General features: G+C 39.0%; 3 protein-coding genes and 1 long non-coding RNA gene across 16 annotated transcripts; 1 reads left to right on the forward strand and 3 right to left on the reverse strand.

The window, feature by feature from the left end:
* Positions 1-33,868: 33,868 nt before the first annotated feature.
* Positions 33,869-151,692, reverse strand: EPB41L5 (erythrocyte membrane protein band 4.1 like 5). 8 transcript variants are annotated; one of them, XM_023622747.2, is made up of 25 exons: positions 151,372-151,692; positions 144,752-144,939; positions 136,279-136,383; positions 124,288-124,330; positions 123,261-123,339; positions 121,800-121,844; positions 121,565-121,617; positions 118,641-118,761; positions 118,417-118,504; positions 117,550-117,638; positions 114,802-114,871; positions 109,808-109,977; positions 108,647-108,753; positions 107,333-107,360; positions 102,841-102,883; positions 102,328-102,443; positions 73,280-73,443; positions 70,043-70,140; positions 58,551-58,679; positions 55,096-55,160; positions 51,000-51,090; positions 49,172-49,246; positions 45,232-45,273; positions 44,742-44,872; positions 33,869-38,815 (listed from the first exon to the last, which is right to left on the reverse strand). In XM_023622747.2, exons 2-25 carry the CDS (start codon positions 144,929-144,931, stop codon positions 38,749-38,751), a joined length of 2,199 nt encoding a protein of 732 aa, XP_023478515.2. In that variant the 5' UTR covers positions 144,932-144,939; positions 151,372-151,692; the 3' UTR covers positions 33,869-38,748. The 8 variants fall into 8 exon arrangements, with proteins under 8 accessions (XP_023478515.2, XP_023478517.2, XP_023478516.2 ...); XM_023622749.2 differs by having other exon boundaries at positions 44,742-44,869; positions 151,372-151,589; XM_023622748.2 differs by lacking the exon at positions 151,372-151,692 and adding an exon at positions 150,903-151,134.
* Positions 151,693-170,331: 18,639 nt separating this feature from the next.
* On the reverse strand, positions 170,332-390,746 carry PTPN4 (protein tyrosine phosphatase non-receptor type 4). Of its 5 annotated transcripts, none has more exons than XM_001492520.7 (27): positions 390,011-390,746; positions 336,553-336,707; positions 299,786-299,893; positions 278,861-278,903; positions 278,684-278,762; positions 274,478-274,522; positions 274,157-274,209; positions 273,671-273,791; positions 270,770-270,857; positions 258,002-258,090; positions 238,982-239,045; positions 231,595-231,767; positions 224,232-224,300; positions 218,439-218,564; positions 216,254-216,412; positions 207,744-207,903; positions 203,598-203,681; positions 203,456-203,512; positions 198,252-198,408; positions 194,902-195,068; positions 194,002-194,092; positions 193,856-193,917; positions 189,923-190,069; positions 188,088-188,216; positions 185,004-185,152; positions 183,601-183,736; positions 170,332-178,184 (listed from the first exon to the last, which is right to left on the reverse strand). In XM_001492520.7, exons 2-27 carry the CDS (start codon positions 336,688-336,690, stop codon positions 178,098-178,100), a joined length of 2,781 nt encoding a protein of 926 aa, XP_001492570.1. In that variant the 5' UTR covers positions 336,691-336,707; positions 390,011-390,746; the 3' UTR covers positions 170,332-178,097. The 5 variants fall into 5 exon arrangements, with proteins under 5 accessions (XP_001492570.1, XP_014587902.1, XP_070097878.1 ...); XM_014732416.3 differs by having other exon boundaries at positions 278,684-278,783; positions 390,011-390,704; XM_070241777.1 differs by lacking the exon at positions 390,011-390,746 and adding an exon at positions 361,252-361,598.
* Positions 390,747-398,954: 8,208 nt separating this feature from the next.
* On the reverse strand, positions 398,955-415,202 carry LOC138918618 (uncharacterized). Of its 2 annotated transcripts, XM_070240683.1 has the most exons (9): positions 414,861-415,202; positions 410,697-410,811; positions 410,168-410,326; positions 409,486-409,553; positions 408,455-408,519; positions 404,048-404,124; positions 403,561-403,747; positions 402,190-402,321; positions 398,955-399,295 (listed from the first exon to the last, which is right to left on the reverse strand). In XM_070240683.1, exons 1-8 carry the CDS (start codon positions 414,881-414,883, stop codon positions 402,239-402,241), a joined length of 777 nt encoding a protein of 258 aa, XP_070096784.1. In that variant the 5' UTR covers positions 414,884-415,202; the 3' UTR covers positions 398,955-399,295; positions 402,190-402,238. The 2 variants fall into 2 exon arrangements, with proteins under 2 accessions (XP_070096784.1, XP_070096785.1); XM_070240684.1 differs by lacking the exons at positions 398,955-399,295; positions 402,190-402,321; positions 404,048-404,124; positions 408,455-408,519 and adding an exon at positions 402,585-402,833.
* Positions 415,203-416,211: 1,009 nt separating this feature from the next.
* Positions 416,212-421,272, forward strand: LOC111768876 (uncharacterized). Its single transcript, XR_011428463.1, has 3 exons — positions 416,212-417,306; positions 418,966-419,123; positions 421,088-421,272. It is a non-coding gene; the product is annotated as an uncharacterized lncRNA (long non-coding RNA).
* The last annotated feature ends 15,179 nt before the right edge of the window (positions 421,273-436,451 follow it).

The following is a 436,451-nucleotide window of genomic DNA, read 5'->3' on the forward strand; positions in this document are numbered from 1 at the left end:
ATGTCCTGGACCTCCCACCTCCCTGGACAGAGCAGCCTCTGCTGGAGGGACACGGACCCTTTCAGCCACAGGTAGCTGCAATTGGGGCGGAGGCCTGGGCTGGCCCTCTGACCGCTGACCGCTGAGCCGGGCCTGGAGTCTGGCAGCCCACTCCTCCGGACTGCCCTGTCCACCTGTTGGCCGTGGCTGAGACCTCTCGGCCGCTCCAGCTGCCCCCAGATGTGGGTCCTGGTTGCCCTCCACCCCAAGGGCCAGCACCCTGCCCTCCTTGTCTCTAGAGCAGACACAGGCAGTCACCCTGCAGGCCTGGTGCCTTCGCTTCTTAGCGGCCCTCTCATCCCAGTGGCGCCAAGAGGCCAGGGTTAGCAGAGTGCAGTGATGTGCCCAGGCAGTGCAGTGTGTGTGGGGACCTGGACCCACCCCAGCAGTCCTTCCTACCCCCCTGTCCCCAAGGGGACCCACAGCAGGACTGTCCTGCTTGTCGTGGTGTGCCAGTTGAGCTCATGTCAAAGGCCTAGGAAGAGTGTAGGAAAGTGGTGGCCGGGGACCTGGTGGGGAGGAGAGACTATGCCTGCCCAGACGAACAAGCCCAGGCAGGAAGTCCCTTGGGTCAGCCAGCTGGCTCCTGCTGCCCCCTGTGACTTGTAGGGGCTGGACTGACTTCCTGTCACTCTAGCAAGTTCACCGCCAGCCCTCCCCACTCCAGCCCGGGGTAGAAGCTGAACAGCACTTTCAAGGAAGCCTCCTACGGACTCGAGTGACAAGAGCCCTCCCGGAGCCTCTCAAGCCCCGTCCGTCCGCCCAGGTCCCTGTAATGGCCCGGGCATGAGCGGTGGGAAGGTGCATTAATCCCCATTTGATCCTTCAGTTCTGAGATTGAAGGCCTCTTTCCTCCCGGATCCCCAGGGGACAGCTCCCTTTCTGAAAAACCCACATTGACCAGAATCACTTGTGTGATTTCTGACTTCCCCCAAAGTCGCTCTGGGAGGACGGGCACCCCTGCTTTGGAGAGATTGGCTATTCGGTGAAAATCCACGTCTTTTTCTCCATGAGCTCAGGAAGGACGTGAAGTTTCTGCCTCCCCATTCTAAGTGACTTTTCTGACTGCAGTGTGGATTTCTCAGTTTGGAGATCTTTAATATGATCTTGGAGTGATCCATTATTTTATCTTTTTCAGTTAATTTAGTGTGCCTTTGGTTTCTTTTTTCTTTTTCCAACAGGTTTCAAATAAGTATTTAGCTCAGCCACGTAGACTCATTTCTTTAAACCTGCTCTTGGCTCGTCTTCTAGGAGGCCTCCACCGTAACATCCAGCCCCAGCTCCCCAGCTCCCCACTTTTCTTTCTGGGTCCTGAGTGTGCTCCTCACTCTTCCTTTCCATCCTGTGGCTCCTTCTGCTCCCTGAAGATGGGAATTGTCCTCCAAAGCATCTTCTAGTCTTGTCTACTGTTCTTTCTTTCTACCGATTTTGAAAGCTGTTTTGGTTACAGCTCCTTGAAATGGAATGCGTTTTCATCCATCTTCTCAATCTTTCTGGTAAGGCTAGCCATAAGCTCAATGAGTCTGAATACCTAGATTTTTCATCTTTCAGGTCTTTTCGAAAATTCTCTGTTCTAAACTCAACTAAAAGGTTGGAGTTTTTGAGCTCTTTATTTATTGTCTCCATTGTTTGTGTTTCCTTTAAAAAAACCAAGAAGTTTATTATCTTACGTGGCTATAAATCCCAAGAGAGGACTGACTTCATAGTCATAGTTCACTGATTCATTGTTGCTGCCTTTGTAGTGGCTTCACCCTCAGCCTGGTCACAAGACGGCCACAGCAGTTCCAGAGGCCAGGTCCAGAGACATTAGTTATGTTCACACTGTTGTGCAACCGTCAACACTATTTCCAAAACCCTGTCATCATCCCAAATAGAAACTCTGTAGCCATCAAGCAGTAACTCCACATTCCCTTCTCTCCCCAACTCCCTGGGAACCTTGATTCTACTTCCTGTCTCTATGAATTTGCCAATTCTAGATATTCCAGATAAGTGGGATCCGATAACATTTATCCCTTTGTGTCTAGCTTATTTCACTTAGCATGTTTTCAGGGTTCATGCATGTTGTAGCATATATCAGAATTTCACTCCTTTCTATGGCTAAATAATATTCCATTGTATGGTTACACCACATTTTGTTTATCCGTTCATCTGTTGATGGGCATTTGGGTTGGGTCCACCTTTTAGCTATTGTGAATACTACTGCAATGAACGCTGGCACACAAGTATCTCTTCAAGTGCCTGTTTACAATTCTTTTGAGTATATAGGTGGGAGAGGAAGTGCTGGATTACATGGTGATTCTATTTTTAGCTTTTTGAGAAATTGCCAAACTATTTTCCGCAGTGGCTGTACCATTTTACATTCCCACTAGCAATGTGTTAGGCTTCTAATGCTCCACATTCTTGTCAACACTTTATTTTTTTTATTATAGCCATCCTAGTAGATGGTATCGTATTGTGGTTTTGACTGCTTCCCTAATGATAAGGATATTGAATATCTTTTCATGTGCTTATTAGACATTTGTATATTTTCTTTGTAGAAATGTCTATTCAGGTCTTTTGCCCATTTTTAAATTAGGTTATCTTTTTATGGTTAAATTTTAGTTTTTCATGCATTCTGGATATTAATCCCTTATCAGCTATGTGATTTGTAAATATTTTCTCCCATTCTGTAGGGTATCTCTTCCTTCTGTTAATGTCCTTTGATGTACAAAAGTTTTTAAATTTGATGAAGTTCAATTTCTCTATTTTTCTTTATTTTTCTTTTTTTGTTGCTCATGCTTTTAGAGTCATATCTAAAACTCCATTGCCAAATCCAAGGTCATGAAGATACATACCTAAGTTTTCTTTTAGGAGTTTTATGGTTTAGTTCTTATATTTAGGTCATTGATCCACTTTGAGTTAATTTTTGTGTGTACTGTGAGGTAGAGATCCAACTTCATTCTTTTCCAGGTGGAAATGCACCTGTCCCAGCATCATTTATTTAAGACTGGCCCTTCCCCATTGAATGGTCTTGGCATCCTTGTCAAATATCAATTGGCCGTGATATATGGGTTGATTTCTAGACTCTCAGTTTTATTTGATTGATCTATATGTCTATCTTTATGCCAGCACCACACTGGTTTGATTACTGTAGCTTTGTCATAAGTTTTGAAATCAATGTGCAAATCCTACAACTTTGTCCTTCTTTTTCAAGACTTTTTTGGCTACACAAAGTCCCTTGTAATTTCTTGTGAATTTGAGGATCAGCTTTTCCATTTATGCAAAAAGAAGCTGTTGGAATTTTGTTGGAGATTGCATTGTAGGTCTCTTTGAGTAGTATTGACATTTTGACAATATTACGTCTCCCTGTCCCTGAACAGATCGTTCCACTTATTTAGGTCTTTTATATCTTGCAACAGTGTTTTTTAGTTTTCAGTGTAGAAATTTTTCATCTTCTTGCTTAACTTTATTCCTATGCTATTGTAAATGGAATTGTGTTGTTAATATCTTTTTTGGATTGCTTTTGCAAGTGTATAGAATCACAATGCATTTTTCTGTGTTGATCTTGTACCCTTCAATTTTGCTGAATTCATTTATTAGCTCTAGTAGCTTTCTTGTGAATACTGTGGGGTTTTCTATATGTTGTATTATGTCATCTGCAAATAGAGATGGTTTAACTTCTTCCAGTTTAATTTGGATACCTTCCACTTCTTTTTCTTCTCTAATTTCTCTGGCTAGAACTTCCAGTATATTACTGCATGGCAGTAGTGAAATGAGCATCCTTGTCTTGTTCTTGATCTTAGGAGGAAATCTTTAAGACTTTTACCATGGAGTATGATGTTAGCTGTGGTTATTTTCTATATGGCCTTTATCATGTTGAGGAAATTCCTTTGTAGTTTTCTGAGTGTTTTTTTAATCATGGAAGGGTGTTGGATTTTGTCAAATGCTTTTTATGTCAATTGAGATGATCATGTGTTTTTTTCTTTTATTCTATTAATGTGTTGAATTACACTGATTTTTTCGATATGGAACCATCCTTGCATTCCTGGGATAAAACCCACCTGCTCGTGGTGTATAATCCTTTTAATACGCTGTTGGATTCAGTTTGCTAGTACTTTGATATGATTTTTGCATCTATATTCATCAGGGATATTGGTTTGTAATTTTCTTTTCCTGTGATGTCTTTATCTAGTTTTGGTATCAGGGTAACATTGGCCTTGTAGAATAAGTTAGGAAGTGTCCCCTTGTCTTCTATATTTTGGAAGAGTTTGAGAAGGACTAGCATTAATTGTCCCTTAAATGTTTGATGGAATTCACCAGAGAAGCCATCTGGTCCTGGGCTTCTCTGTGTTGGGAGAGTTTTGGTTATTTATTCAATCTCCTTACTAGTTACAGATCTATTCAGATTTTCTATGATTTCTTCATGATTCAGTTTTGATAATTGTGTGTTTCTAGGAATTTGCCCATCTCATGTAGGTTATCCAGTTTGTTGGCACATAGTTGTTCATAGCATTCTCTTATAATCCTTTTGATTTCTGTTAGATCAACAGTAATATCCCCAGATTCATTTCTAATTTTAGTTATTTATATTGTCTCTCTTTTTTTCTTAGTCTAGCTCAAGTTTTATCAGTTATGTTGATCTTCCCAAGAACCAACTTTTAGTTTCATTGATTCTCTCTCTTGCTTTTCTGTTCCCAGTTTTATTTATATCTGTTCTACGCTTTATTATTTCCTCACTTCTGCCAGGTTTGGGTTTAGTTTTCCCTTCTTTTTCTAGTGTCTCAAGCTGTAAAGTTAGGTTATTGATTTGAGATCTTTCTTCTTTTTAAATGTAGGCGTTTACAGCTATAAATTTTCCTCTGAGCACTGTTTTTGCTGTATACAACATGTTTTAGTATGTTGTATTTTCCTTTTTATTCATCTCCATGTATTTTCTAATTTCACTTGTGATTTCTTTAAGCATTGGTTGTTTAAGAATGCATTTTAATTTCCACATATCTGTGAATTTTCCTATTTTTCTTCTGTTATTGATTTCTAGCTTCATTCCATTGTGATAAGAGAGAACACCTTGTATGCTTTCAGTCTTTTTAAATTTATTGAGAATTGTTTTGTAGCCTAATATACAGTATGCCCAGAAGAATATTCCACATGCTTTTTAGAAGAATGTTTATTCTGCTGCCCTTGGGCAGAGTGTTCTATAGATGTCTGTTAGGTCTAGTTGGTTTACAGTGTTGTTCAAGTTCTCTATCTCCGTACCGATCTCCTATCAAGATGTTCTATCAATTATTCACATTTTCAGTCATTATTTCGTCAAATATTCTTTCTGCCCCTTTCTCTCTATCTTCTTCTGGGACTTACACAGTGTATTGAAGTCTCCAACTATTATTGTAGAACCGTCTATTTCTCCCTTTAGTTCTTCATACATTTTGTTTCTTTTCTTTTGGCTTTGTTGCTGGGTGTGTGTATGTTTATAATTGTATTAGCTTCTTGATGCGTTGACCCATTGCTCAATATACAATGTCAATTTTTGTCACTTGTATCAGTTTTGGACTTAAAAAGTCTATTCTACCTGAAGCTAGGATAGCGACCATAGCTCTCTTCTGGTTACTATTTGCACGGAATATCTTTATTCATCAAGTGAATTTCAATCTATTTATGTCTTTGGACCTAAAGTGAATCCCTTGCAGACAGCATATGGTTGGATCATGCTTGAATTTTTTAATCCATTCTGCCAATATGCCTTTTGATTGGAAAATTTAATCCATTTACATATAAAGCAATTATTAATAAGGAAAGACTTCTGCCATTTTGCTACTTGTTTCCAGTCTATCTTATCCATTTTTTATCCTTCATCTCCTCCATTACCGCCTTCTATTGGTTCTTAGTTGGTTATTTGTAGTGAACCATTTTGATTCCTTTCTGATTTCCTTTTTTGCCTATTTTTAGATGTTTTCTTTGTGATTACAGTGAAGATTACATTTAATATCCCAAATTTATAACAATCTACTTTGAATTGATACCGACTTCACTAGCATACACAACCACTGCTCCTACATAGCTCTAGCCTACCCCCCCTTCGTGTTGTTATTGCCACAAACTACCTGTTTATACATTGGGTGCTAAATAACATTGATTTATAACTATTTTTTTCTGTGTTAGTTTTTTTCTATTTCTTTGATATACATGAAAACTTCAGTTCAAATGCTAATTTATTTTAATTTTTTTATTGAGGTAACATTGATTTATAATATTATATAAATTTCAAGTGTACGTCATTGTATTTCAATTTCTGTGAAGACCACATCATGTTCACCACCTGAAGTCTGCCATCCATCACTGCAAACATGTGCCCTTTTATCCCTTTCCCCCCACCCCCTTCCCCTCTGGTAACCTCCAACCTATTCTTTGTGTCTACGTGTTTGTTTGTAGTTGTTTTATCTTCCACATATGAGTAAAATGGTACAGTATTTGGGTTTCTCTGTCTGACTTATTTTGCTTAGCATAATGCCCTTAAGGTCCATCCACATTCTCAAAATGGTAAGAGTCATCCTTTTTGTTGCTGAGTAATATTCCTTTGTTTATATATATATCGTATCATCTTTATCCATTCATCCATTAATGGGCACTTAGGTTGTTTCCAAGTCTTGGCTATTGTGGATACTTCTTAATGCTACAGTGAACATAGGGGTGCAAATATCTTTTCAAATTGTTCTTTATGTGTTCTTTGGATAAATACCCAGAAGTGGTATAGCTGGATCATATAGTAGTTCTAGTCTTAATTTTTTGAGGAATCTCCATACTGTTCTCCATAGTGGCTGCACCAATTTACATTTCCACCAGCAATGTATGAGGGTTCCCTTTTCTCCACATCCTCTCCAATACTCATTTCTTGTCTTTTTAATATTAGACATTTTGACAGACGTAAGGTGATTTCTTGTAGTTTTGATTTGCATTTCCCTAATAATTAGTGATGTTGAACATCTTTTCACATGCCTGTGGGCATCTGTATACCTTCTTTGGAAAAATGTCTGTTCTGTTGCTCTGCCCGTTTTTAAATTGGGTTGTTTGTTTTTTGTTGTTGCGTTGTATGAAATCTTTATATATTTTGGATATTAACCCCTTATAGGCTGTATGATTTGCCAATATCTTCTCCCAACTGGTAGGTTGTCTTTTTGTTTTGTTGATGGTATCCTTTGCTGTGTGGAAGCTTTTTAGTTTGATGTAGTCCCATTTGTTTATTTTTTATTTTGTTTCCCTTGCCTGAGGAGATGTGATATTCAAAATGATACTGCTAAGGCCTATGTTGAAGAGAGTACTGCCTATGTTTTGTTCTAGGAATTTTATGGTTTCAGGTCATACTTTCAAGTCTTTAATCCATTTGGAGTGAATTTTTGTGTATGGTGTAAGATAATGGTCTACTTTCATTCTTTTGCATGTGGTTGTCCGGTTTTCCCAACACCATTTATTGAAGAGACTTTCCTTTCTCCATTACGTTCTTGGCTTCCTTTGTCAAAGGAACGGTCCAGAGATGTGTGGGTTTATTTCTGGGTTCTCGATTCTGTTCCATTGATCTGTGTGTCTGTTTTTGTGCCAGTACCATGCTGTCTTGGTTACTATAGCTTTGTAGTACATTTTGAAGTCAGGGAGTGTAATACTTCCAGCTTTGTTCTTTTTTCTCAGGATTGCTTGGACTATTTGGAGACTTTTGTTATTCCATATAAATTTTAGGGTTCTTTGTTCTATTTCCATTAAAAAATGTTGTTGGGACTTCCATAGGGATTGCATTGAATCTGTAGATTGCTTTAGGAAGTATAGACATTTTAACTATGTTAATTCTTCCAATCCATGCGCACGCAATATCTTTCCATTTCTTTGTGTCTTCCTCAAGTTCTTTCAATAATGTTTTATAGTTTTCAGTATACAGATCTTTCACTTCTTTAGTTAAATTTATTGCTAGATATTTTATTCTTTTAGTTTCAATTGTAAATGGGATTGTATTCTTGATTTCTCTTTCTGCTAGTTCATTGTTAGTGTATAGAACCACAACTGATTTTTGTATGTTGATTTTGTACCATGCCACTTTTCTGTATGTGTTTATTATTTCTAACAGTTTTTTTGGTGGATTCTTTAGGGTTTTCTATATATAAAACAATGTCATCTGTGTATAGTGACGCTTTTACTTCTTCCTTTCCAGTCTGGATAGCTTTTATTTCTTTTTCTTGCCTGATTGTTCTGGCTAGGACTTCTAATATTATGTTAAATAAAAGTGGCAAAAGTGGTCATCCTTGTCTGGTTCCTGTTCTTAGAGGGATAGCTTTCAGTTTTTTGCCATTGAGTATCATATTAGTTGTGGGTTTGTCATATATGGCCTTTGTTATGTTGAGGTACTTTCCTTCTATACCCATTTTATTCAGAATTTTTGTCATAAATGGATGCTGTATCTTGTCAAATGCTTTCTCTGCATCTATTGAGATGATCATGTGATTTTTATTCTTATCCTGTTAATGTGGTGTATCACGTTGGTTGATTTGCAGATGTTGTACCATCCTTGCATCCCTGGAATAAATCCCACTTTATCATAGTGGATGATCCTTTTAATGTATTGCTGTATTCAGTTCGCTAATATTTTGTTGTGGTTTTTGCATCTGTGTTCATCAGTGATATTGAGCTGTAGTTTTCTTTTTTTGTGTTGTCCTTGTCTGGTTTTGGTATCAGGGTGATGTTGGCCTCATAGAATGAGTTAGGAAGCGTCCCCTCCTCTTCAATTTTTTGGAAGAGTTTGAGAAGTGTGGGTATTAAACCTTCTTTGAATGTTTGGTAGAATTCACCAGGGAAGCTGTCTGGTCCCGGAACTTTGTTTTTTGGGAGATTTTTGATTACTGTTTTGATCTCCTTACTAGTGATTGGACTATTCAGATTCTCTACTTCTTCTTGATTCAGTTTTGGAAGGTTGTATGACTCTATGAATTTATCCATTTCTTCTAGATTATCCAATCTGTCTGTGTATAGCTTTTTGTAGTATTCTCTTATAATCATTTGTATTTCTATGGTGTCTGTTGTAATTTCTCCTCTTTCATTTCTGATTTTATTTATTTGAGTCATCTCTTTTTTTTCCTTGGTGATACTAGCTAAAGGTTTGTCAATTTTATTTACCTTTTCAAAGAGCCAGCTCTTAGTTTCATTGATCTTTTCTCTTGTCTTGTTAGTCTCTATTTCATTTATTTCTGCTCTGATTTTTATTATTTTCTTCCTTCTACTGATTTTGGGCTTCATTTGTTCTTTTTCTAGTTCCTTTAGGTGTCTTGTTACATTGTTTATTTGAGATTTTTCTTGTTTCTTCAGGTAGACTTGTATTGCTATAAATTGTCCTCTTAGTACCACTTTTGCCGTATCCCATACATTTTAGTATTTCATCTTTTCATTTTCATTTGTCTCCGGGTATTTTTTGCTTTCTCCTTTGATTTTTTCATTGACCCAATAGTTATTCAGTAACCTTTTGCTTAATCTCCACATATTTGTGACTTTTCTAGTTTTCTTCTTGTAGTTGATTTCCAGTTTTATACCATTGTGGTTAGAAAAGATACTTGGTATTATTTCAATCTTACGTTTATTGAGACTTGTTTTGTGAACTAATATGCAATTTATCCTGGAGAATGTTCCATGTGCATTCAAAACAAATGTGCATTCTGCAGCTTTTGGGTGGACTGTTCTGTATATATCTACTAAGTCCATCTGGTCTAATGTGTCATTTACAGCCAATGTTTCCTTATTGATCTCTGTCTGGATGATCTCTCGACTGATGTAAGTGGAGTATTAACGTCCTCTACTATTATTATGTTACTGTCAATGTCTCCTTTTTTTTCTTCTTCTCCCCAAAGACCCCCGTACCTAGTTGTATATTCTAGTTGTAGGTCCTTCTGGCACTGCTACATGAGATGCTGCCTCAGTATGGCTTGATGAGTGGTGCTAGGTCCATGCCCAGGATCTGAACCGGTGAAACCCTGGGCTGCCAAAGCAAAGTGTACAAACTTAACCATCCAGCCACAGGGCCAGTCCCTAAATTCTCCTTTTATATCTGTTAATATTTGCTTTATGTATTTAGGTGCTCCTATGCTGGGCACATAAATATTTTCAAGTGTTGTCTCCTCTTATTGGATCATTCCCTTTATCATTATGTAATGCCTTCTTTGTCTCTCGTTACCGTTTTTGTTTTAAAGTCTATTTTGTCTGCTATAAGTATTGCTACCCCAGCTTTCTTTTCATTTCCATTTGCGTGGAGTATCTTTTTCCATCCCTTCACTTCCAGTTTGTGAATGTCTTTAGGTCTGATGTGTGTCTCTTGTATGCAGCATATAAACGGCTTTTGTGCTTTTATCCATTCAGCCACTCTGTGTCTTTTGATTGGAGCATTTAGTTCATTTACACTTAAAGCAGCTACTGATAAATATATACTTATTGTCATTTTGTTACTTTTTTTCTGGATGTTTTTGTAGTTCTTCCCTGTTCCTTTATTCTTCTATTGTTCTCTTCTTTTGTGGTTTGATGGCTATCGTTAGTGTTATGTTCGGACTCCTTTTTCCTTTTTGTGTGTGTATTTTTTATAGGTTTTTGGTTTGTGGTTACCACAGGGTTCATATGTGATAACCTGCGTAAATAGCAACCTATATTAAATCGATAGTCTCTTAAGTTTGACCTCTTACTAAGAGCCCTACACTGTTACTCTCCCCCCACGTTTTATGTTTTTGGTATTGTATTTTACCTGTTTTATTTTTGTATATCTCTCCACCTCTCATCATAGATAAGATGAGTTTAGTACTTTTGTCTTTTGACCTTCATACTAGTTTTATAGGTTGTTGACCCACTACCTTACCTGTATATTTGCCTTTATCAGTGATATTTTTTCTTTGATTTTCTTATATCTATTTTTGGTCTTTTCTTTCCACTTAAATAAGTCCCTTCAACATTTCTTATAAGGCTGGTTTAGTGGTGATGAACTCCTTTAGTTTTTGCTTGTTTGAAAAGCTCTTTATCTCTCTTTCCATTCTGAATAATAACCTTGCTGGGAAGAATATTGTTAGTTGTAGGTTTTTTTCCCTTCAGCACTTTGAATTTATCATGCTACTCCCTTCTAGTCTGTAAGGTTTCTACTGAAAAGTCAGTTGATAGCATTACGGGGTTTCCTTTGTATGTAACCTGTTTTTCTCTTAAAGATTTTAGTATTCTCTCTTTATCTTGAATTCTTGATATTTTAATTATAACGTGTCTTGGTGTGGGCCTCTTTGGGTTCCTCTTTTTTGGTACTTTCTGTGCTTCCTGTGCCTAGATGTCTGTTTTCTTCCCCAGATTAGGGAAGTTTTCAGCTATTATTTCTTCAAATAAATTCTCTGCCCTTTGTCTCTCTCTTCACCTTCTGGGACATCTATAATGTGGATGTTAGTGCTCTTGATGTTGTCCTAGAGGTCCCTTAGACTGTCCTTATTCTTTTTAATTCTGTTTTCTTTTTTCTATTCAGCTTGGCTGATTTCCTCTACTCTTTCATCCAGCTCACTGATCCATTCTTCTCTGTCATCTACTCTGCTGTCAATTCCTTCTAGTGAATTTTCCATTTCCATTATTGTATTCTTCAGCTGTGATTGGTTCTTTTTATATTTTCTAATTCTTTGTCTAAGTTCTCACTGTGTTCATCTATTCTTCTCCCCAGATCAGTCAGCATCCTTATAACTATTAGTTTCTACTCTTTATCCAGTATATTGTTTATCTCTGTTTCATTTAGTTCTTTTTCTGAGAGTTTGTCCTGTTTCCTTATTTGGAACATATTCCTTTGTCTGCTCATTTTGTCTACTTCTATGCATTAGATAGATCAGCTATGTCTCCCAAACTTGGAAACACAACCTATGTAAGGGATGCATTATGGGGCCCAGCAGCTTGCTCCCTTCTCATCCCCTGTGCCAAATGTCCCAGGAGTGTCCTCTGTCTGGGCTGTGTGTGTCCTTCTGTTGGGTGGGGCTGCTGTTGCCGCAGGTACATGAGTAGGCTAGGCTGGCCCCCAGGCTGACTGATGGTGAGGCTTGGCCATGTGTGGTTGCTACGGGCATTTTATTGGATAGGGAAAGCCCCGGGCACAGCTTGCTGCAAGTTTGGTAGCGCACAACTACTGCAGTTTTGCTAGTAAGTGAGTCAGGCCCCCAGTGTGGCTGGTTACTAGGCCCTGAGGCACACAAGTGCTGCAGGCCCCCTGGCACAGATCCTTGTGGTACTTGATTGTCTCTATTTTGGTGGGTAGAGGGTGGGGCAGGCTTTCCCTGCCCTGTATGGCTGTTTGCGATGGCCAGCAGTACAAATCTGCCACAGGCCCACAAGGCCACCATAGGGCCACATGGCTGCTGCGGGGCCACACAGCCACCGTGGGCTTGCAGGTGAGCAGCGTTGGTCCCTGGGGCAGGCTGCCTGCTAGATGGCTGTGCTTGATCACCTCGGGTGCTCTGGCGGGCAAGATAGACCCCCACAATCAGTCTACAGGAAGGATTCCAGTAGTACTGCCAGCCTCCATGTCAGCACGACCAAACTGCATCACAATAGTGGCTGCCTCCAACGTCTCAGTCTCTAGGGGGTGGGCCCAGCTGCCGCCTGCCTTTCCAGGATGCATTCCAAGCCTAGTAAATGAGTCTCTTTTACCAATGGACTATGCACTTTTCTATCTGTTTTTGTGCTGGTTTCTGTGTTGAGTGAGTCTGTGTGTGGGCCCTTTAAGAGCGGGTTTTTCTTCCCTTAAAGTTTTATAGTTGGCCTGAGCATGTTCCCCACAGGTTGTCAAAGCCAGGACGGCCAAGCATTATGGGAGCTCATCTCTTGTGCTGGATCTAAGGGCTGGGGCACCCAGTGTGGAGCTCAAAATTCCTGCTCCTCCAGGAAAAGCTCATACCTTGGAGATTGCTCAGGCCATGAAATGCTGTGGCTAGTGTGTGGTTTTTTCCTTAGTGGGGTTGTTTCTGGCTTCTGCCACCCCTCTCTGTGTGGTCCCTTGCTGTGGAGGTTTTTTTCACCCCATTTCCAGATGCTCTCAGAGGAAATTGTTCCACAGGTAGTCGTGGTTTTGTTGTGTCCATGGGGGCAGGGGAGCTCAGGATCCTGCTATGCTGCCATCTTCCAAAATCCCATTCTGTTTTCTTGTTGGACCAAAATTTATGGGATGTGCCAAGATTCCAGGAACAGAAGAAGGTGTTGAGCGGCACCAGGAGATGGCATTAAATTTAGCCATAAATGTAAGGGCTCCAGGCCCTCAGCCCGTTAGTGGCCTGCTTCTCTGACTCTACCCTGCTTTTAATAACCCTAAAGCGGCCTCTAGGTGGTCAAGTGAAAGGAAGAGTTGCACATCTCTCACTTTAAATCAAAAGCTAGGAATAATTAATCTTAGTGAGGAAAGCATGTTGAAAGCCAAGATACACCAAAAGCTAGGCCTCTTGTGCCAAACAGTTAGCCAAGTTGTGAATGCAAAGGAAAAGTTCTTGAAGGAAATTAAACGAGCTACTTCCATGAACACACATATGATAAGAAAGTGAAACAGCCTTATTGCTGATATGGAGAAAGTTTTATTGGTCTGGATAGAAGGTCCGACCAGCCACAACATTCCCTTAAGCCAAAGCCTAATCCAGAGCAAGGCCCTGACTCTCTTCAATTCTATGGAGGCTGAGAGAGGGGAGGAAGCTGCAGAAGACAAGTTTGAAGCTGGCAGAGGTTGGTTCATGAGGTTTAAGGAAAGAAGCTGTCTCCATAACATGAAAGTGCAAGGGGAAGCAGCAAGTGCTGATGGAGAAGCTGCAGCAAGTTCTCCAGGAGATCTGGCACAGATAATTCATGAAGGTGGCGTCACTAAACAACAGATTTTCAATGTAGATGAAACAGCCCTATATTGGAAGAAGTTGCCATGTCGGACTGTCACCGCTAGAGAGGAGAAGTCAACACTTGGCTTCAAAGCTTCAAAGGACAGGCTCATTCTCTTGTTAGGGGCTAATGTGGCTGGTGACTTTAAGTTAATGCCAATGCTCATTTACCATTCTGAAAATCCGAGGGCCCTTAAGAATTATGCTAAATCTACTCTGCTCATGCTCTATAAGTGCAACAACATAGCCTGGATGACAGTACATCTGTTCATAACATGGTTCACTGAATATTTTAAGCCCAGAGTTGAGACCTACTGCTCAGAAGAAAAGATTTCTTTCAAAATATTACTGCTCGTTGAGAATTCACCTGTTCGCCGAAGAGCTCTGATGGAGATGTACAGTGAGATTAATGTTGTTTTCATGCCTGCTAACACAACATCCGTTCTGCAGCCCATGGATCAAGGCGTAATATCAATTGTCAAGTCTTATCTATTTAGGAAATATATTTCATAAGGCTAAAGCTGCCATAAATAATGATTCCTCTGATGAATCTGGGCAAAGTAAATTGAAAACCTTCTGGAAAGAATTCGCCATTCTAGATGCCATTCAGAACATTTCTGATTCATGGGAAGAGGTCAAAATATCAACATTAACAGGAGTTGGGAAGAAGTTGATTCCAACCCTCCTGGATGACTTTGAGGGGTTCAAGACTTTGGTGGAGAAAGTAACCGCAGATGTGGTGGAAATATAGCAAGAGCACTAGAATGAGAAGTGGAGGCTGAAGATGTGAGCGAATTGCTGCAATCTCATGAAAAAGCTTTAATGGAGGAGGAGTTGCTTCCAATGGATGAGCCAAGAGAGGGCTTCCCTGAGATGGAATCTACTCCTGGTGAAGAAGCTGTGAAGACTGTTGAAAGGACAACACAGATTTAGAATATGACATCAACTCAGTTGATAAAGCAGCAGCCGGGTTTGAGAGGGTTGACTCCAATTTTGAAAGCAGCTCTACGGTGGGTAAAATGCTATCGAACAGCATCACATGCCACAGAGAACTCATTCGTGAAAGGAAGAGTCAATCGATGTGACAAACTGCATTGCTGTCTTGTTTTAAGAAATTGCCACAGCCACCCCAGCCTTCAGCAACCACCGCCCTGACCAGTCAGCTGCCATCAACATTGAAGGAAGACCCTCCACCAGCAAAAAGATTACGACTCACTGAAGGTCAGAGGACGGCTAGCATTTTTTTAGCAATAAAGCATTTTCTAATTAAGGTATGTATATTCTTTTAGATGTAATGTTATTGCACACTTAATAGACTAGAGAATAATGTAAACATAACTTTTATATGCACCAGGAAACCAAAAAATTTGTGTGACTCACTTTATTGCAATATGCACTTTATTGCGGTGGTCTGGAACCAAACCACAATGTCTCCAAGGTATGCTTGTACTTTTATGTTATTGGGTGAAGTGTTTTATGAATGTCAAGTTGATTGATAGTGTTGTCCAAGTTGTCTATATCCTTAGAGATTTTCTGTATACTTGTTCTGTTCTCCGTATAATTGGTAATTATTGAGAGAGGGATTGTTTGTGTTGATCTCAGCCTATTGATAGTGATGCTTATCAGCTAGGAACACCTGGGGGCACTCACCTGGGCCCATACTCCTTGTGGTGAGCCCCCCCAGACATTCCCCACCACCGCCACCAGGGCCAGTGTTGTGTCTGGACCAGCCCTTGTGGTTCTCATTATGATTCTAAGACACGCTTCAGCAACAACCATCAGGGAACTTTGAAAAAACAAGGTTTATTACTCACAGGTCCTGCAGGGTACACAGCATGCCCAGAGCCACACAGCAATGCAGGTAAAGGGAGAGGGAGAGTGGGACCCAGGCTTCTGCCTTTATTGAGGTCAAGAGTGAGGTGCCTAGCGTTTCCTAAATTCACTCTTTATGGGTGAATTTAAATCATGAGAGTGGGAATTAAAGTGTGGGAAGCAAAAAGCAGGGTCACTCAAGCGGTCAGATCTAGGTTACTCAGGGGTCTCTAAAGGGGGAGCTTCGAGGCGGGGCAGTCTGGCTCTTTATCTAATCATTTAGCTGGCAATATGTTTATTCAAGATGGATGTCTTTGAAATGGATGCCACAACAATCAAAAGCTTATTGTCAGCCACTTACACCACAGGGGGATCGAAATCTCTGACTATAATTGAGGATTTGTAAATTTCTTTTTGCATTTCTATTAGTTTTTGCCTCGTGTATTCTGAAGCTCCGTTGTTTGGGGCATACCCACTCAACATTATTACATCTTGTTGGTGAATTCACTCTTTTATCATTACGTATTGTCTGTCTTTGTCCCCGTAATTTTTCTTGTCCTGATTTCAGTGTTTTTTGTTTTATTGAAGTAGAATTCACATAGTATAAAATAAACCATTTTAAAGTGTACGATTCATTGGTATTTAGTACATTCGCAAGGTTGTGCAACCATCACCTCTATCTAGTGCCAACAGTCTCATCGTCCCCAAAGGAGACCACATACCCATTAAGACATCAAGCACATTCCCCCACCCCCAGCTCCTGGTGACCACTGACCTGCTTTCTGTCTCTATGGATTTACCTGATCTGGATCTTTCATGTTAATAGAATCATACAACACATGACCTTTTGTGTCTGGTTTCTTTCAAGTAACATAGTGTTTTCAAGGTTTATCCATGTTGTAGCGTGTATCAGTACTTCATTTCTTCCCGTGAGTGAGAACTGTTGCATTGTACAGATATGCCGCATTTGGTTTATCCATTCATCCACTGACGGACATTGGGCTGTTTCCACCTTTTGGCTGTTGTGAATACTGCTACTGTGAAGCCAAGTTTGCCTTTGGTGCCTTGCGTCTCAGATTATTTTTATTTTCTGGGCCTTAGTATCCTCAGCTGCTTCGAGGTCCTCTGCCACCGTCATCATGTCTGCTCTCCTTTGACAAGGCCCCAGGCTTCCAAGCAGTCTGATCCCCTCCCAGCCTACCCACAGACACACGCAGGCCGGGGAGAGGTTTACTCCTCCAGAGGAGTGGGTCTTGTCTGTCACACTAAGCCTGTATCCCCCAGAAAACAACTGATGAAAGAGGAAGCTTGTTAAGCCAAGTAAATCTCTAACTCTTTTTTGCTTTTTAAGCAATATGACAAGAGAATGAAAATTACACACATTTCTGTAAGCAACTATTTTGACCCTTTAAACTCAAATTCCATAAACTCTGTTTCTCAGAGCTGTTTCCATTCATCCACTTCCAAATGCTCACTTTAGGCCCCCCTAAGTCCCCAGCAAGTGGCAGTGGAATCCTCATACAGTTTGGTGTCACTGACTTTGATTTGTCCTAAGGGGGCCAGTTTTACTCACCATTGTTTTTCTTCCATCAGTGCAAATGCCAGCAAAGTGAAGGGAGAATATATTTCAATATCACTATACAAATAGTTTTGACCTCCCGTATCCCCAGGTTTCCCTGAGCCAAACTTTGAAAACATCTAGATTGAAGCATCTCAAAGCCAGGGACTGAATTGAGATTCTCTCCATATCTTCTTAGCATGTTTCTTAAGCCCGTATGGGCTGGGGCCCCCAGCAAAAGTGCAATAAATAAATGCTGGCTCAAAGGTTGGCATCTCCATGATGCACGTTTTAGGGAACAGCATATGAATGAAGGCTCTGGAGTTTGGGGAGTTAATGGCAAGAGCTCAGAAGCCTGAAGCCAGACAAAAACATTACAAGAAAAGAAAACTATAGACAAATATCCCTTATGAATATTGATGCAAAAATTCTCAACAAAGTACAGAAAGCAAAATTCAGTAGCATATTAAAAGGATTATATACCACAATGCAGCAAAGGCAGTCCTAAGAGGGAAATTCATTGCAATACAGGCTCACCTCAATAAGCAAGAAAAATCTTACATAAACAACCTCAAATGACACCTAACGGAATTAGAAAAAGAAGAACAAACAAAGCCCAAAGTCAGGAGAAGGAGGGAAATAATAAAAATTAGAGCAGAAATAAATGATATTGAAACAAAAAAGACAGTAGAAAGGATCAATGAAACAAAGAGTTGGTTCTTCGAAAAAATTAACAAAATCGACAAATCCTTAGCCAGGCTCACTAAAAAAAGAGAGAGAAGTCTCAAATAAATAAAATTAGAAACGAGAGAGGAGAAATCACAACAGATACCGAAGAAATACAAAGGATCATAAGAGAATACTATGAAAAACTATATGCCAACAAATTGAACAACCTAGAAGAAATGAATAAATTCCTAGGCTCATACAACCTACCCAAACTGAATCAGGAAGAAATAGAGAATCTGAATAGACCAATCACAAGTAAATAAATAGAAACAGTAATCAAAAGCCTCCCCAAAAATAAGAGTCCAGGACCAGACGGCTTCTCTGGAGAATTCTACCAAACATTCAAAGAAGATTTAATACCTATCCTTCTCAAACTATTCCAGAAAAGAGGAAGATGGAGCACTCCCTAACACAGTCTACGAAGCCAACATCACCCTGATCCCCAAACCTGACAAGGACAACACAAAGAAGGAAAACTACAGGCCAATATCACTGATGAACATAGATGCAAAAATCCTCAACAAAATTTTCGCAAACCGAATACAGCAATACATCAAAAAGATTATACACCATGATCAAGAGGGATTTATCCCAGGTACACAGGGATGGTTCAACATCTGCAAGTCAATCAACGTGATTCACTACATTAACAAAATGAGAAACAAAAACCACATGATCATCTCAATAGATGCAGAGAAAGCATTCAACAAGATCCAACATCCATTTATGATAAAAACCCTCAATAAAATAGGTATAGAAGGAAAGTACCTCAACATAATAAAGGCCATATGTGACAAACCCACAGCCAACATCATACTCAACGGACAAAAACTGAAACCCATCCCTCTCAGAACAGGAACAAGACAAGGGTGCCCACTTTCACCACTCTTATTCAACATAGTACTGGAAATTTTGGCCAGAGCAATTCGGCAGGAAAAAGAAATAAAAGGAATCCAAATAGGCAATGAAGAAGTAAAACTCTCGCTGTTTGCAGATGACATGATCTTATATATAGAAAACCCCAAAGAATCCATAGGAAAACTATTAGAAACAGTCAACAGCTACAGCAAAGTTGCAGGGTATAAAAGCAACATACATAAATCAGTAGCATTTCTTTTTTTTTTTTTTATTTTTTCCTTTTTCTCCCCAAAGCCCCCCGGTACATAGTTGTGTATTCTTCATTGTGGGTTCTTTTATTTGTGGCATGTGGGACGCTGCCTCAGCGTGGTCTGATGAGCAGTGCCATGTCCGCGCCCAGGATTCGAACTAACGAAACACTGGGCCGCCTGCTGCAGAGTGCGCGAACTTAACCACTCGGCCACGGGGCCAGCCCCAATCAGTAGCATTTCTATATGCTAACAATGAACTAACAGAAAAAGATCTCAAGAACTCAATCCCACTCATGATCGCAATAAAAAGAATAAAATACCTTGGGATAAATTTAACCAAGAAAGTTAAAGATCTATACAACGAAAACTACAAGACCTTCTTGAAAGAAATCGACGACGACATAAATAGATAGAAAGACATTCCCTGCACATGGATTGGAAGAATAAACATAGTTAAAATGTCCATACTACCTAAAGCAATCTACAGATTCAATGCTATCCCAATCAGAATTCCAATGTCATGCTTTACAGAAATTGAACAAAGAATCCTAAAATTCATATGGGGCAAGAAAAGACCCCGAATTTCTAAAGCAATCCTGAGAAAAAAGAACAAAACGGGAGGCATCACAATCCCTGACTTCAAAACATACTACAAAGCTACAGTAATCAGAACAGCATGGTACTGGTACAAAAACAGGTGCATGGATCAATGGAACAGAATTGAAAGCCCAGAAATAAAACCACACATCTATGGACAGCTAATCTTCGACAAAGGAGCTGAGGGCCTACAATGGAGGAAAGAAAGTCTCTTCAACAAATGGTGCTGGGAAAACTGGACAGCCACATGTAAAAGAATGAAAATAAACCATTCTTTTTCACCATTCACTAAAATAAACTCAAAATGGATCAAAGACGTAAAGATTAGGCCTGAAACAATAAGCCTTCTAGAAGAGAATATCAGCAGTACACTCTTTGACATCAGCTTCAAAAGAATCTTTTCAGACACCATAACCCCTCACGTGAGGGAAACAATAGAAAGAATAAACAAATGGGACTTCATCAGACTAAAGAGCTTCTTCAAGGCAAGGGAAAACAGGATTGAAACAAAAAAATAGCCCACTAATTGGGAAAAAATATTCACAAGTTATTTATCCGACAAAGGGTTAATCTCCATAATATACAAAGAACTCACACAACTCAACAATAAAAATATCAAACAACCCAATTACAAAATGGGCAGGGGACATGAACAGACATTTCTCCAAAGAAGATATATAGATGGCCAATAGACACATGAAAAGATGCTCATCATCACTAATCATCAGGGAAATGCAAATCAAAACTACACAAAGATATCACCTTACACCTGTTAGAATGGCAAAAATATCCAAAACCAAGAGTGACAAATGTTGGAGAGGCTGTGGAGAAAAGGGAACCCTCATACACTGTTGGTGGGAATGCAAACTGGTGCAGCCACTATGGAAAATAGTATGGAGATTCCTCAAAAAGTTAAGAATAGAAACACCTTATGACCCAGCCATCCCACTACTGGGTATCTATCCTAAGAACCTGAAATCAGCAATTCCAAAAGTCCCATGCACCCCTATGTTCATCGCAGCATTATTCACAATAGCCAAGTCATGGAACCAACCTAAGTGTCCAGCAACAGATGATTGGATAAAGAAGATATGGTGTATATATATATATATATATATACAATGGAATACTACTCAGCCATAAAAAAGGACAAAGTCGTCCCATTCACAACAACATGGATAGACCTTGAGGGTATTATGTTGAGTGAAATAAGCCAGACGGAGAAAGACAAACTCTGTATGACTCCACTCATAGGTGGTAGTTAACATATGGACAAAGAGAACTGATCGGTGGTTGCCAGGGGGAAGGGGGGTGGGGGGAGGGTACTAGGGGTGAAGTGGTGTACCCACAACATGACTAATAATGATGTACAACTGTAATTTCACAAGGATGTTAACTTTCATAACCTTAATTTAAAAAAAAAGTAAAAGGATTATATGCCACGACCGAGTGGGATTTATTCCTGGGGAAAGGATGGTTCAACATACAAAAATCAGTTAATGTAATACACCACATCAACAAAATGAAAGAAAAAACACATGATCATCTCAATTGTTGCAGAAAAAGCATTTGACAAAACTCAATACCCTTTCGTGATAAAAACACTCAACAATGTAGGAATAGAAAGAAATTGCCTTAATATAATAAAGGCCATGTAAGTAAAACCCACAGCTAACATCACAGTCAGTGGTGAAAGACAGAAAGCTTTTCGTCTTGGTCAGTTCAGGCTGCTATAACAAATCATCATAGACTGGGTGCCTTAAAAAACAAACATTTATTCCTCACAGCTCTGAGCTTGGAGGTCCGAGATCAGGGTGCCCGCATGGTGGGCTCCTGGTGAGGGCCATCTTCCTGCTCGTGCGCTCACCCGGCCTTCCTTGGCGTGTGCAGCAGAGAGAGCTATCTGCGTCTCTTCTTCTTTTTATGAGGGCGCTAATCCCACCATGGGGGCTCCACTCCCATGATCTCATCTGGACCTAATCATCCCCTGAAGGCCCCAGCTCCTAACATCATGGCATTGGGAGTTAGGGCTTCAACATGTGAATCTGGGGGACACAGACACACAGGCCTCAGCACTTTTACTCTAAGACCAAGAAAAGACGAGGATGCCCAGTTTTGCCACTTCTATTCAATACTGGGAGTTCTAGCCAGAGAAGTTAAGCAAGAAAGAGAAATAAAAGGCATTAAATTGGAAGGGAAGAAGTAAAAGTGTCTCTGGATATCCACACGCGAAAGAATGAAGCTGGACCTCTACCTCACACCATATATAGAAATTAACTCCAAATGGATCAGAGACATAAATGTAAGAGCTAAAAGTGTAAAACTCTTCGGAGCAAACATAAGGCAAAATCTTCATGACATTGAATTTGACAATGATTTCTTGGTTATGACACCAAAAGCACAGGCAACACAAGAAAAAATAAATTGGACTTCATCAAAATTAAAAACTTTTGGGGTCCAGCCCCATGGCCTAGTGGTTAAGTTTGGCACACTCCACTTGGGCAGCCAGGGTTCAGTTCCTGGGCACAGACCTACACCACTCGTTGGTGGCCATGCTGTGGCAGCAACCCACAAACAAAATAGAGGAAGATTGGCAACAGATGTCAACTCAGGTCAAATCTTCCTCAGTAACAAAAAGAAAAATTAAAAACTTTGTACATCAAAGGACACTATCAACAGAGTGAAAAGGCATCCCATAGAATGAGAGAAAATATTTGTAAATCATATATCTGATAAGGGATTAAAATCCAGAATATATAAAGAATCCTAAAGTTCAACAACAAAAAAACAAACAATCCAATTTAAAAATGGACAAAGGATTCGAACAGACATTTCTCCAAAAAGCATAAAAATGCCCAATAAACACATGAAAAGATGCTCAACATCACTAATCAATAGAGAAGTGAAAATTAAAACCACTTTACACCCATTGGGGTGGCTATTATAAAAAATTAGACAAACAAAAACAGGAAACAGTAACTATCGGTGAGGATGTGGCGAAATTGGAACTCTCGTGCGTTGCCGGTGAGAATATAAAACGGTGCAGCTGCTGTGGAAAATAAAATGGCGGTTCCTCAGAAAGAATTACATGTGCTCCTGCGATCCCACTTCCAAGTGTAGACCCCAAAGATTTGATTGCAGGGACTTGAACAGATATCTGCACAGTGTTCATAGCAGCACCGTTCACAATAGCCAAAAGGTGGAAACAACCCAACTGTCCCTTGATAGGCGAACGGAAAAACAAAATGTGGTAAACACACACAATGGAATATCATTCAGTCTTAAAAAGGAAGGAAATGCTGTCACATGCTGCAAGGTGGGCGAGCCTGGAAGACATTGTGCTAAGTGAAATAAGCCCGTCGCAAAAGGACAAATACTGTATGATTCCATTTATGTGAGATACTTAGGGCGGGCAAATTCATAGACAGAAAGCACCCTGGCTGCGGCCAGGGGCTGGGTTGGGGGTGCGGGAATGGAGAGTTAGTGTTGACTGGGGATGGAGCAGGAAAATGAAAAAGTTCCGCAGCCGGACGGTGGTGATGGTTGCGCGACAATGTGAATGTGCTTCATGCCACTGAGCTGTACACTGAAAAATGTTTAAAATGGTAAATCTTACGTATACTTTATCCAGCTTTTTAAAATTCTAATTTAAATTTTTTAAACAGTCAAAATTTACATTACTTATGTTATTTATATTTTATATTTCTATTTTAAATTTATATTAGATTACATAAATTTACATTATTTATATTTTACTACATAAATTTTTTTTAAATAAAAAACTTAAAAAGAGCCCATTGGAGAGTCTTCTGGTTCTATGTGTTTTCACCACAGGTGTCTTTGCCGCAAGCAGTTACTGCCACAAAGATTTTCACCGCAAATACTTTCCCTCAAACAACTAATTGGCTGTAAAGGCAATTTTGCCATAAAAGATTTTTTTTTTTTAAAAAAAAGGTTGACAGTTTTGGTTTTATTTGGTTACAAACACGCATCCTAGTCTTTGTCCGAAGCTGACGCCTCTCAGTGTAGGGAGAGCATGCGTCACACTGAGCGAGAGACTGGAAGACGGAGTCCAGGTAACAGCCCACCAATTAACATCAGTCCTCGGGGCAGCACTGCCACGAAGCTACACGCTTTTAAATATGCAAATATCTGTATTCGAGCATGTTGTGTTTTCATCTCTCGCAGTCAAGTCTTCCGAATTTTGTCATGACGTTTCACGTTTCATCCTGTCTTTTTCCGTGTCCCTCCTTCGTTAGTCCCGCGCAGTCGCCCTCAGCCAGGGAGCAGAGCGCAGCCCGGCCGCGCGGGGGGACAGCGGGGGGCCGTGACGGCCGACGGCAGGGCAGCCGCGCCAGCCGGGCCCCGAGAAGCGCGCAGCGCGGGCCGGCCCTGCACGGGGCTCGACGGGCAGACCCCCGCCCCGCCCCGCCCCGCCCCCTCGGGGAGCGGCGGTGACTCGGCTGGGGCCCTCCAGGGAGCACGGCCGAGGGCCCGAGCGGGCGCCGACGGTTCCCGAAGCGGACCCAGAGAGGGCGCCCTCGGCCTCCGCGCCTCGCGGGGGCCGGGACTGGACCGAGCCGGGGCGCCGGCCCCGAGCGCCCGCCCTCCTCTGCCGCTGCGGTCCGGGGCCGCCCCCCACGCTCCAGGGCTCCGGGTTGTGGCGGCGACCAGCGGCGTGTGTCCCTCGAGCACCTCCCGCCGCTCAAGGCTGGGCCCTCGGGGGTCCGCCGCGCTGGTGCGCCCGGGGGTGTTCTCTGGGCCTCAAATGGGGCCCGCGGACCCGGGTGGGAGCGGGAGTCCTGGTTCTGGAAAGCTCGCTGCAGCCGTCACCTCGTGGCAAAAGCATGTCACGACCAGGCGGGCCTGGCTCCCGTCGGGTATAACGCGGGGATCGCTGAAATGGGCGGTGGGAGCGGGAGCGTCCTCGCAAGTCGCGAGGGCAAGGCCGCCAGTTTGCCTTTCGAAGCGGGGCCTGAGCCTGGTTCTCACGGACGATCAGATGCGAACCTGGAGCTCCCTTAGGCTGTGGTGAGCCCTCCTTAACGCTGCCACCCCTTCCTGCCCAGTGACTGCCGCGGTGGCCTTGCCCGTCGGGCTGTCGTGAAACTCTTTGCCGCGGGAACATCCGTGGGCGTGTCCCAGTCCGCACAGGAAGGTCCCAAAGCACACCGTGGGCATGTCCCTGGGGCGGGGCCCCGCTGTCCGCTCCTGGGGGCCGTGTCGACAGTGGGAGGTGGGGCGGGACGCGGCACTCCCGCAGCTTCTCTCCAAACCTAGTCCCGGCGGGCCTCGCAGGGCCTGTCTGTGGACATTCCTGACCCACAGCTTCCCTCGGACAGTGACAGCAGAACTGCTTCCTCTGCGTGGCTGCCAAACAGGCCACCTCCCTGCCCTGGCCCCAGAGTGGACGGCGGGGCCCCAGGACCCTCAGGGCGCCAAGCTCCCCCAGGCCTCGGTCTGTGCGCCCTGGAACGCAGAGCCCAGCCGGCCGGGGAAGGCGGCCTCCCAGCGACTTCCCCTTTGGCTTTGCGGCCAGACGATGGGAAAGGCGCTCCTTGTGTTTCGGAAAGCCTGCCAGAGTTCCCGCCCTCGGGGAGGGCAGCCAGAGGGGCAGCTCAGTGCCCCACTCCACACCCCTGGGTGTCCACACTAGAGAGAAACACAGCCTTCTGAGACCCACCTGCCCCTGTGACTCAGTGACAGAGAGGGACATGCCCACCAGATAACCTAGCAGCCACGGAAGGGAGGTACCTCCCTGCAGTTTCTGCATAGGGGTCATCAAACCCACTTTTGCATTCCAGGGAGTGACCCCGAGCTTCCCCCCCACCAAGTCACAGGGCGTCCCAGGCGTGGGGCTCAGGGTCTGACGCCTGGGGCCCTCAGTGTGCTTGTGCCTTCTGCTGTCGGGCATCCGCTCAGCACCATTCCTGGGTTTGAAAGGGCTCTGTTGTTGAAATTGTTTGCTTCCCTTGTGTCAGCGTGGGTGGCAAGGAGATTTGGGCCCTGGTGGAGACATGGGACGCCCTTGCACAGTATGACCTGGCACCTGGGTGTGTTCCCTCACTACCTGTTGAGTGCCCCACTCAGGAACCAACTGCCCCTTGGGATGGGAGAGGCAAAGTTCCACCGCCTGCCTTCCTGGCCAGACATAACGGCTCCGCTCCTGAGATTGTGGGAACCCAGGACCCAGCAAACAAACAGGTCTGTCTGACAGAGCAGACTGTCTCCGTCTTGGGGACTCATGAGCTTCTCTTGAGACCTGGCTTTGCCCCGAAGCCTGGACTCCTGGGGGCAGATGTGCCCTGCCTGGATGGAGAGGCCTGGAAGCCCAGGTTCTCGCTGCCGCCTCACTTCCCTCTGGGCTTTGGTGGTGGCGGAGGCTTCAGCTCCTGGCCACAGCTCAGGGTACACAGGGCAACGTCAGACGAGGCTTCCGGCTCTGCTCCAGGCACAAGTCCTGTTCTCAGTTCAAAGGTCTCCTCCCAGGGCCTGTGCTCCACAAGGCGGGGCGTCCCCAGGGCAGGAGAGGAGTGCAGGACATAAAGGGGAAAGTGGGAAAGTGACGGGGGTGGTGACCTCCAGGGATGGCCTCGCGCGTTCTTGGGGCGCAGGGCCCTCTCCGAGACCAGGTGAGAGCTCTGGGAGTCCCAGGCAGGGTCTGACTTCAGGTGCTCACGGTACTCCATGCGCCGAGCTGGGTGGTGCTCTGGGCATCCGAGGACGCTGAGGCCGCGCGGGCAGGCAGGGGCCCGAGGGCTGCACTGGCGGTCACAGACGAAATCTGAGAGCCCAGGCCACAGGCCGCCACAGGCTTGGGTGCGATGATGGGACCAAGGTAGGGAAGTGTCACCGCACCCTGGCCAGCCGGGAACGGCCCCACAGAGGCCCCTTGGCAGACTGTCTCTGCCCCGCCAGGGCACTGTGGGACCTGCTGTCACTGCTTGGAGGGCGTTCTTGGGACAGTCTCAGGTAGCAGCTCTCTGCCTTTGAGGGAGGATTTGATGTTCTGAAAGAACCAAAAATCATTTAGAGCCAAGTCCAGGGAGCAAAGCCTGGATCCAGCTGTGAAAAGCTGGAGTTGACAAAAATAGGGGTAGATGCCAGTTTTACTTGGGCCTGCGGAGAAGGGAGGAAGGTGCGATGGAGAAGGGAGCTCCAGAACTCTGAGCAGAAGCCAGAAGGAGGCAGGACTGTCAGCGTCGGGTCAGCACAGCCTCCGGGACCACAGAGGGCACCGTCGGCGTGGACTCTCCATGCTGGTGGAGGCTTGTGGGGTCTGCACACTGACTGGAGAGCCCGGCGCAGAGGGGATGTGCAGCAGTCATCGGCCGAAGTGACAAGACAGACCCGGAGAAGTTGGGAAGAACACATCGGTATGAGTCTCTTTATGAGAAGTTCCAAAGCAGGTGAAACCCAGCCCCGCAGTTGGGGAAGATTGACCGTGGGACGGGACCTGGGGTGTGATAACAGGAGCTTCGGCTTGATAGTAAGGTGTCACGCTGTGCTTGCATGCCTGTGCACTCCTTGGTATGTGTGATAGATTCCATAATAAAGAGTTTTTAAAGTCCTTTTCTGTTTAAAAAAATTTGGCCTGAGACTCACAAGTCACACTCATCACCTGCTGGAGAGAGTGTGGCAAGCGAGGACCTGGGGGACTGAGCTGTCTGCAGGCCTGGGCAGCTTTCCCCGAGGGAGGGGGCTTACTGGCTACCACCTGTGTAAACCCAAAGCCGGGGCAGCCGCTTGGGTCTTGGGGAAGAAAGCAGGAGAGTGGCAGCCTGGGGGGTGTGGGAGCGGGGCACAGGGCTGAGGACTGGGGCAGAGGAAGAGCCACAACGCCAGCTCCGGGTGGTAGAGAGAAGACTGGGAGGCTACAAAGATAGGGCCCCTAAGACTCGGCTGCAAAATAGGTGCGCAGTTCCTAGTCCTAACGACCCCTGCCCCGTGCCTGCAGAAAGGGCCAGGGAGGGCCTCCCGTGCCCAGGGACAGCCCTGTCTTGGGAGCTTCCCCTTCCTGGCAGGGAGCTATCTTCTCTCTCCTTAAAGGTGATTAAACTGCCAGGGCACGTCTGGCCAACACCCAATTCCATAATATTCTCTCTCACTTTCCAGCGTTTCCCACACCCTGCAGGGGCCGCTCTCCTGCAAACTGGAAGTGACCCTCGGAGGAGAGAACTTTCCTACTAGCTGGACCCGCCGGGTCTTCTCAGTGCTGCAGCGCCTCCCTGTGGTCACCAAGGACATCACGGCCTAGGAGGTTGCGGGGATTTCCCTGGTTGCTGCCAGCCGTAAGACCCCGCCCCCCAACAGGTGTAGACAGTCTCCGCGGAGCCCTGGAAGCATCTCTGGGCTTCTGCTCTGCTCCCACAACAGCGCTGCGGAGAGGGCTCCATGCAGGTCACTAGACTCACCCCGACTTCCAGGCTCTGCAGGCAGATTCAGAGGTTGGCGTGACACTGCTGAAAGGGTCTCCGTTGAAGATCTCACCAAGCCCTGTCCTCAGATACTTTTTAAGGTCTGGGGCCCAGCATCCAGCCTCAGGAGCAGGGTCGGGCTAGCGTGAAATGAGAGGTGCATAGGGTGCAAACTAGAAGGAGGCGCTTACCTGCCGGGTTGTGCAAGTGCAGGCTGGGCACTTGTATGACCCCAGGAGCAAGTGCCTCAATTTAGCACCCTCTGCACCTCACTCACCTCACCCTAAACCCAGCCTGGCTCAGAAGAAAAAGAATCCTGCAAAAGCGTGGGCCTTCGCTCTTACACTGAACTGCAAAGTAGGTCGGCTTTGAGGGGGTTCGCTGAGGCAGGGCTTTCCACCCCATCCCAGGAATGGAGCAGGGGAGAGGGCGGCTTAGACGGCAGGCAGCTGTGGGGTGATGGGAAGTGTCAAGGCAGAGGTGTAAGGGCTCAGGACAAGAGCTCTCAGGACCCTTCTTGAGAAGAGGTAGACAGAGAATTCTGAGGCTAGCCCAAATCAACCAGGACTTCCTAAGGAGCTGGGCCTGTGTTCTGGCGCTGCCTGAGACAGACCACAGCACATCCAGGTTCATACTTTGACTGTGACAAGTACTGTGTCCCCAGACACACTGCTTACTGCCTCCCATTGTCATTAATAGGCTCTTCACTGGTATCTGAGTGATAACAGCCCTCGTGCGGAGGCTGGGACCCCTGAAGGAGGCAACCTACACATTGCAGTGAGCGCTGACACCCCTGGGGCTGAGTCACAGGAGGCGGGCACAGTGCTTCCCTGGGAGGGCTCAGGGGCAGGAAGAGCAGACAGGGGTCTGGGCAAGTGCAGGGCTGGACAGGGTTTCCCAAAGCAGGGCAAGCTCACCCCGGGGCTGTGTGAGATGGCTTTATGTGATATACTGGCAGACCACTTTTCATTTTAATAATTGTGTTTATTTTACTACATATTAGCAAGACAATAACCAGCCCATCACAACTGTGATTTACATTTTAGGATGAAGCTATGTAAAAGCAAGTTGATGAAAAGATAATGTAAGGATAAATACTAAGTAGCTAACACACAGATGTGGCAAAATTGTGAAGGTGGTCTGTTAGTACACTGACAAGTTGTCCTGGTGTGCCCAGGACTTTCCTGGTTTTAGCATGGAAAGTCCCATGTCCCAGGACCCCTCTCAGTCCCAGGCAAATCAGGATGACTTGTGACCTGTGTGTGAAGGCCCAAAGTTTGGGACATGCTGAATTCAGGCGCTAGAGTCAAACAGACCTGGTTCAACTCCTGGTCCAACACCAGCTACAGCCAGACTTCCTGGCTCCCTTAAGAGCACAGAAGTTGTGGTACGGAGTAAATGGGGACCTCTAAACCAAGGCCTTACAGCCTCCATGGAACAGAGTGGGTGCTTAATCAGTTCAGCATTCCTTCACCTGCGTGCCAGGCAGCGTGCTGGGCGCCCTGAATGCAGCACAGGACAAGCTTATATTATCAGAGAAGACGGTTAACAAGTAATCACAAAAGGTGGTGACAGTGGGAATGGGCTGATATTGGAGTGCACAGGAGGACATCTGGAAGAAGTGACGTGCAACCTGAGCCCTAAACAAGGATCCTCAAGGCAAGGGGCCTGGGGCCACCAAGTTCCCACCAGAACAAGGGAAGGCCCCATCATGAGAGTGAGTGCAGGCTACCCAGTGGAGTGGGAGCAGCACAGCCACCGGCCATGCCATGGAAGCCACCAACGGAGTGTGGATTCTGTGTTGAGGGCACTGGGAAGCCATTAAAGCTTCAACGGAGAGGAGGAACGTGACCTCACTTCTGGCTACAGCTGGAAAACGGCTTCACCTAAGCGAATGCAGGAAACCACCAGGAAGGCAGCTGCAGGAGCGCAAGCCAGACCTGCCTTGGTCAAGGGGTTAGCTGCAGAAACGGAGGCATTTCAGAGATAGACGCCACGGGACGTGAGGGCTGATGGGACATGGGAGGGGAGCGAGAGGAATCAGGGGCAGGTAGATAGTTCGCTGAGATCAGGCCTTGAGAAGCAGCCATTTGGGCATGTGTGGGGTGGGGGGCTTTGTTAGCCACTTTAAGTTTGGCTTAAGATATGCCGAGTCTGAGATGCGTGTCCAGCATCCAAGTGGAGCTGGGAGGGGGTCCAGGAAGAGATCTGGGTCGGAACTAGGGCTTGGGGGGCATCAGCACACAGGCGGATTCTACTGTTAACTCATTTAACCTTCACACCATGAGGCAGGTACTAGTCTCACCCCATTTACAAGGACAAGGCAGAGGGGCTGATGGATGAGCTTCCATTAGGGCATATTTGTATATTATTGTAACTGAGTAAGAAAACATATAAAACAGTTGGCCTAGAGGATTGTGTTCTTTAATATTCTAAGCTGGGAACTCTGTGTGCCTTCAGGCCTTTAGTCAGCATGTGCTGGGCTTCTACCCTGGGCCAGTGCTGCAGACAGCTGGGAGGGGAGCCAGCAGTTGTCCAAGTAAAGCCGCCTCCCTCTCTCTGCCTTCTCCTCTCCCAGTACCTCCTCCAGCCTGACATTCCCAACATCAGTCTAGAGAAGAGGCTTCCAATCTGAGGCTTCCTGGGGGATCAATGAGCACGTGGAATTGTAGGCAAAACTGCCTGAGTGTCCATTTGCCAGAGAGTCCTTAGCCTGAAAGCAGACTAAGAGCCAGGGCATCATTCACAATAGCCAAGATGTGGAGACAACCTAAGTGTCCATCAACAGTGAATGGAGAAAGAAAACATGCTATATATACACAATGGAATATTATTCAGCCACAAAAAAGAAGGAAATCCTGCCATCTGTGACAACGTGGATGGAGTTTGAGGGCATTAGGCTCAGTGAAGTAAGTCAGAGAAAGACAAATGCTGCATGGTCTCACTCACATGTGGAGCCTAAAAAAGCCAAACTCACAGAACAAGACAATAGAATGGTGGTTGCCAGGGGGTGGGGGAAATGGAGAGAGGTTGGTAAAAGGATACAAAATTTCAACTATAAGATGCATAATGGCCAATAAACAAATGAAAAGCAATAGGATATATATAGGAGAGGAAGCCATTTGGTGTAAAACTAATTCAGCCTGACCTTGTTTTGCCAAAAGAGCCTCACATGGCCTGTCGAGCATGCATTGTACCTCTGCTTTAAACATTTACTATGTCCCAAAGACAAGAATGAGGCCCTTAAAGATAAGAATGTAGCTTTCTCCCATATCGGCATTTCTTTAAGGATAAGCATTCTCTTCCTGGAAACTAAGGATTAATTACCGACTTGGTATGCTCAGCTTGTGACCACTGGCCTGCTGACCACTGACCTGCTGTGCCAGCTCAGCATCTCATGACAGTAAAAGAGATACTCCTGTCAATGTGATGTATCCTCTTTGTTCCAAGATGGTATATAACCACTCCGTACCTCCCACTTCTTTGGTGCCCTTCCTTCCTTGGGGAAGGCAGGCCCCGGGCTAGGCCCTCCTCAGACCTGGCTCATAGTAAACTCACCCCAATCTTATCGATTGATTATGGATTATTTGCATCGACATTTCTGAGGATCAGATGTAAAACGTCATTCTTTTAAATGTTAATGATTTTTGTATAGGAAAAAAAAGAACCAGTGGCAAACTGTGTGCGAGCTCCCTGGGGACGAGTGGGACTCTCCCTGTCCTCTGTCTGCCTCTGTTTGCACCCGTCCTCTCGGTTTGCCAGCAAGATGATCCTCTGAGCTCCTGAAGGGATGGACAAGTGGGATTTGGGAGCACGTGGGCAACGTGGGGAGATCCTCCCGAGGCAGGGACTAGTGGCTGCAACCTGGGAAGAGGAGGGGGCTGTTCCAGGACCTCTGGGGCCCTGAAGGATGGTAGAGGTGTGCAGGTCCCTCCAGATCCGGGTTGGGGCCTTCTTTTTGAGAAGGCTTTTGCCTGGAGCCACAGAATCTTGAAACGGATAAGCTTCTCCCTGGGACATTCTGGAACCAGGGAGGAAGGGCCTCAAGGATACAGCAGAAAAAGCGAGACTACCCTTCGTGGCAACTCTGATGTCGAGAGCCAAGACAAGTAGTATGGACGGAAGACAACAAAGGAGAGCGGGGAGACAATGTCCTGGAAGCCAAGAACTGAATTCCTGGCCCTGGCCCTCCGACCTGGGGCAAGTTTCTTTTCCTCTCTGGACCTGTTTCCTGATCGAAGCATTGAGGAGCTGGGACTAGGTTATTTTGAAAATCTATTTCTGCCCCAACATCCTGATTTCCTAGCTTGAGAGCATGAGCTAGCCCTTATTTTTGCGTGGTGCACGTGATGTGTGAAGGGTGCACTACACAGGGCTGGGGAGCACCCCCAGTGCACGTGTGGGCCGGGCCACCCTGCTGTGGACAAAAGGGCTGCTCTGCACCCCTGTAGGTCTCTCCTCCAGGATGGAGGCCCAGAATCTAAGCACGGTGGGGTTGAATGTCTGCTGGGACAGATCACCCTAAGCCATCACACTGCCACCAAACCAACACTGACGTCTTCCCAATCTGAGCTCCGCAGCCACCCTCTTCACCCCTCCTGCCTTTTCTTGGTGCTGACCACAAAAGCCCTCTCTGGGTAGCATGCTGGGTTCTTTTTGTGGTGGTTTCGGCAGCCCAGTATCCATTCTCTTCCCTTTGGGAATCCATGGCCTTGTCAGGTGTCCTGCCCTCCGGGGCCAACATGTGGGCACACGACCCAAGGCGCCAGCCGGAGCTCCCTGCCTGGGGAGCAGCAGGCAGAGGCCAGGCTGTTCCTCCCCTTCACTTCTGCCCGCCTCCCGCCTTCCTGTGGGTTCAGAGGAGTCACCATCTCTCTCCAATGAATCGTTGCGCTTAAGCTAGAGTGACTTTGGGTGCTTACCGCCAAAAAATCTTTTAGGAGAGCTTCCAGCACAGGTGACCGAGCCCAGGTTCCTGCCGCTCCCTGCACATCTTCAAAGAGCCTAAGAAGCTTCTTGTTTTCCAAGGCCCATGGCTGCCTGTCTTGTAGGCAGAAGGGAGAGAAGGGGAGAGGGACAGACGAGACTTCTCAGAAGCCTGGCGGACTTCCGGTGGTGCCGGATGCCTCTGCCCAGCAGAAGTCCTGAAATCAATACGGGCATCACTGCTCTTTGCTGGGACCGCGGGCGGTGGACGCACACCTGGAGAAGGCTGGGGTGGATGGTGGAGGCACACCTGGAGAAGACTCGGGCGGCAGGCGCACACCTGGAGAAGACTGGGGCGGCGGGCGCACACCTGGAGAAGGCTGGGGCGGCGGGAGGCGAAGGAGAGGAGTGGGAGGACATCTCCCTGCCCTCTAGAGGACGCTATGTCGCACACAGAACGCATTATTTCAGAGGAAGGAACAGAGGCGCAGGTGTGTTATGTAGTTCACTCAAGGTCCCGCGGGTGTGAACCAGCAGAGCTGTGCTTCTGCTGTACATGCTGCTCCTGGAACGACCGCTGTGCCTTCCAGAACAGCTGGCCATGACCAATGAGGTCTTTAAACTTCGAAAACGCCTCTACTCTCAAATTTACACCATACCTACTAAAATGAACACTGAAAACCTTGGGGCTGCTTCTCCTCGGCCTCTCATTAACAACAGCTCCACCTAACAGCTACTCTGAAGTAACAATGCTGCTGAGGAGAGAAAAAGGCCAGCAAACAGGTATTACACTTCCAAGAAACTGAAACAGCTCACAAAACATAAATGTCTCACAAAAGCTTTATTTGTGGTCACATCTACAGTTCTCATCTCGGTATACAAACGACTCACAGTTCGGGGCAGTGCTTCTAATACAAGTCATAACACTGTGGGGCTCACTGAATGAGTAGTGCACTTGATATAAAAATAAATTACAATTTAAAAGCTACTGCAAAGCTTTACACATATAAAAAGTAAACACGAAATAGTTAGTGAGGTCCTCATGAAGATAAAAAGAGCAAGGGATCTGTGCTAAAACGCATCGCTGACGAAGAGAAATCCTGGGAAGTCACTGAGTTGTTGTCTCAAGCAATGCGATAAGGAGATTTACGGCTCCTGTCTCTTAGAACTGGAAATCATCACAGCTCTACCAACATGTTAACACAGCAGAGTGAGACTCAGGGCAAGTTTCTATAATCCAAACAAACCCTCACCCTGGGCGCTAATAGGTAGGAAAAGTTGCCAACTTTCCTCTGATCATTCAAGAACCAGAGTGTTTAAATTTTTGAGAGGGAAATAGGACAAATAATATAGAAATGTACGTTGTTCAGTCTGCATAAGATTCCATGTTTCTAAGCAACTAAAAGGCTGAGGGCAAAATTAATCAGAAACGGTGAGACCCACGACTGACCTTGTCCATGTGTGAATGAGGATCTAAAGATGTCAGGTGCCTCCAAGCAACGGGCAACGCTGCAGAACTCTGAACACCTGCCTGCCTCCCAGGGAGCCACTCTCCCCTACAGAGCTGGAGATCGGGACGCGCACCTGTTTCGTGAGGCTTTCTGGAACCCAGCCATGCCGGCTCACTGACTCTGGCCTATGCTGCTTCTGTGCTGCAAAGCAGAGGTGACAGTAAAGTGTTAACTCCCTCTGCTCTTTACAGAAAGTCTGCTGACCCTGCTCTAAAGGAGCAGACAGGAACTGTGCTTCTCAAGACCCTTACTTACAGAAAAATATCAAAGATTTTTCTCCATGTAAGTAACTCCCAAATAATTCAGCTCTAACAAGGTTTCTGACATGATACTGAGCTTTCATCTTGGGCTCATCTAGGAGAAGTCAGAGGCCCCAGTTTCAGCCAGAACCGAGAAGCGTAAGAGAACAAGCAGTCCAGACGCAAGGAACAACCGGGGCTTTCATCCTTAACTGTCCACAGAGCACCCGTGATTGTGCAGGAGCAGATAAAGGTAAAGACAAAACATTAGCAAACTATAAGAAATATTTTTTAAAAGAATTTTTTTGGGGGCCAGCCCCATGGCTGAGCGGTTAAGTTCGTGCGCTCTGCTGCGGCAGCCCAGGGTTTCGCCAGTTCAAATCCTGGGCACGGACATGACACTGCTTGTCAGGCCTTGTTGAGGTGGCGTCCCACATGCCACAACTAGAGGGACCTGCAACTAAGATATACAACTATGTATTGGGGGGGTTGGGGAGGTAAAGCAGAAAAAATTTTTTTTCTTAAAATAAACATTTTAGGAAAACTGCTAAGGGCATGTCTAAATTTACCAAGATCAAAGGAACCTAAGCATTCCTCTGTTCAGCAGTGTTTCCTGAAGGACAGGAATGAAAGAACAAGAAGTCCTTCCTGCGGATACAAAGGTGATACAACTGACAGTGAGAAATAGGATCTCACTGATTATGTTACAAGTTCTGAGGAACAGTATAGGGCAGAAAACTGAAACTGCCAATCTTATTTTAAACCAGCAGGCCGCCTCTCCCCTTCCTTCCAGACTGTACAAAGGACTGATCTGAAATTCATCTGCAGCTTGCCCAAGGCCGGCAGCAGACCGTCCACTGCTGAGCGCTGTGCTAAGTGTACTAGAGCTGTGCACACGGCAAACCATCCAAGAGCAGCAGCAGCAACACTGGAGCACAGGCGACAGACCAGTGAGGCGACGGGAGAGGACGGCAGAGGTGCCACCACTTTCAGCGCCCGCCTAACCCGGCTCACAGTCACAAGTTCTATTGTCCTTCTTCCTAACGAGTTCCCAGAGTAAAATCTGGTCCTGGAAATCTGGAAAGAGTAACCACAGGGCAGTTGAGCCTGTGGCTGAAGCAGCCTTCGTTTGTTTTTGCCGCTCTGGGTCTGTTATCTCAGCCGTAAAGCTGCCTCCAATGGAGGACGGCTAACCGCTCTCTAGCTGGAGCACTCAAATAAACCATTGTTCTTGCTTTCTTTTCAAACATGTTCTCATTACTCCTGACTTAATTGACTTGATTAAACGTTGCCAATATTTCTTTTTAGCTATATTGTACCATGGGAACCTCATCTGGATACAGAAAAACTTCCTGCCTAACTGGCTGTCCTTCTGAACAGACAGTAGGGCTATTTAACCTCATCTGAGGATCTGAGCTTTACTTAATTTATCAGATGATTCAGATGTGCAGGCAGATTCTAACCTCTTGTAATGGGGTCCTCTGCCCTGCAGGGCACCAGCCTATAGTGCCTCCACAGCTGTTCCTCCTTTCCCGCTCCTCCCACTTCAGTGAACCCAGTCTGCCCTCGTATCCAGTATCAGCTCCAATGACAGCATCCTTTACCAACTCACAGTGCTTCTCTCTCCTGCTCACAGAGACAGATTCCCCCCTTCCCCATCTGACACATTCTCAGTATCCTCAGCCCTGCCCCTCCCTCCCTCCCATTCTCAATGAGCAGAACAAGATGAGGTTTACATCAGCTCAGAGATGGCACCAGCAGCAGATATGACAGGAAAGTTACACCTAACAGGTCTCTAATCTGTCAGGGCCAAGTCCCTGTTAAAGTATTAATTTCCATGTTTACCACTTCATGTCAGAACATGAGACAAAATTTCCTTTTAGCTTGAGACTTAAGCGAATTTTAAGAAAGTCCCTAGCAATATTCTGAGTGGCAAGAACACAGGTACCTGAAGACACAAAGGTTATAGAATATTCTCAACAACTTAATTCCTAAATTCTAGGAAGTTTAAAAGGAGGATGGTGCTACCTCCTAAACTAGATGGGAAATTCAGGCTTTCCAAGCTAGTAATGCCCTCGCTGCTTTGTGCTTGGAAGCACAACCTAACCTTTCAGTGTATCTAGGGTTGTCAGGACACTGAAAACGTGATGTCCAGTCCAACATGTCCTGGGTCAAGCCCCTGGTTCGGGGTGTCCCGTACAGCTGCTGGAAAATTTGTTTTACAATTAAGAATTGGCAAGAGCTCCACCAGTGAAATCTACTAGCTTAGCACAATGGCTAAGGGGAAGCAGCCAGCAAGAAGTGCCAACTTTCTTTCCTTCAGCAAAATAGTTTTGTGCAAAAGTGGTTTCCAGTCTGCACAGCTCCCTGGGAAACAGCACAGGATTAAAATTCCTCAGCTTTCCAGTCAGACACTTGCGTGTGTTTGCCTGAGCACATGATTATGCTAAAGGGAGCCCAGGATAGTCCAAACCATGGAATTTTAAAGATCATAAAACTGGCTGTTCTTTTACGCTGAGCCGCATACATTAACACTCAATTATACACACATCACAGGGCAGAAAACTAAAAAGCAAATTCCACGAGGAATAGTATAACATCAGTCTTGAATAACAGGGATTAACAGTGGCTTTACCTACATGGTTTCCACGTCGTCCTCACTTCCAACAGCAACTGAGGTCTACCTTATGCATTCTAAAGTTTTAAAGCTAAAACAGTGTTTTTCTGGGTGTTGAGATCGTGAATGGTTATTTTTATACTTTTCTCTATTTTCTATAATGAGTATTTACTACTTTAATGTCCAGAATTTTTCTATACAGACCAAAAGTGATGAGGAAATTCTAGAGAACTTTAACACACAATTTCTAATGTAGTGTGAGATGTGAGCTCTTTCAGTGTGTTGTGTACAGTTTCGGACACAGTAGGTGTTCAAGAAACAAAATGCCCCCACCCCGACTCCCTATTTCTGTCCTGGCATTTTTGTTTTGTTTTCTTCATTTTACAAGCTCAAAATTTATACTAAAAGGAAACGGAGCCTATGTGCAAACAGGTACCGTGTGGAGCACTAAAGCCACAGACACTGTTGTGCTGCTCCGTCAGGGCCTGAGCCTAGAAAGGCCTGCGCCCCCGGCCTGCTCAGGAAGAAGTGTAGGCATCTGTGGGAAACGGCCCAGGGTCTCTCGAACCTACCCTGGCTCCTTCCAGGCTGAAAAGTCACAGAATATGTGTGTGGTGCAAGTCAGTGCTCCCTGTGGGAAGGAAAGGCTGAAAAAATACAATGCCCACTTGATTTCTCTGTAGTTCTTCTCAAGGTTTATCTTACCTTTATGTCAACTTGAAGTATTAAGATAGCCAGTCCAGTGAGAAGTCAAAAGAATGGGAGACATTTGAAAACCCTCTGTATTCTAAACTTCTCTTTAGTATTGTAATTATAAAAAAGTTAGCCCTTAATACCTACACATTGTCCTCATTAATTCCCTAAATTCTTTATTTCCAGGTAATGCATGAAAAATGCAGTTTCTCTAACAGGCCTTGAGAGGAAGGACACTCAACCTGATACTAGAGAGAGAGAACAAGGCTGTTGACACCAGAGACGGCCTAGCTACGAAGGCATCCTGAACAATTACAACCACTAGGTGGAGCCAAGGGTTTGAAGGAAACCACAAGGAAAGTAATTCCCTTGTTTCAGGAATTTACAACTTTAATAAAACTATAGAAAGCAAAAGACCAGATACCCTCATTTGGGCAAATATGTAGCATAATTAAACCCTTCCAGTTGGACGGAAAATGTAGCTGTTTTTTCATGGAGTTGAAGTCAAATGTAGGTGAACGTTTTTACCCACAAGTAACAGACAAGCTCCTGAATCCAACATATTCCAGTGGAACCTGATTCCAGGACGGACTGCTGGAGAGCGCTAGGCATTCCAGTTACAGGTGGCCAAGAGGCCATCCCTTAGAGCTCAGTCGTCAGTAAACACTTCTGCTTCAAGACGGCTTCTTCGGCCAAGGTTGGAGCAGGGCTGAAAGGAAGAAAGTATGAGAGTTATTCGATGAAACCATCTAGGGTGGGAGCAACATGCATTTCTCCGTAAGTGCCACATGAAACACACTGAGAGAAAATTACATACCTAAATGACTACTTTGTAACACCTAATTTAGCAATGAGGCAGTCCGCAGGAGGCAATTTTCTAGATAACTGATATTTATTTCATCTTGAAATGAGATCTAAAGATACTGATTTCCCCTACTTCCTTGAATAAAATATACCAAACAGTTGCTTAACCATATCTTAATGAGTTGGGATTATTATCAATATCAAGAACAGTACTTTGCTGAGCATGGCAGCAACCTGCTCAAGAAACACCATGGTAAGTAGGCTGCTCTGTGCTTTACAGCCCAGATGGCTGTGTCAGTTCCCACACCAGTAATCTGCTTTGTTAGAGCTGTGTGAAAAATCAAATATGGGCTTTGCATGAGGGCCCAAGAGTCTCTGCCACAGGTAACGAGCATGAACTTAGATGCAAGGATGTAATGACATCTATTTTGGTTTTATAAAAACTTAGTATCAAAATAGATCGTTCAGAGGACATAGACTAAGATGTCAAAAGTACTAACAAGTTTATAAATGAAACACAAGTCAGTTGCACTACTCCTCTCCATTTCTACCAGATAGACTCAAACACTTTCAACTGTCTTTTTCTGGTATTTTCCATGGCTTTTCTCTATCTCTGGTTCTCAAAGTGTGGTCCCGGGAATCTGTTATAAATGCAAATTCTTAGGTACCACCCAGACACACTGAATCAGACACCCTGCGGTTGGAGCCCAGTAATCTGTGTTTCAACAAGTTCTCCAGATGACTCTGATGCACAACTAGCAAAAGTCCTAACTGTTCTAAGTGATGCGTTTCTATAAGGATCTCCTCCTACAGACTGTGAAGGCTTAGCGTTCTCACACCCCACTCACCAGCTCCACAATCCTTCCATCCTATCTTTCAACAGTTACATCAACAATTTTGACCATATTCAGTCTTTGTTGTAATTATATAAACACTTTCGTGATATTTTTTTCTTGCACAATTTTTTTCTCCTGGACTGAAAAACTATCTCATTTTTTGTAGTGACTGCTTGCTCAGTTTCTATACTTATCTCTCATTTATCCCTAACCTTGCAGATAAAACCATGGATCTCTTCTCAGTACGTTCAGACATGTCAAGTAATTTTAAAATTTGGGGTGGGCGATGTGTTTGTATTTTTCTTGCCAATATCCTGCCCAGACTCTAAACCCTCTTCAGATCTGTACAGGGTCCTTTCTAGACCTACTGGGCAGCTGCCACCCTGGAACTTCCCTTCACCTTCCTCCTGGTAAGTTCCTGCACCTCTCTGTTTCCTGGGTCCCATATCATCATCTTTCTTGGATAATCACCTTGTTTTGATGGACCACACAGCTTTCTGAGGAAGACTGCATAGAAGTATATATTTTAGAGAAATTCTACGTCTATTTATTCTAATCTCACACTTCATTGATGGTTTGGAAATAAAACTCTAGGTGAAATATGATCTTCCTCCAGAATCCTGAAGGCATCGTTCCACTATCTTTAGTTTTCAGTAAAGTCTGCTGTCATTCTGATTACGGATCCTGTGTATGTACTCCCCCCTCCCCGAAGACTTACATCCTCTCTTAACTCTATGGTGTTCCTTGGTGCTGTCTACTTTCATTCTCTGTGATGCGTATTCAGAAGGCCCATTTAATCTAAAAAGCTCCAGTACTTCTGTTCTGGGAAATCTCAATTCCTTTCTTTGACAATCTTCTCACTCTTATTTACTCCGTTTTCCTTTCTGGATATCCGATGATTCATACATTACATTTCCAAGACCAATCCTCCAACTTTCCTTTCTCTTCCAGTTTTCATCTTTTTGTTCTACTTTTTGGGAGATTTCCCCAATCTTATCTTCCACACATTCTGTGGATTTTACTTTTAACGTGGTTAATAATTTCTAAGGTTGCTTTGTTTTCTGTTCCTTTTCTTTTCAATTTCCAGTTACTATTGCATGGATGCAGCATCTTCTCTCTCACAATGCTATCCTTTTGTGAAGCTTTTGATACTCACATTGCCTTTACTTCCTCCTTGTTTCTTTTTCCGTCTACCCATTTTGGTCTTAAACATCTGATAATCTCTGGCTCTCTTCACATTTAAGAGGGAAGCACCGGGATGCAGCTTGGAAAGATGTGCAAGATATGGGAAACAGAGGCAAAACTCATTAACTAATGGGCTTCCAGGTAGTTACTAGGCAGATTTCCCGGCATTTTCATCAGGGGATCCACAAACATTAGTTTCTGTGGGCCTTTTCTTTGTGGTTGGTCAGTTTCTCTAGAATGATCCTCTTAATTTCTCACCTGAGACATTATACATGGCTGACAGCATTCTGGAAGCTGAGAGAAGGCAGGCTGGGCATCTCACCCTTCAGCGTGTGGACTTTGAGCTAACCTCCCTGTCTTACTCTAGGCAGAAACTCCCAAATCCAGAGCCTCTGTGGCCCAGCTCCTCCCAAAGGAAGCCTCCAGAATCATGCCAGGATGGGTGGGGAGGTAAGTGTCCAAACGGGTATAAATACTTTCAACCAATCCTCACATTCTCAGCCCCACCTCATACTCCTATCTTCACAAGTATCTGGCACCTCCAATTCCTGAGCCTTTCCAGGGTTCTGCAGTGTGACTTGGCTTGCTTTTTATTTTCTCAGATTCCACTCCCTCCCCTTTTCAGGCTTAGATTTCAGTCTTCTCCTCTCTGCTACGTTGGCTACCACTTATCTGCTTCCAAAATTTGTTAAGTTCTCTCAATAGCTGTTGTCTCCTTTCCTGTACTTTGTCCTTATGGTTTTATGCCTTTAAAATAAAATTTTACAGAAAGAACACCCAAAATAAATTTGACTCTGTAGAGATGCAACCCAGTCATTTTTTAAAAAACATTTTATTGATTATAACATACATAATATTGAAGTGCACAAATCTGAGTTTATAGTTTGATGACTTTTTGCAAATTGAACACACCTTTGTAATCAGCACACAAATCAAGAGACAGAAAATTATTAGCACTCTTCCAGTCACTAACCACCTCAAAGGTAACCATTATTTTCATCTCTAAGAGTTGTGCTTCTTTTTCAACTTTACTTTGCTTACCATTATTATGGTGAGGAGACTCTACAATGATCCCCAATGAGCCCCACCTCCTGGTATTCATACTCTTATGCAATCTCTTCCGCTTATGCATGAGCAGGACCTATAATTTGCTTTAACCAATAGATTATAGCAAAAGGAACAGGGGGTCACGTCTGAGATTAGATTATACAAGATTGTGGCTCTGGCTTGCTAGCAGACTCTCTATTGCCTTCTTGGTTTGCTGGCTTTGATGAAATAAGCAATTATGGTGGAGAGGCCTACATGGCAAAGAGTGAAGGTAGCCTCTGGCCAAGAGCCAGCTAAAACCTGAGGCCCTCAGTCTGATAGCCCTTCAGGAACTTAATTCTGCCAACAACCACGACTGGAGATCCTTCTCCAGTTGAGCATTCAGACGAGGACCTAACCCTGGCCAACATCCTGATGACAGCCTTGTAAGACACTCTGAAGCAGAGGACCCAGCAAAGCTAGGTTGAGACTCCTGACCCACAGGAAATGAAATTATAAATGTGTATTGTTTTAAGCTGCTAAATTTGTGGAAATTTGTTACACAGTAACAGATAAATGATACAATTATGTTTATGCAATTCATCTGTATTGCTACACTGCAGTTGTAGTTCATTAATTTTCATTGCTCTAGTCTAGTACTTATCTAGTTGACTGCTAATAAGCTTTTGGAATGCTTCCAGCTTAGGCTATTATGAACACAGCTGCTATAAACATTCATCTACGTGTCTTTTGATGGACATATATTCGTATCTCTATTGGGTATGCACATAAGAATAAAATCACTGAGTCACTGTGTATGTTTAACTTTAGTAGATATTGCCAAACCTATTTCCAACAAGGTTATTCTAATTTACAGAGTTCCAGTTGCCCCGTATCTTCACCAACCCTTGGTACTCCATGTCTTTTACACTTTAGACATTCTGGTAGTGTGTAGTGGTATCACATGGTGGTTTAAATTGTAGTCCTCAATGACTAGTCAAGTTGCACACCGTCCCGTATGCTTACATGTCATCTGGATATTCTCTTGTGAACTGCCTATTTGAGTATTTTGTCAATTTTTCTATTTAGCTTTTTCTTACTGATTTACAAGAGCTCTTTTTATAATCTGGATGTGAATCCTTTGTCAGAGAGAAAGAGACAGAGGCAGAAACGCGGGGAGGGTGGTGCAAATGTTTTCTCCCACTTTGTGGCTTCCCTTTTTGGGTTCCTGAAATTATATCTCTTGATAAACAGAAGTTTTTGATATAATCCAAGTTATCAAGTTTTTCCTGTATGATTCAAGTTTTTTGTGACCTGTTGAAAAAATCTTTGCCTATTTCAAGGCCACAAGGATGTTCACTTATATTTTCTTCTATAAGCTTCATTATTTGATGCTTCATATTTAGAACTGCAATCCATCTAGAATGGATTTTTGTGTATGATATGAGGTTGGGTCAAGATTAATTTTTTCTCTCATGGATGTTCAACTTGTCCAGCTGATTTACTGGAAGACCTTCTCTCCCCCCAGCACTACTGCATCACTTTTTCATAAATTAGGTAACTGTATATGTGTGGGTTTGTTTCTGTACTCTATTCTGTTCCACTGATTTATTTACTGTTTCTTATTTTCTTTGAGGTATAAGCGACAGATGACATTAGTTTCAGGTATACTACTTGTCATTTTTGATCTGTAATTCCTTTATGACCACTTTGCTTTGGGAAGGAGTGGAGATGAGCTCTTCTTTCATGCGTAATTTTCATGTGGAAGTCCTTAAGAACTAACATTTTATGGTGTAAACTCAATTACAAAGCATTATCACCTGGGCCTCTGCACGTAACCTCTAGTTTCATAGTGGCAATTACTAGACATATAAGTGTTTAGAAAAATAACCTATTACATTTGTATTAACTGCTATTTGACAACTACATGTGAGCTCCCCAAGGAAGGTCCCACATCTGTATGTTCACTGCTATCTTCAGTGCCAGATACAATCAATGCGTGGTACATAACAGACATTCAGTAAGTGTTTGCTGAGGAATAATTTATTACTTCAAAGACTGTGGAGATAAGAGACAACAATTTTAAAGTGAAACTCTAAAATTTCTCTCAAGTTAATCATCTCTAGTAATTTTTTCTCCCTAATTAGGAATTTTTTTCTCTAATTAAGAAAGCATCTACTTCAACTGACCCACATTCTTAACACTAGGAGGATACGAGAAATAGAAGACATAATCAGGGAAAAGTCTGAGGTGAGAATGAAGGAATTATAAATCTTTTGCAAAACAGACACAGTTGTGGCCCTAACAATTAAAATCTGAAGAACTACATGCTGAACAAAAGCTCTTCTGAGGCCAGTTTCTGTCTGGCAAGCAGGACGCGGCAACGGCCGTGTATCAGGTTTCAGCAAAAGCGCCCCCCTGTGATGGCCCACCTCGCCCTGAGCGTGCCTCTCCACCTTACTGATGGACAACATGACAGTGAAGCAGGGAAGGAGAAGATGGAAATCAATTTAAAAGATAGACATTTTTAAAGATAAGCTGTTAACATTTTTAACAAATACTTCATAAAAAAACCATGATACAGTCTACTTCAAAATTTTGTAGAAAATTACAACTGACAAGAAAAAAAAAACTATTCTAAATAATAAACAGAAAAGATTTATCAAGTTTCAATTAAGTTGCATTAAAGAAGGACTGACATTATTGCTTTAAACATAATTAATTTTATTATTTTTTCCTCCTAACAGATGCCTAAGAACTACAACTGAGAAAGAATTTCCTCACCTGGTCACAGCGTCCACCAAGAACGGTGCCGGGGGAGAGACCAGCGAGACCACCTCTCTGTCACCACGTCCCTCCTTCCCTGCCAAGGACGGTCCCTTTCCCACAAGTCCATCAGGAAGGACTGTGCTCTGCTGAGGGAGACACACAGCATGTCTGAGCAGAGGTGACACCACCTACCCAAAGGTCAGTACTTTGGCTCCAAGTCATCTTCTCTAATGATTACAATAATAAGGAAGATGATTTTAATGATCATGGTTGGTTGGTTGTTTTTTACCATCCTTCGCCTTAGATTTTTATTTTTGTTTTTGTCAGCATCCTTAAGCATTTATAAACAGAAAAGTCATATCACCAATTTGAAGCCATTAAGTTCAGTTAAGAGAGCTTTGAGGATGACCCCACATTTCTAAGGAAAAACAAGAGCCTGGTAATCTTTTAAGGCCTCACTCTGAAAGGGTAACCAAAAGAAAAATTGCAAATATCATTAACTTACTGGCACAATCCACCGGGGTATGATCATGGAGGCTGAAGATACCTAAAATAAATTTTATATTGTATTTATTTTTAGAGAAGACTGACTTATTTTTTTACAATTATATTCATAATGCTTTCTTCTACTGTGAAACGCATGGGACGGAGGGAGCAGTTCTTAATGGTCCCCTTGAGCTGACATGGACTTCCAAATCCAAGATCCTTTTCCACAACACAGATGTCATATTTAACCACTTAAGAAACCGTCATAATTTTGAGACTCTCTTTAATCTAAAAATTTACTACTCCAAGAATGCTACTACTTTCAGTTCAGAATGTGACTTTCAGTTCATTAAAGAGGACTCTTCCCCACCCCGGGACCCAGTTTAGCATTTTATTTTCTGAAATTTCAGTTCATTACAAATAATAGCTTGCTTGGCAGCACGCTAAACAATGTATTGTGACTAATTCAAATGAATATCACAAAGGAAGTACACAAAAAAAATCTGTTTACATACAGGTGATTTGCTAATAATCATGCACGCATGTAGAAAACAATAACAAAAACACCCATATTGCTTCTGACTCATAGGGCCTTTGTTACATTCTTTTTAATGTTTAATTTTCTAGATCTTATTTCTATGTGTAGAACTCCCCCTATTTTAGACTTAGACTAGTCCTTGCACTGGTGGCCTTAGATTCTGATAAGAAAAAATTAATATTAGTCCAGGCCTTGACTTATATTAATATTTAATAATAATAATATTCTTCTGGACCACCAAAAGAATAAAAATGCAAACTATGACTTTCCCACCAATATTAAGAAAACACACTTTTACCATAGGAAACAAAACAGAGAAAGAAAGAGAAAAAAATATATATGGTAAAAGTAAACAAAAAAATGGTTTGGCAGGGGGCCAGCCTCGGTGCACAGTGGTTAAGTTCAGTGCACTCTGCTTCGTCAGCCTGGGTTCGTGGGTTCAGATCCTAGCACCAACCTACACCACTCGTCAGCCATACTGTGGCACCAACCCACACACAGAGTACAGGAGGACTGGCATGCATGTTAGTTGAGGGTGAATCTTCTTCAAGCAAAAAGAGGAAGAGTGGCAACAGATGTCAGCTCAGAGCAAATCTTCCTCAACAACAACAACAAAAAATGGTTTGGCAGAAATGAGTCCTATAATAACCATAATTACAGTAAATATGAATGGATTAAACTCAATCAGAGGATAGGGACTCTCAAATAAGATTTAAAAAACAAGATCCAACAAAATGTTGTTCACAAAAGGTCCATTTAAAACCAACAGATACAGAAGGCAATACAAATTTAAAAGAAAGCTAGGGTGTCAATTTTACATCAATCAAAGGGAAATTATGAGAGGAAAAAAGGCAAAGGAAGACACTTTAAAGTGCTAAAAGGAGCTCGAGAAAGTGTAATTACCATGAACATATACGCGTCTCACAGCAACATCATCAAAATACACAAAACAACAAATGACAAATCTAGCAATAGGTGAGAAATGGACTAATCAATAATTGTAGACAGATAGTAAACACACCCTAGAAACTGACAGAATATTTAAGAGAATCAGATTTTAATAAAAGAATTCAGCAAGTTTGCTAGACACAAAATCAAGTTATGAAATCAATAGCAAAAAATTAAATATCATTCACCAAATCAACAAAACTATGAAGTATTTAGGATTTAACCTAACAAAGAAAACAGAAGACTTATAGAGAACATTTAGACACTCAAAAAAAGATGAGAAAATAGAGATATATATCATGTTCATATTTACAAAAATGTCAGTTTGCTCCAAAATAATCTATAAAATTAATATAAACTCCATTAAAGTGCTGAATTTTTTCAGAAAACGAGAGACTTCTTAAAGCCAGTTTAAAATATAATAGGAAAAAAGATCTCATTAATAATAGCACAGAAAGCATAAAGGATCTAAAAATAATGAAAAAAGTATAGACATATTGGGGAGCTATAACTACACAACTTTGACAGGAGATATAGGAATGAGAAAAACACTGTATTCTTGGATAAGGAAACAAACTATCATAAACCTATCAATTGTTTCCTCGAATTTATGAATTTAAGTATTTACAAATAAAAATTCAAAGGATTTTGGAGGGGGTAGCACTTGAAAAAGGCATTCTAAAAGTCATCCACAAGCAAAAATAGCAAAATAGCTGCATCGTGACATGGGGCTGGACCTAGCACATATCAAAACCAATTAAAATGCTACAGTTATCAGAGGAGTGTTACAGTTCTAATAACTGACAAATCTCTAAGTTCAATAGAATAGAGAGCCCATAGGCAGAATCTAAAATGCATAATATTCTAAATTTTTATTTAAAGTAAAGCATTCCAGGGGGCTGGCCCAGTGGCTGAGCGATTGGATTCGAATGGTCCGCTTCAGCGACCCAGGGTTTCACTGGTTCTGATCCTGGGCGCGGACATGGCACTGCTCGTCAGGCCACGGTGAGGAAGCATCCCACATGCCACAACTAGAAGGACCCACAACTAAAATATACAACTATGTATGGGGGGCTTTGGGAGAAAAAGGAAAAATAAAATCTTTAAAAAAAATTAATAAATAAAGCATTCCAAATTTGTAGGGAAGGGAAAACACAGTGATATAAAAATTTTTTAAATCAATTTAATTTTCATCACTGTATCATCTACCCTCTTATGATACAGAATATACATGCAATAAGTGTTATGAATTGGGCCCCAGGGATTCCTTCTCCAGGCTTCAAACCATCTTGCATCAATCTTACAGAAGTTACCTCTTGTGTCTATACTAAGGATTATTACGGCTCCATATTGCCACTATCCCTTTTATTTTCTGCCTATTCACTTTCCCAGACTTGTCATTAATTCTTATCCTTTGGTAAAGTCTCTTTGTTTATTCATCTAAGCTGGTGGTTCCCAAAGGTGGTTCCCAGACCACATCTGCATCACCTGGACCATGTTAGAAATGCAACTTCTCAGGCCCCACCCCACACATACCAAACCAGAAACTCTGAGGGTAGAGCCTAGCAATCTGTGTGTGTGTTTTTGAGGAAGATTAGCCCTGAGCTAATTGCTGCCAATCCTCTTCTTTTTGCTGAGGAAGACTGGCCCTGAGCTAACATCTGTGCCCATCTTCCTCTACTCTTTATACATGGGATGTCTGCCACAGCATGGATTGACAAGTGGTGCCACGTCTGCACCCAGGATCCAAACCGGTGAACCCTGGGCCACCAAAGTGGAACGTGCGCACTTAACGGCTGCACCACCGGGCCAGCCCCGTAATCTGTGTTTTAATACACTGTCCAGGTGATTCTGATACACACCCAAATTTGAGAACTAATGACCTAAGCGAACATCCAGCACCACAGAAAGAACCACCTGTACTTCCAAGCCTTTGGAACGACATCTAATTCCTACAGCAATTCTTGTCACCTGACTCCTAACGCACTAAATGAGTTATTTGTATACCTTTCACCCCAACTAAAAGGAAGTCTCTGGATGAAAGGAGGTGTTTCTTATTTGTATTATGGTCATGTACTTTGCACAGTCTCTCCCATACTGCAATAACAATCAATATGTTCAATGCCAACCATTCTTATGCTCCCACCTTTCTGTAAATTCTTTCAAAAGATTAAGTATGTCCTTATTGTCTTAACTCTTTAGAAGCTGGTTTATCCCCATGTTTCTGCTCATGTTATTTAATATGGTGCTGAATTACAAATATATTAACATGTGGTTATTATACAGCAATACACAAATTCAAACTGGTGGAATTTTCGTGCAGAAAGGCAATGCTAAGGGGTTACTGAAATGTAAACTCTTATTAAATGAAAAGTTTTACTAATTTGTTAAAAAAGGCAAAAATTGGAATCTAGCAGGAACATTTTTCAGAACAGAAATTTCTTTCCATCTTGCTGTTTTAAAGCATATTTACCTGAGGTGTGACTGTGTGATCAATTAGATTCTCAGTTAGAGATAAAAGCAAGGCATCCAATTCATCTGTAGCATCCTACAGAAGACAAAGCATCTAAAGTTGTTAAAGGACTCATTAATCATCAGACTAAATTCTTTCCATATCCTCTCAATTTATAATTCTCACCCAGGCCTGGCTGGTGTTAACCTTTAAATGAACAGGGACATTCAGGAATCATGGTTATTAGTGATTCCACCTTGGCTTGGTGGAGAACCTAGACCACAATCAGAACTTGGAAGAGCTAAAGTGTTCTGTGAGTTTTCATATAGCTGTTCCTTTTGGTGAGACAAAACTTGACTAGGGTTAAGCCTGTCCTGGCTCTTGGACTAGAGGAGAGAGGTAAAAGGTTCGGCACAGGAGACAGTGAGTAAAGGAGAGGCCTCAAGTCCAAATGCTTCTTTATCCAGACACAAGAGTGCTTCACTGTTTGCAAAAGAGTACAATATGAATGAGGCCCCATAAACATTAATTAAGACTTTTTATTTAATTAGTATTTGAAGCACCTTATGGAAGATGCAGTTCTGCACTGGAAAGTGTGTGTTTGTGGGGGTAGCAAGAATTTAAAAAGTATAAAAGATAAAATTCCAAACTGGAAATAAGAGAATTAAGTATTTAGGGTGTAGCACATAAGGAAAAAGACCCTTCATTTATACAATTCTATCTATCTGCCTTCAGGCCATGGTAAATCTCCTATTCATGTTCCAACAATCAATTTAATTTTAATCACACACATGAAAAAATTGTTCTCTCTCTTCTCACACCTCCCTCCTTCTAATCCCACCCCCCCACCATGGCCTGGGTGAGTGCCCGCAAAACAGCTTGTGCATATCTCCACCACAACATACTAAAATTCTCTCTCCCAGTGGACTATAAGCAGTCTGAAAGAAGAGGCCATGTTTCATCCATTTTTGAATTTTCAAAGACTAGCATGCTGTCTGGTACATACTATTTATGCAATAAATCTTTGAACTGAATGTCGTTCTCTGTTGTAAAAACATCTCAGGTTCTACTTAACAATTTTCAATTATCAGTCAAAGATGCCAATATATCTTTTTATAATTTTAATTAGCAAAAAGGAAGCTATTGATGACAGGTATTTTAGGCTGTTTTTTTTTTAACCCTAAAGTCTGAAAAGTTATACACCTAAATATTAACTACATGTTGTCTTTAGGTAGTAGGAATACAAGTGATTTTTAATTTTTTCTTTTTACAAAATATTTAGTAAATTTCTACAATAGATGTGCTTACATAATAAAAGAGCAAACTTGTAAATGTTCATTTGCAAGGATAATTTTTCATTTAACTTGCAAATTAGAACATTCCCTGGGCAGTGACCTGAGTTTCTATGACTTCTAAACTGGTGAGGGTGTGGCAAGTGGACACAGGAAAGGCAAGGGCTGCAGTGAGCTGGTTATAGTGCAACACAATGATGGGTTGCTGCTATTTCAAAACATTTCATTTCAATCAATCAATCTTTATTTAGTGCCTACTACACACCGCGAACTGTTAGAGAGACTAGGGAAGCACAGCCAGCATCCAGAAAACAAAAATACAAAGACCCCTCCAAAACAAAAACACCAACAATAACACAAATAATGGAGAGGAAATTCTCAGAAACTCTTGTGAGAGATTTGACAACAGGGTTCTCCCTAGAGAACTGGGGCTCCCTGCTCTTCTCATAGCTGAAGTTCTGGCGTCAATCAGAAATCACCAGATGTCCGTGGTTACACTATAGGATTTAACTCAGTAAGGTCTTTAGAGGAAACTTAAAAAGTGAAAGCACAATTACCTTTAGAACAGAACCATTCTCTGCAGGTGTGGTATGCATCAGAGCAAGAGAATCTTCAAGGAGGGGCACATTACTCTCATTGAATACAGCACTGGGAAGAAAAAGATAAATTCACATCACAGAGGACCTTAAAACAGGCATAGGCAGCATTTTCAAAGAAAGGGCTTAGGAAAGAAGAATAAATTCACAAAGGGGAAGAAGAAATGACAATCTGTGAGGAGCATGACGGCAGCCAGCGCTCACTCATGTGCCTTTGCGAAGCCCTTCCCCATCTATCACATAAGTCTTCACATCCAAGTCAGCCTCACTCACAGGTGGATCAAAATGGTGGACAACTTCACCTTCCTCCTAAATCTCACTGAAAGGACAGAAAAGAAAGACAGAAACACACAAGAGACACATCACTAGACTGATTTTCAAAAGCTGTTATCAAATACACGAATGGGAAAGCTCAGTGGAACAGAAATTATACAGAATATGTGAGATACAGGAGACCGGTCGGGAAACCCAAAGGAGAGGCCGCCATTTAAGGACACAGGCTGGAGAGCTCTGCTGCAGACAGTGGAGGCAACATCTAGAGTACTCCATATGTTACAACAGGACTAGCCAGGAGAGAGGTGCCGAGACTCCGTTACCCATAGGCCTGGCAGTAATGACAGGGGCATCTAACCCCAGATAAGAATAACAAGAATAGGAGCAGTCTTACAGACGGCTTCAACACCAGGGAGGAAAGGGGAAAAACCTACAGCTGACTGTCATCCACCAAGATAACACATCCAGAAGGAAATCCCAGTCCTCTCCAACATCACTGAAAACGTACAAGCAACAGGAGCAGTTCCTGTCCAATCCTACAAGGAGACTAAGAAAAAAAATGAGAAAAATCCTAGATTGGAAAAGTCAGACATAATTAGTGAAGTGGAAGCGAGTACTGTTGCATCCACAACACTGAGGCAAACAGAGGCAAAGAGATGAAAAATAAGAAGAAACAGTTACTGGGCTGGCCCAGTGGCATGGTGGTGAAGTTCGCACGCTCCACTTTAGTGCCTAGGGTTCGTGGGTTTGGATCCCAGGTGCAGACCTCCACACCGCTTGTCAAGCCATGCTGAGTCAATCAATATAAGAAACAGTGAGCATTAAAAGGAGTGAAATGTGCTTTACAATGAATTCTCTCAACCTTTCAAGAAAAGATTAGTCCTGGGTAGTTTACACTGTGTAGAATATGCAAAGAAGCAGATGAAAAGCTTCTGCATCCATTCTGCTCAGCATGTGCCATGACCCAGCACAGCAATTCCAGTCCTAGGAATTCCACACCCTAAAAAAATCCTCACAACATATGTGTATAAGGAGGAACATACACAACATTAATTTGGAATAAATATTTGTCCATTAATAAAAGAACGAATAAATTGTGGCTGACTCATTAATGGCAGTTAAAAAAAAGGAACCAGAAGCCAGTTCTAAATGGTTTAGTGGTTAAAGTTCAGCGCTCTCACCCTTGGGTGGCCCGGGTTCGTTTCCCGGTCGCAGAACCACACCACTCGTCTGTCAGTTACCATGCTGTGGTGGCACCTCACACAGAAGAACTAGAAGGACTTACAACTAGGAGATACAACACACACTGGAGCTTCAGGGAGAAAAAAACATATCTTTCTTTAAAAAAACGAAAAAAAGGGGCTGGCCCCGTGGCCGAGTGGTTAAGTCCGCGCGCTCCGCTGCAGGCGGCCCAGTGTTTCGTTGGTTTGAATCCTGGGCGCGGACATGGCACTGCTCATCAAACCACGCTGAGGCAGCATCCCACATGCCACAACTAGAAGGACCCACAACGAAGAATGTACAACTATGTACTGGGGGCTTTGGGGAGAAAAAGGAAAAAAAATAAAATCTTAAAAAAAAAAAGAAAAGAAAAAAAAATGAAGGAACCATGGATAATTTTTTAAAATTCAGATATGTCAAAACAAAAACCACTGAATTGTACACTTTAAATGGGTAAATGGAATGGTATTTGAACTGTATGTCAATAAAGCTGTTACTACAAAAACAAATCTCTAAAGAAGAAAAATGTTCAACATCATTAGTCCTTAGGTAAATGAAAATCATAACCACAATGAGATACCACTTCATATTCACTAGGATGGGTATAATTTAAAAAATGGAGAATAATAAGCAGTGGCAAGGATATGGAGAAATTGGAACCCTCATACATTGCTGGTGGGAATGGAAAACACTGTGGCTGTTTTGGAAGACACTTTGGCAGTTCCTCAAAAAGTTAAAGATAGAGTTACCACATGACCCAGTAATACCCTTCTTGGGTATAGATTAAAGAGAAACGAAAGCATGTCTACAAAAATTCTTGTCTGTGAATGTTCATAGCAGCTTTATTCATAACAGCCAAAAAAGAGTAACAACACAAATGTCCATCAATTGACACAAGAATAAACAAAATGTGGTATTATCTATACAATGGACTATTATTCAGTCATAAAAAGGGGTGAAATGACAATACTTGCTACAATATAGATGAACCTTGAAAACATTATGTCAAATGAAAGAAAGCAGATACAAAAAGCCACATAGTGTATAAACCCATTTATATGAACTGTCCAGAGTAGGCAAATCCTATATAGACAGAAGGGAGAATAGTGCTTGCCAGTGCTAGGGAGAAAAGGAGGAAGGCAGAAAGAAGGCAAATAGATATGGTGCTTCTTTTAGGGGTGATGACAATATTATGGAATTAGATAGTGGTAATGGTAGCAAAACTTTGTCAATACACTAAAAAGCAAAGAATTGCATACTTTTAAAGGGTAAATTTTATGGTTTGGGAATTACAACTCAATAAAGAAAGAAAAAAGGTCTAAATCTACTACAGCAAAATGTGAAGATGTGGCAAAGCCTGATACTTGGAACACAGGTATGTATTATATAATTGCCATAGTTTTCTCTATGCCTTAAATATTTCATTTTTTAAAAGGGGATACAGTAATAATAATTTAAAAAGTGTAGAATGGCATGGGGAAAAAAGAGACTAACAGAAAAGGAAAAGGGCCAGAAACAGACCTAAGTTTACATAAGAACTTAGTATATTTTAAGGGATGCACTTCAAATCCTGGGGGTACAACAGATTATTCAAAATGTCAGCAGTCATTTAGAAAAATAAATCTGGAAGTAAGCTGGAGTATATTGTAGGCTCTTTCCAGTTTCAAGAGTTTAATGAAACTAGGCAGTCCCATCCCCACTATCTTCTCTTGACAAAAAAAATTGTGATGAGGTTATTCTAAAAGGCTCAAATAATAATAGAATCTAAAATGTTGTGGGCCAACTGATTTACTGGAATTAAATACAAGGTTAAGTTGTAATTCCAGTTTTACCCTGATCACCACTTAGTATGTTTGTTGAGCACTAACTGTAAAGTCCTATATACAAAGCGTGCTACAGGTTTAAGTACTATATTGATTATAGTATCTGGAACTGATATGAATAAGCAGAAAACTTTTCACCAAGTTTTGAATAATGAGAAAAGAAACAGCATTCACTGATTCAGTAACATTTAGCACCAACTAAGCACAGAACACTGAACACACAGTGATGAACAAAGCAAACTGGCACAGCGCAGGGAATAACAGTCTGGTAAGACAAATAAATGGCGTAATACTCACTAAAGAAAAGAGACGCAGAGGAAACTTGGAAAGAACAGCAAAGAAATTTGACTAATGTGAGAGCCCACAGTGAGAAAGTTTCTAAGAACAAGGCCACTGTGATGACAGGATGGCACTAAAGTTAACTGCCATACCTAAGAGAAGTAATATCCATTCCTCACCAGGTTTCTTATAAGATTAAAAATATCTTTAAAGGTTGTTTTTGCTCTGCAGTTTGAATCAGCTGAAGAATGAGAAGGTAGAGAGACTAATTAGGAGTATCTTCAAATAATCTAAAACTAGGGACTAAGCAGCTACGCAATGGACAGAAGTATGAGTTCAAGCTATCTTTCCAACAGACATCCTGAACCCATGTGGTGACAGACCGAGGAAGAGGACAAAAGACCCCAAAGAAGCTAAGAGGAAAAGAACATCAATTTAATTCAGTCTACCCAGAACGGTACCTGTTGGTGGCAGCATCCTGACCTTTGGCATTTTTATGACTTAATAAGCTACCTTCTCTTGTAACCTAAGAAAATGAAATCATAAAAAAACATTAAATCTTTGTTGAGAATACTAAAGTAACAAGAAATTAACAATTCTTTCCAGTAAGAATGGAAATACCAGTCTGCTTCAGTTCCAGAAAGAGGGAATCAAACCATACCTAGAAGTAGCAGTACTTTACCCAGTGCAATCCTATCCCATGCCCAGATAATACTCCAGGCCTTCACTCTGATATAGTAGTATACAAAGTCACAGGCTTGACCAGACAGCTCTCAATTACTTTAGACATCAAGTTGTGTTAGTCAACATAAATAGAATTCCAAAAGATTCAATGCCAGAATTTTTCAAATTTACATGATAAAAAGAAGAAAGAGGGGCTGGCCCAGGGGCTGAGTGGTTAAGTTCGTGTGCTCTGCTTTGGCAGCCCAGGGTTCACAGGTTCAGATCCCAGGCATGGACCTACACACTACTCATCAAGCCATACTGTGGTGGCGTCCCACACACAAAATAGAGGGAGACTGCCACAGATGTGAGCTCAGCGACAATCTTCCTCAAGCAAAAAGAGGAGGATTGGAAACAGATGTTAGCTCAGGGCCAATCATCTTCACCAAAAATAAAAAAGAAGAAAAAAAAGAAAGAGATGTTGTTTTTTTATTTGGCCTTTTATTTTTCCCTGAAACCAAGAAATATTTTAGGAGGTAATTCTAAAAAATTTTTCTCAAGAGGTTAGTTTTTTCCTCAACTTTACTGAGGTATCATTTACATACAGTAAAACACACACATTTTTAATGTACAGTTTGATGAACTTTGAAAACTACATACAGGTGCATAACCAACACAATAATCAACATATGTAACATCTCCACTACTCCCAGAATGTTCCCTCAAGGCTGCCAATGCAATCCTATCAAAAACCCTTAGACATGGCAGACAATGATCTGTACTTTTTCACAGTTTCATATAAATGGAATCATAATACCTATCTTTTGTGTCTACCTCTTTAGAGTAGCATGACGTTTCTGAGATTCACCCATGGCGTTGTATGTATCATTAATTCATTTCTTTTTATGTGCTGAGTAGCATTCCTGTGTATGAACATGCCACAATTTATCTGTTTACCTATTGATGGACATTTGGGTTGCTTCTCGTTTTTAGCTATTACAAATAAAGCTGCTGGGAACGTTCGTATACTAGTATCTGTGTGAACTTACATTTTCACTTCTTTTGGATAAATACCTAAGAGTAGAACTCCTGGGTTATATGGTATTTCTTTTAATACATTGCCAAACTCTTTCTTCCAGTGCGTATAAAATTTTATATTTTTGGGGACCAGCCCAGTGGCACAGTGGTTAAGTGTGCACGTTCGGCTTCAGTGGCCCGGGGTTCGCTGGTTCGGATCCCGGGTGCGGACACGGCACCGCTTGGCACGGCATGCTGTGGTGGGCATCCCACGTATAAAGTAGAGGAAGATGGGCATGACGTTAGCACAGGGCCAGTTTTCCTCAGCAAAAAAAAAAGAGGAGGATTGGTGGCAGTTAGCTCAGGGCTAATCTTCCTCAAAAAAAAAAAAAAAAAATTTTATATTTTTACCAGCAGTGTGCGTTGCAGGACTCTATCACTGCCAACATAGGGATGGTTAGTTTTTAATTTTAGCTATTTCAGTGAATGTGTCTTTTGCCATGAAGTATGATGGTACCTGTAGATTTTTTCGCAGATTTCCTTTATCAGGCTGAAGAAGTTCCATTCTATTCCTAGTTTGCTGTGAGCTTTTATCATGAATAGGCATTGAATTCTGTGAAATGCATTTTCCATATGAATTGAGACAATTTTATTTTTTAACATGGTGAACTATACTGGATTTTGAATGATAAACCAACTTTTTTCCTGAGATAAACCACCTGGTCATGACATACTATCCTTTTTATAAATTGTTGAGTATAATTTGCTTATATTTTGTTAAGGATTTTTGCGTCTCTATTCAAGAAGGGTATTAGTCTATAGTTTCTTTCCTTATAATATCTTTTTCTGGTTTTGGTATTGGGGTAATACTAATCTCATAAAATGAGTTGGGAAGTGCTGCCTCCTATTCTATTTTCTGAAAGAGTTTGTGTAGAATTGCTATGATTTCTTTCTTAAATGTTCAGTAGATTTCAACAATGAAGGCACTGGTCCTGGATTTTCCTTCATGGGACAGTTTTTAACTGTAAAATAAAATCTGTTTAATTTAGGGCTATTAAAGTCAAAAAAGATGCAAAAGTATAACTGAAATATAAGGTAATGACACCAACAATTACTACCACTGCTACGACAACTTGGAGCTTCACATCGGTGACCAACACTCACTAAATGCTCATTATGTGCCAGGTGCTACTCCAGGTCCTTTATATTTATTATTATTATTAATATTATTATTATTAGTAGTAGTAGTATTAATATTATTATTATTCCATCCTTGCAAGCTGCCTTCAGGTAGGTACTGCCATTATCCTTTCTTTAAACATAATTAAACTGAGGTTCAGAGAGATTAACTGACTTGCCAAGTCAAAAGGCTAGTAGGTGGTAGATAAGAAATGGGATTCAAACTCAAGCTGATTCCAGAATCTATATTGCCATATTTTATATTTATTTGTAAATGTAAATATTATGTTTTCTGTTTATATTGGGGTAAAAGGGTAGATAAAAAGCATAAATAACATTCCTCAAGTGCTCTCAGTCCTGTCACGGCTTGTGCCTGGGGACAGGGCGGTAAAATGCGTCTTCTCAACAGCAGGATACTTTGAAATCCTAGCTGACAACCTGACTTGGTGAGACAGGCTTCCGTCCTGGTTTTGGAGGACAAGTTTGAAAGTTAGGCAGAACCCAGGAGAAACTAGAGCATGGATGACATAAACTTCATAGAGGTTGGTCCCTACCCACCGCATCATTTACAATATCACAGCCAACTCTTTCCCCTTATAACAATCACTCCTGTTGCTAATAACATTCTAATTTTGCCAAGTTGGGGGTAGACGTGGGTGAAAAGTAGCAGACTGATAAAGAAAGACCTAAAATCACTGACTTAATATTGACAGGAACCTAAAAATCACTAGATTTTCTGACTATAATAGTGGCAAAGATTAGGGACTCACTTCTATAGGAATTTGACTTTTTTTTCCTTAAACTTCTTACACCGTGGAACGTCTTTACTTTCACTGTTTCATCCCAGGACTGACCCCTCTTAGTGTAGCTTCTATCTAGAGCTGAAGGCACGCTGCATGTTGAGCAGGCTTCTTGGTACTACTCCGTCTCTCCCATCACTAGCTAGGTCACGCTTGCTGAACAGTCACGTATTTTATTGGTACCTCAGGCTCTCTCTGACTCTAAGTCTCAGGCTCTCTTCACCTCACCAGGACCATCTGTATTAAAGGCAGCTTACCTTGTGCACTGCTTCTACTTGAGCCTTCAAAATGTTACTCTTCAAGTCAGGAGGAAGTCTCCTGACATTCAATCCTGGGCTCTCAATGGCATTATTAAGATATTTCTCAGTCAACTTCACCACTTCCTCCTAGATGTTAAAAATATACTGTAAGCAACTCTGACAGGCCATAGTTATATGGAAATAGAAAAGAGACTGACGACGGTTCATATTCAGACAACCAGGAAGTCATGTATCTTAAGCAGTCATATCCTATTCCAGGAATAGTCAGCTCCTCCATGTAGTCTCAAACTAAGGCTCAATAATCACATACGTGAAATACAAACTGCCAGGGACCTCTAGAAATCATCTAGCCCAGTGTCCTGTCTTTCACCAACTGAGTATCTGACTATATCATCCAGGACAAATGCTTGCATTAACCTCTCACGGAGAATGTGTGTCATTTGCTATAATTAATTTCAACTGAGGTTTAGGTTAGGCCCTAAACAAGCTAATCCCTGTAATTCTGGAGCTGTTACCAGATAGACGATTGTGTTTAGGGTTATGTTATACAGCCAAAAAACAGGTCACCCTCAGGTATAGACTAAGGAAAAGGATAAAATAAAGCACAAGTCCAGTCAATGAAGATCATAATTAAAACACCATAAATATTAAGAAAAGAAATAAAGGGGAGGAAGCAAATTAAGAAATGTTTAGGGGCCGGCTCCGTGGCCAAGTGGCTAAGTTCGCGCGCTCTGCTGCGGCGGCCCAGGGTTTGGATCCTGGGCGCGGACATGGCACCGCTCGTCAGGCCATGTTGAGGCGGCGTCCCACATCCCACAACTAGAAGGACGTGCAACTAAGATATACAACTGTGTACTGGGGGGTTTGGGGAGATAAAGCAGAAAAAAGAAAAAAGATTGGCAACAGTTGTTAGCCCAGGTGCCAATCTTTAAAAAAAATAAAAAATGTTTAAATTATCTGCACTACAACTGACATTTTACTTAATTTAAAATGTATGACAATCAATAATAACAACAACAACTATCATTATTACTACTATGGTTGCTATTTAACACTGGTCTAAATAACAAACTCACTCTAAATTTTTCTTAGTCTCAGAAACAGCTTTTGGTCTGTAAAACAGGCTAGCTGCCAAATATGGGATTACATATTACACAGCTCTTTCAGGTCTGAAAAGATTTAATTAATATGCTTATTCTTTTTTTTTTTAAAGATTTTATTTATTTATTTTTTTTTCCTTTTTCTCCCCAAAGCTCCCAATACATAGTTGTATATTCTTAGTTGTAGGTCCTTCTAGTTGTAGCATGTGGGACGCCGCCTCAGCATGGTTTGATGAGCAGTGCCATGTCCGCGCCCAGGATTCGAACCAACAAAACACTGGGCCGCCTGCCGCAGAGCACGCGAACTTAACCACTCGACCACGGGGCTGGCCCCTAACATGCTTATTCTAATTTGGTGTTTTTTAGTGTGGTCTCCACACTTCTGCCTCTGGGTGGGACCCCAAAATATGAATGTTTAACAAGCTTCCCCATGTGAATCTGATACATATAAAAGTCTGAAAATCACTACTTTGGAATAGACTCTATTTATGCTTGTGACCTCCTAGTCTTCAGAATGGTTCCTATTAACTGAAAGAAGTCTCTATGTCCTTTTTAAGTCATGGCTAGTTCATACCATATGATCCAGCAATCCTACTTCTGGGTATATATCCTAAGGAAACAAAATGACCATCTCAAACAGATATCTGCTCTCCCATGTTCATTGCAGCATATACACAGTAGCCAAGATATGGAAGCAACTTAAGTGTCCACTGACCAATGAATGAAGAAAATATGGTGTGTGTGTGTGTGTGTATATAATATTATTCATCCTTTAAAAAGAAGGAAACCCTGCCATTTGCAACAACATGGATGAAGCTGGAGGGCATTATGCTATAAGTGAAATAAGTGAGACAGAGAATGACAAATACTGCATGGTATTAGTTAACATGTGGAATCTAAAACAAGTCCAACTCATAGAAACAGAGAGTAGAATGATGGTTGCAAAAGCTGCGGGGGTGAGGAAATAGGGAGAGATCGGTAAAAAAGTACAAATTTTCAGTTATAAGATAAATAAGTTCTGAGGCTCTAATGTATAACAAGGTGACTAGAGTTAATTATACTGTCCTATATGCTTGTGATGAATAAATGAAAAACAGTAAGATATACTGGAGTACATGAGGAAGCCATTTGGTTTAAAACTAATTGGGCCTGACCTTGTTTTTCTAAAAAGGCCTGACATGACCTGTCGAGCATACACTGTACATCTGCTTTAAAAATTTACAATGTTCCAACGCTGAGAATGATGTCCTTAAAGACCAGGATGTTGCTTTCCCTCCATATCAGCATCTCTTCATATATAAGCATTTCTTCCCAGAAACTAAGGATTAATTACTGACCTACTAAGCTCATCTTGTGACCACTCATCTGCTGTGCCAGTAAAGCATCTCGTGACTGCAGTAAAAGGGATATTCCTGTCATATCTGATGTACATTCCTTGTTCCAAGATGGCATATACTCAGTCTGTACACCACACTTCTCTGGAGAGCTTCCTTCCTTGGTCAAAGTGTTATCCTGGGCTATAGTCCTTAAAACTGCCTCATATAATAACCAAAGCAAACAAAAAGGTAACGTGAGGTCATGGACGTGTTAATTAATTTGATTGTAGGAATCATTTCACAATGTATATGTCTATCAAATCATCATGTTGTACACTTTAAATATATTACAATATCTCAACAAGGCTGGAAAAAAATCATGGCTAGTTCAATTGCTTTGATATTTTCTTTTCAGAGCCAATTATACTGCACATTTGAGATTATTTATTAATCATTTATATTTGCACATTATAGGATTCTCAGAGCAACCTGCCTCTGATATAAGCAGATATTTCTTTTTCTGCCTACATTAAAAACAAAAACAAGAATTCAACAACCATATCACAGGTAAAAGTAGAAATTGTTACCATCTTTCTGGAAGGCCATTTTGCAAAAGTACCAAAGGCTTTAAAATTATGCCTGTACTTTGACCTCACAATTCCACTTCCCAGGAGAACAATCAAAGATGATCGCAGATATTTATTTATAAGACTGTTTGTCACAGCATTGATTATTACGGTGAAATTTAGCAACAATCTAAATGTCTAACAAGGAACTGGGTAAACACAATGACAACGCATGCAATCTAACTATTGTCTGTAATGTGTCATTGAAATAAAGAAAGATGTTTATAACTGAAGTTTTAAAAGCAGCGCCGGGGCTGGCCCCATGGCCAAATGGTTATGTTCGAGCACTCCACTGTGGCAGCCTAGGATTTTGCCAGTTCAGATCCTGGGTGCAGACCTAGCACTGCTCATCAAGCCATGCTGAGGAGGCGTCCCACATAGCACAGCCAGAAGGACCTACAACTAGAATATACAACTATGTGCTGGGGGGCTTTAGGGAGAAGAAGAACGAAGAAAAAGACGACTGGCAACAGATGTTAGCTCAGGTGCCAATCTTTAAAAAATAAATAAATAAAAGCAGCATCACTGCATTCTTACTTTAAAAATATATCACATTTAAATGTTTGTAAGTATATATCTCTATTTTCTTGATGTTTATTATTTTTTAATTGAGGTTTATAACATTACATAAATTTCAGGTGTACATCATTATATTTCCATTTCTGTGTAGATTACATCATGTTCACCAGCCAACGACTAATTATCATCCATCACTATGCAAGTATATATCTTTAAAATGTTAATTGTAGTTATCTCTTAGTAATGAGACAGTGGAAGATTCATAATTTCCTACTTTTTAAAGATCTGTATTTTCTATAATTATGATGTATGTGTACAACAGAAAACAATTAGTGTGATACAAGTTGAATGTAATAGCTTTAACACATTTTCACTTTATTTTATTATAGCACATAACTCCAGTGGCACCAAGTTACTATGCTGCTGGTATGTCTGCTTTGGATGGTCAAAATGTGGCAAACCGAAGACCAAAATAATTAAAAGGACACCCTGATTCCTGAACACCCCAAATTAGACGTGATCTGAAATGCCTGTCAATACACAAGCTCTACTATAGAGCCGTCTTCCACTGTGAGAGTCAGCTTAGTCAGGAGCTAAAGCTGATCCAAAGTCTACCTCAGTTCTCAACCAGAATGCCATTAGATCCAGACCTGAAACTGCTCTTGAACAGTCTTGGTGAGGAAACGTGAGTATATTTCACTGAGCGTTAATAGAGTCAAACAACCAAGGTAGAGAATTCGTGAAAACAGTAACTCCTCAACCCTCAAATGGTACTTTTCTACACAAAGAGGCCCTAATTCTGAGAGCTCCTTCTTTAAATGCCTCAGAAACCCTGAAACTGTTGAATTAAAAAAAAAATTATAGAAACCTCTTAAGCAAAGTGAAGTTCTCTTTAGTTTTAACCTTAAAGAGATGCAAGGAATTATTTTAAGGTTGCCTATGGTTCACTCTTTTATGAGTCATGGACCTTTTGGAGAGTTTAACAAAATTTGGATCCACTTTCCAGAAAAATGTATAAATGAATCAAAGACAAGAATATGTATTCAATTTCATAGGGTTTAAGGCCCTCCTGTGCATATTCATGGATAGATCCATGATCTACAACTTATGAATTCTGCTTTAGAAGATTAAACACAATTTACCCTTATATTTTTAGTAAACACACACAAAGGTTTTAACCACATTTTATAAACTGTTTCTTCCCCTTAAACTGTTTAATGTATCTAAATGAAGCCAGAAGAATGCCTGAGATCGTGACAAAAGGGATATGAACTTTTAGAGCTAGTCTACTATATAACTAAAAAATGCTAAGACACCAACAGCATAACAGCCTAATTTCCAGAAAGAGAGAATGACTTAAAAATTATTTTTTAAGAAACCTGCACTAGGGGCCGGGCCCATGGCCGAGTGGTTAAGTTCGTGCACTCCGCTTTGGGGGCCCAGGATTTTGCTGGTTCAGATGCTGGGCGTGGACATGGCACCGGTCATCAGGTCACGCTGAGGCGGCGTCCCACATGGCACAACTAGAAGGACCCACAACTGAAAAATATACAACTATGTACTGGGGGATTTGGGGAGGGGAAAACAAAAAGCAGAAAAAAAAGAAACCTGCACGAATGATATTAGTATAATATTAGTAACTATTCTTCAAGCTGAAAAAGTCAAGGCAATGAAGGGTAGTTGAATATGCCAAGCCAAAATATACCACTTTGGCATAAGGACTATTTTGAGCTGAAGGCAACGGAGAAGCAGCAGATGCAAGAAAAACTCTCTATCCTCCCCCTATTTGCCTAAAAGCAAGACATATATTAACAAAAGTGCCCCTCTTCCCCTCTCCCAAGAAGAACAAAGACTAATCCCTGGAGACAATTTCAGGTCCTTATCAATGAAAAGCAAAGACTTAAATCCACATAACAAAACTTACTCTTGTTTACCAGGCTTTCCCCTTGCAACCTTTCCATAGGTGGCCTCCCCTCCACCTCTCTTTCTTTTGACTTTAGCTGAAGATAACACCTAAACTGGAATTCTAAGCCACCACTGAGAGTTACTAGTTTTTCCCCGGGTGCCTCCCTGTATACATGGGGTATACATGCTAATAAATTTCTGTTTTTCTCTTGTTAATCTGCCTTTTGTTACAGGGGTCTCGGCCAAGAACTCAGAAGAGCAGAGGGAAAATTATTTTTCCTCCCTTACAGCAATTATTACCAAATAGGAAACATTTGCCTTTGCATTCATAAAAAGTATTTCTATTTACTAGTTACATGATATACAACAGTTCACTGATCCCTGGAGACGTGTGGCCTTTGCATAGCTATCTGAGTATTTTCTATTTCCCAAAGGGAATTTCGACCTATCATCACACCCTCTGTGTCCCAATTGGGGGTAGAAGGAAAGAAAGTAACTACTTGTAGAATCAAACTAAAATGGAGTCACTTATGTCAGGGACAAAATGGAAATGGTCAAGGCAGGTGCATAAACAAACTTAACCTAACCTTACAGGAATTTACAGCTCTTCTCAGAAATCAGCAGAAGACACCAGCCAATCCTCAAATGCCAACTCCATTCACGCCATCTTTGGACTTCCTTGTTGCCCTGACTCAGTAATCTTGATCCAAATAAGATAACTACCAGGTAACCAATCAGTTGGAAAAACCAAATAACTTTCATATTTATCCCACAAAAACCCCTTGATCTGTCAGCAACTCATTGCTCCCACAGCCTTAAGTTTCCCAGCTTGCAGGTTGAAACTCTTGCTACAAACTCATCTTTCTACTTTGTTTTATTCAGTATGCAGAGTTTGGTTTTTGACATTTTACTTTGTTACACTGTGGGGGACTGGAATTGGCCATCCCAAGACATGTCTCTTTGGCATGAGGATTATTTTGGGCTGGTTACTTTTAAAAATTGCAGACAGGAAAGAAACTCTGAAAAGCAGAATTTACTTACCCTTTATTACCATCTGTAAAGGTGTCTCCCTCTCTGTACCAGGAAGAAGGAGGGATGACCTTATCTCTAGAAACTCCCATCAAGGCAGAAGACAAGGACTTAAATCTGCATAACCTTACCCTTGTTTACTGTACTTTACTGGTGATCTCCCATAACTGACTCCCCCACCCTCAACATCCTCCTTTGTCTTTAGCTGAGGGTGGTATTTAAGATGAGAACTTTCACAATTTTGGCAAGTTGCTCAGTTTGCTTGAGCCTCTCCCATGTATCTATGTTATAAAGCTTTGTTTAATTTTCTCCTGTTATTCTGTCTCATGTGAATTTAATTAGTTTTCCAGCCAGAAGGACCCAGAGTGGGTAGAGGAAATGTCTTCCTCCCCTACAACACCCTTTTATGGTCTGTATAAAAGCAAATCAAAAGGGCAAAATGACAAAGATTACTACAAATCATATGCAGTGGCAACCTGCAGCTAAACTAAATTCCTAAAAATCAAGAGAAGGGGTCAGCAAAGCATAACCTGGAGGTCCATCTGGCCCACCACCTATTTTTGTAAATAAAGTTCAGTGGAACACAGCTCTGCTCATTCCTATATGGCTGCTTTTGTGCTATAATGCCAGAGTTGAGTAGTTTTGACTGAGATTGTATGGTTGGCAACACTAAAATATTTACTATCTGACACTTTACTGAAATAGTCCACCAACTCCTGGTCAAGATAACACAGTTATCATGCCCTACTTTTAATCCTTTACCCTAAAAAGACTAGTTGCTAAAGGCCACACATATCTTAATTGTGCCTCGTGTCCTCACTAACAAATGCATTTAGATTTTGTCACTTGAAGCATTTTTAAAATTTGATAGCTGATCAAAGAACAAGAAAAGAATTATTCCTGAAGTGAAATTTGAAGATAAAGAAAACCCTGGAATTGTCTCAGGTAATTAAGAAGAGGAAGGTAATTGAACAATCTATAGATCTTGACACAGAAGAAGCCCTAAAGAATTTTAAACACATAGGTCAAGCACAGAAACGGAGTAAGTTTCCAAAAGGAGGAGGCACCAAGAAAGAGGCAAGAATCCCAACAACAACACTTAGAATCATGGCATCTCGAGGTTGGAAGGAATGATCAGTTCATCTAAACACCAAAATATTCCAAAAGGTCATTAATTTAGTCTTAACCTGAAGAACTTCCCAGGGTGGAAAACTTGCTGCTTCCTTGGAGCATCCCATTCAATTTGCAGGTAATTGTTAGGAAATGCTTTCTCACACAGAGGTGAAATCTGCATACCTCTAACATACTCACGGACCTTACCTGTTCTCTGAGGCTATTAAAAAACAAATTACATTAACTCCTCTTCGATATAATAGCTCTTCAGATATCTAAAGTGCTCTCTCCTGAGATTACTGATCCTCAGAATAGTTTCAAGACCCTTCACCATATAGTTCCTTCTCTTCCTAAACTGCTTTAGTTTTCCTAAATCATTTTTAAAGAGTGGTCTCCAGAAATAAATATAATAATACTGTGTTTGGACCTCCCTTTTAAAATTCTTTCAGGTAACACAACAAAAAAGCTGTTTTAGCAGTCACGCTTCATATTGCATTTACATACTCTTAAAACAATTTTTACACATTTCTTTTACATTCTATCTCCCTATCCTAATCCTATATTTGTGTCAGACTTGTCACAACATATAATCTTAAATCATCATTCTAGCCTGTCAAAGTCTTCATGGATCCTGATTTTGCCTTTCAAGAACTGTACTTCCCAGATGTTGTCATCTAAAAATTCCATTAGCGTAGGAGATCTGCAATAGGAAGTGGTCACTGGAGAAAGCCATTTGCAGTACTGTGGGGCTTGGTGGGGCAGGTCTAAGTTTCTTGAGAGCCAAGACTTTGTCATTCTTCTGTGGATTCTACAAAATATTTATTGTTATATCTTACAAATAGCAAACAATAAACAGGTTTGTAGAACTGAATCAACAGTGTATCAGGATCTCAAGTGACTCTATCAATCCTGGCTAATGCACATGGTGGGGGTCAGAACCAGCCACCCCAAAATGTGTCTCTTTGGCATGAGGATTATTTTGGGCTGGTTACTTTTAAGAAACTGCAGACAGGGGAGAAGCTCTGAAAAGCAGAAGTTACCCTTTGTAAGAGACATTTACATTTGTAAGGGAACTCTCCACCTGTAAAGATATCTCCCTCCCTGTACCAGAAAGAGGGGGATGACCTTCTCTCTAGAAACTCCTATCAATGGGGAAGACAAGGACTCAAATCTGCATAATAACCTGACTCTTGTTTACTGTGCTTTTCTGGTAATCTCCCATAACGGACTCCTCCCACCCCCAACATCCTCCTTCGTCTTTAGCTGAAGATAGTATTTAAGGTAACAGCCTCTGCCATTTTGGCGAGTTGCTCAGTTTCCCTGGGTCTCTCCCATGTACACGTGTTATAAAGCTTTCTCTGATTTTCTCCTCTTATTCTATCTCACGTCAATTTAATCTGTAGCCCAGCAAGAAGGACCCGGAGGGTAGAGGATTTGTCTTCCTCCCCTACACAGGTCTCACAAGGCATGAGATTCCTCTAACCTGGGTTCTCAAGACATGAGTTTGAAGTCAACTCTGCTGTCAGAAGTGCTAGCTAGTCTGAGCCTAAGATTCTGTGGCTGGCTTAGAGCTTCTCAATCACACAACTCTTACGGCAAATCACTGAAAAACTGCTACTTTGCTTTAGAACAATGTATTTTACTTATAATAGGCTTTTCATCCTAAGATTAGTTAGTAAAGCTGATATTAAGATTAATCTGCAATAGTAGAGGTAGAGAAATCAGACTGTATTAAAAATGTGTCACATAACTAAAACATGCATCAACTTTTACACAACACTCTGCTTGAAAAGAGTTAAAGTAGGCAGTCAGAAGCCCTTTATCAGTGCAACACTGTATTTCCTTGTTATTCCTGCCTGGTATTCAGTACTAAGCCCTTACTAAATATTAGCTATTATTTTTTCTAGCTACATGAATATCAAAATGTTCCCTGAGGTCATCCTGTCCTTTACCTAACTCACTCTTTTACTCCCTTTCCTATCCTGAACCCACACTCCTCATTTTTTCAAGGCTTCAGGACTAACTTAACAGATTCTCTGCTGCAGATGCTCAGTTATATTATAGCAAGATAAGCAGGGAATTTTACAAAAGAAACAGGTAGCTGTTCCATGGATTTCCATGAACTCCCTTCCAGTATAACAGACAGTCACTCCTCTTCTCCTTGCCCCCTCCAAGATTCACCAGGCTTTATTACCCCTTTAGGTTCATTCCATTAAATTTTTGTCAAATTAACTGCTAACCATCTAAAGATTTCAACTACCCTTCTGTCTCTGACCCTGCCTTCCCCCACCTTACAGAGACAGTAAAAGAACTAACAATGTGAAATCAAACAGACCGATATATTTGAAAAATACTGAGGGCTCAAGAAAACGAAAGCCCTTCTGAAATTTAATTAGCTTCTAAAAGATATTTCTAAGAAAAAATATACTAGAAAAAAAGACTTTGGATTCAAAAGGACAGTTTTAACAATGATTATGCAAGAAAGAAGAAAATCACTCTCTACTCCAGACTGGTCTCTGAAGAAATTCCAGTTAGTTATCCAAGAATGAGAGAACACTGGACATCAGCTGTTCCCCTTTCTTCTTTAAAACCAAAATAAAATTCATTCAATAGATCCTTGTTATCGATTGTCTATATATAGGGAAAAAAGGGTGCCTCCAAATCATTACCTAAAATTCACTCTTCCATTTAGTGGGGACATTTGGTAGCTGATAGGATTAATTATTTTTATCTCATTTAAATTATTTTAGTTATCCCTGTAAGTTATTTAATGTAGAAATAAATTTTTTTTAAATTATAGTCAACTAACCGAAGTTTAATTGATTTAATTAGTATGCATCCCCAACCCCCATGCCTAAAGACCTCCAAGGGTACAGGTTGGTGAAAGCTGTGAAAGATAAAGCTGACGTTTCTGAGGTTCTGTTCTCTTCCTTGTTTACACTACAGAGCAGCTCTCTTTCAAACAAATCCTATAATTTCAGAAGGCTTTTGCCAAGTTCTTCAACTAAATCAAGTCCCACCGAACAGAATTAGAGAAAGGATGGGCTGATTCAAGATAAAAGATTTAACAGTCTTAACACTTTTGACTGTGTTTAAAAAAAAATTATGAGGGGCCAGCCCCGTGGCCAAGTCGTTAAGTTCGCATGCTCTACTGCAGTGGCCCAGGGTTTCACCGGTTCGGATCCTGGGCGCAGACATAGCACCGCTCGTCAGGCCACGTTGAGGTGGCGTCCCACATGCCACAACTAGAAGGACCTGCAACTAAGATATACAACTATGTGCCGGGGGGGATGTGGGGAGAGAAAGCAGAAAAAAAAAAAAAAAGAAAAAGATAAGCAACAGTTGTTAGCTCAGCTGCCAATCCTAAAAAAAAAAAAAAATTATGAGATTACTTTACAGTTCTTAATGTTGCTGCCCAAGTTTCCCTCTTCACTCCTAAACATCTACAATTTCACCTTTTTAAATGAGAAAACAGTTGTATGAGAGGTTGGCACAGACGGATTTCCCAGCAAAGAAAAGAGAAACTATTACCTTTGCAGGCTTTTTTTTTCTTCTTTTTCTTTTTTTGGTGAGGAAGATTGGCCCTGAGCTAACACCTGCTGCTAATCTTCCTCTTTTTTTTCTCCCAAAAGCCCAGTACATAGTTGTATATCCTAGTTGTAAGTCCTTCCAGCTCTTCTCTGTGGGATGCTGCCACAGCATGGCTTGATGAGCAGTGAGTAGGTCCGCATCCAGGATCTGAACTGGCAAACCCTGGGCTGCCAAAGCAGAGCACACAAACTTAACCACTATGCCACTGGACTGGCCCTTTAGCTTTGGAAAGAAAAGATTTCTGGGAGGTCTGGAGATGTAACAGGTACACAAAGGAGAAATCTGAATACCTGGTTGTTGATATTAACATCAATGTTGGGACAAGAGGACAGCAATGGACTGTTTTCCATCTCAAGGTGTTTGAGCTTCTCTGAGGCATCTTTTAATGCTGGAAAAAAATGGCAAAATAGCCTCTTAGTCTGCCAGGCTGACATAGCTGTGGACTTCAAATTTGCTTTTTCCAACACCAGTTACCATCAATTAAAGGTAATAATCCAGACAACCACAGAATAAATATATTTTCTTCCTAAAACCAGTTAACTCTCCACTAATCTGATTAAGAGTTAACCTAAACAGGAACACTGCCCTGTATCTGCACCACTCCTAAAAAGCCCATGGACATGGAATCTTAATAGCACGTGTGGTTAAGAAGGCTTACCAGCCAAGATTGGAAGAAAAGGCAGACAGCACCTGTGACATGATCCTTTCTCCCATAACCACAACCCAAACAGCTCCTGCTGAACCTCAGTACTGTGCTGTTTTCCTTCCTTGGCCCTGACTATACGTGGCCAAAAATGAAACTTAAATGGAGCAAACCAATGAAGGACATGTATTTATTCATTAATTGACTCAACAGATGACATATTGGTAACATCAGGTGTGATGCAGGAGAAGCATTTTGTTTTCATTATGTTCCACCTCGCTGCAAAACACATTACAAATGAAGTCCTTGAAGCACTGAAAACATAATACATTAAACACAATTCAACTTATGAACAATATTTACATTAACCACTCTGTAATAATCTTATTTTGCAGGGACTATTTTGGTACGAGTCTGAATTTTTACACTGTTTCTTGATTGTAAAAAGCTGTTGAATGCCTAAAATTTGTATATAATCAGGTAGGAGAAGGGAGGAAAAAACTATGAAGTCAATTCCTCCTGGTGAAAGGGATCTTCTACAAGTGTCCATCAATTAACTCAGTGGATCACTCCCTTGGCTGCACATTAGAATCGGACGTGGAACTTTTAAGAAATACTGATTTCCAGAGCTGACTCCACAACAGTAAAATCAGACTTTCTGGAGGTAGTTTTCTGGCACTGGTAGTTTTAAAAACTCTCCAGGTGATTTTAAACAACCCAAGCTGAGAATCACTAATTCAATACTTTTCAAAATCTTCCATACTCATTTATTCACTTAATTACCATCTCCTGGTTTTCTTATGCTTCAGATTACTTGGTACTAAATTTTAACATGACGATGCTGAGACCACAAATGCTTCAGCTTATGCTGATAAATTAATACTGCTGGGTTTGGGGTATTTTGGTTGAAATAAAGCCTCTTCTGCTACTTGTTTGGCCGAGGAACATCCTGAGACTGTAGGATAAGACGTTAAAAAAAGTTACTATTTATAACTATTACCTATGTGAATCAGGATTTTGACATTAAAACCGAAAGAAAATACAGAATAAACTGGATACCAAGATTATAAGACCTTAATTCTTACCATCAAAACACTAATTATTTTTATTGACTTTGAGCAAATATTATAAATCTGAACTGAACAAGTCTTACTAATGAAACCCTCACACTACGGCAGAATTTCTCCTGCCACAGCTTTGAACAGTATTTAAGCACTGTCTGAACGCCTTCTGTAACAAGGGGCTCACTCACCAGTAGGTATCTAGTTCTGATTTACCACAGAAACGTTAAAAACACTCTTTCTTATACTGATTCCAAATCTGCTTCTTCATACTTTCAAATTGCTGATCCAAGATTCACCAATAAAGTGAGATAAAATAAATTCTTTGATACGCCAGACTTTCAAACATTTGAAGAGATATTACGTCTCATTTGATCTTTTCTAGGCGTCCCTAGTTCACTCCACATGTTCTCCAAAACCAACACAGATCCCTGGGAAGTAGGCACTAAACCAACGTGGTTTGCTAATACAACACTACTGCAGCACTGAAAGGATTGTTTAAAAACTCTGAATTCAGACAACGGACATAAAATGGAATGTAAACAAAATCAATACTGCCATCTCTATAAAGGAGACTTTTTATTTTAGCCCTGGAAATACTCTCTTAAGTTAGTCTTGCGTCTAGCTGAATCTAAATCCTGATAGCCTTGGTTTGTTGTCTTTCTAGTGACAAAGAGCAACCATTTCTAACAAAAAGTAGAGTCCAGGGCAGGGCTGTGAAAACTGGAAACTAACCAAAAGAAATTATTGCAAAGAAAGTTCATGAGAAATGGTAATGGAAGGTATGAAAACAAGAAACAAACAAACAAAAACCCAATAACTAACTACTACCTTTAAAATAATCAAATTAGAACATTTTTCTGAAATTATTAACATAATAAATCAGTTAATTTTTGTTTCCCTGACCTCAGGTTTGTAAGCACAGTTTAAACATGGTAGATGTCAAACACAACCATGACATATCAGAACATTTGTTTAAGTGTGTATTTGAAAGGGTTACTGAGAGAACAAAAGGACAAATTTTTAACATCAATTACCAATAGTCCTTCAACATGTTCTATTAACCAGAAGCACTGCATAACTTTTCATTAATCCATTTGTAAATTATTAAATAGCACTGCTGTATTCTACGCTCTTCAGAGAGAACAGCGTACTCACTGGCAATTTCACATGAACTGTTAAAGATGACGTCTGATTTGAGCGACAGAAATCAGAATTGCCAAGAGTCACAGGAACATGAGCCACTGTTAAATGAACACACATTACACTGAGATCCAACAGGAAGCTCCTGCTTACAGTTTATGCTTTAATACCAAACTAAACTCACAAATATACAGAGATTTTCAATGGGCAATTTATTGTTTCCTTTTAGTATTTTAAAAAGTTAAGGAAAGCAGCATTCTTTCTGGATTATTCATTTTTGTGGATCTGGGCAACAAAAGTTCTCATCAATAACAAAATGCTTTCTAGGAGCTAATGGAATGTCCAAACATTTACTCAATCCTGTGCCTTAGAAAATCTTTAAGGAAAAATTTTTTCTCTCCATTTTCACTCAAGAAACAAAGTAAAAAGCAAGTCTGAAAATTCATAAATGTTTGATGACTTATGAATAATACAAATGTTTGATCGTCTCAGTTATGTGATCTTAACTATTTCAATGGACCCTTAAGCCACAAAGAGGCAAAAAGCATAACTATTCTACATTAAATTTTAAAATTCAACTACTGCATAAAATATTCTTGGAGCAACTGACGTAAATAGTTCATTTCAAAGGAAAGTAAAATAAAAACGTGTCGTCGACATTATAGAGAACATTTACTTACTCCCACATTCAACTTCGGGTTCCTCTAATCCAGTTTGCCCGGCGGCTATGTTAATATCATCTGGCGCTTGGGACGTCTCCATAGGGTCGGGTGCCCCAATTACATCATCAATGGTTGTTTCCAATAAGTCTGGACTATCTAGCAAATCAATATTCAGAGCCAAGCTATAAAGGCAACAGAAAACTTACTTAGACCAAGAAATTTATCATGAAAAGAACTTAAAATACTAACAAAAACTTGAGCTGAAAAAAAAATTCGTGTAAGTGTTCATAACCCAACTGGTTTATTTATCTGTCAAAACCCTTTGGGCAGATAACTTCTCTTCTAGCCAAGATGGAGTAAAAGGGACTGGATTTAGCTTTCCACCTGAAATAACCTAAGGGGAAAAAAAGAAACTATTTTCAAGACATTTAGACATCAGACAACAAAGAGCAGTGATTTTGAGATTCAGGAAACAAATGAAGTGAGCCCTATGATTGTCTTAAGACAACTTCCATGCCGTGGCACAGAGAGGGTGAAATGAGGCAGAGCACAGAGGGCTCCCTTAGTTGAGAAGATGGCACTGAGGGTCCAGGAAGAGCAAGGCAGTGAGAGTTCACAGGACAGAGTTTCAGCTAGGAGAGAGCAGCACTTCAAGGAGAGGATCCTGGAGGCCTGCAGAGGGTCCCCTCAAGTATTCAGCAGAGTAGTGATCAGAGAAAGTGTGAGGAAGCTCCCCGAGGCTGCAGAAAAAAATTATCCAAAAGGATTTCCTCCCCCTGTTTGGCTGGGGAAAGAACTAGTGGCACTGACACTGGGCCACAGCGTCTGTTTCCACAGACTGTAAAAACACGTAATTCACAGGGCATTGAATACTGAGGAAGGTCTTGCCTCAATAGTGGGGAATAATTAACCCAGGCTGAGCATGGCAATAGACTCACCTAGCTTATCATAAAAGTAAGACCTGAAAGGGTCAACTGTTTCCAAGTAACTGAACTGTGTTCCAAAACAAAGCTCAAGAAGATTTAGAGGAAAACAAAGTTATTTAGCACCCAGAAAAGTAAGTTTCACAACATCAACCATCCACTCAAAAGATTACCTACCAGGAATGCAAAGAGGCAGACAGATACATCCCATACGAAGGAGAATAATCAGTCAATAGAAATTGTTGTTATAATGAGCAGAGAAAGATATTAAAACCGTTATTTCAACTGTATTCTGTATGTTCACAAAGTTAAACAGAGAGGCCAGCCCGATGGCCAAGTGGTTAAGTTCGTGAACTCTGCTTTGGCAGCCTAGGGTTGCGCCAGTTCAGATCGTGGACACAACCTAGTGCTGCTCATCAGGCCATACTGAGGCAGTGTTCCACATAGCAGAGCCAGAAGGACCTACAACTAGAATACACAACTATGTAATGTAACTATGGAAGAAGAAGGAAAAAAAAAAAAAGGGAAGATTGGCAACAGATGTTAGCTAAGGTGCCAATCTTCAAAGAAAGGAAAGATTAAGAAAAAAGTTAAACAGAGACATGGAACATATAAAAAAGACCCAAATCAGGGCTCACCGGGGGGGTGTAGTGGTTAAGTTCAGGCACTCCACTTTGGCGGCCTGGGGTTTGTGCATTTGGATCCCGGGAGCAGACCTATGCACTGCTCATCAAGCCATGCTGTGGTGGTGTCCCACACACAAAATACAGAAAGATGGCACAGATGTTAGCTCAGGGACAATCTTCCTCAAAAACAAAAGACCCAAATCAAACTTCTAGAGATGAAAACGACGATATTTGAGATGGAAAATAGATCGGATGGGATGGATAGCATATTAGACCTTAAAAAAGATAACTTGAAGGCACAGCAACAGAAACTATCCAAAATAAAATACACAAAGAAAAAGAATCCTCAAAAATAAAATATCAGTTAGCTGTGGGACTTCAAGCAGCCTACTGTATGGATAATTAGAGTCCCAAAGTAAAAGTGGAAAAGAACATACATTTAAGAAAATAATGGCTGAAGTTTTTCCAAATTTGATGAAAAGTATAAATCCACAGATCCAAGAATTTCAATAAACACTCAACATGAAGAAGAAACACTAAATATAAACTACAAACAAGAAACATGAAGAAAACTACACCACAGCACACCATAATTAAACTGCTTAAAACCAATGATAAAAATAAAATCTTAAAAGCAGTCAGATATTATATGTTAAAAGGAATAACAATAAGAATGACAGATTTCTCATCAGAAACAATGCAAACTACAGGACAGTGGAGGAACATCTTAAAAGCACTAAAAGAAAAAATTATCAATCAAAATTTTATATCCAGTAAAAAAAGCTTTACAAAACAAAGGAAGACCTAGGTATATACTAAAGAAAACTGAAAACATCCACCCTCACAAAAATGTGTACACAAGTCTTCAGAGCAACAGTACTTATAAGAGCCAAAAAGTGGAAACCACCCAAATGCCCACCAACTGAGGAATGGATAAATAAAATGTGGTCTATTCACAGAGTGGATTCTAGCCAGCAATAAAAAGGAGTGAAGTACTAACACATGCTACAACATGGATGACCCTTGAAAACATAATGTTAAGGGGAAAAAGCCAGACACAAAATACCACATATTGTATGAGTCTATTTACACGAAATGTCCTTAATAGGAAAATTCATAAAGACAGAAAGTAGATTTGTGGTTGCCAGGCACTGAGGAGGAGTCAGGGAGGAATGAGGATTGACCACTGTGGTGTAGGGTCTGAAATTAAGATTCAATATTAGGTCCTGCCCTGACATCCCTGCATCTCACAGGGCCCCCAAGACCTAACTGCGAGTTCCGCTGCTCTCACCACATACACCCCTGATCCAGTGGAAAAGGTTCCCCATCCAGCTAGTTCTGCTATCAACTGTATCCCACCAGGTTCATTCTACCAGGTTCTTCACCTAACAAGTTTCACTTCGCTGCCAGCCTGTGAAATTCTTCAAACAAGCCAATCATACCCTCTGGAAGAAACCAGGAGTCACGTCACCCTTATGTAAAGCCCGCCTCCCACAACCATGTTTGCTCACTCTGCTCCCAAGTCAACACCTGTGTGGCCCTGTACGTTGTAGCTATGAGTATATGTGACTAATCAATTGCTATCGATCTCATCTGTCCAGTGTTGGGTGTTGTGTGTTCAGCCATCTTGCAGTATCTAGGGTGGGGAATTCCTCCCTCACCAAAAGGGTGCATAGGAGGTGATCAGAACCACTGCTAATGGGCATGGGATTTCTTTCGAGGGGGCAAAAATGTTCTAAAAGCAAATTCTGACAAAGGTTGCACAATCCTATGAATATACTAAAACAGTGAATTGTCCACTTTAAATGGGTGAATGGTACAGTATGTGAATTATATCTTAATGAGGAAATTTTTTTAAACACAAAAACGTTGTTACAAAAGAATTCATGACTAAAAGATTTGAACTAAAAAAATGTTAAAGGAAGAGCTATAAGCAAAAATAAAATGAACAATGAACAATATATGATGGGGTTTTTAACATTTATAAAGTTAAATGCCTGACAAATGAGATACTGCTATTCACTCACTACAATGGCTATAATCAAAAAGAGAGAAAATAACAAGTGTTGAAGGGGATGTGGAGACACTGGAATCCCCAGGCATTTCCACTCCAGAAAACAGTTTGCCAATTTCCTGAAAAGTTAAAATATAGATTTACCATACAACCCAGCAATTTTCCTCCTAGGAGTCTCTCCAAGAGAAACCGTACCTTATGCCCAGCCAAAGACATGTACAGGAATGTTCATTACACTACTCACAGCAGCCAGAACATGGAACCAACCAAATTTCCACCAACTATTGAATGGACAAACAAAATGTGGAATACCCATACAATGGACTATTTGACAATTATAAAAGGAACAAACTAGGATACATGGATGAACCTCAAAAACACGCTAGGTGAAAGAAGCCAGACATAAAGACCTGTATATTGTATGATGCCATTTATATGAAATGTCTAGCAAAGGCAAATTTATAGAGACCGAAAGCAGATCAGTGGTTGCCTGAAGGAGTGGAAGCTTAGGAACGTGACTTAAGTGTAAGCCAGCATGAAGGAACTTTTGGGGATGATGAAAATGTTCTAAAACTGGATTGTGGCAATGATTGTACAATTTCACACATTTCTGAACATCACAGAATTGTATATTTACAATAAGAGAATTTTATAATATGTAAAAATGTCTCAATAAACTTGTTCCAAAAACAAAACACCTTAGCCAAATTTAGAAAGTAGGAAGCACAGTTTGGAAAGTTGCAGGATACAAGACCAATATATAAAAATCAATTGTATATCTAGGCACTAGCAATGAACAACAGGAAACTGAAATGAAGAAAACAATTCCATTTAGAAACCCAATGCATTCCAAATTGTAAGTTTTTTAAAGAACAAGACTCTCAACCCAATTCATCTGCTGTAGGAAAGCTCAAAGGTCACAGATTTTTATTTTGTTGATCTAATACTGAGAGCAAAGGAAAGGAAGTGCCATTGTTTAAAAGGCTCCATGCTGTCCTAGAGGAATGAAGGCCATACTTCAATTACATACCTTGCGTCTAGGACTCAAGTAAGAAAAAATTCCTTTGAAAACTGTTAAAAGAGATAGTACGAACAAAGAATTTCTGTGCAAGTCAAGAGATCTGTGCCCCAGTCCTGTCTCTGCAACCACCTACACTTTACCTTGGTTTCCAAAAAGTGTTCTACAGAGCCCAGAGGAGTCCACAGATACATGCGAATGACTTATTTACAGGTATGGAAATGGTGACTTTCTTATGGGCATTTTTATTTGGGATTCCCAGGTGGATTTAATTTGAAGGGTTTCTTAGCTAAAATTCATTTGGGAACCACTGGAGTAAAGGCACTTCAGGCACTTTTCATCTTTAAGACTGTAACAATCTATTAATGTAAAATCATCTCATCAGCTCATTTTCAAGTCTTTTTTTTTTTTTTTTTACTGGTCCAATTGTTATCCTCCCTAAGCATAAATCAGTGTCTCTTGTAGGGCTCTCTCTTTTTTAATAAGGATAATAACATCAAAAGAAGAGCTGGTGATGGTGAGAAGAGATGAAACAAAAATGTTAGCCTGTCAGAATTTGTTGAAGTAGGTTGATGAGCATAATTCATATATTCTACTACATGCATTTTTGAAATTTTCATCATACATTTTTAAAAATATGGATACTAATATTTGTCGGCCAAAAAATGTGAGAACTGTTGGGAGTTCATCTCCTATGGTCCTAACATGGGCACATGGCAGAAAATATTTTTTCAACTACATACCACACGTCTTAGTCTGTACAGACTGGCTTTAACAGAAATACCACAGACTGGGTGGCTTATTAACAACAGACGCTTATTTCTCACAGTTCTAGATGCTGGGGAGTCCAAGATTGGGGACTAGCAGATTCAGTGTCTGGTGATGGCCCACTTTCTAGTTCAATGACCATCATCTTTCCACTGTGTCATCACATGGCTGAAGGAGTGAGGGATCTCCCTGGGGTCTCCGTTATAAGGGCATTAATCCCATTCATGAGGGCTTCTGCCTTCATGACTTAATCACATCCCAAAAGTGTCACCTTCAAACACCATCACATTGGGGATTATGTCTCAATATATAAATTTTAGGGGGACACAGTTGTATAGTCCATTGCATTAAAAAAAAAAAAAAAGATTGAGGGAAGATCCAAGATGGCGCCATGAGTAGTCCTCTTTGTCTCTCCCTCTTTGAGTCTACAATTATTTGGACACTCATTGCTTAACAAAGGATATCCAGATAGCATCTCAGGACGTCTGAGAGACCCATGCGACTATACATTGGAAGGCAGACGGACTTCCCTCTGGGAGGAGGTGGAGATAGGTGAAAACTCTCCGACCCCGACCGAACAGCCTAGTACCTGCAAGCGGCTTTCTTCCAACGGACACCCCCAGAAGAGCAACTCACACCTAGGGCAGGAGTGAGCACACACCAGAGGAGCGACAGTGGAAACAGGTGACCAGAACCCTACCTAAACCCCCCGCAATTACTCCTAAACGCAGAGGGAAACTCTAGAGTTACACACTTGAGCCCGCGGGGAGAGTCTCGCCCCACCATTGGCGGGGAGATCCCGCCTGGTGTCCACGGCGCCCAGAGGGTCCCAGAGAGAATAACAGAGGGCGTAGCAGCCCCCCGGCTGCCACTGCCTGCACGGCCAGGCAAGGGATTGCCGGAGATCTTGGAGAGGACTGGGGCTGGTGGAGCTCCAGAGGCCGGCTCCGCGGCCCGGGGGGGAAGCTCCAGAGTTCCGCCCGGGCAGCAGACAAAACTCTCTGTCTGCCATTAGTGGAGGGGCCACGCCCAGCATTCACAACACCGGGAGGGTCCCGGAGAGGAGAATATCAGGCAGGGCAGCAGCTGACCAGCTACCACTGAAATCAGGATCTCCGGCTATCCCCCAGTCAGGGCAAAGGGCTCCCCGAGTTCCTGGGGAACAGGACTAAGGCTGGGTGGAGTTCCAGCGTCCCGGCTCCGTAGCCTAGGGGGAAACCCTACAGGCTCACAGCAGCCTCAGCAAAAGCCTCTGCACAGCACTAGTAGAGAGCACCCATCCGGCAGCCACAAGGCTGGAAGACCCCGGGACAAAAGTAGCATAGCTAGGTGAGCTAACCGCAGACTGTAGAAGATGCCAATAGCTCTGCTGTGACCCCATAGTGGACAAGTGAGATTTTGTGGGTGCCGACAGTGATGGAGTGGCAAATATAAGTGATCCTACCCCTGGCCGCTGGAAAAGCCCACCACACCGTTGCATACCCCAAGGAGGGAGCACATCTAGGTGGGCTGCAACAGTAGGCACCAGCAGCCTGAAGCCCCGCCCCTGACGGTCCCCACGGCAGAAAAGGGAATCCAAAGGACCACTGTGACTACGAGGAGGGGCCCAGGCCCAGTTAGCAACTGCGGATAGGGTTCCTGGTTGGTGCAGTATAAACAGCTGCTCCCCCACCACACCAGCAGAAACAAGTGGAAGGAGCAACTAATCTCTATCTCTATGTGGAGGCACAAATCTACAACATCAAGCAATATGAAAAAATACATTAAATCTCCAGAACAGAAGGAAAACAACAAATACACAGACAACAATCCCAAAGAAAATGAAATATATAACCTAAATGACGATGACTTCAAAACAGCCATCATTAAAATACTCAATGAGTTAAGACAGAATTCAGATAGACAACTCAACGAGTTCAGGAGCTATGTCACAAAAGAGTTTGATACGATAAAGAAGAACCAAACAGAAATATTGGAAATGAAGAACACAATAGAGGAGATTAAGAAAAATCTAGATGCACTGAACACTAGGGCCGATAATATGGAGGAAAGAATTAGCAATTTGGAAGATGGGAATATAGAAATGCTGCAGGCAGAGGAGGAGAGAGAAGTAAGACTAAAAAGAAATGAAGAAACTCTCCGAGAAATATCAGACACAATTAGGAGATGCAACGTAAGGATTATAGGTATACCAGAGGGAGAAGAGAAGGAGAAAGGGGCAGAAAGCCTATTCAAAGAAATAATGGCTGAGAACTTCCCAAATCTGGTGAGAGAGATGGATCTTCAGGTGACAGAAGCCAATAGATCTCCAAACTTTATCAACGCAAGAAGACCAACCCCACGGCATATAGTAGTGAAGCTAGCAAAAGTCAACGACAAGGAGAAAATACTAAGGACAGCCAGGCAAAAGAAACTAACCTACAAAGGAACCCCATCAGGCTATCAGCAGATTTCTCAGCAGAAACTTTACAAGGCTAGAAGAGAGTGGAATGATATATTCAAAAATCTGAAGGACAAAAACCTACAGCCAAGAATTCTCTACCCGGCGAAAATATCCTTCAAATACGATGGAGAAATAAAAACTTTCCCAGATAAACAAAAATTAAGGGAGTTCATTGCCACAAAACCTCCTTTTCAGGAAATCCTCAGGAAAACCCTCATTCCTGAAAAATCAAAAAAAGGAAAGGGGCTACAAAACGAAGAGCAGAGGAGATAAGTAGAAGGACAAAAACAGAGAGTAGCAGCTCTTCATCAGAACAGATTAAACCATGGGACGAGAAACAAAGGAAATTGAAGAAAACCGGAAAACAAGACATAAAATGGTAGTGGTAGGCACCCACATCTCAATAATCACTCTAAATGTAAATGGATTGAACTCTCCAATCAAAAGACACAGAGTGGCAGGATGGATCAAAGAACAAGACCCAACAATATGCTGCCTCCAGGAAACACACCTCAGCCCCAAAGACAAACACAGACTCAGAGTGAAGGGATGGAGAACAATACTCCAAGCTAATAATGAACAAAAGAAAGCAGGTGTTGCTATACTAATATCAGACAAGGTAGACTTCAAAGCAAAACAGATAAAGAAAGACAAAGAGGGACAATACATAATGATAAAAGGGACTCTCCACCAAGAAGACATAACACTTATAAATATATACGCACCCAACACAGAAGCACCAAAATTTGTAAAGCAACTCTTAACAGAACTAAAAGAAGACATCAACAACAATACAATAATAGTAGGGGACCTCAACACCCCATTAACACCAATGGAAAGAACATCCAGACAGAAAATCAACAAGGAAATAACAGAATTAAATGACAAATTAGACCAGATGGACTTAATAGATACATATAGAACACTTCATCCAAAAACAGCAGGTTACACATTCTTCTCAAGTGCACAGGGAACATTCTCAAGGATTGACCATATTTTGGGAAACAAAGCAAACATCAATAAATACAAGAGAGTTGAGGGGCTGGCCCCGTGGCCGAGTGGTTGAGTTCACGTGCTCCGCTGCAGGCGACCCAATGTTTCGTTAGTTCGAATCCTGGGCACAGACATGGCACTGCTCATCAAACCACGCTGAGGCAGCGTCCCACATGCCACAACTAGAAGGACCCACAATGAAGAATATACAACTATGTACCGGGGGGCTTTGGGGAGAAAAAGGAAAAAACTAAAATCTTTAAAAAAAAAAAATACAAGAGAGTTGAAATAATATCAAGCATCTTTTCTGATCATAATGCTATGAAACTAGAAATCACCTACAAGAAAAAAGCAGAGAAAGGTGCAAAAATGTGGAGACTAAACAACACGCTTCTGAACAAACAATGGATTACTGAAGAAATTAAAGAAGATATCAAATATTCTCTGGAGACAAATGAAAATGAGAACACAACATACCAAATCGTTTGGGATGCAGCAAAAGCAGTCCTAAGAGGGAAATTCATCGCAATACAGGCTCACCTCACTAAACAAGAAAAAGCTCACATAAGCAACCTAAAACGACACCTAACAGAACTAGAAAAAGAAGAACAAACAAAGCCCAGAGTCAGTAGAAGGAGGGAAATAATAAAAATAAGAGCAGAAATAAACGATATTGAAACAAAAAAGAGAGTAGAAAGGATCAATGAAACAAAGAGTTGGTTCTTCAAAAAAATTAACAAAATCAACAAACCTTTAGCCAGACTCACCAAGAAAAGAAGAGAGAAATCTCAAATAAATAAAATTAGGAATGAGAGAGGAGAAATCACAACAGATACCAATGAAATACAAGGGATCATAAGAGAATACCATGAAAAACTCTACGCCAACAAATTGAACAACCTGGAAGAAATGGACAACTTCCTAGACTCCTACAACCTCCCCAAACTGAATCAGGAAGAAATGGAGAATCTGAATAGGCCAATCACAAGTAAGGAAATAGAAACTGTAATCAAAAACCTCCCCAAAAATAAGAGTCCAGGACCAGACGGCTTCTCTGGAGAATTCTACCAAACATTCAAAGAAGACTTAATACCTATCGTTCTCAAACTATTCCAGAAAATAGAGGAAGATGGAGTACTCCCTAACACATTCTATGAAGCCAACATCACTCTGATCCCCAAACCTGACAAGGACAACACAAAGAAAGAGAACTACAGGCCAATATCACTGATGAACATAGATGCAAAAATCCTCAACAAAATTCTGGCAAACCTAATACAGCAATACATCAAAAAGATTATACACCATGATCAAGTGGGATTTATACCAGGGACACAGGGATGGTTCAACATCCACAAGTCAATCAACGTGATACACTACATCAACAAAATGAAAAACAAAAACCACATGATCATCTCAATAGATGCAGAGAAAGCATTCGACAAGATCCAACACCCATTTATGATAAAAACCCTCAGTAAAATGGGTATAGAAGGAAAGTACCTCAACATAATAAAGGCCATATATGACAAACCCACAGCCAACATCATACTCAATGGACAAAAATTGAAAGCCATCCCTCTGAGGACAGGAACAAGACAAGGGTGCCCACTTTCACCACTCCTATTCAACATAGTACTGGAAATTTTGGCCAGAGCAATTCGGCAGGAAAAAGAAATAAAAGGAATCCAAATAGGTAATGAAGTAAAACTTTCACTGTTTGCAGACAACATGATCTTATATATAGATAACCCCAAAGAATCCATACAAAAACTATTAGAAATAATCAACAACTACAGCAAAGTAGCAGGGTATAAAATCAACATACATAAATCAGTAGCATTTCTATACACTAACAATGAACTAACAGAAAAAGAACTCAAGAACTCAATCCCATTCACAATCGCAATGAAAAGAATAAAATACCTTGGGATAAACTTAACCAAGGAAGTGAAGGATCTATACAATGAAAACTACAAGACTTTCTTGAAAGAAATTGACGACAACATAAAGAGATGGAAAGACATTCCATGCACATGGATTGGAAGAATAAACACAGTTAAAATGTCCATACTACCTAAAGCAATCTACAGATTCAATGCTATCCCAATCAGAATCCCAAGAACATTCTTCACAGAAATTGAACAAAGAATCCTAAAATTCATATGGGGCAACAAAAGACTGCGAATTGCTAAAGCAATCCTGAGCAAGAAAAACAAAGCTGGCGGAATCACAATCCCCGATTTCAAAACATACTACAAAGTTACAGTGATCAAAACAGCATGGTACTGGTACAAAAACAGGTCCACAGATCAATGGAACAGAATTGAAAGCCCAGAGATAAAACCACACATCTATGGACAGCTAATCTTCGACAAAGGAGCAGAGGGCCTACAATGGAAAAAAGAAAGTCTCTTCAACAAATGGTGCTGGGAAAACTGGACAGCCACATGCAAAAGATTGAAAATTGACCATTCTTTTTCACCACACACCAAAATAAACTCAAAATGGATCAAAGACCTAAAGATTAGGCCTGAAACAATAAGTCTTCTAGAAGAGAATATAGGCAGTACACTCTTTGGCATCAGTTTCAAAAGAATCTTTTCGGACACTATAACTCCTCAGTTGAGGGAAACAATAGAAAGAATAAACAAATGGGACTTCATCAGACTAAAGAGCTTCTTCAAGGGAAGGGAAAATAGGATTGAAACAAAAAAACAGCTCACTAATTGGGAAAAAAGATTTACAAGCCACTTATCCGACAAAGGGTTAATCTCCTTATGGAGATTAACATATACAAAGAACTCACACGGCTTAACAACAAAAAAAACAAATAACCCGATCAAAAAATGGGCAGAGAACATGAACAGACATTTCTCAAAAGAAGATATAAATATGGCCAATAGACACATGAAAAGATGTTCCTCATCGCTAATCATCAGGGAAATGCAAATTAAAATTACACAAAGATATCACCTTACACCCATTAGATTGGCAAAAACATCCAAAACCAAGAGCGACAAATGTTGGAGAGGTTGTGGAGAAAAAGGAACCCTCATACACTGTTGGTGGGAATGCAAACTGGTACAGCCACTATGGAAAACAGTATGGAGATTTCTCAAAAAGTTAAAAATAGAAATACCCTATGACCCAGCCATCCCATTACTGGGTATCTATCCTAAGAACCTGAAATCAGAAATCCCAAGAGTCCCTTGCACCCCTATGTTCATCGCAGCATTATTTACAATAGCCAAGACGTGGAACCAACCTACATGCCCAGAAATTGATGATTGGATAAAGAAGATATGGTATATATACACAATGGAATACTACTCAGGTATAAAAAAAGACAAAATTGGCCCATTCGCAGCAACATGGATGGACCTTGAGGGTATTATGTTAAGCGAAATAAGCCAGTCAGAGAAAGACGAACTCTATATGACTCCACTCACAGGTGGAAGTTAACATATTGACAAGATCTGATCGGTGGTTACCAGAGAAAAGGGGTGAGGGGGGGGAGGGCACAAAGGGGGAAGAGGTGTACCCACAACATGACTAACAATAATGTACAACTGAAATCTCACAAGGTTGTAATCTATCATAACATTAATTAAAAAAAAAAGATTGAAAACGTCATAAATCAGAAATGAAATAGAAGGCCATTATAAAAGAATCTTGAATTGTCTCAATTTTTGAAGAATAATGGTTAAAAGGTACCTGTGTTATGAGTTGAACTGTGTGTGCCCCCCGTCCCAATCTGACATGCTGAAGCCCTAACACCCAGTACTTCAGACTGTGATCTTATTTGGAAATAGGATATTTGCAGATGTAATTAGTTATGATGAGATCATACTGGAATAGTGTAGGCATTTATTTTATTTTACTTATTTATTTTTTTGAGGAAGATCAGCCCTGAGCTAACTACTGCCAGTCCTCCTCTTTTCGCTGAGAAAGCCTAGCCCTGAGCTAACATCCGTGCCCATCTTCCTCTACTTTATATGTGGGGTGCCTACCACAGCATGGCTTGCCAAGTGGTGCCATGTCTGCACCCGGGATTCGAACCAGCAAACCCCTGGCCACCGAGAAGTGGAACGTGCGAACTTAACAGCTGCACCACCGGGCTGGCCCTAAGGTAGGCATTTAAAATCCATTGTAACTGATGTCTTCATGAAAGGGGGGAATTTGGACAAAGACACACACAGAAGGAGAGCGCCCAGTGAAGATGAAGGCAGAGATGAGGTGATGCTTCTGCAATCCAAAGACTGTCAGCAAACTACCAGAAGCTAGACGAGATGCATGGAACAGATTCTTCCTCATAACCCTCAGAAGCAAGCAATCCTGCCTACACCTTAATCTCTCAGACTTCTAGCCTCTACAACTGTGAGACAAAATCTCTGTTGTCACTCAGTTGTAAAGGCAGTCCTAGCAAACTAACACGTCTCACGTTCTAAAGATCTGAGCAAGACTTACTAAAAGAGACCCTAAATAGCAACCACATTATTCAGGCCATAAAAGCAAAGACAAGGGGCCGGCCTGGTGGTGCAGCGGTTAAGTTCACACGTTCCGCTTCTCGGCGGCCCAGGGTTCGCCGGTTCGGATCCCAGGTGCGGACATGGCACCGCTTGGCCAAAGCCATGCTGTGGTAGGCGTCCCACGTATAAAGTAGAGGAAGATGGGCATGAATGTTAGCTCAGGGCCAGCCTTCCTCAGCAAAAAGAGGAGGATTGGCAGTAGTTAGCTCAGGGCTAATCTTCCTCAAAAAAATAAATAAATAAATAAATAAAAGAACAGCATCTATTGTAGAGAATATCAGCAGTTTTCTCCTACAACCACTTTCTGTTTAGAAACAAAGCCAAAACATAACAGGATTCATTCATTGCCTGTCTTCCATTACAACCATGGTTATAAAGCCTAAGAGTGAACGATCTTTCCTTGCTTGCTATCACACCCTTGCATTTTAGAACAGGCTGGGGTTATCTGAAGGTCACTTACGTCACATTCTGTGCCGCTGTTACTGGAATAGTTAACATCAGATAAAATACCTCTCCTGACTGAAGCTTGCCCGCAAAACCACGTCAGGATTTATCTCTGTTTTCTGATACTTTGCTACACAGTGACAGAAAACAAAACACAAATAAACCTGGCAGCAGTGCACAATAACCGCTTAAATAAACTTACTGCACCCCCTCATCTTCCCTAGGGAAATATGTAGGTCATTTAAGTGGAACATCTATTGCCCTTTCACCAGGAAAGATTTATTTAACTGCCCCATTGAAATTTGCAAACACATACGGTTTTACAATCTACAAATAAGCAACAGTCATGAGAGAATAAAAAAAGTAAAGTATAATTTCATAAAAGCAAGTAATTCATCCCTGAGCATTCCATCTTCTATACAAATAAATTACAAAATTTAAATACTGTGCACTTTATCTTTTTACTTTCTCTAAAACAGAAATACCTAATCATCCTGGTACAAGAGCTGTTACAAACTGAAGACTATATAACTGTCACTGTGCTTTGTTTTCAATGTGTACAATCTGCCTCACATAGGCAGAGACAAACATATACAATGTAACACAAAATTAAAGGTGGTTGTTTGAAAAGACTAAATAAACAGACACACTTCCAGGAAAAAAAAAAACAAAAAACCAAGAGACAGAATTTCAGATGCTACAGATAAAGAAGTAAGAGAATATACTATTATACTTAATTTTAAAAATGGGCAAAGGATGTGAACGGACATTTCTCCCAAGGCATGCAAATGGTCAATACACATATTAAAAAATACATCCAATTTTAGCCCCCTGAAAATGCAACTCAAAACCACAATAAGACACCACCCTCAAAACAACAAGGAAGAGAGGTTAACAAAATTCCTGGTGGAAACGTCAAACGGTGCAGCCACTTGGGAAAACAATCTGGCAGTTTCTCAAGATGTCAAACATAGTTATCATATGACCTAGCAATTCTACTCCTATGTATATACCCAAAAGAACTGAAAACATGTTAAAAAAAAAAAAACAAAACCCCGGGGCTGGCCCCGTGGCTGAGTGGTTAAGTTCATGCGCTCCGCTGCAGGCGGCCCAGTGTTTCGTTGGTTCGAATCCTGGGCGCGGACATGGCACTGCTCATCAAACCACGCTGAGGCAGCGTCCCACATACCACAACTAGAAGGACCTACAACGAAGAATATACAACTATGTACCGAGGGGCTTTGGGGAGAAAAAGGAAAAAAAATAAAATCTTTAAAAAAAAAAAACCAACCAAAAAACCTGTACATGAATGTTCATAGCAGCATTATTCACAATAGCCAAAAACTGGAAACCCAAAAGTCCATCAACTAACAAATAACAAATAAAATGTTGTGTATTATAGAAGGGAATATATTAAGCCATTAGAAGGAATCAAATACTGATACATGCTACAACATGGATGAACCCTGAAAATACTATGCAAGTGAAAGAAGACACAAAAGGTTACATGGTATGATTCTATTTATAGGAAATTTCCAGAATGAGCAAATCCACAGAGACCGAAAGCAGATTAGTGTTTGTCAGGGCCCAGGGCAGTGGGGGGGGGGGGGGGGGGGGTGAGAACAGGCAGCAACTGCTAATAGGTAAGGGGTTTCTGGTGGAAATGATGAAAATGTTCTGCAATTATAGTGGTGATGGTTGTACACTTTTGTGAACACACTAAAAACTAAGAAATTGTGCACCTAAGTTTTTAAAAAGGTAGTACATTACATTTTCAGTCTGTGGCTTTTGCCAATGTCCTGTACACATCCATTTCTCAAGAATGTACAAAGGAATATGTAAACCATTGTCTCTTCTATCCATCCCGTTCCTTTTCACGGATACTTACCTGTATAAATTGAAGCAGTTTGTCTTGTGGACAAACTGCAGCATTTTAATTTGTTTTCACTCATTTAAAGTAGTACATGCTAGCTAAGAAAAGCAATCAATGTCTTCCTTTATTCTCACTCTCTGAAAATTTAGTTAATCTATCCAGGTCCATTTTTTGTGTACTTACAAATACGTGTACTTACATGGTTTGATGGGTTTTACAAAAATGGAAACATACCTGAAACACTTCACTTGAGTTTGTAACTCCACAATGCATCACTGACATACTCCAGTAAGAGCACAGGTAGAATTTTCCTCATTCTTTAATAATTACATGGTATGAATGCAGCATATTTTAATTATCCAGTCTTCCATCAATTGACATTCATTCTTCACATTGCCTCTAGAGTTATCTTTCTAAAGTAGACCTGCTATCACACTCCCTTTTACTCTCCACATTCTAGGCCCCACCAAGCTTTACATTGTAGGAAGTCAGGACAGCAGGTAATGGTCTGGGCTCCAGGACCAAGCTGTCTGAGTTTGAAGTCCAGCCTCACCATGTACTAGCAATGCGATGTCAGACAAGTTACATACCCTTATTATGCCTTAATTTCTTCACTGGCCTAAACACCTTACAAACTCCTTTAGGGACTAAATGCTTTGCTGGAATAAATGTTTACTGATATACCTCCAGAACAATGCAGGCACAGTAGCACTCAAATTTCAGCCATCGCTATTAATATACCACCCCATGAATTCTGCACTCATTACTCAAACCCCATTCATCATTCCTCAACTATACCTTGCACTTTGCTACTTTAAAATTTTCTTTTGCCATCACTCTCTTATTTCATAATGAGTTATTCATCCAATGCTCCTGATTCTCTGTGTCCTTCAAAATCTGATGCAAATGTCAGGAAGCCTTCTTTGTTTCAACCTCTTCTACCTTTCTACAACCTTGCATACCTAATGACTTAGCGTTCGCACCAGTTATTTGTAAAAACAACTTGAGTGTAAATTTCTTGAAGCCAGGGACAGCATTTTGATTATTTCTGCATCAAGTGTGTCAAGATGTGCTTGGCATTCATGCAGTCAATCAATCAGCTAGTATTTATGGAGTGCCAAGCCAGGCACTGCTCTGGGTATAGAGGAGTAAACAAAATAAACACTCTCCCTTGACGAAGCTTAGGTTCTATTGAAGAATACAGAGATGACAAACAAGTTAACATAAGAGTCGTAAGGTGAAGTGAGGCGAGAAAAAATAAAGCAGCGTAAGAAGAGTAGGGATGCAGAGGAGGCTGGGGGCCTGTGATTACTCCACAGGGAGGTCAGGAAAGACTTCCCTGTTAAGAAACCTGGAGGCATCAGAAGGAACCATAAGAGATTCAAATGAGGGATATCTAGGCCAAAGTAAAAGTACAAAGATCCTAAGAGGGAACACACTTAGAACGTTAGAGCAAGTCTTTGGAAGCCAGTAAACAAGGTCAAGATTAGCAGAAGAAAAGGAGTCAGAAAAATCATGTTTTTGTCAACACGAGGATTTTGAATTTTAGTTTGTGTGAGATGAGGATCTCTGGAAGGTGTAAGAAGAAATGATGTGATCTGACTTATAATGACCATGGCTGCCAAGGAGATGAGGAGACAGTAGAGGATTGAGGGCATGGCTGGGAGACCAGGTAAAAGGAAAGAAACCATAGCAAATTGAAACACAGTGGGAGCAGGAGAGATAGTGGCGGATTCCAGATATATTTTGAAGAAAGAACTTAAGAATTTACTGACTAACGAGTAAAGACAAAGTGAGGTCAAGGTGATCATTAGGCGCTAAGCTCCAAGCCAGCGTTTCTCAAACCTTAGTGTGCGTCAGAGTCTCCAGGAGGGCACGTTAAACAGACTGTTGGGTCTCACCTCTGGAGTTTCTGACTCAGTAGGTCTGAAGTGGAGCCTGAGCCAAACTGCCTACAGACAGGAAAAACAGAACTGCCCATTACTGAGCTAGCAAAAACTGCAGAGAGAAGAAAAATCAGGAGCTCAATTTTAAACATATTAAAGATGGCCCAATATCACCTCTGTGGTATTTTCCTCCAAAATCCATGGCCTCAATCCAATCATAGGAAAACATCACATCCACCCAAATTGAGGGACATCCTACAAGGTATCTAACCAGTACTCTTCAAAAGGTTGCCAAAGAAATGGAATGCCTCAGTGTCACAGATGGAAGTGGACTAAAGTAAAATAGATCTTGGATCAGATTCTGGAACATTTGTGGAAAGACTGGGAAACCTGAATGAGGTCCACAGTCTAATTAGTGGTATTGTACCAATATTAATTTCTTGTTGTGATAATTATACCATGGTTATGTAGGATGTTAACAGTGGGGGAAGCTAAGGAGGGCGAGTGTGGGAACTCTGCACTGTCTTTGCAACTGTTCTGTAAGCCTAAAACTATTTCAAAATCAAAAGTTTTTAAAACTTCAGATGCCTGTATTAGATATCTAAGTAGAGATATTATATAGGCAGTTGGACATGTAAGTCTGGAAACAAAGAGGTCCAGGCTGATGATATATAAAGTGGGAATCTGCCAGTGTACGGATGGCATTTAAAACCGTAACACTAGATGAGATTACCAAGGAAATGAGTTGTTACAAAAAAGGTGCTAAGATAAAGTTTAGGGGGTTAGGGAGATAAGGAGAAACTGACAGGAAACTAAAAATGATGGCTAGTGAGGTTAGAAGACAACAAAAAAGAGTAGTGTCCCTAAGCTAAGTGAAGAAAGCATCTTTTCACTAAGAAGTGAGCAACTGTTTTGAATGCTAATAACTTGACTGCAGCATGACCGTGGGATTAGAAATGTGGAGGTCATTTATAAACCTACAAAAGCTATATTGGCAGAGCAGTAACATAATGCTAGTAGTTCATGCAGAGCTTTTGTATGGATTTAAGCAGTGCCCCTCCTGATGACACTTTACCTTCATCTCCTGCAAAACTGACATAATACACTGACTTTATTTAAACAAGAAATTTAATGCCATCTGCTGGAAAACCACTGTTATAAATATGTGATCACTGTCCTCCTGAAAGTGGCACTCCTGTGCAGTCACAACCCACACAATCATACATAATAGCTTAGACGGCAGAGACAATGTCTGATTAGAACGGGTTGAAGACAGAATGAGAAGAGAAAAAGAGGAGACAGAGAACATAGAAAATTCTTTCAGGGCAGGGAGTTTTGCTATCAGCGGAACAAAGAAATGGAGGAATAGCCAAAAGAGGAGGTGAGTTCAGGGAGGGTTTCTTTTTTTAATGATGTGAGATATCACAGGCTATTTCTGTGCTGACGAGAATACTCCAGTAGAGAGTGAAAACTGACACTACAGAACGAGAGGGGAGAGGGGCCGGCCCTGCAGCCGAATGGTTAAGTTTGTGCGCTCTGCTTCAGCGGCCTGGGGTTTTTGCCGGTTCAGATCCCAGGTGCAGACATGGCACTGCTCATTAGGCCGTGCTGAGGCGATGTCCCACATAGCACAGCCAGAGGCACTCACAACTAGAATATACAACTATGTACTGGGGGGCTTTGGGGAGAAGAAGAAGAAAATAGAAGATTGGCAACAGTTGCTAGCTCAGGCGCCAATCTTAAAAAAAACAAAAAAAAGAGAGAGAGGCTGGCCCGGTGGCGCACCAGTTAAGTTAGCACGTTCTGCTTCGGTGACCTGGGGTTCACTGGTTAGGATCCCAGGTGGGGACACGGCACCACTTGGCACGTCATGCTGTGGTAGGTGTCCCATATATAAAATAGAGGAAGATGGGCATGGATGTTGGCTCAGGGCCAGTCTCCCTCAGCAAAAAGAGGAGGATTGGCAGCAGTTAGCTCAGGGCTAATCTTCCTCAAAAAAAAAAAAATAGAGAAGGGAGCAACGCTTAAATCACGTTCTTGAGTAGCCGAGTCAAGATCTAGGAGACAACCAGAAGTGGGCCTTAAATAGGAGCATGGACAGTTCATTTACAACAAGAGCAGAGAAAGCAGAATATATAGGACTCAACAGAAATAAGTTAATTGATAAGATGGGGGGACTGTACAGAAGATCTCTTCTGGTTGTTTATTTTCTCAATAAAATAGGAAGCAAGGTCATTAGCGGACAATGTGGAGTGAAGAATGAGAAGATAGTGGTTTGAAAGAGGATAAATTACTGCCAGCACAGTGGGAAAATGAATAGATTAAGGAAACGTGATACGATTTCAGGCAGGATGGAAGGCCCACTTGCGCTCAGTGGCCACAATTTAAAGCGAGACCATTCAATAATGTTGCAATTCACATTTGCCATCTACATGCACAAGAGAGTTGGACGTAACCAGACGTGTACAACAGAGGAAGAGTCAAGAAATTTGAGGGTACACGCAAAGGAGTAACTATAAGTGATTGTGGCTGAGAAGTGAGGAACAAGCTGGTGGGTATTCAACAAATAACGAAGTGAATCAAAAAACAGGTATCAATATAAGACTCCCAAAACCTTTCACTGAAAAACTTGCAATGATTGTTCCAGGCCTCCTCACCAACTCCAAAGTACTCAGACTGACATTCAATGCCTTGCCAACCTACTCAAATACTTTTAACTGCTATTGCTCCATATCTGTGAAGTTCCCATCAAAGTGATAACCAGGACATTCTAAACCTTCCCAGATCTTTCTAAAGACTTCCAAAGGTTTTGCTTATGGTATCCCCAGAAAAATATGTAAGTTGTTAAACATAGGTCTTATCTCCAAACTCCCAGAGAATTTATAAATTAAGTACTCCCTAAAGCTAATGGCTCGGCTACAAAAAGTAGCTTTGTCACAAGAAATTCTTCTGTGTAATGGTATATATTCTAATGGTATTTTACATCCTGGGATATTTTCCATAATTTCCCTGGATACTCCTCTATCTAGTTCCACAAGACAAATTATGCCAGCAATCATCTTCCTATTATCATCTCATCTTTCATTCTTTCCTTTTACTCCACCTCTAATAAATTAAAATATTTTTCACTTAACAATCAGTCATTGGTCAGCAGACCAGACCTTTACTTAGGAATCTGCAACTTCTTACAAATCCTACCCATACACTCGTATGTCTCATTTCTTTTCTATTAAAATTAGTTTAGAACAAAACAAACAAGAATTCCTTCAACAAAATAAATAAGATCTGCAGCTGTGGAACCAGTTTTTAAGAGGAGGAGGTACAGACTGATTACAGCACTAAGGGAGTCTGCAGTCACACTCCTTGGAGAATGTTGTTCTCCGAGACAATCTCCCTTCTCCACGCCAGGAAAAACAAAACGTTGGGCAGGTCTCAGGAACAAAATGTAAAAAGTTCATTCAAGCACCATCACCTAGAATTAAGGCCACAGCTTGTTGTTAGGAACAAAAAGGCTCAGGTAATTATCTAATAATAAAAAATTTGGGAGAACAATCCCTTCAGGACAAACAAGAACACTTGTTCTTCTGCTTCAGTATAAAAATAAAAATATATCGTCAAGCCACAGAAAATTTTCTTCCCTTTCACTAATTTCTTTTGAAATTTTCTCTTCTCTTCACTAATTCTCGAAGAAGGTTAATATTACAATCCTCCCCACCAGCCCAAAAGAGATGAAAGCAACTGAAGTGTATCACACGTCAGCAATAGTCAAGAATTGAAGAAAGATATAAAGTTACGTAACACATTTTCCACTGAAAGTGAAGTACTTCTTGTCCTAATATCTAAACCACCAAGGTTAACATCAACTGAGCAAGAAAAAATTCTCACAACGATTTCATGTGACTAAAGTAAAAGTTAATTTATATAACAGAGGATGATAAATTTTTATGTTCTTCAAAAAAAGGGAGCTGAGGAAGAATACTGTACCTAAATTCACATGGTTCATAATATCTAGAAAGAATGTGACAAATCACATTTTACATATGAGACAGAAGTACAGAGAGAGAGACAGACATAAAGAGAAAGAGAGAAAGACAGAGGTTTCCCCACCACAGAGGTATCTTCAAATTCTATCCTTTACATAAAAGCATCCCACATGCAAGCATTCACAATTCTGGAAGGTATAACTGATGATGTGATATAATTTATATTAAAATATAGGAAGGAAGTATGTGGTAGTAAAAAGATTCAGTGGTTATTAGCACAAGATGATTTTATTTTTACAAATCCATATGACAAGCCCTATATACCAAGGGTACTGAAAGCCTAACATATACAAAATAAAAGCAACGAACTAAGAGTAGGCCCCAACCAAAACAGTTAAATTACCATGTACTCAAACGATTACCACTCCCACCAACAGGCATGCTGTACTAACATGGGACAGCCATCTCCCAACTTTTTCAGTTTACATCTGTGAATATATATGGAAGTAAAAAGGATCAAAGTTGAGGTCTAGTCTTCTCATGCCTGTGAAGCCAGTCATTTCCACAATACTCTTCTTCCTCCTGAAATCCCAAAACATGGTAGTCCTCCACTCCTTACCCTCTTCATCTATTTTCCAGTTTTGGCAAGATAGAAAAATGAAATGTGCGACATCAGGACACATAAATGTGATAAAGCAAGGTTATCAATCAAAACAATTATTAGCATATCAACCAAGAAAATATGCAAAAATCCAGAGAATAAGAGAAACTACCATAACTAAGGCTCAGCTAACTGTCTTACCCTATGAAACAAGCTGCCTCCCTTTTCTCCATTCAGCAGACACTTTGGTTCTATATCTTGACTTATTTATATGGCACCTTTTACATCCTGGGCAATTTTAACAATAAAGATTCACCCAAGTGTTAAAACTAACAACATTTTCTGGGTCAGCACTTTAAATAAATAAAAAAGTCCCCCACCCAAAAAGATTATTTGAATTATACTGATGATATTACAATACTAGAATGTTTGTATACTAGTTGCTTTTTAAAATATAGACAGTATATACACAGCAAGACAAATAAAGTTGTTCTTCTCTGTAAATTCATTTAAAAGTACATCTATGACTACCCTGTCAAACTCACAATTGTTACATTATACTCAGAAACAGGTAAACGCCTTTGAAGTGGTTTTCCTGTCAAGAGAAATAATGACCTTAAGAGCTCATTTGTTTTCATGTGCGAAAGTGTGAAGGTCACTAGCTTTGCTGTATTTCCGTAAATTTCTCTGTCTATAAAAATGCAGTTAAAACACAACCAACCTAACTCAAGATGCTAAAATTAATTATGCTAAATAAAATTAGCCAAAGCACTGACATTGAATCACATGACCCTGCAGTTCTGTGCAGATAAGTCCCTCTAATCAAAAGGAGAGTGACCAAGTAAGGTGCTTCTGGAGGATATGAGTTCCCTCATGTAGGATGTATGATCACTGATCCTTTAGGCATAATAAAGTGCAGAGTATAAAAAGGCTGGTGACTATTTGTTTAATTTAGGTTGAGCTATCTAAGTAAATTCTTCATAGCTCTGGAAACATATATATTCATCTTGAAAATAGCAGCAAGAATATTCACACTATTTGAGATGAGATCCTGAAGCATATAGCTACTTCTATAAAATAGACAAATTTGATTCCACTACCATCCAGTCTTAGCCCTTAGACTTCTCCATCCCCTTTTTGCCCCATCATCCCTCCAACCCAATTTCTATCATCAGTAATTTGAACTATTCTATAACAAGTATTATATAACACAAAACTATTATATAACAAATGAATTATTATATAACAAGATTTTCAAAGAAAGAAAAACCATGACGTGATTCTTCTTTCACTTAAATGTAACAGTATTGATTAACTCATTCTAAGTAAGGAAATTACCACTTTCAAGATAAAGTGAAGATCTTAGTCTTCAACTACAATCCTTCCATTTTTCCCAAAGTTAAGATTCTGCTAAGATACATACGAGGCATTTTATCAGCGGTCTCACCTTTGATTTCAAGATTAATTTTAAAGTGAGAGAAGTCAAACCTTGGGACTTTCTAAAAGACCAGAAAAGCTTTGTCATTATTATGCTTCTTTGGTTTCTACTATAAAAGAATAGGTTCTTAATCATATTCACTCTCATTTTCTTGAATGGCACAAACCAGGGCTTCTTTGCTTTCAAAATGTTATGACTCAAGTTCCTTTCTTTTAAGAAAGAAATCACCATCGACAATACTTGACAATTATAATCTGAGTTATGTAAAGTCTAAAACAACTATGAGGGACATATGTCAGTGGCCATTTTTAAGCATGCTAAATGATGACAGACTGATAGAGGTAGAGAGCTGGGCTATTTAAGACAGGGATCTGTTCATATTTGCAGGATGCACTAAAAAATACTTTGAGCATTCATCCTTCTATATACAATTGTAATAAACTCACAAATTGAAACCTGCCTATAGGTTTCAATCCCTAAATATTACTTAGTTCTGCTTACTTATGTCTTCTATCAACAAACTGTATTGTATTTGCAACCAACAGTCCAGTAACAAAGCCCTCGGAAACCTTTATCTTTGTCTAGCAGAGGAAGAAGACCAACTTCTGAGGTGAGCAGGACAGTAGATGGGTTAACCCGAGTATAATGAAGCTTCATTATCTTGAAGTATTATGAATTCTCAGACTATGAAATATCTTCAAATTACTATTACATGGTTTAAAGTTTAAAAACTGTTAGAATTTTAAAAAACTGTAAAAAGACAAAAGAAATGCTTTCCTTACATCAGTTCCCATTATATCAGAAATGTACTTTTTCCAGCTAATTTGCCCATATGAATTAAACCAAAGAGCTTAGATATTACATTCTGAAGTTCATAAAGGACCAAAACCAGAAATATATCCAATCCACTTAAAAGTGATATAGTTTTGGCTTCAAAATTTTATTTTGAAGGTTGTACAAGACCAGATTATGGGGCTATTGCAAATCTGGGAAATCTATCAGATGTAAGAGATGAAAGAAGAGAGAAAAGTGAAAAGACAAAACTAAATACATTTTCCGTTTTGTACAACCATTCAGCAGTAACGTAACCACTCAGTTAACCACTGGCTGACGAATCATGCAAAAGTAACCATTCAGATTTCTCTCTACATGAATCACATTATTAATGTGATTTCTAGATCTTTTGGTAAATTAAAATATATGTGTTTACTAAAGACTAAAAGTCTCTTTAATTAAAAATTACATTAATTAAAATGATAGTATCTTAGGCACTTAACTGAAATTAAGACATGGGTCACTCTAGAAGTATTAAAAATAGTGTGTAAGAGCTGTTTTATAAAAATATCACCAAGGCTGATACATGGAACCTGGACATGCTTCCGAGTGTGGTTTTAGTGTGTCTGATTCTTTTAACCTCAATCTATTGGGAGGGCATGGGGGTGGGTGATAATGGGGAGCTTGTTCACAAACACAAACCTTCTCCTGAGACATCTTCTGAGTGATGTGTTAACATGTTAAAAGTATGAAAAACCTTTCCAAAATTACAATGATATACATACCCTTTTCAACACAAAAACATTTATCATTATCATTGACGGCATACGGCTTCTTCAGATCCTTTTCCCTTTCAGAGAAGAATTTAATTACAAACGACACTACACAACTAGTAACTTAATATAAAATAACTTCTCCCAATTTCTCCTAATGTGATCAATCCTCTATAAACACTAGAAAACGTATACCATCAAGTTTTATACCATCAACTGTCATGACAAAGAGTCCCAATGCCTAAGAGGCTTAACACTCATATCTCAGTCATGGCTGCATGGCTGGGAAAATGAACATCATGATGGACTCCTGCATTCTTCACATTGTGTTCATGGACAAAGTCAGTGTAGTTTCTATATGCAGGCTGGGGTGGGGACAAGGCCCTTGTGTTCCACTGGTTTCCACCACGTTGACAGCAGTCACTGGCAGCAGAGAGCCTGGATGGTTGGGGAGTGGGAGGGGAGGACAGTTAGTCAATAGAAATAGGAGAAAACATATGTGTTTCAGAGGTAATAAAGGAAAAAGGCGATGAGACCAGCATGCACCACTGCTATGAGTAGTTATCAGCATCTACTCCATGCAATGACAACATTCAAGAATAACAAAGGAGAGGAATCCACAAAGCTACATGTAGTGGAAAACGACAATACGGAAATACATGTAAGTAATAAAGAGTCAGTTAAGCAAATTAAATCAAGTGCAAATTTCACAGAGAACAAGACCCTCTGTATCTGTTCCTGATGTTACTATCAAAATCAAAGGCTGAAACGTTTGAGGTTCTAATAAGAAGAAAAAAAATTTATAATCTATTTAATTTAAATATGTGAAAGGACAATTCTACATAAGGACAAAAGCACACAGAGAAAAGGGCAATTGTGAAAATTATTCCCCGAATTAAGTGATTACACAAAACTGAAATCCAGAAAACAAACCAGAAAGAGCAATAAAAAAAATCTACAGGAGGGCAGGCCAGTGGCATAGTGGTTAAGTTAGCATGCTCCACTTTCTCAGCCCAGGGTTCACCAGTTTGGATCCTGGGTGTGGACCTGCACACCACTCATCAAGCCATGCTGTGGTGGCATCCCACATACAAAATGAAGGAGGACTGGCACAGATGTTAGCTCAGTGACAATCTTCCTCAAGCAAAAAGAGGAGGACTGGCAACAGATGTTAGCTCAGGACCAATCTTCCTCACCAAAAGGAAAAGAAAACTACCTTCAGAGGCCATGTAATTTCACATCAATGTTCCATTAACAATTACAATGGAGATTAACAAATTAACAATGGAGAATCATTGTTCCTTCTATAACTGAAGTTCACAGAACCTCAGAATGAAATTCAACAGGTACAGATACTGAGATTGTAAGCCCTCTCCAAGAAACAGTTTAATAAGCATATCAGATATCTTTTATCACACAGCGGTATAGAATAGGCCTAGAGAACTATGAGTGTGAAACATGCATACAAGCAGCAGGGTTAGAAAAGATGAGAGTCCTCCAGTAGAAAGAAAACACTCGCCAAGGTTCACACACACCAAGGTTTTGTGACATGGCAAAAAGGGCAGCACGTATTTAGAACAGCTACAAAGAAAAAAACCATCCCAATTACAAAAGAGGTCTAAGGATGGATTTTTAAACATAGTATTTTTCTAACTCAACCAAAACATGAATCTTCCACCTTTTTTCCTTAGGGAAACTGAAAAGAAATTAGCTGGAAGGATTTTTCAGGACAAACCTGAAAGACGTTTTTTTTTTACAATAAAATCACCTTTTTTCCTTCAACTAAAATATAATTTGTTCATCAGATCTAACCCATAAAATTCATGGCCATCAACATAGGGTCTCTGAAAATTTAGGAAATTAAATTTGGTTTATGTTCTCCCCTATATAGGCAAAATTTTCCAAATATTATTCAGTTTTGTTTTTGTTGTTGTTTATAAACAGTTTATGGATTTAAAATACACAAATTGTTCCTCAAAAGGTGATATTTAAACATTGGATAATTCTAAGTTACCAATATACTAAATCATTCACTGAAATAATGGCATCATTTAGAAGATTCCAGCAAGGAAAAGCTAAAGAATTGAACAGGGTAGGTTTAGAGTAAACTGGTTAAAAGTTATCTGCCAGAAATAGAATACTCCATTATTCTGCCCAACTGTTCAAACCTAGGGAACATTTCTAAATTTTGTTACTTTATTACTGTCTAAGGGAGGACTGTTTTATATTCATTTAAAAGTATTAACAAGAATCAAAGCATGCAAAAACAAAGACTGAAATGCAGAACGCATTTTAAATCAAGGCTGGAGAATTCATTAGCTCCAAGACACATTAGTCCTGAATTCAGTTCCATGCCATGCTGACACACACTGAGGCCACTAGGTTTTAAGGATCACCACTTTACTCCATTTCAGCAAAGGAGGTCTCAGCACAACTATATAAAGGAAAGAGACACAGCTCCAAATTTTTCATTTTTCTTGAGATTCAGAACTCTCAGGTTCAATGTTCTCTCTTTCTAAAAGTTACAGCAAAGGAACTGAGTATTGCCTAATGAATCAAATTAAGCAGATTTAAATATGTACCCATTAAAATTGGAAATCTCAATAAAGATTTAGTATCATAACACACGATGCAAACAAACCAGACTCTCATTCCATATCACTATAAAAGGTAATATGTATGAAGGGATTCTTCAAGTTGAAGGCTCAGAACTATGTTTCCTTGCCAATAGGACTTGGTTGGTGGTAATATCAAGAAGATAAAACATAGCTGCTTCCTGGAGCTGTGTTTTCAGTAAGAAATCCAAGAAACTCTTTTTAATGGCTTAAAAACATGAAATGAAATTCGACATTGAGAAGTCTCACTGTTACACTTTAAGTGTGTGGCCACATGCACAAAGACACAAAGTACTCCCATCACACTTTCAAGTAGAAAGGGAAAAAAAAAGATAAAGGGAAAAACAAGAAAAAAAAATCTCCTCCATCTTAGAAACTAGTCAAGATATTTGGAACTGAAGTAGAAATATTCCCAACCATCAAGAGCAAAGCATCTTGCTGTTAGTTAAGCCAAAATGACAGAGAAAAACAATCACATAGCAAAGACTGAAAATAATCACCAACCACTGTTGACCCACCACCATCAAGGAAGAACCGGTTGCACAGAAAGCTGACCAAAACCTTGAGATCACCACAGAAACTCATTAGATTTCAGGTATTAAACAAACTAAGAGCAAGAGAAAAAGAGAAAACATCCTATGAATTATCAAAGTTCATTTCATAAATAAACACAAAACTTGAACAGATGATGCAACCAACATGACCATTCAATCAAATAATTAATTCCCATGGAGCCCCCCAAGCCACAACCATTTATTTGGGAAAGGAGGAACCCCACTGATTAACCCCAATAAGCCACAAAGTATTCATATTTGTGTACTTATTATTAATCTAAAAAAAGACCTTGGAAATCTAAACAAATGACAATCTTTCCTGTCGTCACATTATCTCTCCATCCCCAAAAATGGAGTATTTCATGCTTTGTTTTATCGGACTATAATCATGTTTCCCTTTTGGCTTTGTCTTCGGTCTTTAATGAAGAAAATACATCCAAAGCAGTAGCATCATGTTATGCGGAATAACATGTAACCAACATATCTTCCTTAGGGATCTGGGAAAAGGTTCAACTGACTGGCACTGAAGTCTTTTTCAACAGAGAACCACCTACCACTCCCAGATCACGCTAACCAAACTAAGGAGAGCTGTCTGATGTTCTGCATTTAAACAAATGCACTCCCTTCTTCATCTATATTCCTTATTTTCCCCATCCCAATATGACTGCTCAATAATATGCTTCTTTTCATCTAACAAATATGAATAATTTGCTTTCAATCATATTTAAAGTACTCTAAGATTATGGCTGGGAATTTGGAATACCATTAAGCAAGCAATATTTTATCTTAGTTTAAGGAGTTAACAAACCATTTCCTGTCACGCTGGTCTGTTCCAGGACTCCTGGGAAGATTCTCTACCTCCACCAGCACAGGACCAGAGGGAATGGAAGGGTTCACAGGCAGAGCAGATCTCACTCCCCAAGGCTTTGGAAACAAATTACAAAATCATGCATTTTGCTAAGATGATAGATCTCTTCACCAATAAATAGAAAATTAAAAAGGAGTACTATTTACATAGTGAATAAATATAATATAAACAAATGCTTGATCTTATATACTAAAGATAATCTAACTGAATATTAATATTTTATTCATTCTACAGGATTTATAGGGACAGAAAATGTTTTATAGAGCACTTCTTCTATTTACATCTCAGAGAATAAAATAACAGAGAGTTTCACGTCATTGACCACTTTACAGGTAAGAAAAAGAAAATGCAAAAAAGCTTTCCCAAGGTTACACCACTATGAAAAATTCAATACTACTGTTTGTCATTATTAACTACAGTGTTCTAGTGGTTAAAAACTTAATATTGTCTTACCTGTTGGGAGCCATTACTTTGAGTTGAAACACTATTATGGACACTGTAATGGGGGAAAAAAAATCTATTAAAAAGTCATATATGAAGCTCTACAGGTTCACATCATAAGACTATACATACACTAATGAAAGTAGTTTATTTTTGAAGACATTACTTGTTTTGTTTCAAATAAAGAAAAAATTACTGTTGGTACCTAAAACTAAGAACGTAAGATACCCAGAAAACATCTGCTTTTATAGGCAAACACTTGCTTTTCTACAGTATGCTCATTTGATATTTCCATATACCTATATTTTAATTATGCTTTAGACATGTACTTCACTACTAATCTCGTTTATTCACAGGACTGTATCTGTCAAAGATCGCAAAACAAAGATAGCAGCACAAATGATTCCTTACATTCAAGGCAGTCAGCACAAACACCCACATAAACTTACCTGTCACTTCTTTTGTACACTCCTACCCTCTCAAGATTTCCTAGTGGAAGCAACAGCTTAGTGTTTTTTAACTCAAAAGACCTTAGTATAAACTTAAAGTTAGAAACTTCTCTGTATACCTTTCCTTCCAAATGAATTTATAAATTTTTCTTTCTTTGGGTGAGGAAGATTAGCCCTGTGCTAACAGCTGTTGCCAATCTTCCTCTTTTTTTGCTTGAGGAAGATTGTTGCTGAGCTAACATCTGTGCCAATCTTCCTCTATTTTTCTTTTTTGAGGAAGATTAGCCCTGAGCTAACATCTGCCACCAATCTTCCTTTTTGCTGAGGAAGATTGGCCCTCAGCTAACATCTGTGCCCATCTTCCTCTACTTTATATGTGGGACACCTGCCACAGCATGGCTTGATAAGTGGTGTGTATGTCTGTGCCTGGGATCCGAACTGGTGAACCCTGGCCACCAAAGCACAGTGCATGAACCCAACCACTATGCCACCGGATCGGCTCCCTATAAATATGTTTTTAAAAATTTATTTTAGGCTGCACTCATCTCCCTTTATGCCCTCAAAAAAGCACTTAAAAAACTCAACCTTTAATACAACAAAATAAATAGAAACAAACCTCAAGGTGGGAGGGAGGAGGGCAAAGGGGGTGACTAGGCACATGTGTGTGGTGACAGATGGTAATCAGTCTTTGGGTGGTGAACATGATGTAATCCACACAGAAATCGAAATGTACTGACATACACTTCAAATTTATAAAATGTTATAAATCAATGTTACCGCAATAAAACATACATTAAAAAAAAAGAAAACAATTATTAAGAAAAACAACCCAAATACATTTTCTGTAGATTAAAAAAAATAAAAAGAAACAAACCTCAGAACAGCTAAAAAAAGAGAACAAATATTCAATGAAATAAGAACTCAAAGATGAGATATTACTACAACAAAATGAGGGGGAAAAGGGGAGTCAGGCGAGCAATGAAGTGGTTAAGTTCGCAGCCTCCGCTTCAGGGGCCTGGGGTTCATGGTTCAGATCCCAGGCACAGACCTACTCACCGCTCATCAAGCCACACTATGGTGGCATCGCACATACAAACTAGAGGAAGACTAGTATAGATGTTAGCTCAGGGCCAGTCATCCTCACCAAAATAAATAAATAAATAAAATAAAAATTAAAAAAATAAACGAAAGGAAAAAAAGTTTACTAACTTCAGACCTTCTAACATAAGCATAATTAGTACCCTGAGGTAAAGAATTCAATGAAAGTAACTGAAAATACGCTCAAAGTTATAAAAAAAATTCCTTGAAAGTGAGAAAATAATCTACAGATTTAATAAGAGCACTGTGTTCCAGGAAAATGAGAAACAGAATTAAATACATTCAATCTCTTATTGTTAAATTACTGATCTTCAAGGATAAAGAAAGAATACTTCAGGAACCCCAAGCAGATCTAAAAGCAAATCCCTGCCACTATCAGGTTGGCACAGACTTCTCCACAGCCACGGCCAAGATGTCATCCCAGTAAAAGGAAACGGGCAAAGCTTCTCACACACTCTGAAGACAACATCCATGAGCCTTCTTAGAAGAATTAAAGCAAAACAAAAACCCAGTGATGATGAAAGACAACTAATTAAGAAAGAACTCACGAATGAAGACGCCTTGCTAAAGACGGTGGGTGATTCTATCTGATTTTTTATTAACTACATAGCTATCACAAGCTGGGCCATCAGAACCTGCGCTACCGTCACCTGGGTTCAAATGTGCAGCACCACCAGCCCTGCTCTCTGAATCTCCGGTTCCTCTTCTCCACGATAACGTTAGGAAGATTAAAGGAATTAATACTAGCAAAGCACAAAGAAGAGTGATAAATAAAACTAACTGACAAAAAAAGTTACAAAAAATATTGCTTAGTGTAGATCTGCTGCCAAGGTAATTGTAAAGAATATATCTATGAGGCATGATTTCTTTCTACTAACCATTTTCCTCTTCCCAGAATACATTATGCTCGTTTAAGTAATCCATAATCCCAAATATTAATGAAATTTTATCCAACCTGCCTGGTATAGAAATTAGACTCACTACTCCATACGATCGCCTGGGTTACTCTCTGAAGCTTTTTCCTTTGACTGGAATAACTTCAACAGGTGATGAATAAAAGATGAATAACAATGTAAGAAAAAAAGTGCTTATAATAAGTGATGTTAATTGAATCATGGCTCTCTGTTTACAAATAATCTGAAATGCAGAAAGCACGATTTTCTCCTAACTACACACATTCTTTCACCTCCACTAATATGAAAGCAGGAACGAACATGTCTCAATACTGACCTAATCCAAGCTTCCCCTTTTAAAGGGCTCCCTGCAACAACTGACCCCTTTTGCTTTTAAACTCCCTCTATCCATCATGTCCTCCACCATTTCTTCTTTTCCTCTCGTGTCTAAGATTCTGTCCACTAAGCCTGCACAAAAAAATACGAATAACTGAAATGTGAACTATCCTTTAAAATGTCACCTCTTCTTAAAATACTTTATATTAGTCAACATTCACAAGGGAGTAGTCAGAGGAGAAGAAATTGTACAAGGAAAATTCCCGACATCAGCCAATTTAAAAACCTGTTATTCAAATAGGCACAGTATAAGGTCAAGAGGCTTTTTAGGTTAAATAGTTGTGCTTTTTCAAACAGTGCTGTTTCCCACGGTTCACTGGAGCAAAACTCTTCAGGCAAACAAACTACAACGGCAAGAATGAAAGGGCAGTCACGCAGTCCAAGCTCAGGTTCCCTCAGGCACTGTCAGCAGCAGTGCTGAATGACCTTCAGCAGAGCTGGGACTCCCTCTCGGAGTTCATTCCTAAAAGTTTATTCCAATAAAAAAATAATGAAGTATCATGACTTAAATATCCCATTTCTTCTGTGTTTTCAAGAGCCAAAAGCATTACTCAAGAAAAGACAACAAAATTTAGTTATTAAAGTTAAATTAATCTTAATTCTAAACATAAAGACTACACAGTCATACTCACTTTCTGGTCAGAAATGTATATTTCAAAAAATTTTTAAAGGAGGACAGACTCTTACAAACAAAGCCTTAATTTTTCAACCACCCGTCAGTACTTGAATACTTTTTCCACATTTCTGCTAACTGCACCAGGTTATCTTCTTGACTTTCAGCTGTAATATTGTCCCAGCCCCTTTCAGGAAAGCAAGACATGATCCATTAAATGAACAAAAAAACCAAATAAAATAATTTTAAAAATACAGAACACTGCTAACAGTTCTAACTTAGATAAAATGGACAAATTCTAGAAAGACACAAACTCCCAAACTGACTCAAGATGAAAAATGAAATCTGAATAGACCTATAACAAGAAATTGAATTAGGAATTTTAAAACTTCACACAAAAAGGAAGTCCGAGCAAGATGGCTTTAATGGTGAATTCTACCATACATATAAAGAATACAAATTGTTTACAGACACCTCCCGAACAAGAGGAAAGAAGGAAACATCTCCCAACTCATTCTGTCAAGCCAGTATTACCCAGACACCAAAACCAGAAGACGACAGTACGAGAAAACCACAGACCAAAACTTTTGATGAATAGACACACAAATCCACAACAAAACACCAGTGAACCAAATGCAGCAACATATAATATAGAGAAGGACATACACCATGACCAAGTGGGGTTTATCCCAGATATAAAATTAACTGCTTATCTGTAAATCTACCTTTGTTCTTTGAGCTCATTGTGCGCAAGGACCATAATTGATTCATCTTTATATCCTGAGTCACACGCCAATAACAAATGTTTGTCATTCTCATTATAAATAGCACATCCACCCCCACTCCACTCTTTATTTCTCCAAATTGCTTCATTTTTCTTTGTGTCAATTTTATCTGGCATTACATGTTTATTTGTTCTCTGCTATATCCCCAATGCTTAGGGACAACTTAACATTTTGGTAGGTCTTCAACAAATATCTGTTTAATTAATGACACCAAGTACATAAATTCTAAAATATTCTATATCAATTCCTAAGTTGCAGGACATTACTCACCTGAGTTCTTCAGGTTTTGCTGTACTTGCTGACAGAAGAAAAAAGAGAACATCTCATTAGTTTCCTCTTACATGGCAAACTGCTTCACCATTCATAAAAGCAAATCTGGACTAATTGTTTTGTAAGCCCTGTTTCCCAACTATAGATTTAAAAACCTTCCTTTCATAGTGTTCTAGGGTTCACATCATTAAAGTCAATAATGACAACTATTTCCATTTTTGAAATAATCAGTAAAATAAGCACGCATCTTTTCTTTTACAACAGATATCTGCCAGCTTCCTCGTGTGACCTGAGCAACAATGAAACGTGGGAAGTAAGGAGTGTTAGGATTTTAAACCACCACATATTGAAGTGGTTCATTATTTGATTCATAGCCATACTAAAAATTATGAATAAAAATCAGTTTTTTAAAAAACTGATACTGCCAAACATCAGGTCATGGCAGTTATTTCTGGACAACTGGTAATGACCCTGACACTACACAAATTTAAAATTCAATCTGTATTTTAATGCAAACTCAGATTCTAAACCAAACATAAGTTTTAGTTTATTTGTCAAAGTAAACTATGCTTTTTTTTTTTTTTTTTTTGCTTTTTCTCCCCAAATTCCCCCAGTACATAGTTGTATATTTTAGTTGCACGTTCTTCTAGTTGTGGCATGTAGGACGCCACCTCAGCATGGCGTGATGAGTGGTGTCATGTCCGTGCCCAGGATCTGAACCGGTGAAACCCTGGGCCACCGAAGCGGAGTGCACCAACTTAACCACTCAGCCCCAGGGCCAGCCCCTATGCTTTTAATTACATAATTAAAGTAACAAATTAGCAGGTAACATTTATGAACTTGGAAATGTCTATGAATGATGTACACTGAAAATTAAATTTAAAAACTGTATTTAACAGAATCCTTAATAATATTATAATATGAAATAAATTTTTACTTAAAATTTATTCAGCATATACCAACGTTGGTAAAAGTCCCAAGGGGATTTGAGAGATTACTATGAATGAGATCTAGAAGTCAAAAAGTGAAGGGAAAATGCTACTCTACAGAACTAAAACAGTTCACGTGAACAAAAACTGAACAACTCAGAATAGTGTCCGAATTGGGATTAACATGAAGTTTTACCCTCAGCAATAATAAAGGCAATTTTTTTCCCTTGTGTTTTATTAAATTGATTATGCCAGAACCAAATTCAATAATACTTTAGTTGACTGGCACAGACTCAAGATTCAGCCAACTTCCTCTCAAGTAAACAATACCAACACAGGAGGAACTGTCAAGGAAGAAAAGTCCTGTGAAAGGGTTGCATTTCACCTTTCATTTGTAGAGTTCGTCGAGAATATCGTTTGCTGGGTCTTCTTTCAAAGGATGTTGATCTTCTTGCTTTATTGGTTTTTGTGGTCTGATACTCAGTTTTCCCACTAAAATAAATGAGGCATATTAACAGGAATAAGAGAATTTGAGGCCTCCAGTAATCAGACATAAATGAGAGAAAGTCTACATTGAGGTTCTCCTTAAAAGAGCCATCCTAAAGAAACTACTAATGGAAATCTTGATGTCTCTCTTTACCATATCATTCTTTCACTCATTAGGCTTGTGTGAAATATGCAACACACAAATTATATTGCTTTTTCTTAAGCATGCACATCATCTAAAAATAACTTAAATAAGTTTGGAGTACCTGTGCTTTTATGGAACTTCCTTGCCCTCCCCATCCACACTTCTCAATCAAAGTGTGCAATTAACTCAAGATTCTCATTTACTTTTTCTAATTGTAATATACATTCAAAATCATTTTCCAGAAATATTTAAAACTACCTCACTCTCCTTAATTTCCATTTAAATTCTATGAAGAAAATACCTCTCCACTTTTAATATAAGTAGAAAGAAGCTCTCTTACATGAATCCCACACAATCGACTTGCCACATTATTGATATTATCCATTCCTTCTTTAAATCATACAGACTGATTCTCACCGTATGCTGAAAACTCACAATCAATCTACTCTCAGGTAAACCAAAATATTTGTAATTTATCACCAACAAACAAACAAAATCTATGAGAATAATGAAACCACATTTATAAAGGACCAGAAATGTTATCCAGATTAATTTCCCACTCAGTGCAGGATACCCTTCTACTATGTGGTAGACAGTTATTGGTTAGAGACTCCCTAAACATATAGATACAACTTTTGCTACATGGATTTAAATCAGGGGTTAATTAATACATAAAGTAAATGTCAAGAGGGATATAAAATTAATTACACCATTACAATATTTTCTTGTCTATTCAGGAAATTACAACCAATAACAACAGCACTTTTTCCTTTTATTCTGGCCAATGGAAAACACTGGCAAATCACTTTATTTCTCCATGCCTTAGTTTCCACACCTGTAAAATGAGAGGTTGGCCTAAATTTTTTGGCCTCTATAAATGAATTAAAGCTATAGCAAGCAGCTGTTAACATTAACCTATATCTAAATCGTGATCCTAGTCGAATAAATCCCGATCGATGGGAACCCTTCTGGACGGGGCCTCGGAGGCGGAAGAAGGCATGGTGCTCCACAGCACACTTCCATAAATGTTTGCACGCTTTGGGATGATCCAGTCTAAAGACAAATGTATGCTCCTGCTCTTTGCCCTGAAAAAGAAAAAAGGATGTAAAAATAGGTAATTATTAGATCAAACAGTCCCATCCCATTACTCAGGTACAAATAAAACCACAGCAATACCAAGAATCAAATAATAAAGCATCTGGCTTGCTCCCTGAAACCCAGACACTCTTTATAGCTACCTACATAAAAAGGCAGAGTTGAAGTCAAGCTGTCCATTTTCTTAGCCAATGTAAAAATATTCCTAAGAGGGTCCTCTCTATGTGTGATCTCGTTGCTCAGAGAAACATAAAATGGGCTTTATCTGCCATACTTTGGGATAAATGTACAATTATAATTTAAAAGTTCATATAAGATCTGGCAATATAGTTCAACAGACTTAAAAATGTCTACATTTTTGTCATAGCAACCATAACCACAGGAATCTACCAGTTAACATTCACAGGTACTTTTCTAAAGATTTCACAGGAGCTGCTTCAATGAGTAGATACTATCATTAGCCCCATTTCACAGATAAGGAAACTGAAGCTCAAGAAAATAAGCCCAAGGTCACAAAGCTAGTAAGAGAGGAAACCAGAATTTGAACTTAGTCATTTGGGCTCCAGAGCCTATGTTTGTAATAACTAAGGTACACTGTCTCTCTAAGGAAAAAGATTTTCTAAACACCAAAATTTACACCCAGAGACTTTCTTCACACTCTCATTTATAATATTAGAACTTGGCAAAAAACATTTAGTCCAAAACAAGAGAAATAATCAAGTAAATAATAGTATATTTAAAAACTATACAGAGATAAATGAACAAAAGATGAATGCACTATTGTTTTTTCATACTATAGAATACTATAGTGGGGCCAGCCCAGTGGCATAGCAGTTAAGCCCAACGCACTCCACTTTGGCAACGCAGGTTCAGATCCCAGGCACAGACCTACACACTCATCAAGCCATGCTGTGGCAGCGACCCACACGCAAAGTAGAGGAAGATTGGCACAGATGTTAGCTCAGGGCTAATTTTCCTCAAGCACAAAAAAAAAAAAAAAAGAGGAAGACTAGCAACAGATGCTAGCTCAGAGTTAATCTTCTTCACCAAAGAAAAAGAGAATTTTATATATAGGTTAAAAATCAATGAACTAGATCTACATGGCTATATCCGTTTGGGTAAAATAAGCAAGGGCTGCAAAAAATCCAAATATATATGATCTATGTAAATTTTTAAAACAATTCTACCATGTGTTATGATGTGTTTATATCTGGAAAAAGTTGGAAAGTGTGAGAATGATATCCTCCAAGAATGATGGCCAGTTATGGGGAAGAAAGGTATGAGCTGGGAGATCAGACCTTAGCTGTATCAAATTTATTTTTATTAATTTATCTATTTCTAAAAGATAATTCTGAAGCAACAATGCCAAAAATGTTAAATCTAGATGAGTAAAATGGATACCAGTTTTATAATTTTTTGTACTTTTCAGTATATGTTGAATATTTTCTCATTTAAACTACTCTGTCATGTAAAATGTTTTATAAACTCTATGTAGTTTCTCCATGACCTTGATATAAGCAAAAATTCTTAAATTTCAACACACAAAAAGTATTGATGACAAAGAAAAAAATTTATAAAGTGTATTACATTAAAATTGAAACCCTCTACTTATACAAAAGATACTACTAAGGGAGTCAAAAGGCAAGCCAAGGATCAGAAGATACTTGCAACACATATATCTGACAAAGAACTGATATCCAGAATATGTAAAGAACTTCTTCACTGAGAAAAGAAGCTCATTACCCAATAGAAAAGTGAACAAAAGACTTGAACAGGCACTTCATAAAAGAGAGTATCTTAATAGTCAACAAATATACAAATAAGTGCTAAACAGTCATCAGTGGAATGCAAATTAAAACCATAAAATGATTCTACTACCACAATGGATAAAATGAAAAAGAGAACACCAACATTAGCCAAGAAAAGAACAAACGGAACTCTCACACACTGCGGGTGGGAACGTAAACTTGTCTGACACTTTGGAAAACTGATGGTCCTCACAAAAGTCAAACACAGGCGTCTCCTAGTGCTCAGAGCAGCACTCTTCTTAATAGCCAAAAACTAAAAATAACTCAAATATCCGTCAGCAGGATGGATAAGTAAGCGTGGTCTAGTCATAAAATGGAATACTATCTATCAACAAGGACGAGCCCACTACAACCAGTCACCGCAACAGCTGCCGCTCACAACTACCACGCTGAAAGAAAGACGCAGACACCACGAGAACATTCAGTCAGGCTGCACTTACATAAAGTCCAAATACAAGCAAAGTCTAATCTTATTAACAGTGGTAACGTCAGGGGAGTGGTTGCCCTTGAGGACTGGACCTGGTGAGGGCACAGGGAGATCCTACAGCTCGGGTACTATTCCATTTCCTCATCGGGGTGCTGGTCATACAGGCGTAGGTGAAAATTCAACAAGCTGTACACTTATTTTCACACTTATCTGAATTTATGTTATACTTCAATAAAATTTACCAACAAAAACTGCACAAAAAACCATGGGAAAATGTATACCTCAAAGTAGGGAAAACCTTTCTATGACACAAAACCCACAAGCCATAAAAGACTGATAAATTCACCTATTTAAAGTGCATGGTAAAAACCATGATAAGCAATATTAAAAGACAACTGTAAGATAAAATATTTACAATTTCTATGACAAAGGTCAAAACCTGTAAGAAAAAAGGCCAACAACCTGAAAGAAAAATGGGCAAAGGATATGAATAGACAGTTTGGAGAAAAGGAAATTCAAATAACTCAAATGTATAAAAAGATGTTCCATATCACTCATAATAACAGAAATAAAAATTAACCTAAAATGAAATTCCATTATCACCTTTCAGATAAAAATGTGTTTACTCCCTCTGAGGAAACAGGTTTGTACACCAATAAATAGTGGAACTCAATAGGATCTCTCTATATCCAGGACAAATGCACATAACCATTTGAAACACCAAATCTACCTCCAGGAAATTATCCTATAGATACTTGCCAATCTACAAATTAATGTATTTACAGTGAATAAATGTCAATTAACTGAGAATTGATTAAATAAATTATGGTACATCCATACACTAGAATATTAAGTAGTTTTATTTTGTTTTCCTTAATAAGAATGAAGAAGTACTTTATGCACAGATATGGAAAAGATTCCAAGTTATAATGTAAAGTTAAAAAAAAGGTAAGTAGAGAATAGTATATAAGCATAATAACTTTTGTATAAAGAACTGATACATACATTTGCTTGTATATATGTATAAAACACCTTCAAAAATACATCCAAGAAGCTACTATTGTATTAGATCAAATCTAAAATGTCATTCGGGATGGCCCAGTGGTGTAATGGTCAACTTTGCACACTCCGCTTTAGCGGCCCAGGGTTTGCCGGTTCAGATCCTGGGTGCAGACCTATAAACCTCCCATCAAGCCATGCTGTGGGAGCATCCTACATAGAGGAACTAGAATGACCTACAACTACAATATACAACTATCTACTGGGACTCTGGGAGGGGAAAAAAACGGGGGTCGGGGGGGACTGGCAACAGATGTTAGTTCAGGGCCTATCTTCCTCACAAAAAGAAGAAGAAAAAAAGTCATTGTTAAGATGCACAATTATTTTATGGCCCAATAAGGACGAGTGTCACCAATTATGACCATGTTTTCTTATCACATAGAATTATAGTTTATTCTTCTTGAAGGATGATCTTTAGATTTAGATACAAGTATCATTTAATCACATATGTGCTCACATAAAAAGGAAAATATTTGTAAAATAAGTTATTTTTACATCTGAAATCTGCCTCTTCTGAATCATTTTCAACTCATTTGTTGATGATATAATGATCATCCCTTGTGCCATCAAAAGATTTCTTTTCAAAATGCTCTATTATTGTCTTGATTTTCTTCCAAAGTGTGTGATAAGGCAATCATTTGCATGTATATCAGCAGTAAAACTTAAAATTTATCACTGTTTCATCTAATTTTGAGAATCTTCTTTTTTCAGTTCTGCTTGGTCATTCTCACACTCCACTGTGCATACCACCAATCTTTGTAACATTCTGCCCAATTTGCTTTTACCTACATTGGTCTATAGTATGTACATGTTTTTTTCAAATTTATTTCCTTGTATGCAGTAAAATTATTTTTATTTTCTCATAATTCTGTGAGTTTTGACAAACGCATAGTCTAGCAACCACCACCAAAATCACGACACAGAATAGTTCTCACTCCCACAATTCCCTGTGCTGCTCCTTTTTAATCAAGCCTCCTCACCCCCCTAAGCTCAAACAATTGGTGATCTGTTTTCCACATCTACAGGTCTGCCTTTCCCAGACTGCCACAGAAATGCACTCAGACAGTCGTATCTTTTGAGTCCGACTTCTTTCACTTAGTGTACACATTTGAGATGCATCCACGTTGCTGTGTTTATCAATTAGGAACTAGATTTAACTGCAAAAAAACCGTAATCCTTATTTTAGTAGGCTTTATTAAAAAATATTACTAGGTCGATCTTTTTGATTAATCTTTTTGATCAGGTACTAAACAGATAAAGTTATTTAAACGTAACTTTTTATACACGAGATTTATTTATCAATGAAGAAACAAGAATAGTCTACATTATCTTTAATCTTAAGGGCAGAAAACTGTATTTTTAGGATGGTGTGACTTGAAGCAGGAAATTTTTTAATTAAATTATTAATTGTACTAAGTTCTATGGCTCTGTAAAACAACAAGGAACATTTCCTCTTTTAGAGACTTAAGTTATCACATAACATAGTCATTGTTAAATAAATAATGCAATACAATTCCTACCTGATCATCATCTTCTACAACCACCAGGGTTAATTTATTCTTCTTAAAATCCAATCTGGTTATCTTGGGCCTATAACAATATAAGAATAACAAATAAATGTCCTCTAAATTAAAAAAAAAAATTTTATTGTTACATTAAGCATATTAATCACCGAACTTCTGCATTGCAAATTGATTAAGAGGGTAAACATAAACTGCACTGCCCATCAAAAAAGCCTCCAATCTAAAAAATAGTTAAGATGACAGAAAAAAACATATTTCAAATGCAATACTTCTAGCAAAATTGATGCTGCAAATATATCAGGCATTAAAAATGTTAAGGAAAAAAGAAAATGAAGCAATTCGTATATATATTTCACAGGCCCCCAACTATGGTGTAAGAGATTCTCCAGGCCCAGCATTAAAGCAGCAGCACAGGAAGTGGATACAGGAAAGACTACCAAGCCTTCTAAAAGGCATAAAGACACACAAATGAGCGATCAGGGCCTTCAACTCTATTCTCTATAGCAATCTTGGTTTGAAGAAATACATCTTTAGCTAAAAAATTTTTTTCTTTAAAAATCTCACTTTATGGCCCATTTTCCAAGTCTATCTCCTACCTCTACTAAAATTCTAAACAATCTACACCACATTATAACTCTGTACTTCTATAAACTGTGAATGTCAAAACAATGCAACTCTCACTAATTTTTAAACATAATTGTAAAACATACCTTGTTTCCAAGAGCTGTACTAAACCAATAAGTAACTAAGTGTACTAGGTGGAGGAGGAGCAAAGATCTAGCACTTATTTAAGTGTAACAAATACTTACATAATGCGCACTAAGTGTCAGGTACTCTTCTAAATGTTTTACATGTATTAATTCAACTGAGTCTCACAACAATTGTATGAGGTGGTATACAAATGCTTTCTTTATCTCCCCGCCTCAGCATTCTCCGGCCATGAAGCCTGTTCCAACTGCCCACAGGGCAAGCTGGAACAGTCAGAGAATCAACACTCAAGGACTGGGTAAATAAACACTCCAGCTCCCTCACCCATCGAGGGAGAATTATAAAGGTGTTCCACTCAAGCCTCTCCAAGAGTCCCTAGCAGGGACACCTCAATGCAAAAATAAATCAAATAAAATCAACTTTTTGAGGAGAAATCATTTTCAACCTAAAATCCCATTCTCAGCCTAATTATCAAGAAAGCAAAGCAGAAGAATAAACTGTGTTAAGGCACCCAAGGATTCAAATAATTTACCTCTTACATCCTCTTCATAGGCAGTTACTTGAGGATATACATCAGTAAAAACAAAAGCAAAGAAAGAGGAAAATATAGGAAGACAACAAAGGATCTTAGCTGAGAAAACAGGAAAAGGAAGTCCCAAGACAAAAGCTGTAGAGCAGCCTGGAGAGCAAACAGTTCCAAGTGGAAAAGAAGAATCATTGAATGCAACCCCCAAGAATTCGAAAGAGCTTACGGAGAAGACAAAAGCAGGTAACTAAAAAGGGATGTAAAGGGATGTGTGGGGTGCATGAGACTGAGGGTGAGTAAAGAACTTGAGAAAAAACAAAAAGCTATACAGAGAGGAAATGCAAGCCTGTTTGTGAGTTCAAGGATTTCAGGGCTGATCAAGAGAAAGACAGGACCATGAGACAGCAGTATTGCACAATGAGCTTTATTCAGAGGTGTTTAGGCAGGGTTGCATGAGAGGGGAAGTCCTTCACAGGAGACCTTCCAGAGGTGGCAGCATAGGGCCACCACAAAGAAGAGGGCACAGGAACGCCCAGGAGAGAGGAGGCTTCTATGTCTGGTGGATGGCATTCAGCAGCAAGGGGGGAGTCTGGGTTAGAGAGCTCTGAAGGGCATTAGTGGTTTGGGGTCTTTTATTGCTACAGGACTTGCGTCATCTATGGCTAACAGACATGGGGTGCAATTTGTAGTGGGATATGCAAAACAGGCAGGCTCTAAATGGCTTAAAATATACTCACGGGCTATATTTAAAGTAAGTGGATGTGTAAGCATTTGAGTTTGGCACTGGCGGGCTTTGAGTTCAAAGTCCTAATGTGCTGTGAGGACGTAAACAACATAGGGGCCGAGACACAGCGGCCGTCTTCGGCTCACGTATATGACACCAGTACACTAAGTTCTGCGCCTGTTCCGACACAGACATCATACTGTAAACACTCTTTCCGGATTTTCAGATTTTAGAACCAACCAGATAAAACATGAAGAACTTAATTATAGTTATGAAGTCCAAGAAAAATCCATCCTTGATGTAAAAGTAAAATGCAAATTTAATTTAAAAGTATGGATGATAGAAGTTGAGACACAGAAAGAGAAGCACAGCTTTAAAAGGGGGGGGTTAAAACAGGGGGTAAAAGTGTTAATATCTTCCTCTTACACAATATAGAGTAGAGAGCAACTGAGATTGTGGAACAAGAAATACTAAAAATAGTGACACAACTACATGACAGGACAGAGTGCCCATGTGAACATTTAATAACTATAGAAATATTTCTATTAAGACCTATTCTGATATTCCTTGAGACTAACGGAAAATATGGATAGAAAAGTTTTGAAAAATTGTCTCTTGGTGGGGGGGACTAAAGATAGGAGTCTGAAAGGAAACAGTTGCTTTTCATTTACAAGCTTTTCAGAACTATTTGATTTCCAAACTCAATGTCACGTAATAACTTGATACAAATGTTTTTACTCATTAAAAAAACAAAACAACAAGTATCTTTGACATTAACTCTGCTTACCAAAAAAATAAGCCAATTTTGGTCTCTCCTTCAAAAACAAGGACTCCTGTTGGGGTTAGTCCCAAGCTATAGTCATTCCCATCTCTAGCCTAATTTAAAGGACAGCAAAATGTGTTAGCTTTATTTGCATAAAACAGGTTTCACATTTTCACACAACTGTTTAATTATATTTTCAGATTGAATGATATTAATTATATAGAGACTCATATGCAAGGTATTTTCAACAATTAGAGTACCCCAAAATAACATTCTCAGGAAGATTTACACATACATTTAGTTCAGTGCAACACTAGAGTCTGAAGATGTGTCTCCAGTGAAAATAGGTATGTACAGTTCCACTACAAAGAATGCTCTTTCCAGGCTCTTTCCATATTCTACTAACCACTTAAATCACAAATTCTGAAAAAGCCTGCCTTTCTGGGAAAACTTAGCTATTTAAACTAGAAATAACTTAAATCACTACACAAGCTATACTTACAGATTATCAAAGTCCTCTCGAGCTATAAGTTTTCAACTTAGTTTCCTAAATTATTTTTATTTTTACAGAGCCTACTCAGGTTAAGTGATATAAGATGATATAAACATGAAATGAAAGAACAAGTGGTTTGAAAAACAACAAAAAAGAGAAGAACAGCTTAAAAGAACAGACCTAGCTTTCTGGAGATTCTGATTGTTCCTCTTCTTTCTTATAATGAAACGATATGAGATTCTCATCATTCAGTACTTAATCTCAATGTCTATAACACATCCAAAATATCCCATGCTAAACTATGCAGACTCCATATCCTCCCTCAGACTGAAAGATTCCAGTCACCTTGAATCTTGAAGGAATAAATTTTTTAAAAAGCATCACAACACAGTGCTCACCTTGACCACATGCATATCAACCCCATACATTTCTAGCCATTTGGCTTTATTCAGATAATTGGTTTCAGCTTGTGCTGGTGTCTGACTTCTGAAATTTAAAAAACAGTAATTTTTAAAATAATAAATGTCAAATGAATTCTATACCAAGTATAGAAATAGAAAAAACCAAATATGAAGTCATTACTGTCATTATGTTAAAGGAAGTGTGATCAGATATCAAGTACCTGCATTCCTTCCATTTCTCAAACACAGCCAGCTCCATCTCTTCAGTCTGAACGGGCACGAACCTGAACTCAGACACAAGGTCAGGGCCGTGCTCAGCAAGATCACAGTCACCAAGCTCAGCTACAAACAGAAGTTCCACAACATTATATTTTGTTAATGAGCTTATTCCCTGCTGAATCTTTCTTCAAAACTCATTTTACTAATAAAAATTGCTAAGAAGATTACAAAAGATTCTTTTTTAAACTACCAGGAATTCAGAACACCCAGACCTTTCCCAAAAATAAATCTAGCTTAGTCTTATGACTCATTTGTTTGTACACAAATCACACATTTGTGATTAGTGGTGCGCTTTCAATTAAATGTCTTTCTCTTAATTTATTCATAGCTTATAATGCTTAGCTTCTGAAAACCTCTTTCCAGACTTCCACAGAGAAATATCTTTTGATCTTATAATGAAGAATTTATTTAGCAATCTTTAAAAAACAATTAGCTGGCAATTATCAAGAATCTAAAAATGCACAGAACATGACATCATATACCACTGTAAGATATCATCTCTGTCCCTCCTGGAATTTTAAATTATCAATCCTAAAAAGATAACTGAAAAAAAAATTAATAAAGAATACTTGAGGAAGGAAAGCAGGAGGAAAAGAACTGGACAATGCGCAAACACGTACTCATCTGTGGCTACCTCTGAACTGTGCGTTTAGGGAAGAAGAGAAAACAACAATTCTAATTTTCTATACTTAAGAAATTTTTCCTTTAAAAGAATATTTTACTAATAAAAAATTAAAATATTTCCATTTTGATTAAAAAAATCCAGCTGCACAGAGAAAAAGTACATGAGAACTATCTTGCGATAATAATAAAAATGGTAACAACATTATTTATTGAGCACCTACTCTACACAATGGACATATTACAGATATACTGTCATTTAACTTCACAACAAGCTTGGAAAATATTTATTATCATGCCCACTTTATTGTGAAGAAATTGCTCTCTTGTCTGAACCACAATATCTTGAAGAAGCACCACAGCAAATCTGCTATGTAACGTTGCTCAGGATATATACTAAAACAGTAAAGAAGGGGCTGGGCCAGCGGCATAGTGGTTAAGTCTGTGCACTCCGCTTCAGCAGCCCGGGGTTTGCAAGTTTGGATCCCAGTGCAGACCTACACATTGCTCATCAAGCCACACTGTGGTGGCATCTCACATACAAAATACAGGAAGACTGCCATAGATGTTAGCTCAGTGACAATCTTCCTCATCAACAACAACAAAAATAAGTAAAGAAAAATTGAACGAGAGTGTGAGAAAAAGGTAATAAAAATTATTCTGATAAAATATAAAATCATAAATGAGAAACAAGGAGCTCATTTTATAAAGATGACAGTAATACTTCAGCAACTTTATTCTTAAAGACCTTAAGAATTAGGAGGATCTGGTAAACTATTAGACATGGGACAAAGTGATTCATTAGATAAAACATGAAGTTTGGAGGAATCATAAAAATAATGGTGCCGTGGGTGAAAGAGAAAGTAGGGAAGAGCTTTTATTTAGGAAAATAATATGACATGTAAGGTTAAGAGATAACAGAAAAGAGCCACAAGCATGAATCAAACCAACAATTATTAAGTAAGCACTTCTTTGAATAGTGTTTTGTTATATACACAAAAATGCATAAAAATCATATTTCCAAGAAGCATATACTTTAGCTGTCATCAAACTAACAGAGAGACAGAATATATGAGGCAATAAATGGTGTAAGACAGATACTGAAAATGACAGCTTTTCAGTATATCTGAGTTTTAGAATTAACCACCTCATACAGGAATAAAATGTAAAAGTCTACTTTCAAGAAAATATGCATGCAATTATATACTTCTGATTATTACAACGCTAGAGGCACAACATTTCCAAGCTTGTATCTAGCTTGGAATACATATTTTCTGCACATGAGAAAACAAGTTTTAATTTGTAGACAGGCTAGAACAGTAGATGGAGGCAGGTAGATAATTTACACTAGTGGCAAATTTTTGGAGGACAGAAATTTCCTCCAATCACCAATCCCTCTATCAACAGGAAAGTATGCTTTCTTAAATAGCAGAAGCACAAAAGCAGCAAAAATATTAGGTTTACCATAAAATGTAAAAATTTAGTCTTATTAATATCTAGACAATGGCAAATACATACTACGGATCTTAGAGGAATTGGGGATAAATATGGAATCACCAGAAAAGGTATAAATTAATATCTTGATTAATCATTCAATATTTTTATTTTTATTCTAGTATATAGAGAAACTCCAAGAGAATCTTTCTTTCTATTTTGTGAAGAAGGAAAGAAATTATATTCTTACTAAAATGTCAATTTTTCAGAAGAAAATATCTGAGTTTAAGAGTATCTGATCAGTGTAACAAGGAGGTATAAAAGAATAAGTTTTTCATTAATCCTATTTATTGGAAAACACTCTTTTTATTCGTAACATAATCACCAGGAATTTTTAAAAACACTCTAAGTATTTCTCTCACGGATTCATTTATAAGACTACCACTAAAGAAAGCAAACCATGTGGCTATTACAACAATTTACTCATATATCACTGTGTTCTTTTTAAGAAAAAAAATTTGCTGAGGGCCCAAATATAACATTTATTATGAAGTAGACTGCAATTTTTGCTTGAAAATAAACAAAACTAGAAGTGGAAAGGGGGCAAATAAAGTGACAGGGAAGAAAAAGAAGGCAATGTTCTAAAACAAGTGAAAGTAAAAGTCAGAGTCAGATACTGATACAAATTTACACAAAAACAGTAGTGATTCTTTTCTTGTATATTACTTTGAATCTTTTTAAATTCTTTAACTAAAAGCACACAATAAAAAAGTACACTTTACTCTTGACAGTCAACATAAGAATTGCTTACCTTGCAGATTATAAGCTGCCAACTGAACTGCTGTATCAAAAGGACACTCTAATCTGAGAACAAAGCACAAATTTGTTAGACAAGTCAATTTCACAACCTTAATTTTAAGATAAATGGAAATAATACATATTTTATGTTGACCATTTCTTTTTCATAATTAACTATAAACTTATTTTTCAAAATCATTTTCAACTACTCAAGAAAACGTGGTTTACCTTAAATAACTAGTACTCACTTTCCACTGAGAATATCTTGCTTTAACTGAAGAACAAATAAATACCTAAGAAAAATAAAAGTCACAAATTTAATAGAATAAATTTACTATCAGAAATAATTCCTTCTGAATAAAGAAGAAACTTTTTTTCTTTTTTTTTAGTGAGAAAGATTGGCCCTGAGCTAACATCTGTGCCAATCTTTCTCCATTTTTTGTATGTGGGATGCTGCCACAGCATGGGTTGATGAGCAGTGTGTAGGTCCGTGCCCGAGATCTGCACCCACGAACCCCAGGCCACCAAAGCGGAGCACAAAAACTTAACAACTACTCCACCAGGCCAGCCCCAAAACATTCTTAATTACAGAATTTTACCCACAATAGTCTATAAAGAAGAAAAGAACATAAAGAGGCAATAAGCATCAGAAGGATGGTAGCATGTCCACAAGATAACAGCAGAACACAGAGTATAGTACGGGCACCAAAGGTTTAAAGCAAATCATGGAGAATGAGCTCTGTGATCTAACTTAATTTGACAACACAGCCACCTCATATGTGAAGGGACACAGGCACGTACATAACGATGGATAACAGCTATAATCTCATTGGCAGAGTGTTCAAGTCAAAACCCTTCTAAAGGGACTTAGCAACTCAATTTTTTACTTAATAAATAGTATGTGTGCAAGAGTCATGGATTTACAATATAGAGTCAATGAATAAATACCAAGGAGGCAGGACAAAATAAAAATAAGTGTGTATGATCTACTTAAAGTTTACCCAAAACTATTCAAACCAAATCAGGATCTAACATGTTTCATTAATCAATGGCACCCGAATAGGTAAAGAAAGTCAGGAGCCAACTTGAATAAATTCCCAGCAGCCAAAGATAGATCATTTTGAACATGAATAAACATAATATGGAAAAGTATTGAAACACTTCAGTTCTGTTTAATATCCATGAGTTGATAATGACACTTAAAAAAAAGAACTCACTAGTTACCTCTGGAGGATGCTAGGGAATCAACTCTTCATTTTGAAAACTGATAAAAGAAAAGAATCCTACACATAAAAAACAGTGCCCCCTGGGGCTGGCCCCGTGACCGAGTGGTTAACTTCATGTGCTCCGCTTCGGCGGGCCAGGGTTTCGCTGGTTAGGATCTTGGGCACGGACATGGCACCGCTCATCAAGCCATGCTGAGGCGGCGTCCCACATGCCACAACTAGAAGGACCAGCAACTAAAAATACATAACTATGTACCAGGGAGCTTAGGGGAGAAAAAGGAAAAATAAAATCTTAAAAAACAAAACAAAAAAAAAAAACACTGCCCCAAAACGAAATTATTGTCTAAGGTCTTGTTACCGGGGCAAGGAATCCATTTCACCAGCTGTCTATAAACTGGAAAGAACTAAAAAGACAATCTTCCAACATCCTAAGCTAGCCTGATCAAAACTTCACCCATGTACAACTCTAGGTGGTGGACTTACCGGGTTAGTTCTTCACGAAGATTATTTGGTTCTGAGGAATAAAATTTAACTCGAAGATGCAGACAATAGGGTGAGCCAACTGCCATTAAAAAAAACCAAACTTTAATTTTTTATGTAACTAAATAGTAAGGGATTTTCAGCCAGTAAATCTGTCAAAATCTACTGAAGTGGAGATAGAAAATAACAGGTTACTGTGGCAATATTTCAGGTTACCTCATAGGCTTAATTAAACCTAAGATGAAAAGATCAATCAGTGGACATTTTAAATGTCCCATCATATAGTACTATTGCAATCTTCTGTCCTCCCAAGAACAGACAGTGCTAGATTAATTCCAACAGTTCAGGGCCAAATGCACCACATAAAAGTCTCAACCATGCTATGTAACAACCCTAAAAACCCGCCCGGCTGTGTTTCTTGAAAGCATCAGGAATGCATATGACGTGGCAAACCCTCCCACATACTGTTCAATTCACTTCATCTACTTCACTAAACCCTATACTCTCAGTGGTCCCATTATTTTGTAAAGGCAAGAGCTGACGTACCCTGAAATCTCTGATTCTACAGATGACAGACTAGATTATGGATTGGACATGGGTATTTTCCCCTGACCACTGCCAGGAATAATACTGACATTTTATGTGAATTGCTTCATTTCATTACTCTTAATTTTAAACAGTTACAACCTTAAAGTCTCAAAATATTTTCTAAACTAGCAGATGCCTAATAGGAAGATTCTAATATAGGTAATTAATAAATAAAAGTTAAGCATCTCACAAGAACTCAATCTCACTCACAAGCTGCAAGGCTTTCTCCTGGAAACAAACTGCAAGGCATCTGAATCTAGATTTCCATTAATCCTACATAACTTAGGGGGTGGGTTTATATATCAGACTGAAATTATTTTCGTAAAGTAGAGATGCTAATAAATTCATCTGAAAAATGATTTATGTTTTTACTATTAAGAATCAGAGTTTCTAATATCTAATTACACATAATAATTTAATTTACATTTTTTTCACCACTTACTTTTTACTTGCTTTTTGATGCTTTTTGTACCATCCAACCAATGCTGAAAACAAAAAAATTCAGATGTTAAGCAGGTGATAGAACTTAACTTTTTTTTTTGGAGGAAGATTAGCCCTGAGCTAACATCCGCCGCCAATCCGCCTCTTTTTTATATGTGGGATGCCTGCCACAGCATGGCTTGATAAGCAGTGTGTAGGTTCTCACCCAGGATCTGAACCAGCAAACCCGAGGCTGCCAAAGTGGAATGAGTGAACTTAACCGCTGCACAACTGGGCCGGCCCCAGAACTTCACATTTTAATTACTAAAAGCTAATTCTCATCCTGCTTTTGTTGATAACCACAAAGAAATATTTCACAAGAGAAAAACAAAAGTGAGAGTGAAAACAAGAGGGGGGAGGTTACCTGCCCAATATCCACAGCAAGCTTATGACACTTTGCTTATGAGCAAAAAAGACCTAAAACCAGATACACGACTTTTTAAAACATTTCCTCTGTTCCCTCAGTAACAAAGATGATATTCTAGACTTTGCCCTTAGTTTTCCTCACTGTTCCCCATAAAATGACTCTTTCAAAACTGTTAAAATTAGAAGAAAAGTAACCTCATATTCCAGTGCCTGGTTTATTCTTGTAATAAAAACGTAAGATTTATTAACAGATCATAACCAAAATACAAGTGAAATAATGTCACTTAAATTTTACAAAATTGATACTACTCCGAAGTAGTACTCTTTGAAAGAGCCTGCACAATAACATTAGATCTCTCTCATAACCAAGGCCCTATCTATTACACGGAGCAGTCTTTGCTCCTTTGCTTTACAAACAAAAAATGTTAAAATTGTGACTAGCAGACTTCACGCTTCAAGAGTAAACAGGCTTTTCATTTCTGTAACCTCTCCAATCTGAAATGCCCATAACACAAACAGACCTAAGAAGCAATTCCAGAGCTTCCACTGATAAACAATTCCCAGCTCACTTCTCATTATTAATCCCCCTACAGGACCAAGTCCTAACAGTGACAGGATGCACTCACCCAGCTAAGATATACTGACTATGCTCTCTCCAGCATGCTTACAATTCCAAGCACCCTAACCGAAAGGAGTGCCCTCGTGCCAGTTAACAGAGCTAAGGAATCCAGTTTCAGAAATCCAGATAGGCAAAGAGTGGGTAAACAAGGCTGCATTGTTAACAGACTTGTAACTGTTTGCTTTTCTTGCCAATTATTTGCTGAGCCTCTTCTCTCCACTCTCTCCCAAGATCCAAAAGAGAAATTCACAGAACTAGCAGTGTGCCAGCATAGCACAATGTGCCAGCATAGTACTTGTGCTTGTTGAAATAGGATGCTCAGTAAACATTTCAAAAGGCAATTAAATACTATGCAGTATTTCTCTGGATTCCAAGTGTGTAGGCTACTTAGTCATCTCTCATCTTTCAATAAATTCAGTTGGACATCAACTTTTAAGCATATTTCAGTCTAGCAACTGTTCCATTTTACACATCCCTCCATTAAGAGAATGCTAGGCCAGCCAGTGAGCAGAACACAATTCAATCTATTAGCAGAGAAGATTTCAACGTGGACAGCAAAAAGTCCACTCATCAGGCCAAGCCCAGCAACCAAATATCCAAAAATCCCAAACTTAATTGTGCTAAATACCCACTCCAGCCTGATGCCAATCATATACTGGGTATAAGATAAAATCAGTTTTCACTCCCCACTGGGAGTTGTCCTATCTTCAGGTTTTATCTACTATACTCCAATAAATTAACAAATGTATGGCTGGTCCCCTGGATAGCCTCATGTAGCTAGGTTAAGGAAATTCTTGATACACCACAGTGAGTGCAAATGAGCACAACTCTTCCAGGAGGCAATCTGATCATGCCTTAAAAATAACTGTGTCTTTGACTCAGCAATTCCACAACTAGAAATCATTATGGATGTATGCAGATTTACTTACAAGGAGTTACATCAAAGAAAATTAAAACAATCTATGTATCTAACAATAGTGAACTGGGCAAAATACTTAATGTATTTAATTATTTATTAAATATTTTAAATAAATATTAATTAATTAAATATGATAGAACACCACAGCAACTTTAAAAAAAGGGTAGCAAATACTTAAGGATCTGGAAGAGTGTTTACAATATATTGTTAAATTTTAAAAGGCAGGTTACAAAATAGAATTGTTCTGTCCAAATGTAAAAATTTGAATATATAAACATGCATTATCTGAGCTAGCCCTGGTGCCCTAGTGGTTAAGTTCAGCACACTCTACTTCATGGCCCAGGTTCAGTTCCCAGGTGTGGACCTACACCACTCGTCTGTCAGTGGTCATGCTGTGGTGGTGACCCACACATAAAAAGAGGAAGATTGGCAGATGTTAGCTCAGGGCAAATCTTCCTCAGGAAAAACAAAATGCATTTTCTTTTGGACAGAGACAATCTATAACAAAACAGTAACAGAGATGTTATCTCTAGGTGGGTGAGATTATTGGCGATAATTTTTCTTCCTCGTGCTTTCCTATATTTTCAACTTGCTCCACAATGAGCACATATTACTTAAAACAATAATCATGGACCCCTTTATTTTAATATTTTATATTAGTAATATATTCACATGGTATAATTTTTTGGTAATATTAAAAGATTATGGTGAACAGTCCCTCCAAGCCCTGCAATAGGCCACCCCCATGTACCCAATTTCTATCACCACATGCAACCCCTAACCCCAAGATGCTACTGGTTTCTGATTCCTCCCAAAGTTTCTTCAAACAGAGAAGGAAAAAAAAATGTGTGTGTGTGTGTTGGTGAAGAGTAAAAGACATTAACAATGGACTGAAAATCAACAGGCTAAATATAAATTTTGATAGAATAAACTTTGAGGCATATAAAGAAGGAAACATTAATATAAGATAGACCACTTACTATTTCAAGAACCATCTACAGTCTTCCGTAGACAGTCATAACTTAAATTATTTCGTGTTTAAGAACATCTAGGGCTAGTCTCATACACATACTTTTAATCGCTAATTTGTACCCTACTATTCTAAGAAGCACATTGAACATAAAATCATCCCAGTGAGATAAAGGACCAGAGGTTTCTTCCAAGTAGGCTTTTTAGTCTCTTTTCTACCTGCATGTTAATAATAGCTACTAATATCTGCGCTCTCTTAAGACGACCCAAAACTCAAAGCATTGAGTATATTTTAAAATGAAATTTAGGAGCTGGGGGAGTTCTGGGTGACGTTCTTCTGGGGAAGAGTTCATGTTTGCATATTCTCAAGTCTGTTTTCTTTCATCTCCTCCACATTCCAAGCCCAGCGACTGGAAAATTCAGAGCTCAGAGACAGGCACTGATAGTATTTTCCTTGAATCAGGGTTTTTAGGAGCTGAGTTTAAATTACACTAGAAGATAAAGGTGAGAGAATGCAGATACAGATTCTTGGATGCTTAGCGTGAAACTAATATGGTTCTCTTTCCCCATTCGTACCTGAAGGAGGAAACAAACTCCCTTCTAATTTCCTACTTCTAAGTTTGGTTGATAAATTTAGAAACCAAAGGATGTGGAAAGCCACATTTCTTTCTATCTTATTGAGCTGGGCATGAAGGAACAATTAAGAACTCGTGTCGGGGCCAGCCCGGTGGCACAGCAGTTAAGTTCCCACATTTTGCTTCTCGGCGGCCCGGGGTTCGCCAGTTTGGATCCCAGGTGCGGACATGGCACCACTTGGCAATAAGCCATGCTGTGGTAGGTCCCCCACGTATAAAGTAGAGGAAGATGGGCATGGATGTTAGCTCAGGGCCAGTCTTCCTCAGCAAAAAGAGGAGGATGGGCAGTAGTTAGCTCAGGGCTAATCTTCCTAAAAAATAAAAAAAAGAAAAAAAAAAGAACTCATGTGTCTTAAAATATAAATAATATGTAATCACAAATACAACTGACATCACTAAACCAAGGAATTATCTAGGGAGTTGCCAAAACATTAACATATACACACCCTCATCCCCGGCCTTATAGCCAAATACTGTGTAAATAGCTCTTCAAATGAATGATTCCTGACTTCTAACCATCTACACGGCTCTACTACAGAAATGCACCACAACTTTTGCTCAAAGAGCAAAGAGCTTAAAGCAGAGAAATGTTAACCACCTCTCAAAACAACTGCCTCTGCAAAAAATAAGCATAGAGGCTTATGATCCAAAGTAAAGGATTGCTTTAAAGCAAATTTTAATATCTTAAACAATTGACAAATGTTAAAAAAAAATCTATGCTACGAAAATGAAGAATCAATACATTGCATTGCTATAATCTAACTGAAAACTCTTCAATTTAGTCTAAATTTCATTATAAACTCTTCCTGGGTGACTACTTTTTTGGTGTTAACAGTCTGTGTTATAAGACATTTCAAGTGAAGACTAAGACGAACCATTAAAATATATTTTCCACCATGCCTTTCTGTGTATTATTAGTATGCCCTCTTAGGATTCTTAAAAGTCAAACTCATAACGGAAACGTAGTTGAGTCAGGTGGGTTATACATTCAATCTCCAGAGACAGAGCAGATAATCTATTTTGGAAATACAGTTTTTTGCAGGTCCTCCTTGTTTAGCAAATATATGTTTGCATGTATATTAGAATATACATATCTATTTTACATAGACATTATTTATTTCCATATATTTTTCACTCCCCACTACTGTACTGAATCTTACTGTTTGTGTCAAGTTCTCAGTTGAATCCCAGAGCACAGTTCAATCATCTGCCAACAGTGTTAATTCTACCTCCTCCTTTCCAACCGTCATAACTTTAAAACTGCTTTTGCTGGTACATCTATTATGAAACTAAATAGCAGTGGTAATAATGGGCCTCTTTGTCACCTTCCTGTCTTTAGTAGGATCGCTTCTATTGTTTCTGTATTAATCTAGGGTTTGGGTTTTTTTTTTTTTTTCATAACGAAAAATCGGTATAGAAAGAGAGCAGAGCCACTGAGCAACCACCAAGTCTCTTCTTCATGGGTGCCACCTGTTGAGCCACCCATCTGCTCAGCACCCACCACCACCGCTGGAGATGGGCACACCTTCCAAAGCTTGGCTAGATCTACACAGAAAGAAGGTCAATTGTGTATAGGCCAGAGTCCATTAGGTTTATTCAAGGTGTCCTGGGGCTAGGAAGAAAGGGCTTAACAGGCCACCAAAAACCACACGATGAGAATTCTAAACTAGAGTATTCGCTGCACAATCTCAGATGAGTGAGGGTCAGCAAGCCAAACTGACACCTCACATTATGCCTACAGTAGCTGAATTGCTGAATTCTAAAAGTGGAACAAGAACTGCCTCTTCCCTTGGCTCAAGGATCTTAGATGCGCTATCCAGGGGATCCACTGCTGCAGCCTCCAGGTATGCATTTGTCAAACTTTTACCCAATGTTCCACTAGACAATGAAGTGTTTTCTAGCCCTCAGCTTTAGATCTAACATCCTTGTTTCCATTTCCACTGAATGCTGTCTTTAAACTAAAGGCGATAAACTTCAACTAATCAAGTTATTCATCTTATTTTCTTCTGTGGTAAAGATTTCAGTTTTGATCTTTTTTTGAAAGTAGTTTCACTTAAGTATGTGATAAAGCAGTAACAGCACAAATGGTTAGTTAACCTGTTCAGAATTGGCACACATCCCATCAACACACATTCCATTGCCAAAAGCAAGTCACATGGCCAAATATGGCGCCAAGAGAGCAAGAAAGTATAATCCTGTTACAGTGAAGGCAGGAAACAATCTCACGATATACCACATATGATGAATTATATCAACTGATATTGAATCATCCTTGCAGCTCTAAGAATAAACTCTACCTCACCATAATACATTATTTATACTTTTAATAGGCTGAATACAGTCTGTTGATATTATATTTAGGATTTTTACACAGAGAATAAGGGAAGTTTAAAATATATATAAAGAGAATATAAGCTATCAAATCAATTTAAGAAAAAAGCAAAAAAATAATTATCACTGACATGTTAAGAATTCTTTTTCTTGGGGCCGGCCCAGTGGCGCAGCGGTTAAGTTCGCACATTCCGCTTCTTGGCAGCCTGGGGTTCGCCAGTTAGGATCCCGGGTGCGGACATGGCACCGCTTGGCACGCCATGCTGTGGTAGGCGCCCCACGTATAAAGTAGAGGAAGATGGGCACAGATGTTAGCTCAGAGCCAGTCTTCCTCAGCAAAAAGAGGAGGATTGGGAGCAGTTAGCTCAGGGCCAATCTTCCTCAAAAAAAGAAAGAAAGAAAAAATTCTTTTTCTTTCTTTTCCAAATACTAGGAGAAATACTACCTACGTTTCTCTTTTCTGAAACAAGACATAAGTGTCTACAGTCTAGGTAACTCATTCTTTAAAAACTTGATTGGACCATTTAAAATTCTAAGCTCTAAATACAAAGTCTGAAAAACTTCACCAAGCAGAGATCAAACATATAGGTCAGAGGATTAAATCTTGGTCCTGAGACATATTTTGTTTGGCCCACACTATATTTTTCTTATTCTTTTAAAAAAATTTATTATTATGAAATATTCACAGGAAGTTGCAATGATAATAGGGAGAGGTCCGGTGTACCGTCCCCCACCTTCCCCCAATGCTTACATGTTACATAACTATAGCATAGTATTAAAATCAGGAAAGTGACAATGATACAATGTGTAAATGTAGTTCTATGCCATTTTATCACACATTTACATTCCTGTAACTAATGCCACAATCAAGATAAAAGAAATATTCCATTATCACAAAGAGTTCTACCATATTACTCCTTTACAGTCACACCCACACCCTATCTCCAATATCATTAAACCTCGGCAACCATAAATTTGATCTCTATCTCTAGAGTTTTGTCTTTTCAAGAATGTTATATGAATGGAATCATACAGTATGTGACCTTTTGAGACTGGCATTTTTCACTCAGCATAATGCCCTTGAAATCCATCCAAGTTGTGTGTATTGACAAATTTTTCTTTTTTGTAGAATGAATGTATGACAGTTTGTTTGATCATTAACTTACTGTAGGATATTCTGGATTTTTCAAGGTTTTTGCTATCACAAATAAAGTTGCTATCAACAATCACGCACAGGTTTTTCTGAGGAAAGAAGTCTTCATTTCTCTGGGATAAATGGCTATGCATACAATTGCTGAGTCACATGGTAAGTGTATGTTTAATTTTTTTAAGAAACTGCCAGATGGGGCCAGCCCAGTGGCGTAGTGGTTAAGTTTGCACACTCTGCTTTGGGGACCCAGGGTTCACAGCTTCAGATCCTGGGCACGGACCTAGCACCATTCATCAAGCCATGCTGTGACAGCATCCCACATAAAATAGACAAAGACTGGCACAGATGTTAGCTCAGCGACAATCTTCCTCAAGCAAAAAGAGGACGACTGGCCACATATGTTAGCTCAGGGCCAATCTTCCTCACCAAAAACAAAGAAACTGCCAGACTATTTTCTACTTATACACCATACCCCAATACATACCATACTACCATACACCAATGTATGAGAGATCCAGTTTCTCCACATCCTCACCAGCATTTGGAGTTGTCACTATTTTTCATTTTAGCTGTTTTTAATAGATGTCTAATAATGACATCTCATCAAGGTCTTAAATATCTCTTCATGTCTTTTATCCATTTTCTAACTGGACTGCTTGTTTCCTAACTGTTGAATTTAGGAATTCTTTACATAGGCCAGATATAAATTCCTTGTCAGATATGTGGTTTGCAAATATTTTCTCCCAGTCTGTAGCTTGGCTTTTTAACCTCTGAACAGGGTCTTTCTCAGAGTAAAAGGCTGTAATTTTGATAAGGTCCATTTTATCAATTTTCAAAAAATGGATGTTTTTGTTTTATTTTTGAGGAAGATTAGCCCTGAGCTAACTACTGCCAAGCCTCCTCTTTTTGCTGAGGACGACTGGCCCTGAGCTAACATCTGTGCCCATCTTCCTCTACTTTATACGTGGGATGCCTACCACAGCATGGCTTCCCAAGCGGTGCCATGTCCACATCCAGGATGCAAACCGGCGAACCCCGGGCACTTAACCACTGCACCACTGGGCCAGCCCAAAAAATGGATCATGTTTTTGGTGTCATGTCTAATAACTCTTCTCCAAGCCCTAGGTCACAAAGACTTTCCCCTGTGTATTTTTCCCTAAGTTTATAGTCTTACATTTTATGTTTATGTTCGTTATCTATTTTTGTACAAATACAAGGTTTAGGTCAAGGCTCACTGGTTTTACCTGATATCCAATTGCTCCAGCACCATTACTGAGACTACCCTTCTTCCACTGAATTACCCTGGCATCTCTGTCAAAAATCAGTTGGCCACACTTGTGTAGGGCTATTTCCAGGTTCCTATTTTGTTCCATTGATCTACATGTCTATTGCTCTGCCAATACCACCCAGTCTTGAGTACAGATTTATTTTATAACTCTTGAAGCTGGGTAAAGTGACTCCTCCCACTTTACTCCCCTATTTCAAAACTGTTTTTAGCTATTCTAGTTCCTTTGCCTTTCCATATAAATTTTAAAATAATCATGTCTATATTTACAAAAGATTTTGCTGGAATTCTGACACAAATTGCATGAAATCTGTATATTAGTTAGGGGAGAACTCATCTTTACTTTGTTGAGTCTTCTAATCCACGCACACAGTATGTCTCTCATTTAGCTCTTTTTTGATTTCATCAGCCACACTTTTTAAAAGAAATTTAAGCACGTTTTTTTAAAAAAATGGAATATTTAACCTAAAACTCTAGATTTCCAGCTTTTCTTTAAAGACCTGAAGATGAACCCAGCAATGTTATTCGGCAACAAATGGCTGGAGCTAGGTAGTTCTTGCTCTTCTCTCTCGTTTTTGGAGGGAAAATGATAGGCTCCCTAGTTCACCACCATTCCTCTACCAATCCTTTCTGATCTTCAACAGTCTGTCACATGTCAGCTATGATTTATCATCATGCTGTATTTCTCTATATCTATCTCTATCGAAAATGGGAAAAGAAAACATATCAAGCATACAGCATTTTCTACCCTGCCTCATCCCCTTTGGAATCTACAATTACAACAACATGGTAAATATGACAAAGAGATATGGAAATCACTGGGTTAACTTAGTTTAAATAGATGATCCTGGCCAAAAAATCCACTTGATCTATCAAGTTCACTACCTTCACCAATAAAGTGAACTATTTGTAAACTATCAATTTTGTTTCACTCTGGTGTTAAATCTGGCCACAAATAACTGAAAATCTTCTCTATGTTTACTGACATAATAAAATTGTTATGCAAATAAGTGAGTCAGCACTTTGAGGATATTTAAAGTGCTATCTAGAGTTCATTTTTAATAGCCTTCATTTACCAATTATTCTTCTTCCAGCTCAACTCATATAGAGTAAATTAGTGACAGCAAAAATAGAAACTAAGTACAAGTAAACCTATACAAATCTAACCTTAATGCCTAGATTTCTGGGCATTGGCAGGGATAAACTAGAACTAAAAAGAGTAGGGATTAAAAGTTCTAATGCTGGCTTTATCGAAAACTTATGACCAAAAGGAAGGCACTATGTGTATCAAATGATGGGGAAAAATATCACTATAGAATCTAGTAATTCAGAAATTGTTGATATTAGCAAAGAACAATTAATACAACTTAGCAATGGCTATATGTCTATTTCTTTCCACAAACTTTTTTTTTTTAGATTGGCCCTGAGCTAACATCCTCCCTTTTTTTTCGCCCCAAAGCCCCAGTACATAGCTGTATGTCCTACTTCTAAGTCCTTCTAGTTCTTCTACATAGCATGCTGTCACAGCAGAGCTTGATGAGTGGTGTGTAGGGGCACAACCAGGAACCGAACTGGTAAAACCCAGGTCGACGAAGCAGAGCACATGAACTTAACTACTAAGCCACTGGGCCAGTCTCCCACAATCTCTTAACTATCTTTTCTTCCTCTTTTTGCTTGAGGAAGATTGTCCCTGAGCTAACACCTGTGCCAATCCTCTTGTATTCTGTATGTGGGATGCCACCACAGCATATCTTGATGAATGGTATATAGATCCGTGCCTGGGATTTGAACCCATGAATCCCGGGCCACCGAAGGGAAGCATGTGAACTAAACCACTATGCCACGGGGCCAGCTGCTTAAATATCTTAAGAAACGGAAAGAAACTACCTGAAATTTAACATTGGTATACTTCTACCTCTTTCCCCTACAACTCCTCAAAAAACAGGAAGCTATGGATTATCTATCCCTAAAATCACTCTTCACTGATTGTAAGACTTTAACTCCATTATTCTAGAGATACAGTTGAATGATATTAAACTCAACAATCAACCAAGCCTTCATCAAATTAAGGAGCAGACCAGAATTGAATTCAATAAATGTTTTGTGTGTCTACTACATGCTGGGCAACAGAGCTAAGTAAGACTCATTCTCTGCTTTTAGTAGGTTTAATCTAATAGAAGAGAGATAATACTAAAAAGAAAAATTTAAAAAGACCTCCTATATAAACTCTACCCAGAGATCAGAACTCTGAAATCGTGGGAAACAGCTTGGGAAATTTTTTCAGGTATATGTATGCGCATATATCCAAATTTTTTAAAAACAGAAAAATTCAATTATACCATTTTGTAACTTTTCAGAGTTTACATCATTTCATGTCAACTAATATACTTAAAAAAAAAAACAGCATTTTTAATGAGGTACAGAGTATTCCATCAGAACACGTGCCAAATTTTACCTAACGAATATCCTGTTGCTGAATGCTCACACTTAAGTTTTTCTTAACTGGGGGGGTGGGGGATGGAAATCCAGGGGAAAGAGTTACAGCTAACATCATTAACAGTTGTAAATTCAACCAACATGCTCTATAAAGAATGCCAGCTAAGGTATTCATCTCCAAAAGATGTGGGTTTTTAAAGTATCTTATAGAGGTATTCCAGTTCACTAATTAATCACACCAAAACAAACAAACAAAGCCCCACTCTAAAATGAACCTGAGAATTCTTATTGTAGATATTGTTCCTACAGGTCTAGATACGCCCATTGTGTCTAAACACACACACACACACACTCCATCACAGACTTCCAGAAAACAGGGCTTCATGTCTTGATATCTTTAGCTCTGTCCCCTCCCTCTCCCTGCTACTGTGAATGTCCTATTCCAGGCCTTCATATGACTTTAATCCCCAAAGTGTTTGCAATGACTCTTTCCGACTTTCATCTCTGCCCACTCTAAATAATCCTACACATATTTCTATAAAAAACTTTCTGAAGCAAAATATAACCTCACTGCTTGAAAAATTCCTAATCCCAATTATTAGAGAATAAATATTGCCCATTTATTATTTAATACTTTCAGTATTCAGTTGAATGATATGGTCACTAATCCACCTTCCAATCTTATCTACTTTCTGTCAAATACCCTCCTGTCAAATCCTAGTGTAGTACTCAGTTCTTTGGAAAGCCTCCAACTTCCTACCCTATTACATATGCTGTTATCTCACTCCACATACACACATCACAGAACATCTCTTTATAGATACAGAATCCCAGACCTGGAAGGGATCTTACAGATATCCTAGTCCTCTCAGCCTTGATTTAAATCAGAAACTTCTATCACTTAACCAAGAGCCACAAAACTCCCAATCTAGCACTCTTTCCATTACAGAGTGGTTCTCAAACTCTAGTCTGCTGAACAACCAACCAAGTGGTTATTAAAAACACAGATTTCCAAGTCTCATCCGCAAAGTTCATGCTCTAGTAATATAGTTTAGGGCCAGAACTCACTTTTTTTTTTAACAAGCACTTCAGGTTATTCTGAAGTAAGGGGTCAAAGTTTCAGACCATAAGAAGAAAACTACAGGAAAAACAGACTGCAGTAAGAATATGTAGCCTTTAGCATATCATCTGAAATTTTCCATTTCTGCCCCCATATTGGAACCTCCAAAAAACAGCTACTCACTGCTACTTGTGCGGAATCCATAAATCTCAATCCAAAATAGTCACTTTCAATTAGGTCCAAGTGGTACATAATCTGATCAAACAGCTCTTGTCCTTTGGCTTTTTTCTGAAATAGTAAGAAAACATATTAATCAATAAGTGGCTCACAAGATCAACAAGCCTGAATTGAAGACGGTCTTAGTTATATAAGACCTCTTAAAAAAGCATTACTGGCAATACCCAAAGTATAACCATGTAGCAGGCAATAGGTAAGATATTACAGCTTCCCAATAAACCATTTAAGGCAAAAAGAGAATTTGTGATCTATACACGCTTTCCTGGAGAGTGTTACTTCCTATCAACCAACAAATACTACTTTGTACCTAATGCTCTGTGTAAGCAAAACTCTTATTTTGTCTTGTCAATTTTTAGAGTCCCTACTTTAAAGGAGCTTTATAATGTAATTGGAAAACGAAAACTTAAGTAAAAATCAAGTGGAATTAACTACACTTGTCAACAGATTTTAGACAAGAGATAGTCACAGAGATTAGAACCATCAGTGAAGACTTACAGAAAATCAGTTTTACGCCAGAAAAGAATGTAAGGTAGGAAATAGCAAAAACAAAAATGGCAGGTGGGAGGGAATATGAGACAATGAGAAAAAGCACTGTCATCAACGCAGAAGATACCAAACTGGACGGGGTAATAGCGAAGAAACTTTATGGAAAAAGCAGTTCTCAAAGTGTGGTCTCAGGACTCCTGAGGGCTCCCCATATCCTTCTAAAAACTCCACAAGGTCCTAGGATTCTCCTCACGTACCTCAACCAAAACAACACACTGCAACACAGTGAACGCAGAAGCAGGAAAGAGTTAGTTTTAAGTATGCTGTATTAAACCAGACATTAAAGAGGTTTACGAAAGTGCAGAAAACAATGCTACCATTCTCACTAAATTCTTTGTTGTTTAGTAAAATAGTTATTTTCCATAAAAATCTTGCTTATGTTAACACACAAGGGGTATATTATCACTGCTTTTAAATTAGCCAATAGATAAATATTTTTTAAATTTTTCAGTTTTAATTTCTAATATGGTAACTATCAAGAGATATAACCCACATAAGCAAAAGCACTGTTGGGATCTCCAATTTTTAACAATTTTCATATATACGCTATCCATGCCCCTCCTCCCTATATAATTTTAAACCATGATTTAGGGTACTTCTTGTAAAAAAAAAAAAAAAAAGTATATATACGTATATAGATTTTTTTCTTACTGAATCATCAGGTTCTGCCTTTTAACTGACAACTTGGTTTCAACTTGTCGTTTGCTTTTTCTGCGCTTCTTCTGACATCCTTTCTTTTTGATAAATAAAATTGTTATCCACATATCCCTTTATCAAGACAACAACTTTACCAGGCCCTCATGTCCCTGATCTCCCCTCCACCCAATCCTCATCACATTTTATGGATATACTTCCTGTATTTCTTTTCTTTGGTCATGCCTAATTCTTTTAAGACAATTTTTACTTTGGAATTTGATCATTCTTTACACGTCTCACATGTGTACATTACACATATCTAGTAGCTTCTGCTACATCTGTTTCTCCACTCATTTGAGTTCTTCCTCCAGAAATGTTCTCCATGTGAGACTTAGTATGCTAATCTTCAAAGGTCTTCTATGTCCAATAATTTTTTTTTGAAGAAGGAGAAGATTAGCCCTGAGCTAACTACTGCCAATCCTCCTCTTTTTGCTGAGGAAGACTGGCCCTGAGCTAACATCCATGCCCATCTTCCTCTACTTTATACGTGGGGCGCCTACCACAACATGGCTTTTGCCAAGCAGTGCCATGTCCACACCTGGGATCAGAACTGGCAAACCCTGGGCTGCCAAGAAGCAGAACATGCGAACTTAACCTCTGTGCCACCAGGATGGGCCCTCTGCAAGAATAGTCTAACCATGTTCTTATACTTGAATGACACTTGGTTGGATATCAACTTCAAGGTTCAAAGTTATTTCCTTTCAATACTTTCAATACTCAAAATATATTACTCTATCATCTTCTTGCAATCCATGCTGCTGTTGTAAAGTGTGATGGCACTTTTAATCTTGTAATTAATTTTAATCTTGGTAGAAGAGAAAAAAAAGAAGACTGGCAACAGATGTTAGCTCAGGTGCCAATCTAAAAAAAAAATTATACACAATTAGCTTGGACACAGTAAATATGAGTGCTATTCTTGCACTATAAACAAAATGCTAAAGAAATGAAGTTAAGTCTGCCTGAAAGTACTGAAGGCTTCAAAGGAATCTGCATTTGAAATTGGGCTTGGAAGAGTTAACAGAACTCTGCGACCCTAAGAAAAAAACACAATGAACAGTTATGAAATCTTGACAGGGTATGGTGGAGTTGAGGAAACAGACAAGAGACAGGGAGGAGGAAGAAGACAAAGTGGCAGAAGCTGCCAATGTGATTCTTCCTAAAACTGCAAAACAGACACCGCTCTGATCTTTAAAATCCTTTAATTATTCCTCTTCCTCTACAGACTAAAGTGCAAATTCTGGGGCATAAAATAGAGTCTTTCCAACATGTTCCTTGCTTACTATTACAACCTCATCTCCTGTCACTCCAGCATTTTTACCCCCTAATAAATTTCCCCAAAAAGTCATGCTTCTGAGCCTTAGCAAAATGCAGTTCTTTCTGCTTAGAATGTCCTTTGGGTCTCTAAAGGACTCTTGACTCTGGCTTCTCAAGAATCAAGACATCTGCATTACCTTCCAATATTCCTGACAGAATGAATCCTCCTTCCTCTCTGTACTACCTTATAATGTCAGTTAGGACAGAGTCTACGCGAAAGTATAGAGCTGTAAAATAGTCTACCACGTTTGGGCAATAAGAAGAAGGTCCAGTGTGGCCAGAGTACATGGAAAATGGATGTGAGATCCTTGATTCCAGGGGCACTGTCTTATTTACTTTTGTATACTCTTTCACTTTGCAGCTACTGAAAACGAACCAAGTGGAAAAGGAAACGTGAAAACAGATCTGTAGAGCTCTGGTTCACTAAACATTCCATTTTCAGCTGCATCTAGACCAGCACTTGCTACTTAAACTATTCTTTTCTTTCTTTCTAACAAATTATCCTATGTCACACCTCTTTCAGGCCCAGTTCTCACTTCACATTCTCTTTTCTGAAGACTAAGACCATCAATAGTATCTTTCCATCAGCATTCCATCTTTTTCAGAATAAGATAGCAGTCTTCCTAGAATGTTCCTCCTACCATCTCCACCTGTGTATATGAAACCAATTCCTAAGGAACATTCTTTCTATTCATTCAAACAAACTCAGATCTCCCTTATGCAGTCATTCTTTAGCTGCTATGTTATTTCCTTCCTGCCTTTTACTGCCAAATCTCATGGCAATCCCCCATTTTCCCTTCATGCACTTCCTCCAACAACTAAACAATATTTATTAAGCACCCACTGGGTATAAGGGACTATAAGAAGTCCATCCAATAAGTCTTTTAAACCCTCTAAAATCTGGCTTCCAAACACATCATCCCACTGAAGCTCTTTTCTCCACTTCATCTTTTACCCCTTTCTCCATAACAGCTAACCACCATCTCATGATCTTCCACACAATCTATATTACCCCCTCTACCACAGTTAAAACTATATTGTGCTCATTTCTAATCTTCACCGTATCCCTGTACTAAGCATTCATTCTGCTACAATCTCCCTGCCACTACTAGTCTGCAGTCCCATCATTTTGCACTTTCATTACTGTACACTCTCCAAGTTGCTTTTTATCCCTGACAATGAATCAAACATACCACCTTTACATTAAACCTCTATGTCATTTTTATCATATCTCTTGACCACTAAAAAAACCTTAAGTGGAATAAAACACAAATATACAAAAATTCATGCATTCTTTTTCTAAACAGCTTTGAGATATAATTTGCATACCATACCATTCACCTGTTAAAAGTGTACAATTGAAAAGTGTATGTTCTGACCGTCATATCCTCGGGTTCCACATCCACTGATTTAACTAACGACAGATGGAAAGGCCTACAATGATTGTGTCTGTACTGAACATGTACAGATCTTTTTTCGTCATTATTCTCAACAATACAGTATAACAACCATTTACATAGCATTTACATTGTATTAGGTAGTATAAGTAATCTAGAGATGATTTAAAGCACACAGGAGAATGTGTGTAGGTCACGTGCAAATACTACGCCATTTTATATAAGAGACTTGACCACCTGTGGATTTTGGTTCCTGGGGGAGGAGGGTCCTGGAACCAATCCCCCGCAGATACCAAGGGACAACTGTATTCACAGATACGTACAACCATCACAATTACTTTTAGAAGATCTTCATCGCCTCACAAAGAAACCTTGAATCCTTCAGCTATTGTGCCCAACCACCCTTCCCACTGTCCTCTCAGCCCCTATCCCTCTGCGCTAAGCAACCACTAATCTACTTTTTTTACCTATGGATTTCTCTATTCTGGACTTTCACATGAATGGGATCATATACTATGTGGTCTTGTGTGACTGGCTTCTTTCACCTACCATAATGCTTACAAAGTTCATCTATGTAGCATGTACCAGTACTTCGTTTCCTTTACGGCCAAATAATATTCAACTATATGGATATAACATTTTGTTTACCCATTCATCTGCTCACAGCCATCTGGGTTATTTCTCTCTTTTGACTATTAAGAATAATGCTATTATGAACATCTGTGTACAAGCTTTTGCATAAACCTCTCTTTCCAGTTCTCTTCGGTATATACCTAGAAGTGGAATTGCTGGGTCACAGGGTAACTATGTTTAACCACTCGAGGAACTGCCAGACTGTTTCCCAAAGCAGCTGCACCACTTTCCATTCCTGCTGAAAAAGGAACTGTAAGACTGTTCAGATTTCTCTACATCCTCACCAGCACTTAACATTGTCTCACATTTTTATTTTAGCCTTCCTAGTTGGTATGAAGTAGTATCTCACAGTGGTTGTGATTTGCATTTTTCTGAGAACTACTAACGTCAAGCATCTTTTCATGTGCTTATTGGTCATCTGTATATCTCATTTGGAGAAAAGTCTATTCAGATTCTTTGCCCATTTTTAAATTGGGTTGTCTTTTTATCATCGAGTTGTAAGAGTTCTTTATATATTCTAGACACAGGTGCTTATCAGATATAAAATTTGCAAATACTTTCTCCCATTCGGTGGGAGAGTCTTTCAACTTTCTTGATGGTGTCCTTTAGGTGCACAAGTTTTTAATTTTGATAAAGTCCAATTTATTTATTTTTTCTTTTGTTATTCATGTTTTTGGTGTCATATCTAAGAAACTGGTGCCAAATCCAAGGTCATGAAGATTTATCCTCTTATTTTCTTCTAAAAGTTTTACAGTTTTAGCTGTTACGTTTAGGTCTTTGATCCATTTTGAGTCAATTTTTGTATAAAGTGTGAGGTAAGGTTCCAACTTCATTCTTTTGCACGTGACTATCCTCCAGTTTTCCCAGGACCACCTGTTGAAAGGCTAATTTTTCCCCCACTGAATGGTTCTGGCACTCTTGTCAAAAATCAACTGACCACAGATGAGCGGGTTTATTTCTTAGTTCTCTATTCTGCTCCATTGATCTATGTGTCTGACCTTGTGCCAGGAGCACATCATTTTGATTACCATCGCTTTACAGTAAGGCTTAAAACTGGCAAGTGTGAGTCCTATTCCTTTGCTCTTTTTCAATGCTGTTTTGGCTACTGTAGGTCCCTTGCAATTCCATATAGATTTTAAAATCAGCTTGTCAATTTGTACAAATAAGTCAGCTGGTATTCTGGTGGGGATGACGTTCAATCTGTAGATCAGTTTGGAGTGTACTCTCATCTTAATATTAAATCTTTCAATTAGTGAACAAGGGATGTTTTCCCATTTATTTAAAGGTACAACTATACATGGTCTATAGAATTTAACTACATACATATCTATGGAACTTAAAATCCTCAGCATATTAGCAAAGTAGGTATATCAAAAATTACTATCAGTTAATCAAATATTTCCTACTAATTTAAAGGAAGATGCAGAGTTTTACAAGACAGGCTGTTTATTAAACAATGCTAAACTCAAAAATCAATCAAAGGAGTTACTGTGGCATTTCGAAAGAGAAAATTTAAAAATCAGATAGTTAGAAATTTCTCCCTGATGCCTTTATCACTCACTGAAAGGCATTCTCACTGTATTTAGTTCTTTAAAACAAAAAAAGAGGTAGAAAGTATTTAAATTCTGCCCCCAGTTCTGAGAGGAAAAGAGAGCAGAAGGAAGAAAATGACCATTACTACTTGGTATATATTAATTTGAAGTCTACAGATTTAAATTACTCTATTTAATCACAGATAATCCCTTACATATTGCCTGAGCAACCATCCTAGTTCCACGCGGGCTTACTATGATCACTAGTGACCCTAATCCTAATGGGAAATGAATTACATGCTTCATTCAATTCCAAAATCAATTCTAAACCTTCTTTCAGAATCATACTAGACTGGTTGAGACGTTAAATCAGAAAAAGAGAAAATCTTTTCTTTTTAGAAATTAACATTCCTCTGGTCTATTTTTTTTTCTTTAGTAAGGCAGGTTAGCTGGCAGACCAATGCCCATTTTTTATCCATGCAAGCATGAGGAATTAGTTTACTAACTCTAGAATTTCACCTGCAGAGCTGAAAAGGCAATTGTTCTATCTCTCCAAACAGTCAAATCTAAAACTCTTGGTTTCTTCACTGCAATTGTCTGCATGAGCGGTCAGGTAGCATTTCTGGCCTTGATCAAGTATCACATACACCCTTACTGAGCATACTAAGCATAGGAAACTATTTTATACCAGTCACTAGCCATTTGTTCCACTACTTTAAAACTTAGTGCTATTTCTCCTCCACACACACTGCCTCTTAAAAAAGCTCCTTTACAAACTCTACTTTCCTAGTATCCACCTCTCCATCAACAACCTTGAGATTTCATACTTTAAACATTAGGTAATAAGAAACTTCTTTCCGGTCTCTTACACAGCAATCTCAAGCTTTTCACTACATACCTAATGACATTTTAATGGAATAGTAGACAAAACTCTTAAGGTACTTATCAAATAAGTAATGAACATGAAAACTATCCTCACAAAGTATCACATATTAGAAAGTCTCACAAACCCTCAAGAAGCCCTTAACGGAAGAAAATTTAAATGCCTTAAAGTTTTCCAGAATCAAAAACCCTAAAAATGTCCAGTCTAATGTACAAAGATAATAAATACTCATAACGATGACTTCTGAACACTTGAAGAAATCCTGCATCTCTGATTAATTTTATCACATTCCATTATTTTAAAAATGTGTAAGGGATCTAGTACATTCTAAATTATTCAATTAATCAGAATATCCATTTAAACAAACTCTTCAATTCCTTAATCTCTCACTCTGAGTCTAAGGCCTTCCAGAGCCTAGCCAACCACGTATGATAGCAGCACTCAGGCTATCACCGCACACAAAGAGACCCTATTGCATTTTGGGTACGTGAACATGTGCTACAAAAAGTTTGTGAAGAGAGAAGACAGTGTGGAATATCCAGTGATGCTTACACCAAGTTGCACCTTTTACAGCTTAATTATGTAAATCTTTTAATGCAAAATGAAGACATACGAAAGAGACTTGGTCTCAGTAAATAGCTCAGAAAGAAACTCAATTCCCTCAAAACCATATAGTACCTCCTCCTCCCCTCAAAAAAGGGCTTGTAAGGAATAAGTCAACCTCTTTCAAATATGTTGGATTGTTTCACACTGCATTATGCCTAGGTATTTGTAACCACAAAAAAAAACTACCCAAAATTTGAAAAGAATTACAACAAACTGTCCTGAAATAAAGACTACAGTGTACAAAAAACCTCCCCTGCAAACTACTTTGGGAACAAAGAGATAGGCAGTCAGAGCTGAGAGGTATGAAGAAAGTCTTTTTTCTTACTTTGTTTCATTAAAATTTCTGCAAGTACACCAAACTGTTGAGGAAGTATTTGTTTTCAGAAAAGTGAGGAGTGTTTTGAAAATTAAGGAAAAGTACAGAGAACTAAAAGTCTTACAGTATACATATAAGTATCATTATTGGTCCCAAAGATTTTCCTTGTTTTAATAACTGCTCTACAAGGATTGTGAGAAATCCACTAAAGTACACTACGCACTGCCATCATAAAGAACATATATAAACACAGACACAAATGACTTGTGCCAATAACTGCCCTACCATTTAAATGTTTTAGGTAACTGCCACTAATCCCAGAGAAATACTACCATTCCAGGTACCTAAGGTTACCTGATGCACGTACCTGTCTGTTACGATGCCTGATCCATACTAACCCATATTACCTAATCCCCCAGTAAGTTATCATCAGAAGGCTCAAACGAAGAAAGTCATCTCATACAGAATTTCCAAAAGGTCAGCAAGACCTACATACCGGCAAGTCCACACTGACATCAGTCCCATCCAGGAGGGACACCCGACACGTGATGATGGACTTCGAATCTCCAGCTGCAGGAATGTGGGTGGCAGCTCGCTGAGCTTCTCGGAGTCGTTCCTTCTCAGCATGTTTACGCATTGACCGACGCCCAAGCGTTCTACGCAAGAAACTCAGCATTTTTGTCTCTATAAAACCAGACAGAAAAAGATATCAGAAGACTCTCCACAATCTGCAGTCAGACAAATGGTATTACTTAGAAAAGTCCTGTGGACATTAGCAGATACGCTATTAAAAAGGGCTCCTGGTCAAGTAAATTTGAAAAAACGTAATTAAAACTGGCTACTTTAATTCAAAATTTTTAAAGACTTTTACATAAAATAGAGCTATGAGGGGCTGGCCCCGTGGCTGAGTGGTTAAGTTCGCGCGCTCTGCTGCAGGCAGCCCAGTGTTTCGTTGGTTCGAATCCTGGGCGCGGACATGGCACTGCTCATCAAACCACGCTGAGGCAGCGTCCCACATGCCACAACTAAAAGGACGCACAACGAAGAATACACAACTATGTACTGGGGGGCTTTGGGGAGAAAAAGGAAAAAAATAAAATCTTTAAAAAAATAAAAATAAAAAAAATAGAGCTATGGCTTAGAGCATTTCTAAACTTACTGGACTATTTTAGAAGGAGATGGTCTGGGAGGACAGGGCAAAGATTTATGAAGTTCATCAGGTCTTTTGGGTCAAGGAATTCTATGTACAATAGCTGTATATCCCCACAAACATGAGGAGATGATGTCACTCACTAAGGTATCCTTTGACGATCATAACAATCCTAAGTAGTTCCATTTTTTTTTCTGAGCATTCATGATAAGAATACAAAAATAATCATTTATTTCAGCTACAATACAAATATAATTCAAATACTTTAAGTTTTTATCAGCTGATTCTACTATCACTTACATATTTTAAATTGCTACCCAATTCTTTATAAAAGTCAAATTACTTTAGTGCTATTTCTTTCCTTATCTCTATTAAGAACATAAAGGTTAATCAAAATAATTAGGGGCTGGCCCCATGGCCGAGTGGTTAAGTTCGTGCGCTCCACTTCGGCAGCCCAGGGTTTTGCCGGTTTGGATCTTGGGCGCGGACGTGGCACCACTCATTAGGTCATGTTGAGGCGGCGTCCCACATGCCACAACTAGAAGGACCCACAACTAAAATATACAACTATGTACTGGGGGACTTTTGGGAGAAAAAGGAAAAATAAAATCTTAAAAAAAAAATTAAAACAGGTATTAGGAATTTTTAAAATATAGCACACATAAAATGGAAACACCATAAGAACCACCTTGCTAACCTAACGTCACACAACTAAGAGAGTTTGAGAAAAAAAAGTACATACTATGTAAGTAAGCCAACAGATAAACAAAAAGACAATTATTAATTCCTGAGAAAACAAGAAGGTGTGCAGAAAAGAAAAAGTAATCACAGTATACTACACGACTCAGCTAATAGTTTAAATAGTCATAATACTATAAACACTAAATAGTGATCTCACCATAACTATAAAGTAACTACAATTGAGAGGAGGTGTATAGTAGAGGTAGGTGTGGACAGACAGCTAATTCCTCATCTTGCCTAGTGGGAATTCAGATAATTCCTAAACACATAATTCCTAAAACTAAAAATAAAAAAATAGCAATAAGAGAATGTTATTTAAAATGTGAAAGTGGCTGCCTTGAGGAGGGAGCAGAATTCAGGAGAGTGCTGTTTTTCAAAAGAAGCCTTCAGATTAGACAACTCTTTCAACTACAAACATTTATAAACTCGATAAAAATAAAAGCTAATTTTAAATACGATCACATCAAAAATAAGTGCCTATAAGTTGAAGATTATCATAAACACAAGTGTGAATATTATAAGTATGGACATTCCTACATAACTGGGTAAACTGGCAAAGCCATGATATTTGTCATTTGTACATTCATCTGTTCAAAATCCCAAGGAAATAACTAAAATTTTAGATAGCTTTCCAGTTTACAAAGCACTCATACATAACATCTGGGCCCAGTCTCTTTCTCTCCAGGTCTCTTTTCAGGCATTGCTCCCTTTGTACCTTGCTCTCCTGTCTCATCTCAGCTGCCCATGAAAAGTCATACTTGTTATCCCAGACTTGTAACGCCCTTATGTCAGAGAATCCATACTTATTCCTTTTAACTCAACTCCACCTATATCTGCCGAGAAACATTCTATGATACCCAAAGTTAGTCGCTCCTATCATCACACTTCCATTGAACCTTGAAAATATTTTACTGCTTCACTAATCAGACCTTAATTCTTCATGTACATGTCTGTATCCTTGGTTGTAAGCTCCTTGAGGACACAATTCCCACTTTGAATAGCTAGCTATCGAGCACATTTCATCATCAAGTACCATAAATGTTTAGTAAATAATTTTAACTTCTTAGAAAAACTCCCCAAAGCATTGTCTTATTTTGATGAGTAAACCATTTCAAACCATTGCCCAAGTCCATTATTTAATAAATAGTGAAGACAGGGGTTCAAATTCTGATTTTCCGACTCCAAATCTTGGTCTCTTTCTACATCATAGAACTATTCATGTAAAACTCACATTTTAGAGACAAGAAATAAATTATCAAAGATTACAGCTAAAAAGAAGCTGAGAGAAAATACAAACACAAAATGTACATGATGAATTTTTTTAAAACTTAATTCAACTTATTCAACAAACAAATTGCAAGGTGGGAAAAAGAGTTCAGAGGAAACTACAGATTAAAAGAGACAAAATACATATCACTCAATCACAATATGTGGACGTATTTTAGACTCTAACTCAAACTTTTGTTTTAAGTTGTCAGACGTTGTGGGAAGCTGGGTGAAAGGCATATGCTAACTCTGTACTAGTGCTGGAACGTCTACGTAAGTCTAAAGTTATTTCAAAATCAAAAAGTTTCAGAAGTCACACATTTGTTGGTATACATACAATAGATAAGAAGTCTTGTGTGACCAGCTGACGTTTTAAACTAGATGCATTTGTAAACATGATAAAAACAAAAGCTGAAATACCAAAATAAATACCAACATATTAAAAAATAATTCAGCAGCTATAAATTGAGGATTATACCCTCATTTCATAAGTATGCATACTCCTATGTAATTAAGTGAACTAGCAAAGCCATGATAATTGTCATCTGAACTTCCTAAGGACATAAATTATACATACACACATTTGACTGACTGGATCGTTAAAAGAGTCCTTCTCTCAGATACATCTTTTAAGATACATACTGAAATATTTATAGAAGAAATGATGTGATGACTAGTATTTGCATCAAAATAATACAAGGAAGGGAATTAAGTGGGGATAAAGGTGAAACTAACTGGCCAGAAAATTGGCCAGTAACTGAAGCTGCCTGATGGGTACACGGGGGTTCATTACACTCTCCTGATTACTTTTTCGTACATGCAATTTTTCCATATTGGGGGAAAAAAAGGCTTTTCAAGAGAAAAAAATGTTCAAAATGCACTACAACTTTGCAGTTCCTAGGAAGCAAATGAATTATAAAACAAGTTTTCTGACTTAGATTTATCCTACACCTTGAAAATAAAGACTCAGTATACAAGTAGAGTTAACCTCCTAAGGAACAACACAGCTTCTTTCACATTTAGAATTTTAAGAACTATGCATTTTGAACTATAAAACCCAGTGCCACAAATAACAAGTTCTTTTTACAAAAATATGAAAGCAATTTACATGAAAATAAATTTCAGATGGATTAAAGATTTTAAATGAAAGAAAATGAGAAAGTCTTAGAAGGAAACAATAGTATATTAAAGGGCTTTTAAAATTTGCAAAAAGAATTTTTTGAAGGATTAATATGCAGTTTAATAAAGAACTATCACAAATCATTAAGATAAACAACACAACAGAAAAAACTGGGCAAGATATGAAGAAAAAGTTCTAAAAAATAATACGTAATGAAAATACTCATTAAAAAGATGTTCAACCTCACCAGTAACCAAGGAAATCCAAATTAAAAAATAAGATATTGTCTGTCATTTAAAAGACTTAAGATAGCCAGTGTCGAAAAGCCATCGCCCTCATACAATGCCCTCCTTGAAAGAGGATTTGACCACACTATCAAAAATTTGCAGGGCCCCCAACCCCAGTGGCCGAGGGGTTAAGTTCCTGTGCCCTGCTTCAGTGGCCCAGGGTTTCACTGGTTCGGATCCTGGGCGTGGACATGGCAGCGCTCGTCAGGCCATGCTGAGGTGGCATCCCACATAGCACAACCAGAGGGACCTACAGTTAGAATATACAACTATGTACTGGGGGGCTTTGGAGAGAAGAAAAACAGAAAAAAACCATTTTAATGTGCATACCCTTTCACTCAGACTATTTCTGGTAGGTTATCCTAAAGAATTAGTCCCACAACTGCTCCAAGTTGTAAAAAACAAGGATTTTCAGGGCATAACTGACTTAAAAATTTAAATATATCCATCAACATGCAAGTAGTTAAGCAAATTTTGGTACATACAATGGCATACAACACAGCTATTTTTAAAATACAGTTGACAGACACTGACAAAATTTATAAGTGAAAAATGAAATCAGAGAAAAATGAATACAGTTTTATCCCAAACTGGGGTGGGATATATACGTACACATACTTATATTTTAGACACACACACACAAGGACTAGAAGGACATGAAGACTGTTACAGGAGGTTATCTCTGGAAAGGATCATGTCGAGGTACCTACATCTTCTATATAAGTACTTATGAACATGTCGTAAGAGTTTTTAAAAATTTATTGTTAAAAAAAGTTTTCCCATATTCACTCTTTTTCCACCTCTACCCCCAATGCCACTCTCCAGGCTGCAGCAGTGGGTTTTTAGCAATCACAAATCTGATCCCTGTTGAAAAATCTTTAACGGCCTTGCTCCCTGACCCAGCTCCTCCCACCCGCCTGACCCTTCCTGCAGACCTCTCCCAGCTGCTCACTCTGCTCTCCTACCCCTTCTGCTCAGCCCAAGAATCTTTTTCACTGCAGGCCTTCTTGTTTTTTTCTGCATTAGCTGACCATCCCTCTGGAATGCTCTTTTCCCACTTCACCTCTCCCCCACCCTCTCCCACTTCCTCAGAAAAGCATTCCCCCAGACTCCTGAATCCACATTAAGTGCTCCTTTTAGTACCTTAGCCTTTTCTTTATCACCCTTAAGGAAACTGTCATTAAATAGCCAATAGTTTGTTTATTTCTTTTTTGCTAGGTCCTTCCCCCACTAGGACTCAAGCCCTAGCACCTATTCTGACTTCTTCACGACTATGACCTAGCCAGCACAGCAATCTGCATATTAAGCGCTCAATGAAGAATTTACTTTGACACTAAAATGATACAGTGGAATTTTTGGATGGTTGGTTTATATGGGTTTTTTTTAAAAAACTGGTTTTTAATCTGTGACTTCTAATTTTTTGGCAATGAAATAACAAGAAGGGTTTCCCTTACAGCCATAAAAACATAAAGAGAAATAATCCGTTTACTACTCAAATTAACTGAAGTTTTTTCAATACATATCTAAAATTCAAAAGTTCGTCATGAAATCTATCTACTCTCACACAGAACCGGTGGCCGCAATCTTTGGTAAGCAATAGTTTTTTCATAAAGCAATATGCCAACCTACAATAAGTGCCATAAAGATATTAATATGTGTTATCCCAGTAATCCCGATACACAAAATGTAAGGGAATAACTCAAGAGAAATTACACACACCATTTTCTAATGAAGTTTATCCACAAAAAAAAGAAAACTCTCCTAACTAGTTTATCTGTACAAATAATCCACTATGTTAGCTAGGGTTCAGCAACGTGTTAGTTATGTTAGAAAGGCAGTTATGGGTTATTTTTTCCCGAATTCTTAAAAAAAATACTTTGGATATTAATTTAAGAAGCTGTCAAACGGTTTAAAAGACTTGGGTCTTCTTGCTCTTAAGTAAAATTCACAAGACTCAGTAACCATGAAGACAGTGGCAGGTACAATTAATGTTTACACGCGCAGGAACCCATCATTAACACGCCCCCTGCCTCCGCCCGCGGCGGGGAGGCCCCCGCAGACCCCGTCGCCGCGGGGCACACACCTGCCTCGCGCAATTTCCGAGTGGCTCAAGTTTTAGTCAAACGCAAACGAGCCCCAAAAGGACACTCGGGCTTTTGTTCCGAGGCCGTGACATGGGCTCGAGCGGCGTTCCCCCCTGGGCCCGCCCCGTCCACCTCGCCGGCTAACCCGCCCGGCCGGAGCGAAGGGCGACCCCGGGGGGCCGGCCCGGGCGGCGGGGGCGCAGGCACGCGGGAACCGGCTTCGCCCCTGGCGCCCGCTCCGGCCGCGCCGCCCGGTATCGCCCGAAACTCGGAGGCCCAGCCCATTGGCCGCCGCCGCCCCTCCCCTCGCGCGGGTTTAATGTTTTGCCGGCAGCCGGGACGCGGGGGGCGGCGGAGGGTCGGGGCGAGGCCGCCGCGGGAGGAGGGTCCCGGGGCCGCGAGGGCGGCGAGGCGCGGGGGGAGTCGGGGGCCGGCTGCGCGGCCGGAGCCGCCGGGCCCCGCGCTTACCTGGGCTGGGGGCGGCGGTGCGGCGACGAAGGGGGCGCGGGGCGCCGGCGACCCGACCGGAGACGGCCCGAGCGAGGCTGCGGGGTGCAGCTCCTCAGGAGACGCGGAGAAATGGCGGCCCGCGACGCGCCCACCTCACGTTAATCCCCCGGGGCCCCAGCCGCCCGCGGCCCGCCCCTAAAAGCCCCCTCTAAGCTCCGCCCTCGAGGGCGGGGCGCTCCGCTCTTAAATGGGCAACGACACCGCCCCGGAAATCGCCGGACTGGGCGAGACTTGGGTTAAACCGGCGATGCCCGGGGAGGCCGACCTGCAACCAGCACCTGCGGCCCGGAGTCGGCAGCGGATTTAAAGGGGTGCTGCCGAAACCCAGCTCTCGCTGCTGACCTCCGCCCTCGGACGGGGTGCGCGCCCGCAGGGGGCCCCAAAATTAGTCGTGTCACAAAGGCAGCTTAGCTCTGTGGGAGCCCAGCATCAGGTGCTGCTAGATTCATTCACCCATCCGTTCAAGAAACTAATTCATTCAGCAAAGATTTACTGCCCTGCTGTTCCAGGAACTTTCATTCTAGTGAGGAGGAAGGCGGTAACAAATGTGTGTTAAACAGAGATTGTATCGGGAAGAAAAATAAAGAAGGGAGCGGGAAACAGGAGATTTCTATTTAATACAATGTGGTCAGGGAGATCCTCTGTGACAAAGGGACATTTCATCCATTCTTTCTACAGATAATTTATGGAAGTGCCTACTATGGGCCAGGCTGTGTTTTAGACAGTGGAGATACAAAGGATAACCAAAACAAACAAAAATCCCTCCTGCAGCTTAAGTGCTAGCAGGAGAAACAGGAAATAAATGAGGTAAATTAGTAAAATTAAATAAATAAAAATAAATGCTATCTTTGTGCCATGAGTGGATGCCGACTCCTAGCGCCCCTGTGCACGGCAGAGTGGAACCGTGCCCGACTTGTCGCGCCATCCTCTCCCCTCCCTGCGCTCTATCAGACAGCGCTCTGCTGCTGTTCACAGGCTTGTCAAGGCCAGTTTTTCGGAAGTAGGTGGCCAGGTCCTTCTTCCTGGCCTGTCTGGTCTGGAAGCTCCGCTGAACCCTGTCCGCCATGGTGACCCTGCTGGTATTGGAAATACAGGTGGCCTAGCTTCAGCATCCCAGCAGCACGCAGCCGCCACAGTGTGACAACCGACAGACCTCAGACGGGGCGTGTGGCTCCCTGAGCGGAAAGGAGCCGGGCCTCGGCGGTGAGAGCGCCGAATCTCGACCACTAGACCCCGGGGCTGGCCAAATGCCATGGCAGGCATTGTTAAGTGATGAAGAGAAAAATAAACACAGGGAATAGAGAGAGGGAATGGGGGGCCGGTAATTTAGGTAGACTGGCTAGGTAAGGAGGAGGCGGGTCTCAATAAGAAGGTGGCCTTGTTGAGAGAAGACCCGAAGGAGGCGAAGGAGGCGAAGGAGGGCCCCGTGGAGGAGCGGCAGAGGGGCAGGCAAAGGCCCTGCGAGGTGCCCCCGGGCCTGCTCGGAGAGCCAGTGTGGCCGGAGGTGAGGGGGCTAAGGGGAGCGTCCTGGGGGGTCAGTCAGAGGGGAGACGCGCGTCAGGGGAGGGCCGCGGGCGGGCGCCCTGGTCACAACGCCCAGCGCTGCGCGGGGTCAGGGAGTGTCGGCGGAGGACCCTGCTGGCTGAAAGAAGAGGCAAACATCATCGCCCCTTTTGGAGATTTGGCACCGCCTGTTCCTCCACCAGCCCCAGACTTCATAGGGGGCGTGGCAGGGACAGCTGGACCCTGCTCCCCCGGCGTCGGCTGGGCAGCTCCCCCGGGGCGCGCGGCGTCCCAGCTGCGGCGGCCGAGCCAACAGCGAGCTCCGCGGGGCCGCGCTCCAGCCGGGCGGTCGGGCGGGCTCAGCCCTCGCCAAGAGGGAACACTGCAGCTCCAAAGCCTGGTAAGGGAAATGCCCAGAAGTCACAGTGTCGCTTCTGTTGCCAGTTACTGGTCCACGCAAGTCACAAGGCCAAACCAGTTTCAAGAGGGACGGGAACCAGATTCCACCTTTTTTTTTTTTCCTCCCTTAATAGTCTTAGAGAAATTTTCTTTCTCTACTTTTTAAGAATAGCCTATTGAAGTATGTCACGTATGATACAATTCGCCCATTTAAAGCGTACACTTCAATGACTTTTAGTACATTCACAAAGTTGTGCAACCATTACTACAGTCTGATGGTAGAACATTTTCATCGTCTCTCATGGGAGAGCAGCCTGGCATGGAGGGATGGGAGGAATTGTTGGGGGTCATCTTTGCATCCTTAACTCAATAAAAAAGCCGTGATGATGCTATGAGATGGAGGGAAGTGGAGGACACGTAGATGAAACAAGAAAGGGCCATGGGTTCAAGCTGGGTAAGAAGGTACATTAAACTATCTTGTCTGTTTTATGTATAGGATTAAGTTTTTTCCATAATAAAAAGCTTTTTAAAAAAATACTATCTGGGCCATATACACCTTGGAAAACTTTTGTGTCTCCCCAGGGGTCTGATTACCCCAGTTTGAAAACTGTACAGTCTTGTGTGCCATCCCCTTGGCCTCAGGGCTGTCTCCCTCCAAGTATTACCCAGGGTTTGCACCTTTGAAAGCTATAGTGTACGTTTTCTGTTTACTGACCAATAATGGAAGCATTTTCTGTCCATACTTATAAACCTACGTCACTGTCCTAAACTGTTGCATCCACCAGTGTGGAGAAAGCATACTCTTCTCCCCTTCTGTTCAGCTGTTTTCCTACCTCCTGTCAAGGGTGGGGTTGAGGGAGGCTGTGGATGAGGTGAGAGATACAGGTTGAGAAAGGTGATTACAGGCTGAAGGAAATATAAAGACGTAGGGGAGGAAGACGGGCACATAAGGACCTAAGTCACAGTAAGTTGTTTGTGCTCTAATCATGGAAAGATTATTCCTAATGACAATGAACACTTTCCGAAATCTTCTCTCCCGGGGATCAGGGCCCTCTGCAACATCCCTCTGTCGTGGTAAATCAGCCCACTAATCGGCTCCCCCCAGAGATGGAGAAGTCTCTCTCCTTGAACGCAGCCAAATTAAGTAAAAATGTATTTGGCTGCAAATAATAGAGAATATAATTAACTGTACTTAAATAAGGAGTTTATTTTTCTCACATAAATAATCTAGAGATAGGTGGCTGCCTAATGTGGGTTCAGCTCCTCAACAATACTGTAAGGATCCTAAATTCTTACTCTTTCTGTTCTGCCATCCTTAGCAGGTCGAGTCTCATTTTTATGCTTCTAGCCTACAGACCACAACAGGGCTGCAGCATCTCCAGCTGTCTTATCTGAATTTGAGAAATGAAAGGAAAGGGGGAAAAGACCTTCTCTTCTTGAAGCCTTGTCTTTTAATTCATGGAGGGAAGTCCTACCACCCCCGTCTCATTGGCTCGAACTAGATGACCTGCCCATACTTAGGCAAATTACTGACCCTAGGAAAGGGAATACTGTGATAGGTTTAGACCAATCATCATTCGCTCTCAGAGTCTGGGGGGGGATCTGCTCTCTCTGAGATCAAGGGTTCTCCACTAACTTCTTGAACTAATCCAATCTCTGGTAGCAGGAAAGAGGGGCTGTTGCTGGGAAGAATGACTGTGGGTCGGCTATACAGGGTGCCTACCACGATGACCCTCTTTTGGTGGAATAGTCCTGGCTCATGGAAAGATTTTCCTTTATTGAACTAACACCCTCACCCTAGACCTCCACTTCTATCCCAGGTCCTGGTTTGCTTCCTGGAGCCACACAGAAAGGGATAGATCCAGGTTTTGTGGGTTCTGAAAATCATACAATTTGTCGGGGGGGGGGGGGAGCTCTTTAGGTGAAATAACATATTTAAGGAATCAGAATTCGGTGCAGGTCGGGGGCCAGGCCGCCCTGTGGCCGAGTGGTTAAGTTCACGGCTCAGCTTCAGAGTCCAGGGTTTCCGTGTTCTAATCCTGGGTGCAGTACAGGGCACCGCTCGTAAGGCCACGCAGAGGTGGCGTCCCACATGCCACAAGTGGAAGGACCCACAACTGAAAATACACAACTATGTACCGGGGGGCTTTGGGGAGAAAAAGGAAAAACAAAACCTTTAAAAAAAAGAATTAGGTGCAGGTCTTGGAAGGGGCCCACACAAATAAGCAGCCCTAAAGCTTAAATCTGATTATCTTCATGGTAAATCCACTTCTGCCCCCAAGAAGAAATGTAATCCCTCTTTCACATCACAACCCTTCAAATAACTGAGGACATTTGTCCAAGTCTGCAAAATCTTCTCCTCTTGTTCTGATTGCCAAGCTCTTTGCTGTCTTGGTCAGCTTCTCGGAATTGGTCCACACTGGTGGGGCCATTCATGCCAAGGTATTCTGAGCAGAGTGGAGCAGAGTGTCAATGAGATTCAGTCCTCCTAGACACTGAAGGAGTCCTGCATTCCAGAAGCCTCCATCAAAAAGAAAATACCCTCAGGAGAGTGGGTATCATGAAGAATTTGTTTATCAGACACTGGATTGAAGAGAGCACTACCTATTCAAAAAGTGCACACAATAAAATGAATCAAAAAACAAAACCAGTCACCAGGAAACACCACTCAAAGAAAGATTTTTTTTTTTTGCTGAGGAAGATCCAAGCTAACATCTGTTGCCAATCTTCCTCTTTTTGCTTAAGGAAGATTGTTGCTGAGCTGACATCTGTGCCAATCTTCCTCTGTTTTGTATGTGGGTCACTGCCACAGCATGGTCACTGATGAGTGGTGTAGGTCCGTGCCTGGGAACTGAACCCAGGCCACTGAAGCGGAGTGCACCAAACTTAACCACTAGGCCATGGGGCCAGCCCCAGAGAGAGAATTTTATTAGCATATTACAAAGAGTCTAGGCTTTAGTTTAGAAGCTAAAAGATCTAAAACAACTTTAAATTCTGTCAAATGAGGATGAGACCACCTTTCTCACAGGGTAGTTATGAGCGTTACAGAAAAAAAGTGATCTGAAAATGTTTTCCAAAGTACACAACACTACATAGAAGGTAAGATAAATTTTACAAACCAAGGAACAAAAATACCTGGGTGCTGATAATAGAAGATGAGGGTCTCCTAAAATCGGGCCATGGCCTGGGCCTAATTTTGTACAATTTGGTAGTTCCTTTCACCCAGCTAAATCTTTCCTGCACCAGAATCTCATGTTTGAAAGTCCCGCCTTCCTCTCTTTGCAAGTATTCCTGGAAGGAGTAAGACTTTAAACAAATTCATGCCATATGGGCTAACTGAACAACACCTTAAAGGAACTGGGGGTCGCCGGGGTAGAGGTATGTAGAGAGGGGACGTGGAAGGGTGAATTGAAGACAAGTCACTTCTTTCTCCAAAGTACTCAGGCTTTCACTACTACTGGAGACTCAGGGCAAAAGCCTCAGCATTCATCTTCCGTGAATCCATATTTCATGCATCGCTTTGTTCAGAATTATCTGAAACAGAGCCCTACTGATCTGGTGGCCTATGTTCATTCTTTAAATTGATAGGAAGAAAACTTCAGAAAACCTTGGATGGGTCCAGGCAAGTTCATTACATTGGGTAATAGAGAGAAGGAAGTGAAAACATTTTGCAAATTAGGTTTGCCCAGTGTGAAACCACAATGAGACTCAGTAAAAGGGAAAGGAAGGAGCCGAGCCTCAGTGCTTCCAGAAGTTAATGTTCATGAGTCACCTGGAGATCTGTTAAAAGATTTAAATCTCGGGTGGGGCCCACAAGCTTGCAGTTTGTTCATACTGCTCATTAGTGGGCTACATTTTGAGTAAGGACATCTTTAGATGACCTGTGACTATTGCCTGACATCAGGGCCTGTGAAGGTATTAGGATACCATATAGTAGAAAGGTCAGTGGTGACTGCCCTGTCACTAACTCACTTGGACAAGGATTCATCTTTTCTGGCATCAGTTTTATCATCTGCAAAATGAGGTAATTAGAACACGCGATTCCTGAGATCTCTTCCAGATCTTAAAATCTGTGATTCTATACCTATTCCAGTATCTAAGAGGATTTCATTTAATTTTACGTAAATCAAATACACACAAAAAATCTGAGTTTAGATGTATTTTAAAGTTAGAGTTTTCTTAAAAATTAAACCCAAGAATATACAATGGAGAAAGGAAAGTCTCTTCAATAAGTGGTGTTGGGAAAACTGCACAGCCACATGCAAAAGAATGAAAGTAGACCATTATCTTACACCATACACAAAAATTAACTCAAAATGGATTAATGACTTGAATGTAAAACCTGAAACCATAAAACTCTTAAAAGAAGATATAGGTAGTACTCTTTGATATCAGTTTTAGTATCTTTTTGAATACCATGTCTACTCAGGCAAGGGAAACAAAAGAAAAAATAAATAAATGGGACTACATCAGATTAAAAAGCTTCTGCACAGCAAAGAAAACTATCAACAAAACGAAAAGATAATCCACCAACAGGGAGAAAATGTTTGCAAATCATACATCTGACAAAGGGTTAATTTCCAAAATATATGAAGAACTCATACAACTCAACAGTAAAAAAATGAACAACTCAATCAAAAAATGGGCAGAGGATATGAACAGACATTTTTCCAAAGAAGATATACAGATGGCCAACAGGCACATGAAAAGATGTTCAACATCACTAAGTATTAGGGAAATGTAAATCAAAACTACAATGAGATATCACCTCACACCATCAGAATGGCTATGATTAGCAAGACAAGAAATAACAAATGTTGGAGAGGGTGTGGAGAAAAGGGAGCCCTCACATACTGCTGGTGGGAATGCAAACTGATGCAGCCACTATGGAAAACAGTATGGAGATTTCTCAAAAAATTAAAAAATAGAATTACCATACAATCCAGCTATCCTACTACTGGATATTTATCCAAAGAACATGAAATCAACAATTCAGAGATTTATGCACCCCTATGTTCATTGCAGCATTGTTCACAATAGCCAAGACGTGGAAGAAACCCAAGTGCCCATCGACTGATGAATGGATCAAGAAGATGTGATGTATATATATACAACAGAATACTACTCAGCCATAAAAAAAGACAAAAGCATGCCATTTGCAACAACATGGACGGACCTTGAGGGTATTCTGCTAAGCAAAATAAATCAGAGAAAGACAAATACTGTATGATTTCACTCATATGTGGAAGATAAACACATAGATAAAGAGAACAGATTAGGGTTATCAGAGGAGACGGGATTGGAGTGGGGCGACAGGGATAAAGGGGCACATATGTATAGTGACAGACAAAAACTAGACTCTTGCTGGTGAACATAATGCTGTCTATACAGAAACTGAAATATAATAATGTAACCTGAAATTTACATAATGTTATAAGCCAATATGACCTCAATAAAAAAAATAAATTAAAAGAAAGAAATAAATAAACCAAACCTCATGTTTCCATTAGAGAATTTTATCATATTTTAAATGCCTATTTTCCAAAATGTGATTTAAAAATCTGAGGTCGGGGGCCAGCCCAGTGGTGTAGCAGTGAAGTTTGCACATTCTGCTTTGGCGGCCCGGGGTTCACCGGTTCGGATCCTGGGTGTAGACCTACACACCACTTGTCAAGCCACACTGCGGCGGCATCCCACATATAAAGTAGAGGAAGATGGGCACGGATGTTAGCTCAGGGCCAGTCTTCCTCAGCAAAAAGAGGAAGAGGATTGGTGGTGGATGTTAGCTCAGGGCTAATCTTCCTCAAAAAAAAAAAAAATCTGAGGTCAGGTTAAAGTAATGACAATGATTTTTCAAATAATTTCAAACACATAAACTGGTACCATTCCTTTTCTTGGGAAGGGGGAAATTTTCCCCTTCCCTTCTTGGTTCTTTTGGCTGATCAAATAATTAAAATGACATAAGACAGTTTAAAAGGGAAAAATCAAGTTTAATTAGGTACCCACAGGAAATCCACATTAATATAAGAGATTTCAAAGACAGTCAGGCAAAATGAGGTATATATGTCATTCTGGACTAAAAGAAATGGGGCAAGGGTCTGGGATTTCAAAGGGAAGGAAGGCAATTCATGGAAAGAATGAAAAGAGTAAGTGTTTGATAAGCAAATGTTTGCTGGGCCATCCAAGAATAATGGGACACAGAGAGGACTTAGATTAAATGGGCCTTGCTAGGTTCCTCCCTGTCTACCACACCTAGTTCATGTTAGACTATAGTCACCCATAGTGATGTCTCCTTTCTGGAACAGGACCTCTATCTAAATTCTTTTAAAGACTTTATTTTTTTCCTTTTTCTCCCCAAAGCCCCCAGGTACACAGTTGTATATTCTTCGTTGTGGGTCCCTCTAGTTGTGGCATGTGGGATGCTGCCTCAGCGTGGTTTGATGAGCAGTGCCATGTCTGCACCCAGGATTTGAACCAACGAAACACTGGGCTGCCTGCAGCGGAGTGCGCGAACTTAACTACTTGGCCACGGGGCCAGCCCCTATCTACATTCTTTTAGGCAGTTAAGGGGAAGGTCAAAGTTCTCCCTGAGTCTTTTTTTTTTCTTAAAAATAATCAGCCTAAAATAATCTTTATGCCAAAGACACATATTTTGGGGTACAAATTCTGCTCCCCTACACTTTAAAAATGACTTCTGTCAAAGAATTTTGAATTTGGTTGTAGAATCAGACAGACCTGCTCTAGTCTCTGCACCCCCATTTGATAGCTACCTAACTTCTGGAAGGAAACGTCAACTCTGAGTTTCAATTTTCTTATCTATAAAATGAGGCTATAGTTGTGAGGATCAAATGCCATGGTGGGAAATGTGCAGTTGAGGGACAGTATAACCTATTCTCAGTTCTGCTAACGCCTAAGAAAGCAGTGGGAGGCTGGTGAGAGATGAAGCTGGGTATTTAGGCAGGAACCACTTCACAGGTCTCTGGCTTTTCTCAGTGGTAGTAAATCTTGATCCTCTGAGGGTGGACGTGGTTCCTTGCAACAGCCAAAAGTCAATCAGAATACAATTGGGGGAATGTGTTGAAAAACAAGGCGTCTAAAAGTAAGGTAAGTGAAAATGGCAGAGTAAGAACCTCTAAAAATTCTCTCATCCAGAAAAGCAACAAAATACTCTAAAAATAGTCAGAATCAACTCTTTCTTCAGAACTCTGGATATTAGCCAAGGGCTTGCAACAATCCAGAGGGTGTTTATTCAAGAAAAATAGCTGACTTTTGGTAAGAGCAGTGAGTTTTGTGGCATTTTAACTTGTTCTATTCTCATCTCCTTCTTCTCAGTTCCACTGCAGCCTTAAAACTCAGCAACTAGCAGCCACTTGAAGGAGCAGAACAGTCAGAGCTCCTTCAAAACTCCATGCTTAGAGAATTGTTGCTATGTCACTTGTCTAGTGATTCACTGGAGGACCTCATTCACAAGGTGTTTTTATTTGACCTGACTCAGAGCTCACTCAGGGCAAACAGTTTTTTTTCCTGGAGGTGTTTGCTGAAAACAAACAGAGGCAATTGTTTAACATTATGGATGTCTTAGACAGGGGATAACAGTTGGAGTAAACAACAGGCCAATAAAAAAAAGCTGAAAATGAAAAGCTGGGAATGAGATATCTGTAGAGGTCTTTGAAAAACTCTGACATATTTCTGGAATCTAAAAGGCCTCTTGCATGCATGGGACTATGTGCATACCCAGTTCTAAGAACACGTTCAGGAAAGTTCTGAGAAGGCTCTCAACTCTGGCTAACCTTGAGACTCTATTCAATCAGGAAGTGAAGGCTAAGACAGAGTTGTAAACTGCCTGGCAGAGTGCTAAAGATGAGCCACAACACACACACACACAGCCCCTGCACAAAGATTGGAGACTTATTAGTTCCAGGCATTTGAGGAACTCTCCATCCAGTCATTAGGTGATCACTAAGCTAACTTGAACAAAGATGTCAGTAGCTATGTATGATTAAAAATATATATATAGACTTCACAGCACTAGTTCAGGAAAGTAATTAAACAAACAAACAACAACAACAATAAAAAACCCTGGAAAGACAGAGAATCTGATTTTCAGAGTTGTCAGATTATATCTTTTAAGATGTCCAATTTTCAAGAAAAAATGTGAGACAAGCAAAGAAACTATGGCCCTTACACAGGACAAAAAGCAGTCAATATGGCTGTCCCTGAGGAAATCCAGCCATTGGACTTACAAGGCAAAGATTTTAAATTAGCTATTTTTAAATATGTTCAAAGAATCAAAGGAAACCATACCTAAAAAAGGAAACTATTAGACTGATATCTCACCAAATAGAGAATATTAATAAATAAATAGAAATACAAAAAAGAAAGAAATAGTGATTCTAAATTTGAAAAGTACACTAACTGAAATGAGGAATTCACTGGAGTGATTTGAGTCGGCAGAAGAAAGAACCAGTGAACTTGAAGATAGGTCAATTGACATTATTCACTTTGAACAATAGAAAAGAAGAAGAATGAAGAACAATACACAGATTCTCAGAGACATGTAGGACACTGTTATGAGTTGAACTGTGTCCCACAAAAGATATATTGCACTTCTAAACCCCAGTATCTATACATGTGACCTTATTTGGAAATAAGGTCTCTGAATATGTAATCAAATTAAGATGAGGCCATTAGAGTAGGCCCTAATCCAATGAGACTAGCATCCTTATAAGAAAGAGAAATTTGGACAAAGAGACAGATGCCCACAGAAGAAAGACAATGTAGACACAAACAGGGAGAAGATGGCCATATGATGACAGAGGCAGAGATTAAATTGACGAACCCAGAAGTGAAGGAATGCCCAGGATTGCCATTGAACATCAGAATCTAAAATAGGTGAGGAAGTATTCCTGCCTAATATTGGATTTGTTTAGTACCAGTTAGGATTCCATTTTACATCCACTCTTGGCATTTTAAAGAAATCATCAAAAATTTATTAGGAGCCTACTATATGTCAGGCACTGTTTTAGGGCACTTGGGGATATAGCAACGAGCAACACAGCATCCCCACCCTTCTGGAGCTAACTTTATGGGGGGGAATTAGACCATAGGCAAAATAAATAAGTAAAATATATATGTCAGGTGCACAAGTGAAACAGGAGAAGAGTGCTGATGAAACAGATGAAGAGTGCTGGGGGGAGGTGGCTGGCAAATTTTTTTTTTAATTAATAGGCTTTTTTTTGAGCAGTTTGAACTTTACAGAAAATTTGAGGACAAAGTACAGACAGTTCCCATATAGCCCCTTACCTCTCCTCCCCGCCCCATACCCAGAGTTTCCCCTATTATTAACGTCTTGCATTAGTGCAGTACATTTGTTACAATTGATAAGCCAGTATTTGCACGTTATTATGAACTAAAGTCCGTAGTTTACTTTAGGGTTCACTCCACTTGTCATACGTTCTATGGGTTGACAATTGTATAGTAACATGCATCCACCATTACAACATCATACAAAATAGGTTCACTGTTCTAAACGTCCTATATAGCTCAACCTATTCATCCCTCACTCCTCCCAAAACATTGATTTTTTTTCTTTTGAGGAAGATTAGCCCTGAGCTAACATCTGCTGCCAATTCTCCTCTTTTTGCTGAGGAAGACTGGCCCTGAGCTAACATCCGTGCCCATCTTCCTCTACTTTATATGTGGGACGCCTACCACAGCATGGTGTGCCAAGCAGTGCCATGTCCACACCTGGCATCTGAACTAGCGAACCCGGGGCTGCCGAAGAGGACCGTGAGCACTTAGCCGCTGCACCACCAGGCCGGCCCCCCGCTGATGGTTTTTACTGTCTCTATAGTCGTGCTTTCTCCAGAATGTCTTACAGTTGGAATCATACCATACATAGCCTTTTCAGATTGTCTTCTCTTACTTAGCAATATGCATTTAAGTTTCTTCCATTGTCTTAGTCAGTTCAGGCTGTTGTAACAAAAATACCATAGTCTGGGTGGTTTAAACGACAAATATTTCTCACAATTCTGGAGGCTGGGAACTCTGAGATCAAAGCACCAGCAGATCTGGTGTCGGGTGAGAGCCTGCTTCCTAGGTCTAGCCAACTGCTTTCTGAGTCTATCCTCAAATGGCTGAGAGAGTGAGCTGGTCCCTTTTGCTTCTTGGAAGGATGCTAATCCCATCATGGGGGCTCCACCCACATGACCTCATCTAAACCTAATTGCCTCCAAAGGACCCACCTCCTAATACCATCTCCTTGGGGATAGGGTTTCAACACATGAATTTGGGGGACACATACATGCAATTGATAACATTCATGTCTTCTAAGTGGCTTGATAGCTCATTTCTTTTATTGCTGAATAATATTCGATTGCATGGATATACCACAGTTTATCCATTCACCTATTGAGGGACATCTTGGTTGCTTCCAAGTTTTGGCAATTATGAGTAAAGCTGCTAGAAACATTTGTGTACAGGTTTTTGTGTGGACATAAGTTTTCAGCTCATTAGGGTAAATATCAAGGATTGCAATATTGCTGGATTTTACAGTAAGAGTGTGTTTAATTTTGTACAAAAATGCCAAAATGTCTTTCAAAGTGGCTTCCCGTTTTGAATTTCTACCAGCAATGAGTGAGCGCTCCTGCTGCTCCACGTCCTCACCAGCATTTGCTGTCAGCTTTGGATTTTAGTCATTCTTAATAAGTGTATACGGGTATCTCATTGACTTAATTTGAAATTCCCTAGTGACATATTATGTGGAGCTTTTCATATGCTTACTTGCCATCTGTAGATATTCTTTGGATGTCTGTTCAGATATTTTGCCCATTTTTAATTTGGTTGTTTGTTTTCTCATTGTTGAGTTTTAAGAGTTCTTTGTATATTTTGAATACCACTTCTTTAACAAATATATGTTTTGCAAACATTTTCCCCCAGTCTGTGGCTTATCTTTGTGTTCTTTTAATGGTTCCCTTTGCAGAACAGAAGTGTTTAAAAAAAACTTTTTTTAATTTTAAGATTTTATTTTTCCTTTTTCTCCCCAAATCCCCCCAGTACATAGTTGTATATTTTTAGTTGTGGGTCTTTCGAGTTGTGGCATGTGGGACGCCACCTCAGTGTGGCCTGATGAGTGGTGCCATGTCCACACCCAGGATCCAAACCGGCAAAACCCTGGGCCACCGAAGTGGAGTGTGTGAACTTAACCACTCGGCCACAGGGCTGGCCCCAGAATAGAAGTTTTTAATTTTAATGAAGTTCAATTATAAATGTTTTTGCTTTCATGGATTGTGCTTTTGGTGTTGTATCTAAAAGGTCAATGCCAAACCCAAGGTCACCCAGATTTTCTTCTCTGTCATCTTCCGGGAGTTTGATAGTTTTGCATTTCATATTTAGGTCTATAATCACTTTTGTATTAATTTTTGTGAGAGGTGTGTTTTAATGGGTTTTATCAGCCTATTAAAACATTATTATTATAAACCTATTATATACATTATTATTCAGGTACAGTAAGACCAACAGATCAGAAGATGATTGCCATTTGAAAGACAGAGTTCCAAGAAACTTTATCAGAGTTAACTAGCCCAGACATGCTCTGTAGATTTTATGGCCCCTTCCAGCTGCTACAAGTTGATAACTTTGTTCTTTTGAGTTCTTTAGGAATGTGATGACCCCCGGGCAGAGAGTCTGTGTGACAACCATCATCAATGACAACTGAAAGATCAGGATATAGGGTGTTGCTTCAGTCTCTGATGGACATCCAGTGAAACAAAAGACCATCAGGAACTAAGACCAGATGCCTCCCCCACCCAGAGACCAGCCCCGTACATAACTGGCCTGTAGTCTTTGTTCTGTAAGTTGGTTTTTTCGGACATTAATCCACCATCTTCTCCCTTGCTAGCAAGTTATAATGAAAAACCCTTTGTCTCCCACCCCCTTGCCTGTTGACTATTGGCATGTCTTTCGGCGGGCAGACAAACCCCGTCTTGGGTGGTAACAGCTAACATCTGTGCCAATCTTCCTCTACTTCATATGTGGGTCGCTGCCACAGCATGGCCAATGAGTGGTCTAGGTCTGTGTCCCGGATCTGAACTCACAAACTGAGGCTTCCGAATTGGAGTGTGTGAACTTAACCACTAGGCCATGTGGCTAACCCCTAGATTCATCTTTGTTTTTTTTTTTGCATGTGGCTATCTAATTTTTCCAGCACCATTTGTTGAAAAGCTTATTATGTCTCCTTTGCTCCTTTGTCAGAGATCAGTTGACTCTGTGTGGATTTATTTCTGTGCTCTCCATGCTGTTCCATTGATCTGTTTGTCTATTCTTTCACCAATACCACACTGCCTTTATTCCTGTAAATTTATAGTAAGGCTTGAAGTTGGGCAGTGTTGGTCCTCAACTTTGTTCCTCTCCTTCAATATTGTGTTGGCTATTTTGTGTCTTTTGCCTTTCATAGAAACTTTAGAGTTAGTTTTCAATATCCATAAAATAACATGCTGAGATTTTATTTTGATTGCATTGAAACTTAGATCAAATTGGGAAGAACTGAAACCCTCACTATGCTGAATATTCCTATCCATGAACATGGAATGACTCTCCATTTATTTGGATCTTCTTTGACTTCTTTCATCAGTTTTGTAGCTGTCCTCATATAGATTTTTTAGATATCTTGTTAGATATATACCTAAGGCATTTTTGTGTGTATGTGTGCTTATATAAATGATATTATGTTTTTAATTTCAAAATTCAATTGTTCATTGCTGGCATGTAAGAAAGCAACTGACTTTTCTATACTAACCTTGTGTCCTATAAACTTGCTATGATTGCTTATTAATTCTAGGAGTTTTTTGGTTGACTCTTTGGAATTTTCTTTATAGACAATCATGTCATCTGTGGAGAAAGGCAGTTTTATTTCTTCCTTTCCAATCTGTATACCTTTTATTCCCTTTTCTTGTCTTATTACTTTAGCTACAACTTCCAATATGATGTTGCATATGAGGGGCAAGACGGGACATCCTTGCCTTCTTCATCTTAGCAGAAGAGCATCTAGTTTCTCACCATTATGATATTAGCTGTAGATATTTTGTGATTGTTCTTTATTAAATTGACAAAGTTCCCCTCTATTCCTAGTTTTCTGAGATTTTTTTTTTTTATCATGAATAGGTGTTAGATTTAGTTAAATGCTTTTTCTTAATCTACTGATCATATGATTTTTCTTTTCTTACTTGTTGATTTGAAAGACTCCATTAACGAATTTTTGAATGTTGAAACAGCCCTGTATACCTAGAATAAACCCCACCTGATCATGGTGTATAATTCTTTTTGTACAGTGTTTCACTCAATTGGCTAATAATTAGTTGAGGGGTTTTTTTGGTGAAGGAGATTGGCCCTGAGCTAACATCTGTTGCCAATCTTCCTCTTTTCACTTGAGGAAGATTGGCCCTGAGCTAACATCTGTGCTGATCTTTCCTCTATTCTGTATGTGGGTTGCTGCCACAGCATGGCTTGATGAGTGGTGGACGTCCATCCCTGGGATCTGAACCTGTGAACCTGGGCTGCCGAAGCAGAGCATGCCGAACTTAGCCACTATGCCACCCAGCCCTTTCATTTCTAATATTAGCATTTGTCTCGTCTCTCTTTTTTCCTAGTTAACCTGGCTAGAGGTTTATCAATTTGATTGATCTTTCAAACAACCAACTTTTGGTTTTGTGGATTTTCTCTATTGATTTCCTGTTTTCAATTTCATTGATTTCTGCTGTAAGTTTTATTATTTTTTTCCTCTTTTTTCTTTATTCTGGCTTTCAGCAATTTGATTATGAAATGCCTTAGTAGTGGTATGAGTGTGTGTGTTTATCCTCCTCACAGTTCACTGAGCATATACAATATGAGGGCTGATATTTTTCATCAAATTTGGAAAAATTTCTGCCAGTATACCTTAAAATATTTTTGTTCTTCTTCTTCCCCTTCTTTCTGGGAGCCCACTTATTCATATGTTAGATCCCTTGATATTATCCCATGAGTCACTAAGGATCTGTCCATTATTTTTCTTTTTTCTCTGTGCTTTATTTTTTATAGATTCTATTGCTGTTTTCAAGTTTACTGATCTTTTCTTCTGTAGTATTTAAACTGCTATTGGATCCATGTGAAATTTTATTTCATATATTGTATTTTTCTTGCGTAAAAGTTCCATTTTGTTCTTGTTTGTCTATTTGTTAGAGGGTAATTTATTATTTTTTTAAAGATTGGCACCTGAGCTAACATCTGTTGCCAATCTTTCTTTCTTCTTTTTCTTCTTCTCCCCAAAGTCCCCCAGTACAATAGTTGTATATTCTTGGTTGTAGGTCCCTCTGGTTGTGCTGTGGGATGCTGCCTCAGCATGGCCTGATAAGCAGTGCCGTGTCTGCACACAGGATCCAAATTGACGAAACCCTGGGCTGCTGAAGCAGAGTGTGCAAACCTAACCACTTGGCCATGGGGCCAGCCCCTAATTTATTATTTTTAATCATGGTAAAATATACATGACAGAAAATTTAGCATTTTAACCATTTTTAAGTGTACAATTTTGTGGCATTAAGTACATTCACAATGTTGTGTAACTTTCACACTATTTCCAGAACTTGTCATCACTCCAAACAGAAACTTTGTACCCGTTAAACAATAACTCATTTTCCCTTCTTCCCAGGCCCTGGCAACCTCTAATCTACTCTTACCACATATAAGAATTTGACTACTCCAGGTACCTCGTATAAGTGGAATCATGCAATATTTGCCCTGTTCTGTCTGGCTTATCTTACTTAAAATGCTTTCACCATTCCTTCATGCTGTAGCATGTATCAGAATTTCATTCCTTTTTAAGGCTGAATAATATTTCATTGGGGGTATATATTATATTTTGTTTAACCATTCATCTGTTGTTTTACAGTTAACGTGTTTCCACCTTTCGGCTATTGTGAATAATGCTGCTATGAACATTATTGTAAAGTATCTGTTTTAAGTTGTTTTCAGTCCATCTGAGTATACATCTAGCAGTGGAATTGCCAAGTCATATAGCAATTCTATGTTTAACTTTTTGAGGAACTGCAAGACTGTCTTTCACAGAGGCTACACTAATTTACATTCCCATCGGCAATGCATGAGGGTCGAAATTTTTCCAAATCCTCACTAATACCTCTTATTTTCTTTTTTTTTTTAAATTAAAGCCACCTGGATGTGTATGAAGTGGTATCTCATTGTGGTTTTGGTTGGCATTTCCCCAATGGCTAGTGATGTAAGCATCTTTTCATGTATTTATTGGCCATATGTATATTTTCTTTGGAGAAATGTCAATTTTTGTTCTTTGCCCATTTTTGAACTTTTAAAATTGCTTTTGTTTTAGTTCTAGGAGTTCTTGATATATTCTCTATACAAATCCATTATCAGATACATGACTTGCAAAATTTTCTTCCATTCTGTGGATTTTTTCACTCTTGCCAGTGTCTTTGGTGCACAAAAGTTTTTAATTTCAATGAAGTCCATTTTTTGTTGTTGTTGTTGGTCATGCTTTTGGCGTCATATCCAAGAAATCATTGCCAAATCTAATGTTATAAAGATTTTTCCCTAAATTTCCTTCCAAGAGTTTTATAGTTTTAGCTCTTTAGGTTTTTTTAATCCTTCTCAATTTTTGCCATTCTTTTGCCAATGGATGTCTAGTTTAACACTTTGTCAAAAAGACTGTTCTTTGCCCATTGAATGGTCCTGCCGCCCTTGTAGAAAATAATTTTGTGACCATATATGTGAGGACTTATTTCTGGGATCTCTATTCTATTCCCTTAGAGAACAAGAAATACAAGGGATCAATAAAGATATGAAAATCCACTTAACCTCCTTACAGAAGAAATGCATGCCAAATATTTCACTTATGGGATGAGCAAATAAAGGCTGATATCAGTTCTAATAAGAATGCAGGGAAAGACATTAAGTTTCTTATGCTTTGGTGGAAGCATAAACTGGTATAATCTCTGCAATTAGACAATATTTATTGAAATTTAAAAATGCAGGTGCCTTATGACCTACCAATCCTACTGCTGGAAATTTACCCCACACATATACTGGCAATGATTAATGAAAATATTTGCATGAGGATTTCATTTGAGTATTGCTTGTACAGTATAAACTGGAAACAAGCTAAGTGTGCATCAGGAAACTAAATTATGGATATCCATATGATGGAGTAGAAAGCTAAGTGATTAAAAAGAATGAAGTAGCCCTGAATATGCTGATATGGAAATATTTCCAAGATGACAGAGCAAGCTGCAGAATATATTGTACAATCCCTTTGACATTAACAAAATGTCTATGTACACAGAAATGCAAGCACACACATTTCCTCCTCCCAGATGAAAATACAAGAAATTTGACAGAGGTTGCTATTGGTTTGAGGGCATTATTCTTGGGGGTGGGGTATGGGGAAGGGGCTTTCAGAACTTCTCTTGGATCTTCCTTATACTGTGTGAATTTTTATTATCATGTCCATAAGAACAGAGTCATGGTATAATCAAAAATCTTTACTTTTGCCATCTTGCTTTGTTTATTTTTAGATATGAAATTACTTAAATATTAGTATTTTCTCTAAGAACTTATTTTCTTTCAGATGAAAAATGGCATTCCTAACTGCACTTGGGGAAGATACGAGACAAGCTGACTTCAGGCACAGAAAGAAAGGTCCTTTATTTTGCCTAACAAGGTCTTACATCAGGCATACCAGAACAGAGGGACTGGTGCTGGGGGAGGAGAGCAATCGAGCAGTGGCCACAGTGAAGGAGGAGCTTCTTAAGACACTCTTTAATGTTCTAAATCCCTTTTAGTTCCTTACTTACCTGCCCCGACAAATACAGCCACTATGTGAGCCAGTAATTCTAGAAATAAATTTTGCACTTAGAGTTCTCCCGGTCCCTTCTGATCACCCATTCATGAACATAATCATTGTTTGAAAAGCTCCCCCCAAAAAACACCCATCAAATGATCTTCAAAACTCCTGTATTTAAATTACTAAAGCACATCTTTATTTTGCAAGTGAACAATTAAGTCACAGCTAGAGTTTTTTCACGTTTGTACCTGAACAACCATTTCTCAATCAAAATGAAATGTGGCCAACATAGTATATGTAATAGCATTTCACATAACATAGGTCGCTCTTAGGACTAAAACAGTTTCAATGCAAACCAACATTTTTATCCTGTTTGCTGTTAGTATTCAAAGATTTTTTTACATGAATTGCAGGAATGCTAATGTTTCACTTAATCAAGACAAATACACAAGGCCTCTCAAGCACACAGCAAGCTGCACTGGCAAATGCATAGTGATGATTTCAAATTACCCAGTGTTGACCAAATTCAAGCTTACACATTTTAAATAAACCCTCAGCTTCTTTGCCTCTTAATTATGGGAACAAACCATATGGAAAGAGATATTTGTGTGAAATAGGGGAAAAAGTTCAAAAATTAAGGAGCTAATTCCATTTTGCTATTAGGTCAGTACAATCAAACGTGAAATGGCAGAAAACGTAAAATTCTATTTTAATTAGGAAATAAACTAGATTTTTAACTAAGTGACTTTTTGCCCTTCATATGTACACGTAGCACCTGTTACAAGAAAAAAAAAATCCCAAAGTAAAACACCCTCTACATAGAAATAATTATTTTTAAAACTACTACTTAAAAATATCACTGATGAGTGTATATAGTAAACTGTCCTGACGTTAAGCCTACACTGTAGAAAATAAAGACTAGCTTTTCTTATTTGAAAAGATGACAATACAGACTCTAACCGCAACATCCTGATGCTGCAGGAACACTGGGTGGGACAGTTCTCACTTTTTGAGCACATATATTCTATTGATAGAAAACAAAAACAGCTTAATGTAAACTGCTTTTAGTCTCTTAAATCCTGCCCCTTGACACGTATATAAAGTGTCAGGATCTTGCCCCCTTCAGCTTACTAGTAGTACAGTACTGACTTACGCCCCAGGTACAATTCAAAACTAAACAAACGAACTTCCAAGTATTCATATAATGGTACAAAATTGCAGAGCAGAAATGATCATCGTAAACCAAACTTGTTTGAGGGTAGCTGAGGGAACTGAGTCCAGCAAGACAGTCTGCCAGGTAGCCTTTATTGTACTAAATAAACTACAGAAAAGTGGCAAAGCTCAAGTCACACCAGCTACCTTTTAAATATCAAATGATCAAGAGATCATCGTAAAGCATTTAAACTTGGGTCCAATCCAATTAATTCTACATATTAATCCATTAAATTTTTTCCATATTTACAAAACTCGTAGATTTTACTTTTAAATGTATAAATTAAGTCAGTAGTAAGCATGAAATAAAGTGCTAGTATTTGAAATTCAAAAAATCAATGTCAGCACTGAAATTTGACCTACTCTACAGTATACAAGAAAAAAGGAATAATCTTATCAACTCACTGAAAGTTGGGAAAAGATAGGTGCCAGAGAATCCCACATTTGGGCTGAAATTTTCTTGCCCAGGAAGGCAAATAATTGGAGCACTACAATTCAGGAATAACAACTAGAAAATTTCTTTTAAAATAAAAGGTAAAATGGGCTCAACTGTGATTACAGTGGATTTGGGGAAACCACATATCACTCTCCATTTGGGTCTAAGATTGTAAGCAGGGCTGAGTTTCCTTGATGGCTTTGAGGTTATCACAAGTAATTATGTTAAATTTTGGAAACTCCCAGGGTTGACGGGGCCTGATACTAAGCTTATAACAATTGTTAACAAGAGTTAACGAAGGAAGGTATCACCTTCTAGTTGTTCAGAGTATTTACTTCACAAAGACTCTACTGTAAAGGGATACCAATGATTTTTTACAAGTTGGAGGGAAGGAAGCAGGGGTCAAAATAATGAAGGCCCCAATGAGTGAAGTTTAATGAGTGATAAATAATGAATACCACCTTTTCAAGAAACTGTTGAACAAATTAATCATGCCTAAAGATGTTGGTTTAAATGCAGGGTTTTCGGTTGTTTTTTTGTTCGGCTGCATTAATAAACCCTTAAGCATATAAGACACCAGTGCTACAAGTCAGAGTTGGGCTCAGCGGTCCTAGCTGTCCAAGATCTTGAGAATAAAAAGGCAAAACGATCTGTCAGGGGCCTCTGCACGTATTCACTGTGCTGAGTCTCAGGCACGGTTTTCTGGCTTCAGATAGCACTTTCACAATGATGTCCTCATTTGTAGCTTCCAGGGACAAAGCCTGAGAACTTTCCTCCATGATAAACACACACAGCAGAATGTTCACCCTCACATAAAAACACCCTTCCACACTCCAGAGAAGTCTAGAATTCAATTATTTTATACTTAAAAACAGTATGCACAAATTTTCTTGAAATTCTCTATTCTAGAGCTAAAACAAGGCAAAATGAAGAACAACGTACATTATATGTGAAATATGCTTCAATAACAATTGCTTGTTTATAAAGAAAATTACATTTTTCTTCTAAAATTGCATTATGTATAATGAAATACACTCTCCTTTCCTGCTTTTCAATCCCTCGCTGACTTTTTTTTAAAACAGAATATCGTCAGAACTAAATCATAATTCTAATAACATTTGAAAGATACATTCATTTTCTTTACAGCATGAAAGACATACAAATATCATCTTTTCCTTTTTAAACGAAGTAAAAGTTATGTTTCAATCTTTTGTCCATACAAAAATATTTTCTCTATCATTTACACAATAGATAGGAAAATTGTACAGTGTTTAACTAAAACATTTATGAGCATAACAAGGTTTTCAAACATTTCCATTCTTGTATTGGAAATTTTAAAAGGTTTCAAGAAGTAAAACATCTGACCTTTCTCCTAAAACTGTAGCCTTTAATTTGCAATATTGCTAATTATCTTTCACTGTGTAAATTAAAAAATTGGTTTACTTATTTATGCACTGAACTACATCTAGTCAATGTTGATAGATTGCATCCCAGTGGATACTACTTCTGGCTGCACATTTAGCTTGGATTACTAAAATAAAAATAACAACGACCATAAAACTTTAGAAATCAACAAACTGCAGCAGAAAAACATACAAATAAATAGCAGCAAATTTAGATATGGAAATAGAAATAACTATTTGGTGTCGACCTACGACAACTTCATCAAGATTATAAAAATAAAATGTCTAATTTCTGGCTGAAAGAGGGCTTGTCTGTCTTTGATAACGGTGAAAGGCCTACTGTAGTAATTGCTATGAAGAATGAAGTCTGCTCTAACAAAAACTGTGGTGATGATGGCTGCAGGCATTGTAAAGTATATTGAAGCAAAAAAAATACAACTTAGGGATTCATTTCATGGACTCTTTATAAAATTGCTGAAATTATCTATTAGTTGTTAGCCCTCAAAATTTTTATTACGTAAATTCCTTTGTATCTGTATAATTTTCTAAGAATTTTCTAAAACAGTTGTGTTGTGTGATCACAACTTGTGAACACACCAATAAATCTTTGCCAACAGATCAGTAATTCTGATATTTGATAAAATTAATCCAGTGGTTTTCAATAACATAGCTATCTTTCTGGCAGGAAACAAGACACACGAAAAATGGTTGCAGAAATTGTAGTTGGCTAGCTGAAGCACATGTGAGAAGTAAGCAATGTTGATATAAGGTAGTTACACTTTGTTGATGTAGCAGCTTTTACATAAAAGCAAGCTGTGGCATAATTTATCTTTGTCTTGTCAGAGTATCAACAGATGTTCATTCCAACAAATATTTACCATATGTATTTACTCTAATCGACTTAAATGCAAATTCACCTGAACTACAAAATTACTACAAAATAAAAGAAATGTAAACATATTCCACATTATTGTGGTATAAATAATTTTTATGAATTCAAAACTACTTTGGCAACCTTACCACCAGAATATTTTAAATATTCTAAACACAGATATTAAATAGAACATTGTTAAAAATTCTTGTTTCTTTCTCCCTTCCTGATAAGATTATAAAACAAGTAATGCTTTAATTCTATTAATGTTCACATTATAAACATAAATTATTTGATTTAAGTGGACATATATTCTAAATCTTAGTTCTATGTTTTAAGCGCTTTTAAAAATTAGTCTTCTAACTTGCATTTCAGAATGTTTCATACTGCATATACATCAGCCTAAATATCACAAAAGCTTATGTTCTATCAAGGAAGCAAGATTAGCAAACTGAGTTGGGTGCTAGTTAGGATCACTTTTTAAAGCCTACTTATTTTCTAAATTAAGTGACATCGTCTAAAGTCCTCATAGTTACTAAGTGAAAACACTGCCTGAGTATAATTCTTGAACCGAAATAGACTAAAGTTCACAAGAATGTATGATATTCACATATGTTGTCAAAAATAGGAGAAAGTGAGATTAGATAAAATCTTTCAGGTTCCTTTCAGCTCTCAAGTTATAGTACTTCTAGTGGAGACGGGAGACTTTTGCTCAAATATCTGATTAGACCTGATCAGCCCTGCCAACAAATTATAAACAACTCTGTAATTAATATAATCCTTTACCTCTGTTTGCGAGCATTTGCCTTTGTGAAACACACAAATATGTGAACACACAAAAGTATCTCTATGTTTATATATCAGTACTTGAAGCCTTCAAGCAACTGTCTTAAGGGCTTAACATACCTTTATACATTTGAAGTGTTTATATATAAGTTTTCTCTTTACTCTTAATCAAAATGACCAACTCCCCACCCCTCAACTTGTGTTAGCAGGCTATACAAAAGAAATTCTTTCTTAACGCTGTTCTGTCTCTATTTTAGACGGATGCACTGGTTTAACAAGTACTACCAATTCTGCTTGTGAATGTAAAGTCTATTCCAAAATATTCCACATTCTATGCACACAGTGCTGACGCAAATCAGGTGCTCAATAAAACATTTGAAATGAACATAGTAAAATCATCCTAAATCAGAGAGTTAAGATTTTCACAAACATTTCCTGGCACTGACAAAAGCCCCATGATTCACCAATATCTATTTCCACTTGTGAGAATAACAGAGAGCACTGATTTCTTGAGTGTGTGTGGGGAGCAGGGGTGCAGTTTGGTTGCAGGAGGGGGAGAGTAGTTTAGATACAAGAAATTTGGCATTTTAAACACACAATATTACACTGATATGAATGGAATCTAGAACTACTTGGCAAATGAAAGCTAGGATTATTTCTAGAGCCCTATTTAGACTGATAAACAGGTTAAAGAATTCTCAGGTGTAATGGATAAAGTCTTATCTGTGGTGTGTGTACAGGGAAGCATAATTAGCATACATTCTAATAAGTTGTGAAGGATAGTTTCTTTTAAATTTAAGATCCTAATAAATCTTTAGTGCCTTTATAAAAGGATCTTTTCTGTACATAAAAATACTGACAGAGGGTAGCTCCCAGATGAAAAATTCATATATGAGAAATTTAAACATAAGTCTAAACTTCTAATATATTATCATTTAAAGACAGGCATTAATGATTAAAAAAGGCAGCAGTGCTCATTGCCAACAAATTGTTAGAGTTGCTCTCAGAAGTGTAAACAAAGCCCTAAATTAAAGAACATGCCAACCATCACACTTCTCTGCTTCTATCTGTATGACTGTATCTTTTTAATCTATGGCTGTCATGTTCTGTCTATATAGTTAGAACAGGCAGATTTTTAAAATGCAGGTGAAACACAACTGCCGAAAGCAGTTATTAATCATGTAGACCCCCAACATGATTTACCTTTTCATGATGTCACACAGCAGCCTCAATTACATTTATCTGTTGGTAGAAAACGGAATGTTCAAATAAGACTACTTATTTACTATCTTATATTGTCTTGACTGTGAAACCCAGAAATAGATAAGAGAATCTCTTTGATATAATGGTTATGTTTACTTTTCTCTTTAAAAAAACCCAACACTATTTTAATGCAATAATTTATTTGGTATCTTGGTTATTAATGTTTAGGACTTAACTTCCTAAAACTTATGATTATGAATTTTGAATATTCAAAACAACATCATTTAGATTATACTCAAGATTTTAAAATGTACCTTTTTTTCTTCTCATACTAAACGGCATTTCAAAATATCTACCATTCAACTCTAAATTTTATCAAGACTATACAGAAATATTCAGAAACCACTAGTAAATGAATCTATTTTAGCCATAATCCATATAAAATAATTGTGTTATATAACACTTCAATAAGTGAGCAACTTTCCACTTATATTAAAACAGGGCAATTTTAAAGTTCTCTCTCTCTGTAGACTTAAAAATAAAACAACCTGAAGAGGAGAATGTACACACCCTTAAAGGGAGTCAGACCCTCCACCAGGCCAGACGGTCCAAACTCTCCACAGTAACATGCTGATAACTTCAAAAGCATCTATCAACTGGAGTAATTTAATTGTACACAAAAATGACAAGAAAACCCTCACTTCAGTTATTGAGGGATTACATTTAGAAATAAGTCAACAACGTTTCATTCCTCGTTTGAAGTATCCCAACCAATAGACCAGTGTGAACAAAGCTTGATATGAACTGAAATTAATGCTGAAGGGTAATCATTTAGTTAGCGATAGAAATAAATCACAATTAATTGCTCTAACTTTAGCTTAGAGTATCAATACATTTAACTTTAATGTGCATATTAGATGCCATTTCTAAAGTTAGGGATAAAATAAATATGAAGTTTGAAGAATAAAGCCTGTTTTGACTTGAGCTGCTAAACTGTAAGCCTTGTCCCTCAGGAAAGGAATGTGACTGTGAACAATTCCACAGCAGCAGAGCGCTCACTCGGTAGAAGACAAATTATCTTTGCTTCCTGTGGCAAAATACAGGAATGAAGAAATAGAATTTCCTTATCCTTCTTTGACTGCATAACTCTCAATACATGGAGCTATTTTTTAGAACGTGAACTGATTCAAAATGCTTAAAAATGTAAATGTACAATATACATACACACCTCCTAGTGGGGTCAAATGAGTGCCTTTTCATTAGACATACAAAGACGTCTCAAGGCACTTAAGGGGTTAAGACACAATGCATGCATTCCTTTACATCAAGTATGTGAAATCACATGATTTGGAATAAGCCAACGTTATGATAAATATAAGTTACATTATTAAATTCAAGAAAATTTGTAGATTCATATTTATACTTTCTGTAAGATGCTGGTAAATGGACAATGTGCAGCATTTCCTGGGAAAAGCAAATTCCACCTTTCTTCTTGCGAACAGCAGGCCTCTACAGGGGAGTGTAGGGAAAGACGTGCTGCATCCATAGGCAGTGTACTGGCTAAATATTGAGAATGATATTGCTAAAATTTTAAAAATAAAATCTGGTAATCAGTATAGTAAGTACATGAATCACTGGAAAACACCAGAGCTGACTCCTGATGTTGACTTCTTTTTGCTTTCAAGATACAGGTTTATCAATAGAGATGATAATTCTGAGCCTTGTCTGTGGCAATTCTCCCAGAAGCGGACTGCATGGCGCCACCACAGAATTGCATAAATTACCCTGAACACACTCAGTTAGTCACTATTTGTTCGGAGCAAAGCATGAAAGTCTTCACACACATCAATTACAGATTTTGAGAGAGGGACTTTTTTTAAACATAAAGTGCAACAGTGCTGAAGTTTTCAGTTTTTGTTAGTTCTTCATTGTTTTTGTTTAGATGCCATTTTCCTGCAAGCAGTATTATGGCACAGTGAATATAATGGAAAGCGGTTTTCCAACACGTATCCCAGACTTTTTGCTTTCTTATTTATTTGATGATGATGTTAAGGGTTTAACAAATCCTTCTTCATAAACTTTCAAAATAGCTTCACATACAAATCTGTATTGACTCTGAAAAATAAAATATAAAAAATAGAATTGATCACAAAAAGCAGAAAGCAAGAAAAATGACAAACATCTCTCTTGGCTTGCTTATAAAAAAATGAAAGTAAAACTGCACAGAGGTATCACTTCTCATCAACAGACTGGCAAAAAATAAAAAAGCCTGACAATATTCTGTTGGCAAAACTCAGTCATATATTGCTAACCAAGATGTAAAATACAACTCCTATGGATGGGAATTTGGCAGCATCTAACAAAATTACATCAATTTATCTACTGACCCAGCAATCCCACTTCTAGGAATGTATCCAAAAGATAAACTTTTAGGAAAAAAATTGAAAACATATCTTCATAAATGAGGCTATTCACTGCTGGATTATTTATAGTAACAAAAAAGTAGAAACAATCCAAATTGCCATCAGAAAGGGACTGAGTCATCCGTGGTACATCCTCACAGTGGAATAATATGTAGTGGTGGGGGGAGGGGGAGGGCGGGTGGAATAAAAGTCTATAGACTACTACAGAATGATGGCAGGATGTTTTGTCAAGTAAAAAGAGCAAGGTAGAGAAAAGTGCATACAACATATTATCTTTATAAAAGAAAGAGCGGGGAATACAAATATTTATGTATCTGCCTCAATGTACATGTTAAAAAAAAAAGGCCCAGCCCAGTGGCATAGCAGTGAAGTTCACAAATTCCACTTTGGTGGCCCGGGGTTCACCAGTCTGGATCCCGGGCATGGACCTACACACTGCTAGTCAAGCCATGCTGTGGCAGGCGTCCCACATATAAAGTAGAGGAAGATGGGCATAGATGTTAGCTCAGGTCTTCCTCAGCAAAAAGAGGAGGATTGGCGGTGGTAGATGTTAGCTCAGGGCTAATCTTCCTCAAAAAAAAAAAAAAAAAAAAAAAAGCAGCAAGGGAAGGAAAAATCATTAAAACTGGTTTCCTCTAAAGGGAAGAAGGGAATAGGGCGCATGAGACAGAGAGACTAGACTTGACTGAATATACTTCCTTCCTTTATATTTTACTTTGAAATCATATAAATATACCCCATAATTAGAACATTAATTTAAAAAATCTCTATAAATTAAAATGGAGAGTTGTTGTTTAATGGGTATAGAGTTTTAGTTTTGCAAGATGAAAACATTCTAGAGATTGTTTACACATCAGTGTGAATATAATATAAACACTGTTAAATTGTACACTTAAAAATGGTTAAGATGGTAAATTTTATGTTATGTACTTTACCACAATTAAAAATAAAAAATCCACTATGTGTGAATATAGATACAAAAACCTCAAGAAAATATTAGCAAATCAAATCGAGCAACATAAAAAAGAATCACACCATGTACAAGTAAGGTTCACCCCAGAAATGCAATGTTAGTTTAACATCCAAAATCAATTAGTGTAATACCATCATTAACAGAACAGAAGACGAAAACCACATGATCATCTCAATAGATACAGAAAAGGCATCTGACAAAAGGATACCTTTTCATGATGAAACACTCAACAAACTAAGTAACAGAGGAAACTTCCTCAATCTGATAAAGGGTATTTATAAAAAAACCCATGGGTAACATGACACTTAGTGGTGAAAAACTGACAGTTGTCCCACCAAGATCAGGAACAAGACAAGAAATGTCTGGTTTCACTACTTTATTTAACATTATACTGGAGGGTCTAGCCAGGACACTTGGGCAAGAAAAAGAGAAAAGCAGCAGATTATCTCTAATTGCAGATGACATGATTTTGGATACAAGCACACCTTGTTTGATTGTGCTTCACTTTACTGTGCTTTTCAGATCTGCATTTTTTACAAGACCCTCTACCAGCAAAAAGATTATAACTCACTGAAGGTTCACATGATGGTTAGCATTTTTTAGCAATAAAGTGTTTCTAAATTAAGGTATGTACATTGACTTTTAAACATAATGCTATCGCACACTTAACGGACTACAGTACAGCGTAAACATAACTTTTACATGCACTAGGAAACCAAAAAATTCGTGTGACTCGCTTTATTGCAGTGGTCTGGAACTGAACTCACAATATCTCCAACGTATGTCCGCATAGAGAATTCTAAGGAAGCCACTTTCATACACAAAAAACTACGAGTTAATAAATGATTTCAGTAAGGTTGCAGGATATATGATCAATATACAAAATCAACTTTATTTCTATACCCAAGCAATGAATAGTCTCAAAATGAAATTAAGAAAACAATTGCACTTACAAGAGCATCAAATAGACTAAAAAATTTAAGAATAAACTTAATAAAAGAAGTCAAAGACTTGCACATTGAAAACTACAAAACATCATCGAAAGAAATTAAAGATCCCCGTTAGATTGGCAAAAACATCCAAAACCAAGAACGACAAATGTTGGAGAGGTTGTGGAGAAAGAGGAACCCTCATACACTGTTGGTGGGAATGCAAACTGGTACAGCCACTATGGAAAACAGTATGGAGATTTCTCAAAAAGTTAAAAATAGAAATACCCTATGACCCAGCCATCCCATTACTGGGTATCTATCCTAAGAACCTGATATCAGATATCTCAAGAGTCCGTTGCACCCCTATGTTCATCGCAGCATTATTTACAATAGCCAAGACGTGGAACCAGCCTACATGCCCAGAAACTGATGATTGGATAAAGAAGATGTGGTATATATACACAATGGAATACTACTCAGCCATAAAAAAAGACGAAATTGGCCCATTCACAACAATGTGGATGGACCTCGAGGGCATTATGTTAAGCGAAATAAGTCAGTCAGAGAAAGACGAACTCTATATGACTCCACTCATAGGTGGAAATTAGTATATTGAGAAGGAGATCTGATCGGTGGTTACCAGGGAAAAGGGGGGGTGGGGGGAGGGTACGGAGGGGGAAGTGGTGTACCCACAACATGACTAACAAAAATGTACAACTGAAATCTCACAAGGTTGTAATCTATCATAACATTAATAAAAAAAAAAAAAAAAAAAAAGAAATTAAAGACTAGCATAAGAATAGACATACAAATCAACGGAACAGAATTTAAAGTCCAGAAATAAACCCTTACATTTGCGGTCAACTGATTTTTGAAAAGGGATCCAGAGACAATTAATGGGGAAAGAATAGTCTTTACAACAATGGGACCAGGACAACTGGATATCCACATGCAGAAGAATGAAACTGGAATCCTACCTCAACTCAAAATGGATTAGACACCTATATGCGAGAGCTAAAATATAAATGTGTTGGGAAAAACAGGAGTAAATCTTTGTGACCTTGAGTTAGACAATGATTTCTTAGATATAACACCGAAAACATGTTACCAAAAAAAAAAGATAAACTGGACTTCATCAAAATTAAAAACTTCTGTGTTTCAAATGACATAATCAAGAAACTGAAAGGACAGCATGGAAGAAAACATAGATCTGTAAGGGACTTGTATTCAGAAAATATGAAGAACTCATACAACCCAACAACAAAATGACAAAAAACCAAACTGAAAAAAGGGCAAAAGATTTGAACACACAGTTCTCCAAAGAAGATATAGTAATAATGGCCAATAAGTACACGAAAAGATGTTTGATATCACTAGTTATTAGGGAAATGCAAATCCAAACCACAGTGAGGTACAACTTTATATTCATAAAACAGCTAAAACAAAAAAAGATAGGTAGTAACAAGTGTTGATAATGATGTGGAGAAAATGGAACCCTCTTACACTGCCAGTGGAACTGCAAAAAGGTACAGCCGCTTTGAAAATAGCCTGGCTGTTCCTCAAAAGGTTAAACAGAATTACCACATGACCTAGCAAATCCACTTCTGGGTATGTACCATAGAAAAATGAAAACCTGTTGACATAAAAACATATACACAAGTATTTATGGCACCATTTTTCATAATAGCCAAAATGTGGAAACAATCCAAATGACCATCAACAGATGAATGGATAAACAAAATGTGGTATATATCCATACCATGGAATATTATTCAGCCAAAAAAAAAAAAAAGGAATGAAATACTCACACAGGCTACAGAATGGATAGTCACTTAAATATTATGCTAACTAAAAGAAGCCAATTACAAAAGACCAGACTATATGATTCCATTCAATGAAAGGTCCAAAATAGGTAAACTTATAGAGACAGAAAGTAGATTAGTGGTATCCTAGGGCTGGGTCCTGGGGAGGCTGGGGAAGGTATGAGGGCAAATAGGTATGGAGTTTCTTTTTGGGGTGATGAAAATGTTCTAAAATTAGACAGCAGTGATGGTTGCAAAACTGTGATATACTAAAACCCACTGAACTGTAAACTTTAAAAGGGTGAATTTTATGGTATGTGAATTCTATTTCAATGAAACTGTTCTAAAATAAAAAAAGACGATTTATATGAGACAACTGGAAATTTGAATACTGGCTATTTGGTAATAGTAAGAAATTATTGTTAAATTATACTTAGGTGTGATAATGGTATTGTAGTTTTGTTTAGAAGGAAAAACACTCCTTATCTTTTAGAGATATACACTAAAATATTTATAGACGAAATGGTATGATGTCTAGGATTTGATTCGAATACAGGGAGAGTAAGTGGTAGTATAGGTGAAACAATATGGCAAATGTTGGGTCTGAGTACTCAACATAGTGTCCATTATATTATATTGTCTATTTTTGTGTTTCAAATTTTCTGTGATTAAAAGCTAAAAATGGCACACACTTATTAGATCACATAGGTCAATTCACTTCAGTAACCTTAATGCCACCAACAAGGCTAAGATTTGACAATGACTTAATATAAAAAATAATCTTAACATTAACTCTAAAATTTCATGATTCCCCTTTTGATTCCTGGAACATAATTCAGTGTCAGTGTACAATACAATAAGTCAGTGACTTAATCGCTATGATATTTTTGTTTTTGTTGTTGCAATTTAAGTTCTTATGTAAAAAAAGAAATGCCATTTCACCACAGCTGTTCCACTGAAAGCAGGTCTATCAAGATTCTCCAGTTCACTGACACCGTTGTGCACAGCATTCCACTTGACTAAGTAACACGAGGCGAGTTCCTCTGAACCTGTTTAAACACTCAAGAGTTAACATGCTAGCGTGGTGTTGACAAACATTTTCTGTAAAAGACCAGACAGTAAATATTTTAGGTTTTGTAGACCATATGGTGCCTGTTGGAACTTCTGAACTCTATTATAGTGTGAATGTAAACAAATGAGCATGGCTGTATTCCAAGAAAACTATTTACAAAAGCAAGTGGCGGATCAGATTTGGCTCATGGGCAGTATTTGCTGACCCCTGTGCTAGGGATTGTTAGCTCCTGGCAGGAAATTAAAAAGATAAAAATATGGTATGGAATATATATCGATAAAAATCATCACGTTGAGAATACGCAATTGTACATGAAGTACAGTACTTACAGGTGTTTGGATCATCATGGCTCGTTGATCTCTCATTGTTCTTACAATGTCTAGTGGATAGACTGGTTGATTGCATTCAATGAGACACATGGCTGTTTCCATAGTAATAAGAACCCCGGTTCTTCCAATCCCGGCACTAAAATAGATAAATATGGGGCAAAGTCTTACTGATACTACTCTGGTAAACAACTTGTGGCTTTTGTGCAGAAAATTAAAGTAGTGAATCATAACATAGTAGAAGAACAATTTGATTTTAACGGTTGATAATACAAAAGTAGCAAGCCAACTAGAAAATATTTTGAAAATTGAAAAAATCTTCACACTTAATACAGATTAAATGGTTTGCATCCACCCGTTCCCCCATTGTTAGTCGTAAAAATACTATTTTAAAAGAGTTACGTTTTAGTTTTTGAAATCTGAACAAGGTATAGACGCTTATTGGAGCAACCCCCCTTTAAAATGTGAAATAATGGAATTACAATAATAAATCATTAACAAATGCACAAAATATTTTACACTCTCAAATCAGTTTTTAAAACCAAATTTAATTTTAATTAAGCTTTACTATTGAGATAGTCAAGAACAACTTTTTGAAGCATTCTCTGTGAATAGGGCTATATTAGCTATGGGGAACTTGGGATATGAAATGGCCAAATGTGTTCACCATTCCTGCCATTTTGCCTCTCAATATTTGGTCTACAATCTGTTTTGATAATTTGAAAGACTGCTCTTAATAAGTGCTGGAAAGTTTAAGGATAGATACCTCAATACATCCTCTGACTAAATCATTTAATAACAGAGGTGGCCAGGATGGGGAGAACATAATTTTTGTCTTCAAATCTCTGGGTCAGTGACAGTGAAGGCTGGAGTCATTGTATTCAGTCCTTTGAAGGCAGAAGGGGGCCTGAGTCTGAAAGGAAGGGAGAGCAGCCTACCACTGTTCAGCTGAAGCTCTTGGAAGCGGCACATCGTGTGATGGTATTGGGTGGGGCCATTCCAAGAGAGGTGAAAGTACTTGCCCACTGTCCCCAGAGGGGCCACAGGCCCGGAAGGAGTACCGTGCTGGGAGGGGGAAATCTAAACCTGAGGATGAAACCTAAAAGCCTACAATATTGTATTTCACCAAATATAAGATACCATCAATTGTAAGACATCCCAATTTCAGAGATGTTAAACTATGAAAAAGACAATCTTCTAAGAATGAGTGCAATAAAGGATTATTTTTACTTCTTATGACAAAATTTCTGCCAATCACATGTTGGAACGTACCTTTGCTTTCTACGTTCAGAGCACAGCTTTGAGTTCTAATTATCATAGTTACAATCACAACTGAAGGACAAAATAAAATATGTATTTCCTTTTAAAAATGACATATCTAGCCAGATGTTCGATCATAAGAATACCTGCAATGAACAACAATAGGTTCTTCCTTGCCAGCCCTCTTACTTCGTACGTGACAGACAAAATCCAGAAAGTCACTTGAATCATCAGGGACTCCATGGTCAGGCCAGGCTATGTACTGGATCTGAGTAAGCTGACGACTCTCATTTTTCTAAGTGTAAAGAAAAATTATTTACCTTGACTTAGGAATATCTTTAAAATATAAATAAATATTCGTCTTTTTTTCTTTAAAGATTTTATTTTTCGTTTTTCTCCCCAAAGCACCCTGATACATAGTTGTATATTCTTAGTTGTGGGTCCTTCTAGTTGTGCCATGTGGGACGCTGCCTCAGCATGGCTTGATGAGCAGTGCCATGTCCACACGCAGGATCCGAACCGGCGAAACCCTGGGCCACCGAGGCAGAGCACGTGAACTTAACCACTCAGCCATGGGGCCGGACCCAAGAAATCATTTTATAGAAACAGTTATATCCATTTAAGCTCCAGCTACCTGGATCATTACTGTTCCTATAACTCAATTTCTATATTTGTAAAATATTTTAAAGATGATAATCAAGTAAACAAGCAAAAACAAGATCCAGAGAAATGTTTAAAAAAAAAAAGCTAAAGAACTGTTAGTGAGCAAAACTGGTAAAGGGAAAAAATGTTTTTATGAACAAAGTTAAGTTAATCCTAAAAAACACAAGTGAAATTATGGAAATTAGGAAAATAAATTCTCAAAATAAATGTAGACTAAAAACTGGAGATCATAAAAACACTAAGTCAAACCAGGGCTTAATTCTTTTTTGGAGTCAGGATTGGTATAATGGAGAAAATAAGATATTGGAATTATATATCGCCATTCAAATTTTCACTCTGCTAGTTAAGGCACTTAATATTTCAGAGCCTCACTTTGTTCAACTGACAAATGAAATAACACCTATACCTAAAAGAGACAGTCTTATGTTGAAAGGGTTCTATGAGAGGACCTATAAGCCACCCAGTTAGCTGTTTGGAATTATATGCTCAAGAAATGGGAGCTATAGACATTCAACACTATAAAATCTATCTATTGTCATTTACATTAAAGGAAGAATCCAGAAAAGACCATGAAAGAAAAAGGTAATTAAGAAATGGACTAATGGAAAAATTTCTGAAGAGACTTCAGTATAATTTGATAGTTAATCTTTCAGAATTCTGTAATTCTGTAAAATGAACTAAAGATATCTAATATAGACTACCTTTATTAATATTAACATAAGAATTTAATGCTACTAATAAATCTACAAGAACAGGTAATGTAAAATAATACTCTACTAAATTTTGGGGCAGTGTCTGTCTGTCCGTCAGTCCATCCATCCACGTACGTATTTATGGTGGCAAATTTATATTCCTATTTATGTTTGGCTCAAACTTCAGAAACTAATTTGTGTTTTCAGAAACTAATTTGAAACTAAAGCATAGTTCTGAGGCACTCAGGGTTTGCAAAGAAAAGCTACTACAGTATATAAAACTGCCATGGATAATCTATAGGTGAAGTACAATAAAGAGACTACACCAAAGATAGAAATAATATTTTATGGAACCATATACAGCCCGTCTTTCACATCTATTTGGGAAAATGAAGAACTCTCTTATTGGCTTGCCTTGTTACATTAGACCATGAGCTACACAGTCTAGGTCCCTAAACCCTACATTCATTCTGATGGACTCTCTAGGCCATTAAGATTTTGAAACTTTCTATTTAATTTTTTATTTTATGTAACTTTAGCTTTATTGCATGTCAGATTCCATTAATATAAATCAGCACAACTTCTAGCTCCTTTCCTTTTGGTCAGTAAGGCTCTGTCTTGCTGGGCTCCTTTAATCAAACTCAGGGAGGTGGGTGGAGGGCGGGAAGGGATATGGAGTTCTCGTTTCTTAACCATTGATGGGACAGGCCTGGGACTTCGTAATGTCAACAAAAATCCCTGGAATACAAGAATTTAGTTAACAAAGCTTTACTGTTTATACATTACCAGAGAGATGCAGCCTTTGGCAGCAAACTGTAAGTTTGCTCCGGGAGAACAAAGGGAGGGGGGCTGCCTTTTATAGAAAAAGTTTCTGCCCAGGCTCCCGCTCAGGTGTGCTTATGCAAATAAGTCCTGATTGGTTGGCACTGGCCACAGTTTTACTGGTTAGGTCCAGGTGCCTGTTAGGGACTTTTGTAAAATCAGAAACTTTGGCAGAGTCAAAAGCTTAAGAGTGCATTCTGTGGCTTTTCCAAGAACAGGGTATGCGACTGTATCCTGGTCCCGTCATGGCCACTCGACTCCATTCTGTTTTTAGGTTCCAGTTAGCTACAGAGTCCATCTTATTCTCAGGGTTCTCTTTTTAAAATTTCATTTTGTTCCACACTAGCAATCTTCTAGTCCCCTTCAAAACCAAAGGTGGCCAGCAGGGGAATACCCAGCTGCAGATAGTGCAAGTGGGGTGCACTGTCTCCAGCAGTCTGACAGGACTGGCAGCGTGCTGCCCTCCACACACATCTCCCAACTGGGTTAGTGAGGCAACATTTATTAATCAGTTTCCATTTCTGGCTCTCGATTTGGAAGCCAAGGGGAGTGACCCAGGTGGCAGTCAGAAAAACTAGCAATTGGGAAACTGTAATTTACCTGCTGTCAGAAGGTCCTGCCCAGAGGTTTTCCTACTTAATACTGAGGAGACTGTGAAACTGCTCTCCTCTCCTCTTTTAAAAAAGGGGAATAATTTAATAGCTTTCAATTGTTCTTTCCATCTCCACAGACGTACTTTACTGATATAACTTGGAGGAAGAAATCTTTATAGCAAAACACACCCCTGGTATAATTTTTATGAATAGGCAGAGTATTAAGAGTAATAAGTATTATTTGCTAGATTCCTTTTTTTACTGACCACTCATATTTACCTCTAGAGATGGGAAATAGATTTATTTTAGTAGGAGAATATACTTCATAAGATTCAAAAGCATCCTAATTAATTTTTAAATATTTCCTAGTAACCAGGAATCAGACGAAAAACATTTTTAGCTTCCAAAGCCTTCACCTTGAATATAACAGATCTAATAAATGGATATCCTGCCTTCCTACCTCTTGGTTAAATAGTGTCATCTTCCTGAAGATACATGCAGTGTTTCCTTCTTCTGAATGGCAGGTGACTTGGTAGCATCCATAGGATGAACTTCCTGTGGGTTCTGGCCAATACTGGTGACACTTAACCTGACATCAATAGATTTAAGAAACATATATAATTTAGGTTCTCCAATTTTTTAAATGTTTTAATTTTAAAGAACTTCCAAACTTAACAGAAAAGTTAAAAGAATAATTTAATGAACTCTCATATACTCTTCACCTAGATCTGCCAACTATTAACATTTCTTCTTTGCCAATTTTTTTCTCACTGAATCAATTACTACCACGAGGGTGGCAAAATGGTGCACTAATTTTGATACTTTTTAAATTTAACAATGAGAAGGAATCCTCAACCAAAATGCCAAATGCAATCCATTTATTTTCATAGTTAGGGTTTTTTTTTTTTTTTGGTGAGGAAGATTGGCCCAGAGTTAACATTTCTTGACAATCTTCCTCTTTTTGCTTCAGGAAGATTGTCTCTGAGCTAATATCTGTGCCAATCTTCCTCCATTTTGTATGTGGGACACCACCACAGCATGGCTTGATGAGCAGTGCCATAGGTCCATGCCCAGGATCCCAACCTGTGAACCCCAGGCTGCTGAAGTGGAGCACACGCACGTAACCACTACGCCACCAGGTGAGCCCCAGTTAGGATTTTTTTAAAAACAGGTTTACCAACATGTTAATTCATATGCCATACAATTCACTCATTTAAAGTACACAATACAATTATCCTCACAGAGCTGTGTAACCATCACCACCATCATTTTTAGAACATTTTCATCACTCCCAAAAGAAATCCCATATGCTTTAGTAATTGCTGTGCATTCCTCTATCCCACCCTCCTTCCCCAACTCCAGACCTGGGCAACTGCTAACCTACTTTCTGTCCTCTGATGGATTTGCTTATTCTGGATATTTCATATAATGGAATCACACCTATGTGGTTTTTGGTGACTGGCTTTGTTCACTCAGCATAATATTTTCTAAGTTCATCTGTGTTGTAGCATGTGTCGTTTTTCCATTCCTTTTTATTACCAAATAATATTTAACGGTATGAATATACTAAATTTTATTTGGTGCATATGCACTGTTTGTACTTTTTGGCTATTATGAATATACTCCTATGACCGTTTGTGTACAAGTTTTTATGTGGACATATGTTTTCAATTCTCTTGGGTATACAGGAGTGAAACTGCCGAGTTATAGTAACTCTATGTTTAGCCTTTCGAGGAACTGACAGACTGTTTTCCAAAGTCGCTACATCATTTTACAAACCCACCAGCAGTAAAAGGAGGGTTCCGTTCTTCCACATCCTCACCAACACTTGTCATTATCTGTCATTTTTATTTTAGCCATCCTACTGGATATAACATGGTATCTCATTGTGGTTTTGATTTGCATTTCCCTGATGACTAATGACGCCAAGCATCTTTTCATGACTTTATTGGCCATTTGAATACCTTCTTTGGAGAACCATTTATTAAGATCCTTTGGCCATTTTTACATTGGGTATTTGTTGTTGAATTGTATGAGTTCTTTATATATTCTAAATACAAATCTCTTATCAAATGTATATATTAATCCATTTAAATATAACAATGATATTAATAATGGCTAACACATCACATTTATTATGTTAATCATAGTTTTAAGCACATAACCACGATGATTTTAATCATAACACCACAAGAAAGGAAGTTTACAAAAAAACCTAAATCAACATGAATATTTTGACTATACACGTAATTTGAAAATAGCCCAAGCAATATTTAAGATTCAAGTATGACTTACTCTGCCACGTTCAACTTGTGTGGTCAACATTACAACCATGGAGGAGCCTTGTTCCCAAGTCATCTGCCAAAAATCTGTACAGGTGTGGGGTAATGGCCCTTGACAAGCAATGTACTGATTTATAATGCTAGAAGAAGGGATTTCCATCTAAAAAGCAAACGACACAAAAATAAAATCTTTTGCATTATTACTTTTTACTATGATCAAGCATATGAAAATCATCTACTAAATGATAACTGAATACAACTAATCTCAATAAATTGAAAAGTCAGTAAAACAAATCCTTATCAACACTTTCTTATTTTATCTGTTGAAGAAATTTCTTGGAAATATCTAGGAGTTATATTTACCTTTCAATTAATGGAAATAGGAATTTAAATATTTTCCAAAGCACTACTATGGTTTTAAGAGCAGTTTTACAGAGAACCCTATTTCAGAGGCAGAAACTTAGTACAGAAATAAAAAATATTTGTCTCTAAACACTGGTAAAATTTGTGAGGAACAAAAATTATGCCATTTGTTTTCGTTTAGATTTTACATATAACATAAAAAGACACTAGAAAAATGTTTTAAATTCATTATCTTCAGAAAGAAGTAAGATCATGAGTATCTGGGGAAGAAGAGAAGTCATCATCCTACTACATTTCGAGATTGAATTAAAAACAGGAAAAGGTGACATATTCACATGGTAACTGGAAGAAAACCAAAGGGTGAATAGACTAAGAAGTCTCCCTCCCATCCCAGCCTGGTTTATGCCCAGGAGGGCAATTCTTCTTTCTAATTTCCAATATATCCTTTCAGAGATATTCTATATATAACACACAAATGTACACGCAATACTATCTTCCTTTTTTTCTGTAAAATGGTAGCATATAATGTTGTTCTGCATCTTTTCCACTTTATCTTTGAGATCATGTCAGATTAGTACATAAAATTTCATTCTTTTCAATGGCTCCACTATATAAATATATCATAATTTATTTAACAGACGTTTAAGTTGCTGCTAATCTATTTGCTACCATAAACAAGGCTGCACTGAAAACTTTTGTAAACCTAACATTTTTGTGCACATGAAGAAATATATTTGTACGGGCAACAGGAAGAAATGAGAATGCTGGATCAAAGTGTACGTGCACTTAAAACTTTGACAGATAGTGCCAAAATGTTCTCCAAAGAGGTTGTACGATTTATACTCCCACCAATAATGTAAGAGGAATGCTTGTTCCCTGATAATCTCCTTAATACATCCATAATCCCTTATCCACAGTTCTGAAACTCCCAAAGCTCTGAAGTCTAAGTTTGTCTCTTTTTTTTCGTACACCTGACCAAATGAGACCTGACTGGACTCATTTGACAGCAATATCTGACCCAAATTGATCTAAGACTATTTAAAGTCTTTATTAGTCCCACTTAGTGGAAATATCCATAGTTTGCTGTTGAATATCAATACATTCATTACAGGATAAAGTCCCACAGCTTATGGAGGACGTTACTTATTACAGTACAGGGTTTATGCACTGAATAACCTCTCAAAAATACAAAAAATTCTGAATCCCAAAGCATACGTAATCCCTAGTTTTCACATAAAGGATGTAGACTTGTATATGGTATTATCAAACTATTTTCCCCTCCCCAAAGCCTCAGTACATAGCTATACACCCTAGTCGGAGGCCATTCTAGTTCCTCTATGTGGGATGCTGCCACACCATGGCTTGATGAGTGGTGCATAGCTCTGTGCTCAGGACCTGAACCGGCGAACCCTGGGCCACCAAAGTGGAGTGTGCAAACTTAACCACTCGGCCAGAGGGCTGGCCTCCAAACTTTTTGACACTTCAATCTAATAGGTGAAAAATGGTGATTCCTTGCAGCTTTTTTTGAGGAAGATTAGCCCTCAGCTAACATCTGCTGCCAATCCTCCTCTTTGTGCTGAGGAAGACTGGCCCTGAGCTAACATCCATGCCCATCTTCCTCCACTTTATAGGTGGGACGCCTACCACAGCATGGCTGGCTAAGTGGTGCCATGTCCGCACCCGGGATCTGAGCCGGCGAACCCCAGGCCACCAAAGGGGAACGTGCAAACTCAACTGCTGCGTCACCGGGCCGGCCCCTCCTTGCAGTTTTGATTTACATTTTTTTTGTGAATTAAGTTGAGCGTATCATTCATTTAACTGTTTGGTTACTGTTGTCCTCATTATTCATGGATTCTGTATTTGCAAATTTGCCTACTTGCTAAAATTTATTTGTAACCCCAAAATACTTGCAGGGCTTTTGTGGCTATTTACAGACATGTCCAAAGAGGTAAAAAATTTGAGTCACCCAATGTGCACATTTCCAGCTAATGTTGAATAAAATGCTGTTTTGTCTTCTTGTTTCTGCTCATATTGTAAACAAGTGTCCCTTCTGTGGACTGTTTAGTCCATGTTTTTTGAATTTGGGGACTGGTTGTTGGTGATTTCACTGTTTAAAATGGTGTCCAAGGGGAGTGCTGAAGTGCTGTGTAGGGCTCCTAAGTGCAAGGAGGCCATGATGTGCCTTATGGAGAAAACACGTATGTTAGATAAGCTTCCATCCAGCATGAGTTCTGGTGCTGCTAGCCTGGGTTCAATATGAATGAATCAACAATGTATATTAAATAAGGTATCTTTAAACAAACAAGGTTATGTACTGATCAGTTGACAAAAATGTTACAACTAGAGGCTTAGAGGAACCTAATCCTCTATTTCCCCTTGGAGCAATGATTCAGTATTTGAAAATTCAGTGTTCATAATAAACTATAACTACCACAAAGAACAAGATGACTGTATTTACAAAAAAGTGATATATTTGGACTTTGAAAAAAATAACCTGGGGGTTAGTGTTTATATGAAACGAGACTGGCCATTTGTCGACAGTTCTCCAGCTAGGTAACAGGTTTATGGCAGGAGGGCTCTTCATACAATTCTTTCTACTTTTGTATAGATTTCAAAGTGGCTGTAAATATTTTTTAAATGTCATTTGTATTTCCTTTTCTATGAATTGTCTTTGCATGTTTTCCATTATTTTCATTGGACTGTTATTTATTTTTCTTATTCATTTATAAAGCTCTTTGTATACACCGAAGAAATAAGCCCTTTGTAGTATTTTTTAAATTCAGTTTGTCATTTGATTTTAGAATTTTTAAGCATCGCCCAAAATTAAAATGTTTATAGTAAACTTTATATATAAAATCTTTTCTTTATAGCTTAGACATGTGTCTAAGCCTAGAAAAATCTTTGCCTTTCTGAGATTTTAAAAAATAATCACATATTTCCTCCAAGTACTTTCATGATTCCATTTTTTACATTTATATTTTGATATATCTAAAATGTATGTTGGCATCAAGAAGGGGTAGGTGAAGTATTTATAGATAAATGACATAATGTATGGATCTATTTCAAAACAATCTGGATGTGAGGTATAGGTGAAACAAAGCTGGCCATGAGTTGACAACTGTTGAAGCTGAGTGATGTGTATATTCATTTTACTTTTTCCTCTACTTTCGTATTTTTGAAATTTTCTGTATTACAAAGTTAAGGAAAAAAGTAAGTAATAATCCTTTTCTCCCACCAGAAGGGAGCAAAAACCTCCGTACAAAGATATGTTCTAGACAGTTGACCTAACCAATTCACTAGATAATCTGTTTTATCTTCAATGATTTAAAAGGCTGTTTCTATCATAAACAAAATTCTAGTACTTAGTTTATTTCTGGACTAGAGTATTCTATTCCACTGCTCTATGTGTGTATTAACACGCCAGTACCAAACAACTTTTTAAAAATTGTATAATATTTTTCAATTGTCTGAAAGTTTTAATATTCTTTCAAGGTTAGGCTTTTAACAAAAAGGGATAAATCTCAGATGTTTACAGTGGCCCCTCTTATTCCAAATGACAAAGGCATAATAAAAATAAACTTACATTTATATAATTTGCATTGATATAGTCTTCATTACCCTTTAAAATGACCCGTGTAGCATCATCTGAAAAAATTCAAAAGAAAGAATATTTTAATAAATTTATGTTAAAAAGATGAAACTTAACATAAAGAGATTGTAGATACTTACAAGGCGAAATATCTCTGTATCTATTTTTGGAAATGTTCTGAGGTAATTTGGCACAAGACATTGTCATTCCAGGTTTTTTCCGATATAGTTGCTAAAAAAAAAAAAGTATAAGACGAGTCCAGCAAGTCATCAAGAGTTTCTGTTTTGATTTCAGACTTGTTTCTACGCTAACAAGAAACAGGTGTTTTCCTTTGAACATCTTAGCTATACAACAACATACCTGAGGCTAGCAGCGTACTGAACCAGATTTGTAAAGCTGAATTCTGCATAATTTCTGACATGAATTATAGATCACATTTTGAAAAACGGTAAAACAAGTGAAAACAATTTTGCTTACAGTAAAAGTTTTGAATAACAAACCTGCAGAAAACATTTAGCTTTCATCTCATTTGGAGATGTTTAGAGTATATGAACCAAGAACTTTTTAAAAGAAAAACTGACATGCCCCAAATGTTTTATAGTCACTTATCTGTAACATATACTTCAGAACAACAAATATTGATGACGGCCAACTACACTGACAAAGATTAGGGAAGGATTAAATATGAGAAGGTACAAAAGTGATTTTCCTTTAACTCAGGATTTCTACAATAGCCTATTTTCCATCTGTCACCTTTCATAAAAACAGAAATTTTAACTGCAGGAAAAAATTTAGTTTGATGACATACGTATAAAATCTCCCTATTCCTCTCTTTTAAATAGACATCTATGTATATGACCACAGCTAGTATTTTGGGAGCAATTTTAAAAACTTTGCATGTTAGAACTCTTTTATGTCCAACATTTATCAGAATACCATTTTAATTTATAAATTATAACTGACAGTAGATCAGGCAGTTAAGAAACCATGAAATCAATTAGAAAATGTGGGCAAACATCTTTCCATACAGTATTACTTACATCAAATTGTGTCAGAACCGTCCCAGTGATGAGCCCCTCAGCTAGCTGGCTCATTGACTCCCGCAGGGAATGGTCATCCTGATGGACGTTATCCAGTGGAGTTTTCTCAGGAATGTACTGGAAGTCTGGCTCATTTTCTAGCTTTTCTTCCACTACATCATATACAGCTAAAAAACCAAAACCAAAACCAAAAAAGCCACATGGAAATTGTAATGAATTGGTGAAAAGAATTTACTAAAAATGTTCTTTAGTATTCATAATTCATCAGATCTGAGTCTGCTGCCACCGTGTAGAGACAGAATGTGGCTGTGGAGTTGAAGAACTTTGCTGTACCTTTAGGGAAAAGAAGAGTTCTTGGAAATATTGTTGAAAATGTCTATAACTTGAAGAGACATTAAGAAAAAGAGGAGCTGTCGAGAAGCAGCTCTGAACAGACCTGCCCTTAATTTGTGGGACCTAGGGCAAGAGTACAAACAGACATACACGTCTTGATATGAAAAGTCACAAAGAAATTGAATAGAGTGCTAAACAAAATATGTTTTAACCTCTTTCCTTGACATACCTACAAAACAACCTGGGAGGCCATATTTCAAATGAGAACTCTATGCAAGACTTCATGGTCATATAATGTAAGGAGAGCCAGACCCTAGACTCTGGCCTATAGCTCACCCTGCTTCTCTTCCCACCCTCAGCTCCACTCATTAACATGGAGGCCTATGAACATATGCGTGAACCTCCCAGCCCATACGTAAGCTTGTTCTACACCTCTCTGCAAATTGCTGCCTCTCAGTCACCCTGTTAGCCTAGGAGTACATATACCACGTGATCCACCCTCGGGAGTATGGACCTGGGAAAAATGGCCACACAGGTCCAGGCAGTGGACTCAGAATTACTTGAACAGAGAATTGAGGGTTATAAAAAAGTGGTCTAGAAAGGAAGGTGATGGCTTCACAATGCCCCCTTGGTCCTGAAAAGTCCTGACCCCCATGGGGAGAGGTAAAGCTGAAGGAGAGCCAGCGTACAGCCCTCTAGAGGGTGGGGCCAAGTTAGGGGCCTCTTTTGCCCTTGTCTAGGAGAGCTTTTCCTGGTCAGATATGTATGCACTTTTAAGAAGAATAAATTTCTGAAATGAAGAATGAAAAGACAAAAATGTATGAATGTATTTTGCCTAAGGAGAAATAAGATTTAAAGCGGAAAAGACTAGAAAAACAAAGAGCTTGTTTTTCTAGTTTTCTACTATTTTTGGCAAATATAATTAAAATTTTGACTATATGTTATTTTAAACAAAAATCGACATGAGAGACCCACACTGAAAGCAACTGGAGGCTCTAGTCCAGATTTTGACAATAAAACAATATTAGAAAGATCTTTTGCCAAGAAGTAAGCCCTAGGTGGGATCCTCTCCTAATTTAAAATATAAATGAGGTAATTTGGAATTGCAAAAAGGCATGGCTTTTCCATTATAGGGACTTTTGATCATATTCTGGCTCCGTACTAGTCATGAATTTGTGAGCAGATAACTGAATGTCTTGGTGCCTAAGTGCCTTCAAATATAAGATTGAGATCATTCATCAATCTCATTGGATAGCTGAAAGAATAAATGAGAATATACAAAAGAGCCCAGGTGCATGGAAACCATTTAATGACTGTTAATATTATTATAATTATTAAGTTCTTTAGGATCTGTTATCAAGAGAAAACAGAATAAATTGAGAGAATATTATTCTTAGTATAAAATTAAAGCTGTTTTATGTGACAAAAATTCCTAATAATTAATCACCTGGTATCTGGTCTAAATGAACGAGCTCCTTGAAAAGTAAAAAGAGAATGCCTTGTTCAAGTCCTTTTAAGAAGAAAGCCAATTCTAGACCATAAATGCAGAAAAAACACAAAGTAGAGAAGATAAAACGAGTATTTTCTTTTATTCATTAAAATAAATGAATTTATTTTTGTATACAAGAGGCAAAAATGAGTTTTTTTTAAAGATTTTATTTTCTCTTTTTCTCTCCAAAGCCCCCCAGTACATAGGTATATACTTTAGCTGTGGGTCCTTCTAGTTGTGGCATGGCCTGATGAGCAGTGCCACGTCCACATCCAGGATCCGAACTGGTGAAACCCTGGGCTGCCGAAGTGGAATGCGCGAACTTAACCACTCAGCCACAGGGCTGGCCCCTGTATTTTTTTAAAGGAATTTTCTTGCGCAATTTTGCTGGGTTGGGTGTGTGTGTGGGAATATGCAGAGTTCTAACTACATTTTACTTTCCTAGGTTATATATTCAAGAACTGGCAACATGACATTAACCAATAATTACTCTTGTGGATAAAACTATGATTAATAAACTGTTCAGAACAAAACTAGATGTCTAATGCTGGGATATAAGCATTTAAAATTTTTTTCTCGGAGGAGAGTGATAGAGTGTTGAGGGAACTTGAAACAATGCTGAATAAACACAAGCTAAAGGATCTGGGATCGTTACACTGGAGAAAGGGAGGGGGTATCTGGTAAAAATTAGCTATTGTTGAAAAACTGAAGGAAGAGGGATTGAACTTATTCTGCAAAGCACAGAGTGACAGAATTAGGAACAATGGCACTGAAGGAAGATGGATGTTTAGTTCACTTAATAGTTCAAGCCATCCAAAGGGGGACGGACTGCTTCAGGAGCCACTGAGTGCTCCACACGGGCAGGACGTTCTTGAGGCTGTTGAAGAGAAAATTCAAGTAACCAGCAAAGGAGCCAGAGCTTATGGTATTAAGGTTTCTCCAAATCTGGGACTCTGACTATGAATTAAGAAGCCAGCTGTCCAGATGAGGAGATGACATCATTAGGCTAGTGAGCATTATCTACAGAAAACACAGACAGGAATAAGAAAATTAACTACAGCTTGTTTCGGTGTTTTCTAAAAGTGAAACAGAGTTCAAAAGTTACTCATTCATTCAACAAGTTTTTTTATGAAGTCACTACTACGACCACTACCACCACAACCGCAGCTGGGGGAGAGGGAGCCATTTTAGCTACGGCAGTCAGGAGAGAAGGACTTCCTGAGGACATTTGAGCAGACACCTGGATAAAGTGAGGGTATAAGTCATACAAAAATCAAGAACAGAGTTTTAGGCAGAGAAACACCAAGAAAATTGGCATACAAGAGAGGAGAGTGAGCAAGGCTGAGTTAGGTATGCAAAAGGGCCAAGAATCTGGATTTTATTCCAAGTGTTAATGGAAGCCACTGTGCTCTGAGTAGGAAACTGAAATGACACAACTTACGTTTTAAAAAGCCCACTCTGGCTGCTGTGTCTAGTAGTAAACAACAATGAATTATGAAAAATATCCAGTGCTACAAAGAGGACTTACCGTTAGGTCGAACTAGAAGTACGAGTTCCCCAGAATCTCTCTCACAGCTAGCTTTAATAAACAGGACAACCTGATCATGAGTATGTTCTGCAATGTCCTGACCATTGATCAGTACAACTTGGTCCCCTTCATTCAATCGAGGGACACAGAGGTCAGCCTGTAATGTAATGCAAATAAGGTTTCAGATCTGCACATGGCTTTCTGAAAGGAAAGCACAGGAATTTATTTTTATAGATTCCACAGCAGGAGAACTAAAACTACATACAGAATAGCATCTATCCATTCATCTAGCAAAAAAAAAAGTAGAAATCTAGCTTTCCCATGACGATACCCATTTTTTTTTCTTCTTCATTCAACTTTTTCCCTGATGCCCTATTATATGGCTAGACATCCAGATAAGACTAATGATTTCAAAGTGCATAGATACAGGCAGCCCTTGCTTTGCACTGTCCAGATGAACACAAATTTCAGTTATCACAGTTTAGTTAAATAACACCAGTCTCCTGACAATATGGTTCAAATTTCAGTTACCACAATATATTAACTGTGAATAATCGCATAAAGTCAAACTGTGCCGCTAGCTTGTCTAAAAATCACTACATAAATAATAGACACACATCATGATCAGTGACCGATCACATCACGTCTTTCAAAGTCTCTTGGTGATTTGCTGCTGTGCATCTGTTACTCAGTTCATGCAGAGAGAGCAAAGCATGTACTTTTGTTGTCTCTTTGTCTGCCAGTGATAAACCTATGTAAAAAATGAATAATCGAAAGACGGAATTGGCCAAAAAAGTTAAAAGTGCAGTAAAGAAACAAAAAGTGATACTGCTAGAAGTGAAATTCAAATTGAACATAAATAGAAGAAATAGCTGACCATGGAAATATTGACACTACTACTGTTTGAGAGACTCTAGATGTGCAGGAAAAGAAATTTAATGAAGGTGAACTTAACATAAAAGATGACAGTGGCTGTGACTAGAAGGATGAAGAAGATGTCCTGGAGCAAGTGATGCCGGCAAGACACTTATTAAAAGAACTCTTGGAGATATTTTATAAGAAAATACAAAGGACAAAATATTGGGAGTGGATTCAAATTTAGAAAGGATTATGACAATTTGCCAAGGCAAGAAAAAATGCTCACTTTGTATTTTAAGTTATATGACAAGAAGGAGACAGGCACTGTTCAAACTACTTGTGGTAAATCTTCACAAAGAAATAAAGCACTTTAATTCCCGATGTTTCTAATGTTTTGAATTACAGGATACTAAATCAGTATTAGTTTTAGTATTTTTCATTTCCCTATACATTTACAAGAGAAAGTAAGAGAGATTTTAAGGTTTTAATAAAAAAATCCCCATTGATTATTAAGATCACTATGCACAGTTTCAGCTTGTGAGAACTGTCCGTATTTTACTGAGAAAACAAGTAATTAAGCTAAAAGTGACAAACAGAAAAATGGACAGCATGTTTCAGGAACAGAGCAATGAGAACACATGTAAGTCAAGTTTGAAGGATGATAGGTTACAGAGAGAAGGAAATGACGGGGTTGGACCTTACAAAAAAGGGAACTTCCTCTGGCAAAGGCTTAAAGAAATGAAAACACAACTACTCAAATTCATTACAAACACAAGGTCAATAAAATCCAACAAGGTATTGTCAATAGAGGAAAGAGCACTGGTCTAGCAGCCAAGTTCTTCCTCTGCTGCTTATAAACTGTGTCATCTTAGACGCTGGAAACTCTGAAAATGGAGCACATATCTGCTCTAATTATTTCATTGGGTTGTGAAGATAAAAATGAGATAATTCAATGTGAACCATTAACATTTGGAAAATTCACATTTAAGGTTATAACCATTCTCTCTAGTTGCTTCTTTCTTTACTTCTTGTAGTGGAGTAGATGCCATTCAGTAATTCCTCTGCACTAGCAGCATGATGCTTTTGTGCACCAATTTGATCCCAAGTTTTTGTAAATGCCTTTCAGGTACCCAAAGAATCGTAAATTGGGAGGTGTTAAGGGTACTGGGAGAAATGTAAAGGGCTATAGCAGAATGAGTTCTCTTCTCACCTTACTTTATGAATAATGCAGTTGGTGGAAAGAGGAGGTAGTCTACACGTTAAGGAGAGGATAGCTAGGAATTCCTCTTACTGTACCTTGCATACATCTACTGATACTTCCAGTTCAGAGATTGTGGCTAACAGGGTGGTATATTTCCCAACAGGCTACAATACGCAGATTTTTTTTTACCCATTATCACTGCAGGGAACTTTCTTGTACTTAATTTGCTTTTTGTAAGGCATGTTTACAGTTTTTAATTTTCATTTCATTCTGATTTGCAAAGTCTAGATAAATTGTATACTAAAATGAATTTTGTTGGAGCAACAGCTATTGCCTCAAAGGTGATCAGATAGGAAGAAAAATACGACTTCAATTGGGAATTATTTTATCCATTTCAAAAGGTGTCCAATATAAAAAATGACATTAAAATATCTGAAACCCTGTCCTTTCCTCCCAATCACCTAAAATGAGTTTTCCAACTGGAAGACTGTAATGGTCTCTAAATTAATAAAATAATATAAAATGATAAATTTCTAGAGTTTTAATTTGCTCTAAATTCAGCCAATATTTACGGAACACAGTTCTACATGGCAGAAAGGAAAAATCACCAATAATGTGTATAGCTTAAAAAGAAAATTTAGAGTCTCAAAATTCTGTTTGGAAATGAATCTGTCTATATAAAGTTTCCTGAACATCCTTGACTTTAACTGAAAACTACCCACATTCACTGTTCAGAAAATCAGTATTTCTTTTGTGTCATTCACTGACTATTACAACTGGAAAACAAATAAAAAAAGGTTTATAATCTTTTCTAATTATAAGCATGTTTCCTAAAACATGCTCATTGTCATGATTCAGACAATTAAAAAAAGGGAATATAGACATGATAAATACCCAAATACCAGTAATTTCAATACCAAGACAAAACACTGCTAATATTTTTAGCATGTTTCCAGACTTTTAAAATGCACACAACTCACATAAAAAGAAAAAAAACTGGATCAAACATAACATGTGGAATTACAATATGCATTTTCCATATCATCTTACGAACATTTTCCATACTTCTATAGAGCCACATCATTCATCATTTCAATTGCTGCAAAGCCAACGCATAATTGCACCAACTCTAATGATGTACATTTTGATGTTCCTTCCAATTTTTAACTGTTTTAAACAATACTATAGTGAACATGCTTCTGTATCCTTTGTTCCCTAGTCCAATTGTTTCATTACAGGTAATTCCTAAAAGTGCAACTGTCAGGTTGAAAGATAGCTTATTTTTGATTTTAAAAAATTTTAGTTTAAATTTTTGTTTTTAGCAAAGTTATACATCACACAATTTAAAGAGCTGAGTAGGTCTATAAGATTATTAAGATAAGAAACCATTTCTTGTATTCCTCCCTACCATCTCCGCCTCTCTAGAGGGAACAAATTCTTTCAACATTTTAACTACATCTTTTGTATTTACCTCAGTGTCTCTAAATATTCCCATTTTGTTTCTTCTCAGTTTTCTATTTTAGACATTATCTAACTCTCTACTTGATAGATGAGAATTTAGCAGTCCATCTCCTCATCTACAGTCCCAAACAGTTACATACTTCCCATTAAATATATACTAAATAATTTTGGACTATTTTCCTCCTCTTTGTCCCCACCCTTTACATGCATAGTAGGTTCAAGACTCATTTCATACCTCATACCCCTGTCCCACACCCTCTGACCACAAGTGATTTGTTTAAAAGATGACATCTGATCCAAGCTGGATCTATGAAGGGTTTACGTGCCAGGAGTCTGTAATTTGGACTGAGAGTTGGGTTGCTGAGCTGGCAATATAAAAAACTGGAAGTTACTGCTAACCATATCCTAACACATGGACTTAGGAGAATAGTGGTAGCTATTCAATTTCTATTTAGCAGAGATTTAGGACTCACAATCTTATTTGAAGGTAGAGTGTGTGTGTGGTGGTGATGTTACAGGACTTGGCTTGAAGCTTCCACCAAGTACACTGTTTTTATTTAGACTGTGTTGTGTTTGGAGTGACTTGAGAGAAGTGGCTGATTCAGTGTACAAATTGGTTTGCTCTGAGAAAGAAGAATGGAACACTGACATAAAAAGAAACAGAGATACAAAATATAGAGTCTTGATTTTTAAAATTCTTTCTAGAGGTCTAACTGCATTCCTGTCCTTGGATTTTGTGAGATGCCTCTATTGCTATATGATAAATTTTGTACTTATGCTTAAGCCAGGGATATTCCAGGAGTATCCTGTTATTTGCAACCAACAAACTCCTTAAAAAACCAGAACCAAAACTACCTATCATGATATCCTTGACCAATCTTGACCGCGATCTTCAAAACAACTTTGAGGTTGCTGCAAAGCACCAAAAAAAGCATAACTGCCCTTTTTCTCTCAGGCTGCTGGTTCATACATTTCCCAGGACAGAGAGAGAGTTAAATGACAAAGGCAGCTGACTGAAAAGTCCTGGAAGACCATTTAGGTAAAGTAGGCAGCAACATAAATGGGAATTTGAAAGCAATATTTGCTACATATAAGAGCAATAAAGATAATGCACCCACAAAACTAATTAAGAATTGTCCTTATGATGAGCAGACAGTTCATGAATGCTGAAGCTGGAGGGGGGGTTCATCACAATGGGTACAAATAATGTTTTCTCTACTTTTGTTTACAATGTGTATAAATAAAAAGTTTTAAAGTGTCCTTATAGGGAAAAAAAATCACTAGTACCATTTCTATTTGAAGCAAAAATTTTAAACAGAAAGGCAAATGGAATGTAGGTAAAGAATTCTAAATCAAAAAGCAAGCAAACAAGAAAGCAAAACAAAAATTATACCTCTGCCATTTTGCTATTTAAAGTAGTTATTTTGATAGAATCTATTAATACTTTAGAAGGCTTGGAAGTCATAAATAGCTTCTTTGTAAAAACAAAGATTTTAAAAACTCTTATATAGACAGGGAATAAATAAAAACTAACTTCCTGGCAATTTAAGAGATTTAGCCAACAACGTGATAGTTGACAAATTAACAGAAATGATTAAATTTCTTCTTTTATTTAAATGAATAAAAATAAAATAAGTATATATTCTTGAAAACAGGATTGACTTGCAAGATTTAGATAACTCACAGGTGTTCCTGGCGCTACTCGGGACACGATCACAGGCATCTTCTGATCATATCCTCCCTTAAACAGAGCAAGTCAATTATTAGTCAAATATTACCAAAATAGGAACATCTTAAAACTGAGGACAATATAAATTCTAGATTACCTTTACATTGAATCCGAACCTTCCATTTTCATCAGGTTTCATTCTGATGAGAACAAGATTATCATGTGGAACACCACCATTAGGCTTAAAAAGACAAAAATAAAGAGCTTGTGATTTTCTTCACTTATAATCTATCCTTCAGATATACATGAAGCATGTCTTTTGTATGTTGCTATTATCTGTAGCACAGGAATCATAATTTAAGTTAAAATGTTAATTCAGGAAAGTAAATTTTGACTAATAACCTGCAGTTACGCCAACTAGATACATTCTCTCATGTCTCCTTGCCACTGCACGCTAGACTGTAAGTGTCAAGAGGAGCAGGGGCTTTGCTAATTAATTAGCCACAGCATCCCTAGAACCTGGCTCAAAGCTTTGCACACAGCAAGCGCTTGTAAGTCTTACATGAATTCACATTACTCTTTTTTTTTTTTTAAAAGATTTTTTTATTTTTTCTTTTTCTCTCCAGAGCACCCCAGTACACAGTTATGTACTTTTAGCTGTGGGTCCTTCTAGTTGTGGCATGTGGGACGCTGCCTCAGCATGGTCTGATGAGAGGTGCCATTTCTGTGCCCAGGATCCAAACCGGCAAAACCCTGGGCTGCTGAGACAGAGCACGCAGATTTAACCACTCAGCCATGCGGCCGGCCCCACTCCTTCTGTTTTTTTAAACCAGCTTTATTGAGATATAATTCACATACTACACACTTCTATACACATACTATTCACTCAAAGTGTATAATTCAATAATTATTACCATAGTCACAAAGTTGTATAAACATCACTACTATTTAATTTTAGAACATTTTCATCACCTCCAAAAGAAACTCTGTATCTATTAGCAGTCATTCTTCACTCTTTTGCCCTTAAGTTCTATTCAACCACTAATCTATTTTCTGTCTCTATAGATTAGACTGTTCTGGACATTTCACATATATGGAACCATATGACATATATGGTCATTTGTTACTGGCTTCTTTCACTCAACACGTTTTATGCTTGCTCTTTGAGGAAAAGTATATGGCTAATTCTTACTTATCCTTCCAGACACAGCTCAGAGATGATCACTTCTGGGAAGTCTTCCCTTAACTCCACAGCTGCCTTAGTTATTTTTATATACTTGCTAATTCCCTATAATCACTTCTAATTATAGAACTTATATTGCCTTCAAATTGTCTTCCTATTTGCTCTAAATCCCATCCCCTCTTCCATATTCAAGGATATTGCTATAGCAATTCTCTACCCTCCTGCATTATCCATTTCCCCCATCCTTCTGGGAAATAGTACTTCTCCCATTTAAAAAAAAGAACTCTCGGGGCTGGCCTGGTGGTTAAGTTTGGCATGCTCTGCTTTGGCTGCCCAGGTTCACAGGTTCAGATCCCAGGCATGGACCTACACCACTCATCAGCCATGCTGTGGTGGCAACCCACACACAAAGTAGACGAAGACTGGCCACAGATGTTAGCTCAGGGAGAATCTTCCTCAAGTAAAAAGAGGAAGATTGGTGACAGATGTTAGCTCAGGGCAAATCTTCCTCAGCTAAAAAAAAAAAAAGAGAGAGAGAGAGAGAGAAAAAGAAAGAAAGAAAAAGAAAAAAGAAAAAGAACTCTCTCTGGACTCCACCTCCCCATCCAGCCATCCAGCCATCCAGCCATCCAGCTCCTGCACCATTTCCCTCCTTCCTCTTGCTGAGGAACTTCTTGAAAGAGTTGTCCACATTTGCTGTCTGTTTCCTCAAATCCCATCCTCTTACAGTCAGGTTTTCACCCCCAGTACTCCATCAAAACTATTCTAATTAAGACCACCAAAGATTTTCACATTGCTAAATTCAGTGTTCAATTCTCAGTCTTCATCTTACTTGACTTACTAGCAGCATTTGACAAAGTTGGTTATTCTTTCTGTGACTTTCTTCCTATCAGCCAGCTCACTAGGTTTCTTCCTACCTTTCTGTCTGCATTGTCTCAAGTCTCCTTTGCTAGTTTCCTTCATCTTCCTTTTAATTTGGAGGACCGAAGGCTCAATTTCTAGAATCTCTTATTTAGCTATCTACACACACCCCACTTCCTTGGTGATTTCTTCTTCTCTCATGGTCTTAAATGCTCTTTACATGCCATCAACTCTCAATGTTATAACTCTAGCTTGGACCTCTCCCCTCAACACCAGAATCATTTCTCCAAATGGATCTCTAATAGACAGATATCTCAAACTTAACATGTCCCAAATTGAGCTCCTGATATTCCTCTCATACCTGCTCTACTTGTAGCCTTTCACATCTCAGTAAATGGCAACTTCATCCTTCTAGTTGTTCAGGCCCAAAACCTTGCTTTTATCCTTGATTTCTCTCTTTCTCTAGTACTCCACACCCAATCCATCAGCATATTTTGTTAGCTCTACCCTAAAATTATATCCAGAATACAGCCAGGTCTTATTCCTTCCACTGCCACTACCCTGGTCCAAATCACCATTGCTTGCTTGGAATACTGCAAAACCTCACAACCAGTACTGTACTTCTACCCTGCTTTCAGTTTTTCAATACAACAGCCAGAGTGATACTGTTAAAACTTAAGTGGCATCATGTTATTTCTTTCCTCAGATATGTCCATTTGTTTCCTAACTCACGGAAGGCTAAAACAAGAAATGTTTACAAGACAGCCTTTACAGGCCTTCTCCTGTACCTGTTTCCTCCTCTTTGGCTTATTCTGCTCTAGCTACACTGATTCCCTTGGCGTTCATTGACCATATCAATCATACTCCTGTCTTTGTATCTGCTATTCCCTCAGCTTACCTGCTCTTCCTCTAGATATCTACATGGCTTATCACTAAGTCCATGTCTGGCTTCCACTATCTAAAATTGTAACACTCTACTCTTGAAACTCCCTGGCTCCTTCCTGCTTTATTTTTCTCCCTAGCATTTATACTACTTAATATGCTATATATATAAATTATTTACCTTGTTAACTGTTTGTTTCACTTCTATCCCAAGAATGTAAGTTCCCTGAAGGCAGAGTTTGCTTTTTTTTTCTATTTTATTTCATTACATCCCCAGAGCCTATATCAATGCATGGCACATAGCAGGTATTCAGTAAGTAATTTTGCATGAATGGAAAAACAAACTAGACTGTAGATTATTTAACAGCAGGGACCATGTCTTACTTGTCTTTGTATTCCCACTACCCACCAAAGTATCTAGCACACAGAAAGACCTCAGTAACTACGAACCAATGAATGAACGCATGAATGAGTAAAACCTAAGAATCACCACACTGGTAGCACTAGGGTTGTCATTCCCTTTTGATTAAGGATTCTGATCTCTCGTTGATGTACCTACAGTGGTGGAGCACTAAGTGTGGGAAAACAGAGTGGCTGCTTCTTGCTTTTCAACTTAGATAATGTGGGAGGACTATGGGTGAACACATGAGAGGGCTACAAGTGCAATGGCCACCAGAAACTTCTGACACTGCCAAGACCTGCCATGGGGTCTCCTGTCCCTGCATCTTATTTCATTCCCTGATGTCCCTTTAAGTTTCCTGAAACGTCCCATATCTCTGTCTGTCCTTATACTTCATGAACACAGTGTATTCTTAAAAAATACTGACAACCTCACTTTTGGTTTATTTATGTCTACTTGAGAAAGCAATGAAAATTCATAAATCAGGGGATTCTAACAATTTACCATTTTTTTGTGGTAAAAGCATGTTGCCTAAGGCAAAAAAATCTTTTATTTATTTTCAGTCTTTTCATTCTCAAAACAATTCATAAATGTATTTTGTAGAGGAGAGTGATCATATACTCCAGGGACCTGTACTCAATTTCAAAAGGTTGATGAAAATGATAAAGTCTCTATACTCAGTGAATTACATAATGACGTTAATGGTATTTAATGGATCATTAGCATTTGTTCTGGAAATGTGTGTTTTGCAAGACTAAAATCAACATAAATTTGTTAAGAATTAACTTCTAGAGCAATGAACACTTTATAAATGATGATAAAAGGAAATTCCATAATTGGGTTATATCATGGGCAAACATTTGACGAAAAAGAGAAAGTATATAATTTACAGATAAAATATGCCACTGTAAAAAGAAATTTCATTTCTGATTAAAAAATTTCAAGGAAATGTGAGAATATTTGAAGAAGCTACTTACAGTAGATTTTTCAGGGGAAGATGGAACATCAAATGTTTCATTAATATGGTTTTCTAGATCTTGTTGAGAATGAGAATAATGAATTTGGTTCCAACTGTTTTTCTTCGATTGTTTGGGTGGTAAAGCTGGAGGCTGCCCATCTCCAGGTGTCTCTTGTGATCTAGAAAGGAAAAAAGGGAAAAGAATGAATATTTTGGAAGTTGTCTTAGAGAACTGTTATTTTAAAAGCTAGGGTCAAGGAACTGAGACATTTACAATCTCTAGTAGGAGACAAGCTTTAAACACCATATTTTTGCAAGTGTTACTGTTTAATGAAATTCTTAACTTTGAAAATTTAAGTAGTGAATTTAATTTCCTGCTTTATCGAAGCTATAAACAATTCTACATAAAATAAAATATACTGCCAGGGTATTTCTATGAAGATATATATTAATCTACTATTAACAATGCACACACCCTTCCAAAAACCTTTTTGAAATTATTTCAGTGGAATCACATGGATAGCCAGGGAATAAGGCAGGCAAAGAAAAATCGGAACTGAGAGTTGAGCTGCTCCATAGATAAAACACCTGGTACAGTCTAGAGAACTTAAGTGATTGGCCCAACTTGTTTAGAGATAAAACACGAATGAAAGTAATGAATTCAAATGTTGCAACAAGGACTAGAATCTGAGTAAGAGTGCTGAGATCACTGAAGAGACAAAACTGGATGAGACATTGTTAGAGTATATGATTTGAGGAGAGGAAGCAAAAATCCAGTTAACAGTAGAGAACATAAACCTCAATCTGTGGCAGCAGGAATTGATATAAAAAGAGCTGGGTATGATGGGGAAGCTTCAAAGTAAGAAGTGTAGTTTAAAGAACACGCACAGTATATGTAATAACATTACTTGACAGTTTTTCACAAAGGCCAGAAGGGGGAACCAGCAATTCAACTTGGACCTAGGAAGCATGCAGCCATGGAAGTTGTGGAGTTGAGGAAATACACAAGGGGAAAATAGTTCTTGAGTAGAGCACTGACCATCATTGGGGTCATTATTTACCTCTGAGGTGGCAGGAGGTCCCTTGGGGGAAATAAACAAATTGCTGTCCCACCGCCTAATGATAGGTAAGAGAGTTGACTGCTACTGTGTCAAGCTGCACAGCTGCTGCCGTAGTACTGAGGCACCGATTTCACCCAGTTTCTGCTTATTTTTGTTGACTAACAACAGATGCCTAAGATGCAAACTGTAAGGTCTTGAGGAAGCAGAACTGTATTAGATTATATTATTGTCCAAAAATTGTTCTCCACCCTTCCCTGGTTGACATCAGGCTTGGCCATATGACTTACTACGGCCAATGAAATGTAAGCAGAAGTGGTATGCATCACTTTTGAAAGGAAGCTTTAAGAAACAGCTTGTGATTCATTATGTTTCTCTTCATCCTTGGCCATGAGACAAGCCATATCCCGAATAGGGGCTGCTGTCAATCTAGGTCCTAGGAATATGACGTGGAGCAGAGCCACAGTCAATCCATGATATACATATAATAAAAGAAAGAAAGAAGCTTTGCTGTTGTTAAGTCACTGTAAATTGGGGTAATTTGCCACTGCAGCATACTTTAGCCCTAGATACTGATTCAGAGATTACTGCCAGAGTGGCTCTTGGACACATGCTTCTCCCTTGGTAGGGAAGCTGTGAACTTATTTAGAGGCTTGCTGCTAGATACCGGGTAGACATGGGTAGTGAAACTAAAAATTTGATTAGTGCCAAGGATGTCAGCCAGGGTTAATAATGAATGGTGTAACTGTATGGTCCTCCAGGGAGCTTTTCCTAAGAGAGAATATAGTCCTTCTGAAATTTAATAATCTAGTATAAAATATAATCACTAAACAATAATGCCTACTCAGCCCAGGTTTCTACATAGAAGTCTTCAGGGCACAAAATGCTCTAAATTCTGAGAAGTCTATAAAGACTGCATCAGAGAGCATACCTATCCTTTTCAACAAAAGCTTCTTTGAGGTCTACCTTGATGGCCAGGGATACAGGTCCCAAACATACTAGTTTTTCTTCTGCTAGTTTCAACTGACAAGAACCCAAGCCTCTAAGATTCAACACATTCAAGTGCTGCTGGTCCAGGAAAATGTTCCCACAGGTTAGAATAGAGACATGTACCTCAACCACGGCCTGCTGCAAGGGATTAGGACAGATAAAGATGGACATCCTTTGGTAGAGCCTCACAGATGTGACATTTCTAAAAAGCAGTATCAAAAGCCTTCAAGATTTTACAAAAACCAAAAGTCACTGGACTCCATTTATATCAATCAATAGGTCTCATCCCTTACTTAGGGTTAAGTGTAACCACTTAGGCAAGGTAAACAGAAACTTTTTTCTCGTTTTGCATACAGTTGTCACATTCAGGAAGCATTTAACCTAAAATCTAAAGGTATGTAGCGAAGAGTATAAGGTTGAGATGAGATGGAAATGGAGTCAGAGCAACCGTCTTTATTCCCAGTCTGGCTAACAGTCTAAAGAAGTGCCAAAGTATACCACGGGGACAAACAAGTCTAATCTGCAGTGCAATATCTAAGTAAGCCAAACCTGGTGGGTACACGTGTAACAGTGGCAATGCTCAGCTACAAGAGAGGGACAGTACTGACATCATGGGACATTTTGCTAAAACTGCTGAATCTGAATTTCTGGGGTTAAAAATTAGGTATGTATTAGTCAAAAAAGCTCCAGAAGTGATTTTTTTTTTTTTTTTAAGATTTTATTTTTTTCCTTTTTTTTTTTTTCTCCCCAAAGCCCCCTGGTACATAGTTGTATATTCTTCGTTGTGGGTCCTTCTAGTTGTGGCATGTGGGACGCCGCCTCAGCGTGGTCTGATGAGTAGTGCCATGCCCGTGCCCAGGATTCGAACCAACGAAACACTGGGCCGCCTGCAGCGGAGCGCACGAACTTAACCACTCGGCCACGGGGCCAGCCCCCCAGAAGTGATTTTTATTATGCACTTCCAATTAGAAATCACTGTCCCAGAAGAGTGGTTGCAAATTCATGGCTTGTGGGCTAATTCTGGCCAACATACATTTGGCCCATCCATTGTTTTTGTAAAATGTTGAGTTAATTGATTACATTTCATACATTTACATTTTAACAAATCTAGATTTCCAGAATGAAAAACCTGGAAGCTCTGGAAAGCATGGACCTGCATTACAAGTTGTCAACCAATGGACAAAGCCAAGTTGTAGCTGCTGCATTTAGTCACCAGCATTCCAATCTACACAAATCCCACCCAGCGTTACCTGTCAGATTCCAGTTGGTATTTGAGCATAACCTCTCCTTTAAACATTCAAAGTCTGCAGGAAGACACAAACAAGAAGAGAGCCCAAGCATATAGGCTCAGGGCGGGATTTAAGCGAAATTCTAAGGAAAAGGTGAGGAGAACAGAGTGTAGACAGAGGATTAGCCAAGATGTAACAGAGGAAAGGACAATATAATTTTGGATTTCAGGACAAGGGTTACCTTGCCTTCTCTCACTGTTTTATGTAACTTTCTTGTTAAAGTAACTTTCAAAAGAGTGGTGCACAGGCTCTCCAGATGCCTGAATGCTGTAGAGTAACGGTTAGGCTGGTCTGGGGAACTTTTACAAACTATGCGCTCTTCCAATAATCTCGGTAAGTGTTTCTTCCCTCTCCCTGTTTCCAGAGATGGATGGCAGGTAAGTATACTGCAGCTATAGCAGCCCAGGGACCTGCAATTAGTCTTGCTGTGACAAGTACAGCCTCTGACACAATGCATCCTCTGAGTCCCCATGGCTTGATACCTCCTTCCATCTGTACTCTCTCTGGTTCTTTGATTTCCTAGTCCTAGAGCAGCCTAGTATTTGCAGGATCCATAAGATATTGCTAGACTTGATCAAGACTAGCAGGGGAATTGGGTTAAGCTGTGTCTTGATGAAGTTATCAGTGTCAGTAGCTCAGAAGGGCAGAGGGAAGGCAAATCCTTGAGGACTAAGCAAAAGGAATTGATGAGGTATGGACAAAGCTGTGGTTACTCATTAGATGAGACTAGGATGGGACAGTCCAGGAAAGAATGGCTCAGGAGAATGGATTTAATATTTGAGGATTATAAAGTCTGCATAGAGTCTCTCGTGATTAGGGACCTAAGGAAAAATTGAGAATTTGAGGAATTTCTCATTGTGTTCAGCCAGACATCCATATTTCAAACATGCAGAAAGATGAATGGTTGATAATATCCTTAAAAGCTGCCAGTATATATCCCAAAAAATTAACTGAAAGAAGTTACATAATTATTATAGTTAACATCGACTAAGCACTTTTTCTTCTGCTGAACTATGCATCTCATTACATGCTCACAGCAATCCTATGAGGTAGATATTATCATCCTGTTTTTACACGTGAGGAAATCGAGGCTTGCAGAGATAAAACAACTCACTCAAGGTCACACAATGAGAAGTGATAGAACCAAGTTTTAAACCTAGTCTGATTGCAGAGATTGTGCCCTTAACATATCTTATAGTTGCAGCTCAAGAAATAACTGCAAAAAGCAGGAGCAAAGTTATTTTAATCAGGGGTTTCCAAACTTTCTGTAGTAGCAGACTTTTTTCTTCAAATGAAATGCTTCTCAGAAGCCAATTTATAAAATGGACAAAGCTAAGCAACTCTTCTACCTGCCGGGATCTGAAGCCTCAACATAACTTATCGGAGCATATCTTGAACACAACTATTTTCTGTTCTTCTACTTTGGTTACAAGTGGTAATACTGCTATATTTTAAATTCTAATAGAAACTACTTAAATGAAAAGAATGCAAGATCAGTAGGGATCAGGGCTCTAACAATATCCATATTTACTTTGACAACACATTTCTAACTCAATAATTTTAATATATTTAATAATTTGCCTAAAATGATCCAAATGGGGACAGTTGGGAACCAGGGCTCAAAACACATACTGTTCAAAATTTACCTACATAAAAAATTCTGTGGACAAATTACTACCTGTGTTAACTTTTGGATGTTAAAAAAGAGAAAGGGGAGATAGGAATATACTTCTAAAGACATTTCAATGCCCAATTTTCATATTCGTTTTTTTTTTTTAACCACAAATAATTTGCTTATCTTAAACTTTAGACGTTTTGGAAAACGTTAAGGGAAGAGCAAATAATGAAAATGTTACGCTTAAGAGCATTTTGCTCTTAACAGAGCAATATACTATAACATAGTAGCAAAAGATGTGTTAAAACTGTCAAGCCAGTCAGGTGGGCACTTTCCTGATTCACTTCAGTTCAGTCAGCTTTAGATTTCCTCGTGAATGACTCAACAACAGCAGTGAAAGCAGCCTGTTCTGCAGTCAGAGTAGCCTCTGCTGCTGCCTTTAGCAATCTGCATCATAATGAAAAATAAAATCTCAACCACCCAACTCACACGCTTGGGCTTTTATGTTCCTTTTCTTTACCACAGGCACATGGTAAACACCACAGTAAGAACGACAGATCTTCATCACTATAAATTTTGCCATTTATAAAATGCTAAATAAACATTGTTTTAAACATTTCCAGGTCTATACAAAAGTTGTGATTATTCGGTAGAAATACCAAGTGTCCCTGTTACATATTAGTAAGAGCGTATTAACATTTGTAGTACGAATTTATTAAAATAAACACCTGTTAAGTGTTTTAAAATTAATTTAGGGCTATTCTTTACCTTAGAAAATCACAAGCAGTCTAGTTTTCCAAGAAGCATTTAAAGAAATGAAGGAAATGGTAGACTGTGCTTTCAATTACCCCTGCCAAAAATGGTAACTTTATTCTGAGCAGTACAAACAACCATCTTATTTGTTTCCACAATAAACACATCTGCGATTTAGCAGCGTTTTCTCCTTCAGAAGCAGGCGACCTTACCCAGTGATTGGAGTCACAACTCAGGTTTCACCTTAAAGCCCCTCTCCTCACTCAAAAAACAGGGAACTGGCAAGATGATCTCAAGATCTATTTCAATATGTGTTGAAATGCTCTGCGCTTAATTCAACATATTGTTTGAATTCCTTTCACATTTGGTCAGCGTAGAAGTAAAGTCTATGGATTCTATGTTGCAAAATACTTTCTCTAAATTGCAAAATCAATCAATCAACAAAGCCTTGTCCAGGACACAAAGTTCTGATGGCTGGCTCAGGTAAGGAAGACCTGTTTTAGTTCTGCAAATTGGGACAAAGTACTGTAAGTGTGGCTTTCTCATCACAAAACAGGGATTATGTATCTTTTCTATTTCACTGAGTTCTCCGGAATAGAACAGTGAGATAATTTATGAAAAAGCCAGTTGTAAACAACGAATGGAAGTTAGTTTACCATTAAGTTTGTCTTTTCAGATCTCTCTCACTATTCTTAAGGTTAAAACTGGCTGAATTTCAAACACAGTGCTATATTCGAAACTGAATACAAACATGTAAGCCTCATAAAACACACGTCTAAGGAGAAACCCCCAAGCTTCTGAAGTTCTTGGGGATCTGGGAGGGGGAGCAAACACTGCTTGGTTCCCATCTATCCTGGACTTGCTTCTCCACTTCAGGTAAGGAAATCAGAACACAGGTATTTCAAGGAGGTAAGTGATTTTTTGGGTTTGTGAATCTGTAAAATTTACATATGGAAATACTCAATGGTATGTGTATGTGTATGTGTGTCTCTCTATGAAAAGGGCCCTTGAGAAATAGATTAAGATAACTTGGTTAGGCCCCGGGAGTTAAGACTGTTTTATTCTGTATAAGATAGGCTTTTGAGATTCCAATACATGGTTTATTTTTATGTGCAGAAACTATGTCATTTTTAAATTCAATCAATTAACATTTCAATCATATTCTTAATTACTCTACTTTTTAAGGTTTCAGAATTAGAAAATACATGATTATTAAAAAATGAAACAAAAAGTTTAGAATTCTAATTTTTTCTTTTTTTAAAGGCTTTGTCTTCAGGGGCCGGCCCAGTGGTACAGTGGTTAAGTGTGCATGTTCTGCTTTGGCAGCCCAGGGTTCGCTGGTTGGATCCCGGGTGCAGACATGGCACTGCTTGGCACGCCATGCTGTGGTAGGCGTCCCACATATAAAGTAGAGGAAGATGGGCATGGATGTGAGCTCAGGGCCAGTCTTCCTCAGCAAAAAGAGGAGAATTGGCAGCACATGTTAGCTCAGGGCTAATCTTCCCCCCCAAAAATTAAAGGCCCTGTCTTCAGGGAGCTAATTTTTTTTTTTAAAGAGTGGAACCTGATGTCAACTTTTTTGTTTTTTGGCTTTTTCTTCCCAAATCTCCCCAGTATATAGTTTTATATTTTAGTTGTGGGTCCTTCTAGTTGTGGCATGTGGGATGCCGCCTCAGCGTGGCCTGATGAATGGTGCCATGTCCATGCCCAGGATCTGAACTGGCAGAACCCTGGGCCACCGAAGTAGAGGGTGCGAACTTAACCACTTGGCCACAGGGCTGGCCCCTAGAATTATAATTTTTAAAGTAATAAAATATTAAATTTCCATCAATCCTATCTCCTGTCAACTCATTTTCCACAGGTGTCACATTCTTTTTAATATATACACACAATCAAAATGTTTTACCAAGATATGTTACCAAGACTAAGCTTCCACTCATCTTAATAGCTCAGCTACCCTTCCCTGGTTGGGCCTACAGTGAGGACAACCATGGCTCTTATGTAGCTTGTGACATTTCCCGGAGCACCTACAACTAACTGCTGGGCTGATTACTCCATCTACTCTTCCATCCATCACTCTCAGACCTACCCTTTCTTTAACCCTGCTCACATTCATTATATTTTATACACCTTTTTCCTTAACAACTAATTAATTTTTTTCCCATCTGTGTATCCTGTCTTTTACTTTTTTTCTAATTCTTGCACTGTATTTTTACTTGCACATGAACTAACTGCATTATATAAACCAATAAATCAAGATATTGCATATTAATGTGAGGGTAAGCATGTTGTGCATTAATTCATGGGGTACAAATACTGAATTATTAAGTTGAATTTACGTATCAGTTTGCAATATGAGATAGGAATGAATTTTAGAAATGATGCATGCAAACTTTCTGTAACATTTTCAGTGTAATGGTCATCTTACTTAGTTCTCCATTGCTACTCAATTTTCCCAACCCTGCCTATTCATCCCTTTGGTTCCCTTCCTGAAAAATTTTAAGAAAATTCTACCTTTCACTACCTTACTGCCTGACTGCAGTGCTACAGTATCTGCAGAAATATTTAAATGTACGCACAAAAAGTTCAAGAACATACTGAGTCAACAAAATAATAACAGTGATTTGTTGGGGGGGAGGGGTGCTGGGGGAAAGCACCCGGAACTCTCAGGGCCAAATAAGCACATTTACAAATATTTAAATTTTAAAAATCTTGCATAAATAAAATTTTGTATCAAATCCCCTAATTTGTCAGATTATTTCAAATGAAACAATTTCGGGCATTATTATTTATAAGAAGCAAGCTAAATGAGAAAAGGTCTTACGGTGACGATTCCAGAACGATACTATTAGCTTGCGTTGAAGATGGAGATCTGTGATTCACAAATACTTCGCTTGGGGAAGCATGAACCACATGGTCTACCAAATGACCAACTGAAGACGGTCGTAACCGGGTTCCCTCTTGAGTGAATGCAGAATTCCGACTACATGAAGAGGAAGAAAAACTGAGTGAAAATACGCTTTAATTCAATTTTCTCCAGTTTCTTAATTATATGATTGCATTAGAAAGTGGGCGAGTGTTTTTAAGACTAATCACGTTGACTAAGCAGAGTCTCTGACACACTGTCTTCACAGTGTGGTGTAAACAGAAAGAACACAGAATAGGAAGTTAGAGATCTGAGCTACAGTCAACAATCAGCCACAGGGATTTTACCTATTCGATCGTCTGTTATCTCTACCAAACTTACTGTTTCTAGGTTTTAGTCAGGACAACTTTGTGTCTTAATCAGCATTTATAAAATAAAGGAATAGAATAAATGATTCAGTAATAGCTTCTGGTCTGAATTATTTTTTGATCCTTATAAAAGTTTCCATTTATAGGACTTTCTTCAAATCTTAGGAATAAATACTGAATAACACATTTCCCTCCTCATAAGTTACATGAATTATTATTGTCATTACTATTATTAATTATGACAGCTAACATCTGAGCACTTATGTGCCAGGCATTGTTCTGAGCAGTTTACATATATCACCTCATTTAACCTTCACAACACTACAAGAAAGACACTGTGAATATAAATGTAATTTTGTAGATGAGGAAAATGGGACAAAGAGATTGACTGACCTGCTCAAAGTCCAAACATACAGTGACTCCAGGGCCAATGTTCTTAGCTACCACACAGTATTTTCTCTTTAGAATTTAGAACAAAACAATTTTTTTCAGATCATACTTAAAATTGTTTCATTAACCAGAAAATTTAATCAGGACTACTGCTAATTAATTAATTCAGTCAACTGGCTTAAATTTCTTGTGTCTTCTATGACTTGCTATAATTGTTTAGTGGTACTGGTATCAAATGGAGAAATGGCTGGCTAGAAAAGGGACCAGAAAAAGAAGGTTCTGGATTTTCTTCAAACAAGCGGATTAACCTTTGAATGTATGCAGTCTTTTATAAAGAAAGATGATTTATCAATTTCCAATTAGCAAGATAGAAACTTTTGAGTCTATTTTTTTTTAGTAGTAAGGAAGAAACCTAGGTGTTATTAGGTAACATTTTGTGAACCAAAGCATTTATGTATACTCTTTACTTCCAATATGGTAGAACTTTATTCTTGGGCTGACAAACGCACACCAGTGACATAATTTTTAGAATTTAGAGCACATTTATTGGATATTAATGTGTATAAAATATTTCTAAAGGAAGACTTCTTCAAATATTATATTCCATATCAAAATTCAAATATTTTGTGTTTCAATCTTTTGGGTTAACAAGGTCTGTCAAAATGCCGACATACATTTGTTTACCATTATCCTAATTACTTACATATATTACATACAACACATTTGTTAACATTATAAAATTAAGATAACATCATTGGCTAGTACAAGTTTATTATCTTATTATAATTACACCAAAGCACACAGTTTTTGTGAAAAATGCTAGAATGAAGTACATACACAGTAAGTGGTGTATAACACAGTGCTTCTCAGCATAGCTTTGGCTAAACTTGTGGGAAATGACATTGGAAGTCCATTTTTCTAGACCACAGAGAGTGGTAGAGCAGTGGGTTGGGGTAGAAGCTTAAGTAAGAGAATCACAATCACTTAGCATTTTCAACAATCTATACTCCCCTAGAAATTCTACTGGAGATCTACATGTAAAAGGAATATACCAGCAACAATCATATTCCCAGATTTAAGTCTATGAATAGATCTTGATTAATTGACTTATTGGCTAGGGATCCTTACTGTCAGAAAGTCAACTCTGTAGGAAAGTGAGCATCCTTGTTCAATGCTCTAGTCCCTCATTCGCTGAGGCCATTCCATACCACTTATGCAATGAGCTGCACACTAAGAGGAAATAATGCTCTGGAGCAACAAAAACCATGTTTGACCAAAAGATTTAAATATAAAGATTTACGTATTTTGATCTTCAGGCAATGGAAATATATAGCAAATAATTTAGAAATTAGCAAAATGTATACCTGATGTTAGACTGTACTTACTGATTAGGAGTTCCAGGTGGAGATCGCGACGGAAGGCTTTGTGTTTCTAACCTGTCATCAGATATTGAATTTCTGCTTACTACTTCCCAATCCATTAACTTCCGTGCCAAGGGCTTACTTGGAGATCTGTAGAAATAATTTAACACATAAAAATTTTATTTCCATACCCCAAACTAGGAACCAAATCTTAGAATTTGTCTTAATAGATCATATTCTAGATGGATAAACATAAAGAGTTTACTGTTAATGCATTTGGAGGCTATTTACAAAATAATTTCCTAAGAAAATAAATTTGCTTTATATGAAGAAGGAAGGAAAGATAGGATAGGCAAAGTGAAAGAGAGAATAGGAAAGAAGAGAAAAAGAAAAGAAACAAGAAAAGGAAGGAGAAAGAAAAAAAGCAAGGGAGCAGTTAGTTAACAAAAGTTTTCTCAGGTATTATCAGCATTATAGATACTGCCTACTCCTATTCCAGAGTTTCTCAAATTCTAGCTTATCTTGGGATGTATCAAACAATTTCTAGCATATTATCTCCTGAATGTCCTTACATCTAAACTCTGATCCTCTGCCTCAATGAGGACAGGGAAAAAATGATAATTATTTATATGACATTTTATTTATAATTTTTTCCTTTTTATATATAGTAAGCCAGTGGATTGCTTTTCTTTAAAAAAAAGACATTTGGGAGGTTAACTATTCTGTCTTTTGGTGGGGGGGGGGGGGGTAGAAGAATCTTTTATTATCTATCTACATACTGTCAGCTATCATAGGGATAAAGAAGAGAACTAAGTGATCTTTTCAGAAAAGATATTGATCTTTGCAGAGATCAGAAACCCTCAGAATTTTAGGTGCGTCAACAACTAAAGTCTTTTTTATATATAAATTCAGATAGTGGTCAAAATTCATGGAAAATATATGACATCTATTTGAATGCTTAGCTTTTTGACATGCAGAGTAACACGGAAGGTAATATAATGAATTAAACTATTTATATAAAAATACACAATAACTCATCTTGTAAATTGACAGTTCCATATTTCAGTAATAAATTCACTGAAGCATATAGGAATAGACTGAACTAAAAAGCGTGGTCACATTTCAGTAATAAATTCACTGAAGCATATAGGAACAGACTGAACTAAAAAGCGTGGTAACAATGACCAAGAGTACTCCATAGAATTTATGTACATAGTGGGAAGCATTAAAATAATGATGAGTAGGAACCCTGAATCGTAGTTTTGATCTTCCATTAGACAAATGACTTTAAGTTTCAACATCTAAATATCTAAATCTACTAGTACAATGTATGATCCTAAGGTCCTTCCCTACCTCCTGAATTTTATGATTTATGAGTATCTAAATTTTCAGTGCAATTTAGTCTATTAATTTTACTAAACCACAAGTAACTTAAATTATTTATGAATCGAAATCACACAAGCGCCCTATCATTTCAGGTATTCATAGCCAAAACCTTTACAGTTTGGCCCAGTGACATCTCCTTAATTTAAGAACATTCAATATTTTCTAAAAGAGTTACAATGTTATCAATTAAGGAAAAAAGGCATCGATTCAGATTTCATTTTTCATAAGTGAATTCAGAGTAATTTAAGCATGAACATTTTCTATTATCCTGAGTTTAAACTGCAGGATTTTCTGAATTGAAGACAACTCAGGACACCATTTAATCCAGCTCCCTCACACGGCCGTGCAAATATTCTAATCAGTCACAATAAAATGAAAATAAAGTATATTACCTCAGGCATTAGATTTTTTAAATGAAGCTTATTAAAAGAAACCTTAGTATGGCTCTTCTATTAACACTAATTCTTAATGTTAATAGACTATTCTTTCTCTTATATTTAGACTACTAAATGTAAACTGTAAGAGTTCACTAACCACAGCCAGGAGACCAACTACTTTCATTTTTTAAGAGAGGGAAAAAGTCATTTGAAGGAGGAAAAAATAAAGTCATACTCACCTAGTATAAAGCGTCAGAACACTTTACTGTTGTTAATAAACTAAACAGGTTGGAAATGCTTTGCATTTAAAACTAAATTTTAGGTACTTTATTATATTAACAGTTTTAACCTCAGAGACCCACCCACTCAAGCTTGCTGTCTATGTTTCCTGTTGAGTGTGGAAATTTCAGAGAAAAAAATACCACACTTCATCAGTGTGTCTGCAATGTGGTAAATTTATTTTCTGACCATGGTACCTTATTTTTCTGTTGCATGGGAACATTCTTTTGCTTTCTCTTAGATATTATATGGCAACTGAAAAAGTATGAAAGCAATTCAAAGAGTTGACATATCAGAAAAATAAAGTAAATTAACTTATTTATTACTGCTGGGAAAAAAGACCTCACATGAAAAGTTCAAGAAGTCTTTTCTTTCTATTTATACTGCCAACTAAAATTCCAAGTGGACAAGAACTGTGGAATTCTCTACTACTTTAACAGAATAACTTAATTCAATAATTGCTAAAATCTTTATTATAGAGTATTTTGGTAGATACGCATCAGGTCATCACAATAAGATTCTGATATATTATAAAAAACAACCCCAGAAAAGCTTAGTATTTCACAGCTAACAGGATCATTAAAACAGTCCTATTAAAACTTTGTCACAGCTGATGACTTAGTTCAAGGAGGATTCATACAATACCAGCATAACAAAAGAAACAAGGCAGTTATTTGGGGCTTACCATATTGGAATTTTAGCTCTAGTAGTCACTGAATAATGCATGTTTGTTTTATAAAAGAGCCTGTTAAATAATTTCAGGTCCATAGAGATGTAGGCAGTGGGCCCCTGGGGGCTGGCAGAGCCACCCATACTTTCTGGAGTGTCTCTTCTCCCACCTGCCACCTGAACATTCTTTCCTTAAATAAAGATCTACCCCTTGCCACAAAAACAAAACAAAACAAAAAACAATTTCACATTTTAATAATGCATATACAAAACGAAGAACTAAGATGCAGGTATATTTGTATATTTCCCAAAATTTGATATGATCAAAATGCTAAAACATTAACACTTATAAAGAAAGTCATTTGCATGATATTAACATTAATATACAAATGCACCTATGATTTGGTATTCACATTAAGACATCATACTACAAGATAACTAATTATCAAATCAATTCAATATTATATCAAGCAAGAAAAAAGTTAAGTTTGCTGTTACGAAAAGAAGAAAAAGGTGTTAAGTATTTTGTTATGGTGTAGTTTTAACAGCAAAGAATCAGAAAAATATTTATTTTGATATGAAAAAGTCTGAAAGAAGTGATGAAATTAAGTTATAGTACTAAAAACTAGAACAAATATATTTTAAATTACAGCAATGAAGTTGATAAGAAGTGCTTAGTGCTTTCTAACTGGAATCAAGGCTATCTAAGATTGTGAAAGGGAGGATTCTGAATTAATTTCAGTAGCTGTGTCTATTAGGGTAGGCATCTCTGTGTTCTGTCTTTTTTCCTCCCTTCTGAAATAACCTATCCACCGATTTATATTTAACAGAGAATAGACACTATATCCATCATAAACGTAGATGCCAAACATATGTACTCTTTACTTTAAGGACTTATCCTCTCCAAGCCATTTTTTTTTTTTATAAAGATTTTAGTTTTTTCCTTTTTCTCCCCAAAGCCCCCTGGTACATAGTTGTGTATTCTTTGTTGTGGGTCCTTCTTGTCGTGGCATGTGGGACGCTGCCTCAGCGTGGTTTGATGAGCAGTGCCATGTGCGTGCCCAGGATTTGAACCAATGAAACACTGGGCCACCTGCAGCAGAGCGCGCGAACTTAACTGCTCGGCCACGGGGCCAGGCCCTCTCCAAGCCATTTTTACTGAATTTAAAAAACATCTACCACGTCAGAGAGATTAAAAGAGCTGGAGCTATGGCAGTGAACCAAGCAGACACAACTGCCCTCATAGAGCTTACACTCTGCTGAGGGAGACAGACAAAAAACAAGACCATCTCTCACATTTCCGAGACAGGAAAGGAGTCAACATTCACCTATCTCATAGCAAAAACTGCTCTGCAGAGGTTAAAAGTGTGGGTAAGGACCTGGAATGCCTAGGTTAGAATCTTGCTTACATCCCTTACTATCTATACAATCTCAGGCAAGTTATTCAAACTTGCTGTGCTTAGTTTTCTCATCTGTAATGGAATTTACCTCATTGAGTCATAGTGATTGTGAGCTAATATACTAAAATTGCCTGGCAAAGAGAAGTACAAAACAAATGTTAGCCACTATTACATTACATTAGATCTGGTCAACCTCTTTCCACTCACATCCCCGTACAGTTGATCCTATCACAGTAGCCAGAGTAATTTCCCCCAACCCCCATATTTTTATTATGGAACATTTTAAACATAAATAAAGCAGAGAGAATAGTTTAATAAACTCTGCGTACTCAGGACCCAAGTTCAACAATTATCTTCATGGTCAATCTTGTTTCATCTCTACCACTTACTAACCCTCTCACCCCAATTACTTTGAAGCAAATCCTAGAAATCATATGATATTTGTAAATACTTCAGTTTATCACTCTAAAATATAAGAACTCTACCAGATTTTTAAAAATGCATGAGTTTATATCCCTTTCATGCTTTTAGCCCCCACTGGCTTCCACTTAAAACCCAAAGTCCTTAACCAATTCTAACTTAAGGTCATAGAAGTTCTGGCTGCTGCCTACCTCCCCAACCATCAACTCTACCATTCTTGCTCGCTTTGGTCTATTATCAGTCTACTCTTCCTGACACATGGCTCAATCCTTTACTTATATTAGATATCTGTGGCATCACTTAGAATTTAAGCTCCACGGGGCCAAGATGTCTATCTTGTTCTTCATTGTATTCCTAGGGCCTGAAACAATGCTCAGCAGAGTAGGTCTTCAATAAATATTTGCTGCCACCGATTTGGTCATTCTTCCTCCTTCAGAGCTCTACATCTGAATATTTAATAATCTATTAGATAATTCTGTTAGAGTGTTGCTCAGGCATCTCAAACTAGACCTGTGCCAATTTAACTCCTTTTTCCATTACAAATTTGTTCTTTCTACTGTATCCCGTCTATTTTATGTCACTCAAATCTGACAGTATTTCCAGATACTACTGTCTGTAACACTTCCATCCAATTGGTCAACAACTTCTGCTAGTTCTACCTACAAAATGTTCCCCAAATTTGTTCCGTATTCTCCATTTCATTGCCAATGTTTTAGATCAGGCCTTCATTATTTCCACTTGGATTACTGCAGTAACCTTCTGACTGGTCTCTGAGTACCCAGTCTTTACTTCTAATCCATTCTTTATCCTTGCCCATAAAATTATTTTCTAAAACATAAATCTGATCATGTCATTTCACTTGTTAAAAAGCAAACTGGCTACAACAGATTGTAAAAAAATGAAGATAACTAAATGGCACCCAAATAAAAACCAACTTACTTCTTAACAATATGATACGGAAACGGGCTGGATAATGTACGAAAAGAATCATTATTTTTCTGAAAAATATTAAAAAAGGGAAACAAAGCTTCCAACAAAATGCGGTATTAATAATATAATATTTGATTCAGCCTACAGAGCTACAAAGCTTGGCACAAGGTTAATTTAACTCATGCAAAAAAAAAAAAAGAATAAATTAGACAAACTATTTCATTATCCCCTCAACATAATTTATAGTTTAACTAAAGAAAGGATCAGGTGATGATTCTGTAATCGTGTCTGGAAAAAGAGTTTTAATAATTTTTTCTGTTAAAAAAAATTCAAATACTGAAATAGAAGTGGCTTACCTTGCAAATACCCTGTCTTTATTTGCCTTTTCTTTGCCATACTGAACTGACTGGACTTCAGTTCTCCCACTGAAATACATGAATATGCACAATAATAAAATCTTAAAGAAAATTATAAGATAAAATGACTATACACAACATGATTATATTACAATTTCATAAGAGACAAAATTTTTTAGCAGAGAAAAGGGAGAAGAAGTTAAGAAAGAAAGACTGGACTACATTCCAATTCTACCTGAATGGCTGAAGCTTAATTACAGTTCTTCCATTTATGAACAAAGATGTGTTCCATAGACACTTCATTTTCAGATACTTCTTTATTTGAGAGTGAGTATGAGAAATAATTTTGCATGAGAGGAATTCTTCTCTGCTAAGCCCTGGAAAGGCATTCCCTCTAGACTCAGAGATAGGTTGCTATGTCCCAGCTCATCTAAGCCCTGCCCTTACTCTATAGGCCTGTGGTTTAGCTAGTGTCTCTACTGTTCCTTAGGAAGGGCCCGAAACATCTTGATCTTGAAGAACTGTTCTTTCCTTGGGCAAGATTTTCTTCCTTGTCTATTGGTAATGATCATAGATATGAAGACTGGTTACATCCTCAAATCCTTCCATGTCCAGACACAGGCAACTCCGGATTTTTGTATATAGGAAGGAACTAAGAACAGAAATATGGTTGTGAGTTGGGCACTATAGGGAATTTGTCTTGAAGCTGATTTGTCTAGCAAGCACATTGTTTATGCACGGGAACTGATCCTCCTCCGTGGTACACCAATGTGTTCAGACCAAATTTGTTAATAAAAACTTGGTTCTCAGATAATTGGTTACTTGACATGTCACATTATTTAAGGGTGGATGAACATAAATATCTAGTATATCAAACACAACCACTTACATATGTAGATATCTAATACATATAAAAGCAGCCAAATATAGGTTTCTAAAGCTAAGCAAGCAATTTTAAGACCATCTTCTATGGAAAAGTATAGATAAATGTGAATACAGCATGTCTGTTGAAGTTTCAATGGAAAAGTCAGAAACATTACCATGATTTTTAAACTTACCCAACTTGAAGTTTCTTAAGAAAATATATTTCCTCTAAGAAGGATAAACTATACTTGCAATTATGAACAAGGTAACAAATTAAGGTTCACCACTGTTTTGTATTTCCACATTAGAACAATGACTTTAATCGCCTGGATGTTTTGGAACAGAGATAATACAAGTGTGTGTATGAGGTGGTTGGTAGAGACAGTAACAAATTCTTTGATATTCTGCATTCCATATCTCAGTCTAAATAATATTACATTTTAAGTATTACAATAGTTGTAATATTCATAACCATTGCTTATTCTGAGGAGAAAAAACCTATTTATTTAATGCATACCATTAGGGATAGGACCGTGTCCAAATAAACATCTGACATGCTGCCATTACTACTTCACTTACAAAATTATTAATCATTTTGATTATTAAAAAGTGCTTTGGATATGTTTTTAAAGTTCTCAAGGACTACAAAGACAAAACTTCAAAACTATAAACATATATGGTTTACTTATATACACTAATTTAATTTAATGTTAGTTGAGCTGTCATAGGTCTCAATCCTGTCCTTCTGTGCTCTGCTAAGTTTTGTAGGAGGCTGTGAGTCAACAAACTCTATCTTCTAGGTTCCTTTGCAAGTTGACTCTCTGCTAGGTTCTGTATTTTTTCTGGTGGGAGATCAGAAAGCAGAGCAAGTCAAAAGCAGGAGACTGACAGATGCTGCTAGCTGCTATAACAATAGTGGGGCCAGGACACAGGGAGAAACAGGACCTTATAGACGGTACCATCCCTGATCAAAGCAGATCCAGAACTGAAGTGACAGTGGCTGTAACATAATGCAGTGGCAGGTCTAGGCTTGCGGACTCCAGCCCAGAAGGAATACAAGCTTCTGATTCTTAAGCATTACCCATTCTTCCTGTTTGCTTCTCCAAAACTCTACTTCTCCTTTTGCTTTTCCAGCCTTTCTAACATCTGTTTAACCAATTCCCTCAATTAAATTGCTTTTATTTGAAAAATCAAAGGGGCTTTCTATTTCCCTGACTGATGCATTAATTTTCCAGTGAAGAGGACTCAAACGGTTGGATTAATAAGTTGAATTTCATAATAAAAATATAAAGATAAAATTGAAATATGAGGGAGTAATTAAAAGTTTGTATTTCATATTATCTATAATATTATTCTTCAGGGGTTTAGTATTGTTATTAGAACAAAATGCAAAACTGTACCATAACCTAAGAACACTAAATTCTGACAGGAAGATACTTATCTTTAGAATAATGAGAAAATACCAACTGGTAAAAAAATACATATAAGCTTATTATAAAGAATTCAAGCAAGATAGAAAAGCATAACAAAAAGAGGGGAAAAAAACCCCAAATTTAGTAGGAGTCTAACCCCTAAGATATAATCTCCATATGAGCAGGTAAAAATCATTCTGAAACTACATACACATAGAAAAGGCTCCAAATATAGACATAATTCTATTACAATGTGATTATGCTACATATGCCACTTTTAATGAAAACGACACTATACTGATTTTCCCTGAACTAAAAGAAAAAGACCACCATTCATTAAAAAAAAAAAGAGAGAGAGAGAGAAAACATTAGGAAAACCTTAAGGAGTTGGTTATTAATGTTTTCATTTTTGTTAATGTGGAATCTCCTACTTCCACTAGTCCCTTCTTTCCTCTTCTTTCCTTAGTTATATTATTACTTTTACTTTGTCAAAGTTTATACCATTTTAATTCTATTCTATAATCATACTTCTCACATTGTCAAGGATTAGTTCTATATTGAAAGGATTTGCTTTTACTGAAATTCTTCTTGAGTCATTTTGATTTATCCCTTGAATGGCTTAATTTTACTATTAAAAGATTTTTTTCAAGATGAGCTCACGGATGCTATATTCCCTGAGGTTTTGTATATTTAATTATGTCTATCAATCGACTTTAGACTTGAAAGGCAACTTGGCTAAGTTTAATAGCTTTTGGTCACTTTTTTTTCTTTAAGACTTAGTATATGACAAAGGTGGCCCATAAGCTATATATAAGTCTGAAGAAAAATTTTATTTGATATTCACAGAATTTGAAAATATATAATGCAAACTGATAAGCCTTTAGCTCAAGGCTGGTCAGGGAAAAAAGAGAGAAATCACAAGTTACTAATATCAACAATGAGAGAAATGACATTACTAGAGATTCTAGAGATATTAAAAAGATAATAAGGAAACATTATAAACTTTATGCCAAAAAATTCAACAACTTAGACAAAACAGATAAACTTCTTGAAAAAATGTAACTACCAAAGCTTGCTCAGGAAGACAGAGAAAACCTGAACTGCTTTATATCTATTAAAGAATTTGAACATGTTGTTCAAAGCTTCCTATAAATAAAACCTTTCCCCCAGATGGATTAATCCGTAAATCCTATTAAATTCAAAAGGAAATAAAACCACTACTGCAGAAACTCTTCTAGAAAATTGAAAATGAGGGAATACTTCCCAACTCATTCAATGAGGCCTAAACTACCCTGATATCAAAACCCAACAATTACATCACAAGAAAACTGCAGAGCAATATCCTTCATGAACATAGATGTAAAAATTCTAAACAAGATTTTCACAAATCAAATAAAATAATACATAAAAAGAGTAATAGATCACGACCAAGTAGGGCTCATCCCAGGAATGCAGGGTGGTTTAACACTTGAAACTCAGTCAATGTAATTCCTCATATAAACAAACCAAAAAGAAAAACCATATAATCATTACAACAGTTGCATAAAAAGTATTTGACAAAAACCAATATTCTAACCTAATAAAAACTTCCAGCAACTGAGAAATAGAAGGAACTCCCTCAACATGCACGATATAGGCATCTAGGAAAAGCCTACGACTAACATCATACTTAAGAGTGAAAGGCTGAATGCCCTCCCCTAAGATAAAGAACAAGACAAGGATATCTGTTCTCACCACTACTATTCAACACTGTACTGGAGGTTCTAGCTGGGGCAATAGGAAAAGGAAAAGAAAAAAATCAGAACAGAAAGGAAGAATTACAATTGTCTTTATTCTCTAGGTAGAAACTCTGCTGGAAGCTACAAAAAAGCTCCTAGAATAAGTGAGGTGAGCAAAGTTTCAGGAAACAAGATCAACATAAAAAAATCAATTGCATTTCTATCTAATAGCGATGGACAATCTGAAATTAAAATGAAAAAAGGCCATTTATAATAGCATCAAAATATGAAATAATTAAGGATAAATTCAAGAAAAATGTAAAACACCTGTACTCTGAAAACTATAAACACTGCTGAGAGAAATAAAAGATGACTTAAGTAAATAAAAAGATACACTACCAGAAAACTCAGTATTTTTAAGATGTCAATTCTCCCGACATTGATCTATAGTTTCAGCACAATCTCAATTAAAATCCTAGAATTCTCTCCTGTATAAGTTGATCAGCTAATTTTAAAATTCAGATGGAAATGAAAAGGCCTTATAACATTCGAAACAACTTTAAAAAAGAACAAAGTTGGAGGACGACTACTACCGGAGTTTAAGACTTATTATAAGTCCACAATTAAGTCTACACGAATACAGACACTTGATTTCCAACAAAGGTGCAAAGGCAACTCAGTGAAGAAAGGGTAATCTTTTCAACAAATGGTGTTAGAATAACTGTATATCTATATGCAAAAAACTGAATTTTAATCCACACTTCACAGCATATACAAAAATTATTTCCAAAGGGATCACAGACTCAAATTAAGAGCCAAAACCACAAAACTCTCAGAAGAAAGTAGAGGAATAAATCTTTGTGACCTTGGGTTAGGCAAAGATTTATCCATAAAAGAACAAATTGGTAAACTGAACTTTACCAAAATTGTGCTCTTCAGAAGACACTAGTAAAACGAAGATAATGACAGGCATTGATGAGAATGTGATGGAACCAGAACTCTCCTACACTGCTGGTGGGTACGTAAAATGGTACAAACTGCTTTGAAAGAACGATTGGCAGTTTCTTGCAAAGTTAAACATACATCTACCATATGATTTGGCCACTCCACTCCTAAGTATTTAATGAAGGGAAATTAAAGCAAACGTCCATTCAAATACTTCCACATGAATGTTCACAGCAGCTTTATTTGTAATAGCCCAAACCTGGAAACAACACAAACTGGGCAACAACCCACTTGATATCCATAACAAAGTGAATGGATAAACAAATTATGGTATATTTATATTCCACAATAAAAAGACATGAACTATCAATACAGGCAACAACATGGATGAATTTCAGAATAACTTTGCTGAGGAAAAGAGGCCACACTAAGAATATATATATATATAATATATATGCTTCAATTGATATAAAATCCCAGAAAATTCAAACCAATTTATAGAGACAGAAAGCAGACCAATGGTTGCATGGGGACAAAGCAGCATGGGAGAAAGGGGTTAGAGAGGGGTATGAGAGAGATTTTTGGGGTAGATATGCTTGATATCTTGATTGTGGTGATGTATTCATGGATGTATCTCTCTCTCCAAACATTAAATCTTAAACTTTAAATATGGTGGTTTATTGCATGTCAATTATACCTTAATAAAGCTGTTAAAAATGTACAATCTGTCAGCCCCCAATAGCCTGAATGGCAGGTGTTGCTCCCCTCCCCACCAATATTTTTTCTTATTAGATTGTTCTTGAGCTTGGAGCTTGTTTTTATTATTATCTATGGTTGAAATTTCATTCTGTTTCAGTGGTGATTTTCTCCCAAATTGGTTTCTTTAACCGTCTTTTTTATTTATACTCCTCATGACTAGATTTTCTGTTTGCTGTGGTATAGTTTGGGTAAATTCCTTTTTTTTTCTCATCCTATCTGAGACCTGTTTGAATTATAGTTGAAGGCTGGTAACTACATTCTATTAATTTCTTTGTTGCCCAAGTGAAATGGTGTGTGTATATTTATGTGTATGTCATATTTTCAAAGACAGAGGGAAGAAAGAGCTCTGATTAAGTGTAGCCCTTGTATATAACCCTGGTGGTCACTTAGTTAGGAATTAAGTTTACTGAGGGAATACTGTTATGGTCTGTACTGTTCTTTCATTGGAGATTTCTTCCGTCCCTGCTGAGATTTATTACCAATAGATAAAGCTTTTTGATTTTTCCTTGACTTTCACCATTGGTCTAATACTCTATTTACCTTTAAATTCATAAGTACTACCACCTTACTTTTCCCGAAATTGCTTTTAGGAAGGTAACAGGGGAGTTAAACAAGAACCACGTTAAGAATCTGCTGTGCTTTGTTGGTGGTCAATATTTTCCTAATTCTATTTAAGTGTTGCTACTGAAATTTTTGGGCTACCTTTACTACTTTTCTTTGGGTGGGGCATGCATTTTTAATAGAATATCCTGTACTAAGCTTTATGCTGTAATTTTTTTCTGAGATTACAAACTGGGCATTTATAAATGTTTGAGGTTTACAATATATATCTTTTCTGGGCCATATCTAAATATTTTCCTCATGAATATATAACATGAGTTAATCTAACAAATAATGGTAAAAGGTTTTATTTATTGAAGATGGAAAATCTTATTTTGTGAAGCAGAAACAAACAAAAATAAATAACACTTGTTTTACCAGAAGATCATGAATGGCTTTTTCTATGTGACTCTTACCAGATTCCATTTAAAAACTAGTTTTCATGGGTCTTTCAAGAATTCCATAGGCAAAACTAATTAGAGCTTCTTCATATTTATAGTTATCCCCCAAAGACTGCTGTCTTCAGGAGAAAATAAAAGCTATCAAGAATAAATAATAAGACAACTTTAGGAAAAGGAACTTGGGGTTATTGTTCAATGACCAAATCTGATTTTGCACAATAGCTGTTTTGAACTCTTTACAATAAAGGGTTTGACAACTCATACACAAAAAAAGCAACGTAACTGTAAGCTCATGCAGAAGAGATCTTGGTTTTTACAAATCAAAGTTTCTTAGAACAAAGAAAAGTTTTATTGTAAATATTTAACAAAGACACCAATGGAAATGATAACATGTCTAGAATGTAAATAATTAAATATGGTTGATTTGCTTTAGAAATTAATGACCTGGAATATAGTCAATGGAAGAGGTTTCTCAAGTCTAGTTATATCACAAGAACCGACAGAACATTTTGCCAACAGAGACAAAGGGGCCACACTCCAGGGAGATTTTTGACTTAGTAGGTATGTATGAGTAACCAAGATTCCATGGTTCAATAAACTAGACCCTTATTTTAAACGGAGGAAAAATCCAACAATAAAGCATTAATGCATAAGCAATACTTACCAATACCGGAATTTTGAACCTAATGTAAAATAATGGGCAAAAAAATTCTTTTGAGGTGGAAGTGGTCTGTCCAAACGAAAGAATGTGTGATGTTCTACACATGCTTTCCACAAATTTTTGCATGCTCTGTAATTCACCATATTAAATCCCAATAATGTTTCTCTAGATTCATGCTGTAATAAATGACAAAATGCAGAGAATACCAGGAAAAGGTCAGGATCTAATGCTCCATTTAATTCACTCTTTACAGATAAATATTCTAGTCAGTAATATTACATCTCGTAGGAACTTTTACTTTAGAACATAGTTAGAAATAAGTTTAGAAACTGATATACATCTGTTTTAAAAAATCAGTAGCTATAATTCTGTTTCAAAATATAATCCTGGCCCATATACTAAACTTTAAGATTATCACATCTTTCAATATCTCTAAATTTATAAATCTGTGCAGACCGCAAATAAGTAAATAAGAATATTCAGCACTTCTGAACACTTTATGAAACTCAAATTTTAAAATAAGGAGCAATAGAAATTACTCAGATGGAGAAAGTCAATACCACATGATTTCACTCATAAGTGGAAGATAAAAACAACAACAACAAACAAACATAGATACAGAAGAGGGGAGGAGGGAAGGCAAAAGGAATAAAAGGGCACGTGTGCGGTGACAGATGGTAATTAATCTTTGGGTGGTGAACATGATGTAGTGTACACAGAAATCAAAATATAATGATGTAGACATGAAGTTTATATAACATTATAAATCAATGTTTATCTCAATAAAAAAATAGAGCAATAGGATAGAAGCATTTCTTTAATTTTTCTCTAAAAGTCTGGCATAAGTTACTATTTAAATAAACAGTTTCATTGAAGTAAACTATGTATCACAAGGCATACATGTCATAGTGTACAGCTCTGATTTTCACATTATGAATGCAATCATTTAACCTCCAACCAGAAAAAGAAATATATTGTTACTAGCACCTCTGGAGTATCTTTTCTCTCCCCTTTCTAGAAGACTACCTCCCCAAAGGTAATTACTCGTCTGACTTTTATCACCGTAGATTGGTTATGCTTGTTTTTGAATTTTATATACAAAGAATCATACATATGTGTCTCTAGGTTTGACTTCTTGTGTTCAATATTATATTTCTATATTCATCTATATAGTTGTGAAGCACTAATTCGCTCATTTTCATCCTACATAGTATTCTATCATATGAATATACCACAGTTTATTTATCCATTTATTGTTGACAGACATTTGATGTTACCAGTTTGAGGATGTAAACATACTGCTGCCATGTATGTCCTGTATGTTGTCTGATGCACATTTCTGCTGTTGGATCATAAGATACACACATGTTCACCTTTAGTAGATAATGCCAACAGTGTTCCAAGATGGTTAGATCAATATGTATTCCCTTCTACCAGCAGTGTGTGCTCTACATGCTCTCCAATGACTGGTTTAGCAATCTTTTCATTAAACTATTCTGGTGGATGTGTAAAAGTATCACATTTTGGTTACAATTTGTATTTTCTTGATGATTTATGAGGTTCAACACCTTTTCATGTTACTGGCCATGTGGATATTCTCATTTCTGAAGTGTCTGTTCAAGTCAGTAGCATATTTTTGGATTGGGTTAGATATACAACCAAGGATGTGCGGGGGGTGTGTGTGTGCGCGCGCGCACGTGCATGTGTATTATAAACATATTCTGAGCTCTTTCACTCAATGATGTCTATTGATGAATACAGTTCTTAATTTTAACATAGAGCAATTATTGACATTTTAAGGTTAATTTTCCTTCTATGGTCTGTTAAATCTTTGCCTGTCAAAAGGTCATGAAGATATTTTCCATAATTAAAATACAGTAAAATGGCCATGTATAAGTATTAAACTACTATGTTAGAAGATAATATGCTTAAAATATCACCTCTCAATCACCAGAGAATTCCTAATTATGTTTGACAGCTGCTTGCTATGCACTAACAAATACAGTTCACATGTTATACCACATACCATAAACAATGCAAAATGACAGAGAATGTCTTACAAAGAGTATGAATGCAGTAATGCTCCTACGTGGAAGTAAAATCTAAGATGCATGTAAGTCATGTCGTTCTGTGTCCCTCATACCCCGTGAAGTGAAGGTGGGCACCCAGGTTTGAGATTGCTGTCTGGGGTGGAGGGGGCACAGCCACACTTGGCGCTCATCCCCCAGGGATTTCTCTCCGTACAGTGGCAGAGCTGATGGGGTACAAACCTCAGGACCTGATTGAGAAGACTCTGTACCACCACGTGCACGGTTACAGCAACTTCCACCTGCGCTGCACTCACCACCTGTGTAAGATGCCACAACGCTCAGCACTGGGACAACTCCAGCGCATCCTGGATCACCCCAGGGCGGGGCGTGACTTTAGTCTACAGCCTGTGGATGGGTGGGAACCCTCTGAGTACGGTGGTATTTGAGGCCCTGCTGGTGGCTGCTCCAACCCTGGGCCCCAACTTGTTTCTCTAACATCTGCAGGCAGCTCGCACAAGGCGAGGGCGAGTTTCTGGACGGAATCCTCCTGGGAGGGGTCTCATTCTCCTATTCATATGCTTCGCCCTACGCAGACCTCACTAAAGACGGAAACAAAAAGTGAAGCTAGCCCGCTTGGCTCATGTGCATTGACGCCCTTGGCTTTTCATACAGTTTTGCTTTGAGCTGAAATCTCTCGGGAAAGGGAACATGAGCAAAGGAGTTCAGCTGCCTAGACCCCACCTTCTCAGTTAGAAAACAGTATTGGGGAATCCTTCCAATTTAAGTGTTTCCTCCCTTGCTAATGGTGAGGGACCAGAGGATTCGAAGCAAATTAACAAGACAATCAATTCACTTTGGGATAAATTCATCCTGTCTGGCACGATTATTAGGGCTCACAGGGGACCTGCACTCCTACCCCCAGGGATTGCATTTGGGGCTGATCCAGAGTGAGCTCATTCACACCAGTTGCCTTCTGCCTCTCCATCAGTGCTGGTGAAGGGGTAGGCAACCACCAAGTACTACAGGTTGCTGGCAAAGCATGGTTGCTGGGTCTGGGTGCAGAGCTATGCGACCATCATGCACAACCAGCCGCTCGTCCAGGCCACACTATTGTCAGCGTCAACTAAATTCTCATGTGAGTGCAAGCCTGCCACCTCTCTGCCCCTCCACGCGATGCTGGTCTCCATGAGGGTGCAGGTGGTGGGCACAGTTGGGTTAGTTGAGTCTGGGGACCACTGGGGACGCTGATTTTGACGCTGGGTGCTGGCTGTGCTGTGAGGTGGCAGCCTGAGCACTTTCATCTTTAGAAAGAGGCTTCCTTTGTTATATTCTGGAGAAAGATTTAGCAGTTTTTCCATTCACAGTCTATACATGCTTTCTACTCTCTCTTAACCTTTTAAGTGAACTCTCCATCAAATAAAACTTAATTCAGCAGAAAGAAAAAAAAAAAACAGAGGAAAGGATCCGATATACGGAGTCATTTATGGTTAATAAACAGGACAGCTGTTTCACTTTTTCAAATCCGGGTTAGAAGTCTTTAATTTTAACCAGAGTCTCCAAACAAAGTTAAGAGTTCTGAGAGAGGGATTCTTTCCCTGAACCACAAAGGGGGTTTAAGTGACCAACAGGGTCTGACTTTAACTTCCAGAAAGCAAAGGGACTCGAGCTACTACTGCCAGTCTTGGCTGGCACCCAGGCCCCGCATGCTGTGTAACAGAATCACTGGGTGAGGAGCCGGCCTCCTGGTGTCACCTGTGGTGCGGCTGGCTGGGCAGCTGCGGTGGCCACATTTGAGCCTTATTCTTTCCAGAAACAATAACTGTTTACTGGTTGCTGGTGTGGCCCTGCAGGCTGATCATGTGGCCTGGTGTATAGCTGGTAAAGAAAGCACGTTCTGTATAACGTGTGCTAAAGCTGAATGGCTGGCTCAGGGTTGAAGGCTTTATGAAGAACTCTTTTGTGTGTGCAGTTCTTTTTTTGCAGAGGTGCAATTTCTTGTGCTTTTAGGAGACCTCAGGAGTTAGTTACTTTGGAAGCAGTGACATCCAAGGAACTTAGCAGAAATGCTATTTTGACATTAGGAAGTTGGTTAAGGGGTGCTATTTGGAATCAGACTACACTATAGGTGATGAGGACTAGATTCATGCTGTGTCTTTTATTTATTTATTTTTTTGTGAGCAAGATTGGCCCTGAGCTAACATCTGTACTAATCTTCCTCTATTTTATCTGGGATGCTGCTGCAGCGTGGTTTGATGAGCGGTGCTAGGTCCACGCCTGGTATCTGAACTGGTGAACTCCAGGACGCCAAAGCAGAACACAGGAACTTAACTACTATGTCACTGGGCCAGCCCCCATGCCATGTTCTTTTAAATTGCTGAATTAAATACGTAGTAGTTGGAAATGTTATGCTTGGCAATAAGACTATTTACTTTGTGCCCTGTTTTTTTTTCTTTTTTGGATGCTATTACTGTCTTTCCAAGAGGATTCACACTGATTTTTCAGTAAGACATCCATTGCCTAACGTGAGGCCCACCTGTATGCCTCTGTTTAAGGTTAACTGAGTTTTTTTTTTTTTTGACTAATTACAATCCATCACCACACAAATGTGCCTAATCACCCTGTTCACCTTCCTCCCTCTCCACTTCCTCTCTGGTAACCACCAATCCAATTTCCATCTCTATGTGACTGTTGTTGTTTTTATCTTCTACTCATGAGTGAGATCATACAGTATTTGACTTTCTCCCTCTGACTTATTTCATATAGCACAATACCCTCAAGGTCCACCCATGTTGTCACAAATGGCCGGATTTCATTGTTTCTTATGGCTGAGTAGTATTCCCTTGGTGTATATATATTACATCTTTATCCATTCGTCCCTTGATGGGCACCTAGGTTGCTTCCAAGTCTTGGCTATCATGAATAATGCTGCAATGAACATAGTGGTGTGTGTTATCTTTATGCATTCGTGTTTTCATGTTCTTTGGATAAATATCCAGCAGTGGAATAGCTGGATCGTATGGTAGTTCTATTCTTAATTTTTTGAGGAATCTCCATACTGTCTTCCATAGTGGCTGCACCAGCTTGAAATCCCACCAGCAATATATGAGTTCCCTTCTCTCTATATCCTCTTCAATACTTGTTTCTTGTCTTGTTAATTAAAGGCATTCTGATAGGAGTGAGGTGATATCTCATTGTAGTTTTGATTCGCATTTCCCTGACAGTTAATGATGATTTGCATTTCCCTGATAGTTAATGATGCTGAACATCCTTTCATGTGCCTGTTGGCCATATGTCTATCTTCTTTAGAGAAATGTCTGTTCAGATCTTTTGCCCATTTTTAAATTTTATTTTCTCCCTTTTTGAGACTTTCCATACTTCAAAAAGCCTATATATGATTTTGACATTCTACCAATTGTATTTGGAATGAACAAAATTTTTCCCTACACATTTTGTAAATAATAGACACAAAATGTTGTATTCAGATATAAGTAGTCTATTAAGTTTGAGTATTTAAAAATAGAGATGTTTCAGAAAGAAAACATTAACAAAGCAACATTATGCAGAGTATGTCTGTGTAGTCTTTAATCAATTGTTAGTTGACTTTTGTTGCTGATGTTACCTGCAGCTAAACACATTCCTAATGATACACCACCTCAGAGAATGGCTGTGAGGATTAAACGATATAAAAATGGTTGGTATATTACCATGCACTTGGTAAGACCTCAATAAACGTTCGATAATATAACTATTATTATTACTACTAATAAGAATAGTACTAAAATGGGAAGAAATTAGAAAAGTTGACTTCTACACTACCTTCTACCAATATAATTAAAGTAAAATACTTATTTCTTCTCTAGTTTCTAGGTAAGATTTATCATGTTTCATCCCTCTAAATATTTACTAAAACATGCACAAGAATGGTCATTAGCAGTATTAGTCATAATAGCCACAAGCTGGACATGGCCAAACTGTCCACAAACATAAGAACGAATAAAAAGGGGCCTGCTGGTGGAGCAGTGGTTAAGTTCGTGTGCTCTGCTTTGGTGGCCCAAGGTTTGCCGATTTGGATAGCGGATGCGGACCTACTTGCTGCTTATCAAGCCATGCTGTGTTAGGTGTCCCTACATATAAAATAGAGGAAGATGGGCACAGATCTTAGCTCAGGGCCAGTCTTCCGCAGCAAAAAGAGGAGGACTGGCAGTGGATGTTGGCTCAGGGCTAATCTTCCTCGGATTAAAAAAAAAAAAAAGAACGAAAAACTAATTTATGGTATATTCCTTCAGTAGAATACCACACAGCAATGGAACAAACTACTGCTATGTGTAACAACTTGGATGATTTTCACAACGTTAAGGGAAAAAAGGCAGACAAAAAGAGAACATTCTATATAGTTTAATTTTTTAAAGTTCAAAAATAAGCCAACTAATCTATGATAATACAAATGAGAATAATGTTTACCTTTTGGGAGGGTTAAGGACTGCAAAGTGGGCATCAGGTCCATTAGGAATAATACCAGTTTCTGGGATGGTAGTAACGTTCTACACATTGACATTGTATTTTATATACTTATCAAGCACTATACTCACTGTCTGTATACTATTCTATTTCAATAAAACCTCTCTTGAAAAAAAATTCTGTATTTTGTGAGCATAAATGATCATAGTCACTGAGTAGATTAATATCCTTAAATAAAATGCAGCTGATTCAAATACATTTCAAAGGTTTCAAATACATTTTACATACACTTCATCTTGAAATCTGCACTAATTTGTCAAGATTTCTAAGAAATAATGTAAGTGAAAGGATAAGGTTAGTTTAACTTGATGAAACAGATAAAATCAATTACAACATGAAATTCTTTCCAACAATGTACTCTCCATGATAACTCAATGTGTTGTATTTAGTAAGTAAAACGGACATTATCACTCCAAGACAAGGAGGAAATGTACTACACGTTCATGAACTAGAAACAAAACTAAACACTCAGGTTCCCTGAAATGAAATGAACTTATATATGTAAGGAAGTGCTGTAGATTTAGTAGAAAGAAGAAAAAGGACATATAAAATGTTCAGTTACCAACCTATGTGAATGGGCCCTAAGGACTGACAATGAACAGCACGATTGAGGTCAGTTTCTCAGTTTAAGAGATAGCAAGTTGGGTATTTAGAAGAGCTTTAAATCAGAACCACAGAAACACTGGGGAAATAAATACACTGTGTCATAAAATGTGAATTATTTAACTCAGTTGGCAGCTAGCAACAGCATTAATAACACTTTTACTTGCACTAAAAGTTGTCATGAATGACTAGTCATTTCTTAAGATTTCATTTATATTAATAATTAGATCAACACTCACCAGTTCTTTTCTAAGTTGAATAAAAAACTGTTTGCACTTAAAAGAAATTTTTACAATCTTCAACCTAGATAGAAAAGAGAATGAATTGGAGTATTTAAAATATTGGATAAAGAGGGAAATATTTGTAACAAATTAAGAAAATAATTTAAAAGATAATCTTTTAACTGTATGTTCAGCAACATGTAAACATTTAATCATATATACATACACACATTACATAAAGAATCTAAAGTTTTGGGTGCTTTGGAAAAATAACTATAATCTATTTGGTCAACTGAGGAAAGGTTTATCAGGATATTTGCTGTACACTATATATTTCCCAATTTTATAGCTATAGAAATAAATAAAAACACACGTCACAAATTAAAATTTCAAGAAATACCAATAACATAGTTATTTACTCTTTAAAACTAGAAGTAGGTTTTTGGTTCTGCATGTAAGGAGCTTGGAAATCACCACTCTATCCTAATAACAAGTAAAAATAACAAGTCAATAGACTGAAAAAAAATCAACAATTCTTCTTGGATCCACAAGAAAGGGGAGGGCACAGGGAAAACTGCTGCACCCCTAAGACTTGAGAGACCAACAGGTGAATACAGGGACTTGTAGCTTACCAGAGCCGAGATTCACGAGCAGAGGCTGCCAGAGGAACCAGAGCAGGGGTAGGAAACCTGAACTGTAATCTACGAATCATCGGAGCTCAGTGTGTACAACTCAAAGAGTTGAAAACTCCAGGGGGACTCCTTCACAGCGGGGCCCCCACAATATTGTGAGATTTACCTCCAGAAGCTCAACCAGATTTCCACAGTAAATACCAGGGAAAAATACCCTTGGGTTTCTGGGAGTGGAGGGGGAAAAGGAACTATTTGGAAATAAGCCAGAGCACTCTGTTCTTAGTAAGGTCTGACTTTAGGGGAAATTAGTTAACCAGAGCATAACCTGCTGGGGCATTATCAGAGCCTAACTAACGTGGGGAAGGGAAATACCCACCCACAGCCTACTCTAGCCATCCTGTCCCAAATAAGGGGGGTGGGGGACTGAAAAACACTTGTGAAGCTAACAGTCCAGGGGCACAAGCTCACTAAAACACGAAGAGCCAATCATAGGACTACAGAATGCTTCCCCTCCACTGACATCACCACCACATTACTAAAGGCCTATTTACAGCAGTTTCTTTTACTAAGATATCATGTCTGCGAATCAAGAAAACAATTACATGGCATACCAAAGGCAAAAACACAATGTGAAGAGACAGAGCAGCATCAGAACCAGACACGGAAGGAATGTTGGAATTATCAGACCAGAAATTTAAAACACTATGATTAATATGCTAAGGGCTCTAATGAACAAAGTAGAAAGCATGCAAGAACAGATGGGCAATGCAAGCAGAGAGACAGAAATACTAAGGAAGAACCAAAAAGAAATGCTACAGGTAAAAAACACTGTAAAAGAAATGAAGAATGGGGCTGGCCCAGTGGTGTAGAGGTTAAGTTCATGTGCTCTGCTTCAGTGGCCTAGGGTTTGGATCCCGGGTGCAGACCTGCACAGCACTTATCAGGCCATGCTGTGGCAGTATCCCACATACAAAGTGGAGGGAGACTGCCAACAGATGTTAGCTGAGGGCCAATCTTCCTCATCAAAAAAAAAAAAAAAAAAAAGAGAGAGAGAGAGAAAGAGAAAGAGAAACAAAGAATACCTTTCATGAGCTTATTAAGACTGGACACAGCTGAGGACAGAATCTCTAAGGTAGAGGATATAATAATAGAATCCTCAAAAACCGAAAAACAAAGAGAAGACTAAAAAAGGGACATAATATCCAACAACTGTGCAACAACTACAAAAGCTGCAACATAGAGTAACATATGGTAATGGGAATACCAGAATGAGAAGAAAGAGAATAAGTGATATAAGAAATATTTGAACAATAATGACTAAGGAAATTTCCCAAAGTAATGTCAAACACCAAACCACAGATCAAGAAAGCTCAGAGAACACAAGTGGGATACATGCCTAAAAAACTACACCTAGACATATCATTTTAAAATTACAGAAAATCAAAGATAAAGAAAAAATCTTGAAAGAAATGAGAGGATAAAACATCTTACCTATAGAGGAACAAAGATTAGAGTTATGGCCAAGTTCTCAGAAATGATGAAATGGTAAGAGAGAAGAGTGTAGTATTTAACGTGTTGAGAGAAAAAAACCCATCAACTTAGAATTTTGCATTCTGTGAAACTATCCTTCAAAAATGAAGGAGAAATAAAGACTCTCTCAGACAAACAGAAATAGAGAATATTTGTTTCCAGTAGACCTGCCTCACAAGAAATGTTAACAGAAGGAAAATTACACAGGTCGGAAAGTTGGATGAACATAAAGAAAGGAAGAGCACTGAAGGAGGAAGTGAAGGTAAAATGAAAACTTTATTTTTCGTATTCTTAATTGATATAACAGATAACAGTTTGCTCAAAATAATGAAAGCAACAATGCAATTACGTATGATTATGTAAATATAAAATGGATATACACACAATTATCTACTTATGTTTGCTTATCTATAAGTGAAATGAATGACAGCAACGATACAAGAGACAGGAGGAAGAAATTAATGTTATCTTATTATAAGGTACACACACTATCTGTGACATGGTACATTATTATTTGAAGGTAGACTTGGATTAACTTTAAACGCATATTGCAAACTCTAAACCACTAAGTAAAAAACAGAAGTATAACCGATAGAAGGAAGAGAAAATGGAATACAAAACACTCAATTAAAACCAAAAATGGCAGAAAAAGAGTGAAACACAAAAACAGAAACAAAGAGCAAAGGCAAAAAACAGAAAACAGTAATGAATATGGCAGGTATTAATACAAACATCAAAACCCTTTGGAATGTCAACAGTGTAAATGCCTCAATTGTGTAAATGCAGCAATCAAAAGACAGATACTGTCAGAGTGCATCAAAAAAAAGACCCAACTATATGTTGTCTACAAGAAAACTACTTGAAACTTAAAAATACATATAGGTTAAAAGTAAGGGATGGAGAAAAATATACCATGCTAACACTAATCAAAGGAAAGCAGGAGTACCTGGGGATGGAATGTACAGCATGGTAATTATAGTTAAAAATACTGTATTGTATATTTGAAAATTGCTAAGAGAGTAGAATTTAAAAGTTCTAATCACAAGAAGAAAAATGAACTATGTGTAGTGATGGATGTTAACTAGACTCACTGTGGTGATCATTTAGCAATATACACAAATATTGAATCACTATGTTGTACACCTCAAACTAATATCATGTTAATTATATCTCAGTAAAAAATAAAAAGAAAGCAAGAAAGCAAGAGTAGCTCTAATAATTTCAGAAAGAACAGACTTCAAAGCAAAGAAAGTTAGAAGGATAAAGAGGGGCATTACATAATAATAAAGGGGTCAATTCTCCAATACATTAAAAATTTTTAATGTATATGTGTCTAACAAAAGAGCATCAAACTACAAGAGGAAAAAACTGACAGAAATACAGATGAATCCACTATCACAATTAGAGACTTCAATACCCCTCTACCAGAAAAGACAAATTCAGTATGCAGAAAATCAGTAAGGACACAGTTGAACTCAACATCACCATCAATCAAATGGATAAAATTGACAGCTATAGACTGCTTCACACAACAGGAGAAGATACATTTTTCTCAAGCTCATATGGAACATTCACAAAAACAGACTACACTCTCAGCCATAAAACACACCTTAGCAATTTTAAAAATTGTACATCACATAACGTCTGTTTTCAGAACACAATGGAATTAACATAGAAATCAATAACAGAAGGAATACAAGAAAATCTCAAAATATGTGGAGATTAAACAACATGCCTATAAGTAAAATACGAATCAAAGAAGAAATTTCAAGAGAAATGAAAACTTATTTGAACTAAATGAAAATGAATATACAACATATCAAAACTTGTGACATGCAGCAAAGGCAGTGCTCTGCTTAGCAGAGCTTAGAACTATATAACACTGAATACATATATAAGAAACGAAGACCAAATATCAATAATTTAATTTCCACCTTAGAAAACTAGGGAAAAAACCTGAATCCAAAGTATGAAAAAAAAAGAAATAAAAATAATAAGTAGGGTGTAAATCAGTGAAAATGAAAACAGGAGATCAATAGAGACTATCTATGAAACCAAAAGGTAGTTCTCTGTAAAGATAGCTACACTAAGAAAAAAAGAAAGAGTACACAAATTACTAATATCAGAAATGAAAGAGCAGCCATCACTACAAATCCCAGTAAAATTAAAAGCATACTAAAGGAATACTATGAAAAAATCCATGTCCACAAATTTGACCATCTCAATGAAAGGGACCAATTCTTTAAAAGACACAATCTGCCAAAACTCACACAGGAAGAAATATATGATCTGGATAGGCCTCTATCTATAATAGAAGTTTAATTAATAATTAATAATCTTCCCCCAAAAAGTACACCAGACCCAGATGCGTTCACTGGTGAAGTGTACCAAAAATCTAAGGCAGCTATTATATCAATTCTCTACAATTTTCCCTCTTTTTTTGGATGAGGAAGATTCACTTTGAGCTAACATCTGTTGCCAATATTCCTCTTCTTTGTTTCTTGAGGTAGATTAGCCCTGAGCTAACATCTGTGCCAGTCTTCCTCTATTTTGTATGTGGGTGGACGCCACAACATGGCTTGATGAGTGGTATAGGTGCACACCTGGGATTTGAAGCCGTGAACCTAGGCCACCGAAGTGGAACATGCCAGACTTAACCACTATGTCATGGGGCCAGCTCCTACAATCTCTTAAAGAGAACAAAGGCAGAGGGAATACTTCTGAAGTCCTTCTATGAAGCCAGTATTACCTTAAAACCAAAACCAGACAAAGATACACAAAAAAGAAAACTATAGAATATTTATGACCACAGATTCAAAAATCTTGAAACAATTATTAGCAAATCAAATCTAACAATGTATAAAAAGAATTATACATCAGGACCAGGTGGGATTTATCCAAGAAATGCAAGGCACTTTGAACATCAAAAATTAACAAATGTGGGGGCTGGCCCCGTGGCCGAGTGGTTAAGTTCACGCGCTCCGCTGCAGGCAGCCCAGTGTTTCGTTGGTTCAAATCCTGGGCGCAGACATGGCACTGCTCATCAAACCACGCTGAGGCAGCGTCCTACATGCCGCAACTAGAAGGACCCACAATGAATATAAACTATGTACCGCAGGGCTTTGGGGAGAAAAAGGAAAAAAATAAAAAAATCTTCAAAAATTAACAAATGTGAACCAACACATTGAAAGACTAAAAAGGAAAAAAAAATTACATGATCATATCACTACACACATTTGACAAAATACAATACCCATTCTTGATAAAAACTCTCAGTAAAGTAGGAATAGAGGAAAACTTTCTCAACTTGATAAAGACTTTCTACAAAAAACCTATACCTAACATCATACTGAATGATGAGAAAATATAAGCTTTCGCACTAAGATCAGATAAAAAGCAAGAGTGTCCTCTCTCACCACTCGTTTTCAACATCAGAAAGGAAGTCCTTGCTAATGCAATGAGGCAAAAAAAGAGAATGAAAGATGTTCATATTGGGAAGGAAGACATATTTGTTCACAGATGATACGATCATCTATGTAGAAAACTCAGAAGAACTGACAGAAAAACTCCTGAAACTAATAAGTGATTACAGCAAGGTTGCAGGATACAAGGTTAAGAATACAAACGTCAACCACTTTCCTATATACTAACAATGAACAACTGGAATTTAAAATTAAAAACACAAACCATTTATATTAGCACCTCTAAAATGAAATAGTTAAGTACAAATCTAAAAAATGTGTACTAGAACTATATGAGGAAAATTACAAACCTTTGACAAATGAATCAATGAAGAAACAAATGTAAAGATATTCCATGTTTATGTATTTGAAGAATCAATATTGTCAAGATGTCAATTCTTTCCACTTTGATCTCAGATTCAATGCAATCTCAATGAAAATCCAATCAACTTATTTTGTGGATATTTATGAACTGATTCTACAGTTTATAAAGAGAAGCAAAAGACCCAGAAGAGCCAACATAATACTGAAGGAGAACAACAAAGTTGGAGGACTGATGCTATCCAAATTAAAGACTTACTGTAAAGCTACAGTAATTCAAGACAGAGTGTCAGGCCTACCTCAACAAAGAAGAAAAATCCCAAATAGACAATCTAAAAGTGCACCTAAAGCTACTGGAAAAAGAACAACAAACAAAGCCCAAAATCAGCAGAAGGAAGGAAATAATAAAAATCAGAGCAGAAATAAACGAAATAGAGACTAAAAAAACAACAGAAAAAATTAAGGAAACCAAGAACTGGTTCTTCGAAAAGATAAACAAAATTGACAAACCCTTAGCTAGACTCACCAAGAAAAAAAGAGAGAAGGCTCAAATAAAATCAGAAACGAAAAAGGAGAGATTACAATCGACACCTCAGAAATACGAAAGATAATAAGAGAATACTATGAAAAGCTATACGCCAACAAATTGGATAATCTAGAAGAAATGGATAAATTCTTAGAAACATACAACCTTCCAAAACTGGAACAAGAAGATGTAGAACATTTGAATAGACCGATCACCAGTGAGGAGATTGAAACAGCAATTAAAAACCTCCCAAAAAATAAAAGTTCAGGACCAGATGGCTTCCCTGGTGAATTCTACTAAACATTCAAAGAAGACTTAATACCTATCCTTCTCAAACTCTTCCAAACAATTGAAGAGGAGGGGAGCCTTCCTAACTCCTTCTATGAAGCAAACATTATCCTGATAGCAAAACCAGACAAGGACAACACAAAAAAAGAAAATTACAGGCCAATATCACTGATGAACATCGATGCAAAAATCCTTAACAAAATACTAGCAAATCGAATACAACAATACATTAAAAAGATCATACATCATGATCAAGTGGGTTTCATTCCAGGGATGCAGGGATGGTTCAACATCTGCAAATTTATCAACGTGATACACCACATTAACAAAATGAAGAATAAAAATCACATGATCATCTCAATAGATGCAGAGAAAGTATTTGACAAGATACAGCATCCATTTATGATAAAAACTCTAAATAAATTGGATATAGAAGGAAAATACCTCAACATAACAAAGGCCATATATGACAAACCCACAGCAAACATCATTCTCAATGGAGAAAAACTGAAAGCTATCCCTCTAAGAACAGGAACCAGACAAGGATGCCCACTGTCACCACTCTTATTTAACATAGTATTGGAAGTCCTGGCCAAAGCAATCAGGCAAGAAAAAGAAATAAAAGGGATCCACATTGGAAAAGAAGAAGTGAAACTGTCACTCTTTGCAGATGACATGATCTTATATCTATAAAACCCTAAAGAGTCCACTAAAAAACTTTTAGAAATAATTAAGGAATGCAGTCAAGTTGCGGGATACAAAATCAATGTACAAAAATCCGTTGCGTTTCTATACACTAACAACGAAGTAGCAGAAAGAGAAATTAAGACTATAATCCCATTTACAATTGCAACAAAAAGAATAAAATACCTAGGAATAAACTTAACGAAAGAGGTGAAAGATCTGTACACCGAAAACTATAAAACATTGTTGAAAGAAATTGAAGACGACACAAAGAAATGGAAAGATATTCCGTGCTCTTGGATTGGAAGAATTAACATTGTTAAAATGTCCATACTTCCTAAAGCAATCTACAGATTCAACGCAATCCCTATCAGAGTTCCAACAACATTTTTTACAGAAATAGAACAAAGAATCCTAAAATTTATATGGAACAACAAAAGACCCCAAATAGCCAAAGGATTCCTGAGAAAAAAGAACAAAACTGGAGGTATCACACTCCCCAATTTCAAATTATACTACAAAGCCATAGTAATCAAAACAGGATGGTACTGGCACAAAAACAGACACACAGATCAACAGAACAAAATTGAGAGCCCAGAAGTAAACCCACACGTTTACGGACGGCTAATATTAGACAAGGGAGCCAAGAGCATAGGATGGAGAAAGGAGAAACTCTCCAATAAATCATGTTGGGAAAACTGGACAGCCACATGCAAAAGAATGAAAGTAGACCATTCCCTTACACCATGCACAAAAATCAACTCAAAATGGATTAAAGACTGGAATGTAAGACCCGAAACCATGGGACTTCTAGAAGAAAACATAGGCAGTACGCTCTATGACATTGGTCTGAGCAGCATATTTTCAAGTCCCATGTCTGACCGGGAAAGGGAAACAAAAGAAAAAATGAACAAATGGGACTACATCAAACTAAAAAGTTTCTGCACAGCAAAGGAAACCATCAACAAAACGAAAAGACAACCTAACAATTGGGAAAAGATATTTGCAAACCACATATCAGATAAGGGGTTAATATCTAAAATATACAAAGAACTCATACAGCTCAACAACAAAAAAACCAACAATCCAATTAGAAAATGCGCAAAAGATCTGAACAGAGATTTCTCCAAAGAAGAAATATAGATGGCCACCAGGCATATGAAAAGATGCTCAACATCATTAGCTATCAGGGAAATGCAAATCAAAACTACAATGAGGTATCACCTCACTCCAGTCAGAATGGCTAAAATTAACAAGACAGGAAACAAGTGTTGGAGAGGGTGTGGAGAGAAGGGAACCCTTGTTCACTGCTGGTGGCAGTGCAAACTGGTGCAGCCACTATGGAAAGCAGTTTGGAGTATCCTCAGAAAATTAAGGATAGATCTACCATATGATCCCGCTATTCCACTGCTGGGTATTTATCCAAAGAACTTGAAAACACAAAGGCATAAAGATACTTGCACCCCTATGTTCATTGCAGCATTATACACAATAGCCAAGACTTGGAAGCAACCTAGGTGCCCATCAAGGGACGAATGGATAAAGAAGATGCGGTATTTATACACGATGGACTACTACTCAGCCATGAGAAATGATGAAATCCAGCCATTTGTGACAACATGGATGGACCTTGAGGGTATTATGCTGAGTGAAATAAGTCAAAGGGAGAAAGTCAAATACCATATGATCTCACTCATAAGTAGAAGATAAAAACGACAAAAAAAAAAAACAACAAACACACAGCGTTGGAGATTGGACTGGTGGTTACCATTGGGGAAGGGGGGAGGGCAAAAGGGGTCATTAGGGTCACATGTGAGGGGATGTACTATAATTAGTGTTCGGGTGGTGAACATGATGTAATGTATCCAGAATTTGAAATATGATGTACATTCGAAAAAAATAAAAATTAAAAAAAAATTAAAAAGACAGTGGTATTGGTGACACAACTGACAAAACAGATCAATGAAACAAAAATGAAAACCTAGAAACAGACCCCCATAAATACAGCCAAATGATCTTTGAGAGGAGCAAAGGCAATACAATGGAGCAAAGACAGTCTCTCCAACAAATGGTGCTAGAACAACTGGACACCTGCACGCAAAACAATGAAATTAGACAAAGACTTTGCACCCTTCAAAAATTAACTGAAAATGAATCAGAGACCTAATCGTAAAATGCAAAACTACAGAACACCCAGAAGATAACATATGAGAAAATCTAGATGACTTTGGGTATGGTGATGCCTTTTTAGATATAACACCAAAAACATGATCCATAAAAGAAATTGATAAGCTGGATTTCACTGAAATTAAAAACTTCTGCTCTGTAAAAAACAGTATCAAGCAAATTAGAAGAAAAGCCACACACTAGGAGAAAACATTTATAAAAGAGAAATATGACAAAAAACTCTTATCCAAAATATACAAAGAACTGTCAAAACTTGACAATAAAACAAAACAACTTGATAAAAAATGGACTAAAGACCTTAACAGACACTTCACCAAAGAAGATATGCAAAAGGCAAATAAGCACAGGGAAAGATACTCCACATCATATGTCATCAGGGAAATACAAATTAAAACAATGAGATACCACTACATACCTATGGAATGGCCCAAATCTAGAACAGTGGTACAATCAAATGCTAGTGGCAATGGGGAGCAAAAGGAATGCTCATTCATTGTGGTGGGAATACAAAATGGCATATCCACTTTGGAAGGCAGTTTGGCAATTTCTTACAAAACTAAACTCACTTGGTACCATATGATTCAGGAATTGCACTCCTTGCTATTTACTCAAAAGAAGTGGGAAGCTATGTCCACACAAAAACCTGCAACGTGGGTATTAACAACAGTTTTATTAATAACTGCCAAAACTTACAAGCAACCAAGATGTCCTTCCATAGGTGAATGGATGAATAAACTGTGGTACATGCAGACAACAGAATATTATTCAGCTCAGAAGGAAATGATGTATCAAGACATGAAAAGTCATAGAGGAAACTTAAATGAGTATTACCAAGTGAAAGAAGTCAATCAGAAAAGGCTAAAACTGTAGGATTCCAACTATATGACATTCTGGAAAAGGCAAAACTATGGAGAAAATAGAGATAAGTGGTAACAGGGGTAAGCAGGGAGATGATTAGGCAGAGCACACAGGATTCTTAAGGCACTGGAACTACTCTGTACGGTATTATAATGCTGGATAGATTTTATTAGATATTTGTCCAAACCCATAGAGTACATAATACCAAGGGTGAACCCCAACATAAACTACAGACTCTGAGTGATTATGAAGAGTCAATGTAGGTTCACCCTTGGTAAAAAATGCACAATTACAATGAATAATGCTGTTAATGAGGCAGGCTGTTCATGTGTGGGGGCAGGGGATATATGGAAATATCCATACCTTTCTCCAAATTTGGCTGTGAATCTAAAACTGCCATAAAAAAACAAAGTCTTAAATAATCAAACAAAAACTATAGGCAATATTTGAAGAAAAAAATAAGATTTCAAGGTTTCATGCAATGACCCTAAAAATATTTTGCAGTAAGTTAGAAAAGCATAATGATTTTTTAAATTTACCTTTCTTCTTCTTCTTTTGTTTTTAAAGATTGGCACCTGAGCAAACAACTGTTGGCAATCTTTTTTTCTTTTTCTTCTTCTTTTCCCCAAAGCACACCCCCCCAGTACATAGTTGTATATTCTAATTGTGAGTGCCATTGGCTGTGCCATGTGGGACACCGCCTAAGCATGGCTTGATGAACGGTGCTATGTCTGCGTCCAGGATTCGAACCAGTGAAACCTTGGGCAGCTGAAGTGGAGCACATGAACTTAACCACTTGGCCACACGGCTGGGCCCCTTTCTTCTTATATACAACTCATATACTGCTATAAGAGGGGAATTCTCAAAGCTTCATTAGTGTAATCAATATCAGCAAAATAGATTTGCCTCCTTTTATTAACCTTATAGTAAGTAATACTCAGGGTTTTTTTTTTTTAACCTTCAGACCTTTTTTAACCTTGAAGCCAAGAGATTCTATCTTGAATCTTGGAGTGACATGAGCATCATGATGGGAGCACGCTCTTCCTTTAGACCCTCCCCCCAAGACAGAACGAAAAGGACACTCATAAATGAACAAAGGACATTCACACAACACAACAGACATCTGAGAGATCTACGCAGCCATATGTCTGAAGGTGGAAGTGCTAGACCCCTCAGCAGGCAGTGGAAAGAGGTAAAGGGATCTCCTCTCCCTTCCTGAATGGCAGCAATCCAGGGAGCAGGACCATGTGCAGATCTGAGAGGACGGGGGGAAAGGGCAGTGGTACGCAGGAACACCCTCACTCTTGGAGTTGCCTCCCAGCCCATGGGAAAGCTCCACAATAAGGAGGCTAAGCAATCAGAGCATGAGGGGGCATCTTCACCAAGCCAAGCAGCCAAGAAGGGCAGACAGCGAGCACAGAGGGGGAGCACCCCCAGGATCATACATGTGAAAGAAGGCGCCCATTCCCCTGCCTGGCAGACCTGTTGGCCAGGTACATGTGAAAAGCAGCAGTGGCCAGTGGACAAAGACAGACAGGCCCTGCCAGCATAGATTCCAAAGGACAGGAACAGCTTCCAGGGATCACAACAGGCTCAGAATACACAGCTCCTGCCGTACACCCCCAAGTCAGTGGCAGCAGGTGGAATCTGTGATCAGATACCACCACCAAATGATGGCACAAATCCACTTCATCAAACAGTATATATCAAGACTACAGACCAGAAGGAAAATGACAAGCACGCAAAAATCAATCCTGCAGGCATAGAAATTTACAATCTAAATGACAGAGTATTCAAAATAGCTAACATAAAACAATTCAATGAAAAGAAAACTCAGAAAGACAGTTCAATGAAATCAGGAACAAAATCAATGAACAAATGGAATTCTTCATAAAAAGATTGAAACTCTAATAAAAAGCCAATCAGAAATGTTGGAGATGAAAAACACCATAAATGAGATAAAGAAACATCCAGGGTTTGTCAATAACACAGCTGATTTATGGAGAATAGAATTAGAAATTTAGAGGACAGAAATATAGAAAAGCTTCAGATGGAAGAGGAGAGAGAACTAAGACTAAAAAGAAATGAAGACATTCTCGGAAAAATATCCAACTCAATTAGGAAATGTAGCATAAGGATTATAGGTATTCCAGAGGGAGAGGAGAGGGAGCAAGGGGCAGAAAGTCTGTTCAAACAAATATTAGCTGAGAACTTCCCAAACCTGTGGAAAAGCTGGAATTACAAGTAAATTAAGCCAACAGAACTCCTAATTACATAAATGTAAAAAGACCTCCAAAGCACATAGTAGTAAAACTGGGAAAAGTCCACCTCAAAGAAAAAATATTAAGGGCAGCAAGACAGAAGAAGAAAACTTACAATGGAACCTCTATCAGGCTTTCAGCAGTTTTCTGAGGAGAAACCTTACCAGGTAGGAGAGAGAGGAATGATATATTCAAAATTCTAAAATAGAAAAACTTTCAGCCAAGAATACTATATCCAGGGAAAATATCCTTCAGATATGATGGAGAAAAAAACTTTCCCAGATAAACGAAAGCTGAGGGAATTCAGTTCCACAAGAGACGCCCCTACAAGAAATGATCAAGAAAGCCCTCATACCAGGAAAAAAAAAGAGAAAGGGTTTACAAAGCCTTGAGCAGGGAGATAAATTGGCAGACAAAATCCGAAAATTGCAGCTCTCTATCATAACAGGTTAGCAAACACTTGATTATAACATTAAAGATAAAGGGAAGGAAAACATCAAAAATAAATATAATCTTGTCATTTTAACCACAAACTCACAACACAAGATATAATAAGTTGTGACAAACCTAACTTATAAGGGCAAGAGAAAAGGGATGGAATCAGCTTAGAATAAGGAAATAAGAGGCTATCAGAAAATGGATTATCTCCTCTATGAGACCTTTTGTAAAAACTCATGGTAACCACTAAACAAGCAGAACAGAAATACAAATGACAGATAAAAAGAAAACTGAGAAAATCATCAAAGAATTACCAAACTGAATTGGTATTCCAAAATACATGGGAGAAGAAACAAAGGAAATACAGAACAACTGGAAAACGAGTGATAAAATGGCAGCATTAAGCCCTCATATATCAATAATCACTATAAATGTAAACGGCTTGAACTCTCCAATCAAAAGACACAGAGTGGCAGGATGGATTTAACACAAGACCTGGGGCCAGTCTGGTGGCACAGTGGTTAGGTTTGCATGTTCCACTTTGGTGACCCAAGGTTCACTGGGTCAGATCCTTGGTACGGACATACACACCACTTATCAAGCCATGCTGTGGAGGCATCCCACATACAAAATGAAGAAGATTGTTACAGATGTTAGATCAGCAACAATCTTCCTCAAGCAAAAAGAGGAAGACTGGCATCAGATGTTGGCACAGGGTCAATCTTCCTCACCAAAAGAACCCCCTAAAACCAAAAACAAATAAAAACCCAAGACCCAGCAATATGCTGCCTCCAGGAAACACATCTCAGCTGTAAAGATAAACAGAGGATGACAGTGAAGGGATGGAAGGCAATACTCCAAGCTAATGGCAAACAAAAGAAAGCAGGGCTTGCCATACATATATCAGACAAAGTAGATTTCAAGACAAAAAAGACAATGAGAGACAAAGAGGGGAAGGATATAATGATAAATGAGACACTCTACTAAGAAGACATAACACTTATAGATATTCACGCACCTAACACAGGAGCACCAAAGTACATAAAGCAACTATGAACAAACCTAAAAGGAGATATTAACAACACAATAATAGGAGGGGACATTAACACACCACTTACATCAATGGATAGATCACCCAGTCAGAAAGTCAACAAGGAAATAGCGGATTTAAACAAAAAATTAGACAAGATGGACATAATAGATATACATACAAAATCCATCACAAAACAGCAGAATACATTCTTCTCAAGTGCACATGGAACAGTCTCAAAGATAGGACAACAAAGCAAGCCTCAATAAATTTAAGAAAATTGAAACAATAACAAGCATCTTTTCCGATTACAATGCTATAAAGCTAGAAATTAATTACAAGGAAAAAGCTGAGAAAGGGACAAAGATGCGGAGACTAAACAACATACTATTGAACAAGCAATGATCATTGAAGAAATTAAAGGAGAAATAAAAAAATATCTGGAGACAAATGAAAATGATAACATACCATACCAACACACATGGGATGCAGCAAAAGCCATATTAAGAGGGAAATTTATTGCAATAGAGGCTCACCTTAACAAACAAGAAAAATCCCAAATAAGCAATCTCAAATTACACCTAACTGAATTAGAAAAAGAACATACAAAGCCCAAAGTCAGCAGAAGGAGAGAAATAATAAAAATCAGAGCAGAAATAAATGCTATTGAAACAAAAAAAGCAGTAGAAAGGATCAATGAAACAAAGAGCTGGTTCTTTGAGAAGATAAATAAAACTGACAAACCCCCAGCCAGACTTACAAAGGAAGAAAAGAGAGAAACCTCAGATAAAAAAGTTAGAAATGAAAGATGAGAAATAACAACAGACACCACAGAAATACAACGGATTATAAGAGAATACTACAATAAACTATATGCCAACAAAATGGACAACCTAGAGGAAATGCATAAACTTTTAGACTCTTACAACCTTCCAAAGCTGAATCAAGAAGAAACAGACAATCTGAATAGACTAATCACAAGGAAAGAGATTAAAACAGTAAGCAAAAGCATCCCAAAGAATAAAACCCCTGGACCAGACAGCTTTCCTGGGGAATTCTACCAAACTTTCAGAGAGGATTTGATACCTATACTTTTCAAGCTATTCCAAAACATTAGGGAAGATGGAACACTTCGTAACACATTCTACAATGCCAACATCACGCTGATATCAAAGCCTGACAAGGACAACACGAAAAAGGAAAACTACAGGCCAATATTGCTGTTGAACATAGATGCAAAAATCCTCAATAAAATTTTGGCTACCCGAATTCAGCAATACATCAAAAGGATCATACATCATGATCAATTGGTATTCACACCAGGGACACAAGGGATGGTTCAACAACTGCAAATCAATCAACGTGATACACCATATCAACAAACGGAGGAATAAAAACCACACGATCATCTCAGTAGATGCAGACAATGCATTTGACAAGATCCAACAGCCATTTATAATTAAAACTCTGAACAAAATGGGGATAGAAGGAAATTATCTCAACATAATAAAGGCCATATATGACAAACCCACAGCCGACATCATACACAATGGGCAAAAACTGAATGCCATCCCTCTGAGAACAGGAACAAGACAAGGATGCCCACTATCACCACTCTTACACAGCATAGTACTGGAGGTTTTGGCCAGAGCAATTAGGCAAGAGAAAGGCATGAAAGGAATGCAAACAGGGAGTGAAGGAATGAAACTCGCTGTTTGCAGACGACATGATCTTATATATAGAAAACCCTAAAGAATCCATCAGAAAACTAATAGAATAATTAACGACTACAGTAAAGTTGCAAGGTACAAAATCAACTTATAAAAATCAGTTGCTTTTCTATACTCTAATAATGAACTTACAGAAAGAGAACTCAAGAATACAATTCCATGTACAATTGCAACTAAAAGAATAAAGTACCTAGGAATAAATTTAACCAAGGAGGTGAAGGATTTATACAATGAAAACTATAAGACATTACTGAGGGAAATTGATAATGACATAAAGAGATGGAAAGAGATTCCCATGCACATGGATTGGAAGAATAAACATAGTTATAATGTCCATACTACCCAAAGCAATCTACAGATTCAATACAATCCCAATAGAAATCCCAATGACATTCTTCATGGAAACAGAACGAAGAATTCTAAAATTCATATGGGGCAACCAAAGACCCCGAATAGCCAAAGCAATGCCGAGAAAAAAGAACAAAGCTGGAGGCATCACAATCCCTGACTTCAAAATGTACTATAAAGCCCTAGTGATCAAAATAGCACAGTACTGGTACAAAAACAGGCACAGAGATCAATGGAACAGAACTGAAAGCCCAGAAATAAAACCACACATCTATGGATAGCTAATCTTTGGCAAAAGTGCGAAGAACACCCAATGGAGAAAAGACAGTCTCTTCAATAAATGGTGTTGGGAAAACTGGACAGCCACATGCAAAAAAAGGAACAATGTAGACCATTATCTCACACCATACACAAAAATAAACTAAAAATGGATCAAAGACTTGAAGATAAATCCTGAAACCATAAAACTCCTGGAAGATAATATAGGTAATACACTCTTTGACATCCAACTTAATAGGACCTTTTCGAATACCATGTCTTCTCAGACAAGGGAAACAAAAGAAAAAATAAACAAGTGGGAGTTCATCAGACTAAAGAGCTTCTGCAAGGTGAAAGAAACTAGGATCAAAATAGACAACCCACCAATTGGGAGAAAATATTTGCAAATCTGACAAGGGGTTAATCTCCATAATATATAAAGAATATATAAGGAACTCACACAAATGAACAATTAAAAAAACAAACAGCCTGATCAAAAAACGGGCAGAGGATATGAACAGACATTTTTTCCAAAGAAGATATACAGATGGCCAATAAACACATGACAAGAGTTCAACATCACTAATCATCAGGGAAATGCAAATCAAAACTACACAAGATACCACCTTACACCTATAAAATTGGCTATAATCACTAAGACTAAAAATAACAAACGTTGGAGAGGGTGTGGAGAAAAGGGAACCCTCATCCATTGATGGTGGGAATGCAAACTAGTGCAGCCACCATAGAAAACAGTATGGAGATTCCTCAAAAAACTAAAAATAGAACTACCATACGACCCAGCTATCCCACTACTGGGTATCTATCCAAACAACTTGAAATCAACAATCCAAAGTAACATATGCACCCCTATGTTCACCGCAGCACAATACTGACAATTAGCTAAGACATTGAAACAATCCAAATGCCCATCAACTGATGATTGGATAAAGAAGATGTGGTGTATATATATACAATGGCATACTACTCAGCCACAAAAAAGACAAAATCATCCCATTTACAACAACATGGAAGGACCTGTAGGGAATTATGCTAAGTGAAATAAGCCAGACTGACGAACACCAGATGATTTCACTCATATGTAGAATATGAACAAACATATAGACAAAGAAAACAGTTTAGTGGTTACTGGGGGTGAGGGGTGGTCACAGCGGGGGAAGGGGAGCACTTATGTGGTGATAGTGAAGAAATAACATACAACTTAAATCTCACAATGATGTAAACTATTATGAACTCAGTAAAAAAATATATATATATTTTACAAAAGACTGTAATTTTGATGTAGTTCATTTCACCAATTTTTTATTTTATGGTTCATGTTTTTGTGAGCCTATCTAGGAAATTTATCTTTATTTTTTTAACAAAGTTGTGCAAATTTTCTAAAATAACTGCTTCTGTCATTTATATTTCTATTAAAGTGTTGTTCAAGTGACTAATTACAAAATCTCATTAAACAAAAATCAGGACCAAATCTTTTAGGAGATAAAAGAGAAACAAATTAATACAATATATTTCTTTTTTATCTCTTTCTTCCCCTGAAGAAAATCATTGCATTTATTGTAAAAGAACTGAGTTAGTTATATTATATATAGCCAAGATATAGGATCAATGTGATTTTTACAATTTTCAAGTTATCCCCTTAAAGGGAAGTAGCAAATGCTACTTTTCCTTTTTCCTCATTCTGGGATGCAGAAGTGATGGTGGTGAGTTACTCTGGACAATGAGGACAAAGAGAACATGCTAAGGACAGCAGAGTAATAAGACAAAAGAAACATGAGTTTTAAACCCCATGGAGCCACTATACTTTCCTAGTACCAATTTAAACTACGGTAATAGTGGGTCTTTGTTGAAGCAACCATGCCCACGTTCCAAATAATAAATGAGCACCCCAGTGAATGCCTTTAATGAAATACTGTATTTAAAGCAATTAGCATGGGGCAAGACACAGAATAAACATGATAATATTAGCTATTATCCTATAGTACAAATTTAGAGATTCTCTAAGATAAAAAAATTTGTAAAGTAGTAGTAAGTTAAACAATTTTTTTTTTGAGGAAGACTAGCCCGGAATTAGCATCCACTGTCCATCTTCCTCTTTTTGCTGAGGAAGATTGGCCCTGAGCTAACATCTGTGCCCATATTCCTCTACTTTATATGTGGGACGCCTGCCACAGCATGGCTTGATAAGCGGTACATAGGTCTGTGCCTGAGATCCAAACCAGCAAACCCTGGGCTGCTAAAGTGGAGCACGCAAACTTAACTGCTACGCCACTGGGCTGGCCCCTAAGCTAAACAATTTTTGAAATAAATAATTCAACTTTTTGGGTATCTTTTGGTAGATTCCAAGTAAGTGGGATAAAGTTGCATGACAACATCAATACAGTTCAACAGCCAATTTCTTTAATATGAATTATTATATTTTCTAATATAATGGTAAAAGCAAAAATACTGATATAAGTTCTTACCATGGAAAGGTGTTCATTCGTACCCTGTTCTTATAAATCAGAATTCCTCCTGACATCACTCCAATCATAATTTCATTGTTACTTTGATCCTTCAAAAAAAGAAAATGACAAGATCTACATTACTTGGGTTTGGTTGTTAAAGATATATTTAAAAAATAGAATTAGGTTTTTTATTTTACACAATGTGACTTTTTTAAAGGCAACACATAATTGCATAACATTTACAAACCCATATGGTAATTTTTACCTCACAAAAATAAATGACCTACTTCAAATCAAACTAAAACTTTGCATTAGTAAAATCCATTAATCTAAAGCAAAAATGATCGAGGATTTCCCACAGTTTATAACTGGGACTGACTTTGAGATAAAAAAATCAAAGGTCTTCTCATCTTGTAGAACGATGAGTTAGTATTCATCCAATTCTAAAACTATTAGGATCCAATCACTGTGTAAATATGGCGCTAGAATTGTAAAAGTCAATAAAACACGGAGTTCAGGGGTTGGTGAAGGGCAACCTGTAATAAAACAATATTTCCAATATAATGAGAAGTCCTATAACTAATATAATACAATAAAAATATGATGGGAGTATAGGGTGGGGAACAATTGCTGGAGAGCTGGAAGACTCCAGAGAAGAAAATTCAAATTGTGCTTTGACAAATGAGTTTTCATACTAACTGATCCAACTTGAATAGCTAACCTGCATTAATGAGAAAATGTATAGAATTACAATACTTTTCTCAGATGCTAATCAACCTTGAAACAGTTTTGCTTCTTGACTTGAAATATTCTACAGTTAAACTAATATAGCAATAATGCTTTTACCCAGCACTTATTTGCTCAGAAGACAGAAGTGATGAAATATAATCAAGATTTTATAATTGTCTCCTTAGAAAAACTGCTTTAAAATGTACTTTCAGTAATTTATAATTAAATAAAACCTTATTACATTAACCTATTAGGTAGGATAATATATAATAATTGGCCAAATACAAGTGTATTACTAATTTGTCTGGCTGCTCACTTTGTTTAGCAATAACCAGCACCACTGTACACTATTATCAGAGTCTTAAATCATTTTTTAGAGGACATCAATTAGAAGTTTGGACCAAGACGGAAGATTGAGACTAAAAGATAGATTTAATACATGCTCCCTTTACTCCTTCTGCTCCTAATCTCATAAAACATCAGAGAAGATATGTGAAAACAGAAAGAATCTATAACACTTGAAAGCAATTCATAACACTTGAAGGTATGTAATCAGGCATTTTGAGGAATCTAAAAGACATAAAGAGGGTAAAATCAGAGTATGGAGAGAAAAAAAGAAAGAATTACAGAAAACTACAGCCCAAACTACACACAAAAGAGCAAGTTCCACGTGGAGGTAGAAGAGAAGCAAAGCCAAGAGATACAAAGCCAGAGACAGTGGATAAAAGACATAAAGGGAAACAAACTACTGTCAGGGTGACGGAGCAGCTCAGGTAATTAGCTCCCAGTAATCCTACAACCCTGCCGCGTCCGGGATGAGATGGAGGACACAGAAGTGTGTGCAGCCTTTCTTAGTTGACTTTTGAGGGTAATACGCTTACACTTAGCCAGTCATACTAGAGAGAATATGTTTCATATTCTTTGATTATAAAAATTTGTGACCAGCTTATACCTATGGAACTAAGAGTAAATGATGACTAAAAGGGAGAGATTAGTGTATGCAGTGGCTATATGATTTGACAATGTACATTTAGAGCAATCGTTGAAAGAAAAAATATCAAGGGAACAGAGGATAATATTTACAAAAAAAATTTTTAACTGTAATAATTGATATGGTGATGTTACTGTTTTAAGTGTAGTGTGGGATAAAAACAAATAATTATGGGATATTCTAATTCTAGAATCCCTTGAGTCCTCTAGAATCAAAATATTCTGTTTATCTCAATACACATATATAGAGACAAATATAGATTCCAACTCTATACACTTAAGAGTCCTAGAAACAATGACCAAACCAATAAGAATGAGCATTCTTAACACAGATTGAGATTTTGAAATACCATTTTCCATTGAAAGAAACCAGGGCTGGGGCCGGCCCTGTGGCCTAGTGGTTAAGTTTGGCACGTTCTGCTTCAGTGGCCCAGGTTTGGTTCCCAGGCATGGACCTACACCACTTGTCGGTGGCCATGCTGTGGCAGCAGCTCACATACAAAATAGAGGAAGACTGGCATAGATGTTAGCTCAGGGCAAATTTCCCTCAGCAAAAAATAAATAAAAATTAAAAAAGAAACCAGGGCTTCTTGAAGAAAGAAAGAAACAAATAAAACATCTTAAAATACTCGACAGCATATTAAAGACTACAAATGTCATGTCAAAAGGACTTAAGGGCTAGGAGTCTTAAAGAAGATTCCAAGTGGCCAGAGATGCTACAAGTTGAGTTTCAATAAGAAAAAGAAATATAATATATTGAAACCTATCAGAAATGTTTAATCCATGAATTCATGATATTATTTAAAAAATATATTTGTATAACTTCTTAGGACGGCAGGGAACCAATTCATTACCTTGGAAACAGGGCAAATAAAAAGAAAGAATCAAACGCTTTCCCTGCCTCCCCTATGTGAACTGTATCACTGGGTAAACAGATAATAAAAGGGGAGTGACTCCTATAAAATTATTCCAGTGAATACATAAAAACAAAAAGATAAAATTTGGATATTTCTATTTTGCAGCCTCCAATGAATAAGTATCCAGGCACTGAGCATCAACGACTGCTAACATAAAAAAAAAAGTGAAAACTGGACATTATGTGCCTCCTGATAAAAGAACACAACAAAGAGCACAATCCCCAAACTGATCATGCTTCTAGACGAAGTTGCCGATCTACAAGAAATACACAGGACAGCAGAACATGTTGACGTGCACCATGAATATGTGATCAGCAGATTCAGACTGTGAGAAACCACAGCTGCCACAGTCCAGTTCCTTAACAAGAAAATTCTAAGGAAGAGTAAGGAAAGGAGGGATTAAAAGAGATTTAAAATTATCTAAAACAAACACAAAAAGCAAGACCAAGCTATAGTATCTAGGAAGGCACACTTGGATGATAAAACCAAAAAAAGATACAACGCAGGAAGGGGTTGTTAGTGAGACAAGGTACAAAGAGGTTTCTGGAATGGCGGGCTAAATTCTACTGCTTGACCTGGGTGGTAGCTGCACATGTTCACTAAGATATACATCCTTGATCTGTGTTTTGTTTTACAATAGGTTAAAAACAGCACTGTAAGATGATGAGATCTAGGATGAATATGAATAGACATTCCAATATTTCCCACCCGTACCTCAATTGTTCATTTCACGATCCTCTGTAGGCCCCTAACCCCTGGTTCCTTTGGAGACCACTACTGTATACACAAACTAATTAGCCAAGACTACTTAAATATTCTAGCCTCTCTACTGTCACTTGATAACAGGACACTAACACAAATCCACTAAAATTTTATGGTGCTGTGGATAGGAGCAACATTAATTTTAAGTGCTATGGGGTAGCTATTAAAATAATTTTCTTAATCATCTGTAATTATAAAAAAATGTCAAAACAATATAGAACTATTAAGTAAGAAGTAAAAGAGCACTCCTCACCTTCTCTGGCTCACTCCCCAGAGACAGATACTATTAACACTTTGGTGTATATTCTTCTAGATCTTTACAGTTATATAAAATATAAATACATATTATATAAAACGATACAATTTCCTTAATCAACAAAAACTGGGATATATTATTCTGCAATTTTTCTTTTACACTTAGCATTTTGTAGACACCTTTTCGTATCAATACATATACTTCTAATTCATCAATTTTAACTGTTGCATATTATTCAAAAATATGGATTTATCACAATTTCTTAACCATTTCTCTGTTGATTCATTTAGAGTATTTCCAATTTTTTAGTATTAGAAACAATGCTGTAATAAAATCCTTGAACACATTATTTAAAGCATCTCTATAAATACATAAATATATTTTTAAAGATTTTATTTTTCCTTTTTCTCCCCAAAGCGCTGCAGTACACAGCTGTGTACTTTTAGTTGTGGTTCCTTCTAGTTGTGGCATATGGGACGCCACCTCAGCATGGCTTGATGAGCCATGCCATGTCCGTGCCCAGGATCTGAACTGGTGAAACCCTGGGCTGCCGAAGCAGAGCTTGCGTACTTAACCACTTGGCAACCTGGCCGCCGCCAATGAATATTTTAAAGGATGGAGTCTGAGTAATGGAAGTGACCAAAGATTATATTCATATTAGTATTTGTACTCCGAAAGGATAATACCAAGTTATATTTCAACAATGTGTCAGAATGTCCATTTTCTACACTCTGACCAAAAATGGATATTTTTAATCCTTTGAATTTTTGCTAATCTGATAAAATTGTATCTTCTTGTTGTTTTCATCGTTATGTTTTAGGGTATTAGGGAAAATCAACAATTTTTCATAATATTGGTCATTTGTATTTCTCCTGTTAAATGCTCATCTCTGTTTTTCCTATATTTTTAATTATATGTTTTAAAAAATTATTCCTTTGTGGTAACTCTTTAACAGATATGAATATTAAAAATATTTTCTGTACTATATGTTGAAATTATTTTCTCTTTTACCTTTTAGCTTTAGATTTTTTCCCCATATATCATTAGTTTAATTTTGTGTGTGTGTGTGTGGAAGATTAGACCTTTGCTAACTACTGCCAGTTCTCCTCTTTTTTGCTGAGGAAGCCTGGCCCTGAGCTAACATCCGTGCCCATCTTCCTCTACTTTATATGTGGTGATGCCTACCACACACAGCATGGCGTGCCAAGTGGTGCCATATCCGCACCTGGGATTTGAACCTGCGAACCCCGGGCTGCCGAGAAGCGGAACATGTGAATTTAACCGCTGCGCCACCAGGCTGGCCCATAAAATTTTTATGTTTGTAAACTTCCAATGTAGCCAGGCATAAAGTTAGGCATAATATACATTCAGTAATGATTAAAAAGAAATGTTTGTGTGCTTTACATAGGCGTAACAGATTATGTAAACTCAAATTATTAAGTGAAAATGAATACAAGTAATGATCTACTGACACTTTCATAAAGATGCCTGATACAAAAAAAATCCAAAAAGAAAAACCAAAAAAAGCTACGTTTAGACAGGTCATGATGAGTGATAGTACACAGCAAAATTATGGGAAATCACTGTGTAATCTGAATACTCGAGGGTAACAGAGGTAAAGTCATATATATAGCTCCATTCTGAGAGAAGAGATCCTTTCCTCTGTTTCAAGGGACTATATTTTTTAATTATTTGATTATTCTAACCAATCTGGCAAAAAATCTTCAAACACATGCAGGTTAAAAACAAGGTTTTGGAAGAAGCTATAAATTCATTCTTAAATAAAGAAACAGACATATGATCAAATTACTTAACTTCTCTGTGTTTCATTTTCCTCATGTGTAAAGTGGAGATGATAATACTTTTTCCTCACAGGGCTGTTGTAAGGATTAAATGAGATTAATATACATAAAGCCTTAAGACAGGTGTCAAGAACTTAGTAAATGTTATATAGGTATTTCCTGTTATTATTATCCGTGTCCTGTACAGCTAAATCTCTCAAAATTACTGTCCTCACAGTCCTTCTTAAATACTTTCTAAATAGCCTCTGCCCTTACCTCCAAAACTGCAAAACTGCTCTTACAAAGTCAGCAATGACTTCCAAACTTGTAACTCAGTTCCCATTTGACATAGTTGATCATAACTGATTCACTTGGCTTCAAAACCATGTTTTTGAAAGGCTTTCTTTCCATCTAGATGGCTGCATCTTCGTGGTCTCCTTTCTAGGTTCCTCCTCATCTCTCTCACCTCTAAACTTTCAAGTATTACAGCTCTGAGGACCTCTTCTCTTCAATATCTACTAGATAGTTCCCTCAGTGCTCTTGTTGGCTCATCTCATAGCTTTAAACGTTATCTACAACGTGACAATTCCCAAATGTATACCTATAGTCCAGATCTCTCCTCTGAACTCCAGTTCCACATATAATCATTGCCACTTAATGACAAGGATACGTTCAGAGAAATGTGTCTTTAGGCGATTTTGTCATTGTGTGACCATCGGACTGTACTTAAACCTAGATGGTATAGCCTACTGCACACCTAGGCTACATGTTACTAATCTTATGGGACCAGCATCGTATATATGGTCCATCGTTGACTGAAACATCATTATGTGGACCGTGACTGTACTGAACTGCCTACCCTTCTTCATTTGGATTTGTAGAAGTCTTATAAAATTTAATGTGTCTGAAGACTAATTCCTGACCCACCTCCTCCCAAATCTGTTTCCCTCTCGTCTTCCCCAACTTAGTGAATAGTTACTCCATCTTTCTAGTTGTTCAGGCCAAAAACTTTGGAATCATTCCTGAACCATTTTTCTCTCACATCCTATAGCCAATGCACCAGTAAATGCTGTCACTTCCACATTCAAAATATATACAGAATCTGCTTACTTTTCACCACCCAACTGCTACAACCACCATCATCCCTCACCTAGATCACTGTACCAGTCTCTTAGCTGGTCTCTTCCCTTAGTGCCTTAAAGAATACTCTCAAAACAGCAGCCATTGCTATCTCTTAAAAATGTAAATCACACCATGTCTTTTATCTCAAGCCCCTTAATGGCCTTGTTTATAATTAAAAGCCAAAGTCTTTAAAATGTCTTCTAAGGCCTGGTCCTCCTTAACCTGGATAGTCTCCTCTCCTGGCTCTCACTGCACCAGCCACACTGGTCTCTCTGCTGTTCCTTGAACTGCTAAGCACGCTATTTCATGGCCTTCCATTACTGGTTCCTCTGCATGATGCCTTCAGGTCTGTCTATCTTCTCCATGAGGCCTTCTCTGATACCTCAGTTTTGGTTGTCTCAATCCCCCTTCTCAGCCTAATTTTTCTCCATAACATATATCACTATCTGATATATTACCTATTTAATTAACCATTAAAAACTGAGTATAACGTGGATATAATAAAATGGACAAATCAAAAATTTACATACATGCATATACATATGTATATACACTTCTGTGTAACCACCACAAACCAATAATGCATTTTCAAAATCCCAGAAGGCTCTTTCCTGAGGTTCCTAGCTAATAACACTGCTCCAGAGGTGACTGCTCTTTTGAGTTCTGTCGGTATAGGCTAGTATCTTGCCTGTTACTGAACTATACTTCCACAGAATTACACAGTACATATTCTGATGTACTCAAGTATCTGTTTATACTCTGTCTTGCCCACCAGAATGCAAGCTTCATGAGGGTTGGATTTTATCTACTTTACTCACTGCTGTATCCACGGTGTCTATAAACAGGACTTGGAACATAGAAGGTGTTCAATAAATATTCACTGAGTGAATGAATAATCAAAATAGCATCATTAAGCTTTCCTTTTCTTGAAACTTTGAAGGGCAAAAGTTATTTTTCAGTAGGATTATCTTCATCATTATTACAAATACCTATGGAAATAAGACATTCACAATTAAGCCTAAAACTTGGGAAGAACTGTTTCAGGGTTAATTTAGAGCATCCTATATCTAACTAAAAACCTGAAGGCAAGCCTTCTGTGATTACATTTAGATAACTAGGAATCAGTTTCTTAGGCAAACACAGAGTTCACATTATACTAACATCCTTATAAAACAGATACTGAACTCGAGGATTCATAGCATAGATATCTTATAGCTCTATATGTTCTTTTATTCTATTTTCAGTTTAACAAATATTGATTGATTTTCTAATAAAGATGATAAGTGTTTAGTGAGCTCTCAAACCACTCATTTAACAAGTTAAAACACTTTAATTAGGCCACCAATTACTCCTGAGACAATGCTTTTTCCATTTTAAGAAGTCAGGAAGTCTTTACAAAAATTTAAATTTAGCTCCCACAATGTTCCTTGGTAATAATTTAATAAGTTCAAATTATTTTATATTTTTTTATTTTTTTAAAAAGATTTTATTTTTTTTTCCTTCTTCTCCCCAGAGCCCCCTGGAACATAGTTGTGTATTTTTGTTGTGGGTCCTTCTAGTTGTGGCAGGTAGGATGCCGCCTCAGCATGGCTTGATGAGTGGTGCCATGTCCGCGCTTAGGATTTGAACTGGCGAAACCCTGGGCCACCGAAGTGGAGTGCACGAACTTAATCACTCAGCCACAGGGCCAGCCCCTCAAATTATTTTATATTTTCGAGATTACTTTGATACCTATTATTTCATAAACTGATCCCAACCACAAACTTAGGGGTAACCAATTGTTATTCTTTCCAGGTGAGTGTCGGAGAGCAAAACATAGAGACTGTTGAGTAAAAATAAAGATAGTATTTGTACCCATGGCTTATTGAGGAGTGTATTTCTTAATTTCCAAATATTTGGAGGATTTTTAAAGTTACCTTTTTGTTATTGTTTTTAGCTTAACTGCACTGTGGTGAGAAATTATATTCCCTGTGTTTGAAAACAATGCTAAGTTGTTGAATAAATTATTCTATATGTATCAATTAAGTCAAGTTTGCTGACTGTATCATTAAAATCTTCTATGTCTTACTGATTCTTAGATTATCTGTTCTATCAGTAACTGAATAAGGGAAATTAGAATCTACTTTCTTTCGCTCTGTGAAAGACATGGTTAAGAGAATAAAAGGGCAAATCAAAGAGCAGGAGAAAATATTTGTAAATCACACATCCACCAAAAAACCCACATCTAGAATACATGAAGACTTCTCAAAACACAAGAGTAAAAAAAGAAACAACCAAACTAAATAACGGCCAAAACACTTGAATAGACATCATCAAAGAAGCTGTGATGCTCAACAACATTAGAGACATGCAAAGTAAAACCATGATGAGATAAAACACAACTATCAGAAAAGCTTTAAAAGAAACAAAACAAAATGGATACTACCACATGCTAAAAAGGATGTGAAACATTCGGAATTTGCAAATATTGCTGGTGGGAATACAAAGTGGTTCAGTCATTCAAGAAACAGTTTGGCAGTTTCATATAAAGCTAACACTATATGACCCAGCATTCCCACTCGGGTTTTTACCCTACAAAAATGAGAACTTACATTCACACAAAAACCTGTAAATGAATGTTTGCAGTAGGTCTATTAACGAAAAAAAGAAAACAAAAAGTACTGGAAACAACCCAGATGTCCTTCAATGGATGAATGGATAAATAAACCATGGTACAGCTATATAATGGAATACTATTCAGCAATAAAAAGGAATGAACTATTGAAATATACAATGAAGGAGATAAATCTCAAATGCATTACAGTCAGTAAAAAAAGCCAGTGTCCAAAGGTTACATACTGTAGGATTCCATTTGTAAGACATCTCGGAAAAGGCAAAACTGTAGAGTTGGAGAAGAGACCATTGGCTGCCAGGGATTAGGGATAAGTAGAAGGGTGGATTACAAAGGGGCAGCATGAGCAAGATTTTTGGAGGTGATGAAATTGTTTTATATTCTGACTGTCATGGTGGTTACATGAATCTATATGTGTCAACATTCATAAAAATGAACATTAAAAAAATCCATTTACTATATTTTACTTTAAAAAACAAAATACTCCCGTGCTCCCACTCCTTTCCCTCAAATCTTTTTTTTTCCTTTTTATCCTGAAATTATCATTGTTTACTTCTACAATTCACTTTTCCCGTATTCATACAATCTTTTCGACATACTAAATGTTTTCTCAAATATGCCATGTTCTCTCTTGATTTCAAGTCTTCATTCATGCTGATGGCTCTACAGTGAAGACCACTCTCTTGGCTAATTCTTATTCATACTTCTGGCTTCAGTAAATTACAGTGGTCCCTCCTTACCCGTGGTTTCACTTTCCACAGTTTCAGTTACTGCAGTCAACCACAGTCCAAAATTATTAAATGGAATATGCCAGAAACAAATACTTAGTAAGTTTTAAATTGCCTGCTGTTCTGAGTAGCAGGATGAAATCTCGCACCAACCTTTTCCATATGTCTAGGATGTGAATCATTCCTTTGTCCAGCGAATCTACACTATATATGCTACCTGCCTGTTAGTCACTTAGTAACCATCTGGGTTATCAGATCGACTGTCGTGGTATCACAGTGCTGGTGTTCAAGTCACCCTTATTTTACTTGATAATGGCCCCAAAGCACAAGAGTAGAGATGCTGGCAATTCGGTTATGCCAAAGAGAAGCCGTAAAGTGTTTCCTCTAAGTGAAAAGGTGAAAGTTCTTGTCTTAACCAGGAAAGAAAAAAAATCCTATGCCAAGGTTGCTAAGATCTACAGTAACTTTATTACAGTATAATGTTATAATTGTTCTATTATTAGTTATTGTTGTTAATCCTTTATTGTGCCTAATTTATAAATTAAACTTTATCATAGGTATGAATCTACAGGAAAAAACAGTATAGGAGTTTGGGACTATCCGTGGTTTCAGGCACCCATTGTGAGGGTCTTGGAACACATGCCCGCCTATAAGTGGCGACTACGGTACTTCTTCTAAGAAGCCTTCCCTTCTTAGATGGAGTAGATGTTTCTGCCATATGCTCCTAAAGCATTCTCTACTTTCCCTTCATATCCTCACGTTTGTTAATACATGTCCCATTTGTTTCTCTCCCACTAACCTGTGAGCTCCACGAGGGCAGGGATAATTGGTGTTTTGTTCACTGAGTAATCCTTAGTGCCAACACTGTGCAAGGCACAGAACAGATCCCCCACAATGAATTCTCTATGACTTATTTGTATTTTGCTGATTGCTATAAATAATTTGGTTCTACTCTCTTGATATATTCAACCTGCATTCTGTGGGCAGAGTGAAAACATTTAACCTTGCTTTTCAAAATAAAATATTATTTCAAATGCAATTTTGCTTGTGATATTCAGTTAAAACTTAAGTATTTTCTTTACGTATCCTTTCTCCTCTACTTTTTGTCCTTTTTGTTCCTGATGCTGCAAAACTTCCCTTCACATTCACTGAACATTTACATATCTTAAGTTCTCTGTATCCACGGACAACAAAACATCCTTTCTCGCCTTTTTTTGTCTGTACAAAATATGCTTCTACATTAACTCTGACCATTTAAAATTTAAATTCCTTTAATCTAATACTCTACATTTATGGCTTTCTGAAAAAGAGTTTTTAAAATCTAATAATTCAAACAACAACAAAAAATTCTACCTTTATCAAATCAACAAACAACAATAAGGTTAATTATGTGTCAGATCCAGCCATGTCACTTAAATTAAAAAAGGAAAGTCTAACCTTCTTTGTATTTCATTGATAGCATTCAATGATAGCAGATAGCAGTCTAAACTACCTTTACAAAGTTGCTAAGGGCTAAAATGACTGAATTTAGTGGTCTTTTTATTGTTAACCATAGTTTAGTTCACATATTCAAAGTTCCATTAGTTTTAAACTTTATTATAATAAAAAAATCTAGTTGCAGAAATACTGACCACTATGTTACATTTTTGAGGATCCTGATCAAAAGTAATAGCTGTCAAATAGAGAGGGAAGGTAAAGGAACACATTTTAAAGAAAACAAAAAGTTCAAGAGAGACTTACCCACACATTTTAAATGGAATCAGATAAACAGATTTCCAAGTCACAAACACTTAAAATTGCCAGATATAGTCATGTGAGGAAAGCAAGTCATTTGGTTTTTTAAAGGAGAGACTGACATAAGCTTTGTGAAATGTAAGAACTAACTCTCTCTAGAACATGGCAAGGTAAGGCCCTAAATGATTTAAACCATTACATGGAGTAGAACTTCCAGTTTTCAAACCACTTTCTGTCTGTCTGTCTGTGTATACCTGTATATTGAAATAAATTCACGATAACTATCTAAGGAAAACTTAACTCCCTTTCAGGCTGCTATCCTTACCAGTCTCAGCAGTTTGTTCCAAGAGAATATAAAACCTATCACCAACTCAACTGATGATTACCTATAATTCTACTCTTCACTGGTTATGGAGAACAGCTGTAATCTAGGTACTTCTAAAGGAATATAACCTCTTGATAAAGAAATCATGAGAAGGAATCTAAGTGAGGAGATACACCAATGAACGACAGCCACTCACAAATATGCTTATGGCAGGAAGATAAAAGTCTTTTGGAAGCAGGAAACTTTGACGACGAAAAAAGCTAGTGTTGCATAAGAGAAGCCAATGATCATAAATTCCATCTTAATAAAGGGATTAGAGGTTGGAGGGGGAGAGATAACCAAAATATGTTAATATGCTTCAGCTTGTGCTTTACAAATAAAATTTTATGATGATGTCACTGAATGATGAAAATAAAATTAGTGAAGTAAAACAGGCCTCAGTGAGGTGAAAGCATCTTTTATGATAACAATTATCATAAAAGTTAAATATATAAAAAATTACTTTTCCTGTGACTTCATCTTTATTTTGTAAAATAAAAATTATAAAGGTACTGTCTCTGATGGTCTGCAAAAATTATTTTTGTAACATAAAACAATGCCTTGAAGAAAAATAACATGAAAATTCCACTTCAACCATTCTTCTCAACAGGTATTGAATCTTAAGTGATTATAAAAATACTTATCTTCAGAGGGAATTTTCAGTGCAACTCTGTCAGCAGCACTCATTAGTTATTCTATTTGTTGCACAATCCTATCAGGGTATTAAAAAAATTTTGATACTGAGTAATGGAGCCTAACTCAACACCATCAAAGAAAGTTTTCTTCACTTACCCTTGCATAGTGGAATTCAACTCCATAGAGTTCTAAGGTACGTGCTGTGTTCAGGTAATTAAATTCTGCTTCTGCAGGAGATAAGCCTCTGTAAAGACATCATTAGGTTAAAAATTATATCAATCACAAATATGGCCAAATTAGAAAAGGGTTATTTATCTGGAAAAATTTCAGCATTCTAATTAAATCTTTCATTTTTTTTTTTAAAGATTTTATTTTCCTTTTTCTCCCCAAAGACCCCCAGGACATAGCTGTGTATTTTTAGTTGTGGGTCCTTCTAGTTGTGGCATGTGGGATGCCACCTCAGCATGGCTTGATGAGCGGTGCCATGTCTGTGCCCAGGATCTGAATCGGTGAAACCCTGGGCCGCTGAAGCGGAGCACGTGAACTTGACTACTCGGCCACTGGGCCGGCCCCTAATTAAATCTGTTATAAAACACCATGTATGACTACTACTTTTAGTTCTGTATAGTAACATCTAACTTATCTGAAGGGTACATTTTCAGTAACAGAAATTACTATTTTGTAGAATTATTTTCTTATTTTCCAGAAATATAAGAATGACCAAGATTTTAAAGTCCCTAGCTGTGCCTTTGGCTGTTACAAAGTCACTCACTCTTAGACACAACTTAAAAGAAATGTTTTTCAAAATTGGGTCCATACACCATGTATGCATTTAATTCACACAGTGTACTTCTGAAACAACTAGATTCTGAGGCACCCTCCAGAGCAACGCTTCTCAGAGTATGGTGCACAGACAGGTGTTCACTCAAAACAAGGACAGAAATGGAGAGAGTGAGAGTCTTTTATAGCACTCTGGCAAAGTAATTTTATGTCTGTTCAAGCTAACAATAAAAAAAAGAACTTTTAATTTTTTATGTTTTCATTTAATTTTCCATTTTACTTTTCTAGTAATTCATTTCCACTATGTTTTTAAGAAGTATTGTTCCATGACACATTGGGAAAAATTAGCCTTTATCACAGATAGTTTCAGAAGTACTGTTCGATAGAGTCTGATATAGAATGGATGGAATCCAAATTATTTAAATTTAAGAAATATCCCAGGTGATTCTTACGAACACAAGTTTGAGAACTACTGCTCTAAATGCAAAGCCTTTAAAAACAGATTTACTCCTACGTTATATACAGTTCTAACCACCTTCGTTATCTTACATTATCAGATTACAGTAGAGCAAAAGCAGCAAGTTACAAAAGCAAAGATATGAAACTTTCATTCACTACTGATGCTAGAAAAGGGAGGCAACAGCCTGCCAATGCATGATCATAAAAATGGGATTCCTCAAAAAAATCAGATATACTTTAGTTTTCTGTAAAATTCAACTATGTTAAATAAATACTCTACCTCCTGTCCTGCCTCCCCAGTTAAATGGATGATTCTAGCTTTTCTTTGTTTAAAGATCTGAGGAATCATTTCTTTAAACCAAATATAAATATACAATCTGTACTTTTTCTACAAACTATTCCTTATAGAAGAGACTTTTCATTAATGGTAAATTTTTTAAAAATCTGGTTTATCTTCAAATCTTCCATTCAGATACGCTATGTATAGAATTTTTACTATAAATGGCATTTACTTTTAGACCAAAATAGCTCCCTCACCTCTTTAGGCCAGGCTACTAAAGTTCTCATTCATTAGTCTTATTCTAGATCAGGGGTCAGCAAACTTCTAGCAGAAAGCGGGGGACAGTAAACACCTTAGGCTTTCAAGTCATATGGTCTCTGTTGCTACACTCAACTCTGCTCTCCTGTGAAAGCCGCCAGACAACATGTAGACGAATGAGGGAATCTGTGTTCCAATAAGTTTTCATTTACAGACACTGAAAGTGGAATTTCTCAAAATTTCACATCACAAAATGCTATTCTTCTATTGATTTTTTTTCCAACCATTTAAAATGTACAAACCATTCTTAACCCATGGGCTATACAAAAAATAGGCAGCAGGCTGTAATTTACCAACCTGTTTTAAATTATGGGCCATTATCAAATGAAAGTAAGCTTCTTTAATAATAAGAGTTAATACTTCTTCAGTGCTTACTATGTGTTAGGCACCGTTCTGAGTACTTTGTATAGATAAACTCACTTAATCCCTACAATAACTCCACAAGTAGACACTTTCATTATCCTCAATTTACATACAAGGAAACAGAGAAGCAGAGACAGAGCAATTTGCCCAAGGTTATAAGATAGTAAGTAACCTTACCAGAATTTCAAACCAGGCAGTCTGACTCTCTAGTTCAGACTCTTAGCCAATATGCAACACTGCCTTAGTTCCTACACGAGTATTCTGAATTGTATGTTCAAACAAAACTGAACTCTGAACCTATTCAAAGTAATAAATCTTTTCTCAAAAAAAAATTATGTCACAGAAAATCAGGCACACAAAATATCAAAGTTGAATACTGTTATGAGTGAAAAAAATGCCATTTTTAAAGAACTATTTTTATTTACTTAGTATTACATAAAGTTCCTTGCCTCGGCTAATTACCAAACAGAAATGATTCCCTTCACTTAGCTAAAAACTGAGAATTGCTAAGTACATTGATCTGTATATTATATCTGTATACTATTAATATTTTAAAATTCCTTCTTAAAGAACTAGCAACTTTATATAATAGCAAATAAATTTCTGTTTACACACAGCTTTATGGTTCTTTATAGAAATGAAAACAAGACTCATATATTCTATGAAATAAGCAACAAATCTTTTTTTCAGTACAGATCACCTACATTTCTTTACATCAATTATACTATTTTACATAATAGTAACTGTTGTATATTAAGTAAACACAACAATCACATTACAAATAATTTTAAACATTTCTCTAGAAAAGATGCCATTAAGAAGTTTACCAAATAAGCAGAAAATAAACACATCCTTACGTATGTTGCTGATGTAATTTTGTAACTTCTTTTTCGAAATCTTGAGGTTGATTAGGAATGAAAGAATAATCTGAGAGGTAGCCTGGCAAGTTTTCTGACTGATTATAGTCTCCAAGTTCAGCTAATAAATGGAAAGAAAATATTCACACTTTAATAAACACATTTTTCAATTTTTATAGCCAAATGAGCAATGTCAGGAATTCCATTATTTCTGGAAGTAACATATTTATGTTTCTACTGTTACCATTTAAGCAAGTTGTAACTATGCATTTAACATTCTTCTAGGTCTCAAACAACTTCAAAAAAATTTTTTTTCAGGAATCAAAGTAATTGCTAACAACTTGGATGTTTCATTACATTTCCGTTGCAGACACTTTTTCCAAATAGTAACATATGTCTTAAGAATTCATACATAAAAGGCAATGTACTGTCAACACAAACCATGCAGTCATATGCTATTTGACCCCAAAGTGGGCTGATACTTACACTGAACAGCAAATGAAGCCAAAAGGGCAGCAGTATTATAAGGACAGGGCAACCTAATAACACAAAATAGAAACTAAGTTACCCAAAGTTAAACACAATAATTTCAAAGCACTATAATTTACATTTATACTATTCACACTTGAAGTTTCCATGTGACTTAGATTTTAACCATTAACTAATGAACTTATCTGATGAAAGAAATTCAGGCTACAGGCAACACTTTTCAGTACATAATTTGTTTGCAATGACCATGAATTACTTAAATAACATAGAATTATATGTATTTTTAAAGCCCATTACCAAAAAGTTAATATAGCCCACCTTCCAGTAAGAATGTCTTGCTTAATTTGCAAAAAATACTGGTACCTTAAAAAAAAGAAAAAATGAGACAGTTAGCATGTACTGGAATTATAACATTTAGTTTAAAAACTGTATACTTACAGTAACAAATAAAATTGAAATATTTAAGTATTTGCTTCTATAACCTACATATCAGCACGTGAAGATATTTTTAAAATAAGCTTTCACAAATTCATGAATCTCAATCTTTAAAATTCTTTGATAAATGAAATTTTGTACTTCAAATATCTTGTTTCCACTAGCTTCTATTATAAAACTCCCCAAGATTTTTAAGAGTTACATGCCCAAGGGAGAAGATGAGGTAGAAACACTCAGAGGTTTGGTATATGCAGAAAGTGGAACTGGGAAGCACAGAAAACTTGAGTCAGACACATAGGAGAGCTGACAGTAGCAACGTAGTAGAGGTCAATTAAAGAAAACCATTCTTTCTGCTGAGATAGGAAGCCAGCTGCAGGGACAGGCCTAGGTGTGTGGGTCCTCTTATCATTAGACAACAGGAAGCTGCTAATTGTAGAAAAGCACCTTGCCATCTTCATTTAAGTTAAGAAAGATCTCTTTGATCAGAAACAAAACCGACTATTTTTCCTATTTTCCCTACTATTGCTCTACTATGAGAATTGCCAAGCACCAAATTTCCTTTAAAAGAAACAAAAATATAAGTATCCTATAACAAGAATGCTGAGGTTGCTTACAAGATGGCATTGTCCTTATCTCCCCACTAGTATGTAAATTCATTCCTTCACACATGTATCAACACTTGAGCAAAGTCACCTGTGCCGTATGATATTGGCAGACGACCAAATTTTGTGGCTCTAAATGTTTAAACAGGGAATTTTAAGACTTACTTAAACCCACCAAAAAAAAGTATACATAATCCAAGAGTCAAAAACCATTAAAAATTCTAGTTGTTTGGCTGAGTAAAGTCATTAAAGAGCACTATGACAATATTTAAATCACCAAAAAAATGTAACTAAGGTTTTCAGAGAATCAGATATTCATTAGAAATTTTTTTTAAAGTTGATACAAATACCCTGGCTTCATATATTAACAAAGTACATAAACTCCCTGTGAGTAATATATATATTACAAATATTATCTACTTACTCAATCCAAGACAACATATTTCTATCTGATCTACTTGGTTTCATAACTAAAAGTTAAAGGTTCCTGGTGGAAAACAATCTTTTAGTTAGATTGAAAGGTCATGTATCCCCTTGACATAATACTGTTAATCCTACACAAATAATACCTATTCTTGCCAAATTTTATTGATATACCAAGCAGTAAGGAGTGATAGAGTGGAAACAGAATTCAAGTCCTAAGCTAAACCAGCCTGGGATCTTTGGCAAATTACTTAAAATTTGGTTGAGCCTTATTTTCTAAGTTTGCAAAAAGGAAGTAATGTCACTTGCCTAGCATATGTATCTCAGGGGCCCTAAACAGAGTGATAAAAGCCCAATTTTTAAAGATAATTAAGACCTTTAGGATAAAATAATAACGACTGAGGTAAATATGGAAATGACATGTTTGATCTGTAAAAATAATATAACTTTTCTAATCCAGACGGTAACTAATACCGTGAACTAAGCACTTGTTGTTCACTGTGTACACATAGGCATTAAAAAGGTGAAAGAAACATCATTTGTAGTCTCATGACTCCTGAGAAAACTCCAATTCTAATGATGCCAGCACCTGCTAATACTAAATCAGAGCTGATGAAAACTGAGTCCATTCTTTTTTTACCATTAATCTAAAATGGAATTTTACACCAACACCTCAAGGTAAGGAGGTGTAGCAGATTTCCTGTTTTGGGGAGGAGTTTAAAGTAGTCCTTAAAATTTAGCAATTGTGGCTGAGGGTGTCTTATTACGAATCATGACTATCGCGGTAAGGCTACCCAAGCACTGAAGTTTTAAAGGAGTAGTTCTTAACCCTGGTGCATATCAGGATTACCTGGGAAGCTTGTACTGCCTATGCACAGACCTATTAAAACAGATTATCTAGGGGTGTGAGCAAGGCATCAGCATGTTTGAAATCTGCCCCAAGAGACTCTAATTTGTAATCAGGGTAGAGAATCACTGATGTACACTACGGTAATAAAACAAAAACCAGCCACTTCCCCCATTTTACCAAATAGCATTGAGATTCTAGGACATTCCATTATAAAGAATTTTTACTTATTTTTATTTTTTTTAGGAAGATTAGCACTGAGCTAACATGTGCTGCCAATCCTCCTCTTTTTACTGAGCTAACATCTGTGCCCATCTCCCTCCACTTTATATATGGGACGCCTACCACAGCATGGCTTGCCAAGCGGTACCATATCTGCATCCGGGATCTCAACTGGCGAACCCTGGGCCACAGAAGCAGACCGTGTGAACTTAACTGCTGCGCCACCAGGCCAGCCCCAAGAATTTTTAAAATAATATATCTAGTGAAAACAAAGATAATCTCCTAGACTGATGGACTGAGCACAAATTCCTTGATTACTACCAAACTTGATTTTACTTTCTTCTACTTCAGGAAGATGTTTTGACTAAATTATCAGTGAGACACATTTATTACTTCATTATGTTTTCAACACAGGCTATAAAAGAATCAACACATTCAAGCTCCATTAAGAAATTGAAAAACAGTTTTTTGAGTGAACTAAGTTATGAATATGGCTCTACAATTGACAGTATGTTAACCGCTTATGCTAATAAACTTTTCATAAACATTAAACATTAGAAATCCAATTTAAAATGATTGGTCTTTTACTGACAAATATTTCTTATACATTTAAAACTCTGATTACATAAAACACACTATGGAACACATTGTTACTTGATTTCAAGTTATATATACCAGGAAGTAATAAAATGCATTTTGCTTTATAATTCACAAATTTCCTTAATTCAGAGTAGTTTCTTTGAAGTCCACCCAAAATTAGGGAAAGTTTTACTATACTAAGAATTACTTACTAAAAGACTCTATTTTGATTATTTAACAACTACAACAAAACCTGACTAAGAGCTACAATATTAAACTAAAGGGTATTAAGTCACACAACTTTGCTTTTCAGGATAAACTAGCTTGGATACTATCAGTTTCAAATGTCAGGACTGCCTAATCCAGGGTCTATGTTCTTTGAGTTCTCCTGTTATAAAAAAAAGTAACACTCTGCCCCCCAACAAATAGAAGAGGACTCTCAAGAATGTCAATTTAATTTTTCTTACTTGGTCTACTGAAAACCCTACTTTACAAAACACTTGACGATTGGCAGGTACAGCTATATATCTTTATTCTTCTGTTTCTTCACTTCAGCATAGTATTCTAAATAATAATCAATACATTAACATCTAACAGGCTACCCACAAGTAGCTTTACATGAGATTTTTAATTTGGCACCTATCTTTTAGAGTAATTCTGAATATAGTCACTGACCTATATTCTTATATCTGAGATTTTTATGGAAGGTATAAAATGCTAATTTTTATTGTCTTTTTAAAAAAATCTTTAACCCTAATTCTGTCTTTCAAGCAATATACAAGGTTATCATTCAGGTTATTTAAATAATGCCAGTTATCACACTGTGATTATTCCCCACTATTTCTACTATAACAGTTCACCTAACATTCATGGCCAGTAAAGGGGTATTTAAAGGCCTGAACATGCTAGTGCCCTCTCTGCCAACATCCTTTACAAAAAGGTACCTGTTGACTATTACTCCTACACATAACAGTTATATGTTTTATAAATTGCATGTTCTCCTCAATGGAACAAAAACATACGGAGAATATGCTTTTACATGAAAGAAAAAAGGCAGGCACTTTCTCACTATGTAGCATCCCCTGCATACAACCACAGCATCATCTGACTACCTCAATTAACTACAGCGGTGCTTCTTAATCATTTTTCACAAGTAGGAAATTTTAATATTTATATGGCTCAGGAGGCTGCTTGTGGCTGGATGGGGTGGCCCTGGGGTTCCAATCATTTCCTAAGGTCCTCCCAGCCAACCAAGAGGGGAGGAAACTGTTATCCTGAAATATCTATAACCCATTTTGCATGCTGGCTGGGAAGCTCAGAAGTACAGCATGGTAATCTATTTTTGCCCAATTAATTTCAAAACTTCATAACAGTTTTGACAATATGTTCAAGAAAAATATGTTCCAAAAAACCCACCTTGTATATTCTTCTTGTAACTTGTTGGGGTCACTTACAAAAAATTTGACTCTAAAATTCAAACTGTAAGGAGATCCTCCTAGAATTAATAAAAGCAGTTCTAATTAATCAGATTATATTAATCCTTTATCTTTATAAAGTATACTTGCAAAACATCAAGTAAATATGTATGCTCACTCTTTAGCTGCTTCCTTATTGGTTTGTTTGGATCCAGCCACCTCTGAAAAATAAATAAATAAGACTGATTTCTTTTTTCCTTGAGGAACTAATTCATCAATTCTTGAAAATCTGTTCCATTTGAAGATTAAGGCTAAAAGTTACATTTTTGAAAAGGCCTAGGTAGGAAAAAAATCATTAACTTACAGATGTTCATATCAAATATAACAAAATTATGATAGAAAGTACTGAATGTATTGTGGTAGATTAAGATTTTGATTTCAATTTCCCATCAAATTACGCAGTATGCAATAACCTCTATTCAAAAGTAAAAAATGCTTAATAATCACAGCAATGTGAAGTGATTTCTGTTAACTATATTATGCAACAGTCTGGCAAGTTTTAAAATTCTTTTTATCTTTCATAAAAGTATGCTTGGCCTTATGCTTTCATTCAGACAAAATTTAGCTACACACCATGAAATCTACTCTTAAGAAAAATTTTGTAACTTCTACCTTACTCCTTGAAAAATAAAATAAACTACCCTCCTCCTCCCCCCAAAAACCATACTAATTTTGTAAGAGATAATGTTTAGTTCTGGGAAGGACTGCTATTTGTGTGTGAGAATTTTAAGTAGTCTCAACACTTCTCAATGCCAGTTAAGCTCTATTTCAGGGAAACTATAGCTGAATTCAGAAAATATTTCAACTGCCAACATGTTTCAGTTAAAAAACTTAAAGAACCCAAAATGAGGTAATAGATGTGACAGTATTTTCAAAGCACTACACAAATATAAGCTTATGTATCATTATTTATAAACCTTACTCCTACCATCCATACTTGATTCCATGCAGCACATAGAAACAGATTTTAATAACAAATGGCTGGGAGTAATCTATGAATCTTTCCTTTCCATTATCCAAAATACAAATCCAGCTGATTCTACCTTCCAACTGTACCCAGAATTTACCAATTCTTCTCCATCTACTCTGCCACCATCTTTATCTCTGGTTCAGCTCTGGCCATAGCCTCTTAATCACTGTTCCTACTTCTTTTTTTACCATCTTCTTCTTCGTCCTCCATCCAGAAGCTAGAATAGTCTTTTAAAACATAATGCCACTCCTTTACTTAGTATCTCTTGATAATTTCTCAATGCAAGGTCCAAAGTCCTTACTATGGCTTGCATGGTCTCTTCTTACCTCTTCTACCTCCATTTACTAAGCTCGAGCCATAATGGCCTCCTTTCTGTTTCTCAAAGATGACATCCTGGGACCTTCAGTTCCAAGCTTCCTTGTGCACAGAATGTCCTTCTCCAGCTTTCCCATGTCTGATTCCTTTCAGTACTTGTAAGTCTCAGCTTAAATGCTACCTCCTCAGAAATGCCTTCCTTGATCCTATCAAAAGTATGTCACAAAGTTCTTATTTACTTATTTTCTATAAATAGGCAAGGAACATTAAATTCCTTCATAATATTTTCTTAACTGTAATACGTTTGTTTTACCTTTATACTGCCTATCTCCTTCATTCCCTCACGAACTCCATGAGGTAAGGGATAAAATCTGATTCATTTTTAAAAGTCAGCACCTAGCACAGGGCTTGGCATACAATATCTATTAAAAATATTTGGTCAGGGACTAACTACACCTGCTGAATGACTCAGGTGGGGGGAGGGGCGGGGAGATCTGTTTCTGTGCCAATAATCAGCTGTTTTTCACCCGTACTTAACACATTTGTTTCCCCTATATATGCACCCATTTACTCATATTCCCATCCATCCAACTATTAATCTAGTGATTTTGTTCTTCATATTTTCTGGAAAAAGTTATAAATTACATTCATTTTAATGCTTGTCTAAAATCAAAATTTGGGATCAGTTAATCTATCCAAAATTTGGCTTCCTCATTCAATTCCCCTTCAAAATATTCTGATATCAGATACAAACACATTTACATACACAAATAGATGTGTTAAGCTGACATAGCTTAGAAGGAGTACAATGATAAGCACTGAGAAATTTAATAGACCTCACCAATGCTGTCACTGAGATAGGACTTAGGTTCTTGGTTTAAACCATGAAGATGGAGCAATATTATAACGAACACTACTGGACAGTGAAAGTGTTCATAGTACAAACACATCGTTAAGTCAAAAGAAAAACAAAGCGGGAAAAAAAGATAACATATAAAAAAACTCCACAAATTAATAAGAAAAAGACCATCACTAATAGAAAAACAGGCAATGGATAAGAATAGAAAGTACATAGGAAAGGAAATATAAATGACATTTAAGTACATGAAAAGATATTCAATCTTGATCATAATTAGAGACATAAAAGTAATCTACATTAGGCTAACATTTTTCAGCAATAACACTGGCAAAGATGAAAACTTTTAATGACATATTGCAATGGCAAGAATGTGAGGAAAGGAGGCACTTATACAAAGCTTGGGAGAATACAAATTGTACCATCTCAGTGGAGGACAACTTACCATTATTTATCAAAATATAAAAATGCATGTGACCACAGACCAGCAATATTTTTACATAGCATTTTTTATTGAGATATATTTTGTACAGTATAAAATTCACCATTTAAAAATGTACACTTTAGTGTACTTTAGTATATTCACTATGATGTGCAACCAGCGACAGGAAATAATGTCAGAATATTTGCATCACTCCAAAAAGAAATCCCATAACTATTAGCAGTCAGTCCCAATGCCCTCCTACCCACAGCCCCTAGCAACTACTAATCTACTTACTGTCTCTGTGGATTTGCCTATTTTGGACATTTCATATGAATGAAATCATACAATAGGTGGTCTTTTCTGTCTAGCTTCTTTCACTTAGCATAATGTTTTCAAGGTTCATCCATGTTGTAGCATGTAACTACTTCATTCCATTTTATAGCAGACATTTGGGTTGTTTCTATCTTTTGGGTATTGTGAATACTACTACCATGAACATTTGTGTACAAGTTTTTGTGTGAACACGTTTCAATTCTTTCAGGTATATGCCTAGAAATGGTATTTTTTGGTCATATGCTAACTCTATATTTAATTTTTTAAGGAGCTATCAAATTTATTTCCATAGTGGCTGCAATATTTTACATTCCCATCATCTATGTATGAGGGCTCCAATTTCTTTGTATCTTCATAAATACTCCTTGTTGTCTGCCTTTTTAATTACAGACATCCTACTAGGTGTGAACTGGTATGTCATTCCTTTTTTGCTGAATGGCTAATTGTATACATATACCACTTTTGGTTTATCCATTCATCAGTTCATGAACATTTGAGTTCTACTTTTTAGCTATCATGAATAATGCCGTTATGAACATCTGAGTACTAATTTTTGTGTGTGGACATGTTTTCCATTCTCTTGGGTACATACCTAAGATTGGAACTGCTTATAGTAACTTTTTTGCTGCATCTTGAGAACAAGTATTGTAAGCCCTCTGATTTTGTTCTTATATAAATGGACGTTGACATTACATCACTACCTATATTTAGTCACACACTATAATTTGCTGTGCCAAAAATTGTTTTACCAATTGAATTATTGTGCTATATCTGAGATAAGAGTCTTAATTGTTTGTAATGCAATATATATGAATTTAAAATGTGGTATTTTATTAGAAACAATATCTAGTAAGTATTAATAGCTAATCGGGAGGTTCTGGTTCAAGATGGTGATGTAGAAGGATCCTAAACTCAACTCCTTCCACAGACACACCAAATCTAAAAGCTACATATGGAATAATTTCCTCTGAAAAAAACCCAAAAACTAGCTGAGCAACTCCTACACATCAGGCGAATGAGAAAACAAAAATCCACATCAAAGTGGGTAGGAGGGGCTGAGAGACAGCCTCATCATAAACCCCACACCTGCTGTGGCAACCCACAATGGAGGGAACTCAAAACCCCGAGCATCTCCCTGAAGAACGAAGGGTTTGAACCCCACAACTCAACTTTTAAGATTTGCACCTGGGTGACAAGCCCCCAAAACCTCTAGCTCTGAAAGCCAGTGGGGCTTCTGACCATGAGATCCACAAGGCTATTGTGAACTGAGAAACAGTTCTTAAAGAGCTTGCTGGGACTCACCCACCCCGGGGGTGGAGCAGAGGCAGCCGACTAAACATCCAGACTTTCAGTGAGAGGCTTATTTGCTTATCTTAAAGCATGTGCCTGAGAAGAAGACATCTAATTTAACACACATCTAGGGGCTTACTCAAATACTCTCCAAAGATGGAGACCAGAAGCACCATCTTTGTGCGCTCCCTCTGCTTCACACTAAGTTGCTAGTATCTGCTGGAAAGGAACTTGTATATTCCTTGTATGGTGCCCTGATTTTTGCAGCTGCCACCCAGGAGACACCTGTAGATAGCCTGGCTCTGGTGGCCAGCGGGGCACAAGCATGCTGGTCCCACAAGACTAACAAATGGAGGAAGAGTTCTTAACCGGCTAGTAGCGTCAGGCACAGCAGAGAGGCAACAGATTGAAGCACCCGGTCTTTCTGTAAGAGAGGCCTATTAGCTTATCTTCATGGCTGCCCCAGAGGAACAGGCTTCTAATTAAATACACATCAAAGGGCCAACTGTAATTCTCTCCAGAGACCTCAGAGGGCAAACGCTATCTTCTAGTTCTTCCTTTGCTGCACTCCAGATCACTAGTGTCTCGAGAGGAGAGCGTGAACATGTGTCTGGTGCCCAATTTTTGTGGCTGCCTCCTAGGGGACATCCCCTGATCACCTGGTTCTGGTGGCCAGTGTGGCTTGCATTCATGGGTCCTACGGGATTGTAAAAAACGGAAAAACAGTTCTGGCTGGCTACCATTCCCATGGCTTAGCCCAGAGACAGCAGACTGAAATACACCTGGCCTATTGTGTTGGAGCAGTCACCTGAGGGTCAGACTTCTGGTTTGGCATACATCCAAGAACCTATTTAGGTGCCCTCTGGGGAAGGAGGCCAGCGGTTGCCATCTTTGTGCTCTCCCTCTGCCCTGACCCAGGTCATCAGTGGGAGCCACTAAAAATAAAACAGGCTGCTTGGACAACCACAAAGGTTTGGGAGACAACCAAGAGCTAGGGCAGGGTTGAATGACAAGGTTCATCTCCTATACAAGGCCACTCCTTCAAGACTGGGAGAGGTAGCTGTTTTATCCAATGCATAGAAACCAATACAGTGAGTCAAGAAAAATGAACAAACAAAGGAATATGTTCCAAATGAAAGAACAACATAAAACCTCAAAAAAAGACCTTAATCAAACAGGGATCAATGATTTACCAGACAAAGAGCTCAAAATAACAATCATAAAGATGCTCACAGAGCTTGGGAGAAGAATGGATGGACAAAGTGAGACTTTCAAGAAAAAGACAGAAAACATGGGAAAACACCAAACAGAAGTCACAGAACTGAAGAAGACAATAACTGAACTAAAAAGTAAAATAGAGGTATCCAACAGCAGACTAGATCAAGCAGAAGAAAAGATCAGTGAAACAGAAGACAGGGCAGTGAAACTCACCCACTCAGAGCAGCAAAAAGAAAAACAAATGAAAAAGAGTAAAGATAGCTTAAGGAACTTATGGGATAATATCAAGTGGACCAACATTCACAGTATAGGGGTCCTAGAAGTAGGAGAGAGAGAGAAAGGGGCAGAAATCTTATTTGAAGAAGTAATGGCTGAAAATACCCCTAACCTGGGGAAGAAAACAGACAACTAGATGCAAGAATTCCAGAGAGTTCCAAACAAGATAAACCCAAGGAGATCCATACTAAGACATATTATAATTCAAGTGTCAACAGTTAAAGACAAAGAGAAAATCTTAAAAGCAGCAAAAGAAAAACAACTTGTTACATAAAACAGAACCCCCATAAGACAATACACAGACTTTTACTGGAAACTTTGCAGGCCAGAAGCGAGTGGCACAATATATTCAAAGTGCTGAAGAAAAAAACTGTCAACCAAGAATACTCTATCTGACAAAGCTGTCCTTCAGATCTGAAGATGGATAAAGAGTTTTCCAGACAAGCCAAAACTAAAGGAGTTCATCAACATTAAATTGGTCTTACAAGAAATGTTACAGGGACTTCTTTAAACTGAAACAAAGGGCGCTAATTAGTAACAGGAAAACATGAAAGCACAAGTCTCGTTGGTAAAGGAAAATAGATAGAAAAATTCAGAATAATCTATTGCTGTAAATGTGGTGGGTTAATCACTTATAAAGCTAGTATGGAGGTTAAAAGCATAACTAGTAAAAATAACTGCAAAAATTTGTTAATGGATACACGAGGTAAAAAGATGTAAACTGTGACACCAAAAACATAAAATGTGGGGAGAAGAGTAAAAATGTGGAGGTTTAGAATGTGCTCAAACTTAAGTTATCAACTTAAAATAGACTGTTATAAATGTAAGTTGTTTTATGTAATCTTCACAGTAACCACAAAGCAAAAACTTACAGTAGATACACAAAAGACAAAGAGAAAGGAATCTAAGCATACCACTACAGAAAATCATCAACTCACAAATGAAGAAAACTACTAACGAAATAGCAAAAATTACATACCTATCAATAATTGTTTTAAATGTAAATGGACTAAATTCTCCAACCAAAAGATACAGAGTGGCTGAATGGACAAAAAAACAAGACCCAACTATATACTACCTACAAGTGACTCACTTCAGAGGTAAGGACATGTACAGACTGAAAGTAAAGGGATGGGAAAAGATATTCTATGCAAAACAAAACCAAAAGAAAGCTGGGTAGCTATACTTATAAAAGATAAAATAGATCTTAAGACCAAGACTGTAATGAGAGACAAAGAAAGTCACTATATGATGATAAAGGGGTCAATTCAACAAGAGGATATAACATTTGTAAAGATTTAGGCACCTAACACAGTAGAACCTAAATATAGCAAGCAAATATTAAGAGATCTAAAAGGACAAATAAAATAGACAGCAATACAATAATAGTAGGGGACTTTAATGCCCACTTTCAACAATAGGTAGATCATCCAGGCAGAATATACTCATATTCTGGGAAACATTGGCCTTGAAGAAGAGATAACAAGTTGCTGAGGATGTGGAGAAAAAAGAACTTTTGTGTACTCTTGGTGGGAATGTAAACCAGTGCAGCCACTATAGAAATCAGTATGGATGCTCCTCAAAAAATTAAAAATAGAACTTGTGCATGATCCAGCAATTCCACTTCTGGTATGCATAAGACAGAAACAAACACAATGACTTGAAAAGAAATATGCATTCCCCACCATGTTCACTGCAGCATTATTTACAATAGTCAAGACACGGAAGTAACCTAAGTGTCCATCAATGAATGGGTAAAGAAAACGTGGGACACACATTAAATGGAATATTATTCAGCCATAAAAAAGAAGGGAATTTTGCCATTTGTGACAACATGGATGGATCTGGAAGGCATTATGTTAAGTGAAATAAGTCAGAGAGAGAGAGGTAAACACCTATGACCTCACTCGCATATGGAACCTAAAACAAAAACAAAACAAAACAAAGCAAAAAACAAGGAACAGACTGATGGCTGCCAGAGGTGGGGGGTAGGGCATGGATGAAATGGGTGAAGGGGATCAAAAGGTACAAACTTCTACTTATGAAATAAGTCTTAGGGATGTAACGTACAGCATGGTGACAATATTTAATGTTTTATATTAATGATAGTGTATTATATATTTGAAAGTTGCTAACAGTAAATCTTAAAAGTTGTCACCTCAAGAAAAATTTGTGTGGTGATGCATGTTAACTAGACTTACTGTAGTGATCATTTCACAATATATACAAATATTGAATCATTATACTGTATACCTGAAACTAATGTTATATGTCAATTATAACCCAATGAAAAAATAGCAAATAGGGATGGCTATTTCATCAACTCTATCCATTCATGAAGAAGTTTTAAATAGGCATGGAGTTCTGTTTATGGTCTTCTTAAAACCAACTGCTCATTCTTTTCCCCTGGTAGAATTTCTTGTTAATTCTGCAAAATATTTCGCATTTGCAAGTTAGTTTTATATCTTCTAACATGCAGTATTTAAAAAAAAAAAGGTTATGTGACTGATTAAACTTGTTAGCTGTGTTATTAAAACATTCTATGTTCTTGTATTATTATGTTTGCTGCATCCATTAATGTTAAAAGCATTAAGTCTTCCACAGCATTTACTGTATGTATCCTAACCAGTGAGCTTTTTATTGTGACAACTATCTATCTATCTATCTATCTATCTATATATATCTCTATCTATCTATCTATATATTTTAAGGCTTTTTTTGGAAAGGTATGCTTTTTGGTGAGGAGGATTGGCCCTGAGCTAACATCTGTTGCAAATCTTCCTCTTTTTTTGCCTCCCCAAAGCCCCAGTAAATACTTGTATATTCTAGTTGTACATCCTTCTAGTTCTTCTATGTGGGATGCAGCCTCAGAATGGCTTGACAAGCTGTGCTAGGTCCAGCCCAAGATCCAAACTGGTGAAACCCGGGCTCCTGAAGTGGAGTGCACAAACTTAACCACTACACCACCAGGCCAGCCTCTATGACAATTATATCTTTAATTTCCAGAATCTTTCACTGTTCCCTTTGCATGGATGCAATATCCTCTCTAATCATGCCAATGTAAATTATAGGCCTTTTGTTTGTTGATAAATTAATATTTATCAATCACTTACTATTTTCCAAGTACTGTCCTAAGCACTTTGTATGTAAAAATTTATTTCATCTCCAAATTACCCCACGATTGGCACTACTATTTCCACTTTTACAGACTGCTAATTTCTACAAGTGTAAAATTTACTCAGTTGAGTGCATCTCTTTCAGTGTTGGCTTTCCTCAAAAGATGATGTCTATTTTGTTAAGTGCTTATTTTTATGGCTGAAATTCCCTGAAAGCTTCTTTATGAATCCCTTATGTGTCTGCCTACTTGTGGAGAAGAGACAGGATTCATGATTCTTTCTTCATCTATACCTTGCAATTGTTTAAATATAAGGTGTCCCAGCGTGTGACTCTTTGGATTTATCCTACGTGGAAGTCAGTGGGCTTCTCGTATTTACACATGCATGGTTTTGCTCAGATTTGGGGAGATTTTTCCTCATTATTTCTTCAAATAATTGCTCTGCCTCTTTCTCACTCTCTCTTCCTTCTGGGACTCCCATAATGCATGTATTGGTGTTCTTATGCTGTCACATAAGTCCCTTTGGCTCTGTTATCTTTTTTCATTCTTTTACCTTTTCACTCCTCGTACTCAATAATTTCAATTTTTTGACAGGTCAGTCATTTGACCTGTCTTGAAGTTCGTTGATTCATTCTTCTGTTTGTTTGGGTCTGTTGCTGAACCCCTCTAGGGAGTTTCTCAATTCAGTTATTGTCTTTTTCAGCTCCAGAATTTCTGTTTGGTTCTTTTTTTTATATAACTACTATCTCTTTGTTGATATTCTCATTTTGTCCCTATATCACTTTCCTGATTTATTTCTTTGTTTTTCCCTCCAGCTCTTTGAATATTTTTAAGACAGCTGTTTTAAAGTCTCTGTCTAGTAAGTTTGATGCATGAGTTTCTTCAGGGACTGTTTCTGGAGATTTAATTTGTTCCCTTGTACTTCTAGTGATCTTTTGTTGAAAACTGGACACTGAACTAACAGCCATCTCTCACACTCTTTGCAGACCAGTGTGGAAGATCTTCAATAATTAGTGAGCACCTGAGCCTTAGGATCAGCCCAGCATGAAAGCTGAAAGTCTTCTGAGGTCTTTTCTGGGTATCTGTTCTCTCTGGGCCTGTGTGTATATGTGTATTTTAACCCATTTCCCCTATCTGCTTTTAAATGACTGATTTCCTAAGGAGTTTCACCTCAGCTACTTCTAAAGTCTTAGATATTCTATTGAATTTCTCTCATTGTAGTTCCTTGTACTCAGGTGTCTATGTCTGCAGTCCCCCTGCAGTTTTCATGTGCAGTTTCAATGGCTTCTGCCATTGGTTTTTGCGGCTTCCACTGTGAGATCCAAACTATTGTCCAAGCCAACTGAGACCAAAAACAGTCCCTCAGGTAGCCAAGAGACAAACCTGAATGTTGCAAGCAAGTTCCACCCTGATTCTACTGTCCCAAGAGAGGGAACTAAGAATTTGGCTGCTTCCCCCTGACCACAATGTGCATGCTATGGAAGGGTAGAGCAAGTACAATAAAATACCACAAAATTTCCTACTGTTTTGAATGTGGCTTTTTCTTAATTGTTTGCTTAGTTGTTGTAGATCTTTGATTGGTTTCCAGAGCTCCTATATGGTTACTTTTGTCAGTCTATAGTTGTTTTTTGATGTTTCTGTGAGGGAAGAAGGCCCTGCACTTTCCTAGTCTGCCATCTTGCACACAAAGTTTTATTTCTTAAGCTGGGTTGTTTCTTTTTTCACATTTCCTATATTTTCTGTATGTTTGAAATATTTCACAATAAAACTTGGAGTGGTGGGGTTATAAATAAGAAAGAATACTTTACACTTGTTTGAAGACTTCATCTTAAGGGAAAACAAAGCAAAAGGGGAAATAAAAAGGATTTTATGATAAAGATATTATTCTGAGTCAATCTCTATAAAAAAGAAACAAGAAACATTTAAATAATGGATTATTTTCAAAGCCTTAAAACTATATGCATACAACTTCCTAATATACTGCAACACTAAAGAATACAGATATAAAAGAAACAGCACTTTTTTGAAATTCATCCAAAGCACTAACGTAGCAACTGAGAGTGCTTTTCAACTTCTCAGAGGAAGTCCATCAGATGGGATACGAGAAGATGAATCAAGGCCAAAGATCATTTCATCTCTTTTGATTCTATTTCTGTATATGTGTGTTGGGAAAAATTTCAAGAGAATAATTTGAGCTTCCTTTTAGTAAAGACCATACTGTAACCCAATGACCACAGAAAGCTAAAGGGGTTACTTACTACTTACCAATCATGTGCTCAATTAGTACTTTTTTCCAAGATCACTGTTCCAAGTGTACATACTATAAAAAATATTCTTTTTCTCTATCATAGCAAGTTCAAAAACTGGGAAAAAACTAGATTTGTATACACATATTGGCAATCCTATAAATCACAATTTTTAAAATGAACTGAAAGATGCAGAAGTTTGTTTTTAATTCACCAATTAAAAATCCTATGAAAAAACCCTCTATCCTATGGAAAAATTATCAAATGATCTTCTTTGTCTTTACTAACCTTATTTTAGTGATAATATGACCTATTTTTTATAATATGTCTTAAATTCATACTAAAGGGCATTTTTTATTACAATGAAAAAGTCAAACTATTTTGGAATAGACAATAGAGAGAAAGAACAGGAGAGAAAGAAAGGGAAGGAGAGAGAGAGAGACAAAGAGAGAAAATACAACAAATACACTTAACTAGACGTATGTGCACAAGACTAAAGAACAAATACTAACAATTATGATGGAATATCAAATGGGTAACAAACTGGAAATATCAGCATGGTTTAAAAAAATTTTCTTTTAATAAGTTTGTTAATTAACTCCAAAGTGTTCAGTGTTCCTACTGTAAACTGCCTTAGTTCTTTTTAAGAAAGTAGCATCTGCCCAAATATATAGCCATATTTTTACCTCCTGATTCCTCTTGTCCCAGTACTGTGCCAAGTACTGGGGTGATACCAACCTAAAGAGCAGCCTCAAGAATTTGTAAGTCATGAAACATATCAGCTCAAGAAAGCATTTTAACTGCCAAAGGGATATAAGAGAAAGATGTAAACTACACCTGGGGGCAGTGGTGGTGAGCAAAAGCTTTAGAGAGAAAGTGACTTTTACTTCAAGTCTTAAAAAATGTGAAGTTAGAGAGGAAAGGTGATGGGTTGAGGGGTGAGAGATGCAAGTCAAGGCAGAGGTAAGACACTTCAGGATGAGAAAGCATTTATACACAAGATAGCATAGATCAAGTGGCCTGCATATCCAATCTGTAAAATGGTCCATTTTCCAACCATTTTCAGAAACCTAGCTGCCATTACTTGTCTTGAGGGTAGCTATACATACTGTGATATTAACTTTTTCTTTGTTTTATAAATCAATCCTATTTCTTGTTAAAAATCAGGTTAGAAAATTGGGATAAAGGGAAACATCAGCAATTTTTTTATTTCATTTGAATTGAGCATCTTTCACATAAAAGAATCTGGAAAGGCACCATGTGCAGGCTTAACTTTCTTCTTGGCCTTTAGTCCCACTAAAAATCCAACCATACAAGTAAATAAAAGAGGCTCAATAGCAGAGCAGAAAGAAAAGGGGAGAAAAATTCAGATTTGATCCCAACTTTGTCTCTCAATAGTTATGCTACCCTGGGTAGATTTTTAAAAACCACCACAAAAACAATGCCAGAGAACTCATGGGCCCTGAAATGAATCCTGACGTGAACACTTTCCCACTACAGTTCCCTTTCAACCTCTCAAGAGTCTCTTTCTTCATCAGTAAAATTAGGTGACCAAACCAAACGGGTGGCTGTGAATATTGGTCAATGAGTATCAGACAAAGGGAACTTTTCCTAAAATACTTAGGTTTGCATAGATCAAGTACCATGAATCCCTAGGCATGAAGTATCAACATTTCTTAAGCTTCTCAAAAGATTTGGAAAAACAGCCAAGTTTGGATGAATGATCTCTTACCCTTTTTTTTCAATAATAAAATTATTATGAAAACACCTGAAAACAACATCAAAGTAAAATATTCAAGTCACACACACCGCATAAAATGTAAAAGTTCTTTATCATGGTTCTCCCAATTCCACTCTCTCCTCCTCAGAGATAACCAGCGTTCACGTATTAGTAAATGCTGTGGTATATACACTGTACAATGATTTTTATATATCAATGATTTTAATATATTTATTGGGTATGTTTTTATCTTTTCTTTAATTTTATTATTTTAAATTTTATTTATTTTTAACTAATTATTTACTTAACATGTTTTGTGGTCTTCCATGTCAGCACAAATACTTCAATCTTTTTAATGGATGCACATTTGCTTTGAGTGGAAGTCCCATACTTTACTGAACTATTCTCCTATGGATATGTATTTATGTTTTTCCATTACTATTTCCTATTACAAATGATGCTGCAAGAGAAACCGTTGCATATAGTAAAGCTTAAGTTTTGATACATGCTGCCATCTGCCTTAAAAAAAGACTTTTTCACTTTACATCCTTACCAAGTGTCTGAGAATCCACTCTTCCCCAAACCTTTACCAGATATAGGTATTATGAATCTTTACATTTTTGCTAATTTAGTATGCAAAGAATGTTATCTCATTGTAATTTTATCTGGCTTATCTCTGATTTAGCAGGGCAACTGAACATCTTGTCCTATGTTTGTCATTCATACTTTGCTCTATTGGGTTATCTGACTTTTAATTATTATTTGTAGAAGTTCTTTTACATAATCTATTACATATGTTGTTAAGTATTTTCCTCCAGTTGGTGGCTTGTATTTTTACTTTCAGTAGAGTGTCTCTCACTGTACATTCCAAATGTTATGCAGTGGAATCTGTCAGCACTTCTTTTATAAGTGCTTGGACTATTCCTGCCTGGGATGATTATACCAAGTAAATATTATAAACTATTATTACAGATTTTTATATAACAGTTGTATACTATTGTGTTATATTTAAATTTACACTGGAATTTATTTTTGTATATGGTATCAATTAGGAATCTAAAAAGTACTTTTTTCCAGCTTCGACCAATTGTTCACCTTTTCTTATTTGAAATGCCACTATTATAATAATCTATTCTTGAACGGTTTCATCTACCCCATTTGTTTATGTCTATTTAACCCCACACTATTTAAGTACTATAGCATATTATATTTTTATATCTCTTAGGACAAGTTGTTTATCTAAATATTATATATCTGGCTATTTTTAATCCATATTCTCTTCCAGATGAACTTGAAGATCATATTGTCAATTCTATCAAAAAAGCTCGGTTCAGGTTCTAACTAGCAACTGCATTGAATTCACCAATAAAATTAGTAGTATTGAGATCTTTACAGCACTGAGTCTTCCTCATCATGAAAATGTTACTTCTCCATTTATTCATGTCTTCTATTCTATCTTCCTGTAACGTTTTATAGTTTTTTTCGTATAGGTTTTGACACCTCTAGTGTCAAAAGTTTAATGGATTTAGGTTTCTAAAGAAAACTTAATTTGCTATTTTGTTAGATTACTCCCCTAACTGACATACAAAAAGTTATCGATGCGTTTGTTGAACTTTAAGTCTTACTAGTCGTAAAAAGTGTTCCAAATGATTCACTTGGACTCTCAAGATAATTATATTGTTAAGAAAAAAATGAGTTCTCTCTACTTCCCCCCAAACATGCAAACTGCTTTATTTCAGGAGGGAACTGTACCTACTGCCCTCTCTTCAACTAGAGAAAGAGGAAAAGAGAAGGCTCAGTAACCTAGCTGCCTCAAATAGTTCCTCACTTAATCATTTTGATAACAGTACTGAATTACCCTGAAACATTCCCATCTCCAGAAAATTCCTCTCCTACGCTCTTTTTTCAGTAGGGTTTCTTCTGTTTGATTCTTCCACTCTGCCTTGTCAGCACTGAATCTTCTATGAAATCCCTCAAATTTCTTGCCTGCTCATGGCACTCATTTTTATTTTGTGTGTCTGTGTGTGCACGCACGTGCAATACTTGACACTGGAAAGCAACCGAAAGCAGGCAGAAATAAGAGTTAAGTCTACTCTTGAAAAACAGAAAACCTGCAAGATTTATTCATTTGCAGTTTTTTGCCTGAGGGCAATCTCAAACCCTACACAAGGCAGGGGACAGCCTTACTGACTTGAGGTGTCCTTGGAGAGAGTTCAAGTAGGAGTGGCAGGACACCCAGAAACTTGAAGAGGAAATCCTGAAAGGGAAGAAGCAGCAGACAGGATTAGCTCTAAAATACATATATAAAGGCCACCTCAACTCCAGCTGACAGTTAAACTTTTGCATGCAGAGGAAGACCCCAAAGCCCCAGAAAAAAGCAGCTGTTGGAAACTTAAAGAAATGAATGGAAATAACTATTCGCCCAAAGGGAAACAGAATATGGACTGTGGGCCCAGCCAGACTGACTAGACTCATTTGCAATATAGAGACTAAGTTGTGACAAATATATACAGGTCGTAACCACCACCATCACAATCAAGATCTCTCTATCATCCTAAAATGTTCCCTGTGCCCCTTTGCATTCAGTCCTCAAGCCCTCAGGTAACCACTGATCTGCTTTCAGTCTCTGTATAGCAGTTTTGATTGTTCTACAATTTAATATAAATGGAATAATGATTTATATCATACAGCATTTCACTGTTTAAAAATACGATTATTTTTCATGAATTCGCTTACTGCTGGATGTTAAAGTTAATTCAAGTTTGAGCTATTATGAATAGACCTACTGTGATCATTTGTGTACAAGGTTTCACATAACATATTCTCATTTCTCTTGGATAAATACCTAAAAGTGGGGTTGCTGGGTATATAGTAAATCTATGTTTAATTTTGCAAGAAACTGTCAAACTACTTTCCAAAGTGGTTGTATCCTTTTAAAGTCCTACCAGCAATTCTGAATAGTTGCTCCCTATCCTTGCCAACGCGGTACTGTGAGACTCTTTAATCTTAACTTCCTAGTGACACCTCATTGTGCTTTTTTTTTTTTTATTAAAGATTTTTATTTTTCCTTTTTCTCCCCAAAGCCCCCCAGTACATAGTTGTATATTCTTCGTTGTGGGTCCTTCTAGTTGTGGCATGTGGGACGCTGCCTCAGCGTGGTTTGATGAGCAGTGCCATGTCCGCGCCCAGGATTCGAACCAACGAAACACTGGGCCGCCTGCAGCAGAGCGTGCGAACTTAACCACTCGGCCACGGGGCCAGCCCCCCTCATTGTGCTTTTATTCTACATTTCCCCCAAGCACCTTAAGTGCTTAGTAGATGTCTTTATCAGAGTGAGAATGTTCCTTTCTTTTCCAAGTTTGTTGAGACTTTTCATTATGAATGGGTGTTGAATTTTATTCTACGTAAATTATGCCTCAATTACACAATTTTTTTTTAAAACCCTACAGCTAACAGCATACTTAATAGTGAACACCCAATACTTTCCTCCTAAGACAGGGAACAAGGCTAGGTAGTTTACTCCTATCACTTCTATTCATTATTATCCTGGTAGTCTTAGTATGTAATAATGAATGAAAAAATAATGCAAAAAATCCAAAAGAATAAAGATTGGAAAGGAAGAAGTGAAACAGTCCCTAGTCACATATGACATGATTTACACAAAAAATTCTAAGGAATCACTGAAAAACCACTAGAAGTAATAAGTGACTTTAGCAACGTCTTAGGATACAAGGTTAATATAAAATTAATTGCGTACCCTGGGGTTTATCTCAGGAATACAAAGTTAGCTTAAAATTTGAAAATAACTGTAATTTACCATATGTTTACATAATAATCTATGTAGAAAATCATATGGAATTTACAAAAACTGACTAGAATTACTAAGTGAGTTTAGGAGGACTGCATAATACAAAGTCAATATACAAAATAAACTGTATTTCTATATGCTAGCAATAAACAATTGGTAACTAAAAAATAAAACCAACAATACTATTTGCTCTGCATGGTTCTTCTGTCTATGAAGTTGCCAAAGACAGAATGTGAGATAATAACCCTGACTTCTCTCTTTCTCTCGTGAACCTACTCTACCTTAATCAAATCAACAAGTCCTGTTGACTTTATCACCTAAATAGCTCAAGCACTTACCCACTTTTCTTCATCCCTCATAGTCAATCATCATCTTTCCTAGTAGCTTCATTATTGCAACAATCTCTCAACTGTCTCTAGTTTGCAACTCTATGTGCCACTCACTACTACCCGGTAACCAAAGCGGTATGTTTAAAACAGAAGTCTGTTATTTGTGTAAATAAACCCTTAGGTGAGTATAATCTTACCATAGACTAAAAGGCACTTCATGATCTGACATACTTTACTCAAACCTCACCTTTGACCCATCTTCTCCTCTTGCACTATATTCTCTTAATAGTAAAAAAATTTTTCAGTTCCTCAAATGCAACATTCATCTCTCTTCACTCTGGAACTTTCCACATGATGCTGCTTCTCTCTGAAACATTTCTCTGCACCCCAGATCCCTGTCATTCCCTTCCCAAATGGAACAGGGTTAAAAGAGACCAAAAGCAAAAATCTAACATTTTGCAGGTTACCAAAGAGGTTTATACAATAGGTAATAAGAGCCTGAATTAATGTATTGCAGTAGAAACAGATGAAAGGAATACGAGAGAAATACTGACATATGTGAAATAATAGCAAGCATTTTAGCAATCATATTGTACTAAAATATGGCTTGTTGAAATAAGTCATCCTCTATGTAGCTTTTCATATATTTCCTCAAACCTGATGAAGTAATTCAAGAACTCTGAGTTAAGTAAAAGGAATCTTCAAAGGATAAACCAAGCTATTCTCTATGAATTATTCTTGCTTCAGTAGTCTTAATTAACAGCCTACTGGATTAGAACAGTGATTTTCAAAATGTGGTTCCTTCGACTAGCAGCATAAGCATTCCAGGGAACTAGTTTGAAATGCAAATTCTTGAGCTCCACACCAGATTTTCTGAATCAGAAACTCTAGGCATAGGGCCCAAAATCTGTATTTTTAAGAAGCCTTCAGGTAATTCTGATATAACTTCAAGTCTGAAAGCTAAAAGACTAGGGAATATGAAAACAGTACTAAACCAGTAAAATATCATAACCACAACACAAAGTATCAAAAGGACGAAACTGCAGGAAAAATAAGTCAACAGTAATAGAGAAATCGACTCTTATTCACTTTAGGGGAAAAATAAAATAAAAAAGTAAATGCACGTGAATAATATAATCTCCAGGCTCTGATGAACATCATGCTGATAAAGGCCACAAAGGAACAGCCAACTTTAAGTGCTTATAAAATTAAAGAAATTATGCATAATAAATTATAACCATGTCATTACTCATTACTTCGCTTGCTCAAACAATGACTAAATACTACTATTATACAAGACATTATGCTAACAGCTAAAGCTGTAATAAACAGTTTTTAAATGAAAGCAGGAGAAAATTCAACAAGTCAAAGCTTTTCTTTAAGAAATTTTGTTTGTTGCAATGGCACTCATTACCAAGGAAAATTCTAAAGAAAAGGATAGTCAACTAAGATTCTAATATTTGTTACGTATAAGACCACAATAAAACGCTGGGTGCTTTTTTAGTGTATCGGTTATAAGTCCAATTAAATTAATTTCAATGTCTATGTACCTAAGACAATGTTAGTTCTGATCCTCTAACTCATACATATAACATACATATGCAACATATATGAGCACATATACATATATACACATATATAACATAGACAAGCTTTAAGATGAAAAACTCTGAACTAAGGACTGATAAGGATTAATCCTTTTAGAATAGTGTCAAATTCCTTTTCATCCCTGCTGGTAATTTCATTGTATGGTACCTCCTCTCCTCAGTATGTTCATTTTTATGAGTCATGTGCATCTACGTCATCATCTCTTGGGAAGCAACAGTTTTCGGTAGGAAGAGTATATAGGCTTTGGAATCAGGTACAAGTTCAAATCTTTTCTCAGCTACTTAATTATCTCTGTCATTAAATAAGTTTTGTAAATAAGTTTTGTAAGCCTCAGTTTTTCATCTTTAAAAGAACTTTAATGATACTTTCATAAGATTATTCTGAGAATTTGGTTTACTAACAAGTCCTCAATTGACGTTGCATAAATGTTACTCCCTTACTCCTTTCTCCTTTTAAGAATGGCATCCCTTTCCCTCAGTCCATTAATTATCCTCAAAGTCTTGATATATTTCATATTGGCAACCAGAAATGGGAAAATACTTACAAAATCTGTGCTCTAAAGGTCCTTCTTTGGACATATTTTTGGTATTTCACAGACTCTTCTGAACATTTAAACACAGAAATTGTTGTGTTGTGGAAAAGAGTTGCATGGGGAGTTAGGAGATCCAAGTCTTGTTTCACTGATGCCAGCAAGTAGCTCGGGCTTTATCTCCTTGGACTGGGAGATAATTTCTCATGAAAAATAAGGTTATTAGACAAGATAATCTCTAAGGCTTCTTTTGGGTCTTTAAAATTCTAATTTTTTAGGAAGAATTATTTTGGATCATTACCAATTGGACACTTGGACCTGGGAATATATCTTATTTGGGAAGGAATGCTCAAGATAGAAAAGTAAGACCAGGTAGGAGATAGCAGAAAGATCAACCCAGCTCAAAATAGCTCTGCTTCCCCACATTCATCCTGCTGTTATTGTTTTAGAATAGAAATGTCTTCTTGCATACAAATTTATGCGACAGAATTTTTATCTCTTGTAATTTATGTAATCTCAATATTAGTCTTTCTGGAATACTTTCTCAGGAATAATGGTTTTTCATACTTACGGCAGTGACCATGGTGCTAAGTAGCTGGTCTCTTTCTCCTTTGTTGTCTTGTCACTTCTCCAATCAATCTAAAGACAGCCTTATAGCTAGAGGGTCTGCTGTGAGTGTCAGCAAGATAATCTAAGGATTATCTATTTTTTATTTCAATGTTGCACATAGTGAAGTGTGGTGGACACCTTTCAGGTATTTGCCTGGCTAACAATTTATCTTTCTGGGAAAGGCTACATTACTGACATTTCTACTCACTTCCATTCTCACGTCTGTTTATTTACCAAGAAATAACTACTCCACTAGGCCCCTGGAGAAGCTCACGTCATCTGGTGAAGGCATCAAAGTATGAGGAAAGTTTGTTTTTATTTTAGTTCAGCACAAAAGTATTTATTTCCACTGACACTAGCTGGGCCTTGCTTTGTTTTAGCCACAACATCCTCCTAGTTTTTCATACAAAATCAGTAATGAAGAAAAAGCAATATCGAACATTTTGTATTTACTTCTCACTAATCATTCATTCAGAGACCTAGGATCCTGAATATGAGAGAGAGCACACACACAAGAAATACAGCGAGAAACTCTACTTTTCTCACAAGAGTTATTTGTATTTTCTATAGCCATTCTATTAATATGGCCTTACAAACTGATTTCTAAAACACTGATCCAGAATCATTTCTTCAACCTTCCAATTTTTCTAAACTATACAAAACACTTCCTTCAAAATAGTCATTCTCTTATACTAATCAAAAGCATACTGTATTGTTTTGTAAAAGACTCTCACTGTATAACCACATAAATTTACAAAGAATTAAACATTGCTGTTATTCATCACATGCTATCTTCTATTTCTATGATCTTATCTTTCCAATAAAAAGAATCATGACTGCAACCACTGAAAAATTAGTACCAATCTAAGGAACTTAATGCCCAAGAATTGTAGAGCTCTGAAATTTAATCTCTATCTCAATTTTTTGGAAAATTTACACAACAAATTAAGAATTTTGGTTAGAAACAGCTCACCATGAATGCCATGAAAAACTAATTTTATCTTAATGCAGGCTAATTTACATAAGACTTAAGATACAACAATATTTTTAAATATTTTACTTCAACATTTTAGTATTAAGTTAATATTTGAACCTTTATGCCCAATTTTCTCTCTTTACGTCAAGAAGCATAGATTTGCTTCTCAGTTGTTTAAGACACATAAAGAAAGAAATCAGTGCTAGATTTACAGATTGACTTATAATTACGAAAACCTTAAGGGAATAAACTGACAGATGAAAACATCAAGAAAATGAGGAACAAAGGCAAAAGAATTACTTCTAATAAAATTAATTTAAAAACTCACTAAATCAGTGAACACTATAAATCAGAAAAGACTTTGTATTCTGAAAAGAGAGAAAAACTAAAATGAAAATGAAAGACAACAGCTTAAACTTACTGGGTTATCTGTGGAATCATCAGCCAACTGTAAACCAAAATAGTCACGCTCAGTCAAATCCAGATGCTTGAAGACTATATCCAAAAGAACTTGCCCCTGATCATGTTTCTGGAAGAAAAATAAAAGGAAATCAACACTGACAGGCTATAGACTTTCATATTTTTAATCTCTTGGACTTTTCTCCTCTTCCACTAAATTGGCAACTGTTTCCCCACCGACAACGTGGTTGGGAATAGAGACTTCACATGTGACACAGTACTTAAAAAACAGTGTGACTTTAGGCAAACTGGTTCAAAGAGTACAAAATAAATATGAAGATAGAAGGAAAACTTTTGATTAAAAATGCCTTCTGCTTTCAGGCTATCACCACAGTATTTCTGTAATTTTATATTGTTGCTACCTTAACTCATGTATATATCCATATCATTTGTCTTATTGCTTTTATTCTACCATTTAAGTTATGACTAGAAAGTGATGTATTTGACTAAATACAATTTAAAATTTGTGTGTGTGAAATAAATAGTGCCACAAAAAGGGAAACAAAAAAGGTGAAAATTACCTGCAACAAACTGATAAAGAATTAATACTTTAATTATAAAAGTGTTCACAGAACTTTAGAAAAATATCTCACTTTAACCTCACACCAATTCTATCATTTAGGCATTACTTATTATCCTATTGCTTTAGTAAGAATAACTGTAACTTCCGTAAGTTGCATATCTGCAAAGTTGTGGTACAAAGGGCATGACTAGATAATTCCCTAAAAAATAAATGTAACTAACACATAAATACATAAAGAAATGATCAACATGTTCAGTAACAGAAGAAATCAAAGTGGAACACTATAATGACATGCCATGAGCAAACAATAATCCAAAAAGTAAAATCCAACAAGTAGGACAAAAATTACTTATTGCTGCTAACATTGCAGATAGATATAATCTGTTGGGAAAGCAATTTGGAAATATTACACAAGAGCAATAACAATACTGACTACTTCTGGCATCCTAACCTGAGCGAAAAATAAAATCCAATATTGGGGGAAATAGCTATACATACCAATATGTTCACTGCAGTATTAAGACAAATATTAGAAAAACATGTTAGTAAACAGTGGTATATTTTACAATTAAGTTTTCCTTTCATTAGCTACAGTAGTTTGGTAAGCTTCCAGGTATAAGTTAGAATCAAAACTCAGAGCTGAAACAATAAGGACACATATTTTCTCATATGATGAAAAGTACAGGGGTATAACAGACTTCAGAACTGGCTAATTCAGCAAATGAGAGATGTAACCAAGTACGAGGTTTCTTTCCATCTCTCTTATTCACATTCCTGGTGTTGGCTGCATTTGTAGGCTGTTAGCAAGATGGTAACAGAAATTTTAAGATTCATACCCATACCATGACAATGTTCAAAAGAACAACCTTCCTTGTAAGGTTATCTTACAAAGAGCTTCCCATCACGTCTTATTGGCCAGACTGGGTGAAATGGCTATTTGCAAAACTCATTAATGGCGAGAAGCACGTGCTTCAAACAGTGCTTCACAACAGAGGTCCCCATTCCAATAACCCGTGAACAGTTTTTATACTGATGCAACTCACCTCCCTCACCCCTCTCCCATTCTCATTAAACTGCTCCAGGATAGAGGTCAAGCATTAGTTTTTTAAAAAAGCTACTAAGATGAGTCTAAGGTACTCTTCTATGGACAAGACGAAGTAGATGCATTTCTCCCTATACCTCCAGCTAAGTGAAACTAAAAAAAAAGACAAGCAAACATTAAAAATAAGAAAACTCTGAAAGGTGAAAAGAAGGTGGCAGCCTGGCTCCATTTCTTTTTATTGAGGTAAAATTCTTATAATATAAAATTAACCATTTTAGAGTGTGCAATTCAGTGGCATTTAGGACATTCACAATATTGTCCAACCATCACTTTTATCTAGTTCCAAAACATTTTCATCACCCCAAAAGAATACCATATCAATTAAAAATATTCCTTTTTCCCCTTTCCCTCAGGCCCTGGCAACCACTAATCTGCTTTCTGTCTCTGTGGATCTACCTATTCTGGATATTTCATATGTATGGAATGGAACAATATGCGACCTTTTGTATTTGGCTTCTTTCACTCGCTATGTTTTCAGAGTTCTTCTATGTTGTACAATGTAGCCACACTTAATTTCCCTTTTATGGTTAAATAATCCATTATATGGATATATCACAATTTGTTCATCAGTTGATGAACATTTGGAATGTTTCCACCTTTTGGGTACTGCAAATAATGCTGCCATGAACTCTGGTGTACAAGTATCTGCCTTCAATTCTTTGGGCATATATACAGAAGTGGAATTGATGGATCATATGGAAATTCTGTTTAACTTTTTGAGGAACCATCAAACTCCTTTCCACAGTGGCTGTATCATTTTACATTCCCACCAGCAACACACGAGGGTTCCAATTTTCCATATCCTAGCCAACATCTGTTATTTTCTATTCTTTTGATTAAAGCCATCCCAGTGGATATCAAGTGGTACTTCATTGTGGTTTTGATTTGTATTTCCAAAATAACTAATGACATCGGGCATTTTTTCATGTGCTTCCTAGTCATTTGTCTATCATTGGAGAAATGTCTAATCAAGTCCTTTGCCCATTTTTTAAAGTTGGGTTGATAATCCTTTTTGTTGTTGAGTTCTAAGAGTTCTATTTATATTCTGGATGCTAGACCCCTGTTGGATATATAATTTGCAAATATTTTCTCCCATTTTGTAGGCTATCTTTTCATTCTTGATCATATATTTGGATATACAAAACTTGTTAATTTTTGTAAAGCCCAATTTACTCATTCTTTTCTTTTGCTGTTTGTGCTTTTGGTGTCATATCTAAGAATTCACTGCCAAATCTAAGGTCATGAAGAATTACCCATGTATTTTCTTCTAAAAATTATATAGTTTAAGCTCTTACATGCAGTTCTTTAGCAAACTTTTTGAGTTTATTTTTGTATACAGTAGGTATATACCTAGTAGGGATGCAATTTCATTCTTTTGCGTGTGGATGTCCAACTGTCCAAGCACCATATGTTGAAGAAGCTATTCTTTCCCCACTGAAGGCTCTTGGTAAAATCTGTTGACCATAAATGTATGGGTTTATTTACAGACTCTCAATCATGGGTTTTCTTTTCACCTCCCATATACGATAGACTTGGTGCTAGAGAATCCTACAACACAGAAATGCCAATAGGCGCTGATGTAAAGAGGCCAAGAGAAGCCTGCTTTCTCTAGCCAAATGATTAGGAAAAGGGTATTTAGCAAGAGAGAAATCTGATAATGCTGACCCTACTCCTGCCAAACCCAATGGAAAAAACTGAGCCTGTCCCTAGCAGTGCCATGGAAATCAAGTAGGGAACCTAGAGCTCCAGTGCCTCCTGATACTAGCTGGCAGCAAGTGGGAAGTCTTGTCTTTTACTCTCTGCCAACTAACAGCAAGCTGCAATACACAGTATCTCTCTCCTGAGGTATCAGTAGACGTTGAGTGCACAGTCTGAATTTCCACCTCAGCCTGGTGGTAACAGGCAGGGCTTGGAAGCCCCCATTGGGATGCTGACAGTAGAAGCTGAGAGTGAAGCCTTGACTTCCACTACCACCACCACCCAGCTGTAGCAAGTGGGATCTGCCAACCAGAGAGAGGGAGGAAGATTTGGGAGAGGAGGTAGATTAGACAAGAGATAACCCTTGAAAGGAAATCTTAGATACCCATAAGAACCACATGTGAAAGTGACCAAAATTACAAGAGCAAAAGGTTTAAAAACTCAACTACAGTGTGGAATACAGGCATGGTTTTCAGTCAGGTCTCTGGATAACACATGAAGTAGACCAGAATAGTAATGCAAAAGGTTCTGGAAACCAAATTATCACTAGAATCACAACCTATAAAAGCAGGTCAGGACCAAATATGCTATCAGGGTGACTCCCTGTTACAAAAAAGATTGAATATGAATATGATCTAAAGTCTAATAATATATTGCCCAAAATGTCCAGGATACTCTCTAAACTCACTCATCATACAGAGAGCCAGGAAAATCTCAACTTGAATGAGAAAAATAATGAACAGGTGCCAACATGGCCATGACTCAGATGTTGGAATTACCTGACAAGAATTTTGAAGCAGCCATCATAAAAATGTTTCAACCACTATGAATGCTAAGAAGAAAACTGAAAAAAGTAGAATTTCTCTAATAAAACAGAAGACATAAAAGAGCCAAATGAAAAATATGTAACTGAAAAGATACAGTAATAGGGCCAGCCCCAGTGGCCTAGTGGTTAAGTTCAGTGTGTTCTGCTTTGGTGGCCCAAGTTCAGTTCCTGGGTGCAGACCTAAACCATGCATCTGTCAGTGGTCATGCTGTGGGAGCGGCTCATGTACACAAAGAAAAGAGTAAGACTGGCAACAGATGCTACCTCAGGGTGAATCTTCCTCAGCAAAACCAAAACAAAATACAAAAAAAAAAACCCACAACAGTAATAGAAATAAAATAAAAACTGACCAGATATGCTCAATAAAAATGAGACAGAAAACAATCAAGGAATTTCAAGACAGAGCTATATAAATTACCCAATCTAAACAGCACATAGAAAACAGACTGAAGAAAATGACCTAACCCTCAGAGACCTGTGGGACAATGGGAAAAAAAAAAAAAAATACATATATATATATACACATACATATATAGATATATAAAACAATCATGTTACACTAGAATCTCTAAAAAAAGAGAAAGAGTTTCAAGATGATAAAATATTTGAGGAAATATTAGCTGAAATTTTCACAAAAGCACAGATTTAAGAATCCAAGTGAACCGCAATCAAAATGAATCCAAACAAATCCACCCTGAGACACGTCATTATCAAATTACTGAAAACAAAAGAAAAAAGAAAGAACCTTGAAGAAGAATCTTGAAAAATCTAGAAAAAGAATTAGATGCTTACCTAAAGGGAATATGAATTCAAATTAAAACAGATTTCTCATCTGCAACCATAAGGCCAGAGGAAGTGGCACCACAATTCCCAGGTGCTGAAAGAAAAGAAGTGTCAACCCAGAATTCTCTACTAAGAGAAAATATTCTATAGGAATGAAGGGTAAATAATAACATTCTCAGAAAAAAGAAAACTTAAGGGAATTTATCACCAATAGACTATGACTAAAAAGAATGCCTTAAAAAATTTCTCCACCCAGAAAGGAAATAATAATACAAGGAAACTTGGAAAAACAGAAAAGAACAACAAAGGAATGGGAGAAATTGGGGAAAATATAAAAGCCTATGCTTGTCTTTAGCATTAAATTACGTCTGATGGTTAAAGCAGAAATTTTAACATTATCTGATATGCTGGCCAACGTATGTAAAGAAAAAATTTTAAGACAGTTATAAAGAGGGGAAGGTAAAAGTTTCTATACTTCACTCGAGGTGGTAAAATGTTGTTACCAATATACTATGATAATTTATGTATGTAAAATGTACTAACAAGACCAACTACCCAAAAAACTCAACAATACATCCACTAACAGGATCGAACTGACATTTACAGGACACTCTACTCAACAACAGAATACCCATTCTTTTCAACATTCACAAGACAGACCATATCTTGGGTCATAAAAAAAAAAAACTTACCAAAATGAAAACATAGAAGTAAAAATGAAAAACAGTAACATAAAGAAAAATTTAGAAATGAAACACCAAGAAATTAAAGAACACATTTATAAGTAACCCACAAGATAAAGAGGAGTCAGGGAAATAAAAAATACAATAAAATAAAATTTTTAAAAAATGCAACATATCAAAATTTGGCTGTGGGATACAGCCAAAGCAGAGATGAAAGGAAAATTTACAGAGTTAAATGTTTACATTAGAAAAAAAACGAAAGGTCTCAAAACAATAGTCTAAACTCCTTAAAAAAAAACTAGAAAAAGCAAATAAACAGAAGAAAACAAGTAACACATGTAAGAGCAAAAATCTATGGAAATCTGGTTCTTTGAAAAGATCAATAAAATTTAAAAACTTCTAGCAAGAGTAATAAAGAAAAAAGAGAGAGGAGACACAAATTACCAATTACATTAAAACTGAGAATATCAGTACACACTCCAAATATCTTTACAAGGTAAGTAGTCATACATATAAATCTGACAACTTGGATGAAATGCACTAACTCTTCAAACGATCAAAAACCTACTAAAATTCACCTAATACGAAATAGATACTTTGAATAGCTGTATAATTATTTTTGCAAATGAAATAATACTTAAAAAAAATCTCCCCCCAAAAGAAATTTCCTAGCTTGATGATTTCACTGGAGAATTCCAAGAAACACTTAAATGAGAATTAAGAATAATTCTACTCATCCTATCTCCAGAAAATCAGCTCACTCTATGAAGCCAGTATAACCCTGATATCAAAGCCAGACAAAGACAGTACAAAAAAAGAAAGCTATAGACAAATATTCCTTATGAACATAGGTGCAAAATTCCTCAACAAAATATTAGCAGATGGAATTGAGCAATATCTCAAAAGGATTATACACAATGACGAAGTAGGATTTTCCAGAGATGCAAGGCTGGTTCAATGCTCAAAAATCAATCAGGTAATCATGCTAAGAAAGAAGCTCCATGAACCTGCTCCCCAGCAAAACAACTACTGCTGGTGAAAATAATTAAAAAACAAACAAAAACAAAAAAGCCAAGAATTTAAAGTCTCATGGAATTGTCCTAAGAGCATACAACAAATCAAATAGCATTTTTTCAAGAAATTCTACTAAATTTCAGTAAGAACAAGGAAAGTCTGTGGCACTTAAGCCATGACCCACTTCCTTTCTCCTCTTCCCAGGCCAACACTATGCAAGCTCCACTCCAGGTAAGTATGGCAAAAATGGAAATTCCTTATCCTCAGATCTTAGCCAAAGGATACAGTATCTCTGCAGAAGGGGCTGGCCACCAGCATTTCTCATGCATCACAACTCCTTGCTACCAATTTTAAATCACAGGATAGGTGACTAGGAAGTTGGGGGCCTCCACCCAGGCCTTACTCATAGGGCAGACACAGTACCTCAATCATAGGAAGTAAAAAATACTGAAGCCACATAGTAGATGAGATTGCCCAGGGTCAGAATGAAGAGTAAGAAAATAGCTCATGGAGAAGCTTAACATGTACGAAAATCCCCAGTAGGTAGAACAGTGACTGCCAAAGAAGGCAATGGGTAAATATTTGGTTAGTTGAGTAAGTGAATGAGTAAATGATAAAGTGGCCTAAATTTTAAAGTTTATGTTACTTGTAGTCCCTTTGCAGGCATTCCTAGTCCTTCAGTTTTTCTTGCTTCACAAGATACTTAGAGAGCAAGGCATTTGGAAATAGTTTTCTCTAAAGATGACGAGACCATCCCTAACAGAATTTACTTAGGTTTATCACTAGAATTTTAGTCAATTACAACTGCCAGGCAAAAGTGAGATTTTTGCTGGCAGGACAAGCACAAGGACAGATGTGTTAGACAAGTTTGTAGAAAACACTAAGCAGCAGCTCTAGAGACCTATGGCAGGAAGAATACTTCGGAGCGTAGTACGGTAAAACGGAAACAGCAAATAGGCCAAGTCCCTACTTGGCTAGTTAGTATGTAGCCTTGAGTGGATTCTGTTTCCATCTAGGCCAGTTTCACCAACTCTAACCTATGGGATAGGCTAAACCAGAGTTAAAAACTATCCTATGCAGTGCCTAGGGCTCAGTGAGCAGACTTAGCTTTAGGGGCTGATGCACTCGGGGCAGAAAATTGCAAGATGGCCAAATTTGGGCTTCCTGCTTCAACCACAGCAACTATAACTGATCCATTATACTCACCCCCACGCACACATATATAAACGTGTGTCTGTGTGTGAGTGTACATCTTCACTGGGAAAAAAGGGATTCCATATTTTAAATGTCTGAAAACAACTAGATTAGATGATCTCTGAGGTTCCTCCTGGCTCTAAGATTCCTTATTTCCTAAGATGCCCTTCTGAAGATGGAAAGAAGGAAAATTTTCACACAAGAAAAAAAGACAATTATGTAGTAGGTTAGGTAAGTCATAAAGACCGAAAGGCTTTGGACTTTGATTACCTTCCTGGATGATGAATACCCCATAGGAATAGATTCTCATTAGGGTTTAGAGAAAGGAGAGATTCTTAAGAAACAACATAAACTTCAAGAGATAACAAACACAGTGATTTTGATAAACAAGGTTACTTACTGATGGACAATGTAAGAGTTAGTAGTGGCTTAAGAAAGTGGCAATAGGTTTTTTTCTTCCTGCATGAAACTAATTCATAAAACAGGAAGAGGGGAAACCAAATAATATGGTACTCCAGATATAAAGTATGGTTTCTACAGATGAAAAACTGACAACTTTTTCTATATGCAAGTCAGTGGAAAAGTTTTAACATAAAGTGAAAGAGCACCCAAAAATAAGAGTTATGGCTTACAAAGTTAATAATAACAGCCAATATTTACTGAATACTTCCTACGCCAGACACTGTTGTAAGTGTACATGTATGGCCTCATTTAATTACCATAACAACCCTATATGATAGGTGCTATTAAGACTCTTTAAAGATGAGGAAACTGAGGCACAGAGAAGAAACACTGGTTTCTAAAAATCACACAGGTAGTAACTGGCAGGGTTTACATTCTACCCCAGGTTATCTAGCTCAAGAGTCCATGCTTATAGCCAGTATACAATACTTTGCTTCAAAGAATTATTTTGCTATTAACAATGACTTCTATTTCCAGCAGCACAGGAGATGATAAACTCTAGAAAAATCCTTCAAAATGCAATTAAATTACTAGGTTAAAATACTTCCAAAAAATTTGTTTTAATCAGCTACTAAGCTACTATGAAAAAAGGTAGAAACAAAGATCTGAAGCAAAGCGAAATCAAGAAGCCTAGCTACTCAGAAATGCTCAAGGCAGTTTCTAGCCCTTAAGTTTTCTAGCTTCTACTGTGACCACAGGATACATTTAGGAATCAGAAGTGATCCCAGGTCTGTTCAGGTTCGAAATACAAGAGACCCACAACCTTTAAATTGGCTATACTCACAGAGTAAAAGTAAAGAAGGAAAAAATCATGCTGTGCAGAATGGCAAAGAAAAGCAAAGAAATTAAAAAAGAAAAAAACAAAACTTGCCTATCTGGCCAGAATAAATGTTATGATGTGCTCTGAGAACCCCAAGTCAAAAAATGAAAGTGGTCCTGGGATGATGGTGCCCTCAGGTGATTGGCAAAAAAAATAAAAATCTTCTCTGGAGGAAATCAATTTTCACTCACAACTCAGAGATGGGCAAACAGGCTATAAAAAATAGGACCCAACTGTATGCTATCTCCAAGAAACTCCAAATATAAACATACAGGTAAGTTGAAAGTAAATCATGAAAAAGATAAATCATAAAAAAAGAAATCATGAAAAAGATAAATCAAAAGAAAGGAGGAATGCCCATATTAATATCAGATAAAACAGACTTGAAAGGAAAAAAACTTTTCAAGAGACAAAAAGGACATTACAGAATGACAAAAAGGCCAATCCACCAACAAGACATAGCAATCCTAAATGTGTATGCACAAGATAATCTTGAAAAAGAAGAACAAATGTTGGAAAACTCACACTGCCCAATTTCAAAACTTACTGTGAAACTACAGATATTAATACAACGTGATACTCACCATAAGGATAGACACTGAAATAGAAAATAATTGAATTGAATTGAAGAGTCTAGAAATAAACTTACATTTACTGTAGATTGGTTTGTGACAGGGTGTCAAGACAATTCAAATGGGAATGAATTGTCTTTTCAAAAAATGAGGTTGAGACAATTAGATATATACACGCAAAAGAATGAAACTAGACCCCTAACTCACAACATTAAAAAAAAAAGAACTCCAAATGGACCACAACTTAAAATTAACAACTAGAACTATAAAAGTCTTAGAGGAGAGAGCCGGTGTCAAGATGGCGGCATAAGAGGACTCTGAACTCACCTCCTCCCACAGACACAACAACTTTACAACTACTCTTGGAACAAATATCCCTGAGAGAGAACCAGTAACTGGATAAAAATAACCTCCACAACAAAGGACAGTGTTGAGTGAAGTGGAAGAGACAGAAATTCCTTTCTGGAGAGAAAGAAGCCACCCTCTAGCTGTGGCGCTTCACAGCTGGCAGGGAGCAATCTTAATGTTTCATACGTTAAGCCTTTCGTGGAGGAGTGGAAGCTGAGCAGGAGAGCTTTACCACAGTAAACAGCTTTTGGACTCAGCACAACCAAGACAAGTGTCATAATACCTGGCTCTGTTGGCTATTAACAACAACAGGAATACAAGAAAAACTACTGAATGTAAGGGAAAGAAAAGCCTGCTCTTATACAGCCCACACACAAAACCACCCATTTCAGAAAGCAACCAAAAACCACCAGAAAGAAAAGCACACAGTCCACATTATAATTAAACATCAGGAATTAAAGATAAAGAGAGAATCCTAAAAGCTGCAAGAGCAAGGCAACAAGTTACACACAAAGGAAACCCCATAAGGCTATTAGCCAACTGCTCAGCAGAAACCTTACAGGCTAGAAGTGTGGCATGATATATTTGAAGCGCCAAAAGGAAAAAACCTACAGCCAAGAACACTCTATCTGGCAAGGTTATCATTCAAAATGGAAGGAGAGATAAAGAGTTTTCCAGATAAGCAAAAACTAAAGGAGTTTATCACCAAGAAACCAGCCTTACAAGACATGCTAAAGGGACTTGTTTAAGTGGAAAAGACAAGACCACAAATAGGAATAAGAAAATTATCAAAAAACAAACAATAAAATCACTGGTAAAGGTAAATATACAGTAAAGGTAGCAGATCAACCACCTATGAAGATAATATGAAGGGCAAAAGACAAAAGGACTAAAATTATCTATTTCCATGGTAAGATGGTAACACACACACAAAAGGTTAGATATGATCTCAAATACATAAAACATGGGAGGAGGGGAGTATAAAAGAGTAGAGCTTTTAGGAAGAGGTCAAACTTAAGAGACCATCAACTTGATATAGAATGCTATATACTAAAGTTATTATATCTGAACCTCGTGGTAATCATAAACTGGAAACCTATAATAAATACACAAAAAACTAACAAAAAGGAACTCACACATAATACTAAAGAAAGCCATTAAACCACAAGGGAAGAGAGAACAAGAGAAGAGGAAAGAAACAGAGAACTACTAAAACATGCAGAAAAAAAGTATCAAAATGACAATAAGTACATACTTATCAATAGCTACTTTAAATGTCAACAGACAAAATGCTCCAATTATAAGGAACAGGGTGGCCTATTGGATAGAAAAAACAAGACCCATATATATCCTGCATACAAGAGACACACTTTAGACCTAAACACACTCAGAAAGTGAAAGTGAAGGGATGGAAAAAGATACTCCATAAAAATGTCAAAGAAAAGAAAGCTGGGGTAGCAATACTCATATCAGAGAAAATAGACTTTAAAACAAAAACCAACAAGAGAGAAAGAAGGTCACTATATAATGATAAAGGGAACAATCCAACAAGAGTATATAACACTTGTAAATATCTACACACCCAACATAGGAGCACCTAAATATATAAAACAATTACTAACAGACATAGGAGAAATAGACAGCCACACAAGCAGAGGACCAATGGAGAGATCATCCAGACAGAAGATCTATAAGGAAACACTGGCTTTAAATGATATATTAGGCCAGATGGATATAAACACACATACAGAACACTCCATCCAAAAACCACAGAATACACATTCTTTTTGAATGCATGTGGAAAATTCTCAGGATAGATCACATATTAGGCCACAAAACAAGTCTCAATAAATTTAAGAAAATGGAAATGATACCAAGCATCCTTTCTGAACACAGAAGTATGAAACTAGAAATCAACTACAGGAAGAAAATCAGAAAAGGTACAAATATGTAAAGGTTAAACAAAATGCTACTGAATGATTGGGACAATCAAGATATCAAAGGGAAAATCAAAAAATACCTAGAGACAAATGAAAATGAAAATCTGACAGTCCAAAATTTATGGGATACAGCAAAAGTGGTTCTAAGAACAAAGTTTATAGCAATACAGGCCTATCTCAACAAACAAGAAAAATCTCAAGTAAACAATCTAACAGAGCACCTAAAGGGACTGGAAAAGGAAGAAAAGAGCCCAAAATCAGTAGAAGGAAGGAAATAATAAAAAGCAGAGCAGAAATAAATGAAATAGAGACAAAAGTACAAGAGAAAAAAATCAATGAAACCAAGAGCTGGTTCTTTGCAAAGATAAGCAAAATTGACAAACCTTTAGCCAGACTTACGAAAAAAAGAAGGGAGAAGGCTCAAATAAATAAAATCGCAAATGAAAGAGGAGAAATTACAATGGACACCTCAGAAATACAAAAGATTATAACAGAATACAAAGAAAAGCTATATGCCAACAAACTGGATAATCTAGAAGAAATGGATAAATTCTTAGAATCATATAATCTTCCAAAACTGAATCAAGAAGAAACAGACAATTTGAATAGACCAATCACCAGTAAGAGAACTAACAATCAAAAACCTCCCAAAAAATAAAAGTCCAGGACCAGATGGCTTCCCTGGGGAATACTACCAATCATTCAAACACTTAAACATCTATCTTTCTCAAACTCTCCCAAAAAATGGAAGAGGAGAGGAAGCTTCCTAACTCATTCTATGAAGCCAATATTATCCTGATATCAAAACCAGACAAGGACAACATAAGAAAACAAAATTGCAGGCCAATATCACTGATGAACATTGACGCAAAAATCCTCAACAAAATACTAGCAAATCAAATACAACAATACATTAAAAAGATCATAGACCATGATCATGTGGGATTTATTCTAGAGATGCAGGGATGGTTCAACATCTCCAAATCAATCAATGTGATACACCACATTAACAAAAAAATTAATAAAAATCACATAATCATCTCAAGAGAAGCAGAGAAAGTATTTGTCAAGATACAGCATAAAAACTCTGAATAAAATAGGTATAGAAAGAAAGTACTTCAACATAATAAAGGCTAGGTATGACAAACACACAGCTAATATCGTTCTCAATGGAGATAAACTGAAAGTTATCCCTCTAAGAACAGGGACCAGACAAGGAGGTCCACTTGCTCCACTCTTATTTAACAAAGATATGAAGTCCTAGCCAGAGTAATCAGGCAAGAAAAAGAAATAGAAGGGATCCAAACTGGAAAGGAAGAAGTAAAACTGTCACTATTTGCAGATGACATGATTTGATATATACAAAACCCTAAAGAATCCACCAGAAACTTTTAGAAGTAATAAGTGAATATGGTAAAGTTGAAGGATACAAAATCAACATACAAAAATCAGTTGCGTTTCTATACACTAACAATGAAGTAGCAGCAAGAGAAATTAAGAATACAATCCCATTTACAGTTGCAACAAAAAAAGAATACAACACCTAGGAATAAATTTAACCAAAGAGGTAAAAGATCTGTACACTGAAAACTATAAAACTTGAAAGAAATTGAAGAGACAAAGAAATGGAAAGATAGTCTGTGCTCTTGGATTGGAGGAATTAACATAGTTAACATGTCCAAACTTTCTAAGGCAATCTAGGGATTTAATACAATCCTTGTTAGACTTCCAATGACATTTTTCAGCGAAATAGAACAAAGAATCCTAAAACGTATATGGAACAACAAAAGACCCCTAACAGTCAAAGCAATCCTGGGAAAAAAAGTAAAAAGCTGGAGGTATCACACTCTCTGATTTCAGAATACATTACAAAGCTAGAAAGTAATCAAAACAACAGGGTACTGGCACAAAAACAGACACACAGATAATGGAACAGAACTGAGAGCCCAGAAATAAACCCACACATCTATGGACAGTTAATTTTCAACAGGGAAGCCAAGAACATACAAGGGAGAAAGAAAAGCCTCTTCAATAAATGGTATTGGGAAAAATGGACAGCCACATGCAAAAGAATGAAAGTAGATGATTATCTTTCACCATATACAGAAATTAACTCAAAATGTATTAAAGACTTAAACATAAGACCTGAAACCATGAAACTTCTAGAAGGAAACATAACTGCTATACCACACTGTTTATTGACAAGAAGAACCAAAAACAGATGTGAAAGCCCTGAGGAAATACAGCAACAATATGAAAAATCAGTACAACTTGACAGATATTAATGCAAAGCTACAACTAAGAGCCCTATTCCAGTAAAATTATCCAATGCAGTATTAACTTGGATACAGTTTCTGCAGAAACATATCCTAAATATTATTCAAAACTATTAAAAACAAAAGCATATTCATGGGGTATCTAGGTTAAGAAAATTGAAAGATGGAGAAACATATTGACAAGCAGGAGAATTTCTAATATGAGAAGATTAGTCAAGTGTCACTTTTCAGAAACAAGTATGTGAGCAGGAAAGTTCCCATACAACTACCAAAGAAAAACATGCTTTGTTGTAAACACAGCTAAAAAAGATACATATTCAACTCCTTGTGCAGACCAATATAAAATAAGCACACCAGAAACTACTTTTCCCACTGATTCCAACTAAAAACTCCAGACAAAAATACAAAAAGCAGTTATACTTAAGAAATCCAAAAAGTGAATTATAGCTGGCAGTATTCAGAGGAAAAATCACAATGTGAAGTATGGTGAGTTTTCTATATATTTTTTTTCCTTTTCTTTTCCCTACCTTTCTTTTCTTTTTGTTTTTTTGAGGAAGACTAGCCCTGAGCTAACTACTGCCAATCCTCCTCTTTTTGCTGAGGAAGATTGGCCCTGAGCTAACATCCATGCCCATCTTCCTCTATTTTATATGTGGGATGCCTCTCACAGCATGGCTTTTGTCAAGCGTTGCCATGTCTGCACCCAGGATCTGAACCGGCAAACCCCAGGCCGCCAAGAAGCAGAATGTGTGAACTTAACTGCTGCACCACCAGGCATGCCCCTTCCTTACCTTTCTTACCCTCTGCCCTTTGACCAAAGATGGATTGAATTAGGGAACTGCACAGTGGGCAAAGGAAGGAAAAGAAACAAGGGAAACCCAATTTTCTGCTAAGAGAACGAGGAAAGGAGCCCTGTGAACTGCAGAGTGTGTGGGGGGAATACCGCTTTTGTTTTCTCTCCACCAGCCTTGCCCCAGGGATAGCCCCAGTCATGGAATGGCACGGCCATGGTGATGATACAGTGGAAATTAACAGCCCAAGAAAACACTCATCTTTCTGCACAGAAGAATCAGAAAAAAAGAGTCCTAGGTTTTTAAAGAACAGGGAGTAATCTCTAGGTGATTTTTTTTTCACTTTTCCCTCACCACTGCACTCTAAAGTAGGTCCAATCCTGCAGGTCTGCACACCACAGAAGGCTCAAACTCTGAGAAAACCTCAGCCTCATGGCCAGAGTAACCATGAAAAGTCGCCAATGGGAGCCACAAAGTGTGGAGAAAAGCCTGGAGAGTATAAATCAACACAAGTCCTGGGCTTATGCCAAAGCTGTGCATATGCTGAATACACCCAAAGAAGCACCGCAATGACTCTGAGAGCTGAACTACAATATGAGCCTCAAACTAACCCTTCAATGCTTCATGCAAGGTCAGAGCCAAAAAGCACAGCAAAGGCTTTGAAAATTGAACTGATGTTGGAACCACTGCCCAGAAGACGTGAGACAGAATTTGAGCACAAGGTTAATTTCCTGCTAAAATAACAATAACAACAACAACAAAATCAACACTACATAATGGATTTTAATATGACACAGACAACATAAAATTTCAAAATGTCCAGGATGCAAAAAAATACTTGATATATTAAGAACCAGGAAAATCTGAACAATTTTCAAGGGAAAAGAGTCAACTGAAGAACACCTTCAGACGACTCAGACGTTGGAATTATCAGGCAAAGACTTCAACAGTTATTATAACCATCCTTCATGAGTAAGGAAGGTGAACACTCTTAAAATGAAGGACTACATAGTAATTCTTAGCAAAAACCAGAAACTGTAAAAAGAATAAAATGGAAATTTTAGAACTGAAAAATACAGTGTCTCAAAAAACTCACTGAATGGGCTAAACAACAAAATGAAGATAACTAGTGAGTCAGTCAGTTGGAAGGTGAATAAAATATCTAATCTCAAATAAAGTTTATAAAAACTAAACACAGATTCAGGGACCTATGGGACAAAATAAAAAATTCACATTATTGGAGTTCCTGAAGGAGAGGAGACATTGGCACAGAAAAAATATTTGAAGAAATAATGACTGAAAAAAATTTGGTGAAAGAAATGGATTTAAAGATGTGAAAATTTCAGTTAAATAAAACCATGCCCAAACCCATCAAAATCAAAGAACTGAAAAAATTAAAATAAATTTTAAAGAATTGTAAAGGAAGCCAAAAAACCCAACACATCTCATATAGGGAAACAATTATTTGAATGAATGCAGAGTTTGAATCAGAAACTATGGAAGTCACAAAACAGCTGAACTACATAGTTAAAGTACTGAAAGAAAAAAGCTATCAACCTAGAATTCTACACTCATTGAAAATATCCTGCAAGTATGAAGGCAACTCATAACACTTTTACATAAGGGAAAATCAGAGAATTTATTGGGGGAAGACTTGTTCTGAAAGAAATGCTAAAGAAATTCTTCACTGAATGGAAATGAAGCCAGAGGGCAATCCAGAATTTCAAGCAAAAAGAATAGTAAATATCTAGGTAAAAATAACAGACTATTTTCTCCTGCTAATTTACTTTGAATAGCCATTACTGCTGAGAGCAAAACTTACAACATGTCGGGAGAGTTTTTATTCTATGTAAAAATACATATGACAATCATAATCACAAAGGGGAGAGGGAACAGGGACCTAGGGAGGGAAGTGTCCAGGTTTATTTGAAGCAGTAAAATATTAACTCTAAGTAGACTGCACAAAGCAGGCATATATATTTTGATTCCTAGAACAACCATGAAAAAGCAACAAGCAAAAGAGGCCAAGAGATACATTGAAATGCAATGCTAAAAACATTCAAATATCCAAAGAAAGGAAGAAAGGAGGAAGAAGGAAACAAAAAACAGAGAGGACAAACAAAAAAATTTAAAAATGGAAGGATTAAAGTAAATGAATTGAACAATTTCATAAAATTTAAACTAAAACACCTTGACTATCAAATTGCATTTTTTTTAAGGAAGATTAGCCCTGAGCTAACATCTGCCACCAATCCTCCTCTTTTTGCTGAGGAAGATTGGCCCTGAGCTAACATGTGTGCCCATCTTCCTCTATTTTATATGTGGGATGCCTACCACAGCATGGCTTGATAAGCGGTGTGCAGGTCCATGCCAGGGATCGGAACCAGTGAACCCCAGGCCGCCAAAACGGAGTGTGTGAACTTAACCAATATGCCACCAGGTCAACCCTAAGTCCAAGTGTATTTTTTTAAAAAGACCCAACTATATACACTGTCTACCAGAAACCCACTTAAATATAAAAATGTACACAGATTAATATAAAAAATAATGAAGAGATACAGCATGCAAACACTACTCAAATGGAAGAAGGAATGTACTGTCAGACAAAATAGATGTCAGAAAAAGAAAAATTACCAGAGATAAAGAAGGATATTACATAACGATAAAAGAGTCACATCGCCAAAAAGAAATAACAGTCATAAATGGATAACACAACAGAAGTAGGACAATTACACAAGGTGGAACTAATATAACTAAAAAGAGAAATACACAAATGCTCAATTATACAATTATAGTTGAAGATGTCAGTACTCTTTCTTGAATAAATGATAGAGCAAAGGAGAAAATGAGTAAGGATGTAAAAACACTATGAATCAACTTAATCTAATTTACACATTTACAGACCTCTCCACACACAAAGAGTAGAATATACATTCTTTTCAAGTGCACGTTACACTCAACAAGATACGCCATAAACCTTACCAAATCTAGAATAAACTATAAATTAAAGCTTATCAAATTTAAAAGAACTGAAATCATACATGGTATGTTCTATCAGACATAATGAAATTGAAATAGAGTTAATAAGAGAAAAGATATCTGAAAAATCCTCAAATATCTGGAAACTAAATAACATATACGTAAATAACCTGTGGGGCAAAAAGAAAGTCTCAGGGAAATCAGAAAATTTTTTGAATTGAATAAATATGAAAAGACAACAAATAACACTTTGTAGGATACAGCTAAATCAGTGCGTAGAGACATTTATAGCATTAAATGCTTATATTAGAAAATAAGAACTATCTCAAGTCAATAATTTATGCTTCTACCTTGAAAAATTGAGTAAATTAAACCAAAGCAAGAGAAGAAAATAATAATACATCAATGAAATTGAAAAGAGATAAACCTTTGACCAAATTCAACTGAATCAAGAGCTAGTTATTTGAAAAGATCAATAAAATTGATAACCTTTTAACCAGAGTGAAAAAGGAAAAAAAAGGAGAGAGAGAGAGAGAACATCCAAATTTCCAGTATCAGAAATGAAAGAGCAGACACCAATACATACCCTACAGATAATAAAGGAACACCATAAACAACTTTTACGCTCCTAAGTTGACAGCTTAGACGAAATGAAACAATCACTTAGAAGACACAAATTATTAAAACTCACTCTAGAAAAGAACATCTAATTTTAATAGTCCTAATTCTATTAAAGAAGTTGAATTTGCAAAGATCTTTCAACAAAGAAAACTCAAGGAACAGATGATTTCACTGGCAAATTCTACTGAACATTAAGGAAGAAATAATATCAATTCTACACAATCTTTTCCAGGAAACAGAAGAGGAGGGAACATTTCCCAGCTCCTAGTAGGAGACTAGCATTAAACTGATACCAAAAAACAGAAAAAAAAAACCCAAAACATTACAAGAATATAAAGGTACATATCAACATCTCCTTTTAACACAGACACAAAAATCCTCAACAAAATATTAGCAAATCAAATTCAGCAATATATAAAATGGATAATACATCATGGCCAAGTGGTCTTTAGTCAGGAACGTAAGGTCGATTCAACAATCAAAAATTTATCACTGCAGGGGCTGACCCCGTGGCCGAGTGGTTAAGTTCGCGTGCTCCGCTGCAGGCGGCCCAGTGTTTCGTTGGTTCGAATCCTGGGTGCGGACATGGCACTGCTCATCAAACCACACTGAGGTAGCGTCCCACATGCCACAACTAGAAGGACCCACAACGAAGAACATACAACTATGTACCGGAGGGGCTTTGGGGAGAAAAAGGAAAAAATAAAATCTTAAAAAAAAAAAAATTTATCACTGCAGCTCACCATGTTAAAAAGAACTAAAGACGAAAAACCAACGATTAAGAAGAAAAAACATTTCACAAAATTCAACAGGCAGTCATGACAAAAACTTTCGGTAAACAAGGCATAGAAGAGAACTTCCTTAAACTGATAAAGAGGATATACAAAATAACTACAGCGATCACCATATTTAATGATAAAAGACTAAATGCTCTCCACCTATATTAAGAACACGACAAAAATTTCCACTCTCACCACTCCTATTCACCTCTTATTGTAGTCAGTGCAATAAGGTAAGAAAACGAAATAAAAGGTATGCAGATATAGAGTGGCTGAATGAATTAAAAAACCAGACCTATTTATATGCTGCCTACAAGAGACTCACGTCACACACATACTGTAAGTAAAGGTATGGAAAAGCATATTCCATCCAAATGGAAACCAAAAGAAAGCTGGGGCAGCTACAGTTGTATCAGATAAAATAAACTTTAAAACAAAGACTGTAATAAGAGACAAAAAAGGGCATTAGATAATTCTAAAGGGGTCATTCCAATCAGGGGATATAACATTTCTAACTATTTATGCACTGAACATAAAAGCACCTAAATATATAAAGCAAATATTAACGGACCTAAGGGAGAAGCAGACTGCAATATAGTAACAGTAGCAGACTTTAATACCCCGCTTACATCAATGGATACATCATCCAGACAGAAAATCAATATGGAAACTTCGGCCTTAAACAATACATGAGACCAGAAGGACTTAACAGATACATACAGAACATTCCATCCAAAACCGAGAGAACACACATTCTTCTCAAGTCCACACAGAACATTCACCAAAACAGATCATACGTTAGGCCACAAAACAAGCCTTAAGAAATCTGAAAAGACTGAAACCATAAAAAACATCACTTCTGACCAAATGGTATAAAACTAGAAGTCAGTTACACGAAGAAAACTGGAAAATTCACAAATAAGTGGAGATTAAACAACATGCTACTGAACAACCAGTGGGTCAATGAAGAAATCAAAAGAGAAATCAAAATATACCTTAAGACAAAAAACGAAATACAACATACCAAAATCTATGGGATGGTGCAAAAACATTTCTAGGAGGGAAGTTCGTAGTGATAAATGCCTACATTGAGAAACAAAGGGGCCGGCTCTGTGGCCGAGTGGTTAAGTATGCAAGCTCCGCTTTGGCAGCCCAGGGTTTCACCAGTTTGGATCCTGGGCATGGACATGGTACTGCTCATCAAGCCACACTGAGGTGGCGTACCACACGCCACAGCTAGAAGGACCCATAACTAAGAATACACAGCTATGTACCAGGGGGATTTGGGGAGAAAAAGGAAAAATTTTTAAAAATTAAAAAAAAATATAAAGAAACAAAAAAAATCTCAAATAAACAACCTAACATTACACCTCAAGGAACTAGAAAAAAGAACAAACGAAGCCCACAGTTAGCAGAAGAAAGGAAATAACAAAGATCAGAACAGAAATAAATGAAATAGAGACTAAAACGACAATAAAAATATCAATGAAACCAACACCTGGTTCATTGAAAAGGTAAACAAAATTGACAAACCTTTAGCTAGACACACCAAGAAAAAGAGAGCACTGAGGTGAATAAAACCAGAAACGAAAGGGGAGATGTTGCAACTGATACCACAGCAATATAAGAGATAAGACACTATTATGACAATTACATATCAATAAATTGGACAACCTAGATGAAATGGAAAATTCTTAGAAACATAACGTTCCAAGACTGAATCATGAAGAAAGAGAAAATCTGAACAGACCAATTATTAGTGAGAAGATTAAATCAGTAATCAAAAACCTCCCAACAAGCAAAAGTCCAGGACCAGACAGCTGCACCACTGAATTTTACCAAGTACTGTAAGAAGAATTAATATCAATTCTCAAAATCTTCCGAAAAATAGAAGAGGAGGGAACAATTCCAAACTCATTTTATGAGGCCAGCATCACTGTGATACCAAAACCAGACAAGGACACCACAAGAAAAGAAAATTATAGGCCAACATCCCTGATGAACATAGACGCAAAAATCCTCAACAAAATACTAGCAAATTGAGGAAAGGGGTGGAGCAAAATGGCGGGGTGAGCTGACCTGGGATTCTCTCTCCTCCAAAATACAACAAAGGATTGGAAAAACTGAATTTCAGAGAATAAATCTAATGCCAACACATTAGAGACCTACAATACCAAGAAGGCGGAGATCATAAACCTTGCTGAGGCCTCGGAGGTGCTGGAACTGGTAGGACAGAACGTCACTCCCCCGCCAGAGTCTGCAATCTCTGCTGCGCGGTCCGGGAAGGAGCGGGGCAGGGGCCGCGAGACCAGGAGACCATCCAGGACTCCTGCGGCTGGTTCAGTGGAAACCCGCTGACGGGGGAACGCTTCCATGCACGGGGATCCCATAAACCCAGGGCCTCAGGAGACCAGAGAACAGAACTGATCCGAATCCAGATCAGGGCGTGAGAATAGCAGCCCCTCCCTCCCGGCAAAGCCACTGGGCGCAGCCATCTTGCCCGAAGCCAGAGAGCTCAGAACATGAGGCTCTCGACCCCCATCTAGTGGCGACAGGCTGTAACTGCAACCGAATTCTACCACCATGCGAAAAAACCGCTCCTCTACCATCTAGCAATTTATAAAAGCCCCAGACCAGAAGGAAACCAATAAAAACAGAATTAAGTCCTGAGGACTTGGAATTAGGTAAACTAAGTGATAAAGAGTTCAGAGCACCTATAATCAAAAAACTCAATGAGGTAGAGAGAAAGATAGAGAAACAAGCCAGTGAGTTCTGGAGTTACTTCACAAAAGAGACTGAAATTATAAAGAAGAATCAAACAGAATTACTAGAGATGAAAAACACAATGGACCAGATAAAACAGAATATGGATTCCCTGAATGCCCGTTTAGACACCACAGAAGAGCAAACTAACATAATTGAAGATAGACAGGCTGAATGGCTCCAAACAGAGGAAGGAAGAGAACTAAGAATTAAGAAAAACAAGGAAAATCTCTCAGAGATAGTGGATTCAATGAGGAGTAAGAACTTAAGGATCATAGGAATTCCCGAGAATGTGGAAAAGGAAAATGGAGCAGAAAGTGTGCTTAATGAAATTATAGAAGAGAACTTCCCAAATCTAGGGATTGACGGAGAAATGTGTGTAGAAGAAGCTTTCAGACCTCCTAGATTTGTCAATGTAAAAACACCTACTGCAAGGCACATAGTAGTACAAATGCCAAGAAGGAGAGATAAAGAAAGAATACTCAGGGAAGCAAGAAAAAAGAAGAGAATAACCTACAAAGGAGCTCCTCTCAGACTTTCAGCAGATTTCTCTACAGAAACCTTACAAGTTAGGAGAGAATGGAGTGACATATTCAAAGCTTTAAATGATAAAAATCTTCAGCCAAGAATATTCTATCCAGCAAGAATTTCCTTCAGATATGAGGGAGAAATTAAATCTTTTCCAGATAAACAAAAGTTCAGGGAATTTGTAACTAACAGCCCTCCACTACAAGAAATCCTCAAGAAGGCTCTCATACCTGAAAAAAGAAAAAAGGGAGAAAGGGGTCACAAACCACAGAGTAGGGAGACCGATGGATAGAACCAGAAGAGGATAGCAAATATTCAACTATAGCATTAGGGTAAAGGTAAGGAAACTACCAAAACAAGGACGATCTTATCACTCTAACTACAAATTCATAACACGAGTTGGAATAAGAAATGAAAATAATTATTTAGGAGGCCAAGAGCAAAGGGTGTAAATCAGTATAGGCCAAGTAAGTAAGAGACCACCAGAGAATAGACTATATTATACACGAAATTCTAAATACAAACTTCAGGGTAGACACTAAACTAAAAAACAGAACAGACTCACAAAACATAAATAAGGAAAAATCTAAGAAACTCAGCATAAGAAATTGCAGTATTAAATGGGTAGGCGAAAGCACAGAGGAAAAGAAACACAGGAAAACATGATAATGAGCGACAGATTGACAGCATTAAGTCCACATGCATCAATAATCACTCTCAATGTAAACGGATTGAAGTCTCCAATAAAAAGACACAGAGTGGCAAAATGGATTAAAGAACAAGATCCAACAATTTGTTGCCTCCAGGAAACACACCTCAGCCCCAAGGACAAACACAGGCTCAGAGTGAAGGGGTGGAGGACAATACTTCAAGCTAATAGCAAGGAAAAAAAGGCAGGTGTTGCAATTCTCATATCAGACTAAGTGGATTTCAAGATAAGACAGGTAAAGAAAGACACAGAGGGACAATATATAATGATCAAAGGGACACTTCATCAAGAAGAAATAATGCTTATAAATATCTATGCACCCAACACAGGAGCACCAAGATTCATAAAGCAACTATTAACAGACCTAAAGGAAGATGTTAAAAACAACACAATAATAGAAGGGGACCTAAGCACCCTACTCACATCAATGGACAGATCATCCAGACAGAAAATCAACAAGGAAATAGTGGAGCTGAATGAAAAACTAAAACAATTGGACTTAATAGACATATACAGATCACTTCACCCTAAAAGAGCTGAATACACATTCTGCTCAAGTGCACATGGAACATTCTCAAGGATAGACCATATATGTTGGGAAACAAGGCAAGCCTCTACAAATTTAAAAAATTGAAATAATAAGCATCTTCTCTGATCATAATGCTATAAGGCTAGAAATTAATTACAAGAAAAAAGCTGAGAAAGGCACAAAGATGTGGAGACTAAACAACACACTACTGAACAAGCAATGGATCATTGAAGAAATTAAAGAAGAAATCAAAAAATACCTGGAAACAAATGAAAATAAGATGCCACACCAACTCATATGGGATACAGCAAAAGCTGTATTAAGAGGAAAATTCATGACAATACAGGCACATCTTAACAAACAAGAAAAATCCAAAATAAGCAATCTTAAATTACACCTAACTGAACTAGAGAAAAAAGAACAAATAAAGCCGAAAGTCAGTAGGAGAGAAATAATAAAAATCAGAGCAGAAATAAATACTGTTGAAACGAAAAAGGCAGTAGAAAGGATCAATGAAACAAAGAGCTGGTTTTTTGAGAAGATAAATAAAACTGACAAACCCCTAGCCAGACTTACAAAGAAAAAAAGGGAGAAAGCTCAAATAAACAAAATCAGAAATGAAAGAGGAGAAATAACAATAGACTCTGCAGAAATACAAGGGATTATAAGAGAATACTACAAAAAACTATATGCCAACAGAATGGATAACCTAGAGGAAATGGATAAATTCTTGGATTCCTACAATCTCCCAAAGCTCACTCAAGAAGAGGCAGACAATTTGAACAGACCAATCACAAGGAAAGAGATTGAAACAGCAATCAAAAACATCCCAAAGAATAAAACCCCAGGACTAGATGGCTTTCTTGAGGAATTCTACCAAACTTTCAGAGAGGATATAATACCTAGCCTTTTCAAGCTATTCCAAAATATTAGGGAAGATGGAACACTTCCTAACACATTCTATGAGGCCAACATCACGCTGATACCAAAACCTGACAAGGACACCACGAAAAAAAAGAGAACTACAGGCCAATATCACTGATGAACGTAGATGCAAAAGTTCTAAACAAAATTTTGGCAACCAGAATTCAGCAATTCATCAAAAGGATCATACATCAGGATCAGGTGGGATTCACACCAGGGACACAGGGATGGTTCAACATCCGCAAATCAATCAACGTGATACACCACATCAACAAACTGAGGAATAAAAACCACATGATCATCTCAATAGATGCAGAAAAGGCATTTGACAAGATCCAACAGTCATTTATGATAAAAACTCTGAACAAAATGGGCATAGAAGGAAACTACCTCAACATAATAAAGGCCATATATGACAAACCCATAGCCAACACCATACTCAATGGGCAAAAACTGAACGCCATCCCCCTGAAAACAGGAACGAGACAAGGATGCCCTCTATCACCACTCTTATTTAACATAAGTACTAGAGGTCCTGGCCAGAGCAATCAGGCAAGAAAAAAGAATAAAAGGAATCCAAATAGGGAGGGAAGAAGTGAAACTCTTGCTGTTTGCAGACGACATGATCTTATATATAGAAAACCCCAAAGAATCCATTGGAAAACTCTTAGAAGTAATCAACAACTACCGCAAAGTTGCAGGGTACAAAATCAATTTGCATAAATCAGTAGCATTTCTATATTCTAATAATAAACTAACAGAAAAAGAACTCAAGAACACAATACCATTCACAATTGCAAGAAAAAGAATAAAATACTCAGGGTAAATTTAACTAAGCAAGTGAAGGACCTATATAATGAAAATTGCAAGGCCTGTCTGAGAGAATTGGATGATGACATAAGGAGATCGAAAGACATTCCATGTACATGGATTGGAAGAATAAACATAGTTAAAATGTCCATTCTACCTAAAGCAATCTACAGATTCAACGCCATCCCAATCAGAATCCCAATGACATTCTTTACAGAATTAGAACAAAGAATCCTAAAATTCACATGGGGCACCAAAAGACCCCGAGTTTCTAAAGCAATTCTGAGAAAAAAGAACAAAATGGGAGGCATCACAATCCCTGACTTCAAAACATACTACAAAGCCACAGTAATCAAAACAGCATGGTACTGGTACAAAAACAGGTGCACAGATCAATGGAACAGAATTGAAAGCCCAGAAATAAAACCACACATCTATGGACAGCTTATCTTTGACAAAGGAGCTGAGGGCATACAATGGAGAAAAGAAAGTCTTTTCAACAAATGGTGCTGGGAAAACTGGAAAGCCACATGTAAAAGAATGAAAATTGACCATTCTTTTTCACCATTCACCAAAATAAACTCAAAATGGATCAAAGACCTAAAGCTGAGACCTGAACCATAAGGCTTCTAGAAGAAAACATAGGCAGTACACTCTTTGACATCAGTATTAAAAGGATCTTTTCAGACACCATGTCTTCTCAGACAAGGGCAACAATAGAAAGAATAAACAAATGGGACTTCATCAGACTAAAGAGCTTCTTCAAGGCAAAGGAAAACAGGATTGAAACAAAAAAACAACCCACTAACTGGGAAAAAATATTCACAAGTCATATATCTGACAAAGGCTTAATATCCATAATATAGAAAGAACTCTCACAACTCAACAGCAAAAAATCAAACAACCCGATCACAAAATGGGCTGGAGACATGAACAAACAACCCAATCAAAAAATGGGCTGGAGATGTGAACAGACATTTCTCCAAAGAAGATATACGGATGGCCAATAGGCACATGAAAAGATGCTCATCATCACTGATCATCAGGGAAATGCAAATCAAAACTACAGTAAGATATCACCTTACACCCATTAGAATGACAAAAATATCTAAAACTAATAGTAACAAATGTTGGAGAGGTTGTGGAGAAAAAGGAACCCTCATACACTGCTGGTGGGAATGCAACCTGGTGCAGCCACTATGGAAAACAGTATGGAGATTCCTCACAAAATTAAAAATACAACTACCATACGATCCAGCCATCCCACTACTGGGTATTTATCCAAAGAGCTTGAAGTCAGCAATCCCAAAAGTCCTATGTACCCCAATGTTCATTGCAGCATTATTTACAATAGCCAAGACATGGAAGCAACCTAAGTGCCCATCAACAGATGAATGGATCAAGAAGATGTGGTACATATATACAATGGAATACTACTCAGCTGCAAAACAGAAGAAAATCATTCCATTTGCAATAACATGGATGGACCTTGAGGGAATTATGTTAAGTGAAATAAGCCAGCTGGAGAAGGATAATCTGTGTATGACTTCACTCATATGAGGAATTTAAAAATGTGGACTAAGAGAACAGTTTAGTGGATACCAGGGGAAAGGTGGGGTGGGGGGTGGGCACAAAGGGTGAAGGGGTGCACCTACAACACAAATGACAAACATTAATGTACAACTGAAATTTCACAAGATTGTAACCTATCATTAATTCAATAAAAAAAAATAGTAGCAAATTGAATTCAAGAATACATTAAAAAGATTATATACCATGCTCAAGTGGGATTTATTCCAGGGATATAAGGATGGTTAAACAGCACAAAATCAATCAATGTGACACACCATATTAACAAATTGAAGGACAGTAATTATACGATCATCTTAACAGATGCAGAAAAAGCACGTGACAAAATTCAACACACATTTATAATAAAAACTCTCAACAAAGTAGGTATAGAAGGAATATACCTCAACATAATAAAGACCATATATGATAAACCCACAGCTGACATCATACTCAATGGTGAAAAGCTGAAAGCTTTTTCTCTAAGATCAGGAACAAGGCAAGGATGCACATTTGTGCCACTTTTATTCAACACAGTACAAGTTCTAGCCAGAGCAATTAGGCAAGAAAAGGAAATAAAAGGCACCCAAGTTCAAAAGGAAGAAGTAAAACTGTCACTATTTGCAGATGACATGATATTATATATAGAAAACCCTGAAGACTCCACCAAAAAACTGTCAGAACTAATAAATGATCAGAAAAGGTGAGAATAAGGCATGAGGGTGACATTTGGAAGGAAAATGGCTGAAAATTCATGTAGGGAGCAATTATATCCCTCAGTTCCCAATTCCGTCCATCAGAGCAAATGACTGTATACCTCCCTTGAAGTATTCCAAGGTAAAGTGAAGTGGTTTCAAACCTAGGGACACCAGGCATACAGGGGAATAGAAGAGTGTCATAATGGGAACCAGTGGATTTTGTGAATAATCTACAGAACTTCCAAAACAGGATGATGGTGAAGAGTGAGTCTAGTGGAACACCAAGTATACAGAGCAACCAATCCAAAAGGCAGCACATAAGAATGTACTTAGAGATTTTTCTAAGGAGATGCATTTGATAGAATATGTGTTATGAAGAATATATTGAGAAGATTCAGACTATTATTAAAGAGTTTGAGGTAATTAATAATATATATAGGAAACTAAGCAAAAAAAAAAAGGGCGAGAGAAAGAGGGAAAGGGGGAAAGACAATTACCAACTCTGTGAAAATCAACAAGTTTGGCACAAAAGAAAATAGCAACTATAATGTGCTATGTGGCTTAGCTGTGAACATGCACACATACACAATAACATACACGTTGAATACTAATATAAACACATTACATAAGTCAATTATATTGATAGGATGAGGATTGGGGGTTAGTTAGATGTGAAAGAGAACTAAATTCTCAACTTTTTAAGTGAGAAATCAGTAGACAATTCCTAAAACTGAAAAATTAAGTAGTAGCAACAGAAATATGGTATTTAGAGATATATAGGCAAATACCAAATGATTCTACAAAAAGAATTAAGTTAGTTGTTCCTAGGGAAGTGCAGTCACGGCAGGTGCAGAAAACTGCTGCTATTCTGTAATACACTTTGTATTACAGGTAGAACTATTTGACTCTTTAAATACACATATAATTTGAAAAGATAAAAACTAAAAAACTACAGAAAGAAAACAAAGTATATTTTTAAAAAGAGGCAATGAAAATTCTAGAAAGAGCAAAATATAATCATAGTACAGTAATTGGCTTAGCAGTGAATTAACTTGCATAATCAGATAATTTTCATAATCACGAAAAGGTAAACAATGACACCAATTAAGGCAGAAACTAATTACCTATGCCATATCCATTTTCTCTCATTTCCTTAAAATAAAACTCCACTGTTGTTTGGGGTAGTAACAAGAATATCTAAAATATCCTGCCTTGCATCCCAAATGAGAGCATGTGACTAAACTTTAGCCAATAAGACATAGCCGAAAGCTGCAGGACAGAACTTCCAAGCAAAGTTCCTTAAGATTGGGAAAGAAAACTAGCATGTGCCGTTTTTGCTTCTCCATTCTCCCCAACCACCTGCCTGAAAAAACTGACATGATTGCTAGAGCTCTAAAAGCTATCTTGGATCATGAAGTGATCTTATCAACAACCACGCTCTCAGGAGAGTGAAGGACAAACAAGGAGCCTGGTTCCCTGATGACTGTGGAGCTGTTATCCCATTCCTGGACTGTCAATCTCTACAATTCTTTCATGTGAGAGAAAAATGAACCTTAGCTCATTCAAGTGACTGTTATTTCCCGTTTCTTTTACTAGAAGCCAAATATAATTCTGATAGAAGATAGAAAGTTAAATAGTAGAGAGACAGACAGATTTAACTAAAAATTATGACATAAAAATTTTAGCAGGGGGAGTGAGGGTACAAAATGAACTAAGAATATCAAATCCTTTCTTGCATAATAGGAAGTCAACAGATAATGTCCAAAACAGAAAATATAAACCAACATAGAAAAAAGAAAAGAGTGGGAGCATTTCATTAAGCTTTCATCATATGCTTCGTGGTTTTGCTTTTTAAAACTATTTAAAATTGTACATTATTACTTAGACAAAAACTAAGAACCAAAATATTAAGTACTGAATAATTTAATCTGCCACCACAAAAATGTAGCACTAATGTATAGTGAAGAAATAACCTTTTTCAAAGAGGCGTCTAGCCTTTGCCTTGGGCTACTGGAGGTGATCTATAGGCCCCTAGAATGTCCTACCTGATAGGAGTGTCCTTGTTTGCCTGAGGGCTTTGGTCCCTGGACAGTCTAACAATGTGATTTATGATGGGGGCTTTGGGCCACATCACATCAGTTCTGATCTCCAGGGGAAGTGGAGACTCAGGGTATTAGCCTGACCTCTGGGAGAGAATAGAGATCAGGTCAGACACACAGGGAGCATGTGATCAAGTCCCAGTAAAAAGGTTGGACACGAAAAGCTCAGGGGAACATCCCTGGTTGGAAACACTGGGCATACTGTCACACACAGTGGCCCAGAGGAGGTAATGTCATCCATGACTCCATGGTGAGAAGACTAGAAGTTCTCTGTTTAGACTCCTCCTTGACTCAGCCCAATGCATCTCCTCCCTTGGCTGATTTTAATCTGTATCCTTTCCCTATAATAAACTGTAATCGTGAGTATAACAGCTTTTGATCAGTTCTGTGAGTCCTTCTAACAAATTAGCAAAACTCAGGGTGGGTTTAGGAATCTCTCAAACTTCAACTGGTGTCAGAAGTGAGGGCAGTCTGGTGGACACTGTGCCCTCTCAACTCTGTGCTTTGGCCAACTCCGGGTAACTAAAGAGCAAGGAGAGGAAAGAAGATAAAGAAAGAGGGCAAAAAGGATGTTACATTTCTAGAGCACCTACTAGAATCCCTACTGAGTGTTTTATATACATTCATTTAATCCTGACAACCCTAATATAACAGATGATATTATTTCCACTTTATATATAAGGAAATTACATGTAAAGGTCAAGTAGTGGAACAGTGCCATAGAGCAAGTGCTTAGCAGGTCCAGGACACAAATCTAGCTTTTTGGATTCCAAGGCTCATGTACCTCTCACTACATTATGCTGCCTCCCTAAACCACAATGCTTCCCATATCAGTTATTCATGGAGTGCTTAGAGTCTTAATTTTGACATCACTATATGCTTAAATGTTCTGTCTGTGATAGTCTAATACCTAGAATCCAGGACCTGATCTATGAAGTTCTTTGTAAAACTAGCACAGTTCCCACTCCAATTATTCTTGACAAAGGAAAATAAAAGTCACTTCACAGTAATTCAAAGTTAAGTGATACAAAAAAAACATAGTGAATTCAAAGTTATAAATTAACTTAGTACTAAAATTAAGTACCTATTGAATTTATTAAGTGCTTATCTACCTCCAGACTTCTTTAACATGGGGAAAAAAAGTTAACTGCAAAAGAAACAGGAAAAATTACAAACTCTGAAGTTTATTACAAACAAATCAAAGGAAGCATCAAAAAGAAATTCCTGCACATTCAGAAAAATGTTTGTCATAACAATATTACTAATCCCTCATGCATTACAGCTGTTGCTTTTCTTTGTGGAAACTAAACAAATTGCTTTATTAAAAATGATATGAGGAAATCAAAAGGTGAATAGACAAGTAAGAGTCATAAAACCAGTCACTGGGAAAAACATTTAAGAGGAAGACATACTACTGTACTGCATTTCCAAATAGGAGCAAAAAAGAGTTCTGGGATAAGTAAAGATTTTTAAAAGTAATTTCCTATATGTGCACATACAAGATCACGGTTGTCTTACTTTAGACTTTTGGAAGCACATTTATTTTAAGTCTTATTATCAAAAAGGTTGTGAAATAAATAAGGGCAAAGACTCAAATAAGGCTAAATGGATGCTACCTTTAAATACAAAACCAAATTTGAAATATATAGATACTGAACTATCTCATTTGAGTTAGGAATAACATTCTAAATGGGTACAAAGATAAGAAGTAATTTCCTTTCTAGAGTATTGTGATCAGCAGAGTCCAACTACCAAACCAAAATCAGCCTCTGGGCAGAGGGTCACCCTGGGCACCAGGGCTTCCTCCAGGAGATTCTTGGGTCCATAGGAGACTCAGAACAAAGAATTACCCGGATGAGGAGGACTGGCAGTGGGGCATCAGAAAGTGAATCACGGAGCTTATGTGATAACAACTATATTTCTTTCTGTGGTCACCCAACACCATTCCAATGAACACTGAATGCCTGTTCGCAAGTTTTGGCAGGGAAACAGCTATGTCATATATCCCTTCCCAAAGAAAAGGTTGTTTCTATCTAAGAAGGTATTCACCTTCAGGAGAGACACACATAGAGCAAGAGAAAGTAGGCCCGAAGCTAACCACCTAGTTTCATCAAATCAACCATGGCAATTTGTTGTGTGTCTAGTGGCCTAGACAGACAGCCCTTATATTCAGTACAATACAAAAAGCCAGTATGATGGCAAAGATACTTAAATGATTATTCTCTCAAAGAATACGAAACACGTCATAAGGCAGCGCATTACCAGTCCTGTGTTCCATGCACACTATGAATATGGTAGTTAAGAGATGAACACTGTGGGGGGCTGGCCCAGTGGCACAATGGTTAAGTTTGGACACCCTGCTTCAGCAGCCCAGGGTTTGCTGGTTGAGATTCTGGGTGCAGACCTAACACACCGCTCATCCGTGCTGTGGTGGCATCCCACACAGAAGGACTAGAAGGATTTACAACTAGGATATACAACTATGTACTGGGACTTTGCGGAGGGGGGGAAGGAAAATTGGCAACAGATGTTAGCTTCAGGCCAATCTTCCTCACCAAAAAAAAAAATGATAGAAAGAGGGAGAGAGATACAAATTGTGGGATAAAATATTTATGAATTATTTTTAAGATGCTGGATATGTAAACAACAAACACAAAATTGTTACATAATTAAGTGTTAAGAATTGATCAGTCAAGGCAAGTTTCTCTGATATACATATAAAATAAATATATAAAACCCAGAAACCCAGAAAAACAATCCGAATGATACAAAAGGCAGACAGTAAAAAATTAAACCTCCCTCTCATCTCTGACCTCTAATATGTCAGCTACCCTTCAAGTAGCAAGGGAGACAGTGCTCGGAGGACATTCCTAGGTACGGATGAAGGCAGGACACAGGTGTATGATATGAAGAGGTCAGGGTAAGATGCCTGCAATCACTAGGGGGACATATTGGCAGACTGTACTCTCCCAAAAAGTCCATAGCAGTATTTTGGATTTCACATGATCTTTTAGAACCTTTCCACTTTCCACCAAGAGACAGTCTATTTCCGTTTGATCCTGAGTATGACTTTGTCATAGCCTTGACAAATAGAATACGGTGGAGGTCACATTATATGACTCCCAAGGACAGATCAGAAAAGGCAACAGGTCTACAGCCTAGCTCCCTCTCTCTCTAAGAATGCTCACCTTTGGAATGCAGCCACCGTGCCGTGAGCAAGTCCAGGGCAGCACACAGAGAGGTCACATATGGGTGTTTAAGCCCCAGCTAAGGTCTCAGGTAACAGTCATATGAGTGAATAAGCTTTTAAATGATTCTAGCCTCCAGCCTTTGAGTCTTCCCACTGAGGCCCAACACATGGAGCAGATACAAGCCATCCCTATGTGAATTCCTGACTCAAAGGATCCCTGAAGACAATAAACATGCCACTAAGTTTTGGGGTAGTTTCTTATGCAGTGCTTACAGTTGGAACAGGCTGGTTCTCCCCAACTCTTCCTTATCACAGAAGCTACTGCTAAACAGTTGTACTGTTTAGTGCTGTACTGTAAAATTAAAGCCAAAAAATTAGGAAAAAAATCCTCAAAGGTTGGTGAAATCAATCCATGTAGTATGGATACTATACATTTTAAAGTACTTAATGGAAACATGTTTTTGGTGAATTGATGATGAATTCCAGGCATGAGGAAGACAACACACTCCACAGGCTGGCTACAGTGAAATAAATGGCTGTGCCAAAGCCACAGTGAAAAGAGAACTGGAAACCGAAGCATCACCAATGGACTTATCTCACTCCTATGTCTACAAAAAAAGAGAAAGAGAAAGAAGCACTAGTGAAGTTATATCAACTCCTTCATTACATCATTTCCTCTCAGGAAAATACACAGAAAAGGCTTTGATGAGATGAATACCAGATGGGGGAGAAAAAAAAAAAGCAGACTCTAGCAACAACGAATATTTCATCTGTGGTACAGAAAGCTTTTAGGGGAAGCAATGACTCCAACAGCTAACACTTTACAAATCACTGCTTGGTAATATCCAGAGGAAACTGAGCGGTTCTCCTTCCCAGTGAACAGAGAGATGCTGGGGAACCTAGCAGCCGCCCACAATGGGGACTATTGAGACTTAATGAACATAAGACAACAAACATCAGAGGATCAAACTCCCCTATTGGTTTGCAAGCTATCACATACCACTGCAAAGGTTGTCAACTGCATAACTGTGGAGCCATTCACATAGATTAAAATATGCAGCATCTACACAAAAGTACAAGGCAACTTGGACATTCGGAATGACTTGGGTCCAACCGCCCTGGGGAATAAATATGTGGCACTTCCAACAGTCAATCTCTCATACTATCCCTCTTAAGTAAGTTTTCTGATGACCTGAAGTAATGGGAGAGAAAGTTTCTAGTATCATAGTACTTATTATTCTAGTAATATGCTCAACTCTATTAGAACTGATATTTAAATATATATATAAATAAATACAAACATACATTAAAAATATATTAAATATATGTCTTTCTAAAAGAGTAATTAGATAGCACATTGATTACAACATAGTATTATCAACTCAAGTGCCAACAGGAGAATTATGCTTAGATGGGAAACACAGAAAATCCTTCTACAATATTTTGAAACAAACACAGAACTGTAAGTTAAAATGAAAACTAAATATTAACTAATATTAAGTTAAAACAAGAATTATTAAGTTTAACCCCTCCCAAAAAGCATCCTAATGAGTAACAGGAAAAAAGGCCTATTTTTCTTATATCAATTCTCTAATTCATAAGAGTTTCCATTAACTAGAAATTTTTATGAAGCAGAATTCCCTTCATTGAATATTACCTCTGCTTGACAACCTATGCTCCAACTATCTATTAATAAATGACAGAAAACAAAAGAACTAAAATTCTAACTTTCTTAAAAAGCACATTAGTTGGGTATGTTAGATAATATCCTTAAAGGTACTACTCTGCAGCCCCTTTTCCAATGTGAAGTGACTTCGAATTGGGATAAAAAAGATAAATTAGTGATCCTGCTATACAGTAATACATATAGAAAATTTTAAGCTGAAGAAACTGGCAAATAAAGATTAATATTTCATTTTTTCCAGCTTTATTAAGATATAATTGAAATATAATATTGCATAAGTTTAAGGTGTACAACATGATGATTTGATACATGGATATACTGTGAGACGATTATCACAATAAGGTTAGCTAGCACACCCATCACCTCACATGATTACCTTTTTGTATGTGTGGTGAGAACATTTAAGATTTATTCTCTTAGTAACTTTCAAGTATAATATACAGTATTGTTGACTGCAGTCAACACGGTGTACATTAGATCCCCAGAATTTATCTGTCCTATAACTGGAAGTTTGTACCCTTTGATCAGTATCTCTCCATTTTCCTCACTCCCCAGATCCTGGCAACCACCATTCTATTCTCTGTTTCTATGAGTTCAGCTTTTTTAGATTCCACATATGAATGAAATCATACAATATTTGTCTTTTCTCTGTCTGATTTACTTCAGTTAGCATAATGCTAAGGTCCATCTATGCTGTCACAAATGGCAGGACTTCAGAAGATTAATAATTATATTACTTAAAGATTTCAAAGTATAGAAATACCCAGGAAACACAGCAGAAACAGATGCAGGTGTTATCCTGGAGAGTAGAAAGAAGGAATGAGGAATTCCAGTTTGAATATGGGCCCTGTGTTAGATACTATTATTTTCATAATGTTGAAATTTTGGATATGACAATGCTACTGTGGTAACTCATGAGATTCTTAGGCTGCTGAAGTAACTTACATGAGATTTATACCACTTACTTTCAGAAGGTTCAGAAACAACACACAGAGAGAAAAAGCAAGTTAAAGCAAATGTGTAAAATGGTAGCAACACGTCAATCTAGGTAAAAGGTATGTGGGTATTCATTTTGCTATTCTTTCACCTTTTCTATAGATTTGAAATTTTTTAAATAGAACAGAGGAATGCACCCTTGTATATCTCAAGACGTGTACAGGAATGTTCACGGCAATATTACTGATAAGAGCCCAAAGTAGAAACAATCCAAATATACACCAACAGTAAACTGAACAGGTAAATGGTGATAAACAAACAGATACGTAAATTGTGGTACAGTCATACAAAGAGTACTATACAGCAATGAAAATGAAACAACTATTATTAACATACTACGTGGGTAAAACTCACAAATAATGTTGAGCAAACAAAGTTAGACACTAACAGGATGAACAAATATTTGTTGAATAAATATTTCAGACAAGATTCAGGTAAAATCAGGGCTGTCATTTAGCTCTATTTGGCAAAAGTTTTATTCACAGACAGTAAGTACAAGTAAGAGTACAATGGAAATGTATAAATTATTTAGGAAAACAAATTCCTTTCAAGCATCTCCAAGCACATTTATAAAAAACACCCATATACTACTACTGATCTGTACCACTAGTCATAATGCACTGCTAGTTTGTCAACGTTTTAAAAGATCCAGTTTGAATTAGAACTTGTACTTCACAGTTAAAAACCTGTACTAGAAAGACTTTCTTCATTGAAAAAGGCTTTTCAAATTGTACTACAATTAAACAACTTTAGTTTTAAAATATAATCTAAATTCAGACATAACCAGAAATTATTTTTTTAAAGACATAAAATACTTACATTAACTTTGAAAGCTTGTACAGTGTTATCCAGAAGAAGAATGTTGCAAACCACCTCTGTGTGCTGTCTGTCTCGGGCCAACTCGGATGCTCGTACATTGTAGGTTCTGCCAGCAGGCAATCGGAAACGTGAGGTCATTACTGTCCACACGAGGTCTAAGCAGGAAAAAGAGATTGACTAAATAAAAAGACAGCTGAAGATAGAAGGTAGTTTAGAACACAAAAGTTACTATATATTTTTCAACCAACGCTTAAGTAAAAAGCAGTTACAAATTTTGAAACACCTGGATAAGGATTTGTAGGTATAAAAGAAAGATATCATATACAGTTCATCATCTAAACTAAAATCACAAACTGCCTGGAAGAGGAGCTTTATTTTGAACCGTTCCATTGAGAAGACAACACACAAATTTTTCAGCAAGTCATATTCCAATTCAAAATATATAAATTCAGGAGTAGCCAAAAAGAGGGAAGAAGAATCTGCCACCTCAGGAGGTGGACATTACTCCCTGATGCAAGCATTAAACACACCAGAGAACGGCAACAGGAGGGAGATTATTTAACCTTGAAGAGCCCTTCCCTTTATTAAAGATTAAGATTTGGGAAAAACATGGGTATTTGGTTTTTTTTTAAATACAACAAAACCCTTCATTTTAGCAATCCTCAAATTCAAACTAATTCTAATAGGATTATTATTATTATTCTAAAGAAAACAAAAACAAAATAAAAAACTTCAGGCTACAGATCTTTGGCTCTCAATTTTTAACCTAAGAGGGAAAAAATAAAGAACAGCTATCACAATGATATCAGCAACACTTGATGTTAAAAGACAATGAAGATGTAGCTTCGAACTTCTGAAAGAAAATTATTTGAAACACAGAATTATATATCAAAAAAATTAGCATTCATGTGGGAGAATGAAGCTAAAGACATTTCCAGAAATTCAAGGATTCAAAGTTTAAAATCCATAAAACTTCCCTCTTAAAGACAATTAGATAAAGGAAACAAACTACACTAGAAACAAATGCAAGTATATAGGATGTTTTTAATATGAGTAAGCGATAAGTAGTAAGACATTTGAATGAGTAAACCAAAAATAGTAAAATGAAACAGCAATTCAAATTGGTGGTATTCAGTAATTACAGTTGACATCGTAGACTGTTCATGTCAAGACGATTAAAGCTAAAAGTAAAAGTTAACATTACGTAAGTATCAAAAACCGTATAGAGGAAAGCAGCTTCAGAACATTGACAGAGAAGAACTAGTCAAGTAAGTTCACCAATTAAAAGACAGTGATTGGTAGTTTCCCGTTGCACCTGTAAGGAGCCTGCAAGTCCCCACTCCACTTTAACAAGTAAAAATCAGAACAGCTCTTCTTGGATCAGCAACTCTTCTTAGCTCGGTAAGAGAGGACACAGGGCAAATCGCTGCCGCCAAGACTGGAGAGAGAGGCAAATACGAAGTGTCACAGCTTACCAGAGCAGAGACTCACAAGCAGAAACCACCATGGGCTAGTGCACGAGTAGGAAAACCTGAATTGTAACTGAGCAAATTGCTGGAGGCTCAGATTCCCACAGTAAATATCAGAGGAAAACACTCTTGAGCTTCCTGCAGCTGGGGAGGAGGTGCGGGGAGGAAGGATTAGGAAACATACAGAGCACTAAGTTCTTCTTAACAAGGCCTGCCCTCAGGAGAAACTAGTTAACCAGAGCCTAAGTGACCTGGGGCAAGGAAAATACCCAACGGCCAGCTGACTTGACCCTTCCCAACAGCGAAAGGAAATACCCACCTCCAGCCCACTCTAGCTATCCTGTCTCACCTAAGGGGACTGAAAAAAACTGAGAAACACTTGTGAAGTTCACAGTCCAGAGGCACAGGCTCACTAAAACACCGAGACCTAACCATAGGACTACAAAACGCTTCCCCTCCCCCGACATTACTAAAGGCCTATTTACAGCAGCTCCTCTTAGCAGGATATCACGTCTGCCTAACAAGGAAAATCTACAACACATATCAAAAGGCAAAAAACACAGTGAGAAGAGACAGAACAAGCATCAGAACCAGACACGGAAGGGATGTTGGAATTATCAGACAGGGAATTTAAAACAACTATAATTAATATGCTAAAGGTTCTAATGAATAAAATAGCACTCAAGAATAGATGGGCAATATAAGCACAGAGATGGAAATCCTAAGAAAGAACCAAAACGCAACATTACAGGTGAAAAACACTGTAACAGGTATGAAGAATACCTTTGATGGGCTTATTAGTAGATGGGACACAGCAAAGACTCTCTGAGCTGGAGATACATCAATAGAATCCTCAAAAACTGAAAAGCAAGGAGAACAAAGATTGAAAAAAACAGAATATCAAGGACTGTGGGACAAATACAAAAGGTGTAAGATACATGTAATGGGAATGCTAGAAGAAGAGAGAAAGGAACAGAAAAAATATTTGAAAACGATGACTGAGAATTTCCCCAGATTAATGTCAGACATCCAATCAAAACCTATCTTTCAAAAGAAAGAGAAATAAAGACTTTCTCAGAGTGAAAAAAAAAAAAAGAAGAGGGAATTTGTTGCCAGTGGATCTGCCTTGCAAGATACGTTAACAGAAGTTCTTTAGAGAGAAGGAAAATAATACAGGTCAAAACTCAGCTCTACATAAAGTAAGGAACACCACCAAAAAACGAATGTGAGGGCCGGCCTGATGGTGTAGCGGTTAAGTTTGCGAGCTCTGCTTCAGCGGCCTAGGGTTCGCAGGTTCAGATCCCAGGCACAGACCTAGCACCATTTGTCAAGCCAAGGTGTGGCAGCATCCTACATTAAATAGAGGAAGATTGGCACAGATGTTAGCTGAGCGACAATCTTCCTCAAGCAAAAAGAGGAAAATCGGCAACAGATGTTAGCTCAGGACCACTCTTCCTCACAAAAAAAAAAAAAAAAAGGACTAAGTGAAGGTAAATTAAAAACTTTTTTCTTAATTTTTCATTCTTTAAACATTTATTGAGCACCTACTATAAACCAGACAATGCGCTGAAATATGCTGTTAACAAAACAAAGCAGCTTCTTAAAACAAGGAACTTACAGTGTAGTGTTAAAGGCAACTATTAAGCAAATAACCCCACAAATAAATCATCACAGACTATGACAAATGCTATTTATCATAAGAAAAGTTACGGCAAGCTGTGAGAGGATCTCAGCTGGGGGACTGATATGTTCTTAGACTGCAGGTGAGCCTTCCCCATGGAAGAGACATCTGAGACATCTCTTAGCTTGTCTAAAAGAGAAGATAATTACTAGAGCCCCAACTGAGCAAAATATCAAACATTTCAAGGGGGCTCTACCGATCATCTTCCATCTTACATATAAACTTTCATAAAGTCATTAAAAGAGAATATATGCACAAAGGAAAACTACTCATTTTAAGAACTCTTTAATTAGTTACCTCCTTAGTAACTACTCACCAAAGTCTAGTTTATGTTATTTCAGACAACTCTCTAACTGGTGTCTAGGAAATGCTAATGAGATTATTGTGCTTTAAATATTAGAGTTTTATTGTGAACATTTACCTACACAGTGAAATACAAACAGCAGATTATTTTGAAAACCAATTATTAACACTAAGCAAACATTTTACTGGGTCTTATCCCCATTTTTGGCAAAAACAAACAAACAAAACAAGGAATATCTTTTCCAGATATGAAGTTTTTTGGAGAATTCAGTCACATGTTTTTAGAGACTATTTAGCCAAATCTACCCTTGGACAACATACTTAGATAAACCCATCCTGAAAGTAACCCATCTACTTGGTTCCATCTTTAAACAGGTTTAGTAGATTATAAACAAAGTTAAAAGTCACTGTTCTTTAGAGACCAGGGAAACCTAAACTTGGCTATCCTAAACATGGAATATTATAACAAAAAGAACTAATAAGACGGTAGGACATTATAATTAATATATGTAAACGTTCTTATAATAAAATGTACCTACCCTCTAGCCTCAAATTCTCATGTTCCTTATACTTATGTTCACGTATAAAAGTTTTTACTTCTTCCCTGTGGTAGTACTTATATATGTATTTTAAATTACACAATAAAATTTAACCTCAAGTAGCTATTATTGCTAAAATGCTCTTCTCAAACTCACGTCACTAACAATAATGGACAGAAAATATTAAACGTTTAAATGAAAGTATTTAAGATAATGTAAATTAACTTTAAAAGAATGAAGAAATTTGTGTTGCTAAGCCCAAATACAGAAATGCACTATTTGTTTTAAATATGGTTTTAACACTCTTAAATACAGACTGTCACAAGATGTTAGCATCCTATAATTTACAATAAAACCTTATTAATTTGGACTCTGCCAACAGAGAGCTTTAAACAATTTATTTGATTATCTGGTTTGACGTTACCCTCTAAACCTTGAGGAAAAAATAAATTTATCAAACAGTAATCTTCAAATTCTTAAAAACTTTTCTTGGAAAAAAAAACTTAAAATAAACTAAGTTCTGCACTCAGGTACATGCAAAATACCCTTTCATTAAAAATATATTTGGGGGGCCAGCCCCATGGCCGAGTGGTTAAGTTCAAGTGCTCTGCTTCAGTGGCCCACGGTTTCATGGGTTCGGATCCTGGGAGGAGCGCTAGCACTGCTCATCAAGCCACGCTGAGGCAGCGCCCCACACAGCACAACTCGAAGGACATGCAACTAGAATATACAACTATGTACTGGTGGTCTTTGGGGAGAAGAAAAGAAAAAAAAAGGTTGGCAACAGATGTTAGCTCAGGGTCAAACTTTAAAAAAAAACAAACAACATTCGAAATAATTTTTAAATAGATTACCAGTAGAGTCATTCACATATGCATTCAGTCATTCAACAAAACTTTGTTAAACTGTGCTAGGCAATGATCTGGATCTCAGTATATACATTAATGAAAAAAAGCCCCACAAATCCCCATCCTTGTGGAACTTAACATTCTAGCATGAAATATTTTATTTTCCTACTGCCCTCTTGCAAGTGTCCTTCATAAGAGACAGTGTACTGATAGAGACCATAAATGCCAAGCAGGCAGAGATTGCTTCTAACATAATTACCATTATGTTTCTCTCCACCACCTTCAACTCCATACCTTATAGGATGCTGGGTACTGAATAAGTATTCCTTAAATGAAGGAATGAAAATAACAATTCTTTAATTGTTAAGAAATCAAGTATATTTTTTGAGCCATCCTTCTGGTCTTGTACATTTTAGAAGCACAGGTCTGAAATATTTAAGTTAAAGTCTTAAAATTGTTCCTACTACTTAGTTTTTCTATTACTAAGTTACTTTCTTGGAAAAGTTATACTTAAAGACTGCAGACCTAAAGCAAAAGTGAACTGTCTAATCAGCTCTTGAGATTTCCCCACATATTAACATAATACTTTTAGTACGAAGATACCAAATATATTAACCTTTCTTGCCATATTTACTTTCATTTCATAAAGCAATAATTCTGCTTGACTTCTGGAGAATTTTACTACTTGAAAATTGTAACTCTGTGAAAGAATATGCTAAATCTTCATGATGTTTTAGAAAGGGAAAGAAAGTCAAATAAAATTCTCCATCACATCACTTCCTTTTTCATCTAAATGTCTGAGTAAAATTGATATATGTGTATACATAACTGCTGTCAGTGGAAAAAAGCCCATCTCTCTTTAAAGAAAAGAATATGAACTGAGATCTATAAAAATGTTCACTCCTTTAAATATACTCAATGCACTAATAAAATTCTAAATATTCTAAAAGTTCTAAAGTTATGATAAATCCTTTTAAGTTCACAGACATTAAAAATTTATACACGTTAAATAAAAACAGCTGAACATAAATGGTGATATTCAAACAATAAAAATTATGGACTAATACAGTAAGAGACAGAAAAAGTATTTGGGCAAATTCACACAGTGATTGGTGAATTAAAATTTGGAGATAAAATTGTTTCATATTTATAACTCTATTAATGTTAATACAATGTTTTCTGTTTAGGAAAAATAAGCACATTCTTTCCAACTTTCTTTTAACTCCAAAGGTCAAAATGACAGTTTGCTTTTTCAATTACCATAAATACAGATTAAAGGGTTCAGGCTGTCACAGAAAGAGGCAAATGACATGACTACAGCAGTGGCAAGACAGCACAAGAAAGAATGGGTGGCAGAGAATGAAAACAGAGGACAGACAGATCTTCTTGACCCGATAAAGGACATCTGTGGAAAACACAGTTCACATCATACTTATTGTTGAAAAACTGAATTCTTTCCACCTAATATTAGGAACAAAACAAGGATGTCCATCGGCTCTCACTTCTACTCAGAATTGTACTGGAGGTGCAAGCCAGGCCAATTAGGCAAGAAAAAGAAATACGAGTCATTGAGATTTCAAAGAAAGAAGGACAACTATCAATATCTGCAGATGATATAACCATCTACATAGAGAATCTGAGGGAATCTATTAAAAAACAGCTACCAGAACTAATAAGTGAGTTTAGCGAGGCAGGATACAAGATCAATATGTAAAAATTAATTGTATTTCTATAAACTAGCAACGATCAGAAATTATAATTTTAATATAATTTACAATAGCATTAAAACTGAAAACTTCAAGACTGCTGAGAGAACTTAAAGAAGAAAAAAATAAATGAGGAGATATACTGTGTTCATACATTGGATGATCTGTAGATTTAATGCAATCAATAAAAATCATAGCAGGCTTTTTTGCAGAAACCGACAAACTGATTCTAAAATTCATATGAAAATGAGAAAGACTTAAATTGAAAACAGTTGTTTTCAAAGTTGAAAACAACTTTGAAAAAGAAAAATTAGGGGACTAAATGTACTGATTTCAAGACTTATGATAAAGCTACAGAAACCAAGACAGTGTTGTATTGATATTAAGATAGACAAACAGAGGAATGAACACAATACAGTCCAGAATGAGACCTACACATATACACACAACTAATTTTGACAAACATATAAAGGCAATTCAGTAGAGAAAGGGTAGTCAGTTCAACAGATGGAGGAAAACAAGTGGATATCGATATGCAAAAAAATATGAACTTCAATCCAAACCTTGCACTGTATGCAAAAATTACCTCAAAACGGGTCACAGATCTATGCAGAATCTAAAACAATAAAACTGCTTAAAGGAAACATAGGAGAAATCCTTGGTGACCTTGGATTAGGCAAATAATTCTTAGAAACACCACCCACCATAAGCACAATCCTTAAATCCTTGATATACTGGACCTCATCAAAATGAAAACATCTGCTTTTCAAAAGACACTGTTAAGAGAATGAAAAGACTAGCCAGAGAGTGGGAGCATATATCTGATAAAGAACTTGTATCCAGAATATAAAGAACTCTCAAAACTCAATAATAAGAAAACAAACAACCCAATTTAAAAAATGAGCAAAAGATTTGAATAGATACTTCACCAAAGAAGATGTGCAGATGGCAAATAACCACACAAAAAAGATGCTCAACATCATTAGATGTTAGGTAGCGCAAATTAAAACCATAATATGATATTACCACATACCTATCAGAATGGCTAAAATAAAAAACAGTGACAATACCAAACGCTGACAAGCACCAGGAGAAAACGGATCTCTCATTCATTGCTGGTAGAAATATAAAATGTTACAATATTGGTAAATAGTTTGGCAATTTCTTACAAATTTGAACTTACTCCAACTTCATGAGCTATCCATTTCATTTCTAGGTAACAAATGCGTACTTCCATACAAAGACTTGTGCATGAATGTTCACAGCAACTTTATTTGTTACAGCCAAAAACTGGAAACAAAACAAGTGTTTATTAATAGGTAAATGGATTTATTCACATGTGGTACATATTTATTCACCTGTGGTATATTAATGAAATGAAATACTAGTAGTTAATAAACTAGTGATACATGCAAGAACATGAACAAATCTCAAAATAATTATGCTGAGAGAAAAAAGCTAGATTTAAAAAAGTACATACTACATGATTCCATTTATATAAAATTCCAGAAAACACAAACTAATCTTTGGTGACAAACAGCAGATCTGCAGTTGCCTGGGGATGAAAGTAGGGTGTGGTGGTATGGGGCACGGAATTACACTGGGGCACAAGGGAACTTTTGAGAGTAATGAATATGTTCATTATATCGATTGTAGTGGTGGTTTTATGGATGTATAAATATGTCAAGACTTATCAAATACTGTATTTTAAACATATACAGTTTATTATATGCCATTTGATCTCAATAAAGTTGTTAAAAAACATAAATGGCCAAACCACTTCAGAGGCAAAATATATAGAGAATTTTGACATTCTGGTTCATAACCTCCTGGTTATATAACAAGATTCAATTTAATTTAACACAGTGCATTTTTTGGCCATTTTTCTTCATCATGTTAACATAGCTGATTTCTTCTACTAACGGCAAATGCTCATAGCGCAAAGTAAGAATTTTAATATTCACTTTGAACCTTAGATGCTGTAAGAGTTCAGATAGAAAGATTGTTCTATACACTATAACCATAAGACCCATTGTTAAGAAAAGAAAGATGAGGGGTCAGCCCTGTGGCCGAGTGCTTCACTTCAGCAGCCCAGGGTTTCACTAGTTCAGATCCTTGGCACAGACCTAGCACCACTCGTCAGACCATGCCGAGGTGGCGTCCCACATAGCAGAGCCAGAAAGACCTACAACTAGAATATACAACTGTGTACTGGGGGGCTTTGGGGAGAAGAAAAAAACAGAAAAGAAAAGAAAAGAAAGACGATAACCAGAAGTACGTTTATTCTACTTAAACTCTATCTCACTTGCTTCATCTGTAAAATGGGCAAAGTAGTAACACTCACCTCAAAGGGGTTTTGTAGGGATTACTATATAACACGATAAAACACAAACTGACTAATTTTCTAATGGTTAATTTACTCCCAAAGAATAATTTATATACTGATATTACATAGTTCTACATAATATAGTTCAAATATAAAAGAAATCATTTTTATGTTTTCAACTTAGAAATCCTTGTGAAATAAAAGAGTATAATTTAAAACCACATCACAATTTCCATATCATAAATCAAAACCTATTAATGTCATCCTAATTCACACATGCAGGAACGTCACTGAAAATAAAATATATTTGTATAATCAAAGCAGCAAAAGGAAATAAGGAATAAAAATTAACTCGGAAACTAGCCCCATGGTTCTTAAAGTAGTAGTTCCTAGAAAAGATAACATATTTCATGTTACTATTACATAAACTTTACTTATATCAATTAGCTACACTAATTGCTAACTGCTCTATATAAAATGTTCATCCAATTAAGGAAGCACTGAATTGGGTTCAGATTCACATTAAGCATAAACCAGAGCATGGAAAAATCTCAGGGATCAATTATTTGAAAGTAATTAAATTTAACTACATTATGTTGGATTCAAATCTTTTTATTTCCATCAATCTGATGTCTTAAACAGGTAAAAATATTTAAACATCTTTTAAAGGCAAATTTCTCGTTTAATTTGTTCTAATTTTTAAAAACAGCAAAGACAAGATGGAGGAAGCATTTCTAGAATGGCAGAGGAAGGACCTCTGAAAATCCACTCCTCCATAAAAGGAGAAAGAATACTGGCAAACTGTCAAAACCAACTTTTTCAAAACTCTGGAAATTAATAAAAGGATCACAATACTCCAAAGAACTTTAATTCAAAACAAACAGCTGAACCTTGGTAAGGATAGCAAGCTTTGTGGCATTTTAACTCAATACTACTTCATTGCAATAATATGCAGATCTGGAATATCAGGAGCACTATCACTTAACCAGTGAAGTCTATCAAATGCATTTGTTCCTTTGTAAGACTGTAAGCTCCTGCGAGGCAGAAGTCATGTTTGCCTTTGTATTTCTCTCAGCATCTGGGACTAAGCTCTGTACTCAGTACATTTTAGCATTTGAAGAAAGGCTAAAATGACCTCCCATCAGCAATTAGTTGGGGCCATGACGGAAGTTTAAAGCCCATAAAAGTCCCAAACTAACCCACCAGTGCACCATGTGTCATCTACTACATAAAGGTATAGCAAAGTATCCCTTCAAATGTATAGGAGTTAAACTAAGGTGACAATAACAGCACTCAACAGAAGTGTCATCCAGGACTGTGTCAGTGGTGCTTCTCATTCAAAGCTATTTGTGGTAAATAGCCAGCTTTTTCAATTTCCATTCAAGATTATGACAGATTGTATTTTCTGAAAACAGCAGTAAAAACAGTTCTGGAGTTTTGCCACCCCATCAAGAGGTGGAGTCTAGGTCCCATACTCCATGAATCTGGGAACACCTTGGTGGCTGCCTCATGGAGTAAGAGTACAGCAGAAATGACACATTGACTGCTGAGACTAGGTCATAAAAGGACATACAGCTTTCACTTGACTTTGTCTAAAGACAAGTACCCTGGGAACCCAACCACCAATCTCTAAGGAAGCCCAGGCCACATGTGGAAAGGAACCCAGGTCCCCAACCTCAGCCCTGGCAGAGCTCCCAGCTGACAGCCAGCAGCAACTTGCCAGCTCTGTGAGTGAACCAGCTTCAGTCAAGCCACCTCAGCTGCCCCCACCTGGAGCAGAGACCAGTCTTCCCTGCCAAGTTCTGGCCAAAGGACAGATCTGTGAGCCAAATAAATGACTGCTGGCATCTGAAACCACCAAGTCTGGGGATGGTATGTTACACAGCAGCAGGTACGACTAGGACACATACCAATGTAGTACTTTTGTAAAAAGAAAGTGACTAGAAAATAAAATTTTAAAAGATATACAGAATACAAGCTTCAAGTTTTTATTAGTAGATTTAACAGAAATCAAATTCTCTACCAATTGTTATGACAGTTTCTAAACACTTACTCTCACTTACTGTACTTATCCCCTCACAGGCCGAGGACCAGTGCACAGACAATCCTTTGAGTAGCACTATTTTATGTTACAGGAAGAGAAGCATAATTTAACTGGAATGGTATTAAAACATCTAAAAAATATGGCAAGGAAAGAAAGTGCTCAACTAAGCAAACATTTAAAAACCGTGGGAATCCCTTATACTAAGCTAATCCGCTTAAGAGGAAAGGTGTCCAGTTTTAAAGGGTGACACACAAGAGATTTGTTCCAGGATTGGAATATTAACATCTTCATAGGACTTTCTATCCACAAGTCTGATGTAAACAAAGAACAAGCAATTCTTTGTTTATGTCTTTTTTTGCATCCTCAGGAATGTAATTTTTTTATCATAGTGAGTTTGCATAATTATTATTAAATTTATTAGTAAAAATTAAAAAAAAAGAATAAAGGTGTCCTGATTAAACACCATGAAGACAGATGGATCAGTCTATCCAAACGGGAGACATCACACTTCAGAAGCCCACATCTAGCTCTCCCTTACTTTGGTGTCATATTCACCATAAAAGCATCTGATCTCTCTCTCTCACGTATGCGCACACACACAGAGCAAATATGACAAAAATTTTAACAACTTTTTCTTCTCGTTTTCTTGACATATAATTAACAGGTAACACTGTGTAAATTTAACGTATACAACATGATGATTTGATACATGTATATATTGCAAAATGATTACCATAATAAGGTTTATTAATACATCCATCATCTAACACAATTACATTTTTTTCATGGTAAGAACATTTAAGGTTTACTGTCTTAGCAACTTTCAAGTACTTAATACAGTACTGTTAACCATAATCATCATCCCAAATACAGATCCCCAGAACTCATTCATTTTATAACTAGAAGTTTGTTCTCTCTGACTAACCTCTCCCCATTTCCCCGACTCCCCAGCCCCTGGCAACCACCTTTCTACTCTCTGTTTCTACAAGTTCGTCTTTTTTTTAGATTCGGCATATAAGTCAGATCATACAGTTATTTGTCTTTCTCTGACTTATTTCACTCAGCATAATGCCCTCAAGGTCCACCCATCTTATCACAAATGGCAGGTGTCTTTTTGATGGCTGAATAATATTTCATTATGTGTGTATATATATGTATACACACACACCACATCTTCTTTATCCATTCATCCATCAATGGACACTTAGGTTGTTTCCATGTCTTGGCTATTGTGAATAATATTGTGAATTACTGTGAATAATGCTGCAATGAACATGGGGTGCAGATATCTCTTTGAGATAGTGATTTCATTTCCTTCAGATATATACCTAGAAGTGAGATTGCTGGATCATACAGTAGCTCCATTTTTAAATTTCTGCAGAAGCTCCATACTGTTTTCCATAGCAGACATACCAATGTACATTCCCATTGACAGTGCACTAGGGTTCCCTTTTGTACACATTCTTGCCAACACTTGTTATCCTCTTGTCTTTTTGATAACAGCCATTCTGACGGATGTGAAGTGATATCTCATGGTGGTTTTGATTTGCATTTCTCTGGTGATTAGTGATGTGGAGCATCTTTTCACGTACTAGTTGGTCATTTGTATGTTTTCTTTGGGAAAATGTCTATTTGGGTCCTCTGCCCATTTTTAAAATTGGATTATTTTTTTGTTACTGAGTTCCTTATATATTCTGGATATTAACTCCTTATCTGATATATAGTTTGCAAATATTTTCTCCCTTTCCATAGCCTATCTCTTCCTTTGATTGTTTCTTCTGTTGTGCAGAAGCTTTTTAGTTTGATGTAGTCCCAGTTATATTTTCTTTTGCTGCTTGTGCTTTTAGTGTCAAATCCAAAAAATTGGTGCCAAGACCAACATTAAGAGCTTTTCTCTATGTTTTCCTCTAGAATTTTATGGTTTCAGGTCTTACATTTAAGTCTTTAACCCATTTTGAGTTAATTTTTGTTAAGAGTGTAAGATAATTTATTGAAAAAGACTATCTTTTCCCCATTGAGTATTCTTGGCTCCCTTGTCAATTATTAGTTAACTGTATATGCATGGGTTTATTTTTGTGCTCTTGATTCTATTTCATTGTTCTATGTGTTTGTTTTTATGCCAGTACCATTCTGTTTTGATTCCTATAGCTTTGTTGTATAGTTTGAAATCAACAAGTATAATGCCTCCAGCTTTGTTGTTCTTTCTCAAGATTACTTTGGCTATTTGGGGTCTTTTGTGATTCCAGAAGAATTTTAGGGTTGTTTTTCCTACTTCTGTGAAAAATGCCACTGGAATTTTGACAAGGATTGCACTGAATCCATAGATGGCTTTGAGCAGTATGGGCATTTTAACAATATTAATTCTTCTGATCCAAGAATATAAAATATCTTTCCATTTGTGTCTTCTTCAATTTTTGATCAATATCTTATAGTGAAAACTATAAGTGTAAAGATCGTTCACCTCCTTGATTTAATTTACTCCTAAGTAATTTATTTTATTGTTTCTGATGCTATTGTAAATGAGATTTTCTTTCTTTTTCACATATTTCATTGTTAGTGCATAGAAATGCAACTGATTTTTGCATGTTGATTTTGTATCCTGCAACTCAACTTGTCCATTAGTTTTAACAGTTTATTGCTGAAGTCTGCAGGGTTTCCTATATATAAGGTCATCTCATCTGCAAACAGAGACAATCTTACTTCTTCTTTTCCAATTTGGCTGCCTTTTCTTTCTTTTTCTTGCCCAGTTGCTCTGGCTAGGACTTCCAGTACTATGTGAAAGTGGACACCCTTGTCTTGTTCCTGATTTCAGAAGAAAAGCTTTCAGCTTTTCACCGTTGAATATGATGTTAGCTGCAGGTTTGTCATATGGCCTTTATTATGTTGAGGTATGTTCCTTCTATACCCAATTTGAGAGCTTTCGGCTCTCATCTTCTTTCATCATGAAAGGGTATTGAATTTTGCCAAGTACTTTTTCTCCATCTATTGAGAGGATCATGTAATTTTTATCCTTCATTTTATTAATATGGTGTATCACAATGATTGATTTGCACATGTTGAACCATCCTTGCATTCCAGGGATAAATTCAACTTGATCATGGTATAATCCTTTTAATGAGCTGTTGAATTCTGTTTGTTGAGAATTTTTGCATCTATATTCATCAGTGATATTGGCCTATACTTTTTGTATAGTCTCCTTACCTGGCTTTGGTATCAGAATATTCCTGACTTCGGAGAATGCATGTGAGAGACTTCCTCCTCTTTATTTTTTTTGGAAGAGTTTGAGATGGGTTAGCATTAATTCTTCTCTAAGTGTTTGACAGAATTCACCAATAAAGCCATCTGGTCCTGGAGTTTTCTGTGTTGGGAGGTTTCTGATTACTGATTCAATCTCCTTACCTGTTATTGTCTGCTCAGGTTTTCTATTTCTTCATGATTCAATCTTGGTATGGCGGACATTTCTGAAAATTTACCCATTACTTATAGATTACCCAATTTCTTGGTATATATACCAATATGTAACTGTTCATAGTAGCCTCTTATGATTCTTTTTATTTCTGTGGTGTCAGGGGTAATGTCTCCTCTTTCATTTATAATTTTGAGTTCACTTTTTTCCCACTGGTTAGTCTAGATAAAGGTTTGTCAATTTTGTTTATCTTTTCAAAAAACTCTTGGTGCTGGCCCCATGGCCGAGTGGTTAAGTTTGCATGCTCCACTTTGGCAGCCCAGGGTTTTCGTGGTTCAGATCCTGGGCACGGACCTAGCATCACTCACGAAGCCATGCTGAGGTGGCGTCCCATATGCCACAACTAGAAGGACCCACAACTAAAAATATAGAACTATGTACCAAGGGGCTTTGCAGAGAAGAAGAAAAACTAAAATCTTAAAAAAAACAACTCTTAGTTTCACTAATTTTCTTCTATTGTCTTTCTAGTCTCTATGTCATTTCTTTCAGCTCTAATCTTTATTATTTCCTTCCTTCTGCTAACATTGGGCTTCGTCTGTTCTTTTTCTAATTCCCTGAGGTGTAAAGTTAGGTGGTTTATTTGAGATCTTTCTTTTTTCTTAATGTAGGCATTTATTGCTAAAAAATGTTAACTTTTATTTCTTGGTGGTGAGTATACAAGTGCTCACTGTAGTATTACTCTCTTAATTCTTCTGTTAATTCTTTTAATTTTTTTATTATGAAAGTTTTCATAATAAAGTTGAGAGAAATAAATAAAATTAAAATACAAAAGTTTCATTAAATGGACATGGATATACTGTTTACATCATCCATGGAACCCAGAATAACATAAAATGTACATTACATTTAACACTTAAAATGTACAGTACATTTAACAATTCTACTATACCATCAGTTTGACCTGAAATTAGCATATTACTGTTAATAAAGCATTTCAGCAATAATTTTACTTTTATACCTATTAGTCATACAGTTTTTAAGGATGGTCTATGTTTTTCACACTACGTATGCATCAGAATCACTTGAGAAGCTTTTGAAAAATGTAGATTTCTGGGACTCAACTCCAGAAATTCTGAGGAAATAACACATTTAACAAGTCCTACAAGTGACACTGATGAGAGTGGTCCATGGCCCACAGTTTAAGAAACAATAATATAAAGCATCGATTCTCATTTGGGGGTGATTTTGTCCTCCAGGGAACATCTGACAATAGATTTTTGGCAAAGAGATTTTTGGTTGTCACAACTATGGAGGAGAATGCTACTGGCATCTAGTGGGTAGAAGCCAGGGATGCTGCTAAACATCATTCAATGCACAGGACAGCATCTTCCTCCCTCTGCCCTGACCCTCAACACAACAAAGAATTGTTTGGCCCAAATTGCCAACATTGCTGAAGCTGGAAAACGCTGACTTAGATAGTCTTTTTCTTTTTTTAAAGTAAATTATAAAAGGAAGTTTAGTGATATCTTTTTTGCTCAGTCCAGTAAAGGAAGTAGAAGAAAACTGAAAAGATGAGGAAATCAGAGTGACACTACTAGAAACTTTGACTTATGCTGCTTCTTTTTTTAATGACACAGACACTTTCTTCATCAAGAAGTAGGGAATTTATGTTACCTCTCTTGAATGGGGGGAGACTTGAGACCTGTGACTGTTTTGATCAAAAGAATACAGTAGATGTGATGCTATATGACTTCTGAGACACCTTGCTCTCCTGGAACACTCACTCTCAGGATACTTCCTTTCAAAATCCAGCTCATCTGCTGTGAGAAGTCCAAGCCATAAGGAATGACCACACAAAGATGCTCTGATCAACATTCCTTGCTGAGCCCATCCTTTAGTCCTTAGACATTTAAAGAAGCAATCTTGGAAGTGGATCCTCCAGCATCAAGAGTTCCAATCCTCAGGTAATCTGAGTTGACTAACAGACACTGTGGAGCAGAAAAGGGCCATCACTCCTGTGCCCTGCCTGAATTCCTCTCTCAGAGTCTGTAACTGTAATAAAATGGTGATTGTTTTATGCTACTAAATGTTGGGGTGGTTTGTTACACAGCAATAATAAGTGGAACATCTTACACTCTGTCATTTAACTCTTAAAACAATTAAAGTCAGTTATTTTAATCTCCTCAAAAGGATTAAGTGGTTTGCCCAAGGTTGCACAAGCAAAAGTGATAGAGTGACATGTGAATCCAGATCTGTCTAAGCTCAAAGACAATACTATTTCTACCACATCATAATGAAATGATTTCTACTTCCTCATGCTAAAATATTCTTATTAATTGTTCTTCTCAAAGCATCTAAATTAACTGAAGACATCATTGAAAAAGAATCATCACTATCTGTGAGTTTTGCAAAGCTTCAATCTGATCCATTGCACTCATTCTATTCTTTGAACACTCTCTCCAGAAAATCTGAATGGGAAAAGAAATCACAACCACATATACTGAGATGTGTGTTACAGTAAGGGCAGAGAGAATAACACTGCTCACATGCATCAATGATATTAGCAGAAAGAGGATTACAGGTGGGCTGAGAATGAACAGCAAAGTTTTGTTGTTTTATTTTGTTTAGCATAGCCTATTCTCTTTTTTCCTTAAAGATTAGCACTGTGGGGCCGTCCTGGTGGTGCAGTGGTTAAATGAGCACTTTCTGCTGCAGTGGCCCAGGGTTCACCAGTTCGGATCCTGGGTGTGGACATGGTATCGCTTGGCAAGCCATGCTGTGGTAGGCATCCCACATATAAAGAAGAGGATGATGGGCATGGTTGTTGGCTCAGGGCCAGCCTTCCTCAGCAAAAAGAGGAGGACTGGCAGTAGTTAGCTGAGGGCTAATCTTCCTCAAAAACTCAAAAAAATTCAAGTATTTCTATGTTACTATGCTACACTCATATGAAGTTTAGCAAGAAAGGGTGTCATAGCCTAAGGCAGAAGTCTCACTCTTTTTTAACAACTGCTGCTACGTTAGCAAACCTGGTCAGCCACTGATTCACCATAAATTGTACCATTCCAAGTGTTACTATCTAGCTCTGGTTTACTTTGGGATAGTCACTTTATCTTTCTGAGCCCCAATTTCTTCATCTATAAAATGTAAAACTTTATGTGATCTATAATCTGCACTGTCCTATACAGTAACCATGCCACAAATAAAAACTGAGCATTTCAAATGTGGCTCATATGACTCACAAATTTTTCTAAATTAAGTTAAATTTAATCAGCCACATTTGGCCAGCAGCTGACCTATTAAGCAGCGCAAGATTACATGATCTCTAAATTCCCTTCTAATCCTAAAACTCAACCATTTCTAATTTCCAATTTTTTTTTTTTTTTTTTTTTTATTAATGTTATGATAGATTACAACCTTGTGAGATTTCAGTTGTACATTTTTGTTAGTCATGTTGTGGGTACACCACTTCCCCCTCCGTACCCTCCCCCCACCCCCCCTTTTCCCTGGTAACCACCAATCAGATCTCCTTCTCAATATACTAATTTCCACCTATGAGTGGAGTCATATAGAGTTCGTCTTTCTCTGACTGACTTATTTCGCTTAACATAATACCCTCGAGGTCCATCCACATTGTTGTGAATGGGCCAATTTCGTCTTTTTTTATGGCTGAGTAGTATTCCATTGTGTATAGATACCACATCTTCTTTATCCAATCATTAGTTTCTGGGCATGTAGGCTGGTTCCACGTCTTGGCTATTGTAAATAATGCTGCAATGAACATAGGGGTGCAACGGACTCTTGAGATATCTGATATCAGGTTCTTAGGATAGATACCCAGTAATGGGATGGCTGGGTCATAGGGTATTTCTATTTTTAACTTTTTGAGAAATCTCCATACTGTTTTCCATAGTGGCTGTACCAGTTTGCATTCCCACCAACAGTGTATGAGGGTTCCTCTTTCTCCACAACCTCTCCAACATTTGTCGTTCTTGGTTTTGGATGTTTTTGCCAATCTAACGGGGGTAAGGTGATATCTTAGTGTAGTTTTGATTTGCATTTCCCTGATGATTAGCGATGATGAACATCTTTTCATGTGTCTATTGGCCATATACATATCTTCTTTTGAGAAGTGTCTGTTAATGTCCTCTGCCCATTTTTTGATCGGGTTGTTTGTTTTTTTGTTGTTAAGCAGTGTGAGTTCTTTGTATATTATGGAGATTAACCCTTTGTCGGATAAGTGGCTTGTAAATATTTTTTCCCAATTAGTGAGCTGTTTTTTTGTTTCAATCCTGTTTTCCCTTGCCTTGAAGAAGCTCTTTAGTCTGATGAAGTCCCATTTGTTTATTCTTTCTATTGTTTCCCTCAACTGAGGAGTTACAGTGTCCGAAAAGATTCTTTTGAAACTGATGTCAAAGAGTGTACTGCCTATATTCTCTTCCAAAAGACTTATTGTCTCAGGCCTAATCTTTAGGTCTTTGATCCATTTTGAGTTTATTTTGGTGTGTGGTGAAAAAGAATGGTCAATTTTCAATCTTTTGCATGTGGCTGTCCAGTTTTCCCAGCACCATTTGTTGAAGAGACTTTCTTTTCTCCATTGTAGGCCCTCTGCTCCTTTGTCGAAGATTAGCTGTCCATAGATGTGTGGTTTTATCTCTGGGCTTTCAATTCTGTTCCATTGATCTGTGGACCTGTTTTTGTACCAGTACCATGCTGTTTTGATCACTGTAGCTTTGTAGTATGTTTTGAAATCGGGGATTGTGATTCCGCCGGCTTTGTTTTTCTTGCTCAGGATTGCTTTAGCAATTCGCGGTCTTTTGTTGCCCCATATGAATTTTAGGATTGTTTGTTCAATTTCTGTGAAAAATGTTCTTGGGATTCTGATTGGGATAGCATTGAATCTGTATATTGCTTTAGGTAGTATGGACATTTTAACTATGTTTATTCTTCCAATCCATGTGCAAGGGATGTCTTTCCATCTCTTTATGTCATCGCCTATTTCTTTCAAGAAAGTCTTGTAGTTTTCATTGTATAGATCCTTCACTTCCTTGGTTAAGTTTATCCCAAGGTATTTTATTCTTTTCGTTGCGATTGTGAATGGGATAGAGTTCTTGAGTTCTTTTTCTGTTAGTTTATTGTTAGTGTATAGAAATGCTACTGATTTATGCACGTTAATTTTATACCCTGCTACTTTGCTGTAGTTGTTGATTATTTCTAATAGTTTTTCTGTGGATTCTTTGGGGTTTTCTATGTATAAGATCATGTCGTCTGCAAACAACGAGAGTTTTACTTCTTCGTTACCTATTTGGATTCCTTTTATTTCTTTTTCCTGCCGAATTGCTCTGGCCAGCACCTCCAGAACTATGTTGAATAGGAGTGGTGAAAGTGGGCACCCTTGTCTTGTTCCTGTCCTCAGAGGGATGGCTTTCAGCTTTTGTCCATTGAGTATGATGTTGGCTGTGGGTCTATCATATATGGCCTTTATTATGTTGAGGTACTTTCCTTCTATACCCATTTTACTGAGGGTTTTTATCATAAATGGGTGTTGGATCTTGTCGAATGCTTTCTCTGCATCTATTGAGATGATCATGTGGTTTTTGGTTTTCATTTTGTTAATGTAGTGTATCACGTTGATTGACTTGCGGATGTTGAACCATCCCTGTGTCCCTGGTATAAATCCCACTTGATCATGGTGTATAATCTTTTTGATGTATTGCTGTAATCGGTTTGCCAAAATTTTGTTGAGGATTTTTGCATCTATGTTCATCAGTGATATCGGCCTGTAGTTCTCCTTCTTTGTGTTGTCCTTGTCAGGTTTGGGGATCAGAGTGATGTTGGCTTCATAGAATGTGTTAGGGAGTTCTCCATCTTTCTCAATTTTCTGGAACAGTTTGAGGAGAATAGGTATTAAGTCTTCTTTGAATGTTTGGTAGAATTCTCCAGAGAAGCCGTCTGGTCCTGGACTCTTGTTTTTGGGGAGGTTTTTGATTACCGTTTCTATTTCCTTACTTGTGATTGGTCTATTCAGATTCTCCATTTCTTCCTGATTCAGTTTGGGGAGATTGTAGGAGTCTAGGAATTTGTCCATTTCTTCCAGGTTGTTCAATTTGTTGGCATATAGTTTTTCATAGTATTCTCTTATGATCTCTTGTATTTCATTGGTATCTGTTGTGATTTCTCCTCTGTCATTCCTGATTTTATTAATTTGCGATTTCTCTCTTCTTTTCTTGGTGAGTCTGGCTAGGGGTTTGTCAATTTTGTTAATTCTTTCGAAGAACCAACTCGTTGTTTCATTGATCCTTTCTATTGTCTTTTTTGTTTCAATATCGTTTATTTCTGCTCTTATTTTTATTATTTCCCTCCTTCTACTGACTCTGGGCTTTGTTTGTTCTTCTTTTTCTAGTTCTGTTAGGTGTCGTTTGAGGTTGCTTACGTGAGCTTTTTCTTGTTTAGTGAGGTGAGCCTGTATTGCGATGAATTTCCCTCTTAGGACTGCTTTTGCTGCATCCCAAATGATTTGGTATGTCGTGTTCTCATTTTCATTTGTCTCCAGATAATATTTGATTTTTTCTTTAATTTCTTCAATGATCCATTGTTTGTTGAGAAGCGTGTTGTTTAGTCTCCACATTTTTGCACCTTTCTCTGCTTTTTTCTTGTAGTTGATTTCTAGTTTAATAGCGTTATGATCAGAAAAGATGCTTGATATTATTTCAACTCTCTTGTATTTATTGATGTTTGCTTTGGTTCCCAAAATATGGTCAATCCTTGAGAATGTTCCATGTGCACTTGAGAAGAATGTGTAACCTGCTGTTTTTGGATGAAGTGTTCTATATATATCTATTAAGTCCATCTGGTCTAATTTTTCATTTAATTCTATTATTTCCTTGTTGATTTTCTGTCTGGATGTTCTGTCCATTGGTGTTAATGGTGTGTTGAGGTCCCCTACTATTATTGTATTGTTGTTGATGTCTTCTTTTAGTTCTATTAAGAGTTGCTTTACAAATTTTGGTGCTCCTGTGTTGGGTGCGTATATATTTATAAGTGTTATGTCTTCTTGGTGGAGAGTCCCTTTTATCATTATATACTGTCCCTCTTTGTCTTTCTTTATCTGTTTTGCTTTGAAATCTACCTTGTCTGATATTAGTATAGCGACACCTGCTTTCTTTTGTTCATTATTAGCTTGGAGTATTGTTCTCCATCCCTTCACTCTGAGTCTGTGTTTGTCTTTGGGGCTGAGGTGTGTTTCCTGGAGGCAGCATATTGTTGGATCTTGTTCTTTGATCCATCCTGCCACTCTGTGTCTTTTGATTGGGGAGTTCAATCCGTTTACATTTAGAGTGATTATTGAGACGTGGGGACCTACCACTACCATTTTGTGTCTTGTTTTCCGGTTTTCTTCAGTTTCCTTTGTTTCTCGTCCCATGGTTTAATCTGTTCTGATGTAGAGCTGCTACTCTCTGTTGTTGTCCTTCTACTTATCTCCTCTGCTCTTGGTTTTGTAGCCCCTTTCCTTTTTTGGATTTTTCAGGAATGAGGGTTTTCCTGAGGATTTCCTGGAGAGGAGGTTTTGTGGCAATGAACTCCCTTAATTTTTGTTTATCTGGGAAAGTTTTTATTTCTCCATCGTATTTGAAGGATATTTTCGCTGGGTAGAGAATTCTCGGCTGTAGGTTTTTGTCCTTCAGATTTTTGAATATATCATTCCACTCTCTTCTAGCCTGTAGAGTTTCTGCTGAGAAATCTGCTGATAGCCTGATGGGGGTTCCTTTGTAGGTTAGTTTCTTTTGCCTGGCTGTCCTTAATATTTTCTCCTTGTCGTTGACTTTTGCTAGCTTCACTACTATATGCCGTGGAGTTGGTCTTCTTGCATTGATAAAGTTTGGAGATCTATTGGCTTCTGTCACCTGAAGATCCATCTCCCTCACCAGATTTGGGAAGTTCTCAGCCATTATTTCTTTGAATAGGTTTTCTGCCCCTTTCTCCTTCTCTTCTCCCTCTGGTATACCTATAATCCTTACGTTGCATCTCCTAATTGTGTCTGATAATTCTCGGAGAGTTTCTTCATTTCTTTTAAGTCTTGCTTCTCTCTCCTCCTCTGCCTGCAACAATTCTATATTGCCATCTTCCAAATTGCTAATTCTTTCCTCCATATTATCGGCCCTACTGTTCAGAGCATCTAGATTTTTCTTAATCTCCTCTATTGTGTTCTTCATTTCCAGTATTTCTGTTTGGTTCTTCTTTATCGTATCAAACTCTTTTGTGACATAGCTCCTGAACTCGTTGAGTTGTCGGTCAGAATTCTCTCTTAACTCAGTGAGTATTTTAATGATGGCTGTTTTGAAGTCATCATCATTTAGGTTATATATCTCATTTTCTTTGGGATTGTTTTCTGTGTATTTGTTACTTTCTTTCTGTTCTGGAGATTTAATGTATTTTTTCATATTGCTTGATGATGTTGATTTGTGCCTCCGCATGGAAATAGAGTTTAGTTGCTCCTTTCACTTGTTTCAGCTGCTGCGGTGGGGGGAGCAGCTGTTTATACTTCACCAACCAGGAACCCTGTCCGTAGTTGCTAACTGGGCCTGGGCCCCTCTTCGTAGCCACAGTGGCCCTTTGGATTCCCTCCTCTGCCGTGGGGGCCGTCACGGGGGGCTTCAGGCTGCAGGTGCCTACTGTTGTTGCCCACCTAGATGCGCTCTCTCCTTGGGGTCTGCAACGGTGTTATGGGCTTTTCCAGCGGCCAGGGGTGGGATCACTTTTATTTGTCGCTCGGTTGCTGTCGGCACCCACCAAATCTCACTTGTCCTCTATGGGTCGCAGGAGAGCTATTGGCATCTTCTACAGTCTGTGGTTAGTACACCTAGCTATGCTGCTTTTGCCCTGGGGTCTTCCAGCCTTGTGGCTGGCGGCTGGGTGCCTTCTACTGGTGCTGTGCAGAGGCTTTCCCTAAGGCTTCTGTGAGCCTGTAGGGTTTCCCCCTAGGCTACTAAGCTGGGTCTCTGGAACTCTCTCCAGCCCCAGTCCTCTCCGAGATCTCCGGCAATCCCTAGCCTCACCGGGTGGGCAACGGCAGCTGGGGGTCGCCCCGCCCTCTGGGCTTCTGTCCGAGCCTCTGCCGGGAGCCCTGAATGCTGGGCGTGGCCCCTCTGCTACCGGCAGACAGAGAGTTTTGTCTGCTGCCTGGCGGAGCTCCGGCGCTTCCCCTCCGGGTCGCCGGACCCGCCTTTGAAAGTTCCCCCGCCCCGGTCCTCTCCGAGATCTCCGGCAATCCCTAGTCCCACGGGGCGGGCAACGGCAGCTGGGGGACGCCCCGCCCTCTGGGCTTCTGTCCGAGCCTCTGCCGGGAGCCCTGAATGCTGGGCGTGGCCCCTCTGCTACCGGCAGACAGAGAGTTTTGTCTGCTGCCTGGCGGAGCTCCGGCGCTTCCCCTCCGGGTCGCCGGACCCGCCTTTGAAAGTTCCCCCGCCCCGGTCCTCTCCGAGATCTCCGGCAATCCCTAATCCCACGGGGCGGGCAACGGCAGCTGGGGGACGCCCCGCCCTCTGGGCTTCTGTCCGAGCCTCTGCCGGGAGCCCTGAATGCTGGGCGTGGCCCCTCTGCTAATGGCAGACAGAGAGTTTTGTCTGCTGCCCGGGCGGAGCTCCGGCGCTTCCCCTCCGGGTCGCCGGACCCGCCTTTGAAAGTTCCCCCGCCCCGGTCCTCTCCGAGATCTCCGGCAATCCCTAGTCCCACGGGGCGGGCAACGGCAGCTGGGGGTCGCCCCGCCCTCTGGGCTTCTCTCCGGGCCTCTGCCGGGAGCCCTGAGTGCTCAGCGTGGCCCCTCTGCTACCGGGAGACAGAGAGTTTTGTCTGCTGCCTGGGGGAGCTCCGGCACTTCCCCTCCGGGTCGCCGATCCGGCCTTTGAAAGTTCCCCCGCCCCGGTCCTCTCCGAGATCTCCGGCAATCCCTAGTCCCCCGGGGCTGGCAACGGCAGCTGGGGGTCGCCCCGCCCTCTGGGCTTCTCTCCGGGCCTCTGCCGGGAGCCCTGAGTGCTCAGCGTGGCCCCTCTGCTACCGGGAGACAGAGAGTTTTGTCTGCTGCCTGGCGGAGCTCCGGCGCTTCCCCACCGGGTCGCCAGACCCGCCTTTGAAAGTTCCCCCGCCCCGGTCCTCTCCGAGATCTCCGGCAATCCCTAGTCCCACGGGGCGGGCAACGGCAGCTGGGAGACCTCCGTGCCCTCCGTGTCTCTCTCTGGGACCCTCCGGGCGCCCCGAGCACCAGGCCGGGTCTCCCCGCCAATGGCGGGGAGAGACTCTCCCCGCGGGCTCAGGTGTGCAACTCCAAAGTTTCCCTCTGCGTTTAGGAGTAATTGCGGGGGGTTTAGGTAGGGTTCTGGTCACCTGTTTCCACCGTCGCTCCTCTGTTGTGTTCTCGCTCCTGCCCTAGATGTGTGTGGATCCTCTGGGGGCGTCCGTTGGAAGAAAGCCGCTTGCGGGTACTAGGCTGCCCGTCGGGGTCGGAGAGTTTTCACCTATTTCCACATCCTCCCGGAGGAAAGTCCGTCCGCCTTCCGATGTATAGTCGCGTGGGTGTCTCAGGCGTCCTGAGATGCTGTCTGGATATCCTTTGTCAAGCGATAAGTGTCCAAATAATTGTAGACTCGAAGGGCGAGAGACAAAGAGGACTACTCACGGCGCCATCTTGGAATTCCTCTCTAATTTCCAATTTTTAACAATTCCCTTTCTCTCTAAAATGGAATAAACAAATTAACTGTAAATCAAACAGTTAACTGTAATCAAACACAACCACACAGGAAAAAAATGATCCTAGCAACTGTTGAACACAATATTCTTGACTAGGGTTGACAAACTTTTTGTGAAAGGAGCCAGACAGAAGATAGTTTAGGTGTTACGGGCCATACAATCTCTGTATCGTATTACTCAATTCTTCCTCTGTAGCACAAAAGCAGCCATAAACAAAATGTAAATGAACGAGTGTGGCTGTGTTCCAATAAAACTACGGATACTGAAATTCAAATTTCATTTAAAAATGTAAAAATCAAGGGCTGGCCCCAGGGCCTAGTGGTTAAGTTTGGCGCACTCTGCTTTGGCGGCCTGGGTTTGGTTCCCAGGTGTGGAACTACGTCACTCCTTGGCCACCAGGCTGAGGCAGCAACCCACATACAAAATACAGGAAGACTAGCACAAATGTTAGCTCAGGGCAAATCTTCCTTAAGCAAAAAGAGGAAGACTGGCAACAGATGTTAGCTCAGGGCTAATGTTAGCTCTACTTCAGCAAAAAAAAAAAAAAAAAAAAACACGTAAAAGTCAGTCTCAGTTCATGGGTCATACAAAAACAAGTGGCAAGTCACATTTGACCAGCAGACCAGTCTGCTGACACCTGCTCATGAGTATATAACCACAGCAGGATATAGTGTAAGGATAAAATCAAAAGAAATGTAAAAACAACCTGAACTTTTACTTAGTAAGTTTTCTGTTGGAAGTGGTATGATGCAGCATTCCAAAACTATTTTGTGTATATCACGTGATTGAACAAATGAATAAATATGTTAAAGTTGTTGGGAACCAAGGGTCTCACTATAAGAGACAGGAGGTCAGATATGGCAGGGTAGAAGGTCATAGAGTTAGACTAGAATTAGAGATACTGCTATGATCTCATTTTTTAGAAAAATATATATTTGCTATCTCTGTCCACTATTAGGACCTAGAGGCAAAAATACTCCAATAACACTGAACATACCTCATGCCCTATATTCCACACTAAAAGGAATGAGGACTCCTTAGAGACATGGCTGATTCCAGAGCTGGGGCAAGGAAAATACAAGGTCGGGCTAATTATCTTGTGCCGGTAAGTAAAGAAGTCCTCAATATCTCATGGGAACAAGTTCAAGAGCATGAGAGGTAGTTTAAAGGGGCTCCCACCAGCCAAATGAGACAGTTAAAGTTTCAAAACAAATAATAACAAGAATAGATAACATTCTGAATAAAACAAGAATCTCTAGATGTAACCTGATACTATTTAAGTGAGGGAGAGGAATAACTCTTCTTCATAGAACAATGTCAAATGATAAATGTAGAAGGATAGGAGAAATAAAAAATTGCCATTGGACAACTACCATAACTGATTCAGACAAGAATCATTAATGAATGCTAAAATCACTGGGTGAAAGTTTGTTATAGAACAAGATACACACATAATTTCAAAGTATCATCCCACAGATGACTTACTAATCACAGAGGAAAAGCTATCTTTAAAATGGAGAAATCTGTCAAATCTCGCCTTAACCAAATGATCAGATTTAACATCACCAATTAGACACCATAATGTTATAGACAATGAACACAACACCTATGTAGTATTCCTCCCAAAAATGTTTAACCTTGGGGCCTGACTGGTAGCATAGCGGTTAAGTTCGTGTGCTCCACTTCAGCAGCCCAGGGTTCACCTGTTCAGATCCCGGGCGCAGACTTACGCACTGCTTATCAAGCCATGCTGTGGCAGGCATCTCATATATAAAATAGAGGAAGAAGGGCACAGACCTTAGCTCAGGGCCAATCTTCCTCAAAAAAAAAAAAAGAAAAAGTTTAACCTGAGTCTAATTATGAATAAACTAAAATAATCAGATAAATCCAAATTGAGGGACATTCTACAAAACAACTGGCCTGGATTCTTCAAAAATGTGAGGCGGATGAGGAAGAAGGGGGAAGAAGAAGTTATAGAATAAGGCTGGGGAAGTGCTGGAGGTTAAAAAAGACCTAACAGCCATATGCAATGGGTAGTCCTTGATCCAATCATGGATCAAAAAATGGTATAAAGAACTTGTTTGGACAACTGGAGAAACTGGCATATGCACTGTATGTCAGATTACAGTACTGTGTCACTGCTAAATTTCCAGAGTGTGATCATGTGGTTACACAGGAGAATGTGTTTATTCCTAAAAGACGCATGTTTGCCTGCTGAAGTATTTAGGGGTAAAGTGTTAGGATCACGGTGTCTGCAATCTTCAAATAGTTCAGGAATTTTTAAAGTATACACACAGAGAGAGATAAAGTAGCAAAATGTTAGCAATTGGTAAACATATATGAAGGGCACAAGGTGTTCAATATACTCATAGGTTTGAAATTTTTCAAAATAAAAAATTGTGAGGAAAGAGCTAAAAAAAATATTCCTTCCAAATTCTGTTTTTATTCTTAACAAAGCAGATACAATAAAACTTTTGTTACCCAAAATCATCAAGCAATTAACCACTCACAAAGTTTTCTGGATAACTGACACTCCTCTACCACTTATTTTAAACGGAATGTTCTCAAACAAACCACATGCTCCACTAAAATCTTAATTTATTATACAATGCCTTGGATGCGACTATAAATTAAAATGCTGGTAGTGTAAGATACTGGACTGAAAAACGTAGCTTGTTGCTATTAGACTATATTCAGTGAAGGCTCCTCAACCCTTCTGAACCGAACTTGGCAATATAAAACTGAATGGGCCAAATTCTCCTCAGACAGCACTATCAAAACTATGAGCTATAAAGCTGATACTGTAGAAGGAAAAAAAATCAAATGTAGCAACACTTTTGCTCTAAAAACTCTCTCTCTATATTTAATATACCAAACACATCTGTCTAGTAGTTATTATGCAGTAACTTATACAAGAAGCTTTTTACTTAAGAAATAGTATACGACAACCAAAAACTACCCCAGAAAGTCATGGACAAATCAATCATCTAAGACATGAATACACAGCACTGGACCTTCACCGCCAACTCACTGATGTACAGGTGGCCTTTTTCAAATGTCCTTTTTATGTCCTCTATTCAACGGTTACTGACCTGGTAAGAATGCTGAATTACAATATCAATATAAATTTGATAATCATTATAAACTATAGACTAAACACAGGACTCTAATTAGAACCATTTCTTGCATCAAATTTATTTACCCACTAAGGCCCACAAAGAATTACAGTCTGTGCCTTCACTACACTTTTTATTCATGTAAACATGTCAGCAGCCCCTAGTGGCTAGACACAGTACTAGGGGCTACAGCTATAAATAGGGACACATCTAGATCGCCGCCCTCAAGGAGCTCACATCTAGCTGGAGAAAGAGATTTTAAATAATTCAGTCAAATAATATACTAAAACAGAGTGAAACAAACTGGTTTAGTGAGTCAAAGAACTACTGTCACTTTCTCCTGTCTGCAGATCACTGCCTAAACATGAAAAACAACTTCAGCAGCCGCTAGTTCTTTCACTCTCTCCCTTCTACTTTCTAAATTTCTGTTCTTTAGTCTCTTCTATATGAGATTCCAACAGGAAAGCTGATGTTTCCTAAGTGCCACTGGCTAATGAAGACGTTCTATTTCTTCCTGTCCAAGAGGGCAAGCCGTGGAGCGGACGTGTCCTCATTCAGGCTTCAGTGCTCCTTTCTTCTTCAGCAAAAATTATTTTCTTTCAGTTAAGGGTTTAGTGTACAGCATTTTTTACATGAAAAAAAAGAATGCTGGCTTCTAGAGTTTTTACCCTTCTTTTAGAAAGCAAGTGTTTCATATAAGCAGTTTTCTTTGTAACTGAACACAAAAAAAATAAGAGTTTATAGCACCTAAATGTTTAACAAAATGTTCTAAACCACAGGTGGAGATCCAGTGGCTATGAAATCAACTTACTGGATCAAAACCAATACTTTTTTTTTAACAAAATAGAACAGAATAAAATAGAAGCTTTCGAGAGCATGATGTAAAACGTATCTCTTACTGTGATTTAAAGTCTAAATAGCAGGAGAGCCAATGACTTTATATCGGCTCATAATATCCATCCAATCCTATTACCTCATACCTATTTGCAGGAGTCCTTACATCTGTTGCAAAGAACTGATTATCAGTCTTTCACAAAGTTTGATTAAAAGAAGAGAAGGGGCTTGGCAGAGGCCAAAACTAAAGAAATACAAACTCTTAGTATACATGGGAAGTAATACTGCTCAATAGTTAAGACTGTGGCTCAGGAATCAGACTGTTTTAAGGTAAAAATCCTTACCACCTTTACGATGTTGGACAGTTATTAAACCACTCTGTGCCTCAGTTTCCTCGCCTACCACATGAGTTGATCTGAGGATTAAATGAGATAATACATGAGAAGACCTTAGCACAGTGCTTGACACTTAAAAGTACCTAATGTGTGTCAGCAGTTATTATCGTCATATTAGGTACTACCTCCCTAAATATTCAAACCTGACTTTAGGAAAAATTCGAAAACACATATTATGCTTTTATTAAAATATTCTAGTTATACTAGAATTACAACAGAGTACTGATTATTAAATGCCTCAGAAACCTGAGAATGTCCAAGAAACACCAGTAATCCAGTTGGATGGAAAAAATCTATCAGGGGAACAGCAACAAAGTTGGAAAGACATCTGCGACTGTACTGTGGAGCAGGTGCAGTAATCTGGGCATCAGTGGCATACTCCAGGGGTCAGCAAACCTTGGCCCATAGGCCAAATCTGCTGTCTGTTTTTTGGCCACGAGTTAAGAATGGTTTTTACAACGACCGTTGGCAATTGATCTCATGACAGGGAACACTAACTTTGAACGCCACTTAAGTGAAATGTTAGCCCATAAAAAAGAATTCCATTCTTCTCATTAGTAGACCAATACAACAAAATATTATATTCAATTATTATATTTTTATTTCATCAATAAAAATGTGTGAAGTTTTTAAAAAATAAAAGTCTCAAATCAGTGTCTATATGTTAGATAGTAAGACAAGTGTTCCTCTTTACTTCTCCCTAATTCTTCCCTCCTTCAACATATCTCATAACGAGCTAGATAGGGAGAAGCAACACAAACACATCAACTAACAAAACAAGATAAAAGCCCCTGCCTCCATGGAGTGTCTGTGCTTCCACGCTTGGGGATCTTAGAACCCCATATAAGGAACTGCTGACCTACACAATTATTCCGTAAACAATTATGCTAGCACAGACCAAAAAACATAAAACAGCCACTTGCAAGGTGGGTCACAATATCAGAATCACCTGGGAGAACTTTTCCAAATCACAAAATCCTTCCCAGTGAAGATTTTCCCATTTCCCCAGTAGCTTCTACAGTAAGCCACCGTAACTGATCACAGTGTGTCTTGGGCGGGAAAAGGTAAGAAAAGATGGAAATGAAAATCAACCAAGTACAGAGATTTTTAAAATTCCAATGTAAATAAAGCAATTTAGAAATCCTTGGAGTTTGTGAAAATATTTTACACCCACACAATAAGAAATATCTAAAAAAGAAACAGACAAAAAGAACACCAACAATTACTTTAAAAACTGACATTTCCCAAATAATTTTAATTTCCTTGGAAAAGTCATTCATTCTATTCACTCAGAGTATAGTCATTATTAATTGGCACACATTCCATGTGAGGCACTGTGCATACCAGGGACTACCAGGAGTGAGGTTTGGAGAGGTAGACAGGGACAGAACCTGAGTTTAGATTTTATCTTACAGGCGGATGGAGAGGCAATAAAATGTTCTGACCAGGAGTGTAATGTGATTGGATGTCCATGTTAAGTCACTGGCTACAGTGCAGAGGAGGACTGAAAAGGGCAAGAACAAGGGCAGAATGCACTTTAAGGAAAGTATTGTAAAAGTCCAGATGAGACATAATGAGCTTTTTCATTTAAATCATCCCCAAAAGTTTCAGAAGCTTTGTCCAAGCTTCATATTGCCAAACTGAAGCTCAGGTGGTGCTAGGGCTACAACAGGGAAAATCAGGGGAGAAAGGGAAACTCAATGGTGATGATGAGAGGTGATCCAGACAGGCAGTGAGAAAGTGGAATCCACAGCCGATAGAAGCAGGCGACAGGCTGTGATCCAAGCAAACGGGGCCTTAGTTGCAGAGGTCAGATGAGCAAGCAGTATCCCAGCAATCGGGAAAAGCACAATAGGGAAACACGTCTGATCTCATGGTTCTTGATCAAAGGCTTACAGCAGACAGTAGAGAGCTCCAGCTCAAGACCAGAGTCCAGGAATTCAAAAATAGACAGAAAATAGGACAGCAGCAGCAAAGACACAGATTTCCAACTCAAATTAACCTACTTTCACAACCTGAATCTGCCATTTTCTAGCTGTGAAAGTCTGGACAACTCAGCTTTTTGAGCCTGACCTTCTTCATCTATAAGAAGGGGTTAACACTACCTACTCCACAGGGTTGCTGGGAGAAAAAATGAGATAGCACACCTTAAAACATCCAGTAGAGTTCAACAAATATTAGTTTCATCCCTTTCTCTTTTTCTTCCATTTCTCACCTAAGCTATGCAAATAATGAAGTCTTCTGCTTGGCCACAAAGTCTGAAAGGCTTATCCTACTAGGCGTCAGAGGACTTAGGTGAAGAAAGTAAGGCAGGTCGTTAATGCAAAATGTCTCACGGGAGCAGTAGTTCGTACAGAAGAGAAGAAAGTAAATGGGTTACACAAATAAAATTGCCTAAAAAACTGAAGTAGAGTAAAAGTTTAAATAAGCAGAATTAGTTACTCTAATAGTATATCCACACAATAGAAGATGTCACTATATACAAAAAGAAAGAAAGAAAAAAGGGGGAGCTTTCTGCATATTGAAGTCAAAGGATCTCCAAGGGACATTCTAAACTTAAAAATTATCACATAAAAAATAACATATGGGGCTGGCCCCGTGGCCGAGTGGTTAAGTTAACGCGCTCCACTTTGGCAGCTCAGGGTTTCACCAGTTCAGATCCTGGGCACAGACATGGCACCACTCATCCACATGCCAGAACTAGATAGACCCACAACGAAAAATATACAACTATGTACTGGGGGGCTTTGGGGAGAAAAAGGAAAAAGAAAAAAATCTTTAAAAGAAAATTAATACAATATGCTACCTGCTACACAGAGAGGCGGGGGGGAACAGTAATCTGTATTTATATTTTGTTTCTATTTGCATAAATACTGGTAAGATATACAAAAAATAAAAGTGGTTACCTATAGAGAGCAAGGAAGGGAGGGATAGACAGAGATGAGTCATACTGAGACGTCTCAATATATATACTTTTCATATTATTTTGAAATTTCAACCAAGTAGCTATATTACCAATTTAAAAAAAGAAATAAAATTTAAATAAATTTTAAAAATACTCGAGAAGTCTGAATGTTCTGATAATATATTCTGCTACACTTATTAATTAGGACCTATCTGTACCTATTTTAGCTATACACTAACATACAGTTAACTATGATTAACTTGTACACAATTCTTAACTGTCTAACAGATTTTAAGTTTCTCCAAAGAAAGAAGTATAATCTCCTTGAGGATAAAGATCATGTCTTGTTCATTCTGTAAGTTCCACTGCCAAGCACAGTGCCTAGTGCCTGGCTGGTACTCAAAGAATACATTAAATTGACCCTGGATGGTCTAAATGCTTCCTTGTGAAGTCACCTCCAATTCTGGATATAATCTCTAATTTTATTGCTGGTGACTTGTCTATAAACAAGAATACACTTAAAATACATGACTTTATAAAAATGAGAAAAGCTCTTAATTAACAATTGTTTAACAAAAGGCAACATATAAGTTTAACTAGTAATAAAAATAAGCTATGTACTGGGGGGCTTTGTGGGAGAAGAAAAAAAATAAAGAAGAATGGCAAAAGATGTTAACTCAGGTGCCAGTCTTTAAAAAATACAAAAAATAAATAAGATTAACAATGACCCCAGAATTACTCCAAAGACCCATCATCAGATGGCAATCATTTGAAATGGGGGCAGGGAGCTAGCCCAGACACCTATCAAAGTTCATTCTGGACATTTCTTTGATAATAGATGTTGCTACATAGTTTCACTTACTCATCTTTCAAAACACCACTATAGTTTCTTTCTCTTAACCCCCAAAATGTTAAGATGTATATAAACTTCAAAAAAGAAAAAAAAGATACACTTCTTGATTCTGTCCCCTATTCTTCCATGACCCAAGAGATCTTCCTTCTTCCCTTTATGACCAAATTTCCTAGAATTGTCTAGTCTATATCCACTGTACGTCTAGTTTCCTCAATTTAGTTTCCTATCACACCTCTCTACTGTAACTCTTCTGCTAAAACAATAAATCTCAAATTTAGCATACCTCAGAATAACCACAGCAGCATTTAAGCAGATTTCCCATGTGACCACCTCCCCTTTCCTCACTCACAGTCTTAAGAATCTATAAGGTGTGAGATGACACCTGGGGAATTGATATTCTTAATCACTGTCTCATTTGACTCTGACACAGGTGGCCTGCCTGAACACACTTGAAAACCAACTTGCTAAGGTCATCAATAACTTTCCAATAGTCAAATTCAAAGCACTTTTGTTACGTCTTTCAGCAACACCTGACACCTCCCTGAAACTCCTTCCTTCATCAGCTTCTACCACACAACTAGACTCTCCTCTCTCTCTCACCACCATTCAGTCTTCTTCACTGACTTCTTCACTTCTGAGAGCCTTTAACCATTAAATGATGGCTGTTGCAGACTCTGTCAATGACCCTCTTCTTAACTTTACACACACTTCAGAAGCAGTAAGTCAGATCCAATTCTTCAACTACCACCTGTACCAACCCTAATTCCTGCTACTTTGAATTTCAGACTGTTTTCAGGTAGTCAGAGGCTATGCAGAATAGGAGGGGGAAAAAAAGATGCTTCAGCATCACAGAAATCTGAATTGAAAATATTTTCTCTGCCATTTATGTACTAACATGCTCAAAGTCATACACTTCTCTGAAATTTCAGCTTTGTTCTCCTTTAAAACTGGAGATAGACTGATGTCATCGTCATGGTAGAGTGAGCACTTCCCTTAGACTATCCCCTCTAAGGTACAATGAAAAGGACATTCATAAATCAACAGAGAACAGTCACACAACACAACAGACATCTGAGAGGCCCATGCAGCCATGTCTCTGCAGGTGGAGGAGCTGGATGCTCTGGGAGGCAGTGGAAGGAGGTAAGGGGATATCATCTCCCTCCCCTAATGGCAGCGACCAAGGGCAGGGACCATGCCAGGCTCTGAGTGGAGAAGGGGGAGGGGCAGCTCTCCACAGGAACACCTTACCTCTCCAAAGTGCCACTCAGCTGTGGAAAAGCTCCACACAGAAAAGGCTAAGCAAGCTACTGTGGGGGTGTCTTCATCAAACCAACACCCCGGGAGGGCAGACAGCAAGGGCAGAATGAGAACACCCCTGTGATCCGGCATGTGAAAGAAAGCTCCCCTACCCTTGCCTGGTGTACCAGCTCAGCCGGTCGGCCAGAGCAAGGGAACCCCAAGAGAGCATCTCTGCATATGTTAGCAAAGCTGCAGCTATTGCATAAGGGCAATTGCATATGGGCCCTGTCAGCACAGATTCCAAAGGACAGGCACACCTGCCAGAGGTCACAGTGGGCTCAGAATACACAGGTCCTGCCCCCCTCCCAGTGGCAGCAAGTGGAATCTGCAACAAGGTACTACCAATATGCAAAGGCACAAATCAACCCCATCAAATAATATGGGAATGTATAATACTCCAAACCAGAAGGAGAATTGCAAGCACCCAGAAAACAATCCTGCAGGCACAAAAATTTACAATCTAAATGACAGAGAATTCAAAATAGCTGTCATAAAAAAAACTCAACGACCAACAAGAAAACTCAGACAGTTCAATGAAATCAGGCATAAAATTAATGAACAGAGACAATTCTTTACAAAAGAAATTGAAACTGGTGACGTCAGCAACATGGCGCATTGAGCTCACCCGGGACTCTCTCCCCTCCAAATTACAACCAAAAATAGCAACTGCTTTGCAACCAAAAAAAACTCCTAATAACAGAAATCATCAGGGACCCATAGGAGCTGAACGACAGAGGGCGGAAAGGCTGGAGCCGCCCTCGGGGAAGCTGGAACAGGTTAAGAGAGAACTTCGCTCCCTCCCCTAGAGACTGGGAACGCTGAGGCAGGTGAGGGAAGGAGCGTGGGAGGGGCCACAGGTCCGCAGGATCCAGGACTCCTACCGCCCGTGCAGCTGAAACCCTCTAACGGGGGAAAGCTTTCGCGTGGGGGAACCCCATCAAGCCAGGGCCCTGGGAAACCACAGAGCAAGAGCTGACCGGAATCCAGGTCTGCGCACGAGAGAAAGTGACCCCCTCCCCCAACACCCACTGGGCACCGCCATCATGGCTGAAGGCAGAGGGCTCAGAACACACGGCTCTCGACCCCCATCTAGTGGTGACAGGCTGTAACTGAAACCGAATAATAGCATCATGAGCAAAAACCACTCTTCTAACCTTCAGCAATTTACAAAAGCTCCAGTCCAAAATGAAAACAATAAACAACACAAAAGTATGTCCTGAGGACTTGCAAATAGGTAAACTAAGTGACAATGAATTCAGAATAGCTATCGTCAAAAAAGCTCAATGAGATAAGAGGAAATATAGAGAAACAAGTCAACAAGTTCTGCAGTTACTTCGCAAAAGAGATTGAAACTATAAAAAACAATCAATCAAAAATACTAGAGATTAAAAGTACAATGGATCAGATAAGACAGAATACAGATTCCCTGAATGCCCGCGTAGACACCACAGAGGAGCAAATTAGCATAATTGAAGATAGACAGGCTGAAAGGCTCCAGAGGAAGAAAGACAACTAAGAACTTAAAAAACTAAAGAAAATCTCCGAGAAATAGCGGACTCAATGAGAAAATGCCACTTAAGAATATTCAGAATTCCTGAGGGCATGGAAAAGGAAAATGGAGCAGACAGTGTGCTCAACGAACTAACAGAAGAAAACTTCCCAACTCTAGGGATTGGGAGAGAAATGTGTGTGGAGTAAGCTTTCAGATCGCCTAGATTTGTCAATGTAAAAAGACCTACTGCTAGGCATATAGTAGTAAAAGTGGCAAGAACGAATGAGAAAGAAAGAATACTCAAGGGAGCAAGGCAGAAGAAAATAACCTACAAAGGAACTCCTATCAAACTTTCAGCAGATTTCTCTACAGAAATCTTACAAGCTAGAAGAGATTGAAATGACATATTCAAAACTCTAAAGGATAAAAATCTTCAGCCAAGAATACTCTATCCAGCAAAAACATCCTTCAGATATGGGGGAGAAATTAAATCTTTTACAGACAGACAAAAGCTAAGGGACTTCATAGCCACAAGACCTCCACTTCAAGAAATCCTTAAGAGGGCTCTCATACCTGAAAAAAGAAAAAAGGGAGAAAGGGGTCACAAAACAAAGAGTAGTGAGATAAACAGAATCAGAACAGGATAGCAAATATTCAACTATAGCATTAGGATAAAGGGAAGTAAATCACTAAAGCAAAAACAATCTTATCATTCTAACCACAAACTCACAACACAGTTGGACTAAGGGATGAAAATAATAACGTAGGGGTGAAGGAGAAAAGGGACTGAATCAGTCTAGGCTAAGTAGACTAGAAAATGGACTGTGTTATACATGAGATTCTGAATACAAACGTAGGGTAGCCACTAAACTAAAAAACAGGACAGAGACACAAAACATAAAATAAGGAAAAAAATCTAAGAAACCCAGCATAAAAAATTGCAGAAGTCAATGGCTAGGCTAAAACACACAGGACAAGAAACAAAGGAAACACAGGAAAACGAGCAACAGAATGACAGCATTAAGCGCTCATGCATCAAGACTCACCCTCAACGAAAACAGATTGAACTCTCCAATAAAAAGACACAGAGTGGCAAAATGGATTAAAGAACAAGATCCAACAATTTGTTGCCTCCAGCAAACACACCTAACCTCCAAGGACAAACACAGGCTCAGAGTGAAGGGGTGGAAGACAATACTCCAAGCTAATAGCAAACAAAAGAAAGTAGGTGTCACAATGCTTATAGCACACAAAACAGACTTCAATAAGGCAGGTAAAGAGAGACGTAGAGAGCCAATATATAATGATCAAAGGGACACTTCATCAAGAAGAAATAATGCTTATAAATATCTATGCACCCAACACAGGAGCACCAAAGTTCATAAAGCAACTATTAACAAACCTAAAAGAAGATATCAAAATTAACACAATAACAGGAGGGGACCTCAACACCCCACTCATATCAATGGACAGATCATCCACGCAGACAACCAACAAAGAAACAGTGGAGCTAACGAAAAGCTAAAACAGTTGGACTTAATAGACATATATAGAACATTCCATCCAAAAACAGGAGAATACACGTTCCTCTCACGTGCACGTGGAACATTCTCAAGGATAGACCATATGTTGGGAAACAAGGCAAGCCTCTACAAATTTAAAAAAATTGAAATAATAACACGCGTCTTTTCCGATCATAATGCTATAAAGCTAGAAATTAATTACAAGAAAAAAGCTGAGAAAGGGACAAAGATGTGGAGACTAAACAATATGCTATTGAACAAGCAATGGATCGTTGAAGAAATTAAAGAAGAAATAAAAAAATTTCTGGAGACAAATTAAAGTGATAACATGCCATACCAACTCATATGGGATACAGCAAAAGCTGTATTAAGAGGAAAATTAATCACAATACAGGCACATCTTAACAAACAAGAAAAATCTCAAATAATCAATCTTAAACTACACCTAACTGTATTAGAGAAAGAAGAACAAACAAAGCCCAAAGTCAGCAGTAGGAGAGAAATAATAAAAATCAGAGCAGAAATACATGCCATTGAGACAAAAAAAGGCAGTAGAAAGGATCAATGAAGCAAACAGCTGGTTCTTTGAGAAAATAAATAAAACTGAAAAACCCCTAGCCAGACTTACAATGAATAAAAGACAAAGCTCAAATAAACAAAATCAGAAATGAAACAGAAGAAATAACAACAGACTCCGCAGAAATACAACGGAATACAAGAGAATTCTACGAAAAACCACATGCCAAAAAAATGGATAACCTAGAGGAAATGGATAAATACTTAGACTCCTACAATCTCCCAAAGCTCACTCAAGAAGAAGCAGACAATTTGAACAGACCAATCATAAGGAAAGAGATTGAAACAGCAATCAAAAGCATCCCAAAGAATGAAACCCCAGGACCAGATGGCTTTCCTGGGGAATTCTACCAAACTTTCAGAGAGGATTTAATACCTATCCTTTTCAAGCTATTCCAAAAAATTAGGCACGATGGAACACTTCCTAACACGTTCTACGAGGCCAAAATCATGCTGATACCAAAGCCTGACAAGGACAGCATGTAAAAGGAGAACTACAGGCCAATATCACTGATGAACATAAATGCAAAAATTCTCAACAAAATTTTGACAATCCGAAATCAGCAATTCATCAAAAAGATCACACATCATGATCAAGTGGGATTCATACCAGGGACACAGGGATGGTTCAACATCCACAAATCAAGCAATGTGATACACCACATCAACAAACTGGGGAATAAAAACCACATGATCATCTCAATAGATGCAGAGAAAGCATCTGACAAGATCCAACAGCCATTTATGATAAAAACTGAACAAAATGGGCATAAAAGAGAACTACATCAACATAATAAAAGCTACATATGACAACCCAACAGCCAATATCATACTCAATGGGCAAAAACTGAGCACAATCCCCCTGAAAACAGGAACGAGACAAGGATGGCCTCTATCACCACTCATATCCAACATAGTGCTGGGGATTTTGGCCAGAGCAATTAGGCAAGAAAAAAGAATAAAAGGAATCCAAATAGGGAGGGAAGAAGTGAAACTCTTGCTGTTTTCAGACAACATAATCTTATATATAGAAAACCCCAAAGAATCCATTGGAAAACTTTTAGAAGTAATCAACAACCACAGCAAACTTGCAGGGTATAAAATCAATTTAAATAAATCAGTAGGATTTCTATACTCTAATAATGAGCTAACAGAAGAAGAACTCAAGAACACAATACCATTCACAATCGCAACAAAAAGAATAAAACACCTCTGGGTAAATTCAACTAAGGAAGTGAAAGACCTATACAACAAAAACTACAAGGCTTTCCTGAAAGAAATGGATGACGACATAAAGAGATGGAAAGACATTCCATGTACATGGATTGGAAGAATAAACATAGTTAAAGTATCCATTCTACCTAAAGTAATCTACAGATTGAACGCCATCCCAATCAGAATCCCAATGACATTCTTACAGAAATAGAACAAAGAATCCTAAAATCCATATGGGGCAACAAAAGACCCTGAATTGCTAAAGCAATCCTGAGAAAAAACAACAATGCTGGAGGCGTCACAATCCCTGACTTCAAAACATACTACAAAGCTGCAGTAATCAAAACAGAATGGTACTGGGACAAAAACAGGTGTACAGATCAATGGAACAGAATTGAAAGCCCAGAAATAAAACCACACATCTATGGACAGCTAATCTTCGACAAAGGACCTGAGGGTATACAATGGAGAAAAGAAAGTCTTTTCAACAAATGGTGCTGGGAAAACTGGAAAGCCACATGTAAAAGAATGAAAATTGACCATTCTTTTTCACCATTCACCAAAATAAACTCAAAATGGATCAAAGACCTAAAGCTGAGACCTGAGACCATAAGGCTCCTAGAAGAAAATGTAGGCAGTACACTCTTTCACATCAGTATTAAAAGGATATTTTCAGACACCATGTCTTCTCAGACAAGGGAAACAATAGAATAAACAAATGGGACTTCATCAGACTAAAGAGCTTCTTCAAGGCAAAGGAAAACAGGATTGAATGAAAAAAATAACACACTAACTAGGAAAAAATATTTGCAAGTAATATATCCGACAAAGGCTTAATATCCATAATATATAAAGAACTCACACAACTCAACAACAAAAAATCAAACAATCTGATCAAAAAATGGGCAGGAGACATGAACAGACATTTCTCCAAGAAGATATACGATGGCCAACAGGCACACGAAAAGATGTTCATCATCGCCGATCATGAGGGAAATGCAAATCAAAACTACAGTAAGATATCACCTTACACCCATTAGAATGGCAAAAATAACTAAAACAAATAGTAACAAATGTTGGAGAGGTTGTGGAGAAAAAGGAACCCTCATGCACTCCTGGTGGGAATGCAAACTGGTGCAGCGACTAGGGAAAACAGTATGGAGATTTCTCAAAAAATTAAAAATAGAACTAGCATACGATCCAGCTATCACACTACTGGGTATCTATCCAAAGAGCTTGAAGTCAGCAATTCCAGAAGTCCCATCCACCGCAATGTTCACTGCAGCATTATTTACAATACCCAAGATGCGGAAGCAACCTAAGTGCCCATCAACAGATGACTGGATAAAGAAGGTGTGGTATATAGATACAATGGAATAATACTCAGGCATAAAAAAGAACAAAATCGTCCCATTTGCAACAACATGGATGGACCTTGAGAGAATAATGTTCAGCGAAATAAGCCAGACAGAAAAGGACAATCTCTGTATGACTCCACTCATATGAGAAATTTAAAAATGTAGAGAAAGAAAACAGATTAGTGGCTACCAGGGGAAAGGTGGGGTGGGGTTGGGAACAAAGGGTGAAGGGGTGCACCTACAACACAACTGACAGACAATAATGTAAAACCGAAACTTCACAAGATTGTAACCTATCATTAACTCAATTAGAAAAAAAAGAAATTGAAACTACAAAGAAAAACCAATCAGAAATGTTTGAGATGAAAAACACAAAGAATAAAATAAAGCAAAAGCTGGAGTCCTTGAATAACTGAGTTGATATTAAGGGAGGACACAATTAGCAATTTGGAGGACAGCAATACAGAAATGCTTCCAACGGAGGAAGAGGGAACTATGGCTAAAAAGGAATGAAGAAATTCTCAGAGGAATATCCGAGTCAACTAAGAAATGCAACATAAGTATTACAGGTATTCCAGAGGGAGAAGAGAGGAAGAAAGGAGCAGAAAGCTTGTTCAAAGAAATAATAGGTGAGTGGCCGGCCCGGTGGCGCAGCGATTAAGTCTTCACATTCCACTTTGGTGGCCTGGGGTTCGCTGGTTTGATTCCTGGGTGCCGACATGGCACTGCTTGGCAAGCCACGCTGTGGTATGCATCCCACATATAAAGTAGAGGAAGACGGGCATGGATGTTAGCTCAGAGCCAGTCTTCCTCAGCAAAAAGAGGAGGATTGGCAGCAGATGTTATCTCAGGGCTAATCTTCCTCAAAAAAAAAAAAAAAAAAAGAAAGAAAGAAATAATAGGGAAGTACTTCCCAAACCTGGGGAAGGAGCTGGAATTAAAAATAAAAGAAGCTAATAGAACTCCTATATAAAAAGACCTTCTCCAAGGTATATACTAGTAAAACTGGCAAAAGTCCATGACAAAGAAAAAACATTAAGGGCCACAAGACAGAAAAAAACAACTTACAAAGGAACCCCTATCAGGCTTTCAGTGGCTTTCTCAGCAGAAACCTTAGAGGCTAGGAGAGAGTGGAATGATATGTTCAAAATTCTGAAAGATAATGGCTTTCAGCAAAGGATACTCTATCTAGTGAAAACATCCTTCAGATATGAGGGCGAAATAAAAACTTTGCCAGATAAACAAAAGCTGAGGGAGTTCATCTCCACAAAACTACCCTACAAGAAATGATCACGAAGGCCCTCCTACCTAAAAAAAAAAAGGGGGGGGGGGTTTACAAAACCTCAAGCAAGGAAATAAACAGGCAGACAAAATAAGAAAATGGTAACTATCAGAACAAGTTAGCAAACACTTAATTGTAACATTAAAGATAAACAGAAGGAAAACATCAAAAATAACTATACTCTCATTTTAACCACAAACTCAAAGCACAAAATGGAGTAAGTTGTGACAAAAATAACTTAGAAGGGGAAGAGGAGAGGAATGGAATCTGCTTAGACTAAGGGAAAAAGAGGCTATCAGAAAATGGACAATCTCATCTATGCAATTTTTTATACAAACTTCACGGTAACCACTAAAAATGCAATCAGAACAAAGACACAAATGATAAAAAAAAAAGACAAAACTGAGAAAACCATCAGACAGAACTACAAACTGAATGGGTAGTCCAAAATAAACGTTACAAGAAACAATGGAAATACAGAACAACCAGAAAACAAGTGATAAAATGGCAGCATTGAGCCCTCATATAGCAATAATCACTCTAAATATAAATGGATCGAATTCTCCAATCAAAAGACAGAGAGCAGCCGGACAGATTAAAAGGAAAAAGACCCAACAATATGCTGCCTCCAGGAAACACATCTCAGCTGTAAAGACAAACACACTCTCAGAGTGAAGGGATGAAAAACAATACTCCAAGCTAATGGTAAACAACAGAAAGCAGGTCTTGCCATACTAATATCAGACAAAGTCAACTTCAAGATAAAGAAGACAATGAGAGACAAAGGGGGCAGTACATAATAATAAAAGGGACACTCCATCAAAACAATATAACACTTATAAATATATATGTACCAAACAGAGGATCACCAAAGTACATAAAGCAACTATTAACAAACCTAAAAGGAGATATTAATAACAACACAATAATAGTAGAGAACCTTAAGATTCCACTTACATCAATGGATAGAACATCAGGACAGAAAGTCAACAAGGATGCAGTGGAACTGAACAAAAAACTAGACCAGATGGACTTAGTAGATATATATAGAACACGCCATCCCCAAACAGAAGAATACACATTCTTCTCAAGTGCACATGGAACATTCTTAAAGACGGACCATATGTTGGGAAACAAGAAGATTGCAATCACATGAAGCATCTTTTGTGACCATAATGCTATGAAACTAGAAAAGCTGGCAAAATGACAAATAAGTGGAGACTAAACAACATGCTACTATACAACAAATGGACCGTTGAAAAAATTACAGGAGAAATCAAAAAACATCCGGCGACAGATGAAAATGAAAATACACCATACCAACTCACACAGGATGCAGCAAAAGCCGTCCTAAGAGGGAAATACATAGCAATAAATGTCCAGCTTAACAAACAAGAAAAATCTCAAAGTAGCAATCTTAAACTACACCTAACAGAATTAGAAAAAGAAGAACAAAGTTCAAAGTCAACAGAAGGAGGAAAATAATAAAAATTAAGGCAGAAATAAATGAAACTGAAACCAAAAAAAAAAAAAAAAGAGTAGAAAGGATCAATGAAACTAAGAGCCGGTTCTTTGAGAGGATAAACAAAATTGACAAACTTTACCCAGACTCACTAAGGAATAGAGATAGAAGGCTCAAATAAATAAAATTAGAAATGAAAGAGGAGAAATTACAAAAAATACCACAAAAATACAAAGGATTATAAAAGAATACTATGAAAAACTATATGCCAAGAAATTGGATAACCTAGGAAAAATGGATAAATACGTAGACTCACACAACCTCCCAAAACTGAATCAAGAAGAAACAGAGAATCTGAATAGACCAATCACAAAGAGATTGAAACAGTAATCAAAAACCTCACAAAAAACAAAAGTCCAGGACTAGATGGCTTCTCTGGAGAATTCTACCAAACAAAGAAAATTTAATACCTACCCTTCTCAAAATATTCCAAAAAGTTGAAGGAGACGGAACACTTCCTAACACACTTTATGAAGCCAACATCACCTTCATCCCAAAGCCAGACAAGGACAACACAAAGAAGGAAAATTACAGGCCAATATCACTGATGAACACAGATGCAAAAATCCTCAACAAAACATGAGCAAACTGAGTACAGCAACGCATTAAAAACATTATATACCATGATCAAGTGGGACTTATACCAGGAACACAGGAATGGTTCAACATCTACAAAACAATCCATGTGATACACCACATTAACAAAATGAGGAACAAAAACCACATAATCATCTCAACTGATGCAGAGAAAGCATTTGACAAGATCCAATATCCATTTATGATAAAAGCCCTCAATAAAATGGGTATAGAAGGAAAGTACCTCAACATAATAAAGCCCAGATATGATAAACCCACGGCCAACATCATATTCAACAGCGGAAAACTGTAACCCACCCCTGCAAGAAGAGGAAGATGACAAGGGTGCCCACTCTCACCACTCTTAGTCAAAACACAGTACTGGAGGTTTTGGCTGAGCAATTAGGCAAGAAACAGAAATAAAGGGTATCCAAATTGGCAATGAAGAAGTGAAACTCTCACTGTTTGCAGATGACATGATTTTATATAAAGAAAACCCTAAAGAATCTACCAGAAAACTATTAAAAATAATCAACTACAGTAAAGTTGCAGGGTACAAAATCAATTTACAAAAATCAGTGGTATTTCTATATATTAACAACAAACAAACAGAAAGAGAATTCAAGAATACAATCCCACATACAATATTGATAAAAAGAATAAAATATCTAGGAATAAATTTAACCAAGGAGGTGAAACACCCATAAAATGAAAACTATAAGACGTTATTGAGGGCCAGGCCTGTGGCTGAATGGTTAAGTTTGCACACTCCACTTCGGTGGCCCAGGGTTTTGTCAGTTCGGATCCTGGGAGCAGACATGACACTACTCATCAGGCCATGCTGAGGCAGCATGGACTTGACTGCATGCCCTGAGGACCCCAAACCATAGGCCTCAGAGGTGGCAGGCAAGGGATAACTAGCCTGGGATTGGGAGACTGGCACATACAAGGAGACTGAGCAAATAAGTAAATATAATGAGGAAAATGGGAGCCAATTTCTCACTGCTGGAAAAGGGATTTTCAAATACACAAAGAAGGAAGCTAGAAAGACCCCTGAAGTGTTGTACTGGAATTGGATGTATTAATGTGAACTTTTTAAATACATACACATAGTTAGATACAGAAAGAAATACAGATGTGCACATATATACATGTATTTCCTAGTTCTGTCCACCCTAGAAGTGATGACATCCTAGCAGAAATGAGCACACTAAGCATCCAAATCTTGGTTTCTAAATACTTCTTCCACTAAAAGAAATCAAGATTCCTAGAAACATACGTGGTTCCAGAGCTGGGGCAGGAAAAGTACAAAATGAGTCTGAACAACTTGTTGTGCCAGAAAGTAAAGAAATAGTCAAAGGACGGGGATGTGTCAAAAGCCACAGGAGCTATCTTGAAGGGGCTCCCACTAGCCAAATCTAGGACAATTTGCCCACCAAAATAAAATTTTATATGATAATAACTAACAAAACCCACTAAAGAGGAACAGAAATCCATGAGTACATATTGAAGTAAATGAATGAATGAATAAATGCATTAGGAAGAAGAGAAACATCTGTTTTCAATAGGAAATCAACTAATAAATGCAGATGGCAACCTTTATAGTACTGTTTGACTCAGGCAGGAGTCATCAGTAGACCCAAAAGCTGCTGGGCAGAGTTTGAGGAGGAACAGCATATTGGCACAGTCTTGGAAATCTTCCCACAAAAGAGTTACCAATTACAAAAGGAAAAATGATGACTTTATGGTAGAGAAACCTAGCAGACATGAACTTAACAAAGTGTTCAAGGTCAAACACCACCAGTGATGGGACAATACTGTATGCCACCGAGTGACACTAAGAAAAGCACACCATTTCTATGGTATTCCTGCCAATAATGCATTCATTCTGCACATGAGCAACAACCGGATGAACCAAAGTTAAGGGACATCCACAGAATAAAAAAAGTCAAGGTCATAAAACAAGAGAAATATTGACAAACTGTTCCAAACTGAAGAAGACTAAAGAGACATGACGATTACATGCAATGTGTGATCCTGAATTGGATCCTGGACCAAAAAGGAGAGACACTTTCGAGACAGTTGGAAAAATCTGAATCTGGGGATGTGAAGACACTGTTTTATCAATGTTGATTTCCTGGTTTGGAAGTTATGTAAGAGCCCGTCCATGTTTTGGTAAAACACACTATATGACTTAGGACTGATAGACATCATGTCTGCAACTTGCTCTCAAATGGTTCAGAAAAAGTCTAATGAAAGTAGAAATGGTGCATTCCTCTGAAATGGCTGGAAGTAGGGATGAAAATGAGGGATCAGAAATGATACTAGGTAGTTTCACTGAAATTTCAGAATCCAGTAAGATACAGCAGAAAGAGGGAAAGGATCAAAGACAACATCAAGGTTCCTTCTTTGGGGATCTGCAAGGGAAGGCCTCACTGAGTCCACTACAGTGAGCCAAGCATAACAAGACACTGCAGGCTGATCTTGTGTACACACACAGTATATATGTAGTACAATGTTAAAAACTGGCTAAAGTTCATGTTTAGGGACGGGGGCTTATGGGAAATCTCTGCACCTTCCCCTCAATTTTGCTGTGAATCCAGAAGTGCTCTAAAAAAGTAAATCTTACTAAAAAAAATTTTTTTAAGCTGCAAGACTAGTTCATGGAAAAGGAAATTGGTTGAAGGAGATTAGTGAGCTCTCTGTGCTGTTACTGCAGCTTTTCTGTAGGTTTCAAATTATTTCAAAATAAATAAATTTTAAAAATTCAATGAGAACTCACGACAAACTTGGTGCCTAGCAAAAATGCCTGGCTCACTACAGGTACAGGACAAAAATTATTTGGCCTTCCCTTCCCAGTTGCCCAAAGAAGAAAGCTTAGCATTATCATCAACTCTTTTCCTCTTTCCCTTATATCAAATGGACTCTCAGTTCCAGAGAAACTACCTAATCAGTTGTCAGTTCTAGTCCCAGATCCTCATCTTTATGTCCCCCTTTCTCCATTTCTGGCTCTTATTATCTCTCACCTGGACCACCGCAAGAACATCCTAACTGGTCTCCCTCTGCTCCATTTCTAACCACATCTTTGTACCAATCTTACATCCTCGCGTCATTACCTAGAAGTCAAGAGGTACCTTTCAAAATTCACATCTAATCTTATCATTCCCTTATTTAAATATGTGTAATTGCTCCCCAATGTAAATACTAATTTCCCAAGAGGCAGACTAAACACTTGTGTAGGGCACTAGCAGTGCAGGAGCACCACAAAGATATTTCTCTCTCACACACAAACACACACAACAATAAAGTAATAAATATTGGGGGGAGGGGAAGGGAAGAGAGGGGAGGAAAGAGGGAAATTCTGACTTGACCTCTTCTGTGCTTCCTTTAGGACTTGGTATAGGTTTTATTTCTGATTACATAATGGGAATGCCAGGAGTGAGTGGGGACCACAAACTTTCCAATACTTAGAGCCTCTAAAACAGTGCTTTTCCCAATCCTTTTCCCAACTTGGCACCAAAGAAAATAGTGATTCTTTTTAGCAAACTGGGACAACCCAAGGAGACTATTCAAGGTCAAAAGAAACCACTGTGGGGGATCCAATATGCCCCAGTTCCTTAGGCTGACAGCACAATGGCCAACCATTCATGGCACACCAGTGGGGAAGCTCTATTCTAAAGGTCTTAATATGAGCCCAGACAAGGATCCTCACAAGGTTTCATCTCTTACCATGGTCAACACACACGTACAGGCACACAGATTCACACACAAAATCAGACACCAACACTTATCCCATAGACAAAGACAGACACATACAAGACAACTTGCATTTCTCCAAACACACTATGCATCCTTTCATACTTCTTTTTGTACACGCTGTTCTCTCTACCCAGATCAATTCCAATCCATCCTTCAAGACACTGTTCAAATGTCACTTCTCATTTCCCCAAGATCTTATTACACTTGTCACTCTGAATTCTGTTTGTTGACATGTGTTACCACCCTAGAATTTGAGCTCAAGGAAAAGAATCATGTCTCATTTACGTGTACACCACTGATCCCTATAACAGCATTCAAATGTTTAATTAACATATAAATGAATGTTCACTACATCATTCCCCAATAAACCAAATTTTTTCAAAATACATTAATTAAAACAACGAGGTACAATTTTACAACCCAATTAGTATTTTTTTCCAAAACAAGAACACCCACTGTTCTCTTTAAAGAGAGAGATCTGGCACAGGAATATTCAGACCACCAGACCATTATCCCAGTCCTACGATACTCACTGCAGATTTCAACAGTGGAAAGTTTAGAACAACCAAAATGTTTAACAAAAGGTAAATGACTAAATCAATCACCTGGCTGATAAATCATCTGAACGTCTAAGCAATTGTTTAAATTATACTCATGACAATGGAAACGGGAAAATAATATCAGCTACTGTTTACTGATCATCTCTTTTATTTAAAGAATCATGCTGGATGTTTTATATATATTATCCTAATCCTCACAATTCAAGGCCAAGTATTATTTTCCTAATTTCACAGACAAGGAAGTAGGCTCAGAGGTTATATAATTCATCCAAGTTTTTTGAGACCAGATTCCAACTCAGATCTGACTCCCAAGTCTGTCACCTTTTCCCTACATTGCACTGCCTCTATTACACAATGCTTCCAATATATCAAACTCAAAATTCTATCTATACCACACAACTTTATAAAAAAATCCAGACAGTTGCCAGAAAGGAAACAAAAATATCTATTAGAGTGGTGATTGAGGGTGAATGCTGTTATAGTATTTATCATTTTTTCAAATTAGTAACTTTTTAAAGTAGAATTGCTGAGCAATGTACTAAACTCATGAGGCAATACAAAGGAAACAACTCTCATTTTCCATTTTTTTACATTTTCATTAAGAACACAGAGTAGGTAATATATAAAAACTTAAGAAAGATGTACTCAACTAACTGTACCTAAACAATCATATATTAACCCCAGGGTTCCTATTACGAGGATTCAAAACCTGATCATTGTAACTGTTAATCAGCCTTCTTCCAGAAAAAGGTGAATTCTGAGGAAGACTTAAAGAGGACACACGTGGATTTGAAGGCAAGAATGTTGTAAGTGAGGAAAGAAGGGCAGAGGCAGAAACAAGAATGTTTTCTTTTCAAGCAAAAATGAGAGAGTTAGTGAGATGTGGTTGGTGGAAAGCCTTCAAGGCCAAGCAGATACGTTTGGAATTAATTTGATAAGCAGCAGGAACTGTAATTCTGAAATGGGAAGGTGGCATGCTGAAATACAGTCTTTAAAGATCCAAACTTTGTTCCAAGGTAAAATACTGCCTTTGGTTACACAAAGCCTTTGCCAAACAATTAGGGGGAAACAATCCATTATCCTTTATGTGTGCTTTACACATATGCTTCTCAAAAGAAAAACTGACTAAACAAGCAGCTTTATAAGAGGCAAGTATATGGGGGGGGGGTACTTTCGGATATAATGCTTGTGAATATTAAATACCACTGTACATTTTAGTAAGAAGCATAGAACTTTAGAGCAAGAAAGGATGCTGGAGATAATCTTTTATTGACAACCTCTTCATTTTCACAACGGATTAAATTGAGGCTCAAGAACTAAAGAACTTGCCTAACATCACATATAAGCGAGTGGAAGAATTCAATACTAAAACTAGATTTTCCAGGCAGCAGGATCTAAAGCCATGCTGTCCAATATTGCAGCTACTAGCAACACCTGGTTATTTAAATTTAAACTGGTTAAAATCAAATACAATTTTAAATTCGTTCCTCGGGCACAATAGTCACATTTTGAGTGCTCCATGCCACACATGGTTAATGGCTACCATACCTGACAGTGCAGAAAGAGAGTATTTCCATCACCGCAGAAAGTTTAATTGTACGGCATGATCCAAAGAATAAGCTTCAGAGTCAGATGGACCTAGTGTGAATCCTGCTCAGTAGCAGTGTGATCCCAGACAAGTTATTTAATTTCTCTTTGCCCCCATTTCGTGGGGAGAGGAGAAGCAGGGGATCAGTAACACCTACCTCACAAAGGGATCTTGAGGATGATGTGGAGTAACGGGAAAATCCCCTTTACACTGTCTGGCACATAATAGACAATAAACACTTCCCTTCTGGATCCTTTTTTCTTTCTACTCCTCTATATAACCCTCCCGTTAAAAGGTACAAACACAGTAACTCTCCCAAATTACTATCTTCCCCTCAAGATAATCCACAGCACCTCATTTTCATTCTATTCCTACAGATTTCTTCTAATACTTGTACCTCTCTTCTAGTGTTTCTACTTAGGAGTAATGAAATGAAAAATGAATGTGCGGGGAAATGCCTCTAACGAAATGAAAGAGAATGTAATAAATTTCCCATTTCCTATCCTATTTTAAACAGGACTATACTGACTGATCATGCAAAGGAAAGGAAATAAATTACACTGTTCCTAGATACTGTACTTCCACACCCATAAAGAAGATTCTACAGTACTTCTACACTACATTCCTTCTCACCATTTGTACTAACTGAATATTAAATAAAGAAATAACACCTTCCTCCTACAGTACTTTCCCAGGAAACAATAACAAGGATTTCTAGAATGCTAAACTAATCTTCGAGGTTTCACAGCTTAATCTAGTAAATGGACAAATTTAACAAATCTAGACTACAGCATATTAAAAACTTCATAACATGCACGTTATTACCCAAAAAACCAATAAAATTCAACTCAGTTTGTAACCAGTGAATTTCTGCCAATATTATATTTTATTTAGGAGCAACAATTCATATTTAGCTACATTAAATCACATAGACTTGCCATTTCTAGTGAGGGCACCAATTTTATATTCCTAATAACTAACATAAAGAATTAAAGCAGAACTTTTAAACATTTGTCTTTAAACATGCCCCAAACAAGATTTCTACATATTTTTTAGAGCTGTCTTGTTTAAAACTGACCATATTAACTCTCAAAAGGTGAAAAAAAAAGTTCTCAATAACAGCGTCTCCTTAAAATTATCTAGTAGTCTCTTACTTTGTTCCTTAAAGATAATTTACTCAAAAACATGACCACTGATGTCCCTTACAGTGTTTAGAATAAGTCGTAAATAAATACTAAATAGACAACACAGCACACTGTACTGTCACTTTACAACTGAAATTAATTACGTTTAATAGAAAAACTAAAATATTTTGAGTATACAAATCAGAGTTTAATAATAGTCTATGGGGGCGGTCACATAAGTAAAAAAAAAAAAAAGAAAGAAAAAAGTTTTATTATTGTCCCACATAAAGTACTTTATACATTTTAAAAAGTTAGGCTTCTATGCCTGAACTGATGAAATCTAATTTGTGAGAGTCTATAATTTTTTAAAGTCTTTCAATAATAATGAAGTGTACATTGGTCACAGTAGAATAGCTCAAATGAATTTTCCTGAGGCTGCATTCTAAGTACATCTGACCCAGAAAGTATTTTTAGCAAATGTGTTCAATCAATGCTGGTTTTATGCCTAGCCTAAATTAGAAATTGGGTGTCACGAATTTAAAGTAACAATGTTACTAGGGACATTTTTAAAGACATTTAATTAGAACATAAGAAAAATCTACAAGTTTGAAACAATTCAATACCCACAGCCTAGAAGCTAAGCAGGTTAGAAAAACAGGTAATATGAAAGTCACATCCTCATCCATTGCTGCTTTTGAGGAACCTACAATTTTCTAACTTAATAAACTTTAACCTACTCAATTAATGTTAATAAAAACTGTAAAACAGTGATGGCCCCTTGCGTTTTCAAAATCTCTTACCAAATGTTTAAAACAGATTAGCTAAACCATAAATATTCCCGTGTACAAAAAAGACCATGTTTCTTATAAACCACTCAAGATCATGAATATTATGGGACCATGTACAAGTTTGAACGCAAAACAGTAACAAAGATACGTGTGCCATAAAAAAAAAGATACAGAAAAATCGCTTTTGTGGTAACTGGAGCATAAATTTATTCTGACAAAAAATAGTGGGGTCTACAAAATGACTGCAACTCTCTTTTACCACGAGTTAGTGAAGAAGTTCCATGCAACACACCAACTTTTGCCTACAAAAAGTCTTTTTACAAAAAATCTATAGGTTGAATTTATATTCATCAAATGCAAGATTTAACTGATATATCTAGCTCTGTTCCATTAAGCACACTTTGGGCTCTGAATAATCACATACTTTAAGGTCATCTTCTCCCCTCTTCAAAAAATGAAAATCTTTTTCTCTGTCACTTTAGGGTCAAAAAATCAGGACAAAAAAATGTGCTGGCTTGGGGCTGGCCCCGTGGCCGAGTGGTTAAGTCTGTGCGCTCCGCTGCAGGCGGCCCAGTGTTTCGTTGGTTCGAATCCTGGGCACGGACATGGCACTGCTCATCAAACCACGCTGAGGCAGCGTCCCACATGCTACAACTAGAAGGACCCACAACGAAGAATATACAACTATGTACTGGGGGGCTTTGGGGAGAAAAAGGAAAAAATAAAAAAAAAAATGTGCTGGCTTTTACCGTTCCACAGTCTTCTTTTTACTCAAATCGTCTTTTACAAGTTGGATACACTGGCTTGGGGCGGGGTGGGGGGGGGGGGGGGGGCCGGGTTCCACCATAAACATGTTTTAAACTGTACTGTTTCAATTGGGCCCCAAAGCCGGTCACAGAAACCTAACATTACTCCATTCTCTGATTCGAAAAGCAGGTTATATATTGCAAATACACAGGTTCTCCTAGAACAAGCGCTTGAAAATCCTACAAATCGTCCTTCAACATAGTGGTGTCACTAAATAATGCAACGCCAGACATGAAACCTCCCATTCTAAGTTTCGCAGAAACATCTATACATAAATCCGTGCAACTGTAAACTGTTCCATTTTAAGGAAAACTTGGGACATGCATCGGTACGACTACTTAGCTGCATCTCAACTTTTTTTGGCCCAACCACAGGTTCTTAAATGCAAGTATACACCGGCAGAATCCTAAGAGGCTGAAAACTTTAATGGCAGGGTCAGCCTGCTCGAAGAGCACGCAGGAAGCGCTCATAGGAGCCAATTAAAAAAAATTTAAAAAGGAACCCCACCAGCAATGAAAACTCAAGATTCTCAAGCCTCACCTCGAGTCTAGGTACCGCGGAACATCCCATCTCCGCACCCACGACCGCCCGCCCTTCTTTCGCTCACCCGTAGCGGAGATTCCAACTGTGTCCCCAGGAGCCCCGGGAGCAGAGGTCCCGGGAAGGGGAGAAGGGTGGTCGGAGCATCATCTCTTCCCTCCTTTTTCATCCACCCTGTACCTCGGCTGCCCGACCGGCTCCCTCCCCCAGCCCACACGCCCCAGGAGCAGCCCCGCGTCCCACGCGCAGGGCCGAGAGGCCGGCGGGGACCGCGAACCTCTTACCTCCGTGTCACAGCCGCGTCCTCTCGGCTGGAGAAGAGCCTCGCGGCCCCGAGCTGCTCCACGGTCCCTCAGCGCCCCGCCAGCAGCCGCCGCCGCAGCGGCCGCGCCACGGCCCCGAGCCGCCAGCAGCGCCTCATGCTGCGGGGCCGCCGCGGGCCGCACCGCCGGGAGCGGGGAGGCGGCAGCCGGCGCGCCCGCGGGATGAGCTAATCCACACCCGCAAAGCGCCGCGGGGAGGGCAGGCCCGGCCGAACCTCCGAGCCCTCAGCCAAGACCGGGGTCTCCCTCCCCGGCTCCGGGCCGGAGTCCGCCCCTGGGCCCCGGAGTCCTGAGAGAACAATGTGGGCGCCGCGAGGCGCGGGAAAGCGCGCGGCGGGGCGGGCGAGCCGGGACAGCGTCTGTTTCCGAGAGCGCAGGCGGAGCTCAAGCCCCGCCGCCGCCGCCTCCTCCTCTTCCTCCTCCTCCTCCTCCCCCGTCACCTCCTCCTCCCCCCTCAAGCACACCCGGTCTCCCAGGCCACCGCATAGCAACCGAACATGGCGGCTGCGCAGACGCCGCCAGTCAGCAGTCCGGAGCCGCGGCGGCCGCAACAGGAGGCGATCTCGCGAGAGGCGAAGGCGCACCCCTTCCCCGCGAGCGCAGGCTGCAGAGGTTGCTCCAGCGCGAGCGGGGGGGGCTTGGGGGGGGGACGCGCAGGTGCGACGGAGGCGGACCTGGGTAGGTGGGGAGGCAGGGCGGGAGGAGAGGGCGGGTCGCTGTGGCTCCGCCCCATGGCCTCGCGGCGATTGGTCACTTGAACTGCGACCCCTGCTGGACCTACTGACCTAAGAGACCGGACGGAGGGGCGAGAAACCTAAGTTTTAAAGGGGAAAAGCAGACCTCTTGGCTCCAGGTCGTTCCAACTTCAGTGCTAATAGAGGATGTAGGTTTTAGGATGCAGTTTTGAATCATTTCCTCTCCTAAATATAGACTCTAAAACAAAGAACAAACAGCGTTCAGTCATAAAACAAACGTTTGGGTGCCTTGTGTGTGCCAGGAACGGTGTGTGCGTTTTAAAATTGAATTATTCATTCTAGCAACGCATATGAATTTGGTGTTATCACGCCAGGGTATTTAGCCAGGTGCATTCTAATATTTTATTGATGATGCAAACTTATTGGTGAGAAGACAAATGACTACAAACTGGGCGATCTCAGCTGAAATGATGTGAGGAGGGATTTAGGGACCCTCACACATCCTTTTTGCGTTCATTTTTGTCAGTGCCCCTTCCTGTCGCCTGGCGCCTTCTTGCTCTTCCTTGCTCTTAGCTTCAGCACCCTGCCAAAGCCAGCCTTCACACAAACGTTCCTTCAAAAATCACTGTCCCTCCAAGCCCACAAAATGCTGTTTATTAATCAGGGGGGTTTGGCAAGATGAAATCTTGCAAATGCATACACATCTGTGAAAGAGCAAGCTCTATTGACCCTTTTCTCCCTCGCACCCCTTTTAATTTTTCCATTTCGAAAAGACAACTTGTGAGTCCGTATTTTTCCAGCTTTACGTCTTCTAGGTACTTTCCTTCTCAGAGCTTAATTCCAGCCAGTGCTCCTTCATCCTTCCCTAAATATGCTTTCCTGCCTCCAGCTCTCCATTTTTGTTCATGCTATTTCCTCCGCTAAAATGCTCTTCGCTTCATCTGCACCTGTCAACATCCAGTCATCCTCCAACCGCAGATTGCATGGGACTTCCGCCAGAAGTAAGAGGTGATTTCTTCCTCCTTTGATGTTGGGAGTTCTAGGTTTATACCTCCCTTTTTCTCACCACAATGCACATTTTGTTACATGATACTTATCCCTGTGTGGGTCTTATCGCCACTCCTACATGGTAAGCTACTTGAGGGCAAGGACCTTGTCTTAGTCATCTTTGTATCCCCTATAATGCCTGGTGACACTGCCTGGTACCAAAAAAGTTTGTTGAAAGGATGAAATGCTTAACTCTCTAATTGATGTGATTTGGGGAAGGTACTTGAGACAGAGTGGGCTCTTCCTCAGCTTCATATCTGCTAGGTTGCTCTGTCTCTGGGTGATATTGCTCTGGTCTAGATTTGTCCTTGTTGATGCCTTGTGGGCTTTGTAACCAATCCTCCAACTACTCTTGCTCTCTCCAGACCTTCCCCCTCCAGCCCATTCTTCCCAGCCCCATCTTTAAACCACAGGGACCTTTTATACAAATATAAATCTGACTTGTAAATATAGCTGGAGTCTCAACATTGGAGGGGCTGCAGGGGTACACCCCTTGTTTGGGGAAACTCCACAGGATGAGCCGCTTAGACAAAGAATGGAAGCCTCATATCCATCTACTATTCCTTAGGAAAACTGCGAAGTCACTTTTTAAAAATTGAGATATAATTCACATACCATAAAATTCACCCTTTTGCAGTGTACAATTCAGTACTTTTTAGTATATTTGCAAAGTTGTGCAGCCATCACCACTATCTAATTCCAGAACATTTTCGTCACCCCAAAAAGGAATCCCGTACCATTAGCAGTCACTCTCCGTTCCCTCCCCTCCTTAGCCCCTGACAACCACTACTTTGCTTTCTGTCTTTATGGATTTGCCTACTCTGGACAGTTCATATAAATAGAATCATATGTATTACAAATTCTTTAGAAAAATATGTAAATTTTTGCTCTTATTTAAATAATAATCATTTAAAAAATTAATATATCTATTCTGGATCATTTTGATGACCACCTTGTAACCAAACACTGCAACTTGATTTTGTATTTGGCACCGACAACTATAACCTTAATTTTCTTAGGGTAACAAGAAAAGAAAGAATACTTCTTGTGGAGATGACCGCTTTCTGGTTAAGTAAAGGTCAAGTCCTCATGGCACACTGTAGAGAAGTTTCACAGAAGTTCAAATAGAGAAGAATGTTGGGATAATTAAGTCAATTATAAGCATGTCTAAAAAAGCCTGTACCACGGCAGTGAGTTCCATGGTCTTATCACAAGGGACAATTTGACTTCAGCAAAACAACATCATCCACCACATTACATACATAATATTAACTGAATTTTTAATTTGATTGACTTAATTTGCAAAATTATTTTAGTTTTATAGATGTAGAAGAGCTGTGAGAATAAGGACTTTATACCTAATATTATGTTTACACCTAAGAAAGATTATTTAAATAATTTGATTTAACATTTTGAGAGTTAGCAAGATGTTTTTTCATAATCATAAAACTTCTAGAAGAAAACATAGGCAGCATGCTCTTCGACATCAATCTTAGCAGCGTATTTCCAAATACCATGTCTGACCAGGCAAGGGAAACAAAAGAAAAGATAAACAAATGGGACTACATCAAACTAAAAAGCTTCTGCACAGCAAAGGACACCATCAACAAAATGAAAAGACAACCTAACAATTGGGAGAAGATATTTGCAAACCATGAATCTGATAAGGGGTTAATATCCAAAATATATAAAGAACTCATACATCTCAACAACAAAAAAACAAACAACTCAATTAAAAAATGGGCAAAAATCTTGGGCCAGTCCTGTGGCTGAGTGGTTGGGTTCGTGCGCTGTGCTTCGGCAGCCCAGGGTTTCGCCGGTTTGGATCCTGGGCACGGACATGGCACTGCTCATCAAGCCATGATAGGCGGCATCCCACATGTCACAACTAGAAGGACCCACAACTAAAAATATACAACTATGTACCAGGGGACTTCGGGGAGAAAAAAGGAAAATAAAATCTTTACCAAAAAAAATGGGCAAAAATCTGGACATTTTTCCAAAGAAGATCTACAGATGGCCAACAGGCACGTGAAAAGATGTTCAACATCACTAATTATTAGGGAACTGCAAATCAAAACTACAATGAGATACCAACTCACGCTGGTCAGAATGACTATAACTAACAAGACAAGAAGTAGCAAGTGTTGGGGTGAATGTGGAGAAACGGGAATTCTCATACACTTCTGGTGGGAGTGCAAACTGTTGCAGCCACTATGGAAAACAGTATGGAGATTCCTCAAAAAATTAAGAATAGATCTACCATATGATCTAGCTATTCTGCTGCTGGGTACTTATCCAAAGAACATGAAAATACAAATGATAAAGATACATGCACCCCATGTTCACTGCAGCATTATTCACAATAGCCAAGTCTTGAAAACAACCTAAGTACCCATCAAGGGACGAATGGATAAAGAAGATGTAGTATATATGCATGAAGGAATACTCCTCAGCTTTAAGAAAAGATGAAATCTTGCCATTTGCAACAACATGGATGGACCTTGAGGGTATTATGCTAAGTGAAATAAGTCAGACAGACAAAGTCAAATACTGTATGATCTCACTCACGAATAGAAGATAAAAAAAACAACAACAAACACAAACACATAGATACAGAGATTAGACTGGTGGTTACCAGAGGGGAAGGAGGGAGGGAGGAGGGTGAAAGGGGCGACTGGGCACATGTGTATGGTGATTGATGGTAATTAGTCTTTGGGGGGTAAACATGATTAGTCTACACAGAAATCAAGCTATGATGATGTACACATGAAATTTGTATAATGTCATAAACCATTGTTACCTCAATTAAAAAAAGCGAAAAAAGGAAAGTGTCCTCAAACATTACCAGATATTGGCAGACACCACTGTTGACTGTGATTTTGTCCCTTGTCTGCAGCCTGCCCTTGGCTGTGCTTTGGGAGGGTAGAACAAGGGTTGTATCCACACTTGGAGGGTGTTGGCAGGGGAGGACTGGCCTTTTTGCCTATGTGGTTGGCATTAGGGCCTCTCCCAACCCCGGGTAGCTACAGCCAGGAGGGGACAGGCGTTTGTTCTAGGCCGTGCACCCAAGCTAGCCTGCCTGGGCCTTGGCACTGAACTCTGGCAGCGGCAAGGCAGCAGAGAAGGAGCTCTGACCAGGCAAGGTGGCTGCCTGATGAGCCAACCCCCCATCAGCAACTGGGGAAGACCTCTTTGGAAGAAATGAGTAACACTGGGGTCACTGGGGATATCTAGGGAGGAGAACCCCAAGGGAAAGCTGGACTAAGCTTGCTAAGTAGAGCTCAGAGTGGTATGAATCTTAACATTAGCAAACACATCACTGAAAGTGACTTGATTTTGTTGCCTAAGCTGGTGAGATGGGGCCTATAGGGTCCACAGGCTTTCAAACTCCTGGTCATGGACATGTGACCTTAATTGTATTATCTGTCCTCCTTAGCTGCACAATTAAGGAGGAATGTCATCTTTTTACCTGTCTGAATCTTCAGGTATAACTCAAAGCAAAGCAAAGCAAAACAAACAAATTTAAAGAGTTTAAACCTTTAAAGACGTGTCATACATTTTTCCAACAAGTTCAGAATTCTGGGGCTTGGGCTTCCTTTAATCATAGAGCTACTTAAAAAAAATATATATATATATATATATATATACGGGGCTGGCCCAGTGGATCAGCAGTTAAGTGTGCACGTTCTGCTTCGGCGGCCCGGGTCCGCCGGTTCAGATCCTGGGTGCGGACACGGCACGGCTTGGCAAGCCATGCTGTGGCAGGCATCCCACATATAAAGTAGAGGAGGATTCGCGGCAGATGTTAGCTCAGGGCTAATCTTCCTCAAAAAAATTATATATAATATATATTTGTTTTTCTAATTAGATAGTATTTATCTCTGAGGCAGTTGGCCCAGATTTGGTCACTCAATATGGCCTCTCCCTCTTCACTTGCCAGCAATTCTTTTTCTTTCATCTTTTCTTCCTTCTTCCCTCCCTCCCTTCCTTTCTTCCTTCCTTTCTATAGCAGCAGAAGACCTAAGTTAGCAGTCCCTGGGATTAAGAACTATACCAAAAAATGTAAAATTTTTAAAAATCAAAGACTGCCTCTTACTTCCAGTCTCACTTCCCAAAGGTAAGCACTATTAACAACTTCTTGTGTATACTTCCAGAATTTTCTCTGCATATGTAAGCTAAACGTATATCTTTTTTCCCTACATCCAAGGGATTATACCACATATAGTATATTTCACTTACAAATGTCCTTAGCACGACAGATATATGTCATTCTTTCTAAGGGCTGTACCATAATGTATATAATCTTCTCTAATAAATGGGCATTTAGCAGTTTCCAGGTCCTTGCTATTATATACAATGCTGTAAAGAACATTTTTGTTGTAAAGCTTTGTACTCATAACAAAGTATTTCCTTAAGATAAATTTCTGGAAATGTAATTGCTGGATTGAAGTGTATGGGCATGTTTAGTTTTGATAAATGTTGCCAAACTGACTACCAATTGCACCCACTAACTGTGTGTGAGTTCCTATTATCCGCTCTGCCTTAGCGTTTCTGGGTTTTATGTTTTCCTCAATCCAAAAAAAAAAGGAAAAAGAAAACTCTGTTTTCTTCTAGTACTTTCAGGTTTTGGGGTTTTTAAAAATTCTTAATCTATGACTCATGTGGAAATAATTCTTGTGTAAGGAGATAGGGATCCAGCTTTTTTTTTAAATGGCTATCCAGTTGACCCAATATCACCTTATTGAATAATCCATTACACACACACACAATTGTTTGCTGAATCGCTTCAATCAGATACCAAATTCTAAATTTTGATTTGGGAATTTTTTAGTTTATTCCATAGAGCAATCTATTCCATCTCTGTCTTTGTTTCCTATGGCTGCTGTAACAAATCACCACAACTTTAGTGGCTTAAAACAACACAAATTTATTATATTACTGTTCTAGACGTAAGAAGTGCCAAACGGATCGACAGGCTCCGATCCTTCTGGAGGCTCCAGGGCAGAATCTCTTTCCTTGTCTTTTCCTGCTTCTAGAGTCCTCCTGCCTTTACTTGGCTCATGGCCCTTCCTTCCATCTTCCGACCCAGCAGCCTAGCTTCTTCACATCTCTCTGTGTCCCGTCACCTTCTCCGTCTTCCGGCACTCCCTTACCTCCCTCTTAGAAGGACCCTGTGATTACATTGGGCTCACCTGCACAATCCAGGATAATCTCCCCATCGCAAGATCCTTGATTTAATCACATCTGCAAAGTCCCTTTTGTCAGGCAGGATAACATACTCACATCATCACCCTGTGGAGGAGGGTGTGGACACTTTTGGAGGCCATTATTCCGCGTGCCGTAGTTTCTACTACCAAGCTTTTCAGCTACTAGAATTTCTAATAGGTTTTAATATCTGAAAGAGTTCATTTCTCCTAATGACTTCTTTTTCCAAGATGAACATATTTTTAATTACGTGAATTTAAAATACGTGAGCCCCAGATTGTAACTGAAATATCAAATTACATTGACAGCATAGATAGTGAGCCTAGTGTGGGATCTATATATTATCTGAAAAAATATGATCTGTAGATACATGTGAATATAATCTGTATATGTAAGTACATTCTTAGGACACTGATTATCCATATTATAAGCCACTTAACCTGTGTCTAAGTCTTAACTTAAATATTAGTGTAAATTAGTCCTCATAATTTTCATTCATTTAAAAAACTATATATTGCTCACTTAGTATTTGCTAGGCACCAAGAAAACAAGAAGCAGCCCTTGCCCTCAAGGCAAGTATTTTTCATTCTTAGGTTATGACTTATTAGTGGATTTGGAATCAGTTTGGTGGATCAGGGCTAGTATTTTGAAAAGAAGAAATGCACTAGAATAGACTAGAAAATATCAGAGAGCACCACACAAAGTGAAGATCGACATGGTACTGTGAAACCTTGACTTTAGTTACGTGTTGGTGCGTTTGTGTGCATGTGGGTTGTGATATAAAATGTCTTTCTTCCCTTGGATGTGGTGGCCAAAAAAGTTTGAGAGCCTCTAGTCTAGGGGAGAATTAATACGTAAATAAACAATCCAAATTAGCATGAGAGGTGCTTTCACAGATTAAACTGTAAACTCCATTAGGCCAGGAACCGTGGCTGTTTCACTCACCCTTGTTTCAGCACAGCCTGACCCAATGTCTGGTATACAATCAGCCCTCAGTTATTGCTCTCCGACAAGTGAGTGAACAAGGTGGGCCTGAGGTGTCCGAGAAGGCAGTAGGAGCAGATCAAACGACTGGCATGTTTGGTGCCTTAGGTTTTGCATGGCTTCCGTTGGGAGTCATGGACTGTGGGGACAAGGTTTGGGGAGGAAAATGACATGATTCAGAACTGAAGGCTGGGCAAAGCCTTTGAGAGGGAAGCTGGGGGACCTTGAGTGACATCTAGTGGCTTCTTTCACCAAATGGGAGGCACAGCCTGAGGAATCTCCCATTAGGTGGAGTATTATTGGATATGCTGTTTGCTTCAAGAAAGAAGAAAGAATGATTGGCTCCATCCCTGCACAGGGTGTGATCGTGCCTTTATCTGCAGATGGATACTGGGAGTTTGTTGGTCTGTGCTCTTTTTATGTGTTGGTTTTGCCCACAGGGGCTTTAACACGGGATTAGAATACCTTGATTAATCTTCGTGCCTTTGTACCCTGTTACTCAGCACCTGGCGCCGCATTGTCAGGTGTGCAATAAACAACTGCTGTTGGCTGGCTGACGTGTTTTAGTCATTCATTCAACTTGGGGTCATTGATTGGATACCACTCGGGGTTCTCATCCCTGGCCACACATCAGAAACACCTAGAGTTTTTAATAAATCCACAAGCCTTTGCCCCGCCCTGATCTCACCTCCATTCTCCCTTAATTGGCCAGGGTCAGGGTCTACAGATGACATAGATGAAGACTTGTGTAGACTCCAGAGGTGAGTCTGTGGTGCGGCAGGGCTGAGACCCGCAGGTCCCGTTTGCACAGGCGCTGAACAGAGCACAACAGCAGCGGGGAACGGGGATCCCTGCCTCTGGGTCAGTGCCTCTCCAACGACCTGGGGGAGGACCCATCTGCCATGGACAAATCTCTGTAAAATGCGCATAAACATAAATTACTAGAAAATTAAATGAAAAGACAAAGACATGAAATACACACTCCAATTTTTATCAGATTCAACAGAAATCAGTCAATTACAAAGTCTTGTAATTGGCTAACCAGGTTTTCCATTTCTAGTTCCTAGCTTCTTTAGATTCTTCTAATACCAATAGTTGCTCTGAAGATTCTCAAAGTAACACAGTCTAGAACACTCTCCTTCTTATCTGGGCATCAGGTTATGGAGAGAGGGAGAGAGAGGCAGGCAGAGAGCAGGGCAAGCCTTAAACCCGAGGCTTAAATTTTTCGTGTGCCTTCTTTTTAATGGTAGTCTGACTAAAGAACCGTCAAACAGATGTGTGTGTCTTCCTTACAGACAGACTCAGGTGTCCCCTGTGTGCAAAAAAAGACACTAGAGTAAATAAAAATCACATGTAAAGGGAATTTTCAATTAGAGGAACTTGAAAGTTCTGTTGAGCATAAAGATTTAATCCAGTAGGAATTTATAGTTAAAATCAAATTTGTAATTAATTGAAGCAATTTGGAAACAGGTTAAAAAAAAAAAACCCCAGACTATTTGACGAGTCAGTCTCAGAGAATGCTGCTTTCCTTTGTTGGGCCTCCAGAGAGGCATCGGTGGCATCAGCCTGTGTCTGATGTGTCTGATGTGGGAAGCAGGCTGCCAATAAAAGTTTGCAGGCATTTTCTATTTACAATGATCCATTTTTTGAGAACTGGGGAAAACTTATTCTAAAAGTCTCGCTGGGGGAGGGAGGAGAAGAACACGGGTGGGGGGGGGTAGAACAAGTATGCTCACAGGCTGGAAATAACCCACAGAATCAAGAGTTTCCAAGGTGCTACAGAGCCAGATTAAGGAAGTTAAAAATCACAGCAGTTGTACCTACTCGCTGAAACTGACGCACATCCTCGCACAAACGTACACTTAAATTAAGGACACTGGGTTGAATTGTCAAGAATCCCTCACCCCAACCCCAGGACTTAAAAAAACCAACTTCGATGCTGAACAACAGAGGATAGGATAGGTTAATTTGGTTATGGTTCATCCTGCACACATAGGATATTATTCAAGCTTTTAAAAATTGTGTTTATAATAAGTTTTACTGACATGGAAAAATGCTTATTATATAATATTAATTTAAAAAACCAAGATGCGAAATTAATATACGTAGTATGAGCTCTGCTTAAAAGTGACACACACAGGGAGGGATGAAGAGATGGGTAGTGAAGCTATTCTGTATGATACTGTAACGGTGGATGTGTGTCATCACACACCTGTCAAAATTCATGGAATATACTGCACAAAGAGTGAACCCTAGAGTCAGCTTGGACTTTAGTAAACAATAATGTATCAATATCGTCTCATCAATTGTAACAAATATGCCACACTAATGCATAGTGTTAATAACACGCAAAACTGAGGGAGGAGAAGGATGGAGGGGAGAGAGGGCACGTGGGAACTCTGTGTACTCTCTGCTCAATTTTTCTGTAAACTAAAACTGCTCTGGAAAATAAAGTCTATTAATTAAAAAGAAATACATGCATAGGTGAAAAAGACTGGAGGGACATACAGTAAATGTCAGCCAGATGGTGTAATCCTACAAGATGCTGATTAAACAAATAGACGCTCAGGGGATGGACTCAGATTGTCTTGGATCACGTTCTGTCTCCTCTGCTCATCACTTAGGTGAGTTACTTCAGCTCTCTGTGGTTCTGTTTCCCCATCCATTATTACGGGGACTATGACATCACTTACCTCATATGGTGTGTTGTGAGCATTATATTAGTTAACACATACGCTGTGCTTAAAACAGTGCTTAGAACATAATGTTATCATCTCTGGAGGAATGGAATTGTGGTGATTCTAATTTATAACCTATATTTACTAATATTTCTCCAATAAATATATATTATTTTGATACTTCTGGAAAACTATATATGCATGTATAAGTTATATATATGGAAAAATATACGTGTTTATGTATTTTGTATTAGTTATCTATTGTTGCTTGACATAAAACAACCAAAACATTTATTATCTCATAGCTTCTGTGGGTCAGGAATCTGAGAGGGGGCTGCTGTCATCTGGCACTGCAGGCTTGATGGGGCTGGAGGATCCATTTCCAAGATGGCTCATCCACATGGCTGGCTGGTTGGGGTGGGCTGTTGGCAGGAGGCCTCAGTTCCTTAACACGTGAAACTCTCCATAGAGCTATTTGAGAGTCCTCATGACACGAGGGCTGGCTTCCCCCAGAATGAGTGACCTCAGAGAGAGCAAGGCAGGAGCCTCCATGATTTTTACGGCCTAGCCTCAGAAGTCACTCACCATCGTTTCCACAGTATCCTTTTGGTTGCGCAGGTCAGGCCTATTATGTGTAGGAGGGACTACACAAGGGTGTAAATACCCAGAGGATTGGGGCCCATCTTGGAGGCTGGCTACCACATGTATATATATGTGTATGTCTGTGTATGTCTATGTGTCTCCATACGGATGTGACTAGGTATATATGGATGTGTGTGTGGATGTGTGTTTGTGTATTTTTCTGCCAGCTGAAGCCTTACCCTGGCATCTCTGCATGCACGTTCTTGCATGAAGCAACCCCTGGCTCTCAACTCCTTTCTGGCTGCCTGTTATTTGGTCTTGGCAACTTCTTCCTTTCTTTTCGTTCTTTCCTTCCTTCTTTCTTTCTCTCCTTCCTTTTTTGCCTCTCTCCCTCTACCCGTCCTTTCTTCAAGAGGTACTTATTGTGTACCTATTAAGTGCCAGTGAATCACCTCTGTCTACCCCTCTGACCCTATTCTCCTCTCCTGTTCCCTGCCCTCCTTTTGGTCCCCAACACCAGACCCTGTGTACCTGGGCAGCTCAGCTTTCACAAGAGCATCTAAAGCTTCCATCTCCAGGCCTGCCTATTTCCAGATGTCCCCGAGCTCTGGTCCCTATCATACTCTCCTCCCCATCGCCAAGTCCACTCCCCTTCTGTGCTGGCCTGTGTAGTCCTGGGGAAAGCCTAGGCTGGTTGCAGATCCCTTGTCAAGCTAATGCACTGGTCCTCCTTGTCCCAGCTAACAGGCAGCTGACTCTCCTGTGGCACTCAGCATAATAGTTGGGAAATCAGAGAAAAACACACCCAGAACAGCTCAAGGGGGACCAATTAGCTTCCTGAAAACCCAACGTAGACCAAAGAGCCTAATATTGGATTCTGAGGTTTTAATTTCCCTACAACTATAAACCTCCAAAGATTAATAAACACTCAGCTTGGATAGCTTACCAGAGTCATTAACAACAGACCACTAATCAATACATGGTCTGTAAGACACTTAGAGGCTCACAAAGAGGAACAGCTGAGGCCTATGGTTCAGCTTCAGCCCCCTTCCCAGGCCAGCAGAGGGGCTCCTGAGACCTAATGTGTAGGCAGAGAAGAAGCAAAAATGAATAAAAGAGTCCAAGAGAGACTGAGATGGTCCCCTCTGTGCTCCCTCGACCCCATGTATCTATCCTTCTTGTAGCAGCTACTACACTATATTGTAATTGTCAGCAAACTTGCCACTTCCCCTCCTAGATTGGCAGCAACTTGTTGATGGAGATTATAGTTTGCGCACTGTTGATATCCAAGCATGCTCGGTGCAGAGTTGCAGATTCTGGGAAGGTGTCCCCAGTCTGCTGTTTTTCTTATTTTGGGATAATGCGTATAATTATTGTTTGGGGGTGTGGAAGAGGAAGGAAAGAGTAGATTGCTGCTACTTTAAAAATATTTGAAACCACTGTGGAAGACATTGTCTTAGGTTTCTTCTAGACTTAGCTCTCAGAATCTACAAGAGGAAGGAGAGTAGAGAGTGTTAAATGGCACAGCCATGGGAGAGCATGTAGTAGGATGCCCAGCACACGGTAGGCCTCCGTAGGGTGAATCTGAACCTGAAAGAGAGAAATAAGAGGGATACCTTTGACAGAATGCTCAAAATACAACGGCTTACACAAGGAGGGGTTCAATTCCCTCTCCTGTGAAAGACTGAAGGGAGCCTGGCAGTCCTGGGATGGCGCGGTGGCCCTGTGCCACTAAGTCCTCAGGGACCCAGGCTCTTTCCGGCTCCCTGCTCTGCCATCACTAGAGTTTGGCTCTCGTCTTCATGGTCTAAATTGGTGACCAGAGTTCCAGCACAACCATATTTCAGGCAGCCACTGGAAGAAGGGACAAAGAAAAGGGGCAAAGCCAGGTGCCTGCAGTTTGAAAGAAGGTTTCCTAAAGCTGGCACACGTCACTTCATCGTTGGCTGGTGATTAGTCTCGTGGCCACACCTAGATGCAAGGGTCCTAGGAAGTGAGGACTTCCTTCCATGGCTGCCATGTTCCCAGCTAAACTGTGGCTCTTCTTCACTTCTAATGCGGGGAGATGGGGAGACTGGCAGCTGGGAGAAAAGCAGCAGCATCTGCCGCAAGGGAGAAGGACAGATTGCCTGTAATTGAGGCCTCAGGGTCCCCCTCTCTCCAGCGCTTCTCTTTCTCACTCTCAGGTATGTTTGCACTGTGTGTTATAGCTGGCAAAATGTTTTCACATACATGATCCATTTTTAATTTATTGCATTTAGATTATACCAATATTAAAATGATATATGCTCCTCTTTAAAAAAAAATTTTTTATTACATATAAGGCACATATGTCCACTGATGACCATTCCCAAGCTTGGGTCTTCCCCACCTCCCAGGAGTCGGCTATTGGCATCAGTGCGGCGTGGGTTCTGCCAAGTCTCTGCCAGGGATGCCTTGAGGAGCTGCTGCTGGCCTTGGGAAGATGCCTGCAATCCCTGTAGAAGGGGCTCCACACCCTGTGCCTGGCATTCAAAGACAGTTACTTCAACTGTTGGACAACAATCCCCCACACCTGCTCCTTGCTGCCCGCTCCCAGCCCTCCTGGTCTTCATCAAATCTTCACGTGGCAACTGTCAGGACAGCACGTGCCCATGGCCCCATATTAACCCGTGCTCTGAGCCTCCTTTTCTGAGCACTGCCCCCACCACCTGGATGCTGGGCTGTCCTCCTTGGGAAGGACAGTGTCTGCATGACCGCAGGAACATGCACATTCAGTACTTGCCATGTGCCAGGCACTGCTCTCTGCTGTTCAAAAGTCTTACCTCCTTTGCTCTTCTCGACCACGCAGCTAAGAAGCACAGCTTTACTAAGTGCCGCACCCTGGTCCTGTCTGGAAACACTAGTGTGTGGAAGAAGGTTGGGCTTTGGAGTAAGGCACACTTATTTCTTGTATGCTCTTAGGCAAATTGCTCAACTTCTACAATGGATTATTGACACCTACAAAGTTGGGGTAGGCATTAAAAGAAGTAACAGATACAAAACATTTAGCCCAGTGCCTGGCACGTAGTGTCACCAACTCATGGCAATCCCCCCTTATGCAGATCCAAAGTAATTCAGTCCTGTCTGCTGCGAGAGCAGGGTATGTCAAGGCCCTGCCTGATGCTCCAAGTGACTGCAAAGTGCCTGGGCGGAGAGGAGCTGGCCCTCCAGGCACTCGCCCTTCAACTGTGGTTTTACTACTCGCTACTACCGCGTACAATTGGGTCTCTGCCATAAGCTTTATTTTGGGGTTTTTTTGCGTGGTTTTTTGGTGCTTTAAGTATATCATGGCAGTAAATTGAAATTTTTTCCAAGGCTGTGTCTTGTTTCTGTTTTGGGCTTGCAACATTTGGAATTATCATACATGTCAGAATCTTTCCGTATATGAATGTTTTATACGCTTAGGTAGTAAGGAAGGGAAAGAAGGAGTTTACAGAATCACAGATTCTAGTCTTATTGGGAAAAGAGTAGGAGCAACATCATCCAAAAGAGGAGAACTGGAACTATGTCTTCGTTTGGTTTACGGAAGAGGGAGCATGTGCCATTAAAAGGTATGATGACTATAAGGCATGTCTTTTTTTTTTTTTTAACAAGCCTACCAGAATCTACACACTTAAATTAGTATAGTCCTCCAACTTAGTTATTTTAGAAAGCTGCATGTTTTCCCAACAACTTGACTGTTTCTCAAATACTGTCAATCCCCATCTTATTTCATCTCTACTGCCCAGGCTCCTGTATGGAGGATGCTGCTATCGGTCACTTGTAAGTACTCTGCCACCCCAACCCTATTCCGAACCAACCCTGATTGAAGCAGGAGGTAAACCAGGACCTCTAGCCTCGCCAGCTGGACTGAGCATTTGGCTTAGTTGTGTGCCTTCTCTCTGCCAGGCACCGTGCCAGGACCTGGGCTCACAGAGATGGACACAACACAATGCCTGCCCCAAAGGACTTTGTAGACTGGTGCAGAAGGGGTTGAGCTAAAAGCCTGTACACCTCTTCTCCCTCTCTGTACAAGGGATAAAATTTCCAAGTGTTCATCAAGTGGAGACCAAGTAGCGGGAGACCTGTTTGTAGTGACATAAGGCACACACTCCAGTTCCTGTGATCCACCTTTAAAGTTGTCCTGGAGCACCTCTGATTGTTGAAAGATTGGCTAAAATCCAACCCAAGAAAAACTAAGTAAATACTATGAGTGTGGAGCACTTGCTCCAGCCAGAAGTCAAGTTGACCCAAACGGGCAGCCACAAGTGTCCCTGTGTTAAGACTCCTGCAAAATGAAGGCAATGTGAAATGGCGGTTTTGAGAAGAGCAAGCCTGTCAAAGTCTCTTTGAAGCAATTTCCAAACCACCTATTTACAGAAGGATAGATTTAACTTTGGTCTGAATTATTTTGATATCAATGACATCAAACCAATTAGTTCCTGGATCAAATCAGTGGAGAAAGAACTTTCAGATTATTGAGAAGTTGGTTTTTTGTGGTTGAGGACACCCTATTCTCTTTACACCAACATTCTAAAAATTAGTCCTTAGATTTTTATGTCCCCCAAAATGATTTGTAGCACATTTACTAAGATCTCTGGTGCATATAGCTAAAATAAATGGATTAATTTAAGTGGTCTCTGGTCATGAAGAGGTAGGGTTGCATAGTGGTTAACAGTGTGGTTTCTGGGGCTACCCTGCCAGGATTCAAACCCCCTCTCTGACATTCACTATCTGTGTGATATTGGGCAAGCTGCTCCTTATGGGTAGAATGGTATCCCCCCCAAATTCATATGTTAAAGTCTTAACCTGCAGTACCTCAGAATGTGATCATATTTGGAAGTCGGGTCTTTAAAGAAGTAATGAAGTTAAAATGAGATCATTAGGGCGGGCCCTGATCCAGTAGGACTGGTGTCCTTATAGAAGAAATTGGACACAGACACTCACAGAGGAAGGATCATGTGAGGACACAGCAAGAAGGTCACCTTCTGCAAGCCAAGGAGAGAGGCCTCAGGAGAAACCAGCTCTGTTGACCCCTCATCTCAGACTTCCAGCCTCTAGGACTGTGAGAAAATAAATTTCTGTGGTTTAAGCCACTCAGTCTGCAGTATTTTGTTATGGAAGCCCTATAATACACTACTCAAACTCTCTGTGCTCATTTCTCCATCCATAAAATGGGAGTAATAAGACTCACCTCAAAGGCTTGTAAAGAAGATCAAGGGAACTGAGAAACACAAAGCCCCTGGGACCGTCCTGGCACAGAGCAAGACCGCTCCCTAAGCAGCAGCTGCCAGCATTGATGGGACACTCCCTGTGGGCCATGCCTGTCACACACACCACTGAATCTACACCCCCGACTCCCCTCTGAGCAAGTATTAGTGTCCCCATTTTGCAGATAAGGAAACAAATTTAGTGGTTTCCTCAAGCCTAATCACATTTAATAGTGGCCTCCCGCAATGGAGCTATAAAAGCCCAAAATACAAAAATGCAGGTCACTCAAGTCATTGAGGATAAAGCAGTGTGATGTCAGCAGCCGGCATGGAGAGAGCATCAGCCAAGAAGCGGACAGGACAGGAAGAGGGATAGAGAGGTGGCTGCCTCTGCATTTGTAGGCCATGAACTTTGTGTTGGCAGCAAAGAGCCACAAAAAGAGATGTGAACTTCTGCCTGTTTTGTAAAGACCACTACGACGAGAGTGGAGGATAGGCTGGGGGGTAAGTTAAGCATAAAGGTGGGGAGATCAGCGTCAGACCCTCGTAATAACCCAGAGTGTTATGATAAGTGTTTGAGCCAGGTTGGAAATTGTGGATACAAAAAACCAGAGATACTTGAGATATTAAATACATAGAAATAAGATGACTCAATCATTTATTATGTGACCCAGGTGGGACCCGGGTTTCTGGCTTGGCCAAGTGTCTGGATGGGTAGTAGTGCCCGTCACCAAGATCAGGAGCACAAGATCAAGGGAGTAGGTTCAAAAGAGATGACGATGAGTCCCGTTTAGAAGAAATTGGACTTGAGGTACCTGTGAAATTCTAGGTAGAACCATCCAAAAGTCAATTAAACATACAGATCTTCGGCTCAGATCTCCAGCCTGTACCAGAGTACAGGTGGTGGCTCAGGTCAATAAGGACAGTGTCTGGAGAGAGAAAAGAAGTAAAGAATCCTGGGGAGTGAGGCTGACATTTGGAATAGGCCCCTGCAGTAGACCGGATGGGGCGAGGAGAGAGTAGGGTCACAGGCCCTGAGGGAGGACAGCCCGTCAAGACTGTGGGAGGGGGTGACTGTGCCATGTGCCACAGAGCTGAGTAAGCTGTGGGTGGAAAAGTGTGCCAGGGATTGGAGTTTAATATTCATTCATGACCTTTGCCAGTCAGTTTCAAGGAAGAGGTGGGGGTGGAAGGCAGACGACGGTGAGTTGAAGAAGGAGTGGGAAGTAGAGGCAGAGTAAAGACACAAGGAGCTTAGTTGATTGAGACAAGTGACAGAAATAGAGAGGGAGGACAGGGTCGAGGGGAAGCTTTAGTTAGAACGTAGTACTAACAATACTATGTCACGGGATTCGAGTCTCCATGGGAGTCAATTAATATTCTCTTTAAAAAATCATAGTTAATAAGCCCTAACCCAAGGTAACCCTTTGGTAAATGGATAGTCCATCCTTCACTAGCTCCCCACCGGTTTTGGAGTGTCCTGAAAGGTTGTGACAGCTCCATCGACTGCCTACTCAACAGGTGCTGTCTTCTTCTTGCTAATAGACCCCAATTTTATGGTGTGTCAATTTCCCCAGCCCCATAGTATAAGTTGTGATCATTCTCAGACAATTAATAAGATGCTGTTTTCCTTTTGTCAGTAACTGGTCTGGGGTGTGTGTGATGACCCAGTCCTAGCCCACGAGATGTTGGAGGAAACTGGCTGAAGCCTTCTGGGAAAGGCTTCCCCCTCTCCTCCTACCCCTAAAAAGGAGAGGAAAATGAGGACAAGGCCCTTTTTCCACCCTTTGCCTTGCATGTTTAGGACATAAAAATACTTGTAAGGAAGTCCAACAAAGTTCTGATTTTTCCAATAATGATTCTTTTGATGCATTCTTAGAAAATTCAAATTTAAAATTATTTCAAAAAACAAGTTTTTAGATGTCCCTGAATTGCAGGTATCCTAAGCAGACTTTGGGTTAGCTTATTAGACAATCTAACCCTGATCTTGAGCATTATTACCTGACTTGTATGAGCCTCGGTTTCCTCCTTGGTATCCCAGAGGTGAGACTCGCCACTGGATGAGCCTGTGGTGAGAACTGAGTGCGTGTAAGTTTGTAGCACAGAAGTGGTAGTGCCCGGCTCCTATTTTCATGTGGGTTCTTTACACACGCCTTCACCCCCCACTCCTATACCCTCACTAGGAGAGACTAGGAATGGCCAGGGCCGTGGGTACATTGCTGAGAGCCAGCCGCCTCCCTAAGGGCCCCCAGGGACCCGGATCCCACCCTTCGCAGCTCCAGGCCACCCCTTGGCTGCCAGCTGCATGACAGTTTTCTTCCAGCTCAACCACAGCCTGCTGACTTGGGCACATCCCCCTACAGCCTGCCTGACTGACCACGTTCCCCAAACTGTCCCGGACTGTTAGCCTGTTGAGCCCACAGGCAGAGGGCCCAGGCCTTGTACCCGCTCCTGCACCGGGCCTGTGGCAGCCCCATTTTCCCAGCCCTTGCCAGACTCTTCCCAGCTTCTGGCCCTGCCCACTGCCCAGTCAGCCAGATTTTCCTGGGCCTCACCCTGGGTCTGTGTTACAGCAGGTATCAGGGAACAGGCCCCACTTTCTGACCAGTAAGCCGCAAAATGAACCCTGTGACCTGAAGGTAACATCAACTGAATACGTAACTTTAGCTGCTTTGATACTCCTTAGGGGAAGAGGACGTAGCACCTCTGTCTGTCTTTCATCCTCAGCTTATTTCTAAGTGCTGAGTGACGAGGAGAAGGTGTAATTTGGACTAAGACAAAGATGAAATTCCCAGCTTCAGCACTTAATAACAATTTTAATTTGAGCAACTTCTTTAACCTTTTTTTTTATCATAACGATAATAATGATACCTAATATTTATGAATCACTTACCACTTATATCTCTGCTAAACACCTTATAATATATTATTCCAATCCATTAGTTACCTAATGAAGGAGATTTCATTATTCCCCCATTTACAGATGAGGAGCCTGAGACAGAGAGAGTTAAGTAACTTGCCAAAAGTCGCACCTAGTGGCTGGAGGAGCTGGATCTGCTTGATTCTGGAGTCCAGACTCTTTGGGACTCAACTTCAGTATCTGTGAAATGTGCAGGATAGTAACAACCTCAAAGAGCTGATCGAGAATATGAGACATAACGTCTCCAAGGTCCCTAACAGACGCTGCGCAATGCTAGTTCCCTCCTGCTGTCTTCCCTCCTAAAGGAATCGACACAGACCATTAAGACAGCGGGTTCTCAGTGAAGGTCTGTCCCCACCCGAGATAAGCCGATCTGCAGCGAGGAATTGCCTTTGTTACTTTGGGGATCCTTCATCAGTCCTTCTGGAAGAGTTCTTGCAGAGGTCAGTCCCTTGTCAATTCAGTACGTTGGACATGCAGAAGCACTATAGGCTGTGTTTACGTTCCAGCGCTTCTGACACCAAATGTGTGTGTTTTTCCCCAACACCAACCTACTCTCCACCTCTCCGGACACCAGTTGGGTGTCCTACAATTTAACTCAATTCGGACACTAACAACCTGGAGTTAGTGTCAGACCCCACAGGTTAAGGGCTCAGTCCCCTCGCTTCAGATGCCGTTTGCAAGTCACCAGCCTCCTATACTTCTGGCTGATCGGCTATAAATAGGGCGTTCCCACAACTCCATCGATAACTTGCTAGAATGGGTCATAGAACTCAGGAAAATAGTTTACTTACTGTTAGTGGTTTATTATAAAGGTTACAACTTGGGACCAGCCGAATGGAAGAGATGCACAGGATAAGGCGTGGTGTGAGGCGTGGAGCTCCCATGCCCTCTCTGGGCATGCCACCTTCCCAGCACCTCCATGTGTTCACTAGCCCAGAAGCTCTCTGCACCTTGTGATTTAGGGGCATTTATGAAGGTTTCTTCATGTAGGCATGACTGACTAAATCACTGACCATTGATGATTAACTTAATCTCCAGCCCTTCTCCCCTCCCTAGAGGTCCAAGGATGGGGCTGAAATTTCCAAACTTCTAATCACATGGTTGTTTTTCAGGCCTCCATCTTGCAGCTGTCTAGGAGCCCCCCAGCCAAGAGTCATCTCATTAGTATAGCAAAGGCACCCTCATCACTCAAGAGATTCCAAGGATTTTAGAAGCTCTTGTACCAGGAACCGGGGCAAAGACCAAATGTATATTTATTATATCACAATGTCACTCTCCAACACTGCCGTTGGGAACAACGTCTACCGAAAACCTACTTACTCTTGGAGGACAGCCAGCATCAGTGGGAGCGGGACAGACTGAGTAGCCAGGTCTGCTGGGAGGAGGGGAACTTGGATACCAATCTTGTGTGAAGATCCTCAGAGTTGACTCAAGTCTGTAATTTAGAACCACACACAAAAGTTACTTTTTTGAGAAAGACTCAAAGTTACTGAAATGAAACTTCTTTCCTTCTATAATGTGAGAGCAAAGTGCTCCCAGACCCACCCGCACTGGTTTCCTCCACCTTCTCCAACAATCATTTAGAAGTTTGTTCCCGTCCACTCTCTCCTCAGTCACATCTTTCCTGGCATCATTAAGAACAGCGTAATTTGAAACGGGTTTTTTTTTCTTTCTCTTTTGGTCTGCATAAATGGTCTGTGGGTTTATTTCATTCCAGATGTTTTCTCCCAATCTGTCTTTCCTAAGAAATCCAGAATTATTTTTAAACATAATTTGGGGGCTTCCAAATGAAACAAATATCCTAATTGCCTGTGGGTTGTGAAGTTACAAGTCCTTTCTTGGTGGTAGGGAGAGCAGAAGAACAGGGCTGGCTCTGGGGACAAAGTGAGGCCTCTGAGCCTGACCCTGTGGCTGGCCTGTCTTCCCTGTCTCTCTTTTCCACTTCTTGGGCATTGTTATGGACTGAATGTTTGTGTGTCCCTCCCAGATTCATATGTTGAAGGCCTGATCCCCAGTGTGACTGTATTTGGAGATGGGGCCCCTAAGGAGGTAATTAAGGCACGATGAAGTCATAAGAGTGGGGCCCTGATCCCATAAGATTAGTGGCCTTATGAGAAGAGACACAAGAGACCTTGCTGTCTCTCTCCATGCACACTCAAAGGAAAGGCCACGTGAAGACGCAGCATTCTTCTTCTACAAGCCAGGAGGAGAGCTGTCACCAGAAACTGAACACTGCAGGCCCTTGATCTGGGACTTGCAGCCTCCAGAGTGTGAGAAGATACGTTTCTGTTGTTTAAGCTGTGTAGTCTGTGTATTCTGTTGTGGCAGCTGAGCTGACTAAAACAGGCATCAACCCCAGTGCCCTCTGGCTGCCCCTGGGACACCCTCCTTGAGCAACTCACTTCTGTCCCATGAGACACACCACACAGGTCTTCTGCTGAATTTTGTCAGCATCTTTTTTCCCCAGGAGCTAATCTGATAGAGTGACTCATACTGAGATAACACCAAAACACACCGCCTCTCCTCCTTAATACATTAATGGGAACTTAATGCCTTAACCCAGTGTTTCTCAACTCTGGCCACACAGGAGAATCTCCACGCCCCACCCACCCCAGATCCGGGGATAATGCCCTGGAAACTGGATTTTTTAAAAAGTAGTTTCTATTTCTTATTATAAAGGTAACACGTGCTCCTAGCTTTTGTTGCTATTCCTGTAAACATTACAGAGTCATTTTAAGTGAAAGGTGAAGTCTCCCTTCTTGCTATCCCAGTCCCACTCCTCGGGAGCAGATGCTGTTCAGGCTTTTACGTGTCTCTTCAGAAGTTGTCTCTGTGCATTTTGCCGCATCCCAAATGTTTATTTTTACACAAATGTGATCAAATGATCACACTTGCTTTTTTTCCCCCAGTGAATCTTGGAGAACTTTCCACATCACTACAGACTGAGTGACCTCATTCTTCCTAAGATTTGCATCACACCGCACCAGGTGGGTGGCCTCCCATCTTGGCCCACAGGAAGCTCAGGTGGTTGTGGAGGGTCTGCTGGAGGGGTGGCTCCTCCGTGAAAGGGAGGCCGGGTCAGTGCTGTCTAGGACGTCCTCTAACTTCAAGAACCATGGGTCTTCTGGTGCATTTCTTCAGCATCCTTTTTGTCTGGGAGCTAATCTGAATGGTTTCTGTAAGGTAACACCATAGTGCCACAGTGCGAAGATGCCACCAGAGCGTAGCGCTCTTCTGCAGGAATACATGTGAGAAAGCCTGTGTGATTGCGGGATAATGCACACTTCCAAGAAGAACTCCAGAGGCACCCTGGCTGTCTGAAATGCTTCATTCACTTGAGTGTGGGCCCCAGGACACTCCAGGGGACTGCGGGCGGTGAGGTTGACCTGGATGGTTCCTCAATAGGAACAGAGGAAAGAGCAGGCACATCCCGGGACATCGTTCTCAGAATGAACCTGTGACTTCACAGGGACAAAAAGACTAGAGAAAGTGTGTAATTTGATTTATTAGATAATTAAACTAATAATCTAGTTTCCCACTGTGTAGAGGGGTTTCCCTCTGAATTTTTGAACTATTTCATTGTCCTTTCCCATGTGTCAATGTGGAAGAAAACCTCCCTCCAGTTCTGGTTCTGTCACTACCTTGGCATGTGATGTTAGAAAAGTCTTTCAATCTAACTTGGTACCAGTTTCCTTATCTATAAAGTGAGATGAGTATGGGGCCAGGCCGGTGGCACAGTGGTTAAGTTCACACGTTCCGCTTTGGCAGACCAGGGTTCGGATCCTGGGTGCGACCTATGAACCGCTTGTCAGGCCATGCTGTGGCAGGTGTCCCACATAAAGTAGAGGAAGATGGGCCCGGATGTTAGCTCAAGGCCAGTCTTTCTCGGCAAAAAGAGGAGGATGGGTGGCAGATGCTAGCTCAGGGCTAATCTTCCTGAAAAAATAAATAAATGAATAAAAAATGAAAAATAAAATGTGGTGAGTACAGTAGACAATTTTTAAGGTGATTTCTGGCTTTAAAATTCTAGGTTCCGTGACTGTGACCATACATAAACCATGAAGGAATTTTTAAAAAATCACAACGGCATTCAGTTATTTGGAGAACAGGTGGTGGAATCCCGATACCCAGCTGGATGCTTCCCATTTACACTGTTGTTTTCCTGACTTGAGTAGCTCCTTTCCTTTTGAACCTCTCTGTAAGTACGGAGATTTAGAGCATTTGACCTTGATGGTTTGAGCCTACTTTCTTCCAGAATTACCACCATCCTGCCACTTATTTCACAAGGATATTGTTTAACTTAATGCATCATCATAATAATTGTGTCTTAGATGTACATGAGCTTTCACAGCGCACCATGAATGGTATTTTAGAAAGCACGTGGGTTTTTCAGGAAGAGATATGTGGGTTTGAATTTGCCTTGTAGCAGCAGGAATTTGGTCGCAAATAGAAACTTTCTGGTTAACTTAAGCATAAGAGGAATTTATGTGGGGAGCAATGGGTAATTCACAGAGGCCCCGAGTGGTGGAAGGCGCTGGCTGGGGCAGGACCCAGGAGACGAGGCTGGTCAAGAAGCTGCCTCGGGAGGTGGGAGGTGGGAGGCAGGAGGCGCCGACTTGGGGGGTGTGGAGAACTTGTCACTGCACGACTGGGCCACCTCATATAGTCCCTAACTGACCTTGTGCCTTGGCTTGTCTCCCTCAAGGGTCAAATTTTGAGCAACCAGAGAGTAGGAGGGGGGAATATCTTCCCTTTCAGCTTGGTTTCCACAGTGGGAGGTGGAACCATCCTGCCACTTATCCTGACGTTCCTCCCAAGTGAGAAGTATGGCCACAATCGGACATCCATACGCTAAGGAAAAGAACCGTGGTTCTCACCTTGCACCATATACGGAGAGTAAGTCAAGTTGGACCACTGACCTAAATGCAAGATTGAAAACTACAAAACTTCTGGAAGAAAGCATACAATAGTATATCCATACATGAAGCAGCTAAAATGACAAGCCTTCACCACATGGCTCTACCATCTACTACTACCAGCTGAAGGACCTTGGTGAAATGAGGACAGGGACAACACCATCTCTGGGGCCATCTCTACGGATTCAGTGGGAACATATGTAAGACCGCAGCCCAGGGCCTGACGCTGGTGCCCCCCTCACCCCGCCACCCCATGTAGCAATGTTCCCCTGAGCCTAACCTGAAGCTCGGGCATCCCGGGATTCCTGGGCATGTCTGGGGGGTTGGCAGCACTCCCAGTCTCCCAGTGTCATTCTGCCGGGCGGGGAAGGGGTCTGAGAGGGGCCAGATCATTTTGACACCTCTTGGTTTTTGCAGCAGCTTTAAGAACCCTGCCATTCAGCTTCCCCTGGGGGTAGAGGTAGTTGCACAGAGGGTCTCTCAGGCAGCGACTTGAGAGAGAAGCTTACGTGGGGTTTCTCCCAAGACACTCCCAGGAGTTCCCAAAAACACCTCTGGTGAGGCTTACTGTGGAGGAGTGCTGCAGGCCATGTCAGCAGGTGGGAGGCATGAGCCGTGACATCTGTTAATGGGGATTCATCTGTCCTTCTGGCTGCTGGTGCCTGCGAGAACACAGGATGCACATACATCCTCTCATTGGATTCCCATTACATCCGTTTGAGGTGGGCAGAGCAAGTACTGGTAGGCCCATTTTTTTCCCTGGAGGAAGAAACTAGGTGGCCAGACTAGAGGAGACTTGCTGAGGCCACTTAGCTTGGCCCGTGGGCTTGTTTTCCTGATCCGGAGCCCAGCATCCTCTCTACCATCCAACACTTCTTCCTTTGTTCGTACCTCCATTATTAGAACACCTGGATATTCTTAGCTAACAATGGATGACATAAATAAACACGCGGCCATTTCCCCACATTTCCGCACGGATCCACTGCAGAGGGCAGAGCCCTTTCTCTGAACACACTGCACAAAAAGGCATTTCACAGAGTGGAAAGAGAGCTTCAGCGTTAATCATCACGGAGTGGCGGAAACTGGCTTTGCAGGGGCTGGAATGCACTTCAGGGTAGATGGGCAGCCCTGCTCGCTGTCAGGGGACCCCCTAGGGATGGAAAGTCAGGGCTGCCACTGTAGGGCTGGGACAGAGAGCTTCTGCTGAGCCAGGGAACAGGTGTTTGGACTCAGTCCCCCAGGGAGAGCGCCGTCTGCTGCCATCCCTGTAGAACCTGGACGGAAGCTCCGAGCGCTTTGTTAGTAGGCCAGCATCCTGCCCTGGCCCTGAGGCTGAGGCCGGGGGGGGGGGGGGGGGGGGGGGTGACTGCCTGTAAGACTGGTCTGGAATTCTCCATGCCTTTACTGAGCCAAGGAGGAGGATCAAAATAGACCCTGGAGGGCAGGCCCGGTGGCACAGTGGTTAAGTGCACACGTTCCGCTTTGGCGGCCCGGGGTTCGCCGGTTCGGGTCTCGGGTACGGACATAGCACCACTTGACAAGCCATGCTGTGGTAGGCATCCCACATATAAAGTGGAGGAAGAAGGGCACAGATGTTAGCTCAGGGCCAGCCTTCCTCAGCAAAAAGAGGAGGAGTGGCAGCAGATGTTAGCTCAGGGCTAATCTTCCTCAAAAAAAAAAAAAAAAAAAAAGACCCTGGAAGAAAGAAGAGGTCAGAGGCTAGGAGAAGCCGCTTCTTATGTCAGGCTGGAAGGTATAGTAGAATTGGGGTCCGGGGGTAGTGTCAAGAGCCAATAGGGATAAGGGTTAAGGTGAAGAGCCCCTCTTGTCAAACTCTCATACCCAGCCCACTGTAGACAATCAATGACTCTTTGTTGAAGTCATCACTTGAATAGTTCAGCAACCAAGGACAGTCTTTTGGGGGTGCGGGCGGCTCCTAACAGGAGCTGCAGTGGGCACAGCAGGGCAGGGAGGTCTATGTGGCTGAGGCCCTTTGGAGCCCCACAAACCCCAGTGTCAAGGCTTCTCTGACTCCCAGCCAAAGCGGCCTCCCCCTCCGCTGCTTTTTACTCTGCCATAGGGGCAATCAGACCTCCCACAAAGTGTGTAAATCCCCACGAAGTAGCAAGCCTCCCGTTGTCAGCCCAAAAGGGAAAAGTAGACAGCTATCTAATGCTTTGAAATTTCAGCTCACAAACAGACTAGAAAGCATGTTTTAAATGAAGAGAGAGAAGAGAAAGAAAGAAAGTTGAATTTTCTCATTTACTGAAAAAATTAATGGGTTGACTTTCATTGATTTGTTTAGATGTTAACCTTCAGAAAACAATCTTTACACATAGAAGCAGCGTGTTCAGTTAATAACTTGGAACACACGTTTATGACTCGTGGAAGACGGTGACTATTTTGGCCTAATGATGTGTGCTCAGTTTGAGGTCCAGAAACTCTGTTTATCTGGTGTGTGACCTTGGTTGCCTGGTCCCTTGCTGGGAGGTGACAGAAGCAGACTGAAGTGCCAGTTCCAGCGCCCCCATCTCGACTGCTTGACTCTCAGGCACCCGTCTCTCTGACCCAGTGGGAATAGAGGCTCTAACGGCTTCGTGAGCCCTCGGGGATGCCCTCTTGGCTGACTGGGGCCAATTTCCTTCCTCTCAACTCTCCTCGCCTTCTTCATTTCGATGTCACCACGTCCCTTGCGATCCTGTCAGCCAGGCCCACCCCAGAAGAGGGATTCTCGGGCAGTTGGCCTCAGTTTCCTTTTTCCCCTCCCTTCTTCCTTCCACGTGAAATGACATGGACAGGCTCCAAATCCCTTCCTGCTCTCATTGCCCGAGGGCCTAGTGAAGGTGCCAGTGAGATATCTGGGCAGTGGCTCGTCTCTGAAACCACTGAGGGAGGAAGGCGGTGACTCCACGTGCTCTGGCCAGACAGCTTTTCTCTATAGGAAGAGTTGAGATGGCTTTCTGGACAAAGTTGGAAAGCCAAAAGAGCCAGCCAGGGAGCCACGGAGAATAAAGGTAGGTATTCCAGGACCCCCTTGCCGTCTGGGGCATGCCTATCAGACTCAGGGCTGTTTGCGAAGTGGATTTGTCATCCTGTTCTCTCAGGTTTGCAAGCAACTCATTGTTCTCAGAAAAGAGCAGCTTCTGGGGAAGCTCTCAGCATCTGGGTGTGACAACTTCAGGAAGTTAGCTTTCGGCATCAGGCACGGGCCTTCCACTAACAAGGAAGGGGAAGTCATTCCTGGCGGGGTATTAGTTTTCTATTGCTGCTGTCACAAATTTAGCAGCTTCAAACAACAGAATTTATGACCATACAGCTCTGTGGGTCAGAGCCTGACATGGGTCCCCACATGGCCGCAGAGTCCTGTTCTTTTCTGGAGACTTGAGGGGAGGATCCATTTTCTTGTTCATGCAGTTGGCAGAATGCCATTCCTGGAGGCTGTAGGACTGAAGTCTCCATTTCCTCACTGGCTGTCAGCTGGGGGTTATCCTTTGTGACTAGAGGCCTCTCTCTGGTTCTTGTGCATAGCCCCCTACGTCTCAGAACCAGCAACAGGGCTCCTCCTCACGCTGCCATCTCCCTGGTCTTTCTTCCTTTGTCACATCTCTCCCTCTGACCACAGCTGGGAATGGCTCTCCATTTTTAAGGACTCATGTGATTAGGGTGGGCTCACCCAGATAACCAAAGGATAATCTCCTCATCTCAAAGTCCGTAACTTAACCACGTCTGCAAAGTCCCTTTGCTGAGTAAGGTAACATTCGTAGGTTCTGAGGGTCAGGGCATGGACATCTTTGAGGGGCTGACATTCTGCCTCCCATGGTCAAAGTTAGGCTACATGATCTGTTGACCTTCTACTAGATGTTACACTGGGACAGTAAACCTTTATCAGGTGACTCACACCTCCTGTGTGTGTTGAGAGAACACACAGAGTTGTGGGAACTACAGGGAGCCAGTGCCAGCTGGCCATTGTGCAGAGTAAGATTTGGATGCGTCTGTCTAGGGCATTTTGAGTCAAGCCATCAGATTCACTGAGTAATCAATGTTCACACGCCTTTGTGAAATGCAATTATGTAGGCTAGCTCATAAAGTGTTTTTTTTACAAGATCTGACACAAATGGAACCCACACAGCCTGCTTTTCCTGTTCTAATTTTGACAGGCATAGTAGGACCCTTCTGGAACTTCATCTACTGTCAACTTCCCATCCCCGTCCACCAGCGTGCTGTGGTCCCTTTTAGCCCCTCACCCACAGGCTGAACCCACAAGGGCAGTGCTGCGAGGCCCTGAGCCCCTCCCCTGCAGTGCCCACCTCCTTCCACCTTCCTCAAAGGCCCAGAGCACCTCCCACATGTCCTTCCAGACCCTCTCTGCTCAAAGTGCATGTGAGGACATCAGCTGAGGCCTTGGGAAATGCAGAAGCTCAGGCCAACCCAGATCCACTGAAGCCAAATCTGTGTTTTAATTCAATCCCAGGGAATCATAGGCACTTCAAAGTTTGAGCGGCACTGGGTGAGACCCTGCTAGGTGGCTCCTCCTCCTTGAAGCCCTTCCTGATTGCCTCAGACCCAGCTAAATATGCTCTTCCCACAGCTCCCATTGTGCCCCATTTGGACTTCTTTCATAAGAAAAGAATATATATAACTGGATGTTAAAAGAGACTTTTCCTGTTATCTAGAAATTTCAGCAGAAGCCTCAAAGGCAGAGAACAAAATAGTCAGTGTCAAGAAGCCCCCCCATCTACACAAGGTGCTGAGACTCCACGCAGGACAAGCTCAGAAAGTGGGACACTCCTCCATCTGCATTAGCCCTTTCCCAGTCCCAGCCTTTCAACAGGTCAGCGGGGTTTCTGTGGAGAGGGTTGACTGAGGGCTGTGTGTTCCCACGCCAAGTGCCCTTCCCTGGGGAGGGGAGAAAGGTGCACCACCGCACCTCAAGGTGAGCTAGAAGAGCTTCAGGGGAGCTTTCTTTGTGCCTTTAAATGTTTGGGGGAAACATCAGGACTGGTCTGAGCAGTCAGGGTGGTGCTGCGCCAACGCTGCCCTGTCCCAGAGGGAAAGTTGCTTGATTCCCGTGGACCAAATGTGGGTCGCGAGGTGAGGAGACCGCCCGGAGCCTCCTCGAAAGGAACCCCATCCACAAGGGCTGCGGGGGTTGGGGGTGGGGGCAAAGGGCCCCAGCAGAGAGATGGACCCCTGGAAAGCCAGAGGCTGAAGGGACCCCACAGAGAGATGGACCCTGGAAAGCCAGAGGCTGAAGGGACCCCACAGAGAGATGGACCCCTGGAAAGTCAGAGGCAAAGGGACCCAGAAGAGAGATGGACCCTGGAAAGCCAGAGGCTGAAGGGACCTCACAGAGAGATGGACCCCTGGAAAGCCAGAGGCAAAGGGACCCAGCAGAGAGACGGACCCTGGAAAGCCGTAGGCTGAAGGGACCCCACAGAGAGATAGACCCTGGGAAGCCAGAGGCTGAAGGGCTACCACAATCCACCTCTCCAGCACACACACCCCAACCTCGTAACGAAAATTGTAGCTGGGATGGGGTTGCCAGATTTAATGAATACAAAATACAAGACGGCCATTTCAATTTCAATTTCAGATGAGCAATGGATAAGTTTTTGGTATAACTATGGCACACAAAGTATTTGAGATATACTAAAAATTTATTTATTGTTTATCTGAGCTTCAAATTTAGCTGGGCATTCTGCACTCTATCTGGCAACCCTGGTTGGAAGCTTTACAGCAGAAATCTTGCGGCTTCTCCAGGAAACCTACAGCAGTGCCCCAAACAGAAGTTAGCTATTGAGCCCCAACGTCAGGTCACTACTGAAGCAATCAAATAAGGGCCTTTCTCTCCTCTATCCTTGTTCCTTTCCCCTTCCCTTCATCCCCCACTTCTCATCCGTAACCGTAACCCAGCTAGTGAGCAGGAGATGGAAGAAGGGAGGGTGCAGGAGGAGATGACCACACCCACACCCTCCGCCACTGGAGGAAGGAGACACTTTCATGTAAACGAAATTGAGCATTTTGCTTATTATCCAGACCAGACTGTTGAACAACTCCTGTTCTTGTGACTTAAAGGGACCTGTGTGTGATGCCTGCCTAAGGCATCAGGCAGCGGAGGGGAAGGAAGCGAATCCCGGAGCCACGTTGAAAAGAAGCAGCTGAAAGAAGAGACTCGCTTTATGATTGCACCCTGCTGGGTGGAGCTGGGTCACAAACTGATTTCTTGTTGGTGCATCTATTTCTCTCACTAGTGTCCTATTATGCATCTGTGTCCCCAGTGCCTGGCGTAGGTAGTAGATGCTCAGAAATGTTTGAGTGTTGAATGTCGAAAGCTTCAGGGACTTGACCCATTTTTTCACCTACAGAACCTGCAGAGAGAGTTTTTCTGGCATCGTGTAATCTTTCCCAAAGGTGTGTTGGCAGTGGTAAGACTTCTCGTTACAAAACACGCCAGGTAGGGTGACGGAGACAAGCTGAACTAGGTGTGGAACCTTCTCTAAGAATGTTTGCAGGCGCTTATGTTCACAGCAGGGGCAGATCCAGGTTTCTGGGGACCTGAGGCTGATACAAACTGGGACTCCTTCTAAGAAAAAGGATATCAAATTATGAGACAAGATTAGGCGTACGTGTGAATATTAATTTAAGGGAAATCGCAACAAATTACAAATTTTAAAAGGCTGAGAAATACAAACATTGCAAAAAAGCAGAAAAATCACATAGTGTTTGTGTGGTTAACTATCGGATACACCACTGTAACACGTTTTTCTCTACCTTTCTTGGCTGGTGTCCTGGCAGGAGCGGCCTATGATGAGTCCATGTTACCCTCGTTGATGTCAGCATTTGGCGATCCAGTCACCAAGAATACAAGCCTGTTTTCAATAGACTCACGTGATTCACTCTTCTTCATTAGATTGGGTATTCAATTTATTTATGCTCAAAGTGTATCTTTTCCTCTTAATGAAGTACTGCTTTTGGTACTATCTGGTTCTTATAATCTTTCTCTCTTCTTTTGTCATTATTTATATTTTCTTAATTGTGATTTTTCTATGTGATTCTTTTCCTTGATTTCATGCTTTTGTCCATCAGATTTTTTTTAGCATCTGTTGTGGTAGAACAAAGACTTTTTGACATTTTGGAGTTTCTTCTAGTGCTTTTATCTTTTAGTTTTTATCTGAAGCTCCCACTAAGATGCTTCTTTCTTGATACATTTGAATTTTGTATAATCAATAATTCTGAAAGAATATACAACGTTAATCAGAAATAAAAGCACTCTCAAGAGCCATTCAAACGCATTTAAAAATCGCCGAAACATTGTATTGTTACATGTTGCGTAATCAAATCCCTCTTCTGCCACGTGGACCGGTGTATTGTTAAGTATGTGTGAGGGTTTTGGCCCCGTGGAACACTTGCTTCTGTATCTCCGGTGATTTGGTGCCCAGTTTCATCCAGAGCCACCAGACTTCACCATAACAGGATCACGTGCTCTCAGGACGATCTGTTCGGTGGGGACAGGGAACCCGTGAAAGGCATCACATGAGCAGGGGAATGCTCCTTCTTCGCAGAGAAAAGTGGATAAGCAGCGACTCCAGACCAAGTCTTGATGTGAGCTGGAAAGCAGCATGTATTGAAAGCCTTAAAAATATTTATATCCCCCTCAAACACACACACATTCCCATACTTTGACCTAGTAACTTGACTTTGGGGTGTTAATCTTAAGGAAATACTCCTAAAAATGAAAAAAAAATTATTATGCACAAAGATGTTAATAATATTTTCTTAAAAAAACCTATTTGGAATAACCTGCTCAGACAGTAAATGGCTGGTTATCTAAATCATGAAACATCAGCTTGATGGTTATTATTCTTCTTAAAGTTTATGGAAGCTTTGTTCAAAATAGTTCTCACATAATGTAAGCAAAAAAAGCAAGATATAAAATTATATGCACATTTTCATTTCAGCTAGATTGTCATAATCCCTATGCTCGGAAAAATCGTGGAATATACATTATTTTGAAATGTATATTCTATACTTATGTACACTACACATATCATGAACATCCTTCCATATTAATAAATATAGATTTATGATATCATTTTCATAGCTGCATGGTATTCCATTGTATGCATGAACCCAAATTTAATCAATCTCTTATTTTAAGACATTTAGATTGTTTCCAATCTTTTCCTGGTTTAAGTATACTGCAATGAATAATCTTGCACATTAATCTTTAGCCAGTTCTCCAATTATTTCCTCAGAAACGATTCCTAGAAGTGGAATTGCTGGGTCAAAGGCATGTTCAGGGCTTTTGAAACCGATTGCCAAATGACCTTCCAGAGAGACTGTAAACCTCCACTCCAGCGGCCGTGTGGGAGTGGACGCCCTGCCCCTGGCGCCTTTGCAACACTGACTCATTAATTTGCTGTAAAATTGAGAAAATAACTTAAGGGAATATTCCTGCAATAAATTAGAAACTTATTAAAGTTTTTATTCCACAATCCTAGCTTCTTATAATAATGTTGATAGCGGCTAACATTTATTAACCTGTGCTAACCTGTGCAGCTACTAGGTTCCGACACTATGTTACATGAGTTAACTTTTGTAATCCTCTGGGTAGTTCCATGAGGTAGGTACCTTATCAACCTATTTCACATGTGAGGGAAGTGAGGCACAGAGGAGCTAAATAATCTGCTCAGGAAAACACAGCCCAAGGTAATGAAAGGAGGAGCTAAGATTTGAACCCTGGGCCGCAGCCTACACTAAGCCGCACAGGTTCACTCTTGAGGACCCTGACAAGATGTCCTTAAGCTCCCGGTGGGACCGTCCAGCTCAGGGTTCGCCATGGCACTGGAAGTTCCTCTAGTCCATAGTTGAGGATGGGTTTCAGTTTTGGCAGAGGTGTCAAAGAGAGCCATTTAGAAGATGCCAAGAATCTACAGCCTAGCGCGAGGCAGACGCTCTCTGCAGGACCTGCTAAGAGCGGACAAAGCTGGCCCGCTGGTCACCCCAGGCTGGGGTCATGAGACAGTGGTTTCTCTGGAGGGAGCTGGGCAGCACGATGAGGTGACAGTTTCTTCTGGTTTGCCTGGGGCTATCCTGGTTTTAGCGCGGAAAGCCCTTCATCCTGGGAAATCCCACAGTTCTGGGCCAACTGGACAGTCAGGCGCCATGCCCTTGGGGAAAGGTTCTGGCACTTCCCTTTCCCCTCAAGACAAGTGTGAGAGGCTTTGAGGGTCCACTCTGGAGCCATAGGCCCAGGACAGAGCTGACGCCCGTGCATCAGACACCCAGAGGACCCCGTGCCAGGCGCATGCTCTGTCCTCTCCCTGTGGGCCTGACCTCAGCAGGTCTAAACCCGGCTCATGAGTATGGGGTCTCGGGGCGGAGCCAGGACAGAGAAGAAGCCAACCACAGAGACACTCACCCCTCCCACGGCCGCTTCTGAGCTAGAAGTAGGCATCAGCTTGTGGGAGGGAGGGACAGAAACTTAAAATCTAACACAGTTTAGTTTATGACTCTGGCTGGGACATTTTTAGTCAGTGAAATGAGACTTGAAAGGGCCCAGAAGCAAGATGGGGGATTTGGGGATAGTCCCTGGGGATGGGGAAAGATGATTGCGGAGGGCGGGCGGTCTGCTTTACGATTGCTGGCTGCTGGGTCCAGCACTTTCAATAACAGGGTTACCGGAACAGCCACTGTGGGCCCCACCCGGTGCCTGGTTCCTCTTGCCAGGGGTGAAACCACAACTGCTGCCACTGCTACTGCCCAAGGGGCAGGGATGGGGGCTCAGAACCCAGGGCCTCCTCACGGCCTCCCGCCTATTGGCTAGGGCAGGAGCCTTACCCGCTCCAGTACCTGCCTCCCCAAGTGGAGCATCCCAGCTCTCTAAACGGCCAGAGCCCACCCTTCCCTTCCCACAAGCAATCACCGTGAGAAATGGTGCTGGTTATACACACACGACACTTGAACGGGTCCTTTTGTGCATTGTCTTTTTTTGTCCTTATAACTTACCTGTGAGGTGTTATAATCACCCTCATTTTGCAGAGTTTCAGAGAGGTTAAGGAACTAGCCCCAGCTATTAACCAGCAGAGGTGACTTGAAACCAGTTCCATCTCCATCCAAAGCCCGTGCCCAGTGCCTGGTTCTGTTGAGCTTCCTATCTCTTCCCTGGGAGGGACATCCCTCTGCTGGGGCCTGGGCGCTGGCTGTGTTTCCACTATTCCCACTGGAGACTTGGAACGCGCATTTGCATGGAAACAACATGATGAAAGTTTCCTTCAACTGCACGGTGGTTACTTATTGGGTAAGTCGACCTTAGTGACCTGGCCTGGGGTTCCAACCATACTGCACCCTGTGATTTCTGGGGAAGAAAACACATCCTGCGTTCTAAACAGCAAATTCCAAACACGCTGTTGGAACACAGCTCACTTGTGAGTTCGGGAATGTCTGCCTGTAAATCATTTTATTCTGAGTGGCAAGAAAATAAGCTGGGCTCTTGGCTTTCACTATTTGGGCTGTTGGTTTAAAAGGGGACAGAGGCAGTGGGGCCTCTCCACAGCTTGTCCTTCTGCAAGGGCATCGCCTTCATGAATTATTAGAGCTCTTGTAAGAGTCTGTGAACGCGGTCTGATGGGAAAGGCTATGGTGCAGTGAGTCCAGGCTGGAGCAGGAGTCAGGTGGTGTGGGTCCAGTCCTGCCCGCGTCCTTCCCCAGTTGTGGAACCTCGGTGAGTCACTTTACGTCTCCAGGCCTCTGCTTCTCAATCTGTAAAGTAAGGGGGTGATGCTAGAGGACCCCGAGGTTCTCTTCCTGTTCTCAGATCCGAGGAAACACAAACAGCCTCAGGGGTGGAATTTCAAACGAGGGGTCTGCTCAGAGACCGTGTTTCTTTCTTTTACTTCTCTTTGTGATTTTTTTTTTTTTTGTCTCTTAGTAGAGGTATTCTGCTTAAGCAAGGGCAAAAGAGAAAAAGGGAAAGTCAGGTTCTTTTGCGTTAAATGGAGCGTTTAATGATGGATAAGCAAAAAGATGCGTGATGGGCCTTTTTCTCACGTTGGATGTTTGGCTAATAGATCAGCAGATCCTGGCATCCGAGTGACACCCTGCATTGACGAGGGCGGAACTTGGCTCTCCCGCCCTTCCAGCTGCGAGAGCTTGAAAGGGAAGCTCCGGGGGAATGTCTTTCATTTGCCCCTGGAAGCCGGGAGGCGTTCAGCTCGCGTTGCCGGCTGCGCAATGTGGGCTTGCCTCTAAATGAAGCATTTCTGCCTGGGCGCCTTTCAGGCCTCAGGATTCCCCTTGGCACCCCCAACCCCTTGGAACAAAACCCAATGTGAAGCCTGGGTGCTCCTCAGGCAAGCCTGGGAAAGAATTCGCTTAATAATGGCAGAAAGGCCTTGCTATGTCTTCGGTGGCTTTTTTTTTTCTTTCTGCTTTTTCTCCCCAAATCCCCCCAGTATATAGTTGTATATTTTAGTTGTGCGTCCTTGTAGTTGTAGTACGTGGGACACCACCTCAACGTGGCCTGATGAGCGGTGCCATGTGTGCGCCCGGGATCCGAACCAGAGAAAACCTGAGCCGCTGTAGCGGAGTGCGTGAACTTAACCACTCGGCCACGGGGCTGGCCCCTTCAGTGGCTTTTTTTAAAGCTAGGATTTGGTTTGTCTACTTGTTTGGTTTTGCCTTATCTCTTTCAAGAAAAGTGACTTACAGCAACGACACTTACCACAGAATGCTCCTCGGAAAACAAAAACAAAAATAGAGGTAGAGATTCAGGCCCAAGGAAAACAGGGATAGAAAATCAAGATGGGGTAAAAGAAGGGCACAGAGGTGTGGACTGTGACGGCTGAAGAGTTATTCTACTTGAGAGTAAAGTTTGGCTTGCTGACGTTTTCCCAGTGTGCAAGCAAGAGCGAGCTACACGGACAGCTGCATAATTCCTCAGAGTAGGGAGAAGGAAAGGGTTGCAGTTACTCAGAAGAATGTTCTCCTGTCCACTCATTTCACAAACATCTATTAACTGCTCACCCTGCGCCGGGCACTCTCTGAGGCAATCCAAGGTGAGAGGGCGGCACGCGGCCCCGGAGAGCTCAGAGTCTGAGGGAGGCCGGACGAAGGAATGATGCGTGTCAGACACTGTGCACATGATCATGCACCTCCTACGTACCGGGTGCTATGTGTTTAGTTATCACCTACCATATGCCCCACACTATACATTTTTGATTAATGTTCATATTACAAACACTCACTCAGGTGGACACTGTTAACTCCTTTTTACAGATAAGAAAATAGACTCAGTGTCTGTTCCCACAGCTGGGAAAAATTGAAGGTGGGATTCAAATCAAAGGCCTTTTCTATATGGTGCTGTACTGTCGGTGGTCTCCCTAACATCCATTATTCATCCCTTCTCTTTCCTAACAGAGCCTCAACTTTGTTTAACTATTTACCACTCCTCAGAAAAATAGCTTATGTGGGCTGAGGGATGATGGCCCCCTTTTCAACCCTTGGGGGCAGGAGGGAAGACTGATTAATCTAAACCAATCACAGTGACCCCACGGCAGTGACTGATTTGAGAATCTGGGCTTAGACCAACCAATATATGACATTCTCCTGGTGACTATCTTAGGTCTAGGATGACAGCAGTGGGCACAATAAGATTGGAGGGAAGATCATCTGTTTTGGGGGATAAGTTTTTCCCCCTTACTTGCTGAAAATAAACTAGCAGGCATCTTGCTCTTGGCAGCCCCTTTGTGACTGGGGCGAGCTGACCATTCTGATACCAAGGGTTCTGACACCAACGGGTGTGCTGCAGTACGAGTCCCCAGGCACAGACACACATCGCACCTGGAGTGAGTGCAGACCCCGCAAGTTAAAGGGCACAGTCCCCAACAAGACTGCCCCCACTTTAGATGCTAGCAGCAAGGGAGGTCCCAGCCACTCGCATTTCTGATGAATTGGCTGCAAATCCACAACACCCTTCTGCTTCAATAACTTGCTAAAATGACTCAGAGAACTTAGGAAAGCACTGTCCTTACGACTATGGTTTCACTGTAAAGGATGCGAATCAGGAGCACAGGGCAAGGTCTGGAAGGTCCCAAACACGGAGCGTCTGTGGAATCAGGTGCATCATCCTCCCAGCCCATCACTGTGTTCCCCAACTACGAAGCTCTTCTGAACTTGAACTTCAACATCTAGAGTTTTTATCAGGGTTTCCTTATGTAGGCACGATTGATTAAACATTGGCCACACGATTGAACTCAGTCTCCAGCTCTCCTCCCATCCTTGGAGGTGGGGCCGGGTCAAAACCCCAACCCTCTAATCACATGGTGGTCTTTCTGACCAGGCCCACCCTGAACCATCTCATTAGCATCAACTCAGGTGTGTTCCAAGGGGCCCACGAATAATAAAGACACTCCTATCACTCAAGAAATCACAAGGTTTGAGAAGCTCTGTGCCAGGAACCCAGACAAAGGCCAGACCCATCTCTTTGATACAACGGTGACCTTCAGAGAGCCTTACGGAGGGAACAAAGCTGCAGGCCTGATTAAACTCACTGGAACCCACCATCCTTTGGACTTTCTGAAATATGAGGACGTTTCTGTCACTTGCAGCTAATTGGTCTTATATTTCTTATTATGCTTTGAGCTGGAGGAAACAGAAAACCCAACTAAAAGTAACTTAAACAATAAGAACTTTTATTATTCCACATAAGGAAAAGTCTGGAAGTAAACAGTTCTAGAGTTCTCATTTTCACTCTGGGTTAGGACGAAGGCAGGGGAGGTAAATTTTGCCTAGGGTGCAACATTTAAGGGGATGCAAAAAAATTCAGTAATTAAGATAACAGTATTTAATGCAACATTGTAAAAAATGAAAATTAATGCAGAAATTCACGATGGACAAAATATCAGAATTTTAAATAAAGATGGGATCAGTATTACCGATTTTTTCTTTTGCCTCAGGCTTCACTATTGTTCAGCATGGCATTGTTACTGCTCCTGTCTTTATGAGAATTTTTGATATTTGCTCCTTGTGGATTTTTTGCCTTAACTTTCGTTTTAAAAATATTGCATTAAATATTGTTTATCTTGATTACTGAGATTTTTGACAACCCCTTAACTTTTGCACCCTAGGCAAGTGCTTCACTCATCTCACCCTCATCCCAGTCCTGTTTTCATATTCCCCCCTCAGAATGTTGACTTTAGACCTCAGATACTTCCCTTCGTTGTTACAAATGACTGCTCCAATTCCAGGAACAATGCTATCAGAGAGCAACAAAGGAATGTTTTCTTCTGTGCATCTTTTTCATAAACAAGAAAAACTTTCCCAGAAGCCCCCCCCACCCCAGACTTTCCTTATTGGCTGGAATTGTAGGACAGGCTCACGTCTGAACTGACCTCTAACCAGGGTGAGGGAAGACCCACGCTTGGCTTAGAGCAATCCAGGTCTGCGCCTGGGGAGAGCGTCGCCTTCCCTTGCACACGGCCTTGTGGAGGTTGGACGCCTAATCAAGCTCAGAGCTTGACCTCAAAGAATACATGCTGTGTTGGTCAGCTCGAGCTGCCTTAACAAAGTACCACAGACTGCCTGGCTTAAACGATGGAGACCTGTTTTCTCACAGTTCTGGAGGCTGGAAGTCCAAGGTAAAGGTTCTGGCTGGTTTGGTTTCCAGTGAGGACTCTCTTCCTGGCTTGCAGACAGCCACCTTCTCTCTAGTTCTCACATGGTCTTTCCTAGGCGTGCTGCTGGGAGGTGGAGAGGAGAGGGAGGGAGACGCAGAGGGAGAGGGAGAGCTCTCTGATGTCTCTTCTCATACACGGCCACACTGGGGGTTAGAGAGGCAACATATTGGTTTGGGAGGGACCCAAACATTCAGTCCGAATAAATATATATAAATATATATTTATATATATGCTATATAAAGTTCAAAAACAAGCCACACTCCTATAATGTTAGAAATCAGGGGAGGTGTCACCTTTGTTATTATTATGGGATGGAGTAGTGATTGGGAGGGGGCACAAGGCAGCTTCTGGGATACAAGTAATGTTGCATTGCTTCATCTGGGTTGTTGCTACATGGGTGTGTCACCATCAAGCTGTATGCTTACAGTTTCTGCATTTTTCTGTGTGTAAATTACACTCCTGCTACTCGAAGTGTGGTCCATGGCCAAGCAGCATCCACATCACCTGGGAGCTTGTTAGAGACACAGAATCTCGGGTCCCACCTGCTGACTGCCAGGTGATGCGCTCACATGGAAGCTTGGGAGACACGATATTATACATCAGTTTTAAAACTGCTTTTAACGGAAAATATCAGAGCTTTGCCAACAGTGAAGAAGGTGGAGGGAGAATGGATTTGGGCAGAAAACAAACAGCAATGGTTTTCTATCTGACCCATGTGCTGCCTCTCACGCTGAATGAGAACCTCTTCACAGAAGCAGGCTAGTCTGGCTCCACAGGGCTCACAAAGTGGTGCTGACCAATGCGGGGTCGGTGAGCTGAGGAGTCGAAAGAAAGATTTCTTGGACTCTCAAGATCTGGCAGTAGTGCTCTTTTATTTAGAGAATAGTGTGGAATAGCAAGGGGACAGGGCCCATGGGCAGTCAGAGCTGGTGCTGCTGCTGCCCCCGCTACTGCTGCCCCCGCTGCTACTGCCGCGGGCATGGGGACAGGACCCATGGGCAGTCAGAGCTGCTGCTGGCATGGGGAGCTGCTGCTGCCGTGAGCACGGGGACAGGACCTATGGGCAGGCAGAGCTGCTGCTGGCATGGGGAGCTGCTGCTGCCACGGGCATGGGGATAGGACCCACGGGCAGTCAGAGCTGCTGCTGCTGCTGCCCCAAGTTGAGGGTTAGGGCTAATTTTATAAGGCATGGGTATGTGAGTCATCTCTTTACAAGACAAAGGAAAGAACATGAAAAAAAGTTAAAATGGTATCAGTGCTGGTGGGGTCTGGTCCTTGGGTGATCCCATGACTTTTAGACAAGAATCAAATCGGATTAAGTAAAGATCAGAAGCCACCACCCTACATCAGTTACATGAGATTGCCAGACAGCAACCAACCCAAGTTCTTGCCTTCCCCATTAAGAGTTTCTAGGGACAGGGTCACCTCTCTTCTTCTTCCTGGCACAGAGAGGGAGGCACCTTTTACAGATAGAGATTTACCTTACAAATGTAAATGTGTCCCAACAAGGGGAAGTTCCATTCCCCAGAGCCTCCCTCCCTGTCCCAGTTTATCAAAAGCAATCAGCCCCAAACAATCCCGATGCCAAAGAGACATATCCTGGGGTGGCCAATTTCAGGTCCCTACAAGGTCATCCCCCCTTCCTTCACAAATGCAAATATCTCTCAAAGAGCAAGCAAATTCCAGTCCTCAGAGCCTGCTTCTCATCTGCAGTTTTAAAAGTAACCAGCCTAAAATCCTTATCACTGACCATTCCTGATCAGTGGCAATTTTTTCTGCTATTTCCCTCTCTCTCTTTACCTCTTCTTCGCTTCCCTCTGTCAGTCTGTTCAGGCTGCTATAACAAAACTACCTCAGACTGGGTGGCTTAAGTAACCAACATTTATTTCTCACAGTTCTGGAGGCCAGAAGTCTAAGGTTAAGGTGCTGGCAGATTCGGTGTCTGATGAGAGCCCGCTTCCGGTTCATAAAGGGCCATCTTCTCCCTGCGTCCTCACACGGTGGAAGGGGCAAGGTAGCTCTCTGGGGTCTCTTTTATAAGGCACTAATCCCATTCATGTGGGCTCCACCCTCATGACTAATCACCTCCCAAAGGCCCCGCCTCCTAACACCATCACTTTGGAGGGACGCCAATGTCAGCCTACAGCACCTTCCTTTCCCCTTCACAATCTGTTCTTTTGTACCCTTTCAGGGCTTGACAGCAACAAGGGGCTCAAATCATACTGGATGCTGACTTGGTCTTGTGCCAAGGACAGCGTGGAAGTGGGGAGTGAAACGTCAATTTCCTTTGAAACGTGACCCCATTTCTTTGAAAGTAGCAAAGAATTCTCCAGAGACTTTGGAGAAATGGTAAGAAAATCTTACCTTCAATGAGAAACAGTGAACGCCAAAAGTCCCATGTAACCTGTCTGTCCTATTGACTGTAACCAGGTCCCTGCCAGCCTCAGCTGGAGCCATCAGATTGAAAACAGAGCCCCACTCCCTGGTCAAATTGCTCATCTCAGGGCCTGTGGGATGGCGGAATCCATGGAGGGTATGTGGCGCCACACGTGGCTAAATCTTGTACCCATATGAATGGAGAGAAAACTACTTGAAATCTACAACAGCCTAACGGTGAGTCCAGAAATGCTGCTTGTTAAGGGATGTTGGTTCTGCAAGAATGTATGTTTTGCCAGAAGGAACGTAAACTGGGATTCTAAACTCCAGAAACATGGGCAATTTAGGAACTGTGCACTTTATTCTTTTGCTCTGATTTAGGATAAAAATTCTGCTTGTGATTTCTGCCTACAATTTGAGTTCTCTCAGCCCCATTTGGGCCCCTACTTGTTGGTGCTGAAGAGGCCCTAGCATAGGGCAGAAGGAAATAGCTCAGAGGGGTGGTGAGGCAGGCAGGAGCACAGAAAGAGGCTTCGATTAATGTGTACCAGGCACATCCTCCTTTTAAAGTCTCAGGTCAGGGGCAAAGGTCGGCAACTGAGTACCTGAGGAAGGGTCAAGGGAGCTGTGGCTTGTGACCAGACCAAAGGCTTATCACCACCCAGGGCCGAGTTAAAGCTCCTGAGTAAGCCGGGCCTACACAGGGAAGTGAGGGAGTGGCCCCTGATAACTCTGAGCAGGGCTGGCTTCATGGACATGCAACCCGTGCAGTCACACAGGGCTCCTTGCTCAGAGGATCTCTGTCATTGTCTCAAATTCTTAATACATTTGGACAAGGGGACCCACATATTCACTTTGCACTGGGCTCTACTAATTATGTAGCCCGTCCTGAACATGAGAACGGCCAGCAAGGGGAGATGTCTTACGTTTGCTCCCTACCCGGAGGCCCACGCTGCCCCACGAAGATCCAGTTCAGCTTGTGCTGGGTCTTCCTGCCCCCAGAAGTGCCTTTTTGTTCTCCAGCTCACTGCTTCCTGCCTTCTCTGTGTCTTGTTTTCAATCTCTTGCTTTCCACCCCTAGTTTCCCCTGTGCTGATGTAACAAATTATCACAAACTTAGAAGCTTAACAACACAAAGTCATTTTCTTACAGTTCTGTAGGTTAGAAGTCCCACATGGGTCTCAGGGAGCTAAAATCAAGGTGTCTTCTAGAGACTCTGAGGGGAGAATCCATTTCTTTGCCTTTTCCAGCTTCTAGAGGCCAGCCACAGTTGTTGGCAAATAGCCCCTCCCTCCATCTTCAAAGCCAGCAAGGGCGGGTGAGTCCTCACATTTCATCACCCTGGCTTCCCTCTTCCACTTTCCAGGACCCCTGGCGTTATGGGGGGCTCTCCCGCATAATCTCCCTATCTTAAGGTCATTGATTATCGACCTTAACTCCCCTTTGCCATGCAACCTAACACACTCACAGTTCTGGGTATTAGGATGTGGGCCTCCTGGGTTGGGGGGGGCAGGGTCACCATTCTTCCGACAACACCATTTTTCCTTCTTTCCCCAACCTGGGGTCTCAGGTATCTTATCCCTTGGCATGCTTTTTGCCCGGGGCTTTTCTTTAAAGCTCCTTCATACTAACTGTAAAGAGAAACTGATGCAAAAAGAAAAAAGAGAAAAAAAGGAGGGAGGGAGGAGAGGGAAGAGGCAACGTTTTGACAGCTCCTCAATTTATGACTTTACATTTTGCGCCTTCCTTCACTGCCCGCCCACGCCCCCCAGCACTGCTGTGCCTAACACGTTTGCAGCTCAACAAAAATGTTAAAGTTTGAACACAAATTACTTGTGAGAAAGTGGTAGGAATTCTATTCACTGGGCAGGCACAATAATCGAGGCCCTAGAAAGGCCTTATAGGAGGAGATTCTGAGGGAGACCCTTGAGTAACTGCGTTTCCCCCTTCCACTTCTGAGTGTGAAATCTACGCCCTGGATCAGACAATAGCTTAAGACCCTTCCATTTCCCTGGAGAGTCTTCCTTCCATTCCTCCTTCCCAGGTCAGAACCTGGCTCCTCCGGGCTGAGGAGCCCGGGGTGGGCGGAATGCAACCAGTGTGCTCCTTGCGCCGCCTTCTCCACGGTTGCCAACGTTGCAGACGAGGACTCTTGGGCAGATTGCTCAGAGCATCCCGGCGGGAAAGCCTTGCCAGCTGGTCTCGTAACCACGTCTTTTCAGTAAATTTCTCTCAAGCATATGTATACACACAAATACGCCTTCTGTTGAAGGCAATGAAATCATCTTTCACCATGGAGGCTGGGGAAAACGTGCTGAACCATGAAACTGAAGCAATGCTGTCACTTCTGAGTAGTTTTTTCATGGAATAAAGACCCTGCTACTAGAGCAGGACTCAAATACTCGGCAGGTCAGAGTGGCCACTGTAAGCGTAATGCTGAGTGTGGAAGTCCTGCTGGGCTGTGCTAAAGTCCCTCCGTGTGTGTGTGTGTGTGTGTGTGTGTGTGTGTGTGTGTGTGTGTGAGCGAGCGAAGGAGGCCCCCTATCAGCCTCACAGCATCCCCATCTGACTTCCTTCCTTCACAGCACGGACCACTTTTGGAAATCACCTCACTGGTTCGTTTGCGCGTTGTCTGTCTCTCCGCAGGAACGTGGGCTCCGCGATCTGTTTTGTTCATGGTGCATCCCCGGTGCCTGGGGCCTAGCGGCTCAGTCCTGTCACAGGCCTGGCTGCCGGGAAAGCATGACTTTGTTCTGGACCAGCGGTCATTGTGCCTGCCTTGCCCACAGGGGGACAGCACCTGCGGTGGGGCCGCTGCAAGGGCCCTGGGCAGCAACTTCTGACCTGCCAGCTGCTCCCTCTTGGGAGTCTGCCCCCAGACACAGGAAAGGCTTTGCCAGTTAGTGGTCACCCTGCAGGAGACCTGGGGTGAGCCTGAGTCACAGGGCAGCAGAGGAAGTTGGGGCTGCCAGGGCTGGGAGACAGTGAGGAGGAAGACGAGAATCCGCCCTTCGGGGGCACACAGACCACCCAGTGACAACAGGCAACAAGCTGCTTACGACTCAGTGTGATGGGTGCCCTCAAAGGAGTCAGCTTCGGCTGCTGAGGAACACAGAGGTACCAACGGCTCTGCATTCTGGGGCCACCTAGGTGGCTTCCAGAGGAGAGGCCCTTGAGGAGGAACTTGAAGAAGGAGGGAGAGTTTGCCAGGAGCAAGCGGACTCGTGTGAAGGGATCTGGGTCAAATCCCACCACCGCCACTGTGCGAGATTCGCAAGCTCGTGGTTTCTTCCTCTGTGGAAGAGTGACGACAGCCCCACGTGCTAGGCTCATGGGATTCACAGCAGTGGAGCCAAAGGGCCGGCCCTGGCGTTCAGTCACAGGCAGCTCTCTTTCCGAGCATGGGGAGGTGCGCACTTCCTGCCCTCTCGCTGCTTTCCGTCCCCTCCTACTGCCTTGTCTGGGTTCAAACCCTCCTGGCCGGGGTTTGCACCTAGGCTCTTGCCTGCGCCAACTTCATGGTTAAGTCCCTGGGGCCTCTGCCAGGCTCTACGTGGACCCTGCCCAGCATGCCCCCTGACCAGCAGCCCAGGCCTGCCTTTGTCGGCTGCACCTGGATCTCAGCAGCTTGCAGGCTCTGCTGGCTCGGCCTGTCCAGCTCCGCTCCTGACCAGGCTGGGTCTGAGGAGCAGGGCAGAGCGGCAGGTTGGAGAAGGGAGCATTTGAGTGGCAGCCCACGATGAAACCTCCAGCTGCCAGTTTCTGCTGCGTTGGGGAAGTCACCCACACTCTGTCCCCACCTTCCTTCTTCCCGATGCTCCTCCCAAACTCTGGAAGGAGGATTTATGAGCTCACGTCTCAGAAACGCTTTGAAAAGAGAAGCACTGAGCTTTTCTCCACAGCCCTCAATTTACTTTTTTCAGCATCCTCTCTGGGTTGTCAAGTCTCTGTAGCTATTTTTATAAGTAGCAATCTCTGGCTGCTTCCATTTTTACCCAGGAAACCTCCACTCCAGCTGGACCTGGCTACCACCCTAGAGGAGAGCAGCCACGGGGCAGAGCTGGACCTCATTTCTCCTGAGCAGCCACTTCTTTCCGGATCCCTTCCACTACTGCAGAGCCCCCACTCACTGTCCCTTGTATGCTTCCAATGTCACCCCGTCTCCCTGTTGCCAAGCTGAGATCTATCCCAATTATTCTCCTCTTCACACAGTGCGCACGGTCCCCAATATGGCGCCAACCTCCTCCGTGATCCAGCTGCTGCTCATGGCTCAGCCGCATCCCTTGCCTTGTCCCCTACCACTCCCTGGTCTCAAGCATCCTAAGCTACCTGTCGTTGCCTACAGTGCCAGGCTCAGCACGTTGGGCCAGGAGAGAAGCCAGTTCACAGAAAATGGAGGCTGGGTCTGGTGGTGGGCCTGGCCCAGCGTGGAAGGGGGAGCAGGCTCCTTGACAGACTGATGTGATTTTCTCTCCAATTCTCCCCACCAGAGAAAACCACTATCTTAAATTTGGTGTCTGGTATCTCTAGGAAAGGTTTTATGCTTTGGTTGTGTGCGTAGAGATATCTAAAGAATATACAATACTTTTGTGTGTTTTAGACTTTATGTAAATGCTAACTTGCTGCACATATCTGTATGAGATTTACCTGTTGGGGTTTTAGTCATCTATTCAACCAACTAAACCTGCTTTCTCACAGCTTCCAGTCGTATCTTTCCATCGTGGTCTTCACAGGGGTCCTGTTGACTAGACATCCAAACAGGGGAGCGGCGGGGGCAGTCTAGGCTGCAGGAGCCTATTTATCGCTGACATTCTTGGGAACCGCTGGTGCAGGCTGGTAACAAAAAGCTGACGGACTTTTAATGGTGTCTTGGTCGGCTGGGGCTGCTGGAACAAAACACCACAGACCTGGGGGGGGGCTGGTGCTTAGGCAGCAGACGTTTATTTAGCAGTGTTCTGGAGGCTAGAAGCCCAAGATCGATGTGCCAGCAGATTCAGTTCCTGGCGAAGTTCGCCTTCCTGGCTTGTGGAGGCTGTGGGTAACCTGGGGACCTACTATTAGTGATTGGCACCTGCCGTGTGGCGGGGAGCAGGCTTGTGGGACTGAGC

Source organism: Equus caballus, chromosome 18 (genome assembly GCF_041296265.1).
Source record: "Equus caballus isolate H_3958 breed thoroughbred chromosome 18, TB-T2T, whole genome shotgun sequence".
NCBI lineage: Eukaryota > Metazoa > Chordata > Mammalia > Perissodactyla > Equidae > Equus > Equus caballus.

Excerpts from the sequence above, each read along its gene's own strand:
- EPB41L5 (XM_023622747.2), bottom strand. The coding sequence starts at position 144,931 with ATGCTGAGTTTCTTGCGTAGAACGCTTGGGCGTCGGTCAATGCGTAAA. Across the intron at positions 73,444-102,327 it reads GACCAGCGTGACAGGAAATG|CTTGGCTCTGAATATTGATT; the intron begins GTTTGTTAACTC and ends TTGCCTTTATAG. Across the intron at positions 70,141-73,279 it reads ACCCGAAGTTGAATGTGGGA|CATTAAAAGATGCCTCAGAG; the intron begins GTAAGTAAATGT and ends ATTTTTTTCCAG.
- PTPN4 (XM_014732416.3), bottom strand. The coding sequence starts at position 336,690 with ATGACCTCACGTTTCCGATTGCCTGCTGGCAGAACCTACAATGTACGA. Across the intron at positions 224,301-231,594 it reads GGTTCAAAATTCCGGTATTG|TGGGAGAACTGAAGTCCAGT; the intron begins GTAAGTATTGCT and ends CATGTATTTCAG. Across the intron at positions 178,185-183,600 it reads CCATGATGATCCAAACACCT|AGTCAATACAGATTTGTATG; the intron begins GTAAGTACTGTA and ends TTTATTTTTCAG.
- LOC138918618 (XM_070240683.1), bottom strand. The coding sequence starts at position 414,883 with ATGGCCTGCAGCACTCCTCCACA. Across the intron at positions 410,327-410,696 it reads ATGCTGGCTGTCCTCCAAGA|GTGCAGAGAGCTTCTGGGCT; the intron begins GTAAGTAGGTTT and ends CTAAATCACAAG. Across the intron at positions 403,748-404,047 it reads GGTCGAGAAGAGCAAAGGAG|GCACAGGGTGTGGAGCCCCT; the intron begins GTAAGACTTTTG and ends TTTGAATGCCAG.